The following is a 521,048-nucleotide window of genomic DNA, read 5'->3' as shown; positions in this document are numbered from 1 at the left end:
TATGGAGTGAACAAAATTATAAAATAATTATTAGCGTGTGACTTTCATAATACAGCTTATAATAATTACACTCCCTGATAACAACCATCAATTTCTATAATCTATAAATCTACAAATCTGTATAAACCGAACTTGAAATAAATACGCAATAACCAAATGAAAATTAACAGCAAGACAATATAAATAGTCATGGTTTTAGTGCTGATGACTTTATTGCTAGCACTTGCTACCTTAACACAATTATCTATACATTTTGAATTATTGTTATTAATCAAGAAAAAAAACACCATAAAATATTGATATTAGATTTTTGCATGTGTTATAAATATTTGGAATTTCTGAAAAGGCTTTAAATATAAATTATTGAAATGCGACTATTTAATAGATACTACAAAATTTCATTCATCTCTGGGTTCTACAAATATGCAAAAATAGATAAGATAAATTTAAGATCCAAATTAATTCGATTAGGTAAAAGTGAATAGTTTTAAACTTTTTCCAAAGTTCTGATTAAATATTGCTCATCGAAACAATTATCTTTCATCTACCCAGAATTGATATGTCATAGTTATAGGAATGTTTGCCGTGTGCACGTTATGATTATAAAATTTTTATTGCATTCACTTCAAACTTCAGCATTCACATTTGCTGGCGATAAGATAAACTGGCATTCGAGGCGAAAGTCGTATCAACAATTGTTAAACCTGACAATGAAAAACTGGCAACCCAAACCCAAGAGCATGCCGTGGAGCACTAATAGGCCATTGAGTTATACGAACTTCTCTCTGTTTATAAGTGCGAAATTACATATTCCACTCGATGATGTGGCGCATGCGTTTGCTTAGTACCCAAACTGAACGCTATGCATCCAAGTGGCGCCACTGAGATGTAACGCTCTCTCTTGAGAGCATAATATTTACTCTCACTTACTCCCTGACTCTCTAAATGTACTCTCTCTCTTTGCCAGCTGTTGGCCCGAGCTGGATTCGTGTGTTTGTTGCCTCGGCGCCTTGAAGCATGCTTCGTTTATTTTTTATATGTATTTTTCCTTTTTTTTCGGTTTTTCCTTAGCTGCCTCGTTGCTGTTGTCGTTCAAATGCTCTGACTATGAGGACACAAGGGGCGAGGGCAGGGCAGGGCAGGGAAGCGACGTTGTGGCTGTTGTTGCTGCTGCCTTCAATTCAATTTTTCGCCAGCTGTTGTGCTTAATTTGAACTTTAAGCATTTTCCTTTTTGCCACCGCTATCGTCTCCTTTTCCTTTGCCCTCGTTGTACTCGTTTTCATTCTCGTTCTCGTCATCGCTCACCGTATTCCTGTCGTTTTGCTTGGTGTGGTGTGGTGTGGTGTGGTTGTTGCTTTTGCTTTTGGCTTTGGCTTTGCTGTTTCTGCTGTTGCTGTTTGGGCATTTCCGGCTTTAATGCTGCGGCGACAGTTCAATGCGTATGAAAAACCCATTGGCATCGCCAGTTAGCTGCCCCATTGTAGGTCAGCCTTTTAACCGCTAATGAAGACTTATATCGAAATGAGCGCTACTTGCTTTTCGTCTACTCTCTTGTATTTTTTCGGGTTTTTCGGTTTTTTTGGGTAATGCACTTATTTATAGGTAGTAGAAGAGCAGAGAATTCCGTTTCAAATACTATAGCCAGTTGACAGTATAAATAATGTGTTCCTTTGCCAGAATTTATGGCACTTGTATGTCTTCCAGTCTGCTTCAACTTGACTGCTATAAATTAGAGCGGGGCCCAGGCCGTGTGTGTGTGTGTGTGTGTCTGTTTGGACCGCTCCCATCCACATATGAGTTGAACAAAATCGACACGCAAGGCCACTCTCACAAACACACACACACACACATGCATACACAATGTTTGTTTATATATGCAGTTGTATGTGTATTCGCAAAGGCAACCGCCGTGTAAGCGGCTTTTGAGGTTTTAAAGTATTTAGGCATAATGATTAGCCACTCATTAATTGCTGAGCCACTTCACTCAAGCCACTTCATTTGACTAATTAAGCAGCTGATTAACATTAAAGGCACATTCACTCTCCAGCTCATTCTTATTTTATTGACACATTACAACTATTTGCTTGATAAACTTTTGTCTTAAATTCATTGAAAAATGCATTCGCCCCGTGGTACAGTCCAATTCAAATCTCTCTAACATATTGTGCAACAGAAGCAGCAGGGTCGCGGCCCAGGACCGTGTCCATGATGATGTGGTGGTCCATGTCCGTGGGGTCCACCGCCATGAGGTGGTCCGCCGTGTCCATGTCCGCCATGTCCGCCATGGCCGCCATGTCCTCCAGGTCCTCCATGTGGTGGTGGCATCTTGTCAATGTTTTCTGGACTATTTCACGTGCAATACGCGCGAGTAATATATGCTAACTGAACCACTTCAGATAGCTCGCAATATGAATTCAGTTCCAATATATATGCCTAATATTTGAGAGATAAGACTTATCTAATCTCTGTGGAGGGTCTGCTAATCAATATACCATATTTGATTAGAGTATCAGTTGTGACTAATCGCAATTATCTACGTAAAAAAAATTTAGTCACTCGAAGTTTACAGACTGGAAAGTCCAGACCACCCGGAAAACCCCACTTTGTAAACATAAACAGTTCACTTCGCCTTAGCAGGTGGTGGCTTTATTCGAAGAAGACGAAATATATTGGACAACCGATAAATCATTTTCTTATGTCTTTATTAACAAAGTTGCTTGTACACAACATTGTTAATTTAATAGTGCAAAGCTTAAATTGTCATTAAAAATCGCACTAAAAAATGAAATATACAAATATTTCAAGCTTTGGTTTTGGAATAAAAAAGACTTATGAAAAAAAAAAATAAATAGGTAGAGATTATTCTTTGATATGCTTCAAAATAATATAAGTGTTGATATATATTCATACCTAACATTTCTTTGTCTAAAAGTAACAAACTCCATGATTTTGATTTTATTTATGTCGTTAAAGTTTTAAGAATTATTGATGACATATTAATTAAAGAATGAGTAAATAAGCCGACAATTATTTACTTTGTTGATGTGTTTTAATTCCAAATGTCTTGAATATACTTGAAAAGTCAATTAACTTTATTTTTCATAAACATTCACATATGTTTCATCCCTTTTGAGTTACCTCTATCGAATTTAAATGAATTAAAAATTAGTTAATTGGTATCGAAAGATATTAAATTTTATTTATTTTTAATTTGATGCTTGGTAGCTTTTAGCTTTTTAAATAACTTAATTTAATAGAATGAATCAATCATGCGCATAAATATCAATAATTATAGCACACTTTCTAACACATTAAACTAATTGCAGTGGGAAAGTTCACATTAACGAATCATTAATGATGGTGGGGTGGTCCATGGTGTGGAGGACCATGGTGAGGGGGTCCATGGTGAGGTGGGCCATGATGAGGTGGTCCGTGATGTGGTGGTCCATGGTGTGGAGGTCCATGGTGCGGAGGACCGTGGTGTGGAGGTCCATGGTGTGGTGGTGGAGGTCCGTGGTGGTGGTGAGGTGGTGGTGGTGGCATTTCGAATAATCGTTTCAATCCAAACTGCGAATAACTGAAAGCACTTCTTTCAACTGAACTTATATTCGCAACCCGCTCAAGTTTTATAATATTGCACTCCAGTCAAAGTTTTATTTGACATTGTGATAAGTACTATCTAATCGATGAGGGTTTGGCATCGTAATGTATTGTTTATTATTTGTGATGGCTAAATTTATGTATCAACTTTATGAGCAATGCTTAAACCCCCTCCAGATGGGCATTTTTTGGAAAGTACTTTTTTTTCAAAAAAAAAAAAAAAACAAATACAATATGTTGACATTACTTATGAAATGTATAAAGTTTAAGGATTTTGTCGGTAACATACTTAGTTATAAACAATACGAATTTAAACATACGTAAGAGCACTTCAGTAATTGACTCTCGGCGTTCAAATCTCACTCACCGACTGTAAATGATCTTAAATTATACTGAAGATTCATACCACACAAGCAAGAAGGCTAATGTCGAGTCTGCTCGACTGTGAGAAACTCGCAACTACTTTTCAGTAAACGCAAAACATTGCGTGAACGGTATTATCGTTAAAATAATACAATAAATGAACCAAAAATATGGATATATGCCAAATACTTTCCCTGGTAAAAATATGTATATACAAATACAACTACGTGCAATCAAGTTTCAAAAACTTGAGCCGGATTTTGTCGTATAAAATTTGTTTTCTTAATCTTACATAGAGTTTAAGTTTTCATATGGCTTTACTGTCCCGGCTGTTGCATTTTATGTATACTTCGTATCTGAGATGACTTACTTTGTCAAAATGCTATTATACCCTATAGAGGTTAAGAACTATCGATGACACTATCGATAGTAGCGCAAGCTTTCGATAGTGGCGCAACCAAATGCCCTGACTGCGGCAATGAATACAAGAATAAAAGGCAATATGTCAAAATTTGTATGTGTTTGTATGTTTCTAGTAGAAAGGGAGAACAATCGATGGCACTATCCACATTATCGATGGCTCACTATCACTAAGAGTATTACCCTTACACCCTATGGGTACAATGGATAAGAACACCAAATGAAATGTAACAATAACAACAAAATGGGCACCATTGTGAACGTAGGCTAACCTGATAAAATAATTCGCCCAAGATGACATAAGCCTATGCCAAACGTTTCGAATATGGTGCTATAGTAAACACTTCATATGTTAGTATAGTTCTAGTATTACTTTTTGTGGTCAGGAATGATTCCTTCGGCATTGCATGCACATTGTCAGTGGTCATACTTAAATGTAATTTTTTTTACATCTTTTGGAAAAGTAAGGAATCTAAAAAGTGTGTATTTAATAGTCTTGTGAAGGCAATTTTGTCGGATCATCGATTTCACATTTACTAAAGTACCATTAGATTATTTCTATCAAATATAAAATATTCAAAAGTTTGTAAATTGTTATCAAAAAATATTTTATTTTATTTGTTTTTGATATGTTCATATAGAAGCTTTTAGCTTTGGAAATAAATAGCGATTATTATAGCACACATTTTAACACATTAAACTAATTGCAGTGGTGATGTCACATTATCGAGGCTGGATATGAGGATTTCCGTGATGTGGAGGAGGGATATAGTCAGGTTGGTGAGGGCCAAGGTGGAGAGGACCATGGCTAGGTTGTTCAAAGTGCGGAGGTCCATGGTGAGGAGGTCCGTGGTGTGGAGGTCCGTGGTGTGGAGGTCCATGGTGTGGTGGTGGGGGGTTGTGGTGGTGCGGTGGTGGAGGTGGTGTCATTTCGAAGCCGTAAATTGTCAATCCAAATTGCGTATAACTGGAAGCACTTCTTTCAACTGAACTTATTTTCGCGACTCGCTCAAGTTTTATAATATTGCACTCCAGTCAGAGTTTTATTTGGCCTTCTGATAAGTACTATCTAATCGATAAGGGTTTTGACGTCGTAATCAATACTTTGGTATTCGTGTAGGCTAATTTTATGTGTCAACTTTATGAGCAACGCTTAATAAATACTAAATTTGTTTGGGACAACGAAGTGTCTGGAAAGTCCCGTAAAGTACATGATCAATGAGAATTCGCCAAATTCCATGGTCATACCTGAAAAGTCAATGTGCTATATTTACGTTATTAGTAATTTTGGTTTTAGGTATTAGTAATTGTATCCGGTGCAATTTCAAGTGTAAGAGTTAAAGAGTTATTTTGTATGTTTATAAGATGATTTGTGGACCTATAATTTTTTCTCCTTATAATTACAGTTATAACATAGTACCGTGTTCGATTGTTAAAGTACCGTATTTTTGATTTAAAAGCAGTAACTTAATACATATGTCTTAAAATTAAAATGTGTGCAGCACTTAAAGGTGTTCGCTTCATGGGAGTTGGTTCGTTCAATAAAGTTGTACATTTTGCGGATTTTGAATGTCGTCTGTTCGTTTATTCTTATGACACACTGGATCTCAGAGATATAATAGAGCTATAAAGACAAAAATTGCAATTATTACACGTTGATCAGGTTTACTCATATACTATAGTAATATAATAATAACTAAAATCTTTTTGGACATTGAAAATTTGTTTGCGGCCATATACAAATTATAAAAGTCTTTTAAGAAATAATTTTGTAAGTCAATAAAAGGATTCTGCAGTCAGGTTTTAGTTGTCTTAATTGTCAATTTGGTATATTTTCTACTCAATGGTATCTTTTAAACGTTAAAGCCAAATATAACCTTAGGATTCAATATTTTATCGGTACATTAAATTGGTAAATGAAAAATAGTAGTGGGTGTCTCACAGTCGACCACACTCGGCTGTAGCTTTCTTACTCGTTTTTTATACAAGTTGTATAGACTCGTAAAATAAGAGGAAATTGAAATTTTAATTTCTTTGTAAAAATTTCTATGTATGTATTACAGGCAAAAAGAGCATAGTTGATTTAACCAGAGTTCTAACCGAGCTTATATCGCCGATGTAAAATACTTTATACTTCTAATATTTCCTGGATCGGAAAATAATCAGACCGAATATATTTATTATGTAATTTTCCACTGAAAACATTCTCGTACAAAATAATTATAAATGCAAAGTAAAGGTCAATGAATTTGTTTTAATGTCGAGCACTCTTTAATAAATCATTTGTAATGAAGAACTAATAATGATTACATTCCGTGTTAATACCACAATAATAAAAATCGAATATATAAATTCCTTGTTTATAAAAATGTTTTAATTTATTGTAAACATTTAATAAATATGTGCTGCTTTAAATTTTTGATTGATTATACATTAAATTGTTGATTTATTTAATGATGGTGAGGAGGATGGTGAGGAGGTCCTGGCTGATGTGGCGGATGGTTTGGTCCGTGACCATGGGGGTCTGATCCTGGTTTGTGGGGATCGTGAGGTCCGTGTCCATGGGGCTCTGGTGGTGGTGCCATTTCTAGTTTTATTTAAGCGGCTTTAATATGTAAAGCAAAGCAATCGTTGTGCAACTTAATGAATTCCACAAAATGCTCAAATATTTATATATTAACAAAGCTTTTGTTGACGAAAAAGTTGGGAATGCCCATAAAAGTTGGTTAGACGAAGGCATAAAGATAAATGAAGGGGTAAACATATATGTACGATAACAAACAATAATAATAACAAGCTGATAAGCTATTATCTATCACCTTTGTTGGTATTATGATTAATACAAATTTCTGTTTGATATTTACAACACGTAATTGTTATTCTTATAATTTTGAGTGTAACTATTTCATTTTTATTTTTAGACTACGCTTTTAACTTTATATTTTATGGGCTCGTGTTCTTGAGATTCTTAATTGCTTTGTTATCTTGTGTCAGAGAATAACAAAAATATTATGTAAACATTAGCCTGCCTCTTGACATTTGTTCGCATGACCTAACCAACTAAGTAACTATCCAAACTATCGGAAAATCAACATACAAAAAAATAAAATGCGACCCACTTGTGCCACATGTTTGGCAAATTTGCCAGATGCCCTCGACAAAAAAAAAAAAATAGAGAAGAAAAGAAAATAAGTAGGAAAATAGAAAAAGGGCAGCGGATTTGGCTTTTTGAATTCAATTAATTTTATCTGCATCAATTTAGCCTTTATAATCGCATCAGAGTGCGCCAACTCGCATAGCAAAAGCAGAACAAGAAGTAGAACTAGAACGAGTATCAGAATGGAGATGGAGATGGAGGAGGTTGGTGGAATCCGAAAAGTCGAAAACCCAAAAACCACTCAAAAGGGGCCGCTGCTCGTAAAATGTATAAAGTCATTGCAAAAGCCAATTTGTATATCAGCGAAGGCAGCGATGGCGATGGAGGCCCAGCGATTATCAAAATGCGAATATGGCACACAGAGCACAGCGCTGGCAAAACTTACTTAAAATGCCCTTAGCTCTTTGAGAGGGGGAGGTGGTGGGGGATTGGGAGTGGTAGTGGAAGTGGAAGTTGAGGGTTGTGTGTGTGTGGGTTTTTTGGGTCCTTTCTTCATGGCAACAATTACATTTCACAGATTTACGTTTGGGCGCTTTGGTCGCGTGTGTTGCATGCTATTAGTGTGTGTCCTTTATTTGGCTTATGGAGCTTACATTACCGCCGAGCCCTGAGTCTTTGGTCTCGTGGCCTGGGTCTGGGTCTGGGTCTGGTTCTGGGTTTCGACTGTCGCTGATGTGTGCCGTCTAAATATGAGAATGTTGTGTGAAAATGTTTAAAATCCACGCAAGCTTTTCAAGCGCAAATGCTTAGCACGCCAATGCATAGTGGGACGAGACACGTAATAAACCAAATAGTATCAAATAATGATTAAAATGTCGCATATCAAATTAAAGATGGAATGTGGTTAGATAGTAAGATAATTTATTTTACTATAAATGTTTATTTATAATATAAATTATGATGAGCAAAGCATTTCAAATGACGTTCAGGTTCGACCTTTAAAATTGTAGAAATTGATAAATCATATTAAGTGATAAAGAAATCCATAAATTCTGTGAAGAAAGTTCATAGACAAATATAAGATTGCACTTCAACCACTGTCAGTGCCGGTCGTGGGAAAGGCGGGGCAAGGAGTGGTCGCGTCCACTTTTTGCATACCACAGAATGGCGTGTGAGCAGCAGCAACAACAACAGTAACAAAAAATGATGAAAAAGGGAAGTAAATAGTGGAAAAGGCATAAATAATAGCAAATAATACGGCGACAATGCGCACAAATTTGCCGCTAAAGTGTAGTCATTGTCGGCCTCGAGCTGTGCGTGAGACAGCCAAAGGACGCAAGCGAAGGGGCAGTGGCCATGCTGCTTGCCACTCTGCCACTTGCCACTTGCCACTCTGCCACTTGAGTTGGCTTTTTGCATGAGTTCGCTATTTAAATTTATTATACATTAGATTTATGAGCGCGTTGAGTTAGCCCCTATATGACGACGCCTACGACTCTTAACACTTATCATTGGCCTTTTGTGGTCTTGTGGCTTTAATTTCATTTGGCTTAGCGCTACAATTGCCCTTTTGAATGGGGTGTGAAGCAGCAGTGTTTATTCAGAAATAGTAGTAATACGTAATCCCCTAAACATTTCAAACTTTATGTACTGGTGTGTGTGTATGTGTGTTTGTGCTATAAGTGATTTCTTTCTCACTTCGCTGCCTCGGGGCATGCACAATTATTATCGAGTCGATGGGTCGGATTGGAGGCTCCTGTTTGTGCCACATTTCTGTCACATGACTTGCGGTTAAAATTTTCAGTATTTCATTTTCTCTCCATTTCTTTTTTTAATTATATGTTTTTGAAAGCTTGCGTGGCATTCAGTTGCAGGTGCTTATTTGAAGTGTGACAGAATTCAAAGTTGAAACGGAAACGGAAACCTGCACGCCTGTCCCATAACACGAACCCGCTCAGTGTGTATTTGCGTTATGAAATGCGGTATTTTGATAATATAATAATAGAGTAGTTAATCAGCTCGACTTACTTTGCATAGCATTTTCATCGGCGAAATAAATATTAGCTTAGTTAAGCAGTTCGCCTTACTTAGCATAACATTTTCATCGGGCAAATAAATATTTGCTATGAATTGATAAATACATTCTCATACAACTTATACACATCAAGAAAATTTTGTATTATAAGTATTTTAAATATACTATTTTCATACCTTTGTACCGGCAGGAAATGTATGTATGAGGAATCTCCCATAATGTATATATCTATACATATATGTATGTACATAAAGTATTATTGATCAGCGTCAACAGCCGAGACGATATGGAATTCAGGATCAGACAATAACTATAGTATTTAACATATACCTCCTGAGAATTTGATTGCGATCGTATAGAAATTGTATAATTAAAAGCGGCTTCTGTTGCCTTGGCTGACAATTTGGTATATTTTGAACTCAATGGTATATTTCAATTGTAGTAGTACTTTAACGATATACCAAATATAAGGTTGGCCAAAAAGTCTTGCGGTATTTTTATTGAATTTTCAATTGTTCATAAAATTGGTTATAATAATGCGATTTAAGTCAAATATGCGCCGTTTTGTTCGATGACGAGTTCCCAACGAGATGTCAACTTCATAATGCCCCTCTTATAGAAGCTCTCTTTTCTATTGGCAAAAAAACTTGGAAATCCAATTTTCACAGGACTCTCTTGTGGCCAATTTCCGACTACCAAGCTCGTTCGCCATAGACAGAAATAGGTGGTAATCACTTGGTGCGAGATCCGGACTATACGGTGGATGCAAAAGAACCTCCCATCCGAGCTCCCGGAGCTTCTGGCGCGTCACCAAAGATGTGTGTGGCCTGGCGTTGTCCTGATGGAAGACAATTCGGCCTCTGTTGATCAAAGATGGACTCTTCTGCATGAGTGCTGCATTCAAGCGGTCCAGTATAGGTCCGAATTGAGCGTTTGGCCATAGGGGAGCAGCTCATAGTGGATGATTCCCTTGCTAATCCCACCAATCACACAGAAGAATCTTCCTGGCCGTCAATCCAGGCTTGGCCACCGTCTGGGCAGCTTCACCGCTTTTCGATCACAACCGTTTGCGCTTCACGTTGTCGTAAGTGATCCACTTTTCATCGCCAGTCACCATCCGCTTCAAAAACGGGTTGATTTTGTTGCGATTCAGAAGCGATTCGCATGCATCTATACGGTCAAAAATGTTTTTTTTGCGTCATTTCGTGTGGCACCCATATATCGAGCTTTTTTTTTTTGAATCCAAGCTTCTTCAAATGGTTTAAAACGGTTTGATGACTCATGCCAAGCTCTTGGCCGATGCTACGGGTGCTACTATGCCGATCTCTTTCGATCAATTCGGCGATTTTATCGCAATTTTCGACGACAGGCCTTCCGGACCGTGGCGCATCTTCGACCACCTCTGTACCAGAACGAAAACGTTGAAACCATCGTTGTGCGGTGGAAATGGAAACTGTATCGGGTCCATAAACTGCACAAATTTTATTGGCAGCATGAGTTGCATTTTTGCCTTTATCGTAGTAGAACTGTAAAATATGCCATATTTTCTCTTTATTTTTCTCCATGTTTGTGACGCTATAATTCACGAACGAATCAAAACAAAAAAAATTAAATCAAACACGTGTTAACGCGTGAAAAGAGCTTTCCAAAAAGGTATCGCATGAACCGATGCGACAAATAGACAAATGCGACAAACTAGAACTACGCGCTTGCAAAGACACCTATCGGAAATACCGCAAGACTTTTTGGCCAACCTTATATTTTTTTATTTTTGTGGTATATTATGTGGTATAATTTAAGAATAATATCGCACTGCTTTACTTGAATTCAAAATGGGTTGCGGGTATCTCGCAGTCGACCACACTCGACTGTAGCTTTATTACTTGTTTGTTATACAGATTAATTTAATAAGAGATTCCATAATAATTAAAGTAATTACTTAACAAAGCAGCCTTACGGCTTATATACATATATGTAAACAAAACCTTTTAATAATAAAAATATATAAAATATATTATTTACATGCCAAATTTCAAACACATATAATACTTCATTTTTATTTCATTTGATATGTTTGCCATCGTTCCTAAAGTCAGTTTAAATATGGTTTGTTAGTTCATAACGTTTTCTTCATTCGTTTAAAGCAGTTGTTTGTGTTTCTATTTGAATACAAGTTTTATTTTTTGTACACTTTTTGAACCGCATTGTTTAAATTTTGAGTCAGAAATTATTCACCTATTCTCATCTTTATACTTGGTAAGTGATAACTATTAAATATAGTTATGGCAAAATATCTGCTTATTGAAAGATAAGTATAATTCTCAAATTATAGCCTTATTACCGTTTTCGAAGTGTGTCAATAGAATGACTTCGGTTGTGGGACATGTGCCCATATTTACAACTGGCGAAGCTTTGCCAGATTGGGTAAAATTTAATTGGAACACCAAAGTTCAACATGACATCTATAGAGATTGGGGTACATATTACGCTGGCCGACGCCGACAAAACTTTGCTCAGTATTATTTCAGCAAGGCCATGGAATTGGATGAGAAAGATTATAAAACACTTTATCGACGAAGTGTGAACAATGGAAAGGCAGCTCGCATTGATCAGGCACTAGAAGATGCAAGAAATGCTGCTGGTACGATTCGGGATATTATTATTTAAATGATTATAATATTTCTTGACAAATAGCAATGAAAAAACATGGTCATAGTTGCCCAATCAATCTGCAAATCTGTGATGCTCTCTTTCAACTAAACCAGTTTGAAAATTGCAATACTGAATTGCACGACAATTTGCGAAGATTCATTGGAGTAAAGGCGAGAAATTTTGAAACGCGTCGCGTTGTGGTAAGTTTGTTAAAAATGTTTTTAAGAATTTATTTCAAATTTATGTTATATACTTTTTCGATGTTTTATTCTAGGTTGATGGTGTTATTAAGGATGTCACTGGCAAAGGACTTTCGCTCTTCTATCTGAACTACCAAAAAGTCGTTGAACTAGTGAGCGCAATCATAAAAGCTAATCAGACGAAAGATGATCGTCCCTTATGGAAGATATTAAAGGATTTGGAAAAATGCGATGTACTTAGCATACCAGAGGAAGAGGTAGCTCAACAAAAAAGCTTTATAAAAAAAACATCAATTTCATTGAGTTCTATATATTAGGAAGAGATTCTGTCGCCACTGGAAGTGTCACGCAGAAAGCGAGCCTTTAATGTTATCCATCAGAACTATCTAAATAATTCATGGCAGGACGTCCTCTTTATGAAAATTCTTCGTTCGAATCCAAACCTGCTGCTAGAACAGTGTAAAAATTCAAAGAGTTTTCTAGCTGGTCTATCACAGTCACAATATGACATTGTGCGAAAATTTATAGTAAGTACTTAAACATAAAATATAATACAACGCATCACGAATGCCTTTTTTGTTCGCAGAAAATGATTCATAGTCGTAATCCCTTGTATTATATTAATTTTATAAAATATTCAAACAAAAAAATGCTGGAGAAAAATAAGGAGGCACATTTATTCCGCATTCAGTATCAGACACATCGCAATATGATTGCTGATCTAAAACAAATTCGTCAGATGCGCAAGGAAAAACGAGTCAAGGCAAGTACTACATATTTTATTTCATTAAAGTCTTTTTTCAAACTGAAGAACATTTTAGAAACTGGCTGAATATATCGAACAAATAATGGGGGATTATTATGTGAGAAAAACGAATCGTGTCATGTGCTGGAAATTCGAATTCATAAATGAGGTTTACAATACTCTAGCACTGGCATTAACTGAACAATACTATGTGCCAAACTATTTCCGACTATCGGCACAGACATCGCACAACTCATTGTTACTCCTTTTACGGCTCCCAATGGATAAACTAAAAGATGCAGTTCCATTTGTCTTCGGCGATCGCTCAACTTATCAAGATGGCGACGTACAAGATCCTCTTGCACTTAAAGCCAGGTAAAAGCTCAAATATCAAACTAATTTTCTTTTTATTTAACATTGTGTTACTTAGAAAAATTATTACTCGCATGGAGAAACGTTTAAGGTTTGTCAAGTTCTCTATTGAGAAGTGCTATTTGTATCATCAGATAGCCAGCGTTCATTTAACTCAGTTGCACTATGACGAGTGTGTTCTCAATGCTCGCAGAGCTATCAAAGGTTCGAATACAAATTACAATAAAGATATTCAATTTATACATGTTCCTTTTCGCAGAATGCCGAAACTGTAACAGCATTATATGGCACTTCTTAAGTGTTCTACAAATCATCAAGGCAAATGTGCTGCAACATAAAGTTGAAGCCTCGAAGGAGTCTATAGAGGAAGCTCTTCCAATTGCCAAACAACTTAAGTATCCACCTATAATGAAATTTTTGGAAACCTGTTTCTTTTATGTTGAGGATGATCTACAGAAGAAGGTCGATTCGATTGCTTCTCAGCGGGCCAGCAAGGCGTCTGGCCTTAGTTAGACCCGATTTTACACTTTTTCCAACTAAAATTTAATAGAATTTAATAGATACAATAAAAGTAGATAATATAAGCAGTTAACAAAATCAAGTCTTCAAGAAATATTTCGTCTTAATTTGAAATACTGTAATAAGTAACAAGTGAAGAAGAGTGCTTCACAGAGACACACCCCTACTCAGTTTTAATACTACAATATTTTAAAAATATAGCAAAAACTAAAACATACCAAAGGCTATTTTTTGTATGTCGATAGAGAGATTCCTACAAAATATACCACAGATATATCAAAGCATATAAAAGTATTTTAATAGTCTAAAACGTTTATCTCATTGCAACCAAATCAGCAATCGTAAACACTGTAACATAGTTGTATTATATGTACCAGATATCGCGACTATAGCTTCGAAATTATGCTTGCTGTTAATTTGTTTTCATTTTTAGTCTGCGAAAGAGGGCGTGGCAAAAATGAATAATTAAAAAAGCTATAGTCGAATGTGAGATACCAAAAATTTCTTAAATAACTTACAATTTTGAGCTGATCGCGAGCATATGTACCAAATATCGCCACCTTTAACCTTCAAAATTACGCTTGTCAATCGATTTTTTGGTTGGACAGATCGACAAAGCTATATTATCTTGTCTGTTTACGTCGGAGATGCCTTCTTCTGCCTGTCACATGCATTTCTTGTAGCATTTTACCCCATGCTTAACGGAAATAAAAATCCCTATATTGAAATTTCGATTTTACGTTTTGCAACCAACGTTATTGCCAGCTTTCGCGTCCGTAACATCAATATTGCTTTCAATCTAGATTACTTTGCGCTTAAAGTAATTTTATGCATTACGAATAAATCAGAATGTTATAGTCAGTATCAAGTTTGAACCAGTGTTAGTTAGAAATAAACAATCGATAATATGTGTAAAAAAAATATAAAAAATTAATCACAAAATAACAAAAAAAAACAAAGTGTGTAAACATAAAAATTAAAAAAAAAAATAAAACACGAAAAATTATTAACAAATAGTTTGTTAAAAAATTTAAATTAAAGTTATATAGAATATTTTATTCGAATTCGAAAGATGTCCGTACTTGCCGGCCCACCCAAAGCGGGAATTGAAGAAGCAATTCCCGCCTGGATGAAGATCGATTGGCCCCCAGAGATCGTGCATAACATTTTTAAAAACTGGGGCACCTACTATGCACTTCGCCGACAAGATAGTAATTCGATCGAATACTTCACCAAAGCAATGGAGCTCGATGATACGGACTATTTGTCAATCTATGGTCGAAGTCAAGTTAAAAGAATGGCTGCACGTCTTGAGGGCGCATTAGCTGATGCCAAACTTGCAGCAGGTGAGTTCACAGAGACTTAACTAAAATATATAGATAACTAAGTGTATCTTATTTAGAGTTGGCGAAGAAACAGAAAGCACCTAATGTGCTTATAAATTTCGAGTATTGCTGTGATCTGTTTGAATTAAACCAGTTGGAACACAGCAAAATCGAGATATCGAATAATTTGAAACTTTTCAAAGATATTACCGCCTCAATTTTTAAGGAGCGTGAAATTGTGGTAAGTGCTCAACAAATTTCGAAAATAGCACAAAAGCTTCAAATAATTCATCATCTTCAGATTGATTCCGTAATACAAGATGCCACTGGCAAGGCAATGTCCTTGTTTCTTTTACAAAACCAAAAATTGGTTGAAAAAGTTTTTAGAATTAACGAAGCCAAAGCAAGAGTTGACCGACGTCTCTTATGGAAAATTCTGCGTGAAGAAAATAAATGTGATGTTCTTAGTATACTCGAGGAAGTGGTAAGTTCATCGATTTTATTTGTTCAATTTATTTGTTATAGGAAAGCCTACAACTCATCTAGGAAGAGATTTTATCGCCGCTAGAAATTGCTCGTCGAAAGCGTGCCTTTAACATAGTTCATCAGACATACATGAATAAGACTTGGATTGATTTCGTTTTTATGCGACTGTTGACAGAGAATAAAAGCTTACATCTTGATCAATGCAAACGTTCTCATGGCTTCTTACAAAAACTGGTCTTCGAGCAATATAAGATCATCAGAGAATTTGTGGCAAGTATAATTGAGAAATGTGTCTGGCAGATAAAATAAAAAATTTGTCTACAGAAAATGATACAAACTCGTAGTCCTCTGTATTATGTGAATTACATCAAATTTCGAAACTTGGCAATGCTAATGAAGAGCAAACAGGCATATCTATATCGAACCCAATACCAATTGCATCGGAATATGATTGCTCATCTTAAGGAAATTCATAGACTTCGAAAAGAGAAAAGACTTCATGTAATAGTATTTTAATGAGTATTTTAATTTTTTCACACACTTTAATTGCCAATCTTAAATATAGAAGCTTGTCAGTTATGTTGAGAAAATAATGGGCGAAGATTATGTGAAGAGAACAAATCGTGTGATGTGCTGGAAATTTGAATTTGTAAATGAGGTTTATAACATTTCGGCATTGGCCCTTACTGAGCAATATTCGATTCCCAAAAATTTCAGGCCATCTAATTCGTCAATGGTGCAAATATTACACTTGCCAGCGGATACGATAAAGGAAATAGTTCCATTCGTTTTTGGGGATCGATCCACTCATGATGCAACAGATACTCTGGATATCGAGGGAAAAAAATTAAGGTTGAATTAAATCAAATGTTATATTATTTACATTCAGTTTTTATACATTTCCAGGAAACGAATTTCTCATCTTGAGAATCTGATTAGATTTACAAATTTCTCTATAGAGAAATGTTATTTATATTATCAGATTTCTGATGTCTATTTATCCCAAGGGCACTCTGAAGAATGTTGCTTTAATGCTCGGAAGGCCATCAAAGGTTTGTTTGTCTATCTATATCAACTTTTTACAAACTTGATTATATTGTCCTGAATTTAGAAAGTGAAAACTGCAATAACCTAATTTGGAAATTTTTAAGCAATGTGCAAATTATCAAAGCTAACAGAATACTCCATAAGGTGGAACGTGTTGCAGATGCTTTGGAAAAGACTCTTCCCATTGCAGAACAGCTTTGTTCTTCCCGGCTTGTTAATTTCATAGAGACTTGCATTATATGTAATGAATTGGAAATTACTAAAAAGTCTAATGCTTCATCTCACGGAGCCATTAGTTATACATCTATTAATTATGGTGAAGAGCGTCAATTGTAAATGTATTTATTAAATCCGAAGTGAGCAAAAATTGAAAAATATTTCGCACGTGTTTTATTTAATTTATCAAAAGACCCATGAATAATACAATTGTAATACCTCCGATAATAAATCTTACTCCTTCATTTTTTATGTTAATAATCTTTCCCAAAAATATTTATGTGCTCTACCCATAAGGTAGCCAACAGGAACCGAGTCGGTAGAGTCTATACTGTAGACTCATTCGTTGCAAAGAACAGTCTCAATTTTTAGTACTTATAATATGAACATCAGTCTGAAAATTTTATTACGATAAAATAAAATTATATAATAGTTATTATTACTATTAAGAAGTAAGAAAGCTACAGTCGAGAGTGCCCTAGTATAAGATACGCGCTATTCATTGTCAATAAAAGGAAAACAGTGCGGTATGTTTCATAAAAATATATTCTTGGGGCTATATTTGGTATATCGATATATTACATTCAACATATACCAAAACAATTTGCTTTAGTTGGCATTTGGTATACTTTGCACTTAATAATATAATTTGAGCCAAGTTGGATGCAGTCTATGGTATAATTTAGTATATTTATGATACCATAATACCGTTTTCATATTGTTTTACTTTAGTTGCTAATGGGTAGCGTGTATCGGTTAGACGAGCACATTTAACTGTAGCTATAGTTAACATTACAGAATTTAAATTGTCTATACTTCTTTGCTAGTGATGTCAAAGTTTTTCCAAGCTGAAATATGCTCAGTAATATATCTCAGTTGTATTATACAGACAGTACACAGATGCTTTAAGCATTTTCAATATATGTATAAATTTGCACATTTTCACACTCACATTTATACATTTTCATACAGATTTCCGTAAATTACAACCAAAATGACTTCGATTGTGGGTCACACCCTGCATCTAGAGAAAGATGCGCCTTTGCCTTACTGGGCCAAAGTGGACTGGAGCCCAGAGATTGAGCATGATATTTATAGAGATTGGGGCACTTACTATTTTAATCGTCGTAGAGAGAACTTTGCTATGCACTACTATACTAAGGCATTGGAAATGGATGACGGGGATTTTATGACACTCTATCGTCGCAGTCAGACTCAAAGAAAGGCAGCTCGAATTGAAGGTGCATTAAATGATGCCACAAAAGCTTCAGGTAACTTTTTGAATATCCCTAGTTCCTTTAGCTCAACCTTTTTCGAATTTTATATATGTAAGTAATGGCCCTAAAGAAACGTGGAGCCAGTTGTCCAATCAATCTGCAAATATGTGATGCACTCTTTGAGCTGAATCAGTTCGAGAACTGCAACAAAGAACTGCATGACAATATGAGAGTTTTCATTGGCGTCAAAGCCAAAACTTTCGAGAAGCGTCTCGTTGTGGTAAGCTATTTTAAGGAGTTCCCAAAATAAAGTGAAGTGTTTGTAAATTATATTCTCTCCAAGGTTGACGATGTCATCAAGGATGTCACTGGCAAGGCCATGTCCTTATTTTTCTTGAGAAACCAAAAGTTGATTCGACACGTTAGCGAACTCACCAAAGCAAAGGCTATTGTTGATAAGCGTATTCTTTGGAAGAAATTGAGGGATCAGAAGAAGTGTGATGTAGTAAGCATCTTAGAAACGGAGGAAGAAATATTACCTCCTATAGAAATAGCACGCAGGAAGCGCGCTTTTAACGTAGTGCACCAAACTTACATGAATGATTCTTGGTATGATATTCTTTTCATGAAGAACTTGAGAAAGAATCCCAGTTTGTTGCTGCCCCAATGTAAGCGTTCGAACAGCTTTGTAGAAAGTCTCGTTAATAAGCAATACGATATTGTTCGACAATTTATGGTGAGGATCTATCAAATCTCACGAATCAATTAATTTAATTTGAAATGGTTCTTAGAAAATGTTACAATGCCGTAATCCCCTTTATTACGTCAGTTTTCTGAAGTATCCCAACAAAAAGATGCTAGAGAAAAACAAAGAAGCTAATCTATTTCGTGTACAGTATCAGACTTTCAGGAACATGATTGCTGATCTTAAACATATACGCTTGCTTCGTAAGGAAAAAAGAATTACGGTAAGTGATTTATTAAGAAGATCTTGTCAAACACTGAATTATTATTTGCAGACGCTTTGCGATTATGTTGAGAAAGTCATGGGTGATTATTATGTGACAAAAAGAAACCGTGTCATGTGCTGGAAATTTGAATTCATAAATGAGGTATACAACACTCTGGCTCTTGCTCTCTGTGATCAGTTTGTCGTACCCAAGAGTTTTAGACATGCCACAATGGCACGATTGTTGCACCTTTCGAAAGACAGTTTTAAGGACATTGTGCCATTTGTTTTCGGAGATCGTTCCACCTATCAGCAGGGTGATGACCAAGACCTTGAGGGCAAAAGAGCAAGGAGACTTCTCGTTCGCATGGATCGACGCATTCGGTTTGCCAAATATTCTATCGAAAAGTGTTATTTGTATCACAAGATGGCAATGATTCAATTGAGTCAACTCCACTATGACGAATGCTGTTTTAATGCTCGTCGAGCTATAAAAGGTAGTAACAAAAAAAACATTAAATCATTGTCTAATTGTACCTACATGTATTCAGAAAGTCAAAATTGCAATAGCTTGATTTGGCGATTCCTAAGTGTCATGCAGATAACCAAAGCGAATGTGGCGCAGCATAAATTGGAGCGCACTAGAGAATCTTTAGAAGAAGCTGCTCCTGTTGCAACACTGCTGCGATCACAAAAGCTAATCAAGTTTATAGAGGCGTGCACATCTGCCAATGATGAGGAGTACCATCGAAAACAAAACTCAATAGCTAGTCAAAGGTCCAGCAAGGCATCAGTATTAACTGACATGTCACGTAGCCGCTCGGATGCTGAATTGGACATGAACGAGCCAGAAGTATTATATAAAATTGTCTAAATGAATGTGATGTACCTCTTTAACGTAATGCGTATTAATAACAAAATATGCATTTGTCTATCGATGCATAAAAAAAAATTGAAAGCTAGGAGGCTTCAACTGTTATAAAACGATGTACAATTTGCTAGCCGCGCAAACTGCGATATGTTATACTTTATTATTTATTATTTTTTGCCAGTAGGAAATGTACTTATGTGCATATGTATATTCTTAATCTGCGTCAGCAGCAGAGACATCAATATTCGTCTATTTGCTTGTCCGTCACTGATGGAGCTAAAATAATCATTTTATATGGCAAAAGACGTATGTATATTTTGAATACAATAGTATATTGATATACCAAATATATTCAGTAGGATTTAGCATTTTGTGGTATGTTGATTTGGTATATTTTGAGAATAATACCGCAATATTTTGATTTACATTGAAGATGAGTAGCGGGTATCTCACAGTCGAGCAGACTCGACTGAAGTTTCTTACTTGTTAAAATTACAACACGAACTAAACACTCTAAATACGACCTCGACAGTAAGAAATTTGTATTCAATATATACTACTTGTATACAATATATATAATTTTATTTTACACAATATGTATAGATAGTTAAGTTTAGCTATTAAATCCCTTTTTTAAATTGTCAATACTTGCAATAACCAAGGGGAGTAATTTCAGAAATTAGTTGCCGACTACTTTATTGTTCTTTTTTTTAATTAGTTAGTTTGCATAATAAAGTAATGTATTTACAAGAAACACAAGAAAAAATAAATTTTCTGCAAAGCCAAATTAATACCTGTGATAAATGTGAAAATCCTTAAAGGATTTTTGTGCTATTAGGTGTCGAATGTGACTTAAGCTAGACTTAAGTTATGCCAGTTTAATCTTTGTGACCTCCAATAAACTGGTGTCGTGTGATTAAAACTTTTATTTTGTTTTATATTTTAGTTGGCGCTTCAAAGCACGCACACAGCGAAAGCTCATATGTATACATATATATATGTACATATATACACACGAACCTGTATCACACATCCATAGAGCGAAAATTTACCTGGGAAACGGAGTCGTAAAAATTCTATCAACTCGATTAAATTATAACAAGTGGATTTTCATGTTTTTGTGTCGCATTTATGGGTTTTTATTGTGCTAATTTTATGCGAGAAGGCAAGGAAGCGCGACAGGACGCAGCTCCTTGGGTAAGAAAATTCGGTATATACACTCACACACACACTCCATTCACACTCACACTCATAGATAGGCACCTGCGTTTGGGCTGCAATAATACTTGGCACACATTTAGTGGCAGCATTTAGTGGCACATTGCGGTTCCAACAACGAAGCTGAACTTCATCCTTGGGACATTGCCACGTCGCTTTCGTTGTTGTTGCTTTATTTTTTAGCAACACTCTCACTTGGCGCTTATGTGAGTGCGTGTGTGTGTGTGTGGCGCCACACTTGGCAAAGTTTTTGGCCTACACACACACGCACGCACACACAGAAATTCACTCTGCACACCTGTTAGTCCCCTTCTCCTTTAAATGCCGCTAACGCTGCTGCTGCTCTTGCTGGTTGCCTTTTGTCTTATCAAACTTTGGCGCGCATGTGTTTATGCCACAAATGGCACTTTTGCGGCAGCGCATTTTATTTTTTTTACTGCCACTTTTCGCCATTTTGCTTTATCACTTTTATTTGCCACTTTTCTAGCTAGGTGGGCGTGGCCTAAAACCCTGGGCGCTACACTAAATTATAAATAAAAATGTCAAATGTCGAGAAAGGGCCACTAACCTAATGCCCTCTGAAACTTAGCCTTTACCCGCAAGAGGAGTTCAAAAGTAAGTATCTTTGTTTCAACCCTACAAGAAGTTTTCCAATTTCACTTATTTCGCGTAGAAAATGCTTTAATTTTGGGATCGATTGAAGCTGCAAAAGATAGGATATTCATCTTTCTTAAATATTTTGTGTATCTACATTTTTATCGTAATCATTTACATACAATTGTAAAATACATATTTTTACCTTTAATTGTTTTTTGCAGAAATGACATTGTTTCGCAAATTTTATATATTATATTTTAAATATTTGAGAAAAAATGCAAAATAGGAAAAAAATTCAATTAATATTCATTATATTATGTCTTTTATTCTTTTGCTCTAAAATAATTATTGATCATGCCGACAATTAATTAAATTTGTTTTTTGTAGTGAATGAAAAAAACTTAAAAGTAATTATTATTTTGTATTTTTGTTTTTTGTTTTCATTTTAAATATGAAGTGAATAATCCTTACCAACAAATAGTACCATAACATAACATAATCGCTTAACGATTATTTTATAATATTTTGTATCAAAACCTATCATTACAGTCCGTGCTTGCACTACATTTTATTGCAGCATACTTTTTGGCGCAGAGTGTGGTGAAAAATATTCTCACTTTCGCTTTTCTACTAGCTCCTGAAAGTATGCTTTATTTTTTGAATTTCTGAATTTGCAAATTTATGGCAGTAACAGTTTCGATAACATTCGAAACAATCTGATTTTTTTTTGTAAATGCCTTGCAGAAACAGCTGTCTTTCCATCTGTTGAATTTTGATTCCTTTTCCGTGTGAGTTTAGAACTAATAAGCCCTATCAAGCCGTTGTCACTCTGTGTATTAAGTCATAAACATTTAAATAGCCGCCTAGTTGGATTTTATTGTCCCGAGGGCGAGTTGAGCGAAAGGTGTGCAAGCAACTAATGACCCTGTATTTATATGACAGGGCCAAAAGTTTATAAATATTTATGGGCTCTGTTTCTGTGGCTGTTGCTGTTGGCTGCTTGGCGTTGTGGAGTTGCTGCTTGCGTTCTTACCAAGAACAGACTCATTTGCTTATTTTAAAATTCCGAGCAGGCGTTGTTTCATTTTTGACACCCAAAAGACCAGGCAGACCCCTCGCTCCCTTTCAATACTCCCCAAAATACTCAGCCCTGTCATCGCACGTTGTTGCCATTGTCACGCACACACGTACTCTATTTTTTACGCGCATATCATATCCCACATACACACACACACGCACACACACAGCCACAACATCAACGATGTTTGACGCAAAGCAACCCCTTTTTTTGGGGGGATTCGCTGACAAAGTAAATAGAATCACGTACACTAATTATCATCACCATTGCGCGCCAACGTTCAAAAATATATTTTTATTAATTTTATCGAGGACGCAAAGGTAACGCCCCCATCTGCAAGGACCTCCCCAGCTTCATTCCGTCTGTCAGATAATATTTTTAATTGAGATCCGGCAATAGGATAAACCAGACTTCAAAATGCTAAAGTAACATACTATACCGTTCAGAATGTAAATTGCTCCATTATGTTTAATTGCAATTCCACTACTCTCTGATTATCAGATTAGATAACTCGAACTATAATTAGCAATAGTAGATTTTATTTTGGGGAGCATTGTTGAAGTTGCACTTGACACTGTTTTGCGTTTCATGTGAGTCATCTAATTGAATCCATAAATTATTTTAGGTTTTTCTTAGAGATTGTTTTAGTCACACAACACAGCAAAGTATTAAAAATACCAAAGTGGTGCTGCTTTTATCATCCCTTCAAATAATTTAATAAAACTTATTTATTTTAACTTGATTTAATTTAATGTAATATACATACATACTAATAAAATATAAGACTACTAAATTTAAAATGTATTTAATTTAATTTACAAACGAGTCTCTCTAAGATTTAAATTAACTTAATTATTATACATGCATAATAATAACTTGTTGTTATTAGATTTCGATTTGATGACTGCTACGAATAGTCATAAGAACTTGTAATCCACGATTGAAATTTTAAAGAAAAAGCTCTCAAGATTACCCTGCAATTAAAGAGCTGATTACTTTATTCTTATCTAAAACAACAACAAAAACAGTTTCAAGTAGTTCTTATAACATTCTTCCCAAACAATTTCACTTTGGTCAAACATTACTTATAATCACAAAAATCGCACAACCCCTGTCAAGAAATAATCAGATAAGAAAATAATTTTCACACTATATATACACTACCTCAAACTTAAAATAATATTTAATAGATATAAGGAAAATATTCACTAATTTACTAGGCGTAATAATATGTATTGTGTTTAAAATTAGTATCAACAATAAAATTAAAGATTTTCAAAGAAAACTAATATCTACAAATTACCATATTGTGAACAGTTTTTCAAACTTTACTTTTTTCTTGATTATTTATTAAGTGATGAACCTGTATAATTCAATAAGTACCTTAACAACGCAGGATAGTATGAGGATTACATAATATAAGAAGTATAAATAGTATAACATAGTATCAAACTTAACTAAATCTATTTGCAGTATTTATTAACACTGCTATTATTTATCTAAAATTTAGTTTTGAAATATAAATCCATATTTTCAAGAATTAAAATAAATTTAGTTATTTTACAAAATAGGCTGAATTTAAACATCAAATTCGTTAGCCTCTAAATGCTTTCAACAATTCATTAGTAGAACTTTTATCAACAGTTCACTGGAACCAGTCAAACGCATTATGCAATCTCCTAGCCCTGCAGAAGAGTACGGAATGTTTGAATATGTGATCTTCATATACATGTGTTCGAACCAATAAAATATATATTTCATGCCTTTTGCTGCAGATAAGACGACCCACAGTCAAAGTTAGATAAGAGCGCGATAGTGTTTTATCTACAGATAAGACCTCTAGTGCAACTACACACACAAGCGGGTGCTCATGCCCAGATTGGCAATATCAAAGGCTATAATAGAGCGATCTGGCATTACACCCAGTGTCAGCTGGTACGCGATTCGTGCAACAAGTCGCGCTAAAGAACTTCACAAAAATCGCCATGGATCATCGCACACGTATCGAGGTGGTTCAGGTGCCACCGCCACCAGGTCCAACGACGGTCATTGTGCAGCCACCACCGCCGCCCAAGGATAAAAGCTGCTGCTGTTGTCCCTGCCTGCCATGCTGCTGTGGCTGTGGCGATTGTTGTTGCTGTTGCACCATAATGTAGACGACCCTTCGACATCGACTTCAAACAACGGCCACACAAATCCTTTAATACTTTACGTTAAATTAAGTTTCTATGGCTTTGTCGGGCTCGTGTTTGTAGTTTGTGAAACATGCTCGCACACTCACACACAACACACACAACACACACACACACATATAATACACACAATTTTTTCGTGCAATAAAATTTTACGATTTGTTATAAATAATGTTTTGTACTCTCGGCTGTGGTTGTGGCAACATATTGTCTTGCATAAATCTCAATGCTGGATGCCTCGTCTCTTGTCTCTTCTCCCTATTTAGGGCTTCGTGTCGTTTAGCTCTCGTCTCGTAAAAAGCTAAATTTAATAACACACAAAAACCGCAACAATTTGTAGTTTCATGTGCGGGTTTGGCACATTATTTGCCAAGTTAGTTCACATTCCAAGTTATTATTTATATGTTTCTCACAATTTGCCAATAAAACCGAAAATGTGTCAAAAGTGCGGCCAGCTCTCTGTAGCCTGCTCTCATTTGATAAAACATTTTATGAGCTTTGAGGTCTCTCGCATTGCAACCGCAGCGCCAAAAACTTTTTTGGCCCAACCAATTTTGACAAGGGTTTCGAATTGAGAGCAAAGGGTTGCGCATGGCTAGGGGGGAGGGGAGGAGTGGGCGGTGTCCCAAAGTAACCCATTCAACGTAATTTGTGTGTACTTTTGCTTTGCTCGTTGTTTATCTAAAGCCCAAACAATATTACTCATACGCACTGTTGCGCGGAAGACACTGAACAGTGGTCGCTGCTTTGAATATTGCAACATTTTATTACTATTTGTACATACAAATGTATATATATTGTAATTGCATTAAAATATCATTAAGGAATACTTTTTAGGTTTTTATGATTTTCTATTTTTATATCTTAAGTAAATAACTAATAATGATTACTTTTTATAAAATTTAAATAGTATTTTTAAAGTTATTCAAATGTAAATTCAATTTTCTACTGTAAGGTTGTGACTATTTATGTAAATATAATTTCTAAAGTGAAGAATATTTAAATGTTTGTTTGACTCTAAATTTAAATCAATTGTAATCTAACCCACACAAGTACAACATAACTTTTATCTTTATTTGTCATACTGTGCATTGGGTACTCTACATTTTTGACCCTTACACAAAAACTGTTCATTATCACAGCTCATTGATCAAATGCCTGAGCTTTAGATAAATGTTCGGTAGACCAAGTTTACCTCACACATGAAATACGTTCAACTGTTCTTGGAATTTTAGTTTAAAGCAAGTTATTGCGTTGCATAGCACGCACAAATTTAGTAGCGCCTTTTTAACTAGTCAAACTGTTTAGCTAAACGTGCCGAGATCACCATGTACAATCCTGGCTACCAGGTGGACGTCATCGATCCATACTACCCACCGCCAGTGGAAGTAATCGAAGTAATGCCACCACCAATGGTGCAACCACCCTATGTTCAACCCGCTGTGGTGGTCACACAACCTCAGACAGTCTATGTGGAGGATTCACAAGGAATAACAAGAGATCAGATGGATTGCTGCCTCATGCTGGGCGCCTGTTGTGTCATGGAGGAAGCGGGCTGCGTAATTTTATAAAGTAAATCTAAGGCTTAAAAGTGTGTCAAGTGTTTAAGGAAATTCTTATGTAAATATAAATATTATCGAAATCGAAAAAAAAAAAAGAATATCTACAATTATGAGTGTGCTTTTTTCAACACCAGCAAAGTGTTTCATAATAATCAGTAGAACGAAAAGTTGTTTTGAATATTGTTTCTAACGGCCAACTCTATGTGGTCAGTGAGTGAGTGAGTCATTGTGATATTACTTGTGGATTTGATGACACCACTACGAACATGGATACAACCGAAGAATGTTCATTATGACTGACAATTTGGAGCAATGCAAATACGCTCTAAAAAGAAGCATTGCAATGACGATTTAGTCATCCTTTGACAGCATTTCTTTTGACGCAGCTTTTACATCTTTTTTGTACAACAGGAATTCTCAGCAGATTTGTTGACATTATTTAGAATATTTTGTGACAAAAGCAAATGCGTGTAGCTCATTGAGTGAATGTCGCTGCGAAGTCGTAAGTCGTCCAATTAGGCAGCTGTACAATTTGAAGAGACTGCCTGTCAGTTGGGTGAACCATATCATTTTGTGGCTATCACATTAAAGCCCGTTATATGTCAAGTTTGCCCACGCACTGAGCCAAGTTATTATAATTAAAGCCAAGTCGTCGTAGTCATCGTCGTGTACAACTGACAAAGTGCTACGTTATGTTGCTGTTCACTTTTTTGTTTTGCGGCAGCTTCTGTAAAATGTTATTTGAAAATTTTGTGCGTTGTCTTCTTTGGCGTTGCCACAAGAACAAGGCGAAAAGAAACAGGAGGAGCACATCCAGGACAACTTCAACAGCTTGGCTTACAACGGAAACAGGCCAGGCAACAGCAAAAGCAACAGCAACAACAATAACAACGGCAACAACTGGGTGCTATATGCCTTTTTAACTTGATTTAATGAGTGCAGGGAAAAACATCAACAAGAAAAATGAAATAACTGTCATTGAAGACATGAAAAAGGGAGTCCAATGTGAAAATGGGGCATGGGGCAGGATTGACGGTTGCCTGTCGCCGAGCTCAACTGAACTGAGCTGAGCCCAAAGAAAAGTCAAGCAACAACAACAGCAAGGGAAAGGGAAAAGCGACAGGGAGCAGGGGGAGGCTGCGCTACTTAACTAGGAGCAAACGAGCTGCCAGACACGAAGGGTCTACTATGGGTGTGGCACAGCGCAATTATGCAGCAAATTAGCGCTTTATATTTATTAAAAGCCAGCTAACTGAAAGGCCCTTTGTTTCTCTTTCTGTTTCATTTTCGTTCTCATTTTTTGCCTCCCAGTCCATCTCTTTCGCTTTATTTATATGTTCTGTTGCGTTGTTTTATTTTTGGGGGTTGTACTCGAAGTGTCTGCAAACCGAGAGCCAAAAACCAAAAAATATGGAGAGCGGTGAGTACACGATTTGTTTGACAGTTGCCTAAGTTATGGGCAACAATATAGACTGAGTTTGGAATCAGAAGAGTAGATCTATCAGTGGCCTATGATGCGGCAAATTATAATCTATTATGATTGATATTTATGTCAGAGTTGAAGCTTTTAGTCTCAAAAATTGCTAAAAATGTGCGCTACAAATTATTAAGGATTTTCAAGTAATTATTCACAAATTGTTGGGAGCTATTCTTGTGATTTGTCCGAAAATAAATTAATACGTATTTTAATGTTTCTGTTGGTTTTCTAAATATAGATAAGTATTGGATATTTTTAATAAATAAATGAATAATTCATTTGTATTAATATTTATACACGCAACCCATTTGGGTATTATAACTTTGTGCAGGCAAGAAATGTATGTAACAGGCATAAGGGAGCATCTCCGACCCTATAAAGTATATACATACATATATACTTGATCAGCGTCAACAGCCGTGTCCGTCCGTAGCCTCCTTATGGCTGTTACATATATTTAGTGCCGGAACAAAGTTTGAATTTATACTTATTTTATTCTTTGTTCAAGTTTTATCAAAAAAGAAGAAATATAATAAGGAATACACAAAATTTGAACGTTCATACCTACACTTATTTTATTCTTTATTACGTTTTATTAAAATATACAAAAAAAATATAATAAGAAATAATAAAAATAATGAAGAATTCTGAATTATTTTCCTTTGCAGATTAAAATTGCATTTATGTATATTGAAACTTTTATCACTCACTTCACTTTTGCCGCAACTATTTTATTATTATTACACGCATATTTCCTAAGAGTCCTGCTACAGGACATTTGGGTCAGCTTCAGCCCCTCGAATAATCGAAGGAGGAAAACATCTAATCATGGGCTACAAGTTGAAACTAATGCATAATTCGTGTACTCTACGCAAAGAAAGTCAATGGGAAAATTGAGGCATGAAGTCAGCAGGATTCAGGGCTCAGGACTCAGTATTTCTACCCCTACTAATAAGATGCTTAGAGGGTGGCTATCATATCGTAGTTGTTACTGCGGAGTTGAGCTTGTTGCATTTCCTGCAAGTAATTTCGCTATGAGTTTTTACTGTTTCGTTTGGGGCCAACGTAATCCTTATAAATGAAGCAGCAAATTTGAGGCCAATGCAAGGATCGTATATATAGTGTTATATGTGTGTGTATCTGAGGACTTAATGCATTTGTGGGATGCTGTGTAACTGGAATGGGACATTAACGTGTATTATATCTTATGTGAGTCGGACTCATTTCGCTCATTTGTCAGGATTTGAGCATTGTTCCTCCCCCCACACACCCAGGAAAATTGCAATTGTACGAGCATTTCAGTTTGGTTTTGGCAATGATGATTTATTTGCCACGCACGTGGAAGATTTTCACCTCCTGCCCACTGTTGTTGTTGCTGTTGCTGTTGCTTGTGGGTGGTTTGTTTGCCCTGGCCGATTCATTAATGTTTGTCCAGCAGGCTCATTAAAAATTAATCCGTCTTGGTAGACGATTTTAATAAGACAGCGTTAAGGCTATCAATGTCCCAGCAGTTGACCAACTGCAGCTTGTTAGTGTCGGCTTGTCTCCCAAAGACGTTTAACTTGTCGCTTTTGAAGAGCTTACAGCAGGGGCAGCAGGCCAGTAATCTGGGCTAAGAATATGCTTAATTTCACTTAGTCGCAAATTAACTGAAATATTTATAGCATTTAATGATGGTGCAAGTTGAAGCCATTTGTTGTGAGGTGTTTTTTGTAAACAATCCATTAGTTAATGGCAATAGCAAGGTGCAATAAAATAAGCTTTCTTTTGCAGAACTGCAAACGCACTCAGAGTGGCAGCAAAAATTGAAAAGCCTGAATGTCAGCATTAAAATACTCAACCCAGTTTCGTAGTGCATTCTCTTTGTGGCATGCCACGCCGAGCTGAAGCACCAAACACCGAGGAGCACTCCAAGCCCAGCTGACCCGCTAAGTGCCGTTCGACGGGGGCTCTCCAGGAGGCAGCGGCCATGTGACGATGCCTTTTGTTCCATGTCAAGTGCAAAATGTGCAATGCATAAGACAAAGCAACCGCATACCAAATTGTAATCTGGCCCTGCTCACCAGCTTCAGCTCTCACCCACACTATTCTCAGCTGCCAGAACCTATTGCAAGCAGCTATTGTGTCGCTTGCCAGCATCAACAACAATAATAACAACAACACAACTTTTGTGTGACACATTTGGCAATGCTTTTTTAAACTGCAAAGAAACAAAACGAAATGTGGCAGCCACAAAACAGCAACGACAACAACAACAACAACTGCAAACAGCAAACTGCAGCACAAAACATAGTCAAGAAAAAGTTTTTAACATTTTTTCGCATTGCCTCGGCACTGAATTGCACTTAAAGTCAGCGCCAGTTAAAAACTTTGAAGCCAACGACTACAAAAAAAAACTCAAGAAGAAAGTATAGGAAAAACTACAAAAAAATGTGTAACTATTTAATATTTCAACGAAGTTTCTATATTCTTTCCGATTAATAAGAAAGAATAGAAAAATAGAAATTTTAAATTTAAATTTAAGAAATTGCAAATAATTCTCATTATTAACCTAAAAATGTTGAATACAGTTTTGGACCTCATTTAATTTGAACACTTTTTCACACTATTTAAAAAGAATATAAAAAAATAAACTTTTAAATGAGCAAAAAATTAATAACTAAAGAATGTTCAGTAGAATTTTATCAAAATTTGATTTGAATACACTAAATAACTAACATAAAAATAAACTGAATTTATTTATTTATGGCTCAGAACATAAAAACATTATTTTAAAACTACATGCATGTTCAATGGATCTCATCAACTAATTCCACATTAATCTTTTTTTCTTTATGTTTTATTAGTTTTGAATTAATAATGCAAAGTAATAGATCCCTTTCTTCATCATTGTTAATGTAAAGATTTATTTTCTATCACAAAAAAAATTTAAATATTAAATTATTATTTGAATCATCGGACGTCCAAGTTATATCTCCTACTGAGAGAGATAGAAAGGTCGGATTTAAGTTTCTATCACACATTTGATGCCCCGCATCACGCCCTAGAAAACTAGTAGACTTTTTTGCCTAGTGTATTGGATGAACCGTATTGCATAGAGTGCGAGAGAAACAATTGAAAACTTTATTGCTTTTGGCTTTTTCACTTTTGTTCGCAAGTATGTTGCACACGAGGCGGCGCGTTGACAAAACGGCACAAAAAGAGACCAAAAACTGTCGCAAGAAGAAAGTTTTGCACTTTTATTAATTTTAGAACTCAACAGGAGGGACTCGAGCCTGATGCTCCATACATACATAAGTATGCCAGCTGAAGATGGAAAGAAGCACTTGGACACGGACACAGACACGGACGGAGTAGAGGAGGACTGGGACAACGGACACCAAGACCGAAACCAAGACCAAGACCAAGACTCTAGAGTTGTGGTCCCTAGCAAGGTTACACTCTCGGCAGCTGTGTGGTCAGCGGTCAGCTGGGGTTGTCCACTAATTGGCCTTGTGAAAATATTTGCTACGCTTATGAAAACAGTTGGCCGCATGCCACATGACCCTTGACTAAAATGACACACAAAATCACACACACGAGCATACGTAGAGAAAGCACACATATTAGCAGACATTGTATTCAAGACCTCGTTTATGCGTGTGCTAATTGAGATATATGTAGCAATAATGAATAATTTGTGATATTTATTTATTCGCGTATAAGCTACGATGAATTTTTCAAATAATTGTTAGTAATACATAAAGCGAAATATTATATATTTTAAACATATATTTTATATAATAAATAGGTTTCGATTTTTATATAGAGAACAACTTCAACACCGTGAATAGGACTTAAATAAATAAATTTACTATATAAAGTAGCAATTCTATGACAAAAGACAAAATAGTCATACAAATTAAGCCTTTGTCTTTTTAAAAATGTGATATAATAATTCCTAATTATACCTTTTAAGTTAGCCCATATTATGTACATACATATATCATAATTACCATATCAAACGTGATCGTATTTAGTAATAGTTATCATTTAATTTGTTGTATGGTCACACTTGACCTTCACTGTCTTTTTGTCTGTACTTTTGGTGTAGTTAGATGCGCAGCGCGATACGAAAATATAAGATCATTATATATAATTTAAATCGATGTTGTGTGTTTTATTTCGGCAACGGATATTAACAATCAAATAAACACATTCAATATCAATAAATATCTGTTGAATTTTCAGGAATGGCAATTCACGAACTTGTGAATGAACATCGTGTAAACGTAACATAACTAGAGTGCTGCCTATATAGTCACACACACACACATACTCATACACAAACAAATAAACAATGTAACATTCACACACTCGGCAGCCCTGTGTCCAGTTATAAACATGCGCTGGGTCTGACCGCAGTCCAGTAGCTTGTCCAGCTGCCTCTTTCTCCCTTGCCTCGGTCTCCACCCACTCACCTCGGACCAACTCGACCGACCCCCTCAATTTTTGTCAACTGAACTAATTAATTAATTGTGGGGCGGCGAGCGTAGCCTTCGAGACCGACGCGTCTGAGTCTGAGTTGGACTCAGAGTTGGAGTTGGAAACGAAGTCTCAGTCCATTTTCCGCTTTTCTCTTTCCTCGCCACCCACTTGCTAACTGACCAGCAACTAATTTTTATATTTATGAGGCCGGGACGTTGGCCTACTGCGTCATAAACTGTACAGTTTGGTTTGTTGCCTAAGGGTTGTTGTTGTTATTATTGTTTTTGTTGTTGTTATTATTATTGTTGCTACTGTTGTTACTGTTGCTGCTGTTGCTGCTGCTGCTTTGTATGCATGTGTGGCATGCGATGTTCTTGTTAAGGACATTCTATCCTTGCCACACAGACTCCTTCATGCCGTTTGCATGCTCAAATTTTTAGTATCTTTTGTATGTGATTTCATGCGTTAAAGCTGCTGCTGCTGCTGTTGCAGACAAGAACATTAAACGGGGGGCGAATAGTGGACGGAGTAGGCGTGGCTTGGGGGGTCAGCCATTCGTTGGGGTTTAATTTTCATGTCGCGTTGAAAGTTTCGTACAAGTATTTATGGCATATAAATGAAATGTTAATGCTGAACCCCCAAAAGATTTTCGGTAACATGTTTTACTTTCCTAATGTTTGCTAATGAAGGGGTTCGATTGGGTTCTTAAATGGTTAATTGGTCTGAGATTCCAACAATACGAAGCAAGGCAAATGACTTTGGTTTATTTTTATCATAATAGGAAGGGGAAAAAGTTTTTGAATCATATTAAAGATATCTACATAAATGCCAATTTATAAAGTATATTTAGGGCAACGTAAACCACACCATATGGTTACGATTGAACAACTGATACTTATAATATATCAGTGATTTATAATGCTAATAAATATGAAATATAAATATAATAAAAAGAGTTAAATTGTACATTGTATTAAAAACAATAATAATAATTTACTTTTTATGGACTGTTTATTTTTATTTTCTTGCACGCTTTACAAAAGCAATATTAAATCATTTGTCGTTAGTTGAAACCTAAATCAATTAATAATATATTTTCTATATATGATAAAAAAATATGTGGATTGAATTTGCATAAAAAATACAAAATATAAATAATTAGTCAGAATATTGATAAATTGGAATATAATAATTTAAATCAAAACAAAATTTTATATTTTTATGGACTGTTAATTTTTAATTTTTAGCTCACGCAAGCAATATAATATATATATATAAAACTTCTCTAGTTATTTGAAATTATTCGAATAAAATATATGCTATACTGTATATGGTGTAAAATATGTGGCTTGAAGCTTATACTTGGCTAATAAAATGAAATACAAATTCATAAGTAATCATAATATTTGTAAATTGTAATTTAAAAATATAGTTATAATTTCCTTCTTTATGCACAATTTATTGTAGTTTTGAAGCTCGCCCAAAAAATCATAATTAAGCTGTCGTTAATTCAAAAGCTAAAGCTATCTGCACATCGTAGCAATAACTTGATTAATATTTGTATAATGTACAATCTCCCATGGGAGAAGGCGTTAACAAATGTGCTTGATTAATGACAAAACCAATAATTAGAATACAAATGGGGAAACCACAAGCAGAGCATAAGAATTGCCTCGAAATGTTGATTAAATTGATTGCAAAATAGCATAGAAAATCAGTAATAAACGTTGAGTGCAGCAGTGAGAAGGGACCCTAAGAGACTCATCCACAAAATTATGCATTCATTTGCCAAATAAAGGGAGGGGAATGAATGGAGTGAAACCTCACATCAAACCCAAAGGAAATCGAACAATGTGCACGTCTTTTGGATTCGCATTTTTTTTGTGCCAATTTTAATATTTTATTATATGGATGTGATGATGCGACGATGTGACATTGCGACGGCCATTTTAATGCATATTTAATGCAATTTTTAAGAGCCAAACGCATTATATAAAGTTATTTCGCTTTTACCGCAAATATAAACATAGAAAACTCTCCCAAAACTCGCATGCGACAAGAATTTTAAATCATTTCATGGCAAAATGACAAAACATTTTCATACAAATTGCAGAATTTTGCTTCTGCTAAAATGTTGGAACAGCTTTTACCAATTCGCATGCGTATTGTTTTAATACCCTGTAAATATGGGCAGCTGCGGCAAAGGGCATGATCATGCTAAGGTCAGTTGAAGGACTTTCAATTATGGGCTGATGATATATCTTATTAATAATATAGTAAATTGTAGAAATGGAAATTTAATTTTTGGTGTATTTCAAACCGAATTGAAAGATTGTATTTTTTACTTAAATCTCCAATTATCTTCAGATGAAGTATTTATATATTATAATAATATATTTATATACTATGCATTTACAATTAGATATTTTATTGGCCAGCAACAAGGTATGAACGAATTTCAAAATCTCATTCAACACAATATTTCACAATAATAATTTACTGTAATTTTAATATAATTATTCCTAGTATTTAGATTCTTCACTTTTTCTGCAATTATTTAGTTCAAAAAAGAAAATTTAAAAGGAATGTATGTCATAAATAGGTAACCTAAAAACATAGCTAAATAAACATTTCCAAAGGTTCAAAAAGATTGGGTGAATAATGCTCCTAAACTTTGTATATAAATGATTTATAGCAAGCAGCATTTATCTCTCACTCTCATGCCTAGAGTAGCTGTTAGTCGAGCCAATACTTACAAAGGTTTTGACTTGTTGGATTTGGAATTAAGTTTCGGTTTTGGTTTTTCGATAATAATGTTCATAAATTTTGCGTCGCCTGCAAATATGCAACGGAAATTGCCAAAGCCACACGACTTCAATTTGAAGCCAAATCCACCACCCAACTCCATCTCCATCTCCCGCTTCAGATCCTTCTCCTTCTCCGTCTCCATCTCCAGCTCCAAGCACAACCACAACCCACAACAGCGAGCAGCCCGCTGCCCCTGGCTAAAGATGTTGCTGCTCCTGCTGCTGCTTCTGTTTTTTTTATAGGCTTCTGGGGAGTGCTTGGGCGTGTGTCGGTTATCCTAAACAGAAGGGAATGGGGCGGGAGGAATTGGAAAGACGAGCTTGCTGCTGCTGCTACTGCTGCTGGTTGTCAATGCATTTCGCCTTTTGATAATATCAAAAACTCATTTGCCTTGGCCACTTCAAGGGGAGGAGGGATTGCGTAGTTAGTTTGATGTTGCTTGCAGCAGATGATTTATTATAGCGTAACGTGCTTTCCCCGCTTCGCTTCTGCCCCCTTTTCAAATGCTGCGCAGCATGCGTCATCAATTTTTTGAGATACTCGCTCTAACACATTTGCATGGACATTGCCAGGGACCATTAGGCAAAGTTGCAGCTGCTGTTGCTGCAACACGACGAACCGCAATAGCATTTAATAGAATAAAACATAAAAAAAAAACCAAAAACCGAAAAAACTTTCGGTTGACCATAAATAATTTGCTCTTTGCTCATTTCCTAAACAATTTAACAATTTGCGCGCCAAATATTAATTAAAAGCCACTCGCTAGTAAATACAGAAGTATCTCATGGATGCATGACCACTAAATAAATGCGCTTCACATAAATTCAAATTTTACATTTCCACACTCTGAGTACCTAAACAATAAACAATTTTTACTTGTTGTTGCTAATTCTATTTCAGCTGCTGCTGCTGCTGAAAATAATGCAATGAAAAAATGTGCGGTTGCTCGCAAAATTAATTGAAATGCATTAAAAGTGCAATTGTGATATTATTTTTCATTCTCATTGTACTAACACACAACAATAAAACAAATGCTTCAAAATATTTTACAAATTACATATATTATAGAGGAACATATGTGCGTAAAAAAGTAAAGGACAATCAAAGGGCACTCCACAACTTTGGAGTGAGACTAAATGAAGTCATGAGCATAAAATATTTGACACAATCCGAATTAAAGAGCGTTGAACGAACTAAAGATATCCTAGAAACTTATGATCAAATATGCTAGTAAAATTATTTCAATATTTGCGATGCACTGAATTATCTACAAAACGTTTTATACTTTTATGTACAGACTGTAGCACATAACTTGAATCAATAGATTCAGAATAGAACCAATAAAGACTTTTATTTCATAGAAAATTTGCCAATTTTATTTATTTATTTTCCATTGTAATAACGAAAACAATTCCTTGATGCAATGACATGAACTAAGGCCTTCATACTAAAATTGTAAATTATTGTTATACCAAAGAAACATTTAACAGCAAAAGTGAAAACTTGTTATCGAAATGTATGCTGTTATCAAACCCTTAATAAAATACATATTGTTAAATGAGAGTGTTATCTGAAGAACTCGAGTGCTTGAGTTCACTGAGGATTCCCTTTATTGATAATGACACACTTTCTAATACTCATTGAAAGTATAAAGTATTTAAACTAGCCATAAAGATATGACTCACATAAAGCTAAATCACATTTGATCAAACAACGTCAACAGGGCGTATTAGTAATGAGGGTTCCTACATTTTCCGCTGGGAACAACAAACGTTATCAATATTAATCTCAGGTGCGCGTTTGTTACGCTAAAAACAATTGTAAATAATTGTGTTTATTTTGTAGTGAAATATATGGAGATGCCTAAAGCTACAGTCAAGTGTGCTGTGAGATACCCGCTACCCATTTTGAATAAAAGCAATTCAATGCGGGATTTTTTCTTTTCTTTCAAGACCCTTAGAAAGTAGGCGTGTTCCCAATACAAAAGGTTTTCTTTAATAACTTTGACATTTTTTATCTGACCACAACCAAACTTTCAGGAATGATGAAGACCGAAATTCGACTTTAGCTATAAAATTACACTTATTATTTGATCTTTGTCAGGCGAACAGACTGACATGGCTATATCGTCACGGCTGTTGACGCTGATCAAGAATATATATACTTTATGGGGTCGGAGATCCTTCTTGCCGGCACAAAGCTATAATACCCTTCAACCATAGTATTATAAGAGCTAAACAATTAATTTACACACAGATCAAGTTTGTTTCAAATTTTTGACAAGCCCACTTCTACAATATAGCATTCGGTTAATTTTCGTATCGGGTAGCGGGTATCTCAGTCGAATGGACTCGACTGTAGCTTTCACACTTCTATTATTTGTACAATATTTCAAAATTGTAACTTTTAGTAAGCAATATAATTGGTACGTTAAGATAAATTTTGGATAATTACGCGTTTACATAATAGTCACATAAATAAGAGGCATTCGAACGCATCATAGACAGAAGTCATTTTTTCGAAAACCAGTTCAGACACTATTTTAACAAAACGTGATGGAAAATCTTAATGTAATTAACTTAAAAATATTCTGTATTGATTTCTCTTAATAATGAATTTCGTTTGACTTATTGTAAATACATAAATGCGAGAAATTGACAAATCTAACTCAAACCCTGCCCTAACACTAGCAATTTTGAAAATATTTTGTTACTGTACATTTTACTACACACCTCTACATACAAATAAATAAAACATAAATTAAATTTTTTATTTTAATCGTTCTTTTTCCTTCTATAAGGAATTTTACATCTATGTTTTTGTCAATGATCTCCTCGCCAGAAATAAAGATGCAATGTCCTCGACTAAAGATGATTTAAATGAATGTTTCTTCTTTTAAATGAATTATTTGCTCGCTCATCAGATGCAGTGAGGAAAGGCACAGAGTCTGGTCATGCCCAGTGATGTTGAGAAGTGGATAAGATACGATGTTCGGAATTTGCTTCACAAATGAGTTGTGGTTCAATTAGTTCGTATTGATGATCACCACTTAAATGTGATAGGGTGCGTTTCGTCCAACGTTACCATTGACCCCTCGTCTACATTTATATTTATATTTATATATATATTTATCTATATTATCTTGAACTGGTAGGAATATGTGGTCATGGAATACAGAGAGAATTATTGTTTTCTTACATATGGTATATATTTACTTAATTCTAGGGTACTCAACTTAACTATGGGGACTTCTGTGGGCTGATTAGCAAAAATTGTCTTCAAATCATTTGTATAAGGCTTGTAATGTCTGACTTTGCAAGCGTGATTGTAAGTATTAAATTCTGAATTTCTATAATGAGCATCCTATTTTGAGCCATATGGAGCGTCTAAGAGATCGAAATTTTTTATTTTATTAACTGTATCTGAGTGTTTATTATAGTTTGAATCTTAACCTAACATTTTTATCCTATCTAAGTCCGGGATTTCCCCCACAATTTTTGAACGTTGTGTCTAGAAAATCTAAGCTTCTGGTCAATGGTAAATTGTAAGAACGGACAATGTCTATGTCAAATAATTTTAATATCAATTATGTTACAGATTTTACTTAAGCTACTCGAGTGTCTTATTGTTGATTGTTCTTTTACTAAAATGTCTCCATCGAGGATGGGAACTTAATTTGCGTTGAAAAAGTCGATAATCCGAGTTGTTGTCAGCAAAGTAAGAATTATTCCGATGAACCTGCGACGAAAATGTCTCTCTGTCCCAGTAGATTGTTTTCGTGTTTGAGTAATGTTAACTGGTTGCAGTATAGTGCTGATTACGCCTGATAATGCCCTAGATACCACCGGTGCTACAACCACAGGCTTTTAAAACTTCTCACTGCACGTTAGGAATATATAATATTTTCGTCGTTCGAAAATATGTTAATATGGAGTCTTTCAACTGTATGAGATGGTATGGGTGTTTCACCAAGTTCTTATTTTCTTTAGTACCTATCGTATTTTCCTTTCGTGCATACTTTGCAATTTAGCACCGCCTAACCTCTTAACTTTTTCTGATGCTGCCCTATTTGCACAGACGTTTTGTCTGCGTACTCATAGTACGATGATCGCGTCGATGTTAGGCACCGTATTGTGCGACGTCCGCTTACTTTGTTGCACAGAATTACCTTCGTAACGTCTAAAAATTTCGTATGCGTCCAGGACAGATTGCCTCCAAGGCATATCCTTGCTCTCTTCCCCTTCGAATGTCGGTAAGGACTTCACTATGTCTAGTCTCAAATAGACTTAACACTTGGCTTCTATTTGTGATCTGGCAGCATTGAGTTCCACAGCAAACTTTAGTTTTAAGCGCAGCTCTTGTTCAGCGAGCACAGCGTCAACTGTTTCATTTATTAACGCCGGAATTTGTTCGGGACTCATTTCTGTCACGATACTAATTAACTGTTTTCTTTTATTTTTCTGGTCATGGGAACAAGTGTGAAGACTGTTAATACTAAATTGTTATTAGCACAGCGCACAAGAACAGAAAATATATCAACACAGACTATTTACTTATACGTTGAAGTATGCTTCGAACACAGAAATAATTTCACAATCACTTGCAATTTTATATTTTATTTAATGTTTTATTATACCCGCTACCCATAGGGTAGAAGGGTATTATAACTTTATGCCGACAGGAAATGTATGTAACAGGTAGAAGGAGATATCTCCGACCCTATAAAGTATATATATTCTTGATCAGCGTCAACAGCCGAGACGATCTAGCCATGTCCGTCTGTCCGTCTGTGTGTCTGTCTGTCTGTCCGTCTGTCCGTCCGTCCGTATGAACACCTAGATCTATAATTTTATATAAAAGAGCTATAATTTTTTTTTTCGACAGCATTTGTTATGTTTGCACGCAGATCAAGTTTGTTTCAAATTTTTGCCACGCCCACTTCCGCCCCCGCAAATCAAAAAAATCGAATAACAAGCGTAATTCTAAAGCTAGAGTTGCAAATTTTGGTATATATAATAATAACTACAGTAGTTATGATTCCTGAAAATTTGGTTGATAAAAATTGTCGAAGTTATTAAAGAAATACTTTTGTATGGGCAAAAACGCCTACTTACTAGGCGTCTTAGTTGCTTTGGCTGACAATCTGGTATATTGTGCCGTCTATGGTATATTTTGAATGCGGTACTATATCGATATACCACATATACCATTTGGTATATTTTTAGTATTTTTGCAGTATATTTAGTATATTTTGAGAATAATACCGCAAAATATATTGCTTTTATTCAAAATAGGTAGCGGGTATCTCACAGTCGAGTGCACTCGACTGTAGCTTTCTTACTTGTTATTATTCTTTTAAATTTAATGATATAAAAAATCGATAAGTTGCGAAACGCGCACTTGCACAATAATTTTTAGCCGCATTTGGTTATAATAATAAATCCGTTGGGGATTATTATCAATGATGTCCTCGTTAGAAATAAAGATGGGATGTCCTCTACTAAAGATCCTTAATTCTGTGCAATGTTTTCCCCTTTTATCACTGGCTCAGCAATGTTAAATGATAAAACAATAGTATGACGAAATCAAATATTCCACAAACAACGCTGCATAAGGGAAGAACAAAAACTGAATTCTTCCAAACTAAGAACCTAAAGCTAAGCGTGGCCAGTGGAAGAGTACTGTCATTCAGCTCCTCCTAAAAAATCCATAGTTGCTTGTTCACCAAAAAGTACCATAAGCGAATATTGCGATATATGAAATCATATGCGCGTGGGTTGCTATGCAAGTTGCTCGAGGGCAATTCGATATTTAATTGGGATGGTCAAATTATACAATACAACTTATGCAATCATCAATATTATTATATGGACATTTCTTTAAAGCATTTGTTTTGAAAAACCACAAAACTTATTGCTCATTAGCAGAATAATGTATGATATTCGATTTCAATGCATTCATTTAATTTGAAAGATATCGTGTTCTTATTTTTTTAATAAATATTTAGTTAATAGGTTGGAAATTTAGACAATTTTTTTGACCTATTGTTAAAACTTTGTGATAGGATAAAGTTAAATAAAGAACTAGATATTGATATATTGTGAAATAGTGTCTGACAAAAATATATTAAATTTGTTCCTAAACATGTACAACCAGCGGAGAGAGAGTCTGTCAATCGACTAACATCCCAAATATTTCTTGGGCATTACGAGTATTAGTTTAAGTAGGTAAAATGGGTAACAACTCTTTTTCCTAATCTCGCGTAACTCTGTGCTTATTTTTACATTTTTATTTTACCTGTTAATATCATAAAAGTGTGACAGATGGTGTCTGCAAAAATTTGCAAATATTTTATGACCGATGGAATTTTTACTTCTACGCAAAATATATATATTACCCAAAAAATTAAGACACCATAATTTTACCTGATCTTTTTTTAATCCGTTCTAAGGAAGAAATAACCAGATGTCACCAGGTGGGCAGCTGTCATCCCAGTTTAATCTTAGCTAGCCAGGTACAAAGAAATATCGCGAATCCAGCGAAAGATTTAAGTCAATTACATTAAATTAATTAATGTAAACTATAATAATTAAACATATTTTTCCTTTGAAACTTTCAAGACTTATTATTTTTTGTATAAAAACTAATTTATTTGCTTATTACTTAAATAATAATTATAATGATAAAATACAATAATTGTTTTACAAAATAATACTTGACGCTCGGTTGCAATTTACCTTTTTTCACTCTATATTCTTCAAATGGCCAACAACTTTATTGTAATCATCGATCAAATGATTCAATCACTCATGAAGTTTAAAAAAGTATCGAGTTAATATTTTAGTTGTTAGATTTGCAAATTGTGCGAGTTTCCGATAGATGTATAATGCTATATAAAAGCTAAGATCTTGACTAGAACTAGATGATTTATAAATATATATGTATATGTAATTGATTTTAATAGGCTAGTTTATGCTTTTCGTACTGATCGGTAAGCGTTTCACGATTTGCAGCCCGTGCTCGAAGCGAAGCGTTTTGCATCTTTGGCATGGTGCAAATTATTTCAATTTGTTTATTGTAGTTTTTGGTTTTGTTCTTGTTTTGTTGTTTCTGTGTCTGTTAGACTACAAAAATATCTTCTTCTAGGCTCCAATGCGGGCTTAATTCTAACTATGCACGTTACGTACCTAAATATGTGTGTGAGTGAGTGTATATATTTATATATACAAATATATATATGGCTACATACATGTATATGTAACGATTGATTTGCGTACATAGATGTATATGTAAATGATGTTGATGTATGTATGTGAATGCATGTTATCTATATATAGTAAATAGAATTTGGTTAATATCAATAATATAAAGCCACTTTGATAATGCGTCGATCGTAGTCGGATCACCAGCGATTCACATAGAACTGATTGATGCCCATCACATGCTTCTCCTCGTGGTACTTTTGCAGGATATGTGTGATGACCGAGGTGGTATCATTATCGCCGCGCCACACTCGAATAGCATTCTCATTCTCCAGTATGGCCAGAAAGGCTAAAACATACAAATAAGAAAATGTAATTAACGCATTCAATTAGCTATAAATTAGAACTTTACCCAAAAAGGTCTTTGGATTGCTGAGTGTAAGTTGGACTTGCGGCATTTCGAGAATGACTTTTAGTATGGGGGAATCGGATGCTAAACCTTCGCGCAGCTCTATAACGCTACCAGACCGATTATCGCAAAGCCAATCGCAGGCGGAGGCCTTGTTGTTTCCTGTCTTCTTAAGCGCCGAGATGACGGCATTCTCCTCGAAGCCCATCTCGGTTAGTGACTCGATGAGCTCCTCATTTGGCGGCGTATCGCGATGGCTGTAAATTCGAACGATTTGCATCAGAGCGGCGGTATTTTCAACGGTTTCCTAGAACGTCATAGTTATAGCATAAGGAGTATTCAATTTATATTTATATAGTTACATTATTGGTCACAATTGTTGAGGGCGATATGGATGAGAGACTGCGCTGCATATTCATCACAGTCGGCTGATTGGGATCCTCTTCCCGCTGATTCTGTATCAGCCACTCCAAGGTGGTGGAGTAAACACCATTGTTGGACCTTAATGCCTGCTCAGCAATCTCACGCGTAAAACCCATGTCCACCAAGCACTGCAGAGTGTCCGCTTGGTGATTACGTCTATTGACCAGACGCTGCTTCAACATGGCTATCAGACGTGGCGCAAATGGACCAGCGCCAATGATTGCTGCCGATGCCTGAGCCAACGAGATGAGAACCTTGCGCACATCATACTGAATCTGTACAAATATTATATGTATTAGCTACAATTTGCTGGTGAATGGCAACACTCACATTCGACTGCTGGAAGATCTCATTGATATCGATGATGGGCAGAGAGTTTGTGTTATTCTGCACAAAGCGCGTGGCGCTCTCGAGTAGCGCATCATTGGGTCCGGGAACCTCGCGAGTACGCGTCACAGTTTGGGGCAGCGTATTGCGGCGTGGCGATAGAATGAAGGTCTCATTGTTGCGTACACACAGCTGGGCGAGTGTCTGGGATTCGTTAAGCTCGCTTCCAAAGTATTCAGCACGATAGAGTCGATAGCGTGGATTCAAATGCCGGACATCGGGTGCAAATAACTGTATGGAGTCGGGATCGTCGCTCAGCTCGAGGATGACTTCGCTCTTGAGGTCATTAAGTCGCTTGTTGATGTCCGTCTTGAAGATGAGCACACGGGAACTGGGACAGATGACGCGAACGGTGATTGTCTCACCCGCCTTCGATGCATCCGGATCCGCCACAATTGTAGACGATGCTGACGTGAGTCTCGTTTGGGTTTTGCTGTAGTTCAAAGTTAAAGCATTTTAATAGGGGGATAGCAAAAGGGAGCCACATTACTTACCGTAGAAACAAACTGCGCAGTTTTTGCATAGTTTGTTTTGATTAATTCCAGTTGTTAATTATGTTTTGATTTGGATGATGTTGCGTTAATCCAACGGAGAATTTCGAAACGTAAAAAACTATTTCACAACATTCAATTAAACACTTGGCAACTTACGCATTCGCCTGCTCCGCCTTCCGCATCGATTCCTGCTGCAGCTGCAACTCCAACTGAATGCGTCGCCTCCTTGCCGGCGATGGAGTTCGCAACACGCAATTTCCACCACCGACGACGCCACCGTCTGTCTGCGTTTCCATTTCGGTGGTATGCACTTGCACCATGGAGCCAGAGACGCCGCTGCCCAGACTAAGATTGCTCTCGGCATCGCTGCCGCTGCTTGTTGTGGTTGGAGCAGCGCTGCTGTTGCGGGCGCTATGATTGGAATTGGTCTCGGTTTCCGTATCGGTGCCGCGTTGCTTGTTGCGCGCCAGCCACTTTGCGCGCTTCTCGTTGAACTTCTCGCGCATCCAGGGTATCATGTTGTGGCTGCCATTTATTGTTTTTCAATTGAATTTACATTGTTTCCGTTTTTTGCAGTTTTACAATTACCCCAACAATATACAAATACATCGCTCAGCTGTTGGCAGCGTTGCCACATCTGTGCAACTGTTGTGGATTGCATTTAAACTATGTAAAAATCGGATAGTTAAAATAAATAACAAATGTTATCTACAAAATGAGATAAATACATGTTTATTAATTGCACTGTCAATGCAAAAATATCCGATTTGAATTATCTTAAACAAGCTTTGTGGATTGCATTTTTTGTACTCTTTATAAAATACTTTTTACCCACAATTTGGGAAAAATACATTTTTGGTATATTACTTGCGGTAACATATCCATCTTTGCTATGTCTATATTCGTATGAAGAACAATGTGCACTTTTAAAAAGAATTTGTTTTTATTATTGCAAAACTGAACACTGTTTAAAGGAAGTGCTATAAAATTAGTCAAATGCTCTTGCGGCTCTACAACTTCTTAGAGAAACAAAGAAGCCATCGTAATTCAAAAAGCTGCGCCGCAATGTTTGAGCTTTTGTGCCACCACTAAAAAAGTGTAACCAAGCTTTTAATAGCAGATGCTGGTATATTTATCATAGAAAATAGTATATTTTGGAAGACAATTTGTGGTCACGCTGCTTTCTTTTCTCTTATCCACACAATTCGTATTGGTCGTTGCGGTTCTCGAGAATATATTAATTTGTAGAACGCGCAAATCAAACTGTAAAACGGAAAGCAAAAATGTCGAATACACACTAAAATCCAAACGCAATTTCATCAATGCAGTGTCCGTGTTTTCATCATCTTAATATGTTGTGTGTGCATACGTAGTATGTCGTTGTACAAGCAATTGAATGAAAAGTGAATTTTGTTTTGCATGGCGTGCGTCAGTCTGCAAGCGAGTTCGAGTCACGTAGCATAAAAGAAGCAAGCCAGAGAAAGAAAAAACGTAAAAAACGAGTGTTACATGTGGGTATAGAAGAGAGAATCGGAATCTGATATGAAAGCAATGAAGGAGATACCGCGCGAATAAAACACAAATCGCGACACAATTATAACAAAACACGAGTATACAGGAAAAAGTGCATGAAAAAGCCGGAACGGAAGGCAGCTCAACGAACGACTCAAATGAATGGGCCTAAACACTCGTACGCTGCCAAAATACATACATACATACTACCTACATACACATACATGTGTATGTATACACACATGCATACAAAACACCACACGCATACATTTACGCCGCCAGCACCACAACCACCATTGCAACTACCTAAGACGCAACAACTTCGTGCATATAACTGAACTTCAATTTTAAAGCCGAAACCTTAGCTTAGCCGAAGAACTACACGACAGCAACAACAACAACACGAAGAAGCGCAGGTAGGTAAAAGCCGCCGTTAGCCGAAATTCCTAGTCTCAAATCGTATATAAGCGGTTCACATTTCTTTAACACACATCAATCGTGTTTAAGAACTCTAATTGTGCGTGTGGGTGCGTGACAACTACAACCAGTGAGCGTAAGTTTTTTTGGTTTTGATTTCGCTTTGCGCTCTCTATTGCGTATATGTATATCAGAGTCCATGTGTGGGTGTCTATCTGATTTGTGATTCCGTTTTGATACGCATTTTTGCTGTTGCTCTTTGTTTATGTTTGTAACGTATCGACAATTAGCTTGCACTTTTCTTTCTCCACATTCTCGAAAACGAAAAACAATATTTACGCATTTGTTTATTTGTGAGCAACAGAAGAACAACAATTTGCCGTTACGAATGTGCATTGAGCGCTATTCAGTGTTGTCACTCTAGCTGTTTTATCGATAGATAAATTTTAGCTGTTTTTCCGATTATTAACAAAAAACTCAACACTTGTTAGCATTTCTTGCGCTTTTTACTTTCATCTTGTTTGTTTATATTATTTGTATTTGCGAAATATCTTATCTTGCAATTTTTGCTGACACGGAGAAGTGATAAAATTCCGACAAGCAAAACTGTCGGAAGTATTTTGATTTGCACCAATTTTAGCAGCTGAAGGCGAAGGACAAATAATAATACAAATCTTTTCATTTCTATTGCAGCATTTTATTATTGTGCGCAGCGACAACAAGCAACATAAATAATTCCATTTATTGCTACTACAAGTAGCAGAAGCAACAGCAACAACCAACAACAGCACCAGGCAAATTAAATACTAAGATATTAAAATACTACAAATACAAAAGGATAATTTGTAAGACTAGTTAGGTAAGTAATCATATTTAATCATATTCATCCATCAACAGCATATTAAGATATATCCCTTCATCTCTCTTACAGTAATTAAAACTAAGAATCGACATGTGGAATTCCGAACCAACACGCCAGCAGCACCAACCACACAATGGCAATACTACCTCGGGCGGCGCGCAGCCAGCCAAACAATTGGGCATGACATCGGCCATTAGCTTGGCAGAACCGCGACCAGAAGATCTGCTGCGTACGGAGGAGCTGAGCAAATCGCTGGAGCCATACAAGGTGTTTGAGAGCCAGGATGAGCTTAATCATCGCATGGAAATCCTGGCCAAATTGAATACACTGGTCAAGCAGTGGGTCAAAGATATATCCGTTAGCAAGAACATGCCCGAGGCAGCAGCCGAGAAGCTGGGCGGCAAAATCTATACATTTGGGTCGTATCGACTGGGTGTGCATCATAAGGGTGCTGATATTGATGCCCTCTGTGTGGCACCGCGCAACATTGAGCGCACCGATTACTTCCAAAGCTTCTTTGAGGTGCTGAAGAAACAGCCCGAGGTCACCGAATGCCGTTCGGTTGAGGAGGCCTTTGTGCCGGTCATTAAAATGAACTTTGATGGCATCGAGATCGATTTACTATTTGCACGTTTATCGCTCAAAGAAATACCCGATGACTTTGATCTGCGCGACGATAATCTGCTCAAGAATCTTGATCCTCGTTCGGTGCGCAGTCTTAACGGCTGCCGTGTCACTGACGAGATTCTCGCTTTGGTGCCCAATATTGAAAACTTTCGTCTAGCATTACGCACCATCAAATTATGGGCCAAGAGTAAGTATTAACATCTTAAAAATATTTTGATACATCCGAAACTAACATACAATTCTCTTATTTTTTAGAGCATGGCATCTATTCCAACTCCTTGGGCTATTTCGGCGGTGTGACCTGGGCAATGCTAGTGGCACGTACCTGCCAGCTTTATCCAAATGCTGCAGCTGCTACCTTGGTGCACAAGTTCTTTTTGGTATTCTCGCGCTGGAAGTGGCCCAACCCCGTCTTGCTAAAGCATCCCGATAACGTCAACCTGCGTTTCCAGGTAAGTTACAACAGCCGTTTTTCTATCGTGATATATTCTAAATATGGTCTTTTCTTTTATAAACAGGTTTGGGATCCACGTGTCAACGCTTCGGATCGTTATCATTTGATGCCAATTATAACACCCGCATATCCACAGCAAAACTCCACATTCAATGTGTCCGAGTCTACGAAGAAGGTCATATTGACCGAATTTAACCGTGGCATGAGCATCACGGATGAAATCATGCTGGGACGCGTCAGCTGGGATCGTCTTTTCGAGGCGCCCAGCTTCTTCTACAGATATCGTCACTTTATTGTGCTGCTTGTTAACTCACAAACAGCCGATGATCATTTGGAGTGGTGCGGTCTCGTTGAGTCCAAGGTGCGCCTGCTCATTGGCAATCTTGAGCGCAATCCTCACATTGCACTTGCCCATGTCAATCCAAAAAGTTTCGAGCTAAAGAAAGGCGTTGGCGGTAACAATTCACAAAACAACAGCGGCAACGAAGACGAACTGAAGCAACAGCAGCAGCAGCCATCTCACGCCGCAATCACAACTTCACCATTCTGTTCACTTTGGTTCATTGGGCTCGAATTCGAGCGTTCCGAGAACCTCAACATTGACCTCACCGAGAGCATACAAAACTTCACCGAGCATGTCATCATGCATGGCGTCAACATCAAAATGCTGAAGGAGGGCATGGCTATCGATGCGCGCCATGTCAAGCGCAAACAACTATCGCTCTATCTTGATTCAGACTTCCTCAAACGTGAGCGCAAGTCGATGGAGAGTCACAACACTTTTAACAACACTCTAATGGCCAATCGCAAGCGCCTCTCCACAGAGCTAGCACAGTCACAAGAACCGTCACCCACAGGCCAAGCTACTGGCGGCAATCATCGTGGACGTGAAAGCGGTGCCAAAGTGCATCGACTTAGCGAGTCGGTGAGTTGTGTGCGAAATCGATTAGTTAAATAAAATATGAATATATATAATTAAACATTATTAATTTTGTAAGTAGTTAACTGAGGACAATTCAAATGCCTCCAGCGATATGGGCGGTACAACACCAAACACTCCAACAGCAGCGCAAATGAATGCGCCCAGCTTCAAAGCAACTGGTAAAAATGGTGCTGATAGCAGCAGCTGCATGGATACAACAGATCAGGCAGGGATTCAAAATAATGGTAGCAACAACAATAGCGGCGGCGGCAGTAGCAGCAGCAGCAACAACAACAGTGCTACTAGTAACAATAACAATAACAAAAATACAACCACAGCCGAGGTGGCATGCTCGTGACAACCGCCAATGCCACAAGCAGCACAGCATCAGCATACGCCACAGCCACAGTCACAACAGCAGCCAGCGCCGCCACCGCAGTCATCGTCGTCTTCACACCATCATCATCATAAGTTTCGCAAGAACAACAATGCGGCTGCAGCGGCTGCGTCTAATAGCATTTTCAACCAGCGTTCAATACTGCATGCAACTTCGAGTCTATCGGCTGCTTTAAGCATAACGGGACATAAGCGCAAGCAAGCATCAACCACAACAGCAGCAACAGTGACGGCAACAACAACAGCAGTAGCAGCGGCAACATTTGCTGCTTCTAACAGCAATAAAAATGGCAACAGTGGCAGCAACGTTGGCGGTGGCGGCAACAATGCAAATTTATGCTATTACATTGATGACGACGATGACAACAACCAACAGAATCAACAACAGCAACAACCACCTACACAAAAAACACAGAAACAGCAACTTCAGCAACAACAACAGCAACCGCATGTCGTTGCCAGAACTAATATGCCATCTGCAACAACATCGGCAGCAACAGCAGCCGCAGCAGCGGCACCGACAATTTCTTGTAAGTCATTTAAATGTCTTTCATTCCTTTCCTCTATTTGTATTTGTGATAAGACTGTCCTATGTTAAACTTTCCTTTACTCTACGATTGACTTAAAAATTTATTTTTAAAAATAAACAAAACTAGTATATGATAACAACATGGTTCCTGGTCCAGATGAAAATCAGAAATACCAAGTACAAATGCATTTTAGATTAAATAAAATTTTATTAAAATAAAAAAGAAAAAGCAAACAACTTTTGAATATTTTAGTTTTTAATATAGGGATCTTAACTTTCCAATATATATAAACAATTACTTTTTAGAAGAAACTATAATATTTTATAAACGACGATTGCAATTGAAAAAAATTATAAAATAATAAAAACAAAAAAAATTTAAATTAAAAATCTTAACTTTTTCATATATAAAAATTACTTTTTAGAAGAAACTACAATACTTTATAAACGACAATTGCAATTGAAATAAATTTTAAACTTATAAATTTGAAATTAAAAAAATTGTATGAATTTCTATTTGTTTGACTGTTAAGCAAGATGCAGTTACAGATTTAGAAAAACAGCTTTCTTTACAATATTAATAAAATAACTAACTTAATTAAATACGCTTATATACTCTCCTTATCTGTAATAATTGGTAAAACTGTGTAATTTTCTTTATTTACAGTGTAAAAAGCTTTTACATCTACCATTAAGGAGTAGTTTTCATAGTTAACCTACACATTGATTTCCTTTGGCATTGATGCCCCTACTGAATGGAATCCCAAATATTTTATACAAAACGGTAAGAATACAATAAATAGTTTTATTTTTAATGTTTCTAATTAAATTATTCTTCATCCTGCAGGTTTCCATTTTAAGCCTGGAGAATATTGTTTTATTTTTAATCTTTCTTCAACCAATCTGCGTTCAAACGCAAAAAAATATACCATAGATAGAGGACAACAATAACGACAACAACAAACAAACAAAAGCGATTCACAACTTTATGATCGTCAGAAGAAAGCATTTCGCTAACATTTGTCTTAATGTTTTCTCCCCAATAATATTGTTGTACATCTTTTTTACTTCCCACAGCTGGTATGAGAAGAGTGGCGTAAAAGAATGGGAGAAAGAGAGGAAGTATAAGAAGAAAGTGTAACGGTGAGAGCGCTGATAGCAGCAGAACAACAAAATGAAAGAAACAATTGAATTAAAACTATGACACGAAGAATATCTACTTATGAATTTTAGAATCTATTTCTATCTTTCTTTTAATTTCATATTGTTTTCAATATTTGTTTTCTTCTTCTTCTAGTTGTACCCTGAAAATTTGAAACAATTATGTTCGTTTTTCTAAGAAAAGATAACTGAAAAAAGGTAATAACAAAAAATATATAATTGAAATGAAAATATTGATTTAATTTTACCAAATAAACAATAAAATAAAAAAACAAATAGCGAAAGCTACAAAAAAAAACCAAACTTTGTTTTTATTTTGGATGGTTATGGATTCACAACGGGCAATACTATTTTCCGTAGAGACTGTGCAGAAGAGCGTTTATAAGTCCTTCGATTTTAAAGCAGGACTTTGCACAATAAAAAAATTTCAAAACTGCATACATTTCTGGAATTTCTAAACGGGAAAAACCTTTACATATAACATATTTTATACCATAGGCATTTACATTTCCGGTAAAGATGAATATTTAAGTAATATTTTAAAGTTGAAGTATGCTTAAATCAAAAAACCTGGAGAGTATTACAAATTAAATATATCAAATAAAAACTGTATTCCCTTTACTCTTAATGCCCTTCAATAAACCAATGTTTCGTTTATACGTTTTCATTATTTATAAAAATACTCATGTTGAACACAAATCTGTATTAGTATATCAAATTATTTTAAAATGTTGAATATGAAAACCACGAAATGTAAAAAGTAAATACAATTAAGATATTTTAAGAAATCACAAACATTTATTTCACTATGAGTGTAACCCATTCTTCGAGCTGTAAATCAATTTTTAATTATTGCTTAATTTTATGAAATTTTTTAAAAATAAAAAGTTATTTAAAATTATGTTTCACGGATTTTTTATTGCATACTTTATTACTATGTTTGCATATTTCGATTTTAAAGGTGTTATAAGACATATTTAAGTTTTTAACTATGTATATTTCGTACATTTCCTCACAATCAATAACAAGAAAAATAAAAACTTGTTGCTTACCAAGATAGTAAAAAATATTTTCTATAGCAATTTATTTTTATGATATTGGAGGAAAATAATAAAATAAATTGCTTAGTTTGAATGGCTTACAGTTACGAGTAATATTATATGATCCGATTAACAATTTTGAAAAATGTTCATCTAAATTCATGTGGGTTTTACCCACAGAAAATAATTACCCCTGGATAAAATACACTTCTATCAACGTTTCATTTTAATACATCGATTCTTATAGTGGTTTGTATTGACTTAAAACAATGATCACAAAGAATAATAAGTAACCTGGCGGCTATTTTATTAAGCTAAGCAAATACTGTGTTTTCAAAACGATATGAGTTGTTTGTTCACGAAATTGTCACAAATGCGATGCCTAATTCCTAATAAAATTGCGTGATTGTGTCACCAATCGTGCCACCAGAAAAATAGTTTTCACTGATCTTTGTGATACTCTAGAATGTAAGTATTGTATTGTCAATCATGTCAATCATATTTTGTTATCGTGGAACTCATCAGTTAAGCTAAATCGTTGCCCAAGGCGTTCTCTCTATCCATTCACACCTTCAATATTGTCCGAAAACGCTTTATAATATTTTCATTTTTCGGCTACTAAATAATTGAAGATATTAAAATAAACGAAACCTTCATAAAATTCATAAAATTTGCGATCGGAATACCTTTAAATTACAATTTTTAAATCCCGGGAATTAAATTATAAATTACAGAGGCGTAGAGTACAGTCGACCAAGCCAAAGAATTTAAGGTCTCAACAGAAACTGATCGGAGATCACATACCGCTACTGGATTGATTAACTTCTGTCATGAACGTAATCTTCACCAAATCAATCAATTTCGCGATTGAAATTCTTCGAAATTAAAGTTGTACAATTTTTGACTGCTCTTATGTGTTCTGAATTTATTTCACTTAAGATCTATGTTGTGAATAATTAATTAATTAATTAATCAATTCAGCCAAGAATATGTAGTCTTTTTCAGTACAGACTGATAATCATTTCTACGATAAAGATGATGCTTCTTGCGATCACTTCTATTTTAGTCTATTATGTCAGTAATTAGTTAATCAAATACCAGCACAAAGCACTTTAAAAGAGCAAAAGTGAATGAGAAGAACTCGAGAAGCATTCAACGAGAATGCAAAATATTCAACAGGTGGCCGCATTTACAGAGGCGTAAAGTACAGTTGACCAAACCGAACAAGGACTTCAAGGTCTCAACAGAAGCTGATCAGAGATCACATACCGCATAGTTGCGTGAAAGTACAGTCAGCTTAAAAGCAGCCAGACAGGATTTAGTTGTAAGCAAGGACGATGGTAGCCGAACGTTGTCGAACTTCGGACTAACTGACCAATTAAGCAATCGGTCCTTTTGGTGATCCTTTTTTGGGAAACACACCTAATTGCACTTCTGCGAATTTCCCTATGCGCGACACAGCTGCGCGTTTTTACCCGGAATCTATGTACTCGGCATTTAATCCGTTTATGACCACGGATTAAGTTGCAAAATTTTCACAAAGGTTCACGCGAATTCCGTGGAAAGCGCCGAAGCCCGCAGGTAAAACACGCTAATCCACGACCCGAAAGGACCGTTAGTCGGCCCAGGTATGCCCGGCCGATGGGTATATAAGATCGGGTCACTGTCAGCTAGATCATCAGTCAACAGCTCAGTGTCAGTGGGTAAACGTCTCTAGATCTTAAGCGAGAGAGAAATAAGCAACTCATACATTATATGGTAAACTTTGTTCAGTTTTGCCAACTTGTGTGCATCACTGGGTGAAGTTTGTCGTATAATCGTAAGGCGCCAACGAAAAGTGAAGAATTCAAAATAAGTATAGGTCATAGCTCTGCTTTTGGGGTGCATTTTGTTCAGTTATGTTCAATACAATAATACATCACTGGGCAAAGTGTGTCTCAAAATTGCAGCTACAAGACGCAGCAATTTGAGTGTGAGTGCATTTGTGATAATAAACCAATAATTTTAAAATTAAATGGCGATTGTCGGTATGGTCGCTTTTTAAGCAGCATCGGCAAAGTGACTAGACCGAACACTCGTGCTATAATTTTAAAATGTTCAACAATGTTAACTAGAAAGGACACTAATAGTTCGAAATGGAGGTTGCAATTAGTTTCTTTGGTCGTCCAGCCTTAGGTGACTTTTGCGATCATAAAGCTAGACAACCATTGAAGTTCGTTGTGGCAAGCGCAGCACTACAAGTTTCAAAGAAAATAAATATTAAAAACAATAAAGATCTATGGGTCATGCGCTAAAAGGAACGATCGTTGTGATATGCGTTCAACTCATCGTTACATATCACAGTGATTTTCCTTTATAGCGCGTGTTTAATCCCGATATTCAGCAATTCGAAAAACTATTCAGTTTCTCTTCAACGCCTTTAAAGTAGAGGGAATAGTCGCTGTGCTGTATGTTCAAAGCACTCTCTATATCACAGTGGCTGTTCTTTTTGTATATAAATGGCCTGGCAACACATCAAATTTAATAATAATAACAGTATTTTTCGTGTGGGAGCTTTTCATCTTGTGTTTAACCAAAGGGAACTGTTGCTGCTGATATATTTTATACAATTATCTATATCACAGTGGCTGTTCTTTTTGGTTGCTCTACATGTTGCAACATATTTTTAACAAAGTTTCTTCATATTTTGTGTTATTTTAAGTTTACAAAATTGTTTAAAAGAAAGGGAACTTTCGCTGTTGATGTAGTATAATTTTAAACAACTTATATCACAGTGGCTGTTCTTTTTCATTTAAACATATTTCAACAATATTTTTATAAAAATTTGTATATTGTATATAAAAAAATAAACAATTATATTAATAGTAAAATATTAAATTAATTATTAAATAGAAAACATGTTTGTGTATTTTATATAAACAACAAAATAAACAATTACATTACTTACAAAACGAAAGCACGTATTTTTATTTTTCAATTCGATTAACACGGTGCTGTATAATTTGAGTTGCAACTGCGGGAAACTACCGCAAAACATGTTGCAACGTGTTTTGCCTAACGAAATGGTAACATAAAAAGGCAAATGTGGGGATAGGGGGCGTGGCCATGCGAATTGACATTCATTGACAGCCTCCACCTACCTGAATAACAAGCACATAAACTAAGTATTACGGCTAAAATGAATGCCAATAGCGTTGCTATTGTCGCTACCACAATGCTGCATGGCTGCATGTGGCACTCACATTGTAACTGTCCAACGGAATGGGAAGAGGAAACTAAACGCCGGAAAAACGAATAAAATGTTGTGCCCGTCTCTAACTTCAAGGGCTTTAAAACGGTTTATTAGCTTTATACAATAGTTGAATTACTTCAAATATCGTAGTATCCTAAAATAGTTTATAAATATTTTTTATGTTTCACTAATAAAATTATCAACCGTATTAAAAAAAAATAAAATTAGCACAACTTTAACGGGTTGAGAGTTTTTGATGACAAAGCATATGTTTCATTGATAAAACTTGCTTAACGGCCTCAACTGAAACACACTACAATTGGGCGATGGAGAAAAAACATTAAAGCAGCCAGTTTGTTCCGTTATTATGAATTGTTAAGAAATGTATTTTCACGGACTTGAAAAAAGCACACACCAAAATAAAACAGGTTGCAAAAAATGGTGTGGCCGCTAAAAAAAAACGCAACATATTATTAAATAAGAAGAACGTAAAAACAAAAGCTATTGCAGCTTGTGTGCATATGGGTAATTATATGACAATTTTAAAAAAGGAAAGGTTATTCTTATAGATCTGGATTAGCTCTATATTTAGAGCAAAGCATGATTTTAGGAACTCTTTCTGTTTTACGATAAATTATATAATTTTTTGGCTTGAATGCGAATCCTTCATTTTTGCAATTATCTACAGAAAAATAGTTCCAAAATTATTGTTATTATTAGAATAAAGTGCTAATCAAGAGTCTTTAATCAAAATTAAAATATATTTTGGTATATGTGTTTTCACTTTTCGCCCATATCTTAAAATTGTTCTAGTTTCATACATGAGAAAAGAATTCCACTTAGTAATTTTTAAATACAAACTATGGAAATTTGGTTACCAAGTACTTAGTGGCTGCTTAACGAAACTAGCGTTAAGTCCAAGTGGAATGAGTATTCTGCTCTCGCGTTAAAATTACACTTATTTAATTTATTTAGCAAAAACATTAATTTTTCAATATATAGAATATTTATAATATCTAGCTGCCATCTTGCTTTTGAGACTTCAATGCATATTATGGAACAGACAACTTGAGCTGTTACTCTACTTTGCTGTCAAAGCGGTACAAATAATTTTCGGTCTTGATCTTGTCTCGCAGTTGTTTACGAGAAGTCAATTCGACGGCGGCGTTTGTGCCGTTGTGATCATGGAAGAATCCACAATATCGAGCAGGAACAAACAATTTGATCTCGCGTCGTTTCCTAAAGCGTTCCGTGACACTGAGGCTACATTGTTTGATGGCCGACACCTCGGCATGCATACATTTCCGACACATATCCTTATCGCTGGCAAAACTATGGAAATAATCACCGACAGGGCGTTGGTGACAAATTATGCATTGAGCTGCATTTGTAGGGCCACAGAAGATGGCAACCGCTGGCCAGATGATGCGACATGTCCCAAAAGCAGTTTCCATTTTCCAATTCGGATATTTCTTATGAATCGAATACGTTGAAGGTCTAAATATAAAATAATTTTGGTTATTATTTGGAATATCAAGATGTCGAAGGAACACTTACCCTGGAGTAACCCACTTTGGCTTTGGCACCACTTGCCTATCAAAGGTGTAGCCCGCTCGAAGGATCCATGGTGTGGCTTCATAGGTGCCCATGGGTGGAATTATTTGTTCACGGACAACGGGCAGACGAGGCATTTTATTAGCCAAAGCTGAGAAACCTGCATTGGAAGGGTACTGCAAGCGAAGATTGGAGAAATAGAGGAAAAGATGGAAATAATAACTCTAAAAAATGTTAATATCAGCTGATGATTTCATTCAAAGTAGAGTAGGAGTTGCCGGCAAAATGATTTTATAATTTAAAAAATGTTTTTTCAAAGTTTAAATTGGAGATAGAGATAACATATTACATATTATTAAATTGTATGTTAGCTAACATTATGTAAAATTATATCGAAAGATCGATACGTTTATCAAGCATCACTGTAAAATAAAAAGGCGATGTAACAACACGAAGCTCGCTCACTCTGGCTTTATTAATAATTATTAATACTAATTTAAAATGTTCTAGTTATCCCAAATTGGAAATTGAATTTGTTTTATTTTGTGAATGGAAAAGTACTATTAAGTAAGTATTAGTTTAATTGCTAATACTTATTACTTTATATTTTTGGTCAATTGAACCAATTGAATTGAAGAATAAATATACGTACTATATACATACGTACTAGTATTTTGAATTCAATATACATATATTTTAAGTCCTTAAGTTGAAAATGCATTTCTGATGAATTTGTTGCATTTACACTTAATTATACCAAACATAAATTTTTATTGCAATTTTTTTTAATTGAAAAATGTTCTGTGATTTTTTTGCAAGTCTAATCCACTGAAATCCAACTTTAATATTTATCTGTGTTTTCTTTCGAAACCAATCGTATTAATTGTAATGTAATTTTTAGTGTGATTGCCGAAGACATGTTCACCCTAATATGCAATGTACAAATCTAACTAGAAAATTTACCTACCTTAAATCCAATGGGCTTCGCACAATCATAATCAAGTGGACTGGGATGTGGACGTCCCTCCGGCAATTGTGACCTCATGAAGCTATTCATAAAGGGTCCGCTCGTGGGCATTACCTCACGATCCATAGTTGTGCCAAAGGCGACTTTTGGCAGCACCGGCGGGTTGACCACATACTCAAAGCCTGTAAAATACTGGATTACTCAATAAAGTAGTATAAGGATAACATTTAAAGTGTAACCTAGAGCTCTGACCCTCGCCAAGATCATGCGCGATTCAGAGCGCTGGCGACGCAGTTGCTCTCGTTCCTGGGCGTTTGGCTGACGTGCACGCATCGTAGACGACAGTCAGAAGTCGACTAAAGTCTGGTCTCTGAGCTGTCGATTGCTAACTGCGCTCTGGCTGTCTGCCTTTTGTTTTTGCCTGAAACTGTGGCATGGGGCACGCATGGCACGCACCTGCCCCATTACCATTTACACCTGCTATCAATAATAATCATCACAATGCGCGTTGTCGGTTTCAAAATCAATATGACAAACAAACTCAGCGTTTCCCCGCGAAATTAGCTAAGCGCCATTTTATTTCTATCGTCAGCGGAGTCTAGACAGAGTTTTACTTTCACTTCTCCCTTAAACTTTGACCTAGTTCAACTATAATAACTTGATTCCAATAGTGCAGAATATGTGGGTCGTATAGTGTCAGTGATTACGATAAAAAAAAAAGACTTATTATACTCGCATTTTGATTGAGTTTTCCATCAACTGCTGTCTGCTACAAATGACAGAAAAGTCGCGAAATATTAAAATGATTTGATGAATTCATGTGACTGCATATAAAATACGTTTAAACAGATTTGGTTAAGTGACACGTATATCTGTTGAGCGGATTGTAATTATAATTATTAATCAGCATGTCGCTGTAATCAACTTTTAAACAGAGATAAATATAATCACATTTAAATGGATTTAAGAATGTTGTCAATTGAGTGAAAATTGCAGCAGTTCTTTTATTAACAATTTAAAGCTTGAAATTTAAAGATGCGGCTTTTAAAAGCATTTAAAAACGTTGCCAATACCTGTAAACTAAGTGAAATTTGCAATAGTTTATTTTCACAATTTAAACGACAACTTTTATAAGATATTTGCCTTTACTTACCCTCCATGATTTCTGGTAATAAATTGAACACTCTAAATTTTCGCAAGTTCTGTGAGCAACAACCGAATCCGTATATCGCGATGTCTTGGCTTTGGCCAGTTAAAAGAAACTATAAAATAAACAATTGTGAAAAATGCTTGAAATGACAACTCAGTCGTAGGCATATCAATCTATAATGAAATACTTAAATACAGTAAACCCAACTACAGTACAAGTTTTGCAAATAAATATGCCAGGCATAAAGCTCTCTCCGAAATTGTTGGCAAATAGTTGGGGAAACATATTGTGCATATGACATGCAACAGGCCCTGTTGCAACATGAAAGTCAGAAGTTGCAATGCCAGTGCTGTGCGTTTAAATTCAAATGTCGAGTCGGATATACGAGCCTAAGATACACACGCAAACTTTTAAATGGGCTTCTGAGCAATTTTCCAAGTGGGTTGTCGGATGGGCGGCGGAGGTGTGGCTGGAGGCATGCAACAACCGCAAAGTGCACACCTACAAAATGACAGAATGGTGGTATGACATTAATGCCAGTTAACCCCAAACGTTGTCCTCGTCGTCCTCATCGTCGTCGTCAGCTGCAGCAATGGCTTTGGCTTTTTTGGCAGAACTCCGCTCTCTCGAATCCTGCAACCCGCTTCGTCTGCCCCTCCCTTCGTCGTTGTCTCTTCCTGCTGCCTGACACTCACGCACATGAATGCTAATGGCACAGCAGGCGGCAGGCCGAGTCAGCGGCAGCGGCAGCGGCGGCAGCAGAGAACGAGCCTGATGTTGAGGCAGACACACTGACAGGCAGCACGCAGAAATGCACAACCGCAGCGCAAACCACAAATGCCATCCAATGTCCCTACTATGTCACCAAGCACCCAAAAATGGCCACCCCCTCGCACAGTCACCTCGCATTGACTTCTTGCAATTCTCACGAAATTAACTTTAAATAGTTTACACTACGTTATAAATGCTATCGAATTTCCTCTTTATAATGTTAAGTGCTGAATTGAGTCGCATCCGAAATAGGAATATATCCTTATTTTTGTACATAAAAAACATTCTCGTCCGTGTAGATACTAATATATCATAATTAACATAGAGATTTAATATACATTATTTAGTATTAAGTAAACTACACTAAACATACAATATTGTAAAATAATAAAGGTATTGAATCATGTGTTTCTAAATTGACAATGTACCCATAGGAAATTATAGTAATTTTGAAAACTTCATTTGAAAAATATAAATACAAATTTGGACGGTATTTAATAAAGGTACAGGTTAATTTGGCCTTGTCTTTTATTCATATTAAATTTAAGAAAAATATCGTGAGTAACAAGTAGAAAACCTTAACATATTTACAAAAACATTTGTCGAAAATTATTATTTAATCAAAATGTACTTATTTCTTTTTTTCTAATTTCAACTAAATTTTCAAACAGTCACGAACAATAATATTTACAATATACTTACAATTTTAATTATAATTAATAACTACAACAAAATATTATGATTAATGGCAGCGAGTGCTATGATCTTAAATTTCAATTCAGTTGTTTTATTTCTTTTGAATTACATTAAATAATAGAAAACAGTGAAAGCTCGATAAATAGCGATACACTATGATTTAAAAACTATGGATTAAATCCATTTTTAACAGACAAATACAAATTTATTTTGAATATGTGAATTATAGAAAAGAGGAGAGTGAAAAACAATCTAAATAAATGTTTAGTTTAGTTAATTATTTTTTGAAATGCAAATAACATTAAATTGCCCAAAAATATAAAAAATATTAAATGAAACATGTTAAATATTTTCATAATTAGGTTGCTGCAATCGGTGTCAATGTGCAGTGCAACAGCGTGTGGCAAGCTGCTTAATTCGTGCAAATAAAATGATTGTGCAACATATGTAGCCGGGTCGCTTGTGGGTCTATTATTCTGAGTACAACCGCAGTAAGTCCTTGCATATGGGGCGCACTTAGTCCTCAAGCAGCCTTTCCCCAACCCATCCCACTCCCTTCCGTTCCTTTCCTTTCCTATCCTCTTCACCACCAAGTGTGGCAGAATCGCCTTGCAATCTCTCCACGCTCAACTGCTGTTCGCCGCAAACTTGCAATGCAATTAAATTGTAATTTCACATTATTTAAGTGTTTCGCTATGCAACATTTGGGTTAGCATTGTATGGCATCTGGTTTTTGGGGTGTTCGACTTCCCTGGGGATCAATTGGTATCTCAACAATTAGTTTATTGCTAATGAGCATGTCGCGCATTTCTCATAAGGGTTTCAATATTATTTAGCTAGCAACTTAATTAAATGCATTAACCCAGAAAATCACTTTCAAGATGTACTTTGCTGTATTTTAAAGTACGAGAATTCTAAAACCATTAACATTGCAGTTTTAAAATGTATTATGTTTAAGTTATTTAGGCATAGGAATATTGTACTTTTCGATTGCCAATTTAAACATTATTTTATTATTAGAAATATATTGTTTTCTATTTTCACAATAGATTGGAAATAATTATACGACATTTAGTAATGATATCTTCATCCAAGCAAATAGTCAAAATGAATTCAATAAGATTGCCATCACATTAAAAGTCGTTTGAAAGGTCTTAACATTACTGGATCGACTGAGATTCTTAGAACATGATCACAATGTAATTTGCAATAAAATTGTAGGCTGCTAAATGACTGTTGAGTTATGAAGACACAAGGCAGAACCTCAATCGGTTTGCAGAGTATATTTAAGTAATTTATAATATAGAATGTTTTAGATGAATTATCTACAATATTTGTTCCTAATTGATGAGTATGCAGACTTACTTGCAGAATATTTACCCTTTTACATCACAAAAAGTAAATTCTTGTGAAAAAATAAGCTCAAATTTATAACCGATTAAAATTCTTAAATTCATACAAAAATAAGAGCTAAGGAAGAAGAACTAGATTACAGTAGGTTTTCCACTACAAAAATAGTTATAAAATAAGTTATCTTTTTTTAGTTTGATTTTCAACTCGCTTTGTTGACTGTACTGTATGGTATAAATTTAAATTTGAATCAATACTAAAGGACTCTGCAACTGCAGAGTAAATTTTTCCGGAATTTAGCTATAGAAATTTTCCAATCTAGTGCGTAAACTTATACCTGTGGAGCTATACAATCTACAGTCTGCAGATCTGCAAAAAAATGTCATTTCTGTTGGCTTGATGTGGTGTTTCGTTATCGCATAAAAAAGCGACGCATTCAAATCTGTTTTGGAAAGAATAGCTGCAAACTTCATGCAACGAAGTGGCATGTCCTACACAAGCAATTACAACAACAATGGCTTTTTTTGGGGGGCAAAATAAAAGTGCAACTCCAGTTTGTGGGTTTTCAATTTGCGCCAGGACAACATGAAACGCCCATGCCAAAGACATGGTTGAAAAAGTGGCCATAAACGTGCAATTCACATGCAAAGCACAAAAACTTTGAGACTCCTCCAATGTGAATGGTCGGAAGTGCTCCAGCATCCTGACTACGCTCCCAGAAAAGCCAAAAATATTCCACTGGCCAGTTGGGAGGTTGACTGGGTGGTTGGGTGGTCGGTCAGTGGGTTGGGTTTGTTTGGTTGCCTTGCCGGGAGCTGTGTCTTGTGGCTAACGTTGAATTTGCTTCACAATAAAAACACAAAACAATGACAGCTAACAAAACAGTTTAAGTCTATTTGGGGCCGGAAGTGCCGCTTATTACGCAGGATGTGGTTAACCGGAAATGAAACGAAGCAACCCAAGTGCGACGCCATTTCAACTCTTCTTTGTGCGTGCGTCTGTGTATGTCAGTGTACTTTTATTTGCGGCTGTGTGTAGGTAAGTGTGCGTGTATTTGTGCTGAAATTGAAGTGCATAGAAGACTAATTAAAAATGCGCTTTAAGCTTTCCGATCCTTGCATTCCGTATTGGAATGTTCTTTGACGCAATTGAAACCTTTCAAACACTTGCCAACAGGATTCAAGCTGCAAAGAAATGCTGCTGAGCACTGAGAAATCGAAACTGACTTGAAAATTGCAGAGCAGTGTAATCAGTGTAATGTCATGCCCTGGTTGCATCAGCAGCACACAAACATCAACACAACAACATTGGCTATTGGCCATTGGACAACGTTGAAATCAAATTACAAGATGCTTTGCCATTTGCGCCATCCACTCAATCGTTGAGCGCCTTGCCTCTTGCCATCCCTCTTCGACTGACCTTAATTTCAATGCGTCTGCAATTTATGCGGCATTGCAGGCAGCTAATCATGCTAATAAACACCAAGCTGCAATTGGCCAGCTCGCAACTGCTAACTGGCAACTGGTAACAGGCAAACCGGCAACAGCCACAAAAAGTATTGCATACTTACGGGCAACGAGTATTGACTTTTTTTTCGGCATTCCAACAAATGAGCTTCCAACCATGGCAATTGCTACAGCTGAGCACTTACTGTAAATCATGGCAAATTTGCTTTGATTATGCACTTGGCAGTCAATTGTGGGCCTCGCCATTCTCATTTGAATGCCAATTAAAGTGGACCATTAAAATGAGGCGAAAATTAAACGATACACTAGCGGCGCGAACAGTTTTTTTACTCTATTTTGTATGGAAATTACATAGCCGGTACATTTTGATTGAATATAAAACTTGGTAGCCCTATACATAACTGATAAAGCGCATCTATAAGTACCATAAATCATTGTTATGTTCTTCATGGTTAGATAGGTTTCAAGTGATATCTTAAAACTATATTTTATATGTATTTATGTATTAAAGAGTTGCGTAAAAAGTTTTAACCGTTTAAGCTGTTCATTGCTCAATTAGTGACTAATTGAGTAAGTCAGTAAATTTAATTTTATAAATATATTTTCGATTTAAGTTCCTTTGAAATAGATTTTAAAAAGAATTTACATTTACATAAAGGTATTAATTCATTCAATTATACACAATCAATTTCATTATTTATTGTAAGCAGTAAAAATTTTAAATACCTTTTAAATTTAAACTTCAACCTGAAAGCCTGGAATTTCATTCAATCAAAGAGTAATAGAGAGAGTCAGGACAACTAATTTATACTAAGTTGGAATATAAAATAATTTATTGCGTAGAAATTGTCTTGTGTGTAATATTACAATTATATTGTTTATTTATGTGTGTATAATATTATTATTATAATTTTATATTCCAAGTCTATTTATTACAAGATTTTTTAATGGGATAACTTTAATTTTAAATTATAATAAAGTTTACTAAAAAATAATTTTCTTGAATTGCTTAAGTTGTACTTGCATATTACAAATCTTAAATTGCTTTTGTATTTCATATTCATATTCATATACTCTGCTTACTTTTTTTTGTTAGATTTCTTATATAATATACATTTTCAACAGCAATATTTGAAACATATAATAATTTAAGTTTTACCAAAATGTTGATTGCAATTTTCTAAAAAAAATACATGTTCAAATAATTCAGGCAAAAAAATGACAACAGATTTTCTAGTATATTAAAAATGGCCTCACGTAAAAAGTTCAACCTGCGAATTCCCCAACCCAACTATATACTAAGTATGATTTGCAATTGTCAGAGCAGCAGCGCCAGCTGTCACAGAGTTTTGCGAAATTTCACAACACTGCAAATTGCATGAGCTGATAAATTCTCATATGAATAGCACGACATTTCTATGGATCTATGCACTTCAAGCCGAAGCTGAGACTGTCAGCAAGCAGAGGCCAAGAAGGTGACAGAAGTCGAATGGCAAGGGATGTCAAGAGCCAAGCGTTTGCCGTCTCATCATTTCAGTTGTCACATTAAAAATGCATAAATGTTGCTTAAATGCAATCCAAGAAATGCAACTTGCAAAAATAGACTGCTTCTGCTTTGCCTCAAAATTCTCTCCTCCGTTCTCCATCCACAATCCAAGCGAACTCCAATCAATGTGGGCGGCGGCGTAGCTGGCAAAGGACATACAATTTGTATCCTGAATGTGTCTGACGCTTCGCATTTTGTGGGCGAGGCAGATGCCTCCAATCTGTGAGAGAGATACGTTAGACATGCCCCTGGGCGGACCATGTCTTTACCTTGTCTGAAGCTGTCCTATGAAACTACCGGCAGGACAAGGACTAAGGAGCGCCCACCCCCTGCCAGTGTCACAGCCAGTATCTCTGCTTCGTCCTGTGCCTGTGTCTGTGCCTTAGAGTTTGCTGATTGTCGTACTGTTGATCTGTGTTTTCACTTAGATATTGGCCCGGGGCGCAGGGTACTCCGGCTATACGGCTGTACGTGTGGTCGCATCGATACAGGAAGTTTGTTTGTGGCCATGTTGCCAGATAAGAACGTATGCTATGTGGATTGCCTATGCTCGGCTCGAGTGTGGCAACGATGCTAGCAAAATTGAACAAGCTCAGGCAGGCAGACAAGCTGGCAGGCAGACCAAGCACTTCGATTGCTTTAAATTGAATTTTCTATTTACCTTAACTTTGATATGCACTCGGTTGAGAGCTCTAGTTTTATTCTTTATGGCATTTCTTTCTGTTTCATTTGCACACTACGAGCTTCAATGAAGGTGCAAGTCTCGTTCGGTGTGTCGTCAAGGTTCACTTGCACTTGCTGCAAATTGGTATGACGATGCAATTTATGAGGTGTTTCAAGCAATTGATGATGCGTTTGCCAATGTGGTGATGAAATTCCTGGAATTCCTGGAATTGTGGTATTAACACATTTACAAGTTCCACAATCTCTTAAAGTGTATATGTATATATGTATAGTGAATAAAATCTTATTAAATGTATTTCTACTATCCGACAAAATGTTATTTTATTTGTTAATTTAATGGCATTTAAATTAAGAGTGCATTGAGAAAAACGCGGGTCTTAATTGCTTACGGCGGACATTCTGGTATATTTGTTTACAATATACCAAATATATCCTCATCGATTTGCTTTCATTAAAAATGGGTAGCGGGTATCTCACAGTCGAGCACACTCGACTGTAGCTTTAATACTTGTTTATTGTGAATACATGAAACTGCGCAAGATCGTTAATAGTAAGTCCCAAATTAGTTTTAAAATTAATAATAATAGAAAAAAAATATTTGAGAATTCACAAATTTGTTTGCGTATTATTTATGATTTTAACAGATTTACGAATTTTTGTTAAATAAGTATTTTTTTTAATATTTCTCTATCATTTAAAGCACAGAGCAAATTGGCTTTAGATTTGGGCCACGTCCCATTGTTTTGGTTTCCTAAAAATTAGGTTACGATCAGATAAAAATATTTATATGGCAAGAAATGGCGGCAGCAGTCGGGTCTTAGTTGCTTTAGTCAATATATATATTAAATGTAGTAGTATATCAATATACCACAAAAAGATGGTATATTTTTGTACTTTTGTAAAATAATTATGTTTTGCTCCTATTAAAAATGGGTAGCGGATATCTACAATCGAACACACTTGACTGTAGCTTTCTTACTTGTTAATCATACATTTTAGGGGCTGAGAATAATTTAAAAATTTGCGGCTACAGACTTTAAATACTTAAAAAATGTGATTTAATATTGAATTGAGAGATTTGATGGCATTTCGACTTATATTATTACGTCCTTGCCCATACCAATGGTAATCGGTTGCGTAGAATTTCGATCAATAAACAAAGAAAAGCACAGAGCACAGCGAAACCATAGACCTTAAATAATATATCGAAGTCTCTAAGGACTATGATAGCAAATGGCAAATCGCCATCTCGAGGTGCCGTATAGTTGCCGGTTTGAAATAAATACATATTTGTACGTGCCAGCCACTTTCTTTGAAATCCATAGCGCAATGATTGCAAATAGAATTGAAAGAAAGGCTTCTTGAATGGGGAGTTATATTGAATTGGTATTCCCAAAAAATATGAAGGAGTGCAGAGCTGTGATCCATCTACGACTCGAAAGGGAGGACGCAGTAATAAATGCTGCCTCAGTTTAAGAATGTTGCTGTACGACTTTGTGGCAAGATATGCATAGCTTGTGTTGAGTTTTTCCCGATGCTCCAATAATACAGCTCTATCGACAATGACAAATCGATCTTTAAGCTCAGCTGGTAAGAGACCCGTGTCGAAATACATCTTATTCTCTGTCTCTGTGATCATGATGTGATAAGGCGACGCCAGAAAATCATCAATTGATTCGATTTGTGGCCCCAGCTGTTGTACACTAAAGGATGCTGACATTAGAGCGCTTCGCATGCTGCGCAGTATCAAGACGCTCATCATCATTGAAACGTGAACGATTTTATAAGCTCTTGGCAAACTTTTAAAGCTACTGGTGCTCAATGGTTGCAAATAATATATGCATATGCCCAGATACAATCCTTTGGCGCCTTGACGTGCGTATAACCACCAGCCCACTGTGACCAAAGCCACTATGAGAAGAAAGCAATAACTAGTCCAAGTAGTACTTCGAAAGTATCTTCTCAATGCGGAGTCTCTATTCCAGGGAACCATTAAGCAAGTATTGGTCAACACATTTGAATGAACAACAGTTGTCTTATTCGCATTTATGTCCATAGTCGAAATCAGATGAGCTCCGAAATCGATCTCGTTTCGGGCTGCCGCAAGTAGCGTATGATTGTAGTAATTGCCTCTATCCACATTGGGCAAAGATTCGAACTTCGAACTTCCATTGATGTGCTTAATGTAGCTGCTTATAAGCAGTCCAGTAACGCCCCTTAGCTGTCCATCAGGCATCTGCAAAGGACAGAAAATCTTGTATTAATATGACCTTGCCTTAAAAAAAAATTCCGGGGGCAAATATATTATAAGACAATTATGACTTGTTAGTTTCCTTTTGAAATATAATTGTTTAATAGACTTAAGATGGTTTTTGTGATTTTAGTTCTTAGAGAATATCATTCGTAAGCTCAGAAGCTTTATTTTAAGTGGTGCGGTCTATTGTATATTTAAATTCTGCGGGATCATTTTATTAAAAATATTGGTTATTTTTTCGGCTAATGTTCCTTTGATATATTATTATACATTTTTCGTTTTCATACTTTCACATATTCCAAATTAATTTCATTTTTGAATTTCTTAAGTTATTTCTTTTTCTATTGTACTCACCAAGTAAGTCGCAGGTGGATCTTGAAAAATTGGAAAGCGAAACTCGTATCCCTTCACATCATGTGTGGTAAAAATTGGCCATTCATAATCAACGCCAAATCTGGTCACATTGATTACTCTTACTGTAGGAAAGGGCGTATAAGTTAAGAGTTGATTATGCACTTGATTAGTTTCAAGACTTTTTGTCGTTTGAAAAGTCACAGCAACATTAATGAAATTATGCTTCCAGCACCAAGTAAAAAACTTCTGTAATTGTTGCTTCGTTGGCGATTGATGTTTCATAATAAATAAAATATACACTTCGTGCCGTCTTTGGAGAGTTTCCTGAAGCACCTCAAGCATTGGCAGCAGCTTCGTTGAATAGTGTTCGATGGTGGCCAGGACCAAAGTCTTGTGGGTAATTATACGCCAAAACGTCGCATTTCTTCTCAAACTCCAGACAATGATGGGCAATTCCAATTGTTGAACTATCTGACGTTCTATACAGCCATTAACAAGATGATGTTCTGGCAGCAACTCCGATTTCCGATTGGTTGCATAAGTGATGAGCGTTTCAAATCTATGCTTAGCAACTAGTTGCTTTGCGAATTCAATTACAAATTCGGCATCATAATAATCCGAGTTCCTGGTTGAAATTATTGTCGATAAGCCATTGACTGGCAAAGCAAAGCATATAAGCAGCAAGTGAAACCGATTTGTTGAACCGAACATCACGTTATTAATACAAAACTGACTGCTAACTGCATTTGAAGGCACACATTTATATTATAGTTTCTTCTTGAAATATCGAAAGTCATGTCACTTAAAGACGTTCATAAAATATTCCGATATGGCTAATTATGTGTTTTTGATTCTAATCAATGAACTTGATCCACTTCCAATGCTCATTAGAACAAATTTGTATTTAGCTGAGCTACTCGAATCATTGATTCTAATCAAGGAACTTGTAACACTTCCAATGCTCAACACTCATTAGAACAAATTTGTATTCACCTCAGTTACGCAAAACATTGTTTCAGTCGGCTTAGACAAATGCAGATACATTGCAAGAATTATTGCTTGAATTTTAATTCGAAAGTATATCACAAAATAAATCTAAAATAGATTAACAAATTCTAATAGAAAAGAAATAGTGTTATAAATAAATGAAATATAAATTAAGTATATAATAAAAGCTCCTAAATATTAACTGAAAAGTATTACAAATTTCATTTTCATTACGAAAAAAAATAAACATTTACTCAATAAGTTTCAAAACAACACTAGTAAATTGTATAAACAAATGAAGTTTTAAATTTAAGTATAATTTGTATAAATGATGTACAAATCAAAAGTATATAGATTTTGACAAAAATAAGTAATTAATATTGTGTGCTAATTAAACAATGAAATATTTGTATAAGTTTCGTTTAAAAAAGTAATGGTGCTTATGTATATGCATAAGTGTATATATTTCATATATATGTTAAAATAAAATTTTGTGATTTTATGTACATCATAATTATTGGCACCGCTTTCTCGATAGTTTAAACAATAACGTAAACATATAAAAACACTTATTAAACTGTTCACTTTATAGACACTTTTAAATTTCAAATTTGCTTTTTAATTTAATTAATTGCCGTGCTGATATGACTCAAAAGTTAGATTCGATTTTTATTCGTTCAGCGAAAAAATTGACAGAAATGCACTCTTTCAATATTTACACTTGCTCGAGTGAACTCAACCGCAATTGTTCGTTTATGTTAGCCCTAATATGATTGATGCTCCAACAAAAAAAAAGAGAGAAGAGAATTTTGATGGATGTTTATTTGGATTCATATGACCTACACATGCTGGCACACAGATAATTTAAAAGTTTTGCCGTTCACATAATATGTATTATTAATAAGAAATGACAGTTTGGATGGAATTTAAAAAAAAAAAACATATTACTCGAAGTTGGCAACTTTAAAATTGCTTCATCGAAAAGTTGAGCGTTGCACAAATGTTTTGTCAAGATAAAGGACTAGAATGGAGGCGAAACGCTACATAAATTGTGTTTATTCTGAGAAGCTGGGAAACTGTAGCATACTTCTGTGCGCAGTTTTTAAGGTGACAGCAACACCTTGCCACTCCACCTGCACCTGCACCTCACCCCCATGTCTCACAGGTTACGGGGCTCACTCGTTTTACCTACTTCTTACACAGGCCACGCACATTTCATTAAAGCACAATGAAGACATTTCGAACGGAATGTGTATGTGTGTGTGTGCTTTGAGTGTGTAAGGGGCTGCGTCTTCAAGAGGTCTTGAAAAATATTTGCAATACTGTAACATTTCCCCACTGGCATGGCATTTAGAGGCAAAGGTTTTGGTATGCGCCGCCATAAAAAACAATAAATAATATTTATGTGCTCTTTGATAAGGCGGCACTTTTCGTAATACAAACATATGAGCGTGCATTTTCGAGTATGAGCATTTTTTAATACCTTAGAGAGGTCGAAAAGGGTGTATGGAATATTTGCTTAAACTTTTCAGTTTCGGTAAAATCAATTTTCTCAAAATGATATTATAAATCCAACTCTTAATTAATAGCTTAAAGCGTTCACTATAGGGTATTTGGTAGTCGAGCATATACTGATTTCTTGTTTATTCCATTTATGTAACACATCTAATCGCTGGCATTTGCGGCATTTTGGGAACTTTTTAAAAGAACTCTTGCATATTGGGGTGAGTGCAAATTTCCTTTTGACAAACGCTGCATAGTTGGCTATAAGTGTGGCGCATAATTAATGCAATACGCACACATACACACCCTTGAATTGACACACACACACACACAGTCGGTGTCATATAAAGACTCCCCTCGTTGCTCGCTCAACATTTTAAGCACCTGCGACACATAAAATGAAGTCATATGAGAGGCTGCTGTATGTGAATCCTTCTGTTTGTGTGACTACCTGATAAATACGAGTAAACAGAAGCACACATACACACACATACATACTCGCAAACACACACACACTTAATCTCTGACACTTGTTTATTTTAATAATGTTAACCTAATTAAGTGATTAATATGCAAAATGTGCGCAGAGATTAAAACGCTCTGCGGCATCGTGTTTAATTTTACATTACGAGCATTTTCGCGTTTGCTGCTATGTCAGTTCTGGAATTTAAGGCTTAGCTCTATTTACATACATACATAAAATAAAACAGCGAGTGTGAGCTTCGATTACCTTTTGTACACATCACAAAAATCAGCTTTAGGGAATGCCAGTTATATTATTTCATATTGTTTTTCTCTAATATATTGAAATCTTAGCAACCACATTAAGCAGTGATTCTTTTTGAATTTGATGTTGTTTTCAATTTGTCTCTTAAGCAGAATTTTTATTCTTAGGCTAACAAAATGTATATTACAATATCCAAGTTGTTTTTATATTTAATGATTTCATTAAATATGAAAGATATGAAGAATTTCTTAATTTATTATTTTAATAAGCAAATTAAGACTTCATTTTAAAAAGAATAGAAATTAAATTATGTCTTTTTAGACTTAGGATTGATGACATGTATATAAAATAGAGTAGAGATCATCACAGTAATCGTCTATAAACACTATTAATCATATTCTTAAATATCATTTTAAAATGTTTCATTACAAATAAACCTTATATTCTATAAAAAATCTGATAACAAGTTTAATTTTGTTAATAACTATTATTTTATAGTAAATTCTAAGTTCTTTAAGAAATTCTTCTTTTATGGGCAAAAATGCCTTCCTACGGGTCGTAGTTGTTTTAGCTCACAATCTGTTATATTTTATATAAATATAAAAAGTATATAAAACTATTTATTTATTGCTTAATTTTGTTATTTGACTTTAAGAACGAGTTAATATTAAACATTGCGAATAATGTATTCTAAAATGATGTATTCTTGCTTTCCAATTGTGATTTGACTTCATTGATGGCCCGAATCAAGTTAATTAATCAGCATCAAAAGCTATAGCACTTGACAGTTTTGGGTGAGATGTTGCAAAATGTAATTAAGAAATGAATTCAGCTCACTATGCACTAATTTTATGGGATTAAAGGCTTAAAATGGTCATCTATTTGGGGTTCCGAGTGTGCTTGTGTATCAAAGTTGTCGCATCAATTAATTCCATTTTTAATCCGCTTCTTTTACACCTGTCACTCACTCAGTGCAATGTGACGAGTTTTCTTTTTTTCTTTGTGTTTGCAATCTTCTCGCACTTTCGTTCAGTCAATCGGAGCTTAGCACTAGGCTGAAAGCCCCATGGCAATTATTCAGGATGCAAGGAGTAAAACGCCTAAAAGTAGGCAATGCGAAAGCGTTTCTCTTTTTTTTATTGTTGTTTTGCATAAGCCTTTTTAGCACTAAAAGCTACTCAGCGTTTCAGTTACAGTTCTTCTCTTTTTACTGCGCCAAGCTAATTGATGAGCAGCAAATGGCGCGTGTATGAAGAAGGGATTAAAGAGAGAGAAAGAGAGAGAAGAAGAGAGAGTGAAGGAAAGTGGCAGTTGTCAGGCGGAAACTGCGAGCATTTCTCAAACACTTTGTGGCACAATTAAAGGTGCAGTTAAACGAAAGCTAAATGGCGGCCATTTACAAAAATCTTGCACAACAAAAGGAGGAAACTACTTTGGTTCGTGGTCCGTGTTCTTTGGTCCTTGGTCCTTGCGGCTGCATGGGCTTTAGAAATTAGTATTAATATTTTTGCGCTGAGTTAACACAATTTCAAGTTGGTTGCGCGAAAAATGCATATTTTCCGGTCAGCACCGAATTGTTGTTATTATTCTCCACGTCGCTGTAGTTAGCACCTGGATGTGTGTGCAAAAGTGTGAGTTTGAAAGAGAGGGTGTTGGAGGTAAAAGAAAGAGCCAGCTTTAGCACGTCTTGTGCTGAGGCAGCAATGCGTTGCGTTGCAGCTGCATTCGTGGCAAGTGCAGCTGCGCTGATAATAAATTCATGATGAAGTGCAATTTATACACTTCATATGCGTCCTTTTGCCCCCATCGTCCCTATCGTTGTCTCTGCTGGTTGCTCCCCTTCTGACCATCTTCTAACTTTTAGCCGTATCGTTGAGCATGTCCAGTCTTTCTGCTGAGCTCGGCACGAGCTAGCCCGAAAAATTCAAGTTTTTCCGCTTCCCAGCTTTCCCAGCGTGGCATTAAGCCTTGAAATGTTTGTGGCCAAAAACTAATTACAAATGCCGCCCACTGCTGCAACTACTTTTGTAACTTAAAAGCTAAAGAAAATCTTCGCGCTGCTGCAATTTCATTTCAAATTAATCTAATTTTTAGTGCATTTCTCCTCTAATGAGAAATGCTGATTTCGCATTCCAAATTTGACGCTGCACCCTGCATGCAAATCAGCTGCTCAACCTCCCCCCAACTACCCGTTTTATCATCCACTCATCCACTGCTCAGCTCTCCATTCCCCCATCCCAACATCCACGTCCATCATCTGAATATCCTTCGTCATGCAAATCATTTCCCTTGTTGGACCCTGTTGGCATATTTAGTGGCCACTGGCCAGGTGCATTTGGTAATGGACTTGCAATAGGCTTGCTTCGCATACATTAACCCGGCTAGCAGCGAGTGCTCAAGAGCAATGCCTCAGAGAAATTAGCTTTGAAACTTTAACAGAAATTCAATTTCCATTTATAAAGTGTTCGGAAAATTATATTTGACTCATGCAGTTTACTGCAGGCCCACAAAGCTAATGCTAATGATCTAAGCATCGATCTTGGAGACTTAAAGTGAGTGTTTTGGAAAGTCGTCTGCATTTAATATTAACATTTAAATTTAAGAGAAATTAAGTTTCCTTTCTTAAAGTGGACTGCAAAACCAAAAACCAATGCGCCAAATGTTCAATTCCAATTTTATTTAAACATTGCAAATATTGGTAAAAGTCGATTTAAGCATCTAGGAGACTTAAAGTCATGCATTTAATAATAACATTTCAATTGAACAGAAATTGTAGAAAATATTTAATAAATATTTTACTTTTGGTTCTTTGGTTGACAATTTGGCATATTTTGTACTATATGGTATCTTTTAAATGAATATCGATATACTACAAATAGCATTAGGTATATTTAGGAATTTCAGTATATGAATTTGGTATATTTTTAGAACAATGGATAGCGGAAATCTCACAGCACCTTTCTTATTTGTTAATATCGCATCTAACAAAAATAAATACATAGTTCAGATAGTTTTCTATTTTGCAATGATTGAACAATTGAATCTCTAAAATATTTTTGGAATTATATTTTAAAGCATTTTATATATTTATTTGTAGTTAAACCCATAAATTAGTAACTCTCAAATCACAGTGCAATCTCATATTTAATCACGTCAAATATGGGTCAATAATCGTTTCCATAAATATTGTATGAAATGATTTGCCAGCATTATTATACGAATCCCAAAATCTTCGCAGTAGTTTATATACATACTCGTATACTCGATATTTCATTATTTACTCATTGAATACACAGCCCGCATGTTGCATGACTAATTGCACGTTCAATTGTGGCACATGCATTCAGGTAAACAATAGACATAATTATTATTAAATATTTATTTCCACGTACCGATATTCACTTAAGGTGCCACAACAATTATGAATGCTATGATATATTGCTAATACTATCCAGCTTTATATTCAGTTTCAAATTCATTTGACAATAATTATTTTTATTTTGATCAAGCATATGTTATGCAATTGGTAAGACTAAATCCAAATAAAATCAGAATAAAAATGTTGTATTTTATTTTCATACAAAAATTAAAGCCCTTATGCTGCTTATGTTAAAGTTTCTCAAACAACTGCAGCTCTAAAAAAATATAACTACAATTTAAAGTTCAATTTTTATATTACGTTAGCTATACAAATTCCAATCACTCAGTTATTATTGTTTAGCATTCCAAATTGATAATGAACTGTAGTATTCATGAAGATACCGGAATGAACAAACTTTTATCTCCAAGGCACATCAAATATGATTTTAGAAATTGAAGAATTCAAATTTATTGTGAAGAACTGAGAAATACTGCTTCAAAAGGTTGCATAGCAAAGTAATTTTATAGCACGTTAATAAAATGTTGTGCTCTATGATTTTATTTAAAATTAAAAAACTTAGATGTCAAAAATAAATTTTCATAAAAAAAATATATTTAACAAATTAAAATAAAATGTAATTCAAACACAAACCAATTAAGAAAATAATAAAACTAGAAATACTCAAATGATGCAAGTTGCGGATTAACTTACTAAATGCGCAGATATAATTATTGATGTTCGCTTTTGACTTTATAATTGTCTACAAATATAAATTCCCAAGCCAAAAAATAAATAAAATGGTTTAAGAATTTAATTTATATTTCTTCTGATTCTGTAACAGTAAAACCTATTATTGCTTTAAACAATGATCTCAACTTTCATAAAAACTTTTATTATATTCTGTTTGATCTTTGTAATAGCTGTTTGCGAAAATTGGAATTTATGAATGGCTTTTAAATGCGAGTATCTATAATAAATAACAGCTAATTTTATGGCTGAAGATCAATTAACTAAGACCCCCCCAGAGAAATAGTCGAATGAAAAATTTTACACTTTATTCTTAAATTATAATAAAAATGTATAAATTGAATGCGCTTATCGGACAACTAGAATGTTTACGGGTGCCAATAATGAGTGTACTTAAAATTAAAAGTGCGTAATCATTGTCCAACATCTTTTTAGGGGGGAGACACCTGGAGACCATGGCCATGACCAGAGCGACGACTGCCGGCAAAGGGCAGCGACACCAACATGCTAAAGAGCTTTCTTCTGTTCAATAGAAGCGGGAGAATGGAAGAGATAGTTATAGGAGGAGAGCGAGAGAAAAGACAAGTGTGATAAGCTGATTATGAGCTTTTGATTGATTTTATTTCACAATGCTTACAAGATGGAACCAGAGCGTTTGGTGCGACACTTGCCCTGAGCATCGCGGAACTGATGAGCTCGACAGCGTGCCGAAGTGTGCTCCGTTGGACTCAGATTTGGACTCGCGGCACGTTGCACTTTCACCTTGAAAATGGGGGAGTCGTGACCTTGAGGTGGAGTGTACTCGATGTTCGATGAGCCCACTGTGGTTGTTATGGGCTCATCCTTTGACCTGGCATGCAACCAACTTGGCGACGGCAATGTGGATGAGCTGTCTGGGAGCGAGTCCATAATGATCAAATTGTTCGTCTTCGGCTTCTGTCGTTGTGTGGCTGCAATGTCTGCCAAGTGCTGTGCACTGTAGGCGCTGACATTGCCACTCACAGTTGTTGCCGCAGTTGTTGCTGCCGAAGTCTCTATTGCTGTTGTTGGCGTAGTCTTTGTTGCTGTCGTTGTTGGTGTTGTTGGTGTTGTTGTTGTTGTGGTACTGGCTTCGGTGGTAAACTTGATGGGCTTAATGGTCAGCGCACTATCGTCGTAGTAATAATCATCGTCCTCGGCATTATAGGAATCCTAATAAAGTTATTTTTAGCATTTGCCAACTAGTTGGTTTCACTTTTCAAACTCGTTCTCGTTGCCGTTCTCGTCTATACTTACATCGGCCAGTTCATTCTGATCCACCTCGATGATGGCCACATCCTTGATGCTCACGTGAATGTTGTATTTACCCGTCTGCCGCTGATCGTAAAGCACTCGACCCGCATCGTTGTCGTTGGCGTTGTCGACGTCCTCAGGCACCGGTTCCACATTGTTCAGCGGTTGCATTTGAACGTGCAGCACTTGCACCATAATCACCATCAACACCAAAGACTGTGCCAGCCACATTCTATGTACTCTTCACTTCTGCCTTCGAATCGAGATGGAGATGGAGATTGATGACACAAAACCAGTTCTTGCGATTCCCCAAAAGCAGCAGACACTTTAACGACAAGTTGTTGACTTGTTGACGACGCGCGACCAACTGATCTGACCACAACCTTTGAGGGCTCTTCTTAAAGGTTCTGGTTCTGCGAAAGCCCACCTTACTTAGCTACACCGAACATGTTTCTCATTTCTTCTCTTAACTGGGCGATTGCTGATGCTGCATATTTCACGATGATATGGAAATTTAATTGGCACTTCTTCTTCTTTTTCTTGACCACGCAAATTGCCACCAAAATACTTCTTTAAAGATATTTTTATATTATTATTCTTTATTTTAGCAAATATTGTTAATTATTAACTGTATTATATACGATTTAATTAAGATTTAAATTGTTAAAACAAAACAAAATTATTTTTGTAAATTTTCACAAATATTGTTCGTTGTACTAAATATATATATTCTATGCTATGTCTTTATTATATTTAAACAATTAAGTGACACTCAATAAAACAACCAACAAGTAGAAACAATCTACAAGTTTATTCGAATGAACTAGTAAGCATTCAACCTTTACAATTTTAATATTTCCACAGCCAGTTCGATTTTAATAACAAATCAATTTGTATATATAATAATATATATATTTTTCATCTTTCTATCGTTGCACTGTCTGATGGCTAGAAAAACCAATTATTGGTGAGTATACAAAGAGAAAGAACTGAAACAGCATTTGCCACAAGCAATTTCACCATCCAGTCTTTAAGCTTACTCAAGTTCAAAATATCAATATTCACAATTCGAATATTTGAAATAACATACAATAGAAACGAGCGAAATGAAATTATATTATTAAATTTATATTTAAAAGTATTAAACTGTATATATGTACATATTGCACGCTATGTTATTTCTTTATTAATTATATTATAATTTATTCGCTTTATTTTTAAACATTATACTTATTCATTTGAATTTTATTTACTATTTAATTACTTGAATATATGTTTAGATTTATTCTCAGTGAATTTAACCCGACTTGTTTAACAAAATTCTTAAGCTGCGCCATTCAACACTTTGAAAATCAAACTAACCATTTAGAGCCTTTTGGTAATCTACTAACAAACACAATATTTACATGTGCTATGCAAATGCAAACACAGATGCCATCTTTGTGGTTCCAAACGGGGCTCAGCACACTGAAGAGGGGTGCCACAGCAAGCAATGTGTACTCATGTAATTCGAGTTGAGTGGTCAACACGAACTGAACTGAACCAACCAAATGCCAACTGTTAGCAAATAGAACCAATTGCATAGACTCTAGTCAAGTATGATTATCGTGAGAATATAGTACATTGCATGACCATCGCCGCTTGTATTCAGTAATTACAGAATAACTGTTTGCATTTTAATTAAAATATCGTTGTTTTCTAAGCTTAATGATTAATATAACTAAATAAGAGAAAACTATTTTATTTCATATTAATATTAATGTTCTTTAAGCATATATTTTATGGTAATTTGTTTATATAATTTTTGTTTGTTTGTTTTAAATTTATCTATTTAAGTAGTAAATGCATTTAAACGTGATATCTGGTACGTATTGCATTTTTCTATTATCCTTAACAAGTTTTTTAATTTTTGTTATTGAAAAATATGTATACAAATGAATAATACAAATATTATTAATGGAAGGCACAATATTCTTATTCTTTAATTTGTGAATTTAATTTGACAATTTTAATTATTTTTAAATGACGTCTATGAGATATCTTAAAGCTCATATTGTTATATAAGTGTAAACTTAAAAAGGAGAGTAGAAGGCTTTTATAACTTTGTGCCTGCCAGAAATGTATGTAACAGGATGTATATATAAAGTATATATTATATATTCTTGATCAACTGTCCGTATGAACACCTGGAACTCAGAAACTTTTAGAGATATCATTTATTCAACAGTAATTATTATGCTTGCCCGCAGATCAGGTGTGTTTTAAATGTTTGCCACACCAACTTCCGCTCCCGCAAATTGAGGAAAAGCGAATAGAAAGAGTCGTTTTGAAACTAGATATTTTCGATACATCAAAAATAAAGTAGTGAAAATGTGGCTAGAAGTTATTTAGAATTTCTTTTGTATGGGCAATAACGCCTACTTACAACGAGTCTTAGTATTTTTTGGCTGTCAATCTGGTTATTTTACACTCTATGGTATATTCCGATATACCAAAAATAGTCCGCGGTGTATTTTTAGTATTTTTAGGTATATTTTTGGTATATTTGTATAATATTTATTTATTGAAAATGGGTTTTCGGGTATCTCACAATCGAGCACACTCGACTGTATCTTTTTTATCTGTACAATATAAGTATATATAATAAAGAAAAGTATACAATTTGTCGAGGAATGTTTCGAATTTGCTGCACTTTAATTTAATACAATTAAAGTTGTTTCACTTTCATTTGGTTTTTATTTCCGTAATTAATTTATAAAGTTGCTGTTAGACTTTAAAACACTTTCAATGTTTGCTGTCAGTTTGGATTTCTTTTTAATTTGCCTTTTTAACCGTGAGAACCTGTAACGATGGAAATATTAAGGGGTATATTAGTTTAGAGTTAAGTTAAATGTGGAATATACTAAATATAAAGTTGATATGTTCATAATGCAGTAGGAGAGATATTTGACTAATAGCCGCTATTAGTTTTATATACTGTTAGTATTAGGTAGTATTTATATACTGTTTTGCACGTGTATAATATGGGAATATATTATTCCTAAGGAATATCTTGAGTTTCAGGAGTATCAGAAAATCGCGAACTTGCAAAGAACGAACGCGCACAGTTGTTTTCATGTCAAGTTTCTTTAATTGCAATTGATGAATTTTGTTTGGACATGCATTTATTTGCTTAATTGAGAAGTCGATTGCATTTGGCGTTGCAAATGAAATTCCCCAGAGTTTTCTTTGCTTCGCTAGTATGAAACTCATTTTTTCTCTCTCTCTCTCTCTCTCTTCAATGAATCAATATAATGATATTTTAAGGTCGAATTTAATGCATATGTATCGATGTGCATGTGCGTGTATGTGGGTGCATGTGTTTTATTTACCATTCGCACATACATACATTTACATTCATTAATTTGTGTTTGTAATTTCCGCAATTGCAAATGGCTGTCGGCAAGCTGCAGTTGCAATCGCAGTTTGCAGTTGCTGCTGCTGCTGCTGCTGCAACACGGCAAATGTAAATGCAACAACTGTGCATCTGAGAGCTGCTTAATTGCAACTGTTGCACACACATGTGATTGGGGGCCAATGCATTGGCCATTGGGTTGTGTCCCCACACGCACAGTGCACTAATTAAATTAATTGCTTAATTTTAACTTAATTTGCCACATGTGGCAAGTTGCGCTCGTTTTGTTTGCCATTGCTCACGTGCATTTGCTTTTGCTAGCCAATTACCTCACGTACTTTTCAGATAACCATAAAATTTGTTTGTTCCCCTTGACAACAACAGCAAAAGCAACAGCAACCAACAGTCTACGAGTCCGAATGTGTGTGAGTTGTGTGAGACAGCAATTGCATGTAAGCTGCCATTTTAGAATCCTGCATTTACCCAGTTTCAACATTTCAACTGTAATTTAAACTGTTCAAAATTACCAACAAGCAAGAAAAATATTTTCCACTTCACTGCGAAAACTATTTTTATTTTCCGTTATAAATGCTGCTGCAATATTAAAGTTATTAGAAAAGTTTCTAAAATTGTATTTCCTGACAACAATCAAGTTTTAAGTCGACAATAAATAGTTTTTTCTAATTCATATATTTTCATCGACAATTCAATTTAATGCAGTTGAAGTATTCAGTACAAATTCAATTCATTTGTCAAAATAATTCTTGGGCAGATGTTTCTAACAATTTATTTTATATCTTAAATATCATTCTTGTCTTTGAATTTCGGTGAACTGATTGACTAATAATAGTTATTCGTGTGTTGTATTTAGTTTATTTTCCATTGTTAATTTCATCAACAGAAAAAACACTCCTTATAAATTTCTTTAGATAAAGCAATTTTTGCATATTTGAGACACAATAAAATAAGTCAAGACATTATTAAGATTTAATAATTCGATAAATTTTGTACGCTATGGTATATTTTGAATATAATGGTATATCAATATACAGAAAATATCATTCGGTTTATTTTAGATTTTTGTTAGTATATTTGGTATATTTTAAGAACAATATTCCACTGTTTTCCTTCATTTATCTTTTCTCATTAGAGGCAACTAATTATTGCTATAATAATTCATGGTATTATTATAGTACAATAATAATTATTATTTACATATATGATAACTATAAAATAAATGCTGAATTATAAACTTTTATTTTCTTTTGTCATTTAATTGCCAAAATTTTAAGCAGGCTGTCTTATACAAATTATATTACCAACAAATAATTCAAAGAAAAAATATCGTAAATCGTGTAGTCAAAATAAGTTGTTTTTATAATAATAAAAAGAGTATTATATTATATTATATTAAGTTACAATAATGATGCTTATTGCTATCAATCAATAATGAATTCCTATTCCCTTGTAGTCATTTAATATGTCAATTATATGTTGAGTTTACTTTTACCTAATCAAAAAAAAAAAAATATATTTCTTTATAAATTCCTTCAAACAAAAATCTTTAAACCAAAATTAATCGTTGCTAAAATTAGTCTTGACATTATATACAGTAATGATACTCATCTTCACATAATATCAAAATAATTTCCCAACTTTCATTTTCTATTGTCGTTTAATTTACCAATATGTTACACTGACTTTCTTCTACAAATTATGAATTTAACAATGAAATTATTGCTAAACGCGTTTGGCAAGACAAACTAAGTAGAAAGAATGAATAACTTTCGGCAGTGTTTAAGTTGCTTATGGAAACTCAGTTGCAGTTTCGTTAAATTGTAAGCTTCGTGTTAATCCAGTTTCCAGAAACAGTCGAAGTAATCTAGCTGAGAGGCGACAAAGTTGCACGCTGCCAGGTGCCTGATTATGTAAATTGACAACAGCTGCAAAACAGTTGTGACGATGTTGTTGTTGTTGTTGTTGTTGTTATTGTTGTTGCTGCTTATGCTCGTATTGCATTTTGCTGCTGTTGTCTTGGCCATCGTCTTCTTTTTTTTTTGTTTGGTTTGTTGTTGGCAAGTTTGGCAATGTTAATTACCTACATTAGGCAACCTGCACAGAGTTGACACTCAATTAGCAAAACTGTAAGCGGCAACTCTGCTATCCTTGAGCTCGTTATAATAGTTAGTTGTTGTTCTTGTAGTTGTTGCTTTGTTCTATTATTCAGGCAACGCTTTGACCTATTGGCATTGCTGCAACTGCGAGAAACGTAGTAAATTACAGAGCGCTTAAATGCGCTGTTTTGCGAATTAAACCAAAGCTAAATAAGCCAACTGTCCAGGCGAGAAGGGAGAAGATTTTGGGCCCCAAAAACGGAAGCTGTAGTTGAGCAGCGTGGCGACAACGGAAGTTTGGGCAGAAGCAACAACAACAACAACAGCAGCATAAACAGCAGCAACACAAAAACGGGCAAAGTTTGTCAAACGGAATTGTTGCAGACACCCAACAATCCAACAACAACAATACCAATAACAACTGGCGAAAGTGTTGCAAACAGCAATTCAAATCGAGGAAGAGGGAAAAAACGGATGCCGGACGCCATCTTGCAGTTGTGCGCAAACATGGCGGCCATTCGAATGGCTGAGTGCCTGGGCAACGTTTGGCGCAACAATCGCAGCAACTTTTATTTATTGCATAACTAGAGGCGTTTATGCGCTCAAAGTCTGCTGCCAGCAGAAAACAAACAACAACAGTCCTCCCATCCCCCAACATCCAATCCCTCATCCAAAATCCTCTTCCGATTTCTTTTTCCCGTTTACCCAGGCTGGTGGTATAATAATTACATTCGCTATCAGCGTCGACATTCACCATGAAAAAGTGCCTTGCAGCGCCACCTGTTGGGCTCCCAAGTGAGTGCAGTTTTGTTTGTAAGTCCCTTCTCCCTCCTCCCTTCTTCTCTTCTCCAGCAGCAAATCCCTCTTCCCTTTCGCCTAGAACTCGTAAATATGCAAAGCCATAAAACGCAAGTGTCACACGGATTATTCATGAATGGAGCATGCAAATGAAGCTCCACTCGGACCTAAGGTGTGCATATATATATGTTTGTATATGTACGTGTTTGTGGGTGCTGTGGAGTCTTAAGACTGCAAAGCATTAGAAGAAAATGTTGAAACAAGTTGAAAGCTAAAACTTTGCGAATGCACAGAGTTGAAGTTAGCTTTGTACATAGAAGAGATGATTTTAGTCTTAAGCAATGCAAAATCAATGTATGGAAAGAATATGAAAAACAAAACAAAAATGAATAAAACTGCATAATTTATATATAAAGTTAGTTCAGCATTAAGTTTTCTTCGCGTTTTATTAGCTAATGTTTTTGCAATGACAATAAATAATATTTAATAACAAGCAACTGCAAAAATTGTATAAATTCATTCGCTTAGCATTAAGTTTTCTAGTATTTTTTACCTTTTTATTTGCAATGACATTAAATTTGGAAAGTGTTGTTTGTGTGGTCTTCGTCGTCTGATGCAATTTCATAAATTAAAACAAGTAAAATGATTAAAATCCTTAAATTCTTATCTTTGGAGTTTTGCTGTTAACTTTGCCAACAAAATCTTTGTTGACCCTGGCAACACTGGCCAAATAAGACACATAATCCACGTCGCTATCGAGCCCCAAAATTTCACTATACAGTGAACTCATCTTAATGCTGTAACGTGCCAAAGCATCTGGCACTTCGCATTCATTCATCTCCGTCTCATCGGTAAACTTGACCAACACCTTGGCGAATTTACCGTCATTTGGTTGAGCCAGCTGACGCTGCAGTGCCAGCAGATCTTCTTTTACCTTATGCAAAGCATCTAGCTTAGAGTGCACTTCTTCCTTGAGTAGCTGGATCACATCTAGACACTGTTTCTCTTGCCCAGCAAGGAACTCTGTTGCCTTCTCGACACTGCCGTTGAAATTCTTCGAATCTGAGACATATTTGCGAGCATCGGCAATTGGCTTTATATCGGGCAATGCAAGATGAGAGGTTCGATTCTGGTTGGAAATCAATTCCGACATCTCAGTGCTAGATGTAGCCATGCTTTAAATATATAAATATTTAATTTTTAATATTATTCACTGCTTTTATTCAGTTTGTATACAATCGAGTGATAATTTCAACACTGCATGCCAGCTGAAATTCTCAAAGCCTGTTTGATGTATTAAATAATAAATTGATTTTATTACACTTTCCTGGCACACTTTGACATTCAATTTTATAGTATTTATTTACGAGTATATTAAATTTCGATTTGTTTGCTATTTATTTTGATGCACCCAAAAGTATGCTGAGCTTTTTGCACTTGCTTTCTGTAAGCTACATACATGGAAAGTTTATTGGGAAAAATTTCGTAATTCAATTCGAGCAATACATGCAATTGCATTTTTATGAATTAATTGAAATTCTGATAAATATTCATCAAATAATAACAAAATAGTCCAAAACCATTTTTGATTCAAAGAGTTTTGCAAAACGTATACCCTTGGAATGCATTTTAAAGGGGCTTTAACTTTTTCTAAAAAAAAATCCTCAACTCAATTTTCAGCAACTTTCACCTGTTTAAATGAAATAGTTTAGGATCTTATATTTGAAAAAACAACATCGAGTAAGATTGTATTTTTACATGAATGCTTAAAATTTAAGAGAGAAGATAAAGCTCAATCTGACACTCATTATAAACACAACCTAAAGACCAAGATTAAACAGTGCATAGTTTTAATGATAATATTATATTAAACATCGATTCCAATAGAGATGTGATATTATATGATATCCATATTTAGCACAAACTTTAAAACCATTCATTATTTACAACTAAATTAAACAACTAAATATTTTCTCTGCAATAAAAAATATTAATTTTATGTGTTTTCATTTAATGTCAACAAATTGCATCAAATCCCAAAAAACCACTGAGCAAATAGTAGACAAAAACACAGATCTATCTATGTCAGCTATTATCGATTGCATTCCTTTTTGCTATTTTTATACCCGCTACCCATAGGGTAGAAGGGTATTATAACTTTGTGCCGGCAGGAAATGTATGTAACAGGTAGAAGGAGGCATCTCCGACCCTATAAAGTATATATATTCTTGATCAGCGTCAACAGCCGAGACGATATAGCCATGTCCGTCTGTCCGTCCGTCCGTCTGTCCGTCTGTCCGTCTGTCCGTATGAACACCTAGATCTCAGAGACTATAAGAGATAGAGCTATAATTTTTTTTTTCGACAGCATTTGTTATGTTTGCACGCAGATCAAGTTTGTTTCAAATTTTTGCCACGCCCACTTCCGCCCCTAAAAATCAAAAAAATCGAATAACAAGCGTAATTTTAAAGCTAGAGTTACAAATTTTGGTATATACAGTAATAGCTATAGTAGTTATGATCCCTGAAAATTTGGTTTCGATCGGAAAAAAATTGTGGAAGTAATTAAAGAAATACTTTTGTATGGGCAAAAACGCCTACTTACTATGGGTCTGAGTTGCTTTGACCGACAATCTGGTATATTGTGCCGTCTATGGTATATTTTGAATGCGGTACTATATCGATATACCACATATACCATTTGATATATTTTTAGTATTTTTGCAGTATATTTGGTATATTTTGAGAATAATACCGCAAAATATATTGCTTTTATTCAAAATGGGTAGCGGGTATCTCACAGTCGAGTACACTCGACTGTAGCTTTCTTACTTGTTATTCGTGTTACCATTTTCGCATAACTTTCGCAATCGCACTAAAAGTCAATTTATGCAGTTGACTTAATTTGATTTTAGCCTCCGAATCAGGGGAAAGAATTGAATTTTATTTTGTCGCTTCTCTACATGTAGACGAATGTATGTGTGATTAAATACTCTGCAAATAGCGCTCTAAATACAATTTTCATAAAACGGATTATGGTGATTCACAGATTTATTTTGTGCACTCGATATCAAATGATTTGCGTAATAGATTCACATAATCCCTTTGTATGCAAGGTACATATATAAAAAAAGAAGAACTTTAAGTGATACATTGAAGCTAAATACAAATGTAAATTCTTGTAAATAATTACAAATGATTGTTAATTTTATTGTCTTATTTGCTTTATATTTCAAATTTTCAATTGATTCAAAGATTTATATTGTGTAATTGGTATAAAATCATTTCTGTAATAGACTCACATAATTATTAAATGCAGAAAATACAAATGAGAAAAGATTAATAAGTTACCTTATATCCATTATTCAACATAATTTAAATTGATTTTGACATTAATTGTCTTTAATTCCATCAAAGTTATTTATAAATTATATTATATTTTATTTAATTTTAATATGAATTTGCGATGTAATTTATTGGTTGAACATATTGGGTGGAATTTTCTTAAATTACATCAATGTATCACTGCCGTCAAAGATAATTAATAGCTATAAAATATGAATTCATTTGGAAATATTTGACACCATTTAGATTTCTTCAAATTCATAAAATTGAATTCTTACTTACATTATTTCCCTTTTAATTTTAATATTAATTTTCAATCGGTTTAAATCATCGAAAAGTCTAAGTGTAAAAGTTGTTGATAGGAATATAAATTTTTTTGATTTACAAGAATATATTGCTGACGTAATTTTGGCAAAATGTGCGACATATTCTTTTCGAGGACGTAGGATATGCAATGAGCATGTGAGCAAGTCAGCATCGGAGTCGTACGTGTGGAAATGAAGCTGCCTGTGATTGCCGCATAAATGATTGAAAATGTGGACGGCAGTTGATGGTTGATCGAATGCCTTGCCTTGGCTTGCCACAAAAAAACAGCATGGCTGCTGTTGATGCTGCTGCTATCAGCATGCCACATTCCTGGCTTTGCAACGAAAGTTCACATGCATCGACTATTGACAGAGCCTGAGTGCATTATCAGAGAATTGATGGAAAATGCCAAAATATTTAAATCTAATTTTTGTGGCAAAGCGCAAGGCAAACAGATGGAATAGAGCGGGCGGGGAGGTGTTGGACAGTCTGTCTGCAACTCGATTTTAGCCAAACAATTTAAATATGCAGTCGAGTGCGGCGCTGACGCTTATTTTTAGATAGCAGACACAATAGACAGGCGGACAGACAGACAGGCGACAGCCGACAGTCCGACAGACAGACATAATAGAAGACGGAGCAGACAATGCGATGCACAATAAATCACCAAAAAAGCGCAGCGAGTGTCAGTTGAAAAACTAAAATAAATGTAAAAAGTAAGAAAGAATGAAAGAAAAAAACCGAATTGAGAAAGAGATGCGTATGTAAAAGTGAAAAGCAAGTGCAGACGAAAGCAAAAACCAAATCATTTAATTGAATTATACGCGATAAAATTGCAATTTATTTTGAGCGCCAACATTGGCAACATCGCCAGCAGCAACAGCGGCATCAGCAGCCTGTCAGCAATTGTTGTCGTTGTCCTTTCCACAGCGACGACAGCAACAGCCGCGACGCAGCGAGTGCAGCTTCTGTTGCATATTTGCAGCAAAAGTTGCATGCCAGATTGGGGACAAATGTCCCGTTAAAGCAAAATGCGTATTATTAGCTACAGTCGGATATCTATGCCGAGCATCTCTGTTGCTGTTGCAGTTGCAGTTGCACTTGCAACCATTCCCCAGGCCTGTTCCAATTACAATCGCCAACCAAACTGCATTGTTCTTGTGCATCGAACAATGCCGGAGCGCCTCGCCTGGCATGCAGCATCGATGTGTGTTGCACACACATATCACTATGGCACTCTATGTGCTGCAAGCACCGAGCAATCAACTCATCCACAGCTATTTTACGGACGACATAAACAAAAACGCAAACGAAATTCGGAATATTTAATGCGCACGTACATATTTGTATTTAAGTGCTTCGATTAATAACATAACATACTTTATATATTGTTAAATAGAACTAAATTCTAATATACATATTTTAAATATATTGGGAATGGTTTTAAATAAAAATGTAATTCTATTCAACTTATTATACAAGATTATTTGTATAACAAAAATGAAAAAACCACCCATTTTAAAGAAATGCAAAATATTTATAGTTAAAATATACTAAAAATATACCAGTAATATGTTAAAAAGTACATATATAAGTGTTACAAAGTACAATTTTCAAACCAATCGCAATTTGCTCTCTAAGAAATAGAGTTATTTAACACAAGTTTTTCATTTGACAGAAATCAATGTTTCTGGTATATTTATACACGCCACCCATAAGGTAGAAGGGTATTATATCTTTGTGACGGCAGGAAATGTATGTAACAGGCAGAAGAAGGCATCTCCGACCCTATAAAGTAACAACAGCCGAGACGATATATACTCGTATATGTCCGTCAGTCTGTCTGTCCGTCCGTCTGTATGAACACCTAGATCACAGAGCCTATAAGAGACAGAGATCCAAATTTTTCGATACCACTTATTACGTTTGCGCGCAGATCAAGTTTGTTTCAAATTTTTGCCACGAAATTTTTGATTCTCGAAAATTTGATTGCGATCAGACAAAAATTATCGAAGTTATTGAAGAAATCCTGTTGTATGGGAAAATTCGCCCACTGCGATGGGGTCTTAGCTGTTTTGCCTGACAGTCTGGTATATTTTTCACTCCATGGTATTTTTACTGTTTTTGTGGTATATTGTTTGTATATTTTAAGAATAATGCCGCCCTTTTTTTCCTTTTATTTAAAATGGGTAGCTTTCTTACTTGTTTTATTTACGAAATGGTTTTCAATTACCGCTGACTTATATACAGGATTTCTAGATTCGTTCTGGATATTTTAATAAAATTCCAAACACGTTTGATTACTGAGATATTCCAGGAATATACCAATATTTTAATAATAATAATAATAATTTGCCAAAAATAATGGACAATTGTAAAAAAAAAAACAAATTATGCCATAATAAAACTTTCCTAATTGTTGCCTATTAAAATATAATTTCTAACGTAAGTTTAAGCATTAATTGTTATTTTTACTAAAATTCAAAGCTGTTGCTCTACTTTCCACACACCTGAGGGACCTAGATCTGGAATCTGTTTGTTAATATGGGCCAACAGAGGACTCTTCCTTTGATCAAACACAATTCCTGTCGACAGTCTCTTGGTTTGGTGAAATAAACATTAGCATTAAAGCAGAACTAATATATATAATTTTTACTACACACGCAGTCAAAGTCATTTATTAACTGCAATATTTTCATTAGTCTACCTCAATTGGAATAGCTAACAACTTTCACTGCATTACGTTTTGGTTTTCTGCTCGAGAAAATCCATTTAAGTAGTGAAACTAAAAATGAAATTTAAATAGCAGAAAACTGCACCTTGGCACATTTTATTCTCAAGCTCACTTTATCTCCATCTCCTTCTATCTCTGTGTGTGTCTCTCCCTCTTCCTCACTCTCGCCGTCTTTTTCGCTGTCTTTAGGCTTTTCCTCCGCGCTTTGCGCTTTGCCTTTGTTTTCGTTCTTTTACTTTTGCTGTCCACATTGCTGTTTCCGTGTTTCTTGCCGTGTTGCCGCTGTTCCTGTGTTGGCATTTCATTTAGCGCACAACTTCACATTTGCGTTGCCTGCAATTGCCATTTCCGTTTCCTGAAATTTGCCACTCACACACAGCCACAGACAGATAGACACACACACACTCACTCACACACAGCTTTCTGTGTGACAGAGAGAGTGAGGACGTGAGACAGCAGCAATCTGCCAGCCAGTCTTGCACCCATTACATGCCCCACCTCTCTCCCTCGACACCGACATTTTCATTTCCATGCTTGGTCGCTTCGCACGAATCAATTATTCATCATCATCGATTAAGTAAGAGCAGCTACACCTTCCGCCCATCTCTCCTTTCATCGCCATGCTTGCAATCTCCTCGCCTCTTTCTCTTTCTCCTTCTACTTCACTGTCTCATTTTTATTGTTATGATTTTTGCCGCCTGTTATGGCTCTCTTGAAGGACTTTGGCCAGCACAAACAGCAGAAACAATAAGCGCGTTCAGTTCAGTTTTTCCTGTGCATTTTCAACGCGAAATCCTCATTTAATGATACCAACTAAAAGCCGAGATTCATATGCTACGGTCAAGCAACGGTAAGTTGACTTTCATCCTTACTTAGAATGGCAAAACTTTAATTGTAACGCAAAGGGAAACCCCAAGGCTGAACAAAAATTCGATGTTGAGGAAGATATCCAGTGTTAAATGTATTACAATTAAAATAAATCGAATTGTAATTTGAATATATTATATTTAATTTTTCATATTTTTATTTTTAATGCTTATCAAGAAGGTATCAAAAATTAAATTGAATGAAATCGTATCTTACATATAATTGAATTGAATTTGTTCATATAATATTTTAATTTTTACAATTAATCGTTTAGATATCAAATATTTAATGTGGTGCTATTAAAATGTAACCAATTATAATTTAGTTCAAATTATTTTATATATTTTTAGAAGATATCATATGTTACTTCTTATATTATAAAAATTGCATAAATAACATATAACACAAATATACTTCCACCATATGCAATATAATAAATATTGAATTCAATTTGTTTTTTATTATAGCAAATTTTTATTTTCAATGCTTAAGACTGTTTCATTCATTTGTCAAAAGTTGAGCTATTTTATTTTATAGTTTTACAATGATTTGTTTTTATTATTCGTTTATTTATTCATTCTGTTTTAAACTTTAAATAACTTTGAAATATTTTATTTATTTTAAAAAGAATGAATATCAAACAACAATTTTGTTTTCTTTTTCATCTCTTTTGACTGCACTTTTACTTTATATATATTTCACAAAATGATAATTCCCACTGGTCGAGCTTCACTGTAGTTCTGATGGCCATACATGATGTTGATGGGGATTGCTGCGGCATATGTGCTGCTCATATATCTATACAAAACATTACAATACATCCAGAGCCTCAGGAACTGTCAGACATTTGTGAGAAGGGGGCGGCAAAGATGGAAGACAGAGCGGAAGCAGTGGAGGGTGATGGGGACATGGGGCAGGGGCACGAAGAGTCTTTCGTTGGGCTCTGCTTATTTTCGCCATTATCCATTAAATATTTATGAAAATTGCTTTTGCTGCAGTTTTATTCACTTCGTTTGTCGTCCTGAAGTTCTTGCTTTGCATGCGGTCCTCTTCTGCTCTTTTTATTTTATTTTTTTGCCATTCTTATATTTGTCGGGTGAGCTGACAGTGCTGTGCGGAGAATACGACGAGGGCAGTAAAACAATAAAGCTTAAGATTTCAATTTCCTAAGAGCTTAAAGCTGGCATTGCCTCTTGTGAGTACGCATGTGTGTTTGTGTGTTCGTGTGTGTGTGTGCGTTTGATTCTTGACACACATAAATCCTCGCCAAGACATGTGCCTAGTAGATAATCCAACATTATGAAAAGATATGTTACAATAAATACTCGTATGCATGTATTCACATCAATATAGTCGTAGCCAACGATTTTAATGGCAACTCGTTAAACAGCGCCACACGCCGTTCCTCATATTGATAAATGGGCCAATTGTTGTAAGCACAACCCTCTAACAATAAGCCCCAAATGTCGACTATGCGAAAAATGCAACATACTGGCTGGATGAAGGTTAAAGTTGGAAAGGCAAAGGTTATGGAAAAAATAAACTTTTGGAACTAACGAAGAAATCTAATGGAAAATATTAGCTTACTGCTAAAGGTAAATAATTGTTAATGCAATAGCTATTTAGCTATAGTTAAGATATCAAATAAAGTTTCTTAAATAAAAGTAAATTAGTCAAAGGTGCCACAGAAATCGTTTTTTTAATTTTAAAAGTTTATTTATTTATTCAATTACCTGATAATTTGCAAGTTATAAAACATTCAAAAGTTGTCTCGAAATACATGAAAAGTAACTCAACAACGCTTAGACCTATTTACCAATTCTTTGCAACTTTTTTTCGGAGTAATCAAGAGCATTCAAGACGCAAGCTGACAGAAGCATAAGTTCCCTCAAACATATTCACAAATTGCACAGTAATTAAAAGATTTTTGTAATTAAACTTGCTTTACGTCGAAGCTGGTATATTATTTTAGTTGAATTTAAAACAATACAAATTTGGTTAGCTTATTTTATTTAAATCTCTCGCATCACATTCCGATTAAGAAATGTGGCATCGCTAACCCTTACTTCGAAAATCTCAATCGAAAAGGTGGAATGAAAACTGATAGATAGCGGAATCATTCCCATCAAAATTTGTCAGCTGAAAGAGCTGTGTCACCGCGAAATGGAATTGAAGCTGAATTGAGCGGAAGCGATTAATTTATCTATAATTTTTAAATAATCTTTTAGTATTTCCACTGTGCACATAATATAAGAGTATTTCAAGAAGGAAGTAAAAAATAAGTTTGCAAATTGTTCAATGCAGTGTATCCATTTCAAACTGTCCTTTTTTTTATCGGTACCTATTTGGTATATTTCAAGAATAATAAGCTTATAATGAATAAAATGGTTAGTCCTCTATTTTACTATATACCTTGAATTTAGTACTACTAAAAATATATATTTAATTTTGCAGTTAACACAACTATGTACATATTCTTAAACGATGAATTGAATCCAAAATCGTTATTACCTTAATGTTCTAAAGTTAAGATACCAAAAAACAAAATTCCTTTCGTGGCTAAAATTGCCTGACTAGTTAACTTAGTCCAATTGACTGAGTCGTGATCAAAAATACGGACATCAATCATACTGCAAATGCAGTTTTAATTCTAAAATTTACCATTCACGTGGTAATACACCGCTCTCCCAATTGCAAAAAAAAACGATAGACAAAACAAACAGGCATGCATTGGCAAAGATCGTTGCGCAACATGCAGGCATTGCCCCAATTATTAAATTTTTTTCGATATACATAAATAATGAAAAAAATAACTATATTGTCCTAAAAACTGTTTAAACTTTTTTTGTACATTTAAAAAAAAAAATGTTTTGTCCTTTTTTCCGTCGTTCCGCTCACGGCTATCGGTTACTTTTTATTACATGGCGATACTATTTCAATGTACGGATTAGGAAATACAATTTTGACGTGATCGATATATCGATAACATAAGGTTAGTTGTTAGTTGCTAGCAAAAACGTGACGGAACTGTATTGATCTGCAGAAGAGTTAAGAATGGAGAATTCCTGTGAGCCGCAAAAAAAAAAAACTTACGATCAAGAGTTAGTTGAGGTAAGATTAGTTTTAAAAATACAAAAGATAAAAGTCGAGAGCTTTGACGTCCCATATTACATTTTCATTTTCCCCACGCATTTTTTTCAGGATTCAGTTCAGGATGAGAATGAAGTTGCTAAAGTGTTAGAGCAAGACGGCGGCGACGAATTGGAAGCGGATTCAATTCCAAACGTCAGCAGCAACAGCGCCCTCGCCTGTATTGTTCAGGTTAGCTTCGTGTAGCAGCAAAGATCAAAAGTCGAAAGTTTTGCTTTTCCTATATACATACAATTCCCCACGCTTTTTTTACAGGAGCCAGTTCACGGCCGCGAATTGGAGTCGGAATCCGGCATCTCAAGACCGGATTCCAGCATGGAACCACGGTCGCGGGCCGTTCGAATCGTCGGCAGAATGGAAGTCGATAGTGCGGAGAGAATGCGTGGTTTGACTGCTCAATCTATAGCTAATGAACTACGTAGCATGCGTCCCGAGCAGCGTTTCTTAGCCGAGTACATTATCTCCTCGACGCTCGCCCTTGGCCACGCAGATCGTATATTGGCCATCGTGCCCAACGGCAGGACCAATTCCGACAGCGATGACGATGATGCGCAATAGGGCAAAAATATTGGAGAATCGCCCTTATGTATATGACGCATAATAATAAAATAGTTTGTACTTCATTTCAAATGTTAATTCAATATTTTCAAGAAGGAAGTATAGAACAAAAATAAAATATCACCCAAACATGAAATCTTTGCAAAAGACTACAAACTGAGACAGAACCAAACCAAGCACAAAAGAGCAATGCAAAAAGTAATTCGTAAATACGCTTGGCCCTCGCTTAACGTTCCTAGAAATTCTCGTGTTAAGCGAAACATGGATTCAGTACAAAATAAGGGGCTACGTTCGCAAAATTCAAAATTGGCAGCAAACAAATTTTGTGTTCAAATTTTGTGTTTTTATTAAAGTTTCATACATTTGTTCAAAATTAACGAAAAGTTATTATGCATATGCCTTTAATAAATGCATAACGTTCATATTTTCAAAACTAAAAGCTGGTACTTAGTTAAAAAGGTTGCTTCATATAATAATTTAACAGGTTAATCTTTATTGAAACTTAAAAATGTTTAAAAGTAAGGAGATCATATGTTTCTATTCATATCAAGTTTGAAATGCATTTGGTGGCATTTATCATATATGTACATATCTTAAGCCAGTTTACTTCAACATGTTTTCTCATTTTGGTGGCTCCTTATCAAAAAAATCGTTTAAGAACGAGGTTTTCAGCGTGTTAAAAGGGGGATGGCAGCAAATTTGTAACCGTGTAAGACTGAGTCCGTGTTAAGCGAGGGCCAAGTGTATTGAATTTATTAATATTATTAATTAATTACATATTTCCGTGGTGCAATTAAGCAACTTTTTCTGCAACGATCTGTAAAATTTGGTCATTTTTACCGATTTTTTGTTACTGACAAATCTATTTTTCGATAATTACATATATTAAAATAAGCCTTTAAGAAGTTATTTAAAATATATTTTTATATGACAAGAAACTGCAAGAGGGTCTTAGTTGCTTTGACTCACAGTCTGGTATGTTTAGTAATCTTTGCTATACTAGGGCTGTATGATAAATAACCGACCTCAACGTGAAACTAGCGGCACATCTGGAAAAAAAGTTTCTACTTCAAATTGTGCATATTATAATAGCTACTCGCCAAAATTTCAGAAATTTATCTTGCGCAATTATCTGTTGACAGTCGTTTTTGTGAGTCTATTTCGGTGATTTCCCCAAAATGGAAAACATTGAATATCGAGCTGTAATTAAATTTTTATTTTTGAAAGGCAATACGCCTTCACAAATCAAAGATGAGTGGTGACTCTGCACCATCGTTTACCACCGTAAAATTTTGGGCAGATGAATTTAAACTTGGTCGCAAGAGCTTGGAAAATGATGAACGTCCTGGGCGTCCAAAAATTGTAACCACTAACGATAACATCGCTAAAGTTCATCAATTGGTACTAGACGACCGCCGGATTAATGTTAGGGAAATATGTAGCTGAGATTATGAAGATGTCAAAAGAACGTGTTTGTCACATATTAAACCAAGATTTGGGCATGAGAAAGCTGTCCGCGCTTTGGGTGCCGCGTTTGCTTACGCTAGACCACAAACGTGCGCGCATGAACATTTCCAGCGCTCTATTTGGAAGGGTTGCAGAGATGGGAGCATCGCTGGGAGAAGCGTATAGAGTTACAAGGAGACTATGTAGAAAAATAAAAAAAAAATTTTGAAAAAGTCGCGCATCACTGCATCAGACAGGCCTCGTACATTGAATACTAAAAATACATCAACTGTAACCTTCAGTCTATTTTTGAATTTTTCGTTTATATTAATGTGTATATTAATTGGTCATGATCGTTTTTCGAAATATATACATAAATTAAAAAATAAAAATACTGATATTGTCCTAAAAACTGTTACACGTTTCTACTGTAATTTTTAAACAAAAAAAACACTTTTTGTTAGCACAATATCAGTTTTTTTAATTTTTTAATTTATATATTTCGAAAAACGATCATGACCAATTAATATACACATTTTCAACGCCTATCGATTATTTTTTTTATATGGCAATACTGCTTCAAAGTATGGATTGCTAAATACATAATCGATTTATCGATAACATAAGGTCTTTCTTAGTTGTTATTGCTAGCAAAAACGCGACAAAGCTGTATTTACCTTTTTTGATCCGCAGAAGAGGTGAAAAATGGAGAATGAATGTCAGCCGGAAACGATGAAAACTTACGATCAAGAGTTGGTTGAGGTAAGCTTATTATAAAAAATGCAAAAGATAAAAGTCGAGAGCTTTGACGTCCCATATTACATTTTTCCCGTGCATTTTTTGCAGGATTCAGTTCAGCATGATAATGAAGTTGCTAAAGTGTCAGAGCTAGACGGCGGCGGCGAATTGGAAGCGGATTTAATTCCAAACATGACCAGCAACAGCGTCCTCGCCGTTGTTGTTCAGGTTAGTTTTGTGTAGCAGCAAAGATCGAAAGTCGAATGTCTTGCTTTTCCTATATATTTTTTTACAGGAGCCAGATCACGGCCGTGAATTGGAATCAGATTCCGGCATCTCAAGTGGACCGGATTCCAGCATGGAACCACGGTCGCGGCGCGTTCGTATCGTCGGCAGGCTCCAAATCTATGGTGCGGAGAGATATGGTGCTTTGACTGCTCAATCCATAGCTAACGTACTCCGTAGCATGCGTCCCAATCAGCGTTTCTTAGCCGAGTATATTATCAGCGCGATGCTCGCCCTTGGCCACTCAGATCGTTTATCGGCCATCATGCTCAACGGCAGGACCAACTCCGACAGCGATGACGATGATGCGCAATAGGGCAAAAATATTGGAGAAACACCCCTATATGACGCATAATAATAAAATAGTTTGTACTTCATTTCAAATGTTAATAATTCAATATTTTCAAAAAGGAAGTATAGAACAAAAATAAAATATCACCCAAACATGAAATCTTTGCAAAAGACCACAAACTAAGACAAAACCAACCCAAGCAAAAAAAGAGATGCAAAAGGTAATTTGGTACTGGGTGCAATGAAAAAAATCTAATTTATTAATATCATTAATTGATTACATAATTCCGTGGCACATTACATTAAGCAACTCGTTTTGAAACGATTTGATCTATTTAAACATTTTCCTGTGTCCATTATATTTTTTTCCTCAATTTTCTCTTTAATGATTGGAAAAGCAGCAAACGCTACACACATTCATATGTATGTATGTATGTATATATTCATATAAAAAAGCGCCAAAAATGTACGAGCCATAATCAGATGATTGTTATCGTCATCGCACTTTTTCGATAAAAATATCGGAATAATAGCCACGCTACGACTAAACTTTCAGAATTCTCGCATCATTGAAGATGCTGTTCATCAGTCGCCTCTCTCAAATATCCTGTTTAGACTGATTTGCATCCACTTAGTAGAACCTTCCGCCGCATCATTCCATCATCATGATCAAGCGGCAATGATTCTGAAAATGTGACCTATTTTGGTTAATATTTTGGTAATTTTATTTAAAATTGATTAAAAATAAAATACCAAAGTCGAAAAATTTAAAGAAAACAGAGACATAGCGCAACTTCAAGCACGAGACAAGTAATGTTTATGTCCTCGATGGGATCCCATCGTGAGCTAGAGGAGAGATATGAGGCGGGTGAAGGAGCTTTGCTCATTAGTTGCATGTTCATGTACTTAAATCATTTAGGCATATAGCAAGAGGGTCTTAGTTGCTTTGACCCACAGTTTGGTATGTTTAGTAATCTACGTAACCTTCAGTCTATGTTTGAATTTTTCGCTTATATTAATGTGTATATTAATTGATCCTGATCGTTTTCGAAATATATAAATTAAAAAAAAAACTATGATATTGTCCTAAAAACTGTTAAACGTTTCTTCTGTTTTTTTTTAACGCCTATCGTTATTTTTTTTTTATATGGCAATACTGCTTCAAAGTATGGATTGCTAAATACATGATTTATCGATAACATAAGGGCTTTCTTAGTTGTTATTGCTAACAAAAAACGTGACATATTTACCTTTATTGGTCCGCAGAAGAAGTGAAAAATGGAGAAGGAATGTCAGCCGGAAAATATGAAAACTTCCGATCAAGAGATGGATGAGGTTAGCTTCGTGTAGCAACAAAAGACAAGAGATTTAACGTCCCAGAATAAATTTTTGTTATCCCCGCGTTTTTTTTTTTTGCAGAAGTCAGTTCAGCATAAGGAGGAAGCTACTAAAGTGTTAGAGCAAAACGGCAGCGGCGGAGTGAATGCGGATTCTAGCAGTGAATCGGAGTCGCAGCGCATCTTAAGTGGCGCGACATCGATGTCAATGTCATTTCGAAACGTCGGCGGCAGCAGCAGCAGCGTCGATATTGAGGAGGTTAGATTCGTGTAGTAGCAAAGATCGAAAGACGAGAGCTTTGTTTTTCCTATATATGTACATATGTTCCGTCCCAATTTACATTTTCGTATTTTTCGCGCTTTTTTCTAGGAGTCAGTGCAGCATAACGTGGAAGCTACTAAAGTGTTGGAGCAAAACGGCAGCGGCGAAGTGAAAGCGGATTCTAGCTGTGAATGTGGCTTGACTACTGAATACATAGTTGACGGACTCTGTAGTATGCGTCGTGATCAGCGTGTCATAGCCATGCTCATGATCAACATTATCATGAATTATCTGCTACACCGGCAGCAGCAGCAGGGCAATGGTGATGCGAAATAGGGCAAAAATATTGGAAAATCGCACTTGTATGACAAATATACATAAATAAAAGTGTTGTATTTGATTTTAAATGTTAATAATTCCACATTTTAAGAACAAATTATACAACAAAAATAAAAAAAACATCACCCAAATGTGAAATGTTTGCAGAAGACTTCAAACTGAGATAGAACCAAACCAAGCAAAAAGGAACAACAGTGGGTGCAATGAATTACCATGGAATTACCCTTATATTATATTTTAGTAGACACGGTCCTGGTTCAAATTTTCTCTCGCATGATGTAGAAACAAATGCCAAAACTACCAAAAATCACCATTGATAACTTGGACCCTTTTCAAAAATGTGCTACTCGATAAACACGTAGCTGCACCCTAAATTTCAATTGAAGTAGCGCAACCTCAAGCACGAGACAAGTAATGTTTATGTCCTCGATGGGATCCCATCGTGAGCTAGAGGAGAGATATGAGACGGGTGAAGGAGCTTTGCTCATTAGTTGCATGTTCATGTACTTAAATCATTTAGAGAGATAGCAGCAAGTACCGCCCACTATACTCTACTGTGGCAGAGAAGGGGGCGTGTCTGTTCGCACACTTCATATATTTACAATATAAATTTGTTGAGTTTTTCGTTTTTTTTTGGCCTTTATTTTGGAAATTGCGCATCATAAATTCTTGGGAGGATTTCGTTAGCGCCCGTCTTCCTTATTCTCTTTTTTTTTTGCTGTACATTTTGAGTAACGGTACTTAATAAACTCGCATCATTTTCCCATTTGGCGCTCGCACTTCATTTCTTTACTTCCTGAGCCCCCCGCTCCACACTGCACACTCTCACCTGGTATTCCTGTTGTTGCCCCAAATTACCTGTCATTTCGAAATTATGATACCAGGACCCGTTGGCTCTGGCGTTGACGTTGCTTTCCGGCGTGCTTCCTCTCTCCCGGGAATTTTTTTATGTTTCATGTGGCTGTCAGATAGAACGAGAGACTGGTCTGGGTGATGGCGGCCAAGGGAGAGGTGGTGGGAGAGGTAGTGATGGGAGCCTAACCTAATTTTATTTGCTTGCCGCGAAAAATGTGGGGCCCACATATAACTCAAACTAATACCCAGCGGTTGTATCGTAAAACCTTATGCGCATCTTCCGATTGTAATCTGTAAGCATAATGCCTTAATAACCGTTACGCCGGGTAGTTTCCCCGCCTCCCTGTACTCCTCCTTCATTTCTCCACCAGTCAGCCGCTGTCAGTCAGCCAGTCATTCATTCAGTTAGTGAGAGAGGGCCTAAAACATACTTGTACTTATTGCATTTGATATAACATGACAGCTTGATGACATTCCCATTTCCCTAGCCACGTTCCCCCCGTTCAAGTGGACATTTTCAGTAGGTGCCAAAAGCACAAGCACAAAAACATCTCAATGCCATCCAATGTGCTATGTATATACATATGTATGCTACACTTTCCTTCCAAAGCTGACAGTGCAAAGAGAGCAGCTGGGGGGAGAAATGACAAGCCTCTAAAGATCTTAAGCTGGCATATTGAAAACTTTCGACTTTGATTGCTTTGATTAGGCTCAACTCGCCCGAGTCACAGACACAAGACAGCAGTCACAAAATGGACTTCAGAAACTTTCTTTTGCACTTAACGAATCCTCGAAACAACTAAATTAAAAAAAATCGAGTGTGGGTAAAACTAACATAAGACGAAAAAGTCGATATTTGTCTTGGTTTGATTAACCTGAAATGTAACAATTTCCTAATCCTAATTTAATTCTAAATATTTCATGTAATTTTACTTCTACTTTTTACTAACATTTCATTTTAAAAGTATTCACATATTATTAGTATAGTTAGTGATAGTTGCATTAACCAATATAAATAAATATATTAAGTTTAAATTTGAATTTGTCGCATACAAACAAACTGTAACCAAACTTATGCACTTAAAAAAAACTCTTATGTTAACGTTTCTTAAACTCAATCAATTGTTGATCACAGTTGGAATTGATATTTTACATACAACAACAAGCACGTAATTGATTTAACCCTTTTTCGGCATCAGGTAAGTTTCGACTAGCTTCAGGGAAGGCAATCCACGCCCCAAACGCTTTAGTATCAGAATGCCAACGAAAAACATGAGGGAGCATTTGCAAAATTGCTCAAAGGCCGAATCCCTCTTAACGAGATGAAACCAGACCTTGGGATGCTGGCGGTACCAAGGAAGCATTTTGCTTGTTGATTGTCGAACCTAATGGAATATCTGCAAAATAGGAAAATCAGCTTAAACCAAAAGAAGTTACGTTTACGAAATTACTTACCAATATATAATTCTGTAATTTAGAATATTGATCAAATTTAGAATGACTACTTAGCTATTTATTTCTGAGGTATTTTGAAGACTTTGCCTTTGTCTCTTCGTACGTATTCTCAACAGGAAAACCTCAAATAAAAAGACTGATACTTTAATAATAACTAAATTTTAGTTTTGCAAAGTGTTGCTGATGCAAATTGCAAATTCGGATTTATTAAAGTTAGTTTTAAAGGCAGTCACAGCAATAGGGGAATTTTGCTGCATTTAAGTTTCAAAAATTATAAATTTTAGTAGATTCCTTTAACCACATTCCATTACATTACTTTAGCTTATATTCAATTAATTCGATTAAAAATTAATTATTATGTATTCATCAAATAAAATATTTGAATTTTGTCAAACTTAAGTTACTTAAGTCTTTAAAGTCAAAAGTATTTTGTGCATTTACTTACTGGACAAATGTACATATGGAAATGTAGAAAACTGAAAGCACTTTTTGCAATTACAGTTAACCCATTATTTATAAATAATTTTAAGTGAATATATATTTAACCAAGGCAAAAACAAAATGCTTTCTATGTTGAACAACTGCGCCAAAACAACTCAAAGTAGTTGCTGTGCAGAACGAATTCCACGGCGAAAGAAATTCCAAATTTGTTAATTTTCAAACTACTTTGCTCTTGGACAATTACAAATACAAATTTTCAGCGTACCTTGGTACCCTGTTACGAGCATGACCTGACTGTACTTTTGTTATAATTATTTTAATATTTGCACCTATTCGATTTTATTCTGTTAAAATACTGTTTGTTTTTTATCCCACATGGATGGTAATCCATTTTTGTCCACAATTCAATAAGCATCTTTAGCTGCTGGCGATCCTAAAAGCATGCCTGTTGAGGTTAGCTTGGTTCAGCAGAAGAGGTCGCAGAGTCCAGAGCTTTGCTTTAACAATTTGACTTGTGACGTGGCAATTTTGCAGTAGCGTGACTTCTTTGCACAGACATTTCAGCATGCGGAGGATATGATTGTGATCAAGGGCGACACCGAAGTCCAAGCCGAAGATACCAACTGTGAGCAATTGACGCTACTCGAGAACAGCAAAAGACGACGCCAGATGATTGACTACAAAGAACAACAACAGATGATGGTGGTAATCCGCAGCCGCATCGTCGAATGTTATTTAATTGGTCAACAGATGTCTGTCGATTTCCGCAACACGCGTCCCGAAAAAGATTTCCGGCTGTTGATTGTGGAATGCAATGAAATATCTGAGAAATATGATAAGCGTTAAGCTTAAAGCAAAAAGTGTATTTTTTTATTTATTACACTTATTTATTCAATCTACTCTTCGACTGAGACCTAATAAGGTTAAACTTTATTATTATGAAATTACTTACCAATATATTCTTGCTTGCGTAATGACCGACTATCTTATCGATTATTTACTCCAGTAATCGATATTTCGATATATAATATAATTAAACTTGAACCTAGTTCGATTGCGCAATTTTGTTATGTACATAGTCTTAGACTCAGTGTTGCCACTTTAGCTAATTTATTGCTAGATCTAACAATTTTGAAACAGCAAAAGCTATAAGATTTTGTGAAATGCTATCAGCTAGAAATCTAGAATTTTTTTCAATGCTTCGGCTACTTTTGGCACTTTAGCCGATAGCTCTTTTACCGATAGGATGTATTTTGAGGTTCACTCATAAAATTTGCATTATAGTTCGATTCTGTTTATAGTTCATGTGCGAACTTAGTTCGTTCGCTCATTACAAATTGTGAAATTGTGAAACTGTGAAGCATTGCTGTCAGTTTAGCAATTGAGTTGCTTTAGTTAATTTGCAATTTTTTTTTAAAAATGCTATTAGCTACAAAATGCTATTAGCAACTTTTTATTATATTTATTATTATTATTATACTTTAATCCTTTTTATTATGTATTCCTTTTGTCATTCACTGCAAAAATTGCGATTAACAGTTTGCAATGAAATCGGGGCTTGTATTTAACCAAGTGATTCGATTATATGAGCTACTTGAGTTCACTGTCTTGAAAAGTTAACTACATTTCAAGTGTAATATTTGCCCCCAAAGTGTTAAAAAAATCAGAAAAATACGAAATCCTGTTTTTTTATTTTTGATTTCAAGATTTTATTCTTAAATGAATTCAAAATGTAGAAACATTATGAATAATGTCAATTAGAATATTTAGCAATTTTGTTGGCTATTTTTTGTATAATTTTAGCAATTTTTAGCAATTTTTTTTCTGACATCCAGCAATTTTTGCTCTGGCAACATTCTGGAACACTGCTTAGACTTCTTATGAAGTCTTAAGACTACTTATTCCACTGTTGAAGGTAGTTACCAAACTATTATATTGGATTATATCGTTCACACGAAAAATGTTTGCTTAAATATTATTCTAAGATATGAAATCAACAAATTCAATTACAATGACCGCAAATTATCTGTTTAAGAAAAATTGAAGCTTAAAACAAAATTTCAAGAACAGTTTTGTGTACTTTTTTTTTAGCAAGTCACAAGCTTTTATTTTAAATGTGTATAATACAAATTAAATACAAGAATATGACAGTTATGTTTTATTTTTATTATAAACTCTAAAAATTATTTTTTTTCAAAAACATTATAAACATTTTCATGCTAAAAATTAAAAATTGAGGAATTGTTCAATTTGTATAACAATTTATAATATGTATTTTTATTATTAAAATAAAAAAATAACATTAATTTATCCTTTTTATTGAATAGAAATTGAAAAAAAAATGTTGATTTTAATTTTGTAATATTCAATATATAATAGTTAAGAGTTATTTTTAAACAAAGTGACGTACATATTCTTAATAGAGCAAATAATTTCGATGGTATATCAGTTTCTTATACATAAATGAAAGTCATTGTAATTAATAGATGTTTAAAAAAAAGTATTGCAAGTTTTAAATACATTGTATTAAAGAAATTCCGCAACTCAAATGCATTTTATACATTGCAAGCAATTTTTCATTGTCAGTCATTTAGAATATCGTACAAAAGAATTTCAATTTCTAAAGAAACCAAGCGAATCGTTGATCTCTAGCCAAGCATGGGGAACAAATGTACGAGAACCCCGAGAGACAAACGTCGAGCGTTTGATAGACTGTGGACAGTGTTGAGTTGAAATGTTCAACACAACTTGTTAATTAGCAAAAATGTTTATTATTATCGAAAGCTACAGCTAAAGCTAATACAATAAACGCATTTTGTTTTAAATTCTATAAATATAAAGTATACATTAATTTTCTATACTAAATTGGACTATTTCACGGAGCTGTTGAAGTTCTTCTCATTACTTAAGCACTGATTGCAGATTGTGCAGAAGATTTGCTGTAAAGATATTGCAATTTTATTTATTTTGGATTAACACTTAATTTAGCATTTGAAACTCTTACAGGAATGGAGGAACGTGAGATGCAACTGCCGCCTTGCGAGGAGCCGGTGCACTCGAAATGTCTTAGCCAGGACTTGATGACATTCGTGGGTGGCACCTGATAAATGCTAAAGTGTTTCTTGAACATTCTTTGGGCACTGCTAATGGAATCGTTATTTCTATAATAGGCGCGTATTATAAACGCTCGATGCACACCCGTCCACTGATCCATTGCGACTGAATGCAGAATAGAATCCCAAAAATCCCAATATATAAAAAAAATACATTGAAATGACAGGCACAGGGGTATTTCCGGTGCATGAGTGACATAAAAAAGTCGTGAAATATGAATTATACAAAAATTTAATTGGTCATCTGCAGCGTCATCTGCGTTTTCTAAATATAACATAAATAGATTCGCGGCGAACGTGGCGTATGAGCAATGCGATATATTCGTATGTATGAAATGTGAATTCGCAAATTGTAAATTGTAAATCGCAAATTGTCTTTTCGCCAACACGCTCTCTCAGCCATCAATCAGTTGAAGAAAGTCATCATCATTACGCTTCATTCACCACAAGCAACACTAATACAGCCATCATCAAAATGGGCGTGGCGTGTCGAGGTGTGGGCAACGAAATGGGCAGCGAATGGGGGCGATGAGTGGAAATGTTTGCGCGGCACTAAATCTCCAACTTGAACTCATTTAAAGTTTTCCAAGAAGCTAAATCCGCATTGGCATTTCGCCATCATGTTAGTAGTTGGCTATCGTCAAAGTCCTTAAACGCTTTTCCTGGTATCATTCCGTATACACTCTACTAAGGCTTCAACAACTGATTGATTGATGGCACTGTCCTACTGAAATTGAGTAGCAATATAAATTATTGGGTCTACAGGCTGGCCTTCAATGAAGATTTAAAGTCCTCAACTTTCTTTATCGAATTTCTATTTTCTTAAATTCAACTTTCATTTTAAAATAAATTATATAGGAAAATAAGAAATGTTTTCTATATTGTTTGTTACACAATGAATTAAGTTAATACACACAAATATTCAAATGTTCAAGTTAATAATGAATTAGTTTTTCCGATTATAAGTAAGAAAATATTTAATATTTAATTCGATTATTAAAAAATGCCAAACCATAATTTCATATTCATTATTTGGCAACATGAAAAACACAACAAAAATTATTAAAAAAAAAAAACAAATATTTCAACAGGGTTCCTTAAAAAATTCTACACATATTCCAAATACTTTGAATTTTTGTATAAACTGATGTAAGTAAAAGCATTAAGAAAACTCAAAAATATATATATTTTTTAATGTTTTTTCTTATTAATTTGCTTTGAAATTAATTATATATATATATATATATATATAATATATTTTGTCTAAGAATTCAATTATTTCAAATATTTCGAATTTCAGAAAATATTAAATTGATTTTATTTTAAAATTATTTAAATGAAAGCAATTTTAAAGGTTCTCAGGTACTTATTGTTTTTTTATATATCGATGCTTATTATTTTGTTGTGTATTATAATACATATACTAAATTAAAAAATAAGCCTGTTTTCAAAAATGATCTAAAAAAAATCGAGTTCAACATAAAGTTAAAAAATTGTATTGTAAGATAATTAAAATAAAAACAATCATAACAACATTTTCTTTCTCATAACATTTTCTTTTTGTTTGTTTGATTTGTTGTTTTATCTATTTAGTTCTTTAATTGCACAAAATTCGAGAAGTCTTTAAAAATTCATCAAATTGCTTTAGTTTTAGAAAAATTAAATAAAATGAGTAGTAAAATATTTTAAATACAATCAATGAAAAAATCTCAATTTCTATTTGTGATTCAAATATCCAACATGAAATACTTCTGGAAATCGTTGCATAAAACAGCGGCTATTCGTATTGCCGGTTCACTGATGACTTTAGTTTCACTTTCCTCTATTTTGTTTCGTTGATTCGCCATTTTGCTGGGCCATCAAGCACGTAACTGCAATACAATGCACGGCCAGCGTGTAGATACATCCGACTAGATACAATTATGTAGTCTCTGTTGTTGCATGTGTACACTATCCTCGTATTTGTATTGTTTTTATTGTATTTTCTTTTTACTATTGCTGCTTCTGCTGCTGATGTTGTTATTGTTATTGTTGAAGCTGCAAGTTAGCAAATGCTGCTGTCGTTTTGGCGTTTATACAGTTAGCCAGTCAGACAAGCAGACAGACAGCTCGACCCGTCCGTCCAGGCAGCCCGAGCTATCCATCCATCCATCCGTCCACTACACGTCCGACCAGGCAGGCGCTCTTCTATATATGTATGTATGTGTGTGTCTGTCTATGTGTGTGAGTGTGTGTTTGTGTTTGTCCAAGGGCTTCGTTTCTTTATTTTTTCTGCTTTTTTTTGCTGTGTCTGCTTGTCATTTTGACACCTTCATTTGCTCCGGACATTCAGCCAGAGCCAGCATCAGGAACGAGCCCCGAGTCAGGCCCGTGATTCTGTTGCTCTGTTAACTTTTTTACGTATCGCTGCCAGTGTTGTTGGCTTACTGTGTGCGTGTGCGTTTGTGTGTGTGCGAGGGTGTGTGGTTGTGTGTATTTCAGTACATTTGGGAGCTGAATTTTTGGTGAAATTTCTTTTCTGAATTTTTCTATTCGTTAGTTTTTCAAGTTTTGTTGCGCTACATCTCAATGGTTGTAATTGTCGATTTATTTTGTAATTTCTGTAAAATTGATTAAATATTTAAATTGATGAAAAATTATCAATTATGAAATACACATTTTTCAGCTTACCGTCATATTTTTTCACATTGCTCTTTTTTTAGAGCACTCAAAACACAAACACGTCTTTTATTTTTATAATAAATTCATAAATTATATTTATTTAAATTATATATAAACAAAAGAGAGCGAGAAAAAAGAAAGAAGAGAGCTTTAAAAACTTTGTGTTCTTACGCTTCCTCTTTCTTTTACAGTGATGTTTAATATTCAATCGATATTTCGATAAAGTTTTTTAATAGTGTTGGTTAACATAAAATAAAGAAATATTTCTGTTACATTACAGATTCTAACAACGTTATTCTTCTTTTAAGATTTTAACATTTTGATTAAGTATTTTTAAAATCATAGTCAAGATACGTAAAATGAATATATTACTTATACAATATTTTACAAGATGATGATTGTAACTCGGATTTAGCATATTGTCATAATTTTGAATATACAAAAAATAATACAAATCCGTCATTTACCCAGTAGTTTAATTATAATTGAAAATTTAATTTATTTAATCCTGGAGGTATTTAAAGAATAGTAATCTAATTCTGTTTTCAGCGCAAGGATTGGCGGAATCCCAGAAGAATACCCAGTCCGATGAGTTAACAGATTGGTAAAATTAGTATTTGTCTACACCATGATAGTTATTATTGATAATTGGTCATTATTTGCTCAAAATTATAGAATAATCTTTTTACTGTAGTTGTTTATTTATTATTTATGCATATAGTTTTAAAATATGTACATACATATGTCTTCCAAAGAAGCAAACCTTTGAGGAATGCAAAATTAGATGTTAATAATGACCTTTAAAAGATAAAAGATTTGACTAATTCGCAAAAAAAAGAACCCATACATTAGTAATTAAATTTAATTTTATTTATATTTTCATTAACAAAATGTTTTTATATCATTTTAAATTTCTAAATATTTAATAATAGTGTTTATATATTTACTGTAATTTAGGCATTAAAATAAAAGAATTTATATTTTGAAATTACCAAGGCTTTTTTTTTGTGTCACCTACCATTTAGTTCAATCATTTACTCAGCTACTTTAACTTTTACTTTAGCTTCTACCTTACCTGATTTATCATATACTGGACTCGTGACTTGTATTTGTATTTGCTTTCTAACTTTTAGAGCCACTAAACTTAGATTTTCCCTTATTTCTCTATCTTTAGTGACATATAAGCTGCCTTAACCCATAAGCCATGTTGCAGCGTTTCGTTGCTCAACGTTCATGCAACAGCAACAGCAGCGGCAGTGGCAGCAATAAAAAAAGCTGTTCCACAAAAGAAAGAAAAGCAAAAGAAATCTGAAAAAGGCAACAATGCCAAGACAAATGATCCAATGACTGTCTGACTGCACTTTAGCCATGGCACCCACACAAAATCCCCTCCCCAAACCCTTCAACTGTCCTGCGCTGTCCTTCCCAGTCCTTCTCAAATCCCCCTAAACAAAAAAAGAAAACATAAGAGAAGAGAAGGAAAACGAGTGAAATGTATTGGGTTATGTGTGGAGAAGGGCCAAAGCTGTCTCAATTTTTGGGTAAGCGAACATTTCAGTATGTAAAGTTAGCGGATTTTTTGGAATTTTTTTGTTTTAATTCCCTGTGCTATTTACCAAGTTGGGTAGCTTAAGTCTATACATTTTAAAATGTGTACTATTATTTCTTTATTGTTTATTTGGTATTCGTATAATGTTAAGTTGTACAACAGACTTTAAACATTTAAAAATTTGCATTTTCATTTTTATCATTCATTTAGATGAGTAGAATTAGTGAAACAAGTTAAGCTTTTTCGCAATATTTGACATTGTTTTCATAAGTAAATGTTTTTTAAATATTTTTCTTAATTTAAAGAAATCCGATCCGTAATTTTGTGAATGTAGTTTAAAGATAAATCATTTATATAGTAAAAACAGAGTATCAACAAGTTGATCACACACTTTTGGGACCATAGTTTCTTGGTTTTTTGTGTGTGTCTTGTTCATGTCAAAGCTACTGCTGCTGCTGACGATGATGATGACAAAGGGCAGGGCAAATGCGTTACTTGGAACTAGGTCAAGACTTCATTGTTTATCTTGGGACAAGAGGCTGAACCACAGCCAGAGTTAGAGACACATCCTCTTCCATGGCCAGAGCAAGAACAAGAACTAGAAGCAGAGGCAGGATCTGGAATTGTATGGCGAGGATTCACACGTATCCAATGTGCTGCTGGCTGCTGGTCATCTGAGGCTGATGGATATTAAATTCTTGAAGCATTGTTCAGTTTGCAAATTAGCCAAGGAAAAGTTAATATTAAATTTACCATGCCAGAACCAAGAACAACAAGAAGAAGAAGGTCATGGGTGTCGGTGAGAGGGAGGGGGAGGAGGGAATGACATGCCGGACGTTTTCATAAACGTTTCACTTTCCGGCAAACGCCACAGATAAATACACACACACACACACACACATACACACACACACACACACACACACTTACACACACACACACACACTCACAGCCACCTTCAGCCACACACATGCAGCTGGAATTTCAAGGAGTTTCAGCTGTAAATCTGCAAAAACAGGATACTAAGCTGACGCTGCAGCGCAACGGAAGCGGATGCTTGCCACATGCGGTGGGAGTGGTTGGAAGGGGGTGTGAGGGGAGGATGGTTCCGCAAGGCGTTGATAGCAGCAGCTTATCATCTACTACTAGCTGCACCCCTCACCCTCACCCTCACCCTCACCGGACGGGGTTTGTTAGCATGTTTGAGTGCTAACCAACTCCTCCCCTTCCCAATCCAGCATCCCCTCCTGGCTCTATCTTTATGCTCATCCATTTAAAGGCGCATTAGGTTTACATTTGCATGTGGGAGTAGTCCGCAAGTGGCAACCGAGGGGGAAGTCCGGGTTGCACTTCAAAGTCAAAGTGAAAGTAAGCGATTAAGGTTAGCAAAAATCAGCCAAAATTTTCTTAGCTCTTGACTGTAGAGCATTATTGGGTAAGTGAATTGTATTCTTCTTTCAGATTTTTTGAGAAATGTGAATTAGAAACTATATTTTATTTTAACATGCTTTTAATTAATTACAAGACTTTTTCTGCATAAAGTATGTTATTATATTTTGTTATTATTCTTCTATAAAATGCTCTAATTAATTAGAAACTACATTTTATTCTAATGTTAAAACTAGTCACAAACTTAAAACTTATTACTACTGAATAATAACATGATATCATTTAATTACACGTATTTTTCCACATAAGGTATGTTATTATTATATTCTGTTATTATTCTTCTATAAATTGCTAAAATTAATTGGAAACTAATTTTATTTTAATGTTTAAACTAGCCACGAATTTAAATATGTGTTCTTACTGCTCAAAATCTAATAATTACATTATATCCATTAATACAAGACTTTTTTCACATAAGGTAGGAAGGTGACACTCGGGAAACGAATGCACTTTCAAGCTCTTATATGTTTAATTTACGATCGAGCCTTTATGTTGGTAATGCTAAAGTGCCGTTGGATGTGAAATTGTACAATCAGCAGATGACATTAAATTAATCACGTTTCTTTCGCTGTAATGAAGACTCTCAGTGCGAAACATCTGATTTAAGATGGTGAAGCATTCTTTTTTTAACAACCAAAAAAGTACAAAATTGTAGTTTAGAAGAAGGGAAGTGTGTCTTAAAAGTTGGATAAGAAGAACAATTGTTGAGAGCTACAAGTAAGAGAGCTACAGTCGAGTCTGCTCGGTATTATTCCTTAAATATACTAAAAAAAAAAACATATACCGCTAACTATATCAAAGTCTATATTTGGTATATTGAATAGTACTACATTTAAAATATAACATAGAGCAAAAATTATACCAGATTGTCCGATTCCCAATTTTATTGAGAAATGTGCCTTCTCCGAGAACGAAATTGTTTTCATACAAGGTGGGAATCCTTAGCATACAGCAGACATCTCAAAGAAATAGATTGAAAGCAGCATTTTAAATTGACAGAGTGCTCAGGATAATGTCCAGATCTCTAGCCAATTGAAAATCGTCGGTTAATCGTGAAAAAATGTATTGGGTAGTGTGAAGCAGCTCCACCACGCATGGACAACCTTTGCATATTCAAGCCAAATGGAGTCGAATTCTAAAACGATATTATTTAAAAATTGGTACAGAGCATGCCAGACCACTAAAAAACAGTTATTTCCAATAAAGGTCTTTGGACAAAATATTAATGTAACTTTAGTTAATGACAAATTGTGAATCGAACAAAATTGAATTTATTTTCCTAGAACATATATAGAAAGAATAATACAATAGAAATAAAACAAAAATTTGTGTTTGCTTGTGTTATTACCATTTTATGGGTGTCAGAGTCAGAATATCCACTCAATTTTGCTCGCCACTATACGAGTAGATGTTCATACAGACGTACGGACAGACAGATAGACGGACGTGGCTAATGAAGAATATATATACCTTACAGGGACGTAGATGCCTCCTATGCGACTATAATAAACGAATTTGTATTTCACAACATCCCAAATCTATGCAATATTTGTACTACAACAATGCATAAAAACTGTAACGAATCAATTCAAAAATTTAAAGTAAAATAAATATAAGGAATTTTATAAGGCAATGGTATATTTTAATATCACAGAATATTTTGTATACCAAGTATAGTTTATTTCAGCATATTGTTGGTATATTAATTTAATATACCTGAATGATAATGACTTTTTAACAAAGTTAGTCATTTAATTCACATAACGCTTAACTGTAGCTATCTATTATTTTGAAAATGCTTAACATAAAATATAGATGGAGGGTCTGTGTAAAAATTTAAATTTAAAATTGCAATAAATTTAAATACACTTTTTTCATCTTATATACAACTAAAAATAAAATATGATATTAAATGGTAAATTTTCATTGAAAACTTTCACACAATGCATTCGCCTGACTGAAATCCCACAAGATTATTCAATTAAGTGATAAATGGCTTTGCTCTATCAAACTTTATGCTTGCTGTTCACGTTTCAATCTGCCTCGCGACACAAAACACAACTTCCTATAGAACGCTTCAATAAACGATAAACGGATTTTCAAGAGCGCTGAAAAGTATGTTTGCCCTGGCTAAGAGGCAAATAACATTCATTCTTTGTTTGGCAACTCTAAAGAGACACATATGTGGAATGCAGTCTGCAACACGTGTGGCAACCATGACAACCATAACAATGGCAAGTTGCCATTGTGTTGTTGTCAGAGTCGCTTTTTTCCCGTCAAAACTGGCTTTTTTCAAATGCCATTTGCTAGAAAAAATTGCAAATAGCGGGCAGCGGGAATTCTGCCTTTTTTTTACTTAAATGCTTTTTTCAGATTTTTTTTCTATATGCCCAAAAATATGGAACAATATTAGCTGAAGCTGTTTTGACGATGCTTGCCAACACTTTTATTGACAAATCGATTGTATATTGTTGTAAAGCAACCTCAAAGATCAAACCTCTGATCGTAGCGTCACTAACGGCAAAAGTGAATTGAGGGAATTAAGTTCAGTGTGTTTTTATTGTTTTAAAATATGCCAAAAGAACTACAAACAAAAATGTCGGGACGCTTGGCTAACAAGCAATGAGTTTAAGACATGGGCACGTGGGGACGAGACGGATGAAAGAAGAGTTTTGTGCAGTTACTGCAAATGCACAATCACCGTAAAACTATCTGATTTGCGAAAAAAGCACCATGCAAACCAAAACCGTGTGCAAACCAACAAAATAGATTTTGTTACTTTGCCAGTTAAGACGCAGCGCTATGCCTTTTTGTGGCCGAGCATGCAGCGACCTAGTTATTAAATACTTTGAAGATGACAGCACTAGTCGCATACGTCTACACAGGACAAAGTGCACCAACATCATGCCTCATAAATTCATAAAAATGATAGGAACAGGATTAACGTATGAGAATAAAAATGAGGATAGTATTGACGAAATTTTGAAAATATTGTAAAGATCAGAGCAGCTGCTGTTCAAATTCAACATCAAATGTTTTAATAGAACTGATTTCGTGTGCTCCCCCTGTGCCTATCAAAAAATATAAAGAATATAATGAATTGAAAAACCCGCTTTTTTATAACTTTTTTTTCTAATTTTTCAGCTTTTTTGCAACGTTATTCCCGTCAAAAACAGCTTTTTTTTCTCGACAAACTTTGGCAACACTGATGGCAACTGAACGCTTATCGATAAGTGCATGCAAGTGTGGAAACCGTTAAAATCTCGGCTAAGGCCACATTTTACGATGCAAGCATTGGCAAAGCGAGTTTTGGCCAATTGCCGCAAACTCCGAGAAACAAGCGAAAACCGCTAAGTTGGACCTTCGGATTACCCTAGAAAGCAATCTTGAAATGGTAACGCAAATGAAAATCAGAATATTTGATAAGTTTTTCAATTAAGAAATGTGTGAGTATTTCAAATAAAACAATAAAGAAGAAATAATAGTGTATATAAAATGTACAGGTACTTATTCTCAGACATTGTGGATACGCGGTTATCTCTTTGTATACTTTTCACTTTATTTGTTTTCTATTTGTTTCTTCTTAAAAATATATATTTAATATATATTTATATATATTATATATCACAACTTCTTTCTTGCTTACGCCATTTACCTATAGGTTTAGTGTTATCGACTCACTTATATATTTATTTTATCGATTTCTCACTAGAAAATTCTCAAATGCTAGAGCTCAAAACATATTTCATATGAACTATAATTATTATTATTATCTATGTAAGAATATAGAACATATAAGACATTTAAAATGTGAATATATAAATATAATATATATATTATACGAATTTCTATCTATATTTTGATATTTAGAGAAATTAATCTTAACAAATCTACATTTATCTGGCTTTCCAAAAATATGTATATGAGGAAATTAAAGTGAAAAAATATAGTAAAGGAGTACAACTATTATCAATAAATAGACCATAATAAGTGGTATGAAAAGTTTTCTTTTTGTCTTAATGAACAACATCAAAATAGTTTTTGTAATAAAGGACATTTATGAATGCGCATTAATTGTTTTTTTTTTTTATATATAAAGAGTTAAGATTTGACTAGACAAACCTCGAAAGTTAAAAAGAAAATGTAAGGAAGATCTGATGATGTTAACTGATGATTTTTAATGTTTGGTTTTGGATATGTTAAAAAAAAAATAAATAAATGGAATGGTATATTAAATGAACAGTCATTAATATTCTCACAACAGTTAAATTCAGAAAATATTGCTGCTAAACGGTTATTTCATTCACTTTAATTATTTTCATTTTGATTTTTCTTATAAATGTATTATGCATTTTGTCCTTACTTGCTTAAGTATTTTTTTATTAGTTATAATAATATTAGTATTATATTTTAGTGTGGCATCCTTTTTTATTCTGTCTAGAGTTTTGTAAGTTATTTATCGATGATAGTCGACTATAAGTATTTTGATGATTTAAATTGATAATGGTATAATTTCACTCAGGTAAACAACACTTTCAAGGGAACTGGCTCTTCTTTTGATTTTCTCCGCTATTCTGTTTCTCGAGCTGCTTTTCGCACTCATAACAATGAGTGTTATAATAATTATTTGAGTAGGTGCAGAATAAGATTTCAGCGTGATCCAAAGCGATTTTATGACTTCGTTAACTTGATGCGAAGATCACCAGCATTTATGTCTTTGGAGAATATGACAGTATCTAATGGTCATGATGTTGCCGATTTATTTGCGGACTTTTTCCAAACGACATATTCTGTCCCAAGTTCTTAAAATTCCTTTTCTTATCCTTATCAGTTAAATTCATCGAATTGTATTTTTGGTCCTTTAATTACTGAAAGCTCTATTTTAACGGAACTATATATAAAACCTGTTTTTTCGGCTGGTCCGGATGGAGTACCTAATTGTGTGCTAAGGTATTGTGCTGGTAGTATCTGTAAATTGTTTGAATTATCCGTTAACACATGTTCTTTTCCTAAAATCTGGAAAAAATCATACATTACACCTATCCTAAAAAAAGGGAGTAAATCTAAAGTTCAAAATTATCGCGGTTGTCAGCGATTCCGAAAGCATTTGAACAAATTATAACTTCTCAACTGCAACATCTGTGTAAATCTATAATTTCACCTTACCAACATGGGTTTGTATAGTCTAGATCCACTTCTACTAACTTATTGGAGTTCTCTTCTATTGTAATTAAAGGATTTACACCGATTTTAGTAAGGCTTTTGACTTTGTTAATCATCACCTCTTACTGTATAAGCTTAATGTTTTAAGGTTTCCTCATAGCCTAATTGAGTGGATATCCTCATACATTTCCAACAGAATTCAGAATGTTTATTATAATGGTTTTGTATCTAAATGTGTCCAAGTCACGTCTGTCATTTGGGTCCTCTATTGTTCACTTTGTTCATAAATGATCTTCCTTCTGTTATCGAGCATTATGTACGCCGATGACGTTAAGCTTTGCCTGACATTTAATGATAGTCTTGCGAGCTCACTGTTACAATGTGACCTTAATCGTCTAGAATCTTGGTGTAGAGTAGATATGTTACATCTCAACTGCAATAAGTGTAAGTTTATGACCTTTTGTAGGGGTTCTTCCCAGTTAAATAACTATACGTTATATGATATTCCTCCTGAGCGAATTGAAGGTGTGAATGACTTAGGGGTTCTGCTTGATGCAAAACTAAAAATTGATAAACATATTCTGTCTGCTGTAAATAGGGCCATGGGTGTTCTGGGATTTATAAAACGCTGGTCGAAAAAGTACATCACTAAGACTTTGTACGTCTCACTGGTTCGTCCTATGCTTGAGTACGGATCTCTTGTCTGGAATCCCCAGTATAGGGTTTATCAAGATAGGATTGAATCGGTACAGAAACAATTCTTATTATTTAATTAATTATTAATGGTGAAATAGACTCTTTGGAGCTGTTAAGTCAAATTAGTTTTGCAGTTCCTTTCATGATCACTTGGAATTTTTCTCCTCTTCTCATTTCACGTAGATCTACTAACTTTGCTTGCCATAATCCCTTCCGTATTCTGCGTGTGAACTATAATAATCTCAATAACGTAGTTTGCACCAGTAAATCTATTCCTTTGCTTAAAACCTTATTATTAGCTTATTTATCGAGTATTTAATTGTTATTTATCTTATTATACATATATTCTAACATATTTTTAATCTAATTTAATTAGCTGTCCAGCGTCTTTTAATATTATTTCGCGGTTTTCGTTTAACAAGCCCGTGCTTGGTATCGCTGGGCCACTTGATGGTACTGCCGTTAGTACGTCAACGTCCAAATAAATAAATAAACATTTAATTGTTTCCAAATATTTTAATGTGGCCTAACAATTAGTTAAATCGATAGTTTTCAGCATATGGCACAAACACAGAGGAACTCGATAGACCCATTGTGATGCTAGTTATGCTGGAGGGTATAGGCCAGGAGTTGGCTGAAGCTTGATGCCAATGCCACGCCCACGCTTCGACATCGCCATCGCCACACACACACACACACACACACACACATAACACACGCATACATAGACTAAATAGTTTATGTTGTTTACCATCCAGCTTGCAGTACTAGTTGTTGCTGCTGCTGATGCTGATGCTGGCGCTGTTGTCCTGCACTTTGGCATTAAGCAAAGCGCCCCAGCCTTGGACGGGCACGAGCGAAAGGATGCCAATGCCAAGCAGAGCTAAGCGAAGAGGTACAGAGAGTGGATGGAGAAGGGGACGAGAGGGGGACAGATGTAGTAGTGAAGTGAAGGGGAAAGCACGTAACCAACGCCATCGAGCGGAATTCATGTGTGTATGCGACTTAAGTGAGGGGGCGTTGGACATTTGTGGGCGTGGGGTATGTGAGGGGAGTGGACATGTCATGCTATTTGGCTGCCCTGGTTACTATTGTTGTCCACTCTCCAGCCTCCAGCCTCCACTTTCGTCGTCATCACCAGCTCTTGATCCTAGTGCAATCTAATAGAAGCATGCAGCATTTTCCTCGGCCAGTTACGGCAGCAACAGGAGACCGTTAATACACTCCTTTGAGACGTGGAAAAAAGTCAAACGCTTAACTCAATTTAAGAAATGCAGTTTTAAAGTTTCGGCAAATATTCACAAAATATTTCATCCTTGGAGAAAAAGTGAATGTCACCTTCAATTTAAGGAATAAATACAATTCTAAAAAAATATAAAATAAACAATTCACCGCTTTATATAGTTTGAAACACACACATTTTATATTACAAAAATATTTAATTCAGATCAGAATCAAAAAGAAATCAAATGCTTTACTTAATTAAGCGAATTAAGTTTTAAAGTTATTTTGATATTTTTTATATTTTTTTGAAATATGTATGTATATTTTCTAAATTAAGATTTATTTCATGTTACCTCACATTTAGTGAATAAAAAATGATTTTAAATTAAAATAACAAAAGAACTTTATATAATAAATTTAATTTGATATTACCATTTTTCTTTAAATATAGAATAATTGATTAAAACGTATTTTTTTTTTAATTCTTAGTAAACTTCAATGTCAGTTCAATTTCATAAATGATGATTAAATTAAATACTCTGATTAATTTTTATACAAACTTTGAAACATACAAAACATAAAATCTAAAAAAAACAATAGCAATTGAGTATTAGATCGTTACCTCTATTTACAATTTTTAATTTTTTTTTTTATGGCATATGGTAGTTGCGAGAATAGTTAACATATTTAATATTAAGTTTTTAAATATGTACATACATATGTACTTTCATTTAATTGAAAATAACGATAAAATTCAGTTTACAGCATCGCGAATTATGTTAACATTAACGTACACTACTCTAGAGAGCGCTGTTAACAAAACTGCATGCAATGCAACGAGACGAGTTGAGCTGAGAGCGGTCAACAAACAAAAGTTGTGGAGCTGCGTGGGTGAGAACGGGAGAGAGAAAGAGAGAGCGAGAGAATATGTAAGAGAAACGGGCGTTTAAGAGATTCAGCATTGCATGTGCTCTTTACATAACGTGTGCAAAATGTAAAGTGCCAATTAGAAAAACTATCGATAAAATTTATCGTGCTACAAAAAAAAAATTGTGCGGTCTCCAATAGTCTTAAATGTAAATTCAGTGACAAAGCAAAATTTGTGTGATCTAAAAAAGTAATTAATAAGTAAGCAAACATGAAGTTAATCATTTTTTAAAATTGTTTATAATAATTATTGCCACAAGTGCAACATTTTCGCAGAGCTTTACACACTGTGCCCAGTTTTTGCCAGTCACAAGCAACAAAAACAACACGCCGCACAAGCGCAAACCACGCATCTACATACATATGTATCTGTATGTCGAATCGTACATATACACTGAAAACGGTGCTCTGGCGCGCTCATTACATCGCTGAGTGGGAGAGTGGGAGCGAGAGCAAACACATTTCACTTGCTCGCTCTGGTTACTCTCCCAGCAGCAGTGGCGACCGCGGCAGCACTTGCGTTCAGAGTGGTGCGTGTATCGATGTGTGAGCGCTTATGCGTATGGCCATTGTGCGCTTGTGTGTGTATGTTCACTGTGGCTGTGTGAGGTGCGCGCACGCTTGTAAAAGAGAGCGATTACACGCGCGCACATACACATGCCGGACTGCTCGCACACAATGTGGCAAATGTGTTTTTACCGCTGAACTCGCCGCTCATTTTCTCAGTACGAATTGAGACTCTGTGGCGCACGGTTGAAAACCTTCAGTAGCAGCAGAAAAGCGCACACGAAATCAGTCCAACTAAAAACAACAACAAGAGAAAAAGTCAAAAGCAACGAGAGACGGCAATTGTGTATTATTGTTATTGTTGTGCTTGTGTATTGTGCAATATCGCAGAAAGCAAAAAATATTCACGTACATTGTAGGTGCGTATGTGTGCATTTTGCATATGTACATACATCCATACATATTCCGAATCAATTTAAATTAAATACTTTTTTGGCTTAATTAAATACTTCCGCGCGTCGTCGTTGTTGTTTGTGTCGCCGCGCCAGTTTTTCCATTGCGTGCTCATTCGCCCCGCCGCATTGACGTCGACGTCACACACACACACACACACATTCACTCAGCAGGCAGGCATTCAGTCCGTCAGACAAGCGTACGTATGTACATCTGTACATACATACATAAATACGTACTCACTCACTGACTCACGCATACTCGCATACACAACAGACGACGGCACGCATACATATGAACATATACAATCTCTCAACTCGGTTGTTCCTGCTCTCGTTCTCGCAAAAACTACTCTCGCTGTGTTTTGGGTCTCACTGCTGTTGTAGTGTCTGTCTCAGTCATTTGTCAATGCCTCTCTGTCTGGCCGCCGCATTCGTTTTGTTTGTGTATTAAAAAGGGCCGCCGAGAAGTAAGAAGCAGAGACGCGATAGCAGCGCACCAGAGAGCAACTAAACAACAAAAATAATAATAAAAAATTATATATTGTGTTTGCATGCGAATTTAGACATCCCCTAAATAAGTGTATAATAATAATAATAAACAATAATCATTTTGTCAATCAAGTGTAGATTTCAAAGCGAACAACCAATAACAACAACAAATACAAAACCAAACAATTTTAACAACAAAAATAAAGCAAAAAAGGTAAGAAGAAAAGCCGACGCCTAATGGGTGAAAGTGTTATTTTACTTGCATGCACAATTTGTATGTATACAGTGTTTTGCTCCTTAGATACATATGTAATTGAATGTAATTGTGTTTTTGTTTAATAGTGTGTGCATTGTGTATTGCAAGAAATCATTGTAAAATTGCGAAAAAGTTTTCTTAGCGCGTCGTTTGCTTTGCTGTTTTGCTTCGCAGCCACAGAGACAGTAGCAACAACAACAACAACAAGACGTAACCGGTAGGTGCTGCTCGCGCCACCCACGAAATAGCCAAACAAAAAGGGCAGCACAATAAAGCATACAAGGTACTTTTTCTCTCGCTAGTTTTGCTCTCGCGCACACACTCTCTTTTTCTCTAACTCTCTCTGCTCTCGCGCGCGGTTTGCAGTTGCTCTCGAGTTGCAACAACCCCTATTGAACGCGCGTGCTGTGCTGTGCATCTGTTGGCGGCTGCTACCTGTGCGACGTGCGTACTCGTTCTCTTTTGCTGCCTAGCGGTTGCCACTGCCGCAGTCGCAGTCGCTGCCGCCGTCGACGCTTCGTGTGTGTACGCCCGAGCACGAGACCCGATACCGATACCAAGAGACCGACGTTGCCGTTGACGTTTCAACGCTCTCACAGGTTTTCATTTCTTATTTGACCGTCATTCGCCAGCGCGGCGCCGAAGTGTACAAAACAGCAGAAGTCTTCAGTAAACGGATGAAAATCGCATACAACAACTTCTCAAATACATAACAACAAATTCAACAAAAATAAAGTTCACATTTGTTTATGTGCATTTCTGCTTGCAACGTGTTCGTGTGTGTTATTTTCATGAGATTCGCCTGACAGCGTCAAATTGTCAATTGTCAGTTTAAATTGTCAAATGTAAGTAGGCGACGTCGGTCCGTTTTGACGGATTTGTCAAATCTGAAATGGGCCCAAAGCCCATTGACAGTTGAAAATTTACAGAGTGCAGTTTTCTTTTCGCAACAATCGGTCTGACAAAAAAGCAAAAAAAAAAAGTTTAACCCAAAAACATTAAAAACCCAAAGAAATGTGCAACACATAATATAATTGCCAAAATTTTAAATAAAGAAAACATCAAGTGTTTAACAAATTGAACAAATTCAACAGTTTGAACTAAATTGAAAGCTTAACTAAGTAATTAAAGTAATATTGTTATTGTTGCTGCTGATGGTCGCCGCCATTTTAAAGCGCGCTACACTGAAAGCAAAAACAAAAAAAAAAAAGAAAAATAACAATCAGCAGTCGCGCGACGTGAATATAAAAACAAAATCGAGAAAAGCGCACGGACAAAACGGACTGACGGACGGACAGACTGTGTAAAAAGTTCGTTCGCTTTCCGTTTTGTGTTGCTTTCCAGAGCTCTGTTTCATTAATGAAAAATCAACCCCCGGCATTTGACAAGCGCCCCCACAAACAAAAGCCGTAGGAATCAACAGCAACAGTCACGGCGACGGCAGCCTGTTTTCTTCTCTAACATTTCGTATTTTCCCATTTTCGCTTAAGGGTTGCGAGAACAGCCAAAAAAAAAATAAATAAATAATAAACGAAAAACTGGAGAATATACGAAACAACTTTTCAAGTTTACTTCTACGCGAATTTTCCACACAGCCGAAACGCGTTTGGCCGTGTTCCATTCTCATTTTGTTTCAATTGTGACGAGGCGGCTGCTGCTGCTTCTGCTTCTGGCTGCTGTTGTTGCTGTTGGTGTCATTCGTCCGTCCGTTTTGTTGCGGTGTTCTTTCATTTTATTTTGACATTTCGGCTATATTCCGTTATTTGCACGTTGTCGCTTTACCGGCGCTTTTTCGAGGGTTGTTCCTTCACTTTTCATATTTTTAAATAATTATTACAACTTTGCCTTAATTTTCTTTCCATATGTTGTATATTCATATTTCCGAAACTAGATAATTTATCGCGCATATTTCAGAATTGACGCCATTTTTGTTTTGTGTGGTCACTGATAAGTCTAAATTTGCCTATTGAATCGTCCAATCGATATGATTGATATGATTGTTGATAATTTAGTGTCTAATTGAGCGCATATCTTTGTGGGTTAGCCACAATACTCAAGTGCTCTGTTTATGATAATTTAGATCAATTGTGTTTAGTACGAGTTTTCTTTTCGACTGCTATATTTGCAGTGTAGTCAAAGTGTGATCAAATTTATAGTAATTTCCGTATATCAAGATTTAATTATAAAAGAAAAATGAGTTTAACTAAACAAACCTTAGTAAAAGTAACGAAAAATAATAATCTGTTAATATCTGCATTGTCACTTTCAGTTTACTTTTGGGATTGCTCTCTAAAAGAGACCAACACTTGACATTTTGATATTTGTTTATCGCTTTTGATTTGCTGATTGCATTAGAAAGTTTTCTACTTAATCAATTGAAATGGAATTTGCATACAGAATTTTCTCTTTTTTTAACTGATGATAATTCGCAGTATTACTTGTATTTTAATAATCTCTTTTTTTTTCCTTTTTACAGCTGATTCTACAAAATAAACAGAAAGGAAACCTAAGCGATAAAAATTTTGCAAAGGCGCCAATTGAAAGTGCAATACAAAGTTGAAACGCAACGTTTCACACCAGTTGAAAGAAAGTGTTCAATTTGGAAAGCGACATTAAACAAATACTTGTTAATCTCTTCGAATTCAGTGAAGAGTATCAACGCTTAAAAATCTCGAGCGCGCGCGTTTTCCCCCAAGATATTTTAACAATCGTTTTGTTCTCGCATCTCGTGTGCCCGTGTGCAAACTTAGTGTCAACGTTCCTTCGTCATAAATAAAATATTACCAAAACACACCCACACATTTGAACACACATCTCACACCAACTCTCTTATACACACACAGCACATATAGTCTTGCATTAACGTGATTTGTCGCCATATCCGTTTGTGCAACGTCTAACATTTGAGCAACCCACGTGCAATTGAAATCCCAACTTCTATTCTATACAAGTGAATCAAGGCTCCGGCCCGACACCATCAAGATTTTCACGAAAAGAACTCTGTTCAACACGGAGGCTTCGCTCAATTTCAACACGGCGACCACAATGCCCTATAACGGTGCTAGCAACGGCAGCGGAGTCGGTGGTGCCGTAGCAGGAAGCAGTGTCAGCGGTGGCGGGGCCACCATCGTCGTCAGCGAGGGACCCCAGAACAAAAAGATACGCACCGGCGTTCAACAGCCCGGAGAGAACGACGTCAACATGCATGCTAGGGTGAGTACGATTTCTCAGATATCGCTAAACATCGATCCCTCGTCAATTCATCAGGAATTTCTGTCAACACCTTTTGCTAAATGTTATGGTATTTTGTTGAGTGTGACACAGTTATAGAAAACTGTTCTTTTGAGTGTGAAATCTCTGAAGATTTCCTGCAGTTCTAAGATAAGCAGTATATTTGGTATTTTATTCGAATCCAATACATATCAGTTGGTATTTCTGTTCTATGCTCTCATTGTTATTATTTTTATTGAAAGGGCTTCAGAGAATGTCTGTTCTATCCTAATTTTTTTGTTGATATTTTCAAATGTGTCAAGAGATCGTATAACTCATCTATTTAGCGTGTTAATTTTGAAACGCTTTGCGGTATTCGAGAGTGATTTCTTTTTAATTTAAGGGTAATATTAATAATATATATTGTAATTCAAATGTAAGGATTTGTTTTTATTGTAAACCAGCAATGAAGATCCAGCAGATATGTACATGTAAGGTGGTAAGAATTCTTCTCAGCTCTTGCAAATTATTTCGGTACATTGTTATAACTGATTTATAGAGTATGGAATCTGTTAAGCTCTCCAATAGTTCAGTACAGTGATTTCTTTTGATTTTCGATTATATTATATCAAACGTAATCCTTTGAACATCCAACAGAACTTGCCAGATATAATAATATTTTACAATCACATGCAACTCTGCACAAATGTTGATATTTTGTTCTCTTCTTCTGTGGGAACGTCAACAACCCCGTAATATCTAATTACCTGAGAAAGTTGTGTAGTGCAGGCAATATGCGGGGAGCCAACCCCCATCAGTCTTATATTGAAAAGCACACACATTTTATATCATCCATCTATTGCCTTAGTTGGTCTATTCAATCAGTGGGGGCAAAACTTTAACGTTCACCCCTGATGTGATAACAAAAAGGGGATGACGTACCAGAAAAACTCTGTGATAAAAGTTTTTCGGCCTTTTTCTGTTTTTTTTCTCGGGGGTTGAAGTGCAGCTTGCACGAGACTCTTAAAGGTTATCAAGTAGCGAGAGTAATAACAACAGTACTTGGATTTCACTGCAATATGAACTCGATTTTATGCAGGTCCGTTTAAGGAGGAAGAAATATTTCCCTGATTTCGAAAATATAACTTTTCTATAAGGAACTTTTGTTTATTATTCCCAAATGTGTATTAAAAATTCTTTAAGATTTCTTACATTTTTTCTTCAAAATTAAAATTGCTTTATTTCTTTTCTGAGATCTGAATTTTGTTCCTTTTTTTTAAGGAATACTTTATTTAAAAGTGAAGAAACAATACAACAGAATATTGTTGTGTTACTGTCTTTGGAAATATAATAAAATTGTGTTTTTATATTTATAATTTACACAAATTTGTATTGAACATCAAATATTTTCTGATTAGATAATCCAAAGTGACTTTAACTACAATGCTCTTTTTTTGAAATATTAATGAAATGAAATGGTAGAAGAGTAGAATATAGATTTGCAAATGCTGTCTGGAAATGGTTTTTAGTTATTTTTGTTCTCCGTTCGTCTTTTGCATTTGTTGTTTTTGTGCCGCCATTTGGGGCACTCAGACAGCCTCAGACCAGAACTTAACTCAGGGCCTAGACAGAGAGTCGCGTTGAGTTCAGAGCAGAGTTTCGCAGTTTTGCTGCAGCCACATGTTGAGGGTTGGAAAAATCGATTTTGGCCATTCGCTGTGGCTCTGCCTGTGGCTGTGGCTGTGGCATGTGTCTCTGTTTCTGTTACTGTTTCGGCTGCAATGTTGTTGTTGCCGGCGCTTTATCTCTACATGCCGATAAAATGTTGTTTGTTTTTCCTTTTGGCATTTTTCGCTAACGATTCTGCTTTTTTGCTGCTAAAAAACACACTGAAAATGGATCACAACGAGCGTAATAGAATTGGGAATAGAAACAATAGAATTTGAGCAGAGAATAGAGAAAGAGAGAGAGAGAGAAAGAGAGAGAGACAGTGTGTGTTCAATGGGCCGCGGAACATTTGAGTTGGAATTGATTTGGGTGAAATGCGAAATGCGAAATGAATATGGGAAAATGCTTAACAGCGACAATTGTTGTTGTTAAGGGAAATTCTTTGGGTGGCTTGCCTGTTGTCGAGAGCGGAAAATGTTGCTGCTGCGGCCGCGCAAAGTATGCAACAAATATTCTCTTCACGACATAAATGTGTGTGTGTGTGGGTGTCTCATTTGGCATTTGAGCTGTTGCTTCCGTCTGTGCTCGCTCTCTCTCTTTCTGTCTCTTGTTTCGTTCTCTCTGTCACACACACACACATACACGCACACTTGACTTGACAGCGCAATTAGCACATGAAGCAGCATCTTCTCGTCATTTGAAGGGTTCTGGCCATGTTGCGCTTTAGCCCTTTTGCCTACGCTAAGGTTCAGGCCAGGCTAACGCCGCTTGCCACTTGGCATCGTTTAAGCCGTTGTCGTTGCCGTTGCCTCTGGCCGACGCGTTGTGTACGTGCCGTGAACGTCAACGCGCCACAAACGACAAACGACTGTCGCCAAAAGTGGTTGCATGGACACCTGCCACATGCCTCCAACTCAAATCCATCCTCATCCTCATTCCCATCCCCATCTCCATCCTCATTCCCATGGCAGTTGGGTGGCCGGCACTTCCATGTGATTAAGTGCACTTGGGGCACCGGCGAATGCGCTAAGAAAATAAAAAAAAATAAAGATGAAAAACTTATGAAAAAGTTCAACACGCTTAACTGCACTTGCAGCAGGCTAAACGTTTTACATGACTTACACCTTGCATCTTCCCCAAGTGGCATCAACACGCACCAGCTGCAAAGATTATGCCTCTTGGTGGAAGATGCCAAGTGCAAAACGACTTCCGATCGACTTAGACTTATATTGTACTAAATAAAACTAAGGATCTTACATCTCGAGTTATCGCTAGCAATTGAAAAATGTTAGATATATTATGCTACAATATATTGATTATTTCATTATATCGTTTGCAATTGAAAAAGACACAAAATTCAGAGAAATTCTATAATATTTTTTTTAACTATTTTTGTTCTATAGAATTAATTTATAAACATTTTCCAAATTCATTTCTATTACAATAGACAATGTTTTTCGTTTAAATAATGAATTGACAATTCTCATATATTAATTCATTTTGTTTACATCTCAATCTAATAAATATTTGCAATATATATTTTTCATACAAAAGTTTAAGATTTACTCCAGTTACTTCGAAAACTTTAATTCGAATATGAAAAAGATTCGAATTTATTTACTTTTATTCTATTCTGAAATTTAATAGATATCAATTCTTCTCACGATAAGGAGATACTTTTAAACTACGTATAAGATATTTTGTGCAATACATATGTACAGTTGCATTTATGGTATTACTTCAAAATGTTCTAATCTAATTTCAAAAAGATTCAAATTTAAAAAAATTTCAAAAAATGTCTTAATATTCAAATTCATTTGTCGTCTCCTAAGATAAGAAAATATATTTGTATATTTCTTTGACTATAATTGAAGTCTGTTTTCAATAAGGTCTTGATAACATTCGATAGTTGATATTTGGACTGAAAATTGCATTGTTTGCAATAAACTTTTTCATAGGACTATTTCTCTCATTGTCAATATTTATAATATTTTCTGAATACGTCAAGGAAATATTTTAGTATTTTCTTTACCATTCATAAAACTGTTTTGAATGCAATAAATTATTGGAATTATTTGCAGTGTTCGCATTCTTTGAGTCGGTTGCGTCTAGTTAGCGAACATTTCAAAAGCATTTCATTAAAGTAGCTTGCACCATTGTTAGGCATTCTGCCCGGAGCTACCAATTTTTGACCACAGCATGCAATTTGCAGCCATGTTAGACCCACAGCGAAGCCACCCAACTCAGTCCCCGCCCTCTTTCCCCACTGACCACAGCTACACAAACTCCAATGCCCTCCTCCCAGAGGCGTCTGCTCGAAAATGCATAACATCAGCAGCAGCAACAGAGGCAGCAGCATCGTCATCGTCGTCGTCATCATTGGCGGCATCAGTGACGACGCCGTTGCGTCTGGCCGCGTGACGCACGCGGCGATGTGGCATCAACAGCCATGGCAAATAAATTTTGCATGCTCCCCGGCAAAGCAGCGTCATATAGATACACTACTACAACCCTCCTCCTCCTCCTCCTTCTGTGTTCTTCCCCATCCCCATCCTCGCGTTCGCTGCTCTCAATCTGACTGGCAGATGCCCCCGCCAGACAGTTAAAAATAGATTGCATATTCGTCTGACCGAGGCAGCATTAGCACTGGATTCTCTATGCCCGTGACTGGGCTTAGTCAGCATCCCATCCTCATCCTCATTCTCATCCTCATCATCATCAGCACTCATCAGCCGCAACCTCCTCCTTTCTCATCCTTTAACTTAGACTATCCTCCGCTGCTCACACTCGCGGATAAAGTTATCGCGTTGCGCGACTGCCGAGTGCGTTTTTCGGTGGTGCGTCTCGAGGTCGTTGCCGGCGGTTCAAATGCCAACCCAACCCAGGCAACCCCTTTTACAATTTTCACAATTTTCCCCATTTGTTCAGAATGCATTTTTGCTACCTGACTCTGCTCAACCACCCAACTCGACTCGACTCAACTCAACCCATTTCATTGCCGCAAGGTCCTTTGAATATGATGCGTCCAAGGCCTAATAGCATGGTGGCCAGAAATGCATCAGCTTTTGGACATCTCCTCCCGTCGACCCGTCGTCGTATCCTTCGGCCTTTTCCTCTCCACTCGCTCTTCTCTCTGTTAATTAAATGCGTCGTCCGGGCAACGTACGCAAAGCTGCATTTTTGACCATCATTGGATAGGGGTGGTATTTGTTATGCAAGCTGCTTCCGAGGGTTGTTCTTACACTTCTCGTATGTCAACAACAATTTATGCAAAACGTAAAATTACACTTTGATTTGTGATGCTTACATCATGTGTTTTATGCTTGAAATACTTTACAAATGCAGTCGAAAGAATTGAATTCTTCTTTTTAAAACAACATTTTTATTTATTGAAATTCTTTTAAAGAATAAATTAATGTTAAAATATAAAGTAAAAAAGTTTAAATATAAAGTTAAAAGTTTAATTATATTTTTTATTTTATTCCTATTTCATTTTGTAGTGTTAAATAATTTCCGCTAAACCAAATAATGAAATTTTATGTATTATCCTTTTTAAGAATAAAAATATTCTGATATAAAAATAATTTTAAAGTCATTAAATAATATTCTGACATTACATTGAAAAATAATTAAGTTTAAATAGAATTTGGCAAGAGAAGAGTTACATATTTATTGACTGCTAATTAAAATAATGAAATTCTTTGATTTATCATCTTTAAGACTAAACATATTCTGAAATAAAAATAATTTTAAAGTTATTAAAGGTATTTTGAAATTCAAATCAAATATAATGAAGTTAAAATAGAATTTCGTTAATGTTTGATATTTATTAAATGCAAATTAAGGAATTTTAAAATTGTGTATTATCCTCTTCAGTTACCTTTCGATCGCACCTCGGACTTTAATGTTACCTTTTTTGGTTGCCTTTTGCCGCGATGCTCTTGTTATTAACAATAATTGATTTTTATTGTCTTTTCATTCCAAAGTTTTAATTGCCAAAAGTTTTCTATCGGGGTTGTAAGCATGTGTTCGCATGTTTCAGCGAGGGTTGTTTGTCCGTTGCACCAGTTGGCAACTCTGTCTGCCAGTGTGTACACACTTAAGCACAGACACACACACACATAGGAAACATTGAACACACGGATTGCGTCCTTTTGCATTTCTAATTGAACTAATTGAAATTGCTGAAGTTCGTTCCGAAATGTTATGAATGAATGCACAAAAGTCTTACTCAGACAGATTGAGTACGAAATTCACTTGTCTTGGCCTGGCCCCAAAAAAAGAAAACTAAGCAAATGCCTGTGTGTCTGTGCTTGGCCAAGTTAATGCTGTTGAGCCACAGTTGAGTCTCAGTTGGCTCATCACTTCACTTGTGGCTCCCCAGTGAATTGAGCCAACAAATAGTTCGACTATGTATCGAGCTGGCATATCGTATCGTATATCATGCAATTCTTCTTTAATGGATGAATGCTGGAATTGTAGACCACAAAAAGTCCTAAAAGCGAACTCGTTATATTTGCGGTTTGTTTTTCTCTTACGCTCTGACAGTGTTTATATATCGAGTACTCGTATTTTTGTGACCAATTGTTCAAATGACCAACTGAGTAGGGGTCGAAGAGCAACTCTCTCATGACATGACAGTGAGCCGCCTCTTCTTCGCTCTTTCACATTTCTCTTGGCGTATGTTTGTTCGCGACAAGTTTAAGCAAAAAAAAAAGTTCAATTTATGTCGCGCTGTGTTATGCAGTTGTGCTCCTCACCGTCACCCTGACCCCCTTTCTCCTACGGGGAGCCCCTTTTAGCAGCCTATTCGAATCGAGCCCTCGCTGCTTTCTTTATGCTTTGTTCTTTCCTTTCGTTTTTTTTCTTTTCGTTTTTTTTTGCTTGTCATTTACTTACAAGGCATTGCCTTGCCACACTGCTACAGCTACAGCTACATCTACAGATACATGAATGTATCTAGATACATTTGTGTGCACATCTATAGCGAGTCGTGTATTTGCCGGATGTCATGCTGGGTCTCTCTCGAAGGTCGGAAGTGTAGTTTTTTAAGTACACGTTTATATAATTTGATATATGGCGCATTGTCGTTTGCCATCTCATGTGGCCATATATATTGTTTCTCGCAGTTCCTCGAGATACAGTTGTTTCTGCATCAGTGTATCTGTATCTGCATCTGTGCAAATGTATCTGCACTTGCATCTGCATCTGTCGCATGCATATTGCGAAAGGAAAGTGTGCAAAAAGCTCAGATAAAATGCAGCGAATTGCTTGCGAAATGGAACACAGTTGAACGAGGTCATCTACTTGCATTAATGAAGCAATATATTTTAGAGAGAGAGCAAGAGAATGAGAAACATCAGAGAACCGAGACGAATCTTGCTAAATCTTGGGATGTGGTAGTTGGTAAGTACAATTTTCAAGAAATGTGGAACTCATTGAATTATGTCTCGGGATACAACATGGAGTACTTCAGCTTAAGTTCAAGTCGCGACGAGCTGCTGCTTTGTATTCATTTTGGGGCTGAGGTCAAGTTCAGAAATGCATTCAATTATATTCCATGTTTTTCATTTCGATTCAATTCGAGGTATGTGTGCGTTGCAATTGAATTATGAGGAGCTTAAAATATATATGAATTAAAGCAATAATTGTTGCATTATTATCTCAGCCACAAATTGCAATTAAGTTTGCGCAGATACATGAAGAAAATATTCACAAAATTTATTCAAAAAATGAGTGGATTTAAAGACTTAATTGATTCGTTAAATCTGTGTGGCAATGAATGCATTTAATGTTGCGATTTATTGTGTGCCATAAAAGGAATTAATTTTGCGAATAATAAATTTGCGGAAAGTGTCTGAAATCGCAGAGATAGATCAAGCTTATTTCAAGGATAAACTGTACTTAGCTTACACTGATTACAGTGTTCATATTTGACAACTATTCGACTAGAATAACTGTGATCAAGGGCTTAATTAGCACGCGATCTGGGCACTCATTAATTTGCTGTTTACACTGCGAACATGTCACGAATACCTATTGAAATATTGACCCATTGAACGTTGAGCGTTGAACGTGTTCACAAATTCACCCTTAAGAAGTGTCCTCATCATCTCATCATCCAACTTAGGCACCCTCAATCTTTGAGATACAACTACCTTTTCCTTTTGTACTTCTAGTTGGGCCGTGACATCTTCATGTCCATTTCATTCAGTCATTCAATCATTCCACATGCAGCACAGTTCATCGGGTTTTGTTTTGTGTGTTCGCCTTTTGGTGTGTGCGACATGCGACATACTTTTAAATGCCAATTACGAGCGACTGCTAACGGTTTCTATTACCTGACTGTTTTTAGCTGCTGCCTTTTTCCTCTATCCTCTACACATGGTGTGGAAGGGTATGATAACTCTGTGCCAGCTGTCGTTGCTTTGTTTCACACTCTAGTATATTTGTTGCACTATGATATATTTATTACAATGTATATTTTGAAAGTAGTATTATATCGAATAACGAAATATTGCTTTTGGTATATTTACACTGTGGTATATTTTGTATTATATGGTATATTTAGAAAATATTAGAATATCGATATACGAAATATTGCTTTTGGAATATTTATACCATGGTATATTATTTAGTACACTATGGTATATTTTATACTCTGTGGTATACTTTGAATTACATGGTATCATTAGAAAGTAGTAGAATCTTGATATACGAAATATTGCTTTTGGTATATATATATACTTTGGTATATTTTGTACTGTATGGTTTATTTTAAATTAGACGCTTATCGTCATAGGAATTATTGCTCTTGGTAGATTTCAGTATTTTTTCAGTATATTAATGTGGAATGTTTTAATGATAATACCGCACTGCTTTGCTTATATTGAAACTAGTTGGCGGGTATCTCACAGTCGAGCATACTCGCTTTCTTACTTGCTTTGTTTTCTGTATGCCACGCACACACAAAGTTGTGTATGTGTGTGTGTGTTGCCTTCAATGCACTTTTTTCTCCCCAAAAACTTGCGTCAATTACAGACTTGCCGGAGGTGAGTGAGGGAGGAGGGAGGAGGGGGGAGGAGGAAGCGGGGAGGTGAGCCATGTTATGGACACCCTGCGGCCCCAGCCGTGACTTGCATAGAAATAGACCTTTTCACCAACTGCTGTCGACTGCCGACGGCGGACTGTTGACTGTGTTCTCTTTCTTTCTCCCTCTCTCTCTTTCTGTTTCCTACATTCCTTCTATTGCCAACTTCGATGGTTGCCTAATTCGCAACGCTACAATTAGTTTTTCATTTGACATGCTTTTTTCTGTTGCTGTCGTCGTTGTTGTTGTTGTTGTTGTTGTTGCTTACTTCGTCTCTCTTGTCGCGCTGTCTCCTCCAGGTTCCAGTTTATTTTCACTTTGACTCATTACAAGAGTTTTGTGTGCCTGCTGCCTGTATTATTGTTATTATGATTATTGCCTGTGCCACGTTTTCGTTGCGTTGCGTTGCGTTTCGTTTCTTTTGCTTCCTATTCCTATTTCATCATACGTTCAAAGAATTCTAATATTTTCCAAATGAAATTCGTGAGTGAAATACCATGAAATATATCTCTGGCTAACAAAAGAGGCCGCACCCTCTGCTCCCGCGCCCCCTCCCTTCCTTCCTTCCCCATTTTGACGTAGCAATTCTCACTTCAACAACTGAAAATGGAGCATAAAGTTTGTTCGCCTCTCCCCCGCCAGTTTTTTGCTGTTTTGCACGCATTATGAGCTTTTAGTTTGGCTCTTTGATGAAAAGTATCTTGTAGATAGTTTTAATGCCCAGGCGGCGCCTTTTCGTTCAAATTTCATCGAAATTTTCTGCTTAGGCAGCGCAGCGCAATTTGATTTTTGTTTTATTTTTTTTTTCGGCTATTCGGCTTTTCGCTGCCTTTTGTTTTTAATTATTTTGACTGGCTGAACGCCGAACGCTAAACCGCTGACTAATGAAATTTTGCGGAGCGGCGAGCAGACAAAATGTATCTAGATACACTGCGTACACATGTGTGCAGAGAGTTAGTGCCAACTTTTAGATACAACAACTTGTAACATTGCTTTTGGCAGCAACTTCAACGCTTGAGATACTTTGGTGGCGTCTCAACTCTAGCTTAACTTTGCCATACAGCATACAGCAACAGTATACAACTATTATATCTGTCAGATACTTTTGTAGTTGGCAACATGTGCACAAACTCGCCTCTGTGAGTCTTCGTTTGATTATAATTGCTTCTTTTTCGCTCTCAACTTTGGTAATTGTATAACTATTGCATCTGTCAGATAGTTTTGCTGTTAGACGCTTCACTTTGTTGCTGACTGTCAGAGTAAAGTAAAATGCTGCTTGCCTTTATCCTTTCCACTGATGTATCTGTCGGTTACTTTATATAGTTTGTTAACTTTCCGCCAAGTCGATTGTTAACACTTTGCATCTGCCAGATACATTTCGTGTCGATCTTTGGCGCCACAGCAGCCCGCATTTATCTGTCAGATGATTTCGTCTAATGTGTTAATCAGCTGCTTAATGGTTTATGGCCTTATGATTAAGTCGTTTACAGTTGTTCAACATCTATTTGGCTTCGCCCGAAATATATTTCACAATTTTCAAAGTAACTCACAGATACAAATCTCTCCTCTGTAGCTGTAGCTGTAGCTGTCTGTATCTTTTTCATTGTTTCGGAATCGAATCAGTTTCTTTCTTCAATTGTTTCTTTTTCTTTTTATTTTTTTTTTTTTTTGGTTGTTGAGGGATTTCAAGTTTTTGTTTTTTGGCTTTGCCCCTTTTCGAATGTAATTTCGATTGCTGCGCTCGTTCTGTTTAATTTTTTTCCTCTCCTGATTGTGTTGTTGTTGTTTGTTGAAACCTTTTTGTTGTTGTCATTATTTTGCGGCCATCTCGCTCCGACTTTAGCTTTGCTTTACCGCTGCTTTTTAACATTATTTGCTGTTATGTAAGCAGAAGACGACGTCGCGACGCCAGCGTCGCATATTTTGTTTCAATTTACTTTATTTTTTCTTCTTTTTTCAGTACGTTTCTGTTTTTTTTTTTTGTGATATTTTTTTCATTTGCTTCTTTCCTTGCCCGTTGCCGGCGTTTTGCTTCATGTGCATGTGCCGCATTATTTGGTAATTGCCTTGGTGTGTGTGCGTGTGTAAGTGCTTCTCTCTCTGTATGTGTGTGTGTGTGCGAGTGTAACTGTTGGCCAGGTTATTGAACTTGAACGTCGTCAAGTGACGTGTTGCCCCCGGTCGCTCTCTCGCTTTACTTTTGCCCGTCTTTTTTTTTTGTATTTTTGTTTGCTGGTTTATTTTTCTGTCTTTGCGGCTGATTTTAATGCCCGTTTTGCTGCCGTTTGACGTTAGTCAATTGTCATGTCTGTATCTGTGTGTGTGTGTGTGTGTGTGTGAGTATCTTTTTTATTATATCTGCAGAGCAGGCTGCGCAATGCAGCGCTCACAATTTGGGCCACAGTGTGTAAGAGGAGCCGTGATAACGATCGTGGCTTCAAGCCAACAACGATCCAAATGAACAACAAAAATCATTCCTCAAATTCACTAAAAATCTTACCTTTAGTTGCCAAACAGGAAGTTTACAGGCACACACACCAAGAGCGAAAGAGACAAAGCATAAGCGAAGGGGAAAGAAAGATGGAGTGAAAGAAAGAAAGAGAGACAGTTTGTTCTTATCGCAGCATCAGGTCTGACAGTAATAATAATGTTCAACAAGATTTCAACTTTAGACAGAAAACAATTGTGGAAAAACAGCAAAACTATATTTCATTGAAGGTTTATAAACTATCGCTTACTATCGTTTAAAACTATCGATCATTTCTGGAAAGGTATTTCGATTTGGAATTATGGTTGCAATACTTTTCTTTAATTGTGTGTAAGGGTAAAAACAGTAAGATTTGAAACTGAAACATGTTTTGATCATTTTTAATATTATTCAAGAAGAAAATGCATTTAATATAAAATCTTCAGGTGAACAAATTTTCGATTATTTTGATTTTGGGAACAAAGAATTTTTTTGGTATTTTAATTGTGGTTTCTATCATTTTTGTGGAAGATTTTTGAAGAGTTTTAAGGCAAACTATAGTTCTAAAAGTTTTCCATTAAATTATAGAAAAAAATGTATGTATTCAAACAAATTATTAGTAAGTATTAACATTTATCATAAATATTTACTTCTTGAATTGAAGATCTTTAGTGTAACTTTTTTTTAAAGAAACTGATTAAACAGACTTATATATAGAGAAGTTGAATTTAAAAAAATTATATAATATACATATAATATACAAATTATGTAATTTATGAAAATATATTTCAAATTCAAATAGTTTTGTGATAATACGAGTAATTGCGGGCAAATGTTGTGGTCAATGGGAAAGGGAATTTTATTAGACAAAAAAAGTTAGTTATTTGCCAGCGATGGCAAATATTTGAGGTTGACAGACAACAAACAAATCAAGTCTGAAGAGCGAGCACCAATTAAATGAATAAACAAATAATATTAAGCACATCATTAATTGCAGCGTCAAACAGAAATTCACAATAATTGTCAACATAATTTGTTGATGCAAGTTGACAAGTTTTCGCCGTTGTTTTTGTTTTCATTGTTGTTGTTGTTGTTGTGGGTGTGAAATTATTTATGCACTATAAAACCTGTCTCATTCTCTTTCTCATTCTCGTTTTCGTTGTAGTTCTCGTTCTCGAATTTATTTATTAGCCAGCATAGAAATAAAAGAGCTGGCAACACGTTAAATGGGGGCGTCTCGCATTCCCTCTCTCTGACCCTTCCCCCGCCGCTCCGTTCCCCCTTCAGAACGGGGGCAGTAGTGTCAATTGGGGATATAGAGAGGGGAGTGGCAGCTGCTTGGGCAATCGGTTCTCTACATTACTTTAGCTGTTGTTGTCGCTGTCGTTGTCGTTGTCGCCGTAGACCGACCGGTAGACTAATTAGATACAATTTCCAGTTAGTGTGGTATGCCATTCTAAAAGCACGTTTCTGCTCAATTGAAACAGTTGCAGCGTCTAGCAAAACTGCCTTCCCAGGCAAAACTGTAACAAGGGTGGGTCGAGGGGAGTGCGAGGAGTAGGACTGCAGTCGATAAATAGCGTACGATGATGGCTGCAATACAAAACACGTTTCTACTTTATCGTTGAACCCTTCCCCCCCTCAAATTCCCCAACCAACATTTATTTACCTGTCCGTGCTTTGTCGCAGGTGAACGTGTTGTTCTAGTTGGCAATTGCACACGTTACAGTCCACAGGTAGCACTTGTATCTTGTATCTTGTAGATACACCACAGCGCTCACATAAATACATGCTTACTCCACCTGATGCAGCTACAGCTGCTGCAATGGTTCTAAAGAAACGAAAATACAACCAAATGGTTGAAGAAAGAAACAAAATAATACTTTTCGTGTCTTACAAATACATTGCTTAATACTAAATAATTCATTGGGGAAGCATAAAATACCGAAAATATAGAATTTTGTTCAAAATTCTTGTACGTGTTCAGTTAATAAATTTAACATTGATTGTAGGAGTAAATAATTGTGAAAATAATCTTATTTAACAGACATGAAATAATATATTTAAATAATGAAGCATTTAAATAAAATTGTTGTGCTCCATCGTCAGATTAATTACACTTAAATGCCATTAATATAATTGGTATATGTATATGTTTTATATGTTATTTCAGGTATATTTTAGAGATATCTCATAATTTTATATTTCGGAAGACATATGTAATTTGTTATCTATTTATTTCTTTCTTCTGTACCTACAGTAAAATAGAATTCCAATTTAGTGACAATTTATGTAACAAGTATATTAGAGATCGCGATCACTTAAATGATTCCTATAATATAATTTGCTTGCATCGGCTGTTTAACAATACAAAGCGTTCAAAGTCACTTTTGTTCTTTGTAATTTGGCCCTCTTAGCCCCTTTGCTTATGACTGTTTGAATTGTTATATTTACAAATTGCCTGACAATTTGTTAATGCCATTTAATTTCGCTTATTTTTGGCGCGCAATTTTTGGCCATTTTGACTCATCGCCGCCGCTGCTGTCAGCGCCTGCTGTTTTTGCTGCTGCTGCTTCTGCTGGCGTCGATGTCAGCGTCGCAGCTTCAAGTCCATGCCCCTCTTTGCATAATTCGTCATTTGTTTGCTGCTACTGCTTTCTTTTGCCACGGTCATTTGGCTTTCTACGATTGCGCTCTCATTGAAGATCGCTGCTCTCCAATCCAACTGCTGCTGCTCTCTCACTCTCTGTCTATCTTTCTCTTGTACGCTCTCATACACGCGTTCGCTCTCGTGCTCTGCCATGCGTGTGTGCTCACACGTTGTGTGTATGTATGTTTGCTTTCTTTCGGTAGCTTTGCTCATTTGGCTTGCCGCTCTCTTTTGTTATGTTCTCTGGTTATTTGCGAGCGGAACAAAAAATGTTTATCATAAGTTTTAATTGCTTGAATCTCTTTAAAACAGACACACGCACACACACAAATTGTTGTTGCGTTCTTTTGTTGCCTCTGCACTGCTATTTATAGGGTATGCATTTGTTATTGTTGCCGCTGTTGTTGTTGTTGTCGCTATTTTGTGGGGCGTTTGTGTGTGTGGAGTTGGCGATGTTTTTTTTTCGCAGTTGTTGCTGGGCTGTCGATTGTAATTACTCAATTGCTCATACGCCACCGCGACGACGACGACGTTGGCAGCGACGTCGACGTCGCAGTTGTAGCGGCTTTTTTTCAGTTAAGTACATAGATAAAATAAATGGAATTGTTATGGTAGCCGCATTTCTGCTGTTTGCTCGTTTATTTCTTTATTTTAGTACTTTTTTCCATATACATATATATTTTTTTGGTTTTTTTTTTTTTGGACAGGTGCTTGAACTTTGTGGTCGACTTCTTCTTCTCAGAGAGCTTTTGCTTTTCTGCGCTCTTTTTATGGAAATTTTTTATTATTGCTTTTGCCTTTGTTGCTTCTCGCTCGTTTTGTTTGTGCTGCAGTGCGAAACACGTTTTAAGCCTTTTGCTGCGAATGCGAATGCAACGTCAAATCACAAATACGAAAGCAAATTCAATGCACTTTTCTACTCTTCTTATTCTTCTTCTTCGACGTCGTCGTCGTCAGTTTCTTTTTTTATGCGCCGGTTTACCTTCAATGCAATGTTCTCTCCATGCTGTTATTGCTTTTTGAAATCCAGTTTTGCCCTCAGCTGCAGCGACGTTGACAGCGTTGTTGTCGCCGCCGCAGCGTTGTGAACAAAAAATAATTTCGCTGACCTACTAAAAAAATAATGTTTAGCAACAACAATAACATTAAAACAGCAAAAACGCGCGCAAAATATAATTAAATGTAAGCGTCTTTCAATGTGTAGTACGACGATCGCGAGAAGTTCGCAAAGATAAAAAAATCATACAGTAAACAAAAACAACGCGCATCGGAGCGCAGCAGCAAAGTCACGTCACAACGCACAATGCTCTCTTACAAAGCTGCGCTTAGGCTTCGCATTGCACAAGATTGATCGCACAAAAGAGAGCGGTTGAGAGAGTGCATTTTGGGAGAGGATTATTGCATTGGCGCTGCGGCGTCGTCTCAGTCAGCGTCGACGTCGCTTACGGTTTTATTTTCGGGACTTGCTGCCTGCTTGCCTGGTTATGGTCTTTTTGCTTCTTCATTATTTCTTTTCTGGTGTTGCTAACGGTGCTGGGGCTTTATTTATATACAACTGCATACATACCCACATATGTGTATTGGTGTGCGTGCATTTAAACATGTTTTGGGAGCTGCGCTTTGCGAAATGCCAATGAAATGCAATAACGCCTGACGCAGCTTTTTAACCCGTTGGTAGCCAATCCCGTGAAATTGCAATGCCATTTTCTGAATTGACTCATGTCATAGGAATGATGGAAAAGAAACGCTAACTGAGCGGAATGTGGGATGTGGACTATGAAACCTCTATCACGTGTTCACTATGAGCAAAATAAACTCGTGTTTATTGGTAATTAACTTGGAAACTTTTAAAGAATTTGCAAGAAGAATGCTAAAATTTCTTAAGTAATAAAATAGTCTGAAAGTTTATCTCTTCTTTAATATGCCTTTCTTAAAGTTTGCAATAATCATTATACTCAACGGGTTAAGTTATGTGTGAGTTGCATGTGGCATTGCCATGAACTTTACCCGCTTGTGGTAGAGCCCCTTACATGACAACCTCCCGGTTTTTTTCGCCTCAAACACTTATGGTTCGGTTGCATCTTTTTATGGCAATGATTTTTGGTGTATTCGTATACGTGCAGTTGCTACATCGTCTTCTTGTTTGTTTTGCACAAATATTCGTATCGTCTTGTACGTTTTCATTTCCTTTATTGACCCAATTCGAGAGACTCGACACGAAGCGAAACGAACGTTGGCATTTTATTTGATTTTTTTTCTCAGATTTCGACTTTTGTTGCAAAAGGCAAAAATTATTTGAATTGATAAAATGCTTGAAATTTACATTTCGTGCAGAGGCACAAGGCTGCAACATGCCGTTCATCTTTGTTGCAATTAATCGGATACATAATAAATTAATACAATTGCAAGTTTTCGGGCTGCAAATCAAAGGCGATTTACATTTGTCATCCGCCATGGCAATTGAATTATATATTTCTCTGCTGATTTGGCATTAAATTAAAAGTCAATAAACTGATTTTTTGTCGAGAGAGAACGATGGGAAGATACTCTATACTTGGGGAACAGATATTAATAAATCCATTGCTATTATTTGGTATTATGATATATAAATTAAGGAGGCTACAATCGAGTGTGTTCAATTAAATCAGATTCTAAAACTATTCGAAGTTCATACAGCGAAAGAATACAAAAATATATCGAAAACTAAATTTAGTATATTGATAAAGTATTGTATTAAAAATATACTATGGAGAGTAATATAACTAAAAATACCAAAATATACTAAAGTCTAAATTTGGTACATAGAGTACTACATTTAAAATATACCATAGAGTACAAAATATACCAGCACACTTTTGCAGCAAGCGTTTTTTTGCTATAAAATTATTTTTTAAATCCAACTATCCAAATGTAGTATTTACAGGGTATTAGAAGGCATTGATACAACATAACTTAAGTCGTAACAAACACGTGTAGAACGCCATATTTTATTAGCTTTTCATTTTCTATATATTCAATAAAATATGTGCTATACGGTTCGCCAGGCTAAATTATTATTGCTGCATTTGCAGAAAAAATATTCATGGCCAGTTGTAAAAAAAAAGTTTGATTTGTGCGAAGTGAGAAAATGTGTTTATTTTTTCTGTTTATTTTGGATCTGTGGCAATTGGCATTGATTATGAAAACGATTAATTACAATATGCATGCGGGACACTCAGATCGGGGAGTTATTAATGCCATCCGCTGGCAAACTAAATATGAATCGCACATTTAAATATGCTTTTTGAATGCCACTATAAAAAAAAACGCAACTCATAAATTCCGTTTTAATCAAAATATTGCAGCAAAGTGCCCAATTGATTAACCGTTGAGGTCAGCGAAATTTATTTGTATTTTTTGCTTATGTTGTTTTTAAACTGATTGAATTGACTTGCTAATTGAATCGCCAACGATTTAAATGAGCTTTTAATGTGTAATGCTTTAATAAAAAACATTAGTTGTATTATACATGTTAATAGCTTTTTATTAATTTAGTTTTTTCTCTCTTTTTTAGGTAAGTTTCCAATTCACGATGTCGTTCAAAGATAATTCATTTATGGTATGGTATAAAAGTAATTTAAGTGCATTTGTATGGCAATATTTAAATACATAGTAATGGGATTTTAGTTCTCTTTGATGTGCTTAATACAGATTATGTTGGTCTATATTTCACATCATTACTTTAGACAGTTCTAAGCTCAGATAGTTCTTCGATTATATCGCACTATGCTTACATTGTGCTTTTATAGTCGTTTCAATTCAATATAAGTTATCAATTAGTTTTTATACTCGCTATTTATAGAGAGGAAGGGTATTATAAATTTGTGCTTCTCTAAATCTGATAGTATATTAATATACCAAATTTAGCATTCGGTATATTGTAGTATTTTGGAGATGTCCGTTCTTAAATTATATAAAATAAATATACTGAATTTGGTATAATTTAAGAGTGGGTATCTCACAGTCGAGCACACTCGATTCCTACTTCTTTCAACTATGCCTGGCAATCAATCCAATTTGTTTTGGTTCCTTATCAATGGGGAGACAGGTGGTTGAAACATGTTGCAGCTAGCGGAAGTGATTGCCCCATATGCCTCACGTTTCTCGCTGATAAGCAGAGCTCTCCACTATTGCGACCTGATAGCAGACATATGTTTGCGATATGGTATTCCAATTGAGGTGCCATATGTTGTTACTTTAGCTCTGCATTCGATGCACCGGAGCGTGGCAAAAATGTGTTCCATATAAGCAGATAAAAGATATTCTTATTTGTCTGTCTATCTCAATTTTGCAAAGCCCAAAAGAAGCAGCTAAAATTGACAGTTCGTTCACACCGAATGATACAAGAAACAAACAAAATGTTGTTACGCTTTTATCGTAGAATATTTAAATTGTACCCCGACTTTGTGTGCTATCAGCAGCACATTTCACAAGACCAGCTATAATAGCAACAACAACAACAACTGTCAGGCAAAGTAAACACCTACGAAAACAACAAGCTAAATATGCAGATGATAAATATGTGAGCTGGTTAAAAGTCGCCTACAAAATACTCTTTTAAACTGGCTCGGAATGTGTTTTAGTCAACCAACTCAATTAGCAGAAAATTCGACGACAATTTCAAAGTTTATCTCGAGAGAAATAGAAAGTAAATGTTAAATGTTTTGTCAAGTTAATTAATTTTGCTAACTAGACAGCAATTAAAAGCATTTGTGTTGTAGAACTTTCTATAGCCTAATAATTTAGCATCTTTGAGATACATAACTTGAACTTCAAGTTCAAGATAAAAATACTTGATCAAAAATAATAATAAAATGTGTGAGTAAAGTCGACAAAAGAAGCAAGAAAAGTATGTTTAAATATTGATAGAAACAACAACAACAAGCCGAAGATACAAACCAACAACAGCTGACACAATGTTGCAAAAGTAAAGAGAGAAACAATGTAAAAGATCGACTTGCAGATACTTTAGTTAGATTAAGTAATAGTTGCTTAAGTATCAGTTTTTTAAAATGATTTTTTATATTGAAAATTAAATTTTAAAAAGTGGAGTAAAAAAAGAATTCACAAGAATTCAACATTAATGAAAGTTATTACTGCGTAGTTCGGCATGCTTTTTAAGCGCTTTTACAGGGTATTTAACATGTGTTAATTTTGGCTGTCTGAAGTTGGGGGAAGGGGACAAACTTTGGCTTACTGCTGACACACAAATATTTAATGCAAGTCGTTGAGTTCAGCTGAGTTTTTGGCCACAGGTCGCCTGTGCAGGTGGGAGTGTGAAAGTGTGCGAGTGTGCGACTGTGTGTGTGTGTGTGTTGTATACAAACAACAATTGCAGTGTGTGCACTTTGCACTTCACTTTCGAATCTCCCCTCTTTGGCTTCACTCTTTGGTATTCTTCTCAGCCGATGATTAACACATTTCAAAGTTTGCTTTCGAAGTTGCGGCCACCTAATTTAGTGGCCGACAACAAAGTAAACATTTGAATTGCGATACGGACGCGCGGAGGTCGAGTTTTCCGGGACTTGCCACCGACGTTGTTGTTGTTGTTGCCCAGCGTTTCGCACTTTTGGCCATTAAAGTGGCAACGGGGATTCTTCGGGGAAATGGAAGTGGAAATGGATACGAAGCCAGCGCGTTGTTTGCATAGTCGTCCATCGTCATAGCTGCCTCGCCCCCCGCCCCCGTCTCTGCTCATCCTTTGCATCGCAGGTGGCGTTGATTATTATGGTTCTATGTGCCTAAATGTAATTTTTATGGCACTGCAATTGCTTTTGTTATAAATTTTCCCGCACAACATGAAGCAATTTCTCCCTCGCTTCTCCACTTGTTATTTTTTTTTTGTGGGGGAGACGCGTTAAATATATATACACACTTTTTCCTTTTTGGAGTGCTGTGAGTTTGTGTCTTTATGGCCATGTTGTTGGCTGACAAGTGCGAGGTTTTAGTGGTTGTTTAAGTTGCCAAGTGGGCAATAGGGATGATCATCTTTAAAATAAAGAAAGCAGCGAATTAAAAAAAGATTTCCTGCGCATATTTCACGCGACATTCGAGGATTAAGAATACATTTTGGCTGCCACAACGGAAAGATTTAAACCCTAAGCTGGCAATTTAAGGACTCATTTATGAAATCAATTATTTTCTACATTCAAATCAAATCGTATAACGCTGCGTGTTTACTTTGATATCCGAATGCCATTAACGAGTCATTAACTAAATGAAATGGTTTCGCTGTCTTTTTTGATCAAACAGATTTTCGCATATATAGAAAATATGTATTGCATTCACATGGCAATTGGCAATGTGCCTAGACTATAGAAGACCATAACAGGCTTTAAACGTATTTATTTAGCTGTTGTAGATTAATGATGAATGAACAGATGATAAATACAAATACACATTTTGTTAGTCATACTTCTCTTTTAATTGTTACGTATTTATTTAGAGATTCAGAGAGACTTCGTTTCGTTCGATCTGCAGCTTTTTTTTATCGACATATTTTGACGTATTTAGTACTTATCTTAACACACACATTAATCACAAAAATAGATTCATTCGCCTTCACATATTTTGTTCGTTGGACACGTGCCGAAGATTTATGTAAGATTCTTCTACAAAACATTAAAAATCCGTGTTGCTCGGAAATGCTTTAAGCAAATTTTCCTGAGGTGGTTCAATTACGTAGCTGATTAGTTTTGTTTTTTGCCAATTGTCAACGTGTGGTAAACGGAAAATAGAGCAAATATTTTGAGCCATTGACGTAGGAAAATCTACACAGATAGAAATTGAAACACCTTGTAGCAACAACTACACAATAAATAAAATAAAATCAAGTGAAAACACAGCAAGAGCAAAAAAATTTCAATTATGCCGTTGACTACGCATTGTGCCTCACGTCTTCTTCGTCTCTGGGGAGATGCACGCCCCCCGTTTTTGCCGCCTCCTTCCCTTTCGACAGTCACAGATTGTGTGAAAATCTGTGAGATTTGTTGCGGTGACTTTTCACTATAATTTGTCGTTGTTTGTTGCTGTCCCTCTTGTCCCCACAGTTTCCTGCTTTTTTTTTGTTTTTGGTTTTCTTCAATGCAATTTACATGAGTTTTTGTAGTTAATTAAATTTAATTAAATGCTTTCGTCGTGAGTCAATTTCTTGAAATTTGTACTTGGTGTGTTCGCTATGTGAAATCAATCTTTACCAAAATATTGCAGAGATGATGAAAAATATTGCCCAGCTACAAATTGATCTGACGCTTGTGTGTTTTTTATGCGCATTTAAAAGCATTTTCCATAAATAAAAATTATGAAAAGCGAGCGAGCGAGCGTACACAGAGTGAACAAGGCGGAATACCAACAGACGAATTAGTGAAGATTTTCACATGAAAAGCGGCGCGTAAATTACGCGCAAAGAAAACCACGAGACACACAGAGGGGTGTGGTGAGGGGTGAGGGGGCAGGGAGGCACTAGAAGACGATAAAGCAGACGTAAGATATGTAAAAATGAAAATTGTTTTATGTAGGCAGAATTTTCCACATAAATTACAAGAGAGTGAGACGCCGGCGACACACACAAGAGATGAGAAAAGAGGAAGGTGTAGAGGGAGCGAGGAGGGAGGAGGGAGGGCGAAGGAGATGGCTGTTGTCATAAGTGATCAACGGTTGCCTTAGGCCTGTCTATATAGAGCTGCTGCCACAACACACTGGACTTGTGCATCAGCTTCTACTTCTAGTTGCTGTTATTGATGTTGTTGTTGTTGTTAGTTGTGCTTCTAGCCACGTCAAGTGAGCTGACATCAAAATGACGAAAACGCAAATCAACAGCAAACAGACAAACCAAAAAACGAGAAAAAAAGGAAGAGTGGAAAATCGTAGAAAAGTCCGCTGAGTTTGTTGAAAAGATGGATGGATTTATGGTTTGAGGTTTTTCTTTATTTTTTTTTCTCCTGTTTTGTTTTTGGTTGCCGGCAGGCTTTTGGGTGGTTTTTGGGTGGTTTGTGTCTGGGGCGCGTCGAGACCATCTCTAGATTTGTTTTATTATTTTTCCTATATATATATACATACAATCTTTTCCGTTTCTTTTTGGGTTAAAAATTTCTTGTTGGGGGTTTGGGTGTGTTCTGTGCTGTGCTGTGTTGTGTGTCTGGCAGTGGTTAAGGGGTTAAGTTATGCGAGCTGTAATTGAGTGACCTTTTGCCAAGGGTCTGTGGTTTGCCATTGTTTGTATTAATGAGATCAAGGGGGCGGGGTCACGTGTCGATGAATCTAACTGGGTCTTTTGCTGTTACTGTTGCTGCTGTCGTGCATTAACATTATCTATCTCTTATCCTTGTCTTTGTTATTCTTAGTTTTTCTCTTGCTGATTTGTTTAGCCCTTTACTCGTAGTTTACTTTGATTATAACGTTGTTTACATGTGTTGTTTCAATATCATAACATTATCACAATTTATTCATTGGATTCCAAATAAAAAGGGTTCGACAGGCATTCATTCTTTATATTCAAAAGTAGGTGCTTCTTTTTATACTACCAATGGAGTAGAACCTTATTATAATGTTGTGCCCACATAAAGTAAATGTAATAGGGACAAAGGGATTTTTGGTACACAAAATTATATACACAAGAGAACAGAATTTCGAACATATGCAAGAAATATTTTTAAATCACAAAAACCAACTTTAGCATACTTGATTTATGGTATATTTTGATTTTATCAGTATATTAATATACCAAATTAAGCCTTTGTGTATATTTTGGTTCATTCGGTATATCTAACTAATTATACTGCTTTGCCACTTTGGTATTTTTTATTTTCATTGGTATATTTTGTAATACAGTAACACACCACTCAATAAGTTCCCGGCCTGAGAGGGAAAAACACATTTTTTTCTAAAAATTTACTTTTATTCATCAATTTAGTTTCCATCTAAGGCTATACAGTCAGTCCAGCGCTTCTCCAACCTTTCGATGACATTTTTGTAGAAGGATGAACTTTTACCCTCAAAATAGCCCTCAGTATCGGCAATCACCTCCTTATTTGATCGATATCTCTCGCCTTGGAGGTGCTTTTTGAGATCTGCAAAAAGCCAGTAGTCGCTGGGGGCCAAATCTGGAGAGTAGGATGGGTGTGGCACTAGTTCGAACCTCAATTCGCTTAATTTCAGCATTCTTGCCATAGACTTGTAACACGGTGCATTATCCTGATGAAACTGCGGTTTCTTCTTTGCCATATGTGGACGTTTTTTCTAAATCGCTTGGCCCAGTCGATCTGATAGCTTTATATAATATTCGTTGTTGATTGTTTTACCTTTCTCCAGGTAGTCTATAATCAAAATCACATATGCATCCCAAAATATGGACGCCATAACCTTACCCGACGATATTTGTGTTTTGGGACGCTTCGGACGGCTTTCACCGGCTACCACCCACTCAGAAGATTGACGACTGGATTCTGGAGTATAGTAGTGTATCCATGTTTCGTCAATAGTTACGTAACGGCGAAAAAAATCGGTTCTTTTGCGCTTCAACATGCTTAAACACGCCTCGAAAGCATCGATACTTTGTTGCTATTGGTCCGGTGGTAGCAATCGCGGCAGCCACTTTGAGTAGAGTTTTTTCGTATCCAAATGTTTATGCAAAATCGTAAACAAACAGCCTTCTGATATCTTTGAGGCATCAGCTATCTCCTTTAATTTTAATTTGCGATCGGCCAATACCATTTTTTATATTTTTGCGAAATTTTCTGGACTAACTGCTGTTTTTGGGCGTCCGCTACGCTCAGCGTCTTCGGTGACCACACGACCACGTTTAAATTCATTATACCAATCCTAAATGGTTGATTTTCCTAGAGAAGAATCCGGGTAATGCCTATCAAGCCAAATTTCGGCTTCTACCGTATTCTTTCCCATCAAAATACAGTGTTTAATGAGGACACGAAATTCCCTTTTTTCCATATTGTAGAAAAACTGAAAGGTCGTTTCACTTTAAAAATTGTAACTTAAAAGCACGTGGTCGCAGAGTTGTAAAATTTTTACACAGAGCTTATGATAATTGACACTATCCATAAAAAATATCGATGTTTGCTTACTACTGCCCCCTTTATGTCAGGCCGGGGACTTATTGAGCGATGTGTTATATTTTAAATATAGAAGTACAAGGTGCGTTCCAAAGTAAACAGGACTTTTAACAAAAAGACAGAACAAATAGCTTTTTCGGCAAAATCAATTTATATTATTCAAAATAGTCTCCTTCTGCTTTAATACAGCTTTTTGCACGGTCCAAAAGCAAGTCGAACGAGTGTTTTAGCTCGTTGCCCGGTATGGCCTCCAGTATGCCGGTGCAAGCCTTTTGAATGGCCTCGACGTCTGCATAACGCTTTCCTTTCATCGGCAAATGCATTTGTCCGAAAAGGTAGAAGTCGCACGGTGCAATATCAGGTGAATACGGGGAGTGGTTGATGGTTAAAATGTGATTTTTGGTCAAATAGTCGGTCCTTCGAATGTTTAATTCTGAGCAATTTTTGGACGTCAGTCAATTTCTGCGGAACAAACCGTGCACACACTCAAATGTTCGCCCAAAATGCGATAAACCGATGTTTTGGAGGTGTTCAATTCTATTTCCATTAATTTCAATGATGATTTCGTCAGATTTTTTATGAATTCACGCACAGTTTCGATGGAATTTTCTGTGATCACGGATTTTGGTTGGCCCACATGTTCATCGTCATTTATGTCCACACGATCACTTTTAAAACGTTGAAACCACTCGTGCACTCTGCTACGGGATAGGCAACCATCGCCATAAACTTGTTTCATCAATTGAAACGTTTCGGTAAAAGTTTTAAAACAAAATTTAGTGTTGGGTTTTTTGTTCGAAGCTCATTCTCGCACCGATGACAAAAACATACTGACACTTAAAAGGCAATAACTTCACTTCCAATAGATGAAATGTCATGAAATTTTTACTGGAAGTCGATAAAGGATAGCAGATTCTAACGCAACAGTTGACATAAATATGGCGCCACCAGAGGGCGCTAGATTCAAAAAGTCCTGTTTACTTTGGAACGCACCATGTATATCAATATAGCAAATATACATTTTGTATAAATGTCACTATTTCTTCGGTATATTAATTTGGTATATTTTCAAATTAATACCGCTTTCGCAATCTTGTTATATATTTAACAAGAGTCTAAACATTGGAAAATTGAGTTAAGTTTGCACTTCGTTACTCGAACGTCTCGTCAAGTGCGCGATGCCTTTAAAGCATTTCAAATGATGCATGTTCATTGAGGTTTCTTTTGCCACTTTAACTTGACTTCCAATCGAAGCGATTTGCCCGGCGCACTTTATCAAAGGGCTTAACTCCGGCACATAAATCGCAATCCTGGGCAAATGCGAAGACAAGCTAAGCTGCTCTGCCCGCCTTTTGTCTGTCTTGGAAAAGTGTCGGCAATCTGTGAACTCTAATTGAAAATCATTGAAAAGCCAAGCCAAGCACAAGCAACAATGTTCATCCTCACTCCTCAGGCTCCCCAAGGGACAAGATCTGCACGACACTGTTGGACAGAGATAATACAAAGAGGAGAAAAAAAGTAGAGAGTAGAAGGAAGGGAGAGGGTTGAGGGTGAGAATGTGCGACACGAGCTACAAAAATCAAACGCTGAACTAATGACAATTTTCAATGCTTCACGCGTTGCGGGGTACCGCTGCCACGCCCCCTCTTAACGCCCCCTGCTGTGACTAATGAGTACTGGCGACTCAGATAAGAAACAGCCAGAGCAGGAGGAGAGGGGAAATTTGGTGTGTTACCAAGTAGCAAACGAAAGATTTGTGCCAAATGGCAGCAAACTAAAATTGTATCTGCAAGATACAACAACAGATGTATAAAGTATATATTTGCCCGTACTTATGTCATTGATGATTTCGACCAATACGCTGACGTCTTGCTTTCTTTTTCGCTTTTTTGTGGTTTTTTTTTTTGGCCAGCCACCCACGAAAAGAACAACAAAAGTTTCGACAGTTTGCACATGTATCGCGGTGGCGATCGAGTCCCGATGATGATGATGATGATGATGAGCAATGCCAATAAAATGCCATCGAAAATGGTCTCATCTCATCTCTCTCGCTGGGATGATATTGTTTAAAAGGTTTAAAGATCGAGCACATGATTGATTGCCGCACAAGTACTATATACTTTAATGTCTATCTGCGTGCGCTGCCATTTGAAAAACAAAAACACAAATTTGTATCTCAAAGATTCATTTACAAATGCGGATGCGAATGCGTTTTGCCCGTAGCCAGTTTTGCTGCTGTTCTCCGCTAACTTACACAACTTACACATTGCTTCATTATTTTGTAAAAATTATTTTTGTTTGCCAAGAGGGAGGGAGGGGAGGGCCGCCTGGTCTGGCCTGCTGCCACTTGACTTGGACTTTTTGATGTTTTTACTTGGCCTAAAACAGATACCCAAATACAGTTCAGTTCCCAACAGAGGCAGGCGCTCTTGTCGCTCACTGATCTGCAGCATTTAATTTCATTGTGTTTGTTGTTGTGTCGACGCGATGTTTCACTTGTTGTTGTTGTTGCTGTTGTAGTTGTTGATGTGGCTGCTGTTGTTGCTTTTGCTGTTGGTGGCTGCTGCTGCTGCTGTTTTAATTAAATTTCGCAATGCAAACGTTGAAGAAAACATTTCGTAAATTGCATTTTATGTGCAATTCTCGTTCGACATTTGCCGGCCTCGACTCACACACGCACACACACACACACACACACACACACACACACACACACACACTCTGGGGGAGGGGTCGGGGACAAGTCGCTGTGGCTGCTGGCAAAATACAGTGCAACTAATTGCGAGTAACAAATGCCGCCTCATGTTGCTGTCGCCTGACGCAGCAGCCGTAGCAGCAGCAGCCAAAAACACAAAAAATAAACCAACAAAACACAAGTGATATTTTTTGCATGAATATTTTTGGGACCGTATGCGTTGCCTATCAAAATGAAGGGCAGCAGCATGTGACTTCGTCTCGGCTTCTGTCGACAGTGAAAACGTCAGTCAGACAGTCAGTCAGTCACTCACTCATTCACTTTGACAGTCAGTCAGTCAGTCAGTCAGTCGGTGAGACAGGCATCAAGGGAGCTGAACTCCGGGAACGAGTTGGATTCTAATGAGCTGCCCCTTTTAATGAATATTTAGTTGAGATTTCTTGAAATTATTATTTAAGATATTTGTCTGGCAACACAGACAATGTGTAAAGATCAAAATTCTCTAAATAGATGTCTGTCAAGAGGGCCATAATTTAAAGTTACACAGCTAGCATTATTTATGTTACGACAGCAGTAAATGTCACAATGAAAATTATGCACAAATTTAATGTTATAACATAAGCAGAGGATTAGTTGTTTCAAATATGATATATGTGCTTTTTTAATGTAAATTAAATTATAGCATAGCTTAAAAAACATTTAGCTTATATTTTTTTAAGTATTTTATTTGAGGCTTGAATTTAACTGTGTACATTTTGAGATGAGTCTTTTATATATATTTTTAAATATTTGATGGTTACATTTAAACTACCTTTTGGGTAGAAGGATATTGTGATAGACGCCGTCTTAGTTGCTTTTGTTAACAATATGGTATATTTTCTACATTATGGTATATGTTGAATGTACATGGTATCTATTTATGATATTATTTTAGGATATTTCAGTACTTTAGCATATTAACTGGATATATTTTTTTAAAAATAATTTTGGATTGTATATGCAATTATATTAAAAAAATATAGCTTTCGGTAGATTTCAGAATTTTTTAGTATATTAAATTGGTATATTTACAATTTAGTACCTTATTGTATATGGTAACTAATATTGCCTTCGGTATATTTCAGTATATATATTTAGTATATTTAAAAAATACCGCAATGTACATAAATGGTTTCTCACGATTAAGCACACTCAACTGCAGTTTCCTTTCGTGTTGTTGTATTCAAAAATTGATGCTCTTGAAATGATTTGTTTAAACTAAATAATTTTAGAACACAGTGTTTATTCTTTGGCAACATTAAAGCATTGGCAAACAGACACATGAAGTTGTAAATATAGTAAAGATAAATTACGCGACTGCATATTTGATTGCTTCATATAATTTATTATCAAATTCAATGAAGTTTCCGTTGGCATTCAATCAATATTTCACATTTGTGGAAGAATCTCCAACGAACAAGAGATTTTATCAATCGAAAGCATTTCTGCATATTCTCAGAGTCAGAGTACTATAATAAATGGCAACACTTCGAGTTGGTCTAACTGACTGATTGAGTGACTGATGGACTTACTGACTGACGGAATGAAAGACTGACTATGGCCATATATCTTGCTATTTATATTACCTCAATTCTTTATCTGTGATTTCACAACTTGCAGTTCAGCTTGCGATTGCCTTAAATTTCTTTATTTCTCTTCTTGTATTTGGCATTTTTCTTCGTTTTTCTTCTTTTGCGTAAATTTCTTGGCAAGATGCATTTGAGTGGATGTTGTTGTGTTTGTGTGCATCCGTTGAATGTGTTGCTGTTGTTGTTGTTGTTGGTTTAGAGACTGCACTTTATAGTGTTGACCATTTGATCAACTGAGTGCAAATTTCTCGAAGCAAAACTTATTTGTGATTTGCAATTTGCACGCGGCCAACGATGGGCGCTGACGCGTCTGTCTGTCTGTCCGTCCGTCCGTCCGTCCGGCCATCCATCCGTCCGTCTGTCGTATCCCTAGCGAATAGTTTTGTGGGTAATTCATCTTCATTTCGTTGCGGTTCGAGTTGAAATGCGTTGTGGTATGCAGTCACGACACCGCGCACCGACAACCAGCAACCAACAAGCAACGAGCGTCGGGGGCTATTTTCAATTCGTTCGCCGATGTGCCAGAAATGTTTCAAATGCTTTTCGAAAAACCAAAATATACGAATACAAACTTAAACTATTCGTATGTGTACCGCCTAGCGAAAAAAACAAAGCAAATTGAAAACAAAAATTGAAATCTCTTTCTCCTTCTTTGCCTGGTTGCTGGTTGCCATGCACTTAAGATATTCCCCCGCCTTCTCCCACTGCCCCTGGTATCCTCGCCCAAAAGAAAAACCAGCCATCAATCATTTTGTGTTACAGCTTCTACTTTTTTCATCTTGTTGTCGTTTTACTTTTTGTTGCTGCTGCCTCTTTTTTTGTAATTTAATCAACAGTTTCCAGTGTCGTCGTCAGCATCTCCTAGCGGGTGGGCGTCAACTCAAGAGAGCAAGAGACACACACAACACACAAACTAGGGAAAATATATGATATACATTATTATTAAAGGCAAATTTGACAGAAAACAAATGTTTTTTGTTGCCCTGCGTTGAGATTTGTTCTCATGCACAAATCGTATGTCAAAGTTGTTGATATATTTGATTGAAACTCTTCAAGAGATTTCCAGTCTGCTTGTAAAGTTGTCGGTTTGCTGGATTAAGTTACAAGGTATATACGACAGTTTTGTGGTCTGCATGAGCCATGAAATTTGCTAATGATAAATTCTTTTGTTGGATCTCCGTACATATTTGATTAACTACGAGAGGAAGCTGAGTACTCAAAGTTGCTAAGGAATATTTGAGATGTACACATATCTAGTTAGTTTTTAATTTAAAGGTAAATCATGAACCTAAGCTCGAGAGTTGTAACACTGTAACCCTTTTGGTCCATTAAAGCAACAACTCGAGTGCTACAAAAATGCGTCACAGAAACGATCCATTAACCTAATTACAAAGCCAGGTGAAGGTAAAGACAACAGCGTTTCAGTTAACAGCAGCAGCGAGTGAAAATAAAAATAAAATTACAAAAAACACGAAAAAAAGGTTAAGTGAGCTCAACTCTGAGCTGTGGAATGTTCAGCAAAATGCAGCAAAATTAAATAAAAAAAAGTCTAAATTATATTCCCAACCAAAATACACGTGCGAATGGGTGTTAAAAGTCGCAGAAAACGCGGAAACTAGAAAAAGAGAAAAGAGTTAATCATGACAAATGCTAATTAGTTAATGAATTACTGCAACTAACTAAAGAGAGATGGTGGAACTTATATAAGAGTTGGTAGGAATGAGTTGGTATATACTAGAAAGTACTCTATAAAAATATATATTTTGAAATGTTTTAAAAGATATTCTGCTTTTGTTGAGCAATCTAAAGAATATTGAAATACATTTTCTGAAAAAAAAAAGATTTTTCACTTTTTTATATGTACATCTATGATTTTGGTATATTTTAAATACTAAGAATGATTTTTGTATAACTTTTCTGCGTTGATTCTTGGAGAACTTTTTACCTTATATATTTATATTTTGATAAAATACTACAAAGGTTTTTTTTTTGATTACTTGCATTTTTTAAAAATATAAAAATATATTTTAAAAATTGCATAGATTCCTTTTATTTATTATTTTGGTATATTTCAAATACTAAAAATGTTTCTGTTTGTATAACTTTTCTATATTTATTCTTTGAGAAACAGAAGAAATCTTTTTCGTCTTTTATATATACATATGTTTTAGTACACTTAAAATACTAAATATACTAAAAATGTTTTTTTTTAAATAACTTTTGCATTGATTTATTGCGGATAGGATAACAAAAACATTGGCAAACTTTTGCACAACTTCGCGTCATATGTTTGAAGTTAATTAGCGAAAGTATCGGCGCATGTCTGGCATTTTGGTGTCAAGTCTATAAGGCCACACACACACACACACACACAAGCTGATGTCCAACCACCAGCGCAGCGCAATCACCATCAGCATTCCACCACCTGTCCAAATGTACTTATCTTTCTTGTTCTCGTTCTCGTTCTGGTTTGGTTTTGGTTTTAGTTCTGTTGTTGCTGCATTTCTCACCTAAAAAAGCGTCTAATTGAAGCTTTTGCCAATATTTCCCCTCTTTTGTCGCTGATGTTGATTGACATTTGAACGTGACATGAACATGTTTCACCTAAATTCCGCAATTATTTATAGAGAAGCCCCTCATACTTTAGCTCTGAGATTATGCTTAGCATATGCAACAGCGGCGCTTACTGCCAAACAGTTTTTTTTTTTAAATGTTTGTTGTTGGTAAACATTTTGTTGACATCGTGACAAAATTATGCAAAAAAATAAAATACAAGCTCAATGTTTTGACTTGAGGAAAATAAAAAAAAAATAAATAAATGAGCGCAACTAAAGAACGTCATTAAAGCCAGAAAATCAATTCGTTTTAGCTGCTCAACTTGCAGTTTCACTATTCTAAAAAAAAATTGTCTAGAACAGCGAGAAATCAGTTGACAGGTAGTCAACCAACAGATTTTTTTTGACATATGTGAGGCAAGTAATGGTCAAAATATGTTTTTTTCCATACATTAAAATGTAAATCATTTTGCGGCAGGTATTTAAATTGTTGCATAAGGCATCACATGAGCTCTGAAACTATTTTCAAAAATGTTTTCATTTTGTATAAATAATTTTCATTATGGAAATCATTCCAAAGCATTGCTTTGCTTCTTAAACTTCGTCGAAACAAATAAAACAACTATAAAGTATTTTAAAAGCTTGGCTAAATTTCCATTCCAAAGAATCTATAAAATAATACTTTCAAGATGTCAGCTTTGCAGCGGTAGAAAAAAGATTATAGAATTTATTTCGATGGAAATCTGATTTTATTATTTGTAGCATAAGCGACTATCTGGAACAGTGCAAAGTAATTGGTATAAATGTTTGTAAATTTCTTAATGGGAATATGTTCTATTGCATGTTGGTGAAGACTTCCCTCATCTTCCTTTTGGGCGCATGGATGACAAAGGAGCTTGAGCTGAATGTGCAAAATTGATCCTTTGTATTTCAACATGTTTTGTTCGTCAGAAAAAAAGAAATAAAAAAGTTCAGTGTCTGGTGTAATGCGTAGCTTGTAATCGTGCACTTAAATTGACTTTTATTTATGAAAACTAAACTTTAAAAATATAGACTCTACTACCTATCACAGAATAAACAACTAATACTATTTCTATGAATATATTACTCTTTACAGTCCACACAAAATCAGAGTCAGCAGCAAGCACTTATGAACAAGTCAAACGACGACCTAAGGAGAAAGCGTCCTGAGACTACACGGCCAAATCACATTCTACTCTTCACTATCATAAATCCCTTCTATCCCATCACAGTTGTAAGTACACACAAAAATTATTTATTTGCTTTTCTTTCTTTTCTTTTTTGATACTCTTTATCACCTAGTATATACTAGCTGTACTTGTTATTATTATTGTGTTCTTGCTTATCCCGAGACTTGCTCATAAATCGCCCAATATTTTTGAATACCCTTTAAAATTGAGCAATGAAGAGGAGTTCTGCATTTCTAAAGGAGAATAGTAAACATTTGTAATACCAAACGTATCTTAATATACCAAAATGAAACTTATTATACCAAATGTTTTCAAACTTAGTCATATATATTAGTAACTAAATTGTACTTAGAATAAACTTAGGGTAGAAATCAGGCCGATAACTTTTTATATACTGCTCTAAGCTACTTTGTAGCAAACTTTTGGTAAGGCGATGAAAAACGAAATCCATTGCAATTTATCGTGTGTGTGTGTGGCTGGAAAAACTTGTCACACACTTCAATGTAAAGCTCAGCTGCATGTTGGCATGAATGGAACCTTATACACATATCTAGACATACACATACTATATAGTATGGTGCGACAACAGTTATTTGCCACACTGTTGCCTCTATGTCGTTGTCGTTGTTGTTGTTGTTGTTGTTGTTGTTAATGTTGTTGATGTGTTGAGAGTGACAGCAAAAGTTGGCAGCTGGCAGGACGCTTTAGACTTCTGTTGAGGATTCTCTTTTTTCGGCTTTATTTTATTTATTTTGTTGTTATTTTTTGAAGGGATTTTCATTGGCTCAGCCCGGGGGGCATGACTGCTATGTGCACAAGAGTGTCTTTTGTGGACAGTTGGGATTTTGTGGCAATATTTGTAACTTGTGCTGAGAGTAACAAACTGGGCAGAAAATGTGTTACAATTTAAATCAGCAACACTTAAGTGGCAGATAGAATGAGAGATTTCTTCTAAGCGGCGTTTCGTTGAATCCGAGTGTCTAGCTTGAGTGCATTGTTAGACGTGCAACAACCTGCAATGACAACACAATAATAACGGCAGCAACAACAACAACAGCAACAACAACTAAATCAACAACAATTACAAAAAACAATGTACAACAAAAAGTACGTTAAAAATGCATGAAGTACTCAAGTGTTTGCCATGCTCAGATGCAACACAGATACGGCAAAAAACAAATGCAGTTACAAATACATTTCAGAATAAAACAGTTTACTGAAAGACGATAAAATACTCTAAGAATAAGATATTAAAGAAATCATTCATCAGTCAACTTCTTTGCATAATAATTATGTATGATACAATTCATGAATATAATAAAATTAAGAATTTAATGAACATTTTGTTACAATTTAAAAATGAATGAATGACTTAAAAAATTAATAAATAAAATATCTGATTAAAATAATAAATATTCCATTTTAGGAATTGTAATAGATTTGTAAAAAAAGAGAATAAAATTTATGTTTTAAGTAAAATAAATTTTTATTCTTAGATTTCATTTATATCTTAGATAGTATAGTGACATTTGTCATAATCTTAACTGCTGTCAAAAAGACAACCAATATACCCTTCAGTGTAACATTATAGAGTATGCTTCGCATACACGCATATTCACACTTTTGTTGGCCCGCTCTGACACAGTTTATTGTCTTTTTAGCAAAGGCAAAACATTTGGCGGCACAACACAAACAACCAGCAGCATGAAGGGAGCGAAAATGAGACAGAGATACACAGAAAGAGAGAGAGAGAGAACTGTGCAACAACAAAAACAGAATGCGGAAATGTTATTGTTGTTTGTGTATACATATATGTATGTGCCAGTGTCTGTGTGTGTGTATGTGTTTGTGTCTCTGTGTTAGTCCAGAGCAACATGTGCTGGCAATTGTATTTTCCAACACTTGAGCCAGAGAGAAGAGAGCGTGTAGTGGCACATAAAATCCTGTGAAGTGGAAAACATGCAGCATATAAAAGCGGTGAAAAACTGTAAAACTGCAAATTATTTGTGCCGTCGTCGGCGACGTCGTTGAAGAGCAGCCAGGGATATGGGCAGGGATAAAGCCAGGGATAGAGCTCAGTTTTCCCAGACATGTTAATTCGCAGACCAACAAAATGATAAAGCAAAGACTCCGCTCCTCTCATGTGTTGTTGCCGTCGATCCCCGCTCTCTTCTGCTCTCTTTCTTGTCCCGCTGACTGACTGAATGACTTTCGTACTCTTTTTTTTCGGATGACGATTGTTTGTTGTAGCTTTATTTGTTGTTATTGTTGTTGTTGTTGTTTGCCTGTATTCAGTGGGGCGTTAAGTCCGACTTTCTGGATTTATATTCTCGCATCGCCTGCTCGCTAGATTTTTCCATCGCGACTCGCACTGTCTGTCCCTTTCGCACGTTATGTCGCCCCTTCTCTGTCTGCCTTCTCCGTCTCCCCAGTCTGGCATAAATCTTTTGTTGATTTAAGGCAAACTGGGAATCCTGCCAGCCATTCTCTGCAGCTCCAGTCGAGCTGCTGCTGCTGCTGCGAGAGAGTGTTTGTCATGGAATTAAGCAATTCCTTTTTTGCCTTTATGGCACAAATTAAAAGGCTTTTCTTACCTCTCCCCCGCTGCTTTCCCCCTCCAATTTTTATGCGGGCTGCATCGTAATGTTGTGCGAGTGCAAATGAAGATTAAGTGCACGTTATGTTTTATGACTGATAAGCTGAAAGCATCAGGAAATGCATAATACTGCAAATATTGTGCGAACGAGACACCTCACTGCACTATATTGCAAATGAAAAGGAAAGATATGATAATGACTTGAGTAATTACAAAAGGAATTATAAGCACATCTGCAGTTATGCTCCGCTGACCGAGTTGCAATGGCTTGACAAACAATTGTACTCCACATTGAGTAGGAGGATGAAGCTTGAATCAATCTTCAAGCATGTAAATAGAAAGTGTAAAATGCGACTAAGTTAAAAATAAAATATTAGCTTTAGTTTTTAGAATAACGTATATTTGATGTACTCTTTTGAGTTACAGTTATTGCACCGATGATTATGTAATGGACTTCTTATGCTAATACTTTTTTTCCAACATTTTTCTAAAGAAGAAACTTTTGGAAATTGCCATGTCGACGGAAAGTTCCAATGTCTTCCAGGGACTTAGCTTAACTAATCGCAAGCTAAACGACCTCTAATAGCAGACTCAACTTTTGTCAACAATGTAGACTTCGCTCTCAGCCATCACACACACATGAGCTAAAGTTTTGGCCACTGTAATGCTTCAACTTATTTCCGGAGCTTTGGCAGTTGGAACGAGCGAGTGCGAAAGAGAGGTGAACGATAGTGACAGAAAGAGCGATAGACATGGATATAGATAGTTGGCATTTTTGGTGAGCTTAGCATCGAACAAAAAAAGAAGAGAACGGAGAAAGAGAAGAGATTAAAAAGTTTTTAATAAGACCACACTAAAAGCATCAAAAGAAAATTTCTGCCGCATATGTGCAAAGTGCAGTCAATGTGAAGCTCGAGAATCAACAACAAAAACTGCATCAAGAGGCTGGCACAGTAAACTTTATGGGCCAAATGCGCGTTAGCCAACTACTTGAAAGTTAAAGCCGAGTAGAACAAAAGAAACGCGAAACGAGAGATAGAGATGTGCATGTGAAAATACACTGGAAAGAAAAACCAAGTCTGCCTATGATAAAATAAACTAATGTGTAACTAAGTTTGGAAGTGGGAAAATAAATAAATACTGATATCAATGAATAATTTTTAATATTCTGCTTCATATTAATTGAATAGAAATGAAAAAGATGAAATATAACGTTGATGTTGAATTTAAATTTAGCTTAGCTATAATTATGGTAAGCTTTAAAATATAATTATAACGTAAGCAAAAATAAATTTTAACAGATTTACAATTTCTTTCGAAAGTATTATTTTGTTTTGTGCAATTTGATTTTTCAGAGGTCTGAGCAGAGTCACATCAGGTTTTGTAAAAACTATATTTTGACGTCAATCGTCATTATCAATTCAAGTTACTCTCTGAATATGATAAAAGGCTTATAGAGTAGATGTATAAAAAAGAGCATTGAAGAATGCAATAAAAGCATAAGCAGCAGGCGCAACAATGTTCAATCAAATATTAAACGGGCGCGGCTGCGGCTGCATCTGTGTGCCACAAGGCAATGGATAGTAGAATGGTTGGAAAGAATGAGGGAGGGAGGAGGCAGGAAATGCTGCTGCTAACCCAACACAATGCAGCTGCAGCAGCAGCGACAACGACAGAGGCAGCAGCTAGCTTGTGGCATATGTAAAACCCTCTTTTGAAATGGCTTATCAGAACGATGTTCGACTTTGTTGGCCAAAAGGCAGCCAGCCATAAGCCAAAAGTCCTGGAATGCAACGGCAGACTGCGGCTTCAACGTCGGCTGCTGCACAATTTTCAATATGTGACACATGGAGAGGCAGCCTGGCAAAAGCCAGAGAGAAGCTAAAGAAGGAGTAGAAAAAACGAAAGAAAGAAAAAATCGTGGGGGGAGAGAATAAAACGGACGAAGGACATGCGTTGACGGCAAAAGCCAAAGCCAACGTAAAAGCCAAAGCCATAGACACAGAAGCTGCTGCGATTTGAGTAGAGAGGAGGTGAGAGGAGAGGGTTACATACTGCGTTGTTTGGTTGCAAATGTTGCATGGTTTTATGCATATGGAGGCTGAAAGCGTAGCGAACCGTCTACAGTTTTCAATATTGCAACTTTGAAGACTCTTTGAATTCGCCTCCCCCTAAATATATACTCTATATCCATCCCCATCTCTATTCCCAACCACATCACGACGTTCCCCCGCAGCTGCCAGTCGCGCATTGTGTTGCAGTTTGTTTATGCATGCGACAGCCTCAAAGCGATACCATGTTAGTGGCTGATGTGGCACGAGGGTTTACATGACGGGGAGGCGGCGGGGGTTAGTTGGGATTGGGCTTTAGAGTTCCTTTTTGGGGTTTGTACGAACGATTGTTGCGATATTCTGCCGCCTTTGAGCATTCGCCTAACGCTTTGACAAATCGATGGAGTTTCAACATACGTTTTTCAATCTTTTTGTATGCGTCAAATCTTCTTTACTGTCGCATGAGAAGTGCAGGAAAAACAATAGTCATTGTGCTGTATATTTTCAAAAGCAGCTGAGAGATTGGATATTAACCCAGATAATGTGTTGACAACAAAATATGTAGAAGTATAAATAAAGTGTAGTATCAGTTTAGTATATTTTACTGTTTGTGGTATTTCACGGCGGTATATTTAAACAGTAATATCGCATTATTTGAACTTTCGCACTTGTTTTCTATATTTTGGTATATTTTGTATTTTTCGATATTTTAATTTAGTATTTTATAAAAATAATACCGTATAATCTGGTTTTCTTATATGTTTTATAATAAATTATTGCAAGTAATAAATATTTCTTGGAATTGATTATTTTGTTTTTGGTGAACTATTAAAAAAAAAAAAAACAATATTTCCCACAACAATCCTATTGTATATTTATTTCGAAACTTACTTTCAATTTGATAAATCAAAACTTTATATCTACCTAGTTTAATATCTTTCCTTGAATAACAACCATTTACGAATCGAAGATTCACGACAATCTGACAAGATGAACTCAGTTTTCAGTTAAGAATCTCTAAAACGAATGGAATGTTATATAAAGAATAAATTTGAATAGACTTTAAAATGTTTAACTTACACTTTAGGAACGTCCGCTAAATCTGCGCCCGTTTTTCGTCTTAATATGCGATACAGCAGAAACGGAAATAGTTTAATATCATTCTTGGTTAGATGACCACGTTCATACATTTCTGTAAAAAGCTGCAAATATAAAGTGTTAGATAAAAGACTCTTGAATCAGTTAGATGCCAAATTCACCAGTTCCTTGAGCTGCCATTGATTGAGAGCATCGGTTCTCTTCTTGCGCCACTCGAGTTGCCATTGCTTCTCCTCCATGCTAATGGGCTCCGGCAACCAATTGTCATTGTCCGTCCAACGGTTGCTCCTTTTGCCAGTTGCAGGATTACTAAATTTCGTATTCGATCTGTTGGCTGGGAACAAACTTTCCAAACTGGGCACATTCTCTGCAATCTCGTCTTCCTTTAGCTCCAACTTGGAACTCTCATTGTGCGGCTGAGTTCCAGCTGGACGTGATACGCCGTGTTTCTGCAGGAACTCGGCATCCGTTCGAGATTCCCATTCGACGCGACGAGCTCGTCGTGTCTTGAGCTGCATTTGACGTCGCTGCTGGCGACGCTTTGTCTTGACCACGTTCAAGCTACATTTGCTCTTCTTGTGGCTACTTGGGTGGGTTTGATCTGGATTTGTCGTCAGTCCATTTGGCGAAGCAATCAATAGCTGCAGCTGCTTGCGTCTTATTTCCTCCTTAACAAGTGCCTCCTGTCGTTTGTGTTGCAATTCTGTTACGCTCTTCGTCGAGTTTTGCATGAAAGCCTGTTGCAACTTTAGCTTTCGCTCCTGCAAAAAGAGCTGTTGTCGCTGTTGCTCCTTGTCCAATTGTTCCATCAATTTCTGCTGCTTTATGTGCTCCAAGTTGAGTTTCATTCGCGATTTGCTGGCCGCTGTCTCCTTGAACATATTGGCCTGCTTCGTTTGATCGTAGAACTTGCAATAATAGTTGACTTTACTTGAATCTGTGGGCGGCATAATGCGTCTATAGTTGCCCAGGTGACTCTCCTCCCATGCGATTTGCTGAGCAAGTGCGCCAATCGAACACGGTTGTCTCAACTCATTGCCAGTTGCTCCAGCAGGAGCAGTTGCTGCTCCCGCCGAAGCACGTCGCCTGCCCTGCTGTCGCATCAGACGTTCCCGCAATGCCATTCGATCCTCGCGGATGATCTCCTCCTTGTCCACCAGCGGCGAACTGATGAGATTGAGTGTGTCACGGATCAATGGACGCTTTACCTCATTGTCCACGGTTTCATCGCCGCAAAGACTGGGCGTATGATTGACCTCCAGGATGAAGGGTTTCAGTTTCCAATCAACCAATATGTCAAAGCCCAACAACTGAAAGCATGCTTGAATCTTGTCGTGCTTCGGAAAGCACACGTGATAGTTATGTTTCAACACTGGCCATGCACTAATCACAGTCTTGATGATCGCATCGTCAACGGCTGCCCAGAACTCATCCACATTGTAGTTGTGATCCTTTAGCCATTTATTGTACTCGCCCAGTTTACGCTTCGAGCCTCCTTCGTGTCCTTTGCCCGCATTATAGTTTGAGTTGCGTCGATTGACGCAATAGTTGGTCAAGTGCATGAAGACATTGTTGCTGTTTCCCAGAGCAGGTGGCATGTATTTGTGGGTGGCAAAGCGAGCCAGACCTTCGTTATAAACAAATATTCTCAGCGGATCCACTGAGGTGACGAGCGTGTAGACACGCAGATCAAACTTGAAGCCATCAATGAGCAGGGGCTGAGAAATTAAAGTTGGTTGAAAAGGAAAAGAATAAAGAGAATATGAAAAAGTTTACTAATAAGAAGATGAAGAAAGTTTTTCGATGATTATACTTTCTTAACTAAAAACAATAATAAAAAAGGCAAGTAGAGTAGCGAAAGAGTGTAATAAAATAAAATTCAGATCAAGTCATTAAAGACGGTGAAGAAAGAAATATTGAAAAATTGTTTATTATTATTTTACGAAATTAAAATGTTTTTTATAGTCTGTGATACTAATTAAAAAATTATTGACTGTGAAGGTTAAAATCTTTAAATTGAAATAAAATAAGAAATCTACTGTGGAGTAAGCTTGACTGTGAGATAGCCTCTACTTATTTTCAATAATATGAACGGTATAAATGTTAGAATATATAATAAATTAATATACCAAAAAATACAAAAAACCACTTCAAATATCAATATACTACCACAAACAAAATATACCATAGAATACAAAGTATACTATAGAATATAAAATACATTCGATCAAATACCTTAGAATATCAAATATACTATAGTGTTCTGAGTTTAACATAGTTTATAAAATATACCAACATTGAGTAGTATATACTATATTTTGTATACTATGGTATATTTAGTATACTCTACGGTCTAAAATATTCTATATCTGAATCTGAGTAAAAATAGTTGTCAAACAAGAAATGGATTCCATCTTTTAAAGTCTCTGAGATGAGAGGATAGAGGATAAAAATATAATGAATTACAAAATATGGTTATCGAAAATCGATGTTTTGTAAGCAATTGAAGATTATTATTCACTTACCCTATCGATGTAGGTCTGACAGATGAGCTTCTCTTGTCTGCCCACAGAGCGCAGATTGTTGGTTAGCCAAATGCCACGACCCTGACCAGACGAATATGGCTTCAGAATGTATGTGCGCTTGTGTTTGTTGGCATAGATGGCCACGTCATAAGCACTGTCGAGTGTTACATTTAAACTAAGGCTGGGCAATGGTTGCACATGGGGGAAACTTACTCGGAGGGCATAAGCCAGGTCTTTGGAAATATGCGATAGTCGCCTGGATACATTTTGAGCATGCGATTCAGATTGAGGGATAACATATCCTTGCGACAGATCTCGCTCATGCCGGGGAAATGATTGATTTGCTGGAAGCGTTTCATGCTCTTCAGCAAATCCAAGTGGGGCGTATTATCGCACCACTGAATGTTCCACAATCGATGCTCGGGCACATGGGTCAGCCCCATGTTCTTGGACACTCGGCCCACAAGCTGGAATCGCGTGTGCTCCACACAAATTGTTATGCGAATGCCCCTCACCAGTGGCACAATATTAATGGCCTCCAGCGGTTGATTTGTGGGAGGAGCAGCAGGAGCATCGTGATGGACATTATAACAGATGGGATTTTTGGGACAATTCTTGGGCTCTGCCTCGGAATCATCTTTGGACATCAGCATATAGGGACTGCCTTGATTGGTCTGCACCACATTGTCGGTGTGCACCCATTGAATGGGATTCTTTGAGATTCTCCGAGGCTTCTGTATTGGCTTCCTCGTGCACTTTGCAAAGATTGTCTCCCTACCAAACTCTTCGACGGATGTTTTCTTCACTTTTGGCAATAACTTTTTGAAATCGAAATAACGTGTGTATTGATTGGAAACCTTTTTTAACTTTAAATTTTTCTTGGAAGTCATCTAAAAGGGTTTATAATGATTATTATTTTCTATATAAAGCGGTTTATTTACCTTTGGGAATTTAAAATATGGTTTAAAATGCAAGTACAACAAAATTTTGATTAGTATATATGAATGACAAAGAAATCAAATCCAATAAAATGAGAATGGATTTTAAGTGGAAAAGTTCTAGTTGGTGAAACTAATCATGATGAATTGGTTACCAAAGTGCAAATTGTGATAAATATCCCTTAACACAAACTATGCGCAAACATTTAATGTTGATTTAGTAGAGATTTACATATTTTTAAGGTAAATAAATGCGTTCAACCCTAGCGAATAGCTTTGTCAATAAATATCTATAAAGTTTGCAACGTGTGGGAACTTTTAGTTTGTCAGGGACAGTTTTAACATATATATATATCGAAATGCTTGCCACAATTCATTGTCAACATTTTGATCGGTTGCTGATGGTGAACTTGGTCTGTCAACTGCTGACTGCGGTTCAACTTGTCGCGATTCTCCATTACAAATGTCGTGGCCACAAAGCAGCGACAAGGTGCTGCTCGATGATAGTTGATATGGAAGGTAATTGGTATGTGTATGAGATATTACTTTAATGGATCTAGCCTGCTCTAGTGACTGAGTGGCTCATTAACCGCAGTTTAATCAGACTTTAGCCTTTGCGGTTATTAGTTCAAGCTGCTGAAAGAAAAGCCAACGCGAATCATGCTCCAAATACATGATGACTCTATTGCTCTCTGTTGTTCTGTTGTTGTGTTTATCGTACGCTTGGTTAACTTAATGACAACAACTACATCTATACATATATACAACAATAACACACGTCACTTTGAGCTGTGACGTGATCGTCACCCAGTTTTCCCCTTCCATTCGTCAGCTGTGTTGCAATGTTGCTGCAATGTTTTTGTTGTATCACATTACAAACATTTTCCGTGTGCCTCATTTTGCATACCTTTTTTATGGGGTCTCTCGTTCTGTTTTTTTGGCCAGGAGGCTCGCTTAGCTGGCGCAAACGGAGCGTGTAATTTGTCAAGTTTATTTGGTTGAGCGACGTTTTGTTTGTTGTTTTTCTCTCCCTCTCTCTCTCTCTCTCTGGATTTTTGGTACGCCCTCTTTAGCTCACTAATTGGCAGACCAAAGTATTGTCGTTGCCTCTGTTTTGTATTTGTTTAGCAGCAATACAGCTAATTATGCGCGCTTTTGTCTCTGCGTTTGCTAAACAAACGAAAGGATAGAAAAATAAAAAGCAAAACAACAAAAAAAAAAAAAGAAAAACAAAACAACAATAAAGAAAAGTGTTGGCTACTTTTCACATTTTCCAATTTTAATGATAGTGCACGAACCAAGAAAAAGTTGCCACTGTTGTTGCTGCTTCAGCTTTTTGTTCACTTCTCTGTCGTGGAGGAAAAGGAGGCAAGAGACAAGTGGAAGCGAGATAAGCGTTGGAAAAACGAGCGCAAAATGACGATTAATGTATTGTCAAACAAAGCTAGCTAGCTGATGCGGGTTGTGTCGGAGCTTACTCTACATTTCAACGGAATTAAAAAAGACTTTAGAATATTGCGTGCTCATGAATGCGTTTTGTACTAAACAACTTAACTATATCTAAAGAGTGGTTACATTTAATGATACAATTTAAAAAATAAAATAAATGTCGAAGTTGAATAAAATTAGAATTTTCATTCAAGTTTCTTCACTCGATGAAATAGTTTTAATGGCATTCAAATGTTATTGGAATATTTCCTCTCGTTGCTAACTTGAAAATGAATTATAATTTTAATAAAATTAGAGACATTTTAATTTGTTTGTAGAACTTGAATTGGGAAATTGATTTTAGTTTCGATAAAATTCATGACACGGTCTTCCACACTCGATTAAACAGTCTCAATTGCATTAAAGTATTATTGAATTGTTTCCACTCGTAATTAGCTTAAAAGTTAATAATTTGTTAACAAAAAATATCAAATAAATTATTTAATAAAATAGTTTACGCTTTGACGCTTTGATTAACCAATATACATTTTGTGAAGTACACAAATATTTTGCTCTTTAATATTTCATTGTGAAGTGCCATTTTTGGTGGTTATTGTTCAAATCCTCGACGCAAAGGTATTTTCCCTCTCTCACTCTCCTGCATTCGTTGGGTTTTTAATCAAGTGGCGAAAAAATGAAATCAGCTTACGACGAAAACTGTATTAAATATTTAAAGGTGTGCACATTTCATTTGCAGCTGGCAATGTGAGAGGGAGGAAAAAGCGAGCGCGCGTATACAAAAAATTAAGAGGAAAAAACTGTACAAAAATCTGTGAGGAAGCAGCAAAAAAAAAGCAAGAAAATGGGGGAAGTGTTCATAAATGGCTCATAAGGTGTACAGCTGATGAAGAGTTCGAAACGAGGCATAAATTACAATGTGTGTAGAGTGTGTGTAGCTCATGGTAGTTGCTTAAATCCCTTTTATTTTTATAGAGCAGCAAGTGCTCGAATCTCTGACGTCGCTCACACACTAAGCGTATATTAAAAATTAATTTTTTAATTACTGGCTGACAACAACAACAACAGCAGCAAAAGGCATAACAATGCGAGGCAGCAGCTAACAACAATGTGCTTAGCGGTCCTTTTGTGCTTGCAGCTATTAATTACTCATACTTCTAACTGAAGTATTTCAATGGACATTACGCACACACACACGCGCACGCATTCACATACATTTACAGTTGGCATTCCGCCTTCGGGCACGCCTTCGATTGCAGCAATATTGCATTGTTAGTTTCCTGGCAGCCATTTTGTATTTTGTCCAAAAAGTATGCAACAGAAAGTGGAACAAAAGAAAACAATTGCTCGATGATGATGTGGCTATGCCTTAAAAGGGAAGCCTTGAATGTAATAATAAGAATAACAATAACACTAACAGCTTGAAACATCAAAAGAACAACAAAAACCACAAAAAGGAAAATAACAACAACAACAACAATAACAATATTTTCTACTTTGCAAAAGCATCACGTGACTTTTAAGCTAAAAAGCTTTTGGAGCATCAAATCGCACACAACCTTCAGCTAATCCTTGGCAAAAATCTCTGACATAGAATTGTCAAAAATTTCCCCTTGTGCTTTGGGTCATTTGCACACAGAACTGAGCAACGATTTTAATTGCTTTCAATTGACCAAAAGCATCCCCAGTAGAACTTTCCACATAAACTTGATGTGGAACAATGGCAAACACACACTTTTGATTTTAATTTCATTTTGGTAGCTTACACTTAAAGTATTAACAATTTGAGAGATGAAATGGAGAGAGAGAGAGAGAGAGAGAGTTGGGATAATGCTTAAAGTTTTACGTTCCCAGAAAATGTCCTGTAAAGTGAGCAAAAACTTTTCTAATGGAATTAAACTACATACTAAACTGCTTTTTAGATGCTTTCGCCTCGTTTTTAAGCGTCTGCTCTTTGTCCACTTAACTGAATAGCAAACGGAACAGAGGACGAACATGGTTCCTCTTTTGGGTAATAATTTCAGAGATTAAGACTTGAAAATATTAGCAGACAGTATTATAATATATATGAAATGAAATAGCTTAATTGAGATTATGCAATTCATAAAAAACAATAGTGAAAAACTTTTAGAAATAATATAAAATTTAGTGAAATAATAAATTCAATTAATTTTAGAAATCACAATTGCAATTCAACAACAGAAAATCCCTGTCCCCTGACAATCCCTCTGATTTGATTTAGAAAACGTTAAGCCTCGCATCATTGGATATTTTAGTTTGGTTAGCTGTTTAGTTTTTATTTAGTATATGATCAAACTCTCTCGGCATGACAATCATATCAAAATGTAGTCTGTTTGACATTTGCCGTGTGTTTGTGATTGCAACTCGTATTTGATTTATGTGCCAGGCATACGAATTCCTCTATGAATACATATACGTTACTCTCTCTACCATTCTTCAATTCTCCGTAATTATGCATGAATCATGGCAGTAACTGCAGCTCAGCAGCAGCAATTGTGGGTGGTGTTGAATCTGAATCTCGACCCGTAACGCATGAATGAACGCCTCTCGAAAAATATATGCACATAAATTTCATCAGCCAGGCAGGCGCAATGAAAATGTTGAAATGTTAAAATGCTCGCACGTAATACTGCGAAAAAGTCATTTGTAATGCAAAACAATCTAAAAACAAAACACAAAAATAAAGCAGCGCAACGCAGAGCAAAGCAAAGCAAAGCAGCTGAACAACTGCAATAGAAACAAAACTAGAAACGTGGCCAGAAATACAAAAATATATGTATATATGAAAATACAAAAAAAAAAAACTTCCTAAAAAGTACTCTCCATTTTTTCCGTCTTCCATTTCCTTCTCGTCCATTTTTCTCTTTATGTTTATTTGGTTTTGTTTTTATTTTTACGGTATTTATTTTAGTTGTGTACTGCGCATAAACAACCAACGAATTTGTAATGAAAATAAAATTTAACAACTGCCCCAGCAGCAGCAGCAGCAGCAGCAGCAGCAGTTGTGGATGCAACTGCGAAAAGAGCAACGCGTAGGACAAGTGGAAGACGCTGCAAAGTATGCAGCACTTTTTACACTTTGCCATTTTTCGCCGCTCTCACAGAAAGTGCTTTTTTGGGGCTACGAAAACACTAAGAAAACACACTGCAAGCAAGGGGAGAATCTTTCTGTTTTTTTTGTTTTTGTTTTCGCTTCCTGCTCAAAATCAGATACTCTCGAGTTCATAAAGTGCTCTGTTTGTGTGTTTATCTGACTGCAGCAGTAAGCAGAAGTTGCATATTAAATGAAATGCTACAAACAAGAATATTGCATATGCTGCTACGTTGCGGACATGAAAGGATCAGATGAAGGTTGATGCAATGCAAATTCCTGTTTCCATTTTAATGGCAGTGATACAACTCCACATAAATTAATTATATGTGAAATAAGTAAATATGAGGCAAATGAGTAAATATGGAAAACAAATATTGTAAAGTTGCTTTATGTGTTATACGTCAATCTTTTAACTAAGTTATCGTTACACACTACTCGACACTTAACTAAAGTGATCATTACTCAACACTTAAAAATAGAAATTTGTAAAAACTGAATACAACGAAGAGAAGTAAATGAAAATATATCACACTTATTTCAATGATTATGGAATACATATATTTGGTTTACCAAACTTCAAAAGTATAAAAGTATGTTAAATTTTATTAACTTCAGATATTTAGCTTCACTTATTTGTTCTTTGCTGTTTAAAATAGATTAAAATAGTAAGAGTAGGAATAAAAGAAAAAGTGAACGCCACAAATAAACTGCAGGTATCATTTGGATTATGCCTTGGTAGTTAATATAATTTTGTATGTTATAACACATGTTATAGTTAATCTGCAGTTTATGGAGTAAGTTTTATTAATCTATAAATCTTTGTTACATGTATGGTATGTACATCTAGGAAACGTTTGTTGTTATACAAGTGTTAGACAACACTTTGTTAGCTCGTTAGGGAAGCAAAAATAGTTATTTAGATGGGCAGGAAATTGAGGTGGCATGCCACAACAAATTGCATGCAAAAATGGCGGCCACAAGCGAGACCACCGACCGGATCATGTTAAGAAATGTGACACCTTTACTATGCCAGAAGGACACGTTATGCCAGGTTAGATTGCCCGGGCATCAATGTCATAATTTGCCATAATGTTCGTGTATGTAAGAGTGTGTATGTGTGGCGTACAACAAGATGATGAGAAATGGAGTGGAGAGTGCGGAAGGGGGAGGAGAGGAGGTGGCTGCTAGATAGACAGTTGGACAGTTGGCTGTCCCAATGTGGATGCTGATGATGTTGCTTGTCCATGTTGAAATGTCGATGCTGATGTAGATGTCAATGTCGATGTCGCTGGGGTCGAAAGGACTGCCATTGTATGTTCTGCATATGTATGTGTACGTGTGTGTGTGTGTTCAACTTAGTTGCAAAGTTAACGATGCGCCATGACAACACTCCATCAACATGGACAGCATCCAGTTAGAAGGCAGCCTGGCAGACAATCTTTCCGCCCTCTTTTCGCTGACATTTCTGCCTCTGCCTCTGTTCGCTTCTTATGCTTCTACTGCTCCTGCTCCTGCTCAGTTCCCTTTGCGCTTTCAGGCTCGTGTCATGTCCTTGGCTGTGCGCTACTGTCAACATTAACAGTGCTCGGAGGCACAAAAAGGCATATCCAATTGCAAAAAGACGACGCATGTCGATAACAAAGCGTACGCAAACATTCAACTAACATTAGTGCCACGCCCCAAACGCACACATACGCCTACTAATACTACTACACACACCAACACACACACACACATCTCTTTGCTGCAGCTTGCTCGCTCGGTGTCTATTTTACTTGGTCATTAAATTTGGATTTTCTGCCATGCATATCACAAGTGCTTGACTTTACCATTAAATACACTCACACACACATACAGAGATGTTCAGGCAGTCACACGCACGTACACATGTAAAGTTCCAGCACACATGTAAACACACGTGTGCAGCTCTTTAGTGGCCCTTTGTGTGGCATCCTCCTGACATCGCTCTGTTTGGCCCCAGCTGTGCAGCATCGTGTGTGCTGCTTCCTCTTCTTACTTTCACTCCTCCCCTCTTGTCACATTTGCTCCTGCTGCCTTTTGCATGCCACATTCATACACACAAACACACTCACATAAGCTTATGCCTTTTCAAGCACTACTCTGCACACTGGCCGCTAGATGGCGCCATGCAATTGCTGTTGCTGCTTTGGCAGAAGTTTGTTTTTGTTTTGTTTTACTTACGGCTTTGAGCCTTCTGTGGTTTTGATGAGGTTTCGCCTACACTCGCCTGCTGCCAATTGCAAAAACACAAGAAAAACAAAGAACCACTTTCAAAAGTAGCAAGTCCAGTTGGGGGAATTGAGAGTGCTTGGCAAATCGATTAGTTGAAATTTTGCAATAAACCAAATGGTTTTCATGCAAGCCAAAACAGATTAGACACCGCAAATTGTGACCCCAAGAGTTAGTAAAATATGTGAGGAATTTTAAGAATAACAGAAGGTCACAAAGCAAGCAAAAATCGGCAGATAAAATTATAGTTTACTACACTTCAACATTTTATTTGTAAATTCTATAATGAAGGGATTGAATAAACAATTTATTTGTAAGCGGATTTCATAAAAACTTAAAACAACAGTTTACCATTTGAATAAACCTTTTATTTGTAAGCGTATTTCATAAAAAGATTTGTATTATCACTTATCACAAGCTTAATAACATTTTTTTCTCTTTCTCTCTTTTTAGGTAAGTTTCTTGATGATTGAACGAATTTGATTATGACTTATTGTGCGTGAGTGATAGATCTAAGAGAATTATATACTTTCTAGTAACCGCTGAGTGGCTTTTGTTGTTGCTGCTGCTATTATTAGCTGTGCGCTTAGTTAATCTTCAAGTTGAAAACTCAACAACTGACAGCGGTCCAATCAATTGCCCTTTGCACTTATCTACTCCACAACACAGACAGACTTAAGCCGTCATCAAAGGCAAAAAGACAGAAGGCCAAAAGGCAGGCGAGAGAGTAAGCAACAGCAGCACAAATCCAAAAGCTGACCCAATAAATCACTGGCGAAATTTCACACAAAACACTGGCAAATCTTTTGGCCCCAAGAATTGCTTGAAAATAAGGTCCCGAAAACTTGTAACGTAATTCCCACGATAATAATCATAATAAAAATCAAGCAAGCGATAAAGCATAAAAGCAAATTACAAGTAAAAATCTACACACACTCATGAAACTCGTGGAAAAAAAAACACTTGACATAATGCCAGATTGTTCCTGTGCATAGTTGTTGTTATTGCCTGAGCTCCATAACATAAAAAATAAAAGTTTTCGCTCTTGCCGCGCAGCAGAAACTTGTGCACATTGTCAAAAATATGTTTCGTCCTGGCCAGAGTTGCCACACACACACACATTTATAACTTATTTTTTTGTTACTCACGTTTTGGGCATTTGCTTGGCGCTCGACAGAAAAGTTTTCGCATAAAGCGGCGAGCGTGAAAATATCGCACGTATTAGGGTTAAACTATGAGAAGAGACTTTTTCGGTTCGCTTTGGTTCGCTTCGCTTGGGTTCGGTTACGCCGCCAACAATAGATGGCGCCACAACGCGCGTCAAATGATTTATGCTGATGAATTGCTTGAAATGTCATTAAAATCGTCGACGCGCTTGCCCCCGCATAAAGGAAAATTCATTAAGTTGTCAAATGCAAGTCAACACAATACACAATTCTATTTCTTGAATTTTTTTTCTCTCCTCTCTCGTTTTCTTGACATAGACATGACATATCCACAGCACAACACAGTGAAAGAGACAGCGGAGGCTGAATGGAAACGCCATTGAAGCGTGAAAAATTATTGAAAAAGCGCTGCGCAAATGAAAATCGAATCCCATAAAATTAGATTCCAAGGTAGAGGGACCAGCAAAATATACAAGTATACATGCCGTGTAAAGTGTACACTGAAAAAAAACGTGCTAAAATTGAATCATGATGATGAGATATAAAAGTTAAACACAATGAGACAGATTCTTAAATCAAAATACAAATTTATAATAATTGTGATTTCAAGATTGAAAATTCTTGTAAACGAGAACTAAGTTCTTGAATTTAGTAAGATATTTAAATGTAAAATCATATGATTAAAGATTGAAATCTTGTTTCATGGGCTATTTAATTTGAAATTCTTTTTTTAAGAATCAGATGAAAAATTCTTTAATTAAGATAACAATTTTAATAGAATTCTATATTGAAATCGAATAGTTACTTTTTCTCACTGTGCATTTCACAACTCGTGTCATATTTGAAATGTCAATTTGGAAGCAGCGTTTTTTGAGTTATTGGCATTAAAGATTCGTGGCCTTTTTGGCCTTGGCAACAGCGGCGCACTGCATTGATACGCAACAACAGTTTGGCAATATTTAGAAATATATTTTTTAGAGAAGAAGCGAACAATGAAGCAGAGAGTTTATAAAATGTTTGCAAACACACACTTGTATTCATTGTGCCTTAAATGAAAAGTGCAGCCAATCAAAATCAGAAATCATGCGCTCTGCTGCACATTTTGGTTATCAGCCCGAGCTCATTTACAATAATAAAGCGCCCCCTTTTTTCATTTTCGCATTATTCCGACTGGCCAAAAAAGTGACTTTTGTTGTAATGAGATGCGCATTAAAGTTTACCCTGAGTGGTTATTTCCAGTGTCAGCAAATGGCAAATGTTTGTGATTAAGAACAGCATACCCATTTGGAATATGGTGCAGGGTATAGAGTCAGTATTTATTGCTTGGCCTACAACATTTGTTTCAATCAGTTTGCCAGCTGGCTACTCGGGCGACTCATTGTGCATTGCGTCCATGCAGAAGCGCATAATTAAAACCGCAAATAGTGCAAGCAGCCCACACATGCCATGTGTGTGTGTTTCTGATATGTGATAGCACAAAAGTCACAAATGGAGCGACAACAGGAGCGGGAGCGGGAGCGAGAGCGAGAGACGAAGTCTAATGGTCAGGCGTCACCATGGCCAACTAATAACAAGCGCAAAAGTCAGTCAACAAAATGAGTTGGCCAGCAGAGTGGACAACAGAGAGAGAGAGAGAGAGAGGGGGGAGTAATGCACATCCATTGTCCCATTGTTGTTCGACTGACATGTGAGCTGTGAGTGGGTCGAAGAGACACAGGCAATGCACCTTTCTCGGTCATCCGGCAGTGAAATTCGCAGTCGCCATCGCCATCGCATTCGCATTTTAATTATGCGCCAGCCAGTTAATTACACTATTGCCAAAGCCCAACTGAGCAACAACAATTGCCAATGCAAATGGGAAATCGCTAAATACTTTACTTTACTATGAATTCGCCACATTGCGCATACGCACCGTTAAACAGTTTATTTGATTTAATTCATGTGCTGGAACTCCACACCAAAATGTGTTGTTCTGTTCGCACTTTAATTAGCCAAATTAAAAATGTCGCCGCCTGACAATTGACTTGGTCATTGATTAAGTTCCGATTTACATTCTATATCTGTATATATTCGAGTATATATAAAATGTGCTTTTGAGCTGATTTGGTTAATTTGGGCAGCCGAGCGGGCTTTTCATGTAGAGCATTTTGGCATAAGAGGCTTTGTGGTCGCGTCCACCAGCTCTTACCAATGCGGTCGGTCGACCCGCGAATTTTACACATTTGCACAGAGTGTTTAGCTACCAACAGAGAGAGAGAGAGGGAGAGAGAGCGTACAGAATTTCCATTTTAGTGGCAAATAAATTTCACTAAACTCATTTGGCAAAATTTGAGCACATGAATTAAGTGTGCAATCGTTTAAGCTCTATTTTATTTTGAAATTGTTCAAAATGGAATTGGGAAAACTGTCTTTTTCAGCCGAATGTGCTATTTAAATTTCAATAAATGCATTTTATTAAAATGCTTGTTTTCAATATAGTTCCAAGTGAAATGTCGAAATGTTAGTTGATAAGTAAAAGGCGAATGTGGATATTAAAAAATTAATTGTTTCATGAAATTATCAGCGATGTCAAAGAAATCGCTAACAGTCAGCGTACAGCAATTTCACTCGAAAATGTCATCGGTGTCTCTGAAACCACATTAAAAACATTAGTTTTAATTCTTTTATTAAACAAACTCATATCTTCCCACTAATAAAATATTTAAAAAGTTGTGTCGAAACTCTTGAAAATTCACTAATCAACTTTAAGACGTATTTATAATTTTCTGGCAACTCTGCTCTCAGGATACCAAAGTGATGTTACCACAAATATTATCACAAACTGCAGAATAATTTAAATTTATTAATTAATTTAAATGTAATTGAAAAAAATAAATATTTTTCCATTCATAGTTATAGTACAGTTAACTTTAAAATTAAAGTAAAGTTAATTTGAACCTTAACAATAATTTAAAAGTTGACTCTAACTTTAACTTTAAAATAGTATATTTTTAAAATACTTCTGAAGAAAATGCAACAACTTAATTTTGAAACTTAACTTGAAATGTTTGAAATATGTTCAATAATTGTATAACCTAATTTCGTTTAAGCATTTTACATTTAATTCTACACAACATGAGTTTAAACAGCACATAACTTTAATGTGTGTTAAATTATTGAAACTACTTCATAAATTTGTAACAATTATTTGGTTTTAAAACATTTATTTCTTGACACTTGAATGTCACTTTAATTTCTCTCGCAGGCTTCTTGAGGAGAAGACAACACACATGTATTTTGTTATTTATAAGCTTGACAAACCACTTAACCCTTGGCCGTTATGTCATTATCTTGTGCCATTGCTTAAACAACGCCCAAAGGTAGCCAGCAACGGGACGGAGCAGATCAATTGCTTATCTATAGTATGCCTATGACACGCGCCTTGTCTCATCAACCATTTTTCACCTACTTAAGTACAGTTGGTGTCCCAGTGCCACAGCCCACAACATAAATTCTTAACCCACAAAGCTGTCCCCAACCCAAGGCAACGCAACGCAAGGGAAGCGAAGCAGCAGCTTCTCTAACTGAAATTCTACGGTCAATCAACAGCATTTGGGGGGCCATCCAAAGTGTTAGTCCCCAATGGCTTTTGCTTCTGTGTGTGCCTTAGTTTTACCGACGTAACTAAAACGCAAAACTTGCCATGGCTAAGCCTTTCCGGGAGACGGAATGACTGGACTTGCTTTTTGGGGTCAGGTCAGGCAAACGAAACGAAAATGGAGACGGGGGAAAAAAAAACAGGAGCAAAAATTAATGTCTGCTAATAATTCAAGTGACGAGACTTTTGGGGGCAAAAGTGTGCGTAAATATTCTAACGCGCAATTAAATGGAATGTGCCATAAATATTGCGTATACGCAACGTAAATCAGTAGTGGAAACCCCAACGACTGATTATGCAAACAATTAATCTCAGAAATGTTTATTACCAGCTGCGAGAGTGAGAGACACAAGGCAATTGGCATTAGTAAGCATTTGTCCCCTTGGGGGATTATTTGTCGGCTGACTGTAATATACGTCGAGTCGAGTTGAGTCGAGTAGTTCAGGCTGAGCTCTACAAATTGGTTGGCCTGGCTTTGGAATCAATTGGTTAGTGGTAACTGGCTTCTCAGGCCATGGCGCAGTGCAAAAGTCAACTGCAATAGCAGCCAACCGGATGCACGCCATTTTGCAATCACATTAGCCAAAGCGAGCACCCGACAGGAAGTTGCATGACAGTTGTTCTTGTTGTTGTTGCTGGTGCTGCTGCCAGCCGGAAATGAGAGCCGCACAGTGGCTAAGAGTAAGAGTAATCCGTCTGCATTGTGTGTGTGGTGTGGCATTCACTCTGACAGCATCTGCCAACGTCAGCTCGACCGCAGCATTAAAGCAACATTTGTTTTAGCCAAGAAAACAAAAAAATGTTAGAGAATAGCGGGAAGAGAGAAAAAAACAACAAGAAACTAAAACTTTTCCTCAAGTCCCAGTACCAAAAAAATGTTCAACAATGCAACACAAATTACAGTTGCAACCACAACAGTAGAAGGAGCATCAGAGAGCGCGGTTTTGCTGCTCCTGCTCTTCTTGTGTCTGGATGGAAGCATTGGTCAGTTGACCGCAGTTCCGAATAGTTGACCATTGCAATATTTTGACTTGGTCAGCTTTAAAATCGCAGCTCAAAGAAGACAAGAGAAGAAAGCAACTTAAGGACAAACGGAAAATAAAAGATTGTGCTTTGGGTTAAAGTGCGACAAGTCTTTGTGTCATTCATCGTATGTGGTCAAAGTAATTGGTCTACGGTTGAAGAAGATATCAAATGGCTTTAAATTTGTCTGCTGATAAGCAAAACAGACAGCATACTATAAATATTATATTGCAAAGAAATGAACTCAATTCTAAAATGAAGATTTCTTTTACCCGTGTAGTTTTAAATATTTGTATTGAATTTTATATTATATGTTATGCATTTGAAATTGAAGATTTCCTTTGTGTCTAAAGTTTGACTTGAAACTTTTAAATATTTTCACTACATTTTTGTATATCCCAGCTTTAAGAGATGCTTAGAGCTTTTGTTTTTATGCTCGCCATTCTTTGTTTGACTGCTTTTAACCTTCCGCGTCGCAGTCGCTTTGAACTTTATGACCCCTCTTTAAGTTTCTGTCATTTTCATGACTTTGCTTAACTGGTTTTTCCCTTTCTTTTCGTTTCTTTTCTTCTTTTCCTTTCCTTTTTTTTGTGTTGTTGTTTTTGCTACCCCTTTCTGTGTGGCATTTATTGCAAGTTACGCGTATCTGAGCAATCAGAGCATTTGCCCCAAACTATAGTATGCATAGAGCCCCCGTTGACTGCCCGCACGCCCAACGCACACGCCCCCAACGCCCAAGTAAACGCAGGAAAAACAAGAGAACCAACAGCTAGGTACTCATTTTTTAAATGCTTCAGCATTGCATAAAATTTGCATATATTTGTGGCATAGTTTATTTAGCGCCATTGTTGTTGTTGTTTTCGGTGTTGTTGTTATTGTCGCTGCTCACTGTCCATTTACCCGCCGCCCATGGGCAAACAAGAGTCTAAATTGCTGCAACGCCCCAAAATGTATGCTACATAAATAGTATAATGAAGTCTCTGCTGGGGACTTTCCTCCCACTCTCTCTCACTCTCTCTCTTGCTCTTTCTCTCTGATATTATAACTCAATATCTGCGTGGGGCTTTCTCAATTCACGGTGGCAATAAGGAGTCGCCACCGCTGCTGCTGCAACATTTATATTCATATATGCGGCGTGGAAATGAATCGTGTGGACAGGATGCGGTGGGCCACGCACCACTGGATGCCCAAACCGAATGCTGAAAATAAGGCCACATTCAATGCTTTTTGCTTTAATTTCTCTTTTCCAGTTTTATTTTCTCGTTAAGAAATTTGCATGCTTTTTACGCACATTAGCATAAACACATAAGCATTTGGGTTGCCACCAGAGAAGCTGAAGTGTTTTTCATCCAATATTTTCATCAGCAATCCAATATGTCAAACTTAAAGCACGCTTCGATTTATATATTTTTTTTGCGAATGTCAAGCGTCATAGCAGTGTCATTGAGGCATTGAGTTTTCCCCCTTCGCTATCCAATTTGCCAAAACTTGAATAACCCAACAGCAGTTCAGTTCATATTGAGTTCAAATTGCCACATTGAATGAACGTCAATAGTTGCTCTCTCCTTCGTTATTATGCTGTATCCTTGAAACGCTTTGGCATGTCCATTTGTGTTGCCTAATTGCATAAAGTGGCAACTAATACACAATGCTTAATAAGCCCACATTCAGTAATTGAACTTCTGCCTGCAATTGCAAGATGCATTTCTCGTTGCTTGTTTGCCTCATTCAAATTTCCTGCATTTAATTGACTTAAGGATCATCTGCTGTCCTTGCTTGCCTTTGTGCCAATTAATATGCGAGCTTAGCTCGCAATTAATATTAACTTTGTGATTGCAATTTGAGTTATTACCGAGGCAACTTTATTGATTTCAATACATGAGTTGCTAAAATGAAGTTTAGGCCTTAAGGAAAAATAATTCATGTACTTGACTTGTCTTCTGATATGCATAGTTTAATTCAAATTAATGCTTTACTTATTAAAATTGTTTCATTATTACTGTAAAGTTATTCATCGAATGATTAAATTTCATTGTTAATTATTAATGTGAGTTGGCTTCATCTCAAAAAGAAACTAATAATTTACTATTTATTTATTGATAGTAACAAAATTTGTTCGAATTATTGTGCAATGCTAAGAAATTTTCTACTAATTCAACACTCACTTAGTCAATAATTAATATTCAAAAGAACAATCATGAAGTTTAATTGTATGGGGCACACCTTCTTCAATTGCTCGCTGATTGCTTGGCCAATTTAGTGCCACTAACTATTATAGAATTAAAAGCAAATTGTAATTACTGGGCTTTATATGAGTGTGTGTGTGTGTGTATACCCGCAGTTGCTCCCTTCGCTCTCCTTCTGTCAACTTGGCACACAACCTTAGCATGCACAAAATTGTTGCATACTTTTTTGCGAGGTCGGTTTGCCACTTGGCGTCGAGCTCTGAAAGCAGCTGCCACTTTAACGCGCACTCAGCAGCAGTTACGCCCACACTGAGAGCGCGCAAACACAGCCACACTCTTACCCCCCCTCACACTCACATCCACACTTATACACCCACATACTACACTCATATCAACGCCCAATTCGAGATGCTGCCCCCTCACACACACATACACGCTTGGCCCACTCAATTAACGCAACTCATCAGAGGGCTTTGAAGAGGCGGGAGTGTGAGTGGGAGTGGGAGTGGGAGGGAGTGAGTAACGGGGAATGTGTAACGAGGAGGAGTGTGGAGTATTTGCTTACGCTTGTATTTGTCTTAACAATTCTTGCATACAATCTAAATGGGTTTGCGCTGAACCTGAGTCTGCGTCTCTCGGATCCTGAGCTCTGCCGGAATTCAGCCTGGATGATGTGCTGACTGTTTCTTCCCCTTCCCCATGCCTTTCCCTTTTCTTTCTTTTTTATCTTGTTGTGTATGTGTAATGTTGTTGTTGTTGTTGTTGTTGCCCCTCGCATAATTACTTTGACTCGACTTTTACGACCTTTCTATGAATTACTCAAGAAGTGTTGGGCTCACGTCGCCAGTGTGCAGTTTTCCCAGTTTTCCACGCTACACGAAGAGGATGTTCTGCTGCCTGCTGTCTGCGTTTATCCTTTCGTACTTGCTGCTCCTGCTTCAGCTGCTGCGTCTGTCGTTCGCTTTATTTATTTCTTTGGCTCGTGTTTGCCTGCTAATTTCTTTTGCTACCCCACGCGACACGCACGACAAGTCAACGGGGTTAGCCCCAAGTAAAGCTCGAAAGTAACTCGGTTACTTCAACACCCACCCACAAATACATACATTCACTCACATACAGAGCAACATTAGTGCTAGTTAGTTGGAAAAAAAACAGGGTTGCCAGCATCAAGTAAAGAAGAATTTTTGAATTGGCTGTCGAAGAATTTTAAGACTATTGCGAGAAAGTGTAAAATGAATTTAATTAGAGTCTTTGTGGAGACATTTGGTATCAAATCTTGGTAGCAATCTAAACTTAACAATGTTTGAAATTGTTCTAATTGTGTGTCGGAAAAATATTATTAGATCAGCTAGTGACTAGTAGAGAAACTATTAAGTTTAGACTATGAATGAATTAGACAATTAAGAAATCGAATGAATTTTCTTACAGAAAATTATTCTCTAAATTTCTAATATTGAAACTTCGAATATCTTAAGGAAAAATCTCTTCTGAACTAAAGACTTAGCCGAAATTGTTAGATTTCATAAAAATGTTCCTTATGATAATGAAAATTTGAAAAATAAATATATTCTTTGCTGTATCTTTTCCCAAAATCCCTTTAGAATCATTCTTTCTCTTTACAATATTGAAATTTCGAAAATAACCTTAAAGGATATCTTTTTTAGTGAATTTTTTTGCCAACACCTAAATTATTACATTAAATGATAATTATTATTTTTTTTTTTATCTGTTTTTCGTTTTTCTTTGACCATTTTTCCAATTAGTTGTCAGTTCTCCATTTCATTTGTCGCCTTAAGCTCAGTGCTATTTTTCTCTCTTAATATCTTTTGCAGTCCTTTGCAACTCTGCGCTTTCTTTTCTTCTACTTCTCCATCTTTTTTATTTTTCTGCTTTTATTTTTCTACCGCCTACAATTCGCATTCCGTTTATATAGCTTCTAATGTTCTGTGTTGTAGATTCTGTTGTGAGAGGTGGCCCAACATTATCTGTGTTAGCTTTTTAGCCTAACGACCGGCGCAACACCTTGGCTATTCCCAGTCTTCTCATCCGCAATTGCCTCGACTTGCTCCCTCCCTGTTTATCTCTGTTGCTTTCTGTCTAACTTCCTGGTTCATGTCCATCGCATTCGCATTGTTAAACAGAATTTATGCGCTCAGCAGCTGCGTCCCCTTAGACGACTAACGATACTTTCAACCACTTCTCCAGCTCCTCCAGTTCTCCTTCTCGTATCTACATCTTCTTCTTCTTCTGCTACCTTCTTGGCTGCCATTTCGTTTATAATTGTCTTGTGCAACTTCTGGCAACGCCATTTCCCTATTGCTGCGCTGGCGCCACCTGGTGGCAACCGACCAAACCCACACACCGTGTTGTCTTCTCTTTCTCTCGCTCTCTTTGATGCCTTTGTCGTTGTATGTGCATTAGCTTGTTCCCTCTCTCTCCTTCCCTCTCTCCGGGTGGTTGGTTACTTTCGTCTTTGGCTGCTGTTGCTTACCTTTCGAGTTAAGTTTCTACGGGCTGTGTTTTACTCCTCTCTCCGTCTCCTTTTTGCACCGTTCCTTGGCCACTTTCAGGCTCATTGGCTAACTGTTGATTTTGTTAGCCCGTTCCCCCTTCGTTCTCCGCCCACTTCTGTGTCTTTTAGCCTTGTCGATCCGATTGCGACACACATTTTCTGGCCGTTTACTTGGTTTTTTCTGTGTGTTTGTGTGTGTTCGCTTCTTCTTCTTTTTTTGTCAGTGCTTTTGCCTTCGGCTTGTTTACATTTTCACGCTTGAATTCGCCTCTTGTGCTGTAATTTTCAAGCAGTTTTCGAGTCAGCTTCAAACACACACACTGACACACACACACATTCACATATTAAGCGGGCACTCTCCAGCTTTGGACTTTTGTTTGTGCCGCTGACAAGAGCGAAGAAGAAGAAGCAGTCGCCAATCCTCCATCCTCCCCAACAAGTCGGCACCACAAATCTCTTACACTGTTGCCCAACATCTCTGTCTCCCTGCTTCTGTCTCTCTCTACTTCTCTATTTCTCTTTCAGCTCAACTTCCGTTTCCTCTGCTTTCAACGAGCTGTTCCTGCCGTTGCTGCCTTTGTGCCACATAAATTTGGTTTAAAATGTATCTCGAACTCATCGCTTTACCTTCCACCTCTCTCCCCCCCTCTCTCACTCTGTCTCTCTCTTTCTTCCCGTTGGCTGCTCCTGTTGCTGTGTTGTCCTGTTGTGCCTGTCTTGTCCTGTTTTGTAGTTGCTTTTCTTTTCATGTTGCCTCCTGTATTGTGCCTGCTTTGTTTTGTGCCCATTTTCAATTTGAACATTTTAATGTTGTGGTCATAAAATTCTTTTTATTGGTTGTAAAACCCACTTTGGCAGCCGCGAGGAAGGAGAAGGAGAACAACAACAGCAGCTACAACAAAAATTAGCAGTCTCTTTGCCTTGGCTACTTAAGAGCTGCGTTAAGGTGCGATAAGGATGCCCAAGTATTTGGCAAATTAAACGAGTTGGCGTTTTTTTATGCTCCCGGGTCATTGGGTTTATGCTCTACATATTTACGGGTATATGTATCTATATAATAAACTCTTGATACAAACACACACACACACACGCAGGCAGGGCTATCGCGTCATGAAAGTCATTTGCATTGCTAATTTAATTAAAATACAAATTGAAAAAAATGAAATCAAAGAAAAGCCAACCAAATTCAATGGGGAGCTGTAAATGCCGGATGTTAAAAATGAAACGCACAAGTGCGAGTCTCTGTCTTCGCATGTATAAGTAATAAAACGGAAGCGGAAACCTTTAAATTCTTATAATGAGCATGTAATAAAATATTGCGCAAATTGCGTGAAAATATGAAAAAAAGATTTTTGTCAAAAGTGTGTGTTAAAAGAACACTCAATTTATTTATGGTTTTAACGAAATGTTGGTCAGATATCAACATAATATTGATTTGTGACAAAGGGAAATATTTACAGAATTTAAGGAAGAATTTCGACTAAAATACTTGAGTTTTTAACGTATAGATAAAATGATTTATGCTTCATAAATAATGTGAAACTATCAACCAAAAGAAAATTCGAATAACCGCATAAAATATGCAAAGCTTCGGCATAAAATCATCTTGAAATAGCTCTATTTTAGTACACAAAAATGCTGAATAGCATTTTGCTTTCAAATTGACAAATTTACATAAAACGAAATGGAAATTGATGCAACAAAAACTGTGAAAAGCGAAGGCGGCAATCGCGAGGCAAACAAATCATAATGCGAATGTTTTGACGTTCAGTGTTTGTCGCAGCAAATATTTGTGTATTTGCTATCATTTCATTTGCGCCGTCACGCCCCAAATTCCACTAACTATAAATTTCCATAATGCAAATTAACGAAAATTGGGAAAAACTCGCCTAGGTTGGGCCCAAAAAAAAGTTTAATTGAAAAAAATGTGTTGCTGGCTGAGAAAGTGCGCGACCGGACAAAGCTTGCAACAACGATTGAAATACGTGTCAGCGGCAGTGGCAGTGGAAAGTCAAAAGAAAAACGTGACGTTGATAGAAAAAAATATAGAAAAAAGTGAGTTCGTAAGGCGATCATAAAAGCAGTTAGCAAGGAGGGAAAACTGGCACATTTCCGGCATTGGATTGAGAAATGTTTTGCAAAATGAAATGGAAATGGAGTGGCGGCAATTGACACAGCTGCTAAAAGCGTTAGCTATGAAATATTAACACTTAAATGAGCCAACTTTGTGGAGACACAGGTGACTCGAGTGGATAGAGAGAGAGAGAGAGAGACCCATGGATATCTCAATTAAATGCTAATAGACACTCGAGCAGCAGTTGCCCGAGAGATTGATGTGTATCAGTTGCACGTCTAGCTGGGAATATTAGCTTACAAATTGGACAGACACTCGAGTAATTCGAGTCATAATGAGACCGAAGGCAGCGTACTTCAATTAAAATCAATTGCTGGATGACTTGACTTCAATTTCTGCGAACGAAATAAAAAGAATACAAAAATAAATGGAAACAAAAATATCGAAATATAGTATATATGTATCTGTAAATGGGAATCAATTAAGAAAAGACTAACAAAACTGGTTTCAACAAATGGCAACTGCAAATCTATCTGCAAGAAAAGCAAAGATCTATAGAGCATAACCACAACATGTAAAGTGAAAGTGTGTTTGGCTTTTAAGCTATAATAGATGCTGTGCTTTGCTTTGCTGCTGTTGCTGGTACTCAATATGCATTGTGTCGTAATGTATTTGCAAGTATTACTTATATATGAATGCAACACGAACTTTGCCTTCAAAACTGGCCACACCAGTTAGCCAGGCTGTCAAGTGGTTGGCTAACATCGGCTAACGGCACATGGGAAGCTGGTTAAAAGCCAAATGAAAGAAGCAAGGCAATGACCAAAAACGTAACGTTGAGTCTGAGCCTGAGACCGAAAGCAAGACCGAGAGTCCGAAGGGCTCTCAGTGGCAACCTTTTTTATTCTCCTCCTTCTTTTTTTTTCTTGTTGTGTGTTTTGTTGTTGCCTCCGCTGCTGCTGTTGCAGTTAGCCAAAAGTGTTGCAAATTACTGGCAAACCGGTTTTTAAGGGGCTTTGTGCCCAGCAGAAATGGGTCAATAAGAAATTCAAATGCAGAAAAAACATCAAGCAAACTGTGCACAAAAAATAAAGGAGAGAAAAAGAAATTGAAGTGCAGCCTGTTGAATTTGTGGTTGCGCCTTCGAGGCATCGCGAATTCAGGCACACAGTTCATTGACTTCTGAAGCTGTGTCCAAGGCAGACTCAAAAATTCAATCGAAATTAGTGCAGCGAAAAAAAAGGGAAGCAGAGGAGGGAGAGGGAAGAAGTGGAAGCCAAGTGGCAAACGTGTTTCATCCGGGCACAATGCAGCTGCCAAGACAAATGGCATATAAAATATCAAGGCTAAAAAGCTTTTGACTCGCATGTTGATGATGATAATACCAAGGAAATGCAAAATTTATATGACCATGATTTAGCAAGCCATCAAAAAGCGTTAAAATAAAATGCAGCTTGATGGTAATTCGTAGTGTTAATATTTAGAACAGGATTTAGTAGAATGTGTTTCAGTCTTTTATGATTTAAGTTAGCAGTGCTGAGTTTATGGGAAAATAAAAACTATTCAATGAAAACTAATGCCATTAAATGCGCTAATGATAATAACTGAAATTCGCAAACATAAGCAGCACTTTGCATAAGGTTTTTATTATGTTAAGCTCCATTAAAAACTAGTAAGGCAAACCAAGGCAACCACGTTCGCATTATAATTTACACAGATTTTATTTAATACTTTACTTACTAATATCAGATTAGTAGACAAAATAGTATTTAAATGTATTATATATAATACTATTTTAATTTCAAATAATTTCAAACAGAATTAGTAATTTAATTGGATTTTAGAAAACAAGGAAGAAAGCTTCATTTTTAATAAAAGGAAAACAGTGCGGTATTATTCTTAAGACATACCAAATTAAAATACCGAAGCATTCTAAAGAATTCCGATTTATATTACCGAAAATAATAAATTATACTATTTAAAAATACCGAAAAATACTAAATATACCTAATGCTACTATTACTCATTACTTTCAAATTATACCAAAGAGTACCATATTGTCAACCAAATCCAATACTATTTCAACTTTTCTTTTGCCTGTGCTCAATTTCAGCTTGTGTCATTAAGAAATATATGTACTCACATTTGGTTGAAAGATTGAACAATTTTCTAATGTGTGCGAAGGGTTGAGCATTTAAACTTGGGCAATGTATCAACTTTGTGGCATAGTATTTTAAGAATATTATAAAAGCATTTTGTGTGTTGTTTAGCCTCTCGCAGTCCGTTTATTTTCGAGACAAAGAGATGAGGTTGTCAGATAGTCGACAGGCTAACTAATGGCCCAACATGACATAAATCGCAATTTTTATGACATTTACTCGTAAGTGATAATCAAATAAACGCACAAGCACAGCTGACCACTAAAATGTTGATATTAGAACTAAGCACACAATATTATTAATATTTAATGCGCTTGGCCAAAAGAAAAACAAAAAAAAAATAAATAAAAAAAAACCTGCACATTTTACGAGGAGGCATTTTTATCAGCGTCCCCAAACAATGAAACTGTACCGAAAGACACGAGGTGTGCGGTGGAGAGTGTTTGGGGTATGTGTGTATAGAGCGATATGGGGATGGCAAAGGATATGGGGATGGGGTGGCAACTCTGGACGTTGACGGACCTGGAAAGCCGCTTAAATTGTTTGCCTGTCGGCTGGACAACGTTCGGTAGCTTCGTTTGTTGCACGAGCGTCCGTTGCAATGAGTTTCCGTTGTTATTGTTGTTGTTGTGGTTGATTTAATATTTAGCACGCCTGGACAGCAGGTCTTGGGGGCGGAGTGCAGGGGAGAGGAGGAGAGACTGGGGGTGGGTGGAACTGCCTTAGTAAAATTTTAATGCGCTTTTGATGATGGCCATAAAATGGCAAACAAAATGCATGTGGGCGTTCTGTGGGGGGCGTGGCATTGCATGTGGAATCTCTGCGCTAGATAAAATATTAATTTATTTTTTTCGGTTTTTGTTTTACTTGTTTTTATTCTGGTTTTGTTTTTTCTTTTACTTTCGCTGGCCCTCAATACCAACGCTCTCGTTGCGTTGTGTCCTGCGGACATTGCAATGCCTCATCCAAGTTATAGTGCCTTATAAAATTTTACGTATGTATCCTGCCCGGCACATAGCTCTTATTTTTAAATAACTGTTTCGTGTTTTGCCACAGTTCCCCTCGTTTTTATCCCCCGCTAGCACACTTGTGTGTTATTAATATTTTCATTTTGACGCGGTTTATTTGCCTTTTCGCTTATTTTTCCGCTGTTTTTCAGATTTTTCTCATGTTTTGTTTTTTGTTTTATTTCAACGCCTTTTTGCATTACTTATGTACTGTTTATTAATTTCAACATCCAGCGCGTGTGGCATGTTTAACTTTTTTATTTGCCAGCAGCAGTGGCAGCTGCTTGACAGTGGGTCACTGAAGTTTTCGACCAGCCAACTCATACCACATAATCTCTACATCGAGTGTGTGTTTATGTTTTTCTCATATAAATGAAAATGCTTTTCATTAAACCTTGTTGTTTTGCCGTCGTTCATGCATTTTTGTTTTGATATTCCATTTAATTTATGGCAAAAAGAGTGCCGAAAACATTTGCATGCCAAAAACATATGAAATTGATTTAGAAGCTCATGTTTCCTGCGTTTCCGCTAAATCCAAAGAAATGTTTTTTTTTTTGTGTTCAGAAAGAAATACGATTTTTTAATGACTTTGAATAAAAAATTTGTTGATACTATTTAGAGGCACGAACGTTTCAAATGTTGTGTACAACATTTAGTAATAACCGATTAATATTGTATTATTAGTTTGGTACAAAAACCAATTTGTTTTTTTTTGTATATTAGTATATTATTTTGTCGAAGAAATGAATCTGTCCAATGAACATTTAGTATTTATTTGGAAACTTGACTTTATTTCAACCAACATAAATATACATATTTTCTATTTGATAGTTAAGTTGTTAAGGCTAAAGATTATTCTTTATTGCTATATTGCTGCCCTATTCCATCGCCTAAGTCAGCGGATGTATTATTTATTAGAAATTCGCACCACATAATGGCCAAAGATTAATATCAGCTCACTCTCTGCTGTTTTACGAGTCACATTTTCATTTACTAGTCGACACTCGACCACAAGCAACAACAAACACTTGGTGGACACACACTGATGTCTGTCTAGTGATAGCAAGAGGGACAGAGGGAGAGAGAGAAGGGAGAAATTAAAGAGTGTGTTCTATTACTTAATTATTAATAAATGCTGCTTTAGCCTGCTCATCGCTTCGCACACATTTAACGTTTGCCAGCTGGGCGAGAGTTGTCCACAGCGTTGCGATCTAAGATAAACAACTTGCCACAGCACTTCCCCCTCCTCCCTTCACCACTCTGTTTGCACCACCGTCCTTGGGAACCACAGAACTTTTCTAATTAGTTTTTGTGCACACTGCGCTTTATAGTTATGCATTTTACTTCTTGACTGTGTCAAGTTGCAAGTGCTTGTGCAGGCGGAATGCAAGTGCAAGTTTTGCACTCATTCTGCATTTATTGCAAATTGCGTCGAGCACAAGAGCGAAAACGAGAGAGAAAAGTAAAGCAAAGTATTGCCAAGGCAGCTGCTGGACATGTGGGTGGCAAGATGTCTGCAATTATTGTAAATGTCGCAATTATCGAGCCAGTTTCAGCAAAGAACACAGAAAAACACACAGAAGTAAATCGAGTCTTTTTAATGAGTGCTGCTGCATTGAACGACCTTTATAGATAAACATCTGAGAAGTTATTCAAGAAATCATTTTATAATGTTAATAATTTGGAATTGTATTTTATGTACTCCATGGTATATTTTTAAATTAATGTATTTTAAATGAATAGCATGTCGAAATACCAAATTCAGCATTTGGTACATTTTAAATTTTTTTTGGGATTTTAATTAGGTACATTGTGTCTATAATACGTTTGGTAAATTTCGACATATTTCTTTGATATTTTATAACGATAATACTGTTCAATATTTCAGTATTTTTTTATATTTTAATTTGGTATATCTTAACAATAATACCGAGCTGTTTCGCTTTCATTGTAAATCAGTATCTCACCGTCGAGCACACTCGACTGCAGATCTCTTTCGTGTTTTTATATCGGTTGAGAGCATTTTGATTGCTGTAAAGTGCGATAACGTTATCCTCTTGACATCTGCTCGTTGTAAATTGCAAAGGTAATGCTAGGCAACGCTAATTAACCTTTTAAGTTAATTTCAGTAGTCATAGCAAAATATCGCGATGGAAAAGTCTGACAAGTAAGCGAAGACACTAAAGTGCTTTTATTACAAAAGCGATCAAATATCCACTTGAAAGTAAACAAAAGCAGCCCAGTTATTTTTATTTGTTCTACTCATATCCCACGTAGAACACGTAATACTTAGTAAACAGGCTTAAGCAAAGCTGTTGCAAATTTCCCCAGACTAAATCTACGAAATTGAGCTCGCAATTGACTTTAAAATAAATTGCTGCACAAGTGGCGAGGAAGAATGTTTACCGTAACAAGATACAAATCTTTTTATAATTTAAATATAAATTCTATATTTCCGTGAATTTGTTAAGAATCAAATTAAATCCATTTCCTGTTCCTCCGGCTGCTTCCCGATTGCTGTTAATCTTCACTTTACGCTAAGCCAAGATTTCCCAAAAGAAATATAAATACAAAATGAAAACAAAAATTTCTATAGGCCGCCGCTCTGAATGCCTTTATAAGCCACTTAATCAAGCTTTCCTTCCACTTTTCCCGCACTCCCCCGACTCGGAACTCGAACTCGAACCATTTTTGGCAGCTGTCAATTACCGCCTTAGCACCCGCCACCTCTCTTTGCCCCTCGCTGTCTGCCCCCATCATTGGGTATTGGAAAATCTGTGCAAACATTTTCAAGCGAAAGTGCAAAATTTGATGCGCAGACTTATCGATGAATTTCCATGAATAATAAATATTTTTAGGCACAGCAGAAGCAACTCTTAACAAGATTTACGCGCTAGGACTTGCCAAAGACAAGAGGCAATCACAACAAGTTCATTCCTCCCCCCCTCCCCTTTTGGTGGAAAACTTGTGCAAATTGAACATTTAACCCATTACAGCCCCCGCTCCCCGGTAGCCGATGCTCTTCTCTCCCTTTCAAATGAATAAATAGAAACTCAGCGAAATGAGACGATGCAAATTTACAGCTTAAATTTAACATAAATTTCCATGCCAACAGCAGCCTCATTATAATTTGCCATAAATTAACAAGCTGCCACTTCCCCTTTCCCATCGCCACTATTTCTATATATATAGAATATATAGTATTAGTATTGGGTATTATGTATTTTGTAGGTTTTTGTTGAGGACTTAAGACATGTTTGGCTCGCGGGCGTCTGCTGCAAAACTCATTAACGTAATTTTTGGAAAATTTATAAATGTTAATTGGAAAATGCTCTCTTGCCTTTGGTCTTCTTGTCTCTTCATCATAAAGCTCAAGTTCTTGCACTTGGCTCTTTCTCTCGCTTTGTTTCTCTCTCGCACTCTAGACAAAAACTGCTTATTAAATTATGCTAATGAGTTTTGCTCGCGCCAACTGTCAGTGAAATACCAGCAATTTTTCGTTTTTCGGGGGCAAACCTCGAGCCAAAACCGTAAGCCAACCAAACGAAAAATTCCAATTATAAAACGGCAGTTGAACAAAAAAAAAGTAATGAAATTGTTTAAGTGTCGTAGGCGGAATATTGAATACTCTAGATTATTAATGAAATGAAATCAATTGAGTCAAAAAATAAAATCAAAGTTGTAGTAAAAATAATAAATAATAAATAAATAAATAAATAAATAATAAGTTCTTGACATTTTCAAACTATATGACTACAAAACAGCTTCAGAATTGAAGCTTAGTTGTCAATTTAAAATCATTTTATATGAATGCAGTAGTATATCGATATACCAAATATAACTTTTAGTATTTTTCGGTATTTAATTTGGTATATTTTAGCGATATTATCGCTTACTGATGTACTATATGGAGATATCGAATAATGCTTTTAGTATATTTCAGTATTTTTCCGCATTGGTTTCTTTTTATAGTAAATCATGGCACTGTAAAACTTTTTAACTTTAAATAAACCTAAGAATTCAAGCTTAAACGTAATCAATTATTATATTAAGAGACTGTGAACATCATTGAAATCAATACAATAAATTTATGGCTCTTTGCTGCCAGCGAACTCATAGAACCTGCTGCACAAAGAGTATGAAAGCTGGCCGGAAAATTGGTCAGACAGAAAATGTCAAGCACTCAAATGTGAAAGGGAGACAGAGAAGGAGAGAGCGAGACTGCGAGACTGCATTCATTGCAGTTTTTGGACTGCAGTACTGACTGTGCAGTCCTTTTTGCTCGTTTATTAATTAGTCAGAGGACAATGCGGGAGTGCACAGGAAGGAACGGGCAGTCAAAAACTCGTTGCCTGGAATTTCTGGGGTTTTTGTGGTCAAAAAGTCCATTTTGGTTTGCTGCATATGACAGTTGACCAGAGGATTGTAATTTGCTTTAACGTATAGTACTCAATGTCTGACGCTCCGTTCTACGTCTTTGTTTTTGTATTTGCAGGATGTCTTGCATAAAATTTGCAATCCACATGGCCAAGTGCTGCGCATTGTCATCTTCAAAAAGAATGGCGTTCAGGCCATGGTCGAATTCGATAGCCTCGATGCGGCAACACGTGCTCGCGAGAATCTCAATGGAGCCGACATCTATGCCGGTTGCTGCACTCTAAAAATTGATTTTGCCAAGGTAAGTTGAAACGACGCTGAAGAAAAAACAATCAAAGCAATTACATTTATAAATGATATTCTTTGCAGCCAGAGAAATTGAATGTTTATAAGAATGAAACAGACACCAGCTGGGATTATACCCTGAGCACAGGTGAGATTCAACCAAGTGCGTTCACATTTTTTACTATATCTATTTCTTAATAGTCTATAAGTATAAAAAACTACCTACTATGCACCTCTACATGGAATACTACAATTATATTTCTACTATATATAGTATTTATATACATATTTATGTATATGTGTATACATATTTATGTACATATCTATCATGAGAATACAACACAACACAACGAATGCATTGCCCATACAAACACACACATATACAAAACACAAACACTCACTTACTCAACACACACGCACACACACACACACACCTGCTTTTTATTGCCCACATGTGGAGAGAGTTGTAAAAATTATAATCATTGTACATGTAATTGCAAACCATATTTTGCCAATTAGTTAGCTCTCTTTTTTTTGGTTTTTTTTGTTAGTTTCGTATTTTTACAAGCATAACTTTTAGGAACTGAAAAGAACTTTTAACTTTATTTTTTAATATGAACTTTTTCAATTGCCACACACACGCAAACACACAATTTTTATTTACATTTTTAATTTATTTATTTACCAGCGCTTAAACTTTGACACTTCAGTGTGTATTTAATATGCCAGACTGTGTGCGCGTGTGTATAAAAGAGAGTGACTGTTGGGTGTGCATAAAAATTGAGTGCTGTGCATAATAATTTAAGCTAGAATTTTTAATTTTTGTGAATTTATAACGTGGCGTATGCGTAATAATCCCACGCAGAGAAAAATTCATTTTCAGCAATATAATATTTATTTTGATTTTCTTTCGCATACTTAATATCAGTCGGTGCGTATACTTGATATGCGTTTGTGGCCGCCTTTAAGCCTTTAACAGGCTTTAAGCCGCTCTCTCCTAAGCCAGCTGTCTCTGTCTGAAATCTAGACTGGCTAATTGCCGCACCAAAGCATGTCGAGCTCAAAACGCTGCTGACACATCAGCCACAAACAGCAAACAACAAGAGCAGCACATCAAACATTAATGATACTCGAGTCAGCGAGCAAGAGCAATGCTAAAGCAAAAGCAGACGCATAGGCGAGCAACCAACGCCCACATTGGCCACATCCAGCACAACTGCACCTGGCGCCTTCAGCTCTTCTCCTCCTCATTCATTCAGTGTCGTGGCACATGTCTCACTTTTATGACAGTCGACAAAGTTGCGCCGTTAAATGCCATTTTTAATTTTTATATATTTCACTTTGAATAAAAATGAAATTAAACGCTGCGCCGGTTGTTGTTCTCATTATAGTCGCAGTCGCAGTCGCAGCCGTTGTCGCGTTGTGTTGTGTTGTCCCAGACAGCAAGGCGGCAACGTTGTCGGCCAATTTGTGTTTGCTTGCAGCACAACTTCAAAAGGCCGACAAACTGCAGAAATCTGCCACGTTCCCGCCTCGTCGCATGTTTCGCTGTGACAGGCCAACGCACCAATGCTGCAAGTGTCAACGCAGCAGCAACAACTGCAACAGCTACGACAGCAACCACTGGCTGGAGTAAGGCCAAAGCCACAATAACTCAGACAGCGATCCAGTGTCATATTTGGCATTGTTGTTGCTGCTGTTGCTGCTGCTGTTGGAAAAAAGCCGACAAACTTTTGGCTGTTTATCTGGAATTTATCTGCTTGTCGGATTGCAGTTTTTGTTGCTTGCGTTTGCATGAGCAACCAAACGGACACAGAGGCACAGATAGAAAGAGACGGAGGCTAGACAGTGGCAAGTGTCTGCTGCACTCACAGTGCTCTTTTCTGTGTTTGTTTGTGCCACAAAAACGAATACGAATACGAATGCGAATGCGAGTACGGAGCCAACTCCAGATCGAGTTGCTGCTGCTGTGTCCTCTGCCAATGAATGGCAAAATGAATGAACTTGGTGGACCATGCCATCCATGCACCTCGTTTCTTCCTTGCCACATTATGTGGGCGTGTAAATTAGGCCTGGACAACACAGGCCGAGAAGTGCATAATGAACATGCCAATTTGAATGTGGCCATTGGTGGCGTCACAATTCTGTTTGCCGTACCATTTGTGGCAGCAGGAGCTTCGCACTGTTTTGCATTGTGTGTGCTTGATGCGTTTTACTACTTGGTTAATTGCAAATTGCCTGGAAAGAGACTGAATTTCTGATATGTCAGTCACGGATTGTGTGATAATTTCAAGCTGTTGACTTTAAAAAGTATGAGACATAGTTTTTATCACTAATTATTGTGTTTAACAAGTTTTTAATACACAATAAATTATTAATAATGCATAAGTTAGTAGACAGAACACCTTCTAAATGTGTCTTCGCTTCTTATTTTACATTATACATTATGTATATACTTATCCTATATGCTAATTTCATATTGTGGCAACTATATTTCATTAGTCAGTGCTGCCAAGGAGCCAGTTGTGGCTTGCGACCTTCGACCTTCTTCGAGGTATGACAGGCATTATAAACGGTTGTGCTGTGCTCTGGTCAGGCCAATCAATAGAATTCATTAAAATCGCTGCTGGTGACGCTGCCACGCCCCCAACTGCTGCAGAGCCATAAATTTAACATGAATTTATTGCTTGAGCCCTCCAACAAAGCGAAATCGAAAGCAAAACGTAACGAAACAGAATGAATGGAAAGCGATAACAAGTTAAATATGAAGTGAAAAATGCAAACAAAATATTTGCATAAGATTTTCAGTTGGGGGAACCGCAAGGCAATCGATGTAAGCGACCAACAAAAAAAAACTGTCCTGTTCTGTTCTGGGACAAATACTGAAGCAATTCACAAAGTGGCAGCCCAACAACTTGACTACAGTTGAGAGAGAGAGAGACAAAGAGTGAGAAACTAACCGAAAGTTTTGCAGCACACACAAAACTTCATCAAGTATACACCAAAAAATTGTGGTATTTGCATTTGCCAACCGTCAGGGTCGTTTTATTCACCTCTCTCTCTCTCTCTCTTTACCTCTCTCACTCTGACAGTCAGCTGCATATTTAGTGGGATCCCATCTATCAAGGGGAGCTAGAGGTAGTTGCTACCTGCATAGTTCCAGAGGGTTTTGTGCCTCGAGTCACTTTACGTTCATTTTATCTATGTGCGCCCGCGTTTTGTTAATTTTCCACTCATTTTCTATGGCATCGTCTCCTCCTCCTCCTCGCTGCCTGGCTGGCTGCCAGTTCTTGCCTTTTGCGTCTTGCGGTTTTCATTGCGCTTCCCGTTTCGTCCGTCGGTCGTCGCCTGTCGTTATCCTTGCTAGCTTGCAATATAGCTCTTAGATGGATATGTATTCTTATGCTCATCGCATTTGGCTTGCCTTGTTTCGTGTTGTCACGCAATACTTGCCACGGCTTCTTTGCGGCCAACCAAACTCCCCTTTCGGCTTCTGTTGTCTCTCCATTTGACTGCAAATTGTTTTTTATTTTTCTCTCTCTCTCTTTTTTTAGTTTTAGTTTCAGTTTAAGTTTGAGTTTTATTTGTAGTCAGTGAGTGAATTGACTTCTACGTTGCTTGGTTGGCTTTTCTAGCCCAAGGACGTTCGATTTTTCAGTGTTTCGCTTGACAAAACGTATACGTAATGCGCTTTACTTCGTTGTCCCCTTGATTCAATACTAACTACTTGCAAAGCGACACTTGCTTGCTGTTTTAGCTGCAAGGGGCAGCTAATTGGGCACGTTTAGATAGCTGTTCGAGTTTATTGGCATCACTTTTGTGACTGGCAAAATATTATTCAAATCGGTTTTCGCTTATTTAACTTTTGCTCTACGTTTCATTAATTAATTGCCTCGTCGTTGCAGGAAGCAAACACGATCAATCAGTATTATCTAAAGCTGTCTGTGCCAAAGTAAAAGCAAACCGAGCGACCGGAAAGAGCTCGTAACAACAGCTGACATATGCGCCATGTTGTGCTATTATCGTATCAGTTAGCCTGGCCGTAAAAAAAATTTGTAAGCGCCCCCAAAACTATGCTATAATTAACCACAAAATGCCAGCAATGTCCTCAGCGGCACGTTGTGCTCTTAGTCCATGGTGGAAACCACAACAGAGAAAGAGAGAAAGCGAGGGAAACCTGCATTGTAATGGCTGTCATTATTTATTTATGAATGCATGACAATAACAATAACAAAGCACCACGAAAAATATGGAATCGAGTCTCTGATATGTGACTGCAAGATACTCATTGGCATTTAATATGCTTTTAATAGTTCAAATAAAATACGAAAATAACGTAAAAGCCCGTTTATATACGACCATTTCTTATAGCATAGTAAAAGATATCTTAATACAAAATATTACGTATACGTTGCAGTGTAGAATGCCTCATGATTTACGATAGTCGCCGCGGTAATTACAGGGTATGTCAGGTGCTGCCAGACGAAACACAAATTTCAATAAAACAAAAGGAAAACAACAAAATGCCAAAAGTCATCAAAAGCAGAAACAGAAATAACTGTAAGGCAAACCTCTGACCCCTGACCAAAAACCAAAGAAACAACCAAAAAAAACAGAATGAAAACAAAACACATTAAAAAACCGCATAAATAGAACCATTTTGAATATGGCAGAGAGAAGGGAAAGAGACGACATAAAACATGACAAAACTATTTTACTTTTATGATTAAATCATGCATGAGTGTGTGTGCGTGCCAGAGTGTGTGGTGTGTATGTGTGTGTTTGTGTGCGTGTGAGTGATGGGGGTGTATAGGTGATACAGATAGAGAAACAGAGAGAAGGATTCAGGAATTGAAAGGTGTTCCTTGCTCTATTATGTGGCATCCAACTATCGAATTAAATGCGCATAAATAATTCATATGGGAGCATAGCCATATATGCAAATGACAATGGCAACCCTAAAACGTTCCGTTGCGTTGGCAACCCTGTATGTGTATGTGTCCTGTGATTTCAATTATGCGAGCCAAAACGAGACTTTTGTGTGTTGCAAAAATTTATTTATTTAAATTGCAATCGAAGCGATGTTAAAGCGTGAGAAGGGAAGCTAAAGAGGGGAGCAGAAGGGAATAGGACATGCTCTCTCCTCGTTATTTGAACCGCCCCCGTTTTGCTTGCTTATCCTAAATCAACATTTGTTTACCCCGCTGTTTCCAGTTGCTGCTTTGCTTGTGCGCTGTCGCTGTTGTAGTCATGGCAAGTCCTTCGCTTCGCACAGTTGCCAAGGCTCTCTTCACTGTTTCTTAGGCACTTTATTTTTATGACACGACAATTTCTGAGCGAGTGTGCGAGTGTGTGGGTGTGTGGGTGGGAGTCCTTCGGCCTGGCTGCCTGCTGATTATTTTCGTTTTATCTAGAGCCTTGCGCTATTTCGGACCCTCAATTTGTTTTTAGTGCCACATTTGCCCCCCAGACTGCGCTCAGCCATATGCTCTGCCTTGACAGAGCGGCAAAGAGATATTCAAACCCCGCCACGTTCATTTCCCCTCTCTCGCTCTCCACTCTCACTCTCGACTCTCCACAACGTCTGATATAATGCATCGTAATTATAACGGTTTATTTTTCAGCGTGGTTTATTTTATGTCAAGCGGCAAAGTTCGTGTAATCAGTGTGAATAATTTGCTTTTATGCCCCTCTGATATGGGCATTTTATTTGCTTTTGCCCATAATAGCCGCCAACCCTTCGTCCCACCACAACCACCCCCATCCCCTCTGTTATATAATTGTTGTGACTGTTTTTGTCTGGTCCACCATACATAGGCGTCAACTTTAACATTTAGATCCAATTAAAATTGCTTTTATAGCTTGCTCCTTCTCCTCCCACGCATAATGGCTATGTGGCATATGATGAAGACTTTGCCACAGTTGACCAAACTTTGTTTCAGTTGGGGATTTTTGCTGTTGCTGCCACTTTTGTGCCGCCTTTCCCCCAGTTGGTCATCACATAAGCTGGTAACATGCTTTTTGTTTTACTCAAAACCTAATGTGGCGCATCAAAAGTGCTGTCAACTCTTGAGGTTGTCTCCCTTCATTGGGTTAAATTGAGCAGATGAGCCTTGGGTCTAAGCCGTTTCATAGGATTCGGAATCAACCATGCAAAAATATACAATTGCATGCAGAACTTTTAATGATTGATGGAATTACGTTTCTTACTATTGGTTGCAATCATTTGAAAAGCTGCTTAGGAATAAGTCAATAACTAATCGGTGATTAGAAACAATTGGTGATTAGAAACAATTGATCGCAATTGATTGACGATGATTATTATACTATTGGTTCGTTAAAAATTTATTGGCAACATATATTATGTACGATTGATTATAATGGATTGATCAGCAGATGATAATTTTGTAATGTAATGTAATTACATGCAGAACTTTTAATGATTGATAGAATTACGTTTCTTAGTTTTGATAAATATAAGATGTTTCCAAATAGCTTGAAAAATTAATTTATGATTGAATGATTGTTGATGATGGACTTATAGATGAATGATAGGTAATCATCAAAAATATATTGGCAGCATGGCGTTTGCTTGATTGATGATGATTGATGAGTAATCACATAAAATCATGTTTACTTGCGAGGTATGATTGACGATGATTGACTTATAGATAAATGACAGGCAATCATTAAAAAAAATATTGGCAAAATATTGTATGTTTGATTGATGATGATTGATGAGTGATTGACTGATTGATTAATGAATAAGCACACCTTTTTTTTATACTATTTAAAAATGCTAGAACCACTTGCGATTCTGAATAATAAACACTACTTAGCTCTAAGACTACTTTACCTAGTGCATATTTTCGTTTGCTTAATTCATTTTATTTTTCCTATCGGCTCTACTAACCAATTTCTAATATAACCACTTGATACACACAATGCGCCACACAATATCATTCATTCACACAACAGGTATGTCGAATTCGAAAACCAATAGCTATATATTCTTTATACTCTTAAGCATTAGTTTAAGCGATACTCTTACTACTACTACTCAGCTTTTTTACAACTTTAACAACATATCTTTGATATCCCACATCAATTTTCAATCAACTTTGATATCTACTTAAATTTTGTTTTTGTCGATTGTTTGATGTGAGAATTTTAAATTTTGAGCCACTTGAGGAACACAGCAAAAGTATCTAAATTTTGTAAAGTTTTTGTGTGAAAAAAATGATCAAAACGAAAAGCAGCTATCGTCTTCAACGTGCAACTTTTATTCTGTCAACACAATACAACACAAGCATCCATGGCAAGCGAACAAACACAACAACAACCACAACAACATCAACATTAAACCACAAAGTACACCACAACAACAACTACAACAGAAATCATAAAGTACACAGCAACAACAACATGAAAACACAAGCGTCTACTAAATAACAACAAAACAATTAACCCCTCAAGAAAACACCAACAGCAACAACAACTCCAAAAACCTATCGAGTAATCGATAAATGAATCTTTCACTGCTATTACTAATATATATTGAATACACTGTATTATATTACAACAACAACTACAACAAGAACAACAGATACAAGAAAACATTGTGTATTATAAGACAAAGTACCACAACAACAACAACTACAACAACAACATCAACTACATCAGCCAGCAACAACAACAAGCAACAGAGCAAATGCCTCCTTCAAAAAAAAAAAAATGAAATTCATAATGAAAATTTTTAACAAGCAGCAGCAGCAAAAAGTGTGCAGCAGCAGCAACAACAACTACAACAAAAGAAAAACAACTACAACTACTACATCCAGAACAATCTCAGTCTAATCAAAAACAACAACAACAATAACAATTACAACAACATCACGTATAAAAAGAAAATAATATAAAATATGCTGCTTTTTTCTCGCACTGTAAAAAACAACAACATAAACTGCGCGCAAAACAAAAAAAAAAAGAAAACAAAAGAACTTCACTAACAAATTTATCCAATAATTGTAATTTTTAAGTTTTTTGTTGCCCCCGTTTTAATTTGTTTGACTTTTATGTTTTATATTTTTCTTTTTTCATGACAGTGTTTAAAAAGGTAGTAACAATAACAACAACATCAACTACAGCAACTACTACAACAAACAGCAAACAGCTACAACAAGAACAACAACAACTACAGCTAAAAATTAATAACAAAACACGGAACCCAATCCCCGATTTATATATACATATATATAGTATCTGTAGGCGCCCACTAACAACAACCATCATGCTAATGCCACAGCGTTGCTATAGCTCCTTTCCCCAGAAACCAGAAAACCTGAAAACAAAAAACCAGAAACCAGAAACAAAAATAATAATAAAAGAAAACAATATATACAAAAAAAAATATATCAAAATGCCCGCCTGCCTGCCTGACTACCACCCAACTAACTAACTTACTACTTTTACTTAACCAAATGAATAATCGAAAAAAAAAGAAAACATTAAACTTACTACTACTATTTCTACTACTATTTTTGTTGTGTGTGTGTAAGTTCCAGAACAGAAAAGAAATACCACCTCTATAGGAAAATATATATATATCTAGATATTCCCTCAGTAAGAAACAACAACAAGAACAACAACTACTACTACTACTTTTACTACTACTACTACTACAACAACAACAGCTACAACAACAACAGTATGCAACTAAAAATATATATCCAAGAATGCACCAAATTTAAGTAAAGAAAAAAAAAAACAACAAAACAAGATTTCAATTTTATGCAATCTATACAAGAACAAAAAAATTCAAAAACCAACCACGAAAATGCAAGCATAGAATATAGCAAAAATATATGTATATATATATATATATTATATGTATATCAATATGTTATATATAATATATGTATATAAAACTTTATCTCTGGGCAGGACTAAGCATCACAACAAAAAAAACGAAACTCGCAGACAAAATCAAATTAAAATCAACATATATATACATATGCATATATATATATATATCTCGATATATATATTTGTCGCACACACTTTCAATATGCGTGTATATGTAAATATATGTATGTATTTATATATGCAACTATACATGTATGTATGTGTATACAACATATAAATCTATCTAATCACAAATTCAATTCAAATCACAAAAAAAAAAAAAAAATGAAAAAAAAATCAACACTATTCTACTATCTATCTCTATCTCGCTTGTGTTTGTCTGTGTGCAGGGATGCATGGCACGGGCAGCGACGCTACAGACGTAACGAGAATTGTTGTTGTTGGACTTAAAGATGATCATCCGCATCATGATCGATATATTGTTGATGCTGATCATAATGCAGATAATGATCGCAACGCGGGAACCGTAACACAAACGGATTGGGGATTGGAGCAATCGAAAACGGATTTGGAAATCGATATGGAAACAGCTGAAACAGTGGCAGTGGCAATCATTCAAATATTAACAGCTACTGCTCGAACTACTACTACTACCACTACAACTACTTCTAATATCGATACTGCTAGTACTACGACAGCTGCTATAACCCCAATATGTAGTCGCTTTAAATCGTACAATTTGAACAGATCCTTGAAATGTTGTTTATGCTGAACAAAAACCGGGGAATGTTTTTGAATTTTATTGCATAAAACTGAAAAATGAACAGAAATTGAAAGCGATTCAATGATCATGATCGTTATCGGTATCGTTATAGTTATCGGAATCAAATGTTGCCAATTGTGGTTGTTGCTGTGCCTGGTGTTGACAATCCGACGAGCTGCTAAAAAAGAAACTGAAACTGAAAAAAAAATCTATATAGAAATCTCGTATCATTCAAATCAAATTATAATAATTGATTACGTTTTGGAAGCTATATATCTTGCTCATATATAAATATATATAATTTTTGTTCTGTATATCATACCATGAACCACAAAATTCAATTTCAAAAATCAAGCTTGAATTTTATTTAATTACAAATTTTGTGTGATGCAAAAAACCAAAAAAAAATCGCATAAATATGAAAAAAAAAAAAAACCAAACATTTATCATTGGGATCTGTTCAAAGTTATGTGACTATATAGCTCTATATATATATACGTATGTGTACATGCATATATGTATGTATGTATGTATGTGTTATTGGGGCTTGTAGAAAAGTTGTATGTACGCCCGGTGGTATTAGAGTCGGTCATGTATGTAGATTCTAACGGTACACATAATAAATAAATATTATCATTGTGCACCGTTTGCGAGAGCATAAAAGAAAATACAGAAAAATATAAATGAGAGAAACGACTACAGCAACGTTGCGTATATCACACACACACACAGCTACTGTGACTGGAGGTGAGTCAGTTGAAGCACTCTATTCTAAATAATAACTACTACCTACCTCTACAAATACAATATCTCATAGTTTGTAAGTGCAACTCTCTCGGAGGCGTGCAATCTTCCCTCCTTCCTTCCTTGCCCCTTTTTAATAGTTTAAGTCGAGGGAAAACTTTAAAGTATTCACTTTAAACTTCTTATAACATATCTAGTTTCAGAAAGCAGTTTCATGTTTTTAGTCGCTTCTCTGTCCCATTGAGAGTTATTTCTATAAATGGATTAGACTGAGCAACTGCCATATATTGCTTTTGTGGTTCATGGTAAAATCGAATGTTTCTTATTATTTAATTCTCTTTCAGAATATCATTTTTGTCGAATGAATTACGCGCCTTTTTAAGTCGATTCAATGCAAGACATTAGCCCACTTTATGCAACAATCGATGCAAAGAACAGGTTCTAACTCTCAACTCCAAATGTTGCAAAACTGCATTTATTGGGGTCGCGTTTTGTTGTTTTGATTTTTTCATTTGATCGCTGGTCACTTTTTAGCGCGTAGTTGACCCTGAAATCAGGTGCTCGGAGCGTGTGAGCCACAGCAACTTGTCAGTCCCTGTCCCCCTCGATATCAGCCAGTGTTAGTTGGCCAATTATCTATCTATCTCATCGTGCTCACCCATTGACTTTTTCCCTTTGGATCATTAATTTTGGGTTATCATCATCAGTTATGTTGTCAGAAATTGTCAGCATATCAGCATAGCATAGCATTCATTTAATTTCGTTAAGATGTTTTCGCAGCTATAAATTAAACCACTTCCAAAGTGTTGTGTTATATAAGAGTTTCGACGTAAATTTAAATTCCAAAAATGACGTGTTTCTCATATTTGTTTGTGTGGCTGTTGCTGCTGTTGTTGTTGTTATTGAGGCCGTTGCTATAGCTGGGTACTGACCTGTCTCAAACCTCAAATGAAATTAGTTTAACCTGCTGCGTCTGGTTTTGGTTTTTGACTTGCTCTTGTTGTTTTTTATGTATACTTTATTATATGGCATATACAAAAACTGATTCATTGACATGCAGAAGGCAAACGAATAAGCCGGGCGAACGACCCGCGAAATATTTTATAAACGAGCTCTCCCAACTTCACTCTTTCCTCCAGCCTCTCATCACTGGTTTCTTGTTTGGTTTCTCTTTTACTCAGGTGCTGGTTTTTTATTCGTTCTCCCTTTGTTTTTGTTTCGTTGTTCTCATCTGGTTTAGTTACTAGGATCTACTCTTCTTTTTTCTAATATTCATTATGTTTCTATTTTGTTTGGATGCCAACAACAAATACATATAAATACAGACAACTCTCGTTACATTCAACCAAACACTTCGTAGTTAGTTTTTAGCCAAAACAATAATGAAAATCAAAAATACAACGATTCGATAAACGCCACAGACGACTCACACACACACAAAACAGAAACAGAAACAAATCAAGAAAACTCCAAATCCAAGCAAAAACCCAACAACCAACCAATCCAACCAAGAATCAACAACCAACCAACAAACCAACAACAACAACCAACCAACAACCAACAAATTCAACAAATTTGTGGAAACATTTATCACGCGCAAATTGTTTGCCGTTTGCTCTTATCTCATTTCAGTTAAGGAGATTGGAAATGGTCGCTCGCCATTACTGCAGGAGCCTCTTTACGGTACACGACCTCAGCCCTACAGTGAGTAGAAGGCGCCTATTCATTTGTAGTTTCTGTTTAGCTGACAAATGTTGTACCCAACTCTCTCTCTCTCTCCTCCTTCTCCTCCGTCGTTCTATATATACTATATATATTCCCTTCCCATCACCATCACCACAAGAACAAATCAAAAAGAACAAACTACCATCATTCAAATGAAAATATAACTTTTGGTGTGTCTGCGTCTGCGCGCGTTTGTCTCGAATACGAATTCTATTAACTTGTTTTTTGGTTTTGTTTTTACGATTACGATTATTATGTATTTGCTTTTGATTTGGCTCCTCATTGACTTAGGATCGATTATTACTCTGAGGTAGGTGAAGTTTTTACCTTTGGTTAGGTTGTTAAATACGATAATTACGTTACTAATCTCAACACCTCACTTTAGTAACTCTATTTAAACTGTAGTTACTCAAGCTGAAATAATCTTTTATATTACTTGATTTCAGGTGTTGAACTATTCTAACGTTTAGTATTTACTATTATAAAGAGTAACATTCTGTTCTTTGTTGTTTGCCCGCCAGCATCTTTGGCAAAAAAGGTCACATACCATTTAGCAAATTGTCTACATAAATTCATTAGTATGTCAAATACAGATCCCACACTCAAAGTAAAAGTTCTCCCTACTTTTTTTTTCTTCCTTTTTTTCTTTTACCTGACTGTTGGAAGTTTTCTAATTGTTGGCACTTGAGAGCGTGTCTTTCGTTTGGGAGGAGCCCTCATAAAATTGCAATCATTACAATTTGTAAGCACCCTGTCTTGGCAAACTCTTCTTCTGCTTTAACTTTTCCCAAGTGCTCTGAGTGTGACATGCGCGCAATTAAAGGAAAATTGCGAGCCAACAAAAATATTATACTAATTAACTTGACTCGACTACAAGTGTAAGTGCAAATCAACTTTGCCAGAGCACTCGACCCAATTTCACATCCAGGTGACAATGATCTATTTAAAAGAGTCGCAAGAAAACGAGCAAATACTTTTATCTAACACACGTTTCATAGATACCCTTAAACGTGACAATGTTTGGGGATAAAAGTAATCGAAGAGTTCAGATTTGAAGTAGCCAATGCTATAAAGCATTTGCCGATTGGCTTTCCAAAGGAAATGTCCAAAGGAGAGAAGGATATGAATAAAAGAAAGTGTGTGGGTGTGAGGGAAGAAGAATGAAATGAAAGCAAAGATGTGACTTTCTCGTTATTGCAAGAACATGTGTATTAATTTTCTCGCTTGACTTTGTGGCATGCCCCAAACCGAACCGACAAATGTGTGGTCAACTGTATTGTTGTGTCTGTGTGTGTGTGTGTGTGGGTGAGCACGTGTGAAACAAAATTAATTGATTTTTTATAGCTCAACGCACATCGCATTCAATTGATTTCAAGTTTATTGTGCAATTTCTGTGGTCAAACTAAAATCTTCTCTTGAGTTGATACCCCAAAGATGTGTCACAAGGGTGTTGAAGATAAATCGCACCTTGATTAAATTATCCAAAACAAATCTTTACTTTTAAATCTTGTAACTCTATATTAAATATTTATACATCAAATTCCACACATCAAAGCAATGTTCACATGTTCCCCCGCTTTGTATAAAATTCTCACAAATTCGCTATAAATTTTCATTGCCTCGTTTGACCTTTCGTCATTTATTGATCCTCGAACTAAATACTTAAGGCAATAACCGATTCCTGGGCTAGGCTCGGCTGGGATTCAGTTCATTTCATAAGCTTGTAAAACTGTTCAAAAAAGTATGGCAGCGCCTGGAGGCCACACCTAGTTACAACTTTCGCATTATCTAAAAACCTCAAACTATAAACTAAAAAACAATCTTGCCTGGCAACCGAGTCTCTCAATCTCTCTCCCCCTCTTGAGTTACCTCCCCTGAACTTATGTAACCTGGCTCGAGGCATCGCTCGTTCATAATTTACCATAGCATCCTCACCCTGCGCCTTCCTTCGACTCGCCTCGCCTATGTTACACTTTTCCTTCATCTTCTTAGCCTTGATGTTTTAATTTGTGCGTAAATAAAATTTAAGCATTGCTTTGCTTTTGCATTAGCCAAGTGGAAAGTTTTGAGTTTACTTCTTGCTGTTGTTTTCTTTTTGCTGCTGCTGCTGCTGCTGTTGTTGTTGTTGTTGTTTTTTGGCTTTGGGGACCAAAACTGATGCAAAGATTAAGCAAAATCCGTCTCTGACTGCCGCTCGGCTGCTGCTTTTAATTGCATTTCTACGCAAAAGTTGAACTTAAGTTCGTACAACGCGTTTTGTTGCCTAGGTTTCAATTAGAGAGTGGATACTGCTTCTGTGTTGCTGCTGTTGAGTTCTTTCTATCTTTGTATTTGTATCTATAGCTTCTTCGCCGCTCTCTATCCATTTGTACATCTGCTTTAGTTTCGTCTATCTTGACTCTGCGGGGAATTTGGCCAAAACTTTTGCCAGCGTTTTTGTTTTTTTGTTATTATTTTCTTTTGGGGAGTTATTTCGTTGATTCTCGATAGTAGCCGAAAAAACCAAAAAAGTTTCGCAAGCAAATTCTCTCCAATGCCGTTTTTGTCTGATAATTGGCCATAGCTACGGCTTTGGCTTTAGCCACGCCATTGTATTTTCGATCCTTAGCTTAAACTTTTAGCTTAGCATCAGTCAGAAAAAGTCAAAATCAATTGATTTCCCATTTATTTCGCTTAGGTTTTTTTTTAAGGGAACTCTGTGGAATGTTTCTAAGCAAAGTAGAACTTGAAAAGTTTACCAGAAATTCCGCGCCATCAGTTAGTTTGCTTCGATTCGGTTTGTTGACTCTGCTGACATGCATGTGGTTCCTCGATTTTGACATAGTTTCCTTTTGTGTTAATCCTTTCAATGCTTTTGAGGTGTTGGTGAGTTGGAGAAAATTTAAAGCAATGAAATTGTTCAATTTTGGACTTAAATTTCATTTTTAAGTAAAATTAAGAAAATATTCCACAAAATACTTTCATTACTTTACGTAATAAAAATTAATATTATATTAATTTAAAATGCAGAGATCAACTAATTTCAATATTTTACATAATTAATATAAATAAATCAACTTTTGGTATTTAAGTAATACCACTTTCAATCGAATTTAAAAATGTGCTCTACATTAAATACTGAGTTTCTTAAAGTGTACCTCAATCAATTAACTAGAGTGTACAATCTTTTAAAACAAGAACAGTATGAAATAGTATTTGAGTTTTATCTGTGGATTTTGATGTCATTTCTTTATGGCCTGGTCAACTGGAGCACCATTTTCAGTTGGCTCGACTAAATGACTTTGTGCATAGCTGATTTATTTGGAAGCTCTGGCTCTGTGTCTTTCTTTGATTGTTTTGCTTTTGTTTTGTTGCTGACGCCTCTCCCATGCCTAATCAAGGAAATAACATCCACTCGTGTCTCAGTTGCACTTATGACAATGTCGAGGTTGTAGTGGAAAGGGAAAGTGGAGTGGGGGCAAGTGCAAAAGGAGGAAGCCTGCCTGCTTGAGGATTTTACTCGTCAAATGAAATCTTTGGGGTCCTGGCTACTACTACTGAGAGCTGTGCTGTGCTCTGCTCTGCTCTGTTGTTGCTGCTAGCCTAATAAGCATCCTTGGGGAAATTATTATGAGCAGAATTCAATTTCGTGTTTAATTTGCAGTGAATCCGTTGCTTTTTCGGACTCACTTTAGTTGGCTCCCTTTCATTCCCATTCCCATTTCCCATTCCTTGCCTCGTGTCTCTCCTCTGTGAACTTGTAACATTTTTCATAAGTTTTTCTTTTTCGTGGCAACTTTTGCGGTCTCGCTTGCTGCTCTTTGTTTAGGCCAGTAACTGACTTTTTTTTCGCCGTCTGCTTCTTTTTCACTGTTGCTAAAAATGCAAATCTGCTTTGCCTTTGCATTTTGTGTTTCTTTATTCTTTCCTTTTTTTTTGTACAAATAAATTTCAATATAGTACTTATTATTTTGAGCTGCTGCTGCATTTGTTGCCCTTTGGCCTTTGGTCTCTTTTGCTCTGACTCAGACTCCGACTCGGACTCGTCGCCGTTGCTAACCGCAATGAGCTCAGCTCATTATTTGCTGTAAAACATTTTTGCATAAAAAAAGTATTTTTAATTTAACCACAAAGTTTTCTTCAGATTTTTGTTGTTGCTGCTGTTGTTGTTTTTGGTGGTTGTCTCTACTTCGCGCTCGCGTTCGTGAACAGCAACAGCAAATGCGAAATGCAAAAGTGATTTTTATTAAAAGTAAAAGTTTACTTTTTAATCAGCTTGGCTGTTAACTTTACATTTTGTGGTTGCTTTTTATATTCGCAGAGTAAGGTTAATTAAATTTAAATCGTTTGTTCGCCGCAGTTAATATGAGAAAAGTTGTTGGCTGACAATAATGAATTATACTGCATTAAAATACAAAGTTTTCAACGATTTTCTCTCTCGCGGTTTTCTCCAAAAAGTATGCTACGAAATGAGTATTATCCTTGAGCCGAACTGATCCCAGAAGCAATTTCAATTGCAATTCATTATCATTAACATATTTATGGGCCTCGAGACCTGTGATTGCGCTCGGCGCCTAATCAAAAATGCCAAACAATTGCTGCGTCTCGGCGACACTCACAGCAATCATTCACACCTTTAAGCTGCATTGTCACCAGCTCCCCAAACTGGGGACCCCCAACTGTCCCTTGGGTTCGTTAAGGCCGTAACGTGCCGTTAACGCGCTTCTCTGCCGCTCTCACAAATCCGAGCCTGTAAAAGCAAAATGGCCAACATCCTCCCGCAACGGAAGTTGACAGCGGCTGCGACTATGATGGCGATGGCGGTGAAGAAGCCGGTGGCGGTGGCTGTGGCTGAAGCAGCAACTAAGTCGCCTGTGTCTCTCGCTTTGTGCTACTTTTTACAGCTGTTTCCGCCGCAGCAGGAAATGTTTTTAATTTTAATGCAAGTGCAGCCTGTTTTATATTTATGTATATATTTTTGTGCCCCTCGTTAAGGTTTTATTTTCTTTTATTTATTTATTTCATACCCATTTCCTATTGTAATTATAATAAGAAAAACAACTGTTGAGCAATTACGTCGAGTACATTTTTTATAATATAAAACTGACTTTACAATTGTTTTTGGCGCCTAAAAAATAATTGAATTGAATAATAATGCTGAAAATAAAACAATGATATTTTTATGAAGACCAACATGTTAATATCAATAGCTGTACTAAATACATTATGATGTTATAACTAAATTTGTCTGGAAGTTGTGTTAATAATAGTATTTTTAAATTCGCTAGCACTGCTATTTCAAAGTTCACAGCTGTATGTAATATTCGCGAATATAAATTTTCTGATTTTTAGTTTGCTCTGCATTACCGTGAAAGAATCAAAAAGGCATAATTTTAGAAATGCATTTTCAAAATGTATTTTAATTAAAAACAAAATATTATATACTCATTAAAATATATTGGATTCTTTAATGTTTTGTTTCGATTTTGCGACTTGTAGCAATTTCAATTTCCTCTGCATTACCGCTTGAAATTCAGCGTCTTATCAGAAATGCAGAAACACGAAATGCAATTCTCAACTTTGAATTGTCTGTCATATTCGTGTACGATATATATTTTGTGCACTTGTGCCACACACACAGACAAAAAGAATGTAAGAAATGGCGAAAGAAACTTTTATGAGAAATTGAACGTCAACGTTGCCGTCATTTCCATTTTCATTTCTCGAACCGCAATTGCAACATGAATATGCCCAACTCCCTAGCCAACTCCATCAGCATCTCTCTCTCTCTCTCTCTCATTTCTGTTCAATCTAGATGCGAGTTGAGTTTACTTGCTGTATTTTGCATTATTGCCATGACATAACAGCCTGCGGTATTGCATTTGGAAGTTATCAGCCAAAAACAAGTAAAAAAAAACATGAAATAGGGGAAGGAAACAGAAACTAGTGAGAGAACAAGAAATATGGATAAAGAAATTGTTCTAGTTCTGTTTTTTTTATTTTTTTTTGTTCGCAGCACGCGCAACAGCAGCTGTTGCAATATACAATTTGGCTTCTCTTTAGATACCCTATAAGTAGTTGTCAATGGGTAGTATAGAATGTTGTGGTAATAAATTAAAATTATAATAGGTAAATACTTTAATACAGATATGCCTATCTATTATATAAACTTAAATTTAATGATAACTAAATTTTTATTAAAAAATATGTTGTGCTTATAACAGAGTAACTCTTATTCATTCTTGATTTGTTCTCTACTTTTTTTTGCGCTGCACTGCGATTGCGATCTCAATGTTATTTACTTGAGCTCGATTTCAGCAGTTGAGTGTTTTCCGATTGCTTCGCCGCAGGCGGCTGTGGGCGTGGCTGATTGCTGTCATACCTCGAAGCAACATCAAACACATATGGACCAAGAAATTGTTGTCAAGTTTCTCAATTGCCACATCAGACACATCAGATATGGCATGTAGTTAGAGTGTACGTGTTTTCGTTTTTTTTGGTTTTGTTGCCCGTCAACACATCATCTTTTTTAGGCATTTTTATTGCAAAATATTGGCAACAGTTGTTGCCTTGCCACATTGTGTTGTTAGCCTGTTGTCAGCCCCATCAACCAATCACAGCACAGCTTCAGCTCCATCATCAGCTTTAGCTGATGCCATTGTGTTACGCTTGGGCAGATAATAATTTTGCTTTATTATTTTTGTTGGGGCCTTTGTTATTGCATTGCGATAATTGGCGCATTTTGTGGCACTTGCAGCTTCGGCTATTGTGTGGCTCGATCTCGAATCTGAAAAGCATCCATTTGAGACTGACATTTGTCGGCTTTTCTCATTTTTCCATCTCTCTTCTGCCGAAATATACATCAACAGCAATTTTTGCCATCGTCATCAAGTGTTGTGTCGTCGTTTGTCCCATCAATGTCCTGAGTTGCTGCTGCTGGCTGGCTGTCGTTAGTGTGGTAAGTGCGTGTAATTGAGTGAGCCATCATTGCCATTGATGCCCCTTAAAAACTTGATTGAGTGCCTACTACACATAGACAGACGGACTGCTAACTGTTGATTGACCAAACAACAATATACATATGAGTACATCCATAAATGTCAATGGGCAACATAGTGAGCAAATGAACATCGGGAACAACTGAAGTTTTGACTGACATATTTGGTTATAATGTGACTGACGTATTTGGTCAGCTTGTGATTAGAGTAGTTTCCACAGTTTGTTGCTACATTTGTAAATTATTGGCTTGCTTAATCGAATGCAAATGACTTTAATTGGCTGCGTTCTTTAGCAATTTGAAATTTAATTGATTTTCAAAAATGCTTCGATAGAAAAACCATGTCAAAGATTGCTCGATTTTGGCCTGAAAAAGCATTGTGAAGTGCAACTTAAAGCTGGCAACGAAAGCAATTAACATGCAGCCAACGCATGCGTTGTATTTATGACCCCAAAAAGCGGCAGCAGCAGCATTCATTCTTTGTGCCACATCTAGTCTACACATGCCACATGCCAGATGCCAGTGCAGCCTTGGGTGCATATCAATCCCCAAAATGCAATGGCCCCAAAGCAATCACGAGCAAAAGTTTTCTCATGCTGCTTTTCCATGGCACTTGTCAGCGTTCAAAGATGCATGCGACATAAATTGGCGTTGCCACATCGCTTACACACACACACACGCACATACATACATAGACACAATGACAGTCGCAACTATTGCTGCGAACATTGTGCAACTGTCATCGGCGCTTGTCAGCCCAGTTAAGCATTTAATTTCGACGACAATTTTAGTGGTCGACAAGACAACAAAAAACACAAAAAAAAACAAGAGCAAAGTTCTCCCACAGCCACCGCTGCTGCTTCCTCTCCTCTTCTCTCGCTTTGGTCAGTTTTAGCGATTGTTATTGTTGCGCAATATGCAAACTGTTTAACTGGCGCGATGTTGTTGGGAAAATTGTAACTGTAACAAAAGACAGACAAGACAACTTGTCCCAAACACAATGCGATGACGGCGATGGCCAGGAAATTGAATTAGCCCAAAATGCTGGGAAAACGAAAATGAAAATGAAAATGCAAACTGTAACTGTAACTCTGCGTCTCTCTTCTGCTCTCTTTGCCTGCAACTATGACAACAGTGCGGGAAAATGCAGCAGAAGCAGCAGCAGCAACTGAAAAACATTGCTATTAGCGACAATCTCGAGAAGACACTTTAACTAACTGCGCTCAAGCTGACTTTTGGTTTACGATACCCTCCATTGTAATAGGCGCAGTTAAGGTAATTCCTGCCAAGTTGAGGTTGTGTCAGCTGCGTATACGTAATATGACGATGATTTCATAATGCACTTTTTTGTTGCCAGCTAATAATGCAAGACTGTTTTCTAATGAAAATAATATCACATATTGCAAAGTGTAATGTACTTTAGTTTAAAATGTGGTAATATGGATTAATATGGATTTTGAAGTTCTGGCAATACGTATACTTAATATTATAAGGAATTCATTATGAACTCATTTGTTACTACTAGCTTGTAATGCAAGACTGTGTTCTAATGAAAATAATATCATATATCTGAAAATGTAATTTTAAAATGTGGTAAATCACTATTGTGTAAATTTCAGAATAGTTGTACGTATACTTAATATTATGATGACTGAAAAGTGCACTGCAAATCATACATCTGAAAGTATAATTATTTATTTTAATATGTGGTAAATCACTACACTATTAAATTGTGTAAAGCTTAGAGTGAATTTGAAGTTCTGCCAACTACGTATACTTAATATTATTATGAGTTCGTAATGTAGTCGTTTTTTACAATTATTTGAAATACACAATATGAAATCAAAATAATATATTTCTCAATATAATATTTCAGTTTCAAATATGATATTACACAGACTTTAAATATATTTGTATTGAGTTAAATCCCTTACTCGAAATGTTTAAAATATATGAAAATTTCAACATGGTTTAACATAGGATATCATTTAGTCGCAGTGTCGTAATAACTACTTGCGGACTAGTTGCATTTATGCACTGCTCAAATTAATTGCATGCACTCTCAGCAGGCAAGACCGACCGACAGAGCTGCAGCGAGGAGTAGAAAACCGAGATATAAAACTTCCTCTTAGTCGCCTTGGATCTCGGCACTCTACTCGACTCTACTCTACTCTTGTGCTCTATTTGCTCTTTACATCTCCTGCTCGAGCAACAACAAAAAAAAAGAAACTTATTCAATTAAAGTTTTGCGCGCAAGCAACCAACCTAATGGAAAATGCTTCTAATGTTCTCCTACTGGCAAGGATGTGCTGTCACTTCGAAGGGGGGCAAAGGGACAACTGGGTGTGTGTGTGTGTGTGGCAGAATAAATTTTGTTTAAATGGAATTTCATTAAAAAATAATATTTGCAGCGCTTCATTTGTTGGCCGCCCACATGCTGTGCGTGGGCGTGGCAAGGCGAAGCAACGCAACGCAAAGCAGCAGCACTAGCTGTCGACATATGTGACATGGGTTTTAAATGCTGTGTGTGTTTACTCTAGACCGACCTCCCAATGCTGGCATGCATCTGTGTTGTCCTTTTGCATTCAGGCTTTTCTGCCCTCTGCTCTCTGCTCTCTACCATCTGCCTTCAGCCTTCAGCTTGCAATGCAAATTAGTGCGTTATTATACAGCAGAGCATCGCACAATCTGGCAACGCTGGCTGGCTGGCTGGCAACTGTTGCCACTGGCTCTTGATGAATGCTTCTCTTGACTTTTGACTCGACTCTTGCAACGACGGATGAGGCATATCCGGCAAACTGTTTAAACAAAACTATTTCCAGGCGAGACTGATTTATGCAACGCATGAGTCTGCCAACTAGTTTGCTTCATTTGATTTATTTCGCCTGCAATCACGCCACATGTTGCCCGTGCTTCTAATTGTCATTGAGCTGTAGCTTTAAGCGCTGCCAAAACATTGCAAAATTCCATGAAAATCCATCGACTTAGCTGCAGAGACAATGCGATTGCATTGATGTCCGAATTTCAGCCACACTCAGAGTTTGACCAAAGCGAGCTTTGGTCCTTGAAACAACATGATCTGCAATCAACCCAGAAACCAGGAACCATTGTTCGAGACCTGTAAAGCTAGAATTTGTGCCTCTGGCCTCTGATTCTGACAATTAGCAGTGGGCCTTCAATCTGCAAAAGTATGATGGTCAAAGAGTTCTTAAGTTCTTTGTTCTCTCACGCTGAATGTGAAATCAATATTTGGATTGCACAAAAGCTTCATATTTTTATTGAAAATCTCGGCGAAAAATGGTAATTTACTTGTGCTCGTGTTTGATGCGATTAAAACTTATGTCTGCGGGAACAAATTGCGTTCAAATGTCGTCGCCTAGTTGAAATTAAAGAATTAAATTTAGCTTAAAAGCTACAAACCTAATATCTAATTTGCCGCCTTAAATATGCTTCGTTTAGAGTATTAATTTTGCTCTAGTTGGCATGCTAACAATTTCTATGGGATTACAGTTTTGTTGGCATCATCTACGACATAATCCCCAAGATATCCACTACAATTTTTCACAGTAATGTGCAATTTGCGAATACTTTCAAGTGAAATCCCCTCAGAGTAGAACAAGTCAAGCTCTCTCTCTCTCTCCTCTCACTCACATTCTAGCTTTGGAGCGATGAGATATGCAACAGTTTCGTCAGTCAGCTGGAGCTTCAGCTTCGGGCTTTTGTGTAAATTCTCGTAAATTTAATTTCCTGTTTTACATTTTAGCTCATTTGCTTCTCTCTCCCTCTCTGACAGTCTGTCTGTCTGTCTGTCTGATTTGTCGTCTCACTTTGACTTTTGTCAAAGCAAGAGTCGAAAGCATTTCATTTTGTGTCTTTTGGGTATTACTTAGTATTAGTATTCAGTTCCTGACATTTGCATTCGCATTTGCATTTGAATTTGAACGTTGTCCGTCGTCCGACGTTGTCTCAATGATGTCTTCATTTTGAATGCAGCATTAATTTCCTCAATCGTTAAATTGCATTTTTCATTGCGGCCAGGCCAGCTGTCAATTTGATGTGCATGAAATTTCTTTTGCCATTTTACCAAAATGTGTAACTTAATTAGTTTTCCATTAAAATCGTTGTTGTGGCATTATGTGAAATTGATTTGTAACCTGTCATTTTGTGGCACGAGTGTTGCTGCATACAAAAACATAATTGCCAATTAGAGAGAGAGAAAGAGTTTCTCTTTTCTCGGTATTTGATATTTTATTATGAAAACCCGAAATGACTTATTCAAATGTGAATTATTATTTTGCACACTCATTGCAGCCAAACAAAATGTTCAAAAGATTCACAAGAATTATGTGCTAAAATCTTTTTGCCTGTCAATGAGACGTGAATTTTATGTCTGCCACTACTTCATTCCTTCCCCCCTTCTGCATTACGAGGAAGAGGCACTTTCAAGGCGAACTAATTGATTTTAAAATAAATAATGACTAATCACCACCTGCATCACAGCATCAGCAACAGCAGCAGCAGCCAGCTCATGCCATTGCTATTTCCTAGTATAGTATAGCAAAAAATACCCTCTAAGCTATGCAAAATGAGCAATATCGAATGCGTTTGCAGAGTACAACTAAGCAGATTGTGCCAAATATTCTCTTACAGGGTGTTGGCTTAGTCGATCACTTTCACACAATTTGTACACACTTGTTTTGGCGCTGTAAATTTCATTTCAATACACGTTCTCGTTCCCATGCTGCTGTTGGTGTTGCTGCCGCCTTCTCTCATATCCTTGTATCCTGCCATCAATTTCGACTATATCTGAAATGTCGACATGGGTTAGCTTGAAAAACGCGAGTCCCTTTTACCTTGTGCCCAATGTGCACCTTTACCCCAATTCCGCACGTTTCGCACACAGCTTGATTAATTGAAATTTCACTCACTGTCAAGTTGTGTGTGTTCTCTGTATGAGAAAGTGTAGATTTGAGAAGAGACTAGGGATGGGAGATGAAGGTGGGAATGAGAAGCTGGGAAGCGGATGTTTGATGAATGGGAGCAGGCGAGCACGCGGGGTCATGGCAGCTGCTAACTAAAAGTGTTGGCGCTGACTCGACGTTGGGTAAACTGTTTTGAAATTAATTGAGTGCGCTAATTTTGGCAAAGGGGTTTCTTAATTGATGACGCCGAGCTTTCTCTCTCTAGCTATCTACCTTCGAAACTCTCTCACTAATTTTCTATGTCTGCGGAAAGTAGTTTTCCAGCTTACTAATGAATTGAGGCTAAGGTTAAGCTATGTAACTTATGTAACTCGAGTTATGCCAATAACTATTTATAGAAGCTTGTACACATTTTACACTTTAAACAAGTAGGAAAGCTGAAGTCGAATATGCTCGAGTGTGAGAAACCCGCTCAGTTTCATTGCGTTATTATTTCTAAAAATATAAATATAAAAAATGTACCGAAATTTATATGCGGTATATTGATATTCTATTCCATTTTGTCATATAAAACCATTTCTTAACTTATTTAAATTGTACCTGATCTCAGCTAAGTTTTAAAAAATCGTAGCTTTACCTGTTATTTGTACTTGAGCTTTGCCACAACATACTTCTGAAGTATTTACAATTTAATTTTATTAAAATTTCTAAATATATTTCACTTGTGTACACTCTGCTTGATGGCCTCAACAAATACCACAAAAATAGGCAGTTAAACGGAAAGTGCTTAAGTAAAATTAGAAGAATTTACGTAGGAAAATTCAATTAGAATTTTACATCAACTTGCTTGTATATTCACCTTTATGTCTATTGACTATTTGCGTAAAGCCTGTTGAACGCTCTCTTGAGCTGTTTTATTATCATCGTTTCGATTTTCCAGTTCTTTTTGGCATAGTTTCCGAGTTCGTGGCGCATTTGCTTTATAATTTGGCTACGCGCAATTTGCATTGCAAATGCTTTTCAGTTGCGCCCGCTTTTTCGTCACTATTTTCCTCCTTTTTTTTTTTGCTCGAAATGATTTTGAAAATGTTTTCGCCAACGATGCGTGGATGCATCGGTTGAAGGGAGATGGGGAGAAGGCACTTCCCCTCCCTTTCCCTCCGTCACTTATCTAATATTGCGTTTGGTGAACTCTCAGTGAGAGGCTGCGGTAATTGCGTTTTAAGTGGCATTTGGCGCAATGAATATTGCAGCAAAAACTGCCGAAACATGCCAGCAGACGGCAGACACAATGCCAATTTGGGCATTTTGTCCATTTTAGGGTTATGTGGGGAACTTCATTAGATTTTTGCGGTTGAAAGATGTGCTACATCGCCTTGTGGCATTGCAACTTTATTTACTTTATTTATCATTTTTATGTATTCAGCATTAATATCTTTATCTTTGGTACATTTCCAAATAAAAGTTAATGAAAATAATTTACATACACGGCAGAAAGATAAGAGAGAACAATACTCTCATGCAAGAAATAATCATTTGTTTTCTTTTTTTGCCAACTTGGCGAAGTAATGAACCAGAAATCGAAATTTCACTTGCTGCTTCTGCTGTTTGTCCGTAGACATTGAGATAGGCAAATACTTTAGCTCCCCGCCGCAGTAATGATATGCCCATGAGCCAAAATAGAAAGGAGGAGGAGGAGGAGGACCTCTCTCCTGGCTACGTGCCAACAACAGCAACAGCATAGCAATGCTCCTGCAGGAAGTGTGGGAGGGAGGCAGCAACAATCTGCTTGAAGAGAGTGGAGTGAAGTGGAGTGAGGCGGAAGAGAAGGTCTAAAAGCTGGCAGCAAAGTTGTTTGCCTTGTGCCAATATTCAAAAACTGATTTTCATATGTCTTTTAAGTTTATTTGCGTTCAAGCGTAACATCCACACAACCAACACACACACACACACGCACACACACCCACTTCAGTGTCGCCTTCTCTTAGTGATGTCGCTGGGTCTCTTATCGTTTTCTGCACACGCATAAAAGTTGCTGGCGTGCTTGCTTTAAACTTTTTTATTGGCCAGAATTTAATTCGCCCTAAAAGACACTCCCACAGGCTAACACACACACACACACTGACAAACACGTGTGTAATAGATACTGCGCTGCGCCTGTGCAAGTTTTTCGTTTTGGTTTTTTTGCTGTTTTGAAAAGCGATTTCAAATGCAAATTTTATTGGCACAAGGCAGAAAAAAAGAAAGAAAGCAAAAAACAGAAGCTTCTCTCTCCTGGAGGCTCTGCACTGTGTGTATGCAGATTAAAATCAATTCAATTTGCAGCAAGCCAAGTAAAAGTGGTAATCATTTTCAGTTCTTTGTTTCTAACATCGTATACACTCTCTGCTCTGGCATTTTCATTGCGGCATCGCCTCCTCCCCCTCCTCATCCTCCTCCACCCATTATTTTTACTTTACATAATGAGATTTTAAGCAAGTACATTGCGCTGCTCTGGATTCGGTTTCATTGCCTATTTTCTTGTACTTTTTATTTGCAATGTGGGCCACAAATTTGCCAGCAGCTTAGAATTTCACATTCTTTTATTTATGAAACTTACATGTGTACATAGGGAGAAAAAAGTGGAATAGTTGAAGCAATAAGCTCACAGAGATTTGAGTTATAAGTGCTATTAGCAAAGACAAATGTTTGACTTGGTAATTGAAGTTAATAAATAAAACTAAACAAATACAGAAAGTAAGATTCATTATTTAATTTCAAATTTGAATCGATATTCAAGTACTTTTTGTGTAGCTATCAAGAAATATGTGCAGTTTAATTGCTAATATTGATTTTTAATAAATCAAATGGTTTTTAATAATTGCACAATTGATAAATACAAACAAAAAGCATGTAGAATATTTTTCAGCATTGTGTATTAATGTCGAAAATTATAAGCATATCAGAGAAGTTCTTGGAGTTGAAGCACAATTGCACTGTAGACAAGTTTTATATCTTTGTGTCTCCAGGAAATTATAAAAATTATTTAAGAAATACTTTTGCATGGGCAAAAACGACTATTTCTATGGCATATTTTGCACTCTTGTGGTATATTTTCAATGTGGTACTTCATTAATATACCAAATATGAACTTCGGCATACTTAAGCATCATCGTAGCATATTATTTGGTATATTTAAAAAAAATACCGCACTGTTTTGCTATTTTTTAAATGATAGGTATCTTACTGTGAAACATTTTTAAATAAGCAATTTACAATACAATTCACTTATTTATACTCCTTGCATGCATTAATAGCTTAAATTTTTCTTCCCCACTTCACACTTGTTACTTCCTGATCAATTCTTCTTTCCATTTCGTCTCTCTTTGTAACATTTCCAATGAAATGATGGAAATTTGGTCTGCCTGCTTAACCTGGCCATATCTAAAGTCAATTACACGCCCCTAAAATAGCGTTCAAATTGCAATCTTACTTCGGTTTTTCCATTTCTGATTGCAAACACACTCACCTTCTATCTAGCTGTGTGTGTTGCTGCATTTGCTGACAATCAACAAATTAAAAAGGCAAAAACCATTTGCATCACTTCACTAAAATGAAAAATAGCAAATTTCCAACTGCGTCTCATCGACTGTGTGCTCTGCGCCACAAAATGCTCCAGAGATTTCAATTTAGTTGGCACTACGCTATACCATTTATTAAAATCGCTGACACATATGCACCGAAAGAAAAGGCTGCAGTGGCAACTGTAACTGACACACAAATATTTCATAAACACACCGAGAACACGATGCAATTAAATGACAAAAGTTTGGCAAAAACTACGACCATTTCTCACAGATATAGATATTATACGTATGAAAGCGAAGTTTGGGAGATAATTCTATGATTACTTTTTCAAATGCTGTTTCTTGTCTTAAAGAGTGTCATTTTCATATTTTAAATTTTTCTAAATTCTTGACATATATTTAAGCTGCTTACACTTTCTTTTCATCTGAGTAGAATTTACGATAGTTGAAAAAACTACCTTATTTAGATCGCAGAGATAGTGCTTTACCGTAAGGTTAGTTTTTCTTTTTCCTCTTGCTTGGCTTCAATCTTTTGATTGCCTACAGGCGCAGAGCAGCAATAAATTTGCTCGCCGTGTTTTGAGCCCAAGCGGAAAGCGAGGCAACAGATGTAGCCAGCATCAACTGCCTCAGCTGCATTAAGTTAATGTTTGTCAGGACTTGAGTTTGTTCATTTGCGAGAGCTGCGTACAACTCAAATAAATGTGTCGAAGGCAGCTAATTAAAATAAAAAATTGTGACGAACCGCATAAGACACGGCGAATACGCAATTAGTCAGTTTTTAAGTCGTCGCGTTTAAGAATCATTTTGCACATCATTTCAAAGCTCGCCATAAAAATAAATTACGCATACGCCACGTTATGCGCGCTTTTGGCGCAGCAGCAGCAGCCAGGCACATTCATTGATTTATGTGCGCCATGATATTCGCAGTGCAATTTTTAGATAACTTTTATTATGACAAACGTGTGGTTTGCTTTTGCCTACGTGGCATGTGTTCGTTGCGGCTGTTTTTTTTTGTGGCCAACTTTGCTTGTTTCTTGGCAGCAGAAGCAGCTGCGTTGCGCTGACTCTTAACTTGTTTTTCTTCTATTCATTTTTTGGCTGCCCACATTTGATAAATGGACACTTAATGGAGCCTGTGCTTTGATGTATCTAGGAAATTCAGTACGATTTCTTTGATCGCATAGATAAAGTAATTTAATCATAGCATAGCAATCAATTCCTAATTTTCGTTTAATTTTGTGATCTATGAATTTTAGAAGAGCATCCTAAAGATAAATACACAACACATTAGAAAACTCTTTAAATTTATCACCAGATGAATATAGAATTCTAAATTACTTTTTGCAGTTTAAGAGTTTAACTGAGATTTAAACATTTTATTTTGCGATTTATTTGAAGTCGGCAAGTTTTTGTACCCAAGCTTTTGTATTTGTATTTTATATTTTTGCAACTTTTGTCTTGGAATGCTTTTGTTTGTTCGCTGACTTATAGTTCTTTGTTGTCCTTTAAGGAATGCTCTTCTACAGAGATGTCTTCGTCAGGGTTGTAATTATAAACATAGCACTTTTCAGATCCGTTTTCAATCAGGCAAAGATAGCTTTGCTCACTTCCTTTGGCATTTGACTTTGAATTATCACGCTGCTTTTTCGGATCTTCTTCGGTTTTTGATTTACCTATACCGTTGACCGAGCACCAAACGAGCAGCTTATCAAACAAATCCACTACTTTGGCGCCATGCAGCATTTCCTTCATCACTATTCCACTCAAGTCCTTTAACATGGAGGAGTCAATATCGTGAATCTTTAAATTTTTGACTATCTGATCTGCACCCGCTATAACACTCAATTGTAGAATATCTTCCTTGTCGAGCAGAGGCTTTTTATTAGCATCTAGATCACCCTCGCCTGCAGTGGAGTAAGTCGCTAAATTGATGACAGACAACAGTACCAAGAATAACAATTGCTTAAAAAATAAATAAATATTTGTGAATTGGATTCAACAAAATAATAGTTTCCCTACTTACCATAATTTCTAATCAATTTTTTTGTAATGTTTTCTTAAGTAACTCAAATCTTACTTCGCAGAAATTGCAATTCAGAATGTGTTATATGCATAAAAAAAACTTTATTTTGCACAGTTTTCAAATTAGTTGGGGTTGGCAATCTGTAATAAGTGGAATTAAAAAGCTCAAACAATCTGCTTTAAGTGTTTCCAAACTCTTTCAGACAAGCAGACGGTATAAATATTGCACTGACATTGACCTTACCTCTCTCATCTCAATTGGAATTGTGTTTGGTGCCATAAACGTGGAAAAAGGAATAAATAAATAAAATACGCGCCTCCAAAAGCAGCGGCGGACTCCATGCAAATAGTATTGGCAGAAATGAAAATAGAATTATCTGAGAATGCGGCCTCTGTTCTGGTCGAAACGTATCAAATTTGATTGGATAGGATTGGTTGCCAGTCGTGGCCTGGCCTGGTCTGCATCATAAATAATCAAGCGGAGCAAATGCAATTTCACGTACCCAAATGCTTGATAGATTTCAATTGTTGATAGTTATATGCAATGCATTTTCATACCCGTTAGCTTTCCGGATCTTTATTGCTTTGGTTGACAATCTGGTATATTTTCTACCGTCTATGGTATATATTAAATGCAATAGAATATTCTAACACAAATTTAATTAATTAAAAATACAGTATATTAGCATATATATAAAATAAATTATTATTATTTAGTATACGTAAACAATAATACCTCACTGCCTAACATTTATTGAAAATGCTGGTATATATTTTAACTATGGTATATGTTAAATGTTATACCAAATTTAATTTTTGGTTTAAATGGTTTCAGCTTTTATTTGAAATACTTAGCGGGTATTTCACAGTTGAACACATTCATAAGTGTTTGTATTGGGAAAATACTCTTTTTGAAAGACTTTTCGGTGGGTTGCATGTTTTTCGGTTTAGAAAAACAAGTATTTTCGGATTTTGATGGCCTAAAATAGCTTACAAGGTATTTGCAAGTCAATTAACACTTTGCTGCTGCAATTTTTACTTGTTATTCTTCGCAATTTCAATGAAATTGTTCACACAAATAAAATTGGCAAATTATGCAATGGGGGTCGGTCTCTTTGTCTCTATAACTATTTGTTTATTTGAACATTTGTTTACTTGATCTCACCGCTGGCAGAACAAAAATATGCAAGCACTTTTATACTTAGCACTGATCTATATAAAGTATATACTACTTATAGTTGTGCGTTGAATATTTTTGTAGCATTTGTTTATGACATTTGAACAGTTTGTGGCGAAATTTTGTGTATTTTCATTGCTGTCGTGAATAAAATGCGCTTTCCTTGAGTGTGTTTTCTGTAATGAATATACTCATTCAAAATGACAGCCGAGATAATTCGAAATTATTAATGTCCAAATTTATTTAAATGTGTGTACGCGATGATCAATTCATTTTCCCGATTTGTCGCCAGGGATTAAGCTGTAAATTTGCTGACATGTTTTGAGAGCAACGGCAAATAAATGAAAATAATCAGTATTTGAATTTGCAATATATAATCAAATTTGACACTTTAAATATTCTTAAATTTGAATTTGATTTTATGCTTGTTAATTTTTGAAATTCAATTATGTTGCTTGTCAATTAGAATTAAAGCTGAGTTTTCTCTCTGCTTCTCCTTTTGGTTTTTCTTCTTTCGTGTGTGCTTACATAAGACTTTTGTCCAGTTGATGTAGCTTAACAATTTCCTGTTGTCTGAGCCGGTCATAAGATTTTCACTTTTCTACAGTGATATGTGACAGTTATGGCCCAAAGGAGATGGCAACAGAGTGAGAAGAGAGTGAAAGAGGGGGCAGCCTGGGGGGTTCAGGTTCAGTTCGGTTCAGGCTTTAGTTGTTGGTTGGCCAAAGATAATGCCAAAAAGTGTGTGAAAGTTGCCAAGAGTTTGTCATGCAATTAGAGCAACATGCGACCAAAAGTGGATGACAACAACAACAACAGCGACAACAACAAGAGCGATGAGGAAAGATCTGGGAAACTCAAGTCGCGACAGAGCTGTTGCTGTCTAAAATGCGTTTTCCGTTTGTGCCGCAACTTGAAAATCAAGTTTTCCAATCTTGTTGTCCGTTGTGGAAATAAAAGCAACAATCAAGCGAACCAAACGTGGTTTTCACCAATTGAACATGTTTGCTCTTGTTGTTGCTGCTGTTGTTGTTGTTGCTTCCTTTGCGATTGAAATCGAAATCAATTTTGGTATGTGCACTGTCCATAGAGCCATTGAACCATGCTCATCAAAGCCAACGTAACCAACATACTTCCCTTCTCTCCCCTACCTCTCCTCATCGACAATACAAACAGCCCCCATTTTATCGAACGTGTGTCTTATGTAAGCAGTCGGCACTCGGCGAGGGGAACTCGATGACTTTTATTTGTGGATATTTTTGCAAAGAGTGCAAATCGAAATATGCGTAAGTTTGTGCCACCAAATAATAGAGAAAAGGAAGCAAGATGCGAGAGAGAAATGAAGCGAGAGAGGGGAAGAGTAAACATTGTTGCAGCGAAAGTTGCCCTAGCTTTACACACTAGAGGATATGACTGTGGATGTGGCTATTACTATGATACTGTTACTGCTAGCTCTTGGCCATAAATGCCGCTGCTGCTGGCCATAAAAATGCGGAGCAATTGCCAATCGCACGTTAGAGCCACTGACAAACCGGACAAAAGGAAGTGAATGTTGAAACAATGTTGATAAAATGCAGCACAAAAGAAAAGCCAAATATAAAATATGTGTATTTTAAAAGGAAAACTCTTTTTTTTTCGAAATTTAAGCTAGTTGATTTATCAACTGTTGGAATATTATTAGCTATGGCATGCGACGTATGTGTTAGCCTTGAGAATTTTACAAATTTATATAATTAAAATGTAGACAACATTCTTAGAATACCAGATGCCATAAAATGTGCTGCACCACAATGAAAATTTAATGTAATTTAATTTAAAGAAAGATGCGTCTAGTATGTCTGCAGTATAATGACTCCTCAGTGTGTAGACCATAAATATGCCAAAATAACAATGGGGTCCATTCGTGGCAACTGTGTGTGTGTGTGTGTTGTATCTCTAGGTTTCTCTATTTCTCGTGTCTCTGGCAGTGCTGACAGGCAAATCTAATAAGCATAATGAATGAAACAGCAGCCAGAGAGCAGAGCAAGAGAGGAGGGGAGAAAGAAAGAGGTGGGAGACACAGCAACCAGCTGAGTTTCTGTTTTCGCTCAACGTGTTGAACTTGTGCTGTCACCTGTGAAGGCAATGACAAACCATCCCCCCAAACCTCCCTGCGACTGTGACTGTGACTGGGCCATGTGGCATGTGGCATGTGGCAAATATGTGTATCATGAAATTTACACCGCATTTCGGCTGTCCGCTCGCTCTCTCTCTTGTTGTGTGCGCAATTCTTTGTCTTTTGTATGTTTAATTAATTTCTATATTAGATACACTTCATTAAAATGGCTTTAGTTATGCATTTTTGCCTCTTTTGTTTGCTATTTCTGTCAACAAAACACACAAATGATTGAGTTGCGCAAATGTGACACAGTTATGCCAAAAGAAAAACTACTTGTATCTTATATCTGCGTATTTGTATCTATAAGATGCATTCACAAGACATGCGCTAATGCCTGCTTAATGGCTTGTAAGTGATCTATGACACAGACTTGCCACCTATCTAAGCTTAAGCCTATATATTCATTTAATTCATCAAATTCCGTTTCAAGTGGGTGACCCCAACCCCAACCTCAGCCTTAGTTACAGATACAGTTACAGTTTCTCATGCTCTTCTCTCGCTGACTGTTGTCAACTCTGGCAGCAGCAGCAGCAGCAACAACCCGGTGCCAAGCAATTAACGCACTTTGAGCTGCACAGAAACTGGGTCAAGTGTGTGAGAGGGGAAAAAGGAGGAGGGTGTAGTTGGAGAGGTTCACTAAAGTTGCTGAAGTGCGCTGGCACTTCTAGTCGTCTAATGAAATGCATTTCAGTTCTCATTAGGCAGGCCATTTTGTGATTTAACCATGAAAGCTGTAACACTCTATCTGTGTGCGTAACCTATGTGTGTGTGTATGAGTGTGGGTGTAATAAAGTACAGTTGTGCTTGTTAAAAGTGTAACTTGTGCAGAATAAATTAAATCAGTGTCAACTTTAGTTGAGCGACATTTAAAACAAGGCTTTATGTTTTAAAAAACAGACAAATATTTATAAATTAATTTGTTGCCTTAAAGAGGATTTTCAATTTAAATTTCAACTTGATGACATTTACTGTGATACATTTCGTGAAATAACGAAGACAACCACAACAACAATCAAAACTCAACATAAAGCCTAATGGCAACCCTCCTCCAACGCCAACGACGCAAAGTAAAAGCAATTTTCTTGCAACAGATGAACAAAAAAGAAACACAAAATAAAAAAAAAAACGGTTAAAGTGCTTTTCTATTGTGTGTGACCTCGTCTGCTCCTGTTTCATTCATTGTGTTAATTTTGCATACAATTAAAGAGATTTTTTTGCCATTGTTGATGCTAATGTCGTGGCTGTTTTCGTTGTTGTTGTTGCTGTTGCTGTTAGTACTTTGTTTATGGAACTTGTAATCTTCTGGCACTTAATGCAATTTTGATGTTTCTGCGTCACCTGCTGTTGATTTCGAGCAAACAAATTGTGCAAATAAAACAAAACTTTGCATTTGCATTTGCGGTTAAAGTTTTCATCGTTGTTCTTTTACTTCTTGTCGCTGTTGTTGCACATTCACCATTTTTTGCGCTCCTTGGACAGTGCAAATTTTCTTGCCACATTTTACAAATGTGTTGTGTGCCATCGCCATCTCTCTTGCACTTCACCTTCCCTCAGTTGTCAGTTGCATGGCATTTTTGGCACTTGCCACAATGGCCGCGTTCCACACTCACACTCCACATCCAACATACACACACACACACACACACACAGAGTCAAACACATATGCATTGAGCATGTCGAGTCATTCTCTCTGCGCGCTGTTCCATGCCCATGAGTCCCGCCCCCTTTTAAAAAGGTGGCAAACACGCAACGCCTGTGGCATGAAGCCTTTTTGGCAGCATCCTGCTGCAACTTTGCTTTGTCATGTGCAATATTTCGTTGCTCGGCGCTTTGTGGCAAAGTGTCTTTTGTTCAAGAAGTCGACGTAACTCGAACCCTAAAAACATAGCATGCGGCGCAGCAGGAAAAGTGTGAGAAAAACAAAGACAACTGAAATTTCATCCTTAGTATTTAGGCAAAAAGCTTGCGAAATTAGTTGTAACGGAAGTTGGCCAAGAGTTTTCGTTCTTGGTTTTTTTTTCGTCCGAAACCTAAAAAGCAAACTACGAATTCTCGAAAAGTTGTCCTTTTCAATATATACAAAAAAAAAAAAATTAGTATACTGAAAATCCCAAGAATCGAAATATTTAATTGCTTCATCGATTATTATCGAATTGATTATCGATATGTTTGATTAAAATCTGACCACACCTCAGTCTGTATTGTGACGTTGCACATGTCGCTTCGAGCGAAATTAATTAAAAGTTTATTTAATTGGATCAGAGTAGGCTCTGTGAATTTGAGACCTAAATAAAAACAACGTCAATGAAAATCATTCAACATTGAGTCGGCTTACTGAAAAGTGTTGCTTCAAAAAAAAAAAACTTTAGCGAAAATAAAAGTCACGTGAAAAAAAGCAAATCATTTATTTATTTTTAAAGTTGTTTGCGAATTTCGAGCGTGAGTGTGTTGAAGAAAGTGCTAGAACAACAAGATATTGGCAATTGATACGAAGCAATACAGTGAAGAGTATTTCTTGTGACACGGTCTATGGATAACTTAAAGGGCAACATAACTGGCGCGTATTTGTGGCAACCACCGCAGCAATCGCAGTCGACGCTAATGCAACAATCGTCGGTGCCACCGCCACCGCAACAACCGCCGGCGACGCCGCCATTGCTGAATTGTTTGCCGCAACCCGTGCGTCGATTTGCCGGCAATAAGAATTACAATTACATGCAGAGTCAGGCACAGGCGGCTAGTCTGTTAATGGGCAGCGCCACACCTGGTGGCCATCTGATGGGCTTGGGTGGCCCATCGGACAACCCCAATGGCTATCGCAAGCGCCAACCGATGCCAACTGGTTATAGTCCAGCTGGTTATCAACATAATGGTAAGCGGCGCACAACGTGACAAAGCAGAAAAATAGTTGTATGTGTGTGTGACATGACTTGACACATTATTTGTTCAGTGTTGCAAAATGCATTTATGATGTGTTGTAAAACACAGCATTTGGTGCAGTCACTATTTACCGTGATTTGTGCAGTGTTGTAAAACACGCCATGTATTTTTAAGCTCTCAACTTTACCTATTATCCAACACAACATTTGTCGCTAAACACATTGAATAGCTATCCAAATTGAATTGTACTACTCACTCACTGTTTGAATGGTTTCTATACAAAAATATATATAAATACATATTGCAAATATTTATATATATTTCGCAAGTATTTCAACAATCGAACAATTTAACTAAACCATACATTTTTCTCCATTTTCTTTTCTATTTTCAGGTAAGTCGCTGTTTTCTATACCCGAAAATGTTGTTGTGCTTGAGAGCCGTAAGTACATTTGAAACTAAATTCACAATATATTCAATAAACACACAGAATGCACCCAATACACAACACACCTACATACAATACACAAATACAATACACACTACACTACTACTATTACACTTTATTCATTCTAAGGCCAACAATTGCTATAAATCGAGTGACGTTCCAATGCAATTGTTTAGAGAAAATGTAAATAAAACAAATACTGAATGGAGATCAAAAGCAATGAATAATTGCGTTTCGCAATTTATTAAATTCATATCCGTCTCCCTCTAGTTGCAAATTGCAATTTTCTTCCTTTTTATTTTTATTTTGTATTTTTTTCTTCTTTTTCCTATTATCGTACATTTATGAATTTTCAATTGCATTTTGCTTTGCCATCGTCTCTATTATAATGCTGATGACGCTATCAATTTTTATTTGTTCGTCTTCGGTTGCCCTTTTTTGCAATTTGCATAATTTTCAATACACCCGCAATTTTCATGGGAAAAATATCGTTGAATGGGTTTGAGTATTTTTGGAAAATCTTCTGCACTTCAGCACGTGCTCTCTTTGGCACTAGAATTTTAGCATTATAGTTATTGACGTATCTTCCTTTGACCAAAATGCAACAGATATTGCCAAACAAGCAAATAGGAACAGAGAACGACTTTTTCAATTGTGACAATTTTCTACGCAGCATTTCGCATTATTTTGTGTGGCTAACAAATTGCAGCCATTTTCTTAATAGGCCGCAACAAAATTTAACGCCCAACTCATTCGAGAATGTCATAAAAATATTAAATGACCATTTAAATAATTATGTGCTCTCAGACACACACAAACACACGCGTTGTCGGTAATTAAAATAAATGTTTTTGAATCTCAATAATTGGCAAATAAATTAATTTTAATTGCTAAACTGAGAAAATTACGTTTTATATATACACAAAGACTAAAATCGAATGTGCTGAAGAGAGAAGAGAACTTTCACGATTCTTGCTCTCTTTAGTTCTTCTCTCGGATTTATTTTTGTATAAACGATTTTGTGTGTTGCTTTCGACTAACCAATTGCGAGCATTGGCCACGCCCACATTGGCTGGCTGCCCCCCGAAAGCAAATGTCGCAGGTGGCGAGAGATGGCAGAATAAAATGAGACGGCAAAAACACTTAAAAATACATAAAAATACCAATGGGCTATTATTCAAGGGGGTGGGTCACATTCTTTTTTTTTTGCTCAGTATTTTTTGTCAAATTTATGGCTGCCGTGTGAAGATTTTTACTCAAAAGATGTTGATGGCTTTTCCAAGGGATCAACATGAAAACCACTCAAGATTTATGTGCATGTTCATTAAAAGCGCCAGCATTTTTTTGGACCCCCATCAGCTCCCCTCTTCACACACACACAGGCAAACCACACACACACACACACACGTGTAAATTAAACGCGCGACTTTATTTGCTGTGGGGCGCATATTTTTGTCAGGGGTTATCAGTGGTAGCCAAAAAGGCAAAGTTCAGTTCTGTTTGTTTATCTTTCTGTTGCTGCTGTGCACAGCTGTTGGCCAAACAGCAAGAAAAAACTGATACACATACATATGCATTTATATGTGTGTTTTTGTGCGACTTTGGTTGCTTAATTTCAGTTTTTGTAGGTGTGAAGTTGTTTGCCGTCCCTCCTCCTTCCCTCCTCACACCTACCCGCCCACTCTCGGCTGGTATTTGCCCTCTGTTTTTGTTGATTGTGGCTTACTTTTCCTGATTGGCAGCGTATGTCCACTTTTCTCTCACATATGTGCGCCTATATATGTATATGTTTTTCTTCTACTTATTTTCATTATATTCCCCCCCTGCTGTTTCTGTTGATATTTGTTTACGTAATGCGGAGAGTTTTTTTTTTGCTTCTGCGTTTAGTTTATTACATCCAGGCGCAACTGTAATTAATTGAATTAACTTTTTTTGGATTGTGGGGAGAACTTGAAATTTGCTTTGTAAATAGTTGAAGTACGTGTGAAGTGGGCTTTATTAATTTGTGTAAATGAAAACCAAGGAAATTATTTAATTTTCAAATTGCATTTTCACTTACCTGAACAAATTTAACTAAAATTAAGTGAATGAAATTCCTTTTGAAATAGCGGACTCCCCATTGTGCGCTGCTTACCTTATGCCGAAAAAATAAATAAGAATCAACAAATTTTTGAGCAATCCTTCGCAGTGGAAACTGTCGCTCGTAAATCATTTGGCTGTTGCTGCTGGCGGCCAACAAAAACTCTCGCAATAAATTAATTCATAGTGAAATACACAAACAACAAAAAGAACAATTTCGGATAACCACAGTTGTAGAGATGCCCCAACATAAATATAAATTGTGTCGCTTGCATTTTATGGTAATTCAATAAATTGAAAATGACAAATTGTGTCGTGTTGCGGTCGCTTGAATGGCCTCAGGATTAAGCCAGCAACCGATTGAGAAAAGTATGGCGAGGGGGAGGAAACACCCACACATACACACACACACTCTAGTTTGTAGAGAAGGGATGCGAAAATGTGTTGCGACAGGCGCATAATTAAATCCATGTTGGGGAAACAATAAAAGTTGCCATTCACAAATGATTTTAAAGCTGTTGCTGTTGTTGTAGGCCTGAGAGTAGAGCGGCTTGTGGGCGTGACGCGTTCGCTTGGTCGAAACATCAATCAATCAAAAGCGATCAATCAAACTCTTGTCAACAAGAAGCAGCACACGGACGAAGCGTTGCACGCATCCATCTGATGATGATGCTGCTTCGGCCGCTGCCTCCGCTTGTTGCCGCTGCCTGTCGCTAGATGGCGTGTCGAACAAGAAGAATGTCGCGCTGTCGAACCAACTTTCTGACTGCCAGCCTCCGCCTCCGCTCTTAACGAGCACTAATGGGCAAAACGCACCACCCTCTGAACGAAGAATGAAACTATTGAACCAAAAATGTTCAAGTGGTTTTTCATGGGGAGAGGGAAGGAGGCGTGCAACTCGCTCTCACGGCACGCAATATTGCGTCGATTATCTTCAATCAAATGCACGTGATTGATGACTACTCGTCACAGCGGCAGCACAGAATATGGGATAATATCACGTCTATATTATGATGCTAGCTACTTTCCAGTTTTCAAGCTCTAAACAATGCCAAACGCAATTCATCAGCATCAAATCAGAGGTTACAAGAAAGATGCGACAAATATTACCTTAGCTTATAACACGGCTCAATCTCTACCTTCGCAATAAAGTGTCTTTAGAAATGTTTTCTAAATTCGATGTAATTGCTTTTCTAACTAGGGAAATAATTCTACATTTTACGTATAAATTCAACTTAAATTTATATTTTTAATTCATTCATGATTTAAATTTGCTTTTTAGTGAATGTCAGAGTTAAACCTGCATGTTATTTTCATAATTTTTCCCGTAAAGTTGAATTATTTCTTTGCGTTGAACATGGCTTTTAAACATTGAAAGAAATTATAATTTCATTATTCTTCTTTTCAATTTGTTGTAGTCCCTTTACTTTCACTTTTCTCTAATATTTCCCATCATTTGCATGCAAATCATGGAATAAACGTTGCGCATAATCAACAAACAGTTACAGTTCACTCCCTTCTTCTTCTTGCCACATGCACACATACACACACAGAAGTAATTGACCACATGTACCCAGGCCAAGTGATCCACTATGCAATGCTTCCTTTTCTCTTCATTTCCCCCTCCTTTGGTCCCCTATGGCATCCACGCATAATTTGCCTAGACTGCTGCTAAATGTTGCTGATGATTTTCTTTAATGTTCCATTACATATTTTTATGAGGCAAAGTACTAAGGCCACCCGCTACTCCCACTCTTCAGCTCCCTCTCTCTGCCCCATGTCAAGCAACCAGCTGCCTGTCTATGGTCACATTTGCCTAATTTATTCCGACAGCCGCGTTGCTGCTGCTGCCTCTGCTGCTGTTGTGGCAGTTGCTGTTGCGCTGTTTCTGTTTGCTACTTCTAATAATTTGTAATTAATTTTCGCAGCTGGCCTAAGGAGAGAAAAACTGTAGCAAGTTTTCAACAACATTTTTGCCTATTCATAAAAAATGTTTTGCACATTCTTTTTTCCTACATAAATTAATTAATTTTGCATTTAACTAATGCGTTTGGCATTTTACAAAAGTTGCCACTTGCAACGCTGTTGCTGCTGCTTTTGCCCCTGTTGCAGATTGCGCTCGCTTATAAATTACAATATCAAAATTGTCCATCAATTTTGGCCATCGCTTGTGCAGCAACAGCAACAACAACAGCAGCAACGAGCACGCTAATGCCAAAAGGCATTATCGATTTTCGCTTTTTTCCACCCTCCCTCAAACAGTAGTTATCAGCAACAGTAGCGAACACAAAAAGAGAACGAAAAAAAACAACTAGTAAAAAACGAATGGAACCAAACTGGCAACTTAATCAATTCGAAACGAGGCCCTAAGCAACCAGAGCAAATTGTCGCCCACTCGACTCGTTGCTGCGCAATTTGTTTAATAAATAAAACAATATTTGTGGCCCCCCATTTACAGTGGGCACTCGCCAAGTGCAACATTTGCAGTAAGCAAAGTCACGTCGAGTGCTCACTGTATTTGATTAGGAGCAACACAAATGATGGCCATTAAGTTGCGAAAAATGTCATAAGCTTGGAATACTTACTAAACCAACAAATGAAAATGGAAAGAAGTGTTGATGAGAGGGGGGAACCAAGCTGGCCGCAATGGCAATACATCAAACCGCAAGCTTACGAGGGTAGAGAGAGTGGAGAGTGGAGAGTAGAGTGTGGTTTAGGGTAGTTTTTAGTGGGACAAACAAACACGCCATGTTATCATCGAACTATCTATCGCATCGTCGGTACTTTGGTCTGTTGGCATTCCCTTCGCTTTGCTTTTCTTTTTGGCAACTCGATTTCGATAGGTATTAGATGTGTGAAGCAGCTTGGTTTGGAAAGAAAAGGGGGGGGAGGGAATATATCTAGAAAAGTAGTCGGAAATTGAAGTGCAATACGAAAAGGAACTCGTGATGGCAATGGGCAGATTGTTGATAGACAAAATTGGGAAGTCTTTGACGACACAAATATGCTAGAGGGGGGAGCGGGAGGCAAGGAGAGGGAGAACACTGATTGCAGATGTGTGTGTTTGCATGCCATTAAAGCGCAGCAACGTTGACCATAGCTTGCAAAATGTTTACCAATGCGATAATTAGGCCAGGCCAAGAGAATGGCAGACAAGCCAAACGCAGTGTCAATTTGCTGTGCACACACACTTCTCAGAATTATAGAAGAGAATGTGTGTTTGTGGCCTTTGGCAGCTCTCTGTTAACACAAAGCCAAACAAAAAGCAACTTAAATGGCATTTTACGCTTCTAATTATGCTATTCCTATCTCTATGCGAATTCCCTGCAACAATTACACGAGTTTATGTTATTCAAATCCGCCGTAAATGTAATTAAGCTCATGAGTATTAAACGTTAATTTATTTCGCCACCAACTGGCGAAGTGGCTTGTTAAACCTTGCAACGAAATGATAGCAACAAAAATTGTGGAAACTCACTCGCAAATCCTTTTTGCCGTATTCTCGGATGGAGGAATGAGGAGTGAAGCGATGTTGAAATACTTAGAATTGGGGTTCGGTTTCTCTGGTCGCGTGTCGCATATAAATTGGCTCATTGCCTGCTTCTTGTGTGTCGTAATTTCATTTTGATAAGCATTTTTTCTTATTCTTTGCGCTCTTTTTTGTTACTCCTTTTCCTTCTTATTATCGCGCATTTTGCATTTGTCTTGAATAGATTTGAAATATGCATAAAATGTAGATTTTGGAAGCGGAAAGAATAAAGATTTATTAACTTAATTCTGTATATAAATGTTGTAAATAAAGCGCAGTGTACATTTTAAAATTAGTATCAATTAGTCGCTATTAACTCATTTAAATGTATATAATAAATATTATTGCAAAATAATTTGCTGAAATGAAAATATTTCATTCTGCTTTTTTTTAAATTCCAAAATTAATTATTATTATTATTTTTTTTTTTTTTTTCATATTAAATACAAATAAATGTAAATGTTAAATGTTTAATAGAAATGTACAAAAATCAAAATATTTATTTATCGAATTTTAACAAATATTTTAGTATTGCAATGAATTTCAAATTGATCGGAATGGTTCTTTTCACTGTCCTTAAATATTCCTAAATTAATGCTAATAATATTGTGAATGTATTCAATAGTCATATCCTAAATTGTATCTCGACACACAAGCTGTATCTAAAATGTTTTGCTATTTCCCAGAGCAAATCAGTTTTGCTTTATTCGCAAATTTTATGCGTTGCCGAAAAGTTTATTGTAAATGTTTGTCGCTCTGCTGCTTTGGCATCGACAACATTAAAAACCAATCAAGCTCATTGTCACATAATCAGCTCACACACACAGACACATATATAGTCCATCAGTTTAGCTATCCACACATACTGAAACGAATATTTTTTATAAAATCCTGTCGCTTGGCTGCTATCGTATGACGCACACACACACACAAACAACGCAGTCAACTCTTTGCTGTCACATAATAGTTTTGGCTTATGAAAACAAATTCAATTTGGAAGCTGCTTATGGAAATGTTTATGCAAGACGTGCACAAACTGGGGGAAAATACAGGGAGTAAAAGGGGGAGGGAGGAGAAGGTGGGAGCGCAAGGGGAGGATGGCTGCAAAATTAATGTCACATGGCACAGAGAAGTGAGCTCGTAGTGTGGGCGTGGGCGTTGGGCGTGGCTGCAATGCATTTTAGTCAGATAAACAAGCTGGTTGACAATGCTACAGGAAGCGCAGCAAACACTGGTGGATAGTGAGACGGGAAGGGGAGGGGGATGATGATGACTCTTGGTACAGTTGCGCAGCGAGTTGCAGCAGCAAAGTTGACTCTGACAAATTGAAAATCATTGAACAGCGAAAGTAAAATGCACACCTAAGCGACAACAGCAGTGTGTGGAGCAGGGGGAGGAGAGGGAGAATGGGGGTTGCGCAAGTAACGGTTAACGGGGTAGATTACACAATGTGGTAGCTGTTGTGGCTTAGTGAAAAATAGTGTAGCATACATTTAAGCAAATTGCAATTAAGGTTAGCAGCGTTTGCACAATGCTTTGTTTGGGCCATGCGATGTGCCACCATGCCCCTATTGGCAACGACTCTCTCCCCCTCCTCACGCTCTACACCCCTCTCTCGGCAGTTGTTGGCGTAACCATTGCCATTTGCCGCTCGACAAAGTGCGCCAATATGCCACAAAGTATGCAACAATTTGCAGCATAAATACTTTGTTCGCTTCAAGTGGGCAATGCTCTCCCCCTCCCTCCTTCTATCCCTCTCGCACTCTCTCTTTCGCTCTTATTCTACGTTATGCACTCTGTGCAATAAACGCCACATAAATGTTGCATATGCCGAATGGGTTGCATTTTATTTATCCTGGCTTTTGGCTCGTGCTGCTGCTGTTGCATGCCTGCCTCCCTGCCTGCCTGTCTGCTCCTTTGCCCCCACCAAGAGCAATGGCACGAGGCCGTTTTAATGGATCTATGTGCCCCATTTTGTTGCCATTTTTCACTTGCAGCACATCAGGTTCGCCATGTTGCACTTTTCTAGCAAATTGATGAACGCCTCTGCTGCTGCTGCTGTTGCTTCTCTCGAAGGGTTGTGCTAGTATTTATAGTAGGTTCTTGTTGCTTGCTCTGTGTTAGCAATGTGTGGCAATGTTTGTGCCTCGTTGATTTTATGTTTATTTAGTTGTCATAAAACATGCCAGCTGCTGTTCAATTTGTGGCTTCGTCAGCATAAAAGTTGCACAAATACGCCACTGTTGCCACACTTCACGAATATTATTTTTTACTTGGAAATTGCATTTGACTTCTGACAATTGCAATAATAATAATAACATATAAATGGATTTGCACCAAACTGCATTCAAGAAAATTATTAAAAGTTATTCTTGTTTGCCACAAAATGAGAAAATCATAATGTAGCTTTGCACTGTTGCCAAACTTCATCGAAGAGAATATTCGTCGCCAACTTAACAAATAATAAGTTGAGTTAAGTCCTGCAAATAGCCGCAATCGTGTTTGAAAACTAACTTTTGCAACTTGCCAGTTATTAGTGCACTGTTGCCAAACTTCCACCAATTCACATTATTGCACAAACAATTGTTTGTGTGTATGGTCCACGTGTCGTATGAGAAACTCCTGCCGTCGTCGTCGCATGCAAATCTCACGCCACAACGTGGTAAATTGCCGTCGCACACTTAACGCTTCATAAAAACTAAACTGCAACTTCCGGACACTCACTTGTGAGAACTCCTCTGAACTTCTTCTGCCTGCCACCAGCCGCTTTGCTCATAATCTAAAATAATTTGTGCGCGTGGAAAATTTACACCTGAGCGCCGCCGTCCGTCGTCGCCTTGCGTGTGAAAAAATTTTCCAGCAATTGCATGCAACAATTCCCGAAATGCTTAAGCATTTTAGGCACGCTTCCGACCACCGCCCTGTTGTGAATTTTCTTTTGAAATGGACCCCGAAAACTCGAGCAGCAATTTCGCTTGGCTGCGCGTCACGCATACGCCCCATGCGCCGTCCAAACAAATCAGCGACTCCAGACTGTGAATTTCAATTAAAGCTTGAGTGAGCGAATGATGGAGGAGGACTCTGGTGTATGTATGTGTTGTGACCGTAGTTAAAATGAATGACTATGTTTACCTCTTCTGTACAACGCGAGCGACAAGTGCTGATTTCCTTTAGCTTGCCTCAGGCTGTGGCACGTTTCGAATAGATATACTAAACACACGTATATATTGACTATATTACTAGCTGCCGGCAAATGTGTTGTGTGTGAGTGCCGAAAAATTTATCTTGGCTTATTTGCTTAGGGCCAAGTTTTAAATTAAAACGTGCTGGCAACTTTTTTTGATTGGCCTGCTGTGTCAGCTACAGCTTAACGCTTCAAAAAAAAATTGTACGCAAAATGCAAAACAGATTAAAAGCTTTGCCATTTAAATAAATTATACAAGTTGTGCAAAGAATTGCGAAGGGGAAACTATGTGATACCCTGAAAATAAAGAATAGATATTTCTATAGATATATTAATACATATATCAAGTGCTACACTGTTGCCAAACTTCATCCATTTATTTTCTTTGAAAATAAGTGCGAAGAGGAAACTGTGATATCGTATAAAGAATAGATATTTATAGAATTAGTATGAGAATCACAATGTACTTTTGCACTGTTGTCAAACTACTATTTCTTAGTCACCAACTACAAACTTTTGCACCTTAAGATTACCAAAATATGTGCATTATAATAAGTAAGGAAAATATCTTATTTAAAATAACATTCTTGTTGCAAGTCACTTGCTATTTAGGGTATAATTCACTGCTTGCTATTTAGCCAAACCAAAATGGCTAGCGTCAAAACTAACAAGCAAAAACAAGTAGAACAAACAGGAAGTGCCGAACAACAGGCAACGCATAAGGAAGCTGCAAGCTGCGACAAGACAACTACTAAAAATTCTATGCAGATTTTTATATAAATATTGTGTCGGGTAGTCCTTGGAACCACGAACGCAATAAACAAACAGTTGCCACTGGCAATTGGCAACTAAATCAAATCAAAACAGAAGAATATAGTTGGGAGGAGAAAAAGAATGCAAATTGAGTGTCTGACATGACATTGATAAAGTTGCAAATCTTGCAGCAAGTTTAAAGTTCCAACCAATAAGTGATTAAAGTGAAATCTGCCTTTTGGCCTGCCTCTACGCTCCTCGCTCACATGTGTTGAAAGTTAATTAAAAGTCTTGCCAACTTGCTCTATGGGTTATTGCCATATTCCTCGCGACATTCTGACAGTTTGTAACGCATTTTGCTTTAATTATAACGCCTAGATGGATGGAGGAAAATGGGAGCCTTGGTTTTACGAGAACTTCGTGCTGTGGTTTTAATTTTTATTTTTTTTTTTGTTGAAGGGATTTTTGGAATTGTGCCCGCTAAATCTTTGCTACACTCTTTGCTTGTTATTGGTCTCTGTCGATGGCGTTTTTCGAGAGCTGCCCGCTACTGCCTCTTGTTGACAATTTCTGTGTATTGCTGTGGTCGAAAACCGATTATTGTGCGAGAGCGCACAGTGGGATGTTTTCATTGTATATAGTCGAAAACTCTGCATTCCCTAAAATATTCAATTCACTTCTAAAAATACATCTGTGCTTTTATTTTAATAAAATGTCAGTTGCGTTTTTATGCCATTGTAGCTCGGCTTTTAACTCGTTTTTTTGCCTGAAGCTCGCAGCAACCATAAAGCAAAGCAAAATGCCGGGAAAAGGACTGCAGCAAAGCAAAGCAGCAGCACTCTTGGTTATTTCCGCAAAATTCGCTTGTTTTCGTTTTTATTTTCTACACTCTAGTGTAGGCCAAAAATTCAATTAACTCGCTTGCCAAAACCACAAACTGCCAGGCTCCAAAGCCGCTGCCCCCTTTTGGTGTTGTCCCCTTTTCAACGGCTTGCTTATTGCCACTTAAAAACGGAACGGAACTTGAAAATGTACGCAACTTTTGGCCAAAAGAGAAATTTATAATTTTGCATGCAACAACAATGAAAAAGAACAGAATTCATTAATTTTAATCAATCTTAATTTTAAGTTTTATAAGTTTATGTTTTTTGATTAAATCAAAATGCGTTTCTTTCGTTTTTTTTTGTTTCGTTTTTTATGTTTATCCTTATGTTTTTTGTAAAAATTGTTGTTGCATGCAAATGAATAACACAAATGTTTGAAACAATGTTTGTGCACCACAAAATGTAGTTGCAACTATACAAACACAACATCGCAACAACAACCACCACCACCACCACCACAACAATCAACAACAACACCACCAACAACAACAACAACATCATCAACAACACCACCACCAACAACACCATCAACAACAACTTGTTGCCCCAGCTCAACCGCACAATCTTGTTCCATTTAAAGAGCCACCACTATTGGGACCAGGCACCGCCTTCCCGCCATTCGGAGCACCCGAATACCATCCCACCCAGCCGGACAACTGGAAAGGAGCCGCTATCCATCCAACTGGCCTCATGAAGGAGCCCACCGGAGTCGTTGCCGGCCGCAATGCGCCAGTCGCTTTTGCCCAGCAGGGCCAAGCTCAGGTGAGTAAAACGATCAGCACACAGAATTATTCCCACCCCCTCTCCTTCCTCCTTTCTCTCTGGCAATTTTCATAAATATAAATATAATTTTCTTTTTAATTTTCATTTACGATTTTTGCACACGCTGCAGCAATCTTTGCCAGAGCGAAAGAGAGCGAGCATAATCTTGCCACATCCCAAATCCCCGCTTTTCGGTGCAGCTGCAGCTGCTGCAAAACTGCAGCTGATGCAACTGGACAGCATTTTAATTAACTTGTTGTTGCGTTCTTCCTTCCCTTATCCTCCGTTTTTTTTTCTCTTTCATCCTCAGGGCGCTGTCATGATGGTCTATGGCATGGACCATGACACTTCCAACACAGATAAGCTCTTCAATTTGGTCTGCCTGTATGGCAATGTCGCACGGGTAAGTCTCTCCTTCTCTCTCTTTCACACACTCTATGTTGCTATCTCTTTTGCTCGCTTCTCGCTGGCAAACCTAATTAATTTGTTAACTATATCTCGTGACTGGGCTGCTCAATCTGGCTTTTTATTGATTTATCACCGGGGATAAAGCCTAAAGACGAGTTAATTATTATTTATGACAGTTACATATATGGGGACAGATATTATGTGGGGCATTTATATTTTATATAAACCTATGTGACCAAAATAACAATTAGAATTGTTGCTAGTTTCAATTTTAAAGTAGTTATGAAAATAATCGATAAAATTAGATTGTGGCAAAAAGAAATACATATATCGTAACAAAATAATAACTGTAGTGACAGAAAAGATTGTAGATTGGTCTGTTTTAATTATAAAATGATAAAATATAACAAATAGAATATATGATTGCGAAGGGAGGCATAAAATTATAATAATTGAGATTGTTTTGGACAAATATTAAATACTTCCAAATGACACTCTCAAGTTATCTTTTAGTGACAGTATGTTGGTCTAGTTAAACAAATTAATTACATTTAACAAAAAATAATATATTTTATTGCACTAGACGCAATAATATATATGTATTGTGAGTAAATACTGTAGAAGTAATTGTCTTACCCATATCCCATATCCACGTAAACGTTTAAAGCTTCACTTTTTTATAGCAGAACGAGTTGTATAAAATGTGACCTTTTAAAATAAAATGGGGTTTCAACGAGGAAATTGAGGCGAGTCCTTAAGAGTTGCACTTAGCCAGATGACACAAAAAAGAAGCGCGCTTTTCGCCGGGAAAAGTATTATTTTCTTTTTGTGGATTCTTGAAAAAAGGTGTTGCTAACACAACCACAATATAATGTGCGTATATGTGTGTAAAAGTGTCTGTGCTCCATTTGTAAATGTGCAAATAAAACGAAAAGCAATAAAATGAAAGCAGAGAGCAAAACCCAAAGCTAAGACTGAGCCTCAAGCTGGACAGTTGCTGGGCCGACGAAAGACATTTAGATAAAGCGTTTTAGATTAATGCCAGACATGTGCTGTCGCATGGCCAAGCCAAGAGGGTGGAGAGAGCCAGGCAGGGATGGGAAAGAGGGGGAAGGGTAAGGGAATGTGGTCCATCAAAGAGGCCTGCGGGCAGCAATCAATGCAGCGTCATCAGCTTTCCACAAAATCTGAAAGCAATTGATGCAAGAGCAAAAAAAGAAAAATGAAAAAATGCCCCCTGGTTGATTGAGAAATTCGGGACAATATTTTCTGGGGCAAATAAATCAAAATATATCCCATTAAGAAAAGAGCGAAAAGAAGCGACACACGCAACCTTTGCCGACAAATGACAATTCAAATGGGCTCATTGTGAGTTGCGCTTGGGGAACATTTAGCACAACTATTGTGCCAGTGCCACGCCCACTTACTGCAGCCCCTAGCTCGAAACAACAATAGAAGAGGAGCAATGTATAAAATGTAAAAAAAAAGTCAAAATGGTCGTCGCGACATCAAAGTCAGAATGTTAAAAAGGCTCCTCGTTGGCAACATCAGGATTCTCGCTTTCATTTTATTGCCACTAAGTTGTCGCTCTCTCTCGGTCTCTCGCTCTCTGGGGCAAGGATAACAACTTCACCTTACTCTCTTGTTTCTTTGTTCCGATTTTGCTTTGTTTACTTTTTATGCCAGTTAGCGACAAAGCGCAGTTTCCCTTGATGTTTTTCTTGTTGCTGCTTGCACATAACATTCAAAATGTCTGGAGAATTGCCCAAAATCGCAAGAGCACATTAATTTAATGTCTGGGGCACAAAGGTTCAGTATATGAATTTTAGAATTTCAATGTCATATTTAAAGCATTTCTCCGAGAATCAAATATTTCCATATTGCATCTGCAGTTGCTAAATTGAACCTAAGTAGAGTCAGTATATTTAAGTACTTTATGGTATATTGTAAGAATAATACCGCACTGTGTTTTGTTATTTTCCCTTGATTTAAAAAGCAAACATTTCACAAATAAAATTCAGTATATTTAGTATTTTATAGAGTATATTCTAAGAATAAAACAGTTTAGATTTCTTCCTTATTTCTACTTCATGTTAAATACAATAGCTACACACCACAAATAGAATTCAGGATATTTAGTATTATTTTCAGCCAACTTGTTTTCCTTAAATTTAAAAGAGATTCTTCCCCTATTGCACTTTTTGAAAGTATTCATATTTCTATATTATCGATTTAAAACCTTTTAGCACTCGATTGTCCTCGGTGGCAACCCTTTTACTTAAGCATATTGCCAACCCTATTTGGCAACTAATTTCCGGTTCATAACTCCTTGCAGCATTCAGCAATTTTTCAACAAGCGCGCACCATTAGCCAATAATTTAACAGCCTTGCGCTTCATCAACATCCAAATCCAGACACAAGCACACACACAAGCAGATTGTCCCTGGATTTTTACTCCCATCCACAATTAAATGCAATTTACGCGCAAACAAAAAGACCAGAAACTAAAAGCAAAAATCCCCCCCAACCAAGCAACTGACAAGCACAAAGCGATGGGCGCTCGGTCAGTGGTCAAGAAGAGAGAGATGACAGGGAAGGGGAGGAAGGGGAGTCTTTGGTCGGGGATTGGTTGAAATAGTTAGTTGGATAGTTGGCCGACACTGGCTGGTTGGCTAGTAGTTGGCTGGCTGGCTGACTGGTTAGTTGGCCAAAGGACGATAATTCAAGGCGAGGGCAAGGCAAGGCAATTTAGTTCACATTTTTGTTGTTTTTATTGCTGCTGCTGCAGCTGAGATTTATTACAAACTTCCTGCCCGAGACGGAAACTACTCATTAGCCATTAAAAATGATTATGCGCAAACATTATTCACTGGCTTTAAGCCACAATCATACATTTCTCCATCGCTTTCTCTCTCGTTCTCTTTCCTTAAGCTTTCGCTCTCGCCCTCACACACACCACACACACACACCTCACTCCTTCTCTCTTCTTACATTGCCAACCTCATTATAAAACTAACGCACACACACACACTTGTGCTGTCTGCTCAGAGGTGTGTATGTCTCCTTCATGTGTGTATGTGTGAGTGGAGGGCACATCAGTTTATGGTCCGACATGTTTGAATTGCGAATGAGAAATTGATGGGCACTCAATCAAAGTGCTACTGCCTGCCGCCTGCTCAGGATACGGATCCGTAACTGTTCTGCCTCTGCCTGGTGTTAATGTGCGTCCCTTGGGAGCAACCTCCACACTCGAAGGCGACCTCATTTTTAAGGCATGTGCTGTGGATTAGCGTACAAAAAAAAATAATAACGAAACACATGCTCTTTGACCTTCTTAAAGCGTAGGGCAGCTTAAAGATAGATTTAAAAATAAAATAGGATTTGGTACCCAAATCTCTTTGGCGTTAAATTTAGTTTGTACAAAAAATGAGCAGCAAAAAATATTTGATTATCCCTCTCGAATACAAACAGCAATCAAGCAACAGATGGGCCAAACAGTTCCTCGCTTTCCCTCCTTCCTTCTCTCTTTTAAGTTTGTGTGATTTGTAATTTTTAAAGCATTCCATTTTGCAGTCGTTCGAGATGTGTGTTGCATATTTTATGGGGCGTCTGTTGTTGTTGCTTTTCCAGTCAATCTCTCTTCCGTGTTGTGCGTGCTACAATCTATCCGTACAGAGCGGGAGGAGCAACATTGAAAGCAATCTGGTTAATTATTTTTGGCGCTATGAAGTCATCACCAAATTGTTTTCCTTTCAGGTTAAATGGCTTGACAAAATGAAGGCTGAAAAGCCAAAAGTTGCTGACAGTGCGCGACTCTGCTGCAAATGTCCAAAACTGCTGCGAAATGTCTTTAAAAGGCAGCAAGTAAAAACAGAAACAAGAACAAAACAATCACACGCACTCAATTAAATGCGCATTAAAAAAGCATTTGTTCCTCGCTTTTGCCCCTTATGGGGAATTTTCGACTGTGTCGCGTGGCAAAAGGAGTGTGGAGTGGGTAAAAGGGGGTGAGAGAGGTGGTGCTTTGGGAATTGGGAATCAGCAACTCTCCTAGGTCAGCCATTGCAGCCAATATTCTTTCTATTGTTGTCATACGCATTGTTGTTGCTCCCGTTGTTACTTATATTGTTGTTGTTGTTCTTGGTGCACAGCGCGTGAGCAATTAAATCAAACGGCAGCAGACGCCACGCTACATTGAGCAGGAAAACAAAGAACAATTATGTTTTAATAGGGTATCATAGGGTATACCATGCTGCGCCATTGACCTTCTCCTTGTTCATTTACAATTCACAAAACTTATTCCAACTCAATGATATTTGAAAATATACAAAAAAAAAAATAATATCAAAAATAATAATTTAAAATGTAAGATTTTTTTTAATTTGATAAGTATAAAATACATTATTTGAATAGAAATAAATAAATTAAATTGAATTAATTCTCATTTATATCAATATTTAAATTAATTTTAGCTTCAATTAAATTTATTAAATTTCATATTTAAACAGATACTAAGCTGTTCTATTAAATTAAATGAAATCTAAATTAAATTCGTAATTCATTGTGATCACATTTAGGTTGTATAGAGTATTTTCGTAGTCAACCTTTGGATTCCATTTCTTGTTGGTTTAATTAACGCAACATACGCATGAAAGTATTTGATGGGGATTGTCAGTGGCTGGTTGGCCAAGAGCGGTGAGTGGAGAGAGGAAGCAGCAGGGAGAGGAGAGGCAAAGGAGCTAGAGAGCTGGCTGGGCTAACTGGTAAAGGGCAACAGCACAGCTCATTAGACACGCACCGAAATGATGATTGTCGCTCTCATAGTAGAACCTGCTGTTTGCTGCTTGCTGCTTGCTGCTAGCTGCCGTCTGCTGACCAGTGTGACCAGTCAGCCATGAAGAAGCGCTCTTTGATTTGTGGATGATGGTGAATTGTGGCGCCTGTTTTGCGTGTCCTGAGTATTATCCTTAGCGTATGTGAGGGGGTCAGCAGAACAGAACAATTCTAGCTACTGATTCCATAATGCTCTTTTGTTTTAGCCTGTCAGCTATGTTACTTGGGGGAATTCGCGGACTCGGCTATCTGCGCTCTTTCTGCTTCACTGATTTATGGTCTATATTTATTTATACACATTTTTATTTTCGGTTTCATTTTATTTTTATATGATTTCTAGCCCCAACAGCAGCAGCAGCGTCACATTGTGTTTCGTGTCTGGCTTCACTCAACAATAAATAAATATACAGAGAGTGGAGAGGGGGAACTACGTTTTCGATAAGCCTCATTTAGTTTTCATTCACTTGCTCCCCTCTCTCTCTCTCTCTCTCTCTCTCTCGCTTCATTCAAGCGTATGCATTTCGATATACTTTATTCTGACGTATATTATGTGTATTGCTTTTTATATAGGAGAGGAGAGCCCATAAGCAAACCCTAATTCCACTTGGGACTGCGACCAGTTGATAACCATTTTGGTTTTTGTTTAGCTTCATGCTTAAATTTTAATATCCACAACGCAACAGCGATGAGATAGTATTTGTACACACATGGACTATAATCTCTTTTGGGCTTTTTTATTTAAATTATTCACTGCTTAATTGATGTGCAATTTGAATGGGGCAAATTAAACAATTCATATTTGATGTTCTGTTAGTGTTCACAATATAAATATTTACTCGAGGAATTTAATAAATTGGTTTAAATACATTTCTCCCGCATCAAATAGAGTAAACAAAGAAATACACAGAAATATCAACCTCAAATTAAATAAGTGATATCATTTATAGTTGAACAATTATCGTAAACTATTTCCTATTATCATTCGGCTTCTGAATTGCACGCCACTTGTTTGACAAGTTGCCAGCAGCAGCAAACAAACAATTTGCCCGTCACTTTCAAGTAGAAACTAGCCCAAGACCATATTTTGGGCCAAATAATTGCAAACTATTTTACTGCGGCTGTTACATAAATATAAAATATAAATATATATAAATTGTATAGCAAAATCTGGCAATTTTAACAGACTTAAATGACATTTGGCAAAGCCATTTAAAACATATTCCAGTGCATTTTTAATGCGTGTTGCGTCAAATTAAGGCATAGCAAATAAACAACAAAAAACAACTGAGACAACAGAAATTCACGAAAAGCAATTTTTGAGCAGTTTGTGGAAAACTCGTTTTCACTATTGAGTTCAATGCCTCTGAGCAAAGCTGCTGCAAAATTCAATTTCCAAGTTAACTAACGGCCAAGTTAACTAACTAAGCAACTAGCCAAAGCAGCCAACCGACAAACCAAGAAACCAACAAAACCAACAACCAACAAAACCAATCGACTAACCGACCAACCGGGCAACGAGCCAAACATATTTTCATTTTCCATAGATTTTTCACTTTCACTATTTGCGCTGCTCTCTCGCTTGTAATTATTGCACTCGAAATGTTTGTTATGGTTAATTATCTTTATGGCTTTTAGCCGCAAGGTGCCGAGCGAAAAGTGTTTGGCTGCAAATTGTTGGCCATTTGCAGCTGGCAATAGCCAAAAGTGAGTTAGGCTTATTAGCAATTATGCACAGAGGAAAGTACACATAAATATATAACCAACCTATTATTATTAATACATTGCCATAAACCATTTCATATGTGTTAAGCCACCAATTAGTCGCTCCAAAATTTCTAAAACGAGGCCATTTAATGGACCCCTGACCACGCCCTGATGTGTCAAGTATTTACTACAACTCATGTGGCTTTTTTAAGGGTCTGTTAAAGGCCAGCTAATAATAATAAAAATAAAACTACAACGAGAGGTTGAAGTCGACTAAAAGTTACACCTATATAATAAGACAAGGCTTGCCAAACTTCTTTAAAATGGAATTAAAAAAATGTTATTATATTCTTATCAATTACATATGATTATATGATATGATGATTATTATAAAAACTATACGGATATTTGATAAGAATAGTAGTTAAATAATAACAACTAGCTGTTCAACTTCTTACGACTGATAGTATTGATTCTAATTTCAACTGTTTAGTGCCAACCGATATCGATATCTTGTGTATCAACTAGCCTCCACCAAATATAATTGATAATAAATATATAAATATAAATATCAATAAATGTACGCCAACATTTTTTGCAATTTGCCACGTATCAAAACAACACACACGAAACAGCCACAGATCGAATACTTTGTACAATGGACAGCAAATTAAGGGCGTCATTCAATTTGATAATTTCATTTTGAGCTAAATTTAAAATTGACTTCAATAAATAAAAAAACACAGGGCAAAAGGCCAGGTTTAGTTTGGGATCGGGTTAAGAGTCCGTGCCGCGCGTACACTGCAAGAAAATTCAATCAAATGGCGCCTCCAACGACAGGTCAACACTCGACGGTGACAGTCGACGTCGACGTTGTTGGTTGGAGTGGAAATAGGTCCGCACAGATGGTGAAGGAGGGGAAGGGGAGTCAAGTTCTATGTGAGTGGGTGAATGAATGGAATTGAATATAAGTGTGCCTGCCACATAATTGCATTTATTTACATTTGCGACACAAATTGAGGTGACAGTTGCAACTGACAAGTGGCAACCGGAGCGAGCGAACCTGCGGCAGCTTGTTAAAATAGTTGATGTCGACTTTAAAGCCAAAGCTGCAAATATAACGAGGAATTCACAGTGGAAAGAAAAAGGAGATTTAAATCGAAATATTGCAGATTAATTTAAACCACCAAGTAGTAGGAATTAAAATAGAATAGGAATTAGAATTCAACAGTGAAATATATATTTTAATTTATAATACATTAATTTATTTAATTTACACAATAATATAGCAAATACTATATTCAATATTAACCAGACTGCAAAAAGCGAAATTTTAAATTTACAAATTTATTTTACTTACAGATCAAGTTCTTGAAGACAAAGGAAGGCACCGCCATGGTACAAATGGGCGATTCGGTGGCCGTTGAGCGTTGCGTGCAACATTTGAATAACATTCCCGTTGGCACTGGCGGCAAAATACAGATTGCATTCTCAAAGCAGAACTTCCTGTCGGAGGTGATCAATCCATTCTTGCTGCCGGATCACACCCCCAGCTTCAAGGAGTACACTGGCTCCAAAAACAATCGTTTCCTATCACCGGCCCAGGCCAGCAAGAATCGCATCCAACCACCGAGCAAAGTAAGAGCTAAACTAAAAAAATGTGTATATTAGAAATGATTAATTCAATCTCTTTGCTAGATCTTGCACTTCTTCAACACACCGCCCGGTCTCACCGAGGACCAGCTCATTGGCATATTCAACATCAAGGAGGTGCCAGCCACATCGGTGCGTCTGTTCCCATTGAAGACGGAGCGTTCGTCGTCGGGTCTGATCGAATTCCCCAACATCTCGCAGGCTGTGCTCGCCATCATGAAGTGCAACCATCTGCCTATTGAGGGTAAAGGTGAGATAGTGTTGTGTTTAAGTGTTATTCCAAAGTTTGGCCTCTCAAGAAATTTGTTTACATATGGCCAGTTCCAATATTGAGAATCAAATGAAAAAGTTACACAAAATTTTCGCAAAAAAAAAATTGAAAAAAAGATACCTATCCCAAACAAAATATCATCATCATACACCCCAAAAAAGTAGGCAACATTCATTCTGTTTCGGCCCAAAAGTTTCAGGGGGCCATTTTGCATGGCCTTTTGACTTTTGCTGTGCCCGCACACCACCACCACCAAAAAAAAGTATACACCTCTTCTCCCTCCACTTTATAATATCATCACACTCGCAACATGCCTACACCACATCCACTCAACCACTCCACCACCCGCGCACTTCCATTCCCAATACCCCATTTCCATCTCCATCCTCTCTCCCGTTCCTCAAGCCGGGCGCAAAACTTTTAACTTTTCATGTTCTTTTACTGGTTTTTCCGAGGCTAGGGAAAAGTTTTTAGTAGTAAGTCGCATCGCTGTCGTGTTGAAAATTTTAATTTGGTAATTAAGATAAACAATTTCGGTTGCCAGTTATTTTATAGGACTCTTATTATTCTCGCACGCCCCCGCCATATAAAACATTTACTGAACCTCGTCGTCGTGACGTCGGCCTCTATTACTGTTCTCTCTCTCTCTCTGCTCCTTTCCAATTCGAGTTGCAGCTGCGACTCTTGGCGTTGGATTTTTCGAAATCGTCTTTCTTCGCTCTTGTGACGACCCATAAAACTTTGTCCATAAATATTTGAGGCCTCCTTCTACTCGTTTCTTCATTTTGCCCTTTCCTTTGGGCCCGCATTACGATTATTACTTTCATATTTGCATTTTGTGTTGCCATTTTATTTACCTTGTCAACATGGCAATTATTTCATCCACAACAACATCATCATCATCGCTGTTGTTGTCGTCGTTTTGTTTGCAGCAATCTCTCTTGTAAAGTAATCAGCGTTTGATTTACAAATGATTTTAGCTTGGCAAATAAATTGCCAAAGTTCTTAGCGATTCAAGTTTCGATCATCAAATTCATTCAGTACTCACTCCTTCGTTGTAAATTTAAATAAAAATCCTTCTATTAATTTCGAATAACAATTAGGTATTAAAACTACGCGTTCTTTCATTATAAATATTAATAACTGGTCATCAGTCATTGTTATTTGAAGTAATTGCCCTAAAATTTAAGTAAGGCAAATTCTCAATGCCAAAGTTTATTTCATACAGTGATATAAATAGATGTAATATATATTGTAAATGGAGATTTCTACACTATTCTTTATATAAATATTGGCAAATGATAATTTGTATCAATGACGTCTGAAAAATTGTGCCCAAAATCGGCATTTGATTGCATTCGATTTGAATGAAGGATTTTTTATTTGGCAAATCTCAGTTCTAACTCTCTTTATTTTATTCTATGGCTAACGTTTATTAAAAATATTATCAAACAATTGTCAATACGTTGGCGTATAATTCTTTTTGAAGTATCATTCTTTTCGCAATGCCCCAAATAATGCGGACAAAAATAATTTGCATGCATTGGCCTGACATTGGCATACTGTGCCACTTGTTGTTTGCAGCTTTGCTGCGCGTGTCCCTGCCATTGTTTACACCTTGCGTAAAAATCTTTTATGCAAATAGCCAACGAAGCACACCGAAGAAAATGCAAGTAGAATGCATGTATTTTGTCAATATTTTGGTGGGTGTTTGCATATTTGTTGATGCTGTTGCTGCTGCTGATGCTGTTGCTGTTGCATCGAGTGCCGCTCGAGTGCATAGTAAATAGTAATTAAAAGTGTAAGGAATGCAAATACACTCGAAATACACAGCATAAACACACTCACAACGCACACACACGCACAACCCGCAGAAGCATGCAAATAGCAAATGCTAAATGCAAACAGATGCCATTGCATACTTTCAGGCTGTGAAATTATGCATCTAGCAAATATTTATGACTATGTGGGTATAACTGCGTGTGTTGTTGCTGGATTTATGAAGCCTTCCTCGTGTGTGTGTGTGTGTGTGTGTGTGTGCTCTCTGATGGTTGGCAATTTTTACGTTTGAATGATTTTGATTGCATTGGCCTGCGGAACGTGACCGAGCCAAGTATTTTTATGACGGTAGCGCCGCAATTTAATTGGCACATAAAACTTGGTTAGGCGGTTTACCTACCTAGTGCCTCACTCAGTAATAGGAATGAGCCAGAAGGATATTGAGCTTAATGATTTTAATTGCACGTGGCAAATAAATTGAGCCTTCTATATAGGTTTGGTTAAGGCTTTCGGTTAGGCCATAAACGGAGAATGCATCAAAGTGGAAGTTAGCGTTTTTTCCAACCATTTTCCATCCATTTATCTCCCAATATCATCCCAATCGCCGTTCCACCTCCCCCTTTCCCTCCTCCGTCCACCAATGAAAACTCTGCGAAAAGCAAAATAACTTAATTCAGATATACAACACTTATACACATTACTACAACAATACTATATGAATAAAACATGTTTTTTTTAGCAACAAAGGAACCCATTTATTCTATAACTATGCATTTTCTCTCTCCTCTCCCACCTTTCCCCCCACCACCCGCACGCACATTTGCAGGCACCAAATTCCCATTCATCATGAAGTTGTGCTTCTCATCGTCGAAGAGCATGAACGGCGCCTGGAATAATGCGGCCAATGAGGGCATGATCGAGAAGGAGAATGACGGCGATATCAAGGTGGAGATTTACAATTGAGATTTGATTACCATTGTGTAAGCAACAACAACAACAACCAGCCCAGATTGCAACACACAATACATAAGAAAACAAACAACTACAACAACAAGAGCATGAATGCAGCAACTTTGAAGATGGAGGAGTAAACAGAAACAGGAGGCGAAATAGCATTGGATGGGAAGAGAAATGAAGAAGCAGGAGCAGGATGACGACACATCGGCAACAATAATAAATTTAGTAATTGTAGTGCAAAAACAATTGCGAAATTGAATGATGATTGGAATACATATTGATATATATGATCAGAGGGCAATCTGCACTCTGCAAGAAGAAAAACCAACACTGGGGATTACAAATTAATGATAAATTGCAAATATATAACAAATACACATACACACACACACACTTATACATAAAAAACTACAACTTAAAGCTAATACTTAAAATCTTAACAATTCGCAAACGCATGTAACTTTTCTACGCGCCATTTACTTTAAAATCGAATCACAATTTAACATTATAATTAACACACAACAAAATGGCGTCGTTCGAAAGCTACACACAGACAGACACCGACACAAAAACACACATACACTTACACACATGCACTTTACATGCGTTTGCGTTACGTCAACATCATCAACAAACAACAACAACAAGAACAATTGTTATAAACTTGTGGAAGATTAGAAAAAAAATTAGGTTAAATAATGGTTTAGTTGCATCTAAAAACAAAAACACCAAAATTTTTTCTTATTTTTTTGTAAAGTTTTTCGTGTGTGTTTTTCACTTAATGAAAATTGAAAACAAACAAACAAGAGATACAACAAACAACAATTAACAAAAACAAATTGTAAACAATGTAATATGAAATTAATATAATACTAATAAATACAAAATTTAAACACACACACATCGCAAATGCAAATGCAAAATTTTACAACACATTTTAGTTAATGTCAAAAATATATATTTTAATATAGCAACCAAATGCAATACCTAAAATTTCTTTGGACAATATTTCGAACAAGTATTCATGTGTGAGGCAGAAAATAAAAAAAAAGCATTAAAATATTTATTGAAATGTGAAATGAAAAAGAAAAAGAGAAAAAGATGCGAGACAAAACGTGTAAAATTAAACCAAAAATTTAGCAATTTTAAATCAAATTTATTAATTTTAGTTATGCAAATTTCAGAGAGAAAAAACTTGCACAAGCCAATGTTTTTACTTTTATGTTTACTTTTGATTTTCTTAAAAGAGTAAATATTAACAAAACAAAACAAAACAAAACGACGAAAAAGACAAAAGAACATTAACATACTTTTTGTGCTTAATTTACAAAAGTTTCAAAAGGCATAAATTTATATGTATGAGCTGTAATGTATTTAAATTAAATTAATATTAATTATAATTTTACACTAAATGTAAAAAGCAACAACACTAAAACAACAAACAAAAACAAAAAAGAAAAATGAAGAAAAAACAAACAATTAAAACAATTATTGCAAAAGCATATTAAATATAAAACTTAATTTTTAAGTGCAGCAAAGAACTTGAGACAGGCATACATAAAAAAGAAAAAGAAAATATAAAAAATATTTTTGAGGCGTTTTAAGGTAAACAGAAGAGACAGAGCCAAACATTTCAGAACTAAAAGTATACTTGGCGCGACGCATTAAATAAAAAAAAAATCAGAAGGGAAAATAAAATTATAAATAATTTAAAAAGAAAAACAATATCAGCAATAAAAGCAACAGTAACAACCATATCAAAGGCGTATGTTAGATTAAATATAACAGCAAATAAAACGAAATGAAAATAAAATAAAATAAAACTAATAACAATACAAAATTATATAACAATTTCATTTGACTTTAGTTTAAGCAATCTGCAGTTAAGTTATACCCCAAAACTTTTTAGTTTTTATTTTTAGTTCTATGTGACAGTTTGTAAATTAAGCAGGGCGAAGTTCTATATAGAGTACATATATCATATATAATATAGCACCTTTGTTCTAAATGCAAATCAACGAATACTATATGATGTACTATATAGAGCCGTAAAACGAATTTTTCACGCAAATCGCTTTTTCTCATCATTATCATCCACTTTCTTTTCGTCACCATACTATGTGCAATTATTGCTTTAAACTATAAAAAAACATCAAGAGAAAGCACTTCATTTATTTATTTGTAGCAATCTTTTTGGTCATTTTATTCGCTCGTTTGTTCATCCCCTTAATTATTGATTTTTGCCTTATGTCTTAGTTTTTATGTAAATTGTTGTAAATCGTATAAATTGTAAAATATTTTTCTATAATTAAGTATAATTGTACTTAATTTAATGATTTATTGAGAAAAGAAAAGAAAAAAACAAACGGAAAATCTCGATTATAACTAAATCATACAATTTATTTTCTTAAGAACTTAAAGCAACAACGATCTTAAAGCTCCTAATTAGTGCATAAACAAATAATTAAAATAATAAATCAAATATATACATATAATACAATTCAACATGGTAGCTACAACATGGTATATAAAATCAGAAGAGAGAAATCATAAACAAAATATTGATTTTATAATGTTATCTATAGGAAAACAACATTTTACAGCATTGTATAATTTTAATTTATATTCTTTATGCATAAAACAAAGTATATATAATAATAGTTATATATAAATATATATAGACGGACATGTTCGAAATTCAATCATCATTTCTGCACGGGAATGAAAGTTGATTTCAGAATATGCCTGAATATATATGTAATTTGTTTTATTTAATATTTAAATTTTGTTGTTATTTTTTTTTCTTGTGTGCCCAAAGTTTGTAATATGCGCGCTCATTTTTTTTGATATAAATATATATGTACGATACATGTAAATTAATTTAGCACTTTGTTTTTGTTTCATTCTTCAATCTTCATCATCAACAGATCATCAGATACATGGAAATAGTTTTTATATGGTTTACAGGAATTGAAACGTGACAAATAATTTGCTAAATGATACTAAATATACTACTTTAATGAATGACACATCCAAAGAACGCACAGCCCTTTTCCCATTTACTCTTTTTACTTTCTTCTTTTGAAATAAAATAAATGATAAATCAATAAGAATAACAAAAAAACTATAAACACTATACCAAAAACGATATGCCAAATTGTTAAAGCGAAAATCCTGAATTTTTAACATATCGAAATTTATAAGGCGGCTTAAGTTAAACGATTTTACAATTTAGGCATAACAAGTGTATTTAAATAATAAATACATTCCCCGAAGAATACTTTCAACAACTGCTACGAAAAAAGAAAACATAATCCATTTGTTGAAAACAAACAATATATATGATCAAAGATTAATGATATAAACGCCCAAGCAGCAATTATTGTATCCAAATGATTAGACTTAAGCGATAATAAGTTATGATTAGTAGTGTGCTTAAATCGATCATTTCAAAGATAATGAAAATATTAGCAAAATTATTTTCATTTTATTTTCTAACTAGTCAAAAACAAGTTAAACTTTACTTTATACGCATTGGAAATCAAATACAGATCTGTTCCGAAATCCTCTATACATAATGTATTATCATATTTTTTGGGTTCCCGAAAGAAGTATTCAGCGGAATTGAATTCGGAACAGGTCGATGAACTAGTCAAATTTTGTTAAGGTTGTCAGCAAATTGAATTTGTTAAGCAAATAAGCGCACCCAATTTAAGTTCTCTATTTTTTTCTCTTTTGTATATTTTCTTTTTTTTGGTTAACTCTTTGCAAATGCCGCGTAGTTTTCAACTCTAAAAAAATGCGCATGGGGCACAAGGTAGGTGCTGTTTATAAATACGATAAAACTCGAAATGAATTTTCACCATTTTAATACCAACAAATACCCGTTGTGTTGAGGCGTTCTTTGAGCGATATTCAAAACGGTTTTTACTTAGTTCTTGTAATTCGCATTATTCACACTAATGATTACACAACAACAACAACAACAACTTTATTAAGAACAAAAACAAAAAATGGACCAGTTTATTCAGCATTGAATTAACAACCACCAAGAATCAAAAACAAAAAGAAATTATATACATTATATAAATTGATGAAACCGTCCAATTATGAAAAAAACAGCAACAACAACAACAACAAGAAACAACACCAGACACCAGACAAAACACGAGTTGAAAACTGCTTTCCCAAAAACCTAATCTTACAATCGCCCCTGTTGCTTCAAACATTTCGCATTAAGCCTAAAAGCATGCTACGTTTTTAGTGACACGCGGGCGATTTGAATATTTCTATGCCATGCTGCTTACACGAGTTACAACTACAAAGCTACAAACAATCAGGCCAAATCCGAGCTCCACATCACATCAACATGTGTTGTTGAAACACAAAGCAGAAAAATCTCTGTGCTTTTGTGGGAACTTGGAAATGCTCTGAATGGAATACATTTTATTTGTGAAAAACAAAACCATTTTTAGTTGCAAAACAATTTTTTGTTTTGATTTTGGTATTTTCCAGAAAATGAAAAGAAAACAACACTAAACAAAATAACAAAAAAAAAACAAAAACCAACAACTTTGTACACCGAAACAAATTCATAATAATCTATGATGAAATGCATATTTGAGAGCAATCCAAAAATGATGAAATGAGAAAACACGTAGCGTAAAAAGCGAAAAACTACATATGAGAAAAAATGCATAAAAGATACTACAACTATATTCTTATAGGCTTATAGTTTATACTATACTTACATACACACATACAAGTACTTATATATACATAAAAATACATTTAACGAAATATTTACATATAACTATACTACTTACATAGATATACTTATAAATATTACAACAGAGGGCATAATCACGCATAGCAAAGTAAAAAATACTAACATACACACACACACACATACACATACACTCTCACAAGACATATGATATGTGTATATATCTTAAATATATATAGTTTTTAAACATGATGAAGTAGCGCGTGTCAATTTTAAATTCAAAAGCGAAGTGAATTTAAAGCGAATCTGAAATCGCTTTGAGAAAACATTACCAACAAAATACTTTACATAATTACACCACAAATTACACAAACTACACCAAGACAACAGACAGACACAGACATAAGACACCGACACAGACACACAGACAAAGGACGAAGGAAAAGGATGTCAGGCCAACAGGCAGGAAAGTTTTAATACTAAATAAAGGACAACTGCATAGTGTAGTCGTAATTACTGGTGATAATTTTGAAAAAATCTTAAAACAATATTATTAAACAAAAAAACGAAAACGAAAACAAAAACCAAAAATAAAAATGAAAAAATATCTAAAAAATAAAAAAAAAATAAATATACTCGAACATAAACTGACACAACGTACTGTTATTTGATGCGTACCCGTATTATTAGCAGCTATGGATTTTTCCCCAACACCCTCAATCCCCTCTCCCCACAGCCCTCAAATAGATGTCTATATATAAATATATACTTATATATTCAGAACATTCCTCAATGTTAGTATAATAATAATTTCCGGACACACTAAACAGAATTCCATAAAAATGGAGAAAATAGATAAAAACAGTTCGAGTAAAAAAAAAGCGATATACTTGTGTATTTCTTCAGTGTATTAGTAAATTAGGCATTCAATTTAGAGCAAGAACAGGATTTAGTTTCCCCATATTGCAGAGAGGGTTTTCCCAACACTCACTGAAAGTCGCATACAACAACAACAATTCAACTGGGATCTCATTGTGAAGCTGCATGCGATTTAAAGCAAATGCTCCAAATAATTTATTGGTCATTTTAATTGCAAGCATTACTCCAGTTCAGTGTGTGTGTGTGCAATAGATGCTTGTGTGTGTGTGCATACATTGAAGTCTCCTATAAAGTAAACGATGTCGCTCTACGCTCAAATTGAACGGCGTGAACTAAGCGCTGACCACATTCAAACCGATTCTCCCATTGATAAGAGTTAATTTAACGCTGCACATCAATTTCAGACGTTTTCATTATCAGAACAGAAGTATCTCTCTTTGCAATTGTGATCGATTTCAAACCGATAATTTATAGCGAGCGAAGAAATGCAAGTCTGAGTTGTCGATAAATATTTTCAGTTAGCCAAGCAGATCCCAGAAGAGATTTACTCTTAAAGTACATGACATCGACCGGTTGTAAACTAACACACACACACACACAAACGAACACTTACAGACACAAAGAACAAGAAATTACAAGACAAATACACACACACACACGTAGAGATGTGAATACTTATGTATATTCGTTCTTAGACAGAGAACGAGAACGCTAGAGTCCCAGACAAGTTGTTTATTTTGGCGTGTGCAATATATAAGTATAATTTGACTTGTGTTTAGTTAACACAATTTCACGTATTTAATAATAATAGCAATGTTAATATGTAATTTAGTTGAATTTGCGTTGAACGTTTTAGTTTAGTTAATGCATAAATTTAATTTTAGACTTGTTTGTACTATGGCGAAAATAGGTATATTGTTTCACACATTCACACACACACACACACAAACGAACACATAGCCACTTGTTAAACTAATCCACCGAATAAAAACAATCTCATTAACTAAATTAATTAAATTTAAAAAAAACAAAACATAATCAACAATAACATTTTGCATCTATTTTCGCCAAGCTTTTGCTTTTCTGTTTGCATTTAGTAGCACTAATATTAATGCCGCGACTGTAAAACCGACGCTGCAAAAAAAGTGCAGCATACTTTGAGGGTGCATTCAAAAATCACGAGTGAACAACAACATGAAATGAAGCGATAAGATAAAAAGAAGAGATTCAGATGATTATGAATTAGAGAGCATCAAGAAGAACGAAAGAACGATATCATAGCAACAAATTTAAATTGAATTTTCTAAGTGTTTAGTCGAAAAACGCGTAAAGATCGTATCGTAATTTACTTAAATATAGAGAATAATAAAAATACACTTAATACTAACACACTACATATGCTACATTATAAACTTAACACTTACATATATATACAAACATAACATTCATACATAAATACATTCATACATACATACATACATGCAGTCATACATAATAACATAAGCCTACAGAATGCAACATAATCAGATCAACCGAACAACTTTTGATAACAACTTTTCGATATTTATTAACAATTTTTGAAACACGGTTCTGCGTCTCGAATACATCAACATCAACACCAACACCAACATACACACACATGTACGCATTTTCAATACGATAGCTATACACATTGAAATAGCCATCAATCAGCAGATTTATATCAAACTGAAAGTATCGAATGAATCCAATAATAAATATCACACAACAGCAAATTTGTTTATGCGAGTATATAGACACACACACTCTCTCACACACATACATACACTCACACGCATATACAGCCACAAACAATATGACAATTTATAAACAATTATTAAAACTACTATTTATTAAATGTTGTTAGCATTTCAAAAACAAAAAAAAAAGACAAAAAAAAAACCAAAAAGAAAAACGCTGTAGTGCAAATGCAAAAAACAAAAAATGAACAAAACAGAAAATTGTATGCAAAACATAAAAAACATATTTAAATTTAAGCGAAAAATACAGAGAAATTCGATACAAACGAAATATCTCAAAAAATACATAAACAACCACAACAACCAAAACAAAACAAAACAAAACAAACAACAAACAATACAACAAACAAAATACAAATACATAATACAATTCTTTGATCTTGAGCGAAACAAATAAATGAAAAACTTAAACTTATACACAAAAAAAAAAAGAGAAAAAAAACTCAAAAGAAAACTTTGTTTTATTTCCACAACAACAACATCAAGAACAACCAACAACAGAAATATTTCATTTCTTTCGATCTTAACTCACTTCAAGAAACTCACCGTATACTTTTGTCATATTTACAGTTAACAAGCAGTACAACAACAACAAGAACAACAACAACAACAGACAACACTATAACAAGAACAACATCAGTAGAGTTCAGTTAGTGGCCGCATAACAACAACAACAATGAACAAGCACTACAGTCACCAAGTCCTCCTAACCAAACCTTCAACAACAAATACAACAATATTAACAACAACAACAACAACAACATCAACTACAGCTACAACAAGAACAACAACAACAACCACCTCCATTACAAGAACTAGAACAAGAACAACAACCGAAGTAATCGTAATTCGTTCTCATTTAGACAACAATAACAACTGCATGAGAACACTTTGTTTATGATAAAAGATCTGCAGACTTTATAACCTACAAATAATTTAAGAATACAATAAAATCACAAAGAAAAATAAGATATCTGTAGTGTTGCACTTATCACATTTTATTGTAAAAACTGTTTTAAATATTTTTGAATTTGTGCCCTTGATAAAACATTCGAGAATTCCACCTAAAAATAGTTCAATAAGTTTTTCAAAGTTTTCATGCAGTTGTAAATATTTCTAAAAAATTTCCAAACCAAATGATCTTCAGTCCCAAATTCCTCTGCCTGCTGCATGTGGTAAGTAATCGATATAGCCACAATAATGTTTAACAAGCAAATTTGTAAATTTCATTCAACAATAGGCAAAAGAATTTAAAGCGTTTGATATGACAGCTGAAACCAAACAATTGAGCCTTGGGTATGATATTAATCAGAGAAGCGCAATCAACTTGAAAATTTAATTAATCCTGTTTTGCTTTCAAATCATTTATGCTAGGAATTCTCTCGACTAGACAGATATCCTTTGCCCTACTCACATTGTCCATTATTATGCAGAACTCCCAATATAATATGAAATCAAAGCAGGGAAAATGAAGCGAAAGCCTCAACAATTTAATTTAGTTCGTGCACAAAACTAATAAACAAACCCAACAGCAACAAAACAAAAATAACAAAATACACAAATAAACAATAATAAAAGATGTGACATGCGGGAAGCGGTGGCAGCCAAAAAGCGTGAAGCAACAATGCAGAAAATGAAATGAAAATGTAAATCGAAAAACCAATTCAAACCATGCGGAAATTTGCGCAAATGTATGGAAAAATGTTGCGCCGCTGGGTATTTGGCCTAAAACAAATTAAGCGGTTTATGTGCAACATTTTGCGGCACTTCTTCTCCCTTTTGTGGATGGGGCAACACAAAAAAGTTTAATAAACATTGTGCCATACGTCCCGATGAACAATTTCCTATAAACTCGTAACTCTTTTGCTTTGATTTTGTTGTCAAAATTTAGTGAACGCTTGAGTAAGTTCAAGAAATTGCATTCAAAATTGTTTAATTAAGGTTGTGGCTTTGAGGGCCTAGGACCGAAAGTTTTTCAAAAGCAGCTGCCTAAAGGGTTCAAGCTGCTCAATTTATCAACTCTCCCGCATATAGAAACGTAAAGTACGTGTTCCAAAATGCCAAACCCAGGCAGTTCCATCTCTCTATCAACCTTCTGCGTGTGTCCGAGCGGCTCAATAAATAATTTACTTAAGCTTAAGTTTTATGTAAAGCAGCAGATTTTGCATTGGCTCGTTGTAATCCTTTGTCTATTATTTCATTTAACATGGCAAAACCGAGCAGAACAGGCCAGAGCGAGAGCCAGAGCCGAGCACCGACTTACATAAATATTCCATTTGCAATGCATGCCAATGGCAATGCCTTGGACCATTGTGGCTAAAGGTTTATCCCCATTCCCAGCATTTGCCTGCCATTGTCATTTCATTTAGGTTCTCTTCTTTCTTCTTACTCCCCTCCAATCTTTTTTCTACGTGCCTTTCTTTTTACTATCCCAAACTAATAACACACAAACGTGCAACGACGAGTTTTTATCTATGGTTACATTTATTTATTTATTTTCCTACTCATTTGAAACTCTTCTTATTTATTCACTGGCTTTTGTAAACGCTTTTGGTATTCTCTTTACTGAAAGATATACCCATTAAAAATGCAATGAATAAACTTGATTCAAGCGTAGCTAAAATCTCATTCGTTTTATACAAAAACAGTTGAATTTCCCAATTGGAGTAAAGGATATCATCTAGTCTAGCAACTTATATTTTGTCTCTAGGTTTTTAGATATTTTGTTGTAGTTGGCGTTAAATTGCATGTCGCATGTCCAACTTGGTGACCATTGATTGATGGCAATTGCGAATTGCCAGAGAGCTTTGGACAACAATGAAAAAATGCAACATTGTTCGAACTCCCGCAAAGCAGCTGCACAAACAAATACACAAACAACGCAATAAATGGTTCAAATACAATGTGAAAAAGTGTGCTAAACAATGAGAATTTCAATTGATAAGTTGCAACCGGATATTGAAAATCGTGCTTTAATAATTTGTTGCAGAGTTTACAATTTATGTTCGAAATCGTCAATTTAGTTCTATAAAAGACATCATTTATTATGATTGGAAACTCACTTTGCGAGCTTTATCTAACAATTTCATTGACAAATATTTTCATGAAAGAGGGACCAAATTTATTTTGATCACAAATCCAAGTATTTTTTTTGTTTAACTTGCATTCACAAAAAAGAACAATACATAATATAAATAATAATAATAATACTTGAAAACACGAAATTTAACATATAGCCTTGATGAAACTATTGCAGTATTTACTTTACAAAGGAAATTAAGCAATTCTTTTTTTTAAATAACTGAAAAGCGCGTCAATTTGTAAATATGAGTGAAAAGAAAGATCGCAATGAACTTAAAAAATATTGTAGAAAACAAAAAAGTGTTAAACTAAATATTTGTAAATGGAATGTTTAAATAATAATAATAATGGCATTCGTGTATAAAAAAAAGAAATTTGTATTAAATTTTCTTTGCTTTTTCCAATTTATTTTGTATTTTTATAAATGTGTTGCCATAAGGGAAATGATAAACAACAATGTTAAAGATAAAAATAAATTTAAGCAAATTGTATTGAGAAAAAAATGGGGTACAATAATTTACATTTATCAAAAAGAAAAAGAAGATGAGATGAATAAAAATAATGTGGCAGATGCATGGTCCAGTTGGAAAATGAAAGGTTCAACAATTTGCTCTTAGATAACATAATTGGATAGTTGTTTTTCTCACTTTGAAACGTAAAGTTAAGCATAGACTAAAGGCATAATTAAAGTAATAAAAAAAAGAAGATTAACAGCAACAATAAGCTACACCAACTAAATGTAAACGCACTTCAATTAACCTTAGCTTAGTGTCAATTGTCTCTCAATTATTTTTTCGGTGGAAAGTAGAAATCTGCACAATAATCGAAGTTAATTATAGTATATAGATATACCATAAACTCAATACAAAAATATACAAATACCAAATAGAATACGAATAGTCTAGTATTAAATGCACTTACTGAAATTATCATTTACAAAATTCGGGTGTAATTAGAATTCTAATTTGTGTACTTAAGCAACAAGCAGTTCGATCAAATGCATTTCCCGATGCGTGCGAACCAAATGATCCTAATGTCAATTTCAAGTTAAACTTAACTGTAGTTGTGTAAACGTAAACATATACATATAACATATACATATACATATACATACATACGTACATATGTGTATATACTTGCATATATACTGATGTAGTTGCGTAATTATTAAGTCGGAAAGGCGAGAGAAAAATAAAAGCGAAAAACAAGATCACAAAGATACACAACATAAAATTGATATACAAATCGAGTTACTTTAGCTACAACTAAACGTATTTTATGTAGTTGCAACACACACAGACACACACACAATACTACTTTAGCAATCTCGCGGCGATAGTTAATTTAAGAACACAGACACACACATATATACATACAATAGAGATACTTACACTTCTTGGCATGCAAAAATATTGTAAAAAGCAATTGAAAAAGTGTGATGATAGCAAAACTAATTCGAGTTGCTCATTCGCAACACGAAATAAAGCTGGTTGAATTCCTTGTATTCATCACACAAGAAAGGAAGAGGGGAGAAATTATTCAAATGTGATTTTGCTATATATCTTTTATATATATATGTATACATACGCACTTAATTATGTACAATTCGATGGCTCTGGTTTATGCAGTCGCATACTTTTAGACAACATTTATTGTAGCATACTTCTAGGCTAATGCTCTTAATGCTAACTGCAACTTTTGTTTGATGCCAACGACGCCTTGCTGTCTCTGTGTACTCTCATCATTTGACTATCCTTTCAGTTTCAATTTGATTTCAAATTTCACGAATATTGATGATTTGAATTTCGTTTCACCGACTAAATGTATAAATGGAGTCCAAGTAAAAGCCACCGCCTCTAACTATTTCTAATTAATCTTAGAGAAAATTGTGAACAAATTGTGTCTATGCTAACTGTAAACTATAAATAAAGACGAACAAAAAAAGTATAAGAAAACATTGAACATATATAGATGTGTGTGTATGTAAGTGTGTACTTGTACCCGTTAACGTACTTGTACTTGTAACTAAAAGATACTTATATACAGCATATACACATTATAGTAAACTATACATAAACAAATATATATATATGTAATGAAATATATATATATATACATAGATATACATATGTACTTATACAGGATAATCTTATATACATATGCAAATCCTTTTTGGACAAATTTTTCGATGTTGCTAATACGGTAAACAAATAATTACACACACTCTCACACATAGGCGACACTTTCACCCAGAGAAGTGTACGAAATTATTGTAAGTTGTGGTGCAACCTGGTCGAGTATAAAAAGAAAAGAAAAATAATTATAAAAACCTATAAATTAGATAAATAAACCTGGCTAATGCAATAGGCTAAACCAATGCTTAAACAACGTTTCGATTAGATTCATGTGGAAAAAGAGGCACAGAAATGAAGTGAATGTTATAATTGGTCGAGACTTGTATTTTCTTATGCCTGAGAACATTCATCCGAACATCCGAAATTATTATTCAAATGAGCATTCTCTCCGCCGATCATTGAATAGTGTCTATAACTTTCTATCAAACATGTTTTTAGAACTACCCACCAGCTGCTCTTCCAAACAAGACGCAAAACCAACACAAAAACCAACTATACAAGTCCTTTTCCAATGCAATGCAAATGAAAAAACAAACTATACAAAACGTACTTAGATGAGTACAACGATTTGTGTAGACGTACTCTCATAATCTGAATATCTAAAGACATGTTTTGCCATCACTATAAGAGATGCTCTTCTCAACGCTGACTGCAGAAATACCACCATATTTAACTAAAAGAGTAAAACTTAAACTTAAAGCATAAACTTACGAATCGAACAATTCTTGAATATATATACATACAAAATATATATATTTTAAAAGCGAATCAACTGTCTCAGATCCAACTGTGGACAGATCCAATGCGAGGCTCATGTATACAAAACATCAAATACAATTTAACAGCAATAATAAAAGAAAAAAAAAAAAAAAAAAAATAATAATAATGCAAGTAAACATACATACATCAAATATATTTTATTAGTAGCAAAATTTGACAACAAAACCAATGAAAATAATATTAACTATAATAAATAAATATAAATGTTATATATATGAACTAAGGTTAAGTGTGTATTGAATATCATTGCAACAACTAACAAAAATAATTAAATAAAAAGGCAACTAATCCAACCAAAAGTTGTTAAGTTTTTCCGCTTTAAGTGTCAAATTAGCTAAATATTGTAATTATAAAAGAATAAATAATAATTGCTTGATAAAAACAACATCAACCAAAAACCAAAAAACCAAAATGAACTCTAAAAAGACAAGAAACAATTTTTAACTGTTAGCGCAAATTTTAATTGTAAAAAAAAAACAAAAAAGAAATACAAACAAATTATTTAGTTAAGCGCATTGCGACATTTGTTAACAAAATTAGATTTTATTTAATTTTTAATAAAAACCAATAATAAAAAATGCCAAAAAAAAATATATATATACATAACATATATGTAAACGAAAACACAAGCAAGGTAAAACGTTACTTTGAGGCCCAAAAATGTTGTCTAATCTTACAAAAGAGAAAACATGAAAATAAAAAAATAATACATTTACCTACCTAACTACAGGCGACACGAAATGGAGATAAATGACGAATGTTAGCCGTGAAAATCCGCATATAAAAATATATGAGAAAACCAAAAATAAAATGTTCATACATAAATGTATTCGTAATATCAGAACATTTAACATACAAATAACATAAATACGAACCACAATAATAATTCACAGAGAAACAAGTGGCAAGTTATAATGAAACTTTATGCATACAACAATATTGTAACAGCAAACGAAATGCGAATAAATAAAAATTAAAATTAAATATTAAATTGCAAGCGAACACTTTATTTTGGTATGCCAAGGGAGATACTGGTTGTCCTTCCTATTATAGATATTGGCGGTCCATCGACATCATGCTTCACTTTGAATGGATTTAACGTATAACTTAACTGGTTATATTTTATCTTTCTCTCTCCGGACAGAAACATTGGAACTCAGAGCGAGAAAGAGAGTGAGAGACTTGCTGGATTCCCTATCTATCGCTAGTTATAAATCCAATTTGAGCTGGAAGCCATAAAACATTTTCCGGATAGGTAAAAGTTATGCATGTTTCCCATTTAAGTTGGAGTTTTGTTGTTGATTTTGCACACTCTGAATGTATGTAGAAGTGTGCACAACATTTGTGTGTATGTTTATATGTGGATGATTGTGTTTGCATGTGACAACAATACGCGATGACTTTGGTTTTTTCCCCATTTAATGCTCTAGTGTTACGGCGGGTTTCAAATGGCAATAAAGCGAGGGCAGCAATTGACATTATCGAGAATTAAGTTCGTTGGTTTGAAATTTTAAGAAGATTATACAAAGCTCTCAGATCAAAAGTTGTTTATCCAAGAGCTATGTCCAAATTAATTTTATACATTTTTTGATTTTTATACCCGCTACCCATAGGATAGAAAGATGTCATGTCTTTCGACCGACAGGAAATAGTAAGTAATGTATATAGTAGACTATATATATGTATATGTATATTCTTGATCAGGGTCAACAGCCAACACAGTAAAGCCGTGACCGTCTGTCCGTTCGTATGAACACCTATGTATGTACATAGATCACAGAGACTATTAAAGATAGTATATTTACAATTTGCTTATAACAGTTGTTGTGGTCTGATTGACCAAGTTTATTTTAGATTTTGGAATATTATTATTATTATAAACAGGTTTTTAAAAAAGTAAAGGTTTTTATAAAAGTTAATTAACACTAACACTATTACTAAAGCGCTGGCTGCTAAGACCTTAAGCTTAGATTGCTTTCAATTAAATAAGAATAAGAATAAGTTATTCAGGAAATAATTTTATATTACAATATTTCTTTGGTTGAAAATCACCTTAATTTCATATATGATATACATATGTTGAAAGTATATCGGTATACCATATATAACCATATCATGTTTTATATTTTAGTATTTTTGGTATATTAATTTAGTATATTTTAATCATAATACTGAAATACTTTCCTTGAAAATGGGTAGCAAATATCCCACAGTTTACCACGCTCAACTGTAGCTATCTTAGATGTTTTTTAAGTTTACATAAAATGTGCAAAATTGTGACATTTATAATATAAATATCAGTCTGATACATTGAACTTTTGAAAAGATTAAATCTCAATACAAATGTCAAACTACGAAAATTGTTCAAGTTGCCCTCTTTATAGTGCATTTTTTGTGGCACAAAGAAATGTTTGGCTGTACATATCCCATTTTGCTGTCAGTTGGAATGAAACCGCTACAACAATCGCAACAGCAACAGCAGTAATAATATGACAAAAAAAATACCCAATTAATATTGCTCAATGTCAAAATATGACACTTAACACTGCGCAGATTGGGAAATAAATTTGGGAACCTGAGCGAGAAAAAAACGGGAAAACTGAAATGTGAAAACGGAAAAGTTGGAACAAGTTTATCAAAAACCATTTCACTTCTTGACATGGAGCAGAGCTCACTACAAATTGTTCAGGGACAGGGGTAGAAGTGGAGAAAAGGTTAAGTAAGAAAGGTCAGTGAGAAGGAGCTCAAATGACTTCATTAGTTTAATTGCAAACATTATTATAGTGCACCCAAAAAGTTGCACTTACTGAAGAAAGAACAGAAGCAAGGACCCAGCCAGGACCTAAGCACCCGAAGGAGCCTCCATTTGACTCATTTAGCAAACGTTTCTTGTCTGCCTGCAAACAACAATTGTTGCTTGGCCAAAAGAGATAATGAGGCAAAAGGCAAACTCAAAATCAAGCAAAAAAGGCGTGAACATAGCGCCACATTTCCCCCCTTTTCTCTATATACATCGTTCTTCTCTTTTTACACTCATTTGCCGCCGCTGCATAAAATGGCTAAATTATGCAGTGAGAAATGCGAAAAGAAAACAGAAAAAAGAAAAAAGAAATCTTTGCCAGCTGCCAAAATGCCAAAGCGGTTAAGAGAGCAACCCAAGCAGCCCAAACACATTCCCAGCCATCGCCTGCGATGGCTTTAGCAATTTTCTTACTTATAAAATTAAATTTAACCAACGTCTTTTACTTGTGCTGAATAAACAACAATGAGCCTTGTACTCATTACTTGCTACACAATGAACTTGTGAGGAACAGAGGAGTTCGGATTTCTAGCTCATTGTTAAGTATTTTCAGTTCCCTTCCTCTTTTTTCTTTCGCTTTTACTTTTAACCAAAATTGAACTGAATGGCTTTGAAGTTCATTCGATTTCCAAAATAAGTTGGGAAATTTTATGTTTTAAGGTGCGAGAGAAGTCAAAGGGGTTTCTTTATTATTGTAGATTACACTAATTAAGCTGTGACTATCAAAATACTTTTAATTGACTTAAAATTTTATATAAAAACTAATAATAATCCAATATCATTAAATTCATAACGCAAGTCTTATGCTATACACTCCAAGCTAAATTACTATAAAATCATAATTTTCAAATGTATAATGAAACATTAAATTACTTAAAAAAATGTAAACGATTATAATTTGATTTCTTTGCTTTTAAAATCTGTTAGCAAGATAATTTATAACCGAAGTTGTAATCTTAAATAATCAGACATTCAAAAAGTAATTGATTTTAAAGTTGCATAATGTAAGGATATATTTCTATTCTTTTATTAAACATTTTACGCTACTTCAATAAGAAAAAAAACCATCTTCTTCACCAGAGTTATTATTTCTATATAAATTATATTATAATTTATGTTCAAGACAAACTAGACTTCAAACCCTATAAAATATACCAAATAGTCAACATTTAATTCGACTGCAGCTTTCTTACCTTCTACTCATTTTAAATAAAATCAAAATATTAAGGTTTTTTATTTAAAATAAACAAAATTAATAAACCACAAAAATACTAAAAATATTCCAAAGGTTTTTTTGGTATATTGATACAGTACTACATTCAAAATATACCATACGGTGCAAAAAATATCATACTATCAGTGCAAGCATATAAAACCTGTATTAAATGAACGTTTTTGCTCATACAAAAGTATTTCTTTAATAACTTCTACTTCTTTTTAACCGATCACAACCAAATTGCCAGGAATCATAGATACTATAGTTATTATTGTCTGTACCGAAATATAGCTTTAAAATTACGCGCCTGTAGCTTTCTTAATTGTTTATTCTATAATTATACAATTTATGCACCATTATTGTCCCTGTAGTCGTCATTCAATATTAGCTTGTGATTTCATCAGCGTCATTACTGGAAGCTTAGCTTCTATTTAAAATATGCTATAATTTTCTTTATATTTTTAGACAAATTATACATAAAGACATAGAAAATGTATAAAAAAGTTAATTTATATTAATATTATGTTCGTTTCACTGTGGAACGTTTTTACTTATCATTTGTTTTTCTATAGTCGTCATTCATTATTAAGTTGTTCTTTCATCAGTGTCATTACTAAAGTTTTTACGCTCATATACTTATGAACCTTCTACTACGCTTCCTTCTATTTCTCTGCCACACTCTATCACGCTATTGACTATGTAATGCCATAACGGTATTTGAAGCGTTCTAACGCCAAGCTCGTATGACTCGTATCGAATAACATTATTAGTGCTTTTCTTCTTTGTACTTCTCACACATTTTCCTTGGCACACAAACTTTTAGCATAATGGCATATCAGCTTCACTGCTGCTGCAGCCTTCTCTCTCTCTCTCTCTCTTTCTGTCCTACTCTATATCTGTCTCTTTCTCTCTGTCGCACACATTACCCACTCAGCTTGGGCCATTAAAGAATGCATCAAAAAAACGGAAATTGCCTTTTTTCCAAAGCTTTTGCCAGCTGCAAGTTTGTCGGTTGCATATTGAAAATTAGCTGCTCCGATATTAATGTGCAAATTGCATTCGCCAGTGATGCGCATCCTCCGCCCAGGTAAAATGAGAGCAACTTAAGCATTAAATTAAGAATACAAGAGGCTAAGCGAAGAGAGGAATCAACTGTGCCATATGCTGTTCTAGAAAAGATTGAAGCACTCTGTTCTGCAATTTATTTAACATAAGTAGTTTTCTCATATAGAGAAAGAATATTTACTACTAAAAACATATAATCGTCACTTAATTAACAAAATTAACTGCGCTTTATTCATTTAAGCAATTAATTTAGTAACACCGTAATTTTTCTCAATTGTACAGGGTATAAATGTCATTTGAAGCTTGATAATTGAATGTCGCTCGAGTTCTTTGTATTTCAACGCGTGGCAAGCACAAAAAAGGTCAGCTTCAATGGCAAAATAATTATTTTTCATTAATATTGCAGGCAAGTGAAGAGGATACACATTCTTTACATCTGTAAGACCCAGAGTTGGCCACAAACTGACAAAGCCAAAATAAACTGAGGTCTTGGGTAAAAAGTCGAGAGAAAATTAGAAAATACATTTTTCAGCATTAAAAATTGTTCGACGTGCGGAGATTGCGGTAATTTCGCTTAACAGTTAGCTGCAGCCACACACACGCACTCACACACACACACACACCCAAACAACAATACACACACACACAGGGCGTCCAGTGGTTGGCAATGTTTCGACACATGCTGTGGTACCAGTCAAACACACCTGCTCTCGCTCGCCAGTTGCTATAGGAAGGTGTGGGTGTGAGTGTGGGGGTGTAACTGAGTGGGCGGCGCTTAATGTCGAGAGTGTTGGCCAACTGTCGGATGGAGGAGGATACGAGGACAGCAGGACCCACAGGACGGAGGCCAGCAGCTGCCACTTGACATGAGCAACGGCAACAGCAACAGCAACAGAAAAAGCAACGATACAACTCGAGAGCCTTCGTTCAACTACAACACTCACTCACACACACTGGCAACATTTTGCTTCCGCTTCCAAATGGCAAAAACATACAACAAACTCCCCCACAAATGTGCAGCCAGCACAAAAGTGTAACTAAAACAATCTGAAATAAGATATTTTACACAAACTAAAAAACCAAAGTTTGTGGGGGAAAAATACTGGAAAAAACTGTTTATGGAACTGGCACATTATAGCTTAATATTGTGCTTATTAGACTAGTTGGTATTCTACAAGAAGCAAGCTACTAACACAGATGAACTGCTTTCAATGAAAATATAGTTTAATTATAAGGAAATTCTCATGGATATTAAAGCTATTTTAAAATGCTGTACGATAGCTAGTAAAACTTTTATACATTGCATTATACACGTGCAATTTTATTAACTGAAAATATATGTACACACATTTCTGTTTAAAGCGTTAATAAACAAACTTTGTATCTTACATTCTTACTCAGGTAATCAATAATGCAAAATATACCCGATTATCAGCCAAAGCAACTAAAACTCCATTGGCGTACGAGTTTTTTCTCATACAGTAGTATTTCTTCAATAACTTCCAAAATTTTCAGATCGCAACCAAATTTTCAAGAATCATCAATATTATAGATATTATTATATGTTTGATCGCTCTAGCTTTAAAAATACGCTAGTTATTCGATTTTTGTCCATTTGCAGTGCGGAAATGGAGTGGAGGCATGCCTGTTACATATGTATGTACATTGCAGGAACAAAGTTATAATACCCTTCTACCCTATGGGTATCGGGTATAAATACGCCGAAAAATATCAAAATACACAGAAGTCTTTATTAGGTATATCGATATAACATAATATTATTATTAAAATATTCACTATGGTACAGAATATACTAGATTGTCAACCAAAACCTATAATACCTAACTGCAGAATCCGTTTTTAATATATAAAATTATTATTTAAATGACTTATACAATTTTTATCCGATTGCAGACCAATTTTCATATTATGTATGCATGTATGTATGTATGCATACCTTAAGCTTCAAATTACGCTTGCTATTCAATATTTTTCGATTTGCGATGCGGTGAAGCAAACTTAATTTGCGAGCAAATTTAACAAGTCAAGAATATATATACTTTCTGGGGCGGAGATTCCCCCTTCTACCTGTTACATATAATCCTGGAGGCACAAAGTTATAATACCCCTTTTATCCTTCTTTCCTAAGCTGCTATAAAAACTAAAAAATAAAAAAATTTAACAAAATTGTTTATATTCAAAATAAATGTACAAATAAAAAAAAAAATCAAATATTATTTATAATAATAAACATCTACAAAAAATCCAAATTATTCAATTATGTGATTTCTAAACACATTCCATAATAATTATCTTTGTCTAGTTTGAATTAAAATTACTTTAACTTTTGCAAAATTTTTCATATTTTCTTGTAAGTTATCAAGTATGAATGCATCCTCCATTAGCAGTCGATGTAAGTGAAATTTAAAATCAATAAATCATATTATATGTTATAAAGCCGAGAAATGAATAATGATTACAATAATATGAAGCTTCCTGCTTACTAAGAGACTCACTTATTTTGTTTATCATTTCGTGACAACTGGTTTTCAAGCTTCCTCAACAGCTGCACTGAAGCGCAGCATTTAAATCTAAATAAAAAACAGAAAATATAAAATGGATGGAAAAAGAGAGAGAGAATGCGATTCAACACGCTGGCTTAATGTATTTTAGCGCTTGGGGCGCACACATTAAAAACCACAGCAATAACAACGACAACGCGAGAGATGCCATCAACAAAAAGCAGCTAAGGATGAAGGGCGAGGCAGAGCGGGGCAGGGCAGCGCAGGGCGTAGGAAGCTGAAAGCTGAAGGCGCCGCAATCCTGAAACATATGCCACAACAACAAGGCAGAGCAAGTGAAGTGTAGCTCCAGGTGTTTGGCTGTTTGGCTGTTTAGCTGTGTGACCAGCTGCCGCAATTCCCACGATACTTGCCACAAATGTGCTCAAATGTGCACAGAAATGTGACAACAATGTGACTAAAATTGACTTTCCGTAATGCGTATTACAATTACGTACGTAAGCGTGAAATCGCTAAAATTTGACAAATCATCGGACAAACAATAGAAACGGCAACATAGATAAAAGCATGTGCTGCCAATATGGCATTAAGTCCAGTCTTATCCGTTAAGTGTGCAGAGTAAGAGTACAAAACCTATTGCAAGGCATCAATCATAAATACATTATTTAAGCTGCAGGCCAATCGACAACAGCAACAACAATATGGATGGCTTTGTGTCTTTTAGTCCATTGTGTGCATGTGTCTGGAGAGGGGAGGCGAGAGTTTGCGGCTAATTGCATTTGCTCGGCCAGAAAGCTTAGACGTAACTCGATAAGCTCGCATGCTTTCGGCTCTGTCCGTTGGCATTTTGACTCAATTATGAAATTTTGCAGCAATTAAAAGTTAATGAGATATGCAACGACAACATTGTCCGCCAGCGGGTCTTTCATTGTCAACCACCTCGCAACCGGGCCTCGCAACCTAAAGTCGAAGCCACGCTGAAAAGTAGGCAACACAAATTGTGAGGTGCGTGCCAGGTTCGATGGTGCGTATGCGTGATTTTTAATTGCTATTGCAGCGCAAACCACAATAATGACACTGTAAGGCTTGCATGTTCCGCAACGATTTGTCCAATTATACGGGGTCCTTTGCATAAATACGTCTAAATAGTGAATATGACTGATTTGCACTTGAGATTAAAGGTGTTTTCGTTTTATGAGTCAATAAACATGTACAATAAATATGCGAATGGAGCGCAGCGAGGTGCAAACGAGGCCTTGCCACGTTTTCGCATTCCAGATAAAACGCGATTAAATTCATTTTGCTCGCTCCTGGATTTGTCGGCTGTCTGTCATCCAGTGTAAACACTTTGATTGCTAGCCAATAAAATGCTCGCTGCTCGTTTGGCGAAATATGTCAGGCATGTGTTGAAATGCCATTCTCAATGGCAGCAATGACTGTCGATACTCAACTAGCGTGTAATTCAGTTGCGAATCGACAATGGACAACTTCAAAGCAGAGCTAATGCTCAACCAGCACAGCGTTGTGCGCTCCAACATGGAACCATTAACTCAGCTGCATACAATCAACAACAGCTTCGTTTTGGACATTGTACTGCGTCTCGATCGCAGCAAGCATTTCAAGAACTTTGTGTTCTTCATCTCGGAGCAGCTGAATCTCAACAATGCTGGTGCCATCGAGTTCTTTGGCAATTTCTGGCTCACATTTCCATATGTACCCAGAATATTTGTCAGACGACCAATCGAATCAGACAAATCGATCAGAGATCTCATAAGCACACCTTCGTTGGTGCTCATCTGCACAACGAATCGCAGTGATCCCATCATGGACGTGGCAAGTCAGAGTCTTCGGGGAATGCGTTGGCTAAAGACTATCTTTGTGCTCTTTCCCAAATTGCGAACGGACCAGGATCACAGTGAAGCGCTCTCCTCTCAAGTTAAGGATGTGCTCGACTGGACATGGACCAAACAGTTTATTAACACGTTTCTCCTAACCATCAAGAATAATTTATTTCTGCTTCAGCCATATCCAACGCCCAAGGTTGTGAATAAAACGCGTACCTGGCGCTCCAAGCATCTGTTCAAAGATACCAGCAGTATCATCAACACCAAAGGATATAAGATACGTACTCCCGTATTCGATGATCTGCCTCGTGTATTCAAGGGAATTGATCAAAAGGTTTACGGCACGAGTGCCGAGTTTTTCAAGGATTTCCTCGAGTTTATCAATGCCGAGATTGTGGACACAAGCGCCAATCTGAGCATCAAGTCATTCGACTTGCCCACTCTGCTGGAGCTGGTTGCTCAGGGTGTCTACGAGACATTGATACACTCATTTACGGATCTGATTGGCAACTATTCGGTGAGCATTAGCTATCCGCTTGGCATCAACGACTGGTGCATCATGGTGCCCTACAGCAACGAGTCCTTCCAGGAGTTGTACGTCCGCGAGGCTCTGCAGAACAGCGTTTGGCTGCTCTTGCTCCTGGCCATTGCCTACATGAGCTTCGCCATCTGGCTGTGCTCCCCACAACGGCCACGTGATCTAAGTGGCGCTGTGCTTCAGTGCATCTGCAGCATTACAAACAATCCGCCATTGTCGATCATGAAACCAGCTACGCTGCGAATGCGCTTTCTCTACGTGATACTATTCATCATGGGTCTCAACTGCTCCAACATGTACATCTCCAAGATGGCCAGCTACTTGACTTCGGCACCTCAACCTCGACAACTAAACACGCTGCAGGACATTATTGATGCGGATTTGCGCATCCTGGTGCAGGGCTATGAGTACGATCGTCTGGCGAGATCACCGCAAACCTATCCGCCACGCTTCTTGCAACAGGTGGACATCGTCAATGCTGATGTACTTCAGCATCATCGGGACAGGATGAATGCCAGTTATGGCTACTTTGTGCCCTCAGATCGTTGGGATTTCATGAACTTGCAACAGAAGCACCTGCGGTGGCCCATCTTTCGATTGACAGAGATCTGTTCGGGTCCCTTCTACCATGTTTATCCTATGCACCTCGATTCGCATCTTCGCTCGCCGCATCAGAACTTTATCTTGATTTCACAACAGTCTGGCCTGAAGGTTCATTGGAAACGTGAGGCTTTCTGGGCAGCTCTGCGCATGCACTACTTTCGGCTATACATCGACCAGGATGAACCAACGCCTCTCAGCATGAGCTTCATCTCTAGCATGGTGCGCACCTGGTGTCTGGGTCTGGTGCTTGCCGGATTGGCATTTGTTTTCGAGATGAAGTGGCATGAGCTTATGAGAATTTACAGGCGATTCAGGAGAACCTAGAGTATAATAGTACTTTATGTCAAAGAAGTGCAGAAGAATGTATTTTTAATCCCACATAGAATATACTCAGAATCTATCCCAAATAGCACTCAATTAAGAACTTCTCTTTTCTCTAAAATTAGTTTACTAATTGGCTAATGCTTCTCACAAATATAATAATATTTACACTTTATAAATTAAATTATTTTTATATAAATTTATAGGTATCAAATTTCTATACAACATAGACCTCCAACGCTGTCTATGCTAATATTGCTTACAAAAAGAGATTATAATACTTTTAATTATTTAAATATAAACAAGTAATACTCATTTTCAAATAAGCTAACCTCAATGTTATTACGGAAACGTCGCACCAAATTTTGTTGAATATTTTGTCTTCAAAATTTTAACTAAAAAACAAAACCATCGGAATTTGAGATAACTTTTAATTAATTAAACTCTAAAAAAGTCTTGTTATATAATTATTTGTATTTATTTATTTGTGAGCAACGGTTTCATATTAATGAACAGAATAAACCGTATTTCGTCAACTCTTTAGCTGTGTTTCCATTTTCGATATTTCGATTCTTAAGGAGCAAATTTAATATATATTAAATTTTAATATATATTAAATTTGAATATATGTAAAATGTTGCATATATATAAAGTATATATGTATATTCTTGATCAGCCTCAACAGCCTAGACGATATAGCCATATCTGCCTGTCCGTCTGTCTGACTATCCGACTGTCTGTATAATTACCAATATCTCAGAGACTATAAAAGAAAAAGCTGAAATTTTTGTTTCACGCAGATCATGTTTGTTTTAAATTTTTTCTACGCCCGCTTTTGTCATTTTAAAATTACGTTTTTGGTATGACTCCTGAAAATTTGTGATCCATTCAAAGTCTTAGACGTTATTCAGGAAATAATTGAATATGTCAGAAAACGACAACAGTTATCAGATTTTAAATGCTATCGCAAACAATCACAAATATTTTGTATTCTTTAGTACAATATAAATCCACATATGTATAAGTAGCAGATCAATATAGAAAATATAGCGCTTGGTGTGTAATATCGTTTTTCCATTGTTTTGTTTTTATTGAAACTAAATTTGATTATAAATTAATTAATAACCTAGCGTGGATTTACTAGCGCAAATAGTATTTTTGTAATATAATAATTTGGTATATTTAAAAATGATTATGCAATTCACACTCACGAGCACACTCTACTGTAGCTTTCTTGCTTGTTTTAAATTAAAAATTAAATTTAAAATTTAACTTATTTTCTGATAGTATGCAAACGTATTTTTTTTAACCAAATATGCTCAATTATTATCCACAATATTTCAATATATTACAGGCAGAGTCATAATGCCATTGATGAAGAACGATTACAATTTCTGGTTAAATAAATATTTTATTCAAGTAGAGGTGCGACCAGAGCTCGTTGTGTATTTATTTAACGTTCATGTTATGTTATATCGAGCAATTCCCGTGAAACGTAAGCAACGCTTTGTTCATTTGCTTTTTTTATAGCATTACTAAATGGAAAATATGGGTAAAAGCTAATTAAGTATTGAGTATAACATCTGGGACCTAACCACATCATGAATTAATACATAAACTTTGAAAAAAGTTCTCCTTTAAAGTTTGGGGTTTGTCACTTACGTTTTTTCGCGAAAAGGTCTCTTCTATATTTCATATTCATTGGTCTTTGCTAAAATGTCACCAGTTGACAATAATTTAAATATTTAAATTGTCACTGACAGAGCGTAAAATACGCGCCCAACTTAGCTCAAGGCAGAAGATTATAATCGCAATTGCAGCCATGGTCAGAAGGAAAATAAATGCAATCGCAAGATGTTGCAGTCCCGCTGAGGTGTACTCCTTGTTCTCCTGCAAGCGCTGCACAATTCCCGCCCGCAATGCAGATTCAAAACTGATTTTGGCATAATAATTATGCAGCCCAGAGGAGTGCACGCGAAATGTGTAGTACTCGAGGTCCCTCCACAGGGATGAGTCCATCTGCATGGGATAGGCAAGGTGGAAAGAACCAAAGCAAATGTCGCTAAACTTGAAATGAGGCTGCTTCAAGTGCCGCTGCTGTTCATTCAAAAATTGCCAAGTATCCTCGGTCACAAAGTAAGCATACGAGCTGTTGAAAGCCATCTGATGCTGAGCATAGACTCCGCTGTCCACAGGTCGTAGAAGTTTCCGAAACTCCGTCGGAAGATCTGACTGCATTTCCAAAAGGAACTCCAATTCATAGTCGATAATCATAACTGGCAGTTGCGCCTCCACCAGATCCTCCATTGTGTTGAGCTGAGCATGAAACAGATTCACAGTCAGAATGCTGCCAAGTGTCGAAGTGTAGTACGCAAACAAGAAGAAGCCATGGAAAAAGACGGTGACTAAAAGCAGAATTCGCAGTATTGATGGCTGCATCAACTGTCGACCTGTTGCTATATTGATGATGTAGCAGAAAGAGTTGAGCAAGGCGGCAATGAAAGATTCTGCAGCACTCTCTGAGGACAGCCAAATCCAGAGTAGCTCCAGTGACAGCAGAGCCACAAAAGCGCCAACCACGAAGAACCACACGACACCAGAGAAGGGCTGCACAGCATACAAATAGGTGGAGACCTTGTTGTACAGCGGAACCATTAAACACCAGCGCACTACGAGCAGCGGATAGCTCTTCTCCAGTTCATCGTCGGACCGGAAGAGCGCGTAGGCATGGGCGGAGAACTCAATGCGACGTTGACGAACCAGCTCCAGGGTTAGCTTCATATTAATCACCTGACCGCCAAGTGCATCCTTGGGTAGTTCCAGCTTAGTGAAGCTTCCGTTGAGATGCTGAACAAATGTTTCTATGATGCGATAGGTGCTCCCCTCATAGTGACCGCCAACCTCGAATAAATGTGGGGCGTCCTCTCGCAATGGTGTCGCAAAACTGAAGCCTCTCACATCCATTTGAGCGTTAACCATTTCCCTGCGTTTACGTTGGAAATACTTTTTGAGATCTGTGCGATTCTCAATTTGCTTTGCGGGATATCTTGCGGTGCCAAAGAGCTGATTACTTCCATCCATCGATTCGAAATACAGCAGCGAATTCTCAAACTGATACTCGCCTAGAAAGCGACACATCTCATAGACAGGCTCCATGTCTCCAATCTTATCCATCATCATAAATACACTGAAGTAATAGTGCCTGGCCAGCAGCACTTTGTTGACCACCTTCATAATTGGATCTTCGACTCCGGTGGTGAACACAATGCTCATGTGATTACGCTTGGCAGAGGATCGAATCATTCGCATCTCTGAGTTGTTGTAGACGACAATCTGAGTAATGCCATAGGAATCTGCCATTATGCGAATGAACCGGTCCATTTGCTCCGTGTGCTCTGTGTGAAGCTCTTGGCTGATAAACCACACAATTTCCTGAAACTGAATCATCTTTTGGAACGGCATCAACAGTCCGGTAATGTACCTTAAATTCCAACCATCGACCAACAGTTGAAATGCCATCAGCAGGAACACTCCCAGCAACCAATGCGACCAATACATGACCTTACTTGCGATGCGAACACAGTGCGTATGCGTAATGGTTACGTTTTGTTAAGCATCTGAAGCGATTAATTCGGTCAGCTAATTACCACAGGCAAATGCCTCCAGAGATTACAACTTACAAGCTGCCATAACACAGCAATTAATGCTCAGGAGCTTAACAACCATTTGTTGTTTTCATAACATTTTGTGTCAATGAAAGTTTGTTCTGTGGAAACGATAAATGTCAATCGAAACTACTTAAATGTGGTAATAATAATTAGGAGGCTCCAAATAGATATAATTTTATAATGCAATTAAGAATTAAAAGTAAAGATTGAAGTTTGTCCATTGTATTGTGTAGCGTATATAATAACAAATAATAATAATAATAATAATATTTTTTTTTTTTTTTGAGGTAGGGAAGAAAATGTCTACACACTAGACATCTGCATGAGTGGCAAAAAAAATCACATTCAAATGCACAATGCTCAAAATGAGTTGAATGAATTTGAAAGCAAAGCCAAACTGAAGTGAATGAGTTGACTCGCTTACGTACGACTCAGTCGCACAAAGAATAGAGAAAGAGAAACGAATTAAATGAAGTGAGAACTCAGAAAACTGAGACGCTGAATTCGAACGATTCAAGTTGCAACTGTAAATAAAATTAAACTGTAAATATAAATTAAAACAATAACATTAAACTAAAAATACTACAAATACATACAGATTCGTCCGCTTCTTTTATTAATAAGGTGTCCATGAATGCGTCTTTGAACTCAGAAAAAGAATGGATCGAATTTGCACGCAACAACTCGAATTACTCGAATATACTACGCAGTGTCAAATTTGTCATTTCCCTTTTCGCTTCATTCGTTCTCTTTCATTTCGTTCAACGTCCCAAGCTATGAAGCAAAACGCGAACTCATACTGATACAATGTCGATTCATTTCTTGCATTCTACTCATTCAATTCCATTCGATTCGAATGTATTCAATGAGACGTATGTTGTGAGTGGTCTCGTGCAGATGTCTACTACACACCACCATAGCGACGTCTCAAACCATGGCTGTGCGGGGATCGCATATGCATGCTGACCCGCTCCCCTTTCGCTGTTTCAGGGCGGAATTCCCCAGCCCGGAGCCGCATTTGAGTGCGCATAACTTCAGGCTGGGCGCTCTGGTGTTTTCAGCTCATCGTTTCACCTGCGTCCTCTTTTTGCGTCGGAGGATTCTCTCGACGTGTATCGTTATTAATTTCCAGTTTTGCTCGTTACTTACGAGCAGTTTGGCAACGTTTTGTGGCCTCCAGATTCCATCGATCTGCGATTCCAGCAGCTCTCTTTCTGTTTGCCACTGAGTGCATAAGAAAAAAGTATGTTCTGCATCATCTATATCGGCATCGCCATACACGCAGCTTGGCTGTTGGCGTAGTCCTCTTTGGTGCAGGTACTTTCCGAAGTATCCGTGCCCAGAAAGCAGCTGTGTCAAATAGTAGTTTACTTCACCGAAGTCGCGGTTGCTCCATATTTTTACGTCAGGTATTTGTTTTGTAGTCCACCTACCGGTTGCTTCGTTTGTCTAGCGATCTTGCCACTGTTGCATAGTTTCCTCTCTGGGGTCGGTGTCAGATTCTTGGTTATTTTGGCGCTTTAGCCAGGTGCGCCGTCGCTCTCTGGCCTTCAGATCTATGGGGATTTCGCTGCTAATCACCAAGACTGCTGCTGTCGACACTGTCCGGTATGCGGACGTTACTCTAAGTGGCGCCGTCCTCTGGACGGCCAACAGTGTTTTGCATTTTTGTTGTATGGTCAGGGTGTCTGCCCATGCTTCAGAGCCGTAAAGCAGTATGGAGTTTACTGTTGACATCAGCAGTTTACGCTTGCCCTCAGTTGGGCCACCAACGTTTGCCATCAGCTTACTGAGTGATGCCACTGCCCTTGACGCTTTTTCCACTGTGTGGTTTATTTGGGTCCAGAAAGTCATTCTTGGGTCGATACGGATGCCTAAGTAGTTGAGTGATAATTTTGTTTTTATTATGTCGTCGCTCACGTGCATGTTCACTTCCAGAGGGATGTGCCGTTTTGTTAGAATTATTAGTTCTGTCTTCTCTGTGGCGAGCTTTAGGCCGTGGGTTTCGAACCAAGCCATTGCTCGCATCATGACTTGGTTTAGCTTCCGCTGCGCTTCCGTCATGTCGCGTGCCTTAATGATGGCGGCGATGTCGTCGGCGAACCCGACCAGGTTGCAGTCGTCTGGCATTTCTATTGAAAATATGCTGTCATAGCTAGCGTTCCACAGGTCCGGGACGAGGATAGAGCCCTGTGCAGCACCCGAAGTGACGGTCTTTCGCCTGGTCCCACTTTGCGTCTGATATATCAGCTCTCGTTTGCTTAGGTAGCTGCGGACCATGCGCATCAGGTAAGCTGGTGTTCCGAAGCGTTTTTCTAACGCGTCGATGACGTTAGTCCATCGCAGACTGTTGAAGGCGTTTCTAACGTCAAGAGCGGCCAGGAGCACTATTTTTCTGGAGTAGGCGTTTACTCTCTGTGCATCGCTTACCGCTTCTATGACGCACTGCAGCGCTCCAGCTGTCGATCTACCTAGTCGAAAGCCATGCTGTCTGTTTGATAGGCCACCTGCCCTTTCTATGGCTGTAGATAACCGAGGTTTTATTAATCTTTCTAGCAGTTTCCCCGCTGTGTCAAGCATGCATAGCGGGCGATATGCACTTGGGGTAGCTGGGTCTCCTTTCCCTTAGTCTATTACCATTAGGTGCTGTGGCTTCCTCTGGAAAAATTCCTTCCATCAAGCAAGCATTATATGTATTATATGTTTAGCAGGATTTTCGGGCATGCGTCTGTTATGGCTTTTAGTGCTTCGGAAGGAATCCCATCGACTCCGGGTGCCTTGTTGTTTTTCAAAGATTTTACTGCCGATCTGAAATCATTCTCTGTAAAGAAAGGAGGCTCTTCGAGGGCGTCTCTGGGTCGGTGGGTCGTTCGTGCTGTGGGAAGAGCGTGTTGACTATATTGGCCATGACGTTTTCGTTGAGCTCCGGAGTCGGCCCTTGCGCGTTACGATTTTGTAGCCAAGACCCCATGGGTTGGTATTTATGTCATTTCGTAGCTCTTCCCATTTGCTCTTTTTGCTGTGGACAATGGCAAGGCGCTTTCTAGCTTATTTGTGCTCCTCGCTTTCCGCCATAGCACTGCTTCGAGATCTGGCTCTAGTCATTTTACTTCTCGCTCGTAGGCAGGCTTTTCGGAGCTCCGCGATCTGCTCGTTCCACCAGTAAGGAAAGCTCCTTTTAAGGAAGCTCGTCGTTTTGGGCATCGCTGCGGCGCAAGAATGCTCTATGGCGCGCATGGTGTGGCGTACTATGCTTCTTGCGTCCCTAGGGTCTACGCCTGTTTCCATACTTGCGTCTAGTACTTCGATGAGTTTCTCGGTGTCCAGTTTTTTCGCGATCCACCTTCGGGTGATTTTCTTATCATGATCGGGCCGACGTCTGTGGTTTGGGTTTATGGAGAAGCAGATATACTGGTGGTCACTGCCCGTGTAGTCCTCCAAGACACCCCACTCCTGTAGTTTGCTCGCTGCTCTTTCTGTCGCCAGAGAGATGTCTGGGATTGTACCCTCGCATCCTGGTCTGCAAAAAGTGGGTGTGGACCCTTCATTTGCGACCACTAGCCCGAGCCTGGCAGCCATGTCAAGTACCCGTCTGCCCCGGGGGTTTGTTGTCGGCATTCCCCACTCGATGGCTCTAGAGTTGAAATCACCCGCGATGATCAAGTCTCCGCCAAGCTGCTGTGCTTGGTCTTCTATTGCGTCTAGCTTCGTCTTAAATTCATTTATACTGTCACTAGGCGTCAGGTAGCAGCTCATGATTGTACAGATTTTAGTTTGTGCCCATACGAAGCCTTGTCCGGCACCACTTCTTGTGACGGTGAAGTTGTTCATGTTTGGCAGCCAGATGGCTGCCGTCCCGGTGTTGTCAGTTAGGAATGTACCATTGTTGGGAATCTTGTACTGCTCACTGATAATGACAACATCAACCGCCTTCTCTAGCACGAGCTGAGAGAGAAGCGAGTCGGCTGTCTTGCTCCGGTGCATGTTTGCTTGGAGGATCTTCATGTTTGGGCTCTTACCGATGCACATTTGCTGGAGGATGTGGTCAACTGGTTTCATTCCGGCCGTGGCGCACACGCAGCATTTTGGAGGATTTTTGCATTCCTTGTGCTTATGTCCAATTTCGCCGCACCGGATGCAAAGGTTTCTTCTGTCTTAATGTACAAAGGTTTATGCAAGAGTTAACTAAACACTATTATAAACACTATTTAATTAAAAATTACAATAAATTCAAAAAATTAAGTTGATAAAAAGCTAATGATAGATTTAACAAATTATCAAAATTGAAATAATTTACTATGAGTAATAACTTCTTGAACAATAGTCTCCATTGTTTGCATGAAGCTCATTCTGTCCTCAATTATCGATTGTATCTGAGTTTTGTTGATGAACAACGCCACCACAAATACTCCAGAAGATAAACCAATAGGCTAATGGGCAGACCCACCACAACCACGATCCAGGCTGTGCTGAAGAACTCCAGATTCAGTGGCTCCACAGGATACGTATCGAGAAAAACCTTGGCGTAATTGGCACGCACAGCGTAGATGAATGCCATTTCTTCCCAGTACTCCCAGAGACCCGCCTGCCTTACATACAATGTGAAGCGGTCAAGGGCAGCGGCAAAAGAAGCATCTTTTTGTAAGGGGAGAGCGTTGACGAATCCATTGAAACAGACCTGGGACAAGTGGAAATAGGGCTGAATGAGCACCGACTGCTGGCGATTAAAGAATTCCCACGTATCCTCGGTGACCACATAGGCAAATTGTCGAGGCGGTGCAGTCAATAGATTTTGATAATCCTGCCAAATAAGTGGTTTAAACTGCGGATTTAAGGACGAAACATCCAAGCCGGGTAGAGAGCGTATCTCCTCCAAGAGAGTATCTGGAATGATAATCCGCACTCGGGATTCTATTAAATCAGCCCAGGTGTTGATGGGTTTTACAAAGACTGGCTTCATATCGAATGACGTCATATGACTGATGTGATAATTGGAAATTATGAATCCCTGAATGTAGAGCAGCGTATAGAAGACTATCCTTCGGTATGGCACATGTATCATTCGCACCCGCATATTCATGTTGGGACTGTACATAAGGAGCGCCATGGCGTGCAGCAGATTCCGCGTATACGATCGGGTTATGGTCTCCTCCCAGTGAACATAGCGCAGCAGAAAGGCCACATAGAAGATGCTCAGAAAGAGAGATGTCCACACATATCGCCCCAGGGGCCAAACTATGTACATCCACTTGGGCAACTCCGGTGCAAGCGGCACCATGACGCAATTCCTCATCATCTCGAACGGATAACTGTACTGCATAATGTTGCTGGCGTCATCCAGCAGTGTTCTAAATAGCACTCCATGCAACGAAACATTGTAAACACCCTCTGCAAAAAGTTCCTGCAGATCGCTCTTGTCGGGCAAACTGTCCATGTGGTCCAGCTGCAGATCGTAGTGAAATACCTTGGCAAAGTTCTGTATGGTCTCCGCATAGGGTCCACGGTAGTAGGACTTAGCTTTCCTCGAGTCATTGTAAATGAACGCGTATGGAATGTCCGTGCTGAAGGGCGAACGAATAGGCTCCTCCATTGTATTGCCGTCGACTGTTGGCGGGACTCGTGTTGCATGCGCTATTTATAGGAGAACTCCAACAAAATCCAACTCCAGTTGCAACTGCAAATTATCTGACTGCAAAAAACCGAATAAAACAAATTCAACGAATCAATCGTGACCCTGAACTGGCTAGACTGCACGGCGGCTAAAATCATGCAGCCAGTTGCCAATCAGGTGGTTACTGGTTACAGCTTGTTCAAGTCGCACAATATTATTGAATCATAGAAAAGGAAACGAATAATATAATCAAACTATTAAGCAAGTATTTTAAATATAAAGTTACTTAATTAAATAGTATATTGTTATACATATTCCATCTATTAAGTTATTTATATTTATATTATTATTTGTGGCTGTATAGAAAACATATTTATAATTTTGAGAAATAAAATATATTTACATTCTTAATACATGTTAATAACATTATTCTTAAAAATATATGATATAATAAAATATATCGTTATTTATATTTATAATAGTATTGAGATATTACTAAATCAGAGAAGAGATATTTTATATGTATCTATTGATTCTATTAAAATTGTTCCTTTAAATAAATTCAATTTAATTACAAAAACTGATATTCCTTTGTTAAACATAATTAAGATTTATAATACAATAATATATTAAACAAGTTTTTAAATTGTTATGGTATTATTTATTTTTAAATCTTTCAATATTCACATATACTTATTTGTTTGATATAAACATATTTACTATAATTCAGAGATGTACATTAAAAAAAAACAAAATTAATATTTGTTATATATCAATTTTATACCACAATAAATAAAATATCTTTTAACATATATACGTATATAATTCCTTTTAAATGAATTGAGAAAATCTGAAAATAGTTATTTAATGCATCTTACTTTCTTATTTTACAAATATATACAGTAGAATCCGGTTATAACGACTCCGCTTATAGTGTCCGACCAGTTATTACGACGAAAACTCGATGGCTTGGTTGGTCCCCATACAAACTTATATGCTTAGAACGTCTCCGCTTTTAGCGACTAACCGCTTATACCGACGAAATTTTTCAAAATTCAACCGGATATTGCGACGAAAAAAAAAAATCAGAGAAATAATGCCAAAAAATTTAAGCATCAAACGACGCTGTTAGAAATGTATGTATTTAACAGTGATAGGCACTCTTGCTTGTGTTCGTAGGAACGACAGGAAGGTTCTTATATTCTCACTACTCTCTATTATGCTAAGGATCATGCAGGTATACGATTTATTATGGAACAACGTTGATATTAAATGAAATTTACACATTTTTTTTGTTTTGTTTAAAAAATTAATTTGTTTTATCTTAAAATCCTATTACGAACATGGCAACCATAAACAAAAGAAACAACATTTGTTTTGCTCCTTTCGGATAGTGCGTCTTCCGGGTATAACGACGTAAAATCGTCGGTCCCTTGAATTTGAAATATTTGACCAAACAGTACATCTATTTACTTTTTAATGTAAGGAATTTTTGATATAAGTTTATGGTTTATAATAATAGTATAATTTGATAAACTTAAATATTACAGACTGATGATGCCGGTAGCTTCGATAGGGTGTACCGACTAGCCTCCACCGCTGTAACATACATTTTATCAAAAACTTTTAAACCTGATTTTACCACTGTGCAACAATTAATAGAAACATTTTTTGTGCTGCCCTTTGACCTCTGCAAAATACATTTATGTGTGGATTATAGTTCTGCCCACTTAATTTATATATAAGCCATGTCGTATGTTAGTTGCTGAACAGGAAAGGAGGGGCAAATAATAATTATGCAGCCCAGAAGAGTGCACGCGAAATGTGTAGTACTCGAGGTCCCGCCACAGGGATGAGTCCATCAGCATGGGATAGGCAAGGTGGAAGGAACCAAAGCAAATGTCGCTAAACTTGAAATGAGGCTGCTTCAAGTGCCGCTCCTGTTCAAAAACTGCCAAGTATCCTCGGTCACAAAGTAAGCATACGAGCTGTTGAAAGCCATCTGATGCTGAGCATAGACTCCGCTGTCCACAGGTCGTAGAAGTTTGCGAAACTCCGTCGGAAGATCTGACTGCATTTCCAAAAGGAACTCCAATTCATAGTCGATAATCATAACTGGCAGTTGCGCCTCCACCAGATCCTCCATTGTGTTGAGCTGAGCGTGAAACAGATTCACAGTCAGAATGCTGCCAAGTGTCGAAGTGTAGTACGCAGACAAGAAGAAGCCATGGAAAAAGACGGCGACTAAAAGCAGAATTCGCAGTATTGATGGCTGCATCAACTGTCGACCTGTTGCTATATTGATGATGTAGCAGAAAGAGTTTAGCAAGGCGGCAATGAAGGATTCTGCAGCACTCTCTGAGGACAGCCAAATCCAGAGTAGCTCCAGCGACAGCAGAGCCACAAAAGCGCCAACCACGAAGAACCACACGACACCAGAGAAGGGCTGCACAGCATACAAATAGGTGGAGACCTTGTTGTACAGCGGTACCATCAAACACCAGCGCACTACGAGCAGAGGATAGCTCTTCTCCAGCTCATCGTCGGACCGGAAGAGCGCGTAGGCATGGGCGGAGAACTCAATGCGACGTTGACGAACCAGCTCCAGGGTTAGCTTCATATTAACCACCTGACCGCCAAGTGCATCCTTGGGTAGTTCCAGCTTAGTGAAGCTTCCGTTGAGATGCTGAACAAAGGTTTCTATGATGCGATAGGTGCTCCCCTCATAGTGTCCGCCAACCTCGAATAAATGTGGGGCGTCCTCTCGCAATGGTGTCGCAAAACTGAACCCTCTCACATCCATTTGAGCGGTAACCATTTCCCTGCGTCTACGTTGAAAATACCTATTGAGATCTGTGCGATTCTCAATTTGCTTTGCGGGATATCTTGCGGTGCCAAAGAGCTGATTACTTCCATCCATCGATTCGAAATACAGCAGCGAATTCTCAAACTGATACTCGCCTAGAAAGTGGCACATCTCATAGACAGGCTCCATGTCTCCAATCTTATCCATCATCATAAATACACTGAAGTAATAGTGCCTGGCCAGCAGCACTTTGTTGACCACCTTCATAATTGGATCTTCGACTCCGGTGGTGAACACAATGCTCATGTGATTACGCTTGGCAGAAGGGTAGAAGGGTATTATGCCGGCTGGAAATGTATGTAACAGGTAGAAGGAGGACCCTATAAAGTATATATATTCGTGATCAGCGTCAACAGCCGAGAGGATCCAGCCATGTCCTTATGTCCGTCTGTGTGTCTGTCCGTCCGTCCGTATGAAACATTGGATCTCAGAGACTATAAAAGATGGAGCTATCAAGTTTGTTTCAAATTTTTGCCACGCCCACTTCCGCCCACGCAAATCAAAAAAATCGAATAACAAGCGTAATTTTAAAGCTAGATTTGCGAATTTTACAATACAATTATATACAATACAAGTATATACAATAATTACTGTAGTAATTATGATTCCTGAAAATTTGGTTGCGATCAGATAAAAATTGTCGAAGTTATTAAATAAATACTTTTGTATGAGCAAAAACGCCTACTGACAGGGGTCTCAGTTGCTTTGGCTGACAATCTGGTATATTGTGCCGTCTGTGGTATATTTTAAATGTGGTACCATATCGATATACCAAATATATCATTTAGTATATTTTTAGTATTTTTTTTTGCATTATATTCGGTACATTTTGAGAAAAATACCGCAAAATATATTTCTTGTATTCAAAATGGGTAGCGGGTGTGTCACACAATAATAATAATAATAATAATAATTTTTTTTTTTTGAGGTAGGGAAGAAAATGTCTACACACCACCATAGCGACGTCTCAAACCATGGCTGTGCGGGGATCGCATATGCATGCTGACCCGCTCCCCTTTCGCTGTTTCAGGGCGGAATTCCCCAGCCCGGAACCGCATTTGAATGCGCATAACTTCAGGCTGGGCGCTCTGGTGTTCTTAGCTCATCGTTTCACCTGCGTCCAGGCGCCTCTTTTTGCGTCGGAGGATTCTCTCGACGTGTCTCGTTATTAATTTCCAGTTTTGCTCGTTTCTTACGAGCAGTTAGGCAACGTTTTGTGGCCTCCAGATTCCATCGATCTGCGATTCAAGTAGCTCTCTTTCTGTTTGCCACTGAGTGCATGAGAAAAAAGTATGCTCTGCGTCATCTATATCGGCATCGCCATACACGCAGCTTGGCTGTTGGCGTAGTCCTCTTTGGTGCAGGTACTTTCCGAAGTATCCATGCCCAGAAAGCAGCTGTGTCAAATAGTAGTTTACTTCACCGAAGTCGCGGTTGCTCCATATTTTTACGTCAGGTATTTGTTTTGTAGTCCACCTACCGGTTGCTTCGTTTGTCTAGCGATCTTGCCACTGTTGCATAGTTTCCTCTCTGGGGTCGGTGTCAGATTCTTGGTTATTTTGGCGCTTTAGCCAGGTGCGCCGTCGCTCTCTGGCCTTCAGATCTATGGGGATTTCGCTGCTAATCACCAAGACTGCTGCTGTCGACACTGTCCGGTATGCGGACGTTACTCTAAGTGCCGCCGTCCTCTGGACGGCCAACAGTGTTTTGCATTTTTGTTGTATGGTCAGGGTGTCTGCCCATGCTTCAGAGCCGTAAAGCAGTATGGAGTTTACTGTTGACATCAGCAGTTTACGCTTGCCCTCAGTTGGGCCACCAACGTTTGCCATCAGCTTACTGAGTGATGCCACTGCCCTTGACGCTTTTTCCACTGTGTGGTTTATTTGGGTCCAGAAAGTCATTCTTGGGTCGATACGGATGCCTAAGTAGTTGAGTGATAATTTTGTTTTATTATGTCGTCGCTCACGTGCATGTTCACTTCCAGAGGGATGTGCCGTTTTGTTAGAATTATTAGTTCTGTCTTCTCTGTGGCGAGCTTTAGGCCGTGGGTTTCGAACCAAGCCATTGCTCGCATCATGACTTGGTTTAGCTTCCGCTGCGCTTCCGTCATGTCGCGTGCCTTAATGATGGCGGCGATGTCGTCGGCGAACCCGACCAGGTTGCAGTCGTCTGGCATTTCTATTGAAAATATGCTGTCATAGCTAGCGTTCCACAGGTCCGGGACGAGGATAGAGCCCTGTGCAGCACCCGAAGTGACGGTCTTTCGCCTGGTCCCACTTTGCGTCTGGTATATCAGCTCTCGTTTGCTTAGGTAGCTGCGGACCATGCGCATCAGGTAAGCTTGTGTTCCGAAGCGTTTTTCTAACGCGTCGATGACGTTAGTCCATCGCAGACTGTTGAAGGCGTTTCTAACGTCAAGAGCGGCCAGGAGCACTATTTTTCTGGAGTAGGCGTTTACTCTCTGTGCATCGCTTACCGCTTCTATGACGCACTGCAGCGCTCCAGCTGTCGATCTACCTAGTCGAAAGCCATGCTGTCTGTTTGATAGGCCACCTGCCCTTTCTATGGCTGTAGATAACCGAGGTTTTATTAATCTTTCTAGCAGTTTCCCCGCTGTGTCAAGCATGCATAGCGGGCGATATGCACTTTTGGTAGCTGGGTCTCCTTTCCCTTATTACCATTAGGTGCTGTGGCTTCCTCTGGAAAAATTCCTTCCATCAAGCAAGCATTATACATGTTTAGCAGGATTTTCGGGCATGCGTCTGTTATGGCTTTTAGTGCTTCGGAAGGAATCCCATCGGGTCCGGGTGCCTTGTTGTTTTTCAATGATTTTGCTGCCGATCTGAGTTCATTCTCTGTAAAGAAAGGAGGCTCTTCGAGGGCGGGCGTCTCGGGGTCGGTGCGTCGTTCGTGCTGTGGGAAGAGCGTGTTGACTATATTGGCCATGACATTTTCGTTGAGCTCCGGAGTCGGCCTTTGCGCTCCTAGCTTGCGCGTTACGATTTTGTAGCCAAGACCCCATGGGTTGGTATTTATGTCGCTTCGTAGCTCTTCCCATTTGCTCTTTTTGCTGTGGACAATGGCAAGTTTAAGGCGCTTTCTAGCTTCTTTGTGCTCCTCGATTTCCGCCGTAGCACTGCTTCGAGATCTGGCTCTAGTCATTTTCCTTCTCGCGCGTAGGCAGGCTTTTCGGAGCTCCGCGATCTGCTCGTTCCACCAGTAGGCAGCTTTCCTTTTAAGGAAGTTTGTCGTTTTGGGCATCGCTGCGGCGCAAGATTGCTCTATGGCGCGCATGGTGTGGCGTACTATGCTTCTTGCGGCTGTTTCCATACTTGCGTCGAGTACTTCGATGAGTTTCTCGGTGTCCAGTTTTTTCGCGATCCACCTTCGGGTGATTTTCTTATCATGATCGGGCCGACGTCTGTGGTTTGGGTTTATGGAGAAGCAGATATACTGGTGGTCACTGCCCGTGTAGTCCTCCAAGACACCCCACTCCTGTAGTTTGCTCGCTGCTCTTTCTGTCGCCAGAGAGATGTCTGGGATTGTACCCTCGCATCCTGGTCTGCAAAAAGTGGGTGTGGACCCTTCATTTGCGACCACTAGCCCGAGCCTGGCAGCCATGTCAAGTACCCGTCTGCCCCGGGGGTTTGTTGTCGGCATTCCCCACTCGATGGCTCTAGAGTTGAAATCACCCGCGATGATCAAGTCTCCGCCAAGCTGCTGTGCTTGGTCTTCTATTGCGTCTAGCTTCGTCTTAAATTCATTTATACTGTCACTAGGCGTCAGGTAGCAGCTCATGATTGTACAGATTTTAGTTTGTGCCCATACGAAGCCTTGTCCGGCACCACTTCTTGTGACGGTGAAGTTGTTCATGTTTGGCAGCCAGATGGCTGCCGTCCCGGTGTTGTCAGTTAGGAATGTACCATTTTTGGGAGTCTTGTACTGCTCGCTGATGATGACAACATCAACCGCCTTCTCTAGCACGAGCTGAGAGAGAAGCGAGTCGGCTGTTTTGCTCCGGTGCATGTTTGCTTGGAGGATCTTCATCTTTGGGCTCTTACCGATGCACATTTGCTGGAGGCAGGGATGTGGTCAACTGGTTTCAGTCCGGCAGTGACGCACACGCAGCATTTAGGAGGATTTTTGCATTCCTTGTGCTTGTGTCCAATTTCGCCGCACCGGATGCAAAGGTTTCTTCTGTCTGGGCCTTTGCACTCATAATAATAATAATAATAATAATAATAATAATAATAATAATAATAATAATAATAATAATAATAATAATAATAATAATAATAATAATAATAATAATAATAATAATAATAATAATAATAATAATAATAATAATAATAATAATAATAATAATAATAATAATAATAATAATAAATTGTTTACTTGTTCACATATTCAATCATAAACATGTAAAGTCTTTATAAAATAAAATCCTTACCCAATGCAGTTATTCCCATAATAGTAGTATATTGCAATTAGTAAAAAATGAAAGACAACTTTTAAACAGGCTCTAAATAAGTCCCTCGAATAGTCGAATTATTATTTACTACATTTAAATATAAAGAATATCAACATTAATCAACAATTTTAGCACTAACTTCAAAACTCCGTAAGATACATTTAATTAAAAATTACAATAAGTTCAATAATAAGTTGATAAAAAGCTAATGATAGATTTAACAAACTAATAATTATTAAAATTGAAATAATTAAAGACGAATAATAACTTCTTGAGCAATAGTCTCCATTGATTGCATGAAGCTCATTCTGTGCTGAATTAACGATTGTATCTGAGTTTTGTTGATGAACAACGCCACCACAAATACTCCAGAAGATAAACCAATAGGCTAATGGGCAGACCCACCACAACCACGATCCAAGCTGTGCTGAAGAACTCCAGATTCAGTGGCTCCACAGGATACGTATCGAGAAAAACCTTTGCGTAATTGGCACGCACAGCGTAGATGAATGCCATGTCTTCCCAGTAGCCCCAGAGACCCGCCTGCCTTACATACAACATAAAGCGGTCAAGGGCATCGGCAAATGGAGCATCTTTTTGCAAAGGAAAAGCGTTAAAAAGTCCATTGAAACAGACCTGGGACATGTGGAAATAGGGCTGAATGAGCACCTCCTGCTGGCGATTGAAGAAATCCCATGCATCCTGGGTGACCACATAGGCAAATTGTCGAGGCGGTGCAGTCAATAGATTTTGATAATCCTGCCAAATGCGTGGTTCAAACTGCGGATTTAAGGACGAAACATCCAAGCCGGGTAGAGAGCGTATCTCCTCCAAGAGAGTATCTGGAATGATAATCCGTACTCGGGATTCTATTAAATCAGCCCAGGTGTTGATGGGTTTTACAAAGACTGGCTTCATATCGAACGACGTCATATGACTGATGTGATAATTGGAGAGTATAAATCCCTGAATGTAGAGCAGCGTATAGAAGACCAGGGTCCGCAATGGCACATGTATCATTCGCAATTGCATATTCATGTTTGGACTGTACATAAGGATGGCCATGGCGTGCAGCAGATTCCGCGTATAAGATCGGGCTATGGTCTCCTCCCAGTGAACATAGCGCAGCAGAAAGGCCACATAGAAGATGCTCAGAAAGAGAGATGTCCACACATATCGCCCAAGGGGCCAAACCATGTACATCCACTTGGGCAACTCCGGTGCAAGCGGCACCATGACGCAATTCCTCATCACCTCGAGCGGATAACTGTACTGCGTGATGTTGCTGGGATCATCCAGCAGTGTTCTGATTAGCACTCCATGCACCGACATATTGTATACGCCTTCTGCAATCAGTTCCTGCAGATCCCTCTTTTTGGGCAAACTGTCGATGTGCTCCATCTGCAGATCGTAGTGAAACACCTGGGCAAAGCTCTGTATGGACTCCGCGTAGGGTCCACGGTAGTAGGACTTTGCTTTCCTCGAGTCATTGTATATAAACGCGTGTGGAATGTCCGTGCTGAAGGGCGAACGAATAGGCTCCTCCATTGTATTGCCGTCGACTGTTGGCGGGACTCGTGTTGCATGCGCTATTTATAGGAGAACTCCAACTCCAGTTGCAACTGCAAATTATCTGACTGCAAAAAACCGAATAAAACAAATTTAACGAATCAATCGTGACCCTGAACTGGCTAGACTGCACGGCGGCTCAAATCATGCAGCCAGTTGCCAATCAGTTGGTTACTGGTTACAGCTTGTTCAAGTCGCACAATATTACTGAATCAGAGAAAAAGAAACGAATAATATTTGTTTATATTACATCTATTAAAACACGATTTATTTATAAAAGATATTATACTTTCATTTAACATAATAGAGATTTATTTTTTTAATAGAATTTTTTATAATATAAAGTAATTTAATTAATTAGTATATTGTTATACATTTCCACCTATTAAGATTATTCTTAAAAATAGATGTCAAAAATAATATATCATTATTTACATTTAAAATAGTATTGGAATATTACTAAATTAGAGAAGAAACGCATTATATTTGAATCTATTGATTCTATAAAAATTCTAACTTAAAATAAATTCAATTTAATTATAAAAACTGGTGTACCAATGTTAAGCGCAATTAAGATTTATAAAATATTAAATATATGTATATAAAATGAGTTTTTTTAATTATTAGGGTAATTCATTATTAAATGTATGCAAACGTATTATAATATACGGATATTTGATAATAATAGTAATAGTACAGTTTGATAAACTTAAATAATACTTTACTACTTCCTGCTGACGACTGATTTCATTACTATTGACGACTCCTGTTGCTACTGGTCTACTCTTAATGACTTCTGTTCAACTTCTTACGACTGAGGAATCGTCAGTGTGGATTTGCTTTCAACAACCGATGCTCTAAAAAGACAACTGATGATACCGATAGCTTCGTTCTTATCGACTTGCGTATGCAAACCGATACCGATAGCGTGAATCGACTAGCAGCCACCGCTAACTATTTAGTTATTTAATATATATTATTATTTAATACATATTATTACTTTCTTATTTTACAAATATATATTAAATAAATAAACATAATACTTTAATATTTATGTTTTACTCTTTCGTTTAAACCTGTTTTTACCACTGTGCAAAAATTAATAGAAACATTTTTTGTGCTGCCCTTTGACCTCTGCAAAATACATTTATGTGTGGATTACAGATCTGTCCACTTAATTTATATATAAGCTATGTACGTATGTTAGTTGCTGAACAGGAAAGGAAGGGGCAAGGCACGTGTGCTTTTTTCACCAGCAATTTTTTTTACAGCAGCAGTTATCAAAAATTAATTTGTAAATACGGGTTGGAATTTATTTTATAGTCATACGGTCAATACATGTAAATAGCCCAACTGTTTTGCGCAATTATTGGAGCGTGAATGCTCACACACACACACACACACATACACATGAGCATACTCACTCACACAAAGAAGACCTCGCGCTTTTTTCATATTTCAAAAGCAGGCCACAAAAATTACAGAAAAAAAACTCGCGCTGCACGAAATTTTACGGACTGTTGTCTCCCTTGGAGGACTCCGGAGTGCGAGTCGGTATGTGTTCGTAAATTTTCAGTTTACATGTAAACACTTTACAGTTTTTTACGGGTTTGCAGCACGTAACGCCAAAGTGGTGTTGAAAAAACGAATACCAAGCCCACTTTGATCCCTTTGACCCCCGCCGAAAGCATCGTCGACTGCATTCCCACTCCGGCATAAGCATTTGTAAATGGCACACGGTAAAAACAACAAAAAAGTGCCATTGAAATAATATTATACTTATGGGTAATTACAAAATCATTAAATGTGCAAAACGTACACAAGCCAACAAAAATTTCAAAGTACAGTTTAACGACGAAGGAAACATATTTACATTGAACATTATATTCCTCAAATTTAAGAGTCATACTTTTGTTCCCCTGTGTTGTTTTGAATAACCAGATTGTTCAAGTAATTTCGTTTCGCATTTAAGTTAACGTCAATTCAAACTTTGATTAGTGGCCTAAAAGCTTTTGGCTTTCTATTGATTTATTTAAATACCAAATTAAATACCGCAAATATAAGGTTGGTATTTGCAATATATTTTAGATATTTACTACAAATTTACGTAAGTTTCAGATCCCATCCCAATAAATTATCCTCTTCAAGTTTATTGTACTGATAACACCAAATGTTCTATTAGCTTATCAGCCAAAAACCAAAAGCAACAATTCCGATAAGCGTGCATCATTTGAAACAGCTCTTTCGAATACCCATAAATTTATTCACTTTGTTGATACAAATGAAATGCTCGACTGGGAACAAAATATATAACTCATCAAATTGCCCCAGGGGAGGTATAAACCAGCGGAAACAACTCAGCACCTCATTAAAGGTACGTGAGTCCAGTTAATTTCTATACCTTTACCATTTATAGAGGGGAGGTATATTGGGTTCAAATTATCCCTGTGCTCTAAATCAAGTACAACAATCTTAAGTCGCAATTATTAGATTGCATTTAATGTTTGTCGAAATCAAAAGCTCATTATGATGTCATTATATTTGTAGGCCATGTGCGGGTATACTATAGTCGGAAACTTGGTCTTTGTCTGATTTACAAAGCTCAAATTAACATGCAATGATCAAAAGGAACGAATTTAAATCATAAAATGGTTAACACAAAGGAAATGTTTTTATTTCTTTTGGCATTTAAATAAATTAAAACACCTTTTGCCCTAAGGGAGTTCAAATGTTGTTGTGTGTTTTCGTTTATTTCAATTAGGATATGAAATAAATAATTTTTATTATTTCATTCTTTTGACAATTCCATTTTTAGAGGTTTATTTCGTAAAAAGTTAAATTGGCAAATCATAAGTTGAAATTCAATTAAAATAATACATTGGGTTGTTAAAGTGAAAATTAAATATGAGAGAATTTTTCCTAGAACAAAAGCTTTAAATTGAGAACCAAAAATTGTCTCTAATCTATATAGATGATGCATAAAATATAAATACATACATAGTGTAACAGCATTTTTCTATGCTAACTAGCTATAATTTTAAACGAAATTCTGTTATAATAATAATACATGTGAAAAATATAATATTGAAAGTTTTAGTTGAATTTCAATTGTTTGTTTTCACAGAAAACTCTTCTCTAGTACATCAACTTTTATTATTTGTTCTAAGAGCTGGTGGAAACCCAACAGCTTTAAATAGAAACTGGAGTATTCAAACATCGGAATAAACTCGTAAATTTATTCAAAATTGTATTTCATTTAATATATTATTTATATTCATATAACCCAGCTGGCAGCCCTCATTCCGTAGTCCAGTTCTATATCAGTTCCCCCTCAGTGTGGAGTTGCACAGAACCCAGCCACAAAATGCTGCTGATAGCAAAATGAATTGAAATGCCAAGTCAAGAACCATGCCCGCCCTTCCCCTCTCCATACACTCTTCTCCGACCATTTGCCCCCTGCAAGTGCTTGGCATTTAAATTCATTCATAAACCAAAATCTTGTTTATTGGTTGTCAGTCGGTCGGACTTTTGGACGCTGGTCGTTTGCTTGGCTCTCTTGTCTTTTGCCTTCGTTTCTTTCAGTTGCCTTTCACCGCTGATTTTTATGTATTTGTTATTGTTGCTCTGCTGCTGCTATTACGAGTCTATCTTGATGTTATTGTTGCCGTTATGGGGCGTACTTGCTCCATAAACAAGTTGTTATAGAGCAAGCAATGCGCTTGCAGCAGTAACAACGCTCACTGAAGCATTGATAACGCAATTTGTATTCGCTATTTGGCTGCCGCCTTTCAAGAGTCTTCAATAGCCGTGATCGTCTAGTGGTTAGGACCCCACGTTGTGGCCGTGGTAACCCAGGTTCGAATCCTGGTCACGGCAATGCTGCAATACGCATTGTCACGGAGGAGATTCACTTTTTTTAAATTTTGTACGCTATTAAAGAAATTCTACTTAAAAATCGTTACAAAAAGCAAGAAAAATGAATTGTGTTTTTTAGTGCCATAAACATAAAAGTCGAATGCATTTACACGTAGAACTTCAATTGGTTAACTCAAATTTACTTTGCGAAAATTAACATATTTTTTGGGTTATTCTAATATATTTAAATAAAAAATGATCAATAATAAAAATAATTAAAAAATATTATAAATGTAAAAATTGTGTATCAAGATAAACTACTAAACTATTGGGTTAACATTAGTTTCACAAAAATTTATTTATTATTGTCATGGAGGCAACTCTCTTGCTTTTAAATTTACTTCCGTAAAATTTTAACTAATTCTCTTAAAAACTTACCAAAAATAAATTAATAAAAACCTATTAAGAAATTGTACTGCCACAAAAGTCAATTCTTTTAACTTTAATATTTTAACAAATTTATAAAACAAATAATTATTTTTGTGATGGAGCTTTTTCATTGTTTTAATTTATCTGCCATAATGAATTCCATTTTACGTTAATTTTTTTATGATATATAAATATATTAAGCTATTCAAATAGTCTTAAAAAATAATGATTAATAAATTGATCCAATTTGAACAGTATAAACTTCTGTTTATGTTTAAACTCTTTTGTAGAGATTCTGTAGTTTTTCTAATAAATTATTAATATTTTATGTAGTTGACATTATTTTTAAATGTTTTCTATATAAAATTATATTGAACATTTAAAAATAATTATAAATAATAATTACTTATATACATAAATAAAACTCTATAGTGTATTCTATCTATGTATATCTATCTATTCAGGGTATATTTGATAGAGTATCGATTCATAGAGTATCGTTGAGTCGTGCATTTTTATTACCTGGAACTAATTGTTACGATTGCCTTTCTCTTTGCTACATGTGGTTCAACTTTTTGATCTATAAACAAGTTGACTAAGCAAGAAATGGAAACAATTAAATCAGAGCTTGCTCAAGCATTGCATTTTCGTTTAAATTCGCTATTAAATCAAGGCATTTCAAGCGTCCTCAATAGCCGTGATCGTCTAGTGGTTAGGACCCCACGTTGTGGCCGTGGTAACCCAGGTTCGAATCCTGGTCACGGCAATGCTGCAATATGCATTGTCACGGAGAGGACATTTTTTTATATGGTATTTATATTAAAATTTAAATATTTCCAATTGTTCCTCAAATTTAAGAAATGTATTTATGTAAGTTTCAGTAATTTAACGAAAATAAGTTGCTATTCAAAATTGAATCTATAAATAAATCTGCTGAAATGCTAATAGTATTTAAAAATATCAAACAAAATGATTTTAGTGATGACATTTGCTGAATTTACCTTCAAGGAAAGTATTTTACTAAGCACAAAATGTATTTATTATCGCTGTTCAACCAAAAGTTATTATAACAAAATGTGTTGAAGCACCACTTAAATAAAATGCACATAATCACGCCAATGCTGGCAGTACATGTGCCACAATTTGTGGCACGTTATTGTCCAGTATCCATTTGGTGGCAATTTGTTATCTGCGGCAGCGATAAGACCAATCAGCAGTCGATTAAATTGAATTAAATCCATTACGCAAGCTACGTATAAAGAGGACTCCGATGAGTGTTAGGGACACAGTGAACCGTCGATCATGCCGCTTGCAACGTGGTTGCTCCTGCTGCTGCCTGTACTGGGCACGTGTCAAAGTAATCTCGAAGACCTGAGGTTTCTGCAGAGTGTAGTCCAGCGCGTTGCCAATGAAGAACGCTGGACAAATACGCCGTTGTTCATGAGTCATCCCCAACGATTGGAGAATTTGAATCCCTTCATCGAATGGCTGCATACCAACTTAAGTGTGACCAGCTACGTTTTTGATTCGAAGGGCAAACCAAATACATATGATCCGCTAAGGAATCACATCAATAACAATGCCCTGAGCCTGCTCTTCTGCTACAGCAGCGACGAGATCATCTTCTGGCAGTTGGACCAACGCCTAAGGAAACTGCGAGCTAGTCGCCTCATTGTCTACCTGTCAAATCAGCGAGAGAAGTTAGCGCTGGGTAAACTCTTCGACAAACTGTGGAGTCTGCAGTTCCTTCAGACGCTTGTGCTGCACAAGCATCGAATCTACAGCTACACACCGTACCCCAAAGTGCGCTACTTTGAGTTGAATCTAGCCGGGAATGGAATGTTGTTTCCAGCACCGTCGCGTAATCTAAATGGCTATGTGGTGTCCACTCCCGCTGAGAACGATTTGCCGCGTGTGTTTCAGGTGCGAGATCAGCGAACAGGCAAACATCTCATACGTGGCTTTGGCTATCGCATCTTTGCCGAGTTTCTTCGTCGTCACAATGCCCAGCTGATCATCAGCAATGCTGGCCAGGATCTCGACGCTGGCAGCAGCGTGGACATGACACGCCTCCAGCAGCTGATTGGTGACAATCGCCTGGAGATCACAATGCATCCATATGTGGGCATCGATCGTGAACTAGGCATCCTCAGCTATCCGCTGACCATCGCTCAGAATTGCCTCATTATGCCAGTCCGCAACGAGATCCCTCGCTACATGTACCTGCTGCGTCCATTCCACTGGACCAGTTGGCTGTTGCTGCTCGCCGCCGTTGTCTACATCAGTGTGGCGTTGCACTGGCTCAGTCCTTCCCTGAGCGCCAGTCCAGGACGCTGTTTGCTCGAAGCTCTCAGCCAGCTGCTGTTCCTTAGTTCACCCAGCCGCATCTATGGACCTTCGGTGCGGTACTTTCTGGTCTCGCTGCAGCTATTTGTGCTGGGATTCATAGTGACCAACTGGTATTCGAATCAGTTGAGCAGCTCGCTGACTGCCACCTTGGTGGGTGAGCAGGTGGACACCTTTGAGCAGCTGATTGCACAGCAACAACGGATATTGGTCAAGCACCATGAGATACCCATGCTGCTGCAGCAGGTGCCACCGCATCTGGAGGAGCAGGTGTCCAATCTGGTGGTTGGCGCCGAGGCTGGGGAGCAGGTGAGAGCATTGCTCAGCTTTAACACTAGCTACTCGTATCCGTTCACTGTCGAACGCTGGGAGTTCTTTGCTCTGCAGCAGCAATACGCCCACAAACCCATATATCGCTACTCGACGGTCTGCCTGGGCGCCCCTGTCATCGGTTATCCCATGCGCAAGGATTCGCACCTAGAAAATCTGCTAAAGCACTTCATAATGTGGGTGCAGAGCACGGGACTCTATCGGCACTGGACCGTCTCTGACTTCAATGATGCCCTCAGGGCAGGCTACATGCGTCTCATCGACAACTCGGACAACTTTAAGGCCCTGAATCTGGACACCTTCCGCCTTGCGTGGTACGTTCTACTTTGCGGTTGGCTGCTGGCCGCATTGGTTTTTGTTTGCGAGCACCGCAACGTCTTCAGCACCGTCTCAAGTCGCACCTGCCATTGACTTCAGGTTTAATTCAATTGTACGCAATTGACAGAAATACACTACAAGGCGACGACAGCTTTGCTCCCAAACCGAAGGATATTAAGATGCCGAAAGGAGGCTGCTAAATAGGTGGAAGGGGGAAGTGGATTGCGGGATGCGGGTGGCGGGTGGCATCAGCTGCTGTTGACATAAAAATGCAATAAAAAATGTCAGCAAAGCTAAAGGAATCTTGAGTAATCACATTTAAAAAACCAGTCGAATTTCAAATGCACTGCAAATAACCAAAAAAAAACTTGTTTACAATTTGTAATTCGCAAAAAATACAAAATGGCACTAAATAAAATTAATGTAAATTAATATAATCAGCAAAATTTAAATTGGATATTGGATTCAGTCTGTACATATTTAAATAAACAACATATTTTGTACACATCCATTCGGTTTTAAATTAAGAGTTTCGTATTTGAATTACTCTATTGTAAATTCAAAATAAAACGTAAAAACTTAATTATGTTTAAAATTGTTAATAAATATACCATATATTGTGGGATTATGACGGTCTTAATTACTTTTAGACCAACTACATATCATCTTTACTTATTCATTCACAATTCTAAAATATAGTTTAAAGATAATAATAATAATAATATTTCAGTTTTATGTTCTATTCCTTTTAATTTATATATAAAATATGTACTTTTTAAATTGTATTTCAACTGCTACTCAAACTTAAAACTATTTAAAAATAGCTTCGAGCAAACTTAACTATTTAATTTTGAGAAGAGTTGCTCGTACATAACAATTAAAATATAAATAAAAAAAATTCTAACTGCACACTCATTTTAAACGAAAAAAAACTTTTATCAAAATACGGACTTCAGTTCAGAGAGCAACGAAACGGAAACTAGCAAAACGTCACATTAAGTGCAAAAGTGCTGAAGTTTATGTGAAAGAGAATAATAAAATTTAGTCATAAATGTTTTTGGGCAAGATGTTGCCATAAAGCAAATATGCTCGTAGTTCTCTAAAAGTATAGTAGAGAAAAATCGCTCAAAATCAATCCAATGTGACCAACGAACGCACTGAAAACGAAGGTAGAAATGTCGTCAACAATACGTACGTTCTACAGTTATGTTACTTGCTGCGTTGTTTGTTGTTTTTGCTGTTGTCAAGGAGCTGCTTATTGGATTTTCGATGTGAGAAGCTGTTGACAATATCGCGTGTGACGTCCAGTGGGAGGAGGTGCGGATCGGGGAAAGAGGTGGCTGTCGGCCAAGATGAATGCCAGCTTCAATCAAGCGAACACTCGTCAAGGATTTTAATTGCATGTACGCAGACGACCGCAGAACAGAACGGCCTAATTTGAAATCTTACACGATTTCTTCGTCCACTTACATTGTACATACAACAGCATTGCTATACATATTTTCAGCAAATAAAAGGCCACGCCACATGTGAGACAATCATATTATGCAATACAATACAATATAATGGCCATTTCCATGCCGTTTCATTGAATATAAAATAAGAATACAAATAATAACCACAAAAGCGATGCTCTGTCTGTTTGCCTTTGTCTCTTACTCCCCCTCGTGCCACCCCATGCACCTGTATGTGTGTACACATGTATGTATATGCGTTTGTTTGTAAATATGCATATTGAATGGATGAAAAGGATTTGCGTTTATTTCGTATTTCGTCTGGCCGTTTGGGCCTCATATACAACCGTCATGCCCAACCTTGCCTTCACTCGGCTGGTTAAGCCAACGCACCGGAAACATTGTTGTACGGTTGTTCGATTTTCTTCCTTTTTTTTGTTTTGCACAATTCTCATTGTTCGAGACAATGTTTGTTTAACGCATTCAGAGCAGCAGCGCGTCAATGCATGTTTTATAAGCACATTCCCCGACAGTCGCCTTTAGATGCGCCTTTGGCACAAAATATTACGCGTGTATTGTGATTTAAAAAAATCGTCTCGACTTGAAAATGGGGAAAACATAAAAAAAAATTCCATGCATTCAAAACGTTAGCGAGGACACCAACCAGCGCCAACTTAACAATGTTGCTTAACGTCTATTTAGTTGCATTAGGCAACACTACAAAGCGAAAACATATTTTTCCATAATAATAGTACAGTGAGTGCTCATTTTTCGATTTCGTTTTGTTTTTTTTTTCCTATTTTTTATGAAAATATGATCTGTGGGAGGAGAATATTCGCATGATAGGCTTAAAATATGATCTTTCGTGTCTGTATTTGTTGAAAACCCTGAAAATAGCCAGCTTTTTGAAACGCCGCGCCTTATTATTCGTGTTTACAAAATCTACCAAAATACCATATGAAGTGTAACCAAATATACTCAAAACTCACACAAGTAAAGTGACAGTTTTCTTGTAGTTCAAAGTCAGTCATATGAGCTTAATTTATTCAATAATATATAATTCATACATAAATATTATCAATATTAAAGGGCTGGAACATCATAAATTTCTGATTATTATACTTTGTTATCTTCCCCGGTAAAATTAACAATTAAGCAATTTTACATTTGGTAGTCTATGAACAACCGTAGCGGGTAACTCATAGTCTGGAATTCTCGACTATATCTTTCTTACTTGTGCTCCATTAAATTTGGACGGAAATCGTTAGTTTAAATTCATTAAACACTAACGTAAAAGACGCAGACAACATTCAAGATGACTATTACAATTTTTATTAATTTATGATGTTATGGCTTGAAATTTAGCTAGCAATGAACAAACAATAAATTAGGTTAATGGCAACGCGTTACAATTTATATTTAGTTACATTGTTGCATGTAGAACGTGTCTTTGGTGCATTTGCTTTGTGCACTCTCACAAAATAAATAATAACAACTAAAAACTTAACAATTACGAATTGTTAAAATGAGATGTCGTTTGGTTAGAACATAGAGTAACTACTTTGACTTCTTCGATTCCACCGTCGTCGTCGCAGTGGCCGGCAAACGTTCCACAGCCTGCTTATAGAGTTGATTCAGTCCGAAGGTTGCGCGCACATTGTCGCTGGAAAAGAAGAACTTCTGCAGCTTCCCCTTATTGTCGACACATGGACGTCGGTCCACCTCCTTGCCCTGCTGGAACAGTATAACCGTAGGCAGCTGGCGTGAGAAACTGCTGTCCGAAATGCGATACTTTTGTGCGACATCTGGGAAACGTCCGATATCGATTTTGCCAAACTTCAGTAGTTCCGTGTTGTATTCCGCCGACAGCTCAGCGAAGATGGGTGCAAAGTTCACACAGCTGGGATTCCAAACAGTGTAAAAGCAAATCAACCAACTTGTGCGCTTCTCTCTAGCCAGCTCCTCCTCAAAGACCTGAGCGTTGCGGAAGTAGGTGATGTGCTCAGGACCACGATAAGATGGCTCCGGTAGCAGCATACCCACGAGCACACATATAAGTAGGAAACCAAGGCCATATCGGAAGTCAGCATATGACCAGAGTATCATGTTGGCCACTTTTGTGTAGAGGAAGGACGAAGTCAAGTAGTTGATCATGGTTACGCTGCCCGACTTGCGGGAACGTATCATGACCACAATCAGCAGAAAGAACAGTATCTCTACCTCACGACTGTCCATATCACAGACGTCATCTTGATCCGTTTGCTGGAAAATGCGCGTGCAAATCACTCTGGTCTTCTTGGCGAGCAGATACGAGACGGCCAGCAGTATGTTCACCCAATAGTAGGGCTTTGCCAGTGTACGTAGTTCCTTTTGCAACGACATGACGTTGTGTTCTCGCAACTAGGTCACCTTTTTAATTAACAACTTCCCGTGTTTTTCTTTTATTGTTAGCTAATTTTGGCGACGCCTGCTGATTGCTGACTGCTCGATAACCACTAAACACTGAAGAAATGTCGATGACAATTCTATATTTTTGAGAATGTCAAAAACATCGATTGTTTGTGACAAATATCGATGCTTTCTGTAGTCAAGTAATAATAATGCAAATTAAATTATTATTGAATAATTTAATCAGTCAGGTAAATAATAATGTTAAATCTTTCCACGTTATAAATTGCTTTATTAAACAGCTTTATTTGTCGAGATATACCAAAGTACCAAAACACCAAAAATTGCCACATAATAAGATTTTTAAAAACATAACACAAGATTTCCAAAACAGATGTTGAAAGGCGCGACAATTTTAATAGCTTTAAAAAACATTTAAATATACATTGATATTAACAGCCAAAAGATATATATCGATAACAGACTGTACAGTTTGATGACTACTTAAGTTCACAGGGTGGTTATCTCAACATTTGTAGATAGTGCTGCCAACTTAACTTATCATAACACGTTATTAATTCAAATTCAAATTTGAATTTTTGACACAATTTGAAATGTATTCTAGAAACTTTTGCTTGGGGCGTATCAGTGGTGTTTTGCGTCAATTGCTAATTGCTGGGCGTGCCGTCAACAAAATAGAAATGTATGCTGCGAACCTTGCACAATTTTAAAGACCACACACGCAATCAGTTCTTGTATGTTTGTACTAAAGAAATTTAAAGTACAATGAATAATGAATGCTAGAAAAGAGCAAGCACACGCTGGCTCTAATCAGTGAATTAAATCGCGCTCTATGTGACTTCAGGCGCTCGTGGCAGACATTTCAGCCAGTATCTGTATTTTTTTGGACACCTCTTTTGGACTTTTTATTTTTTGTTTAATCATTAAAATAAATGCAAACATATATGTTTATACATTAAACAAAACAAGAGAAAAATGAGCAAAATGTGATGTCACAGTTTGATGACCATGTGCCTTTCATAGACAATTATCATTGAAATTTACGTATATTGTAATCGGCATAATGCAATTGCAGCAAATATTTACAACATGCTCCGCCGCCTGGTAACAGGCAATCGAAGAATGCTGAACAATGAGAGTACTAGAATATGCGAATTATGGTGATACGACTATAAATAATGTGTGCTTAAACGAGGTTGTATTCGCCGGTTACATGCTCTAAATAAAATCGTCCAGCAAAACATCGATAAGGTGCCCGTTATATATGGCTGAAATGTGTCACAGACATTTGTATAGTAAGTGTTTAATAGTAACTAATATTAATTATCAATTAAGACGATTAACACAACCAGCGTCACAAGGCTTTTTATATTAAATAGTTTAACCCATGGGTCAGTCCAGGTATCAGGTATAAGATCAATGTGTTAACATAGAATGATTGTTTACTATGTTGTGTATGTTATTGCACTTGATGCAGCTGTTGTTGGTAAACAACAAGCAACATCAACAGCCTACAGTAAGGTCAGTAATTGCATCAGCAGGTACTTGAGTACTCACACTATGAGTACAAAAAGAACAATAGTACAATCCACTTTAAACCAGTTGATGGAGTGGTTTGACTTCACATGAACCTTTGAGCAAGATAGAGCGCTCTGAAGAAAGTACTTGGCACATGGCCCACTAAAGATTGTTTGGGTAATTGACCAGCAAGAGCAAGGCTTGCCTCCTGCACTTCACTTTCTGATAATTGTTTGTTGAGCCAACACTTTTCAAAGGTCTTCCCACAAAAATTGAAACTGCGCAGTTTTCGAAACAAATTGTTTTAATCGATCTCCTTATCAGACGGTCTCGAACAATGTCGAACTTTATCAGTTAGCGGAGCGGATCGGAGCTCAGTTGGCGGATTTCAGAACGGATCGAGGTCGGTGTGACAAGTCACATGGGTTCAATTGCATTTTAAAAAACTACTGAACAACAAAAAAATGGAAAAAGACATACTATATCAATCAAACATCTATACAAATATGTATATATAGCATTCTATATATACGTAGGCTTACGTGCTAGTCGAAATAAAATGGCGGCTAGCTGATCTCTGTCTCTCGCTTATCAAGTTCGCCAGTTTCGTTGTGTTGAGCCTCTATAAATCTGACTCGCCGTCGCGCCAGAGAGTCAGTTCAGCTTAGAACCTCTACTCTACTCTTTCGTGTGCTGTGAGTGTGCTTAACAATCGGTGTCGATCACGTTTCAAATTCATCTTCATATGTAAGCCGGGCATTGCCAAATGCCATCAACGAGAACGCTTTTCTGGTGCAAAACAAAATAATAGACTGCAATAGTGAATAATATATACAGTGTTGGAAATCTCAGAGACTCTCGAGATTTTTGCCAGACTTGAACCTTGTGCTTTGAATGCTGCTGCTGCAAGTGCGCGAGAAACCCCTAAAAATTAGTCAACACGTGACTAAGCTCTGGTATCAATTGTGTGATCTAAGCAACCTGTTTGCTCCTGAATTTTCCCTTCTCCTCAATAACCTCAGACTGAGCAGTAAGTGAACACGACTCGACTTTTCGTGTTATCAAATTGTATTTAATGTGAGTTTTCACTTTTGCTTTGTCAGTTGTCGACATGGCTTTGCCACAAGGTGCCTTCGCAGCCTGCAAACTACGTGAGCAGTTCCAGGAACGTGACATGATCTTGTCCCGTCTACGGGCTGCCAACAATGCTGATAAGGCCGACAATAATACTCGTAAGTTCTCTCAACTCAGAATCGTTTAACTGACTCATCATTGTCATCACACCTGCAGAACGCGAGTATTTGCCGGTCAAATACAACGATAAGCTGATGAATTCCATTTGGGGTCTCTACAATCGCTACTCTCCCCACAATGTGAAGAAGAACGAGTTTGCCCCGCCCAAATACTGAACAAAAAACAGGCGCAACAGTTGTAAGTATCTCTGAAACATCTTCCGATTTCTCTAGCTATATTTCTTATTGCCTTTACAGCTGTTGCGCCGTCCTCGCCTTGCCACAAGGATCCTGTGGCATTGGCTGCTGCAACAAATGGTTGCTAGCACACCTGCATATATAATCTCAATCTATACTACTCACCTATATATACCCACACATATATTCAATTATTAAATTCCAAATCAAGGCAACTTTGCATCATTCGCATCTATGTAAAATTCAATAAATACTCTTGATATGATAAATAAATTAAGTATACGAAGCGTAAAACACGTGTAAGAAAAAGCCAATTCGCCAAAATTTCAATTTCGCTCAGTTCAAGTAGCATGACTCGTAAGTGGGCACCATGTACTTGATGTTGATGAAGGCATCCTCGCCGCCATGCAGCTCCAGCACTTGAAGCGTCTCGTCAATTAAATCGCCCAGATTCAGATTGTTCTTTTGCGCATAGTCAATCTCATCGCCGCAGTTCACTGCAAGAAATGAAAGCGTTATTACTAAGTGACGACTGCTCAACTATCGTTCGCATCGATTAGGAATAAACCTATATCGAAGATATACTCTAGATAGTAATGGAAATATTTTGATATCCACTTACAGTTCTTCACCTTGAACGCATTGAACATGGGCAACAGTTGTCGGTAGAAGGGCACCAGGGCAGGTCCAACCATATCCGAGGCCATGACCAGCTGTTGTATGATTTTCAAGGTCGTGCACATTACCTCCAAATTTCTAGTGCTCAATGCGTCTGAAAAGGGGAAAAAGACACACAGCCATTAGACAGCGAAAGTCAAGTGACAAAAATTAAAGTCGAATGCTTGCGTGCTAAGACGACTTTTGGCGTTGGCTTTGGCTTTGGATTTGGCTTTAGCCCCGTCGCAAGCAGGTACTCACTCTTTAATGGCAGAATTAATTGCGGGACTACGGGATGGATTTTCTCTCCGCCGGCGAGCAGCAAGTCGCTGACACCCTGGCGGGCATAGGTCTTGTAGGGATGTTTGGGTTCGGCCAATCCATCAAAGAACAGCGGCAAGTAGAGGCTGTAGTCCAGCTTGTCAATGTCCACCTGCGTCACGTAATGAAACGTAGTTTACATTGACAGCCATACGAATTGGAAATTGCAAATGCAATACTACGTAATACGTAATAGCGGGAAAATAGTTTACCAAGTTTTTCTCTACTTTCATTTTTTCCTGTATGGGGGGTGTCGATTCTTTCGCTTCGTTGTTCAGGTGTAAATTTGCACGCGATGCTAGTTAAGTTTTTCTGATTTCTATTAAGATGCAGTTTATTTGTGTTCCTTGTCAATGGAAAGTTACAGAAAGCCTTTGGCAATAGTCTTATACTATGAAATCTGCTGCTTTAATTGGGAAATTCCCAATTCTATTAACATAATGAGCGTTTTTTCATCAAATTAATTAGACGTTGGCAACAAAGAAAGTTCAGCTGAGTAAATTGGTTAACGAAAGAAACAACCATCATACTACATAAAGTTAGTGTAGTTTAGGACTCAGTTAAATGGAAATTTCAACATAAGAAATGGGGAAAATAAGCTTTTGAACAATAAACTTAAATTTCTTGTTTCGCACAGAGATAACAGACATATTTCAAATACATTTCCTCGAATTCAAAACTTAAAATAATTAGACATAGAAATTTGACTGTAGACTGAACAGATATGTAACTGATAATGATCTGTCATCAATATATAAATATTTATTGAAATCTCCTAATCGGTTTCTAATGAATCTTGCTTGCAAATATCATTTCATAGGGAACATAAATATTACAATTAAAGATATTAGCCACAAAAACTAAAATTAATTGTACAATACATGGCTTCACTCTTCAACTTTATTGGATGCCAATTACATAATATTATTTTACTGATGCCGCTTTCCATTCCTTCAGCCTGACCTTCGACTGAATTTCGCACATGACGCAAATGATATGGTGTCACTCACATTTCGCTCATATGTAAATGAGCTGTCATAAATGCCTCAAGACTTAAATAAACAAACGCACCCACTCGCTAGAGCAATTATTCCGTTTTTATATATAAGCTCTTGACATAAACTTACTTCCAAGGCTCATGACATTGAAAGGGTGCACACACATGAATCCATGTTCCCAATATTTTATTTACTCGCCTTCTTGACAGACTATCTGACACCTGGACGTCAAGGCGCTGCGACCGAAATCGGTATGTCCGGAAATAGACAATGCCATTTTATGTATACTATACTATTTTATTTAGTATATTATACAGACTTTAACTTGTATTTTTGTCGGTACCATCATAGCAAACACTTCAAATAATTGGACACGCAGGTCTGCAGATGGAGTAAACCTACATAGGCCTAACACCTACATATATGCAATTAGTTTGCTTTGATTGTTGTCAAGTAATTTTCAGGTCAAAGTTCAGCTAATCACGACACGTATTTCCAGTTGCTCTGGGGTAATTACACTTTCTCGTTATAGCTATAATTATTCTAGATTCTCTAGAATCTAGAACCTACATCGACACCAATTTTTGCAACTACCAAAGCATTGTATATTGATACCTAAAATCGAAAGTCTCCTGCTTGTCCAACATTGAACCACGCGTTATATTTTGGAGAATACGAAATATTTAAAATACAATTCAAGGATTATAAAATATCAAAATGTGAGCAATCAACTTAGCTTCTATAGCTGTTACATCTCATTTTGATTAGAATCTGTTCACACTATTTTACTACGGAGTATTCTTCACACTATATTTTGATAATGTTCTGCCCAGAAATTACAAAAAAAAATATAAATTCACATAACTTTTGCAAAAAACGTCGCATACGAAATATCCCGAGAGATAGTGATTCAAATTATATAAAATATTAAATTACTTAAATCTTTCGAATCAAATAAAATACACAAGACACAACCTTAGCTCCAAATATAGTGCTAATCAAGAGCAATTAGTTCCACATTTCGTCAAATAAAATAATGTTTTGACTGTACATACTAAATACATTGGTAACCTATGATATAATACGTAAAGATCCTATCTGTTCTAGCTATACTTTTGTATAAGGTTAACTATTCTAAAAAAGGAAAATACTTGAGGACATGACTTTTGTCAGTAATACTCACCGTCCAGCCAATTTTATCGCCTCCACACAGGTATTCCATTTTGATGGGCAAATCGCCGCGATCGAAATACATGCGAAACAATGTGCCACGCCCAGCAGTTTTGGGGGGCGTGCAGGCGTTGAAAGTGGCACCCAAATTGCATGTCGAAATGGATTTGTGTTGTTTCTTTAAGCCTACAAAAATCAACAGAAACAACAAAAAGTCACAAAAAGTTGCTATCAGATACAAGATACAATACAAGGTATTAGAGGGGGCAGGGAGGTTACGCACTCTTCGGATTCGGCGCTCTGCCCCGTGCGCTTGCCGTAACGGGCGCCTCGTGAATGGGACCATTAATGACAACCGTGTTTTTTTGCTGCGATTGTATCGAAAACGGTGGCACATAACGGGGTCGCGAACCCTGTATGCCACTGAACGGTCTTAATTGCGGTGGATTTGCGGATTTGGAACGTTGCTTCAGCGCTATGGAGTTTGTATGATAATCGTGTGACGGTCGGGCTCCATAGGCGGTGGTAATGCGTGTATGCGACATTTGTAGTGACGTTGACTACAACTAGGCGCTGAACCGAAGTCACGTAGCGTAAACAACTAACTAACTGCTGATGTCCAGGTGCAGGAATTTTCTAGCGCTCCAATCAGTGTAGGTGGGCTCCACTTCGTGTGCGGCGGTTACTATGACGCTCGTTGCCAGGACAGCAAAAGGCGCAGTGACTGATAAGACGCATTGTTTACGAATTTACTGAAACCTTCAACGGAAACCGACAAATAACATTACACTTTGTTTACATTTCTTTGTCGTTCAGTCTGGCAACACTATCGCTATAAACTCAATGCGCGCCAAAGTGCGGTTTGTTGATTATGGGAAGCAATGACAATATCGATATCGAAAAACCTAATAGTTTTGAAAATAAACGGACTTATTAGAAACCTTATTAAAACTTAAGTAAGAAAACAAGTTAATTTAAGTATTTATGTTTGTTGTATAATCAAATTTGCATACTTTGGGAATATAACTGTTTTTCTTTGTTCTCTGACTAAATAGTATATTTGCTAGTATATTTTACAAAGCAGAGTGGTATATTTTAAAGTTGAATTTGCGGTCACGCTGCTGTTCTTCTGGCGAGCGAATAAAGAACAAATGTGTGTGAAAAAATGTCGATTTAAATTGGCAATTAATTATCGTAGCACACGTATCATCCGTGTTAATTGAAGGCTACAACAATACGCGACGTGCAAACATATTGTACAGGACTCAACCGAACGCATATGCAACAAAGCCGCCAAAGTCTAAAATAACAAGTTGAACCACAACAGACTGCAATAGCAATAGCAACATGTCTTCCAATTCAAATGGCAATGGCGAGCTCAAGAAATTGTCGGAGGAGTCGCTGCTGCAACCGCCGGAAAAGGTGTTTGACATCATGTACAAACTCGGTGAAGGCAGCTACGGCTCCGTCTACAAGGCACTACACAAGGAAAGCAGCTCCATTGTGGCCATCAAATTGGTGCCGGTCGAATCTGATCTGCACGAGATTATAAAGGAGATATCGATTATGCAACAGTGCGATTCACCCTATGTAGTTCGCTACTATGGCTCCTACTTTAAACAGTATGATTTATGGATCTGCATGGAATACTGCGGTGCCGGCAGCGTTTCCGATATTATGCGGCTGCGCAAAAAGACGTTGACCGAGGACGAGATAGCTACCATTCTATCGGACACGCTCAAGGGTCTAGTGTATTTACATCTGCGCCGCAAGATCCATCGCGACATTAAAGCGGCCAACATACTGCTCAATACCGAAGGCTATGCCAAGCTGGCGGATTTCGGAGTCGCCGGCCAGTTGACGGACACGATGGCCAAGCGGAACACAGTGATTGGGACGCCCTTCTGGATGGCGCCCGAGGTCATTGAGGAGATTGGCTACGATTGTGTGGCCGACATCTGGTCACTAGGCATCACAGCACTAGAAATGGCCGAGGGCAAGCCCCCGTACGGCGATATACATCCAATGCGTGCTATTTTTATGATACCACAGAAGCCGCCGCCGTCGTTTCGTGAGCCGGATCGCTGGAGCACCGAGTTCATAGACTTTGTGAGCAAGTGCCTGGTAAAGGACCCGGATGAGCGTGCCACAGCTACCGAGCTGCTAGAACATGAATTCATACGCAATGCCAAGCATCGCAGCATACTCAAAACCATGCTGGAGGAGACGTGTGCCATACGGGAGCAACAGCGCGCCAATCGGGCAGCAGGAGTTACCATGAGCCAGGCCAAAAGTCTGGCCACCCAGGAATCTGGGTTAATACTGCAGGAGGAGGAGACCGAATTCAATTCGGGCACGGTGAAAACATTCATCGATGATCCCGGCACATTAGTGCCAGAGAAGTTCAATGAATATCAACAGACATCGGCGTCAGATGCCACCATGATTGCCCATCCCGAGCAGGAGATGGACGAAGGCACTTTGGGCCCAGGTGGCATACGTGGCGGCTTGGCCAAGGCAGCAGCGAAGGCAGCAACAGCAGCCGCACCCGGTGGCAGCGGCACTTCTGCAGCGGATGTGGCAGCAGTGGATAGCGGCACAATGGTTGAATTGGAGTCGAATCTGGGTAAGGGAACACAAATTGTTCGCTTAGCGCATTTAATTCAATTATTTTACTTTGCAGGCACCATGGTTATCAACTCGGATTCGGATGATTCCACGACTGCTAAAAGAAATGATGATCAGAAGCCGCGTTATCGCTATCGTCCACAGTTCCTCGATCACTTTGAGCGCAAAAATGCTGGCGATGCCCGCGCTGATGACAAGTCAGCGACCACGCCTACTGAGTATTCGCCTGCAGCAGTTGAGCAACAACTACAACAGCAACAGCAGCAGCAACAACAGCAGCAAGAGCAGCTACACATGGCAAGCGGGGCAAACGATGCCAACAATTGGGAGCACAATATGGAAATGCAATTCCAGCAAATCTCACAAATCAATCAGTATGGCTTGCAACAGCATCAACAACAACAGCAGCAGCAACAGCACTTGCTCATGGCTTATCCGCTGATGAACGAGCAGCTGATTGCGCTTAACAATCAGCAGAATTTACTGCGCAACAATGTAACGCCACAGCAGCAACAACAGGCAGCTGTTGGTGCATCAGCAGCGGCTGGAGTTGTGGCACAACCGCCGCCCGCATATCAGCATCAACATTTGCACACACAATCGCATGCGTATGTAGAGGGAGAGTTTGAGTTTCTCAAGTTTCTTACCTTTGACGATCTGAACCAAAGGCTGAGCAACATCGATCACGAAATGGAGCTGGAGATTGAGCAGCTGAATAAGAAATATAATGCCAAACGACAGCCCATTGTCGATGCAATGAATGCGAAACGCAAGCGCCAACAGAATATCAATAATAATCTGATTAAGATATAGGCAAAGAAAGCACGCCAAACAACAAACAGAACATTAACAATTTCATGAACTGAATGAAAGAAGCAAGCAGCTGATATTGAAGTGAAACGAGAACATAAAAGCTTTATTGTAAAATGCACTGCACTACATACATTATATATACATAATATTATTGTGGATTAGAGACACTAACTAATTACGAATATGCACGGCTTTTTTGTCTCGTCTCGACTCGTTTTTGTGTTTTTCTGTTGGCATGAGTATAAATTCGAATAGTGGCATATCTAAAATAGTCATCTAACAATTAGATGGTAACCACTCTCAGCCTAAACTATTCTTCAACTCTTTTATTTGTAATACATTTATCTCAACTGCCCCAGAGCCTGCTCCTGTATAACCTTAAGACTTAATTGGTTCGTTCTTCCTTGTTAACTTTACGATTGAGTTATGAATTGTTTTTTCAACTAATTTACTCATTACATGTTTGTGCTTTACCATTTTCGTTTACTTTTAATTTAACAGTTATTCAATATCAATCAATTGTAGTGCATCACATTAACAAAAAAACAACTAAGAAAAAAAATGCATAGGAAACCGTCAAGCAATAAATTTTTATATTACGTATTGGAATGCATATTTTTCGAAAGAATATATATTTCACACATACAAAACACTCACATATATAAACATATACACAAATATATATAGATATATATATATATATACATACATATATAGTAACTTAGAGTATATAAATAATTTACACAATAAATATACAAAAGAGAACAAAATATGCAAAAAGAAACTTATACTAAAAACATTAGTCCTGCATAACATTTCAATTGTCCAAACAAAAGTATATATGTATCTGATGATATTTTAGTGTGTATATAGATTTCGGATCATTTCTAATTTTTTGATTACAATAAAGTGATGATAATGAAACTGCTATCCAATAGAAATTAACGACTATTCAGCAATATCCATAGCCTGTGCTGCCTGTTGCAAATCATGCAACTGAGCGCGCAAGTCATCAGGCAGACTGTGTTCATTTAACGCACTCGGATCCTCGCCATCAACGACTATCTCCTCCGGATCAGGAGCGCGGGGTAGAAACTCTGCATCTACATACAACTTGCCAAAGATTTCCCGAGCATTGGCAATGGCAGCATCATAGTCCAGCTCATAGCTGGGCGGCGCTGTGCAGTAAATAGACGTGGTAGATGCAGAATTTGTGGTAACTGGTGCAGCTATAGTAAAGTAAGCGCTATAGATGAGTTGTTGTGGTGTCTGTGCTCCAAAGAGCAGCTCGACGAAAGGCGCCAGATCAGCAGCAGGATCGTCACTGCTTGCGGACGTAGTTAAATGAAATAGATCTGCAAAGAGTAATAAATTATTAGTTGTAAGTGTACTGCACTACACTCTGCTTACAAAGTCCTTCGGGGCAGGTGCCGGAATAGTGAGATAATTGGATGAGGAACGCTTCGTGTTGTCCATCGGGCGCTAGCAGTCGCAGCAAGTTGACGCCACCACCACCCTTATTGAGATCCTCGCCTCCCAACGGACTGCTGGCAATCAGCAAGCCACGTGAGATATGAGCACGTACCTCGCTCTGCAGCTGGCCCAAAGGCACTTGTCCTGGTGCACAGACCACTTGCTTGGCACGCAGCGTTTTGCCCGTACTGCTCAGCAGCAACTCATTTGTGCTATCTTCCACGGTGATGTGATCAACGCTACGTTTCAGACAATAGATACCGCCATAAACGGCGCACAGCCGGCAAAAGCATTGTGGCAATTCGCCGCATCCGTACATGGGAAACAGAAAAGGCGTGTTGCCATAGCGACCCAAGCTCCCCAAGAAACGCTGGGTGCGCTGCATGCCCTCCTCAAAACTGGTGTTTGGCGTACACATGGCAATAGACTGCATGACACAGGTGGCAATCTTGTCAGTCACCCGTTGTGCCTGCAAATATTCAAGAAAGGTTCGTCCACGAAAGGCGAGCGAGTCCTCATTGCATTTATCTTCGCCATAGTCGTTGCAGGCAGTTAGGAACTTCATCAACAGTCGCTTCTCCACAATACTCAGGGTCTTGGTATTGAAGACATCGCTGCGCGAACAAGGCACTGAGACAAGTTCGTTGTTATACCACATGCAGACATGATCCAAGGCACGGAATTCTGCGTAACGACATATGTTGGATTTGATCAATAACTGTACTAGCTCGCCAGCCGAATATGCCACACGTGGGCACAGGTCCAAACTGAATCTACGTGATTTCTCAAGCAGTTTTTCGCGTGTCCAAGACGCACTTTCCTCACAGGAATCGTGCCATGTGAAGCGTCCGTTTCGCACCATTGTGTTTGACTGCTGCAGCAGCGTGTTTAATGCATCCAGATTGAAAGAGCTCCACACATCACCGTAGTATTCATTTGGATCGATGTGCAGCACGGTTTTGCCAATGCGACTGGCAGCAGCTGCGATACAAGACTCCGTGAAGCCTAAAAAGAGATCGAATGACTCATCGTGGGTTGAAGAGTTTAAAAGCGTGTTTCTTCTCACCTGTGCCAATAACGACTAAATCGAATTGATCTGGCAGATCATCCGACATGGTAGCTGCTATTTAGTTGAAGTAATGCAAGTTAAACAAATTAAATGCACAAGTTCTCGGTTTTAATTGTACACAAGCAATCACAGCTGTTATCTAGTTTTGCGTAGTATGCTGTTGGGCCACTAATCGATAACAATTTATTTATAAGTCAAAAAGAAAAAAAATAATAATTGGATAGTGCAAATCGACACAATTACTTTCCCTTTTAGCCAGTCACTAGAAATAAAGCTTAAATAATTATCTGCATTTAAAGCTTGTAATCTCAACAAAATAATCGATATAAATTATCGCTACGTTTTCTAACACTAGGCAGCGACAACACATTTCTGAAGCAGCAGCTACTTTGTTGAAAACCTTTCGTAAATAAATAAATAATAATGAGTTCCGGATTTGTAACTGAATCCGAAGCGGCCGAGGCACGTAAGCGTCGTCAGGAAGAGTGGGAACGAGTGAGACAACCGGACGATCCCCTAGAAAGACCAGAGGAGCCCTACGACGGACGTTCGCTCTACGAGCGATTGAAGGAGCAAAAAAGCAAAAAGGACATGGAATACGAGGAAGCGCATAAACTTAGTGAGTACAACAAATTCATCAATTAAAATTCGGACTAATTTTAATCCAAATGCACAGAGAATCTAATACGCGGTCTGGACGATGATGAGGTGCAGTTCCTCGAGCTCGTCGATGCTCACAAAATGAATGCCGAGCGACAGCAAATGCGCGATGAGGAACTCGAATTAAAAGACTTTCGTAATCGAGTCGAGAAGCTGCAGGAAGAGAGTGTTGACAAGGTAAAACGCATTCAGTTCTTTAGTTACCATTCCCGTAACTTCCCTATCTATAATGCATTCAACAGAAACTGCAAGCGGAGATCAAAACCACAGCCAAATCTATTGGCGTTGCATCGACGACGCGGAATACTCAAAAATCATTGCTGGGACAAGGCATAAAACGCCGAAATGGAGAAATACCCACAACCAGCAAAGTAGCAAAACTGGAACAAACAGCTGTCAGCTCAACTGAAACCACAACTGACACGCAACATGATGTAGGCGGACTCAGATGCATTGCCATATTGCCTGGTATTGGATCTTATACCGAATCGAGCGACTCGGAGGCAAGCACGGATACCGATGATCTGGATCAGGATAAAAACAGTCTAGTGGACTTGTGTGGTCGCAAGATAATCAAAAAGAAGCAATGTGCTACTGAATGATCAGTTTATTGGCGATTCTTAATAATTAATGCGTAGTGTTTTCTTCAACGAAATATATAACCTAGGAATTAAAAACATTGTGTGGTCCATTGTGTTATGTATCCTTTTTCTTGTTGCGATTGCGATTCTTCACATTGGTCGTTTCATAGAAGTTGCTGCCAATCTTCTTACGCTTTTGGCTACGTTCCAACGCCCGCTTCTGCTTAGCATTGAGACGTGGCGCCTTCGCACTAGGACCATCGTCATCGCTGTCATCATCATTGTCGGAATCACCAGGTTGCACTTTGGCAACCCGGAATTTCCCAGATGATGTGATGGCCAGCTGTTGCGGCTTCTTAGCCTTGGCTTTCTTGTGCACCACACGCTGCAAATCATCGTTGTACTCATCCTCAGAGTAGAAGTCACTAGCACCATCACTTGAATTTTCAGCCTCGTTCTCGGGATTAACAAGACGCGCCTTCTTGCGAGCTGCTCGCTCCTGCTTCTGTTGCTCCAACAGCTCTAAATCGATGTGATCTAGTTCACGCTCATCCTGCTGCTCATACTCCAGACCCACGCGAATTTTGCGGAAATCTTGTATCTGTTTAAACTCGCGTGCCTTTTTCACCGATTCGCTTACAAACGTAGGCGCCTCCGACTTAGCATCCGCATCTTCTTCGGCAGCAACAGCGTCAGTATCAGCTGCGGCAGTTTCCTCTTCGCTCGATTTGCCTTCTTGTGATTTGGGTATCGCAAAGCCCTCAGGTGGCACATAGAATGGCAGCTTGCCACGCTGCCAATCGTTCAGCACCATGCGAGCCGTGACTGTGACATCTGGTTCGCCACCTTTTAGCAATTTGCCAGTCTTCTTGGCCAACTGCTCGAGGAAGTGTGTGGACGTCGTCCAGCTGTCGATTTTGTAGTTCTTGGCAATGTATTCGCTGCGCACACGTTGTAATACAGTCTCCACATAGTCCTCGGGATTGGTGACCAACTCCACACGCACCACGCCTTTCAGCACCTTCTCGGTGTCGGTTTCAGCCGAGGGATAAACGACTCCAGGACAATCAATGAGAAATATGCGCTTCATTAGAGTTATGTACTGCCAGACTTTGGTTTCGCCAGCAATTGGCGCCACATTGCAGACCTTTTTGGAGCGCAGTGCATTGATGACCGATGATTTGCCTACATTAGGATATCCAATAAAGCCAACGCTGATCTGTTTCTTATCCATGTGAAGTTTGCCCAACTGGCGGAACAAGTTGATCAAAGCACCTGTTAAATGATTGTGTTAATTAAATTGTTAGTTTAACGTTACTAAGGTCTTACCTTTGCCAAAGGGATGCTGCAGTGAAGCATGGAAGGCAATGGTGGGGTACTCTGCACTTAGGATGGCCACCCAGCGCTGTGTCACCCACACTGGCACCAAATCTACCTTGTTCAGTATGAAGAACAGATGTTTGTGTGGCTTCTCTTTTCGCAGAAACTCCTCAATGTACTTGGAACGTGTGCCCATGGGATCGCGTGCATCCAGAACCTGTAGCAGTACATCGGAGGCATCCACAACCTTGTGCAACTCATTCCAAATACGCTTGCTCTGGCCCGCACCAAATACCCAATCACGCACTGCCTTCTTTTCACCTGTGTCCTCGCGAATAAGATCCACATCTTTTGTGGAATCATATTGCTCAGCTTGTTCGTCGGCTGCACGGCTCAAATCCTCCAGATCGCGTACCTTGAGGCTAACACGTTTTCGTTGCTTCTTTGGTCCGAAGACGCTATCAAAGCTCTCAGTGTCCAGTAGATGCACACGTTGGTATTTGGAGGCCTCGTTGAGCAGCGTTACAGGCAATTGTGAGGGTTTCATTATCACCTGATAGGGATCCTTGACAGCCTTGCCAATCTCATCCTGGAACTTTTGCAGAGCATTCTGTGATATGACGCGTGAATTGCTGAACCACTTGGGTGTAGGTTCCACACGTGCCATTGTTCCAGCCGGCAGGCGACCCTATAAATGCATCAAGCGATCATGATCACTGTAGTTCCTTATGAGATGGTTCTTGACTTACCTGGAAAGGCGCGGGAGTTAGAATTTTACCAGTGCGATCGCGCTTGGCCTTGAAATTGCGATACATCTGCAGGCGCTTGATAGTGCCTTTGGTTCTCGGGTGTGCGACACCTTTGAGGCCACTTTTGGGCCTCTCTGGATTCATGGAGTGATTGGAATGGTTGAATCCCTGAGTGCGGGGCTTGCCCGGTGTGCTGCGTACTTTCGGCATTTTTGTTTTGTTGTAATTTACGTGCGTTTAGGACAATAGAACTGCTGTTCTCACAGCACGCACGAATCAAAACAAACACGTTCCGCTGTAAAAAGAAAGGTTAGGTTGTACGATAACACTGTAGTCAAATTATGGTCATCGTTATTTGTTATCGATACCATTTAAAATTTATATCGTATTGCCGTAATTGCTACGCACTTATCAAGCGGCTCTAGACAGTAATTATAAGAAATCCTGCAACAAATGTCAAACAATTTATAATTCTACTATTTCGATTCGTAAATAAATACGACATGATACGACAATCGTCCAATTCAAATATTTCGATGATTTCTTTGTGAAGGTTGCCATACGAATGTAAAAAAAGATCTGGCCACGCTACGCTGAACGCCAATAGGCGTAAATATAGATGCGATGTAAATAATATATATTTCCTTCCAGATTGTATTTAGAAATAATAATAATGCTTATAGAAACATTGAGAGATACTATGAGTTAATACTTAAAAAACGTAAGTCGGTGTTTGTTCATCAAGGGATGACTATGACAAATTTGTTAAAAGTCAACTTAAAAAGTGTTCATATTCAAGTGATTTGAAGTGTGGCTTAGAAGCAAGCTGGTTTAAGTCCGTGTCCGTGTGCAAGTGTATGCATATTTGTAGTTGTTCATTTCAATAATGGCCACGAGCTGCACGCTAGCTGCATTTAATAAATCTAATCCCATAGCTCTGCTTTTTGTTTAGTTAAAAACAAAAGAGTAAAGATGTAACTTATAAGTGAAACAGTTCAAAGTAGTTCTTAGTGGTAAATCAATGAGATTCAGATATACAAACGGATGTACGTATGTATTTCACAAGCTACAGCTTTGGAGCGTATTGTGTGTGTATGTGTAGTTTGAGTGTGTGCGTGTGCTTTTTGGAATGTTGCTTTGCACGAAATTCAAACTGTGACCATCCTTGAGATTTTTTCTCTTTTTTGTTTTGTGATGCAGAGATAGCCGAATAAAGAGCACAAAAAAGGGCAAATAATTATGCAAAATTAAAACGAATACAACTGCAAAATGGATGAACACACACTGAATGACCTGTTGGAATGTTCCGTATGCCTCGAACGCTTAGACACCACTTCAAAGGTGCTGCCATGTCAACACACCTTCTGTCGCAAGTGTCTGCTGGTAAGTAGTAAATATATAATACGTTGACTTTTATTGTATTTATTCTATATCAAACATAGGACATCGTGGCCAGCCAGCACAAATTGCGTTGCCCCGAATGTCGAGTATTGGTGAATAGCCGTATTGACGAGCTGCCGCCAAACGTTTTGCTAATGCGAATCTTAGAAGGTAAGTTTATTTGTTTAATGCGCATGTGTAGGCAGCAATTGTGGGCAGTAGCAACTAATAGTTAATCTCTCTTGTCAGGCATGAAACAAACTGCTGGCAAAAATGACAAAGCCGAAGATTTGGCGCAGACAAACGCAAGCAGAACGCAGCCGGAAGTTGCACCTACACAGCAACAAGAACAACAGCAGCACCTACCCCAACAGCAGCAGCAACAACAACCACAGCAACAACAACAAGCTGCAACTCGCCAAAAGCAGCGACGATTTCTATTGCCACACGCCTATGCGCTCTTCGATTTCGCCAGCAGCGAAGCTAGCGATTTAAAATTTAAGAAAGGCGACCTAATACTACTAAAGCAGCGCATCGATAACAACTGGTTCGTTGGCCAGGCGAATGGCCAGGAGGGCACATTTCCCATCAACTATGTTAAGGTCGCTGTCGCCTTGCCTATGCCACAGTGCATTGCCATGTATGACTTCAAAATGGGACCGAGCGATGAGGAAGGCTGCTTGGAGTTCAAAAAGAGCACCGTCATCCATGTGCTGCGTCGCGTCGATCACAATTGGGCCGAGGGACGTATTGGTCAAACCATTGGCATCTTTCCTATTGCATTTGTCGAACTTAATGCGGCAGCAAAAAAGCTGCTAGACAGCGGAGCCACCAGTGCGCCGTCGCAGCCCTCTGTGCAATTGATGCAACTGCAGCAGCAACGTGCTTTGCCACCAGTGCCGCTAATCGATCCCACGCACATTACAAACGATTCCAGCACTGGCTCGTCAAACAGCAATTCATCGAACAACAGCAGCAGCAACTCCAGTTCCACCAGTAGTTCGAACAACTGTAGTCCTAATCACCAGTCGCTGCCCAATACGCCGCAACATGTTGCTACCGCTGCTGCAACTGTTTCAGCTGCAACAGTCGCTGGAGGCGGAGGTGGCTGTGGTTCGGTACGTTATCGGGATAAAGGGGCCAAGGAGAAAAGGCATTCATTAAACGCCCTGCTACAGTCAGCACCACTTAGTTTGATGCAAACTAACCGTCATTCTGCTGAAATTCTCAGTCTGCCACATGAACTAAATCGCTTAGAGTTAAGCTCCCAGGCAAATGCAGTCACAACAGCCACTATAACGCAGGCATCTCAGACATCTCGCGTACTGAAGACGCATGTACATCAGCAACAGCTGCCGCCAACACTGCCATGGGGCTATCTGGCGTTGTTCCCCTATAAGCCAAGTCATGCCGATGAGCTGGAGCTGAAGAAAGGATGCGTTTACATTGTGACCGAGCGCTGTGTGGATGGCTGGTTCAAAGGTAAGAACTGGCTGGACATTACTGGTGTCTTTCCGGGCAACTATTTGACGCCGTTACGCACACGAGATCAACAGCAGCTGATGCATCAATGGAAATTTGTGCCGCCATGCACAGAGATGAATGGGCCACCGGCTCAGTCACTCGACGTGCGTCTGAGCAACTTGCTGCCTACGCAGCCACCAGATCTGCCTCCACGACAACAGCAGCAGCAACAGTTGCCGCAAGCAACAAATACAACAACCAGTTGTTCTATGTGGACAAAGCCAGTGGAGGCGCTATTCAGTCGCAAGTCAAGCGGCAATGCTGAAAGCAAACCCGAGACTTCTGCAAGCAGTTCAGGTGCTGTTGGACTTATGCGACGCCTAACGCACATGAAAACGCGTTCAAAGTCACCGGGTGCTCCGCTACAGCAGCATCAGCAAGCAGCGCCCAAAGAAGCCCCAATTGCAACTGAAGCCATCGTCAAAGCGGAGCCATTGCATCCAGTGCATGTGAGGTACGTATTGCCAAAAGTTGTACATGTAATATCATTTATTTACCTGCTCTCCTTTGATCAGATCCGGCTCTTGTCCCAGTCAGTTGCAACAAAGTCAGCCTCTCAAAGAAACAACTCCAGCGACATCGAACGCCGGACAACAGTTTCAGCCGAATAGCAGCAACATTTCCTACGGATCGCAGCGCATCAAAAGCAACAACAAAGAGCGACCGCATTTGGTTTGGTGAGACTGCAATTTGGGTTCTTGTTGATTATGTTTCCTAATATTTCATAAATTCACTCGCAGTGCCAGGCAATCATTGGACGCAGCCACCTTTCGTAGCATGTACAATAATGCGGTGTCGCCGCCGCCATCAAGCCATACCCAAACCCAAACGCAGCTCCATGCTAATATGATCATTGCCCCAAATCATCGCAAGACTCAAAGCCTGGACGCGGGACATGTACTTTGTGCCAGCAACAGCAACAGTAATAGCAACAACAACAGCAATAGCAATAGCGGTATCATTTCTGAGGCAGCCATAAAGGCCAGTGCGACTACAAAATCGATGTACTGCACCCGAGAAAGGTTAGTACTAAATGTGCATAGATTTTATCTTTTCTCATATGACGTTTATGATGATTTTGCATTTATTTTAAAGAGATACAGAAATAATTGGTAATCAGATAGTTAAAATTAGACACAATTTAAAATGGATTTCATTTACAAAATAATTTTTTTTTTAAATTTAAAGTTAATTTAATTCATATTCATTTATTCATATAACTAGTAATGAGGGAGCTGCTAAGCTGCAATTAGAAAAAAAAACGAGGCTACACTTTTCTCTGAACCTTATATAATATCCATAACTTTTAATCTTACCGCACCTAATAACACATTTTGTTTAATTCACAGCCGCTTTCGTTGCATTGTGCCGTATCCGCCGAACAGCGACATTGAATTGGAACTGCGCTTGGGAGATATCATCTATGTGCAGCGCAAGCAGAAGAATGGATGGTATAAAGGAACGCATGCGCGCACTCATAGGACTGGTTTATTTCCAGCTTCCTTTGTGGAACCGGATATTTAGCTTCTTTATTGCACATTCCTTAATGCATTCGTGGTGTGAAATTTCAAATTATACACGCACATTTGTCAAAATCCCCTTTAAAAAATCGCCGGTCGATTTGTGCTTCCACAAATGTTCGAAGGTTTTCCAATATCTCCTTTAATCGCTTATGATCTTTTCGAAAAAGAACTTTTTTGTACATTTTTATACTGCGCTCGAATACGAATGCGATATTCTCTATTATGTAGTTTTTGATACGATTTTTAATCAAAAATAGGCATAAGCATACCTAATATTATACTTGTGTACTTAAGATCATAATACTGTTTAATTAGTTAGTGAAATCGAACCAACGAACGAACCTGTCTCTTTGATCCAAACGTAGAGTTTGTACGTTTCCTTTGTACTCTAAATTAGACATAAGAAATTAAAAAAAACAAAACTGTTATTCGTAGTAACTTGTACTTAAGTATACAAACAAACATGCATTCGAATATTCATAATATTAAAATAAAACATATGCAAACTGATTATCGAGTTGAACTTATTTTATTCACGATTAATATCAACATGAATTAATCAAACGTATTTAACTAGTTCAAAGGAGTCGCCTCGTCTACTCGCTCTTGTCGAACTTGGATCCGTAGATGGGCACGTATTGCAGCACCAATTTCCAGTCCGTGTAATAAAGGAGGGCCAAACCGGCCGCGCCACCGAATCCTGCGCCAGAGCGAACGCTGACAACAAACGAAGGAATCAATTAAGTCAACTTGTAATGATATTTGTCAGGTTTTGATTATGCAATGCAGATATTGCTCCCCTCTTTAGAAGGAACCTGTTGTATCCGTAGATTTCAATGTCATTCGACGCCAATTCAGATTTACTTACAAAGAGGTCGCAATTTCGGCGTGTTTCTTGCCAAAGGGTATGCGAAAAGCCATTTTATTATATTTTTAACAAGTTATTCGCAAATAAATATTCAGTGGCCGTCAGCAGTGTGGCTGTCTAGCTATACACAAAAATGCCCTGGAAAATAGGGTAACACATGGTAGAAATGTTGAAAAAATTCCATGCTAGGCAACCCTGTCATGTGGCGTACGTGAAGTCAACAGTTAGTCATCGTTTGCACTTGTGTTCAGTTTTGTTGCGGTTAAATATTAATTCAAGTTAAATCCAACACGATGAAGATAGCTATTTTTGGCGATTTGAATGTATTCGAACTGGCCATTCTGAGCAGTTTGATGCCATCTGTATTCATCTACTTGTGGACATTGATAACCGGTGACATTAAGGTAAGGAAACGCTTTGAATCAGCTGATTACCCCCAGAATAATTTTTTGTTACAAATTTATTTACAAATGCATTCAGAACTTTGAGGATAGCAAGCGAGCTTATTCGGTGTACACTGCGAAGGATCCAATTAATTGTTATCAAAACTATGTAGAACCGAAAAAGGATTCATAAATGTAGTAACGATAAGATAAGATATATTTGTTAAGGTTCTAAGAACATACATACATATGTATGTATGTAAATATAATTTGTATTAAATAGGCACAGAACAAAAAACACCTGTTAATTATAAATCATCCTGCTTAATGCAAGTTTCTTTTCGTTTAGTTGGGTACTAAAAAAATTAAATATTGCCGGAACAAACGTTTTTATTTCTTTTTCATTTAGCTGGAAGATTTTTAGTTTGACTAAAAACCAGGGAATAAACCATTTTAAATAGTTCATTGCGCAGATTTTATGTTTCAGTATATTTTGTAAGAATGTGGTATATTTGGGAAATCAAACTTGCGGTCACACGCATTAGAATACTTATTGCATGTGAACAACAATAGTTTTTAGTTAAAAACAATAAATAAGTTTTATTGAAATAGCGTGTGATTCTGACATATAGAGCAAATATTCGTAGGCGATAACTTAACTTTTAGCTCCAAAAACACGAGAAGAGCAAACAAAGACGCTGGCTACAGAGCGACAAGTCAACAAAGAAATAAAGACGCAAATACAATAACATGTCTGAAACATACGGTCTGTCATCACGAAATAGAAATTAATTAGTAATTGAAATGTAATGTTTGCTCACCTTTATAGATTACCTGTTCAAATTTCTTATAATTGGTAGTGCTGGCAGCGGCAAAAGTTGTCTCTTGCATCATTTCATCGAAAGCAAATGTGAGTAAGCTGAATTGCATTAAATGTACATACATATATACATATGCAATCAAAGTGTTGTAGGGCTCTTGATACAGGGAGCTTCTATATATATGCATGTATATTCTACGGAGTACGACTGTGTTAATTCAATCTTTCCATTCGATTCCGCAGTCAAGGACGATAGTTCACATACTATTGGCGTTGAGTTTGGTTCGCGGATTGTGAATGTTGGTGGCAAGTCAGTGAAGCTTCAAATATGGGACACAGCTGGACAGGAGAGGTTCCGTTCGGTGACACGCTCTTATTATCGCGGAGCTGCTGGTGCACTGCTCGTCTATGACACAACGTCGCGTGATTCGTTCAATGCCCTGACCAATTGGCTAAATGATGCACGTACTTTGGCCAGTCCGAATATTGTCATTCTGCTGGTGGGTAATAAGAAGGACTTGGAAGAAGCCCGAGACGTCACATTTCTTGAAGCCAGCAGCTTTGCTCAAGAAAATGGTGTGTACAGATGAATATTTGCTTGCAACTATTTGTATTTAATGTGTGCAATTTTTTCCCAGAGCTGATCTTTTTGGAGACTAGCGCGAAAACGGGCGAGAATGTCGAGGAGGCCTTTCTTAAGTGCTCAAAAACCATACTAGCGAAGATCGAAACCGGTGAACTGGATCCTGAGCGCATTGGCAGTGGCATTCAATACGGCGGAGCTGCGTTGCGCAATTTGCAAACGAGACAGCGAAGCATTAACAAACCTGATTGCACCTGTCGTGTATAAGGTCGGAGTGAAAGTTTTAATAGGAAGATAAATCAAGAATCGGCATGTAGGCAAGATAGATCATTAACTTTGTATTAGTTTAGGCGACGCTTATTAATCTCATTTAATCTATTGATACTTGATACGAGACCGCATTATCCTTACGTTTTGTTTTATATATTTATGTACTTTGTGAGTGTCGCTTCCCTTTTAACATTTTTAATGAATAGTTCGTCTTAATTAGAATCGAATTGGTTAAAACTTAAAAAGTATCTGGAGTCAGCAGTACAACTTATATATCATTCCAAAATATTAATTCGATTTTTCTCATGATTTTTAATTGATGACTTAAATTCATATGCTGAATTAATTGTACAACTTTTTCATTGTTACTTATGTATGTAAATTGTAAGCACTTTTTTATTATAATTATTATTATTGTAACCAGTGGCGGGCCAATTAACAACGATTATCGACTAGCATCTGGAGAAATATCAAAGTCCGGTAGTGGCGTATAACAAACCAAATGAGTCATTACCGGATGTAAAAAAAAAATAAAAATAATGCGCCCAGCATTTTGTAAATAAGCAATGTCAACCTCAGCGCTGACAATGCAAGATGTAAAGAAATTTAAATAATTATATGCACGCGGTAAATAAAAGCGCTATCTTAAATAATCGAAAGTTCTTTGAATTACTTATTAGTGACAGTGCCGGGATATGTTTAGCAAAAAATTTAATCAGCACTACACAGAAATTAAAAGCTGTAGTGGATATAGATGAGTTCCCTCAATAAGAAAAGCCAATAGGATTTTTGTATAAAAAGTTTATTGTAATTATAAAAATTTGATTAATTGTACTAAGCAACAGGTGGTAACACACATCCACATTTTTGGATATATTTTGAAACAATTTTTTCATGCAGCTATCTCATCAAGGCTTGGTTTAAGACTACTAGCTAGATAAGAAGTACATTTTTTTTTAAAGAAATCTAAACAATTTTAAAAATAAGTGAATGTTTTTCTTAAAGCTTTCTGTTTTTCGATAAAATATATAAATTCGTTCATTTTTTTGGTTTTGCGTACAAATTTGTTAATTTTTGCAATTATCAGAACAGAAAACAAAATAGAAAGAAAATTCAAAAACCATTCTTAGCTCTAATTAAAGTACTTATCTAAAGCTATAAAAATACCCTTTTCTTATTTTTAAAATTGTTTCAGTTTATGTTATTTTCAATGTAAAGTGTCTCGCACGGGACAAATTCCGTCATGAATTACCCATATATTTTATGGGGTCAGAGATGCCTCCTTCTCTTTTCTTCCCTATATAAAAATATAAAAATGGTCTTTTATTTTGAAATGGAATTTACTCGTATGGGTTTGGTTTAATAACAGTAACATTTTGTTTAAATATATTGAAAATTGTTTATTATATTGTTAAAATATATTGAACTTAATTAAAGTATTAATGTTACCACAATTATCAAACCCATACAAAATTATTACAGTTAAAAACCATATATCTGATAACTATTAACAATCGGTTGCTTAGTATTAAATGTAGTGTACGCGAAAAATGGATTCGAGTGTTAGCTATAAAGATATTTCACTTTAGCTACAACGTGAAATAAAAATCAAATAAATGATGCGAGACATCTATAAATTAGGCCTCACATTTGGCCAGCTTCTGGAGAGCATGCTTAGCAGCTGACAGTTTGGCCTGCTGACCATTGCTGCCAAAGCCAATGACCTTAATGCTCTTCTCCATGCAGATGAACTGACAGGTGACCATGACACCGCCCTTGTCCGCCACGGGAGCACTAAAGCTGGGCTTGGCTAGTTTATGCTCCATTAGTTGTCGTATGGGATTGATCGGGACATTGCGCGAGAACTCGATCAGCTCGGGCTCAAACAATTTGTAGATGACTTGCCAAGTGGTCTCCAGATTGCGGCAATCCAGATAGACGGCAGCGATCAATGCTTCCAGGACATCACCCAATGCCTTTGGCACATCTACATTCTGCGAAATATTGTAGTCACCAACTGGAATCTCTGCATCTGTTGCAGTTATAGCATTTGATGATTCTGCAGCCAACTCATATTCATATTCATCATCGGAGTCGAGGGGTTCCGGCTGTACGTCACGCTCCTCCATCAGGATGCGAACGTGATTGGTGACACGATGATTTTGCGACTCCTGGAATTGTACAAACCTCTGTATCGACTCAGAAAGCAATGTATTCTCTGCCAATATGAAGAAATGGAAGCGATGACGGACACAAATACAAGCGAGTGTTGTATTATTGACCAGGGCGGAGCGTAGATCCGTCAGCTGTCCCGGAGTCATACGTGTCTTATGCTCAAATATGTAAGCCGAGATAAGAAAATCCAGTATAGCATCTCCGATAAACTCCAGCTCCTGGTAGCAGCCCGTTAAACGATTTGTCGGATACGAGGGATGTGTCAGTGCCTGCAGTAAATAGGCACGATCCTTGAATGTGTAGCCAAGGTTTTGCTCCAAATTCAGATGATTTATGAGAAAACCATCGATTTCGTGTTGCGATATATTCGCTCGCATACGTTTGCTTCCCAGTTTTAGATCCAGTAACTGGGTCAATGGCTTGCCAACGTCGGGCTTGCAAATGCCAAAGTATTCCAAGATGCGGAATCCATGGTGAAGTCCATAATTTTTGACAATCACACCCAGCAAGGCCTCCAGCGTGTCCGAGACCATCTTATCGGGCATGCTCACTCGTCCAACACAGAAGTTCACCTCACTACTAAAATCGAGTCCGGCATGGGGCGAGTGCTGATTCGACTGGCAGCCTTCCACAAAATTATTATAGCAGTTAGCGCTGCATTGGCCTCTGCCAAATACTTCCTCTTCACTAAGTGAGATGTTGCGTAGATTATGTGGTCCCACCAGACCGCCGACTTCAAGTTTCTCCTTCCATATTGCTAGCACATTGTGCGGCAAACTAGTGCTCGGCGGCATCCAAGTGTACTTGGGAGTGAACATTGTGCTGCAGATTCGCGATGGAATATCTGTTTCGCTTAGGCAATACAACAAGTTACGATTGGACACTAAATTGGACTTGACCTGCAATGAATGAAATGTAAATACATCAATCTATAGGAAAAGTGTAAGGGATGACTTACTTGCGTGAGAATTCCCTCATTCCAGGCCGGATACTTGTTGGCCAGATAGAGTGAGGCACTGAATTTAAGGAAGCTGTCGCCGAGCAGCTCAAAGCGTTCCATGTCAAACACATCAACGCTACTTGAACTGGTAATGGCAGCAAGAAATTCACCCTGCTCAGCTGCCATTATATGATCGTTGGATTTGCTATGCTGTAACACACTCAGTTGAACCTGCTCCGCGGTACCGGCGGCTGGAAGGATTGCGGCCAAGTTGCGTTGGGGGCTTCTCGGTGTGTTGTAAATGTTACCTTTGGGCATTTTAAACTGTGTCTTGGCCCAAAGCTCCTTGTCTTCTTGCTCCATTTTCTCTATTTGCAACAAGTTGCCGGAGGTAAAGTTGTAATAATAGGACAGTTCCACTGGATACGTGGCCATGATGTTTCGTGCAATATCCAGCGGTTCCATGTACTTTTGCCACGGCACTTCCAGGTCGGTGATCTCCAGTTTCTCCATTGCCAACTCAACGCCCTTGGTGGGCAGAGGTTCCAGCAGCGGACGCGGCTCCTCATAATCATCGGCGTGCATCGCATTGCCATGATAATCTACATTACGACGCAGCGACCAATCAATCTCCAATGGCTTTGGCCTATAATTTAATCCATTTACTGGCAATTTGTCGAGACCTAGATATTTGTTAATGCGAACACGAAGTGTCTCCGCATACAGCATGTAATGGATGCGCCGCAAAATGCTCGGCAGAAACATAATCTTCACCCAGAGATCGCCTGGGAAGCCAAAATTAAAGCACAATTCGGGTATGAGCATCACTTTGGCGCGTGCCTTACTCTGAGTCGATTGTTTGACGCTCTGCTGGATGTAGAAGTTCAACTGGTCGGTCAGCTCACGCACCTCGAGAAGGAACTGCTGCTTGTGGATGACGTCGTTAATTAAGTGGCGATACTTGGACATGGTGAATGTGTAGTAGCTCTTGTCCTGGTGGTTCTCCTCCATCATGCTCATGGGCGTGAGTTCTGTGTGAACTTTGGTTACCAGCATCCGTTTCTTGTCATAATTATTATACCATTGCGTCACAATTTTGCCCTCATAGTCCTCGGGACGTGGTGCTGGCATGCTGGCCCGTTCGGCCAGGGTCGACTCTTGCGATTTGGGCAATCGTTGAAACTGTTTAATCAGCTGCCAATCCAAGGCACCGTCGCCTGGTAACGGCGACAGGGGGACCACCAAAAATGAATTCTCTGCGCTACGACGATCGAACAAAAAGAATGATTGCCAAATGCGCAGCACATCGCGGAAGAGCATGACATGGAATCGTTGCAGCTGCTCCAGTTGCTCCTTGTTTTCGATCACAATCTCCACTGGCTTCTCCTCCACACGAGCTAGTAATTTGCCTTGATGACAGAATAGTGGCATCGCTGCCAACAACGGCAGGCGCTTCCTCAAGAGCAATGCATAGCTGCGAGGCGACTTTAGGGAGTCGTACATGTAGCTAGTGTAATCGTTTCTCTCGAAGTCCGCATCCAAACTGATCTTGTATGCAAAACACTTTTCACCAACACGCGGCATGGCATCATAGAATTCCGTTGGACATTTGGTCTCATATGTGTGTATGTTGCTCAAAACTTGACCCTTGCGCTTGACCGTTACTAACAGTTGGGAATGGGTTTATTAAATAAGGATTTTAAAAAATCAAGAAATACGCACCATCGTCCCCATACTTCTTCCAATGCTCGAAATGTACGTTGGCGACGTCCGCAACTCGCTCGTTAATTGTTGTGGGCAAAAAACGTTCATTTAGCTCCCCCATCTCGTACAGCTTTTTGCAGGCATTGAATGCTGCTGAGATTTTCGCCAATCTCGAGCTGTTCATTGGATCGCTCTACCAATAAAATGAAAAAAAAAATAAATAAATAATTAACACAGAAAATTAAACAGAGCTGCAAAATTCTTATTATATGCTTTCAACAACTATCACGATTGTACCACAAACTATTTAGAACGTACACTAAAATCTTCCTTATAGAACACATATAATAGCAGAATATTCCGACAAAAAAAAAAAAAAAACTGTGTAGCGTCTAAATGAAGCCCAAAATTGGGACTTTGGATCTAACTAACTTCTAAATTTTAGTCTTAAAGATCTAGGTGATTGTACAGGACAACGGACAGAGAACTTACATAGATCGGTTCGTGCAATGACGATGTAAGTGGCAACGATACAGAAACGATTGTCTTTTTGGCCCAGTTTGTGGTTATCTTCTTGCGATCCACTTCCTCCAACAGTTTGAACCAGGGCAGCACAATGCCAAACGCATCCTGCGGCAATTGTTGGCAGTAGCGATGCAGCAGCTGTAGGGCACTGCTGGCCAACAGTGTAGCGCCATTGGCATTAATAAAAGGAGCAATTTCATCTATGAAATGCTCGTTGATCTCATCCAATTGTGGCTCAACTCTCTCTAACACACGTTGTTTTAGATAATCTGCGATTTCGTTGTGAGCTTGACGATATTGAGAAATTTGAGTTGATAGTTTCTGCGCGTCCATTTCCGCTGAGAACATTACGAAGCATGCATCCGCCGAGCGGGCCCGTCCCTTGGTCTGGACGTACATGTTGAATGTCTTGAGGGGATCCAATATGAGCACATAGTTGCAAGACTGCACATCGATACCCTCTTCCAGCACACTGGAGCACACAATCATGTTGGCTTCCCTATCGCGGAACTGTTGAATGGCCTGGAAGTTACAGTAATCACAAAAAAGGAGCTTTTAATGATATACATATGTAGTAATGCAATGATCTTCATTGAAGTAACTAATTTCTAAATAAACAGTACGATTTATTTTATAGTTATTAGTATCGATAAAGTACAATTTAAACTTACAACATTTATTTATCAAAAACTTACCGACTTCTGCCATTTTCTTTCGAGTACGGCTTCAAAGTCCTGAAAGATGCCTTGACATCCAACCATAAATTGTGGCACCAGCACGTTACGCAACTCCGGCGTGGCAGCAATAAAGTTAAGCACCACACCATAAATGCATTTAGCGGTATACCGCCTCTCAACGAAAACAAGACAACTGATGTCTCTGGGATTTTTATTGGCAAACGTCACTTTCAAATACCGCAGAAACATTTGCACCTTGGGCGTGGAGAAGTTCATAATGATCTCTTCAGAAGTGAGTTGATCGTCAGACATATCGTCATCGTCGAGCATGTCACGCAATTTGGTCACCAGTAGATGCCGAATGCCTTCGGATGCCGTGATTGCTGCCCGGTATAAGTTGCGCAAGGCAAGAGTTTCGGCCTGACGACACTTGATCTCAAATTCGACCAGCACGGACACAATGGCAATGGAACCCGCATAGATGCCATAGTTATTTACTTGGAAGAGGAAGTCGTGAAGCAGCCTTTTGATGTAACTCTTCTTATTTGGTTCTCGTTCGATATTCAAGCTCTTTGACATGCGCACCGGCTGATAACCAATATCGATAAGCTCCATAGTGTTCACAAATTGCGTTATCCGAGTTTCTATATTCTTAATCACATCGAAAGTGTTAGGCACTGATTTATGTTTGATCAGCAGCTCTCGTGGCTTTGTTGAGTATCTGCAATAAATACAGGACATAATAGAAAAGTAAATAGCAGGTTGAGTTGAGTTTCTTACAGCATAACATTCTCCATTTCCTTTGAGTCCGACACTGTAATGATTAGACCACGATAAGTGGTCTCCAGCTCTTTTAATTTCCTTGCCACATGTGTGATTTCGTTGCCCTTGATCAGAACACCTGTTAGACCAACAATACGGGGCATCGGTGTTCCAGGTGGAGCTATTTGCATCAATCGCATAATTTCGTGGTACGGATGCTTTCCTGTTCCATGATGACACTCGTCAAACACAGCAATACTCACTGACTTGATACCCATGTGATTTTGCAGAAGCAAATCAAGTATTACCTGGGCAGTCCCAACTAGTACCTATTATTATATAGCAGAATAAATCATAAATCACAATTATTATGTGTTCCGATCATTAATTCTGAATTTATTTATCGATAATTATTATAAATAAACAAAAGGTCTACGAAATAAATTAAAATGTAGTATTCTATAGCATTGTAAGAATTAATCTTAAAAGTTCCCTAAAATACAATAAACTGTTTTCTTTGTCTGGACCCGTCTGGCTTATAATTATTATTATTTTTAATTTACAAATATTTTAACTATAAATAATATAACATTGTTCATCTCTTCATAATGTTTAAACGACAAAAAAATAATTGTTATTATATTATTATGTATTATTTATTACGTCTATAACTTAATTCGTGCGGTTGGCTAAGAGATAGCGCCGCATGACTGTTGTTGTGCATCTGTTTCAGTATATGTATGATAATTCATTTGAAGCGTAGACAACATTATTTTTGATGCACGCCTGGAAAAGAGTTTTTGCGTGGAGTTCTTCTTTATTACTTCAATATTGTAGAATTAAAAGATTGGACTGTTCATGTTCATAGTCTTTATTAGAATGTTCTCTTGGTTTCTTACACTAAGCTTGCTAGCTGTCGGCGCAGCGGCAGAGCAGCCGTTTTATATATTTTATATATAAGTAAAGTTGCAGTATGTAAACGGGCAGAGAGTTATGCATGCACATATGTGTGTATATAAGCGTTCAGCATGGGAACTATGCTGACTTGGCTCTAAGTGGTGAATGCAATGAGTCCATATCATATTACGTATGCACTTGAAATGTGTTTGGGCACTTGGCACGCTGTCGCTGAGTGACATAGGCAATGCCCTGCGTACACTATTATTACAACAACAAAGTGTTGTGACTTCGGCTAACAAAGTGTTGCCGCTCAATATTTATGTTGTGTAATAAGAACTCATATGTGCATACATCACAATATGAAGAAAAGTGCTGCCGAGAGTCATCTTATTTTGGTGGAAGTTTATGGTGAACATGGCTCGATTTAAAAGTGGTGATTTTGACTTGGAAGACGCAGAACGTCATGGGCAGCCAAGAAAGTTTGAAAATGACGAACTGGAAGCATTACTCGATGAAGATTGTTGCCGAACACAAGAAGAGCTCGCAGAATCTTTGGGAGTCACTTAAGCAGCCATTGCAAAATGTTTGAAAGCAGCCAGATACATTGGAAAGCAAGGAAATTGGGGACCATATGAATTCAAGCGGAGGGACGTTGAAAGGCGATTATGCATGTCCGAAATTCTGCTGGAACGCCACAAAAGAAAGTCTTTTTTGCATCGGATTGTTACTGGTGATGAAAAATGGATCCATTACTACAACCCCAAGCGCAGAAAGTTTTACGTGAAAACCGTTCGACCGCAAAGCCGAATACCTATGGCGCAAAGGTAATGCTCTGTATTTGGTGGGATCAGAAGGGTGTGCTGTATTATGAACTGCTCAAATCGGGTGAAACTGTCAATGGAAAACGCTACCGAACACAGCTAATCCGTTTGAAAAGAGCAATAGCCGAAAAACGGCCGGAATATGCGACCAGACACGATGCAATTATTTTCCACCATGAGAAGAATCGGCCCTATGTTGCATTCCGGTTAAAAACTATTTGGATGGGAAGTGTTACCCCACCGCCTTATAGCCCAGACCTTGCCCCTTCTGATTCTCATTTGTTTCGGTCGATGCAGAACGCCCTCACTGGTATACGGTTCACATCAGAACAGGGTATCCGAAATTGGCTTGATTCGTTCTTGGCCGTCAAGCCGGCGCAGTTCTTTTGGGGTGGAATCCACAAATTGCCAGAAAGATGGGAAAAAGTCATAGCTTCAGATGGGAAATACTTTGAATAATGTATTGTACATGTTTTTCTTAAATAAACGTTCAAAGTTTAAAAAAAACCGCACGAATTAAGTTGTAGACCCAATATATCTATTATTATATATTAAAATCTGTTACTTTCAACAGAACCTAAACTGGCTCATGAGCTAAGTATTCTGAACTTTCAAGACTCATTTATTATCCATCAATAAAACGAGTCATCTTTTCTTAAAAATTTTACATCCATTCAATATGGTTTCGAGCTATTCACTTACTTGATTATTTTCGATTTCTTCTGACCATTTGGCTCGGGAGAAGTTATCAGTTCCTTGCTCTCCAACATAGAATCCAACTTTGAAATTTGTGAACTTTCTTATGTTCATTGCTTGTTGCCGAGCGAGCTCGACGGTGTTGCAGATGAAGAAAGCCCGTTGTCCGTCTTCCTTGATTGGTCTGTGTAATATAATATAATATAATATAATATAATATAATATAATATAATGTAATATAATAATTAATAATATAATATAATATAATATATATTTAAAAATATTTAGTCACTTTCTTTTGTTTTTATAAAAGGCAGAAAGAGACATCTTCCACCCTTTAAAGTATATATGTAAATACTTGATCAGCGTCAAAAGTTAAAACCAGACTGTCCGTATGAACACTTAGATCTTAGAGACTATCGCAGATAGAGCTATAATTTTTCGAACTACATATGGGTAATTCTCTGGCGGATGTCGCGTGCGAACATTTTTTCAGTGAAAAAAAGAACCTGAAAAAATTTTAAAAATATGAAAAGGATATTCTTATAGCTCTAGATAAGTACTTTAATTAGAGCTAAGAATGGTTTTGGAATTTTCTTTCTGTTTGGTTTTCTGTTCTAATAATTGTGTAGTGCACATATGAGTTCTTATTACACAACATAAATATTGAGCGGCAACACTTTGTTAGCCGAAGTCATAACACTTTGTTGGTATAACGATAATATACACAGGGCATTGCCTTTGCCACTCAGCGACAGCGTGCCAAGTGCCCAAACACATTTCAAGTGCATACGTAATATGATATGCACCTATTGCATTCACGACTTATATATAAAATATATAAAACGGCTGCTCTGCCGCTGCGCCGACAGCTAGCAAGCCTTAGTGTAAGAAAACAAGAGAACATTCTAATAAAGACTCTGAACAAGAACAGTCTAATCTTTTAATTCTACAATTGCAAAAATTAACAAATTCGTACGCAAAACCAAAAAATGAACGAATTTATATATTTTATCGTAAAACAGAACAAGTTCGTAAAATCAATCTTAGCTCTAAAAATAGTGCTAACCCAAAATCTTTAAGAATAACCTTCACTTATTTTTAAAATTGTTTTAGTTTATGTTTTTTTTAACTGTAAAGATAGTCGCATGCGACATCTGTCAGAGAATTACCCATATATTTCGAGATCTATATATTTTTTTTTTTACTCTATTGTATATTTTGAATGTAGTTAATAGTGTACCGTTATACCAAATATATAATTCGGAATATAGTTTTTTTTTGTACTCTATTGTATATTTTGAATATAATAGTATACTGATATACCAAAGATATAATTCGGTATATTTTAAGAATATAAAATAGTTTTGCTTTTATTGAAAATGGGTATCAAACGCACTCGACCGTATCTTTTTCCATGTGTTATGAAATAAAATAATTTTATTTAAAATAAAAACTAATACAAACATTTTTTGTATTTTTTTTACTTAGTGCACATTGATTTATGTAAGTGGGTAATGTTTATATAAACAAGTTTTAAGTTAAATTAATAATCAATTATACAAAATTGAAGGGGAAGGATTCCTCCATCACGATAGTTTAGAATAAATAAATAAAATTATGTTGTTTTAAAAAATGTTAAAATTTTATTACCTTGTTCGATATTATTTTTATTGTGGATATATATTTCACATGAAGTTTTTTATTTCATTCTGAAGGTGGTCTGTAGGTTATAACTTAACTTTGAATCGATTAGTTAGAATTCTATTTAATTGATTTTTTAATTTAGTGTTACTGACAGAAGCTGAAATAGAAAACTTTCTTGGGTCACCCTGTCAAATGAGCTTGCCTATTAAAAGAATTCACTTTGACGAAGTCGTGACAGAAATTAAATCCTTAAACAATAAAAAATCATCAGGCCGGATAATATAGACGGCATCACTCTTAAAACTCTACCACTAAAATGCATACGGTTTCTCACGCTAGTATTTAATGCAATTCACAGGCTAGACCCTTTCCCAAGTCAATGGAAATGTGCAGAAATCATTATGATCCTCAAGCCAAACAAGCCAAAAACTGAACTACCATCTTACCGTCCCATTAGTCTGTTGACAATATTCTTGAAAGTATTTGAAAAAAATACTACTGAAAATACTACCAATTTTGGACGAACTTACCATCATTCCTGAATATCAATTCGGATTCAGAAAAGGCCACGGCATCAAATAATATTGTACTGCTACGTTTCTTAATGTTCAACAAGCATTTGATCGTGTTTGGCACAATGGATTACTCTACAAGATAAAGAAATGGCTACCTGTCCCATACTAGCTATTACTGAGATCCTACTTGTCTAAGAGATGCTTCTACGTGCAGCAGAGAAATGAAACGTCAACACTACTTCTCATAAACGCAGGCTTTCCTCAAGGGAGTGTTCTGGGACCAGTCCTTCACACTCTATAAACGGCAGATTTGCCAGTAACTAACAACTGCACCTATGCAACATATGGTGACGATACAGTCATTCTGGCAATAAGCTCATTTCGAGACGAAGCATCTCAACTCTTGCAATGTGATTGTCTGTCTTGTCTGATTGAAGCCTGGTTTCTTTGCTGGAAAATTAAAATTAACTCCCTGAAGTCTGTCCAAATAACTTTGCGACAAATTGTTAACGCTCCATTTTATGTAACCAATGCAAATATTCACAGAGATCTAAATATTCCAACTATAAAAGAAGAGATAAACAAATATAGTAAGAAATATACAGACAGACTTCACAATCATGTAAATAATAGCTCAACATATAGAAGACTCAAAAGATTTCACATTCTTGATTTCCCTGAAAGGTAAATTTAAGTAAACGAGAAGTTATATTTAACTTCTGCTGGAAATCTGCTATTCCTGTTAAGTAAATATTAGTCATAAAATTTAATTATTGTCACAAGGCAGATTGTAAATAAAAATTGAAAAAAGTGTTACTGGATTATCAAAAAATTTATCAAAATATTTTCAATCATAATTTATTTTCATTTTTATACGCGCTACCCATGTGGTAGAAGAGTATTAAAACTTTGTGCCGGCAGGAAATGTTGTAACAGGTAGAAGGAGGCATCGCCGACCTCATAAACTATATACATATATTTTTAATCAGGCTCAATAGCGCAGCGACCTAGCCATGTCTGTCTGTATGAATCACTGGACTTCGGAGATAGAGATAGAGCCCCCACAAATTGACAAGACTTTAAAACTTATGGGCACACCATGCATGTTCGAGCACACTCGTCTGTGAGTTTCTTACTTGTTATACCCGCTACCCATAGGGTAGAAGGGTATTATAACTTTGTGCCGACAGGAAATGTATGTAACAGGTAGACGGAGGCATCTCCGACCCTATATAGTATATATATTCTTGATCAGCGTCAACAGCCGAAACGATCTAGCCATGTCCGTCCGTCCGTCTGTTTTGGTATATACAATAATAACTATAGTAGTTATGATTCCTGAAAATTTGGTTGCGATCAGATAGAAGTTGTCGAAGTTATTAACGAAATACTTTTGTATGGGCAAAAACGCCTACTTACTAGTGGTCTGAGTTGCTTTGGCCGACAATCTGGTATATTGTGCCGTCTACGGTATATTTTGAATGTGGTACTATATCGATATACCACATATACCATTTGGTATTTTTAGTATTTTTGTAGTATATTCGGTATATTTTGAGAAAAATACCCTAAAATATATTTATTTTATTCAAAATGGGTAGCGGGAATCTCACAGTCGAGTACACTCGACTGTAGCTTTATTACTTGTTTTTATTTTGCGGTACGAAAGTAACTCATTTGACACTTGTTAATTAAAATACTTTTCAGTTGTTACCTAATTATGATACTCTTCTTTTTATATACAAATACAAATATTATTTATACATGAATTTGCCGCATGAAATTTGAAGCAGAGTTTACTTCACAAATGGTTTCGATTTTAAATTTCATCATTATTCTTAGCTTTGACGATATTAAATAAGACTTTAAGATTTTAAAAAGTAAATTGAACAATACGTTTGGAAATTCACTTACTTGTCAAAGTTTTTGGAGAAACGCTTCAGTGCCATGATGGCCACGTGAGTCTTGCCAGCGCCAGTGGGCAAGTATTGACAATAGACAAGAATTTAAAACTTATGGGCACACCATGCATGTTCGAGCACACTCCTCTGTGACTTTCTTACTTGTTATACCCGCTACGCATAGGGTAGAAGGGTATTATAACTTTGCGCCGACAGGAAATGTATGTAACGGGTAGAAGGAGGCATCTCCGACTCTATATAGTATATATATTCTTGATCAGCGTCAACAGCCGAAACAATCTAGCCATGTCCGTTTGTCTGTCTGTCCGTCTGTGTGTCTGTCCGTATGAAACACTGGATCTCAGAGACTATAAGAGATAGAGCTATATTTTTTTCGACAGCATTTGTTATGTTTGCACGCAGATCAAGTTTGTTTCAAATTTTGCCACGCCCACTTCCGCCCCCTCAAATCAAAAAAGTCGAAGAACAAGCGTAATTTTAAAGCTAGAGTTGCGAATTTTGGTATATACAATAATAACTATAGTAGTTATGATTCCTGAAAATTTGGTTGCGATCAGATAGAAGTTGTCAAAGTTATTAAGGAAATACTTTTGTATGGGCAAAAACGCCTACTTACTAGTGGTCTGAGTTGCTTTGGCCGACAATCTGGTATATTGTGCCGTCTACGGTATATTTTGAATGTGGTACTATATCGATATACCACATATACCATTTGGTTTTTTTAGTATTTTTGTAGTATATTCGGTATACTTTGAGAAAAATACCCTAAAATATAGTTATTTTATTCAAAATTGGTAGCGGGTATCTCACAGTCGAGTACACTCGACTGTAGCTTTCTTACTTGTTTTTATTTTGCGGTACGAAAGTAACTCATTTGACACTTGTTAATTAAAATACTTTTCAGTTGTTACCTAATTATGATACTCTTCTTTTTATATACAAATACAAATATTATTTATACATGAATTTGCCGCATGAAATTTGAAGCAGAGTTTACTTCACAAATGGTTTCGATTTTAAATTTCATCATTATTCTTAGCTTTGACGATATTAAATAAGTAAGACTTTAAGATTTTAAAAAGTAAATTGAACAATACGTTTGGAAATTCACTTACTTGTCAAAGTTTTTGGAGAAACGCTTCAGTGCCATGATGACCACGTGAGTCTTGCCAGCGCCAGTGGGCAAGTATTGACAATTGACAAGACTTTAAAACTTATGGGCACACCATGCATGTTCGAGCACACTCGTCTGTGACTTTACTTGTTATACCCGCTACCCATAGGGTAGAAGGGTATTATAAATTTGTGCCGACAGGAAATGTATGTAACGGGTAGAAGGAGGCATCTCCGACTCTATATAGTATATATATTCTTGATCAGCGTCAACAGCCGAAACGATCTAGCCATGTCCGTTTGTCTGTCTGTCCGTCTGTGTGTCTGTCCGTATGAAACACTGGATCTCAGAGATTATAAGAGATAGAGCTATATTTTTTTTCGACAGCATTTGTTATGTTTGCACGCAGATCAAGTTTGTTTCAAATTTTTGCCACGCCCACTTCCGCCCCCTCACGACAAAAAAGTCGAAGAACAAGCGTAATTTTAAAGCTAGAGTTGCGAATTTTGGTATATACAATAATAACTATAGTAGTTATGATTCCTGAAAATTTGGTTGCGATCAGATAGAAGTTGTCAAAGTTATTAAGGAAATACTTTTGTATGGGCAAAAACGCCTACTTACTAGTGGTCTGAGTTGCTTTGGCCGACAATCTGGTATATTGTGCCGTCTACGGTATATTTTGAATGTGGTACTATATCGATATACCACATATACCATTTGGTATTTTTAGTATTTTTGTAGTATATTCGGTATATTTTGAGAAAAATACCCTAAAATATATTTATTTTATTCAAAATGGGTAGCGGGAATCTCACAGTCGAGTACACTCGACTGTAGCTTTATTACTTGTTTTTATTTTGCGGTACGAAAGTAACTCATTTGACACTTGTTAATTAAAATACTTTTCAGTTGTTACCTAATTATGATACTCTTCTTTTTATATACAAATACAAATATTATTTATACATGAATTTGCCGCATGAAATTTGAAGCAGAGTTTACTTCACAAATGGTTTCGATTTTAAATTTCATCATTATTCTTAGCTTTGACGATATTAAATAAGTAAGACTTTAAGATTTTAAAAAGTAAATTGAACAATACGTTTGGAAATTCACTTACTTGTCAAAGTTTTTGGAGAAACGCTTCAGTGCCATGATGGCCACGTGAGTCTTGCCAGCGCCAGTGGGCAAGTATTGACAATTGACAAGAATTTAAAACTTATGGGCACACCATGCATGTTCGAGCACACTCCTCTGTGACTTTCTTACTTGTTATACCCGCTACCCATAGGGTAGAAGGGTATTATAACTTTGCGCCGACAGGAAATGTATGTAACGGGTAGAAGTAGGCATCTCCGACTCTATATAGTATATATATTCTTGATCAGCGTCAACAGCCGAAACGATCTAGCCATGTCCGTTTGTCTGTCTGTCCGTCTGTGTGTCTGTCCGTATGAAACACTGGATCTCAGAGATTATAAGAGATAGAGCTATATTTTTTTTCGACAGCATTTGTTATGTTTGCACGCAGATCAAGTTTGTTTCAAATTTTTGCCACGCCCACTTCCGCCCCCTCACGACAAAAAAGTCGAAGAACAAGCGTAATTTTAAAGCTAGAGTTGCGAATTTTGGTATATACAATAATAACTATAGTAGTTATGATTCCTGAAAATTTGGTTGCGATCAGATAGAAGTTGTCAAAGTTATTAAGGAAATACTTTTGTATGGGCAAAAACGCCTACTTACTAGTGGTCTGAGTTGCTTTGGCCGACAATCTGGTATATTGTGCCGTCTACGGTATATTTTGAATGTGGTACTATATCGATATACCACATATACCATTTGGTATTTTTAGTATTTTTGTAGTATATTCGGTATATTTTGAGAAAAATACCTAAAATATATTTATTTTATTCAAAATGGGTAGTGGAATCTCACAGTCGAGTACACTCGACTGTAGCTTTATTACTTGTTTTTATTTTGCGGTACGAAAGTAACTCATTTGACACTTGTTAATTAAAATACTTTTCAGTTGTTACCTAATTATGATACTCTTCTTTTTATATACAAATACAAATATTATTTATACATGAATTTGCCGCATGAAATTTGAAGCAGAGTTTACTTCACAAATGGTTTCGATTTTAAATTTCATCATTATTCTTAGCTTTGACGATATTAAATAAGTAAGACTTTAAGATTTTAAAAGTAAATTGAACAATACGTTTGGAAATTCACTTACTTGTCAAAGTTTTTGGAGAAACGCTTCAGTGCCATGATGGCCACGTGAGTCTTGCCAGCGCCAGTGGGCAAGTATTGACAATTGACAAGAATTTAAAACTTATGGGCACACCATGCATGTTCGAGCACACTCCTCTGTGACTTTCTTACTTGTTATACCCGCTACCCATAGGGTAGAAGGGTATTATAACTTTGCGCCGACAGGAAATGTATGTAACGGGTAGAAGTAGGCATCTCCGACTCTATATAGTATATATATTCTTGATCAGCGTCAACAGCCGAAACGATCTAGCCATGTCCGTTTGTCTGTCTGTCCGTCTGTGTGTCTGTCCGTATGAAACACTGTATCTCAGAGACTATAAGAGATAGAGCTATATTTTTTTTCGACAGCATTTGTTATGTTTGCACGCAGATCAAGTTTGTTTCAAATTTTGCCACGCCCACTTCCGCCCCCTCAAATCAAAAAAAGTCGAAGAACAAGCGTAATTTTAAAGCCAGAGTTGCGAATTTTGGTATATACAATAATAACTATAGTAGTTATGATTCCTGAAAATTTGGTTGCGATCAGATAGAAGTTGTCAAAGTTATTAAGGAAATACTTTTGTATGGGCAAAAACGCCTACTTACTAGTGGTCTGAGTTGCTTTGGCCGACAATCTGGTATATTGTGCCGTCTACGGTATATTTTGAATGTGATACTATATCGATATACCACATATACCATTTGGTTTTTTTTTTAGTATTTTTGTAGTATATTCGGTATATTTTGAGAAAAATACCCTAAAATATATTTATTTTATTCAAAATGGGTAGCGGGTATCTCACAGTCGAGTACACTCGACTGTGGCTTTCTTACTTGTTTTATTTTGCGGTACGAAAGTAACTCATTTGACACTTGTTAAATAAAATACTTTTCAGTTGTTACCTAATTATGATACTCTTCTTTTTATATACAAATACAAATATTATTTCTACATGAATTTGCCGCATGAAATTTGAAGCAGAGTTTACTTCACAAATGGTTTCGATTTTAAATTTCATCATTATTCTTAGCTTTGACGATTTTAAATAAGTAAGACTTTAAGATTTTAAAAAGTAAATTGAACAATACATTTGGAAATTCACTTACTTGTCAAAGTTTTTGGAGAAACGCTTCAGTGCCATGATGGCCACGTGAGTCTTGCCAGCGCCAGTGGGCAAGTATTGACAATTGACAAGAATTTAAAACTTATGGGCACACCATGCATGTTCGAGCACACTCCTCTGTGACTTTCTTACTTGTTATACCCGCTACCCATAGGGTAGAAGGGTATTATAACTTTGCGCCGACAGGAAATGTATGTAACGGGTAGAAGGAGGCATCTCCGACTCTATATAGTATATATATTCTTGATCAGCGTCAACAGCCGAAACGATCTAGCCATGTCCGTTTGTCTGTCTGTCCGTCTGTGTGTCTGTCCGTATGAAACACTGTATCTCAGAGACTATAAGAGATAGAGCTATATTTTTTTTCGACAGCATTTGTTATGTTTGCACGCAGATCAAGTTTGTTTCAAATTTTTGCCACGCCCACTTCCGCCCCCTCAAATCAAAAAAAAGTCGAAGAACAAGCGTAATTTTAAAGCCAGAGTTGCGAATTTTGGTATATACAATAATAACTATAGTAGTTATGATTCCTGAAAATTTGGTTGCGATCAGATAAAAGTTGTCAAAGTTATTAAGGAAATACTTTTGTATGGGCAAAAACGCCTACTTACTAGTGGTCTGAGTTGCTTTGGCCGACAATCTGGTATATTGTGCCGTCTACGGTATATTTTGAATGTGGTACTATATCGATATACCACATATACCATTTGGTATTTTTAGTATTTTTGTAGTATATTCGGTATATTTTGAGAAAAATACCCTAAAATATATTTATTTTATTCAAAATGGGTAGCGGGAATCTCACAGTCGAGTACACTCGACTGTAGCTTTATTACTTGTTTTTATTTTGCGGTACGAAAGTAACTCATTTGACACTTGTTAATTAAAATACTTTTCAGTTGTTACCTAATTATGATACTCTTCTTTTTATATACAAATACAAATATTATTTATACATGAATTTGCCGCATGAAATTTGAAGCAGAGTTTACTTCACAAATGGTTTCGATTTTAAATTTCATCATTATTCTTAGCTTTGACGATATTAAATAAGTAAGACTTTAAGATTTTAAAAAGTAAATTGAACAATACGTTTGGAAATTCACTTACTTGTCAAAGTTTTTGGAGAAACGCTTCAGTGCCATGATGGCCACGTGAGTCTTGCCAGCGCCAGTGGGCAAGTATTGACAATTGACAAGAATTTAAAACTTATGGGCACACCATGCATATTCGAGCACACTCCTCTGTGACTTTCTTACTTGTTATACCCGCTACCCATAGGGTAGAAGGGTATTATAACTTTGCGCCGACAGGAAATGTATGTAACGGGTAGAAGGAGGCATCTCCGACTCTATATAGTATATATATTCTTGATCAGCGTCAACAGCCGAAACGATCTAGCCATGTCCGTTTGTCTGTCTGTCCGTCTGTGTGTCTGTCCGTATGAAACACTGTATCTCAGAGACTATAAGAGATAGAGCTATATTTTTTTTCGACAGCATTTGTTATGTTTGCACGCAGATCAAGTTTGTTTCAAATTTTTGCCACGCCCACTTCCGCCCCCTCAAATCAAAAAAAGTCGAAGAACAAGCGTAATTTTAAAGCCAGAGTTGCGAATTTTGGTATATACAATAATAACTATAGTAGTTATGATTCCTGAAAATTTGGTTGCGATCAGATAGAAGTTGTCAAAGTTATTAAGGAAATACTTTTGTATGGGCAAAACGCCTACTTACTAGTGGTCTGAGTTGCTTTGGCCGACAATCTGGTATATTGTGCCGTCTACGGTATATTTTGAATGTGGTACTATATCGATATACCACATATACCATTTGGTTTTTTTTTTAGTATTTTTGTAGTATATTCGGTATATTTTGAGAAAAATACCCTAAAATATATTTATTTTATTCAAAATGGGTAGCGGGTATCTCACAGTCGAGTACACTCGACTGTGGCTTTCTTACTTGTTTTTATTTTGCGGTACGAAAGTAACTCATTTGACACTTGTTAAATAAAATACTTTTCAGTTGTTACCTAATTATGATACTCTTCTTTTTATATACAAATACAAATATTATTTCTACATGAATTTGCCGCATGAAATTTGAAGCAGAGTTTACTTCACAAATGGTTTCGATTTTAAATTTCATCATTATTCTTAGCTTTGACGATATTAAATAAGTAAGACTTTAAGATTTTAAAAAGTAAATTGAACAATAAATTTGGAAATTCACTTACTTGTCAAAGTTTTTGGAGAAACGCTTCAGTGCCATGATGGCTACGTGAGTCTTGCCAGCGCCAGTGGGCAAGTAATGACAATTGACAAGACTTTAAAACTTATGGCCACACCATGCATGTTCGAGCACACTCGTCTGTGACTTTCTTACTTGTTATACCCGCTACCCATAGGGTAGAAGGGTATTATAACTTTGTGCCGACAGGAAATGTATGTAACAGGTATAAGGAGGCATCTCCGACCCTATATAGTATATATGTTCTTGATCAGCGTCAACAGCCGAAACAATCTAGCCATGTCCGTCTGTCTGTCCGTCTGTGTGTCTGTCCGTATGAAACACTGGATCTCAGAGACTATAAGAGATAGAGCTATAATTTTTTTTCGACAGCATTTGTTATGTTTGCACGCAGATAAAGTTTGTTTCAAATTTTTGCCACGCCCACTTCCGCCCCCTCAAATCAAAAAAGTCGAAGAACAAGCGTAATTTTAAAGCTAGAGTTGCGAATTTTGGTGCCGTCTACGGTATATTTTGAATGTGGTACTATATCGATATACCACATATACCATTTGGTATTTTTAGTATTTTTGTAGTATATTCGGTATATTTTGAGAAAAATACCGCAAAATATATTTATTTTATTCAAAATGGGTAGCGGGTATCTCACAGTCGAGTACTCTCGACTGTAGCTTTCTTACTTGTTTTTATTTTGCGGTACGAAAGTAACTTATTTGACCTAATTATGATACTCTTCTTTTTATACATATATGTCGGATCTTAAATTATGGTAGTCAGTGTAAAAGACTTAAATCAAATACGCGTACCAAGTGACATTTCTTGTCTCTACACTATAACGGTTGTTTGTTAGTACGCTTTGATCCTTCTATTCGCCAGATGCTCAGAATAGTTCGATGCGAACATGAGAGAGAGATGTTGCGTGCGGTTAGAGGTTCGAAAGAGAAATACACACTACGATTGTTGTGCGTGTATGCTTGAGCCACTGCGAGAGACAGAGATAGAAGTATGTTCGTTGCAGCTTTTCTGAAGAGCATTTTCGGTATGCAAAAAGGTTGGCGAACACTTCTAAGTTGGCAGTGGCGTAATCAAGTTTATTCGCCGTATACAATCCGCGTAATTTAATATGGAAGAAAATAATATTAACCCGACATCAGAAGTGGGATCAGTGCCAACTCCTGCATTTTCTGAAGATCAGTGGCGTACAATCATGGAACTGCAAAATCGTAATTTCGTCGAAATGTGTAAAGCAATGCAAGCGTCTGTGCGTCCACAAAATCAAGTGGTATTGCCAAAATTTAACCCAGATGTAACTGGAACTGATGCGACTCAATGGTGTGCAACGGCAAGCATTATTATGGACGAACAGCAGATTAATGGCAGCGCACTTATCATGATGTTGAGTAGTTGCATGCAGGGCAGTGCTTCAGCGTGGCTTGCACAGATCTGCTATCCCGGCATTAATTGGGAGCAGTTTAAAGAACTGTTTATACAGCGTTTCGAGATTAAGGAAACGTCGGCAGCTATGTTTCTGAATATGCTGAACAGCCGTCCAGGCTACAATGAGTGCCCTGCAGTGTACGCAAGCCGTATGGTGACGTCATTGACCACAAAATGGCGCAATATGAACGTCGAGGAAATAGCTGTATCCACCGTACTTGCGCACATGGCCAATTTTGACAACCGTTTGCAGCGTATGGTGTTCTCGTCAAATGTACAAACTAGAAGTCAACTCCAGATGGAACTGAAAGCATTTACATTTGACAAAAAGCGTAGTGCTGGAAGTACTGATGGTAATAGCGGCGACAGCAAGCGAGCCAAAATTGTGTGCCACTTATGCAAGAAACCAGGACATAAAATGGCGGAGTGTAAATTAAAGCGGTCTGGATCGGAGAATAAACAGCATCGCGATTTGCAGAATGTGACCTGTTACCGGTGTGGACAACTTGGGCATCTTGCGAATCGGTGCACGAACAATGCAGCTAAATCTGGAGCAGTTACTGAGAAGAAATGTAATCAATGTTTTGTGGCTGAGCCAAAAGGAGTTTTGACACATCAGGGTGAGATCTTTCCTATTTGCTTTGACTCTGGAGCAGAATGCTCGCTTATTCGAAGTAGTGTTGCCGGTAAATTTGATGGCAAACTTATTAATAATATTGTCATAATACGAGGTATTGGCGACGCTGGCATTTTCAGTAAGCTACAAAAACTATGTAAATGTATTATTAATGGAAATATCGTAGAAATACTGTTTCACGTCATAGCAGATAAGTATCTCACAAATGATATTGTAATTGGTAGGGAAATCCTTAGTCAGGGATACGAAATCATCTTGAAACCTGATAAATTTGAATTTGTTAAGTCTAAATCTGTAAACGTTTGCAAAGTATCTGAGCCATCTGCCTTGTTACTTAATGTTGATACTGAAATGATTGGTAATGACAAGGAAAACTTAATTAAATTACTTGAAGACTATTCAGCTGCATTTATTGATGGAATCCCTTGCACAAAGGTTAATACGGGTGAAATGACTATTAGATTAATTGATCCAAACAAAACTGTGCAGCGGCGTCCATATCGTTTGAGTCCAAATGAAAAAGAAATTGTACGTGAAAGGATAACGGAATTGTTAAACTGTAACATTATTCGACCTAGTTGTTCTCCTATGCTAGTCCTATACTCTTGGTTAAAAGAAGAACGGATCCGATCGACTTTGCGTTGACTATCGTGAACTGAACAACAATACTGTTTCGGACAGATATCCCTTACCACTTATTAACGATCAGATTGCTAGACTAGCGGGTGCAAAATATTTTACTTGTCTGGATATGGCTAGTGGATACCATCAGATACCCATTCATCCCGATTCTGTTGAATATACCGCGTTTGTTACACCTGATGGGCACTATGAGTATCTGACAATGCCATTTGGCCTCAAGAACGCCCCGTCTGTTTTCCAGCGAGCTATTATAAACGCATTGGGAAATCTTGCATATTCTTATATAATAGTCTATATGGACGATATAATGGTGGTGTCATCTACCATAGAATTAGGTATGCAAAGATTGAGGATTGTTTTGGATGTATGGACTGCAGCGGGATTCTCTTTTAACATAGCAAAATGTGGATTCTTAAAAACTACTGTACAATACTTGGGGTATGAGGTACGAGCTGGAGAGTTAAGGCCTAATCCGCGAAAAATTCTTGCGTTAAATTCCTTGCCACCACCGCAAACCGTTCGTAGCTTAAGACAGTTTATAGGATTGGCGTCTTATTTTCGAAAATTCGTGCCTCGGTTCTCACAGATTATGAAACCGATATATTCCTTAACTTCGAGTAAAAGTGTGTTTAATTGGAATAGCGAGTTGGAAGATATTAGAAAAAATTTTATTGCTATCCTTATAAATGAGCCTGTACTTGTTATTTTTGATCCACAACATCCAATAGAGTTACACACAGATGCTAGCTCTTACGGTTATGGTGCAATGTTAATGCATCGAATCAATGGTAGTCCTCATGTAATAGAGTATTTTAGTAAAACTACTTCCCTGCCGAGTCTAGATACCATTCATACGAATTAGAAACCTTGGCAGTGGTAGAATCCGTTAAACAGTTCCGTCATTATTTAGTCGGTCGTACGTTTGTAGTGTATACTGATTGTAATTCTCTTAAATCATCGCGGACGAAGATTGAGCTAACACCAAGAGTGCATCGTTGGTGGGCGTACTTGCAGTCGTTTGATTTCAAAATCGAATATAGAGAAGGAAAGCGCATGGCGCATGTGGATTTTTTATCGAGAAATCATATTCAGGAAGCAACCAAAGTTGAAAAGTCTTTAGTCCCTGAAAAGCGTGTAAACTTAGCAGAAATCTCAAGTGACTGGCTTGCTGCTGAACAGCGCCAGGATTCTGAAATCACTGATATCATTAACAAACTTAACTCTAAAGAGTTGACAGATGATGTTGCACAGACTTATGAGTTGAGAAAAGGTGTTTTGTTTCGTAAAGTTCAGAGAAATGGAAGAACCCGTTGTTTGCCAGTGGTGCCCCATGCATTTCGATGGTCAGTAATAAATCAAGTGCACGAGTCCATCATGCATTTGGGATGGAAAAAGACTCTTGACAAGACTTATCAATATTATTGGTTTGCTAAGATGAATAAATATGTTAGAAAGTTTGTCGATAGCTGCATTACATGTAAAACTGTTAAGGGTTCATCTGGAAAGATACAAGCCGAGTTACATCCAATTCCAAAAGTGAGTGTGCCATGGCACACGGTGCATATCGACATTACTGGAAAATGAAGTGGGAAGAATGATCTTAAGGAATATGTGATAGTACAAATTGATGCTTTAACAAAATTTGTTTATTTGTTCCATACTCTAAGATTAGACTCTGACAGTTGTATTCAGGCAATGAAATCATCTATTTCTTTGTTCGGAATACCGCAGCGTATAATAGCTGATCAGGGTAGATGTTTTACTAGTGGGAAATTTTCAGAATTTTGTACATCACAGAAGATTAAGCTTCATCTTATAGCTACAGGAGGAAGCCGTGCAATCGGTCAAGTTGAACGTGTGATGAGTACACTGAAGAATCTACTGTCAGCGGTTGAATCAAGTCACCGATCTTGGCAGGATGCTTTAGGTGAGGTACAACTTGCCTTGAATTGCACAGTTAGTAGTGCAACCAAAGCAAGTCCCCTAGAGTTGCTTGTCGGCAAGGAGGCTCGTCCTTTGGGCTTGATTCCACCGTATGATACAGAGATGGAGGTAGATAAAGTTAATGCTAGAGATAGGGCAATTGAAAATATGAATAATCAAGCTAGTTACGACAAAATAAGGTTCGATAAAAATAAAGCAGCAGTTGAACGACATAAAGTTGGAGATTTTGTTTTACTGAAAAACGAAGAACGGCATCAAACTAAATTGGATGCAAAGTTTAAAGGACCGTTTTTGGTTAGTGAAGTTTTAGAAGGAGATAGATATATCTTGAAGTCATTACATAATCAGAGAACTTATAAATATTGTCATGAAGATTTGAGAAAGATGCCAGATGGTTATGTTCCGAGTGAATTGGAGTGCCCGCCTGAGAATTGTTGAAATGGTTATAATATATCCGTGTGAGAGGATATGTTATGTGATTAACAAAATATCCATAAAGAGTATGGAATGGTTGAAATGAAGTTGCAATAGACTTCGATGAGAAAATGTTTGTGAATGGCGGATGTGTTTGAGAATTCGAATGGAAATAACCTGGCGGATGCAAAGTTTATGCATGGTTGATGTGACAATATTTGATTGAGATGAGTTAAAGATATGGTTTTGAGATTTGGGCTATCTATGTACGTCATTGGGCAAGCACAAGTGAAAGACGAAAGTTGGAACATGGCGTGTGGCGCTCTTGACGGGACTATGCTCTTAATCAAAAGGAAATCATAGTGACGATAACTAGAGTCGAATTTTGAATTGTTGAGAAACAAATGTAATGAATTTAATGTTAACATAAATTTGATTATGTAATGAGAATAAGAATTGAAATTTGTTTATAATGTTGCGTAGAATGTAAAATATAGAAAGACTATGAAATAAGAGAAAATGTTAAGTGTAAGGCAATATATCGAATAAATAAATTGTATTTGAAATTGATGAGTAAAAGAAAACACAAGTTATAATCACGGATTTATAAGTCATATTTGTAATATTAAGGTTACAGTACACGAGGACGTGTAATTGTCAGAATGGCCGTGTCGGATCTTAAATTATGGTAGTCAGTGTAAAAGACTTAAATCAAATACGCGTACCAAGTGACATTTCTTGTCTCTACACTATAACGGTTGTTTGTTAGTACGCTTTGATCCTTCTATTCGCCAGATGGTCAGAATAGTTCGATGCGAACATGAGAGAGAGATGTTGCGTGCGGTTAGAGGTTCGAAAGAGAGATACACACTACGATTGTTGTGCGTGTATGCTTGAGCCACTGCGAGAGACAGAGATAGAAGTATGTTCGTTGCAGCTTTTCTGAAGAGCATTTTCGGTATGCAAAAAGGTTGGCGAACACTTCTAAGTTGGCAGTGGCGTAATCAAGTTTATTCGCCGTATACAATCCGCGTAATTTAATATGGAAGAAAATAATATTAACCCGACATATACAAATACAAATATTATTTATACATGAATTTGCCGCATGAAATTTGAAGCAGAGTTTACTTCACAAATGGTTTCGATTTTAAATTTCATCATTATTCTTAGCTTTGACGATTTTAAATAAGTAAGACTAAGATTTTAAAAAGTAAATTGAACAATACATTTGGAAATTCACTTACTTGTCAAAGTTTTTGGAGAAACGCTTCAGTGCCATGATGGCCACGTGAGTCTTGCCAGCGCCAGTGGGCAAGTACACTATTCCATTATAACTTGTTAGATGGACAACCAGACGCTGTTGATAGTCTCGCGCCTGATGATCAAAGTAAAAAATTATACCACATACACTAAATTCATTTGAACAAAATTTGAAATTTTCACCTACCTGGATTTTACCATCGTCCTGATTCTCAGCCATATTTGTATTTTTTCAATTGAAAAGTCTAGAATCTTCCAAGAAGGGGCACACCATACATGTACGATTGCAATTCGATTGCTATTGCATACGGCCGTCGTTGTTCTCTTCTCACTTCTTCCTTTCGTCTTACGAGACGCTGACGTGGCAATCAGAAAGTCTGTGGATGGCTTTGTATTTGCAATATTCCACCCACGTTAGGAAATTTCGTTTTCGGGGATGCACCGTTTTCAATCATACGCGTACAACATATACCTGTTTATTCACCCCCACCAGTATTTATCATCAAAACAATTTTTTTACCGGCTTATCGCGTTTTATCACACTACGTTGATAGTTATATGTGCTAAAATATTTCTTATTTCTTAATGCACATTAGACATTTAAAAAATAATGTTATTCGAACCACACGTCGTACAAAAATATTACGCACAATTCCGTTCAAGCGCACGAACAAAAATATATTTTGACTAAATGGGCTCTAACAATAAACTGCTAATGTCAGCTGTCTTAGACTAGTATCGATACTTTTCAGTTTGTTAAAGTATTTTGCACAACATTAAATATACTAATAATGGAAATGTGGCCAATATTCAAAGTATTTGACATTTTTTCCACATTAAATTTGCGGTCACACTGGTCACACAAATAACATAAAGAATTCGTCATTTCGTTGCAAAATATCTTCTGAAATTAAGAGCTAGCTGTGTTTATTTCAATGTGTTAATGCCAACTAGAATTGTTGTGCGCTGGCGTCAGTGTTAAACGAAAGCCTGTCTTTTTGATTGAAATTATTTGTTAATTAAATACGGATAGTTTACGCTGCCAAGCAACAGCAATACCAACAACAACAATGGTTGGAATTATTGATGAGGCGCAGCTGTTTTATCCGTTGGGTACACGCATCAAAATAGGCAATAATTATGGCACTGTCAAATACGTAGGCGAGGTAAGTGATCAAAAATGTGCATTTACATTCACAAATATTAATTGGTATTGAGTATGCAGGTTTGTGGACACGCGGGCACTTGGCTGGGTATCGAGTGGGATGAGGGGATGCGGGGCAAGCACAATGGAATTGTTGATGGCAAGCGCTACTTCCAAACGCAGCTGCCCACAGCTGGCAGTTTCATTAGACCTGGTAAGCTGGGACCCTGCGCAACACTAGAGGATGAGGCACGCGAACGTTATCTGAATTATGACTCCAGCAATGTGGATGTGTCGCTTATACGTGAGGCGCAGGCATCCGTGCAAGCATCGTTATTTGAGGTGGTTGGCATGGATAAGATAGCGCGCAAGCAAAGTAAATTTGAGCAGCTGTCGGAGGTTAGTGTGGATGAGACTCCAGTAAATGCAGCCGGTTACTTGAAGGATCTGACACAGCTTACAACGCTGAATGTGAGCCACACCTTGATCTGGAATTGGCAGATTGTTGCTAGCATAACCGAGCAGCTGCCAATGCTTAACAATTTAAATTTGGGGTAATTTTGCTCGCTTTCACATGTTTTTCTCTATTCACAATTTGTATTTGATCATGCAGCTCCAATCGTTTAGTGCTCCCCACAGAAGCGGAAATCAGCAAGTTGGAGCCAGCGTTTCGACAGTTAAGGCATATTAATCTACGTAATTGCGGCTTTACGGACTGGAAGGATGTTATGCAAACGGCATTACTTTGGCCGGACATTGAATCGCTGGGCTTGCAGGAGAACTCCTTAAGTCAACTGTCGGAGGTGGACTGTAATCGGATATTTAGGCAGCTGCGTGAACTCGATTTGCATCGTACAAAATTAATGGACTTTGACCAAGTGTGTAAGCTGGGTAACATAGCCACGTTGCGATTGCTCAATCTCATGGAGAATGGCATTGAACAGCTACAATTGCCAGACTGTGAGCCGCATTCCAAGCTTAGTTTGTTTGTAGCAATGGAGCAGCTTAATTTGCTGCATAATCCAATATGGAATGAGGTAAGATTAGTGATGAATTAATTAATTTGCGATGCTAAGAGCTGTATTTGCAGGCTGAAGCATTCAATGAATTGGACAAGTTGCCACAATTAAAACGCATAAATATGAGTCCACACTTGAAGTCGAATTTTGATGAAATGTTTTCCAAAGCTGTAGCTAGCATTGGAAGCTTACAGTTTGTCAATAAAGCGAAAGTGACAGCTGAGGAGCGACGTGGTGCAGAGTACGATATATGGAAGAAGCATGCGGTGGATTGGTTGCAGGCATCCAAATTGGGCGCCGATGCTCTTAGAGAGTTTTATAAAAAACATCGCACTTATTTGATGATAGTCAATAGTAAGCCACTCATCATTTGATAATTACAATTGATTGTTAATAGTCGACAATTTACAGAGTATGGATCACCCGCTGATTTTGTGCCGCGCATACAAACGAAGCAATCGAATCTCATTAAGGTCCGGATACAGCATCAGCCCAGTGGTGAGATTTGGGAGAAAAAAGTGCCCCGGATGATAACTGTGCAAACGTTGCAAGGGCTGGTCATGAAACGTTTCCGTCTATCCGGGGACACACCCCAACTTTGCTATGTTGATGCCAAGCATCCCGAGCTGGTTGTGCCTTTGGAGAATAATGCCAAAACACTTGATTTCTATTCGGTACAGGAACATGACACTGTTCTGGTTCAGTAGTGATATTGGCTCAGTGCAATGTGATTACTTCAATATATTGTGGTTCCCCTTTATTTCGTATTTCATTGTGGTATTTTAGTTGTAATCGAGAAATTGTAAAAATTCTGAAAAATGTACGAAAAATAGGATGGAAACAGAAATCCGTTTTAAAACACAAAATTAATAATGTTAATGTTAGGTACTTAAGTTCTAATTCCCAATACCGATGATATATTAATTTTTGTTCTGTTTTACAAACTAAAATTTAACGTACATTAACCAAAATTTAAATATCACGTTTTTAATTTTTTAAGTTTTTCAAGACTATCAAGTTATTTTTGCAGCGTATGCAAATAAATATAAAATGCAGTTGATACAATTATTCTATTTAGTTGTTCACGAATCGATTTTATACTCAAGCGTACTTGCTTTAGCAATCGATATTTGTCAGATTGTGACAATCAATAATCGATAACTTTGCCAGTCACACTTTACGCGATGTTTTGTTATGGTGTAAGAGGTTCTTTAATATTGCTTAATTGCAATAAAACCGTTTTTGCACCTTTACTTGCGCGAACATTGTCCACCACAGCGGATACCAGTGGCAATAATGTAGAGGCTAAACTGCCACCTCCTCCAACAGAAGCAGCAAACAGTGATGGTCAACCAAAAACGCAGCAGCAAAGATCGCTCCACATAGCCGTCATTGGAGTTCCGAATGTGGGCAAAAGTACCTTCATCAATAACATTGTCAATCATAGAGTGAGAGCGTGTGCATAGTTTCATTAGGATGACAAACTTAATTTGTTCGCATTTTAAGGTATGCCCCACATCCGCCAAGGTGCACACGACGAGGCAATCGAACACAGCCATTTGCACAATTGGACAGACGCAGCTTGTCTTCTATGACACGCCCGGCCTGGTGACACAGCGCGAGATCCGCAAGCACCACTTGGACAAGAGCTTCAAGAGCGCCTATCGTCATGCCATTCAGCACTCGGACGTTGTGGCCGTGATACAGGATGCCTCGAATAGTTGGACGCGTAAAGAACTTCATCCCACTGTGCTAGATACGCTGAAGGCTTATGCTAAGCTGCCAAGTTTTTTGATACTTAACAAGATAGATGCCTTGAAGTCGAAACGTGTGCTGCTCGACTTGATTAAGACGCTAACAAATGATACGTTGCAAGGAAGAAGAGCAGGAAAAAAATCAACACCACGGGAGCCACAAACAGTGGTCGTAGATTGTACACCTTTAAGTGAGCGTGAGACTAGTTGGAGCCACTTTAGCGATGTATTTCTGGTATCTGCACTGACGGGCAGTGGGTTGCAGGAGTTGCAGGATCATTTCATTAGCGCAGCTAAGCCAAGACGCTGGGAATATCCCGCCGATGTTTATACGGATGCGTCTCCAGAGACGCTAATTGTTGAAAGTGTTCGTGCCCGCTTGCTGGACTATCTGCCGCAGGAAATACCCTACAATCTGGAGTGCATGATCGAGTACTATAATGTGGAGAAGCGTATGCTGAATTCAAAATTCAAATGTTTATGGATATAATAATTGATGTTTTTGAATTCCAGATGTCGTTTACACCTCGGTGCTGGTCAAGTGCCCTACGCCGCGTATTGAGCGCTTGATTTGTGGGGAATCCAATGGCAAGCTTCGCCAGATAACTGAGCGTGTTACGTCGGATTTGGTGGAAATGTTTGGTCAGGCGGTTTCCTTAACCATTTCCACGATGTCGGGCGGCAAGAGAACAACAGCTTGAGCAAACTAAAAGTCAAGTTTGGTTTGGTTGTTTATATTAAATACAATATTGTTTAAACAGTAATGTCCACCTCTCTATTTACAATAATTTTAAGTGAGCAACCAGTTTGTCAAGATCCGTGGCTAGGGCAGGTCCCAAGCCCAACACTGTCGCTGTGCCGGCTTCCAGTTGCGTGCGTCCCGCGTCTCTGACCAGTTGAGCAACCACGTTTGCCTGTTGGGCTTGATGTTGCAGGTCATGCAACTGCTCGTAGCTATCCACACGCAGAACAATTTTTGGCTGCCCCATTCGGCACCAACGTTGTAGTACTGCCGCCTGCGATTCGCTGCCTTGAGCTGCACTTTGATAGCACATGACAGCAGCATGAGCGCATTGTGCTGCTGTCTTGCCCTTGCTCATCTTGAGGTCGCCACGCACGATAAGCGCAAGTTTTGTTGGCTTGCCGACGACGGCGACACTGGTGCTGACAAGTTTCTGTATTATCTTACTTAACATTGGCGTATTTCTTGCTTTGCTCATCCACATACTTTTGCATGCACGCTTTGAACTCTTTAACTTTGTCTTGACACGTGCGCCAGTCGCCGGTCTCTGCTATGCACTCTTGAACTTTATAGTGTAGCTCAATGCAGCCGGTTTTCTTAAGCATTAGTTCAACGGGATCCTGCTCCACAGCAGACATTTTATACAGCTCCTTTGAATGTTATGAAATAACTTCAATCGCCCGCAAGCCTGCAGTCAGTCTTTCCCACAATCAGCTGAGCAAACAGTGTGACCGTAGATGGACTGTTTAAATCCACGGGGTTCATAGAAAAATACTCAAAAATACCGTTTTGGTTCGAGTTTAATTTTTGCGGGCTTTGAAAGATTCTAAATTTAATTGAAATTAGGAAGAAATGTAAAATATGCTGTCGCCCTTTTGTGTAATTAATTTCGCACAAAGGTTGTTAAATAACTACTGTTAACATATTCAATGAATGACAGCAGTTTGAAAAATATAAGTAAACATGGATAAACTTTAAAATGCGACTACAACTTGTCCAAATATTGCGTAAGATCAGGATTGCCTAGCTTGAGAGCTTTACGCAAACGCGTCTCCTGTACAATCTGATACGGTTTGCTCTTGAAATCACAAGGATCGCCAGGTAGCAGCTGCCAGTGATCAAATACGCTTTGAGGAAATGCCTGTCCACGCGTATTCGTTCGTAGCTCGGCTGTGAAACCAAATGATTCGTTGACTGGCAGATAAGACTTTACCATAAACATGGGTGTGCCGGGTACCTGAATTTCTTCAAAGACGTGACCACGTCGTCGACTGATCACGCGATGAATACCTCCAATGGCTGAATTGTGGCATTGTATCTCACACAGATAAATGGGCTCCAAGATGCGAGGACTCGCGGTGATTGTGGAAGCATAGAGACAACGCCTTGCGGCTGGAATGATCTGGCTACCACTGCGATGCACTGCATCGGCATGAACGGTCACATCGTGTATGTCAAAGCGAACTCCACGAAGATTTTCCTCGGCCAAGACGCCTTCTTTGGTGGCCCATTGGAACCCGGCCATCAGCGAATCTTTAATCTCGTGAAGGTATTGCACAGACTTGGTGCAGTCCACGATGATGTTGGGACCCGTTTCAAAGCACCAGATCTTACGGGCCTCGGTCACATCATAATTGTACTTCTCGTTTAAGAATCGTCCGCGTTTCTTGATATCGTCGCGAGATGTAACGACACCACTGTCAATATCCTCGGGTAATCCTTCGGGCATAGGCTGGGCTTTCATGGTTAAACGATTGTGCTTATTGCGAGACTTGGACAGGCACAATTGATTTGATTCCTGCGAAACGGTTTCTCGATAAGAGACCAGCGGATCAGATGTTTTCAGTGCAATGCATGCATGATCTTCTTGCAAATCCTTGATGCAAATTTCCAAATGCAATTCACCGGCACCTGCAATGATATGCTCCCCAGATTCCTCAATAATGCACTGCACCATTGGATCAGATTTGGCGAGCCGCTTGAGACCAATTACAAGTCGAGGCATCTCCGCTGGATTTACGGGCTCAACGGCAACACGCACAACCGGCGACACTGAGAACTTCATGACCTTCATATTGTGTGCCTCCTTGAAGGTTGTGATTGTGCCCGTCTTGATCAGGAATTGATCGACGCCAACCAGACCGCAAATGTTGCCAGCCGGCACATCCCCAATGGCCTCTACCGAGCGACCCATCATCAGCACTGTCCGTTGGATCGCCTTTTCGTACAGATCCTCCTTCTTACCAGGCACATAGTTGGGTCCCATAATTCGGCATTTTTGACTCGTGCTCACCTTTCCCGCAAATACTCGACCAAAGGCATAAAATCGTCCCACATCGGTTGTCGGCACCATTTTCGATACATCATTGGGGGACCATTGGCATCACAGTTTTTTATGGCAATCGCTGCTTCATCGCTCTGGGGACCCTCATAAAGCAGTTCCATGCGATACTTTTGCGCCGTCACTGGTGATGGCAAATGTATGGCAATCATTTGGAGTAGCGTTTCACCCGCTGGCAACCATTTCCTCATCACTGTTTTTAACAGCTCCTTCCCGGTAAAATCCTGTTCCTCTGCTTGAAGGCTTACACCAATCTTTTTCAGCAAAATGGGAATCTCGGTCGCTTTGAAATTCAGAATGGCATTGAACACCTTATAAATGGGGTCCAGGATGTACAGGCAAAAGGAGCGCTGGTTCTCCAAATCCTTAGCGCTTTTCCATTTTCGTGTCTTTGTGTTGAAGAAATTGTCGCCCCAAAGTCTAGATGAAATAAATAAATAGTTGTAAAAGTATTTTGTATTGAGTTATCGAAGGGATCACTTACTTCGTCATTAACTTTGCTACATCAATTTTAAATTTATTCGCATATAATTCGGCAAACTGCTTGAGAGTAAAAGCCCAGCCATGAAGACCTGAACCGAAGCCAACGGAACCTTTTGCGGCATCCACAAAGATGTCGCCCATTGGTCCATTTTCATCATTATATGTGGCAATGATGAGATTTACATTCTCTACAATACGCTGAAATGTTTGGTATAACTCCTCGCTCTCCAGCTGCAGTTCGAGTAGCGCCCGATCCATTTTATTCAAAAATAAAATGGGTCTAATGCGTTCCGCAATCGCCTGTCGTAGCACCGTCTCCGTTTGGACGCATACGCCGGAGACGCAGTCAACAACAACGATGGCTCCGTCGGTTACTCGCAGAGCAGCCGTCACCTCTGAGGAGAAATCCACATGACCGGGGGAGTCAATGAGATTGATTAGAAAACCTTTGGTGTTCTCTTCGCGCTGATCGGGTTGAGTGATGAAACACAAGTCCTTGCTATCAACTTCAAAGTACATTGTGATTGCTCTGCAAAAAACATTTCGAGAAGGTAGCAAAGTGTAAGATACTTAAATATATTTTAATTGTACTATTCATCTTCGAGTCGAATAGAACTAGTTGAGAGTTGAAAATCTTTAATTCCTCTACCTACTAGAGCACACATGATCGTTGATGTATCTATCTGTCTGATTAAATTCTAAATTCTGCTAAATTCTGACTTAGATTATAAGATATTTTTGTTAATTCAATTTAAAATATAATATCATATCACTAAATTTCAAAAATTAAATGTTTCCTGATAATTTAGCTGCTATCGTATTAACGATTAATATTTTTAACTGTGAGATACCCGCTGCCCATTTCGAATAAAAGCAAAACCAAATTAATAAACCGTAAAAAATACTAAAATATAGGAAAATCTATATTTGGTATTACATTCAAAATATACTATGGAATGCAAAATATACCAGATTGTCAGCCAAACCAAATAAGACGCGTAATATGTTGGCGCTTTTTCCTACAGACAGACGGACAAATGAACATGGCTATAGCGTCTCGGCTCGGAATATATATATATATATATATATACATTTTGCTGGAGACACAATAAGTTATAATATAATATATAAGAAGAACTCACTCAACTTTATCTTTCTTATTTATAGCATTCGCTTACGTTGATTTGATGGTAATGCAACGATCCTGCTCGTCTTTTCGGGTATCCGTGAATCTCATATTGCCCGCCTTGGCATTCGCTATGATGCCCGCCTTGGAAACGAGGGAATCAGTCAGCGTCGATTTGCCATGGTCAACATGGGCGATGACCGATATGTTGCGTATATTACGCCTCTGATCCATAAGGCCACGAATCTCGTCAAGAGAAAACTTTACCATTTTAATAATATTCTTTTAAGTTGCAAACAAGAAATTACTTTGCGCCTACATTTGACGCGCAATGAAGCAAATACTCACTTCATGAACTCTTTTTGCTCGCAGCGCTTATAAACACTTTTGATCTGTTAATTTCAACATAACGGTAAGAAACGCTTTCGCTTTTAACGTAAAGCTTTCACAATGCAATTAAAGCTTTGTACCGCACTGATAAGCTTTTTTTGCGCGTCAATATGCTTGGTGAAATCGTGGCAGCAAACAGTGTCGTAAAGAAAGAGGGACGGGAATACTATATGGAACTGACTGAACTCTCTTTCAAATATTTATTGAAATGAATGTATCCAAATTTAATTTATTTCTATTATGCGTACATGCCATGAGCTATTCTACTTAATTTTAAATACCTTTACAAAAAATACTTGCCTATTCGCATTAGTCACAAATTCCAGCGCCATTAAATTAGCGAAGCTTAAACATGTTGTTTTGATAAAGCTTTTTTCAATATTGATTAGAATCTTAATTTGCAGTAAAAAAAGCATGATGAATATATCGTCGATGGAAATACTTTGTACACTCGGTATGCAATGTGGGCTAGTGAGTGGTAACTTAACTGGGTAGAAGGAGTCATCTCCGACCCTATAAAGTATATATGTTCTTGATATAGCTATGTCCGTCTATCCGTATGAAAAATTTGATCTCAGAGAGTATAAGAGATAGAGATATACATTTTTCCACAGCACTTGTTTTTTGCCACGCCCATATCAGCCCCAAACTCTAAAAAAAATCTAACAACAATCGTAATTTTGAAACAAGATCTGAAATTTTGTACAGGCTGCAGTATTTATGATTCCTGAAAATTTGGTAGCGATTTGATAAAAATTTTAAAAGTTATTAAAGAAATTGTTTTGTATGAGGAAATATGCCAAACATAGCTTTTGATATATTCAAGTATTTTTGCGGTGTATTTTCGGTATACTTTAAGAATAATACTGTTTTGATTTCATTCAAAATGGGTAGAAGGTCATGCACACGCGACTTTAGCTTTCTTACTTGTTTTTTTACAAAATAAAAAATAAGAGACGTTTCGACTGTTGACGCTGATCAAGAATATCTTTGCTTTATAGGGCCGCAGATTCCTCCTTTTGTCTGTTACATACATTCCACGGAGGCACAAAGTTGAGTTGCACCAACTTAAGTTAGTGTTTGAAAGTTTGAAAATGAGTTATGTTTAACATTGGGATATATACATACATATAATATATAGACAACTATTTACAAATCTTTTACCTTTAATATGATTGTTATTCATATTTAAATTAAGGTTTGGTGTAAAGTTTTAATGAAACAATTTTTTTTATTTGAGTTATAATCTGTTGTAAGGTAGTAGTAGAAAGTAGTCCCTCTTAGCAAAGCTTACCATTATACTAACCTAGGATATGTTTTTTTCAATCTCTTTATTTTTAAACAATTCAAATTAAAAAAGTAAAGAATTACATTTTAGTTGTTGACAATATTTCGATGGAAATGAAAAGTTTTAAAGCTATACTTACATTGCTAGATGCAATGAACAACATTTCCTACTTTTTCTGAAACAATTTGCAAATATTTTATGTCCCAAGGGTAATTGTTGTAATTTATGGCATGGCTCCAAAAAAGGCTTTCAAAGTCAAAAAAACAAAGACATTGATAGTGAAATTGGGACATGGGACATTTGAAGCAGCATTGTTTGGAGTTACATATGTGCGATGTGTCATAGAATCATTCATGGTTCGTTGGCTTTATGAATTGGTTTTTCCAATTTACAAGTAAAGATATACCATATGTATCGAATACGGATTTTCTTGAGCTTTGAAATTGGAATCTTTTGTTGAACGAGTGAATCAGCGAATGAATGAAATTTGCACATTTCGGATGAGTAGACTGAGCGAACCCTTCTCAAAAGTATTCGCATTTGCATAATTTGGCTGCAGCAACTGTCGTCTGGCATTAACATTATTTGGCTTTAATTGTTGCCAGATTTGCGAGGCGAATGAATGCAGCGTCTCGTTTAGGTTACTCCCATCCGCAACATAGTAGCAAGTGGCAAGCGGCAAGCGGCAATAAGCAACAACGCCCACATAGAGAATGGCTGCTTGTTTATGGGTTCAGTCAATGGGTTCGCTTTTTACGCATCCACTTGCATTATTCATGAGCGGGTTCGTGGCGCGTGTCCAATGCCAACCACACACACACATGCGCACACATGAGGTGTGTGCACTGCATGGATGAAAGTGCGGCGAGGGTCGAGCTGGAGTATCTTTTAAACTGCGTTGTGTCGCGACGCTTTGCTTCGTTTACATGACGCAGTTGTCAAGTAACAACAAGACCCACGCATCGTCTACTAGTGTAATGTTTATCAAGTTGAATCTTTATTTACATTTTAAGCAGTATGCAAATGCTCGCCCCGCCTTCCTTCCTTCCTTCCATTCGAGCTCCTCTCCCACGCTTTGTCGCTTGTACTATGGGCACTTCCGTTTCCGTCCACCAAAATTGCCATGGAATTGTTTACGCTTAACAAACTTGCGGATTGAGGCTAAAAACTTGTTAATTGCCAGTTGGCTGCCAGCCGAAAAGTTTACCTTGTAAATGATACTTGACAGTATTTTCTATTTGCCAATTTGAATTTTGTTTCCCGAGCGTTGGCAAAAACTTTTGTTCAAACACTTGTGACTTGGTTACATTTGCTTAAGTTCGATATTGTCTGAAGCTCTGCTTTTTGTCAAATATCGAGCTTATGTGTATAGCATACTTTTCAGAGCTGGAATAAAGTTAACTGCTTCTCTTGTAGAGAGCGGATTCATTAATAACAAGTAAGAAAGTTACAGTCGAGTGTGCTCGACTGTGAGATACCCGCTACCCATTTTTAATAAAGGCAAAATATTGCGGTATCATTTTGAAAATATACCGAAAATACTTAAAAAATACTAAAAATATACCAAATGGTATGTTTAGTATATCAATATAGTACCGCATTCAAAATATACCATATACGGCTCAATATACCAGATTGCCGGCCAAAGTAACTAAGACCCTTATAAATAGGCGTTTTTGCCCATACAAAAGTATTTCTTTTATAACTTCGACAATTTTTATCTGATCGCAACCAAATTTTCAGGAATCATAACTACTATAGTTATTATTATATATACCAAAATTTGCAATTTGCTAGCTTTAAAATTACGCTTGTTATTCGATTTTTTTTGATTTGCGGGGGCGGAAGTGGGCGTGGCATAAATTTGAAACAAACTTGATCTGCGTGCAAACATAACAAATGCTGTCGAAAAAAAAATATAGCTCTATCTCTCGTAGTCTCTGAGATCTAGGTGTTCATACGGACAGACGGACGGACACACAGACACACAGACGGACAGACGGACATGGCTATATCGTCTCGGCTGTTGACGCTGATCAAGAATATATATACTTTATAGGGTCGGAGATGCCTCCTTCTACCTGTTACATACATTTCCTGCCGGCACAAAGTTATAATACCCTTCTACCCTATGGGTAGCGGGTATAAAAATTGGAATAATTATATTAGCTTTATTATTAAAAGTTACATTGCCTTTGGCAGCTGTTGCCTTTAATCAATATGCAGCTACTGTGGCCAATTTCCTGTTCCGCCTGATTGACAGGCACGCAGTGAGGCGTGGCGCCAAATATTAAACAAGGCAAGGCCAAAATGAAAGCGAAAGCCAAAGCCAAAGCCAAAGCCAAAGACAAAGACAAGGCTGAACCGAAGGCAAAGTCAAAGCGAAAAGGTTCAACAATTGATTGGTTAGCAATGAAATCGGTGAAGCATTGCGTAAAATTAACCAGCTAATTTGGCATTAATTCTTATTACTAATTATTTATTTAACAATGTGCAATTAGCACGAAAGCCACTTCGTTGTGGATAACGCACCACCAATTAAATTCCCATTGTATACTTTTAGGCGCCTCTAAAAATAATTCGTGCGGAGACTAATGACACTGGCTGAAAACTGACCTAAATTTGATAAACGAATATTGATGAGACAAAGTGTTGAAATTATAATAATTATGAATGCAAGTAGGAAAGAAGCATTTCTATTTAAAGAACAATATATATAATTTATGTTTCTTTAAAAACTTTATTCGAAAAACATGCATATTATTATAAAATTGTATATTATATAAAAACGTAAAGAAATTTATGAAAATTATTATATATAATATATTCGTAAGCACAATAAATAATCATTTTAATTGATTCGACTGTTTGTTTCATCACTCAATCCAATCATGAAATTCAGCTAATGTCCTTAGACCAAAACCACACCATCATCATCATAATCAACGTAGTGTGCAGTGAACTCAGAGCCCATAATTCAATTAGGTCCAACACATTTTATCTGAAATGGAATATCAAATTTTAGACAATTGGCATTGGCGCAAAATTCTAAACCGATTAGTTATACACGCACACTCCCACACGCACACCCACACACACACACACACACACACACACACAGACAAACTCTCAAACTCACACACAAATTGGCAGATAGATGGAACCAATTACGCAAATGTCGCCGGGCAAACTCATCTCATTTTGAATGAAAATTTGCAAATTTGCTAAATGCAGTAAATAAAATTTACGCAAATTATCTGCGCTCTTCTGTGCATAATTGACTTTTGTCACATTTCTCACAAATTAACTTACTTATGTACTTAGTTTTACTCAGTCAACCATTGAGTATTATTTTTCCGAGGTCGCTTTGTAAACAACCACATTTGATAAAGACTAAACTGTGTTTATAATGTTTTGTCTTAGATTGCACTAATAACTAGGTCAGTCTAATATTTAATGTAATTCGAGATAATCAGGTCAAAGACACTGCAAGTCATCTGTCCGGCCAATTGACAATTGTGCAAATATTTTACATATTTATCTTACAGTTGCCTATAAAAAGCGAGTAACCCAATGTATACATTATTATTACGCACTTCGGAGTACTGTGCAATTGACTATTAACTGTTTTAATTAATCATTTTAATTCATCATGAATTTATTGTCGTTGTGGTTCCACCTGCTGCTGATTTCCATGGTGCTGCTCCTGATTGCTCCTGCTGCCGAGTCAACTTTTCTCTTGTTTGCTTGTATCTTCCGACTGTCGATTTGTCCGTTCCGAACAACAACAGTAGCGACAAGTAGTGGTTAAAATTATTGGCAATTTAACGATGACAAATTTTGAAATATTCTTCTTTTCTAAAGCGTAAAACGTAACCAAATTTTTATATTCTTTTCTTTAACTACTAATAAACAAGCAATGGAATTAAATCCAAAGTTCTGTAATAAAATGAAACAGTCTTTTACGAAAAATTGCAATGCTTTCCCATTTTTATTTAAAGAATATTCAGAATTCAATAAACTAAAGTTGCAAGCCAAAAATCTCTTCCTTATTTCAAGTTTTAGGTAAAAATACTCTTGGTTGTCCTTTAAAATTTATAATTTTTTAGGGAGTAAGGAATTTCTGCTTCTCGTTTTAAATGTACTTACAGACAGGTCTTTTTAGATAACTGATTATATCTTTTGCTTTGTGCAAACAATTTAAAAAAAAAAAAACATTTCTTTTGTGTGCACAAATTGTAATTGGTTAATTTGTAGAACCCTTGAATCTATTTTTAGCGAAGAAATGGATTGAAAAGTGAAACCTTATTGAGTTCTATGAAAAGCTAACACCTTAAGTGTGATTGAAAGCTGTGAATGGTTGTATAAATATAAAGACGAATGCTTTTAACATTCAGCAAAGTGACTCTTAATTGCCATTGAAGTGTCGGTAGCAAGTGGCAAGACCGAGAGTGAATAATATTCGAATAGGGTGTTGAATGTGGTGTTGAAGTTAAGTCAAGTCAAATAGAAGTCTTTCTGCTTGGCTGAATGCTCGAGTTCACTTCAAGTCGATGGAAAAGTTTGTCATTAGTTATTTGCACTAATTAAGTGCAAAGCGCATTAAAGCCAACTCAATGTGCAAAGCCTCGGCTACGTGCCATGATTATGTAATTTCAGAATACTTGGGGTACCTCACAGAGACACCCACACAAGAAGCGGTTACGAACCCGAACCTGATACTGAACCGATGAGCAATGGCCACATTAATGAAAGCTCCTGCTGGTATACTTTGCTGTTGTTTATGCTGTTGTTTAGGCAGAAGGCAAATGACATTGTCATATAGAATTACCCATTACTCAATTCAGCTTTGCTCAGCGCGACTAGCTTAACAGAACTTAACTTGACGCTACCTTAACTGTTCTCCCTAACTCCCTTTAGGCCTTTTCCAAATCAATCCCTGTCTAAAGAAGATTTGATACTTTTTTCTGGAAATTTAATAGTATCAACAAAAATGTCACATTAACCTTTCTGTCGATATAAATAGTCCGGCAATTCACTTATAATAAATTTAATTTGTAATTGTTTAACTAATACGAAAAGACTCTATTGCAATGCCGTAGAATGAATACTATCCCGGAATCCTTTAAAATGTGAATCTATTTTGAGACTCGCTCTCATCTGTAATTTGAAATGCAAACTGTGTATGGCAATTGGGATGCCTCTTGAATGTTTTTACCCCAAAAATATTTCGCAATATTGATGCCTGAAAAAACATTTGGGTATATTTCCCATATGCCAGAGGCGTAGCTCTTTTGCCTCAAATGAAGGCCCACTGGAATGTGGAGTCGAACCCAATCAGTAAATGAAATTTGTGAAACACTCAGAGAATTGCGAAGGTCGAGAATTGTGGAGCTGAGGGGGGCGGCATCTATGCAAATAAAGCTATTTAGAGTTGGACTCCAAAAATTAACATTTCATCAGCAGCAGCAGCAAATTTTTTTCAATTTCACGACCATTGGCAAATGTATCAAAGGGCCTTGGGCTATAACAGGAAAGGAAGACGCATTTGTTGTCTTGTGTATTGTGTTTGTATGTGGGTGGAAAACATTCGCAGAGAAATGCGTTTGTATTTGGGGGAAGGTATTTATTTTTGCTCTTTAAACTTTTCAATTTAAATAGTTTTTGCGTTCCCAAAAAAAAAAAGAACATAAATTATTTTAAATTTTAAACATTTTTGCAAATTTTCTAATGTAAATGATTTCTGCTAGGTCACAGAGAACAACTAGATTACAAAAAGCGCATGATATAAACATAAAATTCTTAAATAAAATCGATGACTGTGCTGAAATTAAAATCAATAAATAATTCGAAGTCATTTGGCAAAACGAAATTGGCCATTAAATGTTGACAAATGTTATAGCAAGAAAACGTATACAAAATGCACAATAAAAAGACTTGTAAGTTTTCAATTGCTTGCAACGGGCAGACAATTGCAAGTTATACAAATCAATTGCCATTTAATTAGTCGATTCGAAAGCCAAACAAAAATGTCGACTGGCTGTAATTGCACGACAATTTCTGACTGGAGCGAGACAGAGCAGCGGCTAGGTGGGAGAAAGAAAGGGAATAGCTTGTAAATGGCAAGCAGCCAGTTAAAGCTCAAGCTCTCTGAAGTAAGCATCTTTTGTTGCATACTTATGGGCGCACAAATAGAAATGGAAATTCTACCTTTACCTAAGATGCTTATTTTTAAACAATTCAGTCTTAAGAGCTTACAACATGCTTCAATGTTGAAATTTAAACGCCAACACAAAAATGTAAAATTGTACAGAATAAGTTAGGGTTGTAGAGTAGCTTTCAAAAATAACACAAAAAGGTTGCATTGTAAATAATTTGCATTAATAATGTGATATGAAACGTTATATTGTTTTTGGTACAATGAATTAATAATTTGGAAATTCACATTCCCAAGCAATTGAGTTTATGATTTTTGTCCAAAGATTTTCAAACAAACGGTAACAAACATAAATGATTTATTATTAATTACTGATCAATAGTCTCACAACAGCAACACAAATAAATATACCAATCTATAGAAAAATTGGTATATAATGAAGAACTTAATAAGTCATTTATATGACAATTTTCAGTTTTCTTCGATGCTCTGTATAATCGGAAGAAACCGGATTTTTGCCCGATGTTTTCAGTCATTCAGTAATAAACGAAAATAATATATTGGTCCTTAAAACACAGAAACCCAAATAAATATGCCAGCAATACACCAAACTAAACTAAAATAGGTGTATAAATATACCTTAAAGTGTCATCGATGTTGAAATATACAATAAGGAACTTAACGAATCATTCACATTACCATTTCCAAGTCAATGAATTCGTAATGAATCGGATTCATTCAGTAACAAACATAAATGATCTATTTTTTCCTACAATGTAATAGCTCTATAACAAAACAACACAAATAAATATAGTGCCAATATACCAAACCAAAAGAAAATTGGTATAAAAACATACCATTACATTCCAGTGATGCGAAGTCAAGTAAATTTGTTTAATTTAAAGTTTGTTATCGAATAACTTCCAGATGACCTGAAACAAATATAAAGGATACATTATTATTAGAAATTAAAAAGTTAAGTTTTTGAAATTAAATGTTCAAATTAAACTATGTAATTAATGTCATCAACTTTAGCTTAACGTGGAAATAAAGTTTCATCTGCCTGCTGCGGGGTTAGAGGTCACTGTGTGTGTGGCACGTGCTCGATTCAGCACTTTTAGTGACAATAAAAGCCCGCAAGCAAATCCCATTCGATGTTCAACAAATTGTTAGTATCAAAAGGTGTAAAAATCCAATTTATATTTACTATACAAGGGCAGAGGAGTCGCCGTCATTCGGCGTCGTTTCGTCGTCTGTTTCAACTCATTGCATGCTTAGCGGCGTCACAAAGTTGCCGTCAAACTTTTTGTAGACTTTAAAATGTGTTTTTTTTTTGTCGAGAGGGGCTTTGAGGAGGGAATGAAGTAGCAGTAGAAGAAGGGAAGGGGAGTCATACATGTGGGCAAACAACTCGTTCCCTCTACTGCTGACAGTCTTCCGCCCAGCCCCGCTTCCCAAGCTCATCACTTGCACGAAGTTTGTTTAGATTGTCTACAATGTAATGTTACGTATACGTTATCGCACACATTTGCACAACGCAAATTGCAAACAGACGGCAAATTAATTAAATATCACTCATACGTCAGGTGGTACGTTGATGCTTTTCCTGCTTCTAGGGTTGCTCTTGATGAAAGGACGAATTGTTTATCAGGACATGACTCGTCACTACTAGTATCCCAGGCCACAAACACCGACTTGCGGGCGAATCGCTCGAATATTTAATCTGCATGTTGCATGCCACACTGACCATGTCACGTGGGCAGAACAACCAAAAATAGTCGTACCGCGTGGGCACGCGATTACAGCTAAATGATTTTATGTAAATTTACTGCAGACTAGATTTTTCGGTTGTCTGGCTGATACAAAGAGACAAAAGTCTTTAAGTGAGAGTTCTAAAGATGCTTTTAAAGTAGATTCAATTTCATGAAAATTCAAATTTCTGTTCAATTTCGAGGCTCTATATAAACAAGAATTGAAAAAAAAACATTATCCAAAAGATTTCTTCAACTGAAGTTAGGGACTAGATTAAGCAACCCATTTGCAGTTGGTGTCATTTGCCATACAAAAATATTTCAGAAATAATTTTTGAGAAGCCTGTTAAACTGATTCTACCTGTAAAACTGATTCACTCTAAAACTTTTTTTCTACTTTCTGAAAGACTTGAATTACAGAGCATTCCCACTTATGATCTTATACTGCACTATAAAAATACATATTATTACACAACTTAGTTTAATCGATCATCGCAGTATAAATTATGTTATTGACAAATTAAATGACGCGTGTAGTTCGATTGATACCAAATGTTCAAATATTTGCACATTCACTCTTCTTCGATGTTTGATATAAAAAGGGGTGAGTGAGATCGTTGAATTCAGTTTAAATCCGAACTCGATTGAATTCAACATACAAAATGCTGTCTACAAATTTCTTCTTCTACTTGTTGGTGATTGCAATGCTGCTGGTCTTCACAGCACCTGCAGCTGAGGGCACCTTCTTCCTCATTGCCTGCTTGTTGCGATCACCGCTGTGTCCATTCCGTACAACGACTCCTGCATCAGCCTAATACACCTAATACACTCGGATTAATTGGTTTCATATTGTGCATAAAGAAATAAAAATGAGTATATAAGTTTGCATTGAATATCTGTGAGTTTTATTGCCGAGAATACAACATTTTCTTGAATTATAATTGTAATTAGAAAGTCCTTTTAATAGCAACTATACAATCTTTTTGGCGATATTACGTCAAATACTTAATAAGGAGAACCTAGTTTTTGGTTCAAGTTTATTCAAGAGAACTTCTTCTGAAGCGCCTAAACATAATTTAGAGAAAGAAAGAGAGAGAGACAGGGAGAGAAAAAACAATAGATACTTTTAACCATTTCAAATTTGATTAAATCGAATACTGTTTTAGAGAAAATCATTTTAAGCGACGCTTGACTGCTTTGAGAAATAAATATAAATATGAAAACATTCTTAGTATCTTCTTCAATAAAATGAATGAAGTAATGTTGCACCTGATTGTTAGTTGAACAACTTTTAAGTTTATTATGCCATTCATTCTTAAAGTATGTCCTGTTTTATCAAAATGGTTTGGCAAGTTAGAATACTTCTAAATAGATGGCTACAACTGTGCTTAAAGATGTTATAAGAATTGATTATATATATATATACTCTTTTTTTAATTTTCTTCGTTAAATTAAACGCGTTTCAAGTAATTTTTTAACAGTATAACCTGATTAATTTTTACATACTTCATTATAAATTTACTCAGTTTGAAATAATTTATTTCCTCTATTAATAAAATTAAATATTATATATGAATGAATTTTGTTTTGTTTACGCAGAATTTTGTTTAACCCCTTTTTGGGCACGTTTTCTGCTATTGAACGCAGATGCTGTTGGATCATTGAAATTATTTTGAGTAATTTTGTTTTACTTTTAATGTTTCGTGTATTTCGTAATTTGATTTGATCCTTTCTAATTTTGTAAAATGTGAGGAAATTAAACTGATTCGAATATATGTAGTACATATGAATAAAAAACTGAGAAATTAATGGTACTACTATTTAAACAATTGCCTCACATTTTCTCTTATATTATAAGTGTAAACAAGCTGCACAGTGGAGTCAAATGGTGTTTGTAATTAAATATTTGCTTGGAATTCTATCATTGGCAATGCTCTTCTGCGAAATACCCCGCTCTCAGTTCTACAATTTAGATAGCTTATTCGATAAAAGTGCTGAAATTGTTTATATGTGTTTTAAATGTATAAAAAAACCCTTTAACCATTTTATATCGTTAGAGGGTATAAAGATATATAAAAAGGGCACTGAACAAATTAGATTCTCAGTTTAAACTCATCGTATATCGTGAACAGTTACTTTCCTAATGTCATCAAAGTTTTTCTTGTTCTTAGCATTGTCAGCCATATTAATGGTTGACGGTGAATTGACGCGCCTTGCAGCATTACGCTTTATCATTGAGAATAAAAACAATATCACTAATTGGCCAGAAATAATCTGCGCGTTAGGTTTTCCTCCATGTCAAAGAGTGATCATGCCACGGCGTCCATATCGCAGAGATGATGCTTTAAACAGCACAGAATACCCAGGAACGACAGCTTCTTGACGAAATAACACGAAATGGCGGTGAAAGTGCTATTGATCCGTGGATGTCGATGTTAAAAGACTTTATCAAATTATTGTTATTTGTATTTTGAGCTGAATATAATAATGAATATGAATTCGTTTTCAATTTATTTTTCAACTTATTTACGAGAATATTAATACCAAAAAAAAAATATTTTCATTATATAATTTTCTTTATTATTTGCTATTTCCGAAATATATGTTATATAGTACCCCTCTGACGCCTTAAAGTGTATAATTTGTACTTTTAGTTGGATTTTCTCATGTTACAATATTTGTGCTGCTTGCATATCAAGCACGTTTTAGAATATATAAAACTTTCATGACATCCAAATTCATAAATATAAATTCTTGTCGTTCCAATTCCAGATTATGTGTTTTACTCTTCAGTTGGATGAGTTTATAATTATACGTGATTCTCTAATTCTGAAATTTTTTTACTCAAAATTCTGACGCTGACTTTGACTTTTATTTGCGTTTTTTTGCCAAAGCTCTTTTTAACCGATTATTATAATTGAGAGTAAATATTTTATAGACTTCAAACCAAGTGTGCAAGATCATAACCATTGACAATATGTTTTTCTTTAAAAACTCAATTTAATTTTTAAAGTCAACTGTTTATTATCGGTTATATAGAGGTTTTATATTAATATTCACTTTGAGAAGCCATGAATTGAATAAAGAAAAAATGTTTATTTTAATTAATTTCATTTTTCTAATAAATGCTAGATTAAACATTATAAACATATTATCTTAATTATTTTATCAATACATTTTTTTGCGAATATTATTATTTTGCATTTTATCACATTTTTCTTTACGAATACATTCTTTCAGCTTTCTCCGTAGTAATTTGGCGTATTATTACACAGTTTTCCGCATTCCGGTTTCTGTAGCAATTTCAAAATGAAATGATTAATTCATGTATATATGTTCTTGATCGGAATCAGCAGCTGATATGATATATCCATGTCCGTATATCTATCTGTCCATTTATATGTATGAGTACTTAGATCAAAGAGACTTAAAGAGATACAGATAAAAATGATATCTAAAGCACTTGTGTTGTTTTTATAAAAATCGAATAACAATTGTTACAATAATAATTAAAATATTAGTTCTTGAAAATTTACGATCAGATAGAAAATATCGAGCACTGTAGCTTTCTTACATATTTTTTGTTAGGTAAGTTCTGCGGAAATGCTTTTTATATTAAGGAAAATAAGTTGTTATAGACCCTAAGAGTTTATAAAGTATGTACTCTAGATCTCAGAAACAATAAAAGTTATATGTCAATACAAGTTGTCTCCACGAGGATCAAGAAAAAAATTTTATTTATTTAATAATTTTATTTGTCCAAAATTATATAAAATTCATATTACAACTATTTTTTTATATCATATCTCACAGTCATGAATACTCGAACGTAGCTCTCTGATTGTGTTTGTCCTTAACATATTTTACATTTACTTAGAATCTTATAATTTGATAATTTATTTATTTTTTGAATATAAAATTATTCTTTGTCTGGATTACATTGCAGATATAAATAGGTCGAAGTATCCTTTTGACTTTTATTTAACACTTTGAATGCTACCACCTAGAGTACCATTATAACGAAAACTGTCAACTAAGGGCACTTTAGTGGTGGACCGGTATGGTAGGCATTGTGTAAAATTGAAAAAATTGGGATTCCATAAACACATCACTTGCAAAAAATTAGATCCTTCTGATTTAGGTGCATTGTTGACCATTATTATGGCCACAAATGCTAAATAGATGAAAAACTTCAGAGACATTTTACAAGTGACTGATCTCAGTGAATGGCGCGTTGAAAATGAGTCTTTTCTCTCTCTACGGATTACAGCCTATTTATATCTTCAGCATTATACGCAGTACTTAAATGAGTCTATCAATTTACTCTCAAAACAAAGAAACTTTATTCAACAACTATAAATTAAACAAGTTATTGTCATAAGTCTATATAAATATCATTAGATAACAAAGCTTTTTCAATGGCCTTTCTATTTTCCTTTGAAGCTCCAGCAAGTTGTAGACTGACAAACAATAATGTCTCATTTGTTATATTTTCAAAAAAATATAGTTATTGTATAATGGAAAATTGCATTTTTTAATAGAATTTATACAAGTTTGAGTGGCTTGATTATGTTTTTTAAGTAAGAATATTTTACGTTTTAGAGTTGTTTTTACAAATACAATGAAACATTCTTATATAAAAAGTGCTTAGTTTAGAATATAATAATTTGATTAATTGGAATATCTCAATAAGAATGTGATTTGATTGCGATTTATTCTTTTCCCTTAAGCAATATACGATTTTGACGGTGTGCAAAAATTCCATATTAATTATCTTATGAAGATTGAAATTTGTTCACTTTGAGATACTTACATATAATATTTGTTAATTATTAAACATGTCAAGCATGTTAATGGCTTAAGAGGAGGAACACGTGCCAGTTTTCCAAGGAAAGTTAATGAAATGTGCTGACTTATTGCTTGACTCCATTTCGAGCTGGGAAACCACAAAAGACTTTGTTGTGGTTACCAGTGTCTTAATGCTTCGATGTGTAAAGCATTTCGGAGGAAATTTAAAAGCAGCTTGAAACCAGTTAAAAATATGGGAAATATTTATAGAATTATTTGAGCAGCTGCGAACAATTTGTGTCAGTCGCAGAAAATCATGAATGAAATTTCGCTCAATGGTATTAAGGCAACAGTTGTCCACACCCACACACACACACACACATACACACATACACGAAAGGCGAATACAGCATCCACATAACGAAATGAATAAATTCCACAAATAGCGAAGAGATTGCGCAGTTCAAACATCCGCACATGGTGGCTTCCATTTGGCGTTCATTGTGGATGGCATCTTTTGGCGCGTTTTTGCCAGCCGCAATCAGTCAGATTGGCTGTGGATGGCATTTGGCTAGAATGCTGCTAGCTTTCGCTTCGTCAATTTAGTCCTGTGAACGGATTCGCCCTAAGCGGTCGTTGGTCGTCCGGAGACTGATCAAGCGGAAACAAAAGATTTAAAAAATTCACTAAGAATATTTGGAAATTTTCTTGAAAATAATTGAAATTGAAAAGCGTGTCAAAAAATAAACGAAATAAATATATATATACAACAAATATTTGGGGCGACGCGAATTGTGCCAAGTTTGTTTACGTCTCGGTTCGGGACAAGTGTTTAAAATAGAAAAACCGACATGAAATATTGAAGAACTATTACTTTGAGCAGTGCGAGTATTGAACTGTTGGATGTTTATTTTTGCATCATTTGCAGGCATCTGTGGAAAAGTTGTTTGGCTGTGCTGCGAACTCGTAAGTTGAAAAGTGTTTTCCACTCACTCAACTCAAATGCCAGTGGGTTGCTAAGGCCATAAATCAACAGAGAGTTCGATCGGGCAACTTTATCAAAATGTTCCTGCAAATATTTGTCTGTTTGCTTAGCCAGGCTTAAATCATTACCCATCTGTCTCGAATACTTTTTTTTATGTCTGACCTTACTGACAGACTTCTCTGCTCGGACTGCAAATTTTAGATGTCATTAATTTTTTTGTGAAGTCTCACAATGTTTTGGTCCGCTGAAAGCGGCAACAAAGTGTTGAATTTATTACTTGGAATTGATTTGTTCAGCGAAAAAATGCTAAAAGCTTCATGGGCTATAATAGATTTTCAACAATAAAGTGCATTAACACAATCTTCTTTTTTATCTCTAAGTATTGAGTATCAATTTAAAAAGTATGTTAATTCATATTAAAAATATTTTATTTCACTTTAAGAAATAGTTTCTAAAATCTTTATATTTTTTTGCATTATTCTTTTTTCATTTAAAACACTTTATTCAATTTAATGGATCTTATAAATATAATCTGCTTTTTATCCAAAAGTATTGTATATTAATTTAAATTAAAAAATCTGACATCCGATATTTTCAAATTAATAAAAATCACTTATTTTATTGTAACTAAAAGACTTTAACAAAAATTTATTATTTTCCAGCCCAAAAATACTATTCTGTTTTATTTTGACTTTTGAAAGGTTCTATTAATAGAGTGTTGTCCATCTAACAGATATTTAATTACTTAAATATATCTGTAAAGGCCTAATTGACCTTCTGTTCAAATTAAATTACAAAGCGAGTTGAACTTAAGATTCTGTACAAATCTGATAACGAGTTGCGTTCAGTGTTTTCTGTTTGTGACTGACATCAAGTTAATGAAATTTGTGGCATCTTTTTATGAGATAAACGCAGAGAAACTTCCGATTTCTCGAATGTTGCGTAAACGGTGAGCAAGAGAACCGCAGAGAGATAAGCGAACAAGCGAAATAATATAATTAAAAGGATTGCAATAGTTCAAAACTAAGCGAGTGCTCGAAGCAGGCAATAAACTCAGTTCTCTGCTGAGTTCAGCAACACGCCTCAAAATAAACGCCTGCCTGGGGATCAATCAGAATCAAGGCAATTTTGGTGGCAAATGACAAGCTATTTGGCGCTGCTCTGCTTAAAATTAGCATAAGCCAATCAGTCTAACAGTCAACAGTCAACACAGAGTGCTTCTATCGGACCGTCAGCCGTGTGTCAACCCTTGCAGCACGCACCAAATTCACACAGTTCAAGCCAAAATCAGTTGACGTTAATTAGCGTTCGCAATCACTGACAAGCCCAGAGCATCCATTTGCTCAACATCCATTTACCTGCCCTTTGTGGCAACCAAAATTTGACGTAATTAATGTTTCCCTTCGTGTACTAAGCGTTTTTTTTTTTTTTGTTTTATAATTGTTTTCCCTTTTTTGTTGTTGAGTGCATACGCCGGGTTACAGCATTTCTAAATTTTGATGACAAAAGTTGGCATCGTTTGCTTTGTCTTCCACATGATTACCCTAGACAAATATTGTAGACTTGGCTCTGGGGCACACTCGTTGCCTGATTGGTTGCCTCTTTCACATGCTGCTGCTGATGCTGTTGCCACAAAAGTTTTTGCGGTTAATAAAATTGACGCAGCACACATGGTGTATACGTAACGTCGTAATATGCCCAGAGGGTCATATTTATATTTCGTGTGCGCTTGACAATCATTTGATTATTTTTCCGCGCTTTGTTGGAGTATTAAAACTGCGGCATAATACTCAAACACACACACATACACATAATACACGTGTGAATGTCTCTATTCATATTTGGGCAAAATATTTTGTGGTCATAAATGAGCTTAATGGCAAATACAAATTGTTTGCAGGCTTTTCAAACTTTAATAGACGAGGATTTTATAACATTTTCATTGTCCCTTACAGTTTATGCAAATTTACACTCATTTTTATGGTAACTGATTTGCATCTGCTCGCCTGACAGATGGGTGGATATCGATAATATTGTGGAAAGTTCCCAACTTAATGAACTGTTTACCCTTTTTTTTTTAATACGCAACCTTTTTGTGCCATTCGATTTGCATTATTGCTTCTAAGTCAATCAATCTATTCAACTACTAAGTATCTTATTCTCAAAGTCATTAATAAGTCGATTTGCTATTTGCAGTTTTTATAAGAAATTTAATCAAATTTTGAATTTGAGTTGTATAAAGAGGATAATGTGGAATCTCATTGAACCTATTAAGTAGGAATATTTCAAGCTTAACAAAAACTTGTCTTTGATATTCCTGCAAACAATATTGTTATATGTTGAAGACCTATATTAATTGCTATAGATTTTAATGACAGTTCAATAATTATTTCAAATCAAGTTTATAGTCAAATTAATAAACAAAAAACAGTTGTATAGCATTTATATACATATATTTATAGCAAGATAAATAAAAATGTTGGGCAGTTCTTTTCAATGAGTTTTAGAATTTCTAATAAGTAAATTTACTTACATGTTAAAACTTAAAATATAATAGAATCACATAGTCAGTGTGCGTACTTGTGAATATAAAAGAACTATTAAAGTGTAAAACATATTTTTAAAAATCTAAAGACCTTTGAAAAATTTGGGCATCCTTAGAATCGCATGCTGTAAACCAACATGACTTTCGACTTCAATAGAGATGCCATACGTATTCGCAATTGTGGTCATAAGACAGACACACGCACATATACGAATACTTATGTATATGTGTTTACTCACACACACACACATTTAAGTATGTTTAAGAACTTTTAAAGCGGCTTGAAATGTCAAAAAAGAGAGCGAAAACTTTTTATGTTTTCTCGTTTTGCCACTTGGCCATATGTCAGCCTTCGTCGTTGAGGCTGATGGCTCACTCTTGGGTAGGCTGACCATTTAAAAGCAATATATCCAAGTCTGAAAATTTCCATGGCAACTTTTGCGACATTTTCGGGAGAGGTGCTGCGGCGTGTGGTGAGAATCGGGAATGAGAAGTGAAAGTAAAATAAATAAATAAAAATTGCTTGTAGCTTCAATTGAATTAGTAATGGCAGCCGCCACGCGGGAAAAACTTTTTGCTTAGATGTTTGCTCATATAATTTCCGTGCTGGTATTTTTATGGCAGGCAAGAGGGACATGGTGACATGGTCGAGAAGTGGAGAGGAAGTGGGAGTGGGACGAAGTATGTTTGGTGGTGCATTTCTGTTGGACATGTTCGCATTTTAATTGCCAACAAATGTGTCGTCAGGCAGGCGTCTCTTTAATCTATGGCTGCCATAATTTATGTTCATATTTGCCAGCATTTTCTTTTGTGCTTTTATTTTTGGAAAATTCCCATTCCTTTGCCTTGCGGGCAGGTAATAATATATTGCATTTCATTTGGCCAGACTGGCGAGTTGTCAATAGGCTGGCCAAATTGATATTTATGTGCTTTGACGACTTTGTCGCCTTTCAATACCCTGCAAGAAAGTACACGGAACAGTAAGGTAGTTTGCCTGCATAGTACAAAGTTTTTGTTCTGGGAATTGATTTGCTCAATACAAAGAAGAGCTGCTTTAAAAATATAATTTCTTTCTGCTTTGAGAATGACTAGAAAGTTGAGTGTGACTAGAACTAAGCTTAGATAGAATCCAATATTACACACAAGGTTGCTAGATGGGCAGAATTTAGTTGGTTAAGTGATTAATAGATTATTAACACATTTCAATATCATATCATTTTTTAGTAGGGTATCTACTAGCAGTTCTTTCAGTAAATGAAACATTTTTTCGTTTCATAGAGACGTTAAGTTAAAGGTTCGTTTGATTTATGTACAACTAGGGCTTTTAATGCTGGCATGCTCAATCTTCGGCTTCCTCAGGCTCTAAGTCCCATTGTGACAGTTATTTTCTCCTAGTTGATTCGGGATTTATGCTGTGATTTGGTCACAATTTCTTAAGCTCTTTATTCAACTCACTTACAACATTGTTGGCGTCCATTGAAGTTTAAAGTTTATCCTCATTTGAATTTTTATTGTGCTTTTGTGGAACTTCTGGTTTCCGGCATTGTTGTTCGTTGCTCGCTGTTTGCCTGAGCTCAATATGAATTTCCCATTATAATTTCCGCTTCATTCAATTTTTCGAAGCATCTTCTACTCGTTTATCCATTGTCAACTGCAGCTCTCTTGTGTGCTCACTACTGCTCTCTTTTATTCTCATTAATGTGTCACTTACAGTCAATGTTTACTAGTGAAATTTTCTTATTAAAGCGCTTGACATCACATTTAATGGGATTTTTTCAATGACGTCGCCCTTTAAAGCACTCAAATTAATTCGTCATATTAAACTGATGAATGAATGCTGTTGCCCATTATTAATGACCATCCATTAAAGATTCAGGCTCAAACGCTGGCTAAATTGCTCAATTATGCCTTGGGCTGCCTCTGCGCTGGACTCTCGTATTGCTCTCGTCAGTTAATCAGCTGATTGCATAACAGGGGGGCAAGAAATAATGCAAAGCACATTATGAATATGGAGCAGCTGGAGCTGGAGCTGAAGCTGGACTCCGATTAACAAGCAAGGTCTATTTGTGTATCTCAACGAATGTTAATACGGTAATAGTATCTGCTACGGATGGATTGTTTTATGGGGATGATAAATTGTCAAGAATTTAATCATTAATGAAACCTATTTTAACATAAATTCCATGAAATGAAATGAAAATTATGTATAGGACATAAATTGTTACATTCTATTTTCATTAAATGTAATACATTATTTGAAATATCTCTAAAATTTTGTTCTACATTTTATTCTGGATTTTCTGAAATATATTTATATATACATTATTTTATATTTTACAGTAAATTAACTAAAGCCATTTGCAAGTATTTGATTCAGGGCTTTGCTGTTTTCTCGAGACATAATTAAACTTGATTATTTTTTTTTCGAAGCTCGTCCTAACTTTAAAATGTTGGAAATGTATTTGTAACGCGATATAAATGCCGCTCTGCATTTAACACCTTTTCATCAAATAATATTTGAAAGTGAAAATGTATATCATAGAGAATAATTGAGAAAATATTTCTTATATTTTCCATTGTCCCATTGTCTACTCACTTACAAATGAAATTATTTATTTAAACTCTCATGAGATGAGCAGACCACAAGGAGAGAACAAAGAACCATTGTGAATGAATGCATTTTAATTAGAAATCTATTTGTTTACTTACAAATACTTTTGAATAAACATTCAGCACATTTATTTGTAATATTGGACACATTGTTTTTTGCTAGTCACAACTGAATAAGTAGATGCACTCATATCAGGCGATTCGCATGAATAATCAACGAAATTCAATTACAATTTCCATTTGTATACGGCTAGAGAGCGGATAATGTCATTCCACCAAGCTGACACACAGTCATGTAGTCAGTTTTTTGTTTTCAATATTGATGTGGCATAAATAGGAAATTAAATAAATGCAAGAGGTAAAACGTGTGTTGCCAGTCTAGGTCCCAAGTCAAATCAAAGCCAAGGCTGAGAACGAGACTGAGAATGAGACAGAGACTGAGGCTGAGGCTGAGGCATTGACAGGTTGTCAATCGATGACATGCAACATGGCAAATGGTAAATGGAGCCAGCATCCAGTTATAGTCACTCAATCTGCTGATGCGGATAATGTGCCGGCTACGTGCGTAATCTAAGCCTCTGTTTCCAATGTTTCTCAGTCTATGAAAACTGCTCAGTCATCTGCCATCTACCATCCAACAGATTATGCCTATCTCTCTCTCTCTTTATATTTCTCTCACTTTCTCAGTGTGTGCTTGTGCAAAGGTAATCCAATGCCGAGCAGCCGACTGAAAGATGAGCTGCTCTTGAGCCTTGGGATAATGTTGTTATGTGATTTGGTTACTATGCACAAGTCTTGTTTGGAAAAGCTGGAAGCTAACATATTCGTTCGTCCCCTTGATAAATGGATTCGCTTGTCTCTTGGTCATTTTGTTGAATTGTTTGCTAATGTCAATGCTGGAGTTCTCACGATTTATAGTAGAGTTAATTTTGATAGTGAATTGAGGTTAAAGTCTTTCACATTAATCTTTTAACCACAATATCAATCAATAACAGCAACTTTTAGCAAAACTTTCTTTAACCTGTACAACATCATTTACTATTCATTGACGTCAGCAGCTTCTGAAGTATGACTTGTTTTTCTTATAAATAGTTAAGAATGGGTTTTTCCCACCTGCTCGGACAAAAGCAACAACTTTTTTCATTTGGCCACAAGTTTTTCCTGATTTACTCTCGTTGTGGCTGTTGCCCCCTTTGTCGAACAGCTACTCCAGACTCGAGTACACTTCGAGTTGATGATTAACTTTTTCGTCATTTATCATAAAATCATTGCTCCAGAACGAAGGAAAGAAAGGCACGAACCCACGCCCACCGCCCATAATCCGCCTTCCACTCGTCCACTCACTGACCACAAATGCTATAAATAATGCACTGAAATTGCAAAAAGAGATACGAAAAAAACAACATTCAAATAAATAAATAGATACAATATGCATAGAAAAAGATGTTGTTTCTTTTATGCTTTCTGCTGTGTTACGCAACTTGAACACATTGTTCTATTATTTGATTTTTTTGCTCCGTCTTCGGGTTTGAGTTTGCTCTCCGTTTCCATTCGGTGAGCTACATTTATCTTTTGGCTTACAAATAAAGCACAAAAAAACCATTTAATTTACATAAACATTCTCATCTAATACGAGTCACCGTCATGAGATGCCATACTTTTCTTTTTTCTTTCTTTCTTTTCACTACAGCAAAAATATTTTAATTTTCATCTAGAAAAACTTTTTTGAAGCCCTCAGCTGCAAACTTGTGATTGTTAATTACGATTTTTGTTTTTCAATGGAAATTAGCTTTATAAGTCAGAGATTTGCAGAAGGTGCTTTTGAAGGTCACGAATTTACGGGCTGAATCATCAAGTAAGAATTGAAGAGTAGTGATATTTTATATAATTTTTTTGTACACATTGCAATTTTCCTTGAAAAATGTAAAGTATTGAATTGTATTTCATTTTAGGATAGTGAAAAAACCCATTTAGTAGTAGGGTATAATTCTCAATTATTTCTTTTCGTTATATGCATTTTATTTACAAATATTAATAATTCGCCATTTTCTACAATATTGCCTCTTGATCTTGATCAATATGATACAAATATGTGTCGCTTTGTTATCGACTTCTTAGTTTCTTGGTTCTGTTATCAATACATTCTTAAATTAAGTGTATTATGTAACAAGAACTTACTAAGTAATTAAGTGTTGAGTAGTAAGTAATGATAGCATTATTTTAGTGTTGTGTAGTGTGTAAAGTTAACAAGTGCTGTGTAGGGTATTAAGATTAACGCATAATGAATGAAACAACTTTTACAATTTAGTATTATACAAAGAGAGCTCACATGATCTCAAAGATTTCGATAATTGCAGCGATCATTTGCAGATTCTCTTTGATTGAGAATAAGTAAAATTTGAATAATATACGACTGTACTTTATGTGTCTTGCACACTCAGCGCTGTTGGAACTAGTACTTAATCATAATAAATATGGAAGCAATTCACAGTCATTAGCAGCTATTGTTAAACATTTGTTTACATCAGCCAAACGAGCGCTTTTTGTTTTTCTTTTGCTCTGCTTGAATTTTTACATTCATCGTCTTTGCATATTTTGTGTTTATCTCGTTTCATTGTGTCTCGGTCTCTGTGCTAATGTTCTATTGACATTGACCGACATGTGGATAAGGAAATTGTCTTCAAAATAATTCTCTTGTGCAGTCTCAGTCTCGGCATATAAAGTATGTAGAAAGGCAGTATTTTTCCCCCATGAGCACACGTAGTATATTTTGTTCTCAGTCTGCACGTGGAGGGTAATTTACTTAGAGCTGTCGAAAATTGTTTGTCTTCCTTTGCGCTGGCAACCCTCTGTGCTGGTCCCCAAAATGAATTTGGCTTGAATTATGTGGACAATAAATTTCTGGGCTGCCTGTGGCTGCTGCTATTGCTGTTGCTGCCGCTTCTCTTACTCCTGTTTCGCATTGACTCTCAACTTTGATGGCGTGATTTTGCCAATTAGCTTGCCTGGACTCAAAAATGTAGATGTAAGCATGAACGTTCTGAACAGCCCCAGCTTCGCATTCCTGACCAAGAACCGAAATTGCTTTTCAATTCTGTGTGCCGCAAACAATTTAAGAGCAATTTCAATTCTGATTTTCTGCTTTGCCATTTGTTTATTCCTCTTTGGCCCGTGCTGAGGCTCGAGTTCCGTCGACATCAAAAATTTATCGCGAAACCTTCAATTGAAATTCGCTGCATTTTCGCCGTTGACAGATTGCCGCATAAGGTAGCAAAAAATCCAAAAGGCAAACCAAACAAACTGAGGGGAGAGGGCAACATTCTCACTCAATGCTGGAATACTCTCTTGTAGAACACTGTACTGTAAATCATGTTACTCCTAGGGGAGCCATATGTCATAGTTAACCAATCTGTAATAAATTTTCGATTTAGCTAACGTATCAATATCCATATGCAAATGGGCTGAATAATTTAGGGTATATGGTTAGAAAGTGCTGAAAATATCAAATTTATTGTAGCATAAATTTATATATTTTTTACACGAAACTGTAGAAAATTTGTTAAAAATTTAAATCAAGAAATTCTTTTTAAAGAACTTAATAATGCAATATTTTAAAATAATGCATTATTATTTAGGATTTAGATGGTAATTAAATTGATGGTAGTAAGAAAATATAAAATGAAAATAACAAAACTGATCTATTTTATTACATATAATATATAAGAAATTTATATTTACTTTCTTTTGTCTTAATTTTAACGGAAATGCAAACTTTAAAATGCGTTTTAGCTTGGATATAACACGTTTTTAACAACTTTACTAGATTTAGTTAAATTAATATGTTTTTACTGTGTTTTAATATACATATACTGAAGAATATTACGTATACGCTGTGTGTTTTCTTAAACATTTTCAACCTGGTTTGTGTGTCGCCCTTTGCATACTCTTACTGACAAAGGACGACAAGGTTGGCAACATACTGCTGCAGAGTCAAAGCCTGGTATTTGCAAGGGTTACAATCTTTGTAACTGTTTCATTTTTTTTTTGTTTTTTCTTTGGCTTTTCAGGCTGTCAAGAATGTGAGTTATGCGAGTTGGACTTGTTTCAAGCTGTTACTTTTGTTGTTTTTAGTTTCAATTTGCATTTGAGCGGCTCTGAAATGGGCTTAAAATGTATGCGTCTGCTTGTAGCTTAGTCGGGCAAAAGTGAGATCTAAAATTCGAATAGAAGATACGGTTATGGTGTGAACAATGTGGATAAACAATTGAGAAGCTGCCAATAAAACGAAATATTTACACTAGAAAATAGGGTGTGGATGAAGGGAAACTACCACATGAAATCAATTAAAATATTTGGAAGCAAGAAATAGCACAACACATAAAACAGCGGACGGAAAACATCTTTGAGCTTGTGCGTGAAAAGTAATTGAATGTGACCATTAAAATAGCGTATACGAGGCATACGCCAAGGAGAAGAACACGAAGCAGAAGAGAAAATGTTTTTTCGAAATAAATCGAAATGAAGTACGACTACTAAGTGGCGTCTGTTTATTTGGAAAACAAGCAAACAAACAGCCAAACACACAAACTGAAAGAGAATGCCAATTGAAAATGCGAAAATGTGCCACACACTGTCCATCATTGTGCCATCAAAGTTTGGCCAAAAGTGAAAATTAATTAAATACTATATCGAGTACACTGTGTGTGTGTGTGTGTTTAGCCAAGTATTTGCGTAAATTACTTGAATGATTATTTTTCATTTTATATTCTTATTCTCCTCATATTCATCGCTATGGCAGCAGCACTAAAATGGGAGCAAGAGCAGCGAGTGCTGTAAGTGAAACCTCTTCGGGCATTTCAAATATTTGCCAAATAATTAATCACGCCACGTCATGGCCCAGAATGGAAGCGCCTACGTCAGCGTCAGCATCAGTTCTTGTGCTTCGTTTTACTTCTCTCTATCTCTATCGTTCGCTGTCTGTCTTTGTCTCTGCCTCAACCTCTGTCTCTGTCTCTGTCTCTGTCGTTGACATGGCCAATGCCTGTTGCCCACTGATAAAATGAGCTCAGACTCCGACGACTCATACCAGATTATTATTATTATAAAATTTTAAATAAAGCCGACAGTTAAAGTTCTCTACACATGACTTTATTCCCTCACCTATCAAGTGAAGCAAAACATTCCTGATTCCGACCACAGCTTTCTGTTGCTGTCCCTGTCTCTGCCTCTGACTCTGATTCTCATTTAGATTCTACGTTGCTTTTGACTGACGTCCTTCTGCACCGGCTGCTTTCATGTTTGAGTATTTCTCTTTCAAGTTCGTGCTTATTTATTGCCCGCATTTAAACTGACATTTAAATTCAAGTTAAGTCTCAAATAAATTTCAAATGAATGTTTGCCTAAAAGTCATATTTGTATTCCAATTATGGAAGATAAATACCCATTATTGTTACTCAAAAATGAATGATAGTTATAACTGAATATTAAAATATTTTTGCCTTCTATTATTTGAAAGGTTTGAATTAAATATCTAGTTAGTTTAAGGTATCAACTTCTCTCTCTTTTTATAACTATGGCAAATTTAGTGACTTAATCTTCGCTCCCTTTGGCTAATTTCCCAGAAACAAAAATTTAATGTGGAAACTTTCTTAATCTTATCATGTAAATCACAACTAAGTTAACTTCCTATTTGAGTTTTTATCCAGTCAGAATTTTTTTTCCACTTTCTTTTTATTTTCCACTCTGACACCCTCATTAATTTCACTACTTGCTAAACTTGAAAAAATAATTTTCTTTTGAAAGTTTTGCAGTCGAAAGCACTCCCAAATTTCCCTCTGTTTATCTTTTGTCTAAATACAGAATATGTTTGCATTTTTATTTTGAATTATTTTTAAGAGAACTACTGTGATGAATGCATATCAAAATGAATATGTTTAAAGAAAAATTGCAATTTATTTAAATGAAAGACTGCAAGTCTCAAATTTGTTTGTGGCTAAAAATACATAAATTATGTTGGAATTTAATTCAAGCAAAGCAGTCGCAGTCACAGTTGCCCGGGCAGGAGCAGACAGGAGTGTAGAGAAACTCGCTTGGCTTCCAAAAATCCACAAGTGTCTGGCACTTGTTCTTTTTGTATTCCTTTTCAATCTTTTCCATCTCCGTTTGCTTGCCGCATTGACAGAAGTAGTCGCCCTTAAGGAGATTTTCCATGTTGCCGCAGCAGACATCTCTGATCAGCAAGTCAATGGGACTTGGATCGGAAGTTGCGCCTTTCATTGGCTGCGCTTTCAATAGAATCTTGTGCGATGTTCTGGCATTCACATCCAGTAAAATGGTGCACTTCAGCCTAGGATTATAAATACTCTTTATTCGTTTGTTGTCCACAAAGATCTCATAGTGATCCACATGGTCGAGGTCATGGATATACCAGTCCACCGACAAGCACCTCACGTCGATGCGCTTCACTTTGGTAATGCTGGCGGGAAAACCATCGTGTGGGGATGGCAGCGACTCTTTGGTCTCGTCCAGCTGATTCTCAATCCTGCATCTCGCGTATGTCATCGCATTGATGTCCATGAAGAAGCTCTTCATGTGCATCTTCATCTCGAGGCGTCTCTTGCCCTCGGGAGTTCTCAGAAAGGCAGCTCGCTTAATGGCGCATCTCACGGCCACACAGTGGCAGCAACAACAATCCTCCTTATAGCGTTCGCAATCATCTGAAAAAGGCTTATCGTCCTGCGCTGATTTTGCCGCAGCGCTCTCATCTGTCGCATCTGTTTTTGTTTCCGCTGCAGCTTTGGCCGCACTTTGGGCATCGCCTTCACTTGCCCTGGGACTCTTTGGTGGCGTTGCCGTTGGGCTTTTGCTGGCTCTTGCTTTTGACGATGTTGACGGTCGTGATGAGTTACTCACTGTAGTCTCCTCTGGCGTTGCAATGCTTACTCGCCTGGACATCTTACAATCTTATTTGTACTTGGATAACTTTTAATTTATTTCTTTTTGCAATCAAATGAATAATAATAAATTCAAATATAAATCCCTTTGTAAATATTGTGATAATTTCAAGAAGAAAATGAAATTAAACTCAAATATATCGAAATTAAATACGCATTGTTATATGTAGCTTATAATTATATGCTTAAGTCCCACTAAAAGGTCTCTCTCTTTTTTGCACAGAAATTAAGAAAAATAATAATGTGTAATTGATTTTTCTGCAAACAAATATTCAAATTCGAATATAAATTTTATGTGATAATTTAAAACAAGAAAGCTACAGCGTGCTTAAAAAAAGAGCCAAGCAACATTTTTGGTATACAAATATATTCAAAAGTATTTCCCAAATAACTTCTTCAATACAATAAATACTGTAGTTATTAATGTACATAAGTTATGTATCAAAAAGTAAGAAAGGTACCGTTGCGTGTGCTCGTCTGCACAACAATTCAAAAGTGATTTATTTTTATTAACTAACAGTTGAACAAAACAAACGAAAATGGAATTTTGTGCACTTTATGCCTTTTTGCGTCAACTCATAGTAAAATAATTTCCAAACACTAAACAGATCTTCTTATAAATACCCCTCGTAAATTATTTAGTGCGAACTACTGAAGTTATTCAAAGCTTGCTTATGCGCAATGTGATATTTACATTGGTGGCCTGCACTTGTATTACACGATGACATATTCGAGATTTATGAAAGATAAACACGAAACGGCATCGCTATCAAATCGATGAACGTGCAGGCTCACAGTTGCCAACATCTTCAATCATCTTCAATCATAACGAATTTGCAGAATTTCTACAGAACGCTTTATGACCCGAAATGGATGACCCAGTCTGTTCCAGTCAGGTTTCTGGTCGTGATGCCTGCCTGAGAAGATCGAGAACGAGAGAGGGCGATGAAGGACGATGGCAGGCAGCGTAACTTTGTCAATATTTATGTTCACAGCTTGGAGCTTGGGTAAAAGCAAATGGAACGCTGTGAAATTTGCATAATGTATTGAGAGGAGATGGGGGGTGAGCAGCGAGCGTGAATGGGAGCGGGAGGGGAGCGCATACGAAATGAGCAGCGCCCATTCACATTTTTTTTTAAAGGACAAATATTTTGAGGCCTCTCTAATTAAAATAGCTTAGAAGGCGTTGCATAATGAGCGACCCATTAGTCTGAATTTGCCAAGGGCTTCAACCAACTAAGACTTGCTCTTCCAAGTTGAAGTTGAAGTTTGCTTTTAAGTCGCAGGCAGCATTTCAGTTTTACTCAGCTCTGCACGGCTAGCCGATTTCTTTTCTTTTAGCTCATTATTCGGCTTGGCTGCGCATACGTGGCGTATGATTAACACGCTCGCCACATTACACAGCACACATACGCACCGTATGCCGTTGCTGTTCCCGTTGCCAGCTTACAAGAAAGAACCTGACATACACGCATGCACAAGTGTGCGTGTATTAAATTATGTTTGCTTTATGATTTATCTAACGGAGGGCTCGTAAGAATTTTGAGCATGTACTGCAACGCCATTCCGACAATATGTTTTATCTGCCTTTGTCTGCTTAGCAGCATCCCAAACTTTGCGGCCCAACGGGGGGCATCCTAGCCACGGGATATTCTCCCCCGGCAGCCACGCCAGTCAGGCAGTCAGTCAGCGAGTCAGCCAGGCATTTTAATAGACTTTCCCTCGCATCGTGTCGCGTCGTGTTGAGGCGGCTCTGGGAAAAGTAATTGCGTCGAAGAAACAGTCGCTGGTTGCTATCTGAGCTCACACTCTGATCCTTAAATGATAAATAAATAGGCGTTAGAATCGCCAATGCCTCAAAAGAGCGACTAAGAATTGCTCTGTGATTCTTGGAAAATGAATATCCATAAATCTCTCAGCTAACTCAATGTGGGAATTATTGCTAATCAGCATGGCGAGAGAGAAAATGATACATCTTCTCAACATTGCTTGCGCTGCGTTTTTTTGACACGAAGATAGAAGAAAAGCAATTGACAGGTCGCCTAGGAAATGTATCTCCCCAAAGAAAACTTTCTGAAATTGCCCAAGAAATTCAATTAAATTGATTGCGGTCGCCGCAGTCGCCACAGGGCATTTCCCCTAAGTTTAATAATATTTGCTGCTGCTGCCAAAATAAAAATAAAAATGAAACGAAACGAAAGCGCAAAGAAAATATGTTTAATACATTTCAAACTGCCACTTAAGCTGTGTCCTGCAATTTCTGCTGTTTTGTTTTTGTTATTGTTGTTGCTCTCCTTCTTGTTCTTGGTGTTTTCCCTGGAAAATTGGCGTGTTTCTGGAAATTGTCGTCAAACTTGTTTTCAAGTGCATATTTCATCGCCTGTGCGACGGGTATTGTGTGACATTTCTGTATTGGCTTCGACGTTTAACTTTTGGCAATTGCCCTGCTCTTGGCTTTGGTCTTGGTTTTGGTCTTGGTCTTGGGCCAGCCACTTCCGTCGCGTCAGCGACATCCGTTGCTGTCTGTTGTGAGATGTGTATGTGGTCTGTGTGAACGAATTCGAAAGTTTTGTAACTGACAAAAGTAGATAAAGTTTCGTTTTTTTTTTTGGGGGAAGCTGTGCGTTAAAAATCAACTGAAATACTTGGTGTTGCGTTGACAAGTTTTAAGGGCGCTGAATAATTGCTCAACGCCCAAAGCAGTCAATAAAACTTGGCTGGCCAACAGCGGGCAGTAGCAAACAGTAGCACGTGAAAACTTTACTTTAAAATGTACGAAAAATAATTAATATTGCGAAGCTTTTCATTACATTTGCTTCACCCTTGCCGGAAGTCACATTCAGAAATTCCCCGCCAAAGCACACAGTCCCGATGTCGCCTGACGTCGTATTCGTATTCGTTCTGGCTTTCGTTCTCGTTGCCGCAAGAGCTGTCATTAAAATGAGTTGCCAATGGCAATTGCAGGGTCCCCACTATTTACCCTCGACTCGACACCGACAGCGACGGCGACGCCGTCAAAGTCACCAACTCCGACCCTGACCGCAGTTATTAGTGCCAAAGCTAATTGCACTTAAACGTCGGTGCGCTTGACTCCTTTGTGCAAGGACCACAAATGCTTTGAATGCCCCAACAAAAAAATGGCGCACATTAAATTCATGTAAGTGCCCATGTCAATTGGGTGAAAACTCAATCCCATATCAAATGCTTAAACACTTTTATGACCTCCGGACAATAAATCATCAATTGTGCGCTAGAAAATTGTACAAATCATTTACAGCACTTTTATGCGGAGTAAGCTCTTACTTTTTTCTATGATTTATTGTTGCAATAAATTATGAATGATTTTGCTTGAATTTCGTCTAAATTCTATCAATATAAATTATCATTGAACAATGATTAGGCAATCAATAATCAATTTATGTGTACTCTGAGTGAAAATATGTTTGAACAGTCCTAAGGCTATTTGCACTTTCCACTTTTCAATTTCCACTTTGCCCTTCGATTTCTCTGATCTGCAATCATCCCGTGGCGTGCAAACATCAATAATTTTCACTTAGCTGTCCAATAAACACAGGATTTTATGCCAAACAAATGCAGCTGACCAGCTTAATGAAGCCACCTGACCAAGTACACATACATACATGTACTTTTATATACACTCGAATATGTATTCTCAGTATCTGGGCAATGCTGCAATTACATTGTGCTTTCCAATTTGCTAAGCTGCTTAGCCAGTCAAGCGTCTATAAATAGCTTGTCTCAATAGCCGCTAGAAGATTCCGTTCGATTTGCCAACAATTTGTAACAACATTTTGTTTTTCGGGTTCTTCTCAGCCAATGAATAAATAATACGCATACGCACTGTGGAACTGTGTGAAATTGTAGACTGCAAGCGATTGCCAAAAATCAATAGCAAATGAAACAAGTGATGCCTTCTAAGCACTCTAATATCGAATTGAAATTGAAGCGACCCGAAAGGCAAGCATAAGGCACAAAAACACAGACAAACACTTGTTCGCAGTCCATGGAATAAAACCACATCAGACGACTGCGTTGAGACTGCGTTTGCGATTACGAATGCGATTGAATGGGAATAAAGGCGCCTGATTGCGATTCGAAAGTCTTTTGTAGAATTTGCTCCCAATGAATTTGTATTATGTAGTACACAATGTGACGCCACTGAACGGGTTTGCGACACACACTTCCTCATGCTCTTCCTTCTGCTTCGTCCTTGTCCGTCTTACACCGGAAACAGCAGCTCAAGTCAAACAAAAACACCCCAAAAAGATAATAACAAAAAGGAATGCCAATACGCAGCTAACACAAGGCAAATGAATTCCTTGCAGCAACTGAGCCAAAAGCCATGGCTCAAACTCAATCAGCTTCCTTCGCTTCGATTGCACAAGCCAAAAATTCTTCAGCTGTAATCTAAAGCTGCATTTGCTTTGTATGTAGATTTCCGTCAGCTTAAAAGCAACTTTTCCCATCTTCAAGTAAATAGAATCTATAGATTGTAGTTCCCTTCAAGATACTTTACATCCGCTAACCATAGGTTAATAGAGCATACCCATTTTGAATTAAAGCAAAACAGCGGGGCATTATTATTAAAATATTCCAAAATATTATACCGCAAAAATACTAAAAATATACCAGATAATATACCATAGAGTGCGCAAGCCAAAGCAACTAAAGCCCCTAGTAAGTAGGTTTTGCTCATACAAAGTATTTCTTTAATAAATTCAACAATTTGCGACTCTAGCTTACGCTTGCTATTCAAGTTTTGTCAATTTGCGGGGGCAGAAGTGGGTGTGGCAAAATTCTGAAACAAACTTGATCTGCCTGCCAACATATTAAATGCTGTCGGAAAAAAAGATTTCTTTATCTCTTATAGTCTCTGACATCTAACATATATGAACTCCTACAGATGGTCGGACAGACGGATATAGATATATCGTCTCGGATGTTGACGCTGATGAAGAATATATATACTTCATACTATTGGACATGCTTGTAACATACATTTCCTGCCGGCATAAAGCTATAATACCCTTTTAGCCTATGGGTAGCTGGTAAAAATAGTCTGCCAAAATTAGGTAGATATTTTAAATTTATATTATTCACTAAATTTAATGTGTTGTCATGAAATATTTATTAGTTAAATGGTCAGAGTTGTACTTTAAATACAAAATAAACAGCACATAAATAGCATAAAATATTTGTAGCATTCATATATGAATAAATAAATAAATTGACTCGTAGTCTGACCACTGCTTTAATTTAGTTCAGTTTGAAAAGTATTTCACGCATCTTTCATTCAGCTGACAGTTGAAATTTATTGCTTCGACTACTCGTTTAAAAGGGTTTAAAAGTTGGACAAGTAATGACACTATTATCGTAATACTATAATGCTTCGAATGGCTTCTAAGTTGTAAGCTAACCCAAACAAAGACAATAAATGAATTAAATCGCCAAAGTCTTATTTGAGTTTCTGCTCGTGACATGCTTGAAAAAGTACTATTAAATTATTAACAGGATTTATAGTTATTTTTATTTTGGGTATTCAGAGCCCTTTCCTTGTTTTATTTTATGTTGTTTAATTTGAAAATGGTGTTCGATTTTCTATGTAACATTTTTTATTACTTTACATTAATTTGGGTAAAAGAAAAAGGTTCTATTGTCATGGAAGCGCCTCAAGCCACAGCCATTGCTTATTCGATGTGTGTGTGATGTTGCCCTTTTGGCAAAGGACATTTTTGCATATTAAATAAATAATAGACTACCCTAAGGGAGGGTTGCCGATGTGTGGGTGGAGGGGAATATATGCCGCAACATGTAGCAGAATTTATAGAACAACGCATTTGAGTTTATTACGTATACGCAATGTTATTTAAATTAAAGTTGCTTAAATCAAATGACTTTTACAAGTATTTGCCTCTCACTTTTGCGCTTTGTGTTTATGTGTTTGTCTTGTATTTTTTGCAGCATGGCAACAACTGGCGCCAGTCAAAGAACACAGCAAGAGCAATAACAACAGCAACAACAATTGTGGTCACAGCTAAAACAAAATGTGCAAAATAAAACACGCAACTGCGGCAGCAACACAACAACTACCAACAACAGCAAAAGTAGCAGCCACTCTACGGAAAACGTAGATGCCATAAACTGAATATCCCTTAGCAAAAAAGTGCACAACAAAAAAAACTTGAGCGCAACAACCGAGCAAAGGAAACGGAAGTGGCCACGACGACCACACGCACACGAAATAAGCAAAAGACAGAAAGAGAGAGAGAGAGAGAGAGAGAAAGAAAGAGGAAAGTAGATAGTCTGTCAGTCTGCTGCCAGCGAGGCAGTGTCACATCTTGCATCTTTAAAGCAAACTCCCAAACATGTACGCAGCGCTAATGGACATAAGCCAGACGCTTGCGGCGAGTCTGGCATATGCGCCGCTGGAGTCCAACGGTGCAGCTGCTTCTGCTGCTGCGGCGGCGGTGGCTGCTGCGAACTCAGCGGGCTCAAATGTAAGCCAACTCAGCAATTTCAGTCAGCTGGATGTGTCGGGCCGAGGGGCACACAACGCTAGCGCTGAGGAGGTATCGCAGTACGTGGATGTCTGGGATCGCCCGGAGACCTATATTGTAACCGTCCTCTTTACGCTCATCTTCATTGTGGGCGTGCTGGGGAATGGCACTCTGGTCATCATATTCTTTCGCCATCGCTCGATGCGCAACATACCGAACACGTAAGTGCCGTCATACTTGTAATAGCCATCCAGACCACCCACGGTGTTGGCTTGCTGGAGTCCCACCTTTCCTTTCCTTTCCTTCCTTCCGCTTGCCATCTGCCATCTGCCTCCTTCCTCCTAATCATAATCATAGCAAGCACTTAGTATATAAATAGATGTGTGTATATATATAGGAAATATAACCCAAAATTGCCACTCAACATTCATGGGCTGACTTATGAGCAGCATCTTTGATTTTATTGTTCCTTGTTATCTATCCCAGTCAGATACTTATTCTTTTCCCGCAACCAACAAAACAGCTGTCAACTTTTGGCCAAATTAAAAGTTACCAAAAGAAAATGTTCATATTTTTGTATCAGTCTCTCTCTCGAATGCGGCACAGCATGTGCTTGAGAATATTTTTGCAAAGCACATCAAACTTGAAGGAATTTAAAGAGGGAACCCCAAAGGGGTTCCCTTACAGCGGCCCATAGGTTCAAAAGGGATCAAACGAAAACATTAAAGCTACATCGCACATCCCTTTTCAATTTAAATAATCCCTATCTCAAAAATCCATTAAAATATTTGCGCACACACGAAATTCTTTATTTATCATACCCAATTATGCTTCTTGATTTATGCTCCCAAATGCTAATTATAATGCATCAATATTGGTTCAGCTAATTCCCAAATTAGTAATCAATGCTTTTCAAAGTTGTGCCGAGAAAAAAGATAGCATTCTTTTTGTATTGATTACTTGCAGCAAGTAACTTAAAACGTTTTGAAATTGTACATTTTTTGACTGCACTGGTATAAAAAAGTTCTTTTTTAATAAGCGCTTTAATACATAAAATATGTCAACTGAAAAACTGTAAAATCTTTTAACACTATGTTGTTTTTATTACTCAAATATAATTGAAAGCAATAATATTTATTATTATTTCTCTCAAGTTTTTGCGATGACATTAAACATTCACTGAACTCTTTACCCACACTGCGTATGTGTGATATGTTTTAAATAAGTAAAATGACTGTTTGCTCACATTCTGATATTGACAGCTTTTGCAGCTGGCTTAACACGTGCTAAGCTGCAAAGCTAGTGAGATAAAGCTGTTATATAAGTATTGGCAACCCGAGTTTGAAAACATTTTATGGCCAACAGCTGGCGGCAATTTCGGGTGCGGGGTGTGGCATATGAAAATGTTTATTAAGTTGGCAACTTGTACAGAAACTAACAACTATGTAACATGGTTTGCGGCATTGTGGCTTCTGTCTACAAAGAAAAATTTAAATAAATTGAAATGGAAATTCAATCAAAAGTTTTACACCTCAACGCGACAAACGCTGCAGACTTTGACTTGCGACTTTGTCTACGACTGCGACTACGACTGCGAAGTCAACTGAGCACTTGCATAACAAGCATATTTATTATAAATTGTCTTCACACCTCGACTGTCAATAAAACATGTTTCTTATGTGCAATCCTCCTTGAAAGATGCCAGAGCAAACTGTGTATAAATTGACAGATAAAGGGAAATATGTTAAGGGTGTCTGTCCAAGTCCAAGATGAAGTCCAAGTTCGAATTCGAAGAGTGCCATTGATGCACGGACAGCTGCTATTTGGGAGCATCCAATCAATGGCTAAGAATCATAATTTTCCCTCTATTGATGATAAAAGTTTTCTCTGAATGCGACTGTCTAGACAAACGTCAATTGACGAGAGTCAGCAATCACAAATTAGAGGCCGTAATGATACACGTTAGGGCCAAATGTCTTTGCTCTGGTTCATGCCATTTGCCACCTAAAAACCAAGTTCAAGCGTTTCAATGCCAACACAATTTGTGAAAAAGGCAACATTTGCCTCAGATTTCACTCACACACAACTTGGATTCCATTTGACAATGAGGTGGATAGTAGATACTCTCGGCTGTTGACTCGGCTGCAGACCTAACTCAAGGATTTCACTTTAAAATGTCCAAATACACAATAAAAAAATTTGTTCAGCAAAGTGCGTTTCGAATCGAGTGCTTTCCAAATGAGTACACACGAATGGCACAGAAATTCAAACAGAAACTGTATCACGGATAGTTGCAGAATCACAAACAGGAACAAGACCCTTCCGATAGCAATTCCAATTTCAATCGCAGTGCAACCATGCAGCAAATTTGACACGTTTAACTGCGTGTGTGTCAAGCAAAAGAATTAAAGAATTCTTAGTAAAATAAGGGATTTGGGTCCCTCACCGATGAAATGCGAAATGTGCACATTATTATCCCAATAAATACTTCAAACACTTATTTGTGGAATTAGTCTCAGAAAATAATATACATGAATTCGCAGTTGTTAGAGTAATTGTTATTAGTTATTCAAAATAGTCTTTTTATAACATTATATTTTCATTAAATTTACATATAAATTATTTTTACTCTCTATAGTTTTTTTTTAATTTAAATTTATTTTCAATAATAATTACGAGATAACCCTTTATTTTAGTTTGAAAATTCCTAAGTTTCGTTGAGATATTCTTAGTATTTCAAGAAATTTAGTCCATAATTTGCGATTCAGTATTCCAATTGCCTTTATAGTAGCAATTTAGTGTAGCATTTGTGAATCAGCATCATTATTTGAATTTTCAACATTGCATATTAAGTAGCTACGTTTCGTTATTGAACATTTGTTATTGATACCTAGAACAATATTCAGAGTATCTCTTCTTGTGAGAATAATTAAGCCTTGCTTTTGTTTTGCAAATATTTGAAATTACTTTTTGGAATTCCTTTTTCAGTAGGCTTTAAATTGGGAAAGTTTAAAAGTATGCACGAAAGTGTCTCATGCCAACACTTTCAAATAGTTTCAATGTATTTGTTTTCAGGTTGATTAATCAACTGTTATTTGATGTCCTAATTCTATGCAAGTGTACTTGTTTTTATATCTGCATCATGATATTTCCTACTTCACGTATTCTGATATACAAAATATAGCCCTTGACATATTTCAGTATTTCAGTATATTTTAATGAAATTTGTTTTAGAGTTGATTAGTTAATTACGTATAATTGCAAGTGCAATCGTTTTTGCTCACTACATAATATTTCTCCTCTCAGGTTACCTGATAAACATAATTATAAAGTTTGGTATATTTTAGCATTTTTTATATATCTAAATCGCGTTTGCAAATTTCCAACTATTTTTAATCAATTTAACTTTTCATGTTAAATCAACTGTTATTGTATTTTTTTGAATATATACAAAATTGTTAATTTTATATATGCTCATCATAATTCATTCTTTTTCAGGTATATACTTTCGCTGGCTCTGGCCGATTTGTTGGTGATTGTGGTTTGTGTGCCAGTGGCAACAATCGTCTATACACTGGAGAGTTGGCCCTTTGAGCTTAATATGTGCCGCGTTGTTGAATTCTTCAAGGACATTTCCATAGGCGTTTCCGTCTTTACATTAACAGCACTTTCCGGCGAGCGATATTGTGCCATTGTCAATCCCCTGCGCAAATTGCAGGTGAGCAGCTGTCTGCTGATGTTTCCTTCTGAAGTCACTTAAGTAATTTATTATACCATTTCTCTTACTCTCTTTCCCCTGACTCATGTTTAGACAAAGCCGCTGACTGTTTTCACGGCCGTGATGATCTGGGTCTTGGCTATAATACTGGGAATGCCATCGTTCGTTGTCTCGAACCTCAAGACGTATCCGTTGGCATCGCCGACGGGCAACATCACCATTCTAGTGTGCTCTCCATACAGCACCTCGATTTATGCAAAGTGAGTAGCCAGCAATTTCTCTGCCTCTCACAGTTGTGCCAGTCAAGTGCCCAATCAGTTAGATATTTTCGCCTCATTCGCTTTTATTTAGTTTTAAGTGGGTCGCCACATCCGCAGCCTCGCTTCGTCAAAAGTCCTACCACAGTCCAATGAAGCAGAAGATCCTATTTTTCTTCAAGCTATTTAAGCCAGCACACTCAAGTTAATGTACATAATATATACAATATATTATACTACATACACAAAGTGCTCCGACTATGTATTTGCATCCTTTAAGCAGGCCTTTAGATTTCTTTTATACATTGCAGTACATTTAAGTTTAACTTCAAAAAATATGATAGTAATTTTGGACTTTTAAATTATATTGAATTTATGTTTTAGCTAATTAAATAAAAAATAAGAATACTTCACCGTCTTATGTGTTGTAATGTTGGACTATTTGATTTGACTAACTTTTTTAAATTTATTTTGCATTGGAGCTTTAGTAAAATTGTCCAATATCTGGGGTTAAACAATGGTGAAGCTTTTATATATGTACATAATATTTTAAAGATAAAAGAAAAGCTGACTTTACCAAGAAGTTGTGTACATAACTCTTCAAGTTTTTAAAGTACAATTTTATGCTTCTATTTGATGCGTAATATAGTGTCTATGTTTAACCTGTGAAATATACCTGACACTTCTCATTAAAGAACGAAGTATCTATTAGCTCACCAAGCCCATTTACAAAAATTGTCTTCTTTTAAATTCGTTTCCATTTGATTGCATTTTTCAATTATTTGTTAATTTAGTTTATGCATTCCTTGTTGGAAATCAATGTTTAGTAGTGTGGAAATGTTTCCTTTTTTCATGATGAGGAAAAAATGTCCTCATTTAACAAACTGATTGAATCTGCATTCCCCAGATGAGCTGCCATTTATGGGGCTCTTTAAGCTGTCTCCACCCGAAGACTTTGTTGGTCAGCTTATCAGATGGGCTCAGTGTTGTCTGCCCGGGTTATTTTACTTGAACATTGGCCATATGCTGGCATCTACTCCTCATTCCAACATTATCCTTGTTGATAAGCAACTTAAATTTAATTCCGCTTTCTCTTTTTTAATGCACCTCGTGCGGTTTTGGTTTGCACCCTGCTTTCCTGGTCTGCGGCTGTGCTTGCGCTTGCTCGCCTGTTGCCATGAGTTGGAAATCCTTTGGTGTCGGACAATGACAGCTGTTGCCACATAATCTGGCACCGCACTCTTACCAGTTTCTCGTTGTAGCATCTCGTGGCCGTAATTTACAACTGGTCGCTAATTTTTTGTTTAAAGCATAAAAATCTCTTTTATAACTGTTTGAAAAGTATTAAAAAAAATAAAGCCACCACATTTCGGGGAAAAGAGAATTTCATTTTCGTTGCTCTCAGTTATAATTCGTATTTATTTTTATGATAACTGCTGTTATTGCCCATCAGAATGAGCCACGCTCCATAATTTATTTAATATCTTGTCCTTGCTGGTATTTTAATAGTCCAACAAATTGTTTGGCATGGCTTGAACCTGCAGCTATTTGGCCTAAATCCGCTTATAGGAATTTCAAATTGAGTACCAAAGTTTACAGTCATGGCGAGGGATACTAATTTTAATTGAATTTCGCCATTTTCATCAATTTGAAATGCGATGGGAGTTAACTTAACTTAAATTCATCAAACTTCCTGTCAATTCGTTTAGCACGAAAAGCAAAAAAAATAAAATGTGCGAATCAATAATTAATTGAACGAGAGCCCTTAAATTAAATTCGCTTCTTAAACGAAAAAATCGATATGTTTAAACACGCTTGGGTACAAGTGTTTTGTGCCTCTGAAATGTATGTTACAGGTAGAAAGAAGCGTCTCCAACTCTTAAAGTATATATATTCTTGATCAGGGTCAACAGCCGAGACGATAAAGCCATATTCGTTTATCTGTCTGTATGAGCACCTAGTTCTCAGAGGTTTGCAAGCAGATTAAGTTTTCTTCAAAATTATACCACGCCCACTTTTGCCCCACAAATCAACAAAAGTCGAATAGCTAGTGTAATTTTAAAGCCAGAATCGCAATTTTTTTTATATACAATAATCACTATAGTCTTTGTGATTCCTGTATTTGTTATTAAAGAAAGTTATGAAAGAAATACTTTTGTATGGAAAAACTCTTACTAAGTAAACGGATCTTAGTTGACAATCTGGTATTTTGTTCAATCTATGGTATTCTTTGAATGTAGTATTGTATAAATATACCTAAAATTATCAAACGCTATTTTAGGTATTTTATTTTCTATTATTAATAATTTGCGGTACATCTTTTTGGTATATTTTAAAATGGCTTGCAGGTATCTTACGGACAGCACACTCGACTGTAGCTCTCTTTCTTGTTTATATACTGCTCAACACAAAAGTTAATACTGCCAAATTTAAACTAAATGTGTTCGTCTTTTTCGTTTATTATTCAGCATAGAGAGTTCCGTTTTCATTAATTAACCCAAAAAATGATGATTGATTTTTATACTTTTGATACATAAATCCGATTACTTCAGGCAACCGTAAAAAAATTACATTTGCTAAAAAATAAACTGCATAAGTACCACCAAAAAATATATAATCGATACATTAGGCGATTCTCTTTCAACTAAAATTGAAATATTTTCCCCTCTCTAATCCTTTTTGGGTATAATCTCTAAGATTATTTTTAATGGGTATTTTGAGCACACGTCATGTCAAAAAAAACTTCATCAATACAATTAGATTGCATTTATTTCAATGTATGATGTATGATGTATGATGATTATGATTTTTTCACTGCAGTACGCAAACCTTCTAATAAGATTAGTGGCAATTAAAATTGAAACAATTTAAAAGCGAATAACATGTGGCGATGTTTTGCCACAAAATTTAAGTTTATTTAAAATTGTTGATTAAGTGCCAACATTAATAGCAGTTCATTTAATCTGGATTAATTTTGAAAAATTAAATAATTAACGTTGTCAATATTTTTAACAAATAAATCAACCTGTAAATGGTTTCAATCTATTTAAATGTATTAAAAATTTTAATAAAAAAATGCAACGTGATTGGCATATTGACAGATTGTTGACAGACTACGAGAGACACTCATTAATTAAGCTGTTTTTCACTGTTTGTTTCTGATAATAATACAGTATATAATTGCAGAATAAATAAAATATTCATGTATTAATTGCTATTGCTGAAAGCGCAATTTAAATAAACAAGCAAGGCTTTTAATTATTGAAAATATAAGAGAAATTACACAAGTTTCAGATTTAATATTTTAATAAATTACATAAATAAAATTAGATTAAATTAGTTAGTCAATTTATTCATGTTTAATTTAATAAAATAGTTTAATTCAATCAATACTCAATTGCTTAAAATTCAATATGAATACGGATATTTTTTATTATTTACATTTTTATATGCGCTACCCAAAGAGTAGAGATGTATTAGAATGAGAAGGAGAGCCATCGCCAACCCCATAAATTATGTATATTTTTGATTAGCATCAAAAGCCGAGACTATAGAGTCATGCCCGTCTGTCCGTTCGTCTGTCTGTCTGTCTGTCTGTCCCTCCATATGAACACCTATATACATCTCAGATACTATAAAAGATAGAGATATAATTTGCGACAGCACTTGTTGTTTGCAAACATAATCTTCTTTGACTGTAGCTTTACTTGTTTGTAAATCATTTCGAGGCAATTGTACTTTAAGAAAATAACGAAGAGATGATTGTTAATTTCGGGTATTATTAATTGCGTGTTGTTGCGTTTTTGCAATCTTTTAGATACATGGTTGTTGCCAAGGCGTCCATCTACTATTTGCTGCCACTGTCAATCATTGGCGTGCTGTACATCATGATGGCAAATCGGCTTCACATTAGCGCCCGCGACATGCCCGGAGAGCAGCTGAGCATCCAAAGTCGCAGCCAGGCGCGAGCTCGACGTCATGTGGCTCGCATGGTGGTCGCCTTTGTTGTGGGTGAGTATTCGACAAGGAGGAGGAGGGGAAAGAGGAGGAGACGAAGGGAATGACATATACTAATTACACTGATAGTGTTCTTCATTTGCTTCTTTCCATATCATGTCTTTGAGCTGTGGTACCATCTGTATCCGACCGCAGAGGAGGATTTCGATGCCTTTTGGCACATGGTTCGCATCGTGGGATTCTGCACAAGGTAAGCGAGCTACTTGCTAACTGCGATTTCAGCGCTTTTTACATTTTCACATTTTACTTTTACTTTCACTTTCACTTTGAACTTACTATATAACTACGTATACCTGGGGGCAATTGCATTTCTTTGCACGCGTTGCTAACTCAAATGGAAATGGGGATAATGGCGAAAAAATACGCGTAGTTGTATCTTAAAACTTAAGTCAGAATCGCCCCTGGGTTCTGTCTTTTGGCATGATTTTTAATTGAAAGAGATAATCCTTGTAAACTTTTGCTTCACCCCAAGCAAGTGGCTGTAGTCCTCTGCTCTGAATATCCCATCTACTCTCAGTCTATGAAGTAGTAAATTTATTTCAGTTGACAGCTTTCTTCTTCTTCTTCACTACCTTTCACCACCCGAAAGAAAGTGTGAGCGACACAAAGCACAAGTCCTGGGAGCTCTTTGGGGCTCTTAGCCCAGCTGCAAAGTGCGAAAAAATAATGCGTCAGCATTTTGGTAACTTAATTTGTGACGTCAGCGTATTAAGCTGGATTTGCATTTAAATGCCAAAAGGGTTGAAAAATTTACTCGAACAAATTATTGAATAAAAGATTTGAAACAAAACGATATACGACATTTTGTAAACGGAATAAATGCGCCGCATTATCAACTTTGGGAATGCAAATAAAACGGATAAAGCACATTATACAATTTGTGTCATTCTTTTCGGTTCTGACTTTAACAGTCTCAAAGCATAACACATATACTATACAAGTAGGGATAAATATAGTATCTGTCTCTTACACAAGATTTTTAATGTAGTATTGGGTATCGCAGTTAAATTTCTGTTTTCATATTGTACTAAGGGAAAAGTGAATCGAAAAAAAATATTGTACAAAGCTAGTTAGGGCCAACCACGAAAATCATAAGCTATAATTCTTAACATTCGATTATCGACCAACAGTTGTGTGCGACAAATAATGAAATAAATAATACGTGTTGGGAAATGTCTTTTCGTTTTTCTGAGTTTTTTAGTTTTTCGTTCAAGGATGATTGCGTCATTCAAAATTATGCATTCGGAAGTACAGAGATGAGAGAGTAATAATTCATCATCATCATAATTCAATATTTATCCTTAAGCCTGATATTTATTTTAATTCTTTCCAGCATTATAATATATAAAAGAGTTTTCTAATTTCTCAATATGTAAGATATGAAATTACCTTCAATAAAACAGTTTATCAAAATTGCGATCATATGAGTATTTGCTACTCAAAAAAGATTACCAAAAGTATATATTTCAATCAGAGAAATCCACTATATATCATGTTCCTCAAGACAGAAATTTATTTAAATTCTTTCCATCATCTGATAACAAAATAAGTCGATTCAATAGAATTTGCTAATTTCTTAGTTTCTTATTATGTAAGATAATATGTAAGATATAGTATAGTACAGTAATTCAAAATTGCCCCTTCTTGGGTATTTGCTATTCTAGTTTCTCAAACTCAACCTATAGCCATCCCCAGCAATATCATCGAAGCTATGAACTAATTTTTGCCATTGCACTTTCAATTTGCAGCTTCCTCAATTCGTGCGTTAATCCAGTGGCACTATATTGTGTGTCTGGTGTGTTTCGGCAACATTTCAACCGATATCTCTGCTGCTTCTGCATCAAGCGTCAGCCCCACCTTAGGCAGCATTCAACCGCAACTGGCGTCATGGACACTAGCGTCACCTCGATGCGACGCTCGACTTATGTGGGAGGCAGTGGCGGTGGCGGAGGAGGAGGGGGTGGCAACTTAGCTGCCCATCGCGCCTCGTTGCACATGAATAACAATCATGGCGTTGGGGCTGGTGGGCGTGGCGGCAGTTTCCATCGCCAGGACTCGATGGCGCTGCAGCACGGAGGCAGTGTGAATGGGGCTGGGAATGGAAACGGCGCCGGCAACATCGGACGCGGCTCTATCATCAATGAGAAAAGGTGAGGAACGCTGATTGTGGAGCTGCTGGAGGAGGGTGCCACCCCCCAGGAGGCCGACGAGCAGCTCTAAACAATTGGCAACTCTGATCTCACTGGCTGACTGTCTGTCTACTGTCTACTGTCTGATTGTCTGCTCTGTTCTGTTCTGTTCTGTTTTGTCTGCTGCGTATCGCACTCTTGCACCCAAAAATCGCACACAATGCCCTTGCTAATTGGCAGTAATTGTTTGGCCTCCAATCTGTTAGTCCTGTATCTGTGCAATTTGTGATGCAAGAATCCCTCAACGCCCAACGCCCGCAGCCCATCGACCAATTGGTCTATGTAAATTTCCAAGGGCTTTAAGCCCTGCATTTCCCTTGAGAAGCGAAGTGTACCACTTACTTCACTGTACATACTAACTAAGTGGCAAGAGGCCTGCGTATACGTGATTCTCAGACAGACAGGCTTAAGCAATGTGTGTAAGTATTGTAAGTGTGTTAGTGTACCTTCCATCAACTATGCTGAGAGCTTAAAGCTCTCCTCTGCGTATACCTCGTTTAAGCGACAGCTTAGCCGATTTAACTAATGAACGGAATATAGCATAAACTTCCATTTTCAGTACTTTGTAGTCGAGAATTAAACGTAGCACACGTATTAATAATAGCTATTGTGTTTAGGCTCAATTTGTTGTAAATACATATGTAATGTAATGTGTAATCTACACACACTCTCTCTCTCTCTCTCTTACCTACAAAATGGTATTCTATGTGATGTGCTTAATTAAGTAGTATTTAAGAGGCACTCGAAATAATTCGTAATTATTTATACTCCAATACATATACTCAATCGCATTAGAGATGGGCAAACTATTACTAAATTATTTATAAAATATATTAAAGCCCTTTTAATGAGTTCAAGCACTCATCTCTATTGCATATTGAAATTTAAATTACGTTTAGTTTCATAATCTTGTGTAGCTGCAAATATCAATAGCTATAATTATAATAAGAGAGCTTAAATTGTATGTACATAAATGATTAAATAATATTTGGTTGTTGTTGCTTTCAAGTATGAAACTTAAAATCGATTAAAGCGCAAAAATTAGCAAATTGTGTTGCATTATTGAAAATTTACTTACTCTGAAAATAATGAATAATGAATAATGAATAATGAATAATGAATATAATCAATATAACATCTTTCTATCTATTAAAGCACTTGTAAATATATAGCTTAATTTGTAAAAACACAATTTAGTAAAAGCAATCAGAATATGTATATGGTAATAAGCAGGTAATGTATACAATTTACATTCACAATTTATTCGTTTCCATGCAGCACCAAAAAAAAAGTGTAATATGAACACAAAATTCAAATAATAATAATTCATACTTATATTTTTACGGTTTCAGTTTTATCAAATGCTACGATGAGCGTACTCGCTACTAAATTGGAAATAATATTTCATTTCAGCATCGAATTAAATAAAGTAGTTGTTAAACTCTATTTAAAATAAATAATACAAGTAAATATTTACAATTTAAGATTGTGAAATCCTCTCATACAAACTTAAGCAAAAACAATAAATATTTGAATGTTAATGTGTCAAATGTGCAAATATGAAAATGCAAATAAAGTTTAGAAAATAATATCAATTATTTTATTTATGAACGGATACAATTTTTGCAAAATGTAAATTAAATGCAATTTATTTAGTTTCTTTCAATATTGTTTATACTCGTATGTAAATTTGCAAATGGGAAAACAAATTGCTTTTAATAGAGTTGTCAAATACTGCAGTATTCTGACAGCTTTTATAAAAATGGAGAAGAACAAAATAAAAGGAAAATTTGATTGTAAAATTACACAGACAAAATATTCATAAGCAAGAAATTCCATTCCATTCAAATTCAAGAGACAACATAATGTTGTTGTTGCCGCTGTTGCTTTGTCTAACATGTCAACATTGCAGATAAAAACCGAACCCAATTTTTGCCCCAGACACACGCAAACACACACAGGGGAAATATGTCAACACACCTTTTGTGTAGCTAGACAAAAGTTATTGGCATGCAATAAATGCTGCAGTCAAAGTGGCTAATCTCGACCCTTGCCTCCAACTCCACCTTCACCTCCACCTCCAACCCTAGGCTGACATGTCCATTGAATGGCTCGCTTTGCCCTGGCTGACAGACCTATTGGACCTGCACTAAATCAGACGCAACTGGCAGGTGGCACCCTAGGCTTGGACTCGTAGCCTACAACCTGGTCGAACAATGAACAAATTTTATCATGTTTTCCCCAAAAATGTGGGAGCTATGTTTGCGTGTTGATGTGTGTGTATGTGTGTGTGTAAGGGAGGTTCATATAGCATTTTGGCATTTTGAAAGACCTTCTCCTCTCTTCTCATCTCTTCTCTTGCCGCAGCGATCACTTTGAATTCAGGTAATGCTAATGTCAATGGTAATTTGTGTTGCCTGCAACGTGCCACAAAATGGGTTCAGAGCACACCAGATTTATGTACACACTCAAAATGTAAATATGTGCCCCTCTGTGAAGGGGCAACATACATATAGAAGGTCTTATGGTCAACCCAGCATTTGCTTTGTGCCCAAATGCAAAAGCCACCAAAACCACACTGGCCACAAATTTTGTTGGTGCTGATTGGCAGCTCCCCCTTAACAAACGAGCTCTTCGCCTGTCCCTGATTCTCGTTTCTCGTTTCTTGTTTCCCGTTTCCCGTTTCAGTCTATTTATCATTTGCGCCATTGTCAGAAGTCCAGCCAAATGCCGATTACACAATTAGCTAAATTTGTTGGTGGTCTTTTGTGCTGTTTTTATACCCGCTACCCATAGGGTAGAAGGGTATTATAACTTTGTGCCGGCAGGAAATGTATGTAACAGGTTGAAGGAGGCATCTCCGACCCTATAAAGTATATATATTCTTGATCAGCGTCAACAGCCGAGACGATATAGCCATGTCCGTCTGTCCGTCTGTCCGTCTGTCCGTCTGTGTGTCTGTGTGTCTGTCCGTCCGTCCGTATGAAACACTGGATCTCAGAGACTATAAGAGATAGAGCTATAATTTTTTTTCGACAGCATTTGTTGTGTTTGCACGCAGATCAAGTTTGTTTAAAATTTTTGCCACGCCCACTTCCGCCCCCGCAAATCAAAAAAAATCGAATAACAAGCGTAATTTTAAAGCTAGAGTTACGAATTTTGGGATAGACAATAATTACTATAGTAGTTATGATTCCTGAACATTTGGTTGCGATCAGATAAAAATTGTCGAAGTTATTAAAGAAATTCTTTTGTATGGGCAAAAACGCCTACTTACTGGGGGTCTTAGTTACTTTGTCTGACAATTTGGTATATTGTGCCGTCTATGGTATATTTTGAATGCGGTACTATATCGATATACCACATATACCATTTGGTATATTTTTTAGTATTTTAGTAGTATATTTGGTATATTTTGAGAAATATACCGCAAAATATATTGCTTTTATTCAAAATGGGTAGCGGGTATCTCACAGTCGAGTACACTCGACTGTAGCTTTCTTACTTGTTGTGATTCGGCCAGTTACCTCTGCTGTTTATAGCCAAGAGATTTAGGCGTGGACACGTAATTATCGTAAATATACATTTCCTATGGCACTTCTCAGATGAGCTTGTTCAAGATTTTACGACTCAGTTTTCTTCTTGGCAACAGAAATTGCAAGTAAAGTTTTACTGTCAATTTCATTAAATATTTTGTATCTAAATTAACCAAATTTATCAGCAGACTATTTTGTTATTGCACTCAAGTTTAGGCTTTTGTAGCTGAGAACTAGTTGCCCAAGGACATAGTATTAAATATCCCAAAAGTAGAAAAGAAAGATAAATGTTAAATTTCTTCAAAAAGAAAAGCAACCAAAGTTAATTCATAATTTGATGATTCAGTATGTCTCAGCTAACCATCAAGTTTGAAAATGGCTCAAATGTGCGTGCCCATTCATTTATTTAGAAATATTATTTGCTGCTCAAATTATTGTAGTTTTTCGTCTGACTTTGAATATTTAATTGCTCTCAAAAGTATACTCCAAAAATATTTTGTTTACTACCAAATTTCAAATCAATTATTTAATTGTGTGTTTACATATTTTTATTTTTTTTCTAATATTAGTTTAAGACTTGTGACTGAAATTTATTACTTAACAGAACCTTCTTCAAAGTTACTATAAAACCAGGAAGAAAGCTAAAGTCGAGTGTGCTCAACCTCTACCCATTTTCAATAAAACCACATTCTATAATTATGTCAAATATATACCACAAAAATAATAAAATATTCCGATGTCTATATTTGGTATATCGATATTGTAATTCAAAATGTACCATAGAGTACAAAATATACCAGATTGTCAGAAAAATCAACTAAGACCCAATCAAATAGAAGCTTCTGCCATACAAATTTCTTAACTACAATTTTAGATACAATAATAAATTGTTTGAACCAAGTTCCTGTGCTTTGTTGTCCGATTTTTCCGACTTGAGTAGGCGTGTCAAAAATCTAAGGTAAACTTGATTTGTATGCAGAAATAACATATGCTGTCGAAATAATAATTGTTTCATACAAACAAACAGACGGACAGATGAAAATGACTATGGTACATCGTCTCGGCTGTTAACGCTGGTCAGGGGTCGGAGATGATTTCCTTCCTTTTCCTGTAACATAAATTTCCTGCATTAACAAAATTCTAATATAAGTGCTAAATATCAAAACAATTTTTAAAAATTTCCAAAATACCTAAGATGGATAAAGCAACTATAAAGGCAACGATTTTTATCGTAGTGGAAATGGTTTGAGTAATCTGTTATAAGCTTTCTTAAATAGACTAATGCGACCAAGTTGTGGTAGACAAATAGACAAAGGCAGTGAATGTTTACTCACAATGTGGACACAAATTTGTTGACCAAACTCGAATCAAGCGTTAATTCTCCTATGTACATATAGACTGCTCCCCTGGTCCCTCCCGCATCGTCTGCCAGCAACAACTTGTAATGGAAACTTTACATATGCAAATGAGACCCAGGGAACAGAACCGACACACAAGACGAGAAGAGAAAGTGAAGAAGACGGAAAAGGTTGTATGCAACAATGTTGGATAAGTGTGGATAGAAGAGAAAGAGAGTCGAGATGAGCAAGTAGTCGTATGTGATGGACCCTGGAGTATAGACCAGAGCAGAGCATAACATAACCGTAGAAGCATCTGTGGTAATCAGATTATCAAGTGCTGAACGTGGCTGGTAATGGCAGCAAATTGCTAGCAGCCAAGGGAAAACTTTCAACGCTTCACTTCTCACCATCTCAAGTGGCCCTAAAGTGATTTATCACGCTGCATAGCTGCGAAAGATGTCAAGAATTTTGCTCTCTCTCTCTCTCTCTCTCTCTCGCAGTTCACAGTGCCTCCATCTGGACATCTCTCAGTTCAGTTCAGTTCAGTTTATCAGCTTATGCTTAACGGCATTGGCAAGGGAAGCATAACTAACAATTAGTGTACCGAACACGCCTATCTCGATATACCCTGTCGGCATCTCGCAAGCTCTTATCCTTTATGGTTCCTGGCATTCATAATTCCTCATTATGTGTCCATGTCGAATTTCCTTGCGCCTGCATTAAAATCAGCCTGTTGTTAGGGGCAGGCTAGAGAGATGGACAGATTCTTATCCTGTTCGAGTCGCCTTTTATATGTTTGTCTAACACGCAACTAAAGGCGACCGTCTCCACGTTGAGTTGGGTTGGGTTGTTTCGGTGTTTGGGCCAAGGCTTAGCTTAACGTTGCCGCCCCACTCGTTATGGGCACTTTGATGCGGCCATCCTTTTGGCCAAGTGCCGTCGTGCTGTTTGGTTTGAACCATTTTGATTATGTTTTCGCTTTGCTTCTGCTCTGTTTTTGTTAATTGGCGCAACTTGTAAGCTGAGCAGCATTGACAGGACACTCTCTCTCTCTCTCTTCCTCTCTCTCAAAGGAGGCGTGCCTCGTTCAGGGCTGATGGACGCACGTGTCGTAACACGGTCAAGCAACGAAAATATCATTTTGCCCTGTTTATGTGCATGTCTAAGAGCCAGCGAATTGTTTCCGGATTTACTCAGGATTTGCTTCTTGATGTTGATGCTTTAAATTGTTTTCGCCCCTCCATTTCGTCGCCCTCGCCTTTGCTTTTCTTATTTGTTTCATTTTGCTTGCCTTTGTTTTGCTGTTGGGAATTTTCGTGGCATTGATATTTATGAGCCCAGCGCCTGTAGTTTGATATGCCTGATATATGGATATTGATAGGTTGATTTGTGGCCTGCTGGTTAATAGAATAAATTAATTTGAGCCATTCGCTGATTGAATTTAAATACATTTCCAATTCGCACATAAATTGAATTAAGTAAAAAAAGTAAATGGAAATATGTTTTATATTCATATTAATTACCAAGTTAACTAACTTAATTCAATATAACTTTACAATCAACATCAAATAGTAATAAAATACACTTCAAATTTCATTTCTGATTAAACTAACGATACAAATAACACAAAATATTTTATTACAGTTACGAAAATTGATTAAATTAAAACTCAAATTACATTGGTTTGAAACTTTTACCATAATTACGTTAATTATTATTATCGATAAATAGCTTAATAAATATCGCAGATGAAAAAGATAATTATTGAGTTTAAGTATTTTTCTATTTATTTTATGTGTTACACACAATGCGTAACTTAAATAAACGAAATAAATTAAAATAAAACAGATATAATAATTAACTATTTTATTTTAATTACTGAAATTATGAAATAAATTTAAAGTCAAATAAAAAGGCAGCCATAGTAAGTAGTATTCCTTATTTTTAAATAAGAATATTTAAAGTCATAAAATGAAGAGAAAATAAAGGAACATATGGACAGATTTATTTACAACTTAAAGAAGACAAATTGCGAATTAATTTAGCAATTTTATGCACTTCATAGCGAGATTATAAATTTGAGCAGAGACCAAGAATAATCCTTTATGAAAGCAGCTCCATCACTTCAAGTGGCCATTTGTTAAGGCCAAAGGCTTCAGCGGCTGACTGTCAGAAATGCCGTCAAGTGTTGAAGGTCCTTCGTCAGTTTCAGTAAAAATAAAACTCCGAAATCTGCACATTGCCCCTTACGCTTTACGCTTTTCCTGTTCCATTTACATGTTTTGCTTTAGTTGTTTTCATTTCAGAGCCAGGCTCCTCACCTGGCAAGGTGCACATTTAATAGGCTTAGAAGCATCCGTAAGCCGGCTTAAATGCAAAGTGCGTTAATTTAATGACAGTTACAATAAAAAACGCCGGCGGCAGAATGAGGCAGCCAAGCAGCAAATGCCACACAGAGCTACATTACCACTGCAAGCAGCTTGACGCACTTTTTAACCTCACAGTGGCGCACATAAGTTTATCGACCTCGATAATAAAGACTGTTTTGAATGCAGCATATGGGAAGCCATATCACGAAAGTCTTCAATTGACTTTTTGCAAATTATTTTCAAAATATGTTTTCCATAATTTCATTTCAAGTGAGAGAATGGTAAGATGGATTATTAAGTTTGCAGACTGAGTAAATAAAAATAAAAGTTTTTTTTTGCTTTTTATACCCGATACCCATATGCTAAAAAGCAGAGGGTGTTGGCATTCAGGTCTTAGTTGCTTTGGTTGACAATCTAGTATATTTCTTTAGTTTATGGTATATTTAGAGTGCAGTAGTATATTGATATAATAATAATATAATATAATATAATATAATATAATATAATATAATATAATATAATAAATATATTTTATATCATATTTACAATTTCGGTGTATTTATTCGGTATAGTTTTAGAATAAAGCCGCAGTGCATTGCTTTTATTGAAAATGGGTAACGAGTACCTCCCAGTTGACCACACTTGACAGTTTCTATCTTGAATAAATCTTCAACGTCACAATTGTGTTTTAAATAAGTATGCAGCTATAAAATAGATCTGGCAATATTATCTAGTAAATGCTTTCCTGTCCACTGTAACTTCTCGTCAGGCTGTTTTCATGGAACTTAACCTGTGTCAAAGAAAGCCAGAGGCGACAAAGAAAATAAGCGCAATTAGTTAACGGCATTTGCCACCTTCTGCCATTATTAAGCTTTAATGGGATTTCTGTGGAAAGGCCGCAGGCGGTACTCAATCCATCTAAATGGCAAGGCACGAGAATATGCTGGCAAATTGAAATCAAATTAAAGGTATTATCGCCTCAGCAATCACTATACCAAATGCCGCACAGCAGCTTGCACTTGCTTTTATGCTTTATTTTTATTTTATTTGAATATTATGTATATGCCTTTGAAAGTCATTTCAATATTTTGCGACCCTTTCGAGCCCCTTTCGACGGGCCACTCCAATACCCATTTGTTATTTCAATAGAGCATAAAGCCATTAAAAATCAATTGGCCTCGAAAAAAGAAAATGCAAAGTACGCCCAGCTTATGTCTGCGAACACATGTGAGCTCTTTTTTCCCCAAAAAGAGGCAACGGAAAAGGGGAAATTCAAGGCCGCCTACATCGAATAAACAAAAGTATTTTGTCTTCGGCTTTGCATTCCGCTAAATTGACTCTCAACTTTACGCGAGTGGTTCCAAAAACTACTCCCCCAACTTTGTCTTTCTGTTTTTGTCCCTCTTAGCAGCATCCCATTTTGTTGTTTTTCTTGTTTGCCGATTTTCAATACCCTTTCAATGGATTCGTGAAACTTTCAATTCCCATGAGTATATTCACAAAATAGCTTAGATGATTGATATAAATAATATATATAATTTGGGCATTTTTGATAATTGAATTAATGCTGTCTTAAATGTTCCTCTATTTGATAAAAAACGAACAAAGCTTTTTTGAACACTTTATTAATTTGAAGTGTACAAGTTTCAAAGGAAATAATAAAGATTAAACCAGAAAAATATAAATTAAGCCCAAGAAGAAATTGCGATACTTAAAGGTTTAATCTCATTTTTTTAATATATCCTTTTGAAAGCAGTATAGATTCGATTTTAAAATTCTTGAATCTTTGAATTCTTTGAATCAAATATTTCATGTATTAAATATAAATGCCTCAATTGAATAGAATAGAATAAATGCCTCAATTGAATAGAATTATAGTATAGTAGAAATTAATTCACAATAAATTGTATCATATGTATCACTTTAGTATTATTCATAATTCAATCTAATTACTGATCCAAGCTAATGAGCAGAAGCTTTGATTGCCATGCCAACACGTTGTTAGTCAATTGTCAGCTACAGATTGCACCTGTGGATAACTTCACAGCAAGCACAGCATTCCACCTCCAATCTATTCTTATGAAAGGGAGCAGTTAAGTTTCCTTAAATCCTTTCACTTAACATTAAGTGGTGTAAGTGTAGGTGTGTGCTTGTGTGTGTGTGTCTGGCGTCTCTTGGCAACTATTTTTGCTGACTCAGCGCAAACAATGAATCTCGAGCACAGAATCGCCGTTGTCTTTACCATTGCCGACGACGTCGTCGCCTTCGCCGTCTTCGTCGACATTGTTGTTGGTGTTGCTATTGGCATTGCTATACATGGCTACTTGGCTACATGGGCAATCTTTGGCGCGGCTGTCAATGTGTTGGCTTCCGTTTTCATACATTCTTAATGCTCCATTTGCAGTACAGACAATTTCCGAGGTGCCTTGGGATGTTTTTACGAGCACATACCGACCGTACAGCTTACCCCTTTGGAGGTCTGTCCAGATGCCAACTGATATTTAACCAGATGCACATAAAGTGCTGCCCGCAATGGTCGAAAGGAAGCAGGGAGTACAAGGTACGAAATGCTCTCATATACAATGAATTATTTGTTTTACTTTACGATTATGTCACTGTGTTTGGCCTCATAATAAGGCAGAGACGAATGGCTCGTTGTGGCTTTCACATTTCAATGTGTATGCAAATATATGACTACTTATATAGTACGAGTATATTCGATATGCGATATTCGATTTGCATGGCCAGCGGGACAAGGAAGAGACGACATCCGTATTTTTATGTGACGACAGCTGATGTTGATGTGGCGTCGATAGCATTCTTGTTGGACACGTCCAAGTGCTGCTCAAACACAATAACGAAGTAACCGCCGCCGTTGGCCATGTTCTTTGCTTTATGGCCAAATCTCTGTTTGGCTTGGGCCATTTGATTGATTTGCCTGATTGTCAGCTGGCATTATTGTTGGCTTATCATTACGAACGATGAGGATTCAACTCAAGTGCCGGCGGGACATCAATCTGCTCATTCTTTTCGTTTTACTAGCCAGACACTTGAGCTCTCGCCTGATTACGAGTATATTTTGCAAAATTACGCAAAGCTTTGCCTTTTATTCGAGTTTATATTAAGATTTATTCGAATTTCCTCTGGAATCTGTCTATCTGATTTTATTTTCATTTCAATTGTTATTTGATATCATAAATACAAACTTGAGCAACATTCCATACGCAATTCTCATATCATATGTCACTTTAGTAAAATCAAATCAAATCAAAGTCACAACTAACAAACTAATTTGCTAAAATTTGTAATAAAAACATTGCTCAACAAATTACACAAATTCCACGCTGAATTCTGTCAAATGGCAAAGTGAAAAGTTTCCAACTGTCAAAGCATTCGGTGGCAACTCGCAGCGTGTCTGGTGCAACGGCAACTAAAGCTGCAACTGCATCATGCAACGGTTGCCGCCACATCAAACCGATTTTCGCTCAACTTTGGCCAACACGAATTATTTGTGCATAGTAAGAAAACTTTTCTGGCGCGTAGCTGGAACTAAAAAAACGCTTTGACAAAAAGCCCAACTCACGAGGGAAATAAAACAAACACAAAAACTTACATTGTTCAGCATTGCAAGGCTCAACTAGTACATACCCTGCAACTGTATTTTTTGTATTTAATTACAATTAATGCATACAAAATGTACTGTACAACTATTACCGTCAAAGTTTTGTAAACACACTTTAGAATGAAAGAGTTAACTTCTTCTTACGAAAACCCCAAGTTAGTTCAGTGAATTCTACTAAAATAAGATGTGATGATATATAATATTATTACAACATATTATGAGCAAGATCAAGTCTACATATATTATATTTGTAAACTAACAAATAAATATTGGTTCCAGGAGTATAAACCTTCATGAAGTTAGTAATTATTAAAAAAAAATAGTATAAACCTTTATCATGTTAGTAATTATTTAAAAAAAATGTTACTTATGTGCAATGAAGAAAAACGTCCTAAACAAATATAACAGTTGTTGACTTTTGCTTACTTCTGCTCTATAAACTTTTCACTTATTTTACAAAATAAATAATAATAATATTTAGTTTACTTTTAGCCACAATAAGCCAGCAATCTTTAATGGTTTCCTCTAAGCTGGATTATTGCATTGAATAAGAAATTACGTATATGTACATATTGCTTAATACTGAACCAGGCTGCTTAATGAATATATAAAATTAGAGAGTATCTTCTGGTCTAGCTACTTTTGATAAGGTTCCCCATGCTCAATACCTTTTGGTTCCCTCCGCAGGGTATTAAAAGTTGAAGTAACTAAATTTTAATTTTCGGCAACTTTGTGCCTCTGTTTGAGCAGGTTTACCTGCTTAAGCCACGAGTCTTATGGTCTTTCGGTCATTTTAAAGAAAATATATTAAGCTCAGTCTGTTGAAAAATGCGATTTTCAGCTGAATATTTCGCTGCTTGCTACTTGCTACTTGCTGCCTGCTGCCTGCTCCCGCCCCCTTGCAAATCGCGAGTGGCGGAGTCGACTCCAATGTGATTCTGTGTGTTTATCAGACCCACAAATTTTACAAATTGCTTGCCAGTTCGACCGATTATACAGGGACAAACATAATAGTGTATGTGTGTCTCTCTTTATGTGTGTGTGTGCGTGTGTGAGTTTTGCCGTATCACACTTTTATGTCTGACGCGACACGCGCGCGTTTCTGAGATAAAATGAAAGAAGGCAGCATGAAAAGTTGAAGGCATTTTCTTGGCTTAAACATTTTCGTCGACATTTTCCTTTTTCCCTTTAGTTGGCAAAGGAATTAAAAGTTGCCCCTGTTGACTTCGTAGTTCATGTTGAAGTTGGCAACACAACATTCCCCCTTAACATGTTTTTGTCTTTGCTCATTTCGTTTTTATATTTCTTTCATTTACATGTTTTCCTGTTTCGGTCATGTACTCTTTTAATTGTCTAGATTAGCATAAAATAATTTAACTACGCGTGTTTAATTAAAATTCAATCTGAACTACTTACAGATGTGACAAAAACAGCATTCAATAAAATCAGCAAACTAATTTTCCTACTAAATACGCGCCAACTCACCAACTTCCCCTGCTCACCATTTCCTTCTGACTCACAAAGTTGTTTCCTCATCGTGAACTTCACCAACTGCAAGTTTCTGCTCGCTTTGAGTAAATTGTTTTCCTTACTATTTTTTTGCCGTTGTTTCCTTTTTCATTTGTTAGTTTGTCGCCCGCCTGGAGGATGTCGTTGTCCACACAAGTTCTGATTTTTATTGCCATTTCTTAAGAGCTGCAGATTTGTAAGTGCAAACTTTTTGCTTCTACTGTTTCGAGTGTGTGTGCCACCAAGCTGTTCAACTGTTGTTCCGACTCTAAAAACACATCTTAACTCACTGACACACATTCCTGCAGATAGTCCAAGAAGTGCAGTTCACTTTAAACAAGTTGCTCAAGTGCAATTGCGAATTTACGAATTTAAAGTTTCGTCTGCCAATTGAAATGACCTCAGGTTCCATTTCAGTTGCTATACATTATCTATAATGGCGAATAAATCTTTCTTTTCCCAATAGGTACTGCAAAACTTTGACCAAAAGTATAGGGAATAGTAATGAAAAACGTTGATGCACCTGTGCACAAATAAACCACCTTGAACTTAAGATTCCTTGGTTTACTACATACATATGTGTACTATATGTACATGCCATAAGGTAACTTTAATGGTGCTTACCTATTACAACTTGGCTCCGACTATACATTGGAGACTAGTCTCCTATCCGAGAAGAAATAATGGAAGGATTTTAAATGAATTATGTAAAATTTAAGAATTCAATACACTTTAATTCGCCATGTAAATTCAAAGCGTTTTTATACCCACTATCCATACGGCAGAAGGGTATATAACTCTTTGCCTTCAGGAAATGTATGTAACAGGCAGAAGGAGGCACCTCTGACTCTGACAACAGCCGAGGCGATATATCCATGTCCGTCCGTCCGTATGAACACCTAGATCTCAGAGACTATAAGAGATAGGGCTAAAAAATGTTTGACATCATTTGTTATTTTTTTACGCAGATCAAATTTGTTTAAAAATATTTTCCACTACAAAAATCCAATAACAAGCTAGATCCGTGATTTTTTGTACATACAATAATATAGTATTTATGATTCCAGAGAAATGGTTGCGACACTTAAAAGTGTAAAAGCTATTATTTTAGCCATTGGTCTTTGGTTTATCTATAATAATACCGCACTGTTTGCTTTTTTTTTTAAATGTGCAGCGGGTATCTCACATATTATTATACATACATATGTTATGTCTATCAAAAGTTTTTCTTTGTCTGTGTTCATTGACAGAAAGATGAATTTGTGAACTTTTCGATCTATTGAGAAATATTAAAATTAACGCATTTTAAATTACTGAAAAGAGTATAATTTTGATTAATTTACAAAAAACCATGTAAGGAACAAAATATATTGATGAATGTATCTCAATCTTGAAAATTATTGACAAGTTGCCGATTGATAAATATGAATCACACTTACCACATCTAGTATATCTCTCTCTTGCTTGCGATGAAGGTATTCATTCATCCTACTCCTTCATTCATTCGTAAATCACTTCAACTTGCTCTCTCCATTTAGTTCTCCGGTCAATAGACAGCACATGGTGCTGCTAGCTGCATCATTATCATTACAACTAATGTAGTACAAGTGACAAACTTGTTCAAACTCAACAAATTAAGAAGTCAATTAGTCCGTAATTAGCACTATAGCAGGCCAAGACTTCTTTCCTGCTCCTCGACCAGTCATGGCCTATAAAAGTGAGTGGCATGTGGTGCCAAGTGCTTTGTAGCACATTAAATGGCTCTAAACGTGAAGTGGACACCGAAGAGAAGTGCCTCGTCAAGCCGTAGGCAAAAACTGCTGCAGCTCTGGAGGAGTCATCCACTGCGTTTGGCCATTGCCAACACCTTCTGGGAATACACGGAGCGCACCAAGGTGAGCGGCATGTGGCTGCTGAGACGCAATCGAACGCACGGTTTGTCCAGGTGAGCATCCAGATCACCAGAAAGTGAATCCATTCTGATGCCCAAAAAATGTCAGATACATCTGGGCAACAGTGCTAATAGGATTGCTGCAGCTGAGCATCTATCTGACGCTATTGCTCTGGCTCAAGTTCTACTCGTATCCCATACTAAACACCATCTCCAATGATTTGTCCATTACGGATGTCGCTTTTCCCGGCGTCACTATATGCAGTCCCAAGGCGGTGAACATGGAACGCGTGGAACGCTACGTCAAGACTCTGTAAGTAAATTGAAATTGCTTAAATTTAAATATTGGAATATGTTCTTTGAATAATATTATACTAAAATACAGTGAATCACAAACATTTGCAATCAATTAAATTATATTACATTAAATTAAAGGCAGTTTAATAAAAATTAGTAAATTTAAAATAATGTGGACACATCAAGACTGTGAGTTTTTAGGGAATTATATGCGTTCAATGTTTTTAAATGAAACTAATTAAATTCAATTATAAGTCACCTAAAATCTATTAAGGCAATACAATGCAGTTTGAATTAATTTATTTAAATTAATCTACGAAATTGAATAGAGTTAAAGTTAAATATAGTTTAATTTAATTCATTTAACTAAATTAAAGTTTAGATAGATGGATATATGAATAAAATTGAATTGCAATATAATAGCTAAATTATATAGCAATACAAAACAATAACATACTTAAATAAAGTAAAAATTCAATTAAAAGTGATTTACTATTATAATAATTCGCAACTGTTAGATAAATTGATAGCTAGATTTTGAATTTTATTCATTCATTCAATATAAAATTAACTAATCAAATTGTAACTGCAGCCATATACCTCCTGAGTATGATGTGGCTGAAGTGGCTGCTGGCTTTGACTTCCTCAATGCTTTCACGGATCAATCATTTGCGCCGCCTTCTCATGACAGCTACAAGATCACGGACGCAGTGTTGCGCCTGAACAATGTGTCCATTTGGGAAGCCGCCATGGCCGTCAGTCCCGGTTGTGCAGATTTTGTGAAGCGCTGTTTTTGGGGCTACGAGGAGTTTCCATGCAACCAGACCCACGAATATCTGTCCTTTATACCGACCACGGCATTCCTTGGTCCCTGCTGCTCCTTCAACTACAATCCCCGCAACATCAGCTATGTTCCGTTCTCGGCCAACATTTTCGGCATGGACGGTGGCCTCACCTTCATCGGTGCCGAAGGATCGGAGCGTAACTTGAGCACGGGTCTCATTGTTCTCGTTCACCATCCAATGGACTATGTTACGGAGACAGCTGCGTCAGTGACGATCACCGCCAGATCCGAAAGCTTTGTCGAGGTCTCGCCCACTGTGCAGTCATCGTCGACGGAGGTGCTCGAGCTGTCGGAGAGCAAACGTGACTGTCTCATTTCGGATGATCTTCAGCTGCGCAATTATCGTCAGGCCGCCTGCATGTTATCTTGCCAAACGGAGGCAATCGGCAAGCGATGCGGCTGCCATCCTTATCTGTTGCCCGTTGTCAGCCAGAAGTTCAAGGAGTGCAATCTAAATGACACCTTCTGCTATTCGGACAACTACGGTACGGTGGCTAGACTAATCAATTGTCTGCCAAAAATATAAAAGCACCTTTAACAATAAAGGGGGTTTGCTGTCGATAAAAAGTTTGCGAGCATCGGGTTAATCTATCTAGTTATTCGAGTGTCCCTGAATTCGAGGCCATCCCTTTTTGACACTTAATTCGCATCTCTTGTCTCCTATTTTATGCTCCTTTAATGTCATTTTCCCTTCGTGCCTTTCACGTTAACCTGCGAGTAGCCATTGTGATGCATTGTGGTGTGTCTGACAATGTTCGGTTTATTCCGCTTATTCTCAGACATAATTTATTTGTAATAATGTGTATTTAATATTCACAATGCGAACCGTACGCATAATGGCTCCCCCTGCAGACAAGCGCTTCAGCTTAAAGTGCGCTCTTGGAAATTAAAAGATTGATACATTTTTGAGTGTAATTAATGGTTGACTTCATGTTTTCTGTAGACAACTTTAAGAGCGTCCGCTGTGATCAATGTCTGCCCAATTGCTACGACGTCACCTATTCCACGCTATCCTACAAGACCGATCTAAATCTGCATCAGTTCTCCGTTAGCAACTTCTAGTGAGTATCTTCAACTAGGTAATCACAGCAGCTTTGATTAAATCAACCTCTTTAATAGCACACCGGAGCTGCTCAACAACGACAGTTTTGTACTGCGTGTCTATTTGGCTAAGCAGGTGGTGCCAGTTATACGTAAGGTAACAGTCATGTCCTGGATTGGATTGCTCTGTAAGTTGGACTATTTTAATTGCTCTCCATATATCTCTCAATTAATTTTTTTATAATTTGCAGCTGATTTGGGTGGTATTTTCAATCTATGTCTGGGCCTAAGCATGATATCCGTTGTGGAGTTCTTCTACTATTGCACATTTCGTTTGTACAAGAACTACGTGCAGCAAAAGACGCTGGAAGAGAAGCGAGCATGGAAGTAGTTCAGCTATTCAAGTAACATAGATTCATATATAATTGCTACTATAAGTATGAACTAAAAACATGTTTATTGTTTTTTCTTTTTTGTTTTTAGCGTTTGTTTTGGTGCCTTCCGCTTAGCCGGTGCCGTTGCTTGTCCCTCTGCTGCCTCCTCGCCATCGCTATCCCTGTATTGGAGATGGAGCAGTCAGTAGTCTGTTGCGATCATATAATTATATAAATACTTACCCCACAGTGGGCATCTGATCAAACATATCTTCATACTCCGCATCCAGGGGAGTGGCTTGAGGCTTTCTTTTGTTTTTTGTTCTGCTTTTGCGAATTGATTTCTTCATCTTCCTCTTCGGCTTCATCGTTTGTTTGCTGTCGCGGCTGTTGCTGCTCTGCTGACAACTCTCTGATAAGCACTTTGGTTGCCTTTGACTTTACATAGCACTGATAGAGCAAAACTGTAGAATCCGCCTCGTGCACACGGACATAGCGATCCAATGATGCGGAACTTAGGTATCTGCCGGTCTCATCTAGATGCAGGTCGCTAATGCCGCCCGTGAATCCTTTATAGGTGTGCACATGGGTCTTCATTCGTCGCGTGTCAAAGGCCTGCAATCGCGTGTCAAAGAGCACAATTAAAGCGACGAGTTCAACAAACAAATAATAGAATCAAACTACCTTGAGAGCTCCCATTGTTGTGCCGGTATAAATGTAGTTTCCATGGGCTACCAGTGCCGCAAAGCTCATGCCATGCTCTTCGCTGGAAAAGTGCGTCACTGGACGACGCTGTTTGCGTGTGTCGTAAAGTCGAACATACCCATGTCTAGAGCAGGTGGCCAACACATTGGGCCCATCAACGAAGCCGATGTCACTGTCCCACACGGGCACCTCCAACTGCAAATAATCGTTGGGCAAATTCTTGGAGGTGAATATTTGCTTTCCATCCGCGCTTAGATCGTAAACTTTAAGATTGTTCTGTCTAGCCTTGCCGCCAGTAGCCACAATGTGAGGTGCTGCTTGACATTGTCGCAAGTGATCCATGTGATCACCCGAATTGATAATAGCAGGCTTAGCCGACTCTTCGTCCTCGGCCTCCTGCTCAGCCTCGAGCGATACGCTTTGAATTTGTCCATTTGCAATGCCAGCAATTAAATTGTTGTTATAGCGTGCTAAACCCACAATAGGAGCAGCAGTAAAGTTAATTGACCGCGTTGTTATGCCACCGCTTCTGCCAAGTGAATGCAGCTCGGCGGAGTTCTTGGCGCGACCGAGAAGAATTTCCGTTTGTGCCTCGTTGCCAAACGCAAGTGAAGTGACACGCGATTCCTTGTCCAAGGTCGTCAAATCGCTTAAATTGGACTGTGCATACGGATTCTTGTCAGCAGCAGGCAACAAGTCTGTTTATACAAGAAGACAATATTAAATGAAAGCAATAGGAAGAACTTGCCACTTACGTTTAAAAGAGCCAGTGTGTGTGCCCACAAACAATTCATGCTTGGTTGTATAGTTGGCATGCTTTATGTTTGCTGTAGTCCACTTCATTATGTTAAATCGTCGTTTAAATCACGTTTTAACAAAATAAAATAGCTCGAAACGCGCAGCGAGAATGCAAAACAAATGCTACACGTGCAGCGCCAAATGTGTGCGAGCGGGAAAACTCTAGGGCATCGATTTGGTGTTGTGCGTACTTTAGTGTTGGAAAAGTAGAATTTATCGACTATCGAATGCGTATCGCCAATCGCGGGTACCGCAACAGCTGACAGCATTGAAAGTTCTTATTGAAAACGTCAACAAGTGCTTTATTTTTATGTAATTGTAAAAATTTACTTAAAATAATATGGCTCTTGCAAAGGTCTATGACGCGGCAACCGTGTTCAAGCACCTAAATGGTATCATAAATGTGTACAAGCCCGCCGGCATGAAGTTAAAGCACGTACGCAACGCTATAATTGGCAATATTGCCAAAGGTAAGTAAGTAAAAAACAATCGAATTACTTTTCTAACGCACATTTACAATTGCGCAGGGCTAAACGAAATGGAATTAAGAGAGCCACGTAAGTTGGCAAGGGATACTCCACTGTTGGGCACAGGAACTGCTGCCGACAGTGTACTGCACAACATTGCTTCGAATACAGATTTATCAGATCATATTCTGTCTGCTGGACCCCGATATATGCCGCGGGATATTCGTTGTGCAACAGTAGCAACGCTTGGGGACCACACAAGTGGTGTTTTATGTGAGTGCTGATTCAATCACTTACTACTTCATTCATAAACACACTCGTTTTCTTGTATAGTATTTGGCATAAATGACGGACTGAAACAGTCCATTCACATACAGCGTAATCGTCCCATCCGTGTATACCATGTGACAGCTCGTATGGGAACTGCCACAGAAAACCACATGCCTGACTCACGTGTCACAGTGCGCGCTAACCATCGCCATGTTAGCGCGGATCGCATCAGTGGCCTGGCGGCGTCCTTGCAAGCGTCGCACCAACGCAAAATGTATGAACTGTGCGGCGTTGATTTGCAGACGCAGGCTGCGTACGAATTGGCTTGTAAAGGTCTCATCCGGCCAGCTGATAACAGTCAACCAGTGCTATATGGAATAAAACTGATACATTTCGAGAGGCCGAACTTTACCCTTGAGTTGCATGCGATTAATGAAAGCGAGCAATTTATTGCTGCTCTTGTCCATGACATGGCTATAGAACTGAGAACAGTGGCTCACTGCTCACAACTGCGATGTGTTCGTCACGCACACTTTGATGTGACCGATAGCTTGCCGCGGCATGGCTGGCATCTGCCTGGCATTGTCAAAAATCTCAGACGACAGCGAGAGATTCTCGAAGCGAATCCGCAGTTGTTGGAGCAGGAGCGTATCGAACTGCATGCAGCCTCGTCATAATATAAAAATAAGGTAAATGTAAACAAATTAAATGTATTGTCCATATTATAAATGATTGTTTGTTTTACTAGTTAAACAGCCGTTTGTGTTTGGCTGTGGCTATTGGCCAACATCAGTTTGTCCAGCTCGAATAGATCCAGCTGCAGCCTGTCGTTCAGCTTTTTGCCAGCCACAGAGTCCTGCACCTTTTCCAACACCTCTTCCGCTTGCTGCAGATGTGACTGAGCCAATTCCAGTTGAAATTTCGCTTCAGCAGGCAATCTACGTGCTTTTTCCTCTAGTGTGTGGGCAATCTCTATCAAAATGACGCTGACGTAAATGGCCAACTTGATGCTATGTGGGTCTAGTCGATGACACACATTGCGCAATTCCTCACAGAGCCTAAACTTACGACCGAGTTGAAGATCGGTAAGCGTAGCCAATTCCAAGCCCGGTTCATGCCCATATAGCTGTATGAGTGTATGCTTCAAATTGAACATGTGAAAGTGATTGGGATGCAGCAATTGCGAGAGACGCGCCAACAGCAATTCCACTTCACTAGCTGTAGGACTGCCGGCTAGCAATCTCTCCACCTCCTCTGTCATGTGGGTCTGCACCTCAGTCACATAGGCGGCATCTACCAGCATGGGGCAAGTGTCGCACTTCCATTGCGTCTGCTCGTTGAGAGGCTCGACCGGCAATTGAAGACCGTCACACGTCTTGGACACATCACCCAGGCAGCGCATAGCGCTTACATAACTGCCGTATTCGGTGGGATCCTCACAGCGCGGACAACGACAGCTGAAGTGCTTAGTCATGCGCAGATGATGCTGCCGCATCTGCGTGCCCCACAATATGTTTGTGTATGTGATCTTCAAGTGGTCGCCCTTCTTAATATCACATCCAGCGCGCACCGCAATGCGCTGCGTGGTTGCATCGAACTGAAAGTAACAATTAGGCTGACAAGCGTGTTCCATCATACAAGCTTGCCGGAACAGACCGCTCAGCTCCACTCCGGTGGCCAGCTCAATGACCATGTAGTTCGTCTCAATTATGCCACACAGACGATGCAACAGCTCAGGCTCATAGTTGCTGAGCACATTCTGCTTGTTCGTGTTCGATTTCAGACGGCGTAGAAATCGCTGTTGCAAGTAGCTTACAATGCGCTGCTCCGCCTCCAATTGTAACTCCGTGCCAAGACGCTCCTCTTCATGTGATTGCATCTCCAGCAATGCCATCCAGCGCTCCGGCTGGGAGCGCTGCAACAACAGACACTTTAACACCAGTAGTGCATCATGGCGAAAGTAATCGTGCTGTCCCCGCGCATCCGCTTTGGCTCCAGGTGCATTGCCAAGACTGAGAATGCTGCACTCCAGACTCTCGTGTGCACAACCAACACTGCACACTGGCCAATGGCAGCTACAAGTAGAGTAAGATAGACATTATTTATTGATTTATTTTACATATTTTATAGTTTTCGAACTGTACATTTCTCTTAGAGAATCCGTTAACAAGCGCTATTTGAAGCATTATTCAAATTTAAATTATGTCACTACATTTATATATTTTAATGTCCTATTACAGGGACTAATGTGATAAGAACAACAAAAATTGATCCAGTTTATGCTTGCTTAAATTATTCCTCTTAATTTCCTTAAATCATCCATACTGATCAAAGGTTTTTTCTAGCTCTTAATTTTTGTTTTGCCCATTGTTGCATTCTTACTTGCGACACTGATGTTTGCCCAGGCGACAGGGCGTGAAGCAACCGACACATGGCACAATTGTGGCTGACTTTTCGCCTTCGGTCAGAAACCATTTAGGTCCCACAACTAGTGGCTCCTCGACGAATATGATCTGTTTGGCTTGAATGTCCTGGGTGGCGGCCAAATAACGTCCCAGTGCGGGGTCTTGCTCCTCCCGAAAAGGTTTGCAGCAGCGTTTGTGCTTTGGCCAGTGCTGCTTTTGATGCTCCCCGTTGCAGTAGCGGACCAGTCTGCACCGGGTGCAGGTGAGAGGAGCAGAAACACCGCAAACCGCACACTCCATACGTAGCAACGTCATTATCGTGATAATTTGACGAATTTTCAAGTAGAACTGATGTTACGTCGCGACGCTTCGGCCAAGAATAGTCTTTTCCGATTGAGTTTTAGTTATTTTCTCGACTAATTTTATTTTTAGCACGCTTCTCCAAACATTTTCCTTAGCTCGCTCGGAATACTTTTTACGCTCACGTCAAATAATGTGAGACTCTCTGTTTTGAAATGACCATTTGAGAGCAATTACATATGCTCAGTACATATGTACACTATACTCGTATAATTTTAGTAGCATTGCAATCGGCGGCTTCTCGAGTAAAACATCAATAGTGCATCGTTATTATTTTAAGGAAAAACAAAGTCAATTCATTTTGTGTTTTTTAAAATTGCTTCTTCAACATTTTCTTAATTCGCACTTTAAAATCAGTATGCCAATAACTTTTTCCTTCACATTCTTTTCATTTAAAAAATTCACATCTAAATGAAAAGTTGTGCTTATAAATGCTTATGCTTATGCTCATAACATAGGCTTCGGCATTAATGACAAAAAAAACTTTGAAATATATATTAAGCAATCATTTAACTGTAATAGACCTTTTTATTTATTTTTTTTATTTAATTTATTTAAATTACTTATACTTATGTTATACAGTCTTGTTGTGGCTTTACCTTCAAGTATAGTATTCGAACAACAATTTCTTCATCATGTTCTTCACTTATCGCATTTTATTTTTATACCTACTAACCAAAGTGTTGAAGGGTATTATAACTTCGTGCAATATATGTATATATATATTTGGTATATTTTTAGAATATGGTTTTATTGAAAATAACGAGGAGGGTAGCGAGTATATTACAGTCAGGCACACTCGACTGTAGCTTTCTTACTCGTTATTTTTAAGATTTAGTCACTGTACATTATTGCTACAAGTTAGCTTGCTCAGATAAAAAGAAAATGGTAAAATATTGATAAACATGTTTATTATTTAAATAAATAAATGTTTGAAGGTTTGATAACTCATAGGAGAACAACCTAACTTCGTAACATTGTGACCGTGTAATAAAATAAACTCGTACAGTAAATTATAATAATCTCTTTAATAAAATGAAGTAAATATCTCAAATCTGGTTTCGTACAATCGAATAATACCCATTTTTTCCAATGTGACAGGGTACACGACAATCCATTGCTTTATCATAAGCTTAAAGGTTATATACCCATTCTTTGAAAGCATCGAAAGAATATTGCAAGAATATTGCAAGTATAATGAGTATCTGAATTTGACTATAATTATTGTTACCTACTATAGAAAAGATACGCTACATATGCCAGCTTAAGAATTGAGCTCTCTTAGAATGTAATATGATAATTAAAAGAGTTTGGTCGATTACGCCTGAATAAAAACAGTAAAGTAATCGTTTATTTTGTGTAATGAATTATTTAACAGTCTACACCAAATATCACTATAAAAGGTGCATCGCAAATTTCAGATTGTTCAATTGAATACAGCGATTACAGCGAAAGTGTTGAAGAGTCCAAGAATATCGTAATAGGAAATGGAATCGCAAATTACACCATTTTTCAAGGACAAAACCGTTTTTATAACCGGCGGGACTGGGTTTTTTGGGTCGAGGTAAAACAATAAATTAAAAATTAATGATAAAGTATCATATGTGTGAATATGGGTAATTCCATGACGGAATTTGTCCCGTGCGAGACTCTTTACATTGAAAATAACATAAACTGAAACAATTTTAAAAATAAATAAAGTTATTTTTATAACTCTAGATAAATATAAATTTTTTTACTGTAAAGAGTCTCGCACGGGACAAATTCCGTCATTGAATTACCCATATATAGTACAACCAAGCTAATCAATGTGTTAGTGTGAGTTCAAGAATTTATAAAATGTGATGGTATTTTTCAGTAACAATTGAGAAGTTACTTCGGTCAACAGACGTAGCAAGAATCTACGTGCTAGTACGACCCAAGCGTGGAAAGAGTATAAAAGAACGCTTTGAGTCATGGAGAACAAACTCGGTAAGTCTTTGATATTTATATTGTTCCCAATTTACTATCGAATTAAATCTATATAGTTATTTGGTGTACTACTCAAAACTAAACCAAATGCACTGGACCGCATTGTGTCCATATCTGGCGATTGTGAAGAACCAGACCTGGGGATTAGTTTAGCAGAACGTGAAATTCTGATAAAGGAGGTGCAAGTGGTGATTCATTGTGCAGCCACAGTTAATTTTGTTGAGTCGTTGCACAAAGCCCTGGATATTAATACACGTGCTACTCGCCTCATGCTGGAACTGGCCAGGGGAAATGAATAATCTGAAGGCTTTTGTGCATGTGTCAACGGCTTTCAGCAATTGCGTAATCCATCACATTACTGAACATTTCTATCCCGGACATTTGAACTGCACCGTGGACAAGGTCTTAGCGGTGAGGGAACTTTGTGACAACACCGTCATCGACGAAATGACGTCGGTTCTATTGGGAAAATTTCCCAATACATACACCTATACAAAGGCTCTTGCCGAACAGTTAATTCAAACGGAATCACGCCAATTGCCAGTTTGCATTTATCGACCTGGTGCAAGTAAGCTGAATCAATTAATTATAACTGAATTCTTATTTGTAATTTGTTTTAGTTATGGCAACGAGCCGGAGTCCGATGCCAGGCTGGATAGACAATATTTACGGACCTGTAGCTACACTCTACGGAGGCACTCTCGGCGTTCTTCGAGTTGCACCTGTAAATCTTAATGCGAATTGTGACATTGTGCCTGTTGACTTTTGCGCCAATTTAATTCTTGCTTGCGCATGGCAAACGGCTAGGGAATTCTCCGAATGCGAAGCAGATCAGTCGCCTCCAAAAATATACAACCATGTACCTCATGCAAAAAATATGATTACCAATGGTACCTTTATTAATGCCACCGAGCGCTTACGATTGATATGTCCAATGGAGCAGACAATTTGGTATCCGTTTCTACATACAACGACCACTAAATGGCTTTTAAAACTGGCTTTCATCTTTTATCATTTGCTTCCTGGTTATATCATGGATCTCGTACTACGCTTTCGCGGTCAAAAGCCCCGTATGATTAAATTGTACAACAGGATACACGAAGCTACCGATGCAACATTTTATTTCAGTAGCCAAAGTTGGACATTTGAAACACATAATACTGACCAATTGTGGCAGTCGCTCTTGATAGCAGATAAAGAGAATTATGAATTTGATATGCAGCATCTTAATTGGAATAAGTTTTTCGAACGTGTATTAATTGGTATGAGACTCTATTTGGGCAAAGATGAACTAACTGAGGAAAGTATACAACGTGGTCTTAAGCACATGAAACGGTTCGTATTAAATATTATATATTAATGTTTGAATAATGTATTTTCAAATATTTTTCAGCCTCACTCTATACCATCGGATACTGCAATTTGTCCTTTGCTGTTGTGCCGCATTTATTGTGAAGTGGTTCATATGCTTATTCCTTTAAGTGGAGTGTATGGTATATACATATATGATGACTATAGTTTTTTTTTATTAGAACGTATTTGGTTTGTAATTTTTGTTATATTTTATTGTCAATACACGCACATTACACGAACTTTGACCACTATTAAAATTTTACTCTGAATACATTTGGCGTGTATTTATTACATGGATTTCCTTGCTTTAAATATGCAAACACGAAATGGACTTTGAAATGCTTAAGCTATGCACGCAGCTAACCGCAAATTATGTGAACAAATTAAAAGAAAGTGTAAACAAAAAGTACAATACATGACCCTGATTCTCACTCAGTAAAGTCATTATACCGCTACCCACAGGGTGGAAGGGTATTATAACTTTGTGCCGATAAAAGGAAACATTTCCGACTCCATAAGGAGTAATTATCGATCAGCGTTAACAGCCGGGATGATAAAGCCATGTCTATCTGTATGAAAACCTAGATCACAGCGTCTATAAAAGATAGAAATAGCACTTGTTATGTTTAGAAGTTATTAAAGAAAGACTTTCGTATGGGCAAAAACGCACACTGACTACAGGCTGACAATGTGGTATATTTTGCACTCTATGGTATATTTTGAATGTAGTACTGTATCAATATACCTTAAATAGCCCTCGGTAAATTTTTTTTTGTATTTCTGCTGTATATTAAATTTTTATATTTTGAAATTAACACCGCACTTAAAATGGGTAGCGGGTATCTCACAGTCGAGCACACTCGACTGTGGCTTTCTTACTTATTTAAGATCGGAATCGCTTTCTTCTAGCACTTAAATTTGAAAAAAAAAGTCTTAAAACTGTATAAAATATATCAAAAATTGTTATTCGTTACTTTAGTTCTTATGCATGTGAATATGAATAACTGAGCAATGATATATAAAATATATAAAATTTAGTTTATTGTTTTCGTCGTACAAAAACAGTTCACGTTTTTGGTACTTAGCTAATCAATATAATTGCGCTCTCACTCTATCTTTGCTTTTGTGTCAACACTAGTCTGTAGCTTTCCTACATGTTTTACACATTTTCGATTTATTTCATCTTACAAAAACCCATCAACCGTTAAAACAATAATATTTTTTAGAAATACTTAATTTATAAACATTTCCATTGAATCTTTAATTGATGATTAACGAATTATATAATAAATTCCCAAAGCTGAAGTCGCTTGAAGCTCAAAGTTAAAATTGCACTTTACAATTAGGTGAACTTCATATTCATAAAATAATTTAAGTACACTCATCTATTACATTCGTTTCATTTACTTATCTGTAAGACTGCTTTTATTTTTAAGTACATACTTATAATATATGGTAGTACTTAAAAGGCTGCTATTGACTCGCGAAGTCGCATTCGTATTATACCCGTTCAACGAAATAAATTAGAAGTGCTGTCTAAAAACCTAGTGTAAAACGGCAAAAGTTTGAAATTAAATGGATTCGTTGATAAAGGAATTTTATAAAGATAAAACCATATTCCTTACGGGGGGAACTGGATTTTTGGGAAAAGGTAGGAAGATTAGAAATGTGATACAATAAAAAATAAAAGTGATAACTGGATAGCATATTTTGACTTATTAAGACTCATTGACAATGCCTTATTGGTGACCACATGTTTTTTGTATTGCAATTCTTTTAAAAATAACAATTTTATAATATCTGGACTGTGCGATACCGGATTCCTATTTATATATGTACCATATACATTCTTAATTAGCGTTAACAGCCAAGACGGTTTGGAAATCTTTGTATGCCTCAGAGACGACTTGTGAAACAGCTAAATTTTTGCTGTTGACAAAATTTTTTGTTGATGCACTTTCTGATCATTTCAGAGCTTTGATTTCTGATACATACAAATACTATAGTTTTAAGTTATTCAATATATCACATGCCACATGGAACTTTCGGGTCTTAATTGCTTTTATTGACAGTCTTGGTATCTTGTGATATGTTTTAAATGTGATATGTCATTATACCAAATATAGTTTTTGGTATTTAGGTATTTTTCGGTTCATTTTATCTGTAATGTACCGCTTACGCACCTGTTTGCTTTTATTTATTTTTTTACTGGGTAACCGCTATCTCACAGTCCAACCCACTCGATATAGCTTTTTTAGAAATACTTCTGCTTCCATTTGTTGAATGTGAAAATTGAAAACCAAATATATAATTTCAAAAAGCAGAGGTAGAGGCAGAGATAGAGGAAATAGCGTAAGTGTTGAATGTTGCACAAAGAAACAACGATGCTGCTGCTGACACTTGCAGTTATTTTACGACTTTCAATACATATAACATACGTTAGAAAAGTTAATTGGGGTCAATGATTATCTATGCACTTCATAATTTAAGGGGGTAATTGTGTTTTTTAGTGGTTATCGAGAAAGTGCTACGGGCGACAGAGGCGTCACGTATTTATGTGTTAATTCGATCAAAGCGTGGAAAAAGTCCACAAGACCGCATAGACGAATGGAAAACAGATCCAGTGAGTACTGATTAATATTTTTCACAATATGTTCAAAAACTTTCAATTAAACTCATTTTTATTTTCATTCAGTTATTTGGAGTACTACTCAAAACTCAAACAAATGCTCTGGAGAGAATTGTGCCCATATCTGGTGATTGTGAAGAACCAGATCTGGGAATCAGTGCAGAGGATCGTGAGCTGCTCAAGAATGAGGTGCAAGTGGTGATTCATTGTGCAGCCACAGTGAACTTTGCTGAACCTTTGCACAAGGCAGTGGATGTTAATACTCGTGCAACTCAGCTTATGTTGAATCTGGCCAAGGAAATGAGTCGAATTGTGGGATTTGTCCACGTCTCTACAGCTTTTAGCAATTGTGTAATTCCACACATTTTGGAACAATATTATCCGGACAATCTGATTGCTGGGGCAGATAAGGTTTTACCGATTAGAAAAATTTGCGGCGATGTTCTATTAGACAGAATGACATCGAGTCTGATAGGCAAGTTTCCTAACACCTACACTTACACAAAGGCTCTGGCAGAACAAGTGATTCAGACCGAGTCGGAAGAATTACCGGTGTGCATCTTCCGACCAGGTGCAAGTAAGTATCTTCACTGAGTTGATTCGATTCCATTCTAATTGTGAAATAATTTTTAGTTGTTGCAACTAACAAAGAACCGATGTCGGGATGGATAGACAACCTCTATGGACCCATTTCTATGATTTATGGCTGCGCAATTGGTGTTTTACGAATTATACCTACAAATAAGAGATTTCTCCAGCACATAGTGCCAGTCGACTGCTGCGCCAACTGCATACTTGCTTGTGCCATGCAAACGGCGAAGGAATCATCTGAGAAGAGACGTCGCTCATTGCCTCCGACCATTTATAATTATGTACCCCATGAGCAAAATACGTTAACAAATAAGCATTTCATTGAAACAGTTTATAAGCATCGATATACTTGTGCTTTAGAGCAGGCACTGTGGTATCCTTTCTTACATACTACATCCTTTCTTTGGATGTTCAATTTGATAGCGATCTTCTATCATACATTACCCGGATATGCTATTGACCTGGTTTTGCGTTTGCGAGGCCAAAAACCCCGAATGATTAAGTTATATCAAAAGGTCCACAAAACTATGAACGCACTCTGCTTTTTCGGTACAGGATTCTGGACATATAAAACGATAAATACGGATCGTCTTTGGCAGTCACTTTCTGATGAAGATAAAAAACATTTCGAATTTGATATGAGAAAATTCGATTGGGATGATTATTTCACACGTGCATTAATCGGCATGCGTGTCTATATGGCCAAAGAGGATCCAAGCGATGAGAGTATAATGCGTGCTCGCAAGCACATGAAACGGTATGTTCAACATTATCTATATTTTAAAAAATTATTGGTGAGCAAAGCTAGCAAGGAATATTTTAATTTTCGTATACTTCCAGTCTTGAAAGGCGCCATCGGGTATTACAACTTTGTATTTGCATTTGCGGCATTTTCATTTTTAAATGGCTTGTTGGTTTCTATTTGTAAAGGACCGAAACATCGTTTGCATTGCATTTTTATATAAATAGTTTACTTGGAAAAATGTTTAATATATTAAAATATATTATTGTTTGGTAAAAGTTGAAGTCTCCTCTACTGCAAAATTTTCTATGACCGATGATGATTTTATGTAGAAGGGAAATCCAGAGACTCCTGGGTCACAATTCAATACTCTTCTCTTTCGTTCCGAGTTTGGAAAAACTTTTGTTAAAATAGTTTTATACCTGCTACCCGTAGGTGAGAAGGGTTATAACAGACAGACATAGCTACATATATCGTCTCGGCTGTTGACCATGATAAAGAATATATGGAGTTGGAGATGCCTCTGTAAGCCTGTTACATAAATATTCTGGAGGCACAAAGTTACACTTCCCTTCTACCCTATGGGTATAGGGTATACAAATTATTTTTTGCGTCTTGGGGAGCCTTCTTGGGTGCCACTCTTGCAATAGGGAAATGTAAAATACTACATATTTGCCGTAAGCACCTTTGTAAATTTCCAGACATCATTTTTAAGAGCAATCGTAGTTAAGAATATATATACTGGGCATAACCTTCGACTCAAAGCTTATATTTAAATAACAACAAGAGTCTTGTTTTAATATTATTAAATTTCTAAGCTAAAATACACATCAATACGCTTGTAAGTATCATTCGTGCTCTAACGTTCAACGATCTATCAACATTTTTCCTTCCTCCCCCACCCACTGCATATTAGGGGAATCCGGCCTTCCCAGTATAACATATCACATCGTAGAGACAACCATGCAGCGGCGTTGCGCCAATTACAGTACACATCTCGGCCTGCCCGCCCCCATAACAAGTCTTGCCATCTTTCCGCTGCCTTTGTGGTCTGGACAAAAGTCCAACGTCAACATAAACCAAAAAGCAAAAACTTCTGTTCCAAATTTCTGGCCCAATTCTATTGCCAAAACAATAAGCTTGGTGTAAAATCTTGCTTTACACATATGTCTCTAAAACGATCTCTAAAACTGCTTTGCCGTCGTTAACAGCGAAAACACTATCATCGCTGGTGGTCTCCTTCCTGGATACTGCTCGACTTTCACCGCCGAATTTTCCGCCTTACTAAAACCTTGCCAGTTCGCTGCTGTCAACAAGGGCTATTTTGACATTTGCACTAATGGTCTCTTTGCTATATATATATATATATATATACATACATTTCGAAAGGCAACGTAATCGATCGATCCCACAAGGATCGCGAAACAATCGTGGAAGGCAAGAACCGCGTAACAATACCGCACGAATCGCGGAAGACAAAAATCACGCAACAATCGCAAATCGAACAAAATCGCGTGAGGATGCGAAGGGATCACGAAAGAATCGCGTAAGAGTTTCGAAAAAATCGCGCAACAATCGTAGAAGGCAAAAACCACGCAACAAATGTAGAAGGATCGAGCAAGAATAGAGAAAGACAAGAACAGCGGAAGGATCGCAGAAGGCAACAATCGCGGAAGGTAAGAATCGCGCAATAATCGAGGAAGGATCACGCAAAAAACCATTGCCGAGGGATCGCAACCGCGCAACAAGCGCGGAAGGTTAGAATCGCTCAACAATCGCAGAAGGATGGCGGAAAGATCGTGTAAGAATCGGGACACAATTGAGGAAGGATCGCGCAAGGATTGCGAAAAAATGGCGTAAGAATCGTGCAACAGTCGTCGAACAATCGCGGAAGGATCTCATAAAAATCACAGAAGGATCGCTCAACAATCGCGAAAGTATTGTGCAACGGTCGCAGAAGGTTGGTAAATAAATCACTAAACAATTGCGGTAGGATCGCGAATGAATCGCGAATGAATCGCGTAAGGATCGCGCAAGAAGAAGATCGCGAAAGAATCGCCGAGCAATCGCTGAAGTATCACGCAGGCAACAATCTCGCAAGAATAGCGGAAGGATCACGAATATATCGTGAAGTGCAAAAACCGAGCAACAATAGCATGGTCGGGCTTCACAATATTTGTTTTTTTTCTTCTTGTATTTACAATCTGTCTATATTAACAAGAAGTAAATTGTATAATTGATAATAAATTAACCGAAATAGTAGGTATCCAATGAGTTTGCATGTAACATCTTTTCAGTTGCTTGAATTTATCTCTCGGTAAGATCTAGTATGTGGAATATGTTTAGTCTTCTTAGTATTAAATTATTATCTATGAATAAATTTGAAATCAACACAAAAAGTTTTTCAAAAATACAGAATCTTTGCTAAACAGTTAAAAAGTATTGTTTACATTTGTATGTATTTATTTATTTATTTTTAAAGTTGAGTAGTTTAAGTAGGGCCTAAAAGTAGAGGGTACAGCAAAGTAAAATCGAGATAATAATTTATCCAAATCAATATACATTCACATTACAATTAAACCCACGCAAAGCAAAAACTACAAACATTTTTTTGAACGGATTCAATTTGTTATTTGTGTATATATTCCATATATGTTCCATAACGTACATATATACGAGTACATATGTTACATATATTCTTTATCAGCTTCAACAGCCGAGACGGTTTACCAAAGTCCGTCTGTCCGACTATCCGTCTGGCCGTATGAACAGCAATATCTTTCAGATTTTAGATTTTTCATAAACATAATATTTATTCAACCAAAATAGCTATGCACATATTTAGGAATGACTATCAAATGTACATTATGAAGTTAACACATCGAGACTTTAAAGACTACAAAGATACAAAATCATAAACCCTGTTATAATTTATTGCTTTCCTTTACGTACTGGTTTTAATTGTCGATAGGTAGCGGGTACATCACAATCTTACACACTCACGGCCTCGATTTTCATTATATTGTATTAACTTGACTTATTTCAATATTACAATGTATATACTATACTAAGAGAGATTACGGTGATAACTATCGAACAACCAAACACACTGAACTAACCAGACAGAAAATTACAGATAAGTGTGCTCGACTGTGAGATACCCGCTACCCATTTGCAATAAATACAAATTCTATTACATTTAAAATATACTAGATTGCCAAATATTTTTTCCCCTTTTAAATATTTTTGATTTGCAATAATCATTTACGTGCATTATCAGGTTCGAGATGACTCATTCTGCTTGTTACTTACATTAGCTGTAAGCGCAATGTTATAATACCATTTTACCGTATTAAAAGTCAAACAGCATTAGACAATCTGATATTGCCTCGCAGCGTCGCAATAACTTTGTATCTGTTCAACTGAATAATAAATACATCTAACAATTATATTGTATGTATCAACACGAATGATAGACCGATATATCAATGCTCTTTTCTCTTCTCCTTATTAGTATACAACCATGCATTTTTCAATTATAAAAATTATTTTTTGTATTGAAAAGAAAATTTGAATTAATATTTTGTCTAAGTGTTTCAAATTTTTTGAACATTGATCGACTTTTCACTACGGGCAACAGAGACGTCACGGATCTAAGCAACTCGTGTAGCTTTCTTACTTTGTTTAATGTGGGTCTATTATCAACATTATTCTGTTTATGAAAACTCAACGCGGGCAATGGGGCGAGCAAAACACGGAGGACCGTCAATTGAATATAAATGAAAATGTAATACTTTGTTGCATTTGCTGTAGTATTGGGTTGCCCAAGAAGTAATTGCGGATTTTTCATATAGTCGGCGTTTATAATTTTTTTAACTGCTTGTGACTCTGTAATTGCATTCTTTCTTTTGTCAGTTATTAGCTGTCACTATTACCTTGCTTTAGAAAAAAAGTGCGCGTAATTTTGTTTACATTTGTTTGATTAGCGCCCTTTTTAATATGGAGTCCACAAAAGAGCATTTTCGTCATATTTTACTTTATTATTTCCGTAAAGGAAAAAGCGCAGAGAGAGTTGCTAAAAAGTTACGTGATGTGTATGGTGATAAAGCCTTAAAAGAAAGATAGTGTCAAAATTGGTTTCGCAAATTCCGTTCTGGAGATTTTTCACTTAAAGATGAGCCATGGGATTGCAAGGGTGTGGTACATTTTGAGCTGTTTCCAAGGAACCAAACGATTAATTCGGATGTTTACTGTCAATAACTGGACAAATTGAATGCAGCCATCAACGAGAAACGGCCAGAAATGATCAATCGTAAATTTTTCATTTTCCATCATGACAACGCCAGACCACACACATCTTTGATGACCCGCCAAAAACTGGGACAGCTTGGCTGGAAAGTTTTGATGTATCCACCATATAGCCCTGACCTTGCACCATCAGACTACCATTTATTTCGATCTTTGCAGAACTCCTTAAATGGTAAAACTTTGGGCAATGATGAGGCTATAAAATCGCACTTGGTTCAGTTTTTTGCAGATTTAAGCCAGAAGTTCTATGAGCGTGGAATACAAAATTTGCCGGGAAGATGGCAAAAGGTTATCGAACAAAATGAAAATTATATATTTGATTAAAGTTCATTCTAAGTTTGATTAAAAATTCATTTACTTTCTTTCAAAAAATCCGCAATTACTTCTTGGGCAACCCAATATTATTGTTATCAGCGCAATCCCCAATTCGCAAGGGATTATCAGAAACTTGTCGAGCTGAGAATGGAAATACATATGTGTGTATGTATATTCCTTGATTTGACTCTAAATGCATTTACACTGAGTACATACTTACATACAAAATGTTGTCATAAAACTTAAAAGCAACAATAAAGTATCAAAGAACTATATAAAAAATAATTCTTAAACCTTATAAAGCACTAAGCAGAAGTCTTCACCTACGTTCAGTTGCTTACATACAAATCCACAACTACTCAATAATAAATATTGGACTGTCATTAATATGTATATGGATTAAGATACCATTACATTTCGCTTCTTTTTCTGCTTTTTAAAACATGAAATTAATTTAAAGTGTCAGTTGACTTGATATTGAATATGGTTTCATATTTTTATATCTACACAGTATTATACTAAGGGAGATAAGGCCGATTGCTAACACAAAACCGAACTACATAATTACTAAACTTGTTTAACTATACATATATAATACATAATATAATATGAGCCAGTATACAGTACGAGTATACGTAATTACACAACAATTTCCACTATATAAAGTCGAACAGCATTAGGCGAACCAGTATTGACTCGCAGCGTCGCGTAAACGTTATATCTGTTGAACTGAACAGATCAGTAGTGTTTTTCTTTAAACGAAAGTGAAAAAAAAATAAGTTTTAGAAAAAATGAACTCGACAATAAAGGAATTTTACAAAGATAAGACGCTATTCCTGACAGGTGGAAGTGGATTTTTGGGAAGAGGTAGAATAACTATAAAATGCAAACAGTGCCAATGTCAATTAAATAATACATAAATGTAACAAATACATTCAATTAATACGAATGATATGATCAATAATTTTGTTCTCTCCATATGAGTTTTAATTACACGCATGTGCCTTTTTAAAAAATTAAAAATTATTGTTCGTGTTAAAAAGCAAATTGGGATCATAGTTCCTCTAAGCATTACAAATTTTTGAACTCTGATCGGTTTTTCAGTGGTCATTGAGAAAGTGCTACGGGCGACAGAGGCGTCACGTATTTATGTGTTAATTCGATCAAAGCGTGGAAAAAGTCCACAAGACCGCATAGACGAATGGAAAACAGATCTAGTGAGTACTGATTAATATTTTTCACAATATTTTCAAAAACTTTCAATTGAACTCATTATTATTTTAATCCAGTTATTTGGAGTACTACTCAAAACTCAACCAAATGCTCTGGAGAGAATTGTGCCCATATCTGGTGATTGTGAAGAACCAGATCTGGGAATCAGTGCAGATGATCGTGAGCTGCTCAAGAATGAGGTGCAAGTGGTGATTCATTGTGCAGCCACAGTGAACTTTGCTGAACCTTTGCACAAGGCAGTGGATGTTAATACTCGTGCAACTCAGCTTATGTTGAATCTGGCCAAGGAAATGAGTCGACTTGTGGGATTTGTCCACGTCTCCACATCTTTTAGCAATTGTGTAATTCCACACATTTTGGAACAATACTATCCGGACAATCTGATTGCTGGGGCAGATAAGGTTTTACCGATTAGAAAAGTTTGCGGCGATGTTCTATTAGACAAAATGGCATCGACTCTCATGGGCAAGTTTCCTAACACCTACACTTATACAAAGGCTCTGGCAGAACAAGTGATTCAGACCGAGTCGGGAGAATTACCGGTGTGCATCTTCCGACCAGGTTCAAGTAAGTGCATTCACCGAGTTGATTCGATTCCATTCTAATTGTAAAATAATTTTTTAGTTGTTGCAACTTACAAAGAGCCGATGTCGGGATGGATAGACAACATCTACGGACCCCTTGCTATGGTTTATGGTACTGCAATTGGTGTCTTACGAATTGCGCCTGTAAATATGAGAGCTCCCAATGCCATAGTGCCCGTCGACTACTGCGCCAACTGCATTCTTGCTTGTGCAATGCAAACGGCGAACGAATCAGCTGAGAAGAGACGTCGCTCATTGCCTCCGACTATTTATAATTATGTGGCCCATAAGAGTAATCCGATATCAAATGGGACTTTCCATGATATTTTGGCGAAGTATCAACATACTGTTCCATTAGAACAGGCACTGTGGTATCCATTCTTACATACTACATCTTTTCTTTGGCTATTCAAATTAATAGCAATCTTCTATCATACGTTACCCGGTTATGCCATTGATTTGGTGTTACGGTTGCAAGGCCAAAAGCCCCGTTTGATTAAGTTGTATACGAAGATCCACAAAACTATGAATGCACTTGCCCATTTTAGTACTGGATACTGGACACATGAAACGATAAATACGGATCGTCTATGGCAATCACTTTCTGCAGCAGATAAAGAGCATTTCGAATTCGATATGAGAAAATTAGATTGGGATGATTATTTTAGACGCGCAATGGTTGGCATGCGAGTCTATTTGGGCAAAGAGGATCCAAGCGAAGAGGGTATACAGCGTGCAGCCAAGCACTTAAAACGGTATGTATTAAATATCATCAGCAAAAGTAACTGTACATAAATATCGAATGTGCTTTCAGACTCAAAAGACGCCATCGGGTATTACAACTTGTCCTTTGTATATGTGGCATCATTATTACTAAATGGTTTGTTGGGTTGTTTCTTTAAATAATAATTATTATATTTACTTGAGGGCAATTAAAATCTTGTTTTTTTAAGTAATTTGAAAATAAAAATATCATGCTGATAATCAACTTTATTTATATATTCTTTTCATTCAAGCAATACAAACAATATGCATACATTGATCCATGATTTGTCATTTGTCACTTTTAAACTTTTCTCTTGCGTTAATAGATTATATTATGATTACTTTTTTCGTAGTCTGATTAATATTTTATCAGAATTGTTCAATCTATTAGTTATAAACTAATTGTGATGACACTCTTATTTGAGTATCTTTTAATACGGCTCTTGCGGCGCGTCCAAGTCCCGGTAGTGTGATCTGGCGCGATAATCAAAACCACCGGGTCTGTAAGCAACGAAATTGAGTTTAGATTGAGGAATAATATGCAGATCTTAAAATAAAACAAAATGTTTTTGAAATGCTCGAATATGTTTGCATTTCATAGCTTTAGAAAATCGTTCAAGTTTATTAGTTGAAATGAAAATTAAAAGATTTAGGTCTTGGGTTTTATCAATTAATACAATCCACATATTGTACATAGAATCGAAATTGAAATAATAGTTTGCATAATTAATGTTAAGAATTTCCCTTTTTTAAGATAGCATTTCTTAATTTGCTTATAAGAACTGAGCTCGAGAGCTCGACATAGTGTAGTCTGTGTAATTGCTGTGCTTTAAATTTCTTTGTTTGTTTTCATGCTAATCAATTAGTCAAACATATCGGAATTAACAGGCGCGTCCAAATCATGGTAACCGATAAGCCGTCGTTGGTGATCCAAAGGCAATTCTCTGCAAAAAATTTGCGACACAAGAAAGTTGTGACAAATTTCGATTTAAGACCACAGCAAAATATAAAAAAAAAGAGATTTGGGGACAAATACACTAGGTTTTTAAAGGGGAAATATGATGTTTGGAGGGACTTAAAAATATCCTTGCTTTTTTAGCATTCAGACAGAATTAATCTAATCATGTTACAAATTTTTGTATCCTATGTGGCCAAAGCTGAAAAGTTATTTCTTATCACACAAATTAAGTAAAAAATAAAAAAAATTTAGTGAGTAAACAATTTAACAAGATTTTGTACAAACATGCATACATATGTACACATACATGTACCTAATGAATAAATTATAGGAGATTGGAATACTTCAGCTAAAATTCGCTTTAGTCAGAACCGATTTTAGCAATCCACGCTCATAAACAGATTGACAGTGAAAATTCCCTTAATAGACACCTTTATGAAGACACCTCTGTTAAGCGGAAATTAATTCCAAGACACCCCTCTTGGTCTAGTTTTGAAATGTAATCGGACACCTGAGTGATAGAGTTTTTTTTGTTTTCCATTTGATCGAGTTGAAAAAATGTGTAGAAAAATGTTTTAACGATAATTTCAAAGAAAACCTTTCAATAAACCTTGATTACAAATCTCAAATCTACTTAATTTTATGGACAGAACATTATTATTTATTAAACAAACCTGCGTGCTGGCGGAAAATTGCGTCCTCCACGACCACCACCGCCCATCATGGGCGGCGCGAATCCATAAGGCATAGCTGAGAAGGGCGGATACATCGGTGGTCGATAGCTGCAATAATTAAAATTTTTATAAAACCAAATTCATTTAGCAGGCACTTAGTAACTCACCCGCCCCCGCCACGGCCAGACTCGGAGTCCGTGCGCTTAGAGCTGCCGGGATGCTCCGGTAGCTGCGGGCGCTTGGGATCGCGCAAATAATTATTGAAATATTCGACCTCCTTTCGAACCTCGTCAACTTTCTCTTCATGCTTGTTGAAGATGTGCTTGCGGATGAACTCGGGCCCTTTGAATTTTTTACCCGACAAAGGACATAGCCACTTGTCCTTGGCCAATTCTTGGGTGTTAGCCTGTACGAATTTCTCCACTTCCGTGTCTGCATTTTTGGCGCCAAGCTCTTTGATATCGTCTTCGCTCAATTGAACGCTCTTCGTTAAGAATTGAACTAGCTTGCCCTCATACGTCTTAATATATTCTTGAACGTCGTTGGTGGTGACACGCATGGGCGCTGGGCCACGAGCATGGATGATACCACAGCGATTGGGCATCTCATCCTCATAGGGATACTCGCAGTGATTGTAGTAATCCACAGAATGGACAATGCGCAAATACAGTACCAAGCGATCTAGCACTGTCAGCAGCGGCTCATCTCTCTCGATGGGCTCGCCTTCGCTGTCCTTGTTGTCGCCAGCCAAACCCAATAGCTCCTCCTCCTCGGCAGAAGCTTCTTCGATGAGGTAATCGGTTATGTTTTGAAGTACTGGATTCTTCGAATTAAAACCATAAGTAGTCGAGTTGCTTCCACTGCCATTGGTTGTCTCCACACCAGCCTTGCCCTCCGAAGCCGCTTCTTCCGCTGGAGATACATCACTCCACAATCTGAAGCGCTCGTCCAGATTCATTGCAATCTTAGCACATAACTTGATGTCGGAGCGCACAATCTGCTTATGTGCTGTGATGCCATTAGCGGGACGCACCCGTCGACTCAAATCGCGATTCACAATTGCTCCCATTTCGCAGTCCCGAAGACGCTGATTGTTCAGACTCCAGCAGATCTCCTTTATGTTAACATCACGAGTAAAGGTAATCCAACCACGGCGATACCAACGTCGCTCCACTAGAGGATCGGCAATTGCCACGCGCAGATATCCACTAAATCGTGTGCAAATCGCCTCGATTTCTGCCTTGGTTATTGAAGGCGCCAGATTGCGCAAAAATATGGATGATGTGCGATGCAGTGCACGGGGATGTCCATCCTTAACTTTGTCTAAATCGATTGTCTCAGTCACTTCGTCGACAGCTGGTTTTGCAATTTCCCCGTCGCCTTTGTCCTTTTTCTCCAGCTCGTCCTTGTCCACCGCATTTTCTTCAGTTTCTTTCTCAGACTGTTCATCCATAGGTTCAGGCTTTTCTGCGTCCCCATCGGTGATTTCCGTTTTTATTTCAGTTACGTCCTGATTTTTACCCTCAGAGGACTCCTCAGGTTTCGGACTAGCAGGTGGTTGCAATTTGGCCTTAGCCGCTGCTTCCAGCTCTTTGTCTTTTTGTGCCTCGGCCTTTTGATCAGCGCGCAAACCCTCTTCCACGTCATATTTTTCTTTGAGCTTCTCGTCGTCGGAATCCGAGTCCGAATCAGAGCTGCCAGAGGATGAACTTTCGTTGTCGCTACCGTTACGTTTATGTTTCTTGGTTTTCTTTTTTGTTAAATTTTTATCGCTGTCGCTTTTTGGCGAACCTCCATCGGCCTGTCCTTCAGCTGGCTTCTCAGCGGCGTCCTCTTCTTGATCCTTTTTAGATGCAGTCTTCTCTGATGCCGCCATCTCGTCATCATCCCAATTCTCCTCATCAGAGTGCGGGGGCCGCGTTGTTTTACGTGAAGGTGACACAATAATTGGCAAATCGTCGTCCTCCTTTTCAGTTTTTGTCTGCTGCTTTGGACTATCAGGCGTCTCGCGCTTGGTAACAACTGTTGAATCAACCGTTTCCGACTTGCGCTCCTGGACTACAGGTAGATCCTTAGGCTTCTCATCAAGCACCTTGAGATCCTCATCGGTGCCGCCCTCTAACTTAATCACACAAGTGTCAAGTACGCGTACCAATGCATCCCCTTGAGAGGAGTCAATTTTGACATTGTCGATGGTCCCATTCTCGAGTAGTTCAAGAAATACATCTGTACGCCTCTGTAAAAAGTTCGGTTAAGGTGAGTGGAAATTCTTAAGAAGTCGGAATGTAAATAGTGCATTTACCTTCAAAAATCCTCGTTGTTCTTCACTGCGCCGCACGCTATCCTCGGGATGATATTTATTTTTGAACCTACGAGAGATAAAATATAGCTGATAAGAAATGGAATCTTGCAGAGCGAGATAATGTGCTGTAATACGATGTGGATATAGCTTAAGTACGTCTCGTATTGAGATATATTTAGATAGATATATGGATATACCACGCGCATCCGCTGGCTGATTGGCATCACATCAAATTTAGAATTAGTACTACATTGTTTTACGCTTGCTTTGAATTGAATTGAGTTTTGTAATTGATTTAGATATCGGTTGCAAGTACATATTACCCAAAGTCTTACCTTTGCATATTTTTTTATATGCTCACATATTTAATGCACATATGTTTATGTACGAGAGAATAGCATGTTTAGGCAACGAATTTAAATAAATCGCGGTTTCAAAAATATAAAACACACCCACGGCATTGCTCGCCGGGTACTTTAAATTTAACTGTTATCATATGTATTTAGTTCAATATGCTTCTATCGAGGCAGAGACAGAGCCGAAGGCAGAGGCAGACGCTGAAGCGGAAACTGAAGCTGAATCACTGTCTCGTCTCTGACTCTCAGCAGTTCGAAACTCGTCATAAAACCCATTAAAGCTGCAGAGAAAAACTTAATAATAAGTAGGTATACAAATAGGAAGTTATGATTTGTGATGGATTTGATTTGTTGATTCGAGATTTCAAATTGAACCAATCAAAATAGTCTTCAGGAAGAGTAGCTTTCCATTGTCCTTTGCGTGTAGCTCTTGTTGATTCATATTTTGCTTTAGTTGTTCTCAATTGCTGATCAATTTGCGCAACTCACCATTCCTCATCCTTGTGGGCCACGAAGAACTCATTCAGCTGCTGTCGCTTAAAGTCCGTCTTATACTCGGTGTACTTGCGCATCACCTCCGAGTCGGAAATGTTTTCATCCTGCGTGTCCAGAAACTGTTTCAAAGTCAGCATCGCCGGCTGAGTTTGCGTGTCACTTGTCACGCCACCACTTGGAACTGATTCGCGGGCAGATGGCACGTGGCTTGCATGCGAATAGGCTGAGTGCAGTGACTGATAATGATCGTTCCAGGCCTGCACTAGGTACGGATCATAGCCTGCAAAAAGAGAGTGAATGTATTAATAAGATGTTCTATTTTTTGTTTTAACCAACTCACCAAAGCGTGGATTCGAGCGCATCTCGTTGTCACCCCAGTCGGGACGCATGCGCTTCGCGGGCGGCATCTCGCGTCCAGGTGATCCATATCGTGGACGTGGTCCGGAGCCGCGGTAGTCGCTGTAATCTGGCCGATGCCGTGCGCCGCCACCACCTCCTCCGCCACCGCCAGCTGCCGAACTACCTCGAAATGGATTGCTGTGAAGCAGTTTATTGGATTGTAATGGCACCGAGTCCAAACCAGACAATAATGTCCATTACTTACCGCTCTGCTCCCCACTCGTCGCGAGCATTTGCGCCACCACCCATTGGACGTCGTTCATCCCGACGTTCTGGCCGATAGCTGTCACGTTCACCGCGAAACTTGTCGCGCCGTTTGCGATCATATTCATCTTCCGAATCACCCATTGCCGTTTGTCTTCAAGTTACAATGCTAATTGAGCAACAATTATCGAAGAGAAAGCGGTTTTTGCTTTATCCGCTGCAAGTCGCACACATAACCTCAATACGCCTGTTTTATTTATGTGAATCAACTGTTTGCATGAGTTTTACAGTTTGCATTTCCAACTAATTGTTCACTATAAGAAAAACGGTCAATTGCCAATTGCAAAATGGATCAATCTGCTTAGTTTTCATTTGCAGCTGCCATTGCCGCCATCTTGCCGCCTTTGCTTTCGGTGCAAAAACGCTTACGTGTTGTTGTTGGGTTGACAAACTTGAATAGTATTCCGTATAAATACAAATGCAATTTTTTGTGTGCGACTTGCGGCTTCAGAAGCAAATACAAACAACACTTTTTTACAAACCTTTTATAATTTATCAATAAATTTACTATTTATTTATTATCCTACTTTTCGCAGTGCGGCATCCGAGTAGAGGTGGATAGACATCGATAACATTGTCGATGAGTTCATATTTTACATAAGTTGTGTAATCGATATCCCTAATAATAATTATCGATTGTTCTTGACCCCTTATTGTAAGATGTATTACGGTATATTCAATCGTATCTTGAAAAATATGCAATAGTTATTTAAAATAAAAATTAGAAATCATACTTAACGAAGCCATTCATTTCACTACCACGATATATCGATAAATTACTTATTGTGAATATTGTGAAGTGTGCCGCGCTGCCAACTATGTTCAAGGTATATTTACGCATTTCGTATTGGTATTATTTAAAAATATTGCACACGGTCACACTCTAACGCCGATTAAAACCGCAATTGTTTTTTTTAAGTTTAAGTTAAAGTTGAATTCATCTAAACATAAATAAGATGTTTAAAATAATAGTGCAATCGATGCTAAATCGATCACTATGGCCTTGCTGCAACAAATTAAGTCGAAAGGAGATTTCAAAATATATAGGTGGTATAAATAAATTCAATGGTAAATCAGTTGAACATATTTTAAATATATATATATATATTTTTATTTTATTACACGTTTCATATATATCGTATATATAGACTTCTGTTGTTATTATATTTATATGTACAGCTTAGTTTTAAAACTATTTAAAGTATATGTACGTGTAATCTAGACCTATTTAGATTTGTTATGTATGTATGTAATTAATTTCAAAAATGTAATTATGTATATGCGCCCAAGAGTTGCATATTACTCAGTTTTAGTTAATGCGTTGCCACACGATCGCCCAAAGATACACAGAAATAGCAAATTACATTAACTTGTACATATACGTCAATGTATGTATTGTATATAGATATATGTATATATTATTTTTCTCAAACTTAAGTCAAGTTATACTCGTAATTTTTACGCCTCTGAAGTATAAAAATTTTAAATATATATTATTTTTGTAATTCTTGGTTTTTGTTGTTGTTTTAGCAATACATAATATTCATTTGCATGAAATAATTTCAAAATTAGATGTCAGTTTGATAGATAGACTTAATTAAGTTACGTGTAAGTATGTCTATGTAGATAGATCAATGCACCTTATGTTTTCAGAAAAAAAACAACAAGCTAACCTCTCATGTGTTAGTATTATATGCTTGATAATAGTTATAATAATAGTTCATAATAATCATAATATAATAATAATTATAATAATAATAGATAGGTTTGCACAATATTTAATTGTTTGTTGGGTTTAAATGCTAACAATCTCTACATCTCTCTCATTTTAATTAATGCGGTTTCCATAATAATAATGATAATAATAGTAATTCGAATAATAATAATAATACAAAGAAGCCAATAAATTGCAATTCACCAAAATAATTTGTGTTGATCTCTTAAGCAGGCACACTCTAGGTTCGGTACTTAAAATTTAGACGTATCATCTGCCCTTAAACGAGGCTAAGATATAACTTAAGGTTCTTCTTTTGGCAGTGTAGCGTTTAAATTAAAAGCATAGATTGCCGAGAAACGAAAATAAAATGGTGTATGAACAGAAAATATACGTATAAGAAAATAAGATAAAATGGTTCCATTGTGTTTTTGGATTTCTTTATTTTTTATGAAACTGTCGAATTGTCTTCTCTATTACGTATATTTCTTTGTTGACTGCTTTTCATTTAGAATATTAAATTGAATATAATTATTAATTTGTTTTCTTTTGAGTTCTTTTGTTTTTCATTCTTCTTTTTCTTTTTCATTTGTTTGTTTTTTGTTTGTTGCTGTATTTTTGTTTCGTATTTCGTAACACTAAAATGCCATCAATTCAGTTTTAAGTTGTATGTATTTTTTTCCGGGGTTTTTCATTCCTGCTAACTGCATTTGTTGTTGAATAATGTGCGTTGTTTTTGCCTTCTCGTAGTCGTATTTTAAATGTATTACAATATTTATCGTATCTATATTGACTTGAACTGTTTTTTTTTCGTATCTCTATGTACTAGATCGTAGATAATTATTAATTATTTACTCGTATATTACTGATTGCTACACATTGCAAACGAAATTTGACAAATAGTATTTAATAATAACGGAAATTTGTATGATTATATCTTGTTTGTATAATAATAATAATATATTGTTTGTTTACTTTCAATTTTGGCAGTGAGAAAACTACACAACTTAAAACTTAACTCCTTTTGCATCCGATTTTCGATATTAGATTATGTGATTGAAAAAGCAATTTTCTTATTAGTTTTTGTTATTGTTTTCCATCTTTTAACTTTGGGTTGGTTCGAAATTAAATGTTGTTTTTGGAAACATCCTTCCATCTAACCATCGAGTGCTGCGAAACAGGTACCTCGAAAAAAAGGCGTAAGGAGTTCGAACTTCGAACAGAACCATTTTTGAGGTTATGGGAATTTGCGAATTCAATGCAAAAAAGAAAATTCAATAATTGCTGTTTTGTAAGTATTTAATGTGTGTGTAAGTATATTTGTGGTTTAGCGCTGTATGCTAAGGTCTCGCTTGTAGTTACGTTTATTATTAATGCTCAAAAACCGTTCAATCGTGTTTCATTTGAATGTTTCGTTTGAGGTAGTTTTCAATTCAGGATCAATATCTACAAGTTGAACACAAAACTCCAATTTCAATTTCAATTCGTTTTTCATTCATTTCATTTCATTTCTCTTCTCTTGGTTTGCATATTTTCTTTGTATTTTTTGTTGATAAGGATCATTTTTAGCTGTGTGCTCAATTGGGTTATATTTGTGGATCGTATCATCTAAGGATAAGATTAAAAATGTATTTGTGGGCAAAACAAGTTACAAGTTACACATAACAGAAAACAGTGCATAAAAATTAAATAAAGTTTTTATGTTTCTTTGTTTTTGTTTTTGTTTTGTTTTTTTGGTTTTGTCATTTTTTGGTTGTTTTGAAAATTTTCAAAAATCTACATAACGATTTGTTTTCACTTAATTTGTTTTGTTTCGTTTTATTTTGCTTTGCTTTGTTTACTTCGGTTTGTTTCAATTAAATGAATGGATATCTCAACAAGTTGTTACTTTATATCTTATGTTCATCATTATAATTTTGTCAGGTTGCTTTTTGTATGTTTCGTATTTGTTGCTTGTCGTAATGCTTCTTTGTATAGAGTGAGAGTTACATAAGTACATACATACATATTTACAATTACTGGCTTAGGTATAGGCTTAGGTATTTTCCACATTATTCGGGTATTCTATACGAGTATTCCGTATGCTTAGGTATTATCAAATTTGCAAGAAATCGTTTAGCGAGGGCGAGAGGAGTTTAAATTGTAATTGTATTCTTTCGTTACTATTTGTTAGGTTAAATTACTTGACTTAATTTTAATTCACACTTGACATGCCATCAGCCTGGTAGATTATATTTTCTTTATTATTATTATTATAATATTTTGTTTTCATTAAATTAGAAATTTCATTAATTTTAAAAAGGTTGTTAGCAAATCATTTGTTTTAGTATTATCTAAAGCTATTTTATAGCGCGTCTTATGTTTCAATTATTTTTTAGGGACCTACTCTCAAGTTTGACCCATTTTAAAATCATTTCTTGTGTTTCACTTTTTCAATTTTGATGCTAGTTTCCCAATTGGCAAAACTAAAACTTGGACTACTACAAATATAACTAAAGTTCATTTCATTCCTCGAAGCTCTTTCACAAAATCCCTTTTCAGTTCTCCCAGTATTACAAACAGAAATCATTCATTTGTTTCTTACTTAGCCTGCTTTCCAATATCAATTTCATTTTCATCATCATTTTATAGCCACACTCAGAATCTTTGAAAAGCCAACTTCACAGCCGTTTGCTTCGCATGTTTTGATCGATTTATCAACATACAAAATCAATCATCCATCATCAGTTTTTGTTTTTTTTTTTTTGGGCCTAAGTCTAACGAGTCTTTGCCTACTTGTCGCATTCTCTTCAATAAATCAAAATAAACCGAATGAAAATGGGGGAAAATAATAAATAAAAACACATTTGCTGCATTTATGTTTATGTTTGAATTTCAGTTGTTTTTTTTTTTGCTGTTTTCATTCAACATATTTTCATATATATTGTGTATATTTTGTATATTTCTGTTTTGTTTTTGCATGCTCCATTCTTGCATTTACGTAAAATAGTAAAAATTATTTATAGATTATGATAAATGTTTGATTTATACATATTAGAGTAGTGGGTAAAACTACAAAACAAATTATTTATAATAATTAAACGCGCTTTATGCATACTAGAGAACTTAAAATTAAAATCAATCGTGTAAAGAAGAAACTTAAGAGTGTTTTTTACGTTTTTAATTTTTAATGGGGATTCTTCCACTTATAAGTTTTGTATTTATTTGATTAATTATAATTAAATTATTCACTGTGTATCTGTTTTCTATTCTGAAGAGTGTTGTTAATATATTTATATGTTTGATTCTTTCAATGATTTCAATTATAATTCTTTAAATACGATTTACGTTATAAAAAATTCAATGGTTATAAATTAAATTTACTTAAATATGAGTGTCCGTATGTATGTGTATTGGTGTGTGTGTGTTGGTGTGTGTGTGTGGATGTGATAATTATATTTAATTAACGTAAATAATTATACAGTAATAAAAATAGTAGTAAAATTAAAGAATTGCACATTTTAAAAAAGATGTCTGCCACGTTTTTACACAATTAAAAAAATAATTGGGATTTACATTAATATATTGTTTGTTTATTTGTTGTTATTTTCTTGTTTTCTCATCGTATTTTACAAATCGCTACTAAAATTAATATAAATTTGATTTAAGTTAAAATAAGGCCAACAATTTGTATTTGTTTTTGTTTTTGTTTGTTTCTTTCATTGTTTTAAATTACAATTCAAAATCAAAATCAAAAGCAAAAGCAAAAGCAGCATAAACAAAATATTCAAATTCAAATTAAAAATATAAATTGCATAACATAATTTCAAATAAAGCAAATTGCCAAAAAATTAATATATAAAAAATTAAATAGTTTGCACGTTGTTGTTCTTGTTTTTGTTACAAAACAAAATTTTGATTTTGCCAAATTGTTTTTGTGTTTATAGTTTTTAAATTTAATGTCTAAAATGTACAAGTATGCATTCATTTTAAATTTTACAATTTTAATTTAAAAATTAATATTGAAGTCTTTTGGTGTATGTGTGTGTGTGTGTGTGTGGGTGTGTGTGTAAGTGACTGTGCATGCCAAGTGATTGAAACTTATTCAAATTTAGTTTAGCAAAAAGTGCATTTTGTTTTCCATGTGGCGTTTTTTCTTTTTCTTTTCATTTTTTTTTTGTAATTATTTAATTAATACCGTTAATGCCTTTTTGAGTAAAACTCCAATCACTTTTTGTTTTTACAATTTTTACAATTTTGTTATATTTATAAAAAAACGACGCCAATTTGTTTCCATGAATCAAGAAAATTACAAAATAAACTGCGAGAAAAAAATTGTATAAAAAACGACGGCGCTTAAAAAATGTTCTTCGTAAATTCTCGTGTTAAAAATATAAGGAGGGCATAATAAAAAATATGTCGTTTTCTCTTGTTGTTGTTGTTGTTCTTGTTATTTCACTTATATTTTTTATACAGTTTTTGTTTTGTTTTGTTTTCAGTTAATATGATTAAAAAAATATTTATAAAATCAGTCCAAGTTTTGCGTGTTTTTTTTTTTCGTTTTTTGTTTTTGTTTTTAGATTTAGTTAGAGTTTTGTTTTCGAATCATTTAACTTATATTAGAAGTTGATGTTTATTAGTTAGGTTGTTAGTTTATATAGTATGGGGGAATTATAAATCAAATTTAGTCGCTGCTTTTGAATTAGTTTACATATTATACACTTGCTTCTGCTATTATAATTAAATCATTCTTATTATCATTATTGTTTATTATAAGTGTGTGTGTGTGTGTGTGGTTGGTGTGTGTATTTTTTTTATATTTTTAAAATATAAACAATCTTTATTCTCTTCTGTTTTGCAGGCGCTTGCAGTTGTCACCCAAACATAAGTTAATACAATTTATCAATTATTCTCTTGTCTCTTCTCTTCTCTTCTCTTCTCTTCTCTTCTCTTCTCTTCTCTTCTCTTCTCTTCTCTTCTCTTCTCTTCTCTTCTCTTCTCTTCTCTTCGCTTCTCTTCTCTTCAGTTAAGGTATTTTTGTTTCTGCTTTATAACTCTACGCCCTTTCTAGATGTGTGTTCCATTTTCTTGTTGTTTAAGCATTTGTGTTAAGAAGTTCTTTGCACATATACATATATCATCGCTGTATGTATATATATATCTATATGTATCATTATTTGTATATTCATAATCGTCTTAGGTCTAATATTTGCAGACTTAACACTAAATAACTGCATTTTACGCTTACTTCTCGTACTTTTATCTATCAAGTTCCAAAAAATGAGGGAAATCTATCTCTGCGAATCGATTCTCATGCGCTGTTCAGATTTGAAATCTATATGTATGTGTGTGTATTGTATTGTATACAAGCTGCCCCGCCCTCCTCACTTCACTCTTCACTCAATAATGCTGCCTAGCAGTCCCACTCCCACTCCCACTCCCACTCCTAGATCCACTCCGAGCAGGGGCTATGCGGTGGTCGTCGAGTGCTCCGACTTCAGGGGCACGCCCATCAGCGCCATGGCCGTGTGGGCGTTGGCATACATGCTGCCGTTGGCCACCGCTGATGACGTCGTCGAGCTCGCCGGCACCGCTGCTGTGATGCTGGTGGATGAGCTTGCCGCTGCAGTGGTTGCACTGTTGCTGTTGCCAACTCCTCCGCCTCCGCCGCCTCCTCCTCCGCCTCCGCCAATGTAATCACTGCTGGTGCTGACCGCAGAGACGGCAGATGAACCACCGGGCAGCGAGTGCACGGGCAGAGTGTGCAGCTGTTGGTGTTGTTGCTGCTGATGCTGTTGCTGTTGTTGCGCCGCCGCAGCCAAAGCTGCTTGGGAGGATGTGGACGCCGAGTCGGCATCGAGGCCGGCAGTGATGGCGCCACCGACGGCGCCACGCATGCGCTCGGCACGCGCCAGACGCTCCTGCTCCTCCTGCTGGGCCTGGAGATGGGACTGCACCGAGGGCGGTATGGCGTGGACGTCCCAGATCTCCTCGAGAAACTTGGGCAGCTTGCGATTCTTGAGCTTGAGGGAGAAGCACATCTCGGCATTCTGGTTGCCCAGCGTGCGCAGCTCGGTGAGTATGGAGAGCAGTTTGGCGTAGAAGACGAGACTCATGGAGTCGCCGCAGTGGCGATTGAGTATATAAATGCGTAGCGTGTCGATGTAATAGCTCTGTATCGCTTCGACCAGCTGGGCCTTCTCCAGTCCCGGCCGATCCGAGAAGATCACAATGGCAGTGAGTAGCGCGTACTCCACGTTGTCCACCTTCATCGAGAACATCTGTCGGCAAAAGTGCAGCAGATCCTCAATGTTATCCGCCATGCCCGCCATTTTGTACGAGTCTCGTGTGTACGATCGATTGTTCGCAAAGAATATCGAGTCCGAGTTGTGATCGTAGCGTCGCGCCATTCGCAACATCATCACTTCAGATGAGCAGGCCTTAAAAAAGATAATTCCAATTAATCTTGATCTATATCAATATCAATATAGAGTCATTACCTTGAGTAACGTGATCTGATCCTCTTGGGGTATCTTTGTAAACGCTGGTAATCCTTTCGCAAACTCCACTATCAACTGCACTGTGAGTATGGTTATCTCGGTGATGTGCCTGAAGCTCACATCCGTCTGACTCTCATTCTCATCGGGTTGACTCTGCGGGTACAATGGAGATGAATGGTTAATAATTGTAAGCATACAAATATATACTATGAAAGGTTTATGTTTAGTAGAAATATCTATATTAGTTGATTGATCAATCACTCAATAAGAAACAGAAATATTAGTCGGAATTGTTGGTGTCAACGGAGTGACCAAAGTTTGCTATATATATTTTAAATACGGTTATTGATTGAGCAATCACATTGTCGATAAATATTAAATATGAAAATATTAAATTGTTACGATAAGCCAACGAAGTGAGCACAGTTTGCTTTATATTTTCAATATAAATATTGATTGATCAATCATGCCGTTGATAAGAAGAATAAATAATATTATATAAATTTTTAAGTGCTTAAGTATACTACGAAGCAAAAAGAAATAGCATTCTATTAAAATTATATTCCAGAACAATCAAATTTACATGATTTTGGATTGATCAATCCATTTATGCAAAGTAAATAATTTGTTTTTAAGAAACGTGGCTTAATTTGTTGAAGGCGAAAACTCGGTAGATTTATCAATTAGAGTATATAAAATAATTTAAAAACAGAAATGTATTTAGATCTTATGTCATTTGATTGATCAATCATATTGTCGATAACAAATACCATTAAACAAGAATACATACACATAAATTGATATATGTGATTAATAAATGGATTAGTTTAAATTATGCAGTAATAACAAAATATTATAGACGCACTCTAGAACAATAAAATGTATATGATTTTGGATTGATCAATCATTTTACGTAAAGTAAATAAAGAAAGAAAGAATGAGAAAGGCAAAAACTCAATAAATTGATCAATTAGATTATAGAATTTAATGCGAAGGAAGCTTGTTGGAAATGGATTTGGAGCTCATAAAATTTGATTGATCAATCAAACAGACTTTAACCATTAAGCTATGTAGAAGGTAAGAGAATCAAACTTACCATAATACGCTTGAGATCCTCTTCGGATGGCTGCTCATAGCCATCCTGATACCAAATTAATTTATATATAACGGCCAACTGATTGAACGTTAATGGAGGTATATTGCGCGCTTGACACTCGGCCAAAATATCATCAGGTAGTAGCTGTAAACGAAAGAGAGAGAGAAAGATAGTTAGTTAATGGAACTCTTTAGATCGGATGATAAAGTAAGTTACCGGAATTGTGGCATGCTGGGGGGCCTCGCACGTCATGAGGTCGAGTATCTCCTTCTTGACGTAGTCATGGGCACCGTGGTTGCCACCTGCGCCACCGCCACCAATGCCCTGCCCCGAATTGGAGTTGATGCCATGCTGTGAGCTGGGCGAACTTGTCACCTTGTCCTTCTCCTTCTGGGCCTTCTTCTCGCGCCGCTTCATGGCGCACTGATTCTCCGGCACAACGCACTCCGGCCGCATGCCCACCGCGAGGCACTTCTTCAGTCTGCACTCCTGGCACTTGCGCCTCATGTACATGTCCATCTCGCAGGCTCGCCCGAACTTGCAACAGTACACAGCATTCTTCGTGACGCTGCGTCGAAAGAAGCCTTTGCAGCCCTCGCAGGTGAGCGCATTGTAATGATACCCCGACGCCCTGTCTCCGCACACCAGGCACAGCTCCTCCTGCAGCCGAGGCGCCGGACCCTTCTTGCTCTTCTTCGCATCGCAGCCCTCGTTCGCTGAGTAGCCGTTAAGGCTGCTCGAGGGCGAGAGATCATCGCGACCTGTAAAAGTTAAAAAAAAATATATATAAATACATCAATTCAATTTACATTTAAATTCTTTACTCTTTTTTGTCTTTTTTTTTTTTTTTTGCAATTTCCGTGAATTTTAAAACATTTGTTGTTATCTTACATAAAACATTAGACCCAAATAAATAAATTTTTAGCAGTTGCCAGTTGGACTCGAATTTGCATTCGCATTCGCGATTTCTGCACAAAATTCAAAGACTATATCACATGTTCATCTCTCTCTCTAGCTGTATATCTAGCTACACTCTTGTAGTATATATAAGTACTTACTATATATATATGCCTGACTATATGCCTGTCTGTGTAACGGTGTGTCGCCGAGAGGCCGACACAAAATCCAACACAAGAAATTTAAAATTCAATTAACGTGCGGCTCAAAGTCGCAAAGAATCTGCGTAAAATCGAAAAAGCGCCGAAACAGAAACAGAAAACGAAACGGGCATTTGACAGTGTTTATCAGAGTTCTTTCTATACGCTGAGATCTGCCGCTTTTAATATTTATTATCCACACAGTTTTAACCTTTAACCTTTAGTGGAAGTCATTTGCAACTCTGCTCTAGATTGTTAAAGGGGGTTTACTTGCATAACATTTAAAATATATTGTAGTACATATTAAAACTATTTATCTTTTGTAGTGATTATAAGGTTTGCATTTATATTATTTAAATGTTATTCTCTTTCATGTGGATCATAAATATGATATTTTAGAATAACTTAAGTACCAATTAAAACACAGATTTGTAAATTATAACAATCATATTGTGTCATATGGTATACTAAAAAATAAGTAAGCAATATAATAAATACTTGGAAATATATATGTACGAGCACATTTTTTATACTATATATTGTAGAATGTGAATGTGTATTTTGAGTGGCTATGAGGAAGTTATATTTATGCAAATTAAAGTATTAAAGTAGTACAAAAATATGCCCTTACTCTACCTGTCTACTATGCATAAATGCAAAAATGCAGCTTGTAATTTGAATTCGATGTGGAACGCATGTGGAATGCATATGAAGCTTAAGTACTTAAGTACTTGCTTATTTAAAAAAAAATAATATGAAAACAGTACTAAAATATGTGTTTACTTTATTTATGAACTATGCATAAATATAGTCAAATAACTTGCAATTTGCAGTCGGTGTGGAACGCATGTGGATCGCGCGTGTATTATGTTTCTTGATTATTTTAATTCAACAATATTGACATTGTATTAAAAATTGTACTTTCTTAATCCGATTACAAAATGTAAAAGGAGTCAATTGCAATTTGTATTCGATGTGGAACTCATGTGGACTGAATGTCCCTAAGATGGAATATTATTCAAATTGTACTAAAATATTTCCTTACTTAATCTGTTTACTACGGATAAAAGAAGTCGATTGTAATTTGCCTTTGGTGTGGAACGCATGTGGAATACATGTGTATGGTGTTAGCCAAGACATTGTTAAACACTTGATTATCTTGTGTTCAACACCAAATTCAAGCTGTTATCGATTATGCTATAATTTGTGGCATGGCTCTGAACAGGAAACTGTGCGAACTGTGGACTTTGAAGGGCTCGGCTCAGACACATAACGTACAAATAGTCACGTTCGTATCGCACAGAAATAGCTAGAAGGAGGGAGGAATAGAAAAGGGGGGAAGACAATGCATGGCAAGCGACAACAAGCATATCAAGTGCAAGTTGTTGCTGTGTGTGTATGTGTGTGCAAAGACAGTAATAATCGGGCAACCCATTGGACAGATGGATCGCTGCTTGAGGGGATTGGATGGGGGATGGGAGGAGGGAGGAGGGACACTGACTGTGTTGTTGGCCAAGTAGATAAAAAGATACGACAAAGAGGCGTTGCTACAACTACAACTGCAGCTTAGCACAGCACAGCGCGAAGCACTTGACTAAGAAGCCGCAGTTTTTGCAGCCACAGTCAAAGCCGAACACTTGGCCACAAGTGCAGCCCCTTCCCTCCCCACCCTGATAGTCCTGCCCCGTTATGTGTGAGTGAGTGCAGCGTGGTGCATTGTCGGCATAACACAGTTTTTTTCTTGTACGCCAACAGGCGGCACTTTTCCCTCCACACACGCCAAGCCAAGCCAAGGCAAGGCAAGTGAAGTCGCGACGCGACGCGTTGCGATGCCATGAAATATTGCGCATACGCCCAGTCGTCTTGTCCGCTTTCCCACTTTCCCTCCTACGACAAGTTTAGCGTTAGCGTCGTCGTCGTTTCAATTTCACTGCCACCGAGCAAAACGAAGAAAATAAAAAAAAGAGTGAAGAGAAAAAAACACGCTAAATAAAATGAAATAAACTGCGGCGTCATGCAAACTTCGTCTGCTTCAGCAGCGACGCCAACTTGACTGCAAATTTTCACTGCAACGTGTGGCAAGTGTGTGTGTTTGTGCCGCTCGCATGGTAAATGAAAAATGCAGTAAATTGCTGTTGCGGCAAAGAAAAAGTGTGTAGCTACAACAGCAACAACAACAATAGCAACACACTAGACGAGTAATACGAGAAAACGGGCAGCAACAAAAATGAGAAAAAAAAGTAAAAACCTGACCAACCACACACACGTCCCCCTCTCCTCTTCCTCTTCTCATCATCATCATCATCCTCCTCCCCATGCACATGCCTCTGCCTGTGTGTGGCAAGTTGACTTCTCCTGCCTCCTGTTGTCCCCTTCGTAGTTTCCACAGAGTTGCTTTATCGCTGACAACGTCATGCAATGTTTGGCATTTTCATGGGTTGTTTGAGCTTTACAACAAAGCAACTTTATTTTAATCGCTATGTTTGAGCCATGACAAGTTAAACTCTGTGCCTGATATCGCCATTTTTATGCTGCAAGCAAATATTCCACAGTGTTCTATACGTGTTTTTATGATTTATGATAGTTCTTTCATGGAGCTAAACATTATCTTTTGTGTTTGGAAATTGTTTAGAATGCGGCAAAGATGTTTTGTTTTCTTGTTTTGTTAAATATATTACACTTATAGGTGATTGATAGATCAGCATATTATGCTCATATGGTAGAGACAAACAAGTGGAACGTAAGTTTGAATGTGGATCGTATGTGATATCGCATGAATTACACAGCTTTCAGCTTGTGGATTCTATGTGTACTATATTCATTGATTGCCATCCATTGCTTTAGCTGACTTCCTCCATTATGCTTATCTCACTTTCCACTTGCACGATCTGCACTTAACTTCAATCAGCAATCATAACTCTCTATATACGCAACTCGCTTGTTGTTGTTCGAACCTATCTGAAGGCCACCGTAATACATACAAACGTACATATAGTATGTATGTATCCAAGTGCATTTGTAATAGAACACGTTCTGCTTGGCGCCAGGTGGCGCTAAAAGTTGCCGCATCAGCTCATTGGCCGCCATTTTGCTATTGCAATTACCTCAGATTGAAGCTGCTCCACTGTAACGCATCAACCTGATGAGTTATTATATTTCATATACACAAGCGTACATACATTCCTACAACAAATACCTATATACATATAAAGCATTGAAAAGCAAGTACAACAAACACAAACAGAAACTCAAACGAGCCACATTTCATTTTTCACTATGAAAAGCCATTTTTCCAACTCGCACACAACGCCAAAGAACGCCATGAAGTAACAAAACAAAGGCGGGCAATGGGAAAAAGCAGCAGAGGCAAAAAATAGACGCCAACCGAGTACAGAAACAAAACACAAAAGGCAGCCAGAGGCATTCCCCCTCCTCATGCCACGCTCATTCACAGTCCTCCTCACTGCACCTCTCCCCTTTCTTTCTCAGTCAAATGTTGAGCCCGGCCTCTGCCCACATTTGGAGTTCATTGTGTTATTGTGCTTGGCCGTCTCTCGGTCTCGGTCTCGCTCTACAACGTTACGCCGCACTACATACCCACATAATCCATGTAAACGTCCAAAAGCTACGCGCTGGCAGCGACGGCGACAGCGGCAGTGGTGGAGGCAAGAGCGAAGGCGAAGGCTGAAGCAGAGAAAGAAGCAGCGATAGCGGCAGAAGCCATAGCTATGGTCACGAGAGCACAACACAAACTGCAGCCGCCGTCATCGCCAAACAACTTACACAGCAGCCGCACACACACACACTTATGCAGTACGCTCTCTTGCTATCTGTTTACAGAGTGTGCTTTTTGCTCTCACTCTCTGTCTGTCGCGGTCGCGGTCGCAAGCTCTCGCTCTCTGGGCTCTCTTGGGCGCCCTTGCAGTTCGCAGAGCTGAAAAATGTTGATGTAGGCCTCGAATATGCAGTTTGCCTTTGGCATTGCCACTGTCACTGCAAGCAGCGCTGCCAGCGTCTACGTCACTCGTTGCACTCCTTCCCTTGCTATGCATGTGTTCTGTGTTTGTGTATGTGTGTGAATTGCATGTCGCACACAATTTGAACGTGGTATAGGTAAGTTCTCCCTTCTGTTTTCTGGTTTCTGCTCGTCCGTTTTGCGTGCTTTTTTGTTCTATGCTAAGAATTGAAACTTTTTTTTTATCGTATTTTTCTTTTTCGTTGTTTTGTGTTCTACTCTAGTCACTGTATTCTATGGCAAACTTTTTTTTACTTGTTTCAGTGCATATTTTTAAGCGGCTTTCAATGTGTGTGTGTACATGTGTGCGGAGCGGACTTTAGCGCGGGAAGGGAAGGGCCGTGCAAATAGCGCCTTCTGCAGCAGTGCAATAAAGAAAATAAGAAGCAGCAGCAGTACAATAAATATGTATGCAAGTCAGAGGCTTTTTGTTGTTGCTTTGCCATCGCAGCTGCCTTCACTCTGCTGCTCCCCAACCCCCTTGCAAACTGTCTCTCTCTCTCTCTCTTCTCTCATTTCACGCTATGCTGTGTTATATTAGCAAGTTGAAATCTAGTCGACTGAAAGTCAGACAGCGATTGGGGAACAACAACAACAACAAGAGCAGCAGCTGCAGCAAAAAGTTGTTGTTGCTTTCGGTTTGTTTGCTTGTACGATTTGCAGTTGAGTTGTAGCTACAATATAAATACAAATACCCACAGAGACTCACACATCTATATCTCATCTCGTATCACATATTAAAAATCAAATAAAAACTCTCATCCGAGATTTTTGCCTTAAATGTTTTTTTTTTTTCAGTGAATTGTGAAAATTTCATGCGAAATGTTTTTGTGAGTGGACGAGGTTTGTATTTGGAATGGCATGCATTGCAATTTAATGGCGCCATATTCATTGTGAATGTCAGGGAATGAATCATACATACTATATGCGAACGCGTACTATATCATCTGGAAAAGTTATTTATAACATCGCTCTCGAAAGATGCGAAGCTCTCAAGGGTTTGCATTATAATTGTGGAACATGTGAACATAAGTGGCACACATGTAACTAGCTGCGTTGTGGAACGTAAGTGGATTCTAAGTAATTTTAGTTGCTAATTTTTTTGGAAAGCAAAGCTAATGTTGAGCAATTGATCGATAATACCGGACTAGTGGAGTTGTAATAAATATATATGTATCTTATTAAAGTTTCAGTTATGAACATAATCAGTGTGGATTGTAGGTCTCATTAATTATTATTTTTGGAATATTATAACTTTCTCTCTCCCTAATTCCCAAATAATATTAATAAATTGAGGAATAGGAAAGTGTTGTAATAAATTTGAGTAGTGTAATTTATTAGAGCTGCAGTTCTCAACATAAATCTATGTGGATAGCAAGCTTCATTCATAGTACTGTGAAGCAACCCTTAATTATTATTTGGCTCTTGCGCCCGAAAAGTCATAAAGCAAATCAAAAACAAAAAATCATTCCATTGACACATTTTTCCATAACGTTCGCGTTGACCAATAGCCCTACAAGAGGCCCAAAGCTCAGTCGATTACATAAATAGGGCTGACGACCCTAACTCAAAACGTAGTGAGGCCAAAACATTAACAGCCCTTAACCATGGCAACCCTAAATTGCAAACCTAAATAGTAGTATTGCTTGCCTCCCCAAGGTACACAACTGGCTGTCCTACCTTGGCTTTGGCTTTGGTCTTGACTTGGCTAAAACGCTTTAAGCCCAAACATCAACATGGCGTTTATACTGTGCATTGAGTAGGGGAAGCGAAGAGGAGAGGGCTTGGGGGTGTGCAGGAGATGCAGGGGTTGCAATGCCAGGCGCCAGTTTGTTAGCTGGAGTTGAAAAACTGTACCAGAAGCAGCGCATGGCAAATGCATTGCCAACAGTGTTTCTCTCTCTCTCTCTCTCTCTCGCTCTGTCTCTCTTTCTCTCGCTGTCCCTTTCGATCTCGCTGTGGGGTTGGGGGGTTGCTAGATGGGTTCTAGTGCAAGGCTGCAATATATTTTGCACGAGTTTCTCGGTGGTTAGGCACGTTTCGGCATAAGGCGGCACAGAATTGATTTTTTCAGTTCGTTGGCATGTTGCCTAGGTCCCAGCAGTCCCCTTTACCCCCATCCCCATCCACCCCTATGGACCTCCCACAATGCGATGACCACGGCGTTGCACAGGGTTGCATTGCAGCGCAGTACGTCACAGGGCTGGAAGTGGTTTTTAACCTACTTAAAGCACAGGTCGACATTTGGCGAGGGTCGTCGCATGACCTTTGTGCTTTGACTAAAGTAAAGCAAGGCGGTGATGATGGGGGGAAGAGGCAAGTGAGGGGCAAAGGCAGTATTCGATTTACCATTAAATGCGTGCTGGGCTGCAACTGCTTAAGAGTCAGAATGCGGCACTAATTTGCATAGACCGACGGCGAGTCAAATGACGCCATTTTATGGCGTCGCAAATTCTGTAAAATGGCTGCCAAAACGTTGTAGTTGCTTTTGGGGAGAGGCTAGAAGCAGACACGGCTCGCAGGTAAACGAAAGTATTTGCAGTGGTTTCCGTTTCCGTTCAGCTTGTCGAGTTCAAGGAGAAATGAGTCTTTGGCATGACATCAACAAGGTGCCGCCATTTTGTGCAACCGTTGAAAAGTCTACAGTGTTATCGATAACATTTAATCGACTGCGTATGCAAAGTTTCTAAAGCAAGCGCCTTGAAATATGCTGCATTAAATTGCTGGCTTCGGAATGTTGCTTCTATTACTGCATTCCATCGTTCTCTCTCACTCTCTCTCTCTGTTTCTTTCTCTCTCCAACTCACACTACTGCTCAGTCATGCAATATCTCTGGCCCACTGGGCCGACATATTCGTTTTTTATGCGCCTTTAATCATGCACATGTTTGCATAAATACCCTCCACACACACACACACACACACACACAAACGCATACTGCTTTGTTTACAGTTGGCTTTTTATAGTCCACACATATGTTCGACATATTCAGTGGAGTCTTTTATTGCACTTTGCATTGCGACGCTGCAAGTCGTTTACCAACACTGCTGTGCGAGCGCGACACTTAACAAATATTAAAGTGTCTATCTACATAGCATGCGGAGCTGCATTCATTTAAATGCTGTTGTGGCGCAACAAAGGCGCAGCAACAAAAAATGAAAAGAGTAATCCAGAAGCTGAGCAAAAACAATGGAGTGTAAAACAAATGGCAATGGAGTGAAGCCATTAACAAACACACACACAGAGACAAACACACTTGCATACAAAGAAAGTTAAAATAGTAGATGAGCAGCACAGAAATGCAGAGAAGTTTCTGTGCGAACAAAAAAACTAAACAAAAGTCACAACGCCAATTGTTAGTCGCGAGCTCCTTCTAAGCGACTGCCTATGACAGTGTGACCATAACAAAAAGGTGGTGGATGATGGGAGGCACAAAAAGCGCTAATAGAAGTGCGCTGCCAACTAAATGGTGTGAAATTTGGCAACAAGGCATGCCAGGAGTTTTGCATGCCAATTTGCATTAAAAATAAGTTTGGCCACCACGCAAAAGAGCTGCTGAAGTTTGGCAGCACTGAACTGCATATTGTTTTTAATAAAGTTTTGGTATCAATTGCTTGGATCGATTGCAGCCCTCACATAATGCTGCTGTACCATTTGATGCACTGTTGCCACACTTCAGTCAAGTCGAGAAACGTGTTTTAATGCACTCACTGAAGCGTTTCTCGTATGCAAAAAAACAACAAACTTTATATTTTTCTGCTGCTATTCAAGTGCAGTTCTTGTTGTTGTTGTTCTGATTGTTTGGGAGTTTTGCGAGTTGTACGTTGAAAAGTTGGAAACGGAAGTTTTTAATTAAATGTGAAATATGAAAAACTGTTTGATATTTGAAATTCAACAATGGCTTTAAGGTCGATAACGACCTTGTGGCCACAGGGAAAAGTCAAATGCAGTACACGAGTACGAATGCGAGAATACGAGAGTGCGTTGAGAATACGACTGTCTGTCTGTATGGCTTATTTACATTTTATTGTTATTGTTATTACATTATCAACAGCATGTTGTACAAGCTTGTGCAGCATCCGCAGCATCAGCTTCAGCTTCAGCTTTAGCTTCACTCACAGTCTGCGACATCCTACACCGTTTCCATGCCCACCCTGTCTGCGTCTCTATTGTTATCGTCGAGCTCTCTTACTTATTAAATATCAGCCACATTGTTGATGGTCAGTGATTTTTATTGGACTACAACAACATTCGGAATGTTGTAGAAATTGAATGTTGGACTCGTTTGTTGTCTTGTCTTGTCTCGACTTGCGTCTTGACACTCTTATTCTTGCTCTTCCACTTCGAGTCAGTCTTGTTCTGCCTCTGCTCGTTTGTCGTCTCTTATTATTATTATAACTGTCTGTGTTGTCGTCTGTGGCGGGTTACTGTGCGTCCTTGAAGTCATTTACGTCACTCGACAATGCATCTGGCTCTGGATGGCGATGAGGAGAATTGGCGAATCAGTGGAGAATGCAGCCTCAACTGCTCGGTTCGCATAACAAAGCATTAACGCACCCTCAGCTTCATTGCAAACAAAGGATTAAGAGCCTAGACAGCCGTCTTCTTCTAGATACAATTCCAATTGGGTTTAACGCTATAAATAGTTGAGAGACACATTTAATGCCAGCCCGCAAAAACATCGCTGTCGAAGCATAAAAAATGCATTTCTGCTCCATCCATCCAACTTGAGCTTGAGCTTGAGCTGAGGCTTTTACAGTTCTTAAACCACAACGATGTAAAAGGGAATTGTATATGGACAAGACTGAGGAATTAACGTCAACTCCTAAATATATAAATATATTTCGCATTAAATAAGAGTTGAATCTCATCTCAAGATAAATACATATATTTTTAGTAAATATTGTAAAATTCAAGCAAATATATAAATATGTGTCTTATTTAATTATTATCTTTACTCGTATGTAGCAAAAGGCATTGAACTGAGATTTAAGTTATCAGATTTTCATATGCTTTGCATTTTTTGCCTTATTACTGAAAAACGTGGCACAGCTGATGCATCAGTTGTATGCAATATAAGATTGTGTATACATATGAAACAAAATTATATATAGTATGCTTGTTGATTGTGTGCGTTCACTTATGCCTTTGCCTTTGGGCGTTCGCTGTTCTACGATGCGTATGCGCAATATATTTTTGGTTCGCTGACTGTTGACATTGTGGGAAATTCTTTTGTTGAGTGCAGCAGAAAGTGTATTTGCAGCGCTGAGTATTACATTACCACCACCGCCTTTTCACCGCGAGGCATTTGTAAGACGAGCAGTGAAATAAAACAGAAAAAGAAAAAGAATGAAGCAGCTATACGAGCTATTACAAAATACAATTCCTGGAATTTCTTATAAGCAGCCCGAAAACTGACTGATGAAAATATGAACTTAATGCGATTATCAATTTGTTTGCCTGCTCACTTTATTTCTCTTTTTCCTTTTTTTGGTTTCTTTCTTTTTGCAGCGCCAGGCGAAATTTGTGCACAAAGCGAGAACCTGAACTCAACTGAAGACAGTTGACGTTAAGCTCCCAAATGTAGTATTTAAATTTATGAAATTATTGCAAATAATATGCGATTTACTACGCTTATTGCGTGCCCTGAGCCTGAGGCCTGAGGCCTGAGGCCTAGGCAGCTTTTTATATCTATTGTATTATCGCGTATTAATCTTAAACGTGACAAATTGCCAACAAAAACTTTCGTTTGCCACACCTGTCCATCTCGCATTTGTCGCGTCTTTCACTCTCTCACACATTAACTACACATTTTTATTATTTCTATTTTTTGTCATTTTTTCTTGCAGATAAATCACTCGCGAAAAAAACCTGACGATTGCCTGACAACAATAACAACTGCGATAACAACAACAAAAGTGTGAGGATTTAACAACAATTTTTTTGTTAAACTCGCCAAATTTTGCTTAAGCTTTCAAGTACATCGAATTCATCATAATGATGAGAAGCTACTGAAATGCTTATAAATCTTGGGCATGCTTTCTGTTTTATCTTCCCTGATTTATGGCCGCTCATTTTGGCACTTGTTTAGACCTATTCTTGATAATTATTTTAATGGTGATTTAACTAATGTTAATTTAACTATCAAGAAAGAGTTTCTTTTAGGTTGTCTTAGTTTTAAAATTCTAAATGGGGAAGAAATTATAACACTATTTTTACAATTAAAATGTTTGCATTTACATAATTTTTACATCCCTTTATATTGTAATACTTTATATAAATATACATCTTTTAACTATTCAAATGTTATAAATTTGTTTCATTTCATTGCAGCCAATTTGTGTGGTCAAATTCGTTTACAACAACATCAGATAACACTCCCCAATTGTTGGCCAAATATTATAACAAATTTGGCGTTGTTGTTTTTTAAAAGTATTATTATTGAATGCAAAAAAAAAAGTAAAAACAATTTATTATTTTTGTTGCTATGACAAAAAGTGTGTCAAGGGGCAACTTGTCAGTCATATGATTTCTGTGCGCCTGTCAAAAACCTTTTTTTTTTTTTGGTTTTCAGTTTTTGATTTTTGGTAAGAGCAAAAGAAATTACGCAAAGGCAGCCTGTCGGTGTGTGTGTGTGTGGGTGTAGGCATAAGTTTTGTTTTGTTTTATTTTATTTCATTGTGTTTTTTTCATACTTATTGGTGCGTAAGTTTCGCAAGACAACTCGGTGTATATGAGATTACGAGCATGTGTTCAAATGTGTATACTTAATGTTTATAAGTAGCGAGCACATTAGGAGGGTTTTACCTGTAGAAAGGCAAATTTGCTGTGACATTTCGTCGTATGGTTGTGTGTCATTACCTGCAAGAAGAGTGAAACAAAAAGAAATGGACATTAACGACGTGTACAAAACTCGATATACTTATAGCTACGTGAGTTTATACCCTATAACTGAGAGCATGATGGAAAAGAGTATGATAAAGCGTTAAGAATAAAAATCATAGTTTATAATTATTATCATACAGTGTTATAAATATTATGATTTATATTTTAGTATGTTTGGAGTATATTAGAGTCTTTTAAGAATATTACGGCAATAAGTTTCTCAAATTCTTTTTAAATTTTAAGAATCAATATCAATATAGTAAAAATAGTTTTCGGTATATTTCAGTATTTTTAGTATATTCATTTGGTATATTTTCTTAATAATGTAATAAAAAATTTCATAAAAACATGAAAATTGATATTTGTTTATTTTATATTTCGAAATATATAATATATTCATTATAAAATTATGTCTTAGAATATATATTTTTATGAATACACATTTATTTTTTAATAGATTTTTTTTTGAAAAAGTTTCTCTTTGTTCAATTGTGGCACTTATTTACTTTGGAATATACATTATATACATATATTTTTTGTACTTATAGGTGACAATTATGTTGAATGTTTCGTAGACATAATAAATACAAACTTACTTTGTTTAGTTTAATATTTGTCTAAGTCAAATGGATGCGGTTCTTTATTCAGTTCTCTTGGCAAATGAATATTATGTAATAACTGCAAGTCGTTTCAGCTTGACTCCTTCAGAATTTTGTTCTCAAGATGTTAAGATGTATAACTTTGTTATGTTTTGTTTTTTATTTCGTGTTTTGCAGTTCGATCTAGCGCATCTGGCTCCCATTACATTTCCGCAAACAGCAAAGCCGCAACAACAAGAATCAGATATATCATATACACATGAGTGTGTGTGTGTGTGTGTGTGCTAAGGTAACTTCACAGCTCGTCTAACTTCCGCTGGCAACTTTAATTACAAGTAACAAAGCAAAAGCAAAAGCCAAACGACCAAACGACCGACAATTTTCTTCTCGTCGGCTTTGGGTCTGGGTAAATGAAACCAAAGCTCAAGGTAAAGCTCAAAAGCACCGACAATAACCACTCAGAACACCAGCAGCAACAACTAACTAAAACCCAACTGTGTGTGTGTGAGTGTGTGTGTGTGTGTGGAAATTGTAGACACTTTGAAATCGACATTTCATATACATATTACTTTAACGTCCCAACTATTTATAAACATGCGATCATCATGCGAAAAACAGCAAAAGAACCCGAAGAAATGTTGGCTCCCATCAGAAGAGGCAGCAACAACAACAACAACAATAACAGCAACAAGAAAAACAAAAAGAACAGCAGCAGCAGTTGGTAGCAAGAAGCGTTAAGAATCTAAAGAACGAAAGACCGATTGGGGCTATTAAAGCTGCCAGGCTCACAAACACACACCAACACACACACGCACACACAAAGTGGGCTGTCATTTGCTTGTTAAACACCTGGAGGCGTGGCCAGCTGAAATGAATACGCTTCAAATAGCTTAACCATAATATGTAGCATCAAAGCTCAAGATAGCTTTCAAGCTGGACTCACTTAAGGATGTGACCTTTATTATATTTCATGATAAACACATTTCTCTGTTTCCATTCAAATTTTAAGAATTTATCGATGTACCAAATAAAGCTTTCTGTATATTTCAGTATATTTTATATACGAATATATTAGTATTTTTTTAAGAATATTACAACAATAAGTTTCTCCATTTTAATTAAATTTTCAAGAAATTATCGATATACTAAATATAATCTTCGGTATATTTTAGTATTTTTACTATATTAGTATATTTCAGGAATATTATTGCAATAAAATGTTCTATTTTAATTTAAATTTAAAGAATTTATCGATATACAAAATATAGCATTCGGTATATTTTAGTAATTTCTTAGTATATTAATTTGGTATGTATTTAAGAATTTTACCGAACTGTTTTGCTTTTATTGAAAATGCAAAGCGGGTTTCTCACAGTGGACTTTATTAATGGGAAATTTAAATTGATTAAATTTATCAAATTGCTATTGGCAAAATTATCAAATGTGATGAGATTCTACAAATTCCTTTGTTTTTGTTAATGGCAAAGTTATATTGTTTGATAGAAAGATAGATTAATATTAGTTTCAAGCTAAGCGATCACATTCAACTTTACGAATTATATTTATAATGATATTAATTTCTAATCTAATTTTAAATTTGAAAGAACTTGGTAAGTTTATAATAGTATTTTTTTTTAGATATTTTAAAAATGAAACTAAAATAGTAAATTAATACGAAAACAGAATCAGAGTTTATTTTGAAGTTTTCATTTGAAGTTTGAAATAGTTTTAATTACGCAATAAAGCAAGTTTAATCAACTAAACTTATAATTGTGTTGTCAATTGGCCACATTTTGGATCAAGTCGAGCTAATAAATGCCAGCCCCACAAACAAACATAAGCAAAAAGAATTGTTCTAGACAGCTGCAAAAAGTCTCAGCCTGAGAGTTGTTTCAACTAATTTCAATTATTTTGCGGCTTACAACCTGACTGAGGCAGGCGATTAAATTAAATGCAATTAAACCTGATGATGAATGAATGCGAAAATGAAAATACAAATAAAAATGAATGCGAATGCGAATAGATTATTTGTGGGATATTAAACCGAACTGAACTGAGCTGTTGAGTGCACAATAACAATGAGCAAAACAATTGCAAATAATTTGCGATAAAAACGAAAAATGCAAAAGAAATACAGAGAGAAAGAGCGAGAGACCAAAGCAAACCACTTTCAATGGCTCCCAGACCCACCAACCACCAACAAACAACTTGTTTGCCAAAGTGGGTAAGGGGCATGTGCAACGAGTGCACTGGGCAAGCGGAGCACAGCAAGTTTTTCAGTAATTTTTGTTTTGTTTTTTGTGTCTGTTTTTTTGTAACCGCTTTCTAAACATGCCACAATCAAGTTGCATGCGGCACACTCACACAGACTCTTTTCGTTTCATTTGAAAATGGCCAAGTTGCTGCCACAATTTGGCCTTGAATTTTTAATCAAGTTTCGCAGACAAGCCCCAGGCATTGATCACGGCCTCAAAAGCCAACCTCAAACCAAGCAGCTAACATCTCAAATGGAGTCGTAGTCAAGTTGGAGCTCGATTCGACTCAACTCGACTCGACTCGATTCGAGTATCGACTTGTGGCGACTTCACAAAAATTGCTCGGTCATGTTTTAGGCAACAAACTGCGAATATTACTCGTTAACTTCCAAACAAGTTCTATTGAACTTGGTGGCTCAAAGCATAACAACAACACCAACAAACAACAACAAAAAAGCAGCGACAAAACCTTTGCCTTTGCCTTTGCCTCGTCTGTTGCTTTGTGCCAAATGATTAATGGAATAAACGCGCGCAATTTTCGCCACAGTCGCCGCACAACAACAACACTCTCTCTCTCTCACACACACACACACACACTCACTCGCAACTCATAAAAACTGATACTTATATTAAAAAATATTATTTTACCCAACTACAACAACAACAATAAAAACTGCCTGCTGTGCAGAAACACGCAAAACGATGATAAAAAAAATTAAGAAAAAAGAGCGAACAAAAACCTAAAAGTAAAAAAAATTATGTTCAACAGAACCTGCATAAATTTAGTGAGAGTTACTACACAGAAATAAAGAAAAAGCAAGACTAAGAACTTAGCACTAAACTTGAGAAAAAATGAGAAAAAACATTCGCTTATTTGAGATTGTAAGTAAAACACTTCATAAGGCTACGATTAGTCTCAGCGTGAATTAAAATATATTAAAAAACTTCTTTTGTACAAATATACTAAATTCCTATGTAAAATAAGATTTTAATTTAAATCTAAATAGGTAAAAAAAAACTTGAGAGACAAATTGTGAGATACAATCGGAATGAGATTTTTAAAATTCAAAGTTCTGAATGTAACAGTAACAAATTTATTTATTAAAGCAATTTTTATACCCGTTATAAATACATATAAGTGTATTATTATAAGTGTGCGTTCAACAAATGTATGCAACACGCAGAAGTCATCACCGACCCCATAAAGTATATACGTATTTATTCTTGATCAGGTATATGGTATATTTGAAATGTATAGTATTATATATTGATATACCAAATAAAGCATTCGCTATATTTAACAATTTTTTCAATTGGTATGTTTATTGAATAATACTGCAATAATAATATATCGAAATACCAAATGTAGCCTTCAGTATATTCTAGTATTTTTTCAATTTATTATTTTTGTATATCTTATGTATGTTATAATACCGCATTTTTTTGCTTTTATTGAATGGGTAATGGGTATCTCAAAGTCGAGCACACTCGATTGTAGCTTTCTTTCATGTTTGCAAATGTATTTTGAAATAATATATTTAGTATATTTTGAAATGTGGCAAATAATAAATAAAGTACGCACAGATACTATTTTAGTTAAAGTCCACAAAAGAGTAGCCTAATAATTTATGATTTCAGGAGTCAGAAGCACATCGAGTTTATTCACTTGAACGTCTGCTATTGCACAATTGAAAATAAATAAATTGTAAATTAAAAACTTGATGACAGTATGGCAACTGTAGAGAGGGAGATGGGGGAGGGAGTTGAGAAACCGGCTGGCTTTAATTAATTACACGCACATTTTTGGGGCGTGACAGGCAAAGGCAAAAGGAATTGTCATAAGCCATGCAACGCGACTCATGACTAATAAACAACAAACAAAAAAGACTCAAAAAGAATAAAAATAACAAAAAAAATAAAAAGAAGTTTAATGAAAAATAAAAAAGAGACAGCGTCGGAGACAGAAACCCAAACTGCGCCTTCCTAAAATCATAAAATAAATAAAACTGAAGGCAGCTAAAAGCCGACATGTGTAAACTCTGACAGGCCAAAGGGACAGGGAAGGGGGCATGGTCAGTGGGGTAGACGAGGAAGTGGACTGTGTGTGTATGTTTGACTTTTGATATGCCTCCCAAAAGACAGAGACAGAGCGAGAAAGAAAGAGAGAGATCCCCGCTTGCATTTCAAACACACCCAAAAAACATTTTAACAAGAAAACACATTTTCGGGTATTTTTTGTTCGAAATGCATTTTAAGTCAACGACGAAATTGAATCATTTGACAAAAGGCAACGAGCTTTATCAATTTCGCGGCACACACACACATACAAATACACATACAACATATTCGCTCGAAATGCAAATTATGCGTTTAGGTAGAGACAATCTTTGACCCAAGCAAAAGGGGGAAAGAAAGGGGAGAAACATAACAAGGCACAAACAAAAGTGAAGAAGTTGTCGCGCTTGTTTTTGCACAAATCCCGATTTCGTTTCCATTTCAGATGGACAACCTGAACGAAAAAAAAAAATACACAAACGAATCGAAGAAGCCTCTGGGGACTGGAGGAGATCCATGTATGCAAAAATATGCAGAGCCTATAAATCAAAAAACCGTGGCTCATTTGACATTTATTTGTGTCTTTGCTGTTCATGTTGTTGCTGACGGCCTTTCCACCTCCTTTCTCTCTCTCTCTCCCTCTCTTTCTCGCTTTTACACCCTCTTTGTGGATTTATATAAATGTCTGAGAGCTTACAAATATATTCATTATACTTGTATTATTCCTTTCAAGTCATCGCAATAAAGGGCTGACTGCATCGTGCAAAAATTTGTCGCTTGTTTTGCGGCTTGCTTCGTTTTATTTTTCGTTAATGCTTGTGACAAATTTTTGTTGCAAAGTTATTCTTTATTTATATTGGGGTGCAACAGAGCCAATAATTAAGATATGCATACAAATAATGGAGACAATTAAAAAGGGGAAAAGGCGAAGACGAAAGGGAAACATTAGAAATAAAACCAAAGACATAAAAACATTATATAATTACTTATACAAAGACTTGGAGCACTTTTTGATTGATTAAATTTAAAAAAAGTGTTTGGTTTCAGTCCTAAAAATACGCAAATGTAGTTTTTAGTGCTCAATAGAAGTACTAGAAAATAATGTATGTACTAAACATGTGCTTGATATGCATATATTTTCATTTATTTTTTAATGAAAGTTTAAAAAAATGACTATAATTAAAACCTGATATACCAACAAAAAAGACATTTTAAACTTTGGTATATTACAAGCATTTAAATTGTGCTCAATAAATACTGTTTATTGTATAATAACATACCATATTTTCTAGTATATTTAGTATAAATACTAAACTGTTTATTAGGAATTTGACAGCAATTTATTTTTAGCTTTATCATATTTAACAAGTTTTAATCATGTTTTATAGAAATTAAACTCTATAAATACTATATACCATATGTAGTGGTATATATGAATACCACCTACATATACTAAAAAGTATTTCTCATGCTTTAGTGTTGATATGTGATATATATAGTATGAATTTACATATTAATTTACTTTATTATTTTACTTTTGTTAATTTTGTTAATTTTAATCGTTTATAAGTAGCAGGGAATTTCTTACTTTTCCAGTGTTGTAAAATACAATTACTGAACACACGTGATACCCTGGAAAACGAGAGTTCTACACGCAATACGTAACGTGTCATATTTAGGCGCGCCCCGCTGTCTGTCTATGAATAATGAGTGTGTGCGGGATAGTGAGTGTGAATATGAATGTGAATGGTTGTGAGTAAAAGCATATTGAGGAATGTATTTAGGTCTAGGTCTTCTTGGGCATTAACAAATAAACACAGTATATAGAATATATATATAATATATGCATTAAAGTCTGACAAACTTTTTGTGTGTGTGTGTGTTTTTTGTGACATTTCATTTTGAATTTCTCGCCATTCGCTTTTCACTGTTAGCTGACAACTTTCGTTTCATTAATTTTCCTGCTTGGACACATGGCGTATGCGTAATGTGCGTTTTCGTTTGCTTAAATATATGTGCTTATAATTATTGTTCATACGATTATTTATGGCATGAGTAATTGAACGAAATAACTTTTTGGCCCGTTGGCGTGTTACGCACTTGATTGATGAGTCTGATTAAATGGAGGCATAACGAAGTTGAGAGAGAGCAAGAGCGCTTTGCATTTTCTGCATTGTTTGCCAATTAAGGTTCTGGGATGCGATAAAAATCGCACAAAACATTTGCCAGCTACTTAAAACATATCAAAAGACAAAACACAAAACACAAAAGACAAAAGCCAAAAGATATACAATTTGAGCAGATGCCAGGCCAAAAACGAGCAACAGCTGCTAACAAGAAGAAAAAAGCGCCGACAAAATGGTGAAGAAACGAAGAAACCGAAGCGAAAAAAACCGAATACAGAGTAAGAGCAATTGGAATCTAATTTAAAATTAGTGCTTAAAGGATTGAAATAAATTTAGGCAATTTTAAGACTGACACAAACAACAAGCTGACTTCCCTGTTTTTGGCTGCTGCCCTTTGGCAAGTCGAAACGAGAAGAGAACCTCATTGAAAATGCGTCGAGCTCTTGTTCCGGTTAGTATTCATCGTATCCCGTATCCCGTATTCCATTCATTCAGCAGGTGGCCTGATGCTTTGGCCCCGATAGCGTTAGGGCGACCTCTCAGATCAGACCAGACCAGACCAGACGAGACATCACCAGAGACCTAACTAACCAATTGGCCAAGCTGTTGTTGCTTTAAACTTTAAACACACACACATATTTTGACAAACTGGTCAAGATAATATCCAATGTTAAGACCGTGGCTAGAAACAGACGCCAGCTGCCATACGAAATTCGGGCTCAAAGTTCTAAGGTAATTAAAAGACTCGACTTTAGTTTACAGACAGTATTAGTGAGCGAAAATAGAGAGAGAGAACAAATAAAGACAATGACAGGCCTTTAAAATTACAGATAATTACGGAACGACAACAATACATAGATAGATACAAAATCTAAATTATGCTACCGAAATTAGAGAACACAGAAAACGTGCCAAAAAAAACCAGGTATCAAAAAGAGAGACTTCGGATTGCTCCTTTTAGCATTATCATCATCATCATCATTCTTATTATACTCTTAATTATGTCAATATTTAATTCACATTCATTTTATATCAATAAAGAAAAACAAGTTTTGTTATTATTGCGTTTCTTTCACGCGATATTTGAATATAATTTGAATTTGTGAAGCGCTTTTTCTTTTGTCCGTCATTCCTACGGAAGTCGAAATTTAATCATAGTTTATTAATTTATGATATTTCAATCACGTCTCAGAATAACAGACGAAAGAGAATGCCAACGAAATAATAATATTATTATATCACAATTTTAAATAGTTTTTTTTTTCGTGTAACAACAAATTATTGTTGCTTTCATCGAATGCGAGAAAGATAAAAACAATTCGAACAACTCGAATTCAGTAGGCCAAGTTTGATCTTTTTATTGCCCACCTGCGCAGAAAGCAATCAAGTTTCAATAGTTCAACATGCCCATAAAAGGTGGACACAAGCCTATTTACCGTTAGCCGGCAGCCCACACACGCACACACACACACACACATGTACAATTTAAAGCTCAGCTGATGCGAGAGTGCAGATTAAGCGTGTTGCTAATTGAAATGCTCGCCCAGCTGTCAGCTTGTCCCGTATGACAAATAAATCTTTTCATTTTGTTTTTTTGTTGTTCGCTGTGCAAATATTTCAAATAGAAATTTCAGCAATTAACGCCTTTGAGCCAAACAGAAAGCAGTAAAAAAAGCAACATTTGCTATACATATTTAAAAAGATAATTGTTAACCCAGTTTCAACTTATGAGTGGGCGAATCTATATAAAAAATACAATATGCAATTTTCATTACTTTTGAATTGCGTCTAAAAATGATCAAGTCAATTTGTCGTAGTATTTATAAATAGTCGCACATTCTTCTTCTTCCAAACTTATTCCAATTGGATTCGATTTTCCGCAGTTTCAACAGTCAGGATGGCCGAGTGGTCTAAGGCGCTGCGTTCAGGTCGCAGTCTACTCTGTAGGCGTGGGTTCGAATCCCACTTCTGACAAGACTTTTTTAAATTTATTAATTGATTTTTCATTCTAACTTTTAAACAAATTCAAAGCTATGAAATAAATTCTTTTTTGACTTAGCAAAGAATAAAGATGAAGTTATTATTCGCTGATTTATCTTAGATAATTGCGAGAAAGTCATTATTTTTAAGCTATTATCTAATTATCTTAATTTCTATTATGTTTTCTTTTCGGCATACTATTTTCTTTGCTATTCTTTGCTTTCAACTATAACAAATTTCCCAATTGTTACATGCGCACTTTTGCGTAGCCAAAAACAAAAGACTTAGGCAACGAACTGTTGTCTAAACTAAGCCTGAGGAACAGCAAACCAAATACATTTGGCGCCCACTAAGAAAAGCAAGAACCAAAGCGACGACGAGTGAGAGAATGGCGTCAGAAAAATTTAATAAATCACTTCTGATTGCGACGCATTGTTATTTTAATTAAAAAATAACAAACACACACACAAGTAAACGCAAACAACGATAATAATAATAATAGTAATAATAATAATAACAACGCTGTTTTAGACAAAAAGCCAGTGGAACAACAAAAGACTCAAATTGTAAAATTGAAGCACATGGCTTAAATAAATATGAAAGAGACTCGAAACCGAACTCGGAACGAAACTAGAAAGGTTCCACTCTAGTGTTTGCTGCTGTTCGTTGTTCGTTGTTCTAATAGGATTGTGGAGAGGTCAGAGAGAGGAGTCCAGGGGGCAAGTGTTGGCAAGTTAAAGTAAACATAAAATTAAATTTTGGCTTGCCAACGATCATCATCATCATCATTATCATCGTCGTCGTAGTCATCGTAATCTACATAAGAATAATAATAATAATAATCACGCAGCACACGAAATTACAAAATAGAAAAACACGCGAAAAAAAAAAGCGAAAATCAAAACCGAAACCAAGAAACCGAACGATGCGAAAATAGAAATCGCGTGTGCGCTGACGCAGCAGAAACTCCCCTTTAAAATAGAACAGATGCCGAAACAGAAGCCGGGCCACAATAGACACAACGTAGAACTCATGCATAATAGTAAAAATTCTCAACGTCCAATTCTAATTCGAGTCCGATTCTGATTCTGATTCTGATTCCGATGTCGATTTCGATGTCGAGTCCGATTGCGAGTTGCGAGGCACGCACATGGTTCAAGCTTCTATTATACTTTCCGTCGTTTGTTTCTCTTCAGGCAACGTGTTATTTCTGAGCCACAAAGTGTGAACCAACTTGTGTTGCGTTGTGTGTTGTTGTGTAGTTACCTTTGTTGTTGTAGTTTATTACGCATCAGCATTTAACCTTGAACGTGCGGGTCAATGAACGTTTTGGCCAAAATATACTAACGATTTTTAGTTGCTACCAACAACAACAACAATAATAACAATCACAACGAAATTCTAACAATAATAAAGTTGTGAATGCCACAGAAATTATAATATTTATATAGTTACTAACTGGCTGGTGGCTGGTCAAACGCTGCGTATGCTTGATATTTATATACGCCTAGTTTCGTTTATTTACATAGCTGTTGAGTGTGGAGCACACTTTTTCTTCTTTTGGTGTTACTCGCATTTTGCCATTCATTCTGATATTCAATTTGTACATTTCATTCTCTTAGCGCCTCTTCACTTTATTTAAATTGTTGTTGAATGGTCGCAGATTGTCTTGTTGTAATTATTAAATAGAACTGCTTTTAATTCTCGTGTGAATTCATTAGAGTCTCTTTACTTTTCCACATTATTTAAATTATAAATATAATCTATTCAATTTCTCCTTTAGTTCCTATTAAACTATTATATACATAATTTCCCTAGCCTTTAAATTCTTCAATGCCTTTTCAGCTTTAAATTTCCTTTCAATTTGTAAGCGGAATTTTCAATCTTCGTTGCTTTGGTATATTTTGAGTCCTATAGTATATTTCCAATGTAGTCCTATATCTTTATACCAATTGTAGTCATCTATATATAATATGGCAATAATTTCTATTACACATTTTTCTAAACAATCGTTTAAATTCAATTAAGAACTTCAATTATTTAAGTTCTTCTTAAATTCCTTAACATTTGAACTCAACTCAGATTAAGCTAGTATTTAAATAATTTCCCCAGTCTCTAAATTCTTTAACACCTTCTCAGCTTTATTTCTGCTTGCAATTTGTGTGCGTAATAATTTTTAATCATTTTTCTCACACAAATTTTCTATGCAATTTCTCAGTCTTGGGCACGTTTTCGTGGCCTAAGCATTTAGTATTTTTGACTTTAATAACGCTCTTAATATTATTTATTACTATTATCTTAAATTTTGCAGTCGCAGTCTTTTTGGCAATGCCATTTTGCTCGTTGTACTTGAAACACAAGCAACAATAACAATAACAACCACAACCACAGAAATTTATTGTTGCTTTTTCCTATTTTTTTTTATTATTTACTGTGAATTTCAATTGTATTGTGGACTGTGGGATTTCCCCCTGCCCCGTCGCCTCGCCACCTCTTGCCACAAATAGCAGGCACGGTCCTACAATTATTTTCGATTCGCATTGACGAAAAAATACGCGACTCGTACTTGAATTATTCGTCTACACATCGATGTGAGTGTGTGACTACAGATTCGAATGATTCGTACAATTTGTATGGCTCAAGTGTGTACTATATAGACTCCAAAATACACCATATATACTATATATTCGCCAGCTATTGTTATTGTTATTGTTGTTGTGGCTTTGCCTTCATTATTTGCAATTTTTCTTTTGTTTTCTTAGTCGCACAAAGGCGAGCGGGAGAAAGAGTTGAGAGGCGAAGTTACCGCGCTTCAATCAACACGTGTTGAGGACCGTCAACTTCGGGGGGATTGTAACCTGTACTCTTTAGCCCATATATCATATTACACAATAGACAATGCGGGCTAAAGCTAAAGCGAAAACCTAAAGGTAAAGGTCAACACTTTTTTTTTTCTTTTTTTTTGTTGATTTGCTCGACACATTGTTTAATTTGGCTTTTGGCAAAAGTATTTTTTTTTAGCATTGCAAATTCACCGTTAAAATTTTAATTAAACTCTGCACTTGATTGTTCAGCATTTGATTTAATTTATTTAATTAGCGTTACAAACCAAAAAGACATCAATCAAAGTGCCGGGCCGACAAGGTCAGTGCCAAATACGGAAACTGACAGTCTTAGAAACTCAAATGAGAAATTAATTTATTAATATATAGCAGTGAATGCCCAGAAAGTACTAAAAAAAATTTTAGGAGTATTCAAAAGAAAAATTTTAAAATATTTTGTAATGGATTCTCCTATCACATAATAATAATACTATTCACTAAAATAAACAATTTAGTAATAATTCAAAAATAAATCATTCTCCGCTACAATAAATTAATTTTGTTGAAAATTTTATAGTAGGGAAGTTCGAGTCTAATGTGCTCGACTGTGAGATACACAAAAAACAGTTCGGTATGAATTTTAACATATACCATAAAATTCGAAAAATACCAAATCATACATTCGGTATATTTATATAGTACTACATTAAAAAAAATATACCAGATTGTCAATTATTACATTTTTGTTCATTTGGGGCGAAAGTGGGCGTGGCAAAAATTTGAAACAAACTTGATCTGCGCACAAACATAACAAATGCTGTCGAAAAAAAAAATTATAGCTCTAATCTCTTATAGTCTCTGAGATCCAGTGCTTCATACGGACAGACAGACAGACGGATATAGCTAGATCGTCTCGGCTATTGATCCTGATCAAGATTAAATATATATGTCGGAAATGTCTTTTTCTGCCTGTTCCAAACATTTCCTGGATCCACAAAGTTATGTTATAATACCCTTCTATCCTAAGCATAGCGGGTATAAAAATAAATTGAGATTCGCTAAAAATACTTTTCATAATTATAAGTTTAACTTTCAAACTAAACAAAATGTAATCAAGTTTTTGTCCGCTTCCAAAATTATTGTATTATATTAATGAAAAATTATAATATCTGCACAATTGTGCCAATTATTGGGCATAATCTGCGTTTTGCGGCTGCGCTCATTACATTCGAGTATTAATTTTTATTTGTTCAATTTAAACAATAAATTCGCAGGCCGCGCTTAACCTTGTAACATTTTTTTCCTCGCTGTTTTCTAAACAAACAACGAGGCAAGTGCGTGCTTTTTAACAATTTTTATTTTTTTTTATTTATTTATTTTTGTTTTTGTTTTTGCTGTATTTGTTTAGCCTAATACTATTTTTGCTTTGCGAAGGTTTCGCGCAACAACTCAACAAACAAAAAAAAAAAAAGACAACAGCAACACCCACAACACGAAGAAAAAAACGCGACTTCAAATTGATGGCGTTTTTTTTTGTAGCGTTTTTTGGCGCGATTTTAAACGCCACATAGAAATGGTGCGCAACTTTAGCCTTCGCTCGATTCGAGCAGCTACAAATTGCCTTGCGGTTGAGCATGGCATAGTTTCATTTGATTTTTTTTTCTCCACTTTACTTTTACTTTGTGTCTCGTATAGGCTTATTTTTCGCATAATGTTGTTGTTTTTACCTTTTCTTTATATAATTATGCGATGATTAACTTGGCTCCAATTGAGCCTCAGTCGAGTTGAGGCTGAAGTGAATGAAGTGTGGCGCATAATTAAGAAATTTTTATAATTGCAGCGCACAGACCACATGCCACACTTGCCCCGCCTACACACCACACACAGCTGCCACTTTCTTTTTTAATTGCAAGCAAAGCAAAGATAAAAAAAGACATGTACATAAAAGATAATACTCGTAGCTCCTGAAGCATCTCTCGGGGGGCTCAACGAGTGTGGGCTTAATAATGTTTTGCTCAAGGCTATGAGGTGGAAACTCTCGACTATTACTTGACCAATAAATCCAGCTGATTCAATTTCGAGTGAATTTAATTGCTCTTATCTTATTATTATTAGTTGTTCAAATTAAACAAGACTTTATCTTGGCTAACTTATTGGCAGACTAAAGACCTCAGCAAAGAGAATTTGCAGGCATCATTTTTATTCTTTAAAATATATTTTTTAATATTTATTATTTTGCTTTATTTGTCAATTAATATTGTCATCGATGAAAAAAGCTGTGCTTTAGAAATTTCGACAACATATTTATTGGAGCTGGAATATTTTGAAATCTTTGGTATATTTTGTATTCTGCAATGTTTTTTAATTGTACTACTATATCGATATACCCAACATAGTATTCAGGATAGCTTCGTATTTTTCAGTATATTATATTAATTTGGTATACTTTTAGAATATGGTTTAATGAGAATGGGAAAAATTGTAGTACTACAGCAAATATAGCAGTCGGTATATTTGAGTATTTTTGGTATATTAATTTGGTATATTCCTAAAATATGGTATTTATAACAAATGGGTTCCGAATATCTCATAGACGAGCACACTCCACAGCAATAAATTTGTGCGTAAAATTCCAGTTTCTTAATTAACAATTGTTCTTTTTATATAGGAATTTTGAACTCAGCATTTCCTGGTAGGTTTTGTACTTTGAAATGTAGTACTATATCAATATGTCCAATATAGCATATACATATTATACATTTTAGTATTTTTGCGGTATATTAATTATGTATATTTTAAGAATAATTCACTTCACAATTTCTCTACTGTTATAGAAATTTTTGTTCGGCATTTCCTGTCAAATCTTCAACAACATTCCATGTGCAATAATATAAATTTGGCTGCTTTTTTGCTTTTTATTGTTGATTGCAATTTCTGTGCAAAATTTCACTTTCAGTTGCCAAGAATGGGAGTAAATATGTATGTCTGTATAGCAAAAATATAAAGAGAGGTACTACAGTGACTACTAAGAAAGCCAGAGACTCGCTTATCTTATCAGCATTGCGACGGAATACAGGGAATACAAAAAAAAAAGTGCAAAAGCTTATAAAAAGAATAAAAAATTGTTTATACATTGTTGCTGCTTAAGTCCGCCGCACACTTGTATAGAAAAGAATAATAATAAAAAAACGAAGCAAGAACAAAAATGGTTATAGCAAAATAAATAGCACAAATGTGCATTATCAGCGACACATGAGTAGTTGTATAGTGTGTGTGTCGTGTGTGTGTGTGTGTGTTTGTTTTACGCACACTCGCGCATTAACCTCAATTTGAACCGTCCGATTGTGGGGCACTGTGTTATCTCTCGCGTGGTGTACACAAAAAAAAAAAAAGAGAATAAAAAAAACCAATCGTCAGTTGACTGGCATTTTTGGCCGCTTTTGATAAGAGTTCCCAAAAAAAAAAAGAAGAAAAATACTAAAGCAATAAGGTTCGAGTATTCCTCCCCAATATATATTGATCCCTTGAACACCAAAAGCACAAATCATATCTAATTAGATAGTTTTTACCTGCAAACTGCATGTATTGAAGTTGAATGAACTTTTGGCGATTTAAAAACACTTCCGCACTTCACAACATTTTTAGTGCGCTCCTCTCTTGTTTAGTACACTCCGACCCTGAACTTGAACCCGCGAAATTAGTTGAAATCATTAAAAAATAAAAGCAAAGCCCATAAAAACATACAAATAAAACAAAAAGTAAACTCGAGACTGCTGTTTGTATTTTCCGCCAAACAGTTCGTGAACTCTTTGGTCAAGTGTGAAGGCCAAATGGGTTTTCAACAAAAGAAAAGACGACGACAAATAGCAAAGAGATAAAAACAAAAGCCAACACACAAAAAATCCCAAGTATAATGAAAACTCGTTTTTAGGAAATGTGTAGTTAGTCGCTCGTCTTGTTTCCAACTCATTTACATATCGAAATGCCTAAGGTATTGCGCTATACTTGAAGTTATTTGCTGCCTTCTGCTGGTCAATAACAAAACACTGCGATATATTGTGCGTGCCCCAAAACGAGTTTAGTACGCTGTACTAAAATACAAGCCAGCAGATATATAAACATTTATAAATGTCCACTAATTGATGACTTTATTGTGTGATATTTGATTTATTTCAGGGTTGTCTGGTTGTATAAGGAAATTTTCTTATCCACCATCTAAACTAGTTTTAGAACAGAAGAGTTTTACAGTGATTAATCTCTGAGAAACTGTAAAGAACAATTTCTAAAGTTAGGCTAACATATTTTTCTTTTAACAAAAGGCTTGAAGTGAAAATTGTACTAAAACTATAAAAGCAATTTCTGCTAATATTAAAATATTCAGGTCTATTTATATATCTTAGAAAAAACCTCTTGAAATATTATTTCAAAAATATAGCAAACAGTTTATGCTATTTTAGATCATAGATATACACTTAGATCATACAGAAGTATAGAATATAATAATTTAGAACATTTTAGAACATTTGTATTAGACATGAGAGCCAAGTGAAAATAAATAAATACATTTAAAACATTTGTGTTATGCATGAGAGCTAAATGAAATGATCTATAGTAATTTAGAACATTCAATTAGACCAGCTGATCTATATTTTGTTGTTTGGCCTTCAGTAATTTTTAGCACCTACGAAAACTGAGAGCGACAAGTGGAGAATTAAACAAGTGGAACAAGTTTTCTCCAGGTTATATTTTCTTGTTTTCCTTTATATTTATTTATCACGATAATCATGACACGGGCAGGGGCAACTGACCGCCCAAAAAAAAAGAAGAAAAAAACGGGTATTGTGAAAGTGCCCAACAGACTGAAGACTGAAAGAGAAAGAGAGACCTGTTAGACCTTAACTAGGCCTACGCACAACTCACGCGCCATTCACCTCAAGAGAAAGAACCAGGAAGTAAACGCAACGCCAAGGTACTTATCCGATTAAAAAAACCTATTCACGTGAATGGGATGGGGGAATACCTATAACCCATAGAACACCCCCGCACGCACCTCAGCAAACTCAACGCAGCGTAAAGTAAATGCAAAGAAAAGAAAATTTTCGAAAGACTTTTTGGAACAGACCCCATTTAGCATTACGAAAGAATAGTGAAAGATGCCGAATGCCTATGACGCGTAGGTGCGTTCTACGCTCTCTTTCTAACACATGCTCATTCGATTGCTCTCTCTCTCTCTCCGTGTCCGTGTCCGTCTCTGTCTCACTCTCTTTCTCTGTCTGACGCATAGACAGCAGTTTTTCGGTGAGTGAGTCGGAAATGCGTGCGTTCCAAAATTTGGGTTATTATTTGTGTGTGTTGCCCTACTTTCTGAGATAGTCGACGCACACACATACACACACACACACACACCCACACTCACGCACACAATTGTGCTGATTAGAATTTTTTGTTGTTGCTCATTTATTTTTATTTTTTTCGTTCTTTTTTTTCGTTTGTTTGCGGTGCGTTTGCCTCCAGCTCCTTCAAGATGCGACCGCCGCGATAAGTTATCCCTTCCCCCCTCTCCCCAACATGAAGGCATAATAAATGCCGGTATCACTGATAAGTCGCCTTACAACACAACATCGTTTTCCCTAGGTAGCGCGTTGGTCAATGAAAGGGGAGGAAGGGAGACAATTCACTTCTTTTTGGTCAATTTCATGTGACGACGAGTGCACAATTTTGATCGTTGAGCTATTTTAGTCAATTTTTTCTCTCTCTCTTTCTCTGTGACTTTTTTCACCATTTGTGTGTTCACTTTTGTTGCTCCATTTGGGTTAATTGACATATTTGGGTCAATGTTTAGTTTGCATTTTTTGTGCCGATAAATAAATAATGCTTAGCCGAGGCAGTGAAGCGAATTTAAGCATGAGTACTTTCTACACTCTTTGTGCATATGCCAAAAAAATATTGCTTTATAGTATATAAATATACAAAAAAAAAATATTGATAATTTCATTTCACTTCACCTTGCAGTACATCTAGTATTTTAATATACTATAAAATTATTAAACATTTCTATATCTTAACTTTGCAGTAATTATAGTATTTAAATATACTGAAAAATATAGAACATTTCTATATACTTACTTATCTCTGTAGTAATAATAGTATTTTAACATACTAAACAATTATTCAACATGTCAATATCTTAATTTTCTAGCAATTAATAATTTCCTACAGCTATTTGTACTTTGCAACAATATTCTTAATATTTATAAAAATATTACTATTTATTACTTGTTGACTCTTCATGTTATTAAACGAGCCTTTATTAAGTTTGGCGGTTCTCGTAACTTTAAAACCTCTGTTGACTTTGAGCGAATGCAAGAGCACTCGATAAAGCGGGACATGTAAGACAACACTCTTAGAATTGAATTCAATATCTTTGCAAACGAAGCGCACAATGATTACATTTCTTTTTCTTTTTCATTCGCTCTCTTTTCTTTTTTGTAGTTACATTCTCGTCTTTGTTTGGGTTGATTTGTTTGAGTTTGGGGTTTTGGGTTCTACGTTTGCTTCACAACTTTTTGGTTTTTTCTTTTTCTTTTGGGGTCATGTGTTTCGCTTTCTGCTGTTCTCAACAGAATTTTCTTCATCCACATTACGTTTTTGTTCCCCCCTTATGCATATACGAATTAGAAATACAATACAAAGCTCACTACTGCTCGTCTTAATTGACGGAACGACTCCGCTTGACGAGAGGAAGAGAGGAAGAGAGAGAGAGAGTTGGGGTGAAGTATCTTCAAGTGGCTCCACAATGGAATTTCATTACACCCCATGGCGACCATGATGACGATTGCGTTTGATTTGTGCTGTGCGTAAATCGAAACAAAATTCAGCGGGGCGAGACTTTGAAGTACTTGAAATTGTTTACACCGGAAAATGAACTGTGGAAAGCTGCTAGGGTTAAATAACGATTGTTTTCGATATTAATTAATCGATGGCAAGCGTAGGAAGTTTATAAGTTGTTGACCTACTTTCTGTTACAATTTATACTGCTATATATATCTGTCGTGCTCACTCTACTCGTCTTTATCACTATTATTTTCCATTAGGCTTACCCGGTTGACACTTTGATAAGACTTTGATTTGCATATTTGGAACATACCTGCAAGATAAGAAATGAGAAATAAATCAATCAGTTTGTTTATTAATGAATTAAGTAGCTTTTGCAGCGCTTTCTTAGCAATGCATTGAATATATTTATAATAATATGAATGTTAATAGATTAAATATAAAATAGATCTCAACTTTTTCATTGAAGTAAATCCTCGAAATACTTCACATGAATATATCAAATTGTGAATTCTAGTTAAATGAATTGACATTAATATTCCTCTATCGTTTTTCGCACTATTTAATGTTGATCCTTCGAGCGGTTTTTATTGAACTACTCGTAAAATACTCGTAAAACGATAATAACCAAGTATGTATATTCATGTAGTAAAAATCAAATCCTATAATACCAATTTTATCACAGTGCAAATGGGGCGACAACTCATTTGCACCTCGACAAAAAGAGGGAACATTGCGTGCCAGGGCACAAAGCAATGGGGGATGTCAAGGGTTAAGAAGTAGGGTTTAGTCTGGGGTTAAGTATCTGGGGGGTTACACGCGATACGCTTCAGCTGTAATTAATTAAAAACTATAAACGAACGAACCTTGCGCTCACATCTATAGTATTTGTTTCTCACTGAGGTCTGAGCCAAAATGTTATTTATAAATTAGACACGCGCAAAAAACCCACAAATAATGCGCGAAAATCATTTTAATGAGCTCATCAAGTCAGCGAACAAAAAAAACTAAAATAACAACAACAATTTTTAACACTGGGGTTTTGGTGTTTTGAATACACAGAGGAAAAGACTAATTTATTTTCTAAAATCATTGGAAAAAGGGAAATTCTTCTACATCATCTACATCAATTTATTTAATAAATAGTTTTGCAAACTTTACTTCTTCCATTTCCATTTTTCTATATTTTTTGGCAATGATTTATCAACCTTTTTTTTGCAGCTCGCATTAATTGCCACAAAGTTCTCAATGCCAGAGATGGATGATGTGCAAAAAATTATAGAAATATTATTGATATTTTTGTACTCGTATTTTTGTGTTGCCAATTTAAATACATATTTTATTTTTTCATTTAATGCTAATTGTGGGCGCCGATTAATGCCAAGGCAACAGAAGAGAAACTATACAGCGATTAAAAGTTGTAGTTTTTTTATCCAATTATGGAGACGTGTAAATAAATGGTAAAATCTAATTATAGGTGTCGCAGAAGTTATTAAATACATAATAATATGTAATTTAAGAGGCCAATGTGTTTGCGAATTTAATAGTTTCTTTAAATGCTTTCGACATTTTATTACACGAATATTTTTATATTAAATAATTTTAAATTTTAAAAAATATAATTTTTAATAGATAATGATTTTAAATAGTTTCATGTTTAACACAAATATTTCAAAAATTAACTAATGTCACAATACTTGAAATTGTGGATTAAAATAATAGATTTTTTAAATATTTGAAGTACTTGCAAAAGTATTCAAAAATTAACTCAAAATAAATTGCAGACAATGTGGCAACTTTTCTTTTTATCAACAGATTTTGTGGCTTAATAGAAAACGTGATCTTGCGATCTTGTGAGGCATTCACTTGGCTGCACTTATCGATCGATTGCGATAATAATCGATAGTTGCCTTTCGCTCTCACACTTTCCACACATTGGGGTCTTTGGCGATTTTGGCGCCTTTCGCTTGGGCCAATTTCAAGTTCAAAATTGTTGATGTTGATGTGAAGTCGCAATCATTTTCTGATTTGGATGCATGGGAAATTTATGCAAAAATCAAAATTGCTAGCAATCAGCAGCAACATAAATCAAAATGCTAAAAGCAACAGCAATCTCTGCTGCACTTTATTTGCTCGCTCAATTTGAGCAGAAAACAAAAGCTAAAGAAAAAGTGGAAAATCACGCTTTGCAGCAGCAACAACAACTTTCACCGGAGAGCTGCTGCTGCTGCTGCAGACGACGCATTTCTAGAAGGCCAGAAAGAAAGTGAGCAGCACAAGCCACAGCTACAAACAACGCAACAACAGCAACAAAAAAAAAAAAAAAACTCTAAACAAGAAGAAAGTAAAGAATGAAGAAACGAGCAAACGAATGGACAAACGAGTGAGTGAGAGGAAAAGAGAACAGCCATTAAGTGTGAGTGCGAGCGAAACTTGTTTGCTAAGCTGCGCTTATGAACATCGTGTTAGAAAGTTGTTCAGACTCTTTAGAATGCAGCAGCAGCGAAAAGTCGACGTCGACTGCGACTGCGACTGCGACGACGACGGCGTTCACTAATGGCTCAAACAGTTAGTCGAGACAGATCGGGAGCTTAAATTGTGTGTTAGTTGGTTTGTCTGTCGCCTCTGCAATTCCAAAGCTCTTGCGTGTGACGCGAGCTCACTCTCACTCACACTCTCTCTCTCTCTCTTTCTCTCTGTGTCTTTTGCTTTGCGCTCTCTTTATGTTGTTGCCTAATAAGAAAAAGTGTATTCTTAGCACTTTTTGTTGTTGTTGCTTATAAATATTCGTTTTGTTGCTTTCGAAAACAAATTCCTGGCACTTTTATTTCAGTTTGTAGCTAATAAAAAAGAAATACATATACATTTCGATGTATGTATTTATGAAAGCATGTACAACATTTGTGCATACACACTACTGACATAGTTAATGTTTTTCGTTTTCGTTTTTTCTTCTTGTTTTCTGAAATCTATAATTTATTTTTAGCAGCACTGCTGCTTAGCACAGTGGCGCCAAATCAATTTGCCAGACTGCAAACCGAGAGAGAATATTGTGTAACTTATCAACACAAATGCGACTGTGAATAATTTCACTTTTTTTTGTATTCTTATTTTTACTGTTTTCTATTGCAGCGCGAGAGTTCACAGCTGCACTTGGGGTTGTTGTTGCCTTAAATGCAATTAAACAGTATATAAAATAGTTTCTAGTTTGTTGCTGTCGTCGCAGCCGCTTGTGTCATTAACCTATAAAAACGTGTTCACACACGCACACACATTGGCATATAGGCAATCTAAAACTAATACCAGCTGCGTCGACGTTGGCAAATGCACTTGACGTTGACGCCGCACAAACCGAAACACAAAGCTCTGTAGATTGCGGCGCTGTTGACGTCGACGCCGGCGACGTCTTTGCTTTGCTTTCTTTGCGTTTCTCATTTGATTGCAAATTAATGCCAAGTGTACGAAAATAGCCAAAAACATACAAAGAATGCACAAACACAAATGCAAATGCATGTTTGTTGTTTGTATGTGTAAACTCGCACGTATGCATGCGATTGTGGGCAGAGCTTTCTCATGTTGACGTCACACACATGTGAGTAACTTTCAAAATGGCTGCCACATGCAGTTGGCTGCCTAATGAAATGTACATTTTTATTTCGAAAATCTCTAAAATAAAATATATTTACAGTGTGGTGTTACAATGAGCAACTGCAAATGCATTTCTACGACAAATCACCAGCAAACAGACATTTGCAAAAAATTAAACAAAATAAACAAACAGCTAAAAGTCAAAGTCAGCCAGAGGCAACTGTCATGCTTTGGGCCGGCAGCAGCGCAGCTCGCAGGCGGCGGCAGCAAAGCCGAAAGCTTATCAATGTCAAAGCGTGAGAGAGACGGCGTAATTATACTCAAACAAAATAGCAACAAGCAAGACGACGACAACAGCAACCAACAACAAATATCTCGTTTACACAAAGTAGACACAATGTAGCTGAGCATGAATAAAAAATTTTGTTGTGCACGCCATGTAACAATAACAACAACTACTACTACAACAACAACTACTACTACAACAACAACAAACTGCCTGTTAATCAAATGAGTGCGCGAGTCCATTTCAATTAGCGCGCGGCCGTGAGAGAGTAAGAGAGAGAGAACGAGCAAGCGGGCTTGCATGCAAAGAGCGCAGTAGTTTTTACGCTCATTAGCTTGTAGTTGTTGTTGTTATCGTTGTGCTCGTCTCGATTCTTGGCGCTTGCACACGAAGTGCGCTTCGGCTGCTCGTTTGATCGCGACGTCGATAACTCACGATGGCGGCACAAAATCATTGACCTCATTTTTTTTTCGTCATGCGAATACACGCACGCATACACACATACAGATAGGTGTGTGTACTACAAATAGTAGCCGCTGCTGACTGCACTTGTATGCGAATGCAAGACTTGAAAAATTGTCAACTGGCTTGTTATCGTTCTCTTTTTTATCGTGCCAACGTACTACGTATTTTATGTTTAAATATGAAATACTCTCATTCTACATTTCGTTGGTGTCCTTGAGCTATAGGATCTGAAACTAAATTATGTCATCGAATAACAGAGCAACCCTACAACCCTATTAAAACGGCATTCACCATCACCACCCCAAAAAGCCCATTTGGAATTTACGAAATACTCATTGCGAACGCGAACACAAAAGAAATGTAAATACGAGACGAGTAATAAGCTCGCTGGCCGGGCGCAAAACAATTGTGCAAAAAGCACGCACACACGTCGCAGCAGAAGAAGCAGCAGCAACAGCAGCAACAAAAGCAAAAGCTGACTTGTTATTATTACCGGTAGCAAGCAGCTTCAGACAGAGTCCGACGTCGACGTTGTCGTCGGCATCGACATCGACATCGTATTGCTCGTCGTCTGCAGGGGTAAGGTCGTGTACTTGAGCTTGCAATGCCTGCAATGGCACGTAAAGCTGTGCAGCAAGAGACAGACAAACAGAGTGTGTCAGAGGGAGAGAGAGAGAACGAGATGCGAGATGTAAGTGTGTCCTTGCATTTTTCGGGCCTGCCCTGCACCAGTGACCCAAATTGCTCAAAATTACGAGTTGAGTTCAAAGTCACTTTGAAACAACTCGAAGCAAGTGAATGAAATATCAAAACATATGTTGCTAAGAGTATGCAACATTTAATACTAGACTTTGAAAACAATATTAGCATTTATTTAGTGCTTCCTGGATCAACATCTAATACTACAGTAGATGCTCGTAAAATAGAACCACTTGTTTTAAGGTAATTATAATAAATAAATAATAATATTTAAAAACAAAATAAGTGAAAAATAAAAAATGTACTAATGGATTTATTTTGTTTTACTTTATTTTAAATAAATAAAGGTCACTAAATAATACCGTGGAAGTCATTTAAATTGCATATCATATCTATGTTAAATCATATTAATCATACAGACTCACTCCAATTACTTTAATTACTTCAAAATCTTCAACTCTAATTTCTGTGAGATTCAAAAGATTTCTAATAAGTGAACTTCTACTGTATTAAAACAAAAGAAATAAATAAAGACTGGTTTCGCTGCAATATTTATGAAGAAGTTTTCACTTTCATAGAATACATTCCAATACAATACTCGTATTCAATATGCTATCAACGTTTACTGATCATGTTCTTAATTAAAAGCGCAACTGGTTTAAGCAGATTTCGATTATAAACAGTTCTTAAAATATGCACAAATAATTCAATGATTTCTATTTGATTTCATTTACTATACTGAGCTCTTTTAGAGTTAAGTTGAATCGCTGTTGATTTTTTGTTTGTAAACTTTTCGATGACCTGACCATGACACAACTCTGGCAATGTCCTCGGATCAGGGACATGGTTAAAAACTGTGTCAGAGCATCTATCGATTTCCGGTCACAGCAGCCCTGTATTTGTATCCTGCGTCCCTGACATCGAGCAGCCAGAACATCGGAGAGACAATTGGGTCACATGCAAATTGGCCTGGCGAATGCATTGTGACCTGGTTTCCAGTTGCTACGATGAATATACGAGGTCATCTGACCAGCTGAAGGTCAGTTTAGGCAGCAGCCTGAACTCGGTGACGTCATCGAGTTGCAGCACCGAAGCGAACCGCACGAGGGACAACAAAACACAAACACAACAAAACTCACGAGACATTCTCTGCACGGTGATGCAGTTGTTGTCTTCTTTGTCAATTTACCCGATTCTGAAGGGGGAGCTCACTAAATATAGAACAGCTTGAGGTAGGTTCAAGTTACAGCACACCCGCCCTTATGGCTGCACATTGCTTTCAGCCTCTGCGTATGTGTGTGTGTGTGTGTGTGTGTGTGTGAGAGTGGAATGCAACCTTCCATGACGTTGCCTGATAAAGTCCGCACAACAACGAACGCAACAATAAATGCAGGCTGTTGATTGCTGCATGGTCCTCTTAAAGTGCTGTTCGCTCCCTTTCTCCCTCGTTTCCCGCTCCCAACGTGCAACTCGTAAAAAGTGCATCATAAAAAGCGCGCAATAAAATTTAATTAGTGCCAATGTACATTAGCAGCAGCAGGGGGCGTGCCACCAGCCCAGTTGATGCACAGCAAAAATAAATAATTAAGTGTAGAATGCAGCCAGCCAGCGGTATAAATGAAAAGTTACGATCGTAACTCAGGCTCCAATAACGCTAGATATGCATCTCCACTCAAAATCAATAAACAAAATGTTTAACTGCCTTTGAATATTAAAATGAAATACCCAAATATTGATCCATGACTGGATATTTAGATAAGAATAATGATGCATAGTTTGGGTGTTTATAGCACAGACTTAATACTTTTTATATATGTATATGTATACAGTTCCATGACTAGATATTTCGATAAAAATAATGAAAGATTTAGTGTGTATATAGGAAAAACTTAAAACATAATCTTTCATATATATATGGTATACTTAACTGATCTTGAATGAAAGTTTTCTATATGGAAATAGAAAATTTAATATTACAGTAATTCCCTTTACAAGGAATTATAATGTTATATTTTGTAGATTGCATTTATAAGATCTTTAAGAAGCTTTATTCTTTTTTATTGTGTAATTTGCTTTTAACGCTAAAGAGTTTTTTTATCTGACAAATCTTTTATGACTTTTAGTACTATTTCATATTTAATCAAAGCTTACAAATGAGCAAAGTTTTGTGAAAATTTTAGAAATAAAAGAAAAAGTTCTGTAAATTTCTTAATATCATCGAAAATATTATCTTTTTGTATAAGATCTTTTAAGAATAGTACTTTGAAATATTTAATTTTCAAATTTTTATTTTGCGTATCTTAACTTTATCGCTCAACCAACCAACAACAAATATAAAAAATATCACTTGTATATCACAAAGATTTTCTTTTTTTCAACAAATGACTTTTAGTAGTATTTCATCTTTAATCAAAGTTTCCAAATGTGTAACGTTATTTTCGTGAATATTGTAGAAATAAAAGAAAAAGTTCTGTAAATTTCTTAATATCTTCGAAAATATTATCTTTTTGTTTTAGATACCATATTTTAAGAATACTTAACTTAGAATTGTAAAAAGTAATTTGAGGAATACTTAACTTAGATTTTGAAGAAGTAATATTACTTCGAAAAACTTAACTTCGAAATTAGTATTGTGAATATCTTAACTTTATCGCTCAACCAACCAAAAAAAAAAAAGGAATATATGGGGAAAGTGCTATTGATGGAGTGTAACCCACTAACCTGATGAAATGGAATTTGCTGAATCACTGCGCGGCGTGTGTTGCATGCCCATGCCCATTGGTCCGCCCATGCTGTTGTTATTGTTGTTGTTGTTGTTGGTGGTGGTGGTGCCATTGTTGTTGTTGCCACCGAGTCCTCCGCCTGGACCGAGTCCATTCGAATTGCCATTCGTGTGGTGGAGAGCATTGAGGCTCATGCCAACGACACCGCCCATGCCACCTGCTGCTGCCCCATTGAGGCCATTCTGTTGCATGTGCAGAGGGGTGGGGGTTGTGGAATTGATCAGACTGTGACCATTCTGTTGCAGCTGTTGCATGCCATTCACCAGGCTGCCCACCATATGCCCATTGCCCAGATTTGTGGCACCTGCCACATATCCATTCATCGAGCCATTACTGTTGTTATTGTTATTGTTATTCGTATTATTGTTGTTGTTGTTGTTGTTGATGGGGATGATGGTTGTCTGGGCGGGCAGGGTGCTGGAGCAGCCGTGCATGGCGACAGCAATGACGCTCGGCTGCTGGGCATTGCCATGCCCCAATGTGTTGCCGTTGACGTTGCCATAGACGCTGGTGGCATCGGCGCCGCACAGCCAAAGCTCCTGCTCGCCATAGTCGTGGGAGTCGAGGGACGAGGGCGACATGTTGATGCCCGATGGCAGGACTAGACCGTTGCTCGAGGAGGTCACCTCCGAGGAGGATTCCTCCTGTATGCGCAGGAAGCCGCCATTGTTCGACCAGCGTCGTTTCATCATTGGGTAGCCGATGGTCGCCGTTGTGCTGCTGTTTTTCCTTAGACTGTCTCTCAAATAACACGGACACTTTCTGTTGTCCGAATACTCTCCTCTCTTCTCTCTTCCGATATCTTTGGATATATCCTTTTTCTCCTTATTTGCTGTCGGTGCAAACAAAAAGAGATGCGACCTTATTTAAGGAATCTCTTCTTATCTGTTTGGTATTTTTTGTGTAGACGTTTTTAGTATTTTTTACGCACTTGTTTGCGTTCAAAATACATTTTTATGGCGTTCTTCGAGTGCCTTTAATAATCGAATGCTGCAATATGAAGATTTGTTACCCACATATTAAAACTTTCTTGATTTCCCAAAGCTTGGCAAACTCGTTGTACACTTTTTAGCGCAACAAATAAAACACAAAAAAATAATCACAGACAAGTTCAACGCACTTCGCCTCGAAAGCGCTCATGAAATTTTCATTTTCATTTAATTGCAAATTTTCGCCTTGCCTTGAACCGAATACCCAAACACAAAAAATAAAAAGAACACTACAGAAACTTAATTAATTTCGACACTTGAGTCCAAGAAATTTATATTATATGTATTTAATTCTAGTCCCAAGTTGAGCTTAAAGAGACCAACACGAGTTTTGGGATTTTAATATCTCGCCGTCATCTAAAAAGAAGAAGAAGAAATGAACCAGTTCTCTGCGTTCTCTCAGATTGCAGTGTTGTGATAAAAAAAATTCGCGAAAATTTATTATCATATGCATAGACCATAATTTTGTTGGCCACTTTTAATTAATCAAAGTCATAGTTAAAGTTAAAGTCAAAGCCATTCTTGGAAATGTCAACTGGTCACGGTTAACACTTGGTTTTTGTAGTTCTCAGGGAAAAAAATGAGAAGAGAAATGAGTTGTGGCAATAGATAGATCTTATCCCATTCCCAATATCATAGTAGGTTAACCTATACACTTAATGATTGTCAATCAATCAAATTGTCGACTAATCAATTTTATTTCCCTATTTACCGAATCAAAACAAACTTTGCTATGTATTGGATTCCAGTATATTGAGGAATTTTATGTATATATCTATATAGTATGCATTGAACTTGGACGAGTACACTTGTCGCACTTATCTAAATATTTTTACAATCATTTGTTTACACATTCGTCTATACAGTTTTTTTCCACAACTCAAACAACACAAAACGAAGCGACAACGACAACAAATATTTATGTATGTACGTTGTAAGTGCCTTGAAAAATATTTTATTGATAACATTGGGCACAAGGAAGTTGCGAGAAGCGGAAAGGTGTGAAAGACTTGCAGTCTAAGAAATATTGGAGAACAACATTTAAAAATACATATATTTTTAGATGTAAATAGGGGAAAACTAAAGGAACGGTTTTATTCTCAAAAATCATTCTAGTTCTCAAAAATGATATTAAAAATTCAGGAATATATTTTTAAGGGAACACTTAAGAATCTGTTTTATAAATGTTTCTGAAATTTTAAAATCACCTCATTATAAAAAAAATGATATTGAATGATCTTGAATAATAAAACTGATAACCTTTTTTCATTCTAGAATGCAAATCCTGCAAAATACATTCATTAAGTATACAATGTAATTATCTAACGATCAACAAGATGAGATGTCATCAAATATATTGCTTTCATCATAAAACTGATTGATGCAAACTATAATCAAGTATTATATTTCCTTCTCTCTCTTTTTCTGCTATAATATAATGTCTAAATCTCTCTGCTCTGTTTAAATAGAGTATACTATTAACAGAAATCATTAACAATCATAGATCTAATTGTCAATTTAGTTAAGTGTTGTCTCACTTTATAGTAATGTGATTCCAATGTTTAATTACAGTGACACACAAGCGTAATGCGCCTCTAATTGAAGACATTTAATTAGTGAAAGTTTCTTTCTTCAAATGAGATAAATTCAACAGCGACCAGTTAATGCAGCAGCTCTTTTTTATTATTTCTCTTTTTTTGGTCATGGTCATGGTCCAAGTTGACCCTATCAAGGGGATTGCAGTTGAGTCATTTGTGAGACACTCAAGCAGGTGATTCATCTGAATTCACATTTGACAGTTGAACTTAAAGGCGAGTCGCAGCAAGCGGCAAATGCCGGCAACAACAACCACAACAACAACAACAACGAGTAGTCGAGTTAATAAGCAAAAGTTTTCGAACAGATTTATTTTGTTCAAAGCGCCAAAACAGGTTTGGCAACACAAGCCAAATGGCAGCGTCTGCTTGTGTGTGTATGTGTGTGCGTATGCGTGTGAGTGAGATCGAGATATAGCAAGGCTGAGCTTAGCGCATCGCAGTTGGCATGTTATATAGCCATCTCGCTTGCGCAGCCAGCTTAGAACAAAATCGAAAAGCAACGCAGCAACAACAACAACAAAACAGACTGTCTCTAAGCTTTCAAAGAGAGTACGAAAAGAGGTAGAGAGAGTGAGAGAGAGGGGCAATGCAAGAGAGCAAGGGCTTTTGTGAGTAAGTCAGGCAAACAACTGGTGGGAGTGGAGGGCAAGCACATTGCTGAGATTTTGGCCCGCATTAAGAAAAAAAGGCATCAAGAACACGAAAAAAAAAACACTTAAAAACCTGTCGCTCTCGTATCTCGTTCAATGAGAAAAAACAGGTTGTTCTTTGCGTTTTTCGTTATTGTTATTGCTGTTGTTGTTGTTTCTTTTACTTTGTTGTCTACAAAAATCTTGCCCAGAGGCCGCGCCGCAGCAGAAGACGCAGCCAGTTTAAACACACACACACACACACACATAGAAATGAAATACATACACGCACACACTCGAATGTGATATATAAACGACATTTAAGGCATTTTTATAGCTTTGCGTGTCTTGTTTTTTTGTTGTTGCTTTGTTATTGTTGTTGCTTTTTTGCGCATTTTTACCTTTTGAAGTTGAGCTGCAAAAGCAAAAGGCAAGTGTAAAAGGCAGCACACAAGACGCAGACGCAAACGTCTTTGCCTTTCTATATCGCCATCTCTGTTTCTCTCACTTACTTGCGCACTCGCTATCTCTGTCTCACTCTCTCATTCGGTCGACGCGTAATTACCTCAGCATGTAAAAGTTCTTATTCGTTTATTTTTTGCGTGTGTAATTTGTCAGCGCTTCTGTTGTGAAATTCACATTGTTGTTGTTGTTAGTCAGCAATTTGTTACGCGTGTAATGCGTGCGAGCAACGCCAAGCTTAAAGCTTCAAGCGTCGAGAATGGAAGTTGTATTACAGCGTAATGACAACACTACGTAATGAACCGATCAGCTTACGTTACGCTTTGAGGATTAGATAGAAAGGCGGTGCAAATCACAGCCATCTTGAAATATGTTCGAGTTGAAGCTTAGCATGAGAAATTTTGAATAATGAGATAGTCCAATTAAAAATAAAGGCGAAATATTCCTAATGATCGTTAAATAAATTATTTTTAAGAGTTTAAGCACAGAATGTTCAGTAAAGAATTGACAATACTTTAAAAAATAAATGCAAAGGATCGTTAAAGAATTTAGTTATTTTTTAGATTACAAATACTAAATATTCAGTTAAGAATTGAGCTATTCAAATGAGAATATTTTATTTCAATTATTTATTGGGCGGTAAAAACAAAGTTAAATTATTCTCTTTTTTACTTAAATTTTAATTTTAAAATCAATTTTTAAAGATGCAAACCAATAATAGCTTAAATAAATAAATTAATATGTACACTAAACTAACATATTCAACTAAGGATAAGCACAATTTTCACACGTTGTTGCTCCAAATACCATCAAATAAATAACTTTATTCCTTGGGTATTTCATTTGTCATTCATAGACTCGTGTTTGGTTTCTATTGAACTTCTTTTTAATAATTGAACTACTCAGAAGTATTCACAAGTATGTCAATGGCTGGCACGCGATTGTCGACTAAAGGACTGAAGGTATCCAAGTAATCCGAAATGCTATAAACTTTACTAACAACCTAAAAGCAACAACAATCGAGTGTAAGCACATTGAGCTAAGTACAGCGGAAAGGGTCTCCAGGACAAACATCGTCCCATAGCTGGGGCAAAAAAAAAGAGGAAAAAAACAATTAAATTTCCGCTCGCTAGGCTTGTCCAGCTAAGCAAGGCCCATTAATATGCGTACAATATGCATAGACACACTCACACACACACATATACAGGGAGAGAGACTGACTGACATATGTACACACATGGATCCTTTTAATTTCCTGCTGTTATTTTTATGCACGTAGTGGAAACGCCGCGTGATTTCCATTTGCTAACATCTTGTCAGGGTATGCAAGGGAGCCACGCTCGGTCTAACTCTGACTCTAACTGTGTGTGTGCGAGCGTGTGTGTGTGTGTGTGAGAGTATTGCACACATGTGGCATATTCCCATAAACAAAACACAACTGCGACATGTGTCACATGGACACCAAACACACAGACAGCGAAACGCTTTGCTTCGCCTCAGGCAAAGTAATCTAATAATAATGCACAGGGCCACCCAAAAGAACACACAGACAGAGCGAAAGAGAGGCAAAAAGAGAAAGAGAGAGAGATACATCGTGTTGGGGCAGCAAAGCGAGTGAAACAGAGAATTCAAGCTAATGTTTCTCAGTAGAAAAACACATCGAGAAAAGTGAACACCACAACAACACAAAAAAAAACAGAAAGAAAAAGGCTTTTATGCTCATACACTAATGACTGTCATTGAGATTGACTTCCTGTTGGGTTTTTGTGGACCAAAACCATATACAAACATGTGTTACATATTATATAGAAGATGTCATATATGCTATATATGACATGCCCCTCTAAAGAGAGTTCTAGGCTATAACATTTTTGTAGAGGAAGATCAATGTGTCTGGTTATTCAGAAATATAATTTTTGCAATTTCTAAAAACTCTTTAGTTTCTTAGATAAAAGATAAAATAATATAAAAAAAAAACTTTTCTAAGTTTTTCTTAATTTTATAAGAATTATCTAACTTATCTTATCTCATCTTCTTAAGAACTTTTCAGATTATTGGGAATTTATTTGAAGCATTTTCATTTCTCTTTTGAAATAAAATTTTAGCTTTTAAAACTTTTCCTACAAAAATAAAGTTTCTAAATACTGTTAAAATCTTTAGATAAAAAAGAAGCTTTCATATATTTCCTTTAATTTATTTTGATTTTTTTTAAATCATACGCATTTTTTAGATAATTCAAAACAATTTTTTTTAATTCAATTCTTTTTTGTTTTTCGTAATCAACTTTTAGATACTTCACAAAGATCATTGCAAAGAAATTTTATTTTTAGTTCAACAAGCTTTATTTTCCCTAACTAATTTGATCTAAATATTTAAAACCTCTTACATTTTTTATTGGGTATTGTCTAGTCGCTCAAATGCGGAGCTGTCTGTCATTTGCTTGGGTTACCAGCTGGCCATCTGGCAGGTAAACAAATGAAACATGTCAACTGTTGCAGCAACTCTAGGCCTCGACCATTATGACGGACGAGTGTTTTTGAAGTTTGATCGAATGCGAATACAAAAGCTTCGACTATAGCTTCAGCTGCAGGAAAGTTCTGTCAAAAAGCCACTCGACATTCCTCAGAAGCAGCCCAAAACACTGTTGACCTCGTTTCATTTCTTTCTTTTTTTTTTGTTTTTTGTTTTTTATTGCTGTTTTTGGTAAGGGAACTTTTGTTTTTGTTTGCAGCTTCTTCGCCCGATGACTGAGTGCAAACACACGTGCCCAAAAAACTTAAAAAATCGAGCGAAAAAACCCGCAGACAACTATATATAAATATGTACATATATTTATTTACAAGTGGGTATTGTCCATGGGGCATTCGACTGACAACTTAACGGTTATTTCTTCTCTGTGTGGGTCTATCTCTCTCTCTCTCTCTCTCTGTCTCGTTATAAACACATAAAAAGAAGGTACGAAAAAACGAAAGAAAAAAATCAAACCAAGCCAAACTGGTTGCGCTTTACTTTTCCGCGAATTTGTTGTCTTGGTTTTTTATATTTTGGTTTTTTGGGTTTCTTCTGAACTTTGCTGATTTGGTTAAACATGAAAAATTGTGCCATTCGATTGACACATATCGAACACAGCTTAACAGGTAGTCGCAAAAGTGAAAAACTCGTCAGCAGGTGAAATTACACAAACAACTCTCCCAAAAATTTACCCTCATCAAACTATGGCTATTATTTTTCAATATTGCGCATTTACTTTTATTGCTGTTAATTAATTTTTATTGATTGACCACTGCTGTGAATTCTCAGTGGACTTATGCTTATGATAATAATATGCCGCAAAATCATAAAATCATTTGCATGTAAGTCCTTTCCTTATGACTACATTAATAAATGCTTTGCCCCAACCAATTAACTGTCAAAACAAGCCAAGAAACAAATCATGTCTGTTTGTCAGTCCGAAGCTTTAATACCCTAAGAATAAATAGTACAAAGTATGAAAAATATACTGACTATTTTATTTAAAAAAAAAGTCTTCCCTAAGAATAAAAATTCTACTAAGTACAAGAATATACTGAATATATTTTATATCCAACTTCCTTTATAAAATATGTTTATATATATATATATATCTTTAATAAATTTCTTTGCTAAGAATAAATATACAATGTTTATAATTATTTTTAAAAATTGTTTGCCTAAGAATAAAAATACTATTAAGTATATAAATATACTGAGTACTTCTCATATTAAACTTTATAAAATATGTTCATACAAATACCACTAAATATATAAATATACTGAGTATTTCTTATATTAAACTTACTTCAAAAAATCTTTATCTTTCAAAAAATTCTTTAAGATAAATTCATATTTCTTCAAATAATAATAATTCTTCCTCATTTTTGTCATGATGATGCTCAGGGTATCATAACATATAAGCTTTTTAATGGGCAACTTATGTTGCCAGATCCATTACCTAATATTCCCTCCGCTCGTTTTTTCTTCTCTCAAAAGACAAAAAAGCAAATCTCTTTCCAAAACAGATTTATGGCAATGTTTGGCGCAATTTTCAGCTTTTCATTAAATGAAAAAAGCACTTAATTGCTAGAAAATTTGTGACAGGGCACGCGTTTGGATTAGCACTGGAGGAATTAAGACATAATGAAATAAGAATGTTTTGGAAGTGTGCTCAACTAGAAAATACTTTGTAACCACATCAATTAGCCAACTATTTTTAGACACAGATTGATGGCATTATCTTTCGTTACATCATAAAAACGAATACAAATGTAACAACTAATTTATGCATTATTGTTTCTTTCATTACAGGGTATTTGAGTTACACACAACTAATTGAAATATCTTGAGAGCCCAAAAAAAATTGAAAAACATTAATGTTGCCACTGAAAGACAGGCGAATATATTTATTTATTCAAGTTCTTCGCCCAGCGTCTGGCGCACTGACACAAATTATGCGAAAGCAATGGAAATAGAAACAACAAACTGTGGCATAAAGTAGCGTTATGTTTTAGAGATACAAAAACAAACATTGTCATAAGCAAATTGGCAGCAACCTTGAGGCTTTAAAAACCATTGAATAATAAATATAAATATCAATAATATTTGAGTTGGAAACAAAATAAAATAAAATAAAAGACTGCGCTTGAATCATTTCCTTTTCCGGTTTCGCGGCGTTTTTTTTCGGCTCGTTTTTCTTCATACTCATTATCGATTTGCATTTATTACCAATTTGATTTGCATACGACATCGTATCTGACCTTTTGGAAAGTTCTATGAAATATTCGTAAGTTATTTTGGCAAACTCAAATATCTAATTGAAGACTGACATGTTTTAATCAATGCCTTTCGCCATGGGCACATATCGAAGACGATTTACATATGTGTCTCTCTCAAAATTTGCAAACGCAAATTGAATTGCAAATTAAACTGGTTTCATTTCAAGTAGAAAAGATAACACAAATTGCTTGACCAAATGGTAATGGATTCAACTGATGTTGGACACCTTTTGATATGTTGCTTTTCAATCAGAACCGAAGCAATCACACACAAATAAGAGCAACGTCACCGACAACAAATAGTAAAGGAAGGTGTTAGAGATGCGAAAAATATCAATAAAAAAAGCAGCAAATATAACACGAGATTAACAAGAAATACCAAAATTTATGTCACCTTAAAAATGATTAACGCATTAGCAGAAAATCGAAGTTTCAATATATTCATTATGTCGTGTATAAAACACTAAAAATCTTGTTATAGATTGAGATTCTAGTTCAAGCAATGCATAATCAATATATCGTTTATATATTGCTGACCTTCAAGACTTACTAACAACAAAATATATCTCTATTTTTAAGGGAAAATCTTAGTTTCTTTATTTTTTTCTTGCCGAAAAAATACTGCCATTAATCTCAGTTTTTTTTTGTGTTCTCATTATTTGCGCGTGTCTCATTTATTATATTAATTTCGGAGCTCTAAAAAAAAAAGTGTTATATACGAGTAGATGAACTTTAGTATACGTATGCGTATAACAGAGTATGACAGTTGATGACCTTGAATCTTGTTTTGAATTTGTCAAATGCTAACAAAAAATTATAATTAATTCATTTATCAACGTTTTAAGTATGATTCATTTGAATCTGGTTTAAATGTTCAGCTTTTTGCTGAGGTCATTAGCTTCTCAAAGGGGCCGAAATGAAGGGAGAAGGAGGAGGAGGAGGAGGAGAAGGGCGTATAACTTTATATATGGTGCATTAATTTTGCACTAAATTGAAAGAGTGTTAAATTGTAGAAAAGCGTGGAAAGTAATGCGAAAGTGTTGACAGCTTCGCTGCTGTTGCAGTTGCATGTGGATTGAGCAATGTGAAAGCGTTTCATTGAAACTCGTTTCGAGCGCCGCTTTTATGGCAAGCGACTTTGCTAATTAATGCCACACACACTTACACACATATGCACATATATAGTGTATACTTATTGTATCTGCAATCGCTCTGGTTTTCCAGCGAGAGATATAAAATAAAAAAGAGCTACAGCCTCGCATGCTGCACAATGAATGTCCAGACAGAGAAAGAACTGAACTCGAACTCGCACTCACACTCACACGTTCGTATTCACACACACACACACAGACATTCACACAGGTAGTCACAGGAAACGCACAGAGCCCGAAAGCAACTCAGCCAACTGACAAGATAACGACACATTGGACACAATGAAAAGGGAACCTGTTTGATGCGATATGCAATTGTCTTGCTGCTTCGCCTCTTCTTCTTGCTCTTCTTCTTCTTCATCATCTGGCTGGTCTTTTTCTTCTTCTTTTAAGGGTAGTTCAGCATGGCTGGTTCAAGGCGAGAGCAGAGAGAGGAGAGAGAGGACCTGTACAACAGCTATTACCACACTACGCTGCTCTACTCATGACTCATGACCCAGTCAGGCTGTCAGTCATGGGATGCTGCTGCCGTGATATACAAACTATAAAATGGACTTATTGATTGCCCCTAGTTACATTGAACCTGTGTTGACCCACAGCCAGGTGTTTAAGTGTTTTGAGTCACATTGGGGGTCAATTGAATGTCAGGGAGACTAGGAAATTGCTGCACTTAATTGTTTAAATGACGTCTTAAGAGCTTTTAAGCAATTTTCTCCATCTGCATGATGATTTTAAAAGTTGCTATAAAGTTTATAGCAAGCTCTCTTTTTTTTAATTGTCACAAATCCGACCTGATGATCTTCATAATGCCATTTTCTTCATCGTAATGATGAGTTTAGCAGTTGCTATAAATTTTATAGCAAACTTAAAAATGCTCTCTTTCATTTAATTGCTCTAAGTATGCCTTTTGTAAGCTTCAGAAAGTGTTAATTGAGTTGCCATAAATTTATAGCAAGTCTCAAACATGCTATAATCTTAATTATAGTTTGATACACATTCATGAATGACGTTTGCTGCTTATCTGAGTTGCTATAAAATTTATAGCAAGTGCCAAACGTGTGAGAAACGTCAGTTTCTCACTCTACTCGCCAATCAAAGTTGATATACATTTATAGCAAGACACAATTAGACATCGAAACACGACACTGAACACACAACAACTAAAAGTAACCGTCATAGTGAGCCAACAATCATTATTTGTGTATGGCAGAAAGGGCGAGTCCATTAAAATCGGTAGTTTGTCAATGCAATGCGAGAAGAAGCGACTAGCAAACACTTTGGAATGTGCGCCTAGAGCGATTCAAACGCACACATAACACATAAACACATATCTATTTGCATAAAATGGCATTAAAATTTGCCATTTTGCCAACTTTAATGTACCATAAAACAAACAAGAAACAACGCCATAGGAAACAAGTAACTTTTTTCCCTCTTTCTTTCGTTTTTTTTTAGTACCTAGAAATTGTAGCAAAAGAGAAATAGCAAATAATTTAATGTGCAAAAAAACAACGAAAAGAAAAACGTCGCAGACAGGTCGCCTGTCGTGTTGGAAAAAGATCTTTATATAGAGGCCCAGACCCTACTCTTGGTAAGAGGAGCTTCAGCATTATGACTAACTACTAGGGAGGTGAGGAAGGAGGGGCAACTCCTCAATGCGACAGGCAAATTAATTGCGAGTGAGCCAAACTAATGTGGGTCTGGTTAATGTGGCTTTCGGGCTCATTAGGCGCCTAGAATTAGGCAACGAAAAAGAAACCAGAGCACCAGGCACATTTTTAAGACTAATTGAGAAAAAAAACAACACACACACACACAAACACACAAAAACGATGAACGTTCAGCGAAGTCTGTAATAAAGTGAAATGAATAAAAATAGACGCGACCAGAAGATAGTACACAGAAAAACACGTAGCAGAAAAACTAACGACACGCGCCGCCTTTTTCCACTTTCCATTGAAAACAATTAGAAGGGAATCGTGTTCATCATCATCATCATCATCATGCAACATCATTATCATTGGGATCATTAAGGTCAGGATTCGTGGCTATCAATTTTTGGTTTTTATTGTGCGGCATTTGACATCGACTCCTGCTCCAGCAATCGAATCATATTACGTTTTCATTGTTTGCCACATTTAATCTATGGCTTAAACGTAACCAAATGGCAAAGACCTTAATTGAGTATTTTAATAGTTAATGTGAATTCGAATTACTATCGAACGAGAGGCAAAATACAAACCTAAACTAAATTAAAGCTCTCTGAAAGAAGTAAATTCCTTAAAAAAGTAACGAATCAATTATTAATGCATTTAGTTAAGTGTTCGCTTTTCAACTACACTTTATTGAGAAGTGAATTCACATACATATACATCCCACTTTATAGCGTAGACTATTTGACGATCTTAATGGGTAATGCCCAACAAGGCATTTTATAAATCAAATCCCACTTAAAAGTCAATAAGCATCGCAATTTATTCGATTGTCGCTTGCCAATTACATGGCCAAGATGAAGCTCAATATTTCACTTCTCTAGCTACGCAATTTGTATCTAAAAGATTCTTGTCCGAATGGATGTGTGTGTGTGTGTGTGTGTGCGTGTGTGTGCGTGCGAGTGTTCATAAAAATAAATTTACATTTCAACGAATGCGCTTTAATTGGCCGTCTGTCAGTTGTCATGACAATAATTAATGTATTACCAATTTATGTACATAAACATGTGTATTTTGGGCCTAAATAATTGTATTCGCATCTGTATCTATGTATATTTTTGTATCTGTATCTCAGCATTTGATGCTTGATGCTTGTGTATGGTGTGTATCTTGGCATCCACAGCAATGGCTTCATGTTGTTTTTCTCGCAAAATAACTTTTCACTTGGCCAATTTTTCAATATTTTCTTTTGATTTCTGCTATTTTTCTTCTCTCTGACTGGACAAATAGGAAATTGGGAAATGCGTAGCAATGTTTTTCTAGTTGGACGCCTGTTCAATTGATGGAATGGTTGACAGCTCAAAATGGAAGCAGTATAAACAAATCTTAAGAAAGACGACAGCTTAATTTGCATTCGAATTGCTTATAGAATTGTCTTACAAGTGCGAAATTCTAGTTACACAATCATTATAAAGAAAACAATTGAATTGGATAATTTCTGAAGATTTTATCAGATCTTGATAAAGAAAAAACATATTATTCCTATAGACAATAACTCATTTCTTATTTTAGACATGAATCAAAAAATTCTCTACTAAAAAAAAATTGTTGAAAATTATTTTTGAATATTTCGCATTGTTTTTAAACATTATTCCTCATATACCTTTCGGCGAAGTTTATTTTCTAATTACCTTGAAAAAATTCCCCTTTTTTTACATTAAAATTCTTTACAAAATTTGATTTGTGTAAAGAAATCTCATCATCTTAATGATTAATGAACAATTCTTCCCTTAGTTTTCTCCTATTCTTTTTTTTTATTTTCAAAATATCAGAGTTCAGTTACGACGAGTTTGCCAGCTTTTTTTTTGAAAGGAAAACGCATCGAGATTTTCTCAACTCACCATTTGCATCTATGTAATGTGCCAATTCAGCTGCTAATCCATAAAAGTTGTAATCCATTTACAGAGATTGTTTGTTTATTTTTATGTGCAAGCCTTTTTTGTTAATAATCCAAAATTCTTGATTTTGTCACAAACACAATAATTCTTTATTTGCTGCTCTTTTTACTATTTTTGTTGTATTATTTATAGTGTAGATAGGGAGGGGAAGGTTGTGTAAACACTGTAACTTTTAGCAGCATTTGTATTGAAAAGCACTTGGGAAACAATTGATAAACTGGAATCACTTTTTGATGCGGGCTTTTGGTGTGTTGTTTATGGGGAAGAAAACGAGACGAAACAACACGAGACGAGCCGACACGAAACTAAGCGCGGAATCAGTCAATTATTCAGTTTGTCAGTTAGTCATTCAGGCAGTATTCAGACAGTGAGGCAGTATTCAATATTATATTTTGTGCGCTCTCTCACTCTCTCTCTCTCTTCCTTCCTTCTTTCCTCACAGACCGCAGGACATGCGTTATAATAGACTAGACGGGAGAGACAGACACACTGTAGACGTTTGTCTGACGTCGTCGTCGTCGCTGTTGCTGTTGTTGCTCTTTCTTTATATTTTGCTCTTCTTCACGGCGCTGCCCCCGTTGATTACGTAGCGCAGTCGATGATGATGATGATGATAAAAGTCGCCTCTGTTGTTGTTGATGTTTGATAGTTCTCGTTGCGAGTGTGTGACTGTGTGTGTGTATGTGAATGTGCGTGTGTAGGTGTGTTGTTGGTGGTGTGTTTGCTTTCACTGTGAAATGTTTGGATTCATGTGCGTTTTTATTTACACATTTTTTTGTCTTCGTTTTGTAATTTCTTTTTTGTTGTTGTATTTTTATATTTTATGTTGGCTTGGCTTGTTGCTATTTTAAAGCATGCCGCATGCGGCGACTTGCTGCACACGCTCAGAAGAAAACTATTTTCTCTAGTTTTCCCCCAAAAACAAATGAATCGAAATCGCTATAATATATCTATTATAAACTTGTTCAGCTACAATGCAGCATTTGCACTTTGTTGTTTGTGTTGTATTTTTTGTATTATTAAATTGCACTTGTTGTGTGTTTAACAATTTGTATTTTATTTTTGTTTTTTGTTTTCTATAGAGAATATATTTGTAATTTTGTTTCAACGCGTGTTATAAACAAGAGTTTCGTAAGAAACCGTTTTGCTATTACATGTTACATTTAGTATGTAGTATTATTATAAATATATTTTTTTGTGTAATTTTATTTGTATTTTGTTCAAAAGCAAACCGCAAAAAACACAACGAACGAACGAGCGAACGGGAGAACGAACCGCTAACGACAAAGTCCAAACAAATACTAAATGTTATTGCTCTGTTAAATTTGAAATGATGAACTTCGCTGAAACTCACCACGAAATCCACCACCCCGCCAATAAGAGAGCGTACGACAGAGAGAGCGCGAGAGCGAAACAGTGGAAAGAGAGCCAACTCATACCAATGCAAAGAGCGCTAACCAAAAGTCGAAAACAGAATCACCGCTAAAGTTAAATGTGAAGCGCAACCCACAGGCACGCTCTCACAGATACACACAGACACCGTCGCACTCAGTCGTACACACACACATGCACGCACGCTGTCAGAGCGAGCGAGCGGCTCTGAATGAAAATGCCGATGCAATCGCACGCTACTCTTTGTATTTGCCTCTCCGGCACCTTTACTCACACACGCACACACACACAGCTATTCTCCCCCCACGAACACATACACCCACACTCGCATGCACAATAATGAGGCGTGTCTGCAGTGGTGTGCGTGTCTGTGCCATCATCGCTTTCCTCCTTTATATTTGCCTCCTTTCAATATCTGTTTTCTTTTTATTTTCGTTGATTTTTTCTCTTGTATGCGTACGTCTCTGTGCGTGTATGTGTGAGCGTGTTTTGTTCGCTCAGCTGCCGTCGCTGTTGTTGCTGCTGCGGCGTCGTCGGGTGCACAAGTGCAAATTCACACGTACATTCGAAATGTGTTCGCACAGTGGCACAAAAGCGATTATTAGCATTGGCAGACACAAGCGCAAATACTACGGCTACAATGAAGTTGGGAAGTTGACTTCTCTATGACTGTGAGATGGGAACCGCGACTCTGGAATTTTCTAGTACACAAGTAAATCTTGTATGCATGTACAATGTAGCTATGTATGTATGTTCATACTTATTTACATATCATGCATGAAAATGAATGGAAATGGAAATTTGTAAACAGCAAGTGAGAGCCAGGGAACATAACGTTTACTTTTTGTTGTTGTTTTTCTTTTGTATAGCTAAAGTTGGAGTGTCTCGATGCATAAGAACGAATTTGAGTATTTAGTTACACAGTTGGGGCTGAAAAACAACTTTATTTCGCTCTTACAATATTCGTTGAAATGCTATTAACTTTGTGATCGAATATTCCTCTTTTTTAATTAATACGATATCGAAGAAATGCCTAAAACTCTAAAAATTCACACTTTCTGTCATTAAAATATTTGACATTTAAAAGATATAAACTTTATATTATAAAGAATTTAAATTTAATTTTCAATTGCAATATATACTTACATATATAACTTTTGCAACAAATTCAGAGTTCAAAAGTGATAAGGAAAACTCTCCCAAATGTCTTACGATCTTTACCTTAACAATATGCATATGTATGAGACATTTTATTTAATTTAAAGATCTATTGCGTTGACACACATTTTAACTTTATTACAGAAAAGCTTATCTCGTACAAATCATAGATTTTGTTAGCCTGTATAGTCTTTGTAAATCTGTTTTATTGTGTGATGCAAACTCTTATCTATTTTTACAAAGTGCTATTTGTGTTGCAACCTCTTAAATCCGCTTTCTTTCGACTATTACCTGTTCCATAATGATCTATAGTCAGTTAGTTATAGAATGAGTGGAACAAATAGAGCAGCGATTAAAGTATTTGCCAACCAAGTTGTATAAGTGATATCCTTCATCATGGCAAAAATGAACACTGTACATATGTACATATGTATGTGCTTTGAAAACAAATTGAACTAATTTCCAATACGATGCAGATGGCAATAACGAAAATAGTATCTCGAATCGAGAACTGAAATGTTTGCCTTGAAGTTCGAAACACACAAATACAGACACAGATGAGTACATATATGTACATATATACATATATAGTTATATTATATTATGTACATACATATGTACAGAGTCGACGTGCTGAGACGTAATTGATGAAAGGCAAGATCTATAACGCAAACAGAGAGCGACAACAAAAACAACAATAGCAAATTCAACTAAAGTATTCGACGTAACGCAAGTGACGGCGACGTATGAAATTGCACATTTCAAATACAATGTGCTTAAAAAGTAAGCGCAGAGGCAAACAAACAGTGATACACAAACCCATACATTCATACATACACACAAACCTACACTTGTATACATATTTATGTACGGCTGTGTGTTGATATAATAGTGTGGAGTGGTGGGGAGCCCTGCACACAGATAATTGCAGACAGCAGTCTCACTGTCAGACTATATATGCCCATGCATACATACATATAGTATGTATGCCCATACATATAAGAGCTTATCTGTGCCTGTCTATGTCCATGTGTGTGCGTGTGTTGAGTTAACGCTGGGCAAGTTCAAGTGTAGAATGCAATAGAGCGCTGCAAGCAGTAGCAGCAGCAACGCAGCAGTGCAGAGAGCGCAACGTTGCGATAGCAAACGCGAGAGCGAAAGCGTCTACGCATACGCATAGAAAAAGCCGGCAAAGGCAAGGGCAATAGCAATAGCAATGTTAACTAGTGAGAGAGAGAGAGAGCGAGCGAGAGCTGCAACTTTGCAGCTAACAACACATTTGACTGCGTGTGTGGTGAATTTGGCATTTGGCAGCTTTTTGGGGTTGGCTAGACACATTGAACCACAAAAGTTCAAGATGAAAACACAAAATATCAACAATGACAGCTGAGTAAAGTAGTTTGGCTCTCTCTCACTGCCCCACCACCCTCCGCTCCCACACGTATTTGTGTGCGCTCTCTCTCTCTCTTTTTATCTATGTGTGTGTGTGACTCCACTGCTTTGGCCGAGTGCCAAACGTTCAGTAGTACACTGGAGCAGTTTGGGTGTGAGTGCAACAGTCATACATACAAATATGTACTTGTATGAGTGTGTGAGTGGGTGACTGGTTGAGTGTGCATGTGTATGCTCTTAGCAGGGGGCGGTGTGGGGGGAAGTCATGTGCATGTCATGGCTGCCATTTGTTGGGGTAGTTCGCTGCCGGCAAATAGCAAAAATAAAGAAAAACACAGAGTAGCAGCAGCCGTAGTCGTCGCCATAGCCACTCACACACACACAGGCAGCACATATTGTGTATCTGGTTGTCTGTATCTATGGCTGCCTAGTGTACAACAACAACAACAGGCAAAAACTTGTCTACATGCCGTGTCATACAACGATGCAAAATTTATGCGAAGACACACAAATCTACTGAACGAGAGACCGACTATGCAGTCAGCAGCGCTGCAAACGTCGCTGTCGCAGTTGGCGTCATTTTGTCGTCGTGGCTTTTGTGTTTTTCTTCTTGTTGTTGCTGCTGATTTATCCATAGAACTTGAACAAAACTCTCTTGCTCTCTCGCTCTGACGCTCTCATAAATGCATAGAGGCGCAGCCCCACATAACCCCATGCACATAATAATCATAATAATAATTTGTTGTTGTATTTTCTTTACCCGGTTTGCCTTGTTCGGTTAGGTTTGGTTTGGATCGCTTTGGTTTCAGTTTTAAAAGAGAGGGGAGGATAGAGAGAGCGCGACTCTTGCACACAGACAGACTATATAGTGAGTGTGAGAGAGAGAAGGAGAGGGAGAGACATGATGACAAAGTCAGGTTTAATGTCGTTCAGTGGCGCGCGGCATTTGCAGTTGAGGCAGGCAGTGGCCAGAGGCGACAGATGTTGGGTGGTGTGGAGAAGGGGGGTGTGTGCGATGTGGGATGTGGAAAAGTGGACTGCGGCTGATTGTGGGCATAGACAACAAGAAACAACAATTTCATGCTTACTATAATATGAATGGGGGAACTAAAGAGACATGACGTGACATGCAGTAGCCCATATAGAGTTGCCACCGTCTCCCGAACATAAGAGTTGATTGAAAGAGCAAACAATTCCTAAATATAAAAATTGTATATAATAAATATCAGTTTATTATACATATATATTTTTCTAGAAGATTTCTAATTGCAATTATTTAAAAATCGAATGTTCAACAAATTATTATAGTAATCTAATTAAGAGAGTGAATAATAGAGTTGCCTCAAAATACTAGAACTGTACTGACTTATTCAGTTTCGTAAGCATATCTTTATTAAATAATGTGAAGAAATCAAAAGAATTGTGCTCCACACAACAGATAAATATATCGTCCCAAATAAATTATTCTCTATTTAAAAACAACCAAATAAAGTGGGGAATATTTTACTAATAATCTTTAAAGAAACAATAAAAAAAACCCTAATCTACTGTAAAGAAGTTAACTAAATATCCCTTATGTTTTTTATTTTAATAAATGACGTAATAATCGATTAAACATAATTCACATATAATGACCCCAAGCATTATAAGATTAATTATTTTTCAAGTACTTCAGTTGCACTGATTAGGGAAAATGCACTTGAAAATTATCGTTCTATGCTATTAGCATATTATTTTACTTCGTATCTCGGAAATATTACCACTTCATAAACGATAATTTTGACTTTGTCATTGCTACTGGCCACTTGAAAATACATTTTAGTGCTTATCAAAGAAATTTTTCAAAATTCTTTCTGAAATCAGAATCAGAAAAAGTCTCTTTCAAAAGGAGGGGAGAAAAGTAAAGTAAAGTGGGGTCATCAACAATTGACCGTTTTGAAACATTTTGTTGTCACATTTCTCTTTTCTTTTTCTTTTTTTCCATTTCAATTTTAATTTCAATTTTTATGTGCGTGCATTTTTCACTTGGCTTTTGTTACTGTCATTTTATGTTTTTGTTGCCTTATGTAGTTGATTTTTCGTAAACTTTTTTTTATTTTCTTTATTGCATATTGACATTTCAATTGCTTTTTATCAGTGCAATTTATTTTCATGTCTTTTTATGACTGTCTTGTCGTTTTGCGTTGCATCCACAGACAATTTGAGGGGACACAATAGATTGGTTGGTTGAGCTTCGATAAAGTTATCGATATACTTCATATATATACATTGTAGCTTATATTTATTATATTTACCAGCAATAATGTAAACTATAAGCTGCTACTAACCTGAAAAGATAAAAAAAAAAATGCAATTAATTAGTTTAATTTGAAATAATTAGAGAATATTAAGATTATAACTAAAATTGAACCGGATTTCGATAATAATATATGAAACATCAAAAATTAACAGCAATTCTCAACTTGTTTAACAGTTTAACACTTTTCCGTTTTTAGTTTTCCAACAATAAGAAAAACCTTGGCCATAATTTTCACGCTCGAAGCGCGTGCTCTCCCTTTTAGCCCTCCCCTAATTTGCATATCGAGCTGATAACAACAAGATGAAAATGTGTGAAAATTGCATCAAGCTGTGGCTCAATCGAGTGATAATCCCAGAGGTTATTATAGTTAGATTACAACATTCTCTAGACTGCAGCAGGAAGAGAATTTCTTGGGGTCTGTTGCTGCTGCTGCTGTTGCAATAACAACTTCCCTTATGTAGAGCAGTTGACATCTGTTAAGCAGTGCGCACTTTTTTATGCATTATAATTTAGAGAGCCAGCCGTCTGATAACTTTATTATTTGTGCACGTTTCTCGTGTCAACGGCGACACATAAACTTAAATGCAAAATGCAAATTCAAATTGAAAATTGCGACACTCAACGAGGCGACAGTTGACGAGATGCCAACAAACAAAAAAATGTGATAATACTCGTAATAATAAAATAAAAATCCATTCAACAACATAGTTAACTATAGTATAAAACATGTTGTGCACAGTGACACAGAAGAAAAAGAATCATTTCGAAAAGCAAATTCTAATTTCCAATAGATATAAATGTGGTTTTAGATGAATATGTCGATTAAAGGAAACAATTTGAATTAAATAATAGAACACATTAGAAATGTATATAAATATATATTCAAAACATAAAAATAAAATAAATTTGCATTATATAGAACAGATCATAACAGGTAAGAAGTTGTGGCAGAAGTTATAATTATTACGCATAGTGAGAGAAATATGAAAATAATTCCATAATAGAACAAATTAGAATTGAGCATATTTATGAGAAGAGTATTTATATAAACGTAGAAAAAAATGTTGATAATATATAGAATAGATCAGAAAACAGGTTTGTCACAAGTTATAATTATTGAACATAGGGAGAGAAATATTAAACAAAATAATTCCATAATAAATTAGAATTGACCAGATTATTGAGAGAAGAGTTAATAAAAAACATCGAAAGAAAATAGATTTAAACTGTAAAATAAATTTTGAAAATATATGAAATATATGAATATAACAGAGGTTATAATTATTAAACATAGTGAAATATGAATTTTATTGAAATCAATTATGAAATTAATTCTATAATAGAACAAATTAGAATTGAGCACATTGTTGAGAGAAGAGTATTTAAAAAAAAAAACAAAATAAAATAAAATGAATATATGTTGAAAATAAATAATAATGGAAAATCAAATATTGTAAACTATATATTTTAATAGTATAACCTATAATAATAAGAATGAGTTAAATAATAGAATTAGTTTAAAATTGACGAACCCCATTCAAAAATTATGAAATTTCCTCGGCACCCACATTAAAAGCTTCTACTATAATATACTATATAATTTGTATTAGTGTGTACATACATTCATTATATTCGTATTCGTATTCGTTATTTGGCCAGACGTGCAGCTTGAATGCTTCACAAATACTGTCTGACTGATATTTAGTCTGTCTGGAATTTGATTGAAATAATTTATATGATGCCGTGTCAGTTCTTAAGCCTCCTGTCATCAACTCCCCCCTTGGCCCCCTCCGTTGACAACGCAGTTCCGATCTTGATTTAGATTTATATTCATATGCAGCAACATTAAATATGCAGCATACGTATTATTGCGACTATTGTTATTGTTATTGTCATTGCGATTGCCATTATTATTATTTTTATTATTATTATTTAATGTTAATGCCACCTTGCGTGACATTCTTTCATTCAATCTGACAATTTCAGTCAGAAAACGAGTAAAAAGCATATTGACAGATTGAAATCAACATGTGGATGTGCCAAATTTAGCTTGATAGACTAGCAGATATGCTTTAATTTTTTCATAAGTTCATAAATTACTTGTGTAATTAAAAAGGAAATTGTATTGGCTGACGGTTTGGTATATTTAGTACTATATGGTATATTTTCAATGTACAAAAGTTACGATTCGGTAAAGTTTAGTATTTTTGCAACTAGCACTGGCTGATAATCTAGTATATTTTGTACTATATGGACTTTTTTGAATGGAGTGCTATATCCATATACCTAGCATATGATTCGCTATATTTCAGTATTTTTCGGTAGTTAAATCGACTGACAATCTGATATATGTTGAATGTAGTGTAAATATAGATATACCAAACATATGATTAGTATTTTAGTATTTTTTGGTAGTTGTATTTGTTGACAATCTAGTATATTTTGCACTCTTTGGTATTTTTTGAAAGTTGTATTATATCAAAGTACCGAAAATAGCCTTCGGTATATTTTAGTATATTAATTTGGCATATTTTTAGACTGGGTAGCGGGACCACACTCGACTGAAGCTTATTTATTTAAATTCTAATAATTTAATATAATCTATAGTATTCGAAAGTAAATATAACAGATAATTATCCTTAAGGTTTTTATAATTATTTACTCTTTTCTTTACATCAATATACCTTTCGGAAACTGCCTTTACAGGGTATTGAGTCCGACAAGAACGAATATAATAAAGTGTGCCGGACGCCTCTGAGAAATCAGATTGTAATGGAAACCGACAACGCGACACTAGAAATCAACGATTGCATATTAAACATCGCTCCATTGGGGCGTGGCCCCAACACGCTTTCCCCACTTCTCTCCCCTCGTTTTCTAAGCTGTCATCGATAGCAGAACACACGTGCCACACGTAGCAACCGCCTGTTGCACGGCAAAATTCATTTCTAGTTTACATTGCAATGGCTGTTGCACTTGTTTACACATCTGTTCTAGAGAGCCCCTTTGGCATCGGATTACAGGATCAGAGGAACAAGGTCCACAATCAGCAGCAGGAACAAGCTGCATAAATCCACAACACGCGTCGCCACCCACAAAAAGGAATAATAGAGAGAGAGGAGGAGGAACTGCGGCTCAAGGCCCTTTTGGAGCATGGATCAAAATAGTTTAGAATCTGTGGTGTTTTCGTGGGCGTGGCTGGGCCACAATACGTTGCATGCAGCACGCGTGGTGGCAAGGACAACTGAAATCGCCACGCACTTCACTGCACTTGTCACACACAATCTGCGTCGTTTAATCAGCTATTCCATCCACCCATCGACCATAATCCACCCATCGTCGAACCTACATTGCTCTGGCTCTTTTTGCACCACAATGTGTTGTAATTTATTTTTAAAATTGCACATATTTAATCAGCTGTTAAAGAGTCGGGGTGAAGTGCATGTAAATATTCCATTTATTTGTCAACTAAAGTCACTTATTTAAATGCGTTCGAGTCAACAAATAATTAAGTTTTCACTTGGCTGCTTTAATTCGATGCGTTTTATATTTCGACAACTATTTAAGAGCAATTTATGAGGGGAGATGAGGATAGGAAAAATTAAATATGCATTGGAAAACTAAAATAAAATTAAGGGGAGATTATTGATAGAATCAATGAAAGAGTGTTGACCTATAGCATTTTTCTGAAGCATTAAATATATACACCCAAAATTGATTGTTATCGATAGTAGTATTTGCTTTAACAATAGCGATAGTACGAAAATATGCTATCGATAGTAAAACTATTGTTCGCTGATTTTTATTTAACATAATTATCTATCATAAAAATGTCGCTGCAATCTTCATAAGAATCGAAAGCAATATTTTCGGGAAAAATGTGTCCGTTAATTGTTATTAAATATTGCTTATTTGTTCACAATAGTTCTCGGTTATTTTCATAATAAACTAAAGCAATATCATCGATGATTAGTTGGTTATCGATTGTAGTTGAAACTTCACCAATAGTAAGTAAAAATGCTTCTGTTAAACATTATAAATGCTAATGCTAGTAACATAATTGTTTATTTAAAAAAAATATTAATGGAAAGCATTATTCTCGATGCTTGATTAGCTACCGATTGTAGTATATAGATGATTTACCAATAGTATGGAAAGGTTAATCTTTTCATCATAATCAAATATTCTATAGTAACACAATAGGATACGATTCCACAAAATTATCGATAATGTAAATGTCAATCATAATTGCAATAATCTTGATAATTATCGAAAACAATATTATCGATGCTTGAATAGTTATCGATATTAGCAGGTGCTTTAATGTATATTCATATGTTCGATAGATATATGCAACACAGTTGGTGGATTATTTGGATTCCACAGAATTATCGATAGTGGAAATATCACAATAATTCACTGTAATCTTGATAATAATCTAATGCAGATTAGTTATCGATATTTGCAATTGCTTTAATGCCTATTCAATTGTTCGATAGTAACACAATAGGATAGGATTCCACAAAATTATCGATAGTGTAAATGTCAGTGTTAGCTGTGGCTAATTACAATTGCACTTACAATCATAATTGCAACAATCTTGATAATTATCGAAAGCAATATCCTCGCCGCTACTTTCGTGAATACACCTGCAGCTGTTGTCGTAACCTTCATTAAAAGTTAAGCTGTTTTTTATATGCACACGCCGCGTGTTTGTAAAAAAACAAATGAATCATTTGAGTTAATACGAGTACGAATATGTAAATAATCGTGCTTATTCGTATTGTACCTACGTCTCTCTGAGCCATTTTAACAAAGGTCGCAAATGTTGCCTTTGCCCCTCTCTCTCCCACCCTGTTTCCCTTTCTCTTTCTTGCTGATCCCTTTATCACACCTTTTCACACTCACATTGAGATTCATAATTATTTAGTTGCCGCCAGTTCAATGAACGACTTGTCGCTGAGGTTGTTACTCATTTTGATGTTTTGTGCGCCACAAAGTTTTACCTAATTAAATCAACAAAGTGTTGGAAAAACCACACACACACACACACACACAACAGAAGCACCCACTTATTCAAAGACTGTCTAAAACAACAGCTAATAATAATAAAATGCAATTATTAAGCCACAACAAACAGAAAAATTGCCAAATAAAAATGTGCCCCAAAACCACTTTTTATGCACTTATGAGGGAAGGAGAGTGTAAGGGGTGTCTGGCCAATGAGTTATCGCAATTTCTGATTAACACGCGCGACGCAACAAATTTATCCTAATAAAAGTTTATACAAGTCTGGATTTTGCATAAAAGTGAGCACTAATTGGGTCGGGACATGTCGCCAGCACTCTTTTGAAATACCCTGTACGTGCATCGTGTAGGATGTATACAGCTAATGATGAATAAGAACATTTTTCGTTTATTAGTCAATCAATTACGTGAGCTGCTTTTGATATTTATATTTATAACAATTACGAAGGCGAAGGCGAATGATTTAATTTAATTCACATACACAATCTTCTTGCTTTATTCATTTAGAATATCTTCTAGTCGAGCATATTAGAAATTCGTTGGCCTCCAAGAAAAAT

At 36.8% G+C, this 521,048-nt stretch overlaps 52 protein-coding genes, 9 long non-coding RNA genes and 3 other non-coding genes across 108 annotated transcripts; 32 read left to right on the top strand and 32 right to left on the bottom strand.

Annotated features, from left to right (window-relative positions):
• The first annotated feature begins 11,623 nt into the window (after window positions 1-11,623).
• Window positions 11,624-14,083, top strand: LOC133843343 (uncharacterized). Its single transcript, XM_062276851.1, has 9 exons — window positions 11,624-11,773; window positions 11,850-12,158; window positions 12,212-12,369; window positions 12,444-12,626; window positions 12,687-12,896; window positions 12,956-13,132; window positions 13,191-13,489; window positions 13,545-13,690; window positions 13,746-14,083. Exons 2-9 carry the CDS (start codon window positions 11,882-11,884, stop codon window positions 13,997-13,999), a joined length of 1,704 nt encoding a protein of 567 aa, XP_062132835.1. The 5' UTR covers window positions 11,624-11,773; window positions 11,850-11,881; the 3' UTR covers window positions 14,000-14,083.
• Window positions 14,084-14,874: 791 nt separating this feature from the next.
• LOC133843209 (uncharacterized) lies at window positions 14,875-17,238 on the top strand. Its single transcript, XM_062276649.1, has 8 exons — window positions 14,875-15,351; window positions 15,408-15,571; window positions 15,632-15,814; window positions 15,877-16,086; window positions 16,141-16,317; window positions 16,382-16,668; window positions 16,723-16,868; window positions 16,928-17,238. Exons 1-8 carry the CDS (start codon window positions 15,078-15,080, stop codon window positions 17,197-17,199), a joined length of 1,713 nt encoding a protein of 570 aa, XP_062132633.1. The 5' UTR covers window positions 14,875-15,077; the 3' UTR covers window positions 17,200-17,238.
• A 716-nt stretch (window positions 17,239-17,954) lies between these two features.
• On the top strand, window positions 17,955-20,249 carry LOC133843170 (uncharacterized). Its single transcript, XM_062276598.1, has 6 exons — window positions 17,955-18,350; window positions 18,413-18,576; window positions 18,640-19,032; window positions 19,088-19,264; window positions 19,316-19,742; window positions 19,797-20,249. Exons 1-6 carry the CDS (start codon window positions 18,074-18,076, stop codon window positions 20,117-20,119), a joined length of 1,761 nt encoding a protein of 586 aa, XP_062132582.1. The 5' UTR covers window positions 17,955-18,073; the 3' UTR covers window positions 20,120-20,249.
• A 6,179-nt stretch (window positions 20,250-26,428) lies between these two features.
• LOC133844221 (uncharacterized) lies at window positions 26,429-26,847 on the top strand. The gene has a single exon (XM_062278126.1). It carries the CDS (start codon window positions 26,530-26,532, stop codon window positions 26,770-26,772), a length of 243 nt encoding a protein of 80 aa, XP_062134110.1. The 5' UTR covers window positions 26,429-26,529; the 3' UTR covers window positions 26,773-26,847.
• A 15,636-nt stretch (window positions 26,848-42,483) lies between these two features.
• Window positions 42,484-44,568, bottom strand: LOC133840738 (ubiquitin-associated domain-containing protein 1). The gene is made up of 5 exons (XM_062272766.1): window positions 44,431-44,568; window positions 43,880-44,369; window positions 43,489-43,824; window positions 43,130-43,433; window positions 42,484-43,066 (listed from the first exon to the last, which is right to left on the bottom strand). Exons 1-5 carry the CDS (start codon window positions 44,457-44,459, stop codon window positions 42,918-42,920), a joined length of 1,308 nt encoding a protein of 435 aa, XP_062128750.1. The 5' UTR covers window positions 44,460-44,568; the 3' UTR covers window positions 42,484-42,917.
• A 1,064-nt stretch (window positions 44,569-45,632) lies between these two features.
• LOC133840737 (poly(A) polymerase beta) lies at window positions 45,633-51,532 on the top strand. The gene is given in 8 exon segments (XM_062272765.1): window positions 45,633-46,358; window positions 47,053-47,218; window positions 47,291-48,035; window positions 48,104-48,300; window positions 48,367-49,227; window positions 49,304-50,150; window positions 50,817-50,933; window positions 50,997-51,532. Coding segments are annotated over 5 exon segments (2,634 nt in total). The 5' UTR covers window positions 45,633-46,358; window positions 47,053-47,218; window positions 47,291-47,311; the 3' UTR covers window positions 50,822-50,933; window positions 50,997-51,532.
• A 4,991-nt stretch (window positions 51,533-56,523) lies between these two features.
• On the bottom strand, window positions 56,524-59,436 carry LOC133844268 (uncharacterized). 2 transcript variants are annotated; one of them, XM_062278185.1, is made up of 4 exons: window positions 59,257-59,436; window positions 58,104-58,285; window positions 57,140-57,312; window positions 56,524-57,079 (listed from the first exon to the last, which is right to left on the bottom strand). In XM_062278185.1, the coding sequence occupies exons 1-4, from the start codon at window positions 59,261-59,263 to the stop codon at window positions 56,659-56,661; spliced, it is 783 nt and encodes a 260-aa protein (XP_062134169.1). In that variant the 5' UTR covers window positions 59,264-59,436; the 3' UTR covers window positions 56,524-56,658. The 2 variants fall into 2 exon arrangements, with proteins under 2 accessions (XP_062134169.1, XP_062134167.1); XM_062278183.1 differs by lacking the exon at window positions 59,257-59,436 and adding an exon at window positions 58,343-58,557.
• A 16,535-nt stretch (window positions 59,437-75,971) lies between these two features.
• On the bottom strand, window positions 75,972-77,347 carry LOC133842656 (uncharacterized). The gene is made up of 3 exons (XM_062275852.1): window positions 76,975-77,347; window positions 76,337-76,890; window positions 75,972-76,221 (listed from the first exon to the last, which is right to left on the bottom strand). Exons 1-3 carry the CDS (start codon window positions 77,200-77,202, stop codon window positions 76,131-76,133), a joined length of 873 nt encoding a protein of 290 aa, XP_062131836.1. The 5' UTR covers window positions 77,203-77,347; the 3' UTR covers window positions 75,972-76,130.
• Window positions 77,348-82,185: 4,838 nt separating this feature from the next.
• On the top strand, window positions 82,186-83,601 carry LOC133845569 (uncharacterized). The gene is made up of 3 exons (XR_009894793.1): window positions 82,186-82,293; window positions 82,864-83,274; window positions 83,332-83,601. It is a non-coding gene; the product is annotated as an uncharacterized LOC133845569 (long non-coding RNA).
• Window positions 83,602-83,805: 204 nt separating this feature from the next.
• Window positions 83,806-84,556, bottom strand: LOC133844849 (uncharacterized). The gene has a single exon (XM_062279114.1). It carries the CDS (start codon window positions 84,449-84,451, stop codon window positions 83,933-83,935), a length of 519 nt encoding a protein of 172 aa, XP_062135098.1. The 5' UTR covers window positions 84,452-84,556; the 3' UTR covers window positions 83,806-83,932.
• An 8,972-nt stretch (window positions 84,557-93,528) lies between these two features.
• Window positions 93,529-97,069, top strand: LOC133845271 (uncharacterized). Of its 4 annotated transcripts, none has more exons than XM_062279678.1 (3): window positions 93,529-93,640; window positions 96,530-96,649; window positions 96,717-97,069. In XM_062279678.1, exons 1-3 carry the CDS (start codon window positions 93,584-93,586, stop codon window positions 97,020-97,022), a joined length of 483 nt encoding a protein of 160 aa, XP_062135662.1. In that variant the 5' UTR covers window positions 93,529-93,583; the 3' UTR covers window positions 97,023-97,069. The 4 variants fall into 4 exon arrangements, with proteins under 4 accessions (XP_062135662.1, XP_062135663.1, XP_062135665.1 ...); XM_062279679.1 differs by lacking the exons at window positions 96,530-96,649; window positions 96,717-97,069 and adding exons at window positions 93,731-93,850; window positions 93,935-94,288 and having other exon boundaries at window positions 93,538-93,640; XM_062279681.1 differs by lacking the exon at window positions 93,529-93,640 and adding an exon at window positions 96,323-96,445 and having other exon boundaries at window positions 96,720-97,069.
• A 1,127-nt stretch (window positions 97,070-98,196) lies between these two features.
• Window positions 98,197-99,003, top strand: LOC133844195 (uncharacterized). 2 transcript variants are annotated; one of them, XM_062278092.1, is made up of 3 exons: window positions 98,202-98,332; window positions 98,417-98,593; window positions 98,705-99,003. In XM_062278092.1, the coding sequence occupies exons 1-3, from the start codon at window positions 98,276-98,278 to the stop codon at window positions 98,930-98,932; spliced, it is 462 nt and encodes a 153-aa protein (XP_062134076.1). In that variant the 5' UTR covers window positions 98,202-98,275; the 3' UTR covers window positions 98,933-99,003. The 2 variants fall into 2 exon arrangements, with proteins under 2 accessions (XP_062134078.1, XP_062134076.1); XM_062278094.1 differs by lacking the exon at window positions 98,417-98,593 and having other exon boundaries at window positions 98,197-98,332.
• Window positions 99,004-100,888: 1,885 nt separating this feature from the next.
• LOC133843307 (uncharacterized) lies at window positions 100,889-101,427 on the bottom strand. Its single transcript, XR_009894496.1, has 2 exons — window positions 101,246-101,427; window positions 100,889-101,187 (listed from the first exon to the last, which is right to left on the bottom strand). It is a non-coding gene; the product is annotated as an uncharacterized LOC133843307 (long non-coding RNA).
• A 3,107-nt stretch (window positions 101,428-104,534) lies between these two features.
• On the bottom strand, window positions 104,535-104,900 carry LOC133844238 (uncharacterized). Its single transcript, XM_062278149.1, has 2 exons — window positions 104,691-104,900; window positions 104,535-104,625 (listed from the first exon to the last, which is right to left on the bottom strand). Exons 1-2 carry the CDS (start codon window positions 104,898-104,900, stop codon window positions 104,557-104,559), a joined length of 279 nt encoding a protein of 92 aa, XP_062134133.1. The 3' UTR covers window positions 104,535-104,556.
• On the top strand, window positions 104,543-105,614 carry LOC133844239 (uncharacterized). Its single transcript, XR_009894579.1, has 3 exons — window positions 104,543-104,627; window positions 104,693-105,123; window positions 105,199-105,614. It is a non-coding gene; the product is annotated as an uncharacterized LOC133844239 (long non-coding RNA).
• A 1,143-nt stretch (window positions 105,615-106,757) lies between these two features.
• On the bottom strand, window positions 106,758-107,742 carry LOC133844918 (uncharacterized). Its single transcript, XR_009894653.1, has 2 exons — window positions 107,470-107,742; window positions 106,758-107,399 (listed from the first exon to the last, which is right to left on the bottom strand). It is a non-coding gene; the product is annotated as an uncharacterized LOC133844918 (long non-coding RNA).
• Window positions 107,743-119,216: 11,474 nt separating this feature from the next.
• On the top strand, window positions 119,217-258,483 carry LOC133844720 (heterogeneous nuclear ribonucleoprotein L). Of its 29 annotated transcripts, none has more exons than XM_062278829.1 (12): window positions 119,472-120,133; window positions 122,652-123,388; window positions 155,362-155,499; window positions 191,734-191,916; window positions 191,985-192,063; window positions 203,905-203,976; window positions 228,096-228,143; window positions 239,159-239,340; window positions 239,651-239,743; window positions 247,648-247,923; window positions 247,984-248,182; window positions 250,815-258,483. In XM_062278829.1, the coding sequence occupies exons 2-12, from the start codon at window positions 123,221-123,223 to the stop codon at window positions 250,949-250,951; spliced, it is 1,575 nt and encodes a 524-aa protein (XP_062134813.1). In that variant the 5' UTR covers window positions 119,472-120,133; window positions 122,652-123,220; the 3' UTR covers window positions 250,952-258,483. The 29 variants fall into 29 exon arrangements, with proteins under 29 accessions (XP_062134808.1, XP_062134833.1, XP_062134834.1 ...); XM_062278831.1 differs by having other exon boundaries at window positions 119,476-120,133; window positions 191,985-192,048; window positions 247,984-248,188; XM_062278828.1 differs by having other exon boundaries at window positions 119,476-120,133; window positions 247,984-248,188.
• On the bottom strand, window positions 124,109-126,309 carry LOC133844636 (uncharacterized). 5 transcript variants are annotated; one of them, XR_009894621.1, is made up of 3 exons: window positions 126,176-126,309; window positions 124,328-126,079; window positions 124,109-124,258 (listed from the first exon to the last, which is right to left on the bottom strand). It is a non-coding gene; the product is annotated as an uncharacterized LOC133844636 (long non-coding RNA). The 5 variants fall into 5 exon arrangements; XR_009894618.1 differs by having other exon boundaries at window positions 124,109-124,535; window positions 124,598-126,079; XR_009894619.1 differs by having other exon boundaries at window positions 124,109-125,274; window positions 125,696-126,079.
• LOC133842402 (uncharacterized) lies at window positions 154,648-155,252 on the top strand. Its single transcript, XR_009894397.1, has 2 exons — window positions 154,648-154,950; window positions 155,007-155,252. It is a non-coding gene; the product is annotated as an uncharacterized LOC133842402 (long non-coding RNA).
• On the bottom strand, window positions 160,952-164,818 carry LOC133842606 (tubulin polyglutamylase ttll6). Its single transcript, XM_062275778.1, has 6 exons — window positions 164,667-164,818; window positions 163,939-164,615; window positions 163,726-163,879; window positions 161,362-162,918; window positions 161,183-161,304; window positions 160,952-161,119 (listed from the first exon to the last, which is right to left on the bottom strand). Exons 2-6 carry the CDS (start codon window positions 164,613-164,615, stop codon window positions 161,110-161,112), a joined length of 2,520 nt encoding a protein of 839 aa, XP_062131762.1. The 5' UTR covers window positions 164,667-164,818; the 3' UTR covers window positions 160,952-161,109.
• Window positions 202,639-203,165, bottom strand: LOC133844724 (uncharacterized). The gene is made up of 2 exons (XR_009894628.1): window positions 202,931-203,165; window positions 202,639-202,867 (listed from the first exon to the last, which is right to left on the bottom strand). It is a non-coding gene; the product is annotated as an uncharacterized LOC133844724 (long non-coding RNA).
• LOC133845413 (uncharacterized) lies at window positions 219,179-219,770 on the bottom strand. The gene is made up of 2 exons (XR_009894765.1): window positions 219,404-219,770; window positions 219,179-219,338 (listed from the first exon to the last, which is right to left on the bottom strand). It is a non-coding gene; the product is annotated as an uncharacterized LOC133845413 (long non-coding RNA).
• LOC133845332 (uncharacterized) lies at window positions 220,859-221,889 on the bottom strand. 2 transcript variants are annotated; one of them, XM_062279766.1, is made up of 3 exons: window positions 221,731-221,889; window positions 221,488-221,660; window positions 220,859-221,426 (listed from the first exon to the last, which is right to left on the bottom strand). In XM_062279766.1, the coding sequence occupies exons 2-3, from the start codon at window positions 221,488-221,490 to the stop codon at window positions 220,950-220,952; spliced, it is 480 nt and encodes a 159-aa protein (XP_062135750.1). In that variant the 5' UTR covers window positions 221,491-221,660; window positions 221,731-221,889; the 3' UTR covers window positions 220,859-220,949. The 2 variants fall into 2 exon arrangements, with proteins under 2 accessions (XP_062135750.1, XP_062135748.1); XM_062279764.1 differs by having other exon boundaries at window positions 221,488-221,627.
• A 13,391-nt stretch (window positions 258,484-271,874) lies between the features above and the next one.
• Window positions 271,875-275,254, top strand: LOC133843488 (uncharacterized). The gene has a single exon (XM_062277062.1). The coding sequence runs from the start codon at window positions 273,407-273,409 to the stop codon at window positions 275,234-275,236; it is 1,830 nt and encodes a 609-aa protein (XP_062133046.1). The 5' UTR covers window positions 271,875-273,406; the 3' UTR covers window positions 275,237-275,254.
• A 1,345-nt stretch (window positions 275,255-276,599) lies between these two features.
• Window positions 276,600-279,036, bottom strand: LOC133845157 (uncharacterized). The gene has a single exon (XM_062279525.1). The coding sequence runs from the start codon at window positions 278,789-278,791 to the stop codon at window positions 276,971-276,973; it is 1,821 nt and encodes a 606-aa protein (XP_062135509.1). The 5' UTR covers window positions 278,792-279,036; the 3' UTR covers window positions 276,600-276,970.
• A 4,176-nt stretch (window positions 279,037-283,212) lies between these two features.
• LOC133843745 (uncharacterized) lies at window positions 283,213-284,804 on the bottom strand. Its single transcript, XM_062277415.1, has one exon. It carries the CDS (start codon window positions 284,489-284,491, stop codon window positions 283,262-283,264), a length of 1,230 nt encoding a protein of 409 aa, XP_062133399.1. The 5' UTR covers window positions 284,492-284,804; the 3' UTR covers window positions 283,213-283,261.
• Window positions 284,805-286,088: 1,284 nt separating this feature from the next.
• LOC133845275 (uncharacterized) lies at window positions 286,089-287,657 on the bottom strand (the record flags this gene model as incomplete). The annotated part of the gene is given in 2 exon segments (XM_062279683.1): window positions 286,089-286,460; window positions 286,463-287,657. Coding segments are annotated over 2 exon segments (1,413 nt in total), but the record flags the coding sequence as incomplete, so codon positions are not given.
• A 1,217-nt stretch (window positions 287,658-288,874) lies between these two features.
• On the bottom strand, window positions 288,875-289,207 carry LOC133845272 (uncharacterized). Its single transcript, XM_062279682.1, has one exon. It carries the CDS (start codon window positions 289,205-289,207, stop codon window positions 288,875-288,877), a length of 333 nt encoding a protein of 110 aa, XP_062135666.1.
• Window positions 289,208-292,015: 2,808 nt separating this feature from the next.
• Window positions 292,016-293,426, bottom strand: LOC133843755 (uncharacterized). The gene has a single exon (XM_062277431.1). The coding sequence runs from the start codon at window positions 293,395-293,397 to the stop codon at window positions 292,168-292,170; it is 1,230 nt and encodes a 409-aa protein (XP_062133415.1). The 5' UTR covers window positions 293,398-293,426; the 3' UTR covers window positions 292,016-292,167.
• Window positions 293,427-297,222: 3,796 nt separating this feature from the next.
• Window positions 297,223-297,294, top strand: Trnah-gug (transfer RNA histidin (anticodon GUG)). Its single transcript has one exon. It is a non-coding gene; the product is annotated as a tRNA-His (tRNA).
• Window positions 297,295-298,396: 1,102 nt separating this feature from the next.
• Trnah-gug (transfer RNA histidin (anticodon GUG)) lies at window positions 298,397-298,468 on the top strand. Its single transcript has one exon. It is a non-coding gene; the product is annotated as a tRNA-His (tRNA).
• A 648-nt stretch (window positions 298,469-299,116) lies between these two features.
• Window positions 299,117-300,925, top strand: LOC133844798 (uncharacterized). Its single transcript, XM_062279061.1, has one exon. The coding sequence runs from the start codon at window positions 299,143-299,145 to the stop codon at window positions 300,787-300,789; it is 1,647 nt and encodes a 548-aa protein (XP_062135045.1). The 5' UTR covers window positions 299,117-299,142; the 3' UTR covers window positions 300,790-300,925.
• Window positions 300,926-303,459: 2,534 nt separating this feature from the next.
• Window positions 303,460-304,654, bottom strand: LOC133841276 (thioredoxin-related transmembrane protein 2 homolog). Its single transcript, XM_062273646.1, has one exon. The coding sequence runs from the start codon at window positions 304,530-304,532 to the stop codon at window positions 303,708-303,710; it is 825 nt and encodes a 274-aa protein (XP_062129630.1). The 5' UTR covers window positions 304,533-304,654; the 3' UTR covers window positions 303,460-303,707.
• A 2,073-nt stretch (window positions 304,655-306,727) lies between these two features.
• Window positions 306,728-307,816, top strand: LOC133841279 (uncharacterized). Its single transcript, XM_062273650.1, has 4 exons — window positions 306,728-307,107; window positions 307,181-307,309; window positions 307,368-307,508; window positions 307,568-307,816. Exons 1-3 carry the CDS (start codon window positions 306,972-306,974, stop codon window positions 307,484-307,486), a joined length of 384 nt encoding a protein of 127 aa, XP_062129634.1. The 5' UTR covers window positions 306,728-306,971; the 3' UTR covers window positions 307,487-307,508; window positions 307,568-307,816.
• Window positions 307,372-311,488, bottom strand: LOC133841275 (parkin coregulated gene protein homolog). Its single transcript, XM_062273645.1, has 5 exons — window positions 310,937-311,488; window positions 310,667-310,839; window positions 308,426-308,597; window positions 308,130-308,279; window positions 307,372-308,004 (listed from the first exon to the last, which is right to left on the bottom strand). The coding sequence occupies exons 1-5, from the start codon at window positions 311,196-311,198 to the stop codon at window positions 307,844-307,846; spliced, it is 918 nt and encodes a 305-aa protein (XP_062129629.1). The 5' UTR covers window positions 311,199-311,488; the 3' UTR covers window positions 307,372-307,843.
• A 265-nt stretch (window positions 311,489-311,753) lies between these two features.
• Window positions 311,754-314,094, top strand: LOC133841270 (serine/threonine-protein kinase hippo). Its single transcript, XM_062273641.1, has 2 exons — window positions 311,754-313,279; window positions 313,337-314,094. Exons 1-2 carry the CDS (start codon window positions 312,001-312,003, stop codon window positions 314,092-314,094), a joined length of 2,037 nt encoding a protein of 678 aa, XP_062129625.1. The 5' UTR covers window positions 311,754-312,000.
• On the bottom strand, window positions 313,921-316,799 carry LOC133841272 (rab proteins geranylgeranyltransferase component A). Its single transcript, XM_062273643.1, has 3 exons — window positions 316,634-316,799; window positions 315,505-316,572; window positions 313,921-315,449 (listed from the first exon to the last, which is right to left on the bottom strand). Exons 1-3 carry the CDS (start codon window positions 316,680-316,682, stop codon window positions 315,043-315,045), a joined length of 1,524 nt encoding a protein of 507 aa, XP_062129627.1. The 5' UTR covers window positions 316,683-316,799; the 3' UTR covers window positions 313,921-315,042.
• A 170-nt stretch (window positions 316,800-316,969) lies between these two features.
• LOC133841277 (PSME3-interacting protein) lies at window positions 316,970-317,978 on the top strand. Its single transcript, XM_062273648.1, has 3 exons — window positions 316,970-317,255; window positions 317,313-317,473; window positions 317,539-317,978. Exons 1-3 carry the CDS (start codon window positions 317,060-317,062, stop codon window positions 317,896-317,898), a joined length of 717 nt encoding a protein of 238 aa, XP_062129632.1. The 5' UTR covers window positions 316,970-317,059; the 3' UTR covers window positions 317,899-317,978.
• LOC133841269 (nucleolar GTP-binding protein 2) lies at window positions 317,886-320,264 on the bottom strand. The gene is made up of 3 exons (XM_062273640.1): window positions 319,947-320,264; window positions 319,207-319,885; window positions 317,886-319,152 (listed from the first exon to the last, which is right to left on the bottom strand). The coding sequence occupies exons 1-3, from the start codon at window positions 320,154-320,156 to the stop codon at window positions 317,993-317,995; spliced, it is 2,049 nt and encodes a 682-aa protein (XP_062129624.1). The 5' UTR covers window positions 320,157-320,264; the 3' UTR covers window positions 317,886-317,992.
• A 524-nt stretch (window positions 320,265-320,788) lies between these two features.
• On the top strand, window positions 320,789-324,883 carry LOC133841267 (E3 ubiquitin-protein ligase SH3RF1). Its single transcript, XM_062273638.1, has 7 exons — window positions 320,789-320,992; window positions 321,147-321,329; window positions 321,389-321,497; window positions 321,576-323,304; window positions 323,366-323,527; window positions 323,591-323,872; window positions 324,200-324,883. The coding sequence occupies exons 2-7, from the start codon at window positions 321,216-321,218 to the stop codon at window positions 324,372-324,374; spliced, it is 2,571 nt and encodes an 856-aa protein (XP_062129622.1). The 5' UTR covers window positions 320,789-320,992; window positions 321,147-321,215; the 3' UTR covers window positions 324,375-324,883.
• Window positions 324,884-325,400, bottom strand: LOC133841283 (cytochrome b-c1 complex subunit 10). The gene is made up of 2 exons (XM_062273654.1): window positions 325,242-325,400; window positions 324,884-325,090 (listed from the first exon to the last, which is right to left on the bottom strand). Exons 1-2 carry the CDS (start codon window positions 325,292-325,294, stop codon window positions 324,970-324,972), a joined length of 174 nt encoding a protein of 57 aa, XP_062129638.1. The 5' UTR covers window positions 325,295-325,400; the 3' UTR covers window positions 324,884-324,969.
• Window positions 325,401-325,450: 50 nt separating this feature from the next.
• Window positions 325,451-325,878, top strand: LOC133841281 (uncharacterized). Its single transcript, XM_062273652.1, has 2 exons — window positions 325,451-325,645; window positions 325,722-325,878. The coding sequence occupies exons 1-2, from the start codon at window positions 325,535-325,537 to the stop codon at window positions 325,815-325,817; spliced, it is 207 nt and encodes a 68-aa protein (XP_062129636.1). The 5' UTR covers window positions 325,451-325,534; the 3' UTR covers window positions 325,818-325,878.
• A 261-nt stretch (window positions 325,879-326,139) lies between these two features.
• Window positions 326,140-327,956, top strand: LOC133841278 (ras-related protein Rab-4B). Its single transcript, XM_062273649.1, has 4 exons — window positions 326,140-326,390; window positions 326,454-326,534; window positions 326,688-327,020; window positions 327,083-327,956. Exons 1-4 carry the CDS (start codon window positions 326,375-326,377, stop codon window positions 327,292-327,294), a joined length of 642 nt encoding a protein of 213 aa, XP_062129633.1. The 5' UTR covers window positions 326,140-326,374; the 3' UTR covers window positions 327,295-327,956.
• A 905-nt stretch (window positions 327,957-328,861) lies between these two features.
• LOC133841266 (endoribonuclease Dcr-2) lies at window positions 328,862-354,423 on the bottom strand. 2 transcript variants are annotated; one of them, XM_062273636.1, is made up of 9 exons: window positions 353,861-354,423; window positions 353,658-353,788; window positions 336,504-336,681; window positions 334,099-334,409; window positions 333,337-334,039; window positions 332,609-333,163; window positions 332,135-332,309; window positions 330,431-332,076; window positions 328,862-330,371 (listed from the first exon to the last, which is right to left on the bottom strand). In XM_062273636.1, exons 1-9 carry the CDS (start codon window positions 353,891-353,893, stop codon window positions 328,935-328,937), a joined length of 5,169 nt encoding a protein of 1,722 aa, XP_062129620.1. In that variant the 5' UTR covers window positions 353,894-354,423; the 3' UTR covers window positions 328,862-328,934. The 2 variants fall into 2 exon arrangements, with proteins under 2 accessions (XP_062129620.1, XP_062129621.1); XM_062273637.1 differs by lacking the exons at window positions 353,658-353,788; window positions 353,861-354,423 and adding an exon at window positions 340,574-340,649.
• A 95-nt stretch (window positions 354,424-354,518) lies between these two features.
• LOC133841271 (tubulin-specific chaperone E) lies at window positions 354,519-356,807 on the top strand. Its single transcript, XM_062273642.1, has 5 exons — window positions 354,519-354,839; window positions 354,899-355,371; window positions 355,431-355,854; window positions 355,908-356,190; window positions 356,248-356,807. The coding sequence occupies exons 1-5, from the start codon at window positions 354,744-354,746 to the stop codon at window positions 356,541-356,543; spliced, it is 1,572 nt and encodes a 523-aa protein (XP_062129626.1). The 5' UTR covers window positions 354,519-354,743; the 3' UTR covers window positions 356,544-356,807.
• A 184-nt stretch (window positions 356,808-356,991) lies between these two features.
• LOC133841274 (GTPase Era, mitochondrial) lies at window positions 356,992-358,348 on the top strand. Its single transcript, XM_062273644.1, has 3 exons — window positions 356,992-357,284; window positions 357,343-358,042; window positions 358,104-358,348. The coding sequence occupies exons 1-3, from the start codon at window positions 357,021-357,023 to the stop codon at window positions 358,289-358,291; spliced, it is 1,152 nt and encodes a 383-aa protein (XP_062129628.1). The 5' UTR covers window positions 356,992-357,020; the 3' UTR covers window positions 358,292-358,348.
• Window positions 357,839-358,779, bottom strand: LOC133841280 (probable peptidyl-tRNA hydrolase 2). Its single transcript, XM_062273651.1, has one exon. It carries the CDS (start codon window positions 358,688-358,690, stop codon window positions 358,370-358,372), a length of 321 nt encoding a protein of 106 aa, XP_062129635.1. The 5' UTR covers window positions 358,691-358,779; the 3' UTR covers window positions 357,839-358,369.
• On the bottom strand, window positions 358,776-359,156 carry LOC133841282 (cytochrome c oxidase assembly factor 4 homolog, mitochondrial). Its single transcript, XM_062273653.1, has one exon. The coding sequence runs from the start codon at window positions 358,968-358,970 to the stop codon at window positions 358,776-358,778; it is 195 nt and encodes a 64-aa protein (XP_062129637.1). The 5' UTR covers window positions 358,971-359,156.
• A 153-nt stretch (window positions 359,157-359,309) lies between these two features.
• On the bottom strand, window positions 359,310-362,638 carry LOC133841268 (eukaryotic translation elongation factor 2-like). The gene is given in 4 exon segments (XM_062273639.1): window positions 359,310-360,690; window positions 360,693-361,093; window positions 361,158-361,685; window positions 362,335-362,638. Coding segments are annotated over 4 exon segments (2,520 nt in total). The 5' UTR covers window positions 362,553-362,638; the 3' UTR covers window positions 359,310-359,317.
• Window positions 362,639-367,539: 4,901 nt separating this feature from the next.
• Window positions 367,540-367,814, top strand: LOC133840192 (uncharacterized). The gene has a single exon (XM_062271886.1). It carries the CDS (start codon window positions 367,613-367,615, stop codon window positions 367,769-367,771), a length of 159 nt encoding a protein of 52 aa, XP_062127870.1. The 5' UTR covers window positions 367,540-367,612; the 3' UTR covers window positions 367,772-367,814.
• Window positions 367,815-372,487: 4,673 nt separating this feature from the next.
• LOC133844568 (uncharacterized) lies at window positions 372,488-372,761 on the top strand. The gene has a single exon (XM_062278623.1). The coding sequence runs from the start codon at window positions 372,531-372,533 to the stop codon at window positions 372,681-372,683; it is 153 nt and encodes a 50-aa protein (XP_062134607.1). The 5' UTR covers window positions 372,488-372,530; the 3' UTR covers window positions 372,684-372,761.
• Window positions 372,762-377,275: 4,514 nt separating this feature from the next.
• On the top strand, window positions 377,276-408,011 carry LOC133843720 (neuropeptide CCHamide-2 receptor). Its single transcript, XM_062277373.1, has 8 exons — window positions 377,276-377,622; window positions 395,732-396,488; window positions 399,766-399,985; window positions 400,079-400,245; window positions 404,060-404,253; window positions 404,329-404,449; window positions 406,008-406,409; window positions 407,801-408,011. Exons 2-8 carry the CDS (start codon window positions 396,136-396,138, stop codon window positions 407,835-407,837), a joined length of 1,494 nt encoding a protein of 497 aa, XP_062133357.1. The 5' UTR covers window positions 377,276-377,622; window positions 395,732-396,135; the 3' UTR covers window positions 407,838-408,011.
• LOC133843984 (uncharacterized) lies at window positions 388,727-389,873 on the bottom strand. Its single transcript, XM_062277762.1, has one exon. The coding sequence runs from the start codon at window positions 389,748-389,750 to the stop codon at window positions 388,821-388,823; it is 930 nt and encodes a 309-aa protein (XP_062133746.1). The 5' UTR covers window positions 389,751-389,873; the 3' UTR covers window positions 388,727-388,820.
• Window positions 408,012-420,556: 12,545 nt separating the features above from the next.
• On the top strand, window positions 420,557-423,288 carry LOC133842203 (sodium channel protein Nach). Its single transcript, XM_062275213.1, has 6 exons — window positions 420,557-420,769; window positions 420,825-421,028; window positions 421,605-422,341; window positions 422,800-422,917; window positions 422,976-423,085; window positions 423,149-423,288. The coding sequence occupies exons 1-6, from the start codon at window positions 420,582-420,584 to the stop codon at window positions 423,286-423,288; spliced, it is 1,497 nt and encodes a 498-aa protein (XP_062131197.1). The 5' UTR covers window positions 420,557-420,581.
• A 51-nt stretch (window positions 423,289-423,339) lies between these two features.
• Window positions 423,340-424,934, bottom strand: LOC133842199 (WD repeat-containing protein 74). The gene is made up of 4 exons (XM_062275209.1): window positions 424,732-424,934; window positions 423,956-424,674; window positions 423,515-423,886; window positions 423,340-423,453 (listed from the first exon to the last, which is right to left on the bottom strand). Exons 1-3 carry the CDS (start codon window positions 424,817-424,819, stop codon window positions 423,545-423,547), a joined length of 1,149 nt encoding a protein of 382 aa, XP_062131193.1. The 5' UTR covers window positions 424,820-424,934; the 3' UTR covers window positions 423,340-423,453; window positions 423,515-423,544.
• A 106-nt stretch (window positions 424,935-425,040) lies between these two features.
• Window positions 425,041-428,007, top strand: LOC133842200 (pseudouridylate synthase TRUB2, mitochondrial). The gene is made up of 4 exons (XM_062275210.1): window positions 425,041-425,244; window positions 425,302-425,514; window positions 425,575-426,200; window positions 426,260-428,007. The coding sequence occupies exons 1-3, from the start codon at window positions 425,115-425,117 to the stop codon at window positions 426,186-426,188; spliced, it is 957 nt and encodes a 318-aa protein (XP_062131194.1). The 5' UTR covers window positions 425,041-425,114; the 3' UTR covers window positions 426,189-426,200; window positions 426,260-428,007.
• Window positions 426,202-428,231, bottom strand: LOC133845256 (SET domain-containing protein SmydA-8). Its single transcript, XM_062279656.1, has 2 exons — window positions 427,894-428,231; window positions 426,202-427,586 (listed from the first exon to the last, which is right to left on the bottom strand). The coding sequence occupies exons 1-2, from the start codon at window positions 428,229-428,231 to the stop codon at window positions 426,260-426,262; spliced, it is 1,665 nt and encodes a 554-aa protein (XP_062135640.1). The 3' UTR covers window positions 426,202-426,259.
• Window positions 428,232-429,698: 1,467 nt separating this feature from the next.
• On the top strand, window positions 429,699-431,894 carry LOC133845251 (fatty acyl-CoA reductase wat-like). The gene is given in 6 exon segments (XM_062279653.1): window positions 429,699-429,840; window positions 430,127-430,247; window positions 430,304-430,534; window positions 430,536-430,815; window positions 430,868-431,582; window positions 431,641-431,894. Coding segments are annotated over 6 exon segments (1,512 nt in total). The 5' UTR covers window positions 429,699-429,763; the 3' UTR covers window positions 431,729-431,894.
• Window positions 431,895-433,013: 1,119 nt separating this feature from the next.
• Window positions 433,014-435,748, top strand: LOC133842198 (fatty acyl-CoA reductase wat-like). The gene is made up of 5 exons (XM_062275207.1): window positions 433,014-433,251; window positions 434,111-434,223; window positions 434,296-434,806; window positions 434,863-435,577; window positions 435,661-435,748. Exons 1-5 carry the CDS (start codon window positions 433,176-433,178, stop codon window positions 435,746-435,748), a joined length of 1,503 nt encoding a protein of 500 aa, XP_062131191.1. The 5' UTR covers window positions 433,014-433,175.
• A 3,833-nt stretch (window positions 435,749-439,581) lies between these two features.
• Window positions 439,582-440,278, bottom strand: LOC133842205 (uncharacterized). The gene is made up of 2 exons (XR_009894371.1): window positions 440,229-440,278; window positions 439,582-440,115 (listed from the first exon to the last, which is right to left on the bottom strand). It is a non-coding gene; the product is annotated as an uncharacterized LOC133842205 (long non-coding RNA).
• Window positions 440,279-440,873: 595 nt separating this feature from the next.
• LOC133842197 (fatty acyl-CoA reductase wat-like) lies at window positions 440,874-442,995 on the top strand. The gene is made up of 5 exons (XM_062275206.1): window positions 440,874-441,052; window positions 441,290-441,402; window positions 441,475-441,985; window positions 442,043-442,757; window positions 442,817-442,995. Exons 1-5 carry the CDS (start codon window positions 440,977-440,979, stop codon window positions 442,902-442,904), a joined length of 1,503 nt encoding a protein of 500 aa, XP_062131190.1. The 5' UTR covers window positions 440,874-440,976; the 3' UTR covers window positions 442,905-442,995.
• A 408-nt stretch (window positions 442,996-443,403) lies between these two features.
• On the bottom strand, window positions 443,404-448,851 carry LOC133842195 (serrate RNA effector molecule homolog). 2 transcript variants are annotated; one of them, XM_062275198.1, is made up of 8 exons: window positions 448,698-448,851; window positions 448,157-448,309; window positions 447,893-448,089; window positions 447,547-447,832; window positions 446,702-446,768; window positions 444,567-446,635; window positions 444,400-444,507; window positions 443,406-443,711 (listed from the first exon to the last, which is right to left on the bottom strand). In XM_062275198.1, exons 2-8 carry the CDS (start codon window positions 448,297-448,299, stop codon window positions 443,630-443,632), a joined length of 2,952 nt encoding a protein of 983 aa, XP_062131182.1. In that variant the 5' UTR covers window positions 448,300-448,309; window positions 448,698-448,851; the 3' UTR covers window positions 443,406-443,629. The 2 variants fall into 2 exon arrangements, with proteins under 2 accessions (XP_062131184.1, XP_062131182.1); XM_062275200.1 differs by lacking the exons at window positions 447,547-447,832; window positions 447,893-448,089; window positions 448,157-448,309; window positions 448,698-448,851 and adding an exon at window positions 447,037-447,185 and having other exon boundaries at window positions 443,404-443,711.
• A 5,595-nt stretch (window positions 448,852-454,446) lies between these two features.
• LOC133842196 (ecdysone receptor) lies at window positions 454,447-510,533 on the bottom strand. 5 transcript variants are annotated; one of them, XM_062275201.1, is made up of 7 exons: window positions 509,166-510,533; window positions 495,932-496,983; window positions 469,424-469,477; window positions 457,721-458,265; window positions 457,505-457,648; window positions 456,409-456,561; window positions 454,447-456,348 (listed from the first exon to the last, which is right to left on the bottom strand). In XM_062275201.1, the coding sequence occupies exons 2-7, from the start codon at window positions 496,683-496,685 to the stop codon at window positions 455,377-455,379; spliced, it is 2,622 nt and encodes an 873-aa protein (XP_062131185.1). In that variant the 5' UTR covers window positions 496,686-496,983; window positions 509,166-510,533; the 3' UTR covers window positions 454,447-455,376. The 5 variants fall into 5 exon arrangements, with proteins under 5 accessions (XP_062131185.1, XP_062131186.1, XP_062131187.1 ...); XM_062275202.1 differs by having other exon boundaries at window positions 495,932-496,967; window positions 509,166-509,245; XM_062275203.1 differs by lacking the exon at window positions 469,424-469,477 and having other exon boundaries at window positions 509,166-510,532.
• Trnal-cag (transfer RNA leucine (anticodon CAG)) lies at window positions 478,428-478,510 on the top strand. The gene has a single exon. It is a non-coding gene; the product is annotated as a tRNA-Leu (tRNA).
• Window positions 510,534-521,048: the final 10,515 nt, after the last annotated feature.

The sequence above is a fragment of the Drosophila sulfurigaster genome, chromosome 3, assembly GCF_023558435.1.
Source record: "Drosophila sulfurigaster albostrigata strain 15112-1811.04 chromosome 3, ASM2355843v2, whole genome shotgun sequence".
Taxonomy (NCBI): Eukaryota; Metazoa; Arthropoda; class Insecta; order Diptera; family Drosophilidae; genus Drosophila; species Drosophila sulfurigaster.
This window is presented reverse-complemented; position numbering and strand designations above follow the sequence as displayed.

What these genes read in the sequence shown, in the direction of transcription:
- LOC133844568 (XM_062278623.1), top strand. Translation starts at nt 372,531, where the DNA reads ATGCTGTCTACAAATTTCTTCTTCTACTTGTTGGTGATTGCAATGCTG.
- LOC133842195 (XM_062275198.1), bottom strand. Translation starts at nt 448,299, where the DNA reads ATGGGTGATTCGGAAGATGAATATGATCGCAAACGGCGCGACAAGTTT. An exon ending in GCCCACAAGGATGAGGAATG is followed by an intron (nt 446,769 to 447,546) that starts GTGAGTTGCGCA and finishes TATCTCTCGTAG; the next exon opens with GTTCAAAAATAAATATCATC. An exon ending in AACAACGAGGATTTTTGAAG is followed by an intron (nt 446,636 to 446,701) that starts GTAAATGCACTA and finishes AACTTTTTACAG; the next exon opens with AGGCGTACAGATGTATTTCT.
- LOC133841270 (XM_062273641.1), top strand. Translation starts at nt 312,001, where the DNA reads ATGTCTTCCAATTCAAATGGCAATGGCGAGCTCAAGAAATTGTCGGAG. An exon ending in TGAATTGGAGTCGAATCTGG is followed by an intron (nt 313,280 to 313,336) that starts GTAAGGGAACAC and finishes TTTACTTTGCAG; the next exon opens with GCACCATGGTTATCAACTCG.
- LOC133844798 (XM_062279061.1), top strand. Translation starts at nt 299,143, where the DNA reads ATGAGTCATCCCCAACGATTGGAGAATTTGAATCCCTTCATCGAATGG.
- LOC133841271 (XM_062273642.1), top strand. Translation starts at nt 354,744, where the DNA reads ATGGTTGGAATTATTGATGAGGCGCAGCTGTTTTATCCGTTGGGTACA. An exon ending in ATAATCCAATATGGAATGAG is followed by an intron (nt 355,855 to 355,907) that starts GTAAGATTAGTG and finishes CTGTATTTGCAG; the next exon opens with GCTGAAGCATTCAATGAATT. An exon ending in TTATTTGATGATAGTCAATA is followed by an intron (nt 356,191 to 356,247) that starts GTAAGCCACTCA and finishes GACAATTTACAG; the next exon opens with AGTATGGATCACCCGCTGAT.
- LOC133843343 (XM_062276851.1), top strand. Translation starts at nt 11,882, where the DNA reads ATGACTTCGGTTGTGGGACATGTGCCCATATTTACAACTGGCGAAGCT. An exon ending in ACATTGTGCGAAAATTTATA is followed by an intron (nt 12,897 to 12,955) that starts GTAAGTACTTAA and finishes TTTTGTTCGCAG; the next exon opens with AAAATGATTCATAGTCGTAA. An exon ending in CCTCTTGCACTTAAAGCCAG is followed by an intron (nt 13,490 to 13,544) that starts GTAAAAGCTCAA and finishes TGTGTTACTTAG; the next exon opens with AAAAATTATTACTCGCATGG.
- LOC133841282 (XM_062273653.1), bottom strand. Translation starts at nt 358,970, where the DNA reads ATGTCTGCTGTGGAGCAGGATCCCGTTGAACTAATGCTTAAGAAAACC.
- LOC133842196 (XM_062275201.1), bottom strand. Translation starts at nt 496,685, where the DNA reads ATGATGAAACGACGCTGGTCGAACAATGGCGGCTTCCTGCGCATACAG. An exon ending in GCAAATTTGCCTTTCTACAG is followed by an intron (nt 458,266 to 469,423) that starts GTAAAACCCTCC and finishes TAACTTTTACAG; the next exon opens with GTCGCGATGATCTCTCGCCC. An exon ending in CCCAGCATGCCACAATTCCG is followed by an intron (nt 457,649 to 457,720) that starts GTAACTTACTTT and finishes TTTCGTTTACAG; the next exon opens with CTACTACCTGATGATATTTT.
- LOC133844195 (XM_062278092.1), top strand. Translation starts at nt 98,276, where the DNA reads ATGGAGAAGGAATGTCAGCCGGAAAATATGAAAACTTCCGATCAAGAG. An exon ending in CCGATCAAGAGATGGATGAG is followed by an intron (nt 98,333 to 98,416) that starts GTTAGCTTCGTG and finishes TTTTTTTTGCAG; the next exon opens with AAGTCAGTTCAGCATAAGGA. An exon ending in GCAGCGTCGATATTGAGGAG is followed by an intron (nt 98,594 to 98,704) that starts GTTAGATTCGTG and finishes GCTTTTTTCTAG; the next exon opens with GAGTCAGTGCAGCATAACGT.
- LOC133841278 (XM_062273649.1), top strand. An exon ending in TCATTTCATCGAAAGCAAAT is followed by an intron (nt 326,535 to 326,687) that starts GTGAGTAAGCTG and finishes TCGATTCCGCAG; the next exon opens with TCAAGGACGATAGTTCACAT. An exon ending in CAGCTTTGCTCAAGAAAATG is followed by an intron (nt 327,021 to 327,082) that starts GTGTGTACAGAT and finishes ATTTTTTCCCAG; the next exon opens with AGCTGATCTTTTTGGAGACT.
- LOC133843170 (XM_062276598.1), top strand. Translation starts at nt 18,074, where the DNA reads ATGACTTCGATTGTGGGTCACACCCTGCATCTAGAGAAAGATGCGCCT. An exon ending in GTAAGGAAAAAAGAATTACG is followed by an intron (nt 19,265 to 19,315) that starts GTAAGTGATTTA and finishes TATTATTTGCAG; the next exon opens with ACGCTTTGCGATTATGTTGA. An exon ending in TGCTCGTCGAGCTATAAAAG is followed by an intron (nt 19,743 to 19,796) that starts GTAGTAACAAAA and finishes ACATGTATTCAG; the next exon opens with AAAGTCAAAATTGCAATAGC.
- LOC133842198 (XM_062275207.1), top strand. Translation starts at nt 433,176, where the DNA reads ATGGATTCGTTGATAAAGGAATTTTATAAAGATAAAACCATATTCCTT. An exon ending in AACTGGATTTTTGGGAAAAG is followed by an intron (nt 433,252 to 434,110) that starts GTAGGAAGATTA and finishes TGTGTTTTTTAG; the next exon opens with TGGTTATCGAGAAAGTGCTA. An exon ending in GCTCGCAAGCACATGAAACG is followed by an intron (nt 435,578 to 435,660) that starts GTATGTTCAACA and finishes GTATACTTCCAG; the next exon opens with TCTTGAAAGGCGCCATCGGG.
- LOC133843488 (XM_062277062.1), top strand. Translation starts at nt 273,407, where the DNA reads ATGGACAACTTCAAAGCAGAGCTAATGCTCAACCAGCACAGCGTTGTG.
- LOC133841267 (XM_062273638.1), top strand. Translation starts at nt 321,216, where the DNA reads ATGGATGAACACACACTGAATGACCTGTTGGAATGTTCCGTATGCCTC. An exon ending in TCTGTCGCAAGTGTCTGCTG is followed by an intron (nt 321,330 to 321,388) that starts GTAAGTAGTAAA and finishes TATCAAACATAG; the next exon opens with GACATCGTGGCCAGCCAGCA. An exon ending in GAGCGACCGCATTTGGTTTG is followed by an intron (nt 323,528 to 323,590) that starts GTGAGACTGCAA and finishes ATTCACTCGCAG; the next exon opens with TGCCAGGCAATCATTGGACG.
- LOC133841272 (XM_062273643.1), bottom strand. Translation starts at nt 316,682, where the DNA reads ATGTCGGATGATCTGCCAGATCAATTCGATTTAGTCGTTATTGGCACA. An exon ending in TTTAGTCGTTATTGGCACAG is followed by an intron (nt 316,573 to 316,633) that starts GTGAGAAGAAAC and finishes ATCTCTTTTTAG; the next exon opens with GCTTCACGGAGTCTTGTATC. An exon ending in CACCTGCCCCGAAGGACTTT is followed by an intron (nt 315,450 to 315,504) that starts GTAAGCAGAGTG and finishes TACTCTTTGCAG; the next exon opens with ATCTATTTCATTTAACTACG.
- LOC133842203 (XM_062275213.1), top strand. Translation starts at nt 420,582, where the DNA reads ATGGCTCTAAACGTGAAGTGGACACCGAAGAGAAGTGCCTCGTCAAGC. An exon ending in CGAACGCACGGTTTGTCCAG is followed by an intron (nt 420,770 to 420,824) that starts GTGAGCATCCAG and finishes AAAAAATGTCAG; the next exon opens with ATACATCTGGGCAACAGTGC. An exon ending in GTCCTGGATTGGATTGCTCT is followed by an intron (nt 423,086 to 423,148) that starts GTAAGTTGGACT and finishes TATAATTTGCAG; the next exon opens with CTGATTTGGGTGGTATTTTC.
- LOC133841266 (XM_062273636.1), bottom strand. Translation starts at nt 353,893, where the DNA reads ATGGCTGAGAATCAGGACGATGGTAAAATCCAG. An exon ending in TTCTCCAAAAACTTTGACAA is followed by an intron (nt 336,682 to 353,657) that starts GTAAGTGAATTT and finishes TATATTACACAG; the next exon opens with ACCAATCAAGGAAGACGGAC. An exon ending in AAGAAATCGAAAATAATCAA is followed by an intron (nt 334,410 to 336,503) that starts GTAAGTGAATAG and finishes ATATAATAATAG; the next exon opens with GTACTAGTTGGGACTGCCCA.
- LOC133841279 (XM_062273650.1), top strand. Translation starts at nt 306,972, where the DNA reads ATGCTGCTGCTGCAAGTGCGCGAGAAACCCCTAAAAATTAGTCAACAC. An exon ending in CAATAACCTCAGACTGAGCA is followed by an intron (nt 307,108 to 307,180) that starts GTAAGTGAACAC and finishes TTGCTTTGTCAG; the next exon opens with TTGTCGACATGGCTTTGCCA. An exon ending in TAAGGCCGACAATAATACTC is followed by an intron (nt 307,310 to 307,367) that starts GTAAGTTCTCTC and finishes TCACACCTGCAG; the next exon opens with AACGCGAGTATTTGCCGGTC.
- LOC133845256 (XM_062279656.1), bottom strand. Translation starts at nt 428,231, where the DNA reads ATGACGTTGCTACGTATGGAGTGTGCGGTTTGCGGTGTTTCTGCTCCT. An exon ending in GGCAAACATCAGTGTCGCAA is followed by an intron (nt 427,587 to 427,893) that starts GTAAGAATGCAA and finishes CTCTACTTGTAG; the next exon opens with CTGCCATTGGCCAGTGTGCA.
- LOC133840738 (XM_062272766.1), bottom strand. Translation starts at nt 44,459, where the DNA reads ATGCAAAAACTGCGCAGTTTGTTTCTACG. An exon ending in CAACAATTGTGACCAATAAT is followed by an intron (nt 43,434 to 43,488) that starts GTAACTATATAA and finishes ATGACGTTCTAG; the next exon opens with GAAACCGTTGAAAATACCGC. An exon ending in CAATCCAAAGACCTTTTTGG is followed by an intron (nt 43,067 to 43,129) that starts GTAAAGTTCTAA and finishes TGTATGTTTTAG; the next exon opens with CCTTTCTGGCCATACTGGAG.
- LOC133841281 (XM_062273652.1), top strand. Translation starts at nt 325,535, where the DNA reads ATGAAGATAGCTATTTTTGGCGATTTGAATGTATTCGAACTGGCCATT. An exon ending in TGATAACCGGTGACATTAAG is followed by an intron (nt 325,646 to 325,721) that starts GTAAGGAAACGC and finishes AAATGCATTCAG; the next exon opens with AACTTTGAGGATAGCAAGCG.
- LOC133844268 (XM_062278183.1), bottom strand. Translation starts at nt 58,436, where the DNA reads ATGCGTGCACGTCAGCCAAACGCCCAGGAACGAGAGCAACTGCGTCGC. An exon ending in GGCGAGGGTCAGAGCTCTAG is followed by an intron (nt 58,286 to 58,342) that starts GTTACACTTTAA and finishes AGTATTTTACAG; the next exon opens with GCTTTGAGTATGTGGTCAAC. An exon ending in CGAAGCCCATTGGATTTAAG is followed by an intron (nt 57,313 to 58,103) that starts GTAGGTAAATTT and finishes CTTCGCTTGCAG; the next exon opens with TACCCTTCCAATGCAGGTTT.
- LOC133841269 (XM_062273640.1), bottom strand. Translation starts at nt 320,156, where the DNA reads ATGCCGAAAGTACGCAGCACACCGGGCAAGCCCCGCACTCAGGGATTC. An exon ending in TAACTCCCGCGCCTTTCCAG is followed by an intron (nt 319,886 to 319,946) that starts GTAAGTCAAGAA and finishes ATGCATTTATAG; the next exon opens with GGTCGCCTGCCGGCTGGAAC. An exon ending in GCAGCATCCCTTTGGCAAAG is followed by an intron (nt 319,153 to 319,206) that starts GTAAGACCTTAG and finishes ATCATTTAACAG; the next exon opens with GTGCTTTGATCAACTTGTTC.
- LOC133843209 (XM_062276649.1), top strand. Translation starts at nt 15,078, where the DNA reads ATGTCCGTACTTGCCGGCCCACCCAAAGCGGGAATTGAAGAAGCAATT. An exon ending in GAAAAGAGAAAAGACTTCAT is followed by an intron (nt 16,318 to 16,381) that starts GTAATAGTATTT and finishes TCTTAAATATAG; the next exon opens with AAGCTTGTCAGTTATGTTGA. An exon ending in TGCTCGGAAGGCCATCAAAG is followed by an intron (nt 16,869 to 16,927) that starts GTTTGTTTGTCT and finishes TCCTGAATTTAG; the next exon opens with AAAGTGAAAACTGCAATAAC.
- LOC133841274 (XM_062273644.1), top strand. Translation starts at nt 357,021, where the DNA reads ATGTTTTGTTATGGTGTAAGAGGTTCTTTAATATTGCTTAATTGCAAT. An exon ending in ATAACATTGTCAATCATAGA is followed by an intron (nt 357,285 to 357,342) that starts GTGAGAGCGTGT and finishes TCGCATTTTAAG; the next exon opens with GTATGCCCCACATCCGCCAA. An exon ending in GTACTATAATGTGGAGAAGC is followed by an intron (nt 358,043 to 358,103) that starts GTATGCTGAATT and finishes TTTGAATTCCAG; the next exon opens with ATGTCGTTTACACCTCGGTG.
- LOC133845271 (XM_062279678.1), top strand. Translation starts at nt 93,584, where the DNA reads ATGGAGAATTCCTGTGAGCCGCAAAAAAAAAAAACTTACGATCAAGAG. An exon ending in ACGATCAAGAGTTAGTTGAG is followed by an intron (nt 93,641 to 96,529) that starts GTAAGATTAGTT and finishes CATTTTTTGCAG; the next exon opens with GATTCAGTTCAGCATGATAA. An exon ending in TCCTCGCCGTTGTTGTTCAG is followed by an intron (nt 96,650 to 96,716) that starts GTTAGTTTTGTG and finishes ATTTTTTTACAG; the next exon opens with GAGCCAGATCACGGCCGTGA.
- LOC133841283 (XM_062273654.1), bottom strand. Translation starts at nt 325,294, where the DNA reads ATGGCTTTTCGCATACCCTTTGGCAAGAAACACGCCGAAATTGCGACC. An exon ending in GCCGAAATTGCGACCTCTTT is followed by an intron (nt 325,091 to 325,241) that starts GTAAGTAAATCT and finishes GTTTGTTGTCAG; the next exon opens with CGTTCGCTCTGGCGCAGGAT.
- LOC133844720 (XM_062278824.1), top strand. Translation starts at nt 123,221, where the DNA reads ATGCCCTATAACGGTGCTAGCAACGGCAGCGGAGTCGGTGGTGCCGTA. An exon ending in CCTTCTATCCCATCACAGTT is followed by an intron (nt 155,500 to 191,733) that starts GTAAGTACACAC and finishes TTGTATTTGCAG; the next exon opens with GATGTCTTGCATAAAATTTG. An exon ending in TAAAAATTGATTTTGCCAAG is followed by an intron (nt 191,917 to 191,984) that starts GTAAGTTGAAAC and finishes TATTCTTTGCAG; the next exon opens with CCAGAGAAATTGAATGTTTA.
- LOC133844238 (XM_062278149.1), bottom strand. Translation starts at nt 104,900, where the DNA reads ATGGATCAGTGGACGGGTGTGCATCGAGCGTTTATAATACGCGCCTAT. An exon ending in TCTCACGTTCCTCCATTCCT is followed by an intron (nt 104,626 to 104,690) that starts GTAAGAGTTTCA and finishes ATATCTTTACAG; the next exon opens with CAAATCTTCTGCACAATCTG.
- LOC133842199 (XM_062275209.1), bottom strand. Translation starts at nt 424,819, where the DNA reads ATGAAGTGGACTACAGCAAACATAAAGCATGCCAACTATACAACCAAG. An exon ending in ACACACTGGCTCTTTTAAAC is followed by an intron (nt 424,675 to 424,731) that starts GTAAGTGGCAAG and finishes TTGTATAAACAG; the next exon opens with ACTTGTTGCCTGCTGCTGAC. An exon ending in CAACAATGGGAGCTCTCAAG is followed by an intron (nt 423,887 to 423,955) that starts GTAGTTTGATTC and finishes ACGCGATTGCAG; the next exon opens with GCCTTTGACACGCGACGAAT.
- LOC133842606 (XM_062275778.1), bottom strand. Translation starts at nt 164,615, where the DNA reads ATGACTTCCAAGAAAAATTTAAAGTTAAAAAAGGTTTCCAATCAATAC. An exon ending in GTCAGACCTACATCGATAGG is followed by an intron (nt 162,919 to 163,725) that starts GTAAGTGAATAA and finishes TTAATTTCTCAG; the next exon opens with CCCCTGCTCATTGATGGCTT. An exon ending in AATGGCAGCTCAAGGAACTG is followed by an intron (nt 161,305 to 161,361) that starts GTGAATTTGGCA and finishes TTATATTTGCAG; the next exon opens with CTTTTTACAGAAATGTATGA.
- LOC133842656 (XM_062275852.1), bottom strand. Translation starts at nt 77,202, where the DNA reads ATGTGGCTGGCACAGTCTTTGGTGTTGATGGTGATTATGGTGCAAGTG. An exon ending in ATCAGAATGAACTGGCCGAT is followed by an intron (nt 76,891 to 76,974) that starts GTAAGTATAGAC and finishes TAACTTTATTAG; the next exon opens with GATTCCTATAATGCCGAGGA. An exon ending in AAACGCTCTGGTTCCATCTT is followed by an intron (nt 76,222 to 76,336) that starts GTAAGCATTGTG and finishes TCTATTGAACAG; the next exon opens with AAGAAAGCTCTTTAGCATGT.
- LOC133840192 (XM_062271886.1), top strand. Translation starts at nt 367,613, where the DNA reads ATGAATTTATTGTCGTTGTGGTTCCACCTGCTGCTGATTTCCATGGTG.
- LOC133844849 (XM_062279114.1), bottom strand. Translation starts at nt 84,451, where the DNA reads ATGGCTACATCTAGCACTGAGATGTCGGAATTGATTTCCAACCAGAAT.
- LOC133845272 (XM_062279682.1), bottom strand. Translation starts at nt 289,207, where the DNA reads ATGGCAAACGTTGGTGGCCCAACTGAGGGCAAGCGTAAACTGCTGATG.
- LOC133843755 (XM_062277431.1), bottom strand. Translation starts at nt 293,397, where the DNA reads ATGGAGGAGCCTATTCGTTCGCCCTTCAGCACGGACATTCCACACGCG.
- LOC133842200 (XM_062275210.1), top strand. Translation starts at nt 425,115, where the DNA reads ATGGCTCTTGCAAAGGTCTATGACGCGGCAACCGTGTTCAAGCACCTA. An exon ending in AATTGGCAATATTGCCAAAG is followed by an intron (nt 425,245 to 425,301) that starts GTAAGTAAGTAA and finishes ACAATTGCGCAG; the next exon opens with GGCTAAACGAAATGGAATTA. An exon ending in CCACACAAGTGGTGTTTTAT is followed by an intron (nt 425,515 to 425,574) that starts GTGAGTGCTGAT and finishes TTTCTTGTATAG; the next exon opens with TATTTGGCATAAATGACGGA.
- LOC133843984 (XM_062277762.1), bottom strand. Translation starts at nt 389,750, where the DNA reads ATGTCCAGGCGAGTAAGCATTGCAACGCCAGAGGAGACTACAGTGAGT.
- LOC133841277 (XM_062273648.1), top strand. Translation starts at nt 317,060, where the DNA reads ATGAGTTCCGGATTTGTAACTGAATCCGAAGCGGCCGAGGCACGTAAG. An exon ending in CGAGGAAGCGCATAAACTTA is followed by an intron (nt 317,256 to 317,312) that starts GTGAGTACAACA and finishes CCAAATGCACAG; the next exon opens with AGAATCTAATACGCGGTCTG. An exon ending in AGGAAGAGAGTGTTGACAAG is followed by an intron (nt 317,474 to 317,538) that starts GTAAAACGCATT and finishes TGCATTCAACAG; the next exon opens with AAACTGCAAGCGGAGATCAA.
- LOC133841275 (XM_062273645.1), bottom strand. Translation starts at nt 311,198, where the DNA reads ATGTCGCATACACGCATTACCACCGCCTATGGAGCCCGACCGTCACAC. An exon ending in CAGAGCGCCGAATCCGAAGA is followed by an intron (nt 310,840 to 310,936) that starts GTGCGTAACCTC and finishes TGATTTTTGTAG; the next exon opens with GCTTAAAGAAACAACACAAA. An exon ending in GCGATAAAATTGGCTGGACG is followed by an intron (nt 308,598 to 310,666) that starts GTGAGTATTACT and finishes TACGTGACGCAG; the next exon opens with GTGGACATTGACAAGCTGGA.
- LOC133841276 (XM_062273646.1), bottom strand. Translation starts at nt 304,532, where the DNA reads ATGTCGTTGCAAAAGGAACTACGTACACTGGCAAAGCCCTACTATTGG.
- LOC133843745 (XM_062277415.1), bottom strand. Translation starts at nt 284,491, where the DNA reads ATGGAGGAGCCTATTCGTTCGCCCTTCAGCACGGACATTCCATACGCG.
- LOC133844221 (XM_062278126.1), top strand. Translation starts at nt 26,530, where the DNA reads ATGTACAATCCTGGCTACCAGGTGGACGTCATCGATCCATACTACCCA.
- LOC133843720 (XM_062277373.1), top strand. Translation starts at nt 396,136, where the DNA reads ATGTACGCAGCGCTAATGGACATAAGCCAGACGCTTGCGGCGAGTCTG. An exon ending in AGCACCTCGATTTATGCAAA is followed by an intron (nt 400,246 to 404,059) that starts GTGAGTAGCCAG and finishes GCAATCTTTTAG; the next exon opens with ATACATGGTTGTTGCCAAGG. An exon ending in GGTGGTCGCCTTTGTTGTGG is followed by an intron (nt 404,254 to 404,328) that starts GTGAGTATTCGA and finishes TTACACTGATAG; the next exon opens with TGTTCTTCATTTGCTTCTTT.
- LOC133842197 (XM_062275206.1), top strand. Translation starts at nt 440,977, where the DNA reads ATGAACTCGACAATAAAGGAATTTTACAAAGATAAGACGCTATTCCTG. An exon ending in AAGTGGATTTTTGGGAAGAG is followed by an intron (nt 441,053 to 441,289) that starts GTAGAATAACTA and finishes TCGGTTTTTCAG; the next exon opens with TGGTCATTGAGAAAGTGCTA. An exon ending in CATCTTCCGACCAGGTTCAA is followed by an intron (nt 441,986 to 442,042) that starts GTAAGTGCATTC and finishes ATAATTTTTTAG; the next exon opens with TTGTTGCAACTTACAAAGAG.
- LOC133845157 (XM_062279525.1), bottom strand. Translation starts at nt 278,791, where the DNA reads ATGTATTGGTCGCATTGGTTGCTGGGAGTGTTCCTGCTGATGGCATTT.
- LOC133841280 (XM_062273651.1), bottom strand. Translation starts at nt 358,690, where the DNA reads ATGAGCAAGGGCAAGACAGCAGCACAATGCGCTCATGCTGCTGTCATG.